At 38.1% G+C, this 502,844-nt stretch overlaps 16 protein-coding genes and 2 long non-coding RNA genes across 33 annotated transcripts; 8 read left to right on the top strand and 10 right to left on the bottom strand.

Annotated features, from left to right (window-relative positions):
* Nucleotides 1-4,519: 4,519 nt before the first annotated feature.
* On the bottom strand, nucleotides 4,520-13,388 carry RhoBTB (Rho-related BTB domain containing). 2 transcript variants are annotated; one of them, XM_089839258.1, is made up of 11 exons: nucleotides 13,054-13,385; nucleotides 10,435-10,995; nucleotides 10,209-10,343; nucleotides 8,565-8,866; nucleotides 7,437-7,899; nucleotides 6,780-7,270; nucleotides 6,610-6,706; nucleotides 6,414-6,534; nucleotides 5,966-6,342; nucleotides 5,577-5,725; nucleotides 4,520-5,478 (listed from the first exon to the last, which is right to left on the bottom strand). In XM_089839258.1, the coding sequence occupies exons 2-11, from the start codon at nucleotides 10,477-10,479 to the stop codon at nucleotides 5,310-5,312; spliced, it is 2,349 nt and encodes a 782-aa protein (XP_089695384.1). In that variant the 5' UTR covers nucleotides 10,480-10,995; nucleotides 13,054-13,385; the 3' UTR covers nucleotides 4,520-5,309. The 2 variants fall into 2 exon arrangements, with proteins under 2 accessions (XP_089695384.1, XP_089695385.1); XM_089839259.1 differs by lacking the exon at nucleotides 4,520-5,478 and having other exon boundaries at nucleotides 5,573-5,725; nucleotides 13,054-13,388.
* A 191-nt stretch (nucleotides 13,389-13,579) lies between these two features.
* On the top strand, nucleotides 13,580-20,238 carry Abp1 (Actin binding protein 1). Its single transcript, XM_089839261.1, has 10 exons — nucleotides 13,580-13,837; nucleotides 15,809-15,864; nucleotides 15,927-16,114; nucleotides 16,183-16,314; nucleotides 16,387-16,551; nucleotides 16,632-16,838; nucleotides 17,308-17,848; nucleotides 19,041-19,214; nucleotides 19,282-19,337; nucleotides 19,469-20,238. Exons 1-10 carry the CDS (start codon nucleotides 13,755-13,757, stop codon nucleotides 19,550-19,552), a joined length of 1,686 nt encoding a protein of 561 aa, XP_089695387.1. The 5' UTR covers nucleotides 13,580-13,754; the 3' UTR covers nucleotides 19,553-20,238.
* Nucleotides 20,239-20,997: 759 nt separating this feature from the next.
* Nucleotides 20,998-26,903, top strand: LOC149673635 (uncharacterized). The gene is made up of 5 exons (XM_089839264.1): nucleotides 20,998-21,863; nucleotides 25,373-25,452; nucleotides 25,524-25,579; nucleotides 25,654-25,691; nucleotides 25,756-26,903. The coding sequence occupies exons 1-5, from the start codon at nucleotides 21,275-21,277 to the stop codon at nucleotides 25,806-25,808; spliced, it is 816 nt and encodes a 271-aa protein (XP_089695390.1). The 5' UTR covers nucleotides 20,998-21,274; the 3' UTR covers nucleotides 25,809-26,903.
* Nucleotides 26,904-27,685: 782 nt separating this feature from the next.
* LOC149673634 (syntaxin-12-like) lies at nucleotides 27,686-29,416 on the bottom strand. The gene is made up of 8 exons (XM_089839263.1): nucleotides 29,276-29,416; nucleotides 29,050-29,131; nucleotides 28,904-28,969; nucleotides 28,778-28,847; nucleotides 28,626-28,716; nucleotides 28,319-28,570; nucleotides 28,132-28,246; nucleotides 27,686-28,069 (listed from the first exon to the last, which is right to left on the bottom strand). The coding sequence occupies exons 2-8, from the start codon at nucleotides 29,120-29,122 to the stop codon at nucleotides 27,891-27,893; spliced, it is 846 nt and encodes a 281-aa protein (XP_089695389.1). The 5' UTR covers nucleotides 29,123-29,131; nucleotides 29,276-29,416; the 3' UTR covers nucleotides 27,686-27,890.
* A 199-nt stretch (nucleotides 29,417-29,615) lies between these two features.
* On the bottom strand, nucleotides 29,616-35,601 carry LOC149673632 (uncharacterized). Its single transcript, XM_089839262.1, has 4 exons — nucleotides 35,498-35,601; nucleotides 32,450-32,539; nucleotides 29,880-30,609; nucleotides 29,616-29,754 (listed from the first exon to the last, which is right to left on the bottom strand). Exons 1-3 carry the CDS (start codon nucleotides 35,587-35,589, stop codon nucleotides 29,904-29,906), a joined length of 888 nt encoding a protein of 295 aa, XP_089695388.1. The 5' UTR covers nucleotides 35,590-35,601; the 3' UTR covers nucleotides 29,616-29,754; nucleotides 29,880-29,903.
* LOC149673633 (uncharacterized) lies at nucleotides 30,603-31,191 on the bottom strand. Its single transcript, XM_089839265.1, has one exon. The coding sequence runs from the start codon at nucleotides 31,158-31,160 to the stop codon at nucleotides 30,756-30,758; it is 405 nt and encodes a 134-aa protein (XP_089695391.1). The 5' UTR covers nucleotides 31,161-31,191; the 3' UTR covers nucleotides 30,603-30,755.
* Nucleotides 35,602-43,975: 8,374 nt separating the features above from the next.
* LOC149673631 (uncharacterized) lies at nucleotides 43,976-47,937 on the top strand. 2 transcript variants are annotated; one of them, XM_089839973.1, is made up of 4 exons: nucleotides 43,976-44,072; nucleotides 46,706-46,857; nucleotides 47,023-47,100; nucleotides 47,486-47,937. In XM_089839973.1, exons 2-4 carry the CDS (start codon nucleotides 46,742-46,744, stop codon nucleotides 47,595-47,597), a joined length of 306 nt encoding a protein of 101 aa, XP_089696099.1. In that variant the 5' UTR covers nucleotides 43,976-44,072; nucleotides 46,706-46,741; the 3' UTR covers nucleotides 47,598-47,937. The 2 variants fall into 2 exon arrangements, with proteins under 2 accessions (XP_089696099.1, XP_089696100.1); XM_089839974.1 differs by lacking the exon at nucleotides 43,976-44,072 and having other exon boundaries at nucleotides 46,434-46,857.
* Nucleotides 47,938-55,047: 7,110 nt separating this feature from the next.
* On the top strand, nucleotides 55,048-72,304 carry Dh31 (diuretic hormone class 2). Of its 2 annotated transcripts, none has more exons than XM_089839972.1 (4): nucleotides 55,048-55,354; nucleotides 64,280-64,396; nucleotides 70,923-71,021; nucleotides 71,809-72,304. In XM_089839972.1, the coding sequence occupies exons 2-4, from the start codon at nucleotides 64,305-64,307 to the stop codon at nucleotides 71,945-71,947; spliced, it is 330 nt and encodes a 109-aa protein (XP_089696098.1). In that variant the 5' UTR covers nucleotides 55,048-55,354; nucleotides 64,280-64,304; the 3' UTR covers nucleotides 71,948-72,304. The 2 variants fall into 2 exon arrangements, with proteins under 2 accessions (XP_089696098.1, XP_089696097.1); XM_089839971.1 differs by having other exon boundaries at nucleotides 70,920-71,021.
* A 9,393-nt stretch (nucleotides 72,305-81,697) lies between these two features.
* AstA (allatostatin A) lies at nucleotides 81,698-116,747 on the bottom strand. Its single transcript, XM_089839253.1, has 3 exons — nucleotides 116,632-116,747; nucleotides 95,211-95,709; nucleotides 81,698-83,338 (listed from the first exon to the last, which is right to left on the bottom strand). Exons 2-3 carry the CDS (start codon nucleotides 95,216-95,218, stop codon nucleotides 81,949-81,951), a joined length of 1,398 nt encoding a protein of 465 aa, XP_089695379.1. The 5' UTR covers nucleotides 95,219-95,709; nucleotides 116,632-116,747; the 3' UTR covers nucleotides 81,698-81,948.
* LOC149673629 (uncharacterized) lies at nucleotides 115,636-116,666 on the top strand. The gene is made up of 3 exons (XR_016366893.1): nucleotides 115,636-115,680; nucleotides 116,183-116,301; nucleotides 116,461-116,666. It is a non-coding gene; the product is annotated as an uncharacterized LOC149673629 (long non-coding RNA).
* Nucleotides 116,748-116,996: 249 nt separating the features above from the next.
* LOC149673627 (uncharacterized) lies at nucleotides 116,997-120,312 on the bottom strand. The gene is made up of 2 exons (XM_089840017.1): nucleotides 117,680-120,312; nucleotides 116,997-117,571 (listed from the first exon to the last, which is right to left on the bottom strand). Exons 1-2 carry the CDS (start codon nucleotides 119,977-119,979, stop codon nucleotides 117,124-117,126), a joined length of 2,748 nt encoding a protein of 915 aa, XP_089696143.1. The 5' UTR covers nucleotides 119,980-120,312; the 3' UTR covers nucleotides 116,997-117,123.
* A 2,325-nt stretch (nucleotides 120,313-122,637) lies between these two features.
* LOC149673626 (tetraspanin-4-like) lies at nucleotides 122,638-128,303 on the top strand. Of its 2 annotated transcripts, none has more exons than XM_089839255.1 (7): nucleotides 122,638-122,778; nucleotides 123,642-123,745; nucleotides 125,609-125,800; nucleotides 126,259-126,333; nucleotides 126,401-126,499; nucleotides 126,961-127,125; nucleotides 127,195-128,303. In XM_089839255.1, the coding sequence occupies exons 2-7, from the start codon at nucleotides 123,668-123,670 to the stop codon at nucleotides 127,342-127,344; spliced, it is 759 nt and encodes a 252-aa protein (XP_089695381.1). In that variant the 5' UTR covers nucleotides 122,638-122,778; nucleotides 123,642-123,667; the 3' UTR covers nucleotides 127,345-128,303. The 2 variants fall into 2 exon arrangements, with proteins under 2 accessions (XP_089695381.1, XP_089695380.1); XM_089839254.1 differs by lacking the exon at nucleotides 122,638-122,778 and adding an exon at nucleotides 122,796-122,938.
* Nucleotides 128,304-128,770: 467 nt separating this feature from the next.
* On the top strand, nucleotides 128,771-130,272 carry LOC149673625 (uncharacterized). Its single transcript, XM_089839257.1, has 3 exons — nucleotides 128,771-129,061; nucleotides 129,160-129,384; nucleotides 130,014-130,272. The coding sequence occupies exons 1-3, from the start codon at nucleotides 128,980-128,982 to the stop codon at nucleotides 130,229-130,231; spliced, it is 525 nt and encodes a 174-aa protein (XP_089695383.1). The 5' UTR covers nucleotides 128,771-128,979; the 3' UTR covers nucleotides 130,232-130,272.
* Nucleotides 130,273-132,519: 2,247 nt separating this feature from the next.
* On the bottom strand, nucleotides 132,520-142,395 carry LOC149673624 (transcription factor ets-4-like). The gene is made up of 5 exons (XM_089839252.1): nucleotides 142,287-142,395; nucleotides 137,723-138,368; nucleotides 137,434-137,634; nucleotides 137,027-137,326; nucleotides 132,520-134,043 (listed from the first exon to the last, which is right to left on the bottom strand). Exons 1-5 carry the CDS (start codon nucleotides 142,326-142,328, stop codon nucleotides 133,634-133,636), a joined length of 1,599 nt encoding a protein of 532 aa, XP_089695378.1. The 5' UTR covers nucleotides 142,329-142,395; the 3' UTR covers nucleotides 132,520-133,633.
* Nucleotides 142,396-157,906: 15,511 nt separating this feature from the next.
* On the bottom strand, nucleotides 157,907-495,080 carry Lrp4 (LDL receptor related protein 4). Of its 6 annotated transcripts, none has more exons than XR_016366889.1 (35): nucleotides 257,351-257,793; nucleotides 205,925-206,149; nucleotides 196,176-196,240; nucleotides 195,337-195,430; nucleotides 190,595-190,711; nucleotides 188,287-188,403; nucleotides 186,734-186,865; nucleotides 185,118-185,234; nucleotides 184,124-184,243; nucleotides 183,260-183,337; nucleotides 182,931-182,981; nucleotides 182,687-182,815; nucleotides 177,472-177,597; nucleotides 176,267-176,657; nucleotides 175,643-175,687; nucleotides 175,212-175,384; nucleotides 174,750-174,926; nucleotides 174,133-174,682; nucleotides 173,873-174,068; nucleotides 173,619-173,808; nucleotides 173,428-173,559; nucleotides 173,163-173,300; nucleotides 172,613-173,034; nucleotides 172,272-172,494; nucleotides 172,081-172,218; nucleotides 171,836-172,013; nucleotides 171,270-171,732; nucleotides 170,881-171,139; nucleotides 170,726-170,813; nucleotides 170,530-170,588; nucleotides 170,194-170,450; nucleotides 167,751-168,182; nucleotides 160,544-160,767; nucleotides 158,196-158,274; nucleotides 157,907-158,115 (listed from the first exon to the last, which is right to left on the bottom strand). XR_016366889.1 is itself a non-coding variant. In XM_089839240.1 (32 exons), exons 1-32 carry the CDS (start codon nucleotides 257,418-257,420, stop codon nucleotides 169,526-169,528), a joined length of 5,715 nt encoding a protein of 1,904 aa, XP_089695366.1. In that variant the 5' UTR covers nucleotides 257,421-257,793; the 3' UTR covers nucleotides 169,005-169,525. The 6 variants fall into 6 exon arrangements, 4 of the variants coding, with proteins under 4 accessions (XP_089695366.1, XP_089695368.1, XP_089695367.1 ...); XR_016366890.1 differs by having other exon boundaries at nucleotides 167,751-167,854; XM_089839240.1 differs by lacking the exons at nucleotides 157,907-158,115; nucleotides 158,196-158,274; nucleotides 160,544-160,767; nucleotides 167,751-168,182 and adding an exon at nucleotides 169,005-169,720.
* LOC149673623 (uncharacterized) lies at nucleotides 160,774-169,082 on the top strand. Of its 2 annotated transcripts, XR_016366892.1 has the most exons (3): nucleotides 160,774-165,148; nucleotides 165,230-165,281; nucleotides 165,360-169,082. It is a non-coding gene; the product is annotated as an uncharacterized LOC149673623 (long non-coding RNA). The 2 variants fall into 2 exon arrangements; XR_016366891.1 differs by having other exon boundaries at nucleotides 165,230-169,082.
* On the bottom strand, nucleotides 455,553-499,877 carry LOC149673620 (uncharacterized). Its single transcript, XM_089839256.1, has 5 exons — nucleotides 499,418-499,877; nucleotides 466,950-467,096; nucleotides 466,696-466,872; nucleotides 458,242-458,384; nucleotides 455,553-456,198 (listed from the first exon to the last, which is right to left on the bottom strand). The coding sequence occupies exons 1-5, from the start codon at nucleotides 499,572-499,574 to the stop codon at nucleotides 456,046-456,048; spliced, it is 777 nt and encodes a 258-aa protein (XP_089695382.1). The 5' UTR covers nucleotides 499,575-499,877; the 3' UTR covers nucleotides 455,553-456,045.
* Nucleotides 487,595-495,751, bottom strand: LOC149673621 (sterile alpha motif domain-containing protein 3-like). 6 transcript variants are annotated; one of them, XM_089839246.1, is made up of 11 exons: nucleotides 495,252-495,722; nucleotides 492,535-492,693; nucleotides 492,335-492,460; nucleotides 489,610-489,872; nucleotides 489,316-489,546; nucleotides 489,158-489,254; nucleotides 488,605-488,793; nucleotides 488,338-488,541; nucleotides 488,095-488,275; nucleotides 487,961-488,037; nucleotides 487,595-487,895 (listed from the first exon to the last, which is right to left on the bottom strand). In XM_089839246.1, the coding sequence occupies exons 3-11, from the start codon at nucleotides 492,335-492,337 to the stop codon at nucleotides 487,626-487,628; spliced, it is 1,515 nt and encodes a 504-aa protein (XP_089695372.1). In that variant the 5' UTR covers nucleotides 492,338-492,460; nucleotides 492,535-492,693; nucleotides 495,252-495,722; the 3' UTR covers nucleotides 487,595-487,625. The 6 variants fall into 6 exon arrangements, with proteins under 6 accessions (XP_089695372.1, XP_089695373.1, XP_089695374.1 ...); XM_089839247.1 differs by having other exon boundaries at nucleotides 492,403-492,460; XM_089839248.1 differs by lacking the exons at nucleotides 492,335-492,460; nucleotides 492,535-492,693 and having other exon boundaries at nucleotides 495,252-495,721.
* Nucleotides 499,878-502,844: the final 2,967 nt, after the last annotated feature.

Genomic DNA, 502,844 nt, shown 5'->3' with positions numbered 1-502,844 from the left:
ATTAATGCAATATTTTATTATATATATTTTCCATTTGATACATTCGGATTTAATAAAAATTTGTAATTAAAATACTTTTCAAAAGTGTGGTAATCATTCATTATAACTTTGGTTAAAGTATTTTATTCTGTTTATTATTTGACGCCATAACAATAATTAATAAGCTTATAAATAGAAATAATTTTATCAAATAATATTTTATAAATATTAATGCAAGTTTTTATTTTGACATACATTTCATTGATACATTAGATTTTATTAAAAAGATTAATAATGAAAATAATAAGAATATTTTTATAAACGTGTAACTTCCGAGTGTTGAGTCCAGGTACTGAAAATAATAAGAAAATTTTTATTATTAACAAATTCTAATCGGCTTAGAATTTCCACTGTTTTTCCACGCTAATATATACGGTGGAAAACGAGGTTGTTAGGATGGAAAACCAGGGTATTTGGTGGCAAACGTAGCATTATATAAATAATTTCTAAAGCGACCAACGCTTAAAAGTAACCAAAATACACCATCGTATTAGTAAAACAAGCTTTGTTAAACTGTAATCCTGGAGAGCTTCTCTATCGAGCTAGCGAAGGGGGAACGTTCCCAAAACAAGTCCATTTCTCCACAAAACGAGATGAGTACTAGCTTGTGGCCCTGGATATTACACTTATAATGCAAGTAAATTTATTGAAATAAGGATTAAGGGTTCTAATTTTTTGTTTCTGATTTTCTGTACTTCTTTTAATGGGTATTTACGGGTACAATGTTTTACCACTGTTAAAGAATGCGCATCGACGTACGGTACGATGTGGCTACTCTTACGAGCCCAGCCCTTGGGTCGTCTTGTTATAACTTCGTTTTAAATTATTTGTTTAGATACCCCAGAGTTGCTAAATAATTACCTCGGAACTAAGACCAATTAATAAACAAAAATAACTACCCAACCATTGTTTCAGTCCGGTGGATGGATTTAAAAATAAATTAGCTCTCCCAAGTAGCGCTTTTCTATACTGATGCCAGAATGCGCGAGTGTTTAGCCCCTCGGTGACAATATAATCTACTTCAATCTCACTATTAAATTATACTTTGTCGAGGGGTCCGACATTTAAACGAAATCCCGTAGGCTTCTCGCGAAATTTTTGAAGAAATCAATAAATTACGAAATCAAAGAGGAAATTCCGAAATCATAGGCGAAATCAAGAAGAAATCCCGAAATTCCGTACGCTTTTTTGGTATATTTGGACCCCTCGTATATTGTATTTGGTATGCCTCAAAACATTTATAGCTTAGAAAGAAATACCAATATGGCGGCAAGGAATAGAGTAACGCCGGAATTGCCAGGAACGTTTGAATCAATACCAAACATCTGTAATTATAATAAACTAGCTGTTACCCGCGGCGTCGCTCCTGTGTAATAAGAACTTCCATCAAAATGATATAAAGAATGGGTAGATTTTACTGATGACTAATATTTTTGTAGCACCCTAGGAGCGAAGGCACTCGGCGTTGCCTGTCAGCCCGTCGGGACATTTTTTTATTACTTTTCAAGCGGACATTATTCCATAAAGAAGGGTTTTTAAATTTCTGGCTGCCATTTAAAAAGATGGCAACAAATCGAACCCAAAAGACCATTCAGCCCGTCTATAGGTTAAAGGAAACCAGTGTACTAAATATTTGCGAAATCGGTTGAATCGCGCGGACTTTGTTGCGTAGAGAAGATTTTTTACATTTCGGGGCGCCATTTATTGAGATTGGAAAAAATCTTTCTTAGTACGCGCCTACTACTTATGTGTAACGTTCCTGCAAATTTTCAGCCTTCTAGGGCAAGCGGTTTGGGCTGGGCGTTGATTATCAGTCAGGACTTTCATTTATATATATATATATATATAGATAAACAAATAAATTAGTTCTTCCATGATATAACTAACCAGAAATATTCATTAATTTGCTTGAACCTGCATATAATAATGCTTGAACCCGAAAGATTTTATTCAACAAAATTTTCTAATAAATAAAAGTTAAACAAGATGGCCCAAGGGCTGGGCTCATAACAGTAGCCACATCGTACCGTACTTAACAGGCGTACATAAAATTTATATGAATATCCCCTCGATGTGCTACCCTTAACATTGCTAAAATGATTACCCGTAAGGCCATTCTAAAAACGAGGTTTTAGCTTTAACAATACTAAACTGATTACACACAAGTAACCCTTAATAGAATTACAGAAAGTTTTAGTGATTATCCCCTCGATGATCGAGTTACCTTTAACAGTGCTAAAATTATTACGTACTTAACGTTCAATTAATACACGTACAGAAGCTTTTAGTTTACAACTTATGCCTTCGCATACTTAACGCATCTTCTAAATTCATGAGCTTATGGCCAGAAGCGTTCGAAAGAGAAAGAATTCTGTAAAACGCCCAATATTTGTAATATCCCTGTGCCTTAAGACCATTCTAAAAATAACATCAGTATATATTTTCTTTTGCCTAGATTCTAAATTTCCCTCGATTTCTTTGAATGTTGAAATAGGGGAGCGGTATTGAAAGCGTGAAATCGCATTGTCGACGGCGAGGGTGAGAGGAATTTTAATGGGAAGCTTAACCTTACTATCATAATTCCCTTCCTTATAAGTAGACGAACGAAAAATATCACCTCACCACAATTCTCTCCCTTTCACTTTCCCTTCAATGAAGAACGAAGAATTTTATACAGCCAAAGGCGGGTCTTCTGGCACGACGGGGACAACAACAATAGGGCAGGTCAAACTAAGAGCCTCATCGTAGATACAATGTGGCTAAAAATACTTTAACGAACTTTTTCTTACTTGAGAAGTATTACTACTGAAAGCTTATGCAGAGTTGAGAATATGTAAATCGAGTCCATGGTCTTACCTTTCATGATGCAAGGAGGATGGGGGGATGAAGAGAAACGTCCAAACCGCGGTCCCCATCTCTTTAGATGGTTACTGAAAGAACATGTAAAGGATCAAAATTCAACACTTACGCCCGTCTTTTCACAAACTAAATAAAGAAATACATTTTTTAAATTAATTTTTCGGACTCTTTCACGAACTGAAAGAGCTTACCTTCCTCAAATAGGCGGGAATACAACTTTCAAATCTAGTAACTCTCTATTGTGAATGTAATATTTTCCTTTGTATTTAGCATATTTTTCAAGTTACTAATTTAATTACTAATATCAAGAAGCGATATCTAGTTTACTAGGGAGAAGGAATAAATTCGCCACATTTCTAGCTTTATCTCCAGTCCCCGCCTCTAAATTACAACCAGCGTCTTATTGCTTCTTGAAAACTCACGTTAGTGCGACGCGAATGACGAAAATTATTCATTTTCCGACTGAGGAGAGGCAGCGAGATAGCCCGGCCTCCTTTTATTTTGAAAGGGGGACTGGGACTATGGCGTGCGAATACTTAGGCATCTTACACTTTCTCCCTAGTAAACTAGATATCGCTTCTTGCTAATACTACTACTACTACTACTACTACTATTATACTCGTACCGCTTTTATATCCTATCCCTCTCTCTTTCTCTTGGATACTGATGAAAAATTAATGCATTAAAAAAACACAAGAAGCTTCAGAATGTCATCGAACAAGCAGAGTACCGCTGCGAGGAAGCTTTCTTCTTCTTGACCCTCCTTGACAACTAAGTATAATTTAAAACTATCTCTCCACTAATGTTTTTTTTTTTTTTTTTTGCCAACAGTAACTGGTATTATGATACTTCCCCAGCGTTTTTCAGTTAGTTTCTTAATCATGATGAAATACGTAATATTTTAAATAAATGGGCCGTCCATAAACTACGTCAGGCAAAAATAAAAGCATTTTCTGACCCCCCCCGGTCCCCCAGATCACGTGTTCTCAGACCCCTCCCCTTAAAACCATGTCACATTTCTTTAACCCCCCCCCCCCAACGCACTGTGATTTGTCTTAAACCGTTTTAAGCCTTTTACCTCTGATTGAGCTTTGGGATTTTATTGTCTGGATGTGTTTTTTTTATAAGCTTCAAAAAAAAAAAAAAAAAAATTGCATAAAGGTTAGTTAAAGCAGGGAGAGAGGGAGATGCCGCGTGAATAGCGCGAGGTGTCTCTCTTTTGGTTGGGGGAAGTAAATTTCCCAGCCTAAGGGGGTAGTATCGCCCGGGCCACCGCGAGCTCTACTGCGCAAAATACAAAGTTTTTATCTCATGTAGCGTCTATTCGTGATGTCACTTCGCGCATGCTCAATGATCCACCGAATGACCCAAGGTAGAGAGAGAGAGAACATAGTATTTCATACCCCCGTTTTCAACCCCTTCCCGCTAGATACCGAGAGTTCTGTTAGCATTAGGCGGCTTCTCCCTCTCTTCACACTTTATTCCGCTACTTACCAACGCAAAGTGGCGCGGCGATCGTCACGTAGGGTTTAAGCGGGAAATTCAACATCATTCCTGCCACGTAACTACGTCGCTAAGCCTAATTTAAGAAACTTTCCAAGAAAAGAGACTCAAAAACGAATCAAAAAGCATTTTCTCGGTATTTAATTAGCCAAATATTAACAAATGATTGGTTTATTTATTTATTTATTTATTAAGTTTATATTAATCGTCCCACTAACGTATATATTTACGAGACGAATTTAATTTTGGACGACGCGAATTCAAGCCACGGCCAACTTATAACTCCGATCATCATCTTAATTACGATTAAACCAAAACGATTAAGGAATAAAAATAAAGAGCTAAATAGGTGTAAAAAAATATATAAAGTGCATAGTCCAGCTTGCACCGTGGCACAAAAACATAATTAGGCTTAAGTATTTAAATCCTTCGGGGGGGGAAGGGGGATAGTAAATATGGGCGGTTACGCCACATCGACGAAATTTCTTGATTTTAAACGACAGGACAGCGGATAGGTAAAACTATCTGATACAAAAAGGATTGGTTTTTATTTTTTTCCTTTCTCTTCCCGTAAATTCCTAGGGAGTCGAGAAATTCCCGAAATGTTCGTGTCACGTGATAGAAAAACCTAGACGAACTACAATAATCGCGTCGGTCTATATTTATAGTAAAAAACGGTTTCAATTTGATTGTATATAAGAAAGAAAAGCGGGTATGACGTCATCGAGGGAGGAGGAGTGACGTCATTAGATAAGAGACTGAAGACAATTACTTTTAAAGATGGTGCGCGATTTAAGCCTTTGTTTTTAATTTCTTTTTTTTGCTTTGGAAAAATGGCTGATTTTTTTTTTTTTTTTTTGCACCACCAATGGGATCAAAAGGAGGTCATACGGGGTCAAATAAGAGGGTTAGACGGTTCTATAAGCCCGTTTTTCATTCCGATGACTACTTTTACCGGAAAAACATAAACATCCGCTGGAATTATTATTACGATATCTTTTCCAAGGCTTAGCGGGTTTTTCTTGCCATTGTCTTTCACGAAGACATCGCTCGTAGAAATCAAATTCCTTTAGGTACCTGATATAATCACGATTAAAAATTACATTCGAAGATGGTATCAATGATTATTAAATAAAGAAAGGATGGAATTAATTAATTAAATTAATTAAAATTACCATATAGGAGGCCATCTATTTCTATTGAGATAAGCTTGATTTTCAGGTTGAAGACTGCGTAACAATTTAGGGTTTTTGTGGCAAATCTCGTTGTAACGAATGCCAATGTGATACAAACACCAATCGGCCAACTGGTCAGCGTTATGCAACTGTCAAAGACAACAATATGACCATATAAAAACAGCTGAAGAAGGGCAATTCATATATATTGACCGAGGGGGTAGACACTTGAGAACTCAGGTGTACAATATGTCTTGAACTCAATGCATTGTCAAAGCTGAACTGTGAGTTCCGAAGGATTTGAACTCAATGCACTGTCAAAGCTGAACTCTTTTGAACTCAGGTGTACACAGAGATCCAAAGTGTCTACCCCCTCGATATTGACTTACCTGGCAGGGTTCAAGTAGAGTCAGCGCCCGTTCAGTGGCTAAATCGGCATCGGGTGGCGATCCGATGTCGCTCAATTTGACCAGTTCATTTATTACATTTTGTTCGACGAGGGCGACGAGGCGGGGAAGGCAAAGGCGATTGGCCAATTCCAAAAGTTCCAGGCAGTTGGAGGCGGAGACCGAAAAGTCCAGCTCGTCGGCGTACAAATAGACTAGAAGCTGCCGGAAACAGTCGCGCTTAACGCCCGGGAAACGGATTACTTTGGCCCAACTCTCCCGGAAGTCACCCCGAAACATCCCGGCCATCATGTCGCAACGATTGATTAAAACGGCCCTATGCGCGTAACAAGCACCGTCGTCCAACTGAAATAACACCTCTAAAATACGCACCAAAGCAAAACGTTAAATACACCGCCCTTTAATTACGCTTTTAACAATTAATAAATACCGGGGAAAAGTCCCTGATCCAAACAAATTTCGCTCAACCTCGTCTTCAATTTGAAGAGAAATTTCTGTCCAAGTTCTACGTTTAAAAATTCTTCTCTACGAGTTAAATTACTAACGTACGCCTATAAGAGACGAACGCGACCGAGTAAGTAAGTAATTAAAAGAGATTACCCCCTACTACCCACTGCAATAATTACTTGTAACTCAGGAAGGTCTAACATCTCGGCCACTCCTCTAACTTCGGCTAAACTAACGTTGTTGCTTTTGGCGTCTATAGTGGCCGTGTACGCGAACCTTTAAAATAAACGGAATTGTCCATACAGATATGGACTGCGGGTGGGTGGGGGACGAGTTTCGCGTGACTTACTTGAGGCAAACTTTGAGGGCGGCTGGTGGTACGTTCTTATTAAGGGTGAAAACGGTGCGTGGTTCATTTTGGAGGCGTTGACCACGATGGTCAATCGTTTCGGCCCGTCTCTCTTGACCGATGGAATGGAAGGCCGCGTGATTCAAAGTCCGGCAAAGGGCGGTGGGGGTCCGTCCCCCGAGAAACGAGCCGCTATCGGAGGTCAAGGGGGACGATTCTGGATGGATTTGACAAGTGGAACGGCGTCGGACCAGCAACGGAGGACCGGCGCTGTTATTAAAGTGCGCGTTGAAGAGAGACCCACCACCATTCCCGTTAGAAGCGTGATGAGCCGTATTGACAATGCCGCTACTTGTACCCGAATGACTGTGTCCTCGCGTCAAACGGAAGGACGACGCTCGCGTCGATGGACTACTTCCGCTACTCGTTTCCGTTAACAACTGTTCCGTATCCGAGTTGAAATTCCCGATTGACGCTTCCAAGGTACTCATCTGCGTCAGGGTATACCGCAAAATGTTCCAATTCAAATTCCCCGACTATTCCCAGAGTTTTAAACATATTTCTAAAATTTCCCGACCCTTTTTTGGTCTATTTTTAAATTCGCTAACTAATCACCGACGTTTTTCCCTGACCCGAATGAAAAGAGAAGTCGCTTACCATACTGGAATCGCTGGCTGATCTGGCTCCCGGTAAGGTATCCTGCGACAAATCCGTCGTCAAGAGTTTATTAAGTCCGTTGGACACGGCGGCTAAGACTATCCTGTGCGCTGAAACGGCAACCTTTCCTCCCGTCGAGACGAAAACAGTGTCGGCGTAGGCTTGGCTCTCCAACATAACTAACATATCCTCTTCGAAGCGCGATGGAGGCACGACCGTCTCGGGAGGAGGCGGTTTGGGCGGACAGAACGGAATTTGCAACAGGGGCCGTTGAACGTGCTTTAGATTCGTCATCCAAAATCTCTGTTGACGTCGAGATAACAGGGCCGCCCTGATGACGTTCTCGAAGACCTCGCTAACCCCGAAACGGGTCAAGACGCTAGTCTCGTAATACGGGGCCCCGATTTCTTTACCGACCAATCGCCCTTGTTCCGGGGTCAAGATATCCGTTTCCCGAAGAGGTCTAAGATACCAATGACAAAGGTCAAGGTCAAAAACCTAATAATCGGACACGAACTCGATAAACATAAAGGTATAAACGTGCCCACGAGGAAAATTATCAGAACTACCATTGGTTACAATAACGTAAGGTTAAAGATCGGGGTTCACGGCGATATAAGGGACCAGTTGACGTCTGAATCGGGGAAAGTCGTCAAAATAACAGAGTTGCCACAACTTGACTATTTTTTCTGATTCCCCCCCCCCCTTTTAGGCCAAAAAATTGTTGACAACTTCTTAGCGCTTCTGGAACACTGACTGTTCAACGTTGATTGTAACGCGAATAAATCCAAGAAATTTCCGCCCAATAAAATCAAATTCCCTTTCATAAAATTGGCTGACCTGTGGCAACCCTGAAGGAACAAAGAGAGAGAGAGAGAAGGGGGGAGGGGGGGAAGAATGAAAAAAATGACCGATACCTTCCGAACTCCGGAACCCGGCTAGAGACGCACGGGTGATTACCCCTGGTCAAGAAATCGTGAAAGAAAAAAGCACACAATCAGCTACCCAAAGAGTGACGTCACAAAGTGACAAAAACCAAGAATTAATAGGCACGCCACAGAAAAATAGATAAACCCCCTTCAACAACGATCGTAAGGTATTGACTGGCGAGAAAATAAGTTTAAATACCTGAAGAATGGACTCCTGTCCCGACAGAGAGCCAAGAACTCCTCATCCCTGTACATGTAACGCAGGTCATTCTTGCAGCCAACCAGAATAATGGGCGTATTGGGGCAGAATCGACGAATTTCGGGGTACCAGACCCCCTTGCAATTACGTAGACTGACCGGGTTGGCGATGGAAAAACAGAGTAAAACTACGTCCGATCTCCCATACGCGAAACGACGGTCCTTATCGTGGTCCCCGAAGGTATCCCATAAACGCAGGGACACATTGACACCATCTACAACCTCCCATGACCTCTCTAGCACCTGAAAACGCCAAAGAAAAAAAAATAAAACACCCGCGCTGAAATTAAATTTCCGAACGACCTTGATATCCTAAAAACTCAATCTTAATTCCCTCGCTCGTGCAGACCGTTATTATATATTTTCGTATGGATCAAGTTATCGCCCAGTTTTCCCATCCCCTATGAGGATTTATACGTCTAAGTCTAAATGAAAACCGAGTAAGCAACCAGACGAGACCTTGAGGGTTTTTTGGGAAAGAAAATAAGGAATTTTTAAAATGTTTTTCTCAAAAAAAGAAATCGCCTCAAGGTTGCATCATGCTCAACATCACGGAGATTTTATTTTATTAGGTAAAAGTTCACTGACGTTTCGAGGTTCTGTCAACCTTCAAAATTCCAGTTTCTAAATACTAACTACTCCGTTTCACGAGTTATAACAAATATTTGGTTATAACTACCACCATAAACGTTTACCACGAATTTAACATTCCGAAACTCAATATCGTTTAACAGGTTTTCTCTGAACGTCTAAAGTCACTTTCCCCCACCATTCCCCCCCCCACTTATTTGTAGAAAGTCAGAATGTTGTGGGTTTAGAAATCAACTTATAAATTTATTAATTTATTAATTTATGCTAAAATAAAAAGTACCGTAGTAGCATGGATGAAGAAATTATGAGCGTGAGGAAATTCGTTTTCACGCTATAGGATAGGCAACTCCCTATCTCGAACGACAGATTATTCTGTATATACTCTGTTACAACATCGGTTGTCAGCACGCGCAAAGCAAGGTCTCTATGTAACGTAGCCTTGTACGTGCTGTCAAGAGACCAAAAAAAAACTTCAGGATCTTCAGGATTTTAATATCCGCGAGTTTTTCGTCTCTTGACAGCACGTACAAAGCTAGGTTACATAGAGACCTAGCTTTGCGCGTGCTGACAACCGATGTTGTAACAGAGTATATACAGAATAAGCTGTCGCCCGAGATAGGGAGTTGCCGATCCTATAGCGTGAAAACAAATTTTCTCACGCGCATTCTTCATCCATGGTAGTACCGTACCAATATGAAATTCCCTGACGTTTTGAGGTATAGGCCCAGACCATTTCGATGTAACTAAGGGGGAAAGACAAGGGGGTAAAACTGCGCCTTCCATCTCGATTTTTGGCGCCTGCGCTGTAGTCTCTCTGTATCATGCGATGATGCGAGTGCGCAGAGACGGATGGCATTGTATCAACCACCTTGTATGTAGCGATACAGAGGGTTGCCTACCCCCCCCCTTTTTACTTCGAAAAGGTCTATTTCAGGTTTCCTAGATACTGCGACAACCCCTCCCGTAGTTGTCTAATAAAGACGTGTTGACTTACCTCTTTGTATATCCTATACTGATCAATGGCCCAGACAGTCGGTATGTGCGTATTCATCAGCTGATGGAGTGTCAATCTGGCATCGCAAGCCCGCGCGCAAATCAATCGCGTTTTTCCAACGGCCGTGTCCCCAACCTTACATTAACATAACCGTGTGTAAAACGTCAATTCTTCCACACGATTTAATCCTTAAGTAGTAGATAGAGGCCACGGGGAGAATACTTACCACGACACATTTGACAAGTTCCTGGTTGGGTCCCTCAAATTCCATATATTCGGCCGTCCTGAGGCCGTTCTCCGTCCCTCGACTACTTCCTTCCTCCGGCGTTCTTTGATTGTAATTGGCCACAATGACTGTTGTCCCGAATAAACCGACGCGCTCGTTACGTCTTCATGACGTTTCCTAAAGGACTGGACTCGCGACGCCCGGGGCAAACGTCCGCCTTACTTCGTTCACGCGCCAGATTTAACTTTATAACTCGGGCTTGAATCGAAAAAGGGAAATACCGTTGTTCCCCCCCTTCCCACGAAGGGGAAATTGAAATCGGAACCTTGACGCTTTCTCTCAGAGACTACCTAAGTCTTACCGTTCGCGAAACGTATTTGAAAACTATTTATTTCGTTGACGTACACGTGGTTAATGTTTTTAGATACTGGGGTTTTTTTTCTTTCTTTCTCAAACTCGAAGAATCAGCGCTAAACAAAGCTAACTATAAATTGATTTGGAAAACATAAGTTTTATCGCGTAAGACATTTTAGTTGACGCGATATTTATTGCTGCGTTACCCTAATGGAAGAGATTAAAATCAGGCAAGAAAATTGATTAATTTGGTGTCAACGTGGGTTTTAATCGCGTAAGCCAAACCTTCAAGAAAGTCTGATTCAACTAATTAGGAATATGGATAATCAAGGAATTATAGTAGTTTAGCGCCTTGCTCCGCGCCCAAAATTCTCATAGGAAACGCTATAAGGACGTACGCCAATATTATAAAAAAAAACCTTCTATATATTCCGATTGAAATTCGATTCAACTAATTAGGAATATGGATAATCAAGGAATTATAGTAGTTTTAGCGCCTTGCTCCGCGCCCAAAATTCTCATAGGAAACACTATAAGGACGTACGCCAATATTATAAAAAAACCTTCTATATAGTCCGATTGAAATTCGATTCAACTAATTATGAAGACAGATAAATCAAGGAATTATAGTAGTTTAGCGCCTTGCTCCGCGCCCAAAATTAACAAATAAGTAATGTACGAATTTGGGGAAAACCACGGCACTAAAGGAGTGGCTATAAGTATCTTATATTATACGGACACGATCAGAAATCATGGCTTTATAAAAATCAAATGAAGGAAGGCGGGTGGTCGTATAGCAACAGGCAAATATCATATGGCTCGATTCAACCAGAGAAAATAGTACTGGAATCGAAAGTAGGGTCAATAGACCAAAAGCGCGGTCTATTGCCCTTCATTTATAAATAAACTATACGCCGTCAATACTGAATGTCAACCGATCATTCAACAACAGCTGGAAATTATATAAAAGTCTAAAAATTGCCTTAACATTCATGTACAAAAACTACATTCCATTCCAGAACAATTTTCTCTGATTCCTAAGCCTAAACGTCACCGACAATATAGTCTGCTATGTCCAGGTTACTACGTGACGTCACACTGTCTCCCTTAGCAACCACCCAAGACCACTCTCTCTCTTTCTTTCTCTCTTCTCAAAGAGAAAGAAGTATTTGGTCCCATCAAATCCACAGCGCTTTCCGTGACCCACCTAAACAGCCCCCCGAGTTGTAGAGGCATTAGGAGAGCGACCAACACAAAGTTCGCAACGTTTAATATGTATTACTCTACTTGTTTTCAACAGGGGATTGATAAGTTAGCGAGAAGGCGAGAGAGAGTGGGATGTGAATGAACCGGAGGCCACAAAATATTTTTCCATCAAAATTTATAATTTTGTAGATAAAGATAATTTTGACAGCTAAGATAGTCTTAATATACTGTTCAAACTCCGCAAAATAATATATTAAAAACAATCCGATATAAATAATAACAGAGCGTAATAGTGACTCTTCAGAAATATTAGGGCATATTTTGGTATCAATTTTATTAAACACCTGGATTTCTTTATTGGAATTTTGGGTACAAAAAATAATAAAAAAATAATAAAAAAACTAGTTTCAAGGTTATTATCAATATTAATATATTGGAATCTAAGCTCAAGGTTGAATATTATAAACTCCAAGGATAACGACACCACACCACTGCGTTTTAACTATAGTTTAATTTATGGAAAAATGTATCATGGTTTTTATAGTTATATGCAAATTGTGGTGGAAGTTGCCAATCCTATGTTATAAACAATTGAATGGTTTTATTTTTTAAGGTGTGCATTTGAATAAGTTTCCACGAAATTTCGCTAAATATGTAGAAGTTCGAGACATTTCCATAGAAATAACTGAGAGTTGAGTAACCTATCCTAGGGATTTTCAATTTGAAAAGGGATAGGTAACAATCCCATTACTATTCAAGGATCATGTAATTATTGAAATTAAACATTTTAAAACTATAGGAATGTTCCTCCCCTCGGTAGATAAAGGGTTATTCTTTAAATTGTAAATTGCTTATTTTAACGAGGTTCCGAGAGGAATATAACTGACTTATGTGTCGTAACCGAACGTGTCTTTGTTTAAATTCAGTGTATTTCTATTGAAACGGCAGCGAGGAGTTTTGGGAATGACAGTTACTAAGCCTTGGTTAGTGACCTCAACCTTGAATGAAGACCCGTACACTCAGCACGTTTTTAAATATCATAAAAACAGGTTCACTTACATGGAAAGGAATTATTGGCCACCAATTCCTTAGTATTCCAATTAGACACAGAACATTTTTGAAAAACAATTTCAAAATTGTTTTTACGAGCGCGCAATTTTTCGCTTACGACATTCCGAGTGTTTTCATTCTTGTCAAAAATAAAAAGTACTTCTGACGTCACGGCCCAGAAAGCCACGCCATTGGATAGATAAAAATATCTACTCTCCCGCGAATCCCATCATGAACGTTTGATATCTATAAGGACCGGAAAACACAACCCTTCCACTGACTGTCCTAGCCGAAATCGATCTAGCATAGCATAAAGGGGCGGGGTGAGGGCTGTGATTTTGGGAACAGTGAAGACAATTTCGTCTTTCGTGATTCTACATAAACCTATTGAAAAAAAATTGGACGTTCTCGGTATTTTTTATTTTTCTTGATAAACGTGCTGTTTTCCGGTACCTTTAGAGACACAGGGTTCATGATCCCTGACTCCTCCGAGGCTCCAGTCTAGGCGATAGCGCCGCTACTGTTGCAAATAAATCCGTTCAGTTCAGTTCTAATAAGCAGTCCATAGTTTCTATGGTAGTTACGTCACAGTAAAACGATCGATAGGTGTATATATATTTCTGAAACGGAAGTTCTGGTCTGTAAGAGATTATTTAATTGGATTTCCACCGGGATTAAGTTAATTTAATTGGGATTAGAGATCGCGAAAGATGTCGGTGGACTTAAATAAACATAAGGATGAATTGTTGGGAGCCTGGAAAGAAGTCGTCGATGATAAAAATGCTACAAATTGGTGAGAAAACACCCATTTTTTATCGAAGCCGCCTTTGATCTCTCTAAGCTTGTTAGGCCTACTGTCAAAATTTCTACGCATGGGGCTGTCCCCTACCTGGGGTGAACGCCCCCATACCACGAATATATACTATTCATCTATGAATAATTATATCAGCGAATAAATCTTAAAGTTGTGTTTTCCTATCAATAGAGCTCATTTATCTATAGACTGAGCTATTTTGTTTATGAATGCCATTTTATCTATGAATAAAGCCACTTTAATTATGAATACCAGCTATTATTTTTATGAATACCAGCTATTTTGTTTATGAATGCCATTTTATCTATGAATAAAGCCACTTTAATTATGAATACCAGCTATTATTTTTATGAATACCAGCTATTTTGTTTATGAATGCCATTTTATCTATGAATAAAGCCACTTTAATTATGAATACCAGCTATTATTTTTATGAATACCAGCTATTATTTTTATGAATACCAGCTATTATTTTTATGAATACCAGCTATTATTTTTATGAATACCAGCTATTATTTTTATGAATACCAGCTATTATTTTTATGAATACCAGCTATTATTTTTATGAATACCAGCTATTATTTTTATGAATACCAGCTATTATTTTTATGAATACCAGCTATTATTTTTATGAATACCAGCTATTATTTTTATGAATACCAGCTATTATTTTTATGAATACCAGCTATTATTTTTATGAATGCCATTTTATCTATGAATAAAGATACTTTAATTATGAATACCAGCTATTATTTTCATGAATACCAGCTATTATTTTCATGAATACCAGCTATTATTTTCATGAATACCAGCTATTATTTTCATGAATACCCGCTATTTTTTTATGAATACCCTCTATTTTTTTTATGAATACCCTCTATTTTTTTTATGAATACCCTCTATTTTTTTTATGAATACCCTCTATTTTTTTATGAATACCCTCTTTTTTTTTATGAATACCCTCTATTTTTTTTATGAATACCCTCTATTTTGTTTATGAATACCATGCCAGATATTTTGTTTACGCATGCCAGATATTTTGTTTACGCATGCCAGATATTTTGTTTACGAATGCCAGATATTTTGTTTACGAATGCCAGATATTTTCTATATGAATACGATCGGCTATTTTCTATATGAATACGATCGGCTATTTTCTATATGAATACGATCGGCTATTTTCTATATGAATACGATCGGCTATTTTCTATATGAATACGATCGGCTATTTTCTATATGAATACGATCGGCTATTTTCTATATGAATACGATCGGCTATTTTCTATATGAATACGATCGGCTATTTTCTATATGAATACGATCGGCTATTTTCTATATGAATACGATCGGCTATTTTCTATATGAATGCGATCGGCTATTTTCTATATGAATACGATCGGCTATTTTCTATATGAATACGATCGGCTATTTTCTATATGAATGCGATCGGCTATTTTCTATATGAATGCGATCGGCTATTTTCTATATGAATACGATCGGCTATTTTCTATATGAATGCGATCGGCTATTTTCTATAGGAATACGATCGGCTATTTTCTATAGGAATGCGATCGGCTATTTTCTATAGGAATACGATCGGCTATTTTCTATAGGAATACGATCGGCTATTTTCTATAGGAATACGATCGGCTATTTTCTATAGGAATACGATCGGCTATTTTCTATAGGAATACGATCGGCTATTTTCTATAGGAATACGATCGGCTATTTTCTATAGGAATACGAGCTATTTTCTATAGGAATACGAGCTATTTTCTATAGGAATACGAGCTATTTTCTATAGGAATACGAGCTATTTTTATTTCGAATACGAGCTATTTTGATTACGAATACGAGCTATTTTGATAACGAATACGAGCTATTTTTATTTCGAATACGAGCTATTTTTATTATGAATACAAAAAAATTTGTATTATATAATATTTTCAGGGCTGTATTTGGTTATGAGAAACAATCAAACGTTCTAACTGTTGTAGGAACCGGCGGTAATTAAAAATCTTATTACAATAATATTAGATAATCCTAATGAATTGCTACACAAAAATAGACGGTGGTCTGGACGAAATAGCTGAAGAATTAAATGTTTCTAAAATCATGTACGCTTTTTGTCGCGTAAGCGACCCCAACACTGGCTTGACGAAATTTGTCTTTATAAATTGGCAAGGAGAAGGCGTTCAACTTTCGAGGAAAGGACGTTGCGCCAATCACGTTCGAGATATCGCCAATTTCTTCAAAGTAATCAATATTTAAAGAATAACTACCTAATTCAAATCGTAATTACGATCGTGACAATCGTCCTTTAGCCTCACATTACGGTTAATGCTCGAAACGAAGACGATATCGAACCAGCGATAATTACGGAGAAAGTCGCCAAATCAACTTCAACTTTCAATTTCAAGGAAAGATCTGAGACGAATGATAACGTCACACCAGTGGTAATGACAATGACAATACAAGTTTCAGTACGTCACAAGGACCGATAAAAAGACGTATTCTTAATTCTTCAGGGTAGTGTCTATGAAAGAATCCAACCGGCCAAAGAAATCAACGCCAGAGAACGTGAGAAATTCTGGATGAAAGAGAAAGAGGAAGAGAAACGACGTGTGGAAGAAGAACGCAGGAAATCACTCGCCGAGAAAGATAAACTTGAAAGGGAACGAAGAGACAGAGAGGTTGGTTGCCGCCTCAAGTCGGGTAATTGAAAAATAGGCCAAATACTCTTGTCTAATAGAGAAAGATGAACTTATAATAGGTCAGTGAAGCGGTCGAAAGGGAGAGCAAAGTCAAAGAAAGGAGTCAGTCCATCAGTGAAACGAGGGAAGCGGAAAGAAACGCGCAAAACTCGGCCAGGAATGTTGAGTTTGAGAAAATGCAATGGGAAAAGAGACTCCAGGAAGACGTTAAGGATGAAGAAGATCGCAGACGCAGATCCGAGTCACTCAGGAAAGAGAGAAGCCAGGTACAATAACATTTAAGACATGTACTTACTACAATCAGGGAAACATTTTCAAATCCCACCCAAGTATTTTATATCGTTCGATAGAGGATGATTAGACCTATAAAACCCAAAAAAAGTATTTCCGAACATCTTTAGTTACCATTAAGTTATGATCTTCCAAAGTTGGTCAACGCGGGGGTACTTTTGAATTACATTTCCTCCAGCCCCTATTTGAAATAACCCTATAGAGTGCTGTCAGTTGTGACGTCAGATCCAAGGTTAAACGTCACGAGTCTGCCTTTAGCAATGAGCGGCCATGACAGTTACCGTTTTTCTTTATGGGAAAACAGCATGGGTGACGTCACACTGGCGCTTCTGACAGCACTCTATAGTGTTTAGTATCGTTGTAAAGAGAACAATTTGGCCTATAAAACCCCAAAAGGAACCACCTTATGTTCAAGGTGAAATAGTTCCTTATTACATAATACAGGAAGCCCAACGCATGATTTCAACTCGTACCATCAACGCCCGAGCTATCTTTGAACGTAACACATGCGCTGGTCAAATGAATTCCGTGGTTCGAAGTAATTCCAACTCCTCCAACGAGTCGGTTCCCTCTAGCACTACCAATACCACGATGGTTAGTGGTCATCCTGGTCCCAATATCGGTGTCAGTACAGTAACCCCAACGCCGAGTAACTTGTTGCCATCGGCGCTGGTTAAAGTCAGTCCCGCTTACAACACCGAGGTCTCTCGCGAAGTACGTCCTCCCGCCCAGCAAGACAATCTCAGGATGGAGAAATCCGATATGTCCATTTCTCTGTCCTCTAAGGACGAGGAGGAAGACTTGGATCAGGGGTCTGACGTCCCTTCACCCGCCCCGCCTGAACGACCTCTACCAGGATCAGCCGAGACATCCATACGCAATAATTTCCAAGAGAGTGACTTCAGTTACGCCAGGAACTTGTTAAAAGAGGGACTTCCACCCAGACAAGACTCCGAAGCTGAAGATGAGGAACAAAATTGGGATGGTAAGTGATAATTATAATACGTTCTTCACAGGGTCAAGGGTATAAGGGGAATTGTAAATAGGTCAAAAATCAATGGGGAAAGTCGGGAATTTTAAAAATAGGTCAAAAAAGTTCGTTTAAATAAAAAATAGGTCAAAAATATCAGGAGAAAGTCGGGACGTTGTAAAAATAGGCCGAAATGTCAGAATACAGTCGGGACGTTGTAAAAATAGGCCGAAATGTCAGGAGGCGGTCGGGACGTTGTAAAAATTGGCCGAAATGTCAGGAGGCAGTCGGGACGTTGTAAAAATAGGCCGAAATGTCAGAAGACAGTCGGGACGTTGTAAAAATAGGCCTAAATGTCAGAAGACAGTCGGGACGTTGTAAAAATAGGCCAAAATGTCAGAAGACAGTCGGGACGTTGTAAAAATAGGCCTAAATGTCAGAAGACAGTCGGGACGTTGTAAAAATAGGCCGAAATGTCAGAAGACAGTCGGGACGTTGTAAAAATAGGCCAAAATGTCAGGAGGCAGTCGGGACGTTGTAAAAATAGGCCAAAATGTCAGAAGACAGTCGGGACGTTGTAAAAATAGGCCAAAATGTCAGAAGACAGTCGGGACGTTGTAAAAATAGGCCAAAATGTCAGAAGACAGTCGGGACGGCGTAAAAATAGGCCGAAATGTCAGGAGACAGTCGGGACGGCGTAAAAATAGGCCGAAATGTCAGGAGACAGTCGGGACGGTGTAAAAATAGGCCGAAATGTCAGAATACAGTCGGGACGTTGTAAAAGTAGGCTGAAATGTCAGGAGACAGTCGGGATGGTGTAAAAATAGGCCAAAATGTCAGGAGGCAGCCGGGACGGTGTAAAAATAGGCCAAAATGTCAGGAGGCAGCCGGGACGGTGTAAAAATAGGCCAAAATGTCAGGAGGCAGTCGGGACGTTGTAAAAATAGGCCAAAATGTCAGGAAGCAGTCGGGACGTTGTAAAAATAGGCCGAAATGTCAGGAGGCGGTCGGGACGTTGTAAAAATTGGCGGAAATGTCAGGAGGCAGTCGGGACGTTGTAAAAATAGGCCGAAATGTCAGAAGACAGTCGGGACGTTGTAAAAATAGGCCTAAATATCAGGAGACAGTCAGGACGTTTTAAAAATAGGCCTAAATATCAGGAGAAAGTCGCGACGCATTAAAATAGACCAACCTGACTGTTATCTAGAACCTACTTTGGAAGATGGTCCCGAAGTGAAGGATGCTTTGACGGAAATGTTGTCAGGGGGTTCGAGTAACATTCAGGCTTCTCAGGGGGGACCATCCCCAAGAATTACCAGTAATCAAGTATCCAGAGATAATGAGGGACTCAGAGCCAAAGCCCTTTACGATTATCAAGCTGGTAATTAAACTAGTAATTAACTTCCAATTTAATTTATAATCAATTGCTAATAAATATTTTCTTTTAGCGGATGAAACTGAGATTTCTTTTGACCCTGATGACCTCATAACGCACATTGAACAAGTAAGTTACAAGTTATTTTCTTCTAAGGTGTTAAACACAATTTAAGATCGTTAAAATGTTAATTAAGTTAATTAACAAGATTTCATTTGGGTTCTTTAAAAATTAAATTGGGTTTAAATTTGTAATTTAAGATTGATGAAGGTTGGTGGCAAGGAATGGGTCCCAATGGAGCTTACGGATTATTTCCCGCTAATTACGTCGAGTTAATTGATTAATCTAATTAAAAATTAACGATTCCAATTGTCTGATCGAATTCATTCCTAATTGAAAAAAAAAAAACAAAAAAGAATTTTGAAGTAAGTTTCTTTCATAGAAGAAAAGTAAATCCAATTTTTGACGGATTATCGATAAAACTAATTAATAATTAAACATCCCGCCCTAATTAAAAAAAAAAATAAAAACACATAAAAAAAAAACCAGTTGTCCATTTTAACAAATAAGATAAAATTTAACAAATAAAATAATGTTGAAAGATTTAAAATTACTAATTTAGATTAACAATTAATACTTAACTAATTCCCTGTATGCTAACAACTAAGTCATTTTTAAGTTTTTTTTTTATATATTTTTCCACCTTTTTTACGAAAATATTTCCTACTTACTTCGAAAACTCGAAAATAGAAAATCTATTGTAGTGTTACATCTTCCCTTTGAAGAAAAAAAATTATTAATAGATAATTAATTTAATGTCGATTAATTAAAAAAAATTATTAATAGATAATTAATTAAAATCTAATTCTCTTCATTAATAAAAAAAAATATTTTAACGTTACTGTTAATTATTTTTCTTTGTATTCTTAGTAGTATTTGAAAATGAGCTTATTTGAATTTTCAATTTTTACCTCATTTTGAAAAAAAAAAAATAAAATAAAATGAAATAAAATCTTTTTTGAAAACTGAACTATTTGATTTCCATTTTTTTCGTAATTTCGCTTATCATAAGTTATTTAAGAATCCAGGTTAAGTTACAACGTGTTACAGCAACATTTACATAGGTAAGTAATGACACTATCGGTGCCACTCAGTCCAATATAATCGAACGAAATCATGGACTCTCAATTCTAAAGAGGACCAGAAGTAAATAATATTTTTGTCGACCAAATTAGCATACGCAGTGCGCCTATCTTTAAACAGAGTACTTTGAAATTAATTAATTTCGAATGACCTTGAACGCTAATGATCCCCTATCTCGCGCATATCGTGGACTATATATATATATTGACTATATATATATCATTGTCAAAGCGCTCAGTTTTCCCATCCCCTATAGAGTGCTGTCAGAAGCGCCGGTGTGACGTCACCCATGCTGTTTTCCCATAAAGAAAAAACGGTAACTGTCATGGCCGCCCATTGCTAAAGGCAGACTCATGACGTTTAACCTTGGATCTGACGTCACACCTGACAGCACTCTATACTGGATTTAAGATCCATGTTTAAAGTGCCGGAGAGACTGGCTTTAACAATGAAAACTGAATCCCTCTTGGGGTTTTACGTTGACCAGTCCAGGCAACGGGAAAAACGCAATACTCACTCCTAAGAGAGAGAGAGAGAGAAAGAGAGAGAAAAATTATATCAAGGCCCATTAACAAGAACCCTTTCCCTCGTGTAAGAGCTTTGGAAAATGTTTTCTTGGTTGGGTAACTTGGCTAACTCAAACATGGTCCGAAAACACTGTAAAGAGGGATGTGATGAATTTCCTCTAATCCCCAATCTATTACAACGAGAGGGATTTTATCAAAGAGAATGGTGATAGATTTTCAAGGGAGTAAGGGATTGTGAAGGGACCTTTAGACTCTTAACGATTGGCTTATACATTTTTCGTTCTTGGCTCCCTCCGTGTCTCAGTCTAGCTCTGGATTTGGAGGCGCGAGGTACTTGAGAGAGTATATTTCATTGTGGCAAACGCGACTCGCGTTCGTTAACAAGTTCCCTAAAACATGTCCGAAGTTAACGGCGTCGCCGATAAAGGCAGCCGACCTAGTTCCCAGGAAATTGTCCAGAACGATAGAAACTCTAAAGTTCCTCTAGCCGTGCAAGAAGAGCTTGAGAAGATCTCAACGCAATTACTCGAAGAAAAAACCAGTCCCTTAATAGAAAACGCTCCGATAGAAAAACCCAGCGATGTTCCAACAGAAACGACACCAAAACCAACCACTCCAACCACGGAAGAAACCACTCAGAGTCTACCAGAGGCTAAAGTGTCCAGTCCCGTTACCGAAACACCACCGGTCACCTCCGAAAAGTCTAGTCCGTTGAAAGAAAACCCCGAAACAGTTGAGGAATCCTCGCCCCAAGAAGGCGAAACGGTTAAAGAACCGTCAAAGGAGGTTCCCACGACAACCACAAGCAATGGTCATACGGAAAATGGGACGGACCGCGTGGTTCTTGTGGCTGCACCACCTCCCAAAAAATACGAGATCATAGCGGTTCGTGAACGACACGGGCTCTTTAGGAAAGCGGTACCAGTCATGCCTCTCATACCGGCTGTCATCTTCTGTCTTATTAACGTTGTTACACCAGGAATCGGTAAGTATATCAAAGATAAATTGAAGCCCGAAGTAGTGTATTCCCAGAAAATTATGTTTAAGACTTACACCCTCAAATTCTTGATAAATTTTTCTCTGACTACTTTGATCACCCAATTAGGGCTCTACTTTTAATATCATTCATTATATTCTTCTTTTAATATCCCGACCACGATATATTAAGCGAATTCGATTCATTCGAGGCATTGATCTGGGAACGCGTTAGCAATTACATATTTTCGTTCTTGGGTATCATTATAGATTTCGTAGTTGGTATATGTATTCGGTTTACCGGCGTTCTCGCGTACGACTAGTTTCCCCCCATCCCAGTATACGGCGGGCGTTGGCTCAGAGGCCACGTGAACTAGCGAATCACATCACATGTCGGTAGCGCGCTATTTACTTCCTCACTTTTTGTTATTTCTATTTGTTTTTGGTAAGTATACTTAACGCGTGTAACTATAGAGTACAGTCTTGCCAATTGGCTAAAGTTCTTGAAGCCGCTCAGTCTACATCATTCTGACTGACCAATGGTCAATTCTCCCTTATCTAGAAACGTCTTAAGCGTCTAGCTAAAACATATCCTAAGCTGGTACTGAAGTACACGGAAAAACTTTTTGTGAAAGTAAGAATTCCGACTTAGCTAGCCAAAAAGCCCGTTTTTCGTCCCAGAATCAGAATCTAAAAATAACTGTATTTATAAATAAGCAACTAGCAGGAACAGTTTGCTAAGCTTCCCCCAAGTGCGGAAGAACCCAACTGGAACTCTAAGGGAATAGGCAAAGACAGGACGGTATTCTCGAGTTACGACACAGAGAGAAAGAGAGAGACAAAAAATATGGCCCTTGTTTTGTAGTTATGATTATTATAGCTGTTCCCATTACACTAAAATATTTTAGAAGCGCCTTGTTGTTTTCACGTCGAGTTAATCGATAGCGTCGGAGTGGTTTATAGTAAAGTACATTGAAACTTTGTACAGGTAGGAGAAGGTACGAATCGAGGGGTACTTCACTCACTCACTCTTTGGAAGGGCCATGTTTACGAGTGGGCCTTGTGGAAGTGTTCGTAAAGATCTGGGAACTGCAGATGTTTTATTTCAAAATTTTAAATTGACTTTTATATGTTTTCACTGACAGTTTAAAGTAGTTTTCCTTGACAGTTTAAAATAGTTTTCCCTGACAGTTTAGAGTAGTTTTCCCTGACAGTTTAAAGTAGTTTTCCCTGACAGTTTAAAGTAGTTTTCCCTGACAGTTTAAAGTAGTTTTCCCTGACAGTTTAAAGTAGTTTTCCCTGACAGTTTAAAGTAGTTTTCCCTGACAGTTTAAAGTAGTTTTCCCTGACAGTTTAAAGTAGTTTTCCCTGACAGTTTAAAGTAGTTTTCCCTGACAGTTTAAAGTAGTTTTCCCTGACAGTTTAAAGTAGTTTTCCCTGACAGTTTAAAGTAGTTTTCCCTGACAGTTTAAAGTAGTTTTCCCTGACAGTTTAAAGTAGTTTTCCCTGACGGTTTAAAGTAGTTTTCCCTGACAGTTTAAAGTAGTTTTCCTTGACAGTTTAAAATAGTTTTCCCTGACAGTTTAGAGTAGTTTTCCCTGACAGTTTAAAGTAGTTTTCCCTGACAGTTTAAAGTAGTTTTCCCTGACAGTTTAAAGTAGTTTTCCCTGACAGTTTAAAGTAGTTTTCCCTGACAGTTTAAAGTAGTTTTCCCTGACAGTTTAAAGTAGTTTTCCCTGACAGTTTAAAGTAGTTTTACCTGACAGTTTAAAGTAGTTTTCCCTGACCGTTTAAAGTGGTTTTCCCTGACAGTTTTAAGTAATTTTCCCTGACAATTTTAAGTAATTTTCCCTGATAGGTTTAAGAACTTTCCCTGATTTATTATGATTAGTACCATGAACTTATAAATATATTATTTCACGCCGCTATAAACCAATTACTGAACCAATTCCCTGACTTTCATGACAATTTTAAAATTCCCCGATTGTCATTTTCAAATTCCCTGACTTTATAAAGTGCAGTGGAAACGCCGAAGATTGTGACGAACAATAAAATAGAGGTAGAAATCATTGGGTTTTCTATAATCCAATCTAGAGTGAGTTGACCCTCTAAAGGTCTGAGTGCACGCTCTAAATATTAACATACATTTTTATAAAGCGCGCGATATTGTACGGGAAGTCTTTCTCAAATGCAATCTTAAAAGAGATAAAGAAACCTTTCAATTCTTTGATAAAATCAACCCCTTCTAACATTGTATATCGCGTATCCCGTTGCTACGATACCTTTTTAGTCAAAATTGAAAACAAGCTATTTGGATCGATTAAAAGAACGTTCCTTTTTTTTCTTTGGTATTAAAGGCGTGTGGAGGTTTCCCGTGGCGGGAAATTTTAGCGCGCTGTTGTGCAACACTGTACCTTTCAATCAATTGTTTTAGCACGACCCATAAGTAACGTAATAAATATAAGTATGATACGCGTTTCTCCAATAGAATTAAGGTTTGTTCCCATGATAGCTCGCGTTTTGGTTTTAAGGTGAAATTCATAAACGTCGGACGCAACGCAATTTAGTACACCATAAGTTTATTAGATATGTTCCATAAGTATGACACTTCCTATACTTCGTAATGCTAGAATCATACTGAGAGCTAGTTCGAGCGAGAAAGATAAGCGAGAAGAGAGAATTTATTACACTCGGTAAAAATTGCTCTAAGTAACCAGTGACAAACTTATGGAACGTATCTTATAAACTTATGCTACAGGCAAAGACAAATCAAGGATTATTTAAAATGTCTAAGGATAAAACGCACACACAGATCTCTATAGTATGGGAATGTTCTCTAGTTGTTCCGAAATTTTAACCCATCCCCCTCTTCTCCACCTACTGTTTTGGTGCGTCAAACGGAAAAGAAATATCGAGATGGCGCCACCTTTCTTATTATCGCCAAAGCATAGAGGAAAGAGAGATAGTTTTCGAAAACATGCTGTGTTTGAATTGTCAACGGTCGTTATGAACATTTAGTTCAAATTGTTCAAGATTCAAGAATGAGGTGAGTTCCTAAAAGTCCTTGATCAAAGTAAACATTCAGTTCAAGAATATATGAGGTGAGTTTAGACTAATTTAGTTTAATAGGCAAGGCCAAGGCCTTGTTTGAGTAGATCTGCTAGAGCGGACGAGAGAGACTAAATTTTCAAAAACCCGGTCACGTGTTGACGCTTCAAAAAACGGCTTTCCGGTTTGCCGATTGTGCCCGCTAGGTACCGTTCGGAACATCTAGCTTCGATATTTTCCCCTCTGCGTTTTATCCTTAGACATTTTAAATAATCCTTGGACAAATTGTCCGGGGTTGATTGGCAATATAATTTTCAACAATTTGGGTTGTTGGCAAAATTGTTTTAGTCAAAAATAAACACAATTTACTTTCCAACGTACTTATTCACTGCACTTCATACTTATTATTGTTATGTTATTTATGGTGTCGCTAAAAGGATAAAGATTAAGTTGTTATTTGTTTTCTTACAGGGACGTTATTCGCGGCTTTCACAGTTCTTTGCGGATGCCCCACAGAACACGAGAATCGGCCCAAAGCATTCTGTTACAATGTAATTAATATTACACTTCATTTTTAATTGGTGTTTAAATTAATTTCATTTTTCTTTTAAACCAATAACAGGTTGTTGCGGCAATCTTGCAGTTAATTACGGCGCCCATCGTAGTGGGATGGGTTTGGTAATTAGATAAATTAATAAATTTATAATTAGTTAATCATATTAACTTAACTCATAATTAAAAATAATAAATAGGTCCATTTTTTGGGGAGTTACTTTCGTCAACGTTAGTGGTAAGTTAATTCGATTAAAACTTAAGTTTTAATAAGTATTTAATTACTAAATTAAATATGGCAGTATCAAAAGGCGCCGATGATACGATAACGGTTCCAGTTGCGTCAAGTGTCTAAAGACGCCTAAAGATAAAACTAATCTAAATCGAACTTTTTTCGACATCGTGCAAGGAATTATGGTCGGCCAATTGAGCCAATTATGAAAAGCATTCGAGAAAAGAAAAAAAAACAAAAAAGAAAAAAATCAAAAATAGCCATGTTTCGCAGCTTTATAACAAAACATGAATTCATTGACCAATCAACGCGCGGTCGGCTTAACTTAATTCACGCTCAAAATGTCATTTGAATAAAACAGAAAGATTGTGACATTGACGGTCAGAGAACGGAGTAATTTATGAATGGATGATGTTCGTTGGACATTTGTAAATTGGGAATTTAGGATTGTTTAATAATTAATCAGTATATATAAATCATAAGTTTATAAGATATGTTCACCATAAGTTTGTCACTGGTTACAAACTGGAGCTTGTAATTTTGAAGTGAGGGAGGTAGGTCATAGATTCGAGGTAAAGCGACGCCTGGTGAGGCGCTGTCAAATTGGGGCTTAGTACAGACTAAATAGGACCTAGATGGAAGTCCAGCAAAATTAACCTAGTGTAGGACTTCAATTCTGGCTTGCCGTTCTCGAACTAGCTCGAGCTGTTACTCTCTAGCATTACGAAGTATAGGTAGTGTCATACTTATGGAACATATCTTATAAAATTATGATATATACCTACCGCTTCGCCTTAAAAACAATTGCAAAACTTACCAAGGTTCTAAGATAATATAGTAATAATAATAATAATAATTAAAAATTTATCAAAGAGCTTTGGTAACTATTTAATTTAAATCCTATTCAAGCGGAAGTTTTCGTATTTTTTTCTCTCTCTATTTTCTCTTTTATTAAAAAAAAACTGAGAGAAAAAAATGTTCCCGCGTTAGCCTAAAAATTCTCGAGGGGCTATTCGCTCCAATTTCTATTTTTCCACGGCTTTTTATACCCGATTACCATTTTTCTATCTCTTTATTTTATCCATCTCAAAAATTAGTATATCATAATAAAGTAAGGCGTAGTTCTCTATGAGGGAAATTAATCAATAAGCGGTATTTGAAATTGTACGGATAGTTTTATACGCCAATCAATAAAAATAAATTAAAAATTTCAAAGTATTTTTGACTCCCTGACTTTGTAAAACTGCTATGATTTTTTTGGCTTGTAAGCACGAGTGAATTGCGGGTAAACAGTTTACAGGGGCTATGGGATTTATAATGGGAAGGATAACGCCTACATGTGGGCTTCCTCAAAAACTTGGCCGTCGAAGTAGAGTAGTATACAGAATAGTTATTTATTTAAATTTAAATTTAAATTAATTTTAAAGTAAAGGGATCGATGAATAATCAAACGAAAAATTAATAAAACCAAGTACTCACATGTGATAAAATAATCATAATTTGTTGCATAATTCAATCGAAGTTTTAAACTTTGATATCTTGCATATTTCTAGACAAGGCTTAACAGTAAGTTAACCGAACTTGTATTTCCTTATTCTAGTTTTAATTTCGCTGTTCAGCGCGTAAACAAGACGTTAAATTATTCTTTTAACACTAACCTATAACCTAAATTAATTAAACATACTAATTTACCCCTTAAATTTAAATAATTAAAATCACGGAGCTCAGATTTCGGCGTTTCTGTGACGGCGGCCATATTGGAAATGAGGAATGTCGCCTGTATAAGCAGACTACGTCGGAATTAAGTTTGAAATTTAGGCTTAGCATTACAAAGAGACTATATAATTTTAATTAGGGGATAGTAAAGTAGAATTAAAGTTCATTTTCGTAATATTTTAGTAATCCTACATAATTAAGAAAGAAAAATGTACACTTACCTTGCATCTGGTAACCATGCTAATTAAACATTAATTTAACACAATTATTTTATGCAAATTAGCTCAATCATAATTACTTTTAATTAAAAACAAATATATAATATATAAACTTCACAAACTGGGTATAATAATTAATAAAAGAGAGTCATTAATATAATAAAAGGATACAACAAAACAATTTCTGAAATCCATCATTTAGTTTTGAAAATTAATTACGTCCATTAATAATTCATCTAGAATACTTAATTAAGATTAAATTTGATTTACATCATTTCTTAAGCGTGAAAAACAATACGAGGCCAATAACGGTTGCAACAATCAACAAAAGGACAATTAAGAAACACATTTTTTTTCGAGCACTCTTTTGGTATTCACTGGCTTTGATCAACTGTGTTCTTCCCTCATCTACATTAGTCGAAGCGCGTTCAACATTTGCTTCAATGGAATCTTTAAATTTAAATTAATTAAGGATCAATTAAGATAAATAGATTTTTAATGGTAAATCTTACGAATTGGTTCCGCTTGTTGATGAACTAATGTAGCTAATTCACGCATAATCTGATTGACATCATTCATATCTGTTTCAATTTGAACAATTCGTTGTTCTCGTTCCAAGTAGTAAGTCTGCAATGAAATAAAAATTAATAAAACATAAAATTCTTTTAAATCTTTCATTAAAATTAATTAAATTAATACTTGTTCAAATTCCAAATCAGCTTCAAGTTGTTTCTGTTGTTGCATTCTTTTCTCTTCCTCGACTAAGGATAGTTTCTGTTCTTCCTGTTCATCCTCGTCAGCCCAGAATCCGGCAGTTCCCGCTGCCGAGTGTTGAGGTTTGACTGGTTGAGAATATTTCATTTTATTTGCCACTTGCTTCTGCAATGAACTGAAGCGACCCACAGTTTCTTGGAATTCATTTTTTAATCTTTGTAGTTGTAAACGTTGAGTCTAAAATCGATTAAATTTTAATACAGTTAATTAATAATCCCTTTTCATTGCTTACTTTATCTCCTTGTTGAACTAATTCACTTAATTCTCGTAAAAAAACAGCAGTTTCACCAATTTTGGTACTTGTTTCATGGATGGTTTTGTGACTAGTTTAATTAAGGATAATTAGGGTATGCTTAATTGATTTTTTTTATTAAAATGACGTACATTTTATCTCTTAGTACAATGGTATCACTAGGAGTTGCCAGTTGCTTGTAAGCACGATCAATAGCTGCAACTATTGTTCCAACAAGTATCAGATTCCATTATTTATAAGTAATTTAAGTAACTAACCATTGTTATTGATGGCGAAGATATTAGAACTGATTGAGTCTGAGAGTTGATTGCATCTTACTATTCCTAAAAGCGTCAAAAGAAAAAAAAAACTCATATTGTTACTGACAAAAATAGCCAAGCGGGTAGGAGTAGTTTAAAATTACCAGGAGTGTGAACAGGGCTATCGCTGGTCATGGCACCGTAGTTAGGGAAACTACCCGAGTCTTCGTAAGACATTTTTACCTTCTAAGCAATTAAATATTGTTTAATTAACTTTAATTTACTAGCAACATAAAATTTGCCTGATCACGTTAAGCCTCAGCCAATTTACCATATTCCATCATAAATATTTTGATTTTAAGAAAGTTTTACACTCAAAATTTACGGTACCTTTAAGATTTACTCAAAAACCAATATCTTTCAACGGAATTAATCATTAATACTCAATTTTAAGCAGTTAAAAACCTGTAATTAGTAAACATTTGACATTTCGGGGAGTATAACGTAAAGTTCTACAGGAGATTGTCACTGTCACATGACGGATGATAAAGCAGACGAAATTTCATGGAAACTCTTCATTGGTTACTTTGTAAATTGACGTAAGTCAAACCGCGAAATTACAAATTTGTAATCGTGAGTTGGCGAATCGAGTTGCAACGTATATAAGCTCTAAAATTAAATATATTTAAAATATATAATTTAAAAGTTTACATATTTATTTTTATTTATTTTTCTTTACAGCACAGTAACAACTGAATTTTATTTCCTAAATACATTTTATATTTAGATCTTCCGGGAAAAGTCTCTAATTTGAGAGGTTTCACCATGATGAATCGTCAACAAAACAGTTCCGAGGGAATGACCATAACCTAAAATGAAACCAAATTACGGCGTCAACTTCCAGGAAACTGTACATATCTTAGTTAGAAGAGGAATAATTTAACCAACACCAAAGACAGTCCCCGAATAAACTTGCAAAACAAAGACCCCCAACCTATGCCAAATGATGTCCGAGTTCTTAAAAGGAACTTCGTTTTCCGGGAGAGTCTTCGCTTCCCCAATGATCCTTATCCTGGCCCGATCCCACAGCACCACTGTCGTCGTTGCAACCTGGCAGGTTTAACGAACCCGGAATACACCTTTTTCCGGGAGACTCGTCGCTACCCCAATGATCCTTATCCTGGCCCGATCCCACAGCACCACCGTCGTCGTTACACCCTGGCAGGTTTAACGAACCCGGAATACACCTTTTCCCGGGAGTATTACCCTCCTTAAAGTTGTTACGGTCTAGATTGCCACCGGTGACATCAATATAGTCGTTACACCCTGGCATGTTTAGTTTTCCAGGGATACACCTTTTCCCAGGAGTGATACCATCCCGAAGGTTTGCTTTGTCTTTATTCATACCGGGGATATCATAATTGTCGTTACACCCTGGCAGGTTTAACAGACCCGGAATACACCTTTTCCCGGGAGTGATACCTTCAAGAATTTCTTCTTTCTTGATAGCGTCGTTATCAAGATTGTCGTTACACCCTGGCAGATTTAATACACCTGGAATACACCTTTTCCCGGGAGTATGATGCCAGTTGTAATCTTCAGCCGCTTCAAAAGTGACATCTTCGCAACCTGGTAGGTTAATGCCAGGAATGCAACGTTTCTTGGCCGCTACCACGGCGAATCCGCATTCGATTCCGTTTACGTTCGCCAAACAAGCACTTTTACTAAAGATACCCCAAGACACCATCACCGGGACAAACACAACGAAGAAAAACAAAGAAACCTCGTTAAATAAAATTATACTGGAACGTGATCTCACCTACGACAATTGGACAGTAAGGGGAACAGAGCCTGAGGAATAAATACAAAATCATTTTCGTCGTTGTCCTCTGGGATCGTAGAACAGTGACCTAAAGACGCGAGCGAAGCTGGGAGGCGAATCAGAATTATCTTCTCGTTGTAATTGCGGCCAGGGATTGGAAGGCGATGGCATCTCGGACCGTTTCCTTCCGGGGGAATGATCGGAGATCCAATAATTTTGATCCTCTTTGGCACCGATCATGTCTTTGTAGTCGCAGGCGTGACTCAATCCCGCGTTGATAATGCATTTACCCTTGCGCTTCCTGGGTCGAATTGTTCCAAAGGGACAATGGCAATAAAAACAGCCAAATAATCTTAAACTTCCAAATAAATATAGGTCAAAAAATTGACCATTCATTCTTATAGGAGAATTTCCAGCCAGCCAATTTCTCAAGAACCATTTGGGGAAGTTCATATTATTAACATACTTATTGTTATCAATTTACTTAAGCTATATCCTTAAAGACCTTAATATCAAATCAATTCCAATGGGGAGTTTATTAATTTAAAATTCAAATTTAAATTGATTGGTTTTTTTATTTTCTTATTTCTTGTAATAAACGAGGTTTTCAATTCACCCGGCTCATTTGAATAAAAAGAATAATAATAAAAAAAATAACTTGGGTCTCATCTAGGTAAGCACGGTAAGCTTCTAAGCAATATATCGACTCGAAAGTTCCTTAAAAACATAAGGGGCATAAAGAAATAACCCTTTTTTCTTTCCTTCATAAAAAGCCCAATTTTAATATTTAAGGGTAAAATACTTTAACGAGGAATACGTGCTCAATTTTGAGAGTTAAAAATTGGCTTGGGTGTTAACCCTAAAAAATTTACATCCTTCATCGATTTGTGTAGAAATTCGATATAAAATTCATTGGTATGATTTTTTTTTTACTTTATAAAGTCTTAAAAATAGAACTTATATTGGAAGAAATATTATTTTGGTGGTCCCCTAAAGGCGTGCTTACGTGACTATGGTCCATTTTAAAATTTGAAATGAAACAATTTTTAGAAATTATTTTATAGCGTGAGATGGCATTCACTAGGCCTAGCTTTGGGCTTATATTTAATATTTTTAGCACTACGGACAATGCAAAGGGCTTTCAAACATTAGACTTGATTACTTTGCTCAGGATATTATAGAAGTTACACTTGGAATTACCGCGCTTCGTCTCTATTGTGAAAGAAGGAAACTTAGCGTCGTGGGCGGGTTCTTTAGTAAGCTCGCGACACTAAGGTGACTCTGAACGCGAACCTATGCTCCCATTTCTAATTAAATTAGCATTGATACTTAAATTTAAGGGGTCATCCGTAAAACTCTTCAATCGTAGCTTGAAAACGGTGGCAATTAGGACTAATTTTCATAGAAATTACATTTTCGACTCAAAAATCGCCCATACAACTCGGTTTACTTCGGTCCTACCATCCTTATAGAACACCCTGTATATAACCTCGGTGCAATGAACATTCTCATTGTTACTTCTATAATTTCCTGATTTAGTTAACACATTAAGGAGCGGCATGTACATCGATTAGAGTTGGGTTTTGCATTTTTGATTTTTAAAGGATATACATAGTATTTACACCAGGAGGTAGGCTACTTGGTACGGCACTTTCCTGACCTCCTGGTGTAAATAGTATCAATCCTCCTAGTCTGAAAACTATGTATTTATAAATATATTTTAAAGTGTAAGTATCACTCACTGTAATTTTTCCAACTGCGAATCGAGATCTTGAATCAAATTCTTGACGTAGTTCAAATTTCTTCTTCTGGCAATAACATCTTTCAGCGAACTAAATAGACAAATGTAATAATATTTAACTTAATTGCCTATTAAGTACACTAATTAAATCGCTATACATCTTCAAAAGGGTATCAAATAATGGAGTCCGTTAAGTCAAGCTAATTATTTCGGGAGAAGGGATGGAAGAGTGAGATTTGACTGTTTATCCAAACAAACAGACGCCAATTCGATTTACTGAATTTTTCGATGAACAAAAAAAAAGACTTAATTGGATATTGGATAGTTTAGAGAGGGAATTACTGCACTTTTTATAAATGGTTCTATTATAAATTACCAATTCAGATTTTGAAACAACTAAATTAAATTAGGGGTAAGTATTTTAAGGTTTTAAGTGTAGGTTCCCAGCGAAAAAAACATTGTAATGATAAAATAACCGTCCAAGGTAAATTACCACGGTAAAATAACGGTCCAAGATAAATTACCATGATAAAATAACGGTCCAAGATAAATTACCATGATAAAATAACGGTCCAAGATAAATTATCATGATAAAATAACGGTCCAAGATAAATTATCATGATAAAATAACGGTCCAAGATAAATTATCATGATAAAATAACTTTACGTGGTAAAATACCATAGTAAAATAGCTATATTTGACAAAAAAACCATAATAAAATAACGTTATTTGGTAAATTACATTTGTGGGAAAACAAGATTTGGCGTTCCAACTACAGAAACACTTTGTTAAGTAACTGACCAATTGAATAGCGGGTTCGGAAACAACATTACCAACAAACTAAGATTAACTCGCGCTAAAAAAACAAGGCCTAGGGGGCACGAGTAAATTCTTCTTACGGGGTCATGACCCCTAAAGAGATAGAGAGAAGAAGAAAAACCGTAGTAACGAGACAATACTGATGTCCCAAACCCCTTTAATTAGATTTATCCTGGTTACAAATCGGGAATTACAAGGTATTTCTAACAGAATTAACCCTTAACAAAGTAAGACAAAGAACTTCGGAACCCTTCCGGACACAAAATGGCGACGAAAGAATAATCTATCCTGAACTAACAAGGTAAGGAGAAAAACTCACTTGAAAATTCAACAAACTCAACTTCCCAGAAACTCCTTTAACTTCTTAGAGTTCGTCTCGGGTAAATATGCAATGGGGTGGAAGCTAATTTTAATTAAGGGCCCATTGTATTCTGGGAAATTTTAACCAAGAAACTACCGCTTTCTGGGTATGAACTTCATTTTATGGGAAAACGAATATTTCGAATTGTCGAAGATATTTTAGAAAATAGGACGCCAGAGAATAATTTCGAGGTTTCAAAAGTTTGGAAACTATTTTCTTTAGAGACTTGGCTATCTGTAACTATAGGGAGTAGATATACCTTCTCTCTGCTGTAACAGCAGAGCATTCTGGGACCGATATTGAACCCAGAAAAGTAGTTTAGATTCGATTTAAAATAGAAAATTGAAGGATCGTTATTCTTAAATCGTAAAAACCTTTTCCTAATTAAGTGAAGAGGTTTTTAGGATAGTTTTTGAGAAAACGGTGGTGACGATTTTAAAGACGGTAGCGTGGGATTTAATCGTAAAAGAAATCTGAAATGAACCTTCTGTTGCCATAGCAGTTAAATATACAGGGTGTTACAAAAAAATGGGTGGTAGGACCAAAGTATAGTCGACTCTATTGATTTTGAGTCTAAATGTAACCGTTTACAAGTTATGATTTTAAAAGTGTTTTAAAAAGTGTTTTAAATTAGAAATCATTGTCTTTCAGTTTCTTAATTACATTTAAAGGGGTTTTCCGTAAAACAGTCCAATCATAACTTGTTGCCCAAATGTCTTAGAAATTACATAACATTCTCGACTCAAAATTGATTTCCCATAAAACCTATTGTATTTCGGCTCTACCACCCACTCATTTTAGAACACCCTGTATATACTGTCTGCAATTAAAACGGTTCGCGCAACCCTCGACTTCGTACGCTATTTTTTATGATTCTTTAAATGACTGACCGTTGTCCAGTTACAGATAAAGTTTGACCATTACCCAAAGGGATTACGAGGGTTTTCCCGGCGTTAAATATCGCTCTAAGGTCTTATCACTTGACCCGTGGGGTTGGGAGGGTGTTAATCTTTTATAGTGGTAGCTGAGAATTTTATTGAAGGAGTCATAAGTAACGTAAGAAAAATAAGTATGAGATGCAATTCATAAATAAACCTCTATTTCTTAAGAAGTTTAGAAATATTTAGAACAAATCAGGCAACATTTGTTAAGCGCACGTCATACTTATGTTGTTATTATGTTACTTATGATGGAGGTGGTGGCGGTGTGATGACCACTATACTTGATTAGGATGGACCTCTCGCGAAAAGTTAAATAAAAAAAGAAGTTTGCTTAGGGATTAATTTTCTTTGATGGAAAAGTGTTTGCAGGGAAAGTTAAAACGCGTGGGAAAAATTTTCTCAACTAAACAAGGCGTCTAAGAATGACAACTAGGTAGAATTTTCGTAGTTTTTAAGACTGAAGTTCCATAGAATATTAATAACTTAGGACTAACAAACTTTAAAATTATCAGGGATTAAATTATAAAAAAGAACCATCAATATAATTATTATTATTTTCAATTTTGCGACCTAATTAACCTTTAAACAATATACTTTGAAAATAACTAATTAATTAATTAAATTCGGGTGACCTTGATATACCAGAAAACAATGCAGATTCCAATTTTAACGTCCCCCCGCCCCCTATTTCGTTATTTTATAGATATAAATTTTTGGGAGTTCATATCTCCATAAATAAATGTTGTAGACCCCATATCATGCTCTTAGACACTTTCCATTCAGTTTGACCCAAAGAAAACACCCATTAATTTATGGCAGACTTATCAGAAACACCCTGTATATTTTTTCTATCGCACCCAGTCTCTCTATACCCCATATAGTGTTCATTACATCTTTGCACGTAAAATTAATTAAAATTATTCTTACCTTTCAATGTCGAGATCGGCTTTAACGACGGAGACAACAAGACCGATAGTTACAATCAAACTCACGATAACCAATTCAACTTTACGAGCCATTTTTCTATATAGAAATCCTGCGAAATAAACAATAAACAAATAAACAAAATATATAAATAATAAAATACATTTAAAAATAAATAAATAAATAAATACCGATTAAAAATATTTAGAAAATTTCCAAAATAATTGTTAATCGAATTTTATACGTAGTAGATACTTTAGAAAATGATTTCGATACGCGAGAAGGGGGTCAGAAATATCTAAGCATAATCGTAACGTAGATAGTTGTCGTTACCGGACACTGGTCAGTTAGTTCTTAGAGGATGTCTTACGACTGAATGAAATTGACCATAGATTTAGGAAAGATACGTTCTCGCACGAGATTCCAATCTGAAAGATTCCAACCACAAAAATCTTCTCCTATCGAGATTGTCTATCCTCTTTCAATCCCTCTCTCTCTCTCTCTCTCTCTCTCTCTCTCTCTCTCTCTCTCTCTCTCTCTCTCTATCTCTTTCTCTCTCCCTCCCCCATCCCATTCCATCTCACCTAGGTTCGTGACGTCACTTTACGGATAAGCCAATCGTTGCTAAACCCCCCCTTCAACTTTGTTCAGAGTCTTTCGACCAATAGTAGACTATCAGATGCATGGTCAATCTACTATTCAAATATTTCACGATCTTAGAAAACAACCAATGAAAAATAAGATACGGGAGCTCAGAAGTATATTACAAGAAGTAACATAGATGAAAATATATTCGTAATTAAATTTGAGTTCTTCATTTGGAAGATAATTTGGATTAGGTTTAAAATTCTTGTACCGTACTAAGCCCTTCGGGGGGGGGGGGTCAGCCCAAAGGTTATGGTAGAAGTAAAAAGAAGTATCTTTAAAATTCGGGACCACGCGCTTGACGAGCCTTTGAAACTGAATTTTAAAGAGCTAGAAAAAACACAGAACACGAATCGACTCGAAAACAGCTTATTTTCTTTAGATCCTTATTCGACATTTTTTACGTTAGAATACCTTGGGGACATCTACACTTTGTTCAAACTAAAATGACACTTCGCTGTGCACGAGATAGTTGCAAATACAGTAAACCTAATTCGAGTTTTAATTCCATTTTGAAACTTGCTTCCATACAGACAGACATAGTTGGGACCCTCATTGTCTATCCATATTTCCTAAGCCTAAATACCTGCGAAGTAGCTAAGCTATATTTACTTTAGAAGGCCGGTGCGGTGTTTTTTTAGGGGACAGGCATTAGGATTTTTGTAAGCTTCAAACTTGTGTCCAGTGAAATAATATTTAGAGTATGAAAAAAGGGATACGACCCTATGGGAGAGATTTAAAGATACCCATAAAGCCTAGCGCCAGATGAAAAAAAAACCTTTCCTCAACGCCTAGAACATTGAGCCTTAGCCTATCTTAATCTATTTTCAGATATGGCCAAGCTACGGGCCCCCGCTCTAGAACAAACAGGATTTTGTTTTGGAAAGTCCAAAAGTTTGCGATCCCGCTACGCCACCAAAAAAAAAAAATAAAGCTACGTTAAGGTAAGGGAGAGAAAAAATATTCAATTTATTAAGGACAACACGACCCATAACATAAGGAGTCTTTCTTACCAAATAAAAACAGACCAAGCGAGACACTCTAAAACACTACATTTTGACCGGAAGGTATTTTTAGCGAGGATTATGATCTGATCTGAACTTAGCCCAGCCCTATCTTTTGTTTAACAGTTCTTCCAAAAGAATTACTTGAAACTGCGATAGTTTTAATTGACCTCTAACGAATGGCACTAAATACTTTGAAGACATATATAACCCGGACTATAGTAATTTAGGTTTCTAAAATATTCAAATTTAATTGTGGGACGTCAGAAGTCGGTCAACTTTAGAGATATAAAGTGAAAATAAAGGGGGTGGACCTTGAGAATATGATACCCTATTTTGTCCCCTATCCAACGGTCCTAAGCACTTGGGCCTACATCAACCACATGCCGAGTAATTAATGTTTATAAATGTCCTTCCAAAAGAATTACGCGAAATTAAGACACTCCTAATTGATCCCTAGCTAATGGAACTAAATACTTGGGTCCCAAACCAACCAGACGAGCTCCAGAAATTTCGGTTTTTAAAATATTCAATTTTAACTTTGGGACGTCAGAACTCTGTCAATTCTAAAGATACAATTAAACACCTTGAGTCTACCATAGCCCTGACTGTCCTCTATCCAACGGTTCTAAGTACTTAGGCCTACAGCAACCCCACGCCAAGTAATCAATGTTTAAAACAACTACGTTTTAGACCCTAATTGTAAATACTGAAAAAAAAAAATACTTGGACGTATCGAAAATAGTTATTATATAGATATACCTATAACAAGACAGTGGGTGTGCTCTCTATAAGAAAACAGAAGGTCCCTTAATTAACCAGTCCGAGATACATATCAATTGGGCGAGTAAAGAGAAAATGGAATTACCTGAACGTATGCAGTTGGCACGAGCTCCGATATAGTATCGTCCACGAGGGAGTTAAATGTGACAGGTCCTTAGACGAAGAGCTCTTTTATATACAAGGGGATAGTTATTGAGGGATGGTCCGAGCCAATTGGCACACACACACACATACACTCTTATCGAATCACTATCTCTTGGATAGGCTTTCTTTATTGTACCTTATTACATATCCTACGCCATAGATAGTTGATCATAGATTTAATTAAGAACGCCATGCACTTGAACTTTGACCACGGACGTATTTCGGTACCACGCTAGTGTCAAGACAGTGACGTCACACGCTGACAGAAGGTTCTTGTTTAATGTTAGAGACCCAGGCTTAACGCGTTACAATATAATCCCGCGATTAGTGCTTAAAGATAACTTTTAATTATATATATTTAAATAGTTAATCTCTTTATTCCCGGAACGAATTGAACTTGGCGCCACGTTAACTAAGTTTATGTAGTCTTTGAGAGGCTTGGAGTGATTGTAAAATGCTTAAAGATTTGAAGTGTTTTCATTCATAAAGACTGCAGACTGTTTAGTATATGAAAGGATTATACAGTTATCGCCCAAGCCACTAAAACAGTAACTACAGATTCTAAATAAACAGTATACTGTTTGTATAGTCTTTGAGAGGCTTGCACTAATTGTAAAACCCTCAAAAGTTACCATAACTTCCAATCAAGAAGATTGTGTTGAAATTGACTTTTTAAGATTAGCATTTGAGAGGATTATTCAGTTTAATTTTGACGGCGTCCAAGCCGCTAAAGTAGTAAGTTCAGGTTCTGAATAAACAGGACGTCGCGTCGTTAAAGTGTTTCTCTTGGGGGATGCATATCCAACGGACAATCTAATTGGTTATCGGCATCACTTCAAAAGACTCCAAAGATTTTGGAACTTGTTAATCCAAAAATTAAATTAAAACTAGATAGTAAACTAACCTTTTAGGGAGACATTTTAACCCCTTGGGATGGGGATTTGGGGGGGGGGGGGGTTGAAGGGGGACGCAATTCGATTAATAATTAATTAATCTAACAAACTTCATTGAGGTATGACGTCATATCTGGTCAAGTCATTGTATATTTTTAATTTCCGTTCACTTTCAATTAGGGAGGGTCTGGGAAGAAAATGAACAGCGTGGGGTTCAAAAGGCGACGGGGGCTACAACCCCCCCCCCTCGCCTTCAACAATATAAACCAATCGAAGATGCAGGTATAGGTAATATCCGATAGTGTAAATGATTTCAAATTTCAAAAACAAAATATAATTATATGATGTCACTTATTGAAAGTACAAGGATATGGGACAATTAGGGACAAGCTTTTTACACCTAAGTCTACGAAGACCATTACCCCAAATATGAGATGACCACAACTAGCTCTATTGCTCAATCTAACAAAAAGCCATGTGCCCTTATAGAGCCGCTAGACCTTATTGGCCAACAAATAAACCACTTTCCTCTTTGTAACTAGAGAGTTTAAGAAACTACGTTCCATCAAAGAGAATATACCAAGAGGAGCAGAAACTTTGTAAATAGGGACCGGCTCTGAATTTGGAGAAACTAGTTCCGGTTGTTCACGTGACCATGTCGTCTACTTAAAAATTACCTTTTGTACGTCAACGTTCAACCCAGAGATCAACCTTTTGCCACCACCAAAAATAGGCAGTCGACCTAATCTAACCAATAAAAGGCGTCGCTGCTTGGCCAATTAACAATAACCGGATCTAGTTGCTCCAAAACCGGGGCCGGGATTTTCAAAAGCCTTGTGAAAGGCTAGACTTTCTGCTCCTCTTGGTATATTCTCTTTGGTTCCATAGACGTTCTGGACGTTCTGTACATAAATTTGTTAAGCCTAATTTTGAAATAATAGTTTTTGCCGCCAAATTAATGTACTGTACTTAAATTCGTTAAGCCTAATTTTGAAATAATAGTTTTTGCCGCCAAATTAATGTACTGTACTTAAATTCGTTAAGCCTAATTTGAAATTATAATTTTTGGCACCAAATTAATGTACCTTAGGCCTATTTTGAAATCAAAAACTTCTTTGGCACCAAAATAACGCACTGATTTTTTGGCGTTAAGGTACAGGTTTTTTTAAAACTCACTTTCTTAACCTTTCTAATAAATTCCGCTATAAATAAGCTTATGAAAGGCTGGGATTACGATAGCAGCAACTTACGATTGAAATGGTCTAAGAAGGGAATACTCCGAAGCGATCGCTTAATGAAACTTTGTTTATTGCTCTCGTAGTGGTCGAGATTCCTCCAATAAAATAGAAGCTATATTTTGGAGACGAGATAAGAATATATTTATAGATAGTGACAATGACGTCACTCGAATTAGCTAAGCCTAACTTAAAATAATAAATCAATTAATTATATTTGAAAGGCTTTGACGTATAGTATCTCTCTTCAAACAATGTTAAATTAGTTCACCCCTCCCGGATTAAGTTTCTCACGTCAAAAGTTAAACTACGTTCAGAAATTTGAAGCGTGCACGCGCATTAATTAAAAACGCCCTCAACACAATTAATAGAATTTTATGAAAATTAATACTTTTATCAAAAAAAAAAAATTCCCAGCCGGGCTAGCCAGAAGATTATATCTTTTTCAGTCTAATAACAGAAAATATGGGACGATTGCATCACAAGGGATGCTTAGTTCTTGCAGGGAGAAGTGGTGGAAAAGGAGTGAAATTGCACGCCATTTTCATACGGGAGGGGGGAGAAATTGGTTATCGCTTACCACGTGACACGCGGCATCAGAGTTCCCGCAAACTCACAATACGAACTGCCCTCTACTGAGAATCTTAATAAGAGGATAAAAAGCATCAGTAATAGACTTTTTTCGAAAATAGTACATTTTGCGTTGGAGAGAGGGCGCAAAATAGTAGCTCAACATACAAACAGTACCCCACGTGACAAGATGGAACCCCTTTAGACCCCCTTTCTCTAACCGTGATTGTCTAGGCTCGAAGTGTAGGATACTAGTTCACCTCCCAATACGTCTCTCCTTTTCTATTCCTCCCTGCAGGTTCTTGAAGGCAATCTTTTCCGCTATCTTAAAATATATATATAGAAAAAAATTATTGTAGGCATCAGACCGGAAGTGCTTTTGCGGATATCGACTTGGGATATGTAATCGTAACCGAGGATGGATTCTACCTACACGGGGACCATACTATTCAACCTGAAACACAATGAATAGATGAATAACCTTTATGGACGATCCCCAAAACGATTTTCCCATAGATAAAAGATACGTTTGTTTTTGCAGAGTGTTTTTTAGTCTTTTAATGAAATTGGATAGTCAACGTTTAAGAATAATGTAATCTTTGTATTTCACCGAAAAATCACCAAATACATGGAAGAGTCAGGATTTTAAAATGAGTGTTAGGGAATATTTTGTCAAATGGTTATCAGGGAATTTAAAAATTGTTATTTTTAAAAGTCAGGAAATTTTGTATTGGTTTTTGTGATATTTTACTCACTATAGTAGCACTATAATGAATTACTCACTATAGTAGCACTATAATGAATTAATATGCATGATATTTCTGATAATCGAGTTATCATTTTAGTCTTTTAGGGATGGCCCCTTGAATTAAATTAGTGATCATTGTCTTTCAGTTTCTTAATTAAACTTAAAGGTTCATCTGTAAAATACTGCAATCTTAACTCGAAAACAGTAACCTGGACGACAAAATGTCATAGAACATTTTCGACTCAAAATCGCCCCTTAATTTTGAAATGTAAAATTCGTGACAATTTAAACTAAATATCTATCAATTGACTTTTAAAGTGGTCGATTTTAAATTGAAATAAATGTAGATACGATGTCACTACATAGATACGTCATTCTGAGCTATCCAATAATATCACTAGAAGAGGGGACAGGCTTTTTCAAGAGCTAGACAAACAGTTACGTGAGTGTGTGTGCGTGAGAGAGAGAGATGAAATTTTACCGACTGATAAATACGCAAAGATCAACACAAGATGGGCCCCAACTTTAAAGGTAATATGAAACACATCACCGCGCATTGTTTAAAACTCACAAAGTAAATACCTACACATTGGAAACCTAACCATTTCATGACCTTTTAGTTGGGTACAAGGTCAAACTTCAAACCCCCCCCCCCCCACAAAAAACTAAAAACATTAAGTAGTAGTTACGAAGTCTAAGAAAACATAAAAAACACCATAATTTCAATTAAAATTAATTCAAATTCTAGCTTCATATATATTAATTACCAACAAAAATAATTAAGAAATAAAAAATTTACTAAAACACATGGGAGGTCGGGTACATCTGGTTAGCGTTGAGCTCTTTGATAGGGTAATTAATGGTTTAAGCAAAGATGAATATCTTAATTACATAAGAGTTAATTAAAACGAGCTAATAACTAGAATTAAATCCACAAGTTTCAAAAGAAAATTATTAATTCGGCGAAAGACTTAAAACTTTCATCCGGATATTTGAATAAAGCCCATGATTATCTTTCAATTAACTAATACGCTAAAAATGTTCCATTCATATATTTTTAAAATTAACGTATACATCCTTTACGCAGAATTGTCATATAGAAGGATCTCTAGTAAGTTTTAACCAAGGTCTGATATGTCATGATATATTCGCGGAAAATGTCCTTTTAGTAATAAAAAACAATAGTCTCTCTTCATTCCTCAAAAAAGCGAGAGCCAATTACTTACTTGAACGATCAAAAGAACTCTAATGCTTCTCGGGGAATTTTATCACTTAATTTCCCTATTCCTCACAAAAATTTCCAACTTAATTCGAACCGTTTTTATCCTTCCGAATATTTTAGGTTTTACGGGTTTATTTAGGTGAATCTAAATAGCGGGCGTATGGCCGTTCGCAAAATTTAGGATTTAAAAATAAAACTACAAGTTTATAGTTACTGTAGTTGATAGACTGTTTTCAAAAAGGTATGGGGGAGCAGTATCGTCTGCTTGACATCGGGTTAAAACGGAACATTGATGGGTATGTGATACCACCATTGGGCTTCAACGTGACCAGTCCTACACCAAAGTCCTTTTACACGTAGGCAATTCTCAGTATCGGGACATACAAAGGGTTTGAGACATTGCCATCCGTCTCTGCGTACTCTCATGAAACAAAGAGACTACAGCGCAGGTGCCATAAAGCGAGATGAAGGGCTGAGTTTTACCGCCGTGTCTTTCCGTCTTAGTTACATCGAAACGGTCTATTGAAATAATTTTGTCTGAAACCAAATCGAACGTCCATGTTGTCCACATAACGCGTGTTCCAACTTAAGAAGCAAGATGGTCAAACACTCAAACACCAGACTATTTTACTTTGACAAAGGTCTATTAACTTTGCACAAAACACAAAATAATATTATGATATTGCATAAGTAACATAAATAACAATAAGTATGACATTTCCTATTTCCGTAATCGTGTTTTCCTCGAAAACAGGATGGGAGAGGTAGTTCCAAGAACGTTAGAGCACTTCATACTTATTGTTTTACGTTATGCCTAAATGTTTTAAATTATCAATTAGAGGGCTATTACGATGACTTGTTAATCTTGTTGCGACGTAGTTTTATTGGGGATATTCCTCAGTGGTCATTTGGCGGATGGCGTAACATTTCGTCAACGCCCTGGAAGCGCTTTGTATACACTCTACGAGTTTAGAGAGAAGGGGGCGTGTTTTACTACACTAATACTATAGACGACGACTACGTCACTCTACGTAATGTTAGTCGAGGCTTTCGGCCAATTTCTCGGGACAATTAGTTTCCTTCATAAAAGAGGAAGGAATGTTAATGATACCCCGCAACTATACAACATTTGCTAATTGAGATCCTACAAAGGATAAAAAGGACTGCCATATCCGTACTCAAACACACACAAACTTGGAAACTCAACAACGACGTTGTACAACAACTTCGCTACTTATCTCTCTTTACCGAATACAATAAGTTACCGTCCGATTTTCGTATCTGGGAGGACATCGTTTAAAGGACAAAGACGCAAGAACATTCGTGACTAGCTGGTAAGTACGATACTTAAGTCAGTGGTGTCCCGGTTAAGGGGTAGTTCTCGTACAGATAGGTCCATTGCCGAGTAAACTTAAGTCCCTGTACAGATAGGTTCATTGCCGAGTAAACTTAAGTCCCGGTACAGATAGGTTCATTGCCGAGTAAACTTAAGTCCCGGTACAGATAGGTTCATTGCCGAGTAAACTTAAGTCCCGGTACAGAGAGGTCAAATGCCAAGTATATACTTAAGTCCCGGTACAGATAGGTTAATTCCCAAGTATACTTAAGTCCCGGTACAGATAGGTCCATTGCCAAGTAAACTTAAGTCCCGGTACCGATTGGTCAAATGCCAAGTATATACTTAAGTCAGGGTACAGATATGCCAATTGTCAAGTAAATATACGCAAGTCCTGGCACGTAACGTACTAAAGTAGGCGTCATTATTGTATTGTACCACCCGGACATCACACCAATCCATCGGAAAAACCAGCGAATGTTACTCAACAGGTTACGGGTTCTAAAAACCCGGGGAAATTCGCTTTCAATTTGCTTAGCGGTGAGGTTTTCACGGTAATGGGGGTTTGAGATGTTAGTTTTGACAGGTTCCTGATGGTTCACGAAACCAAAATGATATTAATTAAGTTCGTTCGTGATGAAAAATTGAAAGCTACGAGGTGTTTTTTTCTTTTTTATTCGCACAAGGTCAAACGTACCACAGTCTGGATACGCTGTTGAGTTTCTTTAAGAAAGAGGATTTTTTAAGAATTTAAACCCGCCGGGCAAACTCCTTGAAACGTATTTAAATTTCAAATATCGGCTATCATATGTTCGCGTGCCGCAATAAAATTACACCCAAAACTGTTTAAAATATTCTTAGAAATAAAACTTAACTTCAATGCCTATAAACTTTATAATTATTTAAATAGAAACAAGTTATGAATGGCGATAGATTACGCGGGAAAATGAAACCACGCCTAAGTTTATTGTTAATTTAAATTTAAAGATCTTACTAAGAAGTTACGAGAAATGGCGAAACACTTTTAGAGAGTTTATATTGAGCCTTGAGAAACGTTTACACGTGGTGGTGGTATCTCTCAAGTTTTGGGTAAAGAGAAAAAAAATTTATTTTAAAATTGATTTTTTTTACGTTTATAAATTTAAAAATAATGAGGATTAACGTTTTAAGGTGCAAGCTACACGTCGACGTATACGTTTTTTTCACTTACTTATAGATTTATATAAGATATTTCAAATTTATCTTAAGAGAAAATATTTATTTCGAAATTGGTTATATAACGTATATAAATTAACCGCGATTAAAGGGTATATAATTAAAGTTTAGGGTGCAAGCTACACGTTGACGTATACGTTTCATTCAGTGATAGCTTGGCTTTAAATTTATCTAGAGTAAATATTCAAACAAGCGTGGATAATTTTCAATTGGTTGAAATCCGTTTTTGCGAGTTGAGGAAGTATCGAAAAAGAAAATGAATTAAACAATGATGTCATACCAACGAAATCAAGCAAGATTTAGCGTGACTCGGGATTATTTGGGAGCACGATAGGCGACCGGGACCCATGCCAGAAACGTACACCATACGTGCACGGCTATAGGGGATCCCCGCAACTTACGAGTTAAGTTTCGAAATAAAGGAAATCATGAAAAAGCAAAGAACTCCGTTGATTTTTGTTTTGTGACTAAGTGGTTAAATTTATAACGGTTTAAGATAAACATGAGCGCGGTGTTTTAAGATCAAAACCTAGACTGGAGAAAATTGTGCTGGAATAGAAAGTGTAAGTCAATATGAAACAATAAGTAAGGTTACGACATATACAGGGTGATCTTTAACCGTGGTAAGAGCCAAGATGCTAATTTGATTAAGGCATCTTCAAATAAACGCCCAAATTACCTCGGTCCTGCCACCCTTTTTGAAAGACCCTGTATTATCTCTTAGCAATATATGGCAACGTCATAACCCTCTATCTCTTACCTTAGTGACACGTCCCCTTCCTGGGGGCAAATAGTATTCTATCTTACAAAAGTGCCCCCAACGCTGGGGAGACTAAGTTCACTCCCTCCTTCTCTACCGAAATTACTCTATACTTCATCCCAATCAACCAAAAATAGCCCGAAAATTTTCAAAATTAGAACCTAAGAACCTCGTAACATCGGAACCAACTCGTGACTTAATATTCCAGCTCAATTATCTTTGTGCACGTGCTACAAGACAGTCTCGCCTGATTTTAAACTCATATCCCTTCCTTCAACCTTACTCGGGATTAACTTCAAGGTTTTAGATTAGTGGTATACGCCTTTAGTAGCGATGTCAAGTAATGTAGCGGATAAAAGCAAAAGTACTACGTCACAAACAACGAGTGGTCTAGCTTATTTTCGAATTCCAGGTAACACTAGGTATATACGCGATGGCGGCGGGGTTGTTTGAAGAGGGGTTATTATTGCCTACTCCGGAAATTACGTCATAACTCGTATGGATATAAGAGCAAATAATAAACGAATAAGGAATCAGTCTAGGATCGAAAGCGACCATATCGGGTGTTACATAAATCGAATGAAAGAGATATATTGTATTTATAAACTTTAATTAAAAGTTGTTTAAAATAGTTTCCTTCGTTTTGTTATCAACAGATCTGTGTATTTAAATTGAAGATAACAACCATCATCATGAGTAACTACGTTCTCGTCAAGACGATCTTCTGTTTGGTTCTAATTACGATGTCAATGGCTCGACCATCACAGTTGGCCGAATTTTACGAGAATGATATTGGAGAACCGCATGGGTAATTATTTATTTTTCTTTTAAATGTCTAATTGGAGTTCCAAGGAATGTACTTGTTGGTTCAAAATCGATTGGGTTTCACGTTGCGTCGATTCTTTTCAACGTACGCCATCCGTTGGTTGATTAATCTAAGTTGGTTTTAAATTTAATTTAATGTTAATTTTAGGCCTGAAACCAGGAAACTTCGAGGTAATGAAATTTACGAAGCCTTAAAAGATTTGAGCGATGCTGAAAAACGTGCCAGGTAATAATTTTTTTTGTAATTTATGTTGTGTCTAGGATGCCCTTTCAAAATTATCTATTATGAAATCGATTTGTTCATTTGAAAAAATATTTTAAAATCGATTCGTTGTCTCAAAAATCGATTTTTAAAACGATTTCTTCCAACCTAACTTCAGATGTCCTTACATAATTATTTTCAAGATCGATTCCTTCCACTAAAATCGATTTCGAAATAGATTCATTGTTTTGAAAATCTTTTTCTTCCGACAACCTAACTTCAGATGTCCTTACAAAATTATTTTGAAAATCGATTCGTTGTCTTGAAAATCGATTTCTTTTTATATAACTTAATGCTGAAAATTTTAATGTGAATTTCAATAGTTAATAATAATTATTAATTATTTTAGGGAAGTGGCTTGTAAATTATTCATGCCCGGATCAAACTGTGATTATATCAACATTCCCGGAATGGCGGCTGATGCTAAACACTACGCTTCCGGTGGACCAGGAAGAAGATAAAAAAGACAGTCTAATTATTCAAATATTGACATAAATTAGGACCAACTTAAACTTTGAGTTTCCAACCGAAAAAAACCTCAGAATGTATATTTTTCGTCTATGTAAATAATGTTAAATTAATCAACTTGTTTGTTTTTTAACTAAATGGTTTTTAATTTATGATTTAATTAAGTTATTTATTTGTTAATTTTATGTGATATTTTTTAAGTCATTTTATTTTTTTAAAGAAATAAAAAAAACGGTAGAAGTATTTTGTATTTTTTTTTTGTTATAATATCACGTGACCTTACATAAACACGCGCGCTCGAGACATTGTTAAAGCGGGCAAAATTAAAAAGGAATCAAAGGCTTAACGAATTTTTAGCGTTTTTAAAAATCACGTGATATTGCAATTCTTATAGAAAGGGCGGGAAAATCTTTTTTAAAAATTGAAGCCAAGGCTTAACAAAAACTTTTACTAGAGCCTAGGCTTAAATGATTATTAGTTTTTGGCATGACGGAAATGCATTTTAATTCAAAACGAATGCGCCAATGAAATTGGATTAGGCTTAGTAAGACTTCGATTTAGAAGGAAAGGCATCAGGTGCGAAATTTTGAAATAACTTGGAAATGGGGGCCCTACCTCTTTCTTAAGTAGCGATTTGAGTTTTTCTCGACACCATAATCGACCTTTATGCAAATGGTAAGCCGTATACGTCGTTTCAAGCTTAGAATGAACCGCCTTTGAAGCAAACTTAAATCTAAATTCCATAGTTACTAAGCTCGATTTAAAGTATTAGCTCTAGATGGGTTTAGTTCCATCATTGAATTTTTCCGTTTCGATGTTATTTCTTTCAAGCACCAAAATTGGCGTCCAGGGCCAAATGGCACTCACTCGTTTGTGTAGAAGTTGTTTCGACCCTAATGACACTCGCCACCAAAATAATACGTCACCATTCATAATTACCTATTAAAATATTTTTAAAACTTGCCCTAAATAATTAAACATCTGTTAAATTTCATTCATGAAACTTTAGAACAAAACTATTCACGTTTTTAAATTTAGATAATTGCTATTCTTATAACGAATATTCGAGTATTGGTGAACAAACGAAAAAAAAAATAGATCAATGCTTTGTGTACCTTTATATGTCAACCACAGTTTCAATATAATTGATTAACTCATCTTAAGTATACTGGGAACTCGTAAAAATAACCACTTGATATACTCGCCGAATAACAAATGGCCTTAATAAGGTCTTTTTATCAAAAATCTCGTAATCTAATCTATTCAATTAAAAAAGCAACAAACATCTAGTAAATTAACTTATAATTGATTTCTAAGAAAAATTCAAATGTCGTTTGAGTTTAATGAAATCACGAACGTTCTTGACAAACGGGCGTCATTGAAGAACTCTGATTTCATTTTTAAAAACAGAACCCTATAACAATGTTCTCATTTATGATATCACAGCTTAAAAAAATACCTCGTCAGGGTTAAGCCTTTTCTCCCTTCAGATTCTTACTTAAACGGATGCTCAGGGATAGAATATTTTATATTTTAATCGAAAAGCGTATAAAAGAATGAATATATCAATTGGAACCATGTTTCTAACTATAATATTGAAGAAGATACGAACAATTAAGTTTCCATAATGGCCCTAAATGGACACTACCAGGAAGTACCCCTATTGGAGGTGGTACTAGACGCGTATCATGGTTTTTGTACCCTAAAATATTTCTTAAACTCACCGCAAAACTTGAAATCAAATTGAAACATTCTTTAGTTATTATAAGGAATTATATATATATAACTTTAAAATGAAATTCTTTTACATTTCGAATTAAAAACATTCATTCAACAAAAGTATTTAATTAAAACGCGGAGAAATATTTAATTTTTGAGTTTAAGAATCTTTTTAAAAAAAAAAACGTTCTTGTCGCGCTGGAGGGTGGGTTGGGGAAAGGGAGTTAATATCAAATAAAGGGGTACTTAAATGCAATTCAATTAATAATAATGAGGTTAAGATGTTGTCCATTAGTTATACGTCTCCAATTTATACGAATAAAAGTCAGGGACTTTATTCATCTGGTATTTATCAATAAATGAACAGAACCATATTGAAATAAATATAACCACCCATTACGATATTAAAGGAACAGTCTAATAGAATAATTGTTAATAGTCTAAAGGAGTAGTTGTAAAAATATATTTTTTCCAAAAGATAAATTTGAAATATCCAACAACAGAATAAAACTATGATAAGGCTCGGTCAATAATTTTCGGGTGACCGGTTATTCTTTTCTCTGATTGGACGACAAATGTACAGTAGATAAAAAGATTGCAGCGAATCATGGACCTAGCAATTTGAAAGAGTACAGGACAACAAAGAATTTTTTTTTATTTTTTGGCGAAAAAATTTGCATACGTAGTGATCTTAGGGGAATAAATTATTCACTTCCCCCTCTCGCCTATATACTGTCAAACAGTGTACTACTTTGAAAATTATAGATAAATTTTGAGGTACGTGACCTTGATATACCCAGAAAAAATACACATCCTTCGGCGTGAACTTATCTTTAAACAGCGAGTTATGTGAAATTAAATGGTGCAAACCGTTAATATGTATTTTTATAAATTGACAAAACATTCATTCAGTTTCCTATTCCCGTTGTGCAAGGGTTTATAAGATCCATGGAGGATGGAACTGAGTTATACAGAACGAAGTGGGGAATTCAATTTGTAACTGATTACTTTAACGACTAGACTGGGCTGAACAGGCTCGAAGCCAAGGCTTAGGACTCGAATAAGCCTATTGGTAAGGCAAAGCACGCTGTATATTATCGCCTAGTGCCTTCTCTACCATTTTATCAGACCCCATTAAGATAGACAAACATAAAGTGTATCCAATAAAAATCCATAAGCAACAAAAAATAAAACGCATTCCCGGATAAAAATATAGTTGCAATTGCGGCATGAAACTGGATTGCAATAAGAACGGAACCGTAGAGTTATTTACAAAAAAAAATATATGACATTTTACAAGTGTCTATATTAAAGATACCAGCAATTAAGTACGATTAGTACTACCAAGAAGTGATATCTACTTTATTAGGGAGAAGGTTGAAATTCGCTAGATTTCCAGTTTTATCTCCAGTCCAGAGTTAATCCCCGCCTCTAAATTACAACCAGTATCTCATTGGTTCTTGAAAACTCACGTCAGCGCGACGTGAATGACGAAAATTACGTATTTTCCGACTGAGGAGAGGCGAAATAGCCCGGCCTCCTTTTACGTCCCCCCTTGTATTTTGAAAAGGGGGACTGGGACTATGGCGCGCGAGTACTTAGGCATCTTATACCTTCTCCCTAATAAACTAGATATCACTTCTTGGTATTACCCATAGAAAAGATAGGGGGAAACCACGTGGTACAAGTTGTCCAGTAGGATTTTGTACCTACTTTTACATAAGACAGAGAGAATCGCGCATAATTGTCAAGGAGAGATAAAATTATCTCAATTCATTCGTGAACTGACAAATTCGAGTAATTTTTTCTTCTACTTCTTTTGTAATTAAGATCTCTTGTTTGTAATTGATTTTAAAACTCTGGATTCCGAATTTTTCGAGTTGTTTTTTCTTGCTCTTTAAAATATTCTCAAACTGGGGAAAATTTCAATGCAAACTTCTACGTACATTTCTAAGTCTATACTTATGATTCAGCAGAAGAGTCCACCAGTACAGAGGGAATTTGAAATGAGAAGAATGGTACGACTTTATATATAGGCTAGCCATTTCGCCAAACGTTTAATAATTCAAGTAGAAATATTCAAATCCGCAGGTGTCTCCATCTAAAACTAAAATGTACTCTGAAACAAGAATTTCGGCAAGGAGAAGATAAAAAAAAAAAAAAAAAAAAAAACGCTGACGTAACATCATCCCGGGGAATAAATAAAATGAAAGCGAGAATATTACGTCGCAAACAATACAGACCAAATTTGGTGAAGGACTGGTAACTTTGAAGGCCCAAATCTATCGTTTGTGTCCACATACCCAATCAATGTTCGGTTAGTCTTAAGCCTTAATCTAGCAGACGATCCTATCCAATTTGAAAAAAACCGTCTATTCTTGCATCCTACAATCAAGGAGATATGTTACAATAACTATGAGTATAGTTTGTGATTTAATTATTCAAGGGGAATTTAAATAAATTCATACATAGAAGTGTTAGTGAGTTTGGAATAGAACTATGGGTTACATTTTTTTTTTAGAATCTCGATCTTTTGCGAGTCGAGTTGGATAGAGCTTAAAGTGGCCTAGAAAACGAAGTTTGGGTAAAAGAGAAAACGAAAGCTTTTTTTGCGCCTTTTCGTTCACCCTTCTCTTTAGGGAGGAGGGTTGATATGTCAGGGACTTTGTAATTTCAAAAAGGACAAGCAAATAGGCCCATGAAATTAAATTCTAGAACGCTAACGATCACTGATATTATATATTTTTGTATTGCAAGCAACCTCCCACTTTTCTCATCCCTTAGGGTTTATAAGATCCATGCTAAAAATGCCTAGTCGTCGAGGAAATCACGCTTAGGCCTTGGCCAGTTTAAAAAATGAAGAAAAAAATACGTAAAAATTGCTATAAGGATTTTTTTCTAAGAGCAAATACACAAACTCACACGCGAATAAACAGTTGGACCAGGAATACATAAAGTTTATTGGAATAATTATGTACCCATTTTTGTACGGATTTAGCAAGAAGGACTATCTATGACGAATCTTACCTATAGCGAATAATCTATATCTCTGAGCGTTGTACCTTGCACGTACCTAAGAACTGGCGTTGCTATCAACCAATGAAATCACGGTTATAAAGACGCCAGGAATATGTCACGTGACGGATAGTACTCAAGTCCCCGCATAGAAGATATGGAGGCACAATGTTCCCTATTAACTGTATGCATTCTTGGTTGGACCTAAAAAAACTACAAAGAAATTGAGAGAGAGAGTGCGTCCATAAACATGTATAACAACAACGTATTACGAATGGGATGGTCCGAGGAATATTCCTTAGTGACGTCATTACAGAATGTTTAAGCATCTTCAGATCTAGACGGGGAGTGTATCTAAGTTTTGCGTGGATTAATTTATTACCGGTTTCTGTTTTCAGGGTTGACTGGAGAAGGATAACGAGGTATTTTAACGAGATCTTAAGTAACCGTTTCCAAGGAATTTCAGAGAAAGGGGATTTAAAGGATTCCCCGGGCGTAATGAGTTTACCCGGAGCTTATAAACGAATTAACCGCCGATCAATTAGTTTCCTCAGGATACCTGCTTTCCTTTTAGAAAGTGTAGAACGGACTTTTCAAAAATAATATTGACACCAGCGGTTAACTTCAATCACCACAAGATTTTTATAAATGTTTAATTAATTTGATTATTTATGGCAGCAGGTAACCTTTTTAAATTTAATTACGTCACGGCTGAAGGGTTGTTGCTTTGTTCTAAAGGGTATTTCGGTTTAGAATCAAGGTTGCAATGAAGTAAAAATATTGGAACTTGGTAGAAGTGCAATGTTTTTGAAGTTTTTAACAAAAATATTATTTATGCAATGATTGCGAGATCTAGTGTGGATTTGAAACTTGGAGCTATAACTCTACGGAACGCCCTCTTTCTTATGGTATCCTCAATTTTAGGGTATCTACTTTAAAATCAAAGTTACATGTAATTAAAAATGGGTTTCATGGTCAAAATATGAGTGTGAAATTTTGAACCAATTTTATTTCTACTATGTAAACCAAAATAAATAAGACACGGTCATGATATTTGGAGTTATTACTCTATAAAACTTCCTCTTTCTTATGGTATCTTCAATTTTAATCTATCTATTTTAGAAACAAAGTTACAACAATTTTAGAGTAGAACCAAAATATACCACTAGAAAAAAAACAAAATAATTGAGGGTTTCATGACTTTCATCACGCACTTCCCAGAAATTCCAGCACGAGAATTTAAAAAAAAAGAAAGCTTCTAGGCTTTATAATGACCACAATCTAGGCCTAGAGAGGATTTTTTGTCGGGAAACGAGCATTCGGTCGTAAAAATGGTAGGAAAATTCACAATCACACGCGGTGCAAATGACGCGGCTCTACGCGCAAGCAGAGATTCACCACGGGGGGTTTCCTCCTCAAATTTATGAATATTCACGCGATGTCCCGCTATTCCGTCTTTGGAGAAAAACAAACTTACATCCCCAACCTGTGGTCCTTTACCAGCAGAGAATATAGGAAAAGGACCCCAACTTGGAGAAGTACCAATGGTAGTTAGCCATCTCTTCCGGATTGGCTTCTCTTAGAGAGAGAATTCATTTTCTTAAGAATGTGGTTGCTTAAGAAAGACCAACACTAAGTCACTCGAGAATGGACCGAACAAAGGCTCGGTGAACCAAACATTTTTGAATAGACACGAGAAATTGCTTTGATAACAAGTGTTTTCTTTGACACTTGCCCTTTACGCGTTGACATTTTTCAAGCTCAATTACCCCAAACATTGGAGCCTTTGTTTTGACCATAGAACCTTTTTTGACATTCTTATATAGTTTTAAGAATTATTATACTACACTTTTAAGGACATCAAGTTATGCAAATATTTTTAAAAATTATGATACAGCTGGATGAAAACCTACACACTCTCTTCTTACAGCCTGTCTATTTTTTCTCTCTAGTTGCCTTTGATACAATGATAGAAATAGACACTCTTAATTGGATAAAGGTGTTAATTATTGATGGAGTACTTACTGTATATGTTAATTGCAGAATCTTGTTTGGTAAAACACCAATAGACAAATAAACAAACAAATAAAAAAACAACAACTCGGAGTAGATTTCCTTTTTCAATAAATCCTCGGACTAAATTACCATAATCTAGATTTAAATTTGGAAGCGATATTTCGTCAAAGAATTTTATGGTTCTGACATTGTTTACAAAATTACTGTGGGGGAGCAAATTTTAATTTTTATATAGCGCAACAAGTTAATCTTCACTCTTAGTTGGTTTAATTTTAAGCTGGTAAAATATACAACGTATAAATACCTTCCAAGCTTACGAATTTTTGAAACTCAATTAAAACCATCAGTGAATTTATAATTCGATTCATAATTAAATTAGTAGTTTTCAAATATCAGTCTTAAAAAGGGTAAATATTCCCTAGTTTTCCCTTGTTAGAATAACCCCTTCCAAGGTTGATTTCTTCAGTTTTAAGAAGTATATAAACAAAGTAAAAACGTTGATTTTTAATAAATATATATTCAAATTTGAAGCTTTTTGAAAATAATAAAATTTAACTACCATTTATGAACTTTCATAAAAGACGTATTCGGCAGTTCCCCAGCTATCCTATCAATTTTCTAGAAAGTAGAGAAAGCCCCTTTATGTCAAAACTAGTTGTAGGTGGAGGGGAGATATAATTTCCATGTCCAGATAAATAATGGTCAAATGTTTTATATCAAAAGGGGTGAAGGGTGTTTCAACATCCAATGGGAGTCGAGAAGAGGTTAGAGTTTGAACCAATCAGAAGGGAGAAAGGGATCTACGTCAAGACGGCGGTGAGGTTTAAAAAGAGGCATTTGTAGGCGAGGAAGGTCTCGAATTCCATTTGGATCTAGGCAAGCCAAGAGGCAAACACATCTTCTCTCTTTCAAAGAGGAACTCGCCCGCCAGGAGGACAAGCACGGGACAGACAACTCCGGGACATATCCTTCAACAATTATCCCAAGAAAAGCTACTCAAGTAAGTTATTCTAAAACTTATTCCGCGTCTCCACTTCATTATAATAAAGCTTTCCCAAAGAATTAGATCTAGTAACTATTGGAAATAATCTATTTTCACTTTGAATAGAACATTTTTAGATCAGTTTTAAGTCTCTTTAATTTGAATCTAGGATAACTAGCGTCCATCCTTGGAAAACGCCTATTTTATCATTAGAGAAAGAACATTTTTAGATCAGTTTTGGTCCTTTTCGAGTTTGTTAATTAATGTAACAAAACAGAATAGCTCATTAACGAAACAGGTCTGAGCGTTAAGAGAAAGCTTGTAGACCAAATTTAGACCCTTGTGGCCCGGGTTCGTAGGAAACTTCACGAATTATACTCATCCCTCCCTCTCTATGGCCCTGAAAGAAATATTTATAATTAAACATACGTGACTTAATCTTAATTACTTTCTTAAATCAACAACTAATAGCGTTTATTATTAAAAAATTGTTATTGGAAAACCGGGCAATAATTTAAATTTTGGTTAATAAGTATCAACTGTATATTTGGCGGGAGATTCGAGGAATTCCCATAAGGGGCCCATGGGCACGATCACGAAATTTTCGAAATTTGACTGTGAGAGAGTAAGCGAGGGAGAGAAAGAGTAAGAGAAAATTAAGATTAAAAAGAGAGAGAGAAAAAAATAACATGGCACGTAATTATATTAGAATAATTAAAGGAAATTAAAAATTAAGGCAATTTACTATGGAGGTATTTTTCCATTTTAATTAAAGAGGTAAACGACATTCCATTGGAGATTTTTCGGGTTAGTTATAAACAACAGCGCCCCTGCCGGATATAAATATTAATAATTGTTATATTATACTAAAGAACTAAAATAATCATTAATCTAGCTTAATAAAGTTTTATATTCAAAAGAAATAAAATAACCATGTTAGAACATTCGCAACCCTATTCCTTAATTTCTTTATTCAAATTTAACGGAAATTAACATTTAACCGTATAAAGCATTACTAATTAATCAAAAAGTTAAACGATATAGCCCCTTTTCCTTCTTCCTAATTGACCCCATTTAACCTTTTAATGAAGCGTCAACTCACTTACTCCAAAGGTTGTTCTCTAGTTCACCACTATTTAAACCACTAAGCTTCCGTTAGGTACGTTACCCAACGTTTAACCAAACTGATGCAATGAAAGAATGTTAAGTGAAAGAGAAAATGTGTAGAAAGAAAACGAACACGTTTCCAGCTTTACAAGTATTACCTTCAATTAACTGAACACTATTTCTGCAAACGGGGAAACTAATTTAGTTTCTTTTTTTTTATTTTGGGAAAAAAAGTTGTCCGAAGTACTTGATAATTTCAATTTGCTCGCAAATGACGTCACGGACAACGCCCCCTGCATTAAAATAATGAAATAAAAGGCCAAGAAATATATATATATTTTTTAACGATCCTAACGTGAGATATCTGTAGCAAAAATTAATTTTGAAAGAAACATAAAATAATAGCACCTTTCTAAAGTTTATAATTTTCTTTTCTTGAAGTATATAAAGAAAAGGCACGTGCGACCCAATGTTTATCTATTAAGGAACAATACGTATGAAGTTAGCAAGGGTTTTTTTTTTCTAATCACGAGGCTCCGGGTGATTCCCTGTCCCCCTAAGATCACTTCATACAATCTATCAACTCGAATAAAGTTATTTTAGCCGAACACTTAAAGTTCTTCGTGCTGATATCGTCAAATTTCCCAAGGCACTTTTTGTTCTTTATTACATAATAAGCATTGAAGAACCGAAATTGATTAAATAGAGAAAAAGGACACACCTACAGTTGAGACAAAAAAGGGTTTAATTTAAAACTATATTTTTTATTGTTAACTTTCATGATTAATTTTCTTTTTTCAGAAAATGCTAGAGTAGAATAAATACTATTTTTTAATATAAAAGAAATGGGACCGATTTAATTAACAAGTCAATTAAAATAACAGAATAAAAGGCTTTGCGTTCTGGAAAAGCGTAAGAGCGGTTTAAAAGTGTGTTTTAAAGCCGGATGTATTTTACAAACTATATTGACTTTAAATCATTTATATTTATATTCTTAAAAAGGGAACACCATTTTATAGAGTATGTATTTGAGAATAAACATCTTCTAGACAATTATACAGGCGGGAAATTATCATTGCTTATAAGTCCCGTAGGAAATCTTAACGAAACTAGATAATTCCAAAACACATACCTGATAGGAATAAGTTATAAATCTAATACCCAGTTCCTACCAGTTATTTTAAAATACTACAGAAATTATCAACGAAATCATGGACCTTATAAACCCTATAGGGGACACGAAAACTGCGTAGATGCTACCTAGCTTAGTCAAACTGAGTGAAAAGTGTCACCAGAACATGATGAGGTCTAAAACCTTTAGTTATACCATAAGTTCATAAGATATGTTCCATAAGTTTATCACTGGTTACTGAGAGCTTGTCATGAAGTGACGTAGGTCATAGATTCGAGGTAAAGCGACGCCTGGCGAGGTGCTGTCAAAGGCTTAGTACAGATTAAATAGTAGAACCAGCTCTCAGTAAGCCTGTAGCATTACGAATTGTATAATAAGTATCATACTTATGGAACATATCCTATAAACGTATGGTTCTACGGAGGATATGGGCTACCAAAGATTGATTTTTGGCCCCCTAAAACAATGAAATAGTCAAGCATGTTTAGTAAGACGTATCAGCCTTCAATAAACTTGACCAAGATCACCGAAACTAATTAAGTTCAAAGTTAGAAGTACGCTCGTCGGGCGTAGTAAATAGTGTGGTCCTCCCTAAGCATATGCTAATTCGATAGCAAAAAATACTTATGTACCAGTCCTCTTTAGAATTAAATTCCATGACGAAACTAAACGCGTCATCCATAAATTTCAAATACGTACTACTGAACTTTGTTAGTGACATAGTCCGTTAATCGTTCAGGATGACTCCAGAACTCAGACGACTAAAGCTTCGAGTAAACTACGTGAAAGACAATTAGACACAACGGGCGGGGGGAGGACGAACTCCTCAGAACCAATTACAATTTGAAGGGGGTTTCCAAACTAGATTGTCCTCGGGTCAGCCTTACTTGACACTAAAGTAAAAGGTAGAGAGTTCCAAATCTACATGGGTTAGCGTTTAAACTTTAAACTCTAAGATCGTCTTCAATGAGTCGTGGAAAATGTGATGGCTCGGAAACTGTAGTGTGAAGTTAGAGATTATAAGCGTGAACTGTCATTATATAAGACACTTACGACATTCGCAGCCCAAATATACGAAATTAATTTCAAACAAATTTGATTTTTGGGGGATAAAAATCTTATATAAGTTTCTAAATTAATTAAATTTTAAATGGGGAAGCGGAAAGATAGTTAATTAGAAATTAAGAGCATATTTTGATAATAAAAATATCAAATAAAATGGCAGGCAGCACAGGCACCAGGGATAGATTTAAATTTAGAAGTAGGAATGGAGAAGGGTTAGTATTTTCTTCAGTCCGACCCAGTATAGAGCCCCTCCCTCCAACACGTAACGATAATTTTAAATTATCTTATTGGCTCCCTTAAACTACGTTTTGATGACGTTGCTGACGGGGACGGCGAAAAATACGTATACTTCTTTTTTACCTCTGCCGCTATGACCCGCCGCTTCTTTCATACCGGGGGTCCGAGACTTTGACGCGCGCCCAGATAACTCTGTTCTCCATTCCTACTTCTAAAATTAAATCTATCCCTGCAGGCACTAAGTATTTTCTTTGAAACACATAACTACCAAATCATTCATTACGTATTCCGCTAAAGAACCTCGTTTATAACCTATTAACTCGATTAAAATAAGATCGCGTGCGGATGATGACGTATTAAATACGTCACGGTATTATTTGTACTACATTAACTTGATTTATGACTTGGAGAAAGAGAAATAAACCATTAAAAGAATTATTCTTGAACGAACTTGAACGCGGTGGAATACTTCTTAAATTAAGTCTTGCCTAGGAGTATTACTTCAATTAGGGAACCAAGATAGGAAGTTGGTAAGTAACTTCGAAGGATTTTTCAATATCTTAAAAATCTTTCTTTACTCGAAAAACTCACTATAGAGATTTAAAGGTATCTATAGTCCTTTGAAATTGAATTTTAAATCCCGAACCCCAAGTTTCCAACGTGTACTACAAGCTTTTTTTTCAAGGGGATAGAAGCTGTTTAAAACTAGGTCCATTTCAAGTGGAATTTACACTTCAGATAATACTTAATATTGATATAACAAAGGCTTAGGATGGGAAGGAAAACCGCGATAGCAGAAAAGACAAAAGAAAGGATTCCTTTTTTATATATAAGAGATAGAGAGAAAAATATGCCAAAGGCTTAAAGATCAAGTCTTAGCAAGTGGTTTTGAACTACGAGCGAGGGGATAACTACTACGAATGTGATCCTATCCTCGCTCCACTGCAAGGGATGTTTTTGCACAGGGGTATATATCCCCTCGCTTTCATTGTTACAAAAAATCGCAATGCCACTTGGATAGAAAAGACCTTCTAAACCCCCCCAGAAAGAGATCGGGCTGGATTTATTGCCAAAAGAGTTTTGACCAATGTCGACATAGATATAAGGGTAGAGCCCCCACTAAAGGGAGGGGTGTACCTTGGAGGAGGTAGGTGATATGGGGAAGTAATAATGGTAGGTCATGTGTAGCAATGAAAGTCTCCCAGAGTACCTTGCACACTCCCCTAGGGGATTGTAAAGTGCTGCCTCTGAATCAGCTTGTATTTTTAAGACACACATGGGGACATGCATTGTTGGCGTTTATGTACCGTGAGACCCTACCAAAACACGACAGACCGTGCTGGAATGACTTCGATACCGTTCCATAGATGGGGGTCCAGAGGCTACGTTATAGGCATGGATGGAGATTACCACTCAATTTCATCTCTTTCCTCCAAGGTCGTACCTTGTCAAAAAATCATAATCTAAACCTCCAAAGGATGAAAAACTGCCCCAAGGATAAACTCAAACCCTCCAACCTACCCCCAGGGGTAAAGATACAAACGAAATGTTTATTTTTGCAGGTATTTGAGAAAAGAATTTGTTCGGGTTTAAAATGTAGGGTTTAGACGAGATCTAGTCTGAAATAGTGTCTGTCGAACGACAAGAGGGTTGTGATAATACTGATGGTTACTTTCAGAGGGGGGCTTTTTAAAAAGATGGCGAAGGGTTTAGGCTTGGAGCCTCAGTGATTGCATAGATTACAATGGTTAATGGTTAATTATATTAACTCATTAATGAATTATAATTAAGGAAAAGGAATAAATAAATAAATTGATAAACTAAAAAAAATTCTATTAGATTCATATTTAGGTATATTCCATCCTTTGTTTCATTTACGAAAAGGACTGTTTGCAATTACAACTATTGGGTTTTATCCTAGTGTATTAAGGCGCCGTAACTCTGGCAGTTTTGTAGACTGAAGTGATTAGGTTGTATCGGATAGGAAATACAAAAAAAGAGAGAGAATTCTGGGTAAACACGGAGCTAGAGATGCTCCTAGTATTTAATTAGAAACGAGAAACAATCTAGAAGCTACTAAGCTAACCAATCACGAATGGATACGATCTGTCCTAAGGACAAGGGACACTTTCAAGGAACGCAAAGTAAATTATCACCGACTAAGGGTTCCAGGTGTTACCATCAGAGTTTTTATTAAAAAAAACAAAAAACCCAAGCCAAGTCCTAGCTGACAATATTACTATGTTAAAGTGAAGGTGAAATAAATATTATAGAACATTCCATTAATTCTGTACAAGAAGTAAACACCACAGAAGGGGCGGGGCCACCTTCTTGGGATATGTCCCTCGCACCAAGAATATTATGCACCCTTTCTCAATTAAGGTTTACGAGTTTTCTTTTTAGATTTTGAAGGATTTCACATTCCCTTTAAAGGTCGTTCCTATGTAGAATACCTGAAGACAGAAAGTCGATGTGGGTTTATGGGAGAGGTAGATTATTAGGCGCGAATGAGTCAGCCATCTGGAAATTGGAAGCTGCACGGGAAAACGGGTGCGATATACAATATAGACAGAGTCGAACACTCTCTCCAGACAAGAGACACCCATACTATTGGACACCCATACCAAATTTTTCACGGATTTCTCTCAAGAAGGAGCTGGAGAAAAACATACGGATAATCAAGGTCTCTCTCTTAACATCCCACTTGACTTGGTGTTACCAATCTAAAAGACGAAAGTTAATCAGAAATAAAGTAACGAGAAGTAAATAAATATAACAAAATTAAAGGTTTATGAAAGCCTGAAGTAGTTGGTGTCGAGTATGATGCTTTTGTACTTGTGTACAAGCATAAGTTTATGAGATATGTTCCATAAGTATGCTACACTTACTAATAACTAGTTCTGTAACGACGCGAGAATTTACTACACTCGGTTAGTTTTACAGTCCATATTCTTATTTAGTCTGTACTAAGACTTTGGCACCGCCTTACCAGACGTCGCTTTACCTTGAATCTATGACCTACTTCAATCACTTCATGACAAGCTCCAGTTTGTAACCAGTGACAAACTTATGAAACATATCTTACTAACTTATGGTACAAATATATAATAGTGGTTAAACCATACACAACGTGTTGCTAATAAGTCTGCCATAAATTAAAACGATGTACCAAGGGTTAAACTGAGTGAAAATAAGCGTTGAAGAACACTTTGTTACTAAGATAAGGGCTCCCAAAACATTGATTGGCCCCTAAAACCACGGAATACTCACACATTAGCTCTACTTTCTAGTATTTCTACTTACCTAAACCCCATTAACGACATAAAAAAAAACTAAAATTTAATATAATGACCATCCCGAAGCTATATGAAACGTTAAGCCTAACGAAATATACACGTGCTGTAAGATTACCTGTAAAATGACTTTAGAATCTGATGATATCTCAACGCCAAAGAAAATATATATCTAAGAAAAACAAGCCCTATATGAAAGGATTCTGGTTTTCCCAAACTATAAGAAGTCGCCTTGGGACACGATTTTAGAGATTGGTTTACACTAGACTTCTTAGAACCTTATTAAAATACGAAATGAGATCCTTCAATGATACGCCGACGAAGTTGCAAAATTGAAATCTTAACCCACGTAGAATTTTTATGTCCAGAAACTTAACTTTTTCAAAAAGGAAATTAGGAAAAAAAATATGTATGTATGTATATATGGCCGACGGCAAAAGGGACCCACTAAAAATAAGTCAACAAATTTCAGGTGCCAAAAATAATTTTATCTTTCTTTCTTCAAAGAAATTTCAATTTTATGATTTTATCGGCATAACGATAAACATCTAAATACGTTCAGCTGTTTGAAGTAAATTTAATTGAAATTTGGCGTTGAATTTGACATGGATAATTTATAATTGACTATTGACCTTGTTAAACTAACCTTCACTTAATTAATTAAATTGAAATTTGTGTTACATTAATTTAATTTGGCCATGTTAAACTATTACTTAATTCTGCGAAACATCTTTCTCAAAGATATTTTTTTACAAACAATAAACATATAAATAGATCCAGTTGTTAGTAGTAAATTAAATTGAAATTAGTGTTAAATTTAACTTGGTTAATTTAAGAATGACCCCTAACCTTTACGCAACTCTCAATGACAATTCTTTAGTTTTAAGGATTTATAATAATAGAGAGTTTAAGCTAATCTTTCCCCTGATGTAATTAGGCAGACATTATATACGGAATTAAACTAAATCTCTCTAATTGTTTAAATTAAAAGATCCATAATAATTTTAAGCGACTAGACTTAGACCAAAGGGTTATAATGCATGCGTATGTATTCACAGCTTTAGAAGTTAATTTAAACGTACATTAAATATTCATGGGAACATTTTGACTAAAGCAAATATTTGCCAAGAGCCCCTATTTCGTTTAAAAGCTTTGAAAAGTCTTAATTTAAATGGGACCCTTTTCCAAATTGTAATTAAAAGCTTTGGAATTCAAATACCTTCCCCTCCCAGCGACTCGTTCCGAGACATAAATCTAGAGGTCAAACCATGGTCAACTCTCTCTACCTTTATCTGACCCCTAACTATACAAATTTGACCCCTTTTTAATGCATGGAAAGACGAGGTGAAATTAACGAAGTTACTAAGTTTAATCGAAAAAGATAATTAAATATAGAGCTTTGTCTTCCCTTTAAAGAGAGTCGCTGCTGGGTTTTAACCAGTGAAGGCTGTCGTTTTACGAGTTGCATGATGGAAAATAAAGAACGAGTCGTAATGTTTGCTTTCCAATATTGGTGAGAACCCCTCAATGGGTCAACAACTTACTACCCCTAAAGAACACTAGTAAAATTGTAGCCTTCATTCAGACCGGGGCTTTCCCGCTTCAAAACAAACTGAGTCCCTTCACTAAGACCTTTATAAATAAACGAAGGTCAACTGGGATCATATTTAGAAAAGAGAAGAAAATCCCATTCAAATTATTTTTAAGCCTTGGTTTCTTAATTTTGAATTTTCGCGCGCTTTAAATATTTCTTTGTCACGTGTTTTTTCCACATATATTTAGATCGTAGTTTCACGTTTAATTTGATCCCAAAAAGTACTAAATTGAATCAGAAAAAAAGAAAAATATGAATTTTTTAAAAAATTAAAATATCGTACACCGGTGTATTGCGGGTTAGAGTTTTACAGGCGCTCGTAGGAAATACATTATTAGTTTTACCCCTGGTAGTTGGCACTCGTTCGTAATTTTTGCATGATCTTTGAGGAAGAACTTAGCGACCTCTTTTTGACGCTTGCATTTAATAAATGGTTAGTTTTGTGTGGGAGCGTATCTCGCAACGTTACTAATTAAGCAACGTTCTGGTCTGCGTGTTTCTTTTTTATCTGTCAGGAAATCAAAAGGAAATCAGCGAATCATGGTCTCTAGGGCGATTCTATTCTGGTTGGCTTCCCTCCTGGTCATCGTTGCTCTCGCCAGCGCAGCCTCTTTACAAAATCAACCCAAGAGGTAAGTAACACCCTCGACATACAACTGTCCTAAACCTTTAATTAACTAGACACTGTCTAAAATATGCTCTACAACAGTTTAAACAATCTCTAGTTTACTAAGAACTTTTCTAAACTAAAAATGAAGTCGATATTAGTGTTCAGCACCAAAACTAATAACAATTTATAACCTAACCTAACCAAAATCATCTCGACCAAATTCACACGTTAAACTAGAAATTTATCCAACTGTTTCATCTTCTCTTTAATCTCTACATCCATGGAGTAATAAAACATATGAAAACGAATGAAGAATTAGGGTTAGATGCTCACGAAAATCGGACAGATTTAGGGTTAGGGCTTCAGCGAAACAGTTTTCCAGTAGTAAGTCCAAGAAATCCCATAGAGCTCAATATGTTTGGACAAAAAACAAATATAAATTTATCCATTAGGCTTAAGTACTTATGATCTATTAGTGAAAATTCTTACGGGAATTAAGATTCATTGGACCGAGGCTTACATGGTACGTAAATGTGTGACCAAGGCTTAAGAAATTCCGATAGATTCCCTTCCCATAGCGATTTAGCAACAGGTGCGTTCAAAAAATATAGGATCACCTAGACCCAAAGCAAACGTACCTTCACCCCCGTCCCCCCAAGCGCCATTAGAGGGGCACCAATGGTATAGCTCCACTAAAAGCCTTAAGAGCTTGGACATAAAAAAATCTAGGTGTTTGAGTAAGAAAGTATCACTAGGGTTTTCAGGGTTCAAGTAGTTAGGGTTAACGCTTTGCAAAGCTGACAGTAATGATTGTTCCCCCCAATATGGCCACCGTTTCACCTTCATTCACAAAGTTAACTTGAACTAAATTCTGCGGAAAGGTGGGCCAGATTTGTCGGGTTGTAAGAAAGGTATATGTATTACAGGGGTGTAATGTTTGTTTAGATCCAAGGAGCTATTACTAAAGACGTGGTTGGTTAGGGTATAACCGTTTTCTTTTTGTCTCCAAAAAAAGGTTTCATTGGCTCTTAAGCCTTGGCTTTTATGTATTATCAGTGTTAAAGAAATAGTCACGTTTGAAAAGAGAATTGTTAATGTACCTGAAATTGGATTAGAGTGAGAAAAAAAGGGAGTAGAAAGTTACTTAAAACTTATTTCAAACTTACAAATAACACCCTAACAATAAGTACGACATTGAATGTTAAAAATTAAAGTATAATAATTTAAAAGTGAAAGATTATTTCAGCCCCACCAACTTGTTAAACAAATCAATTTTGTTGCCAATCAAAACTAGATCATTTATAGACCAAATAGTGTCAATAGGTCAAAATTTACCTCAAAGTCCTATTATTGTTTTGGGAAATGAAATGACAACCAGTCATGCTTCCGCTCATTGACCATAGGTTAGTGCCTACAACTCCGTTCCGAACCCGGATCTTCTTATAAAATGAACTAGCTTTCACATATAGTGATAATTTGAGGGTAAGCTGCAGAGCCAATAGGTATAAACACCAACGTGCGGAAGTATTTTGGTTATGACCAAGGAGGCTGTAGACGTATGGGAGAAGCAAGTTTAATTTTTCAGCGATAGTTTGAAAGTAGGATAATACGTGATCAGAGTTCCAAAAAAGGCCCTTTACATATGAATCTACTCATTGAAATAAATTTATTCAAGGCTTTGATTAAAAATAAGGAAATCTCTTAGAGAAACTTGATAGCGCGGATAAAGTTGACGCGTATGGTTAGGCCTTGTTAAATCTCAAAGAAAAGAAAGTAGTACTGATCAAGTTATGTTTGGAATTCAATTATACTGCCTAGGTTTAGCCTGCACGTATTTTCTCTATCTTTTTTCCAAAATAAGAAAAGAAAAGAGTGAATAAATCAGCTGATTAGGGAAATTTAACCCACTCAAGATTATATAATTATTTTTTGAGAATGTATTTAAATACTTAATTTCTAGTGACCTTGATATACTTGAACGTCAATCTTCCTCTTGCTCTTGAACACCCTGTATATTTTTGTACGGAAAAGGAGGTTACCAGCTTGACCATCTCCCATCCCCATAGAGTTTATAAAATCCAACTTAAATTTATGTCATAACGACACGAGACAACTTTTCAAAGGCTGTGAATCTGTAGGATAAGGAAACTGATCGAGGTCAGACACGGTTTATAAGTATACGTTGCTCCGTATGCAAACTGAAAACTGTATGTTATTCTTCCATCTTCATCATCTCCATCACTCTTGTAGAGAGAGAGAGGTCCAAGAGCAAAGGGATGAAAGAGAAAAGGTCTAATTTACTAGTCAATGATGAATAGATGTTCCATCCTTATAATATCCTCCCTTTTTCGATAAGAGCTTACCCAAATGACAACAGGTGTCGCTTCACCGACATTTTTCTCACGAGTTTCCATAGAAATAAATTGTGGAAAAAAAATATATATATTTATATATGAGATTAAGGAATGAATACAAAAATTTTGTTCTTTCAAAAAATATTTCGTTTACTGTCAATAACTTTTTGGGATTATAGCTCATAGGACATACTTGGAGGGAGAGAGAGAGTGAGAGTGAGAGTGAGAGTGAGAGTGAGAGAGTGAGAGTGAGAGAGAGAGAGAGAGAGAGAGGGAGAGAGAGAGAAAACCTTTTGGGGAAATAAATCCCCCTTTTTTGGACAGCTTAATCGACGTTAATATATTGATTTTATCTCTGGCCAAGCTTGAAATTAAGGAAACTGATGTGTTATATTATATGGGAGAAAGGGTTAGAAGGTAAGTAGAAGTTCTAACTGACTTGACTGACTGATAACCAATGCTCAAAACCCAAATTTACCTACATATGAAGGTGAATGATAGTTTTCCAGGGACTTTAGTTAATTTTTTAGTAGTAGCATAAATTCATAAGATATGTTTTATAAGTTTGTCACTGGTTACAAACTGGAGCTTGTCATGAAGTGACGTAGGTCATAGATTCGAGGTAAAGCGACACCTATTGAGGCGCTGTCAAAGGCTTAGTACAGACTAAATAGCACCTTGATGGACTGCGAAATTAACTGAGTGTAGTCAATTCTCGTTCTCGAACTAGCTCGAGCTGTAAGTCTCTAGCATTACGAAGTATAAGTGTTATACTTATGGAATATATCTTATAAACTTATGGTAGTAGGTAAATTAACATGCCAGGCTTTGCTTCCATCGGAGAGCCCGAAAAGTCACAAAAAATGTCCTAAAAGTCAGCAACTTTAAACGCCTTTAGTAACAAAATTTTTAATCTAGGACCAAACAAAACAGAAAATGAAGATGGTTGGCGTCTGACGTACACGTTTTTAGGTCAATTTAAGTCTTCACACGTTTGAAAATAAATTCCCATGGGACGTGTGTACATTTGTAAATGCAATATCATTCGAAACATTTTCCCCCATCTTAATAATTAATGTTTAAACGCGATTAATTATTTATGGTGGTAGGAACGAAATAAACACGTGTCTGATGACGTTTTAATCCCTGTCAAGAAAAAATAAACCAACCCGACACGAGTTTGAAGAAAAAAATGGATCCAATAATAAATTGAGAATTTTGGCAGCTCGCTTAATTAACTCGGCTATAGCTTGGTCTAAGCCAAGAGGGATGCGACAAAAAATGCATTGCTATATAAGCATACTAAATCCAATCCAGACTTGAAGGGGGAGGGGGGAGAAACTCGATGAGGGAGAGACAGAAAGGATATGTTTTCATTAGGCGAGAATATTGGACAGACTACCTACGACACTCTCTCCTAATCTAATTGACCATAAGTAACATATTAATGATAAATAAACGTCATATGCACTAAGCAAATGTTGTATGGTTTTCGTGATAGACCTGTGTTTAGCTTTAAAAACTAGATGATGATCCAGACATTACTAGCTCAAAGGTGTTTATACCTATTGGCTCCGTAGCTTACCGTCCAGTTGTTGTTCTTGCTAGTCTTAATTGTCAACGAAATTATTTATTTAACAAGTTCAACTGGTATAAATCAAGTTTTACAATAAGTTCATAAGGTATGTTCCATAAGTTTGTCACTGGTTACAAACTGGAGCTTGTCATTAAGTGAGGGAGGTAGGTCATAGATTCGAGGTAAAGCGACGCCCTAGGTGAGACGCTGTCAAATTGGGGCTTAGTACAGACTAAATAGTCTGAAGATGGACTGCAAAATTAACCACCGAGTGTAGTCAATTCTCGCTTGTCGTTCTCCCTCGAACTAGCTCGAGCTGCAAGTCTCTAGCATTACGAATCATAGGTAGTGTCATACCACTATAGAATATATCTTATAAACTTATGGTTTTACTCTTAAATTTACACACCTTATCTTTAAACTTCATACCAATTGTTATTACGTTACTTGTAATTTTATATTAAATACAAGTATCACTAAATGGAACCACGAATGATATTTTTGCTATTTAATTAATATATTTTTCCGATATTGTTATGTAACCCCAATTATAAAATACCACAAAACCATAACGTAGAAATTTAGAATTCCCAAAATTTTCTTAAATTATAAAGCACTATTATTATTATCGAAACAACCTTGGAAAGGACTTAAAATCTTATTGAAAAAGGTACTAAAATACATCCCTTATTATATTACAACTATGATTGTAAAAGAAAAATGAATAGGGGATATTTCCCTGGGGAGTGATACACACTAACAAGTAACAAGTAACAAAAGACTGTTTAAAACCGAAGCTTATTTTAGGCCAAAACAACCAGGGGCCCTTGTTGGACTGGACAAAACATGGGGCCTAAACAAAACAAAGGAGGGGGGGGGTTGGAGAAACTCGCGCTCTTTTGGAACCCCTCACGAGCTAGAGCGCGCGCTCTTTTCAAATCTGGTTAATTATTGGCGCGAAAGAGAGATAGAAAGCGGGAAATGAGTTTATGGCGTCATCTGAAAAGAATTCCTAGCACGAGAATACAGTCTCGCGAGCCTTACACAAAGGGGAAGGACAACTAAAATAGAAACGCCTTTATACAAAATACATCAAAAGTTATTAAAAGTGACAGTTATCCGACCCCCCTTGGGTATCTCTTAGAAAACTATCTCGTGTAGTTAGTTAGTTTGTTAGTTGTTGAGGGGGTACGTACTTCCAGAACAATTCGCGTCTTATATTTTATCCCCAGGAGATGAAAACTTAAAACGGACAGACGTCTTATAGGCTGAAAACTAACAAGGGTGACACCTTCCAAAGTAAATATGAATTAAAAGTCAAATAAGTATAATCAAAATCCACGTTAGAGCGAGCACGTTAGTCCGTCGACTTCTTAAAAGGCTTGAAATTTATTTGACAAGCTTGGCATGGACTTTGGGTAAAATTTTAAAAAGAGGACCGGAAGTAAATAATTAATTCTTTGCGATTAGAGTTATATATATGCTAAATTTAAATATAGAGGTCACCTTTAGTTCAACATAATTGTTTATTAGGTTTTTGGGGGTATTGTAGTATCATTGAATCATACCGGGGTTGGGGTTCGCTATACCCATACCCCTTTGGGGGGTTTTAAATTTAACGACCTCACAAACAACCAACTGAAGAGTTGAGGGTTCATTTTGCCCCAAGGAGATATGGCCCCAAAGTGGTACTACTCATCGTCCGTACAATTCCAACAACAAGTTCCATACAGTTTAAATAATAGCGTAGGGTTACCTTAGTTTACTTCTGGTAATGGTAAAGTAGTTCATAGAGAACTTGGAGGGACTTGAATCAAACACAATACTTTCCGTTCTTTTGTCCCCATGGTTAAAGAGAGTTGGTTTTTACGGTTCTTTGATAGAGTTTTTATTTAGTTTCGTGACCCCAACTCGCGTCAGGGGTCCCTAGAGGAACTTAAAAGGGATCCCCTCAGCTAAAAACCTACGAAAAGTAAAGGTCCGATAACCTTTTGACCCCGCGGGCTAAGTACGGATCTCTAACGAGCCCTGGACGAGTTATTTTACAAAGTGGACATACCTATAGTAGTATTATATCCGTTGGGATAAAACCACTAAAGATGAAGGTACGATTTAAAGAAACTACGCCTATTCCATGTATCTTTAACAGCGCTATTTCTAAATCAGTGGATACAGTTTTAATTAAAAATCTGGCCACTCTCGTATTCAAAGACTTTTAGAAAACGAAATGGAATTTCAATTTTCGAAAAATTTAAATACCAACCAACGACGTAAAACATTCTTGGGTTGAAAAATATTTGAAAATCCATCAAAATTATTCAAATGTTCCGAGAAGTTTGGGGTTCTCCCTTTTCTTTCTTTTTTGTTCTAGACTTCAGACAGTAATAACAGTAACCTTAAAAGGGAATTAACGTTTACGGTTTTATTTATGGAAATTGGTCCACCAAAAAGAATTGGGTTCTTGTAAGAAAAAGAAAACAAAAAAAAAAACTGGTTTTTATCCTTAAAAATAATAACCTTATCTAAAAGAAAGTTATTTTAAATCCTCGAAGAAAACTTTCTTCACTGATATTTATTTATTTTTTGTTATTTCTTTCTGTCTTTGTATTTTAAAGCAGGTCAAAAAGGTCATTGGTGGAAATAGACGATCCTCAAGAGGTTGTCAGAGTTTTGGGGAATTTGGCGCAAAGCATTGTGGATTCCGAAACGTACACTCAGTAAGACATACTTAAATTTCTTCCGAGATATTATCAACTAACTTTCGATGGACACTTTTCAAAGAGGGAGGGGAGGGGCGAAGCAAAGATTATTTGATCCAGGTTACCTTTAATATTGCTCCATGGTATCAGATTGCTATCAGTCATAGACCCTTCCATTAATTTCACACTGATAAACCAAACTAGCCTCTTCAAATGTACTCAGTTGACCTTATACAACATTCAGTGTGTGTGTGGGGGGGGGGGGGTAAGAAAACCTTGAGAGAGAGAAACTATGGATGGGCTAGTTACCCTCTGTTAAATTACCCTCCCACTTATGGGTATTTACAACAACAACAAGCTTGAAAATTGTCCAAATCGATTTATCAGTTCATGAGGTTGGGTCCGAGATACGATCGAGGGTTTAAAGACTATTATTCCTTTTACTGATACAAAGAAAGTGTTCATAAGATATGTTCCATAAGTTTGTCACTGGTAACTTAGAAACTGCAGTTTGTCATGAAGTGAATGACGTAGGTGATAGATTCGAGTTAAAGCGACGCATGGTGAGGCGCTGTCAAATTGGGGCTTAGTACAGACTAAATAGGACCTAGATGGACTGCAAAATTAACCACCGAGTGTAGTTAATCAATTCTCGCTTCCGTCGTTCTCGAACTAGCTCGAGCTGTAAGTCTCTAGCATTACGAATTATAGGTAGTATCATTCATAATTATGGTAGGAACATATCTTATAAACTGATACCCTTTTGCTAATGGACATAAGCTTAATTATATTCTATCTTTTTCAGTGAAAAACGAGGTCTCGATTTAGGATTGAGTCGCGGATTTTCCGGGAGTCAAGCGGCGAAACATTTGATGGGTCTAGCAGCGGCTAACTTCGCTGGTGGACCAGGAAGGAAACGAAGGGAAGCTCCCCAGGATGTTTGAAAAACCACCCCCAAACTCTACTACTTCTACTTCTTCCCCACAACAGATCAAAAACATATTTGACAATAGAACGCTGCTGGAATTCCACCTGGGATCAAATATTATCGGGGATGAAAAAAAAATTATTCCAACAAGAATGTAGATTCCTCTTTCAATTTTGCATTATAACTAGTTTCCAAAAAATAGTAATCTATATAAATAAAATATAATACCTTTTTTGTAAATAGATAAAAAAAAAGAAATATATTATTTACGTTGCTATCATAAAAGAAAAATGTGTTGTTATTCTCATAGAATTTAGATTCGATTAAAAAAAAAACATAGAAAAACCCAAAACAAAATTAAAAATATATTAAAGTAACCATAACTAAGTTTCTAAGCTCTTTGTTATTTTGTTTATTTGAATAAAGTGCTTTTGTTTATTCAATGTAGACTTTAAAAATGCTTAAATTAATTCTGTTTGTTGATTGATTGATTGATTGATAAATAAAATTACGTAACGTTTTAAGAAGTAAATTTCCATAATTTTCTTTTTTTTTTCATTAAATATATTACTAGTTAGTTAATAATTTAGCACCTAAGCCAATACGTCATATCAATAATTAAGGCATTTTTAAAAATTCGTTATTTCATAGAAACTCAGGTAGGTATTTAGAAGGATATCAAATCTAAAACCAAAGGCAAATGCAATTAACAGAAGGTGAGGCTGTGTTTGACCTTTGGAAATCTATGAGAATCTAAGAGTTGCTTCGAGAAGGTCATCATACTGGGCACTAATGCTTTGAGTACGCCAACATGATGGGAAGTACTGCTTAAACCTGCCATTCAACCCTGTTATTATATGTGTTTTTGCTAAAACTAAATAAGGCATATTGGAGCAGCAACGATGGGAACTCGGTTAACTTTCAATTGAGATTTGTACAAAGAGATAACAACGTGTGGATCTTTCTAGAAATTAATCCACGTCGCTAAACCTCGACTTAATCTCAAACTTCCTAAAGAAATATCTATAGAGTAAAAGACATCCTCAATAGAAAATAACTTGGGGATTATAAATATGGCTAGAGAGATTAAGCTTAGCTTAGCGTGAAATAGGGAGTTAACGCTTTAAAAACATGTAATGAACTCAAGAACTATACAGGCTCACGCCATCTACTGAAAACAAATAAAGTTTTCAATTTAAATTAAAGGCTAACTAAACCTTAATGCATACATACATATACATCGGCAAATAACCAAGATGGGATGATATAAATATTAATTAAAATCAAAATAAATCTGAAAGTTTAACATTTCCTACTAGATGCATTCCCAAACCGACTAAATCGATACAAAATCAATCCAAATAATTCCATCACCAGATGCCGCAGTGGTATTTCCCGACCAGCCTACAGAAATCATTGATTTTCGAAAATTCATACCATTCTTAGGTTGTAACTAAATATAGAGAGAAATACGACAAAATTCACCCCCCCCCCTCCCCATCAAAAAAAAATGCGTCGCTTCCGACTTGAAATTAACTAATTTTACACGTGTCCGCTTTCAGGCACGAATCTAATTACAACTTACAAAATGGGATCTAATTAAAAAAATAATTAACATAACCGATGGGGAAAAATAAATTAAAAATATTACATTATTTCAATGGAATTAGTGGTAAATTATTAATGAAAAAATATTTACTTGAATAACAAATTTAGGTTTATCTCGTATTTCTTAGGCAGTTTAATCTTTAATTAACATCGCCGTTTTAACTAATTAGAACACGCTTTTAAAAATAATAGAAATAAAGCTTACCCTTGCTAGAATCGAAGTTGACCTTGAGAGATGACGTCGAAAAACTATTAACGCAACAATTCTCGAAGCCATCTGAAAAGTTATCATATTATATCGAATCACATCACGAATGAATTTAAAAATATTTTTGATTGAAACGCCGTAAAAAAATCAAACAATTAGAAATAATTATTTATTTCAATTTATTTTAGCGTATAAAACTATGTTTTAGTTACCTTATTAATGCCACGTCAGCTTAACGAGTGGACTTTGTAAAATATTCAAAAGCGTACCAGCAAATTAAGAAGAAATAATGTTTTTGTCGACCAAATCAGTATAAATTGATTGAGGATTGATACCATTTACACCAGGAGGCCACGCTAATTGGCAGAAAAAGTGCAATACCAAGTAGCCTCGCCTCCTGGTGTAAATGTAGTATCAATCCTCCTAGTCTGAAAACTACGCATACAGTCAGCTTAGGGGGAAAACAGTATTTACTTCCCCCTCCAACAGCACACCTACTTTTAAACAGCGCTTTGAAATTTCGAGTGACCTTGAATACGACCTCATCTTTTTTAGCTCCCCCCCTTGCGCGTGCTTATTAGAATTAATAATGGAGTATTAAACTATAGGCCCAAGGAGTGGCATTTCAAAATAAAAAAAGGATATTTTTGTATTCCAATAAAAGGTCAATGCTACTTGCGATTACGAGAAGGTGAAGATTCGGTTAGGGTTACCACAAGTTTGGTTCAGGTAAGGCTCGGGGCCATGTGCAAAAACCCGTAATATAAGGCGATGGAAAACTTGTTGAATGGTTCAAAGGACCCCCAAAGATCTTTGGGAGTTTCCGTTTTTTTCTTCAATGGATCCCTAAGAAAATGATTTCTTCGCTCCACAGAGCAATTTCTAGAGAATTATCCCGCGCTCAGCCTTTGTTACTTCCGAAAACCCAATTTCAACACTTCCCTTTTTTCAGAGTTGTAAAAAAAGAGAGGGAGAGAGTGAGAGAGTGGGAGAGAGAGTGAGAGAGAGAGAGAGAGGATATAGTTCTTTGTTTTCCTAAGGAATTTCAAAGCCTTAACTTGAATCTTTGACAATGGTCCAATAGCGTTTAAATTTAATTAATAATATCTAGTTAAGAGATGGTATTAATTATAATCAATGGCAGTTAAAAATTACAATAAAGTGTCTTGAATAATTGGGCTCTTGAGACATTGACCCGTGAATAGAACCCGAACGCCCTAGTTAGGCCTACCACCACATTTTCCGTTATTTCCATCTACTATTGATACAATCAGCGCGTCAACGACTATGTTAAGAGTTTGTGACCCCTTTCATGTTGGTAGTAAACATTCGAAGGGAATAGTTAGGCCTACTATTAAATTTTCCAGTTATTTCCATCTACTATTGATACAATAGCGGGTCAACGACTATGTTAAGAGTTCGTGACCTCTTTCGTGTTGGTAGTAAACATAGGTTTAATATAATTAGTGAATTATTTACTTAAAAGACTAATTATTTTCGATTTCAATTATAAAACTCAAACTTGGTCCTATAGCTAAATGCTAATTAGTTTTAAACTGTTTCTTTTCTTTTGGTATATTTCCTCAAACATCGTTAAAATTCCTCATTTGATTAAATTTACACAAAACTATATACTAGGCTATATCAGAACGATCAGAAGCCCATAACCATCCCTGTGTGTGATGGACTCCTGACTATATTCAAATATAAACTTTCTAAAACTAGCCCTACATCGCAATCCTAATTGTCTTCGTTGTGGGTTGTGGCCCGCGCGCGCCTAAGCAATGTTTCCAATTGTCTTTCTCCAGGCCACGAACGCTTCTTGAGACGAAGATAAAGCCAGTCGTACACGGGCGAAGGTTAAACTCGCGTATGTATGACAGACTTTAAGAAGTACAGCGCGTCAATTTTACTATTGTTCTTAATTGAAAAACAACCTTCTTTTCTTTAGGAAGATTACCGTGTTCCATCCAGTAATATATTAATTCGTTTGTGCCAGTTGTTCAAGGTCGTAATGGTGTCTTTTGATCTCCCCGGGTTAAGCACCAAGGCTGCAGGAGTGACCTCGAAATTCCGACTCCTGCGGCGCTAGTACTTAGCGCGGGTAACCAATCAAATACTTTACCCCGTTCGTGCTCTCTTACGCAACATCCTTTTTAATTCACACCCGGTATTGGTCAGTTATAATCTGCAAAAAATGTATTACCAAACTAAACTAAACTAAACTATATTCTACAAAACCCAAGATTGAAATTCAAACTTTTCTTTTGCGTAACACCGTCATCCATAAGTAACTTGATAGCGACGTAACTTGTTAAATGACTTGGTTTGCCAACCAAAATTTGAGGATGGGGTAAAGAGCAATACATAGTTTTAAGGCTAAGAGGATTCATACCATTTACACAAGGAGATCAGGCTACTTGGAGCACAAAAGTGCCGACTATTCTGTTCTCCAAGTAGTCTGGTCTCCTTGATGTGTAAATGGTATTCCTCATATCCTGAAAACTATGTATTAGTTCTAAACAGTAAGGAGCTAGTAATACATTGACTACACTGTTTTAGAATTGCATTACGTCAACATGAAGTATCATACTTATTGCTAATACGTTACTTATGGTACCAAATGTTAACTTTAGCCCATCTCGTCCTTTTCCCCCTTTTCTAGCGTGAATTTCTTAAACCTTAATTCTAAACTAAATCTGAATAATTAATCCAAAAATTTGAACTTCTGTTTTGTTTTAAATAAACATTTAGATTAAAGTGGCTCACCAGAATTGAATCTTTCGAGCTGCCGATGGAATTCCTTAAGTTAATCCCAGAACGGGTGCGTTTATACGTTGGGCGACAATTACAGGGTTGAGGAAAAAAGAAAGAAGAAGGATATGTACTTGTGTCGGCGGCACTCGGGACTGTTGGTGTATGATATGCACCCGCGTCGAATCCAATGATAAAAATGTCGTGCTACGTTAGTTTAACTCGGCATTTAAGAGCCCCGCTATACTTAAATTGGGTTTAATCTAATAAAGTCTATGATTGGTTGAAATTCTTGGTGAGAATTATTTCATTCAAAGTCGTCCTGCTCTAGTCTGACGGGGAAAAATATAAGTAAGTACTTGGGGTCGAGCAGGGTAGAAGTACGCGCGCCTAACACCCCCCTCCGGGTCCTACTGTTACGGCTTAAATAGAAAATTGGCTCAGTTAATAAGGATACGACCCCCTCGTTATGTACAGACTATGGCCCACCACCCACCCACCAACCCTCCCAACCCCCAAAAAAAGAATAGGGGTGACGTCAGAACTGAGAACTCAGACAAATCGGCCCTTCATCGTAACGTGACAAAAGTTATACAAAAAAAGTAAATACATTTATTTTTAACTGGTGTCCAAGTGCGTGATTCGTGAAATGACCGTAGAAAGAAACCATTCACTAATCACGTGGCATATCATTTCAAAAAACACGTGAAATTACCCTAAAAATTCAAAAACAAAGGCTTAAACAGCTTTTCAAATTTAGGCTTATATAAAAGCGCCACTTGTATTAGCTGCAAAGGCCTATCTACAATATCTTAAAAACACTACCAGTGGTAAATGATTACGCTTAATCGATATCTGAGAGTGATTAGTTCCTTTTTTTGGTTCTTGTTTATGTCTTAATATTCAGTAAGATTCCTATTCCCTATTTTATCGAAATCTACTTTAATTGATGAACTTTGCGGGAGTAGAAGTATAGGCCTAGGAGATGATTATATAGTTCTTTACAGGGTAGAGAATAGAACCGTGCTAAGCCTAATACATCCTTTAATAGACGTTACAAGCGAGGCGAGAGAAGAGAGAGACTGTTCCGAGGCTTGAACTCATTGTCGAGGAAGTGTATATAGTTTGTGAGATCATAACATAATAACTGACGATGGGCATTCCATCTCTCTCTCTATCTCTCCCCCATCACCATCTCCTCCTATTGCTATCCTAGGATAATGAGGCGAACTTATTCATTCCCCTATATAGTTTGAAAGAAAAACCGCGTGTCTCAATAGGGCTGTTGCCTAAATCGTTTTTCAAAAAGGCTAAATTCACCAGCACACACAATTACCCGCCATTCAAAATTGTATTTCAACATCGTCTCCTTGTCAAGTTTGGGCGGCCCGAGGATTCAATTATACATTATTTATTTAGAATATTCAAAGACGTCATTTAAAGGATTTTAAATCACGTGACTCATTATAAATTTATCAATTATAATCGTGATTGAATGATTGATTATGTATTAGATGCTAATTAGACACGTTCATTTAATAGCCGTATTTCTGAACTTTTTTAACGATAATAAATACTTGGGGTTCTAATAATCAGGGCAAACAAAAGTTGTATTATTGCATGCACCGCTTTTTGGAGTGTTATAACTCTTGTTCTATAAGAGATACAGTCAAATCCGTTGAGTATGTTATAGCCCTAATTATTCCCTTTAAAATGATGGTAAATACTTAAGGTTGCAACAATCGAGGCTCGAGTAATTTAGTCTATATTCCCACTTTGCGACTTCAGAACTTCGGTAGGCCTAAATACTTTGAGTATGTATGTTATAGCCCTGTCGTCCCTTTCGAAGAGTGCAAAATTCTTGGGGTTACAACAATCAGGGCGTTCAAGAAGATACGTTAACTAGTTAAGAGAAACTATTAAGAAAAATCGTACAAAATTTGTTTTGGAAGTTGGAAGAGAGGCGGTGTCGAATTAATTATAGGTCTAACTAAAGATAGGAAGGAGCATTAGATGTTTTGGTTGCAAGGTTTTAGGATGAAGGAAAAAGTTTCTCAAAAATCCTTTTTCCAGCTCGTCTCTTTAAATTAGTGGGAGTTTCTTGGGGGTATAAGCCCCCGTGACCAACTCCCTCGTTATCTCTCTTACGGGGTTGGGGTTAGGGGCAAGGGGTCGCATTTTAACACATCAACAAGCAACTTTGTAATTACCTTTTTAAGCTCCAGGAAATAACACCGCAAAGGTGTGCGTGTCAATCCAACCTTGGAAAACTAAAACTTCCAAAAACGCTTTTTAAGTTAAAATTTTCTATTTTTAATCTTTTCCTAAACTTTAGTTTAAAATCCCAAAATTTTAGCTTAATCCCAAGGAACATAAAAGTAAAATATCATCTCTAAAAGTATTTTCAAAAAGTTTTCACACCGAATATTTTAAAACATATCAGGTCCTGTACCGGCAAATAACAAAATCATTTCCCACGTCTATATGAAAATGCAATTTCCAGAATAAAATTGCGTTATGTTGCGGGTTCTATTTTATTTAATACAGGGTATAAAGCTTCGCCAGTAACCCGAAGTCGTCCTACAACGTCCTACAACGCGGTATTTATTTATTTTTTTAAAAATAAAAGGTTTTTTTTGGTTTCTGAGAAACAAAATTTTTGAACATCAAAAACAAGCTCAAAACGTATTTGGTAAACCCGATACAAAGATTTCGTTTTGTACTGCATAGACAGAGGTAAATCCACACTTTTCTTTACCAGATACAGAATTATTCGGTCTTACTTGACTCTAAATAAACAGGGATCGTGATAGGCTACTCAAGCTTAATAGCGCTGCCAACTTAAGACGGATATTGTTAAATATCTAACGAGATCAAGATAGCTGCGGATATAAATCCGTTAGACGGAGCCATACACACTCTCTCTCTCTCTCTCTCTCTCTCACACACACTCTCTCTCTCTCACTCTCTCTCTCTCGCACTCTATACGTATAGTGAAATCCTGTTAAATATTGTTTCCAACCAAATCCGTTAAGTAGCTAGCTTTCAGACAATGTCAATTTGACTTGGTAGCGTTATAAAAGGCTAAGCGATATAAGGAAGATGACCTTTATATGGTCAACTCGTATCTCGTGCCATTCAAACTTGGACATCAAAATACTAGAGTAAATTTTGAGATTCTTTACCAATGCATGGACCTTGTATGTCTTCATAGGGATAAGAAAACTACAGTCCGGGTCACTGTTTTCAAGTTAAGATTGGATAGAGTATTTTACGGATGACCCCTTAATTTAATGAAGAAACTGAAAGACCATGCTTTATGATTTATTTAAGGGGTCATTCCTAAAACACTCGAAAACAGTGTCTCTTGTGGCAAAATGGAGATAGAAGTTACATTTTCGACTCAAAATCCATTTTCCAAAGAACATCCATTTTAATTTATGAATACCAGACTTATCAGAAACACCCTGTATAATAACGAAATCTCTATTTAAAGTTAGACGTAAAAACTAATGTGGAATATCAAGGTCACTCAAAAAGTAATTAATTATTTTCAAAATACACTGTTAAAAGGTATAGGAGCGTGGGAAAATTAAGGAACGTATTCCTCCCCTAAGGTCATTCATTGCATATGCTAATTTGGCCACAAAAAATAAAATAAAAAATAATTTACTTCTGGTCCTCTTTAAAATTATAAATTCCTTGACTATAGTTGCTAACGATGTTTGACTATTGTTGACTTACCTGTTTCGTTGTCATTTGCCGCGTTGTTTTGTTAACGAGATTTGATGGTTCTATTGATTGATTTAAATATCGCTTCGTTCCACTCTTGCACGCAATTGCCATGCCATCAAAACATAAGACACGAAGCAAATTTGTAATTTCTAAAATAGTTTGAATTAAGAACTCGATTATAGGCATCTGGTGGTTATTTTTGTTAAAGTTTAGGCGGTGTTAGCCGATTAAGGTTTTTATTAATAAGTAAAGAATCATTTTAAATTAATTATTATTATTATTATTTAGAAAGGAAATTAAGATTGTTGTCTAATTAACGCCGCTGCTTAATTTGTAAATGGTTTTCGTCATAATATTCGCATTATGACGAGCAGACGGAAGCTATATGCCGAGCATTCATTCATAGTGAGAGGGACGAATAATCGTTGAAGACTTTTCCCTAAAATAAACCTATGCTATTTCAATTATAATTTAAGTTTGTTTGAGCGAGTTTGTTAATTGTCTCAATTATCAAATCCGAAATTATCTTTTTTAAGTTCAAAGTAAAACTAATTTAAATGTAAATATTACTCGTAAAGTACAATTAATTATCTTTCTTTCCTTCATATCGAGCTAATTATCTGATAGACTAAAACTCGCTAATTATCCTATAACGTTATTTTAATTATTTTAAAGGTCTACTCTAATATAAACTCACTGGAATAAAGGCGAAGTATGTGTTGAGAGCAAAATCATTCAATTGAAATTTAATCTTCGATTCTTCGCCGTAATTTGTCACTTCCCGACGACAACCACCTATAAGGGATATATACTTTGATCAGTGCACTTAAAATTGAAACGGATGTATCCAAATCAATTAGGCCTAATTGAAAAATGACATTTTAGGTCTCGTACAAGTACAATAGAATCATACGTAGATTTATTGGTAACCCTTGGTCAGTAACTTCTTACTTTTTCTTTTCAGTTCCGAAACATTTTCATATATTTTAAATTGGTTTCAATAATAATTATTTAAATTCAAGACAGATACGTCGAGTTTAATAATTTTATGTACACGAGTGTTTTAATTTTAACGTTTTTACGATAAATATAAATTTTTCCATTTATGGACGACCTTTAACCTTAATTTTTATTTTTTATATATTTTGTAAAACCGTTCTTTTTGTTATATTTTATTTTGGCAATTAATACGTTTAATAATAATAATTTCCCTTAATCGAAACTTAGTTTTAACTGAACGAAAAATTATTTAATTTGTACTTTTTTTGTATCGTCGCGTTGATTGTAATTAAATATAATTAAAATTATTATTGATGATTGTCTCCAACAAAATAATGCCGGGGGGAGGGTAGGAATTGACTGAAAACTAATTAATTTTAAACCTAATTAATTAAACACTAAATTTTATATTTTTTGAGACATTTTTATTGTCTAGTTGCATTTATATATATATATATATATATATATATATATATAGACAGGGGGAGGAGCTCCGGTAATTTTAACCAATTAAAACACCCGTAAAAAAAGTCCAAGCTTATACCCCTACCTTGATTAAAAATTGAGTTATTTAAACTTAATAAATTAATTTATTTTAAAATTGTTTTTATTTTCATTTCTAAATTTATACGTTAAAACAATATCCCTGTAAATTTTTGACTTATATTTATTTTATTTTTGTTTTGTGGGTCGCGTGGTTCTCGTTTTGCGGTTTACAACTTTTCCTCGGAATTGACCATCGTCTGATCGGCTTCTCTTTTTCGTCTGCCCAGTCCAAAGGCGAATCTTTGATCTTGACCATTAGTGCCCCGTTTTCCCAGTCCGAAAGAAAATCGCCGTTTCATGTAATCTTCAATTTCCTCGTGGGGATTACGCTTGCCTAGACCGAATGCGAATCTACTAGCGTTCCCACCTTCGCCGCCGCTCTTTTTACCCAATCCGAACGCGAATCTACTCTGGTCTTCGACTCCCCTTTTACCCAACCCGAATGCGAATCGACTCTGTTGGTCCTCGGGACCTCGTTTCCCTAATCCAAAGGCGAATCTACTCTGTTGGTCCTCGGAACCTCTTTTACCCAAACCAAAAGCGAACCGGGACCTATCATCGGACGGTCTCTTACCTAACCCGAACGCGAATCGACTTTGTTGGTCTTCAGGACCTCTTTTACCCAAGCCAAATGCGAATCTACTCTGTTGGTCTTCGGGACCTCGTTTACCCAAGCCAAATGCGAATCGACTTTGTTGGTCTTCAAGACCTCTTTTACCCAAGCCAAATGCGAATCTATTCATTTCCTCCTGACCTCTTTTGCCTAAACCAAATGCGAATCGACTTTGTTGGTCTTCAGGACCTCTTTTACCTAAACCGAAGGCAAATCGACTTTGTTGATCCTCAGGACCTCTTTTACCTAAACCGAAGGCAAATCGACTTTGTTGATCCTCAGGACCTCTTTTACCCAAACCAAAGGCAAATCGACTCTGTTGGTCTTCAGAACCTCTTTTACCTAAACCGAAGGCGAATCTACTCTGTTGATCATCGTGACCTCTTTTACCCAAACCAAAAGCAAATCGTGACCTATCATCTGACGGTCTTTTCCCTAATCCGAAAGCGAACCTACTCTGTTGGTCTTCGGGACCTCTTTTACCTAACCCAAAGGCGAATCTACTATCAGGGCCAGCGCGTTTTCCCAAACCGAAGGCGAATCGACTTCCGGTTCCTTCATCTTGTCCTCTCTTTCCCAATCCGAAAGCGAATCGACTGGAATCTTGACCACCTCGTCTGAATCTCTCATCAGGATCCGTGTCCTCGGTGTCGTCATCGTCATCCTGTTCATTGGGATCTTCTTCATCGGTTGATGACCGTTTTCCAAGTCCAAAGGCGTACGAATGTTGTCCACCTCTCTTTTCGGAACCAGAGTTGAGGATTTCACCAACCCCTTGATTTTCGGTTGTCGAAGCTGGATTTGTGGCATCCAGAAGCTCTTGGTCCAGTTGTCCAGGTTCGTGGTCGGTACATTCGACGGAGGTTGGTAACAGCGTATGGATCACCAAGTGTATTGTTAGGGTGTAGATTATTAGAGATCTTTTACATAAAGACCCAACGCTCCTGCCATCATGGGTAACGAAATTAAGGAACGGGAAAGATACAATATTCAGTTTTAATTGGTATAGTTTTATTATAACAATTAGTGCAAAACAAAACACTTGTATGTGCTAATAAAAACAATCGGTGCTAAGGTGAAACAAAAGCATGCAAATATTAATCACACATACTTGACATAAACGCAAGAGGTTGAATTTTGATTCCAAAATTAATAAAAAAATAATTCCTTCCCAAAATTCTTTATACTTTAATTATTATGGTTTCCTCTATTTTTAAAAATATCTCTGTTTGGGTTTAATTTGGAACAGTCGAAAAACTTATAGCGGGTTTCCCATTGAAGCCAAGTAAGAAAGAAATTTCGAAATGATTTTCTTGTCAGTAGAAACGTTCATCTTAGAAAAAAAGCATTACTAGCGAGAAGCCCCTAAACTTATAATATAAGAAATAAATAGTTCTTTTCTTCATTTATTTATTTGCCAGTTCAATATAAGAACTAGTCATTCATTGTTTGTAAGAAAGTCCAATAATAAAAAAATCAGTAGAAGCCCCAAAGGAGTCTTCCAATAAGACCTATTCGTTTTCGTTAACTCTTAATCAAATTTAATTTTAAATATATTATAATAATGGCGCCAATCAAATTTGAGCCTCGCGTTCTTAAATCAGTTTATACTGGATAATAAACCGAGGGGGTAAACACTCCGTACGACTAAGTTCATTGGCAAACGCTTAACGTGGGAAATAGGCTCAAGGCACGAGATAAACCAGTTAGTTCCAAGGCTTACTCAATATTCACTCTTAGCTACGAAACGAACGTATAGTCTAAGGTATTCCCGGGTGAACATTAATTCGCTTTCAACTAAATCTAAAACGTTGTATGCAAATCGCGTTACTCTTCGAGGTGGAATCGTGTATATTCTTATCCATCTTCTATTATACTGGATACTTAATACAATAATATAAAGCTGAAAGGCGAACACGAAATGACACTCGTCTCGAATTGAAATGGTCCATATATAGAAGCTTAAATTCTTACGTCTTTAAATCTCGCGCTAGAGAATGGTATGTGCGAGATATCAGCTTTTATTAAAAAAAAACAAAAAAATAAAATAACTTGCTGACAACAATTCAAGTATTTTTCTGCTTTTTTTTTCAAAGTAAAGTTGAGGGTTTTTAATGTTGGAATTTTCTCGCACAATGAATAAATTAACGGAAAATATTTCTAGCCAAGGCTTAGGCTGTGTTATTTTACGTGTTCCAGACACCCTAGACATAAATATTTATTTTTTTCTTTCTCTCTTTATAAGGAAATATTTGAAGATTCAAAGATTTAGATTATGGAATATTCAAACAGTTTTGCTCCATTAAATTTTACGAATCAATGCTTTTGAGACTATATTGCCCCGTGCAGTGTTCTTGAAGAAATGATTAGGGAGAACTCGATATTAAAATGTAAACATAAATTCATAAGATACGTTCCATAATAAGTCTTTCACTGGTAACTTAGAAACTGGAGCTTGTCATGAAGGGAGGGAGGTAGGTCATAGATTCGAGGTAAAGCGACGCCTGGTGAGGCGCTGCTGTCAATGGCTTAGTAATGCAGACTAAATAGGACCTAGATGGAAGTCCTGCAAAATTAACCACCGAGTGGAGGACTTCAATTCTCGCTTGTCGTTCTCGAACTAGCTCGAGATATAAGTCTCTAGCATTACGAAGTATAGTTTGTATCATACTTATGGGAACATATCTTATAAACGTATGATGTAACTAAATGTTGTTGACCCCCATGATCTTCAAAACATCGCACTCAGTTTAACCCAAAAAACGCGCCGTTTAATTCATAACAGACTTATCAGATTCTGAGGCATTCCTTAACCATAATTTCAATGAACCCTGAGGTCCTAAAACCAAAAACTATAACTAGAGGGAAGAGGTTCTTGGTACAAGAGGAGTATAAAATATTTCAGAGAAACTGGCTCGCAGGCTCTAAAAGAGTGTATTACATTCAAGATGTGTCCTATTCTCGAATGTTTATGGTCTTTGCTGAAACCGCTAGAGGGCGTTTCGTTTTCCGCGCGTCCCCTAACGCGTTAACACCGAGCTTATCTTAGACAGGAAGCCGTGGCTCAGTTAGCTAAGAACGCTAAGAATATAACCACGGGACACGCACCGAGAATCTACCTTCTTTTAAAAACTTTAAGTACAGAACGTAACTCTGATCCTAGAAACAGTTACTTGAAAAACTATACAATCATGGTCCCTAAGAGACTGTGTCCTCCCTAACTTAAAGGACAACCAACAAAATCGTAATCTCTTTTAAATGACACTAAAAGTTTGTTTTTCCCTCTGTTTTAATGCCCTTAGCATGAGGTAACGTTTTTACTTCTCTATGGCGTAATGGGAACAAGACTCCTTTGATTCTATGGGACCCTTATACTTGTAGATAAGTTCCTTAACCCTTTCGGCATATTCATTATTAAAACCAGCATGCATCGCGGTATTCCATAACGATGACAAGGAAAACCGTGTCAATTACATTTAACGAGAGAAAGATGCGTAATTTAATTTTAAAACTTGTCAAAGGGGTCATCATTAAAGTTACAACGATTATTATATAACGTTGTCAATCTTATATGTACGTACGTACGGATGAGCCATCATTTAACAATTTCAAGCGAGTTTGGATGTTGTTCTAGAGAGGACCAGAATTGAGTACTTTCTGAGATTGTTTCTGATAAGTCTGCCATAAATTTAAGGGTGTTTGGTAGCCCATATCTCTGTAACCATTAGGGAGAAGGTGTAAATTCGCCACATTTCCAGGTTTATCTCCAGTCCAAACGTAGGTCCGGAGTTAATCCCCGCCTCTAAATTACAACCAGCATCTCATTGGTTCTTTAAAACTCACGTCAGCGCGACGCGAATGACGAAAATTATAGTCATATTTTCCGACTGAGGAGAGGCGAAATAGCCCGGCCTCCTTTTACGTCCCCCCTTGTATTTTGAAAGGGGGACTGGGATTATGGTGCCCGAAAACTTAGGCATCTTATACCTTCTCCCTTATAAACTAGATATCACTTCTTGCTGTAACTAAATGTAGTAGACCCCATGATGTTCTTGGACACTTTCCACTCGGTTTGGCACTAAGAACGAATCCTTCAATTTATTACAGACTTATTACAAACACCCTGTACAAGATTTGTGATAACATATATATTTAAAAAGAATGTACCCTAGACTATAGTAAATTGCGAAAATGTTTTTCTATAACTTTAGTTTTGCAACTAAAGGAACTTCGTAGGGAGAAAAGCTTGGCCTTGTCAGAGAATGCACCTTCTTTGACAAGACAAGGCTTAAGACAGCTAGCTAGCTAGAGAGAAACCACATACAGGCTGATGCCACGGGATTTAACTTGCCTGACAAGACCTCAGAATGGAAGACAAAATACCGAGCATTATTTTGCGATGAGAAATTACTATGGAACAATTTTATTTATTTTTGAAGATTTCGTGGAATTACAATAAAGTTGGTATTCTCGGAAATTCGGAAGAAAAAAAAGATTAATTCTAATTTCTGTTATTGACAACAGAGTTGCGACGAAAAAAAATTAATTTTAAAATGAACTGATTTTTCCAGGCTTTCCATGAGCGTCTTTAGTCATTTCAGAGATAGATTTAATTTTAGAAGTAGGAATGGAGAACAGAGTAATCTGGGCGCGCGTCAAAGGGGTATGAAAGAAGAGGCGGGTCATAGCGACAGAGGTAAAAAGAATTACGTATTTTTCGCTGTCCCCGTCAGCAACGTCATCAAAACGAAGTTTAAGTGAGCCAATAAGATAATTTAAACTTTTCGTTACGTGTTGGAGGGAGGGGCTCTATACTGGGTGGGCTATGAGTCGGACTGAAGTAAATACTAACCGTTCTCCATTCCTACTTTTAAAATTAAATCTATCCCTGGTCATTTTAACTCTTATTTGTTTGTAAAAAAAGAAGTCAGAAATAATATTGTGATTTTAGTTTAGCACCGTCAACTTACAAATACTTCAAGGCGAAATCATTTAGGAAATTTCCTGTTTTATAACTATTTTAAAATTCGGTTTTCCATTTTCGAAAATCACCGAGTTTCCCAGATAATGTGGTGTTCCTAAATATATACTGTACTATTATATTACTTACGCTGTTTGCCAACTCCCTTATTCTACAGAAACGCGGGGCGTTTGGAACATCTGAAAGACTAGAGTTTAACATTAGGTTCCTCCGACGTTATACATGGTATCAAAGGTCAAAGGGTATTCACTAATGCTTTGAACTAACTTCGGTGCTTATATTAAGTCCAAACCCTATCCTATATTCTAAATATAACTGGATTATGACAGGCTCCTCGTTTAAATGTATTTAAATATTATAATTATTTTTAATTCTTCCGGGCATTCGATTCGAAGATATTCTCCTCTCCCCCGCCCCTATCCAATCCAATTCTTAAATAAATAAATAAATAGAAAGGGGATCCATTGTTTGAACTAGAATTAAAGACTGGCCGAGAACCAGGCGGTGCGTTCTTAACTTCTCAATTCAATTGTATATATTTGTATTTAATCCCGTTAGGGACCAAATGATTTTAAAATACGTCTCCTGCAATCTCAGATAAGCTCAAAAGTATAAAGCCCGCTTTCAATATACCTACTTGGCACCGAGTTTATGAAAATTTACGATGTGAGAAATATATAGATTTAATTACAGTTTCCACGTGGTGAAAAAAAGGCGCGAAATACCACGTGAAACAAAAACAGCTAAAATTTGGCGCGAAATACCACGTGAAACAAAAACAGCTAACATTTGGCGCGAAATACCACGTGAAACAAAAACAGCTAACATTTGGCGCGAAATACCACGTGAAACAAAAACAGCTAACATTTGGCGCGAAATACCACGTGAAACAAAAACAGCTAACATTTGGCGCGAAATACCACGTGAAACAAAAACAGCTAACATTTGGCGCAAAATACCACGTGAAACAAAAACAGCTAACATTTGGCGCGAAATACCACGTGAAACAAAAACAGCTAACATTAGGCTCGAAAAAAAGGCGCGAAATACCACGTGAAACAAAAAGAGCTAACATTTGGCGCGAAATACCACGTGAAACAAAAACAGTTACCATTTGGCGCGAAAAAAAAAACCGCGAGCGACCCACGTGCATAAAAAATTATTATTTTCTATCTTTGCACGCGCAATTCTCAAAAATTCACAAATTCTATAACGCACGTGGATGTTTTCCCGAGCTTCTAATATTGTTTTCCCGCCAAAGCGGCCAAATGGAAACTAACCTTTAAATTCAAAGTTGTAATGTTTTTTTCTTTACAGAACGTCTATTTATTATCTCGATAATAGTCCTTAATATGAGAGCGGCTCAATCAAAAATCCTCAACGAAAAAAAAATGAAAAATTAAACTTTGACAGATTTTTAATGGGGTCGTTAAAATCGACACCTTGCAAATCTGAAGAGAGAGAAAAAAAAAGTGTTTTAATTCCGGAAGGAATTATAAAAGGTGGGTGGATTTTCTGCCAAAATTTGAGATTTAAGATTGAAAATCAAATTTAGGTTTCGTAAGAATCTTCGAGGCCTTAAGCTATGAACTCGGTATAATCAACCTAACTCTTCACTAAGTTATAACAGAGATTCAAAGGCTTGGACACCTCATACGAAATATACAGATAGTATTCCTTCAAAATTCTCGGATAAGTTTTAATCTGATAAAGAAAACCGTGCTGCGTCTATGTGAGTGTGTGGGTTAACCCGAGGCCTAAGGTACCGTAGTCTTTCAAAACTTACGCGTTGTCGTGTTTCTGGGAACCTTTACGTTTTCTCCGTCCCACTGGTAACGTCATCGTCTCAAAATTATCTTTATGAAAAATTCTCAAATGACATACGTATCTCCCGAGGTTCTCCCCACTTCTACAATAAAACCATAAGTTTATAAGATATGTTCCATAAGTATGACACTACCTATACTCCGTAATGCTAGAGACTTACAGCTCGAGCCAGTTCGAGAACGACAAGCGAGAATTGAAGTACTACACTCGGTGGTTAATTTTGCAGTCCATCTAGGTCCTATTTGGTCTGTACTAAGCCCCAATTTGACAGCGCCTCACCAGGCGTCGCTTTACCCCGAATCCATCACCTACGTCACTCACTTCATGACAAGCTCCAGTTTCTAAGTTACCAGTGACAAACTTATGGAACATATCTTATGAACGACTAGATACGCTATCGTTGTATCAGTAAAAGGAATAATAGTGGTTAAACCCTCGATCGTATCTCGGACCCAACCGCATGAACCGATAAATCGATTTGGACAATTTTCAAGCTTGTTGATGTAAATACCTATAAGTAGGAGGGTAATTTAACAGAGGGTAACTTACCCATCCATAGTTTCTCTCTCTCAAGGCTTTCTTACCCTCCCCCCACACCGAATATTGAATAAGGTCAACTGAGTGCATTTGAAGCGGCTAGTTCTGATCTTTCAGAATGCATATCGCGCCTGCGTGTGACGTTTAAAGTTGAAGAGTTCATATATTCGCAAGAAGTGATATCTAGTTTATTAGGGAGAAGGTATAAATTCGCCACATCTGCAGCTTTATTTCCAGTCCAAACGTAGATCCGGAGTTAATCCCCGCCTCTAAATTACAACCAGCCAGAATCTCATTGGTTCTTGAAAACTCACGTCAGCGCGACGCGAATGACAAAGATTACCTATTTTCCCGATTGAGGAGAGGCGAAATAGCCCGGCTAACTCGTTTTACGTCCCCCCTTGTATTTTGAAAGGGGGGACTGGGACTATATGGCACCTAAAAGCTAATCGTTCAAAAATCCCAATGGTTTTTCCAGTAGCCGCAGAGCTTGCTGGGAAAAGACAACCCGTATGACGAACCTGATTGGTTCCTTAAACTGCGTTCAGTCAACTGTAATCGATAAAACCGAAGTCTTATAGTATACGGCGTTGACATTTATGGTTAATATTCCTGAACGCAGGTTACAATATTCAGTGCTGAACATAACACAGCACTGTTTTTTGTCTTTGGTTGATGCTTGATGGTGGGTTTGTGGGAATGCGTACGAGAGAAACTATTGCAGTTGTAAGTAAAGATCGCTAAATCAACAAGCTAAATCAATGTTTGGATTTTGGTCGAGCAGATGATATTATGATTTGGGAAATTGGGAGTGGAACTCGGGAGGTGAAAAATAACGTATTTCATTGGTCAAAGAACTGAACTGAGCCGAATTGCCCTCCCTTTTCATCCCCCCTTTCGTGGCGGTTGCTCCTCTCAGCTTTTGACTGCCCAGCTTGTTTTTTTGATTTTAGGGTCTATACTTAGGCATCTTATACCTTCTCCCTAATAAACTAGATATCACTTCTTGATATTCGAAGCGTATTTTTAACGAGTCTATGCGGGTAACTAGACTTCGAAGCTCAAGGAAGCAGAAATAATCTGTATAATTAATTACCACAAACAAACTGCCATTAAATCAAATCTAAAATAACCTGGCTTCATTTGAGCTGACCTGACCTGACCTTTAACGACGAGGGATCAGATTAAGGTCATATACCAACCACCAAGACGAAGATGGCAGAGCAGTAGCTAAGGCGCGAAGATTGTCCCTTCAGCTTTGGATTTTAAATCAACTAATGAATATTTCACACATAAGTATTTACCAAAGGACGAAAACCTATAAACTAGATAGTCGAATCAAAATATTCCATTTTAATCCTTAATTTAATTAATATTCGGTGGCAAGTTGTCCGTGCTAATTCATTAGTACGCGGGTTTAAGGTAATAACGGCCCACTGTCTTATTAGTTCGCGTAATGGAGTTTCCCTAAAATTGAGAAGTTTCGGTGTGGTTAGTTAAAAATTAATTCGGGAGAATGTGTCTTAACACTTTTAATTAAAAGATAATCCTAATAAGTATAGAGGAAACTTTAAATCCTTTAATGGCATTACTACACTAAGCCCAAAATCTTAATAAAAAAACTTTAAAAAATTTAAAGTAAAAGGTCGAAATACTTAATGCTCTGAAGGGCCTTTTCATTTAAACCCTGGTGTAATAAAATCCCCGCCTTTCTTAAGCTTACAATATAAGAATTATACGCTACAGTTATAAAGTTAGCGCGTGAATTAAGATAAATATCTTACATTTTCCGCGCGTGCGATTTCATTTGTTAGTGCTTTTCATTTAAACCCTCGTGAAATAAAATCCCCGCCTTTCTTAAGCTTATACTGTAGATGAATTATACGATATAGTAAAAGTTGGCGCGTGAATTACGTCACAAAACTTTATCTGGCACGCGCTCTTAAATTTAGGCGCGAAACTCCACGCGATTATAGTTTAAACATTCCTACTTCAAATTTAATCGTACAATGGATGAATGATCACGGGAGAAGAAAGAGGATTTGATATATTAAAATTTAAAGACGTTACAAACAAAGGGTTTTTAAGGGTTCTTGCCGCGGATAAAGGAAGGCGGGGCAGGGTGTATAAACGTATCTAAAAGACAGCTCTGATTAAGGTTAACAGGGGTTTTATCCTCTGGTAGGAACTAATCCTGAAAAATGTTAGGAAAGTATCGTAAATATAGCATCCAAGATATAAGACGCCAATACTGGCAGTGAACTTTCGGGGGTCAGGAAGGGGCAGGGGTCGAAGAAGAAACGGGCCGAGATCTTTTATTGGGGGATAAAATTCAGTTAGTGCTCGCGAGGAGCGAAGTTTATAGACTGGACCGAGCTGGACTGGACTTTCAAAGTATATTAATAGTAAAAAACTGTGCACACTGACTTATCTCAATTAATTATTCAACGCCAGATATTATCTTTAATATGATTAATTTCTATATGGATGGATCCCATAGGAATACCATTGCCTCTGGTGGGTTACTTTGCCCTGAACACGAGTGTATTGCAAGGTAAAACACTTCTACAGGGGCCATAGGATTAACATGGGGTTGTTTCAGCCTAAATGTCGGCATCACCCGCTAACAACTTATATGATATAATACATATTTTGTTTTTAAATTACTTTAAAACCGTTCTTGCGAACCATTCTTCCTGTCTGCTTGCTCTAAAAGTGGTCCATTTATGGGCCTAGTAATGGAGACAAAATAAATATTCATTCATTCATTCATTCATGCTACAACAGAAACAGCTACACAGAAGTCGAAATAAAAACCATATAATTCTCATTTCAACGTGGCCTGAAATATATTCTCTTATTTCAAACGTGGCCTGAAATATATTTCTCTTATTTCAAACGTGGCCTGAAGTATTTCTCTTATTTCAAACGTAGCCTGAAGTATTTCTCTCATTTCAAATGAGGCCTGAAGTATTTCTCTCATTTCAAACGTGGCCTGAAGTATTTCTCTCATTTCAAACGTGGCCTGAAGTATTTCTCTCATTTCAAAAGTGACCCGCAGCCAGTAAAACTTTTAGAAATTAAACTTATGCAAAAACTATTGTTCAAAAATTAACCAATGGCTATTGCTATTACTATAAAAGAATATAGTATACTTTGAGATACGTTCAACAGCTCCTCCAAGGGAATTTCCTTGGAATCAGGGCGTACTGAAATACTATATAATAGTAATTTGCATATCAGCAACTTCCGAATGAATAGTATGTTATACTTAACCCGAGGGTTGGTTTTGACGAATTCCGAAACGTATTCAAATAATCCTAGACATAAATTTTCTAAAGTTGTTTCAAATGTATTCAAGAATTGAGCGTGAGAGAAGAGATTTTCAAAAGGATTTCAAAGGATTTCCACCCACTACGTGTTGAAATATCTTCGCGAAGGACCTTCAATTGAGTAAATAGTGACACTTCCCCATCCTTAACCGTATTAATCTCAATGAGAAGATAGCATTAAGTGCCCTTACGCTCTTTGAAATACACTTTTCAATTAAAATGACAAGAATTCCCGGCTTTAAGGCGTAACTATTTATTTAATTTAATAAAAGGGGGATTCGAAGCCGCGCCAGTTCTCGATTGAAAAGGTCTATATTCTCGATACACGATTCAATTTATCACAGCTTCTCTTAATGAATATTTGTTTCAATAATTAAAAGGGGGAATTAGATTAAGGTTATTTGAGTTGCGTTTGAATTCTGAGCAAATATTGAAGAAAATACGAAAATACCGGCGTTTGTGTCAACGACATGTTAAAAATAACCTTTCAAAAAAAGAACCAGTTTTTCCTCGATGGAGAAAAAGCTACGGTAACTCAATCTGTATTTTTCCACTTTATTTACTAGCTGGTCTCCAAGTTTGCTTGAAAACACACTAGAGAGAAAGCCAAGGTGAAAGGATACCCAATGTTAAATCGCGTAAGAGAGAAAATAGTTCGTTTGAAACATATTTTTAAAATTTTTCAGTTTGTCAACCAAATAGAAAAAAAAACATATTTTTCGCTTTACATTACATCAGAATCCTTTTCAATTTTCCCCGGATTTAACTAAAGCCAAATTCTACCTTCCAATGTACACTTTGAGCTCCCATGGAGAACTACGTTTAAAGGAAGATTCTAAGTCACTCAAATAGTATGAACGAAAAGAGAAATTTGAAACCAGGAAATAAGGTTTTGGTCCGTCTCAATTTCTGTTTTCACTCAATTTTTTTCATATTACCGTGAATATTTATTGCAACGTATTGCGAGTACAACTATACTGGAAAACTGTTCAGCTAGCCCAAGAACTATTTCTTACCAAAATAAAATAGCTCACTTCATTAAATTTATTCCATAAAATTCCCCGACATAGTTAAATTACTCCTTAAAATTCCCCGACTTGATTAAAATTATTCCTTAAAATTCCCAGACTTCAATATAAATTATTCCTCAAAATTCCCCGACTTTATTATAATTATACCTCAAAATTCACCATCTTTATTAAAATTATTCCTTAAAATTCCCCGACGTGACAAAAATTATTCCTCAAAATCCCCCCGACTTTATTAAAATTATTCCTTGAAATCCCCCTACTTAATTAATATTATTCCTTAAAATCCCCTCACTTGATTAAAATTATTCCTTAAAAATCCCCCGACCTAATTAAAATAACTCCTTAAAATCCCCTGGTAGTATACAAAACGTTTAAATCTTTTCCCTGACCTGTGGCATGCAAACCCTGATAGAATTAAAATTAGCTTTTAAGCTTCGATCATTTTCCAAAAGCCATTTCCTATTTTTTTCTTTCTTCAAAAAATAAAGGGGGTGGTTTTGAATATTGCGTATTCCGTTCACGCGGTTTGGTTTTAACGTAACAAGCTAAAGAAGACTGTTCTGATTGGTTGAAAAAACGTTCGTTTCATAGCGAGTCTTTTATAACCTAAAACCCCGAGGAAGATCAGATTTTATCAGGGCACCCTTACCCTACACCCCAAACAACACACCCAAATAATAGGGGATAAGGATGAACGCTAGTTATCTTACAGAACACAAAATAATTGTCAATTAAAATTAATTGTTAAATCATTCAAAGAGGGTAATGCACTTAAATCAAGGATGCAAATGTATTTAAAACATAATTTATAACAACCAGGGTCCAGGCCTGGATTAAAGGTACTGATTGATACCTTCAGAGTCAATAGATATATTAGGGACCCCAGAATGGATTATTTTAGGGGGCCCTCATTAGGGTCCATAAATAGACTAATCCTGTCCTTAATAGACCTGGATTAAAAGGTATGGAGCCCAGATAGTTTAAGAATCCCATGATGGTTTATTTTGGGGACCCTAATTATACGTTCAGGGTCACCAAATAGCCTAGGTTACTTAATCCAGCCCCGCAGTGAACATTATATATTAACAAAATAAGTTAATTAACTTACCTGGCCATTTTACGATATATTAATCAGTTTTAAACAAAACTGAATCACGTGACCAGCGAAGTTGGCGAAAGAGATTGTAGTTGTTCGTCTTCTAATTTTAGCAAAGATTGATAATTGTTTCAATGATTTTCCAGTGAAATAACTCCTGGACTCTTTCGGATGACGATTTTGGTTCAATTGATGAAAGTTTGCGTGGTCGCGGCGTTGACGGCGATTTTTAATTGGTGTATTTTAGTGGTCCCCTTATCAGGTCCGGTTTCGGGACAAGGATGTCCTCCGCGGGAAGCTATTGGTCGGGCCGAAATGAAGGCATCCACAGTCCGAGCGCCGTTTATAAAGTTTTGCCGAAACTAGAATGCTAGCTTTCAACCAAGCCTCCCAGAGTGACGTAGTCAGTTTCGATCCACTCCCCCTTTTTCTACCCCCCCTCTCCCCATTCCTTCCTTATTTCCTTCAACGTCTAGGTAACTCATACCGGTCGGTTGTCATCTCATCTCATCTAAAATAACGCAGGAAAAAAATAATAATAAAGAATTCATATTAAAATATATGGACTTTATATTAATTTGCATAATAAATGGTGTTAATTGTTTTCGCATTTACGTTAAGTGGAATCGTATTTCCGAATTAAGCTGAAAAATTCGCGACAATTTTTTAATGGAAGTGTGAAAGGGTAAGTTAACAAAAAATGATTAATATAATGGTAATTTTTCTTTTATATAGGGTGTTTCTGATAAGTTTGGCATAAATTGTTCTTTGGGTGCACAATTTTGAGTCAAAAATGTAACTTCTATCTCCATTTTCTTTGCCCTAAGGGACACAGTTTTCGAGTTAAGATTGGATGGAGTATATTACGGATGACCCCTTTAAATTTGATTAAGAAACTGATTTAGACAATGATTTCTAATTTAATTAAGGGGTCATCCCTAAAATACTACAAATAATTCCCAATCTTTGAAATACAATTAAGTAAAACGTAGTTACTAATTATTTGTCAAAGACGATATAATTAAATAATCTAACTTGAACACATCATTAAATTAAAGAAAATTAAATAAATAAATAAATTAAAGAAAATGTGTCTACGGTACATCATTATTGAGTGTTGCTTAATTATTTACGAGATAATAATTAAAAAAAAATATTAAAAATTTGAAAGACATGCACGGTCTCGACTTATCTCTTTCGAAATGCTTTTAAAAATTAAAAATAAAAAAAGCGTATTAATAGGGACCGGGACACGTCATTTATTTGGCGAGCTCATTAAACAAAGTTTGCACTTGTCCCGTCGTCTGTCTGTTCCCTAGGTTTGTGTAGGTGGTATTCCAAAGGTGAGGATTTTAGGGGATGGGAGGGGAGGGGGGACCATTAGCAACATCTAATTAAAAAGCAAATCAACTAGAGAACTACGTTATACTTCATGCGAGAGAAGCAAGGTTTAGAAATTGAAGATTGTACCGACAGTACCGTCCCCTAAACCCTAATTGGTAACTTTCTACAAGGGGACAAACACTAATTTAGACAATAATAAAAATAAACAAACTCGAATAAAATTTAACAACTAGGTTTTAAACTGTGTATTTACTTCATTTAATTTTTAATAAATAATTTTTGCACCAAATAAAAGCTAGTTGTCAATATTAACTGCGGGGATATTTGTTAAAGGTAAAGTTCAGGTAACATAACATTATACAAGTTAAAAGAACATCCTTTTTCTAAACATAAAAGGAAAAATATTTAATAAAAAAATAAATGATCTATTATTCCAAATCAATTAGTACACTTAATTAGTCTTAAAAATTAGGCCTACTGCGCCGCCATGCTTTGTGGCGTCTGCTAAAACGAGGAATACTGTGCCACCATTGGTTTTGTGACGTCTGCTAAACCAAACCAAATCAGAATTCTGAAAAAGAAACCTTTTCAACCAAAATCAAATTCCCTAATTAATTTCATCCCAATTCTTAATTAAAATTTCCCTGGACTTTTAAATGAGTAAGGAACCCCTTGGTTCAATCCGAACGATAAGAATAGTAGTCAGTCCATCGAGTTAATTTTCCAATTGAATATAATAAAAATCAATTTTCACGCGAATTGCTTCACTTTGAAATTAAAATTAAAATTAAAGTCACGCGCCTAATTTAATCTTTTTCATTTATTAAATATTTTCTTTTTGGTATTAAAGAATACAATAGAAAAACGTTCGTAATAATAATAATCCCGTGTAAAAGTTAAGGGTCGAGCGGTATTTAGTAATTTAAGGAATTTTAATAACGCTTGAATTCAATTTTTAAAACTTTTGGTCGGGGTTTTGGAGCAAGCAGTCTCGTACTTCGTTTCAATATCAGTCGAGTCGGCTTTCCAACGACTTCTAAAACTATGAAATTAAATTAAACCTCTAACCCTTTCACCCCTCCCCCGCTCCCCTAGTCTCATCTAAAATTTATGCTTACCAAATTTAGAAGCTACAGACGAAACCTTACCCTTTAAAAGTTCTCAGTATTTTTTTTTCTAATTATATGTATTATATAAGATTACAGATCCTATTTTTCATACATGCTCTTATAGCGAGTCTTGAAATTAAATTTAAAAAAAAAATAACCTTGATGTACTATCCGCAACGTTAACGATCCATTTGCTGACCAGTGCATACTCTCATCTATATCTATATAAATCAAAGTCCTGACTGACTGATAATCAACGCCCAGCCCAAACCGCTTGCCCTAGAAGGCTGAAAATTTGCAGGAACGTTACTCATAAGTAGTAAGAAAGATTTTTCCAATCCGCCGCCATCTTAAAAAATGGCGCCCAGAAATGTAAAAAATATTCTCTATGCAATTAAGTACGCGCGTTTCAATCGATTTCACAAATATTTAGTACACTGGTTTCCTTTAACCTATAGACGGGCTGAATGGTCATTTGGGTTCGATTTGTTGCCATCTTTTTAAATGGCGCCCAAAAACTTAAAAACCCTTCTTTATGAAATAATGTCCGCGTAAAAAGTAATAAAAATTATCCCGACGGGCTGACGGACTGTGCCGAGTGCCTTCGCTCCTAGGGTGCTACAAAAATATTAGTCATCAGTAAAATCCACACATTCTTTATATCATTTTAGATGGAAGTTCTTATTACACGCGAGCGACGCCGCGGGTAACGGCTAGTATTATATATTTTTGTATGGACAAAGCTACCAAATTTCCTATCCCCTGCTTAAGGTTTTAAAAGAGCTATTCCCCCAACCGTTGAAGGAAAAGTATAACAATTAATGTCAATTTCAATAAGTATTGGAACGAGATGGTAATCGACTTTGGGAAAGTGTCCATCGGAATAAGAACGATTTTATATACATATACATATATATACACACCATAAGTTTATAAGATACGTTCTATAAGTATAACACTACTTCCTCGTGATGCTAGGCACTTGCAGCTCGAGACAACTAGTTCGAGAAAAACAAGCGAGAATTGAAGTCCTACACTCGGTGGTTAATTTTGCAGGACTTCCATCTAGTCCTATTTATTCTGTACTAAGCCTTTGAGAGCAGCGCCTCACCAGGCGTCTTCGCTTTACCTCGAATCTATGACCTACCTCACTCACTTCATGACAAGCTCCAGTTTATAACCATTGACAAACTTATGATGGACCATATCTTATAAACTTATGATATACTTAAAATTCCTTACAAGATACTTTATATTGGAAGAAGGGGATAAATAGTTCAAGCTGACTTTATGGTAATAAAATTGAAGGCGCGTATGAATACTTAATTTTAAATTCCATATAGGAAAGAAAAGTAGACTTCTCAACATCAACACAGCCTTCAATAGTCGCTTTTGGAATAAGGTAGTTTTGGGGGGCTTTTAAAACTACAAATACGCTTAGTTTGCGTCAAGCTGAGCTTTACGTCATCGTTATAGTCTTATAAAGTTCTAGTTGAAACTTCTCCACCCTCCATTAAGAAGCCACCCCTGCAACGCCTATAAATCTGCACTAGCTAATCTACCGGATAAATATAGCATATACGAATTTAATCAATTCTCACAATAATAATGAAAGATAAAAAGCGCTATTTTACAGCTTGTTAAAAAATATCACTGACAGAGCCAATACAAAATTCTTTCTGGGATAGATTTAATTTTAGAAGTAGAAATGGAGAACAGAGTAATCTGGGCGCGCGTCAAAGTCCCAGACCCCCTTCCACGCGACGGAGGGGGGGGGGGTTATGAAAGAAGAGGCGGGTCATAGCGACAGAGGTAAAAAGGAATTACGTATTTTTTTGGCCGTCATCGTCAGCAACGTCATAAAAAACATAGTTTAAGTGAGCCAATAAGATAATTTAAACTTTTCGTTACGTGTTGGAGGGAGGGGCTCTATACTGGGTGGTCTATGAGTCGGACTGAAGTAAATACTAACCGTTCTCCATTCCTGCTTCTAAAATTAAATCTATCCCTGCCGGTATTAATCCTACATCTTTTTAGTTAATATATTGAGTAATTTCTTTTCTATATATGGGTTGAATAGTATTCTCCATTACAAAGTTGCCCTTTCTACCGAATACCGAAAATACTCCATTTTCTAAGCAATTTCAATCTTCAAGTGTTATTTTAAAGCATTCATAATTAACTGTGTTTTGACCAGAGAGAGAGAGAGAGACTGTATGTCGAAGAGATAAGAGAGTTTTGTCATTTAGTAAGGCGTCATTCTTCGTGATTTTAAACAATTTTGATAAGAATTAAGTATAGATTTACATATATTTGGTTTCCAGTTTGAAAATCACGTCTTTGGCGTAAAATTTCAGATAACAACGTTACTACTTAAAAATTCACCTTGAAATCTTAGCATTCTGAGCAAACACCTTGAAGGCCTACATTGCAATAAATTGGGAACCATATTCAACACGGTTCTTAGACCTGCGCAACTTAAAGAGAAAAACTGATTTCTCTCGTATTTACATGTCTTTCTTTACAGGCTAAGCATGCAGTTTTGATTGTCAACAAAATGTTTTAACAAGTACGTTGACTTGCATCATAAATCAAGTTGTACAGTGAAATTAAGACACCTTCATTAAGTGTCATACTAATTTTCGTTAGGTTACTTATAGAGGTATTACTTGGGGAAAACAATGACCGCCGCGGTAACCACAAATGAAGATATTATTTGGAAACACGCGGATTTAATCTAACCAACGAAGGAACTAGTCGTTTCTCCCTTTTTCCCTTTTTTTCCTTTTTAAATCAACCACATTTTAAGTTCAATTTCATTGAAGTAACGCGGAGAATTCTAAAAACCGTTACACTTAACTAAACCGCACTTATAGCTTTATTCTAATTAAAGGAAATAAAATGAACCAAGCACCTTGGAGAATTGTCCACAATTTTATATGTCACGGAAACCTTCCTTTGGTGTCCTTGTCTCTCATCTAGGAAATTCCGTTACAAGCTCTTGTCTTCGCAGATTCAACTTTGTTCGCGGATTAAGCGTTAATACGGCGTAATTAGGGATACAATAGGGTTTATAAAAGGATGGAAACTAGGCTTTTAACGTATTAATAATTCAGGGTCGAATAATGTTAATAAAGGAATTCTAATACGGTTAGTGTAAAGCGCGTAAGCTTGTACGCTTTGTACCACAGACGGAATTCTACATTTCAACATATATTTATTCATTTCCCTCCTTGCTACGTTACGTAAATTCCCCAAAACAAACCCATAATTTATGGTTCCACTATTTGGGTATCGCGATAAAGACATAATAAAAACAAACCAGTCTCTACAATCGTATTAAGTTTAAATTGGCAAATTATGAACAGTTACATCGATAAATTTCACAATTACCAACCAAAGTCGCGGACCGAAAAATACGCGTGAAATTTGTAATTTTTAAAGAAAGCAAAGTGCAAGGAAGAAATACATATATTTCTTTTGCGACACGAGCGTAAATTACGCATGAAGTATAAGCTTAAAAGAATTACTTCACTTAGCTCATTTCTTGAAATAGACCTTGCGATATACCAGTTAATAATATCAGAAGTATATAATACTTCTCTCCGAGAGAAGTGTACCACAAAGCGGGGTAAGTGTAACGTCATTCTTCCCAAAATCAGAGCATTTGGAGCAAGGTTACTAAACCAAATCACATACGCGATAAATAGTTCCCTCATCATTACTCGATTACGCTTAATTATTTGCCAAGGCACGCTTGTGAATTTTCGTCCCATGTCAAGATAAGGTTTGAGGGTTGATTGCTGAGGATTTAGTACCAAACAGTTATAGATTTGACCCCACGGTGCGATGCCCATCTGAAGTTTGTTGAGCAGGAAAGCAAACAAAAAGGGTGAGCCTGGGAAGAATGACGTTACATAACTAAAGTATTAAAAGGATAAAGAGTGTCATCCTTCTTCTATTATCCCCTTCTGATAACATGGATCATAATACATAGTTTACAGGCTAGGAGGATTCTTACCATTTACACAAGGAGGCCAAGCTTCACAATAAGGCCTGAGTCTAAAACCAGGCCTCCTTGTGTAAATGGTATGAATCCTCCTAGCCTGTAAACTAAGTATATTTCAAGTCCCATAACGGGCGCAGTGAGTTCTGAAATTATATTTAGAATGGCCAGTTGATATTCTATATACACTCGCTCGATCGTGTAAGCAAACCCCAATTATTTATTTTTATACAGACACTTGAAGTCAAGGCTCAATTTTCCTATTCCCCATAGGGTCAATAAGAACAGAAATAATGATGTATCCATGTTTTCGTTTAAATGTAGGCCTAGTTGAAAAAAGAAAATAATAATAACATGTCTAGTTCCAACAAAGGCTATACAAAACAATATTTTTATTTAGACAAAGTTACGACTCGGTTTACCTATCCCAATAGAATTAATAAGAAATAATAATGCTTCAATGCTATCAAGAAGCGATATCTAGTTTACTAGGGAGAAGGTAAAAGATGCCTTAGTATTCGAGCGCAATAGTCCCAGTCCCCCTTTCAAAATACAAGTGGGAGGACGTAAAAGGAGGGGCCAGGCTATTTCGCCTCTCCCCAGTCGGAGAGAAAATAAATAATTTTCGTCATTCGCGTCGCGCTGACGTGAGTTTTCAAGAACCAATGAGATAGATGCTGGTTGTAATTTAGAGGCGGCGGGGATTAACTCCGGACCTACTTTACGTTTGGACTGGAGATAAAGCTAGACACCTTCTCCCTAATAAACTAGATATCACTTCTTGATGCTATCCTTTAAAAACAATTGAATAAAAAAAAACAACCCTCTAGTTCCAAGTAAGGCTATACAAAACGCTACTTTTCAAGTGGGGGATTTAGGGGTTACTAAACACGACGACTATACGAGTACGACTAAAGCTAAAATTTACGACCTCTCGATCTCTCGATGTATAACCATATTTATTTCCAAAAATCCCTCCCACCCCAAACCCTTCCATAGGTACATGGTCGAATTTAATTACATTTTTGGGCCGAGCACAATCCCCAAAGTGCACGCACGACAATTGAGTCGCTTATTAAACCCGTACAAGAGTGTGTGTGTAATGTTTCATATTTCTCTTATATATACGTTAAAAGGAACTAAGAAGGAAGAAGCCGGTGTGATAAATTTCCCGTGAATGTATGTCGATATATTTTATTAAATGTCGTCAAGCTAGACTCGCTCCTCCAGAGATGAAGGACTCTCTCTCCCTCTCCTTCTCCCTCTCTCTCTCTCTCCCCCAAATGCATGCTGGGATACCCTACCGTTGCTAAGAACAAGAATCTATACAGGCTCCCCATTCCAAGCAATTGATAAGAAAAAGAGTGTGTGGAAGAAATAAATTGTTCGAGATGAGAAACGTATAAGTTTCATACTGGAAGGCTTCAATTCGCCCACTATTAGCAGCAAAGGCACCCGGTGTTGCCCGTCAGCCCATAGCTGTAAGTCTCTAGCATTACGAAGTATAGGTAGTGTCATCATGATTCTAGCTCGACTTACAGTTCGAGCCGGTTCGAGAACGACAAGCGAGAATTGAAGTACCACACTCGGTTAGTTTAGCAGTCCATCTTCCTATTTAGTCTGTACTAAGCCTTTGACAGTGTCATGACACTACCTATACTTCGTAATGTTACAGCTCGAGCTAGTTCGAGAACGACAAGCGAGAATTGGAAGTCCTACACTCGGTGGTTAATTTTGCAGTGTGTCCATCTAATCCTATTTAGTCTGCATTACTAAGCCATTGACAGCAGCGCCTCACCAGGCGTCGCTTTACCTCGAATCTATGACCTACGTTGTCACTTCATGACAAGTTCCAGTTTGTAACCAGTGACAAAGTTATGATATTAGTGAAGTCTGTTAAAACGCCGCAATGTTTGAAAACGTGCTAATGTGTACCTTTGTGTAGTAAGATTGATAGGGCCTAGTATTGGGTTTTCATTGAAAACTCATTTTAGCGCGTGTATTTCTTGAACACCGGTTGGAGAAAAAAAAAACCGATGTATAGTTTGGTAGCTAATATCGGTGGGCTAGCTATAGCGGCTTAAGACGCGGGATTACATCTCTCTGAAAAGAGGGATTTAGAATGTATCCATCCGCCTTAGGAACAACCCGCCCGGAAAGAACACGTGTTGTTATATACATCCCCGATCTTATCTTATACCAACCCAACTCTACAATTAAGTACCAAACTGTTCTCCCTATAAAACCTCGTAAAAAATATAGCAAGGTCATACTTCCACTCTATTGCATTTACCTTCTTGCATAGATTAAGAGGGCAATTTTTTATTTATTGTCGAGTGCAAAATAAGTTCCGGCGGTCGGTCGACTTTCGGAAGAATTCAAAGAATTTCACGGAGTCATCAAAAAATTCGGGGAAACTAAATTTTTTTCTTTAGTTTTTAGAAAATTGTCTAGAGAATAAAGAATTGTTGGTAAATTTACGAGACCTTGTAATTCTAAAAAGAGGACCAGAAAAGAAGTAAATTATACAGCCTAGTGTTTCTGATATGTCTTTTTTGTCACCTAATTAGTGACCTTAGGACGTTTTGAAATTAATTATTTTCGATGGATTTTCAGGGTTCATACCACTTTTGGAAACAAATTTCCCTGAGATTTCCAGGTTTTTCCCCACATACTTCCCTGAATTTTCCAGAGTTACGAGCCTCCAAAGTTTAGTATAATGCTATTCCTATGGAGGGGGTTGTTTGTTTACGTTTTGCTTAATTATTCGGGCCCTGTTTGTCGTAGCCCTAAGTTTTCAGTATGGTTGGATGGGGGACAAATTGGACTATAACATACTCAAAGGGCATCCCCGTATTTCTAATATAACCAGAGTTATGAGCCTCCAAAGTATAGTGTAATGTTAATCCTATGGAGGGTATGTTCACGAACATTTTGCTTAATTACTCGGCAACTGTTTGACGCAAACTTCCCTGATTTCCCTGAATTTTCCATGAGGTTTTTGTCAACTAATTATTTCCCTGATTTTTCCAGGTTTTCCCGGTTTTCCAGGCTTGTATGAACCCTGATTTTGATACACGCATCTTACCTCTCGCACCTACTTTTATACAATGGTTTAAAATTTATTGGCGAAATACCGTATAATAATTTTGTGTGTAAATAATCAGAACAATCGCGTTTGTTACCGTTAATTATGTTAAACTCGATTAATTAGTTTTTCATTAAAAGGAAATAAAACAAGGACTGATACCAACCACAATATTCTAAATTTAACTTAACGAAGAACGAATGCGAGTCTGAGTTTATGGTTTATTGGAACACAAAAGAGCGTGGCTATATAGGATAGGAGAGGTCTACAGATAAAAATTGCTGAAATTCTTTTTCAAGTACCATCAGATCAGATTCGATATCCCACTTCGACCATTTAAGGCGCGTAGCTCCGGCGACTTATCATTTTCAACCATACGCTAGGATAGGTTTTAAATGGCATTAGGTTTGAATTGAAAAGGCCCATGGGTGTACGCCAGGGAAGCCCCCGATTTTTGCGTCAAGTGGAGAGAGAGAAAGAGAGCGTACCATCCTAATGATTAGCCTGTTATATTCAAAGAAAGCAAAGCGCGCGGTACTGGTATATACCGTGGTGGTGATGTGCCTAATCTCGAACAGCTATCCGACAATGATCCTTCTTCGCTTCTGCACAACCTTACAGCCGTTAGCCAAAAAAGAGGGAACGGACTCTTTCATTTCAAAGATATCTTTAAAGGCCCAGATCCAAGAGTCCAAGCTGAACGCCATCAACCACAACACGTCCGTACTCTCTCCTTTGTTACTTGGCCATCAATAGACCCAACCAACAAATAAACAAGTTGGCTTGGTCTCGTCTCCATCTAAGGGATAGGATCACGTGACCAACGAAGTTGACTGTAGTACCATCTGTCGTTGAGCGACGAAAATAAATCTTTTATTTTTCTGATTGGATTAGAGTCTGACTCTTGGGGTAAAAAAGATTCTGCGCATGGCTAAATCAAGGCAATCATGTTTTCCCTTTCTCGCCTCAAAACCCGAGAACAAGATCTGAGCCGTTCTAAAAATTCAAAAGATTTGTTGGTTGGGTCTATATGCCATCAAGTATAAAAGTACGAAACCAGTAAAAATTGACCTTGACCATTTCCATATAAATAAGAGGGAAAGATAAGGGAGTAAAACACCGCCTTCCCCTTCACTTTTTGGCGCCTGCGCTGTAGTCTTTTTGTATCATGAGACTGCGCAGTGTATCAACCCCATTGTACGTCCCAATACTGAGTGTTGCCTACCCCATTTTAAGTCGCGACTCACTTCTCACTTCGCCTAGAATCAACCTCTTTCTTGTTGGATCTGGGCCTTTAGTACAGTAACTATGAATATTATTTAAAGGTAAATGTTCGACCCCTCGAATGAAAACACGAGAAAGGAAAGGAAATTCCTCACGGGACTCATCTCGCGCAAGCAAAATTCCTTCCAGCTTCCTCGATCTCAGCGCGCTCGAGGATCTCTTTTAAGTGTTTTTTATTATTTCCAAAGGATGCACTGCTCCCTGTTGTTCCCTTTGGTATATAACTGAGCGCCAAAAACAAATATAATTAATGGCGTATCTCCCCTCCAACCCTTCTCTCAAAAATTTTCACTATTCAAACACGCCTGGTCACTAACTGGACAGTTACCACTTGAGACAATAAAGTAGGCTTAAATTAAATGTCCTAGTGTCTTGACAACTGGACAAACGATTCTTGGAATATAACTCGAGGTTATAGTGAAACTCTTGACCCTCCAGAATGGAATAAATATTACTAGTTTCCTTCATACGCTTGGTAACTGTTGATAAAGAACTAACAAAGAAGAACAGAACGGAAGGAAGTTTCCTATATGGGTTGAACCATAAGTTCATAAGATATGTTTCATAATAAGTTTGTCACTGGTTATTAACTGGAGATTGTCATGAAGCGACACCTGGTGAGGCGCTGTCATATTGGGGCTTAGTACAGACTAAATAAGACCTAGATGGACTGCAAAATTAACCACCGAGTGTAGGACTTCAATTCTCGCTTGTCGTAATCCTCGAACTAGCTCGAGCTGTAAGTCTCTAGCATTACGAAGCATAGGTATTGTCATACTTATGGTAGGAACATATCTTATAGACTTATGGTTGAACACATATCTAGTGGTCATGTCACGTCCCAAATAAAAGCATTACCATAGAATGTCTTATACCCTTGGTCATCTAAAGACCTCTTTAATATATTCTAATGGTGACAATGCACCCACAAAAAACAAAGCCAAACATTAAGTATTTTTTTTTCTTTCCTAACCTAGGTCTCATCTGGGATTATCTCGTCTTGGTTTATACCAAATATACTGTTAGTTAAGTTAGGTTAACATACTCAAATTTACAACTATACAGTATTATAAATATGCAAGGTGTTCCAAAAAGTGTGGTGGGAGAAGTTATGACGACCCCTTAAATTACTGAAAGACAATGATTTCTAATTTAATTAATCATAACTCCAAAACAGTGGCCTTTGGGGGCAAAAGGTCACAGAAGTCACATTTTCGACTCAAAATGGTCCATTGTACCCTGGGTCCTACCTACCAACCTTTATGGTAAGCCATATATTAAATATCTTCTTAGATAATCCCAATTACTTTGACGACAATGCGTACAGTACGTCAAACGTGAATTCAAAACGTACATATTTTGACAGCGGCATATACCTTCAAAAGTGAGTAGTGACCCTTAACCAAATTTCCCTTTGACCTTTAGGGCACGCGAGTTTTTCGGGGGAACAAAACGAAAGATCCCTCTAATTAAAATGGATTTAAAAATTGCGGGTAATAACCCACCCCCCGGGGCATGGGGGTGGGGAGGTTGGGGTGCGTGGAGTTTGGAGTAGATTATTCGTAAGTCAAACTGTCCTTTTCAAAAGTATAATAAAAAAGGATACAATCTAATTAGGCCTTTGAGCGCACCTGATGCTCAAACGATTTGAAAAAAATTTATATATCTATACATCACTGAGCACTTCAAAGATATTGGCATTTGTTACTCTAGAGACATGGAAACATTGTTAAATTTTCATGCATAGAGAATCGTTAATTTAATTAGGAACTTTAAAGTTCAAGGTAGTCTGTAAGCTATTAATTTAAGACTCCTTAAAATTCGATGCTGTGGAGACGGCGGTATCCTTTCAATTGGTCTCAGACTTTGTCAAATAAGTGATTCGTCCAAGACATCAGTCGGACCCGTGGAAAACTTAACTTCAAACTAGCTTATTTAGGTAAATTCAGCTGCCAAAACTCAACTTTTCAAACCACCCGCAATGTCTGGGAGAACTATACGAATTTGCAATCGGAATTTCCATCAAACACGTTGCAGACCATGATATAAGTAACGTAAAAACAATAAGTATGAAGCACACTATTATATCCGACACACCAACTTGTTAAATAATTTTATTGCCAATCAAAACTGGCACTATATATACAGGGTGTTTCTGATAAGTCTGCATCCATAAGTTAAGGGGGATGTTCTTTTGGGTGCACGATTTTGAGTTGAAAATGTAACTTCTATCTCCATTTTGCCACAAAACTTAACTTAATTAGCATCACGGTAGCCCTGAAACATTTTTGGGAAGTGCCAATCTATCATACTTAATGCAATTATGCTACTTATAACCATGATAATATCCCCGGCGTTTGACTATAGTACATTCTTACATTGAAAAACAGTTACACATGGTTCAATGAAGGATTAGACTTTAAAGCTTCGCCTTACGACGAAAAGCACTCTACCCTGCTTTGGGAAATCTAGAAAAATAGGGAAAAGGCACCCAGGGTTATCTACACATACCCTGGAATACCGTGCTAAGGATAAGCCCTGCGGTTTCGGAATTGTTAAGTCAAAACCATAACACACTAGATCTTTGGAGAAATGGAAGACAGTAGAAAATCCCAAAACAAATAAATATTCTTCAAGGAAAAACAATTCAAATTGACTATTTAGTAATTGTTAGGCCTTGGTTAATTACCCAATGGATTAGTAATTAAATCTCTCTTAGTTTCTTAAGACTTGGTCAATTATCATATCCTATATTTACCTATGAACGTATTTATTTAAGACCAATACGTGATATCTAGTTTATTAGGGAGAAGGTGTAAGATGCCTAAGTATTCGCGCCCCATAGTCCCAGTCCCCCTTTCAAAATACAAGGAGGGGGGGGGGACGTAAAAGGAGGCCGGCTATTTCGCCTCTCCTCAGTCGGAAAATATGACTGTAATTTTCGTCATTCGCGTCGCGCTGACGTGAGTTTTCAAGAACCAATGAGATGCTGGCTGGTTGTAATTTAGAGGCGGCGGGGATTAACTCCGGACACGTCTACGTTTGGACTGTAGATAAAGCTGGAAATATGGCGAATTTATACATTCTCCCTAATAAACTAGATATAACTTCTTGCATCGGTCCTATAATTACTCCTTTTTTGGGGGGGGGGGAACACCTTGTGTAAGAAATAAGGGTTTGGCACCTGACTTAAGAGATATGAAAATGTTTTGGAATATTTTAGTTTAACATCAGCAAAAATTGCAGATAAGCAGGGGGGATAAACCCAGGCTGTAAATGAAAAACCCCTCCCCCTTTCTGGATCGTGTAGTCTACAAAGACTTTTAAATAATTGTAATTTATTAAAAGATTCTGGGTCGGCAGAAATACTTTAAAAACACCCCAAATTTCTTAAAGAATGCTATACTAAACTTCAAGTGCACTTGAGGGAACTCGCAATAATGAACGGTACATCAACTGCCCCTTAAATTTTAAACTTTTAGCATAAAAACCCCGTTATAACTTTAGAACCCCCATGGTATTATACGCCTCGTTTAGGATTTTGTCGACCAGACTCTAATGTTTAACCTATAATCAACTAGAAAAAGAAAACCTACAAGAAACTTAGGGGTTTTTTACTCTTCATTTTCTTTCAAAATTATTACTGTCTAAAGTAAATATTTAAATTCGTTGCTGATTTCAAAGGTCAATAAGTTAAAATATATAAAATACTTATCGATAATCAATGAATGTTGATGGATTTTTGATTAAATAACACATATTGTAATAAATTTTTGTTCCGAAAATATTTTCAGTGCGATTGTATAATTTTATATAATAATAAAAGGAAAATAATACTATCAGGAATAATAAAAACTAGCCCATGAATATTGAAATATATGATTTCAGAAATTGTAGGCATAGTTGTACCTAATTTCAATATTATACAGGGTGTTTCTGATAAATCTCCCATAAGTTCTTTGGGAAATCGATTTTGAGTCGTAAATGTAACTTCTATCTCCATTTTGTTTGCCCTACGGGACACTGTTTTCGAGTTAAGATTGGATGGAGTATTTTACGGATGACCCCCTTAAATTTAATTATGAAACTGAAATACAATGATTTCTAATTTAATTAAGGGGCCATCCCTAAAACACACTTAAATTCATAACTCGAAATTACAGTGTAGGGCAAAATGGAGATATAAATAACATTTTCACTCAGAATCGAATATAAGAACATCCCCCATAATTTATGGATGCACACTTATCAGAAACACCCTGTATTTATAGTAAAACTGAATAAATTCATACAAAAAAATATATATATAACAGCGTCTGTATCAACAGTAACTTTATACTTTAAGGAATAATATAAATTAGTCCATGAATATCGATAGAAATACACGATTTCAAAAATGGTAGGCATAATTGTACCTAAAATATACCTCATTTATATACATAATATTCACGATAAAAATGACTAAATTCATATAAAAAGGGAGTGAGTGCGTATCTACAGTAAATTGGTCGGGAAGGCCCGCACCTGGTCCTAAAGAAAGAGTTGGCCATTTCGCCACACAAAATATACGTAACATATTTCTCTTACCACACAATACACAAAACCGAAGTAATAACCCTAAAGTAAAGAGACCTAAATGAAAGCCCTTCGTAATTGAAAGTAAAGATTTTACTTCGAAAGATGAACTTCTATGAATATCTATTTTGTCATTGATATAAACACGAGAAGCCCATTCTATTGATTGCAATCAAAGCTGGATAACTCGGACGCTATTTTCCCTTTTTATAATAGACTACTTCGATATTAAGTTGGCCCTATTTCGCCCTCAACCGTAACTAAGCATAGACGAAGGTATATACGAAATGGCACCCAGTTACAATAGAAAAGTCTATATTTGTGTTTGCCACCATACCTATTTCGTGCCAATTATCCGCTAGGGGAATAACCAATTGATTATTTGTAACGAATAGAGAGACGATTTTCTAAGAAGTGCAGAAACCCGTACCCCCCCAAATAATAAGGCTTAGACCCAATTTGCCCGCGACACACTTAATAAAAAAATATACAGTATACAGTCCGGGGAAAAAAGGGTTGCCTAATATCACAAGTTCGTAGATAAAAATAAAAAGTGTACTACGTTCAAGCAGTTCCCACCCTGCCTTTGGTTGTAAACGTCGTGTAAAATGAGAAGCAAAGTTCTACCCTACTTTCAACTTTTACACGAACCAAACAGTCAGAGAAGAGGTTTTTGGAGGGCAAAAGTTTATAGAAAGGTGGTGGCGACAGGGCCGGAAATAAGAAAATTTATAATAGGACATGTGTCCTGTGACCCCCTGTCTGACTTGTCCAATGGAGTGTGCAAAAATAGTAACGCATTTCCATAGTCAAGCTATCAAAATTTCGGAAAATTTATTGGTCTAACTGTCCAGTGACCTCCTTAATTTTTAACAAAATTACGGGACATTTTAAAATTTTATTGGACAAAAATTTCCGGCCCTAGGTGGCGATCCAATCGTTAATTTTTGGTACTACTTTAGGAGCCTATTCACGCGTTTTACCTGTCATAGGCAGAGGGGGTCGACACTATTCCGAGAGGTAAAGGGGGAAGGTTTCACGTATTACACTGCACGAGCGAGCTTGAACAAAATATAATACTTTTGGTTTTTATCTATAAACCTTTGCTACTATAGTTGGCAGGGAAGAAATCAGAAAATTTTCAAGACATACTAACATGATGACGTGTTGCCTAAAAATAAAATTTTGCTCGAGACTGTTCCTTTGATGAATGAAATATTGCCTTAATTTAGTTTGTAATTTAATTTTGAGTCGTAAATGTTCTCTGACATTTTTACCGTCGTCCGGGCCACTGTTTTCGAGTTATGATTTTAAGAGTGTTTCCCTGACTTTTCCAGATATTCCCTGTAAAGTCTTCAATTCAATTTAATTTAATTTTCGGGGAATCTTAGGTGGATTTAAATGAACGCGATATAAATGGAGAAAATAAAGAAAGCGAGATCAATTTCAAGTCCTTTAGTAATATAGGAATCCATTTAGAATTAAAAGAAGAGGAACAGAAGAGAGAGTGGGAGAGGACAGTGTTTTTTCTCTGGGAGTCTAGTAGGAGAATGACTTTTGAACCCCCATATACCCCATTCTATTTCTACTGCATCATCTCATCAACATGCTAAACGACATTCGACAGAGCAAAAAAACTTGCAGATAGGCTTTCCCCCCTCCCCCCCTCTCTCTCTCTCTCTCTGCTTTCAAATGAATTTCGTCTCTCAGAAGAAATATCATCAACACTTTCTTTTTGTCTTGCCCAAAAGAATCCCTGGGACATTGTCAAGATATCGAATCCAGAATTATATTATTCAGAAGTTATCACTAAGTCATTTTTTCAGTTAAATTAAAGTATTTAAATGAAGTATATCTATTGGAAAACCAATTTTCCTCATATCTCCGTTTCTTTCACAAATATTTTTCTTAAGGCACTCCCCCTGTCTTATATGGAGTAATAACTACTGGATTGGTGTTTTTAATTAAAGCAACTTTGAAATATCCCCCTAAATAATAATTTTGAATATCTTTGAAATGTCCCTAATAATTTCGAAATATCTTTGAAATGTCCCTAATAATTTCGAAACATCTTTGAAATGTCCCTAATAATTTCGAAATATCTTTGAAATGTCCCTACTAATTTCGAAATATCTTTGAAATGTCCCTAATAATTTTGAAATATCTTTGAAATGTCCCTAATAATTTTGAAATATCTTTGAAATGTCCCTAATAATTTTGAAATATCTTTGAAATGTCCCTAATAATTTGGAAATATCTTTGAAATGTCCCTAATAATTTTGAAATATCTTTGAAATGTCCCTAATAATTTTGAAATATCTTTGAAATGTCCCTAATAATTTCGAAATATCTTTGAAATGTCCCTAATAATTTTGAAATATCTTTGAAATGTCCCTAATAATTTTGAAATATCTTTGAAATGTCCCTAATAATTTTGAAATATCTTTGAAATGTCCCTAATAATTTGGAAATATCTTTGAAATGTCCCTAATAATTTTGAAATATCTTTGAAATGTCCCTAATAATTTTGAAATATCTTTGAAATGTCCCTAATAATTTTGAAATATCTTTGAAATGTCCCTAATAATTTTGAAATATCTTTGAAATGTCCCTAATAATTTTGAATATCTTTGAAATGTTCCTAATAATTTTGAATATCTTTGAAATGTCCCTAATAATTTTGAAATATCTTTGAAATGTCCCTAATAATTTTGAATATCTTTGAAATGTTCCTAATAATTTTGAATATCTTTGAAATGTCCCTAATAATTTTGAATATCTTTGAAATGTCCCTAATAATTTTGAATATCTTTGAAATGACCCTAATAATTTTGAATATCTTTGAAATGTCCCTAATAATTTTGAATATCTTTGAAATGTCCCTAATAATTTTGAATATCTTTGAAATGTCCCTAATAATTTTGAATATCTTTGAAATGTCCCTATTAATTATAAATACCTTTTGAAATGCCCCTAATAAATAAAAATACCTTTTGAAATGTCCCTACTATTTATAAATACCTTTTGAAATGCCCCTAATAAATAAAAATACCTTTTGAAATGTCCCTAATAATTATAAATACCTTTTGAAATGTCCCTAATAATTTTAAATATCTTTGAAACGTCCCTAAAACTGTTTAAATAAATTAATTTCCATTCCAACAAAGGTAAGGAAGGGTCTACTTCGGTTTTATTTACTTTCGTTGACACTATAGACTGAAATAGTTAAATATCACATCGCATTTGCAATGTAGCTGATGTTGGGGCGGATTAATAAACAATGTTACAGCGCATAGGGACAGAAATAGTAGGTTCTGAGACAGTGACTCTATGGGGTTAAGGGGTAGGGGTTAAAGTACATTAAAGAAGCTCCATTCCCATTCTATGTTTTTTTTCTTTTCTGGGGGGGGGAGGAGAGGGGGGCAGTTTCACGCTGAGACAGTGAAAACCATAGTAATATCAACCTCTTCCGTTTTTCGTGATACGAATTCACAATTTGGGTGATTTTTCCCTAAACCAGGAGCCCTGGGGGTCGTGAACTTTGTCGTTTCAAATAAATCTATAGCACTTATACAATATACCACTAAAAATTCGCCAAACTATAAGCACTAAATACTGTCACAAATCACACTCACTACTTTTTAAGTGTTACCAGACCATTAGTAAGCTAATAGAACGATTCTATTGATTTCAGAGCGATCTTAGTTCAGAACCTTTGAACTTAAGTACTTGAGAAACTTGGTTGTTAGTTCACAGAGAGCCTGACAACAGTAAAAACCATCTATAGCTAAGCCTAACCACCTAAGAAATGAAGGGAGGAGGGGCCTAAATAAACATAAGAGTATTTTGTAAGAAAATTAAGTCAAGCGTTTAAATTGACGCCAGAAGTGTGTTTGTATTTTGCGTTTAGAAATTCCCACACACTATTGAATATTTTACTATTTTTTCCTACCCTTGACAAAAACTACAGGAATATTGCCAAAAAGCTGTATGGTTTTTGTTTGCCAAGTTAAGAGAAGATGCAATAATGAAAAGATAGTGACAGGGGGAGGAGGGAATATGCAAATTTCAAAATGAATTGTTCAAATAAAAACTAGAGTACGTCAATAAATATAGCTATACTATAAGAAATATTCAAATTCCCTGACGGATAATTTTAAACTTAAAATATTTTTTTTTTATTTATTTAAAAATACCTTCAATTTCATTCCAGTAAAGTGGATGGAGTCACTAGACCATAATTTCAGGTCATCCTGACCTTCAGTCAAGGTCATGGTTTATTTTGGTAACCCACTAGTGTCCAGTTTTATGTTATTTAATTATTTTTTATATAAAATAATTTGAAATTAATGAATCTTCAAGTAAAGTAATATTTTTCCAGTTTCTAAGCCTAACTCTAACAAATAGTTTTGGTCAGATGTATTTCTGGAATTTCATAATAACAAGTGGTATATTTTCAGGTCACAACAACAAACATCTGTTAATATCATTTTGAAATATTTCCGAAATCTTAACAAAAGCATCTTATATCGCCTAGAGATAGATAGACCTGTCCAGTTAAGATACGGAGCTATTTAGTGTCAGCCTTTAAGCCCATTAAATATCTAACACCCAAAGTCCATATAGAGATAAAGTTAAAAAGATTTTTAAACCAAGGCTTACCAATATAATAACGTATATTTACTTCAAATCACGTGTGTAAGCTACGAAGAACCTCATATACAGGGTGTTTGTGAAAGGTCCATCAATAATGAAAGGGCGTATTTATTGGGCCATTTTGAGTCGAAAATGTTCTATGACATTTTTCCGTTCGGGCCACTGTTTTCAAGTTATGATTGGAGTAATTTACGGATGACCCCTTAAATTTAATTAAGAAATTGAAAGACAGCGCTAATTTAATGAAGGGGTCATCCCTAAAATATTCAAATCATAACTCGAAAACGGTGGCTCGGACGGCAAAATGTCATAGAACATTTTCGACTCAAAATGGCCCAATAAATACGCCCTTTCATTATTGATGGACTTTTCACAAACACCCTGTATATATTTCTTTATTATTATCCCAAGGCTCTCAGGGTAAGGCTTCTATATCTATAGAATTTGTCCCATAGAGTTTCAATTTTGGGCAAAGGGTGTATAAGGCACCCTTTTTTTCCTCGAGTGATAAGGCAAGATTACTAAGGCTTCAGGCCTTTTTGATTTTTACTCCCAACTACAGAGTCCCCCAAGGCTCACTCTATGAGTAAATTTGATGGTGGGGGTTCTAATAATTCGGGGCGATATTGGAAAAGATATTGTATGTCATAGGGGGGATATGCCCCTCGCCTCTACAATAGGATGCCCCCAAAGAAACGAAACGATACTTCCTAAGGAAGGCAACTTGGGGAGGGGGGAAGGGGCGGACGGAAGTAAAGTGGGAATCTACATATTCAAATTGAATACGTAATCGAGTTTCTTCACATTTTTATACAGTAAAGAAAATATAAGAAGAAATTATATTCATAGGCTTTTTTTAAAAAAAATCACAGGCAACGCCAGATTTGGTTGCTTGTTTAAAATATCTTAATTTATTATTTAGGACGATGAAACATCTTTATAGGTACCGCCTCCGGTGAATTGGAGAGGTGGTTTTAACTATATCTCAAAGGATTAACGCGAATTTCATACCTTAGGGAGGGATGGTACCTAACTTATAAGGTACAAGAAATTTGCCTCAATTTGACTAAAAGGGTCACAGTTTGCGAAAGGAAATGATTTAAAGCATCGAATGGATGTTTAAATTACTCTAAAATATCAAATATTTGCCACCGTAGTTTGAAAATGAGTTAATAATATGGAAATTTAATTCTCGCTTAGGTATCTGATTCAGCGATTTAAATGGCCAAGGCTTAAAGATGCAAAATGGATATGGTTTCCGACTTTCCGTGTATTCGCGCAAACAGCAGTGAACTAATAAATGCTCGTAGACCCACTATTAAATACTTTAATACGCTACTAAATAATGCAATTAAAACGAAATTAACTTACCTTTAATTATTTCCAACTTGAATTAGAGTTTCATACAAAATTTGGAAGGAACACAATTGACTACGCGCCTTTTTCCAAATGAAAAAAAAAGAGCAGACGACCAGACGTCACTACAAAAATCTTCGGGGCTGGATATCAAAGTATAGAGCTATTTCAGAGGGGTAATGGCTGCGTCACCAATGCTATTTGCCCATAGAGAAAATCTGCACAAAATGGCCGCCCTGGTCCGCCAAAGGCAGGCCCAATTTTCGTAGCAGACGAAATTTTTCCCCCACTGAAATAGCTCTATAGAAATTATGACACTATGAGCTACTAATAAGTTGCTAATTAGTTATTAGAATAAAGACATTGAGAAATGGCCAAGATAATCTTCTAGAACTTTTTGTTAAAACGTTTGTAATAATAAATACAATTACAAATACAAGAGTTAGAAATGCGATCAATTCTAGTTTCTTAGTAACGAATATTAACATTGTTTCATGCACCAATTATCTATCCTTGGAGTCTGACACCACCTCCACTTGGTACCCCTCCTCCGACATTCTGGACTCTGTATCCACCTCCTTGAACCATTCGAACGCCGCTTCCTCCTCCACCTCCTTGGACCATTCGAACGCCACTTCCGCCTCCACCTCCTTGGACCATTCGAACGCCACTTCCGCCTCCACCTCCTTGGACCATTCGAACGCCACTTCCGCCTCCACCTCCTTGGACCATTCGAACGCCAGTACTTCCTCCTTGAACCATTCGAACGCCACTTCCACCTCCTTGGACCATTCGAACGCCACTTCCACCTCCTTGGACCATTCGTACGCCACTTCCACCTCCTTGGACCATTCGGACGCCACTTCCACCTCCTTGGACCATTCGAACCCCACCACCACTCATTCCTCCTCCTTGAACCATTGTGACTCTTTGAGCAGATTGCGCTGGAACGTATCTATTATAAAATAATGCTAATTAATATTTTAGGTTTAGCAATAAAATGTCTAAGGATACTTGATGTAATTCTAATAACTCCACTTAGCAATGACTTTGAACATTTTACCTGACAGATTGCACTTGTCTGACGACACCTCCCCCACCGCCCATGTTACCGGAAGCCTTGGCGGTTTTAAGAGTGTTCTGGATGTTCTTTAACTTATTTCTCCTTTTATTAACATTACCGCCTTGACGAATTTGGCCTCCTCCCCCACCGTTTCTACCGCCACCTCCCCCTTGCACATTCATATTGCCACCTCCACCCTCTGAATTTAGATCAGCTTCCCCATCAACACCACCGCTTGAGCCACCTCCTCCCGAAGAGCCCTCTTCACCCACATTCATGTTCGTTGAACCTCCACCGGAAGCTCCACCCACTTTAAGACCACCTGAGCTGCCTCCTCCATTCAACCCTCCTGAACCTCCGTTAAGACTACCTCCACCATCATTCAACCCTCCTGAACCTCCTTTAAGACTACCTCCACCACCATTCAACCCTCCTGAACCTTCGTTAAGACTACCTCCACCACCATTCAACCCTCCTGAACCTCCGCTAAGACCGCCACCACTCATCCCTCCTGAACCTCCGTTCAAACCACCGCCCATTCCCACTGAACCACCGTTCAAACCACCTCCCATTTTCACTGAGCCTCCGTTCAAACCACCGCTCATTCCCCCTGAACCTCCGTTCAAACCACCGCTCATTCCCCCTGAACCTCCGTTCAAACCACCGCTCATTCCCCCTGAACCTCCGTTCAAACCACCGCTCATTCCCCCTGAACCTCCGTTCAAACCACCGCCCATTCCCCCTGAGCCTCCGTTCAAACCACCGCCCATTCCCCCTGAGCCTCCGTTCAAACCACCGCCCATTCCCCCTGAGCCTCCGTTCAAACCACCTCCCATTTTCACTGAGCCTCCGTTCAAACCACCTCCCATTCCCCCTGAACCTCCGTTCAAACCACCGCCCATTCCCCCTGAGCCTCCGTTCAAACCACCGCCCATTCCCCCTGAACCTCCGTTCAAACCACCGCTCATTCCCCCTGAACCTCCGTTCAAACCACCGCTCATTCCCCCTGAACCTCCGTTCAAACCACCGCCCATTCCCCCTGAGCCTCCGTTCAAACCACCGCCCATTCCCCCTGAACCTCCGTTCAAACCACCGCTCATTCCCCCTGAACCTCCGTTCAAACCACCGCTCATTCCCCCTGAACCTCCGTTCAAACCACCGCCCATTCCCCCTGAGCCTCCGTTCAAACCACCGCCCATTCCCCCTGAGCCTCCGTTCAAACCACCGCCCATTCCCCCTGAGCCTCCGTTCAAACCACCTCCCATTTTCACTGAGCCTCCGTTCAAACCACCTCCCATTCCCCCTGAACCTCCGTTCAAACCACCGCCCATTCCCCCTGAGCCTCCGTTCAAACCACCGCTCATTCCCGCTGAACCTCCGTTCAAACCACCGCCCATTCCCCCTGAACCTCCGTTCAAACCACCTCCCATTTTCACTGAGCCTCCGTTCAAACCACCTCCCATTCCCCCTGAACCTCCGTTCAAACCACCTCCCATTTTCACTGAGCCTCCGTTCAAACCACCTCCCATTCCCCCTGAACCTCCGTTCAAACCACCTCCCATTCCCCCTGAACCTCCGTTCAAACCACCTCCCATTTTCACTGAGCCTCCGTTCAAACCACCTCCCATTCCCCCTGAACCTCCGTTCAAACCACCGCCCAATCCTCCTGAACCTCCTTTAAGACCACCTCCCATTCCCCCTGAACCTCCGTTCAAACCACCGCCCAATCCTCCTGAACCTCCTTTAAGACCACCTCCCAATCCTCCTGAACCTCCGTTCATACCACCGCCCAATCCTCCTGAACCTCCTTTAAGACCACCACCACCACCCAATCCTCCTGAACCTCCGTTCATACCACCGCTCAATCCTCCTGAACCTCCGTTTAAACCACCGCCCATTCCAAGTTTCGCATTCCCATTACCACCCAGTCCACCCTTCATATTACCACCACCGCCTAGACCTCCTGAACCTCCTCCTTTAAGACCACCGCCTGCACCTCCGTTTAAACCACCGCCTGCACCACCATTTAAACCACCGCCTGCACCACCGTTTAAACCACCGCCTGCACCACCGTTTAAACCACCACCCATTCCACCTTTCATATTACCATTACCACCTAGTCCACCTTTCATATTACCACCACCGCCTAGACCTCCTGATCCACCTCCGCTTCCTAAACCTCCAGAACCACCTACACCGCCAGACAGCTTAGTGTTTTGAGCATGGCTTGGGGAAGGCACTAATTGTAGAATCAAAATGACTCCGACTAACTTGAAAAGTGTCGCGCGATGGTTAACCATTTTTACTGCGCGCAGTTCTGATTTCAAATAGACCGTTATCAAGCGTTCAGATTCAGTTTATACGAAATTAATGGGACAGTCAAAAATAAATGGACCACCCAATGAATGATACCACGCAAACAACGTCAATGTAATCGTCAAATATACACAACCTTAATGACATCCCCGATATCTTCAGTTGGCTCCATTAAGATCGCTACGACTTAAATTTAAACAAAAAAAAACTGCTGGGGAAATTTTTAAAACCGTATTTGCTTTTAAACTTAAGGCTCTGACTAAACAATGAAAAAAAAAAGGTGAATAATCCATCTTGGGGTAGAAACGAAAATATAAAATTATACCTGACTTGTTGTACACCTCCAGAAGGTCGGGCTGTCCTCAGGCTATTTTCAATTTGACGAAGACGCTTTCTTTTGGCATTGCCGCCTTTCTTTTTCCTACCACCACCACCTCCTCCTCCACCTCCACCGCCTCCTGCTGCACCACCTTAAAAAGAACCACAAATATTATCAGTTTCAAGCATAATTACGTATATCTAAGTTAATTACCAGCGTCAGCTCCCGCGTCATCCTCGGCTACATCCGCGTCAGCACCAGCGTCACCTCCTCCACCCGCGTCCGCTCCTGCACCGGCTCCACCGGCCCCGGCGTCTGCCCCACCAGCCCCAGCGTCCGCCCCACCAGCCCCAGCATCCATCCCAGTCCCAGCTCCACCAGCGTTCGCATCGAATCCCGCTAAAAATTACAATAACGTTACGAAAATTTACTTAAACCGATCGGAAATATGCTGCCAAAACGTTACCTGCAGGAGCGGGTTCCTGTCCAATAACCGCTACGTTACAAAGGACAAATACCAGTGACAATAAGAACGCCAACTCTAACGTAAACTTCATAATGTCGTGTGGGAAATCCAAGGACGTCTCACTTGGCATTTATATAGGACTATATGACAGCAACAAAAAATTTAGATCCTACCAAAAATACAATTAATTTTAAGTCCAAATATTTAGTTAGAGGTATCACGCGAAACTAGAATTTGTAGTTAATTGATTTAACTTAGATACATTCAGAGAATTCGCAACGTCCAACAGCAAAATATTCCATTTAAGTGCAATTACACGCACTGCATTTTACGACTGGTTTCGATTATTTAATCAAACGAAAATGAAAATAACAGATTGTAACGTAGGTGAGGTCATAAGTTTATGAGATATGTTCCATAAGTATGACACAACCTATATTTCGCAAAGCTGAAGGTTCGATTGACTACACTCGGTTTTGCAGTACTTTCATCTTCCTATTTAGTCTGTACTAAGCCTTTGGCAGCGCCTGACCAGGCGTCGCTTTAAGAGAATCTGTGACCTACGTCACTTCATGACAAGCTCCAGTTTGTAACCAGTGACAAACTTATGGAACATATCTTATGGTGAGGTTGATGAAAGCCTTCCATGGTGTCCAGTATGAAAATCGCAAATTCAGCTTTTGATTCATTTATTATTATTATTATTTTATATGGCGATTATCAAAGATTTCAAAGCTAGAAATGTAATTTGGTTCACTTTCTTATTTCTATTTGTCTGTTTTGTCTTTATATCCGTGATTGTTTAACAAGTCACGAGCCTTTGGGTTATTTTGAATTTCAATGAACATAGACGTTAAAATATGATCAAACACAACACGCACGTCATCTGGTTTTCACAGTGTATAAACATGAAAAGAACATTAGAACGAGTGCGTATTAACATTCGAGCAGCTGAGGAAATATTGTTCATTTCGTTCAAAAGAATGATCGTTAGGAATTTCTTGGAATATTCCAGAAATAAAGGATGTGAAATTTAAATTAATACAGATTGCGGTATTAAATTACTTTATTTTGAAATAAAAATAATGAGCTTAATCTATAATTCTAGCCATGGGCCCAAACTTTGGGGTAACTAATAACATGTATTTAATTTATAATTCACGTTATATAACAGTAAGTATGACACTCATACTTCTATACAATATATTCATGTTTTGTTCTTCGTTTCCAAATACTAGGCATATTTCCACCAAGCCAACTTGTTAAATAATTTTTCCCGCGATTAGCTTACCGGTGTTGAAGCAAAACCAATATCAAGTGAAGAAACCCTCTAGAAATTTAGCGTTACTACAATATGAAGTGACGTACTTATTCGTATTATGTTTCTTAAGGTACCACCCTCCTGAATGTACAAAGATAAGGCCTGATGACGGATATAATGTACAAGGAAGGTTTTCTGATTGGATGTAACTTTTTTCGTATTATGTTTACTGTTTTGAAAAATTTCCATTGAACTAAAATCCGAGCCCTTAATATGTGGTTAAAATTTCAAGAAGATCTTCCAATAGTTTATTTTTAAAAAATAATTGAACTGATGAACTGATTCTCTAGGCATGGGATGATGATGATGGGAAGCCGAGCTCATTTAAAACTACCTAGCGCCATCTATCAAAACAATAAAATTAAACTATATTTAACCGCAATTAAACATTACTAAGTTCCTCAAATAAATAAAATTCCTCAATACCTTTTTAATTTGAGGCAAAATTTTCAAAGTATCAAGTACTTATACACCTTAGATCCAGGGGTCGTTTTAAACCTTAAGAGCAAAAAAGAGGCGGGAAAAAAGTTTTCATAGTAAATTGTAGTTTGGCTGCCGGTTTCTTCTTATTCTTATATCGTACGGCCAGGCATCCACCGCATTCACAGCAAGAAGTTCAGGAGTTAGTCGTTACTTAAGATTTGTTTAGGAGGAAAATTCGTTCTCCACCAAAACAGGTGGGTTTCTTTAAGAATATAAACTTGGTTGCTTTGCTCGTTGCCTTAACATAAATATAATGCGCTTATACGGGCCTCAAACGCCACAACTTAAAACGATTGCCTTGAAAAAGAAAAAAAAAATCTCGACTTATTTTACTTCGACTTTGACCGATGATGGGTAAATTATATTTTCGAATTATTAGAATTCTTTTCTAAAAGAAGTTTTAGTTCCCAACGTGTACGCGAACGGGAAGGTAACCCCTTTATAAAACTATATTAAAATAACTACAATTGTTTTTACTGTATTGTTAACTTTTAGATAATTTACTTTTATTTAAAATATTTATTGTAAATTTCGAGGGGCCTGCCACTCCGCGCTGTATCTTTAACTGTACTAAAGGCGTACGTAATATTTTAGTGTACAGGCAACCGTGGAGTGATTATACCCTCGTTTAATTTCGTAAAAATCATAAACTAAAATATTTAATCCCATCATTTTAAAAGTAACTAGATTTAAAAATATACTGTATAAAAATCGCATCTGTGGCTTCAAAATCTAACAAGGCAGGAAGTTTAGATCGACGTATTCTTCGGCCTTAACCCAATAAATGTTTATCAAAATAAATTTGATACCCTAGACTGTTATTATCAACAAAGTTAGCTGGTCCTAACTTAATTAGAAAAAAAATATATATACTAAATAAAAATAAAACCACCAGAGTCTCAATATCAGGGATTGTATCGACTTGAGGAACAAACTCAAGTTTCGGTTAAAAAATAAAAAAAGCTTTTGGAAACTGGTCCAAGTTTACGCGAGGTTAAAGACATTTCTGCGTGATAAAGTTGTACGTTTCTTTTCTTTCTTCTTTTTCTTTTCCTAGGAGGAGGTGGTACTGGTATTCGCCCGATGGGTAGCCGGACCAATAAGAGGACAGGATATACCTGCGTTAGACATACGCTTTGTGGAATCAATTTATTCTTTTGGGTAAGAATGGGCTGACTATTCAAGGGAATTACGAGTAAAATACCCCGGGCCCCATACATTTCCCAACACCGGGAGAGTTCTATTATCGAACGCGAAAGGACCTCGTTCCCTACAAGGGGATCAACACTATTACAGAGTCTGGTGGTTATGTTGAGAGACCAGTGAGTCGCGTTTACTAGACGGCAACCCTGACCCTATAACACCAATGGTCAATTCCCCATCACTAACCCCCTTAAAATGTTGCGTGTTCTCTGTTAAACAGAAAGGGTTGTAGGACCGAAGTACCCTGGGTTCTGTTTTAAATCGTTTTTGAGTCGAAAATGTAACTTGTATGACATTTTACTCTGTGCGTAGTTTTCAGACGAGGATTGTTGATACCATGTACACTGCAGGAGACCAGGCTACTTGGTACTGCACTTTGTTAGCCAAATAACGTGACCTCCTGCTATAAATGGTATCAATCCTCCTAGTCTGAAACTATGCAAAAGGACCACTAAATAAGTTACGATTGGAGTGTTTTAGGCATGATCCCTTAAATTTAAGTAAGAAACTGAAGAAGTCAATGCTAATTTAATCAATTAGGGGTCATCCCTAAATCAATCTAATCGTAACTTTGAAACGGTAACCCGGACAGCAAAATCGTCCTAACACCCTGTCCTGTGTCTGTCCTAGTAATACACAATCAATGGAACAGCGTCGCAAATTTATTTGTCCTCTTATGTTAAATTGTGATGTTTTTCAAGGTACAAAATTTAGTTTGACTTTTTTAAAAGTTTTTAAAAATGGTTGGTTTGTACCCGTATCTCGCCTACGTTAATTTTAAAAGGGAGGATTCTCTCTACGATTCCATCCTAAACTGGTTTTCCATTTCGAGTAAAAAATATCCCTAAAAGAAATTTAGAGCTAGCTAGGTTGCCTCGCGATAATAATTTTGAACACGTTCCGTAAGAGGAAAAAAATATTTGAAAAAGAAAACTGCCGCTCATCATCCACCATCACGTGTTCTAAGTACATCAACCACCACCATACCACCGTCTCGAAGCAAAGAGAACCTTGAATAAAGGTATTTTCATCGAAAGTTTTTTTGAGTAAATCGAAGGCCAAGGTTTATCATACAAAAAACTGTTCACACTTCTTAGCGACGGATGGTGTTTAAAATGACAGGTTACGATGTTAAACGAGTACATCGCGTGACTGTAAAACACGTTAAATATATTATAATTAACCGTTTCAAACTACCACGCCCCGTGCAAAAACATTTTAAGAAGAAAAGTCATTAGCTTAATCAATATTCCAATTTTTTTTTACTTTCTATTTTGCCTTGGCGGTCTTTAGACCTGGCAAAGAATTGCTGGCTGGGTGCCCTTTTCGTTCCACATTCACCCCATTTTCTAAGTCATTTTTCCCCGTTACCATCTTGAAAAGAGTTAAATATTAGTACGAACTACTTATAGGTGGTACTTGTGCAAAGTAAATAAATTTTGTTTAGTGAAGAAATATTTTTGTATCCACCGAAATTCAAACCGATCGAGGACCTACAGATCGAGAATCTAACGCTTGTTTAAACCTTATGCCTATAGACAGTGTGCACTAAGGGGGCTAGAGCAATTTCCTACCGAAGTTTCTTACCTTTAACCATGTTTCAGGGTAGCCAGTAAGTTGTTATCACTGAATCGAACAGAAAACTACAAACTTTTCAGTTTGTTGTTGATATAGGTTGAATCGCACTCCCAAATGACTTGAAAATACTTGTCCGCTCACTATCTATAGTACTTAGTAGAAATTTTAAGGGAAGGATGGGTCATGCTATAAAACAAATTAATTCTAATTCCAGCCGACGAAACCATTTTGTCTTTCTTACAGTTTGTAGGATGTGGTACCCTAGGGGTTGGCCTCTGGTTGCATTTCTCGTACGGGGGTTACGCGTCACTCTTCCCTTCGTACAGATTACTTAGCGCCGATGGTCTGTGTATCGCCGCTGGGGTCATCTCCTTCTTGGTGGCCTTCCTCGGATGTTGCGGTTCATGGTTTCAAAGCAAATGTCTTTTGGGATCGGTCAGTATTTGAAATAGACACTTCTGAAAAATCCTGCTGTTCGACTACCCGGTTTTGTTAAAACGAAACATTGATGGGAATATGGATTATCCAAAGACGTTAGACATGGCTTCAAACAATATGGACCTATTTGGTGGACTGATAACCATGTAGCCTAATCTAACGTCTTTGATTCCACATACCTTCCAGATGTTCCTCAAGCAGACAATAGACCATTTCGATGTAACACAGGGTAAAACTCCACCTTCCATCTCGCTTTTTGGCGCCTGCGCTGTAGACGTTTTGTGTCATGGCAGTGTATCAACCCCCTTGTATGTCCCGATACTGAGGGTTACCTACCCCCCTTTGGTTTAAGTCGAAATGGTCTATACTACGCCCCAAGCCCTTTTCAAAAGGACTATACTTGTTGATTATGAGACTTCAAAGTATTGAATCAGTTTCTACTTTAAATCTTACAGTACTTTGCCTTGGTGGTATTTATATTCGTTTTGCAATTCATAGCGGGGACATTAGGTTTCGTATATCGAAAAGAGGTAAGATATGGTAATTAACATTCCAAAATGTTTTTGGGGTTTTAATAAAATAAATGATTCTGTACAGGTGGCAGAGTTACTTCAAACGGAGTTAAAAGCGGGGGTTCAACTTAACTACCGACCCGAAGGCCCCCTCGCCGAGACGTGGGATCACATACACAGAAAGGTAATTATACGCAAAATGTCTCCAACTGTATAATTAACGCTCCCCCTTTTCAAGGTTACGTTTTTTTCTTCTTCCCAGCGACGTGGGGCTAACCAATGTTCTTAAATTTAAATATTACCAATTAGCATTGTTAATAGGGTTAACACGAGCCGGGGAATTAGAAATTACAGGCCTAAATGGTCAGTTACTTTAAAAAGTTAAAGTGGGATTATTTGGGTTTGCAATGAACGAATTTCAAAGTTTAGAGTTGACTTGTTATTTATAAATAAATATAATATTCTTAACAAATAATAGACCTAGCTTGACAACTAGCTTTTGTTTGGTCTAAAAATAATTAGGAGAAAAATCAAATTAAAAAATTATAAAGCCTAAGTTATAGAAATTTGAGATAGGAGCTCCTCGGCGACGAGTTAAAATATATTCATCTTATCCATGGGGTAATTAGCATTTTGTCATTTTAGCTCTCTTGTTGCGGGGTACACGGTCATAAAGACTGGTTTGACGCCGAGGCCTGGCCGGGGGAAGACAGGGTTCCCGAGTCCTGTTGCGTCGGTTACGTCGTCGTTGACGCTAATACACCCAACCCTTGCAATACCACCGGAGACCCCACGCAGTGGCATACCTCCGTAAGATACCTTCTCATAAACAAACAAAAACCAGAGAGATAACTTATACCTAATGTTATTAATCTACAGGGTTGTTACCGTAAACTTCATTTATGGTTAATGGAAAGACTGTACATCGTGGGGGTCATTGGAATGTCCTTTGCCTTTGTCCAACTCTTTGGTTTGATTGCGGCTCTCTTAATAGTCTGTACAGGACGTGATAAAAGGAGAATTAGATGATTGCGAGCGTCTTAATTACCGTGTACTTAATATTGATTCGAAATTACTTGAAACCTATTTTTAACAACGCGGACTTGTATACCGTTTTCCATTGGTTGCCAGGAATCTGCCACCATGGAGTAATGAATCCAATAAAATTACTTCTTGGACCTTGGACAATACCATAAGTTCATGAGATATGTTCCATAAGTTACTGAGAGCTTGCCATGAAGTGACGTAGGTGAAACGTCATAGAGTCTCGTAAAGCGACGCCTGGTGAGGCGCCGTCAAAGTACAGACTAAATAGGAAGACGGACTGCAAAACCGCATGTAGTCAATTTTAGTGTCGTTCTCGAATTAGCTCTCAGTAAGTCTCTACCATTACGAAGTATAGGAAGTGTCATACTTATGGAACATATCTTATAAACTTATGATAACACCAATGAAAAACGGAATTTGTCCAAACTTTTGCTATAGTACAAAAATCAACTGAATTGATATTATAGATCAACTTTAAGTATTTTTTACAACATTTCCTGATGCCTGAACTATTTTTTTTTCATCTTTCATAATTATTATAATTAGTGTTAATTTCTCGCTTACTAATAAATATTAAAAAAAAACCCGGTGAATATTTTTATATATATTTTGTAAATAATTCCTTATACTTATCCTTTAAAATTAATTTGCCATTTTAAAAAGAAAATAAATTTTAAAATATATATATTTAAGTTGTTAATTAGATGGTTTATATATTTTAATTATAATTAAATATAATAATTAGTGTTAGATTCGATGTTTTTTTTATATATATATTATTGACCCCCAATAAGAAGTGAATTAACAATTTCCTTTTTGAAGTTATCAAAAGTCCGTCGTTTAAAAATTTGCTTGAAAACTTAATTTTATTTTATATATAATTAATTTTTTAAATATTACGTCATGTCATGAATAAACAAATAAATATTTATATACTTGTATATTATGTGTCCAATAATTGCAAAGTAAGAAAGGGTTGTTTTCCCACGCTTTTTCAAATTACTTTTGGCAAAATTTGAAAAAATACAATAGGGTTATTACAAAACAATAGAATTTGTAATTATATTGTAAAATAATGACTCTACAACATTAAAATTTAGGGTTTGATGTTATATAATATTGAACCAATCCAAGCCCGTAAAACTATATACTTTCAGTAACTTAGGATTCCTTTGATCAAAAATGCAATGAAAAATCCGGTTTTTCTTATAGAAATATTAACCCCATCTAAGATTACTATCGAAATGAAAAAAACCTCTTTTCCGGATAAACTAGTCTTTTTAATTTCCTCTGGCAACTTTTTACTTTTCCGGTTTATTTAGATGGGGGTTCTCCTATAGACCATTTCAACAGGTTCCCAGTGCTAAACTGTAAGTAATATAATAACATAAGTATGATAGGCGCTTCCCAAGGTAAATGAAAGGGGTAGCTTCCTTATTGTATCGAAAAGGTCCATACGATAAGGTCATCGTCTCTTCTTCCCAAATAAAAATTGTTTAAAATTTTAAAGAGAGAAATTTTTATTCTATTGTGGGATAGTTCTAGAGTAGTTCAGGTGTTGTTGGGTTCGGTTGCTATTAGATGGACGGTTAATTCGCCGGCCATGTTTTACGTAACATGGCGGAAATATTATCAGTATTAGGCTTAGCATTTGCCAAGTTCATCATTATAATAGAGTTATTCGTCGTTAACAATCACCGTAAGTTAAATTTCTTTTTAAGGAAACACTATTATTACAATTACAATTATTTCTTCCTTGTTCTAAAAATAGTAATTCTGATTTTACAATTTCTTTAGTGGGTGATTGCCATTCGGTTCTTGTATCATCAGCATCCAATGACTCAATAATTACGACAAAAATCAGGCCGACCCTAAAATGTTATAATTGCACGTGGATTAACCCTGGGGTTAAAGGTCAACTCGATGATGAAAGTTACGCAAGGGAAGAAGGGCTTTGCAATAGTATCTGCGTTATTGATGCCACTATGGGAGTTTGCGTCAAAGAAGTGGTCAAAGTTGCCGGTAAGGTCATTTTTTCGAATTTATATGGGTCATTCTAGGAAGGGGTTAATTGTGACAAAATTTACAGATCTCATTTTAGGCTTATTTTTAATTCTCTGAACAACATAAGTTCATGTTCCATCATAAGTTTGTCACTGGTTACAAACTGAAGCTTGTCATTAAGAGAGGGAGGTGGGTCATAGATTCAGGGTAAAGCGATGCCTGGTGAGGGCTTAGTACAGACTAAATAGGACCTAGAGGCTAGATGGACTGCAAAATTAACCACCGAGTGTAGGACTTCAATTCTCGCTTCCGTCGTTCTCGAACTAGTTATCTCGAGTTGTAAGTCTCTCGGTAGCATTACGAAGTATATGTAGTGTCATACTTATGGAAGGAACATATCACTTATAAACTTATGGTACAGAGATAACTCTGTTGGTTTTCTATCATAAAAGGGTAGCTAGAGTCACTGATCATTGAGTATGGATGGGAATGTAAAATTAATAGGTTCGTCGAACCGTCTTGTCTGAAACGTTTAAGACATCAGTTGAGATCTCGTTAGCCCCCCCCCCCAGGGGGTTTGAAGGGGGGGGTAGAGTCATTAATTCCGGAATTGAGAATAAATTTAATATTTTTCGTTTCTCCTTCAGGGGTTATTCGAAGCGTCAAGCGTTTCTGCGCAGCGTCCACCGAAAGTGGAGCTTGTTTCGAACATTCAAACCGTGAGAAAAGTTCCACCATTATCTGCCTCTGTAACGATTGGCAGTCCTGTAACATCGCGGCGCCCTCTATACCACTAAATTTATCACCAATTTCATTCGTTATTTTCATACTACTAAGTTATATTTTCACTTATCAGTATTTTTAATTATATATATAAACTTCTGTGATATTTATTTTTCTGGCAATAATTAAATTGTTAAAAATGGAGATTTGTGTTGAATCATTTGTTAATCGATATAATGATTGATTTTATTATTATTTTTTAAATTCCCCGAATTTTCTAGGATTTTCAAAGAATTGTAGTTGAACTCTGTTAAATTAATTACATACCTATACTCGGGGGTTTCTATACTTCAGTGGTCAGTTGAGGTCAGAAATTAGGCCAATTTTATAACCTCGAAAATCTGTTTAATTTTAAAAGATACAGGGATATCCTTTGAGGATATCATAGCCCTAATTGTGTTCTATAAACGATACCAAATTTTTTTAAGGCATATAGTTTTGGAAAGAAAAAAAGAACAGCAAAAAACATGGCATTTAAACCAAAATTGAATTAAAATCGTCCTTGACTCTTATTTGATTTGAATGAGAAATATAACGGGAAGTTTGTAACAAAAAATAAACGTAAATAGGTTGACATCGGATGTAGTTCACGCTCTTTCTAAAATTTTCTATTGAATTTTATTTAATGTCGCTTTTAATTCAAATTAATGCGTGGCCAAACTACAGACAAAGATGGGCGGAGACAGAAACTCAAAATAAAATCATTCAATAGTCATCCGCCGGATATATAAACCCATCACACGCACGTGTTTTCCTCTCTTAAATGTATGTCACTTTCCCTTTGAATTTTTTAGTACCGAACGCGTCCGTTAGGGGGAGCTAGTTGTGGTGTTCATATCCTCCGTTGTCTCCTCACGAAATAGAAAGTCCACCACCACGACGATGGTTTTGATTTTGGTTTATGGTTGTTAAATGGGAAAAGGAAGCTGGTTGTTATAACAGGTGACCTTTAAAAACAAGGTCAGGGGGACGGGATATAGAGTTTCGGACAATGTCATTTTGGGAGGGACCACAGGAAGGTAGGCATGTACCCCTTTATTAAGGAATTAGACTAATTTTACCGCAATGTTTGACACAAAATATTGTATGGAGTTGGTACTATTTGTCATAGGAAGGGTATCCCATTTAAATATATTACAATTACATCCTATTCCCCTTTCATTTTAATATGGTTTTCCCACGATGTTAAAATATTTAAAATGATAGCTAGTTTTAATATCAAAAGTAACATGCCAACAATAAGTATTAAGATACTTTAGTGGCGTGTTAAAATCATTTCCGATAAACAATGAAACTTGTTAAATTACTTTCTTGCCAATCAAAGCTATAGATTTCGTATATAGTAGCAAATTTTTGAGTCAAAAATGTTCTATCATATTTTGTAGCCAGGGAAATCAGTGTTTTACGGATGACCCCTTAATATTAAAGAAGAAACCGAAAGTCAGTGTTAATTTTATTAAGGGGGTCATCCATAAAGCACTCTTATTGTAACTTACGACAAAATGTGATAGAAGTTAGAATTTCGCCTGAAAAAAAAAAATCACCCACATAACCCGCTGTAGTTTGGTCAAACCACCCTTATAGTACACACCCTGTATATTATGGTTTAAGAAGTGCCCGGGTCCCCTTGGCTAAGGCGAAACCCCCATCAAGGGAACAAAAACCTTAATAAAAAGTGTCATACTTAAAAGCTAGCTAGCTCATTGGACCAAGTCATCTTGCGACTTATTGCCACTTATCTAACGCCTTTAAATGCATAGAGGGGTACTTACCGTTTCTACGTTACTTACGTATTTAATAATATCAAAATTGCACATAACTGAGAAATATATTTCTTGAGGCGTCCAGGAATTCAAAATAATTCTAGGATAATTTCTAGGCCTATATAAAAGAAACAGTAAGTGTTAAAATAATAATATTTATTATAGTAAAGGACATACTAAATTATTTCACAACATTATGCATTGCATATAAACGATATAACAGCTACCGTTGTATGAAAAGAAAGAAAAAATATTTAAATAAATAAATAAATTCTCTTTGTGTCTGCCCTGTGTTTCTTTAAGAAAACCCACGCAAAAATGGCAACGTGGGCTCGCAAAACCATAGCTGGGTTATTCCCAAAAAATATGCCTTTGGTAAATTCCCCTAAAAAAATTTTAATGTAAATAATAAAATAATGTGAGAATGTCAAAAGATCAAAATATTTCTCAATATTTCTTCAATCTCTCTCTTTCTCTCATTCTAAGAATAATTTATTATTTAAAAGTCCCATCTTCCTTGTTGTTGTTTTTATTGACGTCAATGTTTAAAGAACAAATACCTAATTTACGTCATCAACCCCAAAACAAACCACACACAAAAATAAAATTTATGATTATTTTAAATGTATTTATTTTAATTAAATACAAAACTTCGCGTGTTGTATAAAAAAAGGTATTAAGACACAGAGGTTAAAGGTCACTTTACGAGGTATAGGAGTACTACTTTAAAATTAATCCATCACCACTAGCTAGCCTCGAAATTATAAATATAAAATGATAGGGTGTTATTCAATCATTAATTAATAAAATAAAAAAATAATATACATTAAAATTTAACGACGCCGTAAACTCATATACTCGAGTACGCATTCGTTAATTAGTCATTAGTAATACAGTATTAATTGATTATATAAAAATAATATGGTTGTTCTTAGAACATACCCGGACAATATATCATAGATATATAGGAAAACACTTCGCAGAATTTCCAAAATATTGACTTTTTTTTTATTTTTTTGGGACAAAATAAAAATTTATTTCTATTTGATAAAATAGAAATTTAATTTTACGAAATTGTTTTTAATAGCGAACTCTGAATTTAGTTAAACTCGAGAAATAATTAAATGTTTCAAATTAATTTTATTAATAATCCCCACCCGGGGGATTTTAAATAATTAAAATAATTATTTCTCTTTTTATTTAATTAATAAATTCGGCTCAACTAAATAAAAACAATTTAAAATATACCCAAAAATAAAGCCTCATTGGTGCGAAAAAAATGATTTGAAATAAATTCATAATGAAATAATAATAATATTAAAAAATAATAATAAAGTTGTGGGTTGCGATTCGTGAAAAATAATAATTATTTCAATTAATTTTCTTTCATTTTCTTTTTTTGTATTTAATGATTTAAGATAAAACCGAATTATATATCTAAGTAATTAGGTAACCAGCCCTAATTACTAACTAATTAAATTTTGTATTTAGAGAAAACCTTGGAAGATTATGAATGAAATTTTAATTAAGGAAGTTCGTTTTATATAATTTTTCTTTGATTTTAAAACTAACCGTTTTAAAAAATAAAGTTTTTTTTGTTGCGAACTTTGAAGTGATACCCTTGGAAAGATAGAATTAAGAACAAATTAGTCCAGCTAATTTGGGGAAAAGTTTTAACATGACCGGTTTAACTGAACCAGTGGGATACGTGATACAAACCCTTAAAGACAATAAGGGTGGCAAAATTGATAAACCAAACGTTGGGAACGTTCGGTTTTCTTCATGATGCCTTTTTTGTAATATTGTCGAATTGATCGACTTAATTTATCGTAGTTCATGGCGGGACGGTTCTTGCGTTTGCCCCAAAGACGAGCGACTCGAACAGAGTCCTCAATTTTGAAGACACCCTTCGAACGGTCCAACCAACGAATACTGCTCCCGTACAAGTGACTCTGGTTCAAGAGTTCCTTCAAGAATTGCCATAAGTGGATGTGAGAGTGAGAACCGGGACGACCCGTCGCCCCTAACACTCCCGCTGCACCACCACTGGCCAAAGGAAGGACCCCATTGGCTGGAGTACCACTCGTACTAACACGAGCGTCCATCTCGGCGCTATCGTCACTAGCCTCGTCTTTTAATAAAGAATTAAATGATGGGACGGTTAATTACGTATGGTTTTTGAGGGTAAGGAATTGTGCTTTGCGGGTAAGCGAGTGGTCAAAAGCAAATGAAATGGTAAGCGAGTGGTGCAAAGAAGACCACCATAACCAGCAGTCGTGGATTTTCATTTAAAAATTCCCTGAGGGTCGTCTAAAGTTTTCCCCTGGATAATTTTAATTTCTACAAGGTTTCATTTGTAACTTATACGTTATTTTATCTCGTCGATATAACCGATAATTTCAACCAATGAAACCGATTTTTGCTGATATACAGGGTTTTCTGATAAGTCTGCCATAAATTACGGGGGATGTTCTTTTGGCTAATGATTTTGAGTCGAAAATGTAACCTCTATCTCCATTTTGTTTGATACAAGGCACAATGTTTTCGAGTTATGATTTAAGAGTGTTTTAGGGATGAATCCTTTAAATTAATTAAGAAACTGAAAGACAATGATTTCTAATTTTATTAAGGGGTCATCCTTAAAACACTCTTAAAATCATAACTCGAAAACAGTGTCCCTTAGGGCAATCAAAATGGAGAGAGAAGTTATACATTTTCGACTCAAAATCGTGCACCCAAAGAACATCCCCCTTAATTTATGCATGCACACTTATCAGAAACAAACTGTAAATAGGTAAAATAACCTCTAACCGATTAATCGATAAAAATTTATATTTTAAATTGAACCGATATGTGTTAAAGCATAATATAGGTCACCGATGCTTAGAAACGTTGGTTCTACTGTAGGAAAATTCCCAAACTAATATGGAATTACATGACACCCATTTTAAAAATGCCCGACTTGACTTTTCCAGGATTTCCAGGTATTTATAAAACCATTTAACTATCATCGTTTTAAGGCTGGGCTCTATCTGAATTAAGTTCATAATAAGAATAAGAATAAGAAACAAAAAAAAAATTCCCTGAAAATAATTATTACTAGGCCTACAATATCATTGTAATAAAAAAATAAATAAATATATTCAACCATCGTTTCAATTCGTTATTGAATCGAGACGGGAAATATTTTAAATAATATAAAATAATTTTTGCAAAATATTCAGCAAACCATGCCCCGTAAAAACCCATAAGAGTTAAAAACGAGTTTTTTTTAGTCTCCAAGAAGTACTTAGTAGTCAAATGACGTCAACTTATTCTCGGTACTAGGCTCGAAATGGCGCCAAATATGACGTCAGTCATATTATACGCCCCGCGGAAAGAACCAGTTTTTCGAGTGAAGGAAAAAATTTTCAAAAATTATCTTCTCGAAATAAATTCTAGTTCTTAAATAAAAATAAGCCCAAGAAGTTACCAAAGTTAAATAGAACTTTGAAAATAAGTTAAAGATGGAGGGGATAAAATGGGTCAATGGATGAATGGACACGCCGTGAAGAACACGGTGTTACGTCATCCGGAAAAATATTCCTTAGAACAAACCACCCAACCTCAATTCCCCAAAATTGGGTACAAAAAATATTTTTCAAGTTCAAACCCAATTTGAAATTATTTAACGAAAAATATAATTTTGTTATTATTTCCGATTTATTTCCAAACATTATTAAAAATATTTTATTTTTCTCATCCCTTGTCTCACTAAGGCACTCAAGAACTATAAAAACGTTACATTCGTCCCTAATTTTTATATTGTTTCAGTAAATACATCGTCGGTCCTAACAATACCTACAAAAATTATTTATACAAAAAAATACCTATTGAAAACATTTTTTCCGTCTGTCTAAGTCACTCAAATACTATAGAAACGTCCCTGATTTATATTATATGCATATAAAATTATTTAAGAACTACCTCAAAACTCTAAAAAAAAAATCCAAGAAACAAAGCTCCACTTCAATACTAAAACAACTTGATATTAATCCCTTAAATTCAATTATAATTACAAGATAAGTTTATAGCGAAATAAGGCCTTTGTTCGTGCTATCATTTCAAACCATCACAAAAAAAAGAAAGAGATGGAGAAAATTGTATAATTTTCATCTCAGAAAAAAAAAGAAGAAAAACCTTAGCTATATTTCTTGTCTAGTGACCCCCTGGGGAACGAAACTGGTTTCCTAAAATCAAGTTTCATAATCTACCCTTAGAAATATTTTCAAAGTCAAGAGCGACGCTACGCTACACGCTAAAAAACCTAACCTTGTCTTTATCGCATCTTCAACCTGGATATAATTACAATCTAGAATGTACCTCTTTTTAAAAGTAAAAAAACCTGATTTCTACCTAAATATAATACCAATCTAAGATTGCTTACGAAAAAGGGACTCTAATATAAATTTGATTTCGGAGAGAGAAAATTTATTAAGGATTCTGAAAAGAAACCGGGATGGGGGGGGGGGGAAGGTACCTTTCAGGTAAGAGCCGAGGGGATGGGGGTTCGAGAAAATTACGCTTTAGGTTGGTTTTGTCTAGAGGGAAGGTGGCCCCTCTCAAGGCGGAGTCACATTCCAATGTTTCAGACGGTGCCTCAAGCCCTAAACGACGCCATTGCAATTTTTACAGCCAAGTTTATTTTTTTCTTACCCAAAATGAAAGCGGCAGGTTCCTGCCTTTAACTGTATTTAACCTTATAGTAACGTAACGTCAAGTGACAACTCCCCTTACTTAAACTCCAACCGGAATTTGCTCAAAGTTGGAAAGCACTTTGTATGATTTTAATTATAATTTTAAAAGGGAATTCTCCGATAGACCTATTTTTTATTGAAGATGCGGGTTTGATACGAGACAACATACATAATAGGCCAATTTTTTTCTTTTTTTTTTTAAGAAAGTTAGTAATTAAATAGGCGTTATTTTAAATACCACCACGTACCAATGTGAATCAACCCAAAAAGCAACCCGGATCGAGACAATTTGGAGCCAAGGCATAATGATGAAACTAGCTTGTTTCTACCATGCGTGCGATGAATATTTAGGCTTAAGTAAATCTAATAGGTAATTACCTTCGCTCGGGATTCCTTCGCTATTGAAATCGCTGCCAGCAGCGTTCACTTGAATCTCGGGTACGACACTAACTCCTGGACTGGGCACATTGACATTAAGGGCCGTGTAGAATTGAGAAGGATGTTGAGGAGACAATGGTTGGTGACCATTAGGGGACATCTGTTGATGTTGGATGACACCGGATAGAGACGGTTCGGAGGAATGCCAGTGGTTTAAGATGGCACTCAAGTCCAGAAAGGTGTCATCTCCCTTGAAGGAAACTGTATGTGGAGGTGAATGGTGATTCCGGAGATCTCCAGCTGTAATTAGATTAGGTTAAAGGTCAGAGGGTTCCGCAGTTTAAAGATCAGGGGGTGCTATAGCTACTACGAGTAGGTTTAATCTAAGTAATTGAGAAGTTAATTACAGTTTTTCCATATCTCTAATTGTGCGTAGAGAATATCGCCACAATGGGGTGCGAATCTGCGCATCTGCTCTTCAGTAAGCGCGCAGAAAGCGGGTCCATCCAAACGGACCCTGTCCATTTGGGCGACTGGTGGGAGATCATATTGACGCAGGATCCATCCAATCCACGAGCGGACTTCTTCCGCGCTCCAACTTCGTGGATCTGTTATTAAAATAGAGTGTTCACAATGATAAGTCACGGGTTATCATTTCAAGACTTTGGGTAGAAGAACCCTGACGCGAGAACTTACCGGAGCCTATGCCTAAAACGCCACAAGCGGCGCTGATATCTTTGGAAGCTTGTTCAACCGCCAAGCTTTGAAGTTGTTCCATCTTTTCCATGGACAACTGGCAGTTATTATTGTTGTTATGATGATGGTTGTGATGGTTTTGTACTTGTAGATTATTGGTACTTGGTTCTTGTTTGACGTCGACTGGTCTGAAGACGCAGTTATTGTCTCCTCCTCCTCCTCCGTTCTGGGTGTACGTGTCCATCGTCTCCCGTTTGATTTCGGTGACGAGGTATCCTTGATTCTTCGAGTGACAATTACTCGGTGGTGGGTTGATATAAGGCGGTGAGGGCATGACGCAATTTTGTCCTTGTTGTTGCGTTTGCGGTAATTGTTGTCTTCTAAGTTGGTTGTTGTGATTGTGATTAAGTGGTTGCGAAGGTACTTGCAAATGATGGTTCATGTGTTGGTCCGTTTTGGGTAAAAAGTCTTCAATGTAGAATCTTTGCGAGCAAAAAGAGCTCTCCATATTTTGGCTGTCTGGGAATGATAGGGTATTGGGCGTGTCCGGTTCTTTTAGCCAATCAAAATCGGGGATGTACCAGTTCTCTAGTTCTAAAGGGCTTGGGGGCGATCCTTGACTTGGACTGGGCACCAGTTGCGGTCGCTAAAAAGTAAATGGTACCCAAAATTAGTCCACGAAGCCACAAAACTTTCAAATTCAAATTGCCCAACTATTTCCAGCGATTTTCCTTGACCATTTTAGTAGGTCAGAGCTAGTTGTCAGTACTAAGAGTATATTTCTCAAAAATCTACTAGCCTAGCTCTGATTTCAATCAAAAAATATCCCGTGTAAAACATATATGACAGAATGTCATATGGGGGGATTTTTTAATAAACGAATATGAAAATATATCGCTTGAGAGATTGATTGTTAAGTTGTTGGGGTGGAAATCTCGTTCAATCAATATCGTAAGAGGCGTTGTTAGGAGGAGGGGTTAAAGGTCGCGAAACTATCTTCGTCAATAACTACCAGCAGCAAGACGTGAACGTACGTCATCAGTCATCTCCAGCTCGTGTCATTCGTAGTGGCGAGCACTGATACTTAAAATCGATTCCGAAAACCAGCTCGCTCAACCAAGCCCCCCCCCCCCATTTCCCCCTTCCGTACTGACTGGCACTTGAAAACCATTAACCTCCTAGATAGGAAACACGTGTTTTCGATTTGGCCACAGACTCTAAGTATATCACCGTTTTTTTTTTACAAGTACTTTCTGATGACGCAACCGTATGGATGGATGGATAAAGAAAACCCCTTACTGGTCTTCGTAACACGTGTCATCTACCAGACAAGGCTTAAGGCCTAACCCTAACCGCCCGACCGACCGCCTGTCAAGATAAACTTGATGCTAGCTAGCTAGCTAGCTCTACTATATATTTTTTATTCACCCCCGAACTTCTGTCGCACCAAAAAAAGAACCCAGATCGATTGAAAAGCCAATCTTTAAAAGAGTTCCATACATAAATAAGGCACAACGATAAGTATGATAGTTACGTATCACCTACGTCACTTCATGACAAGCTCCAGTTTGTAACAAGTGACAAACGTATGGAACATATCTTATGAACTTACGTTATTATCTCTTTACCTCAAGCTAGTTTTGATTGATTGTCAGCAAAATTATTTAATTACACAGCTTCATTAACGTATCTCATTAAGTACATATCATACTTATGGTTACTATCTTACCTACGGTTACATCTATAAATTTTTTTCTTAAAATATGGACAACTGTAGAAATATGTTATGGACTAGCAAACAATACTACAGACTAGTCTGTGGGTGTATTACCCCCGGGGGTTTTTTGGATGGAACCCCTGCTAAGGAATTTCAAATTCTGATTCAAGAATCGACTATAATAGTAATAATAATAATACCAAGGGTGGAATTGTATAATAATTGTAAAGATTTTGGGAGCAGTTAGAATCGAGAGGAAATGGTCGCTACGCTTTGGGGAAGGGAGGTCGTGTTGGTGACCGTTAAGAGGGGTTTTTAAGGGGTGGTGACAATGACAATAGTGCCGCCGCTGCCGCTTTCATGTATTTATTATATTAGGGAGAAAGCTAAATAAACTTTTTATCATTTATTTTTATTTCAAAGGATGTAGGGAAGTTAAAAATGAATTTCCGTTCTAAGTACGGAAGGCTTTAGTAGTAGTTTTATGGGGAATTTTTTATTTTTTTTGCATCATTGTCATTTTTAATACAAAAATGATTTCGACATCATATGATGATGATGAAATAAGCGTTAATTTACTACTGATTAAATGGGTTAGGCTTAGTAAAAATAAAACTAAGTTTGAAAAGAATGTATTTTTTTGTTAAGATATTATGGGTTTTTAATGGAATATCAAGTCATTTAATTAAATATTATGGGTTTATTTAAAGCTTAATAATTTAATTATGTTTGTTTATTATTGGTTTTTTTAAAGAATAAACAGGATTGGTTCACAGATTTTTTTTTCAATTTGAAAATATCAGTTATTCCCTGATACCCTAAAATCATTTTCCCTGATTTATTTTAACGTCTAAAATTCCCTGACACTCGATTTAATCTCAGGGATTTTTAAATCAAGTGTCAGGGAATTTTTTAAAATAACGTTTAAAATAAAAAGGATTGGTTCCAGATTTTATCCAATTTGAAAACTTCACTTATTCCCTGATAGCCTAAAATCATTTTCCCTGATTTATTTAAACGTCCATTTCAAAAAAATTCCCTGACACTCGATTTAAAAATCCCGGAGATTCCCTAGGTATTCAGAATACCTAGGGAATCTCAGGGATTTTTAAATCAAGTGTCAGGGAATTTTAGACGTTGAAATAAATCAGGGAAAATGATTTTATTTATATAATGCTAAATTTGGGTGTCTAAAACTACCTCTACATGATTTAAGGTTAAACAACCTCTCATTTCGTTACGGGTAAAATTTAGCAAACGCCCTTAAAATTTTGGGACGCCATTTTAAACTGATCTCAGCGCACCAAGGTAGTACAACCAAGTAGAAGATACCTTTAGTATATAATCCTCCAAGATGGAGATAGGTGGGCTAAAACACAACCGAGGGGGGCAGGGGAAGAGGGGATGGAAAGGTAAGAGAGCTCGCTTTTAAAACTAAAAAAACTAAAAAAAAAAAAAATGTTACATAAAAAAAGTTGTAAGGTAACATTCCTGAAGGGCACGGCCATGATAGTTAGAAAATGTCCCTCCCCCTTTTTCTCCTAGAAATTTAGATAATCCTAAAACACAAGACTGGTTTCTTCGTTTCTAAAATATCATCAGTTAGTTTCTAAGTTGCAACAACCTCCCCCTTCCACTCCGAGTCTCTCTTCTAAGTACTTATAAATATTAGGGACTGCCTTCGACACGCTGCAAATTTAAGTTGACTCGTTATATGTGGGTTTAACCTGAATTACAACATTTCTTGAGAGTGAAGATAAAACAGGACGCCATTTTTTAATTAATGACAGATAATATGGTGACGTCAATGGATTTTTTTTATCTTCATTTATCTTCTATTTTATTTTTTCTTAACTAGATTATAAAGTACTTTAAATACGTATATGGATGGCTTAGTTATTTAATTTTAATTTTTAAATTAAATTAATGTTAGTTTGAATTAAGTTCCGTTTTATTTCAAGTATATAAGGTGAAAGAAAATATGATCCACCGCCCTTGCCCGGGGCTATAATTTTTGTTTTTGTTTTCTACGATGAAATTATACAGGGACTACTTTCTTTCTAGGGTGGTGCTGTATTAATGCGCTGTAGATTTGGTATAGCCATTTGAGGGTATTTTTTTTTTTTCTTTTTTGAAAGCAATTTTCTAGAGCGATTCAGTTCAGACCCTCAGGATTGTAAACAAAATCATTTATATATATTCCAGACAGAAAATGATTAGTTAGGTACCCTGGTTCTTTTTTTTTTCTTATATTTTTTTGAGACAAAAATAAGAGCATTCTTCGAAGGGGTGTTAAATTATATAGTTGTTTTATAACTCTCCAAGAGATTGCTTAAGCTTTCCATGGTTGCATTTCACAGACTAATACGTAGAAAAATAAAAGAGAATTCAGAAACGAATCACATGTGAAGAAATTTTAAAGATTTCTCAAATAAAATTAAGTGTTAAGAAGATGCATAGCAATTGACTTAGTATCAAGTCCCCTATAGACTATAGTAGTTGCCTCAACACGTACCATGATCACATGATAATTGCATTGAAAACCATATAATCAAGTGATAATTATAAATATTAAAAACCATTTAACTAAACAATTTAAATTCAAATTACCCCTTAATTAAATAAATTAATTCCGAAACTTAATAACAACCAAGTGTCTCAAATACTATAAACGCCCCATCACAAACAATACCAAAACTAACATGAAAAATGTATAAAAAATAAAATTAAAAAAAAAATAAAACAACCACATTTAACTAAACAAATTTGAATTCAAAATACATAATTAATAACTAATTACGAGTAATTTCGCGATTAAATTAATTAATTAATCAATATTAAATCTACCTGATTATCGTTGGTTTTAGCTTGCGATGAGGACCGAAACATCTTGTATTCCCGACTTCAGCGTTTAAACTAAATTTTTACTAAACGAAAATTGGCAACAGGTTTTTTGTATTATGCCCCCCTCGCCCCCCCTCCCTGAAATACCAAAAAACCCACCCTATGGGATTTCATTCCACTTGAGAGAGCATTTTAAATCCCCCCCCCCCAACCAAACTGCGTTCTGAATATTATTACATACATCGCGTAACACGCTGCTGTTGCTCCTGATGCCTTGTATAAAGCAAGCTCTCTTTTTTTTTTTTTGCAGAAGGCTAAATTCTATGTAATCATCTTACGAGAACTAATCAACCAATCGTACTCCATTGACGTCATCAGAAAGATTCGGGGGATGGGGGATGGAGAGGGGGAGGGGGAGAAGGGGGTGTTGATGAGATTAAAAAACAAAAATCTAAATTAAACAGCAATGGATGGTTACATCAAAGTGTGCGATTGCTTGCTTGCTTGTTTGCTTGCTGGTTTAGAGGTTTTTATTTTCGGATTTCAAGGGATGGTGATACGTCAACGTTTATTGGGAAATTGATTTTCATTGTTTGGCATAATTTGAATTTCAAATTACTAGTTTGATTATTTTATTTTTTTTAAGATGGGTTTTATACTATGTATTTCCTTAATTTTGGTTTTTTCTAATAATTTTAGCTAAGACGTATTCTTTGAGACAAAGTTGTTTGTTTACTTGTTTATTTGGTATACTTGAGAGTGTGGTTTGTTTATGTTTGGTATATTTGAGAGTAATTTGTTTATTTGTTTGGTATATTTGAGAGTAATTTGTTTATTTGTTTGGTACATTTGAGAGTAATTTGTTTATTTGTTTGGTACATTTGAGAGTAATTTGTTTATTTGTTTGTTATATTTGAGAGTAATTTGTTTACATGTTTGGTATATTTGAGAAAATGGTCACAATTCGTTGATTTTCGAATTTGATTTGTCAAACTGTAAGGGTTGATTTAAATAATTAACGCTAGGGTAATTAAGGTTCATTATAAATGTCTTGTTGTTGTAATGTAACGTTGCTTCAACACTCAACTGTTCAACAATGATTTAAATTTCGGTAAAACCACCCAAAAATATTTAACCACTAAAATTCAATTAACCCGAGTATTTTTTTGGTCGAATAAAAACAATCTGGAATTCTAGATATTAGGAATATGTGGTGTGTGGTCAGTTTTAATTTTTTTCCAATGGGAATATGGGCTTGCAAGCCACTCGAAGGCTATCTTATCACCTTGAAAGAGAGAGAAGGTAGGTATCTCTCCCAAGGATGAATTGCGAAACTGAGATAAAATACGATCATCCTATCTCGCAATATTTATTTAATAAGTTGTCTTTACCTACCGCGACCTTTGAAAATTTATGTCTTCAAGGGTCAAAGGTTAACTTGTAAATTAATGACTGCCACGTGACGTGAAAAGGTTAAGTATATAAATATATATATTTAAAAATATTGGTGACGTCACTAGGGTCCCTTATTTGATAAGGAAAGTAGATAATCTAATCTATAACTGTTAAGTGTGCATATAATTTTTTCCTTTTTGAGGGGAAATAAATTCTATGTATTATTTAAGCTTTATTCTTGGAATTTTCTCGAGTGTTTGGGGTCTTATCATTTTTCAAAATATTTTCCTCTTTCGGTTGGTTAATAAAGGATTGCGTATTATTGCTTTACTTATAGCAGCAAAGGCCCGTCGCGATATTTGAATTACATTTCGGGTCGACATTTTTCAAGATGGCGGTAAATTAAATTTACCCCCAATATCCACTAAGCCCGTCTATGGGATACAGGGAACCATTTTACTAAATATTAGTGAAATGGTTGAAACGCGCCATCTACGTTATTCTATAAAAGTTTTTTACATTTCTGGCCGCCATTTTTCAAGATGGCGGTGGATTGAACCCCAAAGGCCACTAAGGTGACTAAGCCCGTCTATTTGATACAGGGAATCAGTTTACTAAATATTAGTTGATGTATTCACGTAGAGGTTAAAGGATTAAAGTTTGTATACTCTAACAATTAACTTTATTATAACTTTAGAAGTAGTACTTCGCGTTTACATTATATGTGATATTTATACAGTTTAAAAGCAATAATGATCATTACATGTCTGCAGGACTACCGGGACGAGTGTGTCTCTAATTTACTATTAACATCTATTTATATTCAGTTATTCTATGCTAAAGAACATTGTTTTTTATCTACGCGTTAGTTTACAGGTATAGAATAGGTCAATAATTTTATCGCCATAAAGTTAGTTTTTTTTATGTCATAGCAAAATATATCATCTCCCCTTTTCTAATTAAGAAGAAATGAACTTGTTATCTCAAGGTTGGTAACGTATCGGTACTCGTTTGGTGCGAGTGGATTTTGTTCGTGTTGCTGCTGTTTCGGTTGTGGCTTCTACTTCGAGTGGATCTGTTGCGTCGGAATTTGGCATCTGGTCTGGAGCTGCTGAATTTGGTGGTTCTTCATTTTGTGTGATCGGGTTGTTGTTGTCTGATGGTACGTTTTCAGATTCCCGAAGTTGCAAATTCATGGTCTCCAAGATATTCGTCGAGCTGATGGTTCGCTGGACATGATCGTCAAGGTTAGGGGTTGTATCTTCTGTACTACGTTTTCTGGTTTGTGATACGTGTCGCCTGATAGTCCCAGAGGTCGTTTGGATTTCCATCATAGTATTTCCAAGAAGTTTTGCGACAGTGCCTTCTATCCATTTCTCTCCTCTTGCGTAGTTTCTTGTCCATACGGTGTTTCCAATGGTGTATTTGTGGTTGAGTGGAGAGTTTGGAAAGACTTGTTGACTGTCCCTTTTTGTCGAAGGTTTAAGTAAGTCGAGTCGGCTTCGCAATTCCGGGTTTATAAAAAGTGACGCTGGTGAATGTCCTAGTTCATTGGGTGTGAGTCGATGAGTGAAAAGAGCTCTTGCAAGTCGGGATTGGATGGTTCCGTCTGATATTTTTGCGATGGCTGTTTTCACTGTCTGGACGGCTCTCTCTGCTGGACCATTTGATGATGGATGGTATGGCGCAATGGTTATATGCTTGAAGCCATTGCGCTTGACGAAGCGTGAAAATTCTTCGCTCGTGAATGCTGTAGCATTATCGGAAACAAGGCATTCTGGCAGACCATATCTTGAAAATATGTCTCTGAGCAAGGTGATGGTCGTCTCTGAGTTCGCCGATCTGACGGGAATGGCTTCAATCCAATTTGAGTATGTGTCCGTGAATACGAAGATCATGTGGCTGTTGATGGGACCGGCATAATCGATATGAACTCTTTGCATTGGTCTTTCGGTTGTGGGCCATTTTGAGGTGACCTGCTTCGGCAAGGTTGAATGTTGTTGGCAGGATCTGCAAGTTGAGACTGTGTTTTCGATGTCACGGTCGATTTTAGGCCACCAAACCTTTGATCTTGCCCTAGTCTTCATTTTCGTCATCCCAAAATGTCCTTCATGGAGTTCCGTGAGTATGTCTTTCCGGTACTTTCTTGGTATGACGATTCGGGCATTCCATGTGATGATGCCTTGGATTGTGGAAAGTTCATTCCGGCGTGTGTAGTAGTCCTGAACTTCGAATGTTGGAGATTCAGGCCATCCTGTTTTGATGCATTTGAGTACAGCAGATGTTTCGACATCTATGGCAGTTGCGGCACGAATCATGTCCGAGGTGACTGGTTCTGACGCAAAGGATTCTAATAGAAGGACGTATTCTGTCGGCTGGAGGGTATTCATTACTGTTACTGGTAACGGGAGGCGGCTCATCGCATCGGCGTTTCCATTTTTGCCTCCGGGCCGAAACTTTATGTCGTATGAATATGCAGCGAGGGTGATTGCCCATCTTTGGATACGTGCAGCAGTTGTTAACGGTATCTGCTTTTCCGGAGATAACAAAACGGTCAAAGGACTATGGTCGGTGATTAAGAGAAAATGTCTTCCTAGCAGGTATTGACGAAAGTGGGTAACTCCAAAGACTATAGCGAGTGCTTCGCGCTCGATCTGACTATAATTTCGTTCTGCCGAGCTTAAGGTTCTTGAAGCGAATGCCACCGGCCTGTCTGTGCCATCAGGTTCTGTGTGTGAAAGTACCGCTCCGACTCCGCTAGGTGAGGCGTCGCATGCCAATATCAGCTTTCTTCCAGGGTCGTAGTGGACTAGAACGGCTGGTGATGCGAGGATGTTCTTGGAGGCTTTGAAGGCTTGAGCAGCTTCTGGACTCCAAATCCATTTCTGTTCTTTGCGGGTCAATGCGTAGAGTGGAGCTAGTAATGTTGACATGTTTGGTATGAATCGTGCATAATAGGTGACTAAGCCAAGATAGGATCGCAATTCGCCAAGGTCCTTCGGTTCAGGTGCTTCTAGGATAGGTTCGACCAGCTTCTTGGATGGATGAAGTCCATCTGAGTCGATGACGTGTCCACAATATTCGACTGAGTTTGCCATGAAGATGCATTTTTCTTTCCTCAATTTAGCTCCAGCGTCTTCTAGGCGGGTGAGAACTTTGTCTAACGTGGCCAGGTGTTGCTCGTCGCTTGAACCCGTAATTAGCACGTCGTCTTGAAAAACTGCTATGCCTCTGATTCCGGAGAGGAGAAGTTCCATGACCCTTTGAAATGCTGCCGATGCTGATGAAACTCCAAAGGGCAAACGCTTGTAACGGAAAAGACCCTTTTCTGTATTGATTACTACTAAGCGCTGGGAGTCCTCATCTAGCTCGAGCTGATTATATGCATCCTTCATATCGAGCTTTGTGAATTTCTTGCCATTATTAAGGTTAGCAAACAATTCACTGATCTTTGGTAGTGGGTATTGCTCGGTGTCCGTGGCTTTATTGACGGTGAGCTTGAAGTCGCCACAAATTCTTGTAGTGTTGTTCGGTTTTAGGACAGGAACTATGGGGGCTGCCCATTCTAACGTTGCTACTGGCTCTATGATGCCTTCTGTTTGAAGTCGGTCAAGTTCTGTGTTCACCTTGTCTCGTAGTGCAAATGGTACGGGTCGAGCTTTCAGAAATTTTGGTATAACGCCATCTTTTTGGAACAGGTGTACCTTCGTGTTTTTGATGTGACCAAGGCCCTGCGTGAAGAGACTTTCGTGGGAGTGCAGAATGGATGCTAGGGTATGATCGGCGTCAGTTTCGTTGGTAGTGCTGTGAATGTTGGTCGCTGAAATGTGGATCATGTTGAATGGGCGGATCCAATTGCGTCCGCATAAAGTTGCTCTGTCTTGCGTGGTGATTACAAGTGGCAAATTTCTGGTGGTTCCTTCGTACGAGACATGGACGTTAATGAAGCCAGTGAGTTCTACGAGACCTCCATTGTAGTCACGCAAGGTTAGTTCAGTGGGACTAATGGTAGAGAGCCTGCAAGGTTCCATTTGCTGTTGATAAGTCTTGAAAGACATTAAGGAGTAGGCAGCGCCGCAGTCAACTTCCATGCGAATAGGTTGGTCGTTGATGATGAATTCATGATAGAATGGCTCTGGTGGCGCTGGTAAGGCAGTGACTTGAAAGAGGTGGTACTCTTGATGACAATCGGTCGTTGGCTCGGCAGATTTGTTGGAGTCTTCGACTGTGTGAATCTTTCGGTAGGCTGGCGGTTGTTTGTGATTGTCTGAGGAAGTGGACTTCCGGTCTCTGGCAGCTGTCAGGCAGATTGCAGCTAAATGGCCAATTTTGTTACAATAGCTGCATTTCGCTGAACGGAATTTGCAGGAATCCGCACGATGGGAAGTTTTACCGCATCTGTAGCAGGAAGGTTTAGTGATAGACGTTCCTTCATAATTACGTGAAACGTTGTGATTAGATCGTGATGGCGGATCATTGTAAGGCTTCTTGTGATGCTTGTACACTTTGTGGACATCAGTGGGGGTTGTTTGTGTTGATCCCGCCAATTCCCGTAGGTTATTTGTAGCTGATTCGACCGCCAAGGCAACGTCTTGGGCCTTCTGTAAGGTTAGCGGCTGGGGTTCGGCTAAGAGACGGACCTGGATGGCATTATTTTGAATTCCAGCGATGAAACGGTCTCGTAAGGCAAGGTCCAAGTTGTCATCAAAATTACAAAACTCGGCTAATTTTCGTAGTTGAGCTATATAGGTTGCCACTGACTCATTTGGTAACCGATTACGTTGTTGAAAGCGTAGTCTCTCCATAATTTCTGAAGGAGGTGGATTGTAGTGGTCATTGAGGGTCTTCACCAGTTCTTTGTAAGTCTTGTCAGTGAGAGCAGCCGGTTTAATTAATCCTCGGAGAGTGACGTAGGTTTTGGAGCCAATTAAGGTTAGGAAAGCTGCCCTTTTTCCGTTATCGTCTTGGATTTGGTTGGCAATGAAGTAGAGGTCTACCCTCTCAGCGTAAATCGAGAAAGGTTGGTCGCAGTCGTCAAAGGTAGGCAAGATTCCCATGGCAGACATGATGGTATGTAGTCAGATGTCGTCTTGTGGCAGTCTCGGTAAGAGATGAGCGGTAGTCTCGTTGTTAAGCGTAACCGAGATGATGGTAGGTAGTGGCACTGGGCTTGTAGTAGATCAGGTAAGCAGTAAGTTGAGAATCATCTCGCCTCCGTCGCCATTGATGTATTCACGTAGAGGTTAAAGGATTAAAGTTTGTATACTCTAACAATTAACTTTATTATAACTTTAGAAGTAGTACTTCGCGTTTACATTATATGTGATATTTATACAGTTTAAAAGCAATAATGATCATTACATGTCTGCAGGACTACCGGGACGAGTGTGTCTCTAATTTACTATTAACATCTATTTATATTCAGTTATTCTATGCTAAAGAACATTGTTTTTTATCTACGCGTTAGTTTACAGGTATAGAATAGGTCAATAATTTTATCGCCATAAAGTTAGTTTTTTTTATGTCATAGCAAAATATATCATTAGTGAAATCGGTTAAAACGCGCCATCTACGTTAATCCATAAAAGTTTGTTGAAATTTCTGGCCGCCATTTTTCAAGATGGCGGTGGATTATAAAAATATTTCTTGGTGCGTATCTACTACTTAAGAGTAACGAAACTGCAAAATTTCAGCCTTCTAAGTTAATCGGTTTGGGCTGGGCCCTGATTATCATCAAGTCAGTCGGAGATAAACAATTTTCATCTTACGTAAATTAATTTTAATTATTCAAATTAGGTTATCGCAATGATTGAAGTTCGTGGTTTTGGACCAAATTAAAATCTACGGAAGTATCTCGAAACTCCCGTGATAAAGTCTTAGAGATTATTTTGATTCCTTGTTACTATACTAATTAATAATTTAATTTTAATCATGATTAGAGATCGGGTTTTGCCCGAGATACTATGGCATTATCTTAAACACCCACGTTTGTTTTAAGAAGAACCGGGTCAAACTATACCTGACGTCAAACATAAATTTGAGTTTTTACCTTCCTTAGACGGTACTAGGTATTAATTAGAAATTAACAGGAACCCTTTTGTTATTGGGAATATTTTAAAATCGTTACACGAAACCCAAGAAGAAAATATAGGGTTAAATAAAAATAATAAAAATAATAATAACAATAATTGAATTTCAATATAGGCCTATACAGGGTGTTTCTAATAAGTCTGCATCCATAAATTAAGGTGGATATTCTTTGTGAAATCGATTTTGAGTAGAAAATGTAACTTCTATCTCCATTTTGCCAAAAGGGGCACTGTTTTCAAATTAAGATTGGATGGAGTATTTTAGGGATGACCCCTTAAATTTAATTAAGAACTGATTAAGACAATGAATGATTTCTAATTTAATTAAGGGGTCATCCCTAAAACACTCTTAAAAATCATAACTCGAAAACAGTGTCCCTTGTGGCAAACAAAATTGAGATAGAAATTAAGACATTGTCGACTCGAAATCTTACCCCCAAAAAACATCGCCCTTAATTTATGGATGCAGACTTATCAGAAACACCCTGTATACAAACGAAATTGAATTTTTAGAAATAACTAACTGATAATTTTCTCGTATGATAATAAGAGGGAGAGGGAGAGGGGTTTTTTGGTTGTTTTTTTTTCGTTTCCAGTGAAGGAAGATCAAACTGAATAGATAGATATTTTTTAAATGGAATTAAATTTCAGGGCGTGGAGTTATTATTCGTTATTCGTTTCTAGTCGAGAGTGAATCATACCAGAAACATCTCTTCGCTCTATGAATTCTACTATGTCTTTTGGAACAGAATATATTTAAAAAAAAAAATGTGGGAGGAGAAAACTGGGAGAAAAGGGGATTATTAGGTTCGACGACCATTCGACCTCGATTTCATAGTTACTACCTAACATTGAGATATGGAACAAGACGACGCGAAGGAGTATTTTTAATTTTACACGTAATTTTAATTACGGTAAAATTTAAGAAACGGCACCAAAACCCCTGTCCCTGTCCCTGTCCCTGTCCCTGTCCCTGTCCCGGACGCGTCCGCGAAACGAACGCTTACGATGAGAGAGAGAGGGAAACCGGTCGCGTCCGCGAAACGTACGCTTACGATGAGAGAGAGAGATCGCTAGCGTACGCGGTGGCGATACGAAGCTCCGCGTAGAGAGAGAACTGCCTGCCTGGTATATTAGTGAGAGGGGGAAGAGGGAGAGGGGGCATCCCGCTCGGAGAGAGAGGAAAGAAAGGTAGTTTAAATCTCGCGGGCTTTTTTGAGTGAAGGGAAACAAGATGATAATTTTCGTGCACTACTGCACTTTTTTAATTTTACACGGAATTTTATTCCGTTAAAATTTAAGAAACGGCACCATGCGCGTGATACATCAGAGATTATGCTGAATGGTTAGGTTAGGTTAGGTTAGGTTTCGTAAAATAGAGGGGACGGTTTACGGTCATAGTGATTTCTGGTTTAGGGGATCCAGGATTTGGTTTTAGATACATTATTTGATTCGTATGGTTTTGAAAAATTATACTTTAGTGGGGTGCACAATTTAGTTTCATTAATATTATTTGAAATGTGACGTTATTAGAAATTAAGGGGATACACGATTGCGTTTCAGAAATGTTTTTAGTTGTACGATTTATTGGAGATCAACTATACGGGGGGTCACGTGAGCCGTGTAAAATTACTATTAAGGCCCAGCCCTTGGGCCATCTTGTTTATCTATACATAGTTTTCAGACTATGGAGAATTGATACCATTTACACCAGGAGACCAGGGTACTTGGCGGACAAATTGCAGTGTACCTCGTAGCCTCGCCTCCTGGCTGGTGTAAATGGGATCAATCATCCTTGTTCGAAAACCACGTATATTTGTTAAATGATGGTAGGGAGGTTTAAGCTAATTAAATTATTTTTAAATGCCAATTATAAATAATTACAGCCGTTATTTTTTGTATCCCCACAACGTTTAGTATCTTTGGAAAGCGGAGAAAAAGGGGTATCACCATAAGTTTATAAGATATATTCCATAAGTATGAATGACACTAGCTATGGTTCGTAATGCTAGAGACTTACAGCTCGAGCTAGTTCGAGAACGACGGAAGCGAGAATTGAAGTACTGTACTCGGTGGTTAATTTTGCAGTCCATCTTCCTATTTAGTCTGTACTAAGCCCCAATTTGACTGCGCCTCACGTACAGGCGTCGCTTTACCTCGAATCTATGACCTACGTTACTTCATGACAATCTGCAGTTTGTAACCAGTGACAAACTTATGGTGAACATATCTTATGAACTTATGCCATCACGTATTCAAAGGATTTCACCGTATGTCTTTCTGACCCTCCAAAATTTTCTGTAAATAATGACCGAGGAAGGGAAATCGCCTATATTTTGTTAATTAGCTTAATTAATTACTGCAGCCCTGATTATTGTAACCCTAAGTTTTAAGCATCGCTAAAAGCCGGAAAGAAATGGTTATAACATGCTCAAAGGATTTAACCGTACCTCTTATAGAACCAGAGTTCTGATCCACCAAATTTGTCTGTAAATAAGAAAAACAAGCTACCTTGGCCTAATTCCTAGTTAGCTTAATTATTCCCAAATATTTAAGTATCATCGGAAAGGGGATAAACAGGGCTATAACATATTTCAAGGACTTTTCCGTATCTCTTATAGAACCAGAGCTATGACAGTTCAAAGTTGAGTTATACGAACAAGAAAAGGAGGGGGTTAACTTTTCCTTCAAAGTAATGAGAGCGTATTTAACGGGAGAAAGCATTAAATGACACAAAACTAAAGCATTAAAATCATTTAGACACAATTAAAAGAGAGTGGATGATTCTAAACATTGAAAAATATTATATTATTGTATTCGGCGACATTTGTAGAATTCGCGGCGTGGTCTAATTTCGCTAAACAATAGGTGTGGGTAGCTCGCTCTAGATCTTAACTGGGCTAGAATATGAACGCGCGGGGGTGTTGGCCAGTCTTTTGTAGAAGACTAACGTTGCAAAACATTTAGTATAACATCATAACATCTAAGAAAGTTAACGTCCAACATAATAAGATCTAATGAAAGGAATAAATAAATATTTTCGTTTTCTATTTGGCAAAAGGGACAATAAGCTTTGAACATCTCTCATTAATAAAAACAGTTTTTGTGGATGCAAATATTAGAAAAAGTAACGAGGGGCCGCTCACTCAGTGTAATCGGTGTTACCTTTAATTACACTAAATAGATTACGCGTAATCTTTAAAAGCCCTGCCCTTGACAGTGCTAAAATGATTACACATAATCCGTAATCGATGTAGGCCTACAGGGACTTTAATAGTGATTAGCCCCTCGGTAAATTAACAAAATCCAATGACTGACTTAAGTCATTCCATAGAAATGTTTCAGTTTAAACATAAGCTACTTGAAAAAAATTCTTATTTTTGTTTTTTTAACCAAATTTCTATTTGCCCAAAATATTAAAATCAGACCTAATTACCCTCAATTGACTTTCTTCTTATATTTATGAGGCTTGAGGCGGACTAATTACCCTAACAATTTTCATGCCGAATTCGCTCTTTCAAGGGTAAAACGACGTAAGTTAAACAGTGGTATTCTCCATGGCTCAACCCATAGTAAAACGTCGTAAGTGCAACAGTATAATATTCAAGGTAAAAAATCGTAAGTCAGAAAACAGGCAAATACTCCTTTGATAGGTTTACTTCTTATAATAAACTTCTGACAGTGTTAAGCAAATTTTAACGAGAAACGGGCGGTAAAAGCTTTTCCCTTTGATTTCACAATTGTTGATAATAAATCATGACATGGGGGGGGGGGGTTGTACTTTACACATGGGGTGCTTCACGACTCTAACCCTAAAGCATTTCCAAATAAAATAAAACAAACAACTGTTGGTAATAGACTATTTCATTAAATCCAGAAGAGGAGCAAAGACCAGAGGGGCGGGTCCGCCGCCTTGGGTTATTTCCCTCGTACCAAGAACCACCGCTAGAGGCAGCGCGACTGGGCTAGCCTACAGCGTATAGTAGTGAACTCGGGATCTCCACCTGGCGTTACCTCTTGGAAATAACCTAAGATGGCCGCCTTCCCCGCTTTGTGTTGGTTTCTCTGGAAGTAATTAACGGAATGAAATGGTCTATAGCGTTACTTTTGCCTTTGATTTCTGCGCCTTTTAAAATATCGAGTTCCCACGGTAAAAAGAGTGTTTTTAGACTTTGATCTGTTAGCCCCTAGCTGCAAACTTTAACAACCCTCTGGTGACCCTGGGAAACTATAGAGTAATGGCAGCCCTCTGCCTTCGACTGTATTAAGCTCTATGCGGAAATAACATGGGGTGCCATTAGTCTATAGCCGATGTAGGGATTTTATGGTTCGAATTCGGCTGCCTATTTTATTGTTTCGCTTATCTTCGTTCGTTATTCTCTTGAGATCCTACCAACAAAACTTTCACAAGATGGTTTAAAATGGCGTCCAGATTCTTTTTTTTTAATCTTTCTATTCAAAGCTCGCTCCCATATTGGCGCCAGGGGGGGCGTGTTCAAATAGCTTTTTGGAAAAATAAGGACATGTCAAAGTACTTGTGCCATTATTTGCCAACCTTGAAAGGGACTCCAAAGAAGGCAGGGGTGGGTGGGTAAACATTATTTGAAATACCTCGCAAGTACCAGGCTACCAGCTGACGCCAAGATCCAAAGACTCTGTATGGAGTAGGTGGCACTGGTTACCTATAGTCTGCTACTAAGAACTTTCTCGTGACGTCACACCCTCCTATCTCTTACCTCGGTTTTTGGCGGCCATGTTGGAAGTTCTCAGCTCAGGCCATATAATTTAGACTATACCAATATTGACGTCACGTCCCCTTAGTCCCTCCCCTCTCAGTACCTCTCTATAATAGCTAGAATGCAGCGCCAATTACGTGAATTGTTAGTTTGCGAAAAAAAAAACTAATTAAGTTTCTTCCACGGTCACGTGTCTCACTGATGCGTTTGGAATAATTTTTACACATCATCAACCCCCGACTTCTTAGGAGTACCATTTAAAAATGGAAGGGGGTTAGCCCGTCCAAACTAGTCCTTCCAATGAACCACTTAATTATTTAATTTGAATCATAAACTTCAAATTTATATATTCTCACTTTTACCATACCTTTAAAAAATGTAGTTCAACCTCCCTTGAAAGAGAACGTTTTCAAGAAATTCAAAAGAAAATTGTCAAAGAGGTATTTGGCAAATATTTTAACCCTAATTTATGGCCCTAATCTTTACCTAAAAATAGAGTGACAGATCGTAACCTTTGAACCTAACCAAAGGATGAAATTAGGGGTGAACATGAAAAAACCCAACATATACAGTGTAGAAAAGAAACGACCTTGTTGTGTGGACAAGAAAGATGTTAGATATGGCTTAAAACTATAATAGAACATTTCAGAAGTTGCATTCAGAGCAACCAACACACAGGGGTGATGCTGATATTGGTCCAAGAAGAACCGCTATAGGGAGTCCGTAATGGTTATATCTTTCCTCCACGTGTAGTGAACTCGAGCTCCGTCTGGCGTTGATTCTTGGCGTAAGGGAGAATACCCCAATGAGGCGGACTCGTCCCGGTGTGCTGACTTCTCTATATGTAATTTCTGAAATGGTGGAGTCAGGTAGACTGCTAGAGTACCACCATGAAGACTGGATCTCTAAAGAACCCAGCCTTCATGGTACCACCGTGAAGAGAGAGAGGTCTATTATAACCTTTCTGGTCGCTGCCTTATCTCAAGGCTTATCTCTTCTTTCTTTGATGAGCTACACTCTCTCTTAAGCAGGAAACCACTCTTTTGTCAAATGAAGGAAGATTTTAGACTGAACCCAATGCAGGTGTTTGCTTCCTGGCTTCTACCTGAGTTGGAGCCATTTTACCTACCCCTTTGCTTTTCTTGGCAATTTCTTTTTTTTGCTTCTGTGGGCCAGTGTGTCACCATGTCGCTGTGAGGGGTACGTGAATTTTGGAAATTTAAACAAGAATGTTGAACATGAATTAAGAATTAAGTAAAGAAGAATATTGAACATTATATTAATTCACTGTCTAACCTACCCTGAGGTGTTTAAGGAACTGAAAACAGGGAAGTGTTGCCTGTCTATGCAGGCATTAAACACTAATTAGTATTTACCTCTAACCAAAGTGTTGCCTGTCTATGCAGGCATTAACACTAATTAGTCTTTACTTCTAACCAAATGAACCATTTACCCAAGGAGGAGAGGCTACTTGGAGAGCAATAGTGCGGACTAATTTGTATTCCAAGTAGCCTGGAATCAATTCGTAAATGGTATGAATCCTCCTAGCCAAAAAAAAACTTTGCATACTTGGACGTTCTTAACAATCGTCCCAACCTTGAGAAAATATCATAAGTTCATAAGATATGTTCACCATAAGTTTGTCACTGGTTACTGAGAGCTTCTCATTAAGTGACGTAGGTCATAGATTCAGGGTAAAGCGACGTCTGTTTAGGCGCTGTCAAAGGATTAGTACAGACAGTCTAAATAGGAAGATGGAAGTCCTGCAAAATTAACCGAGTGTAGTCAATAGAGCTATCTCAGTTGTGACGTCAGTGCCTAGGTAAAACGTCACGGGCTTAGCTTTGGCAGTGGGCGGCCATGTTTGGTACCGCTTTTGTTCTAAGGACAAATAGCATGGTGAGGTTATCCTAAGGCTTCTGAGATAGCTCTATAGACAAATTCGTATAGTTCAAACGGAGAAGCCAACAAACAGGGGGGAGGCCGCCATTAGGGTATCCTCTCTCTCTCTCTCTCGCCAAGAAGCTACGCCAGGGGCAGTGCGAGTTGGTTAGCCTCTCTCCGCGTGTAGCGAACTCGGACTCCGTCTGGCGTTGCTTCTTGGCGAGAGGAAGGATACCCCAATGGCGGTCTCCCCCCCCCCGTGTGTTGACTTCTCCGTTTGAACAAAACGAATCTGTCAATTATCGCCATATTACGAAGTATAGGTAGTGTCATACTTATCATGTAAAATATCTTATAAACTTATGCTGATATCAAAAACGCAGTTTGCAATGGCAATCAAATTCAGTGACTGTACATAAGGAACAAGCGTACAAACAAAACATTATCTGAAACGAAAGACGTCACAACGAAAACTTACAAGAAATTAAAAATTTCTAATCGAGTTTTTTGAAAATTAACAATTTGTTTAATTATCCTGATCTAGTCTAATTATAAAACTAGTCTTAATTTGGGAAAGTTGTAAAGAATCCGCAAGGACTACGATGAAGAGAATGTAGCGTCTTTATCAAGGCATAAATATAGATATGGACCAAACCACCTTTCACCTTCAATTAATTAAAATAAGTCAAAAATTAAGAAAAGCTTTACAACTTCCCTTTAAATCGTGTTACTGTTCCTTTAAACTATATTCTTGAAAAACAGCGTTTATGTGGTGCTAAAAGGAATAGTTTTGCTAAAATTTCCCCTCAGCAACAATACCCCAAAGAATATCCATCTGACAAATTGACACACGTGCGCTAAAATTTGGAAGTTTCTAGAAAATAGCCTTCTACAGTACAAAAGACAAGCGATTGCAACATACAACCGAAGGACGAAATAATAGTTCACAAGACAGTGCCAGGCGACAATAAGGCGCTTCAGACCCCCCAAAGCCAACGTGGACCCGAAATGGCTATACTTAGAGGCATCCCGGGGGTTTCGTACCCCTCAAACCCCTTTCAAATTGTCCAATCAGATTTAAAAAGAAAAAAAAAAGTTCAGGGGCTATTTGCAGATTTTTTCAACTCCCACTAAGAAGGACCACGATTGGCCCGGGTTAAATGAGTCCCAAAAATCCCTGGCGAAAAACTAAGGTCCGGAGTGACTCTGGTCCCGTAGAGTAGAGGAACACTCTTGTACCCACTTGGAAAGAGGTAAGAAGGAATTTTTTTTTGCTCCAACTTTCTCTAAGTTTGCGCGGGTAGATAATCGTAATGAGATAGATTTTCGTATGGACTTAGAATTTAAATAATACTGTTTTAGATTAACTTAATTCTTCGGATATAAACTAAGTTAATTCCTAAGGTTTTATTTAGATTGGGAAATGGTTCTATCATAACTTTAGAATTAAAAGTTTAATTTACGGGTTAGGTTTAACGGGGGTTGGTTTTTTTTTTGTTTTTCAACAAATTTTTAGGTTATTTGTTTTAAAAGTTACTTTAATATTAATTTAAATAGGATTTATATTAGGTTAATTAAAAGTTATTTTAGATTAAAGGTATTGACTTTGGTTAAATTTTTGTAGTGGCCATCCGAAATTCATTCCGCGGGATTTCAACTCCGAGACGCCGTTGCTGACCAGTTCCTGACTCCAGTCCATGTTGATGACCGCTGGATTACATGGACATTCTAAACGGTAATACGTTTTTGCTCCTGAGTTATGATTATGAAACGGACCATCTTTAGGCAGGCTCTCCAGTGTTACTTACTAAAATTCCCATAAATTCAATGGATATTTTGATCCAAGTGTAGATTATTGAGGGCGAAGTTAACTTGTAACTTTTTGACCTAATAGACCAAGGGTAATTTTAGTATCAAAGTTTTTAATTGAAACATTTATACACTGGGGAATCTGCCGTAACGTTAACTAATAGATAGTTTACCCACATGGAGGATTCTCATACCTTTTACACGTGAAGGCCAGGCTTACCTTGAGGACAAAAGCAGATGGGTTTTTGTCCTCCAGGTAGCCTGGACTCCAGGTATGAATCCTCCATGTGTGTAAACTATCTATTGTAGTAATTGGGGTAGTTAATTTAGTTATTAAAAATCCTAAATCTTCTTCCGAGATGGACAAAGAAATTTTGGTTAAAGGGGTCATTCCTAAAGGGTCTAAAGTGGATTTTAGGTTCTGAGTGTAAAGTTTAAGGGATATTTTGAGATTATTTGTTAGGGAATATTATTTAGTAGAAATGCGGTTTCAAAAATACCTATGAAATGGCTGAAATTACTTTAAAATAAGGCTTAATATCATAATTAGGTTAATTTTCAATTATAAATAGGTTAATTTTAAGTGAAAATTAAAAATAAAATACTAGTATATTTCCTTATATGGACAAAAACATTTTTTTCCAAATCTGAGTTTAGAATTTAAAAAGGGGTCATTCCTGAAGGGCCTGAAGTAAAATTTAGTTTCTGAGTGTAAAGTTTTTAAGGAATATTTTGAGATTATTTGTTAGGGAATATTATTTAGTAGAAATGCGGTTTCAAAAATACCTATGAAATGGCTGAAATTACTTTAAAATAAGGCTTAATATTATAATTAGGTTAATTTTAAATGATAATTAAAAATAAGATACTAGTATATTTCCTTATATCGACAAATATTTTTATCCAAATCTGAATTTAGAATTTATAGTATTTTAGAAGTTGCGCTCAAAAGTTTTTATAATTTCAAATACTTTAACTTATAATTTCAATCGCATATTTATTAATTAGAGCTGGTCGCTTGATTTCACCTCTAATCCCTTGGCTGTAACTAACCCGTCTTAACCCGGCACGTTTCTCCTTCGCTGTAACCGTAACCCGCGTAAACTCGGCACGTTAACCCCGGGACCCTTCGCCGCAAAATTCGCGTTAAATCCCAGGGACCCTTCGATGCAAAACTGGCGTTAAATCCCGGGACCCTTCGATGCAAAACTCGCGTTAAATCCCGGGACCCTTCGCTGTAAAATTTGCGTTAACCCCGGGACCCTTCGCTGTAACATTCGCATAATTAACCCGTGCATGAAATAACAAAATAAGTGATCAGCCCTAAAAATTGCGTAAGATTAAACTTTAATTATAATGCATACTTATTGCATTTTAGTTTTCACGAAAAATAACTCGATTTGGATAAAATGTTACGATAATATTTTAAATTTCTTAAATTAATGAGGTTAATATTAGATCATTTAAATATAATTTTATGTTAGCGACTGCTTAGTTTCTTTTAGTTTTCACTTAAAATAATAGATTTGGATAAAATGTTTCGATAATATTTTAAATTTCTTAAATTAGTGAACTTAATTTTAGATGATTTAAATATAATTTTATGTTAGCGACTGCTTAGTTTCTTGGGGAAGCCCGTATTGGTATAGCCAGGCGCACACTATAATATATTTGATCTCTGATCATAAGTTCTTTTTTTTTTGGTCTTTTAAATTGAATTTTGAAGGGTTTGTCCATGAATAATATTTCAATCGAATCAATTTTTTTCCCATTTTTTTCAAAGGGTTGATACCATTTACACCAGGAGGCTAGGCTAGGCTTGGCCTCCCGGTGTAAATGGTATCAACCCTCCTACACTGAAAACAACGTATATTGAACATAATTTCCACAATATAAATATTGAAGCACAAACTTGCTATGCACTATTTTAAAGGGAGGTGAATAATAAAATGTAGTATATTTTTTCTACCGCTAGCCAAAACTGGCCTATGTGCGTAGTAAAAAAAATATACTAATATTTTTCATTTCACTCTCCCTTTGAGAGAAGTTTCAATTTGTCAATATTGCGTTTTACAAACTAGTTAATTGATTTGTAAAAAAAATTTAAGAGCTCGTTAAGACGGTGGAATCATTTAACGTCAGACTCAAAGCGATTTAGTGCAAGCAAAGGCATAGTCGTTGTGCACAGACGGCCATGCCTTTGCTGGCACTAAATCGCGTTAAACCTTTTTTGATCGCATTTTTGAACTCTAAACTGAAGGTCATAAAATTTTGATAGCAGCGCTCAAAGCCTAGGGCGTAATATTGACAAATTATAAAAATGAGATATATATTAGGCATATTATACCTTCTGGGCTTTTTGGACTTGACTTAATGTTTGACACTTGTTCCAGTTGAAGACCGAGACGAATGCAAGATGGCCGATAATTTACTGATGACGTCATTAGATCTACGGCGGAGGCGTCGGTCTTCGTAGAGCTTCAATAATTCACGGATGACGTCAATAGATCAACGGCGGCGGTCTTACTAGAGCTTCCAACAATTTGGGTATCGTCACACGGTCGCAGTGAGCTGTAGAATTTTCTTATTTTTTAATTTAAAGCGCATGCTCTAGTTTTTGAATGTTATATTTATACTTAATTTTTCTCGTGTTAATTAGATAAAGATATTTAAAAGTATATATAGTTTTCAGACTATGGTTGATACCATTTACACCAGGGGCCAGACCTCCTGGTGTAAATGGTATCAATCCTTGAAGTCTGAAAACTATGTAGTATGTACACCTTTTATTTTTTGCACGTTTTAACGCATGCTTTGTTTTTCTATAATACATAAATGATAAATGTGATAAGCTGAAATTTTTTATATTAATAAGTCTTAGTGCAATTTCATAATTTTAGTGTAGTTTAAGGTAACTCTAATATATAAATTCTAAATGAGGTTTTAGCTACGCGAGTCGAGGATTATTCACTGAAATTTGTGTCTATTAAGGGTTACAAGTAATTTAATTATTTTAGCATTGTTTATTAAGTCTTAGTGCAATTTCATATTTTTTAGCGTAGTTTAAGGTAACTCTAATATATAAATGTGAAGTTTAAGCTACGCGAGTCGAGGGGTTATTCACTGAAATTTTGTGTCTATTAAGGGTTACATGTAATTTAATTATTTTAGCATTGTCTATTAAGTCTTAGTGCAATTTCGTCTATTAAGTCTTAGTGCAATTTCATATTTTTTAGCGTAGTTTAAGGTAACTCTAATATATAAATGTGAAGTTTAAGCTACGCGAATCGAGGGGTTATTCACTGAAATTTTGTGTCTATTAAGGGTTACAAGTAATTTAATTATTTTAGCATAGTTTTAAGGTAACGAGGCGAGGGGTTCTTCACTAGAGAAACGTATGCTTGTTTTTATATTTATACATGTAAGTGTTACTGTTATGGGGACGCGAATCCGAGGGGTTATTCACTCAAATCTTCTGTATGTCTATGAAGGGTTACGTATAATCACTTTAGTACCATTAAGTGTAAGGCGTCGAGGGGCTCGTCACTAAGGCAATTAAGGGTTAGTGGTAATCGTTATAGCGGCAGATCGTGTACCCCCTTCCTAAAGAATTTAGATTATCTAGAGTTATTCATGCTATATCAAATATTCTTCTGAGAAGGGTAATTAAATGGTTCTGAGTTAAGGGGTCATTCCTATAGGACCCAAAGTAGGTTACCCAGTCTCTAAAGGAGTTGTTTTCAAAACCCTTTGCCAGTGGCGCTGAATAGGAATAAAGCCAATTACTGGTTTCAGAGGAAACGCTGAAATTATTTCAATTTAAGAGTAGATTTTTTTAAAAAGTTAAACATTTTAAAAATGTAGATTTCCTAGCATCGACAAATACTTTTTCCAAATCTGAATTTAGAATTTAAATAATTTAGACTTCTAACATCCGGCAAATATTTTTTTCAAATCTTCATTAAGAATTTAAATACTTTAATGTAGATTTCCTAGCATCGACAGATTTTTTTTTCCAAATCTGAATTTAGAATTTAAATACTTTAAATGTAGATTTCCTAACATCAACAAATACTTTCCAAATCTGAATTTAGAATTTAAATAGACTTCTAACATCCGGCAAATTTTTTCCAAATCTGAATTTAGAATTTAAATAGACTTCTAACATCCGGCAAATTTTTTCCAAATCTGAATTTAGAATTTAAATAATTTAGATTTCCTAACATCGACAAATTTTTTTTCCAAATCTGAATTTAGAATTTAAATACTTTAAATGTAGATTTCCCAACGTCGACAATACTTTCCAAATCTGAATTTAGAATTTAAATAATTTAGACTTCCTAACATCGACAAATATTTTTTCCAAATCTGAACTTAGAATTTAAATACTTTAAATGTAGATTTCCTAACATCAACAAATACTTTCCAAATCTGATTTTAGAATTTAAATAATTTAGATTTCCTAACATAAACAAATATTTTTTCCAAATCTGAATTTAGAATTTAAATACTTTAAATGTAGATTTCCTAACATCGACAAATACTTTGCAAATCTGATTTTAGAATTTTGTAGATTTCCAAATCTGAATTTAGAATTTAATTTGAATATAGATTTCCAAATATTTTTTTCAAATCTGAATTTAGAATTTAAATAGTTAAGTTTAATTTTTTAAGAATTAAACATTTTAAAAATGTAGATTTCCTAACATCGACAAATATTTTTTCCAAATCTGAACTTAAGAGTTTAATTGGAAGTTGTGCACATTGTTTTTATTTCGAATTTCAATCGCATATTTGGGGCTGGTCACTTGATATTAACCCAAATCCGTCGGCATGTATCCCTCGCGTAAACCCGGGATCGTGTTCCCCTTCGCGTTCACCGTAACCCGGGTAAACCCGTCGTGTTCCCCTTCGCGTTCGCCGTAACCCGCGTAAACCCGTCGTGTTTCCCTTGGCCTTCGCTGTAACATACTAACATTCCCGTAATCGTGCATGAAATAATAAATAAAGTGATCAGTCCCAAAAATTTGCGTCAGATTGAACTTAAATGCCTACTTGTACATGCTAGCCTGGCCTCCTATTGTAAATTATACAGATCCTCTTAGTCTGAAAACTCGATCTGTGTTGAATTTTTTATGGAAAATAGCCTATTAGATTTGGACAAAGAATTTTTATGGAAAAAAGCCTATTAGATTTGGACAAAGAATTTTTATGGAAAATAGCCTATTAGATTTGGACAAAGAATTTTTATGGAAAATAGCCTATTAGATTTGGACAAAGAATTTTCATGGAAAATAGCCTATTAGATTTGGACAAAGAACTTTCATGGAAAATAGCCTATTAGATTTGGACAAAGAATTTTCACGGAAAATAGCCTATTAGATTTGGACAAAGAATTTTTATGGAATATAATTATTAGATTTGGACAAAGAATTTTTATGCAATATAATTATTAGATTTGGACAAAGAATTTCTATGGAATGTAACTATTAGATTTGGACAAAGATTTTTTATGGAAAATAGCCTATTAGATTTGGACAAAGATTTTTTATGGAAAATAGCCTATTAGATTTGGACAAAGAATTTTTATGGAAAATAGCCTATTAGATTTGGCAAAAGAATTTTTATGGAAAATAGCCTATTAGATTTGGCAAAAGAATTTTCATGGAAAATAGCCTATTAGATTTGGACAAAGAATTTTCATGGAAAATAGCCTATTAGATTTGGACAGAGTTTTTATGGAATATAACTATTAGAATTGGACAGAATTTTTATGGAATATAACTATTAGATTTGGACAAAGAATTTTTATGGAAAATAGCCTATTAGATTTGGACAAAGAATATTTTATGGAAACTATTAGATTTTCAACAAAGGATGCTTTAAATATAATGGAATGTTAGAGCTAATTTTAAATCCAGTCGCACTACATTCGACTCTGTTAACAGAGCTAATTTTAAATCCAGTCGCACTACATTCGACTCTGTTAGAGCTAATTTTAAATCCAGTCGCACTACATTCGACTCTGTTAGAGCTATAATTTTAAATCCAGTCGCACTACATTCGACTCTGTTAGAGCTATAATTTTAAATCCAGTCGCACTACATTCGACTCTGTTAGAGCTAATTTTAAATCCAGTCGCACTACATTCGACTCTGTTAGAGCTAATTTTAAATCCAGTCGCACTACATTCGACTCTGTTAGAGCTAATTTTAAATCCAGTCGCACTACATTCGACTCTGTTAGAGCTAATTTTAAATCCAGTCGCACTACATTCGACTCTGTTAGAGCTATAATTTTAAATCCAGTCGCACTACATTCGACTCTGTTAGAGCTATAATTTTAAATCCAGTCGCACTACATTCGACTCTGTTAGAGCTAATTTTAAATCCAGTCGCACTACATTCGAATCTGTTAGAGCTAATTTTAAATCCAGTCGCACTACATTCGACTCTGTTAGAGCTAATTTTAAATCCAGTTTCACTACATTTTATCTCTGAAACAACTCTTTAATTTGGTAATTTATTTTACGTCAGGGGGTTCGAATTTAAGGATTAAATTTTGCGTCAAGGGGGGGGGGGTTCAATTTGAAAGGATTTTATTTTACCCCAAGACGGGGTTTTTTGAATTTGAAAGGAACATTTTGCCTCAAGGCGGGGTTTTTTTGAAGGGCTCGTAGCTAAACAATTAAGTCTAGGGTACGTAAGACTCACAGCACCATTAAATGTAATGCGCCTAGGGACTATTCACTTAAGTTAAAAGGTTACGAGTGATTATTTTAGTATCGTTATAGATAACCCGTCGAGGGACTATTCACAAAAATGTCGAGGGCCTAGTAGTATTCACAATTTGTCGAGGGACTAGTCACTAAATTGTAAGTTAAATAATACATAATTATTTTAGTATTGTTATAGATAGATAACTAACTGGTCAAGGGACCATTCTCTAAAAGGTTGCGTATCATTTTGGCACTTATGGGTTGAGGGGGGCTATTCACTAAAAGTTTCTAAGGTAAAATTTACGTGTATTTTAGAACCGTTTTATGGGTTACGCGTCGAGGGACTGACTGTTCAATAAAAATTCGTGTAAGTCTTGGAGGTTACGTGCCGTTTAGCACTAGTAAGTAAATATAGCGCATAGATATTTAGTGTAATTTAACACAGGTAAACAAACGTGACACTTATGTGCCGCTTACAAATCGTAAGTAGTAAATGTGGCGCTAATGTGCCGCTTACAAATCGTAAGTAGTAAATGTGGCGCTAATGTGCCGCTTACAAATCGTAAGTAGTAAATGTGGCGCTAATGTGCCGCTTACAAATCGTAAGTAGTAAATGTGGCGCTAATGTGCCGCTTACAAATCGTAAGTAGTAAATGTGGCGCTAATGTGCCGCTTACAAATCGTAAGTAGTAAATGTGGCGCTTATGTGCCGCTTACAAATCGTAAGTACAATTTAACACTGGTAAGCAAATGTGTCGCTTACAAATCGTAAGTACAATTTAACACTGGTAAGCAAATGTGTCGCTTACAAATCGTAAGTACAATTTAACACTGGTAAGCAAATGTGTCGCTTACAAATCGTAAGTACAATTTAACACTGGTAAGCAAATGTGTCGCTTACAAATCGTAAGTACAATTTAACACTGGTAAGCAAATGTGTCGCTTACAAATCGTAAGTACAATTTAACACTGGTAAGCAAATGTGTCGCTTACAAATCGTAAGTAATAAATGTGGCGCTTATGTGCCGCTTACAAATCGAAGTGCAATTTAACACTGGTAAGCAAATGTGTCGCTTACAAATCGTAAGTAATAAATGTGGCGCTTATGTGCCGCTTACAAATCGAAGTGCAATTTGACACTGGTAAGCAAACGTGGCGCGTATGTGCCGCTTACAAATCGTAAGTGCAATTTAACACTGGTAAGCAAACGTGGCGCTTATGTGCCGCTTACAAATCGTAAGTACAATTTAAACTGCTAAGCAAATGTGGTGCTTATGTGTCGCTTACAAATCGTAAGTACAATTTAAACTGCTAAGCAAATGTGGTGCTTATGTGCCGCTTACAAATCGTAAGTACAATTTAAACTGCTAAGCAAATGTGGTGCTTATGTGCCGCTTACAAATCGTTAGTAAATGTGGCGCTTACAAATTGTTAGTAAATGTGGCGCTTACAAATTGTTAGTAAATGTGGCGCTTACAAATCGTTAGTAAATGTGGCGCTTACAAATTGTTAGTAAATGTGGCGCTTACAAATCGTAAGTACAATTTAACACTGGTAAGCAAATGTGGCGCTTATGTGCCGCTTACAAATCGTAAGTGCAATTTAACACTGGTAAGGAAATGTGGCGCTTATTTTGCCGCTTACAAATCGTAAGTAGTAAATGTGGCGCTTATGTGCCGCTTACAAAGTTTAAGAGTTGCGCATCGAGGGATTTATGATGAAGGAATTTTTGGTAATGATTTTAATGCCGTGAAGGTACACACATACAAATATCGTGAAGGTACACACATACAAATGCCAAGAAGGCACACACACACAAATGCCGAGAAGGCACACACATACAAATGCCGAGAAGGCACACACATCATATATATATAAGGCCTAAACAATTTTTAAATAAACAAATGTTTTGAGTGTATTAAAAAGAAATATGTAAGTCTGTAACGGAACAATATTGGTAAAGTAAATTTTTAATACGCGCCGCGAAGAACAACAAGAACAAGAAGAACAAGAACAAGAAGAACAAGAAGAAGAAAACAAATAAAAAAACGTGCAAAAACCTTGTCATTACTGCTAACCCGTTTCTTTCAGGTGACTCTCGAAGTCGGAGGGTCATACCTTCTCGTGGTGAGAGTCGTGAGCGGAGTAGATCATGCTCTTCAATTACAGCGAAAGATTTTATCACTGTAGTTGAAAAGTATGATCTACAACGTGACCAAATGACCCACGCAAAATTGAATCGTCTCGTCAGAGATCATCGTCCTGCGAGTTAATATTTTTGAACTACAGTCGAAGAAACATTGTTTCATTGTTTCTCACTGTAGTTCAATAGTATTTTCTACAACGAGACCAAATGACCCACGCAAAAATTGTATCGTCTCGCCAGAGATCTGATACTCTACCGAGTCTACTCTCATCGCCCTGCGAGTTCATATTTTGGAACTACAGTGGAAGAAAGATAGTTTTCTCTCACTGTAGTTGAATAGTATGATCTACAACGAGACCAAATGACCCACGCAATTTGTATCGCCTCGTCAGAGATCTGATACTGTACTCTCATCGTCTTGCAAGTTCATATTTTTGAGCTACAGTTGAAGAGACCTTGAAAGTATGAGCTACAACGTGACCAAATGACCCAAGAAATTGTACCGTCTCGTCAGAGATCTGATACTCGGTCATCGCGTGTTGAGTTGGTCAGAAAAACTCAATTTTGAAGAAGTCTAGAACGCGACGTTATCGAGGAACTTAGCCACTGATTCAATCGATCTCTTAGAATTTATCGTTACTACTAAATAATTTTAAAATTTAACAAGAAAAACAATTAAAATTCTCTTACCCAAAATATGAAAATTCGTCCATAGAGATAGCAAATCCTTTTATCTTCCCATGCAAATCCTTTTATCTTCCCATAAGTAGCATAACAATATCTATGCTAAATTTCTAACAAAAAATTAAAATTAAAAATTACTTGTTTGAACTTTAAATTCGAATTTCAGTTCTGATAAAGAAATAATTAAAATTATATTTACTAGTAATTTAAGTAAATTAAATATTAAATTGTATTTTAGATTTCGCCCATTGAGATAGGGAAATCCTTTGTCTTATCAGAAGTAGCATAATAATATGTATGCTAAATATACTAACTTTAATTTAAAATGATATTAAATTGTACTTATCTTAACCGAAGGAAAGTTAATTAATTTGAAGGGAAAATGAAAGGAATTAGTAAGGAATGAGACAGTTCGATATTGTCAAATTTAGACGAGATCTGATGAAAAAAAAATTAAAATTAAATTTACACCCAATAAAGTAAATTAAATATTAAATTGTATTTATCTTAACCAAAGGAAAATTAATTAATTTGAAAGGAAAATGAAAGGAATTAGTAAGGAAAGAGACTGAGACTTTTGGTATTGTTTTTTTTTTTTAGAAAACCAACTTACTTCAGTTTATTATAATAACATGTTAGTCCGCTGTAATGGCGGACCCCCTAATTTTTGTTTGTATTTTTTTATTTTTTCTTGTATGTTTGAGATGACGTTATTATTCACATATGATACAAATTACCCGCGGGTCGAATATATTTAAATTAAAATTCGTTAACTTCATTTTAATTACCCAAAACGTGTTCGAATAATCGAGGTATTAATTTTTATTAATTTTAATCGGGACGGTTTCAAAATAAAATTAATTTTTTAATTATATTCAGGGTTGCAAGCTTAAAATGGACAGATTTTCTTTTACAAATATACGGAAAATCTGATCCAATATAAGAATGCCAAGACTGTAACTTAATTATAATTAAAAGTTAACATTATGGACGGGTTATTTAGAAAATTAGTCAGCGGCATATTTTGAAAAATGGAAGGAAGCGTACCGGTTTAAAATAGACTATTTCGATTGAAATTAGGCGCCAGTTCATTCGTTCCAGGGCAATTATCTTTTTTTCAATTACATAACCAAAAGTTTGGCATTCCATTTTTACAATCGAAAAGGTCCATCAGAATGATATAGCGGAACAAGCGGAACGGGTATTATCGGAAATAGAAAATTAATTTGCATAATTTATGTAGAAAACTTTGGATTCTTGTATTGTATACCGTTTTTCTTTTTAAATTATTTGGAAATATTTTGTACTATTAAAGAATTTGTGTTAACTTTTGATTCATTTGGCGAATTTTTCTGCTGATTTAATTAATATTTTAAATTTTATTTAGAAGGAAATTAATAATTTTTAGTTATATTAGCACCTTGTTAATTCGAAGCCCGCTAATTAACAAAACTAATTAGAGCAAAAACCCAGTAAATAAGAAGGTATCCCTTTAATTGAAGGTCTATTATATGGCTTCGAAAATAATTTATTTTCCAAGAACGAGTAGATTTTATTGGAGGGGGGGGGGAGGAAATATATCTAATTTCTGTTTGTTTTTTTAAAATTGAGTGATAATTTTAATCGTTCGGTTTTAATTATATTTTTAGTCGTAGTTTTAATGAAAGCACTTTTTCCGTTTATATAAACACCGATGTGAGCATTCGCGCTGGCGCGATATGATTTCCAAAAGTTTTGGTTTTTTTAAAGTCTACGCTTGAGATGGCGGCCATTTTGTTATATCACATAATATCAGTTTCAACCCGATAGGAACGGCGTTCGAGGTCCGAAGACGGGGGCGGAGAGGGGCTTCCCCCGCTGGAACCCCCGCACTCGGATTTGACCACGTTGAGCGAATACTCCGGATGGGAGTCGACTCTGACGGGGGGAGGAGGCGGACACGGCACGGCCAACTGAGATAAACCAAATACCCTGTCCTACAACACAGACACACACGTACGTACGTACATACACATACACCGTAAAGATGGCGGGCCTACTTTTACATCCTATTCAAAAGTCGGCCCGGGTTAAATAACGAAAGGCTGGTGCTTTACCACCTTGTCATAAGACGGAGTAACGAGTATATGGACAACAAAGACCGTTAGCATTATCTAACGTCTTTATGTCCACGTCTTCCGTCTTAACACTACATTGAGCGCACGATACCACAGCCTGACTTTTGAAAACTATTTATTTTGAGTTAAGTAGGTGATATAGGTAGAGGTCAAGAGTAAAGTAGGCGATAGGTAGAGGTCAAAGAGTAAAGTAGGCGATAGGTAGAGGTCAAAGAGTAAAGTAGGCGATAGGTAGAGGTCAAAGAGTAAAGTAGGCGATAGGTAGAGGTCAAAGAGTAAAGTAGGCGATAGGTAGAGGTCAAAGAGTAAAGTAGGTCAAATTAATTTCTTACCTCAGACTTGTCGTAACGCAACTGTGGCGGCAACATACAAGATCTGTTCCAGGCTGGATTCTGTCCCGGAAGTGAGGATGGTGGTGGTTTCTTGTCGGGCGCCGCGTTGGCGTTCGAGGCACTGTACGTAGGATTCGAAAAGGTCAAGGCCGGGTCAACACCATCTCGCCGCCTCCGCCTCTTCCACAGGAACACCGATAACCCCAACAACAAGGCCAAAGCCCCCAAAGCAATGAAGGCACTCTGCAACATTGGATCTTAAAAAGAAATAACACCCAACCTTTGCTCAATCCATTCAAATCAATCGAATTTCCTAAACCTTGGCATGTTACTTACCGGCTATCGAGAAGCCGATGTACTGACAACTTCCCTCTTCGCCGTCACCGGCTGAGCATCTAATTATCAAACAAGTACATACAATTAACTTGTAATTACCTCGTGATAAAATAAAATAATATTTATACTGACTAACTAATGAGATAATTCAACTAATTTAGTTAATTTTGAAAGGCGAGATTTTAGAAGCACATACTTTAAAGTGGCGTTTGAGCCTTGTAGGAGTCCCCCAGTATCGTTTTCCAATCCGTCGAATTTGGAGCGAACGACAATGGGTGCGGGAACTGACATGAGATGATATTATAACTTTGTAAATTTTAGATCAACTAAAGTACTTAAAACGGTACTTACTGGTTGAACAAGGTCTCCTGTCGGGGATAGTGGGACAAGCGCAAGCGTATCCTTCGCCCTTGAAGAGGCAAAGATGACTGCAGCCTCCGTTCTGTTCTCCGCAGGCGTTGGTACCAGTCTGTTTGGAAGGGTCAACTGCTTTGATTTCCATCATGTACTCCAAATTGGTTTGAATAATAATGCGACCGTGACCCGTATCTTTGTCCGCCCTTTCAACGGACTTGCTTTGCCAATCGGTCCAGTACAAGTGTGGACCCAACTATCAAGAGTAAAGCACCTTATTGTCAAACTGAAGACATCTTTAGAACTAGGGCATTCCGCAGAGAAAGAGCTCCGAGTATCATAACCTTATCATATCGTTCCCTCAACAACAACAATGGAAGACTAACCTGGGTCAATCCAAAAGGATGTGGTACTTCTTGAACCAAATGAAGTCTGTTTTTGCCGTTGAAGTCCGATGTTTCAATTCGATCGTTTTGAGCGTCGGCCCAGTACAGTTTCTTCTCTTCGTAATCAATGGCCAAACCATTGGGCCAGCCCAGATCCGTCGCCACAATAATCCTCCTTGAGGTCCCATCCATGAAGGCCCTCTCGATTTTGGGTAAACTGCCCCAATCGGACCAAAAGAGAAGGCCTTGTTCAGGAAAGAGGGCGATGGCTCGAGGTTCGTCTAAATCCAAGTCAATCAGACATTTACGCGAGGAACCGTCTTCCCTGGATACCTCGATGGTATTTCGACCAGTGTCCGTCCAGAACAGGTTCCTAGCAACCCAATCGAAGGCCAAACCACCCGCTGATTGGATGTCCGAGGTTACTAACGTCTCCATATCACTTCCATCTAAATTAGTTCGCCTGGAAAGACAGAATACCAAAATTATGATATTCAAACTGCTTCACATTTTTTGGCCTATTTTAAATTCATTCCAGATAAATTATTTTCAACAAGATTACTAACCTAATGACGTCGAGTCTGAGGTCGGTGTAATAAAGTTTCTTATTGGCCAGATCGTAGTCGAGAGCAACAACGTTATAGACGTCATCGACGGGAATGATGACGTCACTCTTATCGGGCGTGTCTAACGAAATTCTTCGGATGCTTGCGCGGCGGGCAAAGAGAAGATACGAAGACGGAGCTAAAACGAGAAATAATTCAACCATAGTTGAAATACTGACTGGAAAGACAACAAAGTCATTGCTTACCAGAGCTGCAGGATTTGCCATCTTCGTTCAACCTGATGCCCGTGGGACAAGCGCAAGTGAAACCATTTGGACTCCTGAGGCAGAGATGGCTGCATTGACCATTGTCCGTCCCGCACCGATTGGAACCTGTACCATTTACTAAGAGTCTTAGATTGTACGCGTCCACGAAGACGAGTTGTTCAATTACTTACCGACTTTGCCCAAAACGATGGCTTTCAAGTCCATGAGACCGGCTAGATTTCCTCGGACGGTTTCATGCGGGGCGGCCTTCCCCCGAGGCGAACGCTGAATGGCTCGCGTTTCCCAGTCGGTCCAATAAACGTGCGTCGAAGTCACGGTAAGTCCGTAAGGGTGCGCGACTTCCGAGACTAGGGTGTGACGGTTGGCCCCGGTCAAGTCAGCTATCTCGATCAACTATAGGATAGGCCAGACACTAAACTTAATTGCAATTAACCTAAATCCAAGAAATTTTCCTGCTATTTGGCCTATTTCTAAATTCCAAGACCATGAATTTGAAGTAAAAGGAACTTACATTGCTCTTAGCGTCGGCCCAAACAATCCTTGGTTCTTTAGGGTCAATCGCGAGTCCATTTGGCCATCCCAATTTTTCCCCGACGACAGTGACTCTATTCTCTCCATCCATGTCCGCTCGTTCGATCCTGGGTTGATTTCCCCAATCAGTCCAGAACATGGCACCAACTTCGTAATGTAGAACGATAGCCCTTGGCGAATCCAGATGTTCCCAAACCAGTACTTTCCGATACTGACCGTTCAACTCAGCAACTTCAATTCGATTTCGTCCTGTGTCGGTGTAGTACAACTTCCTTCCGGTGGAATCAACAGCTAGACCATCGACAGTGGTCAAACCGGAAGTGATCACGTTTTTTATTTTATCTCCCATTAAATCGGAGCTTTGAATCTTATCCAGGGCACTGTCCGACCAGAAGACGCGGCCTGATGAAGAAAATTAGGGGGCTTTGTTAATGAAGGACCGCTTTGACAAGTACCTCCTAAAAGGAGGGGGTCCTTTAAGTAAATGGAAAATGATCAAAAGTTGATTCGTCTCACGTTGAACGTCTCACCGAGAGCTGTGTCTACATCGACCGCTATGGAGTTCTTCAAGTCGGGGATGGGTAGAACCACGTCAATCATGTAAGGCATGTCCAGAGCCAACTTCCGAATATCAGAGCGACCCGTCACGATTAAAAAAGAACCCATTCCTGGACACAAAACGGGGTCCCACATCAGTAAAAAAACTCCACACTCTAGTAAGATATCTAATAGGGTCGCCACAAAGTTTCCAGAATCAAATTCACCGACTTGTGACAACCCTGCTTAAAAACATACCTTCAGCGCAAGTAGTCTGATCTTTACTGAGCACGATTCCAGTTGGACACGCGCAAGAATATCTCTTGTACGACGGGGACAACAGACATAGATGACTGCAACCACCATTATGCTCCAAACATTCCGTGGACACTGTATCAACCTAAGGGTTAACTAAATGGCCAAGTAATTAAAATTTGCAATTGACTTACCTTTGGGACGATTACGATGGAATACTCTAACATCCATCATGTTTTCGAGTCCACGGATCAGGGTGTTTCTAAGTCCACCGGTGTTCTTGTCGGCACTTTGAATGGAATGGCTTTCCCAATCGGTCCAGTAAATTCGACCGTCAAAAACGCTCAAACCAAAAGGATGCAGCAAATCAGTCGCGATTAAAGTCTGGTAATTAAAAACATCACCCAAAAGTCAATTAAAAATTTATTATTACATTTACTACACTCACATTTCTGCCGGTTCCATCTAATTTGCAAAACTCTATTCTTTTAGTGCCGGCATCGGTCCAATAAAGGATTTTCTCATCGATGGCTAATCCATTAGGGAAGGTCAAATTCTGTCTGACCAGAGTGGACCTTTGAGAACCATCCATACCAGCTCTTTCAATTCTGGCTGGTGCTCCCCAATCAGTCCAGAAAAGCCATCTAAATTGAACAACCTCTTTCAGTGCCAAGCCACAGTGGAGTCAGTTACTTTTTAAGTACTGACCCTTCCTCGGGATCCACAACGATATCCCTGGGTCTTTCCAACCCATTCCAAATCAGGACTGATCTATAGGCACCGTCCGTCAACGCTACTTGAAGAGTTTTAGTACCGGCATCCACCCAGTATAACTTCTTAGTGACCCAATCCAGGGCGATCCCCGTCGGAGACTCGAGATTGGTGCCAACCACGACGGTCTGTTCGCTACCATCCCATCGCGACTTGCTTATGATATCCCGGGTGATGTCACTCCAATAAATCACGTCATCATCCGCGTCAAAATCCAAACCAACGGCGCTGGACAAATTCAGGACAGGTATAACTTCGTCAACTGGTTCTTGTTGAACTAGGAGTCCATTCTGTTGATGGCAATGAAGACAAAGTCTCCGGATATCCCCTCGACGCGCGAAAATTAAGAAGGTATCCGTGTCTTTAGAACAAGACTTTTTATTGTCGGTCATCCGGTAACCATTGGGACACATGCAAGTAACTGAGCGATTGTTTGGAAGGCATAAATGAGAGCAACCGCCGTTGTTATCCCGACAAGGGTGACGAGCTGTTTTGGTTGATTAATTGGGTTAAGTATGTTATGAAATTACCTACCAGATGATAATATTACTTACAGTCGGGTTGCCTCAGGGGATGGTGGACGCTAATGTCCATGGGGAAATGCAACCGAGAATGGACAACGGTCGCATTACCTCCCGTGAATTTACTGGCGCTGTGAATGCTTTTCGTGTTCCAATCGGTGAAGTATAATGTGTCCTCAAAGACAGTGATAGCGAAAGGGTGAGGTAAACCTTAACAATAAATAATTTTATTCAAATGCTACTTAGACTCGGTCGCACTTAGCATTAAACATGGAAATTCCATTGGGGTTTATGCCTTTAAAACAAAAAGTATTTTCTTTGGGTAAAAATACCCATGTCTAACGTTTTGGGTCAAAATAAAGATTTTCTTTTTTTTTTAAGTGAAAGAATTCGGGGCCGTTATCTCTTGGTAGTAGTCTCTTATTTCTGGTCGTCTAAGCGTCTAGCGAAATGACACGAGAGAGAAAAGAGAATAGAGATAGAATGACAAAGTACCTTGGTCGATGACTCGTCTTCTTCCAGTTCCGTCGAGGTAGGCGGCCTCAATGACGTGGAGTTTGGCGTCAACCCAGAAAAGTTGTCGGCTCGCGTAATCGACCGTTAGACCGTTGGGCCAAAAAAGACCCGTGTCCGCCACCGCGTACCGATAACTGCCGTCGTGAAAACCACTAAGAGAAATAGGGACCCAACTATAAATATCAATCTCTCAAAGAACAGAGGGGCTAATCACTAAACTTAAAACACTGTCCGCGTGTTAAATTGTTTACGCGTAATGTTTAAAAACCCTAGACTCGCAGGAGGGAATCTAAGTGATTAGCACCTCGATATGAATACGCAAAACTCTCCCAATAAGCAGAAATGCTAAGTAGTTTATTTATTCTGGGGAGAAATCGAATTTATTCTTTTGGGTGGTATGGTTTTCTTACCATTCGACTCTTGGGCGGGCGCCCCAGTCTGTCCAACAGAGTAGACTGTAAAGAGAACATGAAGTAATCAATAGAGACCGAGGGGAGAGAGGGAGAAATCGGCGAAATCATTTATCATTCATTTCCTTTTCATTTCATTTATATCCCATTCCGACAATTCTCCAATTCGCATTCTTCATAATAAAGAAGAAATTCTTCCAAATGTCATGGTTCCCAACCGAAAATAAAAAAAATGCCATCCAGACCATGGTACCAATAAAATTACACCCCATAAGAATAGGTAAAATGCACCGAATTCTTTCGACAAAACTTCATTAAGAAGAAAATAGCGGATAATATTTCTTCTCTTTCATTTATGGATGTCCTTAGGTCTATAAGAGAAGACTTTAAAAGAGAAGGCCGTATAGAAAAATCGTTAAAAAGCTAACATCGAAAAGCGTTTAGTCATTTTGGTCCTCCCAACCCTTTCCTTTTTTTTAACTTTTTGATTCATTAAGAATTTCAAGGGAGGTAAGTTACGATGGATGAAGAATGTATTCATTAATCTCTATAATATTGACTGATCATTATACTACAAAGTTTGTTGAACTATTTACAAAAATATAAAAAGGCGATTGAACTTACGCTTCTTCCGGTATGACAACGAGAGCTCTGGGTTTCTCTAAATTCTTCCAGTAAAGTACTTTCCTCATGTCACCATCTAGGCCAGCAACTTCGACACGGGCCATACCAGAATCGGTCCAGAATATTTTATCAGCCAACCAATCAACGGCCAGACCTCCCGGACTGGATAATCCAACGGAAATGACCGCTTTCGGTTCGGAACCATTAAGACGCGAACGATATATGGCGTCCGTCGAGATGTCCGACCAGAACAGATAGTCTTTCTTGTGATGAAAGTCTAAGGCCACCGCGTTCTTCAAGCTCCCCACAACTAGAGTGTATTCGGGCAAGTGACCCAAAGCGACTTTACGAATATCGGCTCGATTGGCGAATAATAAGTACGGTTCCGGTCCTGGAATGTGAAATTATTTGAAATTAACTTCCTCCAAGTGGTTAATGTCATCTTTATGACATCATAAATTTGAACTCCACTTTCAGAAAATTCCCTGAAGGACATGATAACCCTAATTACTCTCTATCTAACAATAATTAATACTTAGGGTCAAACTGAGCGGAAAGTGTCACCAGAACATGATGAAGTCGACAAAGTATAGTTAGGGAGACATGGGCTCCCAAAGATTGGACCTTAAAAACATATGGAGTAATTAGCTTTATTTTACCAGCGTACTTAATATTACACTTCTGCTAGATAAAGGTTCAATAACGTTCTTATATTGAAGGCTGATTATACTCCACATTTGTTCGATATTTCCTGGTTTTAGGGGCCAATCAGTGTTTGGGAGCCTACATCTCCGTAAAACTGAACGTTGTAGACGGTAGACCTCCATGTTTTTTGACACTTTTCACTCAGTCTTACCCAAAGAACATGATGTACACCCTTTCAATTTACAGCAAACTGATCACAAACACCCTGTATATTTTTGTATCGACATTGCAAGCATCCCATCTCGCAAGTTTTCCCATCCCACCGAGGGTTTGACGCTTCTATTTTCGTTTTTTTAGAGTAAAATCTCCTTGAAGTAATCTATTTATATCTAGAGCGTAGGTTCTTTTTTCCGATTCATTAGTTTCTATTGGATTTGAAAGTTACTTTTCAATCCATCTAGAAAATCTAGTATTTTCTACTTCTTCTTCTTCTCTAGTTGCTTGGTTGGTTGGCAAGCGAGGAAAATTGAAGTAGATAGAGAAATAGGAGAGGTTCTTACCGAGAGCTTTACACTTCTTTTTGTCAGCTTTGAGACGATATCCTTTGGCGCAGCTGCATAAAAATCCTGGAACCGTGTTAGTGCATCGATGACTGCACGTTCCAACCAAAGTACATTCATCCACGTCTAAAGAATCGAGGGAGAGAGAGACAGAGAGAGAGAGAGAGAAAGAGTGAGAGTGAGAAAAGGTTTAAGGATGGCTTCACCACGCGCAAAATCGATCTAAAACCAAACAGAGATATGAAAGATTGATAGATAGATGAATGAGATTGCTAGCGTGGCCTGGTATGTGTGATGTTCCTTCCAAGTACTTGTAACAAACACCCCAAAATACTTCGCCATAGATATAGAGAATATAATGTAGATATACTTTTAATTGTTCCCTGTTGACAAGTTGAAGTTCTGTATCCTGAGCTACTAAACTAAGTACAGGGAACCCAGCCAAAAACTTAAATTACTTATAGCAGAGGAAAAATAGGATTTTATAGGAGAAAAAATGTGTTTTATGGGAATATATAGGAATAAAAATGCTCGTATTTAATGCTATTTTGGCATAAACTATATAGAAAAATTTGAAAAAAAATTTCGGTGTCTAGTCAAATGTGATCTCGATAAAAGGGTTAAATTTTGATAAATTTGATGCTAAACTATACGAAAACTTTCAACTAAGTCAAAAACATAGGTCATTATAGGACCTCTCACGATATTATAAGATAATGTAGGACAGGTTTGGTTCAAAAACATCGGATTTTATAGGATCATATGCTTTTAAATATCACAAGCCCCATTCATGCCAAGACTACCACAGAAGCAATTGAAATTACCCACCCAATATGAAATTACCCCGACTCGCCCAGACGTTCCCGGTACTATGTCAACCCTGTCAGTACAAACGCCAACGTCTAGCTATAGTGATCTATGAAAGGCAGTCAATATGACGTTGGCGGATTTCAAATTATGATTCCCGTTCCCCGTTGCGCGTCCGACACATAGTTATTTGCAAGTTCTTAAAGGATGGATTGTTAACGTTTATATTGTTGTATCAATCCGCGAACGCGCCCCCAGGAATCGATAAGCCATCCAGAAAAGAGACAGAATCTGATAAAATCTTTTTAGAGGGAAAAAACGTCCAAGATACATCACTTCGATAAAAACCAGATCCCTATAACCCACGGAGGGGATAGGCTGGAATAAACGCCGGGTCCAGGCTGTATTTGGTTTCGAAAAACTATATTTTGGGAAGATATTCTTCTACTTCCGTTTCGTATTGTAAGAGAGGAACCAGAGTAGTGGAAGTAGCGTTTCGGAAAATCCAGAATCAGAGGCTTTCGTAAATAAAAGTTTGAAACTAGAGGAGCAGCTATAGCTAGTGACAGGCGTCTTAAGCCTCGGTTCGGAGGAAAGGTCTTGTAAAAACTTGGGCTACTACTAGATAAAGTCTGACGATAGGGAACCAACCGCTCGATCCCTACTATATACCGTGGTGGTGGTGGTTCTTCCGTTGACAGCCACCCCAGGAAAAAGGGTGAGAACCCCACGTCTTTAGACACGTTTCATTTCGTATATCGATGGTGTATTTTTCCCTTCAACCAACTGTTTCCTGAAAAATATCTTACCATTCCTAAGCCTTGCTCTATCTACCGTAGAGAAAACGTCAATTAACTCGAAGTAAAGCGAAGCGAAGTAACATTCTGCGTTCATGCACATTTTTAAACTGACTCTTTTAGGGTTTTCCTGACTTAGGGGGGGATATGACCATAACATAACGCACCTACAATATTTCTGGTGCGATGGTTCAGGTAAGATTAGGTTTAGGTTACGTTTCGATTAAGGCTAGGCAGAGGGTTAGGTTAGGTTTCGATTTAGGCTAGGATTATTGTTAGGGTTGGGTTAGGTTTAGATTTAGGATAGGCTTAGGTTCAATCACTTCAGTCCCACCTAAAAATAATACCATGCACGGCCCTTGTTAGGAAAAGGAGGCAATGGTTCAATGGAGGGTCAGGTTGCTATCTTCTATCCCTGAAATACAATAGGAAGCTAAACTCCAATAACTTCGGTGTTAACCAATTTCCAGAAGGAAGGATTTAGTAAAGAAAAAAAGAGTATCTCTTCCAATCTGAGAATGTATCCGGATGAGAAGATGGGAAAATTCTAGCAGTGCTTATCAGTTGCCAACCAACCAAAGTTGTTGCCTCCTTGATCGAGATTTCCCAAAGAGAATTAACTCTCTCTACCTCTTTCCCTTCTTTCTCTCTTTCTCAATGCTCAGGATACAAATTTGAAAGTTTTATTTACAAGAATTTATTCGCGCTTCAGAGACACGACAAGAATTGAGAAGGAAAATAAACAGAAAGAAAAAAAATCGAACTAAAGGCTTTTTTAAACTTCTCCTAAATTCGATTCAATCATAAATAAATCGACCACACTAAAGTAAATTGATTCCTTTGGGAACTGCTGCACGAAAATGGGAAGTTATTTACTTTTTACTTCCGATTTTATTAAATGTTTTTAAAGTGCTTCTGTATGATGTAATCTATGTCAATAAATTGAGGGTAAACCGATCTAATACGATCAGTGTTAAACTAAATTTCCTAAAAAAGAAAATTTCAACGATTTTCCAGGAACTACGTGGAAATTTTCTTAAATTATTTAAATCTGACAAAATTCCTTGAACTAAGTGTTTCAATTTTTTTTGAGCTTAGCTAGGCTCATCTCTAAGGGACTAGATTTTGTCACCAATATAAGCATAAGTTTATAATATATGTTCCATAAGTATGACACAACCTATACTAGTTCGTAATGCTAGAGACTTACAGCTCGAGTTAGTTCGAGAACGACAAGCGAGAATTGCATACTACAGTCGGTAGTTAATCTTGAAGTCCATCTAGTCCTATTTAGTCTGTACTAAGCCCCAATTTGACAGCGCCTCACCAGGCGTCGCTTTACCTCGAATCTATGACCTACCAAGCTCCAATTTGTAACCGGTGACAAACTTATGGCCAACACACCTTATAACCTTATGATATTAATAAATTCCCATGAGTATTATATTACTTTTTAATAATAAAATGCCTCACTTAAATAACGTCACCATAATATTCCTGAAAGTATTAAATAAATTTTTTATTCCTCCATCTTTATTACGGCGTTTGGGGCGTTCTAGACGCGAGGGGGGGGGGTTAGAGGGAAGGGGGGGTGTACGCGCTTAAGATTTAAAGGGGGAAACGTAATTTAATTAAATTTGTGAGAGGCGTGAGACGAGTGGATCCCCCGAAAGAATCATCAATTTCAATTTACGAGGGGTAACCCCCCCCCCCAACCCCAACGCAACGCAACGAAACGCTTTCAAAAGTTTTAAGTTTACTGTTTAAAAAATAATTATACTAGAATTCACTAAGATGAAATGAAAGTTGGGGAAACAAAGGCCCTGGAACCTTTTATAACAAACATACATCTTTGGGGATTTGGGGGGGGGGGGGTGTTACCCCCAAGGAATAAACCAAATAGTCAACTTTTGAAAAGAGAAATTTTGATAACTGTCAAATTAAAAGTTTCATTTCGTTTGTGACACAGGATTATTTCTCAAATTCTGGTTGGCAGGGGGAAGGGGGCGTTAGAAGTGACGTCATTTTCCCGCCTTTAATCTAATGAACATACTACATTTGTTATTAGAGGACATATAACGAAGAGTGACGGATGAGAAAATTAAATTATATTAAAAATCTCGTCAAACTGATGGTTTCTAAACAGATTAATTTCCCCAGATTAAATTTAAATTGTTTTATTACAATATTAAAGGGAGGGATCTACGCTAGAATTCATTATTCAGGGCTGCCAGAAAGTTTTCAAATTCAATTTCCGTGAATCCGTGATTGGATTGTGTTTAACAGGGGAGCCAATATCAAGGTTCAAATAGTTACATGTTAAACCTACGGCCCCTGTAGAAATGTTGAACTTACAATACACCAATGTTCAAAGGCAAAGCATCTCACCAGGATAATGTTATTTCAATTGCCCCTGTAAGACGATTACTCTGCCGTATTCTAAAATCAGTCAGTTCAGAGAGAGAACAACTTTAAATTATGAAGAGGTTTCAAACTAATTTTAATTAATCTTAACTTAATTTTAATCAATACAGGGAGATTAAAACCCCCCAATTAAATACGCAACCGTGGTTGTATTTTGTCCATAAAACTGAGATTCAATGGTCTATAGGTTAAATTTACTGAACATAAGCGTAAATTCGCTTAATTACTTCTCGTTAATTACAATCCGAGTCGATTAAAATTCCATTCTATTAAAATATCGGATTAGAAAATAGAAAACCTAGCTGAAGTTATCTCGTACGCTTGTCAAATCAAAGGATCACCGTGGATGTAATCTAACCAGTATTTATAATGAGGTCAAAGGTCAAAACCCTTCTTAAGCCTTGTCGAGCATTCTTTATGGGTCATTGGATCTTGCGCCAACGTCTCCCCCCCCCAACACACGCATTCCGAGGGGTGTTAGATAAAGGCGGTGTATATGTACAGGGATCTATCACTTCATTGCTTATCGATTTGGGGGAAGATGAGGGGATGGACCCCCAAGACCCCTAACACCACGCCAATGTCCCTCGTTAAGAATTCAAGACCGTTTGGCTTTGGCTTGTTTGAGTAGGAAGCTATAGCCGGCAAAGGCTTAACGGAAAATTCTCCCATTCTGTTGAATATGAATGTAAAAAATTCTGCCAAGAAGTTTCCAGTTATATCTTTAAACCATAGGTTCATAAGATATGTTCCATAAGTTTGTCACTGGTTACAAACTGGAGCTTGTCATGAAGTGAGGGAGGTAGGTCATAGATTCGAGGTAAAGTGACGCCTGGTGAGACGCTGTCAAGTTGGGGCTTAGTACAGACTAAATAGAAAGATGGACTTCAAAATTAACCACCGAGTGTAGGACTTCAATTCTCGCTTGTCGTTCTGCTAGAACTAGCTTTTAGTAAGTCGTCTCTAGCATTACGAAGTATAGGAACTGTTATACTTATGGAACATATCTTATAAGCTTATGCTAAAAGTATCTCTTAACCGTAAAACGTCAAAAAAGACGAGTTTCAGAGTAAGTTTTAAAATTGAAATCATCGCTTATTCTTAGGAGAATGTAATGAATTCGTGAGAGGTCAATAATGAGAATCAGGAAAGTGAAAGAAATAAAATGAAAAGGGGACATGTCGTACCTAAACAGGACTTCCTGTCCGGGGCGAGTTCGTAGCCTTCTTTGCAAGCGCACCGGTGCGTTCCGGATGGAGTAGCCAGACAAAGGTGTTGACAAGGGAAGCCGTCGTCTCGACAAGGAGAACCGTCATCTACCATTCAACAAGACAGCGAATAAAGCGGAAGAAAAAAAGGAGATTCAAAGACAGAAGTAAATATTTGCGAAGTTTTGCAGAAATAAAAATGGGGTTTTAAATAGGGACTTACTGCAAGTGTCGTTAACTGATTCGTCCGTACCATCAGGGCAATCCATGTTTCCTGAAATGAAACCAAAAATTTGACTTAAACTTATTAGATAATAATTAATTCTAATTATTCTAATTTTAAAATTAAAATTCATTAATTTTTAAAATTAATTGGAAATTCTTTATAATTTAAAATTAATTAATATATTAATATAAATTACTAGTTTAATATTGTAAAATTAAATTCCTTCAATTAGTTAAAGCGTTAAGTTATTAATTAAATTGAACTCAAATTAAATTACGAAGCTATAGTTTAATAATTAATTTTATAATTTCAAATTTAATAATTACCGTCGCAAACTGCAGTTGGTTGAACGCAAGTACCATCTTCGCAACGAAAATGTTGGTCCATACATAACGAAGTTATTTCTATTAAATAATAAATCAATATTACACTAAATTAAGTTAAATTAAAATACAGGATGCTATAAAAGCGGAAATTATAGAACCAAACTACAGTGGTTCTATGGGATATCAATTTTGAGTCAAAAATGTAGTAATACAGTAATTTTCCCTAATTGTTGCACCGTTTACAAGTAGTAAGAAAACTGAAAAGACCATACTAATTTAATTAAGATGTCATCCGTAAAACACTTCAATTATTGGGCAAAATGTCATAGAAAATAGAACCCACTGCACTTCGGTCCTCACCCCACTTTTTTAATTAACAAAAATAACATAATCAATAAAATTAATTGGTACTAATTAACCCTACTTTAGTATAGTTAAGAAGCCATTCATATAAGTATTTTTAATTAATTCAAAGAAACTCTTAGGCTCTTGGAAATAAAATACTTTCAAGAATATTCCAGCCTCTTGATTTAAGAAGTGGGCGAATTATATCTTTGGAACCTTCTATTTCTTTGATCGGCACACGGCGAATTCATTAGGTAACATTTTCTGATCCCCCCCCCGAATATTGGTCGGTAAGAGGGGGTTTGCCCCCCACGTCTTTTGCCCCAATTAAGCCTAATTGCCGAATCGTTTGTTGGCAAATTCCTTAAGAAGCTTTGAAGCGGAATTGCATTTGTAGCAGCAACTCGATCGAATCTTTCTTCCTTTTTTTTTTCTTTCTTTCTGGAAGTATTTTTGCCCCCCCCCCCGGGATGGGGATCGAATTGCGGAGGGGGGAGGGGGGAACTGGGGTAATCTTACCGCAATTCTGTTCGTCGGAGGCGTCCGAGCAATCGACGTCCGAATCACATCGCCACAAAAGTCGAATACATCGACCACTGGCCACGCACCGAAATTGCTCCTCAGTGCATTCCATCGGAGCTACGTCCAAATAAAAACGAAAAAAAGACAGACAAAATAAACGAAATCATTAAATGGAATGTCTTTTACTTGGATTAATAAATTTGGTTAATTTTTCTGAGAAAAATTTGCGGAAAAATTATAATTCCGTATTTGAGAGTTTAAAGAACAGTTCAGTATAGAAAGGTTGCAAGATAAAATAAATTCTTTTCTGATATGCAAGATTGATATAAAGGCACTGTTCTGTTTACAGAAACGTGTACGTATACGTGTAGCATACAATGTCAGGTTGAAACAGGTCACATTGGAATAGTTAGGCAATTTAAATCTGATTTTTTTCTTTGTCGTATCATGGATAGATTTAATTTTAGAAGTAGGAATGGAGAACAGAGTAATCTGGGCGCGCGTCAAAGTCTCGGACCCCCTTCCACGGGAAGGGGGGAGGTATGAAAGAAGAGGCGGGTCATAGCGACAGAGGTAAAATGGAGTGAGTTACGTTTTTTTCGCCGTCCCCGTCAGCAACGTCATCAAAACGTAGTTTAAATGAGCCAGCCAATAAGATAATTTAAACTTTTCGTTACGTCTTGGAGGAAGGGGCTCTATGCTGGGCTATGAGTCGGACGACTGAAGTAAAAACTAACCGTTCTCCATTCCTACTTCCAAAATTAAATCTATCCCTGATAAAATTCATAAGTTCCGGATATTTTTTCGTAGTTTATATATATTTTAAACTAGATAAGCTAACCACTTTATCAAATATATATCTACAATTTCCTGAATTTTTTAAAGGTTCTCAATGACCTGTGGCAATATAGCCCTCGAGGGACATGAAGGTAAGTTTTTAGTATTCCAAGCTGCGCAAATACTATAGACGTATGATAAAAAGGAAACTTACGACAATCGAGTTCATCCGATTGGTCATCGCAATCGAAATCACCATCACAATGCCAAGATAAACTGACGCAAGTGCCCTCTTTACATCTGAACTCGCCGGCACGACATTCGACCTTACCTGGTATTAAAGATAATATAATAAAAGAAATACCTCGTGAGAAATAAGAACAAGAGGAAAGAAATTCTTTATTCAATTTGGAAATTCGCGATATAAAAATACGGTTGTTGTTGTTCCGACCGTTTCGGGGTCAAATACGAATAAATATATGCAGAAAACAGAACACCAAACGATAAACAGATCGTATGGGTTCGAATAAATTGGGAATTTTTGTGTTGGAGGGTCAAACGAGATAATAGAAAGAAAAGTTCAATGCGTAGAAATCGAATTTCCTTATAAAAAATAAAGTAAACCTTGTTCAACTTGTACAACTCCAAAATATAAAGGAAGTCCTCTGAATATGTAATAGCCCGTATTCTTTTCTTTTCAATGATACTAAATACTTGGGGTTTACAAAAAATAGGGTCCCAGTAATTTAGCAAAATAAGGAGAGTTAGCTTTCTTTCCATTTCTATCCCCATAAGTTCGTAAGATATGTTCTTGTAAGTTTGTCCCTGGTTAAAAACTGGAGCTGTCATGAAGCTCTCTGTCAAAGGCTTAGTGCAGACTAAATATTAATATGGAAGTACTGCAAAATTAACCGAGTGTAGTCAATTCTCGCTTGTCGTTCTCAAACTAGTTCGTAGTGTCATACTTATGGAACATATCTAATAAACTTATGCTATTCCTAATTGACTCCTTCAATTTTTGGAAGGTCAAATCACTGGTTCTATGAGAGACACGCGGTTAAATACTTTGGTTGGTTCTTGTCTTTACAACGATACTTGGGATTAAAACAAATAAAACTCGACTGAACAAGCGAAATGATCAGAAACTTTTATCTCTGAAAAACAAAAACCCCAAATCCCTCAAAATGCTAGACTTCTAAAGTCGAAACTAATTAGGTCTATTTTTAGAATGTCAAATTACGTAAAAGTATAAAATTCCTTGATGTTTGAACTTTATATTTTTGCTATTACCAGCGTAAAGAGCTAATTCCTCATTAGCGTAATCTCTTGATAAAATTTTCTCCAATGTTTTTAGCTAAGCCTAACCCTAGCTCCTACAACGTGATTTCGGTATGAATAGAATATGCGAGACTTTGAAAAAGAAAAAGAAAGAAGAAGTGGAGCAGCTAGTCTAATTAATATTAATTACAAAGGAAACACTCTAGAATAAAGATAAAAATAGGCAAGCGACCAAGGAACCAAGGCTTAGAGGTGAAATATTTCTCAGTATCTATCCAATTTTCGTGAAGGTACTTTTATCTTAGGCCTTGGCGGAAAAATTAATGATATTTTGTATTTTTCGCGAGTGCCTGACAAGGCTTAACTTCGAAAGCCCTCCAAGCGTGTACAAGCCTTTTTGGAATCTTACTTCTGTTGCATCTTACGATAAGATTTTTCAACTCCAGGGTACAAGTAGGATTTCAATGGAGTACATAGGAATTTTTGACGAAAGGCCACTTTTTAAGTATGGGGGAGATATGACTGAAGTTTATAATTATAAGTTAATCTTACCGCATTCATTTTCATCTGACCAATCACCGCAATCGTTGTCCCCATCGCACCTATAAGATGACGAGACGCATCTCGTGTTTGTACAACGGTATTGTTCCGCGGTACACGTCACATCCGTTAAGGCTGGAACTTCTGTTTTAATTAAAGAAATAAACAAAATATTTAGATTTTAATTAAAGGAATGTACACGAGGCGTTATGTAGGGGGCGTGTTAAGAACTACATTTTGACGTCGTAGCGTTACTAATTTGTGCAGTAGTGATTTGGCAAAGTCACGTGAGTATTAGAGTCTGATAATGAAACGAAATTCAGTTTCACGCATGTCCAATAGAGCTCTATTTGACGGAAGGTAACACTTTCCTTTAAACACACTCAATATAAATGACCTTGAAATACCCCCAATCACCCCTTACTATTGCAAACCATGATTTTTGTAAATTGACAAAGTTATCAATCAGTTTTTCCATCCCATATAAACTTTATAGGATCCGTGTCTTTGATTTAAATCACTTCTCTCTATCTTTTTTGATGTTGTTAGAGACATTTAGAATCAAAAATATTTGACCGAAATATAACTCAATTGGTTTAACATAAGGTTAGATGTGTATTGCAGTCGGGGAGACGCCCCCATGATATTTCTCAATATAATATCCCCTTAGGAGGAGGTGGGGGGATTTGCCCCACCCCGGATTGCTTGGGCGCCATCTCAAATGTTTATCTATACAGAGTCATAACTCCTTGGAAGAGCGCATAAACCCGTTGAAAAAAGGTCCTTTTCTATGAAAAATCGAGAAGGTTCCGAGCTTGAAAAAGAACATATATATATGGATACATTGCCGAGGGGTTTTAGCGCCAGGGCCCAAGGATGGGGTCATAAATAACGGACACTATATTGATCCAAATATATATGATCATAAGTGACTTAATAAAAAGAAGTATGAAGTGCACCCAAAGTTATAGAAGGTGCGTTTCCAAGTATGATTTCCGCCAAGCAAAATTGTTAAATAAGTTGCCAATTAAATCTAGCTTTTGTACATCCCGGCAGTGCCAGATTATCCACAAGGCACTGTAGGCAAGTGCCTAGGAGCCCCGGAGCTTAGGGGGCCCCCGAACGCCTAGTGCCTAGGGGCCCCCGATGGTGTTGATCCGGCACTGAACCCCGGGATGGTGAGATGCAGAGCCGATAGGTCTAAACACCCAAGTAGTTAGTAATATCATAAGGCGTTAGAGTTGCTCATTACACGTTTTTAATTCATAAACCCTAATCATGGAAAGGAACAAACCATTCCTGATAATTTCTTAAGAAATTTAATTTAAAACTACTTCAACGGAAATTACATCATACTTATTGATATTACGTTATTTCCACGTGTATGTAATAGCTTTAGCTTAAAATCGACCCAAGACCCTTCGCGCGCGCTAAGTCGTCAGAAAAAACGAAAAGTGAGAAGTGAGAACTAGAAGACAAAGTTTCCTTTTTGAAAACAGGAGTTGCAAAATATTTTTGAAACACTTTAATATAAGTATAAATGTTTGTTTAAGAAGTTTACTTACCACATCCCAATTCGTCGCTACCATCTAGGCAATCGACATCCTGATCGCACCTCCACGTCAGTGTGACGCAACTTCCGTCTTGGCAACGGAACTCGCCTTGAGCGCAAGGCCTACCAGCTAAGAGGAGAAAGAGAAGGGGGGAAGGAAAGATACGGGGGAAAAGAACCGTTAAATCAAATATCACTAAGCCGGAGAGACTCCATTTCCCAGAGGATTTTCAAAAGGGATCTGCGGAGTCCCTATGAGCAAGAAATAAGATATAGCCTTAAGCTTATATTGACTCCGACAGGGTTATTTCTTATGTAATAATACTGTACCAAACATTGTTATTTTCACTAGGGGGTCATTCGAAGCCATCTTCCATATCTTTGTGACGTAATAACTCAAGCTTAACTATACTTTCTTCAAAAAATACTGAAGAATACAATAGGCCTCAATTATACTCTATCCAACGACACTAAATACTTGGGGTTCACTTAAACCACCACGACTTGAAGAGATACCCATTTGAATGAGGGCAATTAAACTATATAAATTTTGACCCCCGTTCGATCTCAACTTAATTCAACTTTGATACGTTACGTCATAGCTAAAGTCTAAGAATACTTTCAGGGAAATTCCATAAAGGGAGAAATTGCCAATCATTTTTTATCGATTTAGACTAATTTGAAAGAACATCACGAAGAAAACTTAATCAAAAGTAGAGAAGTTAATATTATATCAAGAAGTGATGTTTAGTTTATTAGGGAGAAGGTATAAATTCGCCACATTTCCAACTTTATCTCCAGTCCAAACGTAGGTCCGGAGTTAATCCCCACCGCCTCTAAATTACAACCAGCAGCATCTCATTGGTTCTTGAAAACTCACGTCAGCACGACGCGAATGACGAAAATTACAGTCATATTTTCCGACTGAGGAGAGGCAGCGAAATAGCCCGGCCTCCTTTTTACGTCCCCCCCCTTGTATTTTGAAAGGGGGACTGGGACCATGGCGCGCATACATAGGCATCTTATATCTTCTCCCTAATAAACTAGATATCACTTCTTGATTATATTTAATATTCCATTTTACAGATTGGTAGCATCCAATGGGAAATTGAATAAGAATATTTACGTATAACTCTCTCTACGTAAACGCTTGGGGTCTACACAAATCGGGGCTTGAAATAATTGCTAATTTAAAATTAAGGTAAGAGAAAATCACTTTGCGAAATTAGAAAATCAAGAGTAAGAATAGAGTATATAACACTAATAATGAATCTCCGTAGTCTTAGAAACAAGGAATATTTAAAAAAACCGAATAAAACCGAGAGAAATGCTAAAAAAGATAAATAATATAGCAACTCCCATGAATAATTTAAAAAACTTACTGGAAAACTTTCCAATGCAAATAATGAAATATTTAAACATCAGAAACAAACTTTTTTTTTTCTTAAGGTTTACTTTCGAGTTAATTTTTAAGGTACTTGGCTTCGATATTTATTCTTTTGGCCTACCAACTCGTTAAAACGTAGACTGTTTCTGTGCCTAATGGTTTGAAACCCGCAACGGCATTAAATAACTCTAGTATATTATCATAAGTAACGTAAAAACAATAAGTATGAAATGTACTTAAAGTTAATGAAGCTGAAAGTGTATGTAAAACATTATTTCTTTCAAGGCAACTTGTTAAATAATTTTTTAGCCCATCAAAACTAGTTTTCTTAGAAGTAGCAAAACAACCCATGGAGCTAGTGATACGTTATTGTACTCAACGCGTCGAGAGTGTGGTGGGTGCACTCCTGTAAGTCAAGCTTCTGGGCGACAAAGTTTGAGGAAGTACGACACACGTCTGTACTTCTACCAACCGCAGGCACTGACTGTCCCGTGTCCGCCGGAAGTGACTTAACCCCAACTCTCCTCGCGTCATCTCCCAAGTATAAACCTAATTTCCTTCCCATGTATATTCAACATATTGAAACCAGATTAATCACAACGTCATGTCAACGTTTCGCCTAACAAAAGGGTAGTACCCTTGACCCTTTTTTTAGTCAAAACCAAGCTATAATGGGAACAAACACTAATATCTAAAGAAAATTAGCATTAAAACAATGGATCCAAAGTCCATATCATACATACTTATCATTATTACGCTACTTATGTTATAATCCTGAAAAGGAATGACTCTAGAGACAAACTGCTACTGTTTGCAAACAAAAATACTTTGCCTTAAGGCGGTTTAAGTACAGTTGACACACGACTTTGGATGGTTAAAGGACGTATCTTTTAATGATAGCCAAGCTGAAAGTTTTAAATGGGTTGCGACTTACGGCAATCTAGTTCGTCCGAGGCGTCTGAACAATCCTTTTCACCGTCACATTGCCATTGCAGTCGAATACAACGTCCGTTGGCGCAAGAGAATTCCGACACGGTGCAATTACGGGCTCCTACGAGCGGAAAGAACAGAACAGCCGGACAAAAAAAGAAAAAAGAAAGACTCAGTACATCTGACTGAATACGTAAATTCGCTCTCGAGTCAAAAGTACCATCTACGCCCATGGCACAAAACACTCGTATCTACTGTACCACCACATTCTAAAGAGACACACACACAGTTTAAAAGTTAAAGAGTATCTCCTACTTTCAGTTATTTTAAGAAAATAAATAAGGGACAAGGGGATTTCTAGTTAACTTTAAAATAAATTGCACGTGGAGGGGTTTCCACGAGAAAAATAAACTGTGTTGTTCAAAAAGGGAGGTTGGTACTGTACGATCGAAGAACAGTGCATGGGTTCTATGGGAAATCAATTGAATATTGAGTCAAAAATGTAATGTCTATAACCTATTACCACTATGGAGCACCGTTTTACAAGTTAGGATTGGAGTGTTTTACGGATGACCCCCTTAATTAAATTGGAACATTGTCTTTGAGTCGATAATTTAATATCTATAACCTATTGCCATTATTGACCACCACAGGTTATAATTGGAGTGTTTTACGGATGACCCCCTTAATTAAATTAGAACATTGTCTTTCAGTTTCTTGATTAAATTTAAGGGTTCATCCGTAAAATAATCGGTCACTCCATTCATAACTTGTAAAACGGACTAAAAAATGTCATCGAAGTTACATTTTCAACTCTTAATTGATTTACCATAGACCCAGGGCCATCACACTGTAGTTTGGTCGTACCATCATGTTTGTAATACCCTGTATTTATTAAAGCCTTTAAGCACATATTTAACGTTACTTATTCTAATTAAATTCCATAATTAAACCAATATCATATATATACAGGGTGTTTGTGAAAGGTCTATCAATAATGAAAGGGCGTATTTATTGGGCCATTTTGAGTCGAAAATGTTCTATGACATTTTGCCGTCCGAGCCACTGTTTTCAAGTTATGATTGGAGTAATTTACGGATGACCCCTTAAATTTAATTAAGAAATTGAAAGACAGCGCTAATTTAATGAAGGGGTCATCCCTAAAATATTCAAATCATAACTCGAAAACCGTGGCTCGGACGGCAAAATGTCATAGAACATTTTCGACTCAAAATGGCCCAATAAATACGCTCTTTCATTATTGATGGACTTTTCACAAACACCCTGTATATTCTAATAAAATAAATGTCCAAAAGAAATAAAATATAATAGACACAGTCGCAGGATATCCTAAATTCTTTTAACGATTTTGCTTTATTATAAAGATGATGGAAGCCATCCGGGTGGTACTTAGTGATGACTTAAAGCTAGCTAAACTCATCTAAGGAAAGGATAGCGTTTTCCCCATTTTATTTTTAGGTTCTTCCGGACGCGGAAATAGAGTTCTAAATGGCTTGGAAATGATCTTCCATCTCTTATCTGTTCCCCTAGTCTGCCCCGCCTGTCCCTGTCTCTGTCCCTGGGAGGTTTAGTCCCCTTAGTCCCCCCCCCACTTTCCAAAAAGAATTATGGTATCGTTCAATTTTTGTAGGCGGAATTTCCCCTATTTCTGAATCTCGCCGCTGTCCAAAACTGGCAAAGTCCCGGGACTGGGACCAGGGACCGGGGAATGTTAAGTGACCTAGGGTTTTTTGGTAATATTATTTGAGCCAATGGACTTGAAGGTAGGGAGGCGTAGGAATCAGCGGTCGTTAGAATAACTACTTGTCTAACTTTCATCCTCGTTGTTTTCGCGTTTTCGGGCGAAGTTTCGAACGTTATCGATCTATACGAGTAAATTTGCTTAATGCGCCCTAATTTGCGCGGACCGTTAATAGAAGCTGCGGGGAAAGTAGTTCGTTCCACGAGGGGATGGATACTATCGTTAATTTTTCAATTGGTTTTTTTCTTTATCCAAAATTTAAAGTATTTAGGGTATTTATTGTCAGGGTTGGTATACAGATTGTTTAATTTTCAAAATTATAAAAATCCCTGACGTTTTTCTGGCACTCATTCAGGGTTCGAACGAAACATTTTTAAATCCCTGACTTATCTCTGACTTTTTAGGACAAAACTTTAAATCCCTGACTTTTTAGGACAAAACTTTAAATCCCTGACTTATCCCTGACTTTTTAGGACAAAACTTTAAATCCCTGACTTATCCCTGACTTTTTAGGACAAAACTTTAAATCCCTGACTTATCCCTGACTTTTTAGGACAAAACTTTAAATCCCTGACTTTTTAGGACAAAACTTTAAATCCCTGACTTTTTAGGACAAAACTTTAAATCCCTGACTTATCCCTGACTTTTTAGGACAAAACTTTAAATCCCTGACTTTTTAGGACAAAACTTTAAATCTCTGACTTATCCCTGACTTTTTAGGACAAAACTTTAAATCCCTGACTTATCCCTGACTTTTTAGGACAAAACTTTAAATCCCTGACTTATCCCTGACTTTTTAGGACAAAACTTTAAATCCCTGACTTATCCCTGACTTTTTAGGACAAAACTTTAAATCCCTGACTTTTTAGGACAAAACTTTAAATCCCTGACTTTTTAGGAAAAAACTTTAAATCCCTGACTTTTTAGGAAAAAACTTTAAATCCCTGACTTTTTAGGACAAAACTTTAAATCCCTAACTAATCCAGGTCTCGTACAAACCCAGCCACGTTTTCCTGGCACCCATTTTAAAAATCCCTGACTATTCCAGGTACTGTGTCAACCCTGATAATTAGGGTTATGTAAGTTTCATCCCCTTGAAAAACGTTAGGATGAATTTTTTTTCGTCAATTAAGAGGCACCCTAAATTACTAAAGAGGGAGTAAGAGAGGTAGAGAGTAAGTAGGTATTCTTCATTGGCAAGGCTTAGCTCTTTTAATAAAATGAGTTTTGGCCTTTCGCGTCCCGATGAGAGATGGTACCCTGACTAAAATTGACAGTCGAGTTTTTTTTCTTCTTTCTTTTCTTTAAATTGAGATCACATTTTTTATTCTCATCGTCTTCTTTCTTATAATATTAGACTTAGCTTTGGGCAATGCCTTAAGATAAAACGAATATTATTATAACCTTTTCTTTTTTTGTCAGATCGACCCAAGGGTGAAAGTAAAATGGATGGTTCCACTTTTTGTGCCGCCTTAATATAATTGACAACTATTTTATGTATATATATATATATATATATATATATATATATATATATATATATATATATATATATATATATATATATATATATATATATATATATATATATATATATATATATATATATATATATATATATTTGGGAGTCCTCCAATAAGATCAAAGCCTAAGGGGTCCTCCCCTCCCCCCCAATCATTGAAGCCCATTTTTAATAGGGAACGACACTAAAGAAAGTCATCTTTCAATTTTCCGTCCCAAATATTAATTAATTTGCTAAGCCTCGGTCTAATATTTAATCGATAAAGAAGTTTGAAAAAATTGGGTGGGTTAGTTAATTAAATTAGTCTATTTTTTACAAGGGGTGTGTCAATTTGAATTTTCAGACATTTTTAGGTTTTCCCTGAAATGTTTTTGGTTTTTAACTTTTTTTGGGCCAAACCAAAATTCGTTGTCAATATTAAGAGGGATCTTTGTTAAGAATAAGATTTATTATAAACAAGTCAACTCTTAATTAGGAAATTAAGTTTTAAAACCTATTTATCGTAAAAAGCAACCTGGAAAACCCTCTTAATTCAACAACGTTCATTGCAATTTGAGTAAACCCAAGAAATGGTCCCGACTAAATTGAAATTTCCTGATATTTTTGGTGCATTTATAAATTTCCTAACTTTATTGGTTTTTCCTGACTTTACCAGTATTTCTCTTGACTTTACCAGTATTTCCCTTGACTTTACCAGTATTTCCCTTGACTTTACCAGTATTTCCCTTGACTTTACCAGTATTTCCCTTGACTTTACCAGTATTTCCCTGACCTATTATTACACCCTTGTTTAAAATATTACCAGAAATGCATAATTTGAAGTAAAAGTACGACACTCGAGGTTATTCAGACTGCATCAAAATACAGGCTTTTTTTAAACGACTCTACATTCTCTAAAAAAAACTTAAAGCTTCTTATAACAAAAGAGTAATAATTTGTTAACAGTCCGGCGCAATTCTAAAACGATATTGCAAGCAATAAGAAGTTAAAAAGAACGCATTTGAAGTCACGGGGGGGGGTGAAAGAAGGGGGGGTTCCGGTAATTGTACTTTCGCGCGCTAGACTCCGAGACTCGATCGTCAGCACTCTGGGGGTGAAGCCCCAATAAAACTAGTCGAAAGAATTCCGAAGGGGGTTAAAAGAGGGGATGGAGGGAGAGAGAAACGAAATGAGAATTGGAGTTGAAATAGTAGAAAAGACAATGGGGGGAATTGCCCCCATCTCTCTCTCGCTCTCTCTCTCTCTCTCTCAGGCTGGCTTTTATTAGAAACGATTAGCAGACGCCTTCAAGAGTTTAATTTCGGGTCGCCAGTTTTATCGCGGGGGTTCAAGCCCCCGGGGAAAGGGTACAGCTAGGGGTTTGGGAGTTGGGGGTATTCTAAACGAGGGTGTAATAGATAAAGGTTTTAAACAATGATGGTGGCGGATTCAAATTAAAGGCGATAGAGTTGGGACGACTTACCGCAATCTATTTCGTCAGAACTGAGACCCGAATTGCTTCCGCCCCCGCTGCTGTTCTTGTCGGAATCAGAGCAATCATTATCGCCGTCACACACCTGAAACGTACAATTAAATTGTATTGTCTTTTTTGTTATTTTATTTTTTTTCTGTACAATTGAATAGGCCTATTTGAACTTCAAACTTTGAAATGGAATTTAATTATGTTTTAACATTGTTTCCAACGCTATTCTTTCAATGTTTGTTAGCCCTAATTTTCCTCTATCTAACGGCAATAAATATTTGCTCCTAGATCAATCATGACTCGGCATAATCAGGTTTCAAAAACATTTCAATATTAACAAATTTTTGCAGAGTCATGACTATGGAAATTTAAAAGATGCCTGTAAATCTTTGGAAGGTTTGATAGCCCTAATTGTCCTCTATTTAATGACATTAAATATTTGGTTTTAGACCAATCAGAACTGGAAATTATAATGAGGTTTGAAAATGTTTTCTGATTAACCAATATTGAAGAGCCATAAGTATGGAAATTTAAAAGATGTCTGAAAAACCTTCAAGGATGTGATAGCCCTAATTGTTCCCTATCTAACAACCATAAATATTTAGTTTTAGACTAATCAGGACTATATAATCAGGTTTAAAATAAAATGTTCAATTTTCCAAGCCTGGTCAAACTTTCAATCAACTTTGAGAGGTCCTAAACGCTACCAATTCAAAAGATAAGTTGAACTCTTTTTAGTATATTATAGCCTAAATTGTACTCTATCTAACGATACTAACTACGTGTTTCTAGCCCAATCAGGGCTCGAGATATAATGAACTTTGAACCGATGAACTCACCCAACTTTTAGGGATGCATTTATCATTGGCGCAAGTGAAATGCTGCGTGGGACACGTTTTGGTATCTGAAAAGACAACGAAATAAAAGCATGTTAAATAAATTCAACTGCAAAATATTAAATACGGCATAGAATTGAAATAAATTGGAAAATAAATATTAATGAAGGTTTATGGGATAGAATAATTTTGACGTTAATTATAGCGCAACCGTATGAAGTTCTCGAACAATTAAAATATCCATTAATTTCGAATATTTCTCCGCCATTAAATTTTCGCGGTTTGACCCACTTTTAAGGCAAAGCCTAGAAAAGTTACATTTGTTCAAATTAACCATTGGAATCTATTGGTATAATAAAATTAAAAATTCATCTACGAACTATACTACTGGACCATAATTTTGAGTCTGAAATGTTCTATGTAAGTGTTTCGTGTATGTGTTTGTGTAAAAGCCAAGATTACGAAATAACCCTTTAATTAAATTAATATTGTTTCTTATTCAAATTTAAGTGGGGGCATCCCTAAAACACTCCAAACGTAATTTGTTTATGTTGTCCCTTAAGTCAAAATCATGTCATAGATGACACATTTTCGACTCAAAAATTGATTTCCCATAGAACCAATTCAACTGTACCGCGGTCCTACCACCCTTCCTTTTTGGAACACCTTGTGGAATAATTCAGATTGTAAAGAGATGACGCAAAACTAACTGAGCAAATAACCCCCACTTTCAAATTAAAGAGTTTATTTGATGTTGTTGACAGTTGTAATCAAAACCAGATCGAGTTGTTTTTTTGATGTTGTTGTAATCAAACCAGATCTAGCGAGCTATACATCTCGGTTGACTTTAATTCTTTTCAAACTAGGAGGATTCATACCATTTACACAAGGAGGCGAGGTTTACTTGTAATACAAAGTAGTCGTGCAAACCTTTCTTGTCCACAAGCTTAGTCTCCTTGTGTAAATGGTATGAATCTTTCTAGCTTTAAAACTATGTATATAACATTGCGAAACGCAAAACTAAATTCGTAAACCTTTCTTCTTTCTTTTTTGGTTCGAAAACAGAAACCAAGCATCGCTGGAATAAAGAAAATCCCTAAATTTCTCCATCCTCCGTAAAATAAATGCAAGCAAGCTAAAGCATGTACGTAGCGAAGCATCTTGAATCCTCGCAAACCCTAGCGACCATGCAACCAAGGCTTACTGTACGAACGTACTCTCTTTTCTTTTAGAAGGATTTCTTTTTTTTTATTTTGCAGGGTATGGTGTGTTTAAAAATCTATTTCGTTCATGAAGCGTATAGTATGGAATCGGAAAGGGTGGCAGGCGAGGGGGAAGAAAGGGTTAAAGGTTATACGGCGACCTAAATCGAGCTTGGAAACGTGCTCGGATAGCTTAACGACAAATAAAGTAACTCTTTCTCCAAGAGAAGAAAGTTTAAAATACAAAATAAAAAGAGAGAGAAAACCCTTTCCTCCTCCGAACCTCTCAAACCCCGCGTCGAGCTCAAAAAAGCCGAACCCCTTATATTCACGCTTTAAAGAATAATTTCTTTTTTGGTCCGCGTACCACACCATGGCTAAGATAAAACCATAGAAAGAAAAAGTCATACCCGTTCGTTTACACTCAAAAAACAATTTTTTATTTTTGACTTGTATTTCATTTTTTTTTCTTTTTTAGTTTCAATTTTGTTGGAAGGAAGTTCAAGTTGAACATACACTAGTGTTTTAAGACGTGGAAGGGGGTACGGGAAATGATTGGTTGTAAACGTTCAACGAAATGACGTATCGCGGCCTATTAAAGTCGACTTAAGCCTGGCTTTCTTAAAACAAAAATTCCCGGTTCTCGATTATATTGTATTTTTATTTTTGTTGATCTTTCAAAAAAAAAAATGGAAACCCCCTAGAACGCCGTGGCACGAATGACGTAAAATTGACCTTTCGGAAATTACGGGCAATCAGGTACAGGGACGAGAAACCGAGCTAGATTTTGTTATTGCGACGTTGAGCAATGGAACACTGGTCAACGTTGATGGCGGTTATCATATAAACCCCAGAAATTTTCACCATTAAATTAAAATCCCTAATCTATTTTTTTCTCCCTTTTTAAAATTTCCTGAAATTTTTTCGCTCATTTTTAAATTTCCTGAAATTTTTTCGCTCATTTTTAAATTTCCTGAAATTTTTTTCGCTCATTTTTAAATTTCCTGATATTTTTTTCGCTCATTTTTAAATTTCCTGATATTTTTTCGCTCATTTTTAAATTTCCAGATATTTTTTTCGCTCATTTTTAAATTTCCTGATATTTTTTTCGCTCATTTTTGAATTTCCTGAAATTTTTTTTGCTCATTTTTAAGTTTCCTGATATTTTTTTCGCTCACTTTTGAATTTCCTGAAATTTTTTTTGCTCATTTTTAAATTTCCTGATATTTTTTTCACTCATTTTTGAATTTCCTGATCTTTGTTTTGTCCCTTTTTAAATTCCCTGATAATTTTTTCACTGATTTTAAAATTCCCTGATCTTTTTTCGTCAATTTTTAAATTTTCAGATATTTTGATAAATTCCCTGATCTTTTTTCTTCCAATTTTAAATTTTCAGATATTTTGATAAATTCCCTGATCTTTTTTCACCATCTTTAAATTCCCTTATCTCTGGTTCGCTCATTTTAAAATTCCCTGATAATTTTTTCGCCAATATTTAAATTCCCTGATCTTTTTTTCGCTCATTTTAAAATTTCCTGATATTTTTTCGTTCATTTTAAAATTCACTGATCTTTATTCATCCATTTTTTAAAAAATCCTTAGTTGACTTTTTAACTTTTCCCCGCAACTAAGCCTTGTAGCGAAAGGGTTTAAATTTTACAGAGTATATACTAAAAGGATAGACATAATTAATCCATCGAGAGATAGGCCCTAATTCAAGTGGAAATAATTTGCAGCGAGACCAGACCTTTAACCTTAAAATCCCTGGCTTCAATCTCTCAAAAGATCAGATGCTATAATATTATTCAAATATTCAAAACCCTTCACTTACTCTCGTCTCACTCTCTCTCTCTCTTTCAACATGTAGTACTGTCACTATAGCACTCTCTCTTAAAAGCGAACGCACGATTGCGGAACCAACATCACTCCCAAGAAAAACCAACAACAAAAAAAAATCTAATTTAAATCCCTTAAAACCTAAAAGCGAAAGTTTTCGTGCTGAAGAAGAAATATTTTTCCAAAATAGACAAGAAAGATAAAAAAATAAAAAATTGTGAAATAGGGTATATTTTTTTTTTTTTACCTCGTGATTTTAATGTCCATTCAAGAAACGTCGAATAAGATTTAAGGTGACGCTCTCTAAATAGGTAAGGCCGTACCTTGCCTTGAACTCTATTCATTCTTCCAAGATGAATAAAAGAAGAAAAATTTTAAATTTGGAATAAAAACAAGGGAGTGTTTTATCCATTTCATCCTTCATCGTATACAGTTTTTGCTTTTGCTTTTTTTCTTTTATTATTTGGAAGCGTTTCTTTAAAATGCAGGCTGGGTATCTCCGCGAAAAACACCCCAAAAAGGCAAACTTCGAAGAGAAAATGGAGTGAGGTATCGCTATGATACAGTACATACATGAATTTATTATATTTTCATCTGTAATATTGCAGAATATTTTAGAAGGTTTGATTAAAAATTCATCTTTAAAAATAAAACTATGATATTAGTATTTTGGTATATCGTTTTACCCAGAGTTAGAAATATTCCCTGGCTTTTCCCTAATCGTTTAAGATATATAATTCCCTGACTTCTAAAATACAATTTTTAAAAATTCCCTCACTTTTAAAATACAATTTTTAAAAATTTCCCGACTTTTAAAAAACAATTTTAAAAAATCCCTGACTATTAAAATACAATTTTAAAAATTCACGGACTTCTAAAATACAAAATTTGAAATTGCCTGACTTTTAAAGTACAATTTTAAAAATTCACGGACTTCTAAAATACAAAATTTAAAATTGCCTGACTTTTAAAATACAATTTTAAAAATTCACAGACTTCTAAAATACAAAATTTAAAATTCCCTGACCTCTAAAATACAGAATAAAAAATTCCCTGACCTCTAAAATACAAAATAAAAAATTCCCTGACCTCTAAAATACAAAATAAAAAATTCCCTGACCTCTAAAATACAAAATTAAAAATTCCCTGAACTTTGACCTCGAACAGCGTATGGAATTCTTATAAATAAAGTCATAATGGATGCGTTTAGTCAGCAATACTCATGGTATAATGTATAATAAATTCATGTAGGTGGATGGATCTTTTTCTCCACTGAGTCGCGATAAAACTAAAGAATACTGGGCTACCTAATTTAAATTTATGATTCGAGGATTTTTCTACTTCTTCCCCCCCCCATTTCCCCGCCTTTTTACCGGAATTTTTTTTATTCCGTTATAAGGGTATTCCAAGGATCAGAAGTTGGAGATGGGGCCGTGTTGCCAAGATGGGGCTAACGATAGATGGAGTACTTCCTCCTCATTCTCCCTAAACCCCTGAACACCCCCGGAGAAGCGGGGGCTCCCCCCCTACCGCCAAAAACTAAACCCCCGATGGAAAAGATGAAGATGCGAAGGGAAGAAGATTTCCCGAGGTAAATATAGGCTACTTCGATGTCAACTCGAGCGAAGTTCATTCCCGCCTTTGGTAACATTACAATTATCAGCTAAATAAAGGTTGAAAAAGATAACGCACGTGATTTCAATAGAAACAGTTTATATAGACAATTTCGACAACTTTATCGCGCGAGCTCGTGCTTTAACGACGTGTTTTTGAAGGCAATAAAATGAAAGGAAGAGATAGAGACGGCTCTTGTTTCAGGTCGAATTAGTCTACTGGGAATTTTTTTTCCACTATCGAATGATTGAATTTTTATAGAAAACTATAAGAGCAATATCAACAAAAAATAATGACTGTACTGCATGCACACTATAGACTCTAGAGTTGGCCCAAAAGGGAAATTGAATAATAAAGGGCGACCTGACGCCATACCACGTGACTCTGACACTTCCAGGTTGAAACTAATATTGAGAAGAAGGAGTACAAGTAGATAAGGGACCCAAGTGGTCGCTCCTAAAACCAGGCACAATTTTTTGTCTTTCCATTTTGTATCAATTTTGCAATTACTTTACAAGACAGGTCTCGTTTCCTTCAGGACACTATTATAATAACTACTCAATGTCTACCAATATTCTAGTCTGTACAGAAATTCTGCATATATCGCAAATCATTTCCAATATCTACTGAATGTCTATGTCTATCAACTCTCTAGTGTAGACATTTCGTTAGGGAAATTCTACATCTGTCTAAAATTGTAGACAATACTTATTATAGTCCTTTAACATCTTGATAGGGTCCCAGCATAAACAAAAATAAATGAAAATGTTCAATCAATTTTCAAGAAAATACATATTCTGATTCAAATTTCAGAATGGATTCCAAGAAATATTGAAAAAAAAAAAAAAAAAAAAAAATTGAGAAGTTAAAATAAAAGAAATGAGAAAAAATGGGGTAGATCCCCCTTTGAATGATATCCCCCTCATCCATCTGGACCAAGGCTTAGTATTCCAAAAGAGAGATCAATTCCAAGTGAAATATTCATGATGACCCTTCTTCAATTCCAAAGCCTACCCCTAGATCTTATGGAATCCTTCCTTTCAACGGAAATGGGGTGGGGGGTTGGGGTTCGACGGAGGAGGAAGAGGGAGGAATCGAGTTAAGAGGATCAAGTCTACTGTAGCTCCACGACAAAGGCTTAGGATAAAAGAAGGCCCCTAAAAGAACCTAGAACCTTTTTAAAAAAAAGAAAGAAAAAAGTCAGGGGTCGAACGAGTGAACCCCAAAGAAAAAACTACTCTTCAGTTAATGATATTCAAAAGGGGGGGACAACCCCCTTACTTTAAAAAGGGAATATAACTTCTCATTAATTACAAGTAATAAACTAAATATTTAAATTAAGATTATAATAATGACTATTTTACCCTATTTCACGGACAATTTATTCCATAATTAATTTAATTTAATCAAGATTAAATTTGATTTTAATGTTTAAATTGATATTTTTAGTCAAGTTTCGGGTGAAGTCACCCAACAGGGGTTATCTTAATTCAATGGGAAGTATTTGGGTAAAGCCACCATTCAGGGTGAAATAAGCCCATGTTAATCCTATGGCCCCTGTAGAAGTGTTTCACCTTGCAATACACTGGTGTACGAAACGAAGTAACCCACCAGGGTAATGCTAATCCTAGGCAAGGAGCAATTTTCCTCTTTTTTTTTAAACAATGTTTACCACCTTGTCAAACTTTAACCTCTCTTTTGGGAAGGAACATTGGCACGCGCAAACCTTGTCAAAATGGAGCCAGAAAAAAATTGTCAAACTAAAAAACGATTGACTTTCTTGGCCGGGGGTTGCAAGAAGAATCGATTAATGGAAAAATCCCCTAGCAAGCCCCCCCCATCTTCCTCCATATCTTACTCCTTACTCTTTACAAGAGAAAGAAGGAATAAAAAATGTCACCAAAGATTTACTCTCAATGATTTTAAAGGAATATTGATTTAAAGGCGGGAATATAGTAAAAAGGCGGGAAAATAACACGTGGATGTGAAAAAAATCTAACAACTGCATAAATTATCTTTAAATTTACAAAGTACATAAGTTGAGGTGGTATTTTATATTCAAATTACTTCTTAAAGTTCTTTGAAAACAAATTACTTAAATAATTTATAGTCATTAATTAAACTAATTAATTAATATCTTTACAATAATATAGTATAATATTTTCCTAGACGTTGCATAAATTTGAATATAAATTCCTAATCGAATTTAAACAATAATTAAACTAATTAATATATTCAAATTACTTAAAGTTCTTTGAAAATAAATTACTTATATATATATTTTAATTTATAGTCATTAATTAAACTAATTAATATCTTTATATAATAATTATATAGTATAATATTTTTCTAGACGTTGCGTAAATTTCCATATAAATTCCTAATCGAATTTAAACACTGAACTTTACCGAATATTTTGTAAATTTTTCAGAAAGAAAAGATATTTGGAGGTTTTTTTAAAACAAAACACAGGGGAGTGAAACTTTGTTTGGCTTTGAGACTTCGTCTTGAAAGTCTCAAAATTAAGTTAGTGTTTCTATCGGAGAAAGTTAGCGCAATTATTCCCCTGGAACCCCTCTCGGAACCCCTTTCCCCCCCCCCACTTTTACCTTAATACCAAGAGAAACGAGCTAGGATTGAAACATCAAAGAAAATTTCGCCGACTAGTATTGGACTAAATTCCAGCTAATAAAGTTGATGATAAAAGCAAGGTAATTCCGGCTCCCTTTGGATAGCTTTTGTACGTGTTAGCTCAAGTAGAATGGACACTAGCTAGTTTAGTATACGCTAGGAGTTTTCCAGAGTAAATACAATTACCTGGCCACTAAAAAGACGGTAACTAACTACAAGATGTATACCAAATTTTGGGAACGAACCTAGAAGCGTATTAAGAGGACTTTAGGTGAATAAATGTAGTCTGTAAATTCAGCCAACGATGTAAATTAAGCTTAAAATAAGATAAAACGAATTTAAAAAGACATTGGATGATGCCGTATATCTTTTTGAGTTTTTTTTTCGCTTTGATTTGATAATAATATTCAGGATGAAATAATGCTTTTTAGCCATATCGTAGTATACGATAGGCTCTTAGTTTGACCCGAGCCGTCGTAGTAGTAGTAGTAGTAGTAGTGGCCGGGGTTGTCGCTTCGTTATCGTCAGATTTTAGCTTAAAAGGAACTTTATATTACCACAACCCACCCATAGGGGTTACTGGGCTCGGTTAGAGATTTAATTTTAATTAAAATTTTTTCAGGTCAGACCCGGGATTCGAACCCGGGCCGCTGGCGTAGCAGACAAACTTTCTACCCACTCAACCATAGAGACTTGATAGAAACCTCGAGTTTTTTATTATTTATTCTTATCTCTAAAATGTCGGGGTGATGTGGGGTGGGGTACCTCTTAATCTGTGGGGTGGGAAACTTTTGAATTTTTATCTGTGGGGTCGGATACTTATGAATTTGTATGTTTGGGGTTTTCATATTTATTTTTTTTTATGTATGTGCTAATTAAATAGATAACGATTTTCCCCGTTTCCTCATGTGGTTCGTTCTCGTTCGGTAGCTATCTTCATCTATGTTATGTTTGACTGGAACGTTTTGGCGGTTAATTCAAATGTGGGTTTAGACAGAGCTAACATAGTGTTCAATGGGCGTTATGCTTCTGATCATTTTAGCATTGCTAAAGGTAATTCGAGGGGATAATTACTAAAATGCGTAATCACTATAACTAAACTTTCTCTTTCAAAAGTTTCTGGGCATAAGTCCTTGTTAGAAATTTATAAGATGCGATAAGTGTGCATCGGCATAAGTCTATGTTGTAAACTCATCGAGGGGATTATCACTAAAAACTATCTGTTCTTCGATTCGCCGGAATATTAGAATTACAGCATAAGTAAATTTATACGGTTATAATTTAATCACTGTTTAGAGTAGGGAATCGAGGGGCTATTCACTCTGATTTTATGCACGGTAAATCATTTAAGCATTGAAAAAGATAGCGCTATTCACTCATTAGGGTAAGGTATAGAGGGGTTATCCACTCGTTAGGGTAGGGTATAGAGGGGCTATTCACTCGTACGATATGGCTACTATTACGAGCCCTTGGGCCGTCTTGTTATATCCTAAATACGAGAGAGAGGTATTTTTCAAATGGGGTGAGATGAACTAAAGAAAGAAGAAATGAGAGGAAAGAAGTTCTAAGAAAAATTAAGGGTTGTTACAAATTTCAAACATTTCTCCCTATTTTTTTCCAGGCTTTACAGGATTTTTTAGAGCCGTTTTTCATGACTTGAATTAATGCCAACTTCTATCTATGGACTCAAAAGGGCCTATTTAATCCACTCAAGGCCCCCAGTCAAATTCTGAATTTTTTATAGGAATTACAGGATATTATAGGACCGTTTTTCAGAATTTTAGGATTTTTGACGACTTTAGCCAAAAATAAAGTATTTCATAAGACATTTTAAAAATATAGGATTTTATAGGAATTATAAGACTTGACCACTTTAGCCAAAAATAAAGGATTTTATAAGACATTTTTTAAAAAAATATGGGATTTTATAGGAATTTTAGGACTTCTGGGGGCTACCATTATTGAATCACCCTGTTAATGATACCATGGCTTTAAAAACTCTTTTTAGATTCCCTGTCTGATGCACTTTTTTTTTAAAATCCCTGACTTTAACGGGTACTTCAGGGTTTTTTCCAGGTGCTATGGCAACCCTGAATCAAGAAGGAAACTGAAGAGAAATTGAAAATCTTTAAGAAACAATAGTCGAACAATAAATTCCGAAATTAATTCAAATCCCCTAAAGTTGATAAATTTGAAGAAGATTCCTCTAACGTACTATATTTCTAAGAATGCACATAAAGGAACTTTGAAAAGAGATTAAAGACGTTGGGAGGAGGGGGGAGCGCCCCCGAAGCGAAACCTAAGATTGATTAATTTCCTGTTCAAACCCAAAAGAGGAGGTATCTAAACCCATGGAAATTTTCAACATAAAAAAGGGGACTATTTTCGATTGGAAATTAAGCAGACCATTTTGGTAGTATACGATTAGCGCATGCGTGGATTTAAAATTGATTGAAGTTTAATTCTTACCACATCCTTCTTCTTCGGTTCCATTTCTGCAATCGGAATCACCATCGCATCTCCATTTTTCTGGTATGCAAGTGCAGTTGACAAATTCCGGCGGGGTCGTCTCCCCTTCTTGGGGGGATCCACTTCCTCCTGGGGGATCGCATTCGAAATAACCGGGTTCGCATGGACAAGGAAACAGATGCAGGTGGTAAGTCGACGACGGTGCTACGCCATTACCCAGAGTTCCTTGAGAGAAAGTAGAAAGAAAACATTTTTTTTTTGTCAGATGAAACTCGAAACCATGGGCATCGTAACACAAAAGAGGACCAGTAATGAAGTATTTTGTAACTCGAGAAATGTAGTCAGCTTTGGGAGAGTATACCTTAATATCAAGAGACCTTGATATACCCTGAATATATACATATACTAATTTTTACGCTCCATACGCAGCGCACTTAGCTTTAAACACTGAATCAGGGATAGATTTAATTTTAGAAGTAGGAATGGAGAGCAGAGCAGTCTGGGGGCGCGTTGAAGTCCCGGACCCCCTTCCACGGGATGGAGGGGAATGAAAGAAGAGGCGGGTCATAGCGACAGAGGTAAAAAGGAATTACGTATTTTTTTGCCATTCGCGTCAGCAACGTCATCAAAACAAAGTTTCAGTGAGCCAATAAGATAATTTAAACTTTATGTTACCTGTTGGAGGGAGGGGCTCTATAATGGGTTATGAATCGGACTGAAGTAAATACTAACCGTTCTCCATTCCTACTTCTAAAATTAAATCTATCCCTGGCTGAATTATAAAATTCGATTTAGAAAATTTGACTACATAATTTGTTTCAACAAACATAGCATATGCTATATTTTATATTATATATTGATAAAAAATAATTAAAAATATTTTAATTAGAAAAGGTCTATCAATATTTGTACATCATGTTGGTCGAATGGACATTAGATATAATGCACCCTTCCCATTCCCTATAATCACCTTTCGATCAAACCGCGTAAGCTGGAGATCGAAATTCATCAACTGACACATAACATCGAAAAATAAAATCTCATACCACGTTTACCAATCTCCTATTGGGTTTAATATCCATGCTTAAACTTTCGATCAGGGCACAAAATAAATGTTTTCATCAACAACTGCATGCACAGTGTGGGGATGTTAGGCCTATTTGTTAATTAAGTGCCCATCAACCCCTGACCTAGTTACATCAGGGGCTCTATCCCCTTAACCAACCGAGTGTGTGTGTGTGTGTGTGTGTGTATAGTCAGTGTTGGGAAGGACAGACAGGCGATAAGGAAAAGAGGGGTGGGGCACGAGCCCCCACAACCTATCCGGAAATTCGCTAGCACCAACCGTCCAACATATATATATATATATATATATATATAGAAAGGTAATTACTTTTTGCCACCGAGCTGCTATAGTTTCAGGGGATATTGCCCCATCCTTAAGCTCTTATAGAGATTATGGTAGATCGATTCCATGGCCCCTCCAACTCCCCCCCCCCCCAGATGAAACCATAAGATAAACCAAGGCTAAAATACGTCACGCTATATATATATCCGATGTCCATGGAACGAAACTGAATAAAAGATTACTGCAGAAAACGACTTCCGGTTAAGACCATACCATTCAGGTTACCAGAATGGATCAGTTTTCTCTTAGAAAGATTCGTTTTTCTATAGAAAACCAAGGATATTTTGCCCTATTCTTAGCCTGAAGCTTTCCAGTACAGAGTGTTAATAATTCACGTGGAAACTTAATGATAACTTCCAGTGTACATGGTATATAATTTCCTATCTTTTATATATACAGGGTGTTTCTGATAAGTCTGCATCCATAAATTAAGGGGAGTGTTCTTTGGGTGCACGATTTTGAGTCGAAAATGTAACTTTTATCTCCATTTTGAAACATGGGATACTGTTTTCGAGTTATGATTTTATGTGTGTTTTAGGGATGACCCCTTAATCATATTAGAAATAATTGTCTTAATCAGGTTTTTAATTAAATTTAAGGGGTCATCCGTAAAATACTCCACCAATTTAAACTTGAAAAGTGTCCCTTGTGGTAAAATGGAGATAGAAATTACATTTTCAACTCAACCCAAAGAACATTCCCCTTAATTTATGGTAGACTTATCAGAAACACCCTGTATATAAATCAAACAGAAGAAATGGGGCTAAAATTTCCAAAGGGAATTTTGGTGGTTCCCAAAATCCCCCCCCCTCCCATACAAAGGCGACTTAACTATATAAGGTTCCTTTATTGGACTTCTATGGTCAGTCTTAATTCTAAGGATGGGTCAGTTGTTGTTATTGTTTAAGAAAAGGATTTAGTCTTTGTAGTCTTTTCTCTTTCAAGATCAAAAGATATCGAGATTTTCGACTCGTGTTTTCAAGAGAGTTAACTCTTTTATCTGATTTCTAATGTAGTATCTAGTAGGATCATAAGTTCATAAGATATGTTGACCATAAGTTTGTCACTGGTTACAAACTGGAGTTTGTCATGAAGTGAGTGATTTAGGTCATAGATTCGAGGTAAAGCGACGCCTGGTGAGGCGCTGTCAAATTGAGGCTTAGTACAGACTAAATAGGAGAAGATGGACTGCAAAATTAACCACAGAGTGTAGCCAATCAATTCTCGCTTGTCGTAATCCCTCGAACTAGCTCGAGCTGTAAGTCTAGAGCTAGCAATACGAAGTGTCATACTTAGGGAACATACCTTATAAACATATGGTAGGACGTATTAGCCACGCTTCATATACTTGAAGAGAGTCGCTCTTGATGACTTTGAAAAGTCATAACTATTGTTTAACAATACTTCCAGGAAAATCCCTTGAGTTTCTAATATCCCTAATTATCCTCTACACAACGATACCAAATAAAAGGACCTATGGCTCAAATAGGGTCTAAGATAACGAGCTTCAAACAGAAACAATAGGCATTATTTACAGTATACAATCGCGAACATGAACCCCAACTTTGAAACGACATATAACTCTTGTTAAACAATATTTCCTGGAAATTTCCTTGAATATACGATAGACCAAATTATCCTGTATGTAACGATATTGATTATACTATCCTATCTCAATCAAGGCTTGAAATAATCAAATATTAATACAAAAACCCAACGCAAATATAAAGGGTAAAATATTTCCTCAGACGTTATATTCAATCCAAATATATCGGTGAAATATTCGAGCGTAACAATAAATTTATTTTATTCGTGGTGTGTTTCTGGGAAAAAATATCGGAAGAGACGGAAGCAGACCGAAACCAATTCTCTTTCTCATCAATCAAGTCTTTTCTAGCGCCTATTTTTAGGCCTATTTCCTATAGACTTTTACGGAAACCACGGCAACTTAATACACGTACTAATGTTCCGATATTACCAAATAAAAAATAAAAGAAAGACCCATGAATAGATGTGAACAAGATATCCTTAACTAAAAAGGTCATCTATATACGTAATTTATTTAAGCGAAGGGATAGTTCAGGCTATAATATTATCTTTTTTAATGGAAAGAGCGTATAAAAGAATGAATATATCAATTGGAACCATGTTTCTATCTATAATATTAAAAAAGATACGAGCAATTAAGTTAACGTAATGGATGGCACTACGCGTTAGGCTTCTCCTCAAAGCAATCACTGGGAAGTACCCCTATTGGATACCTAGTACCACGTGATGGATTCGTCCAATGGGAGTACTCCCACCCTGTGCTTCGCGGAGAAGCCTAACGCGTAGTGTCCATTACGGAAACTTAATTGCTTGGGATTTTCTTTAACATTGTAGATAAAAACATGGTTCCAATTGATATATTAATTATTTTTTACGCTATTTCAATTAAAAAATAAATTATTCTACCCTAGAATTTCAATTTAAGTAATTAAAAAACTAAAAGGCAACGCTAATTAAATTTAAGGGGTAAAATACTTCAATCATAACTTGTTCAAAATGTCATAAAACATTTTCGACCCTGTATATGACTAGATCCAAAATATTGAGCGTAAATAAAAGTTGTAAGAACTTTTTTCCCCTTCTTTGAGTGAAAAGTTTCGCTGAAACTGCGGAACAATTGAATTCCCGAAACATCAGTAAACACAGTCTATACTCAAAATCAAATTACCTCTAATATTACGGCGGAGTAATATCCTTACGATATCCGCCATAGAAGGGATAAGAAGAAAAAAAATAGTATATTCGCGGATCGAAATACAAAATGCGTTCCAAATTCTACTCTATTTCTGTTCGGGGTATTTGAAACAATACAGTTAATACGGGGAACAACTCTTGATTATAAACATACCCTTACGCCTTTGTACTTTTTAAATCAATTTGATTAAACGCAGTACGAAGAGAAACTGAATGCTGCTGCTTGAGAATCAATTAGGGCGGGAGTGAGAAAACCAGAGTTTTCGTTTTCTAGCATCGGATTTTTACCCTTTCAGTCAATTTTACTTGGCAATAAAGAGAACCGAGAAACTATGTTCTTTCAACCTTTGACATCGCTGCAAATTGACTCTGGTCTCGTTCCCGAAAACAACCGCAAATTAAAGGTTTTTCCCCGTACCCGTTTTCTCTCTTAGCAATATATATTACCCGAAATGCATTGCAAAAGTCTGGAATTTATCCAAACTTTTTATTCCAAGTTTTCACAAAAGCGCCGTACTCTCGTTTTCGGATAGTTTGACTTTTAGGAGAGAAAGATGTGTATATACGGGCTATTTCAATGTAAATTTTGAGCTAGTTATTGTCAGACTTTGATAAGGGTTATTATATCGCGTTTGTTGCTATGAAGACAAGGTCTATTTGGGTTTACCTCTTTAGGGAATCGGGAGACACGGTATAAAAGTGGTTCTACATCAAAGTATTGACTGAAGAGAGTGAGAAAGAGAGAAGGGATTTGAATACAGAAGGAAAATTCTTGGAATACGTTTGAAAAATTTGCGTACAAGTTTAAAGGATGTAAAAGGGTTAAAACCTTTTGTGTTTCCGAATTATTTTATAATTTAGAAAACTTTCCTGCATTTTAAGGGAAGTTTCATTTTTATTTTCTTTATTTCAGATAGCCTATATTCTAATTTCACAACTTACCTATTTTTAATTAGTTTAATTTTTATTTTATTTTTTTCAAATACCCTATATCCTACTCTAATTTCAGAACTTACCTATCTTTAATTAATTAATTTAATTTTGGTTTAAAGGGGGGGAGGGGGTTAATCAATTAAGACTGTAATTACTCGAGACCAAATTCTAAACCTAATTCTTGCATTTACATTAATTTAACTTCAAAGGAGGATTAATTATCAATTAAGGTATTTATTTACTTGATAGAATTTCCTAACTGGGTTACTAATTAAAAGTCATTAGGAATAATATTTCAAGCTTAATAATGAACGTAAAGAATAAATTCTTCGCGATAACAATTTACTGCTCGGTTCGTTCGTGGAATTTTGGAAATTGGCATGCGAAAGAAGAAATTATATTTTGCGACCAAATTAACATAACTATGATTTGATGGAGTGTTTTAGGGATGACCCCTTAATTAAATTATAAATCATTGTATTTTGAACAGTTTCTTAATTAAATTTAAGGGGTCATCCGTAAAATACAGTATCCAATCTTAACTCGAAAACAGTGTCCCTTAGGGTAAACAAAATGGATATAGAAGTTACATTTCGAACTCAAAATGGATATAGAAGTTACATTTCGGACTCAAAATGGATATAGAAGTTACATTTCGGACTCAAAATGGATATAGAAGTTACATTTCGGACTCAAAATGGATATAGAAGTTACATTTCGGACTCAAAATGGATATAGAAGTTACATTTCGGACTCAAAATGGATATAGAAGTTACATTTCGGACTCAAAATGGATATAGAAGTTACATTTCGGACTCAAAATGGATATAGAAGTTACATTTCGGACTCAAAATGGATATAGAAGTTACATTTCGGACTCAAAATGGATATAGAAGTTACATTTCGGACTCAAAATGGATATAGAAGTTACATTTCGGACTCAAAATGGATAAAGAAGTTACATTTCGGACTCAAAATGGATAAAGAAGTTACATTTCGGACTCAAAATGGATATAGAAGTTACATTTCGGACTCAAAATGGATATAGAAGTTACATTTCGGACTCAAAATGGATATAGAAGTTACATTTTGCGACTCAAAATGGAGATAGAAGTTACATTTTCGACTCAAAATGGAGATAAGTTACATTTTCGACTCAAAATGGAGATATAAGTTACATTTTTGACTCAAAATAGAGATATAAGTTATATTTTTGACTCAAAATAGAGATAGAAGTTACATTTTCGACTCAAAATGGAGATAGAAGTTACATTTTCGACTCAAAATGGAGATAGAAGTTACATTTTCGACTCAAAATGGAGATAGAAGTTACATTTTCGACTCAAAATGGACATAGAAGTTACATTTTCGACTCAAAATGGACATAGAAGTTACATTTTCGACTCAAAATGGACATAGAAGTTACATTTTCGACTCAAAAACGAACAGAAGAACATCCCCCTTAATTTATGGATGCAAACTTATCAGAAACACCCTGTATATTTTGGTAAATTGACAAAGCTAGTTAGTACAGTACCTCTACATTGTTTCTAAGACCCATGTTTCGCGCAAGAAGGTTTCTTTAACTTACAGGTAATCCTATAGTAACTAATAAATGATGATATTTTATATCAAAAAAGTAAGAAATTGGTGGAAGAGGCTCGGTTTTCCCAAGTTCTCTATTTTATATAGCTGTTACCCGAGAAATTGATCACGTACAAAATAAGAAATAGAAGAAGGTGAAATTCTCGAGCAGAAATCTGAGATAAAAATCTTGCCGAAAACCAACCCTACAACTGAGGGAAAAAAATATCTCAAGTCTGCACGGATTTAACAGATTAAGCCTGCATGGGCTCTTATGGTCCCAACCTTAAAAAAATCTTACCAAATATCAAAAATAAACTTCTTCTAATGTGACACCACCACCAAGAAACTTCTCGCGTCGTTGATGTGTTTTTCTAGTAGACCAATTTTTCAAAATTTTGTTTTCCTATAAATACGTGGTAGGTCAAAAAACAACTTCGTTTTTCTAAGCTGATTTAGCGTCTGTATATGGTCTTTGAAGGACTTGTAATATATATATATATATATCTATATAAATAAAAGTGTATACACAGTATACACACACAGGCGACTATTGGAAATTTAGTTTCTCAAAAGAACTCGTTATTCACGTCAGAAACTCAAACAGTCAGTTTAAACTTTCCCGAAAGACAAGGGGGCATATTACTGACCAAAAACTAAAGCCCTAAAGGCGTTCTTCCATAGGAAGATTTCTCTATAGCGTTTGAGAAGTTGGCTGAACCAACTCACTAGCGTATTATCAGGGTTGCCATAATATTTGGCATTTTTCAAAATTTGTATTTGTAAGTCAGAATCAATGTTGTGGTTTAAAAAATATATTACTTATATAGTTTTCATAAAAGTAGGATTGATGCCAGGCCAGGCTACTTGGCGGACAAAGTCCAGTACCATAGAAGATAAACAGTAGAGGAGTAGCAATACATAAGGGAATATTTTGCCAAATTTTTACTATTCATTTCCTGTTTTTTCCCATTGGTTGATTGCCTTCTGTACAAGACGTATCATGATTGGTTGAAAATGGTTGTCTGCTTTACTGTAAGAGGCGGAGAGTGATAATAAAGTGCCTAAAAAGAAATCGAGTGCCAGAAGTACCTCCAAAAGATTTAACGATAACTTAAAACAACTGTCTGCTCCTCTGCTGTACATCCTCTATGGCAGTACCAAGACTCCTGATGTAAATCATATCAGTCTGAAAATTATGTATACTATACAAGAAAATTACCCAAACCAATATGAAATTCGCTAAATTTTCCGTCAAGTTCTAAATCCCGTTTGCCTGAATGGATTTCCAGGTAAGGTTACAACCCTGACTATGGTTCCTCTTTCAGAAGCAGGTGGAAATTGAAAGCTAAAAATATTTTCATGATGGTCAAAGCGAGAGAGAGAGAGAGTGCTGGAAATGATGTAGAGTTTAAGTAACGTAACAACAATAAGTTAAATTAGAAATCATTGTCTTTCATTTTCTTAATCAAAATTTACTGTGCAATCTTAACTTGAAACGTACGGTAAAATGGAGAAAGACCTTACATTTTCGACTCAAAATCGATTTCCTAAAGAGCATCCTCCTTAATTTATGGCAAACTTATCAGAAACACCCTGTATAGTAGCCATCAAACCCAGCTAGATGTTGAGCTGCAGCCGAATAGCACCTTAAGGATCTAGCAATATGATATAGTTATTTGCGATGCCCTTAGATGCAAAAAACCCTATTATGAGAAGAAACTTTTCTTAAGACATACTTAATGTTATTATATTACTTATGGTAGAGGAAACTATAGTCAAAGAAAACTAGTGTCTAGCGGCGGAGTACAAGATGAAGCTGCCAAAAAATAGCTCAAAAGAGTACGGAATAAAGAAAGGCCGTACAGCACACTGGCACGGCGGCCGGTAAAGAGAATTTGAGAAGAGCCCAGAAATACTAGCCGATCTAATGCCCCGAAGTAACTCTTAGGCCTTCTTTACTATATAGTGGGCGTTGGGGCCCCGGGATCTAGGATAGGCCTATATAGCTTTTCGACAGAGAATGAAAGAAACGGGAAGCTGAATTTCTCTCTCGTGTCCTATAGGGTAAAACGACACCAAAGGCAAATAAAAATAACTAAAAGTGAAGCTTGAACGCGGGGGTTTATGAAAGCCTTAAGCAAAGAGGGTATAATGAATGGGAGTTGAAACGAGGCACTTTCAGGGTTCTAGCAATCAGCTTTACTATTTTATGTATTGGTTATATTTTACTTCTAGTATCAGGTTCACCGCATTTCAACCAATGAAAGGGCAGAGAAAGATGCGCAAGCGCACAACGGAAGCTGAAAGGTAAACTTTCATTCATAGCGAGAACACGATCCAGCTAAGCCTTCCACTTGGAATCTTTAACAGGTAATTTTCTGGGCCATTCTGCTTGAATTAAAGGGGAGGAGGTATGGAAACCGTGGCCTGTGACGTCATGCGCAATGAACATAGAAACAAAGTGCTATTGACGACGTAGATAGCGACCCACACTGCGACTCCCGCGCACGACGAGCTCCAGTCTCTCTAGTTTCATTGGTAAACCAAAAAACACTCTACATGGTAAAAAGATATTTTTTCGTTGGTTCAGAGGCAACGTTGAACGGTCTCTGTCCTTACTAACGCACACTCTATTATTTTTATTTGCCTTTGAAATAACAAAAGCTATACGATGTTTCTTCCATTTTCATCTTTCTTCCTCATCGCTCCTTTAGGGCCACAGGAAGGAGAATCCAGGCCTGTCCTGAGCGGATTGAATATGAGCTAGTAGAGCTTCCTTTGCCTTAGAGGTGCTAGGCCATTGACTCGATAACCAACCGAGGCTTAAGAATAAAGATCAGGGCATCCTCGCATATACGTACAAGTATATCTAAAGGAGTTACAGAACCTTCAACGCTATAACCGAATATCTCGAACCGTGTTTACTATATATATCCCAAGGTTTCTTCCATTTCAGGGTTCCTAAGAAATGTAAGTGATTTCAAATCCCTGGTTTTTCCAGATTATTCCTAACAGATTTTTGCAAATACCGATATTTCCAGATTATACTTAACAGAATTTTTGCAAATTCCTGATGTTTCCAGATTATTCCTAACAGATTTTTGCAAATTCCTGATGTTTCCAGATTATTCCTAACAGATTTTTGCAAATTCCTGATGTTTCCAGATTATTCCTAACAGATTTTTGCAAATTCCTGATGTTTCCAGATTATTCCTAACAGATTTTTGCAAATTCCTGATGTTTCCAGATTATTCCTAACAGATTTTTGCAAGTTCCTGATATTTCCAGATTATTCCTAACAGATTTTTGCAAATTCCTGATATTTCCAGATTATTCCTAACAGATTTTTGCAAATTCCTGATATTTCCAGATTATTCCTAAAAGATTTTTGCAAATTCCTGATATTTCCAGATTATTCCTAACAGATTTTTGCAAATTCCTGATATTTCCTGATTATTCCTAACAGATTTTTGCAAATTCCTGATATTTCCAGATTATTCCTAACAGATTTTTGCAAATTCCTGATTTCCAGAGATTTTTGAAAATACCGATATCTTCAGACAATTTATTAATAGACTTTTGCAAATACCTGATTTTCCCAGACTACCCTTAACAGATTTTTGCAAGTTTTCCCAAATTATTCAAATCCCTGATGTCATTGCATCATTTTTAAAATCCCTGGTGGCTTGACCAGGTTCAGTACGAACCCTGGATTCTACCTAGTATTTATTTAAGAGTAAATAACTACAAGAGTTTCCCCATTTTTTTTTATTTGTTAGCTTTTCTAAGAAACCTTTTTAAAACATTCTAAGGCCAAAATTAACCTAAGGTTTTTAAGCAAATTAAATAATAAAGTAACCCCATACTAACTAAAAATAAATTTCCACTCTGTCTTTGTTTATAAATTTTTAAAACGATGAAAGTATATTAAAAACAATCATTATATGTTAAACAAACAAACCGTAAAGGTTAGTGTGAAGTGCCTAAATCTAATACAAGTTCCGATATTGTAAATATAAATAATAAACAACCTACAGCTTTAAATATTAAATAACACTAAAGTAAGATATAATAATATACGATATTGCCCTTTTCATTAAGCCTTTATGACCCTTGAACTGAAATAAAGCCTTGACAAGTGAACTTTCGAAAAATAAACATAAGTTATATATACGTTTCTCCTTAATGAATTTTAAGGTTCAATCGGTTAGGAAATGATTCCGAGGTAATTTCATTGCTCCTTTAAAAATAAAGTGTAGAACGCGGCGGCGATGTTGGAGCCATTTGAAACTTACGCGTCAGAGAGCTTTTAGGGTTTTGGGAAAACCATTTTCTAATAGAACTTTTGGCATTTGGGGCGCTTGGGGTTGCTTGGTTGGTTGATGCCGGGCAATTGGGCAGAGAGTTGCTTCTCTTCCCCCTCCCCCGCTTGCCCCTGCAGCATGCACCTCTCAAAATGTCAAAGTGGGCCGTGGCCAGCGAAACGAGTTAACGCTCCGGCGAATCTCGGACCCGCGCCCCAAATTGGACATTTCTCTCTAGTAAAAATATAAAAAAAAATAACCGCACTGGGCTATACATTTTTTCTCAATGTCCATTTAAAATGAACTAATAGAGTCTAAAGCTACTGTAACTCTTTCTTCAACATTCTATAGGCATATATTGCATCCCTCTAATATACGGCAGTATTAACTTCAATTCCTTGAACATTTACAGACTTGGAATATACCAAAAATGATATCAAACGTCTATCTAGATTTAACCCAATCTAAGAATGTTGGTCTATATACTACAGATTTTTATAGCAGACGGTAAAATCCTCGTACATGTATCAATGTATCTAGGAGACCACTTTGGGTTTTTGGGGGGATTCTTCTATATATTTTTCTTCCCTCTGTTGCCCCTGGAGATTTCGAACCGGGGGGCTTGTTCCCCTTCAGAGGATAACAGATAAAGTATAACGATGGAATTCGGCTTACAAAGGGATTTCTTTCCTAACCCCCCAGGGTTTTTTGGGGAGGGTTTATGGGTGCGGGGATATACCCCCGGGTTTCTAGCTTGATGAGTTCGCTTTTAAGAGTCCTTCGCATTTTTGAACCCAAGCTATCAATTTGACAAGATTCTAAGCAACTAGTTCTAACCGACATATGACAACTCTTAAGAGTCCACCCAGAACAAAGAAGAAAGAAAAAAAGACAGACATTAAGACCGTTAATATAAGCTAGCCATTGTTTTTGTGTCATGGAATTTCGGGGGAGGGGGGGGGTAAAGAAGGGGCTGGGAAAAAATGATTAATGTAGTACAAATAAAATTGGCCTGTCTAGTATTTTATTTTAGTTTGGGGGCAAATCCCCCTAGTCGTAGTTGGGGGTATAACAACGAGGTCCAAGAAACGTTAATACGAAACACAGACTAAAAATATATATTAATAAAAAATAAAAAAAGACGTCCCTAACAAATAGCTACAATTTCTCCAATAAATTAAAGCCATCATCTATTGAGAAAAATTTCTCTGACAATAGAACGATTGGTTAAAGAATTTCTTGACAAAAAATTACTTAAACTAAAATAAAAAAAAATGTAGATGTAAGTAACGTAACCTAAAACAAAAGGAACTGGAACCAAATCACCATCTTTTCATCCCCCTTCGAAGGATTTTCTCTGAAAGTCTTTCCTCTTGAGCTTCTTTTTTCTCCGATGGAGAAAGATGGTAAAGGGAAAGAGGGGGGGGGGTTTGGAATAATCTACATCCTACGCTAAAGCTAAGATATATCTTTCCTTTTTTAACACAAGATCTTTTGTATTCCCGACCCCTTTTAGGGGGGTTGGTGTTAAGAACGGGGAAAGGCAGAAGGGGACGCTTGATTTCTCTCAGGATTTTTAAAAGGACCCAAATAAATCAACGAAACACTTGGTTTTATCCACCTTCCTCGCCCCTCCCCTCTTTCCTATATCGACCAATAGAGAATTTACCTAATAGAGCGTTTTACTAGCTGCTGGCTGTACCCAATCATGAATTTATAATAATTTACCAAAGAATATTACATGAATTTATAATAAGGAGTGTTTCTGACTCTGATTGTTTTGAGTCACAAAGTTTCCAGTTAGTTTGACCAGTGATAGATTTAATTTTATAAGTAGGAATGGAGAACGGTTAGTATTTACTTCAGTTCAACTCATAGCCCAGTATAGAGCCCCTCCCTCCAACACGTAACGAAAAGTTTAAATTATCTTATTGGCTCACTTAAACTACGTTTTGATGACGTTGCTGACGGGTACGGCGAAAAATACGTAATTCCTTTTTACCTCTGTCGCTATGACGCGCCTCTTTTTTCATACCAATCCTTCCCGGGAGCCCTGATTACTCTGTTCTCCATTCCTACTTCCAAAATTAAATCTATCCCTGGTTTGACGCAAATAACACACCATTTCATTTAAGGCAGACTTATCAGAAGCATAAAGGTGGTATCATAAGGCAATTTGAATCTACTGAATTTAATATTCATGTTAACGTTGATATTAATTCCTAATTTTACGCTTTAAGCTCGAATCGCTTCAACGTTTATTACCTAACAAGGCGTGCAGTGTTTTACGCAATGTCAACTTAGTTTCCATAAGTAAACTAACCATAAAAAGTAAGGCCAAAATCCCTATCATTAAATCAAACTTTAATTTCTTACGTACCAATAAAAGAATGGGAAATGATCATACTTATTCCGGTTATATTACTTATATAAATATATACCTATATTGGAGGGCATCTTTATCTTGAAATAGGTGATCTAGGGTGCGATCAAATTTGCATTTTAAATGGAAATGATACGAGACAGGGCCGAGAGAGAGCGAGAGAGAGAAAACTTTTATCTTAAACTAAATTAAATTGCTCCCAGCGGGAAGAAGTTCTATACTCTCCTTTTAAAAGGTGTATATTTTAACTCTCTCTCTCTCACACACTTTATTTTTAAGGAATTTTTCAAGGAAATAAAACTTATCTTTAAGATGATTAAAGAAGGAAGACTGTTCTTACCGAATTAATTTGGTCCCCCCATCCCCTATCTCTCTTTTTATTTCAAATAATCTTTTGAATATTTTAAAAACAAACTTGGGAAGTTTGCACGCGAGGTTCAATTTTATTATTTTCCTTAATTATAGTTATCTTGGTTATAAAAATGATTTATTTCGAGGGTTACCTTAATAAATTTACTTACCAACCAACCTACGTAAAGAAATTTATTTATGAAATATTTTTACACCTGGTATAATAATTTTTTTTAAATTAAACCGTACATAGGTTCATTGCTTCTTTTATAAGTAAATAAGATATGTTTCATCATAAGTTTGTTACTGGTAACTTAGAAACTGTAGCTTGTCATCAAGTGAGGGAGGTAGATCATAGATTCGAGGTAAAGCGAAGACGCCTGATGAGGCGGCTGCTGTCAAATTGGGGCTTTATAGTACAGACTAAATAGGACCTAGATGGACTGTAAAATTAACCACCGAGTGTAGGACTTCAATTCTCGCATGTCGTTCTTGAACTAGCTCGAGCTGTAAGTCTCTAGCATTACGAAGTATAGAAAGTGTCATACTTATGGAAAATATCTTATCTTACGAAAGCTAGTTTTAATTCGCCACAAAATTATTTAAAGTTAAAGTGTACGTCATACTTATTGTTGTTATTTTATATATGATAGCTAAAGAAATTGTCTCCAAAAGGAAGCGCCTAGAAATGTTTGGAATATATAGAAATATTTAGTATTCCCTTTTTTCAAGAGGACCGAGTTGAAATTTTTGCAATAAGTCTTGACACGTCTCTATCTTATATTGGCGGTAACAATTTCCCGCCAAAAATTGCTCTTTTCCCGCCATCCCATTCCGCACGCTGTCTAGAATTGAAAATATGCTAGTAGCGAGGTCTTTCTTCAATCCTTTTCAGTATTTACCCACCCAGGCCATACAACTTTTCAGCCCTTTCCCATACTGCATAATTTTGACGATGGACAAATGCGATAGAGGAGTTCACCCCACTCCCAAACAGATTTTTTCGAATCCCCTCCAAGCAAAAAAAAAGGATTTCCTTTTTTAAATCCACGGAAAAAAAATAAGTTTTTGGGTCTCTTATGTTAACGTTTTCTTTCCAATTTCGGTGGTTAGTTCAAATTGGAAATAATTTTCAGAATTCAAATTTTCTACCTGACTTTTTAGAACAGTTAAAAATTGTTTGAAAATGTTAACTGGGAAATTTGTCAAGAATGTTACAAGTCAACTCATAATTTCCTTTACTATTTCAAAATTCCTTGACTACATTAAAATTCCCCGAGTATATTAAAGTTTCCTGACTACATTAAAAAATTCCCTGACTACATTAAAAAAATCCCTGACTATATTAAAAAAATTCCCTTACTATATTAAAAAAATTCCCTTACTATATTAAAAAAAATCCCTGACTATATTAAAAAAATTCCCTGACTATATTAAAAAAATTCCCTGACTATATTAAAAAAATTCCCTGACTATATTAAAAAAATTCCCTGACTATATTAAAAAAATTCCCTGACTATATTAAAAAAATTCCCTGACTATATTAAAAAAATTCCCTGACTATATTAAAAAAATTCCCTGACTATATTAAAAAAATTCCCTGACTATATTAAAAAAATTCCCTGACTATATTAAAAAAATTCCCTGACTATATTAAAAAAATTCCCTGACTATATTAAAAAATTCCCTGACTATATTAAAAAATTCCCTGACTATATTAAAAAATTCCCTGACTATATTAAAAAATTCCCAGACTACATTAAAAAATTCCTTGACTACATTAAAAAATTCCCTGACTATATTAAAAAATTCCCTGATCTTATAGGCAAACTCTCCGAGTAAACATAGTGAATTAGGGATACCATAACATCTCAGCTCAAAATTAAATCGCAAAAACAAAAATGAAATCCACTTAAACCAAAAAAAATCGCCTTGACAATCTTGTTACTCGACTGGTATTCTACACTACACACGCGGGGGCAATACCCCCCGTCAGTATGATATCTAAGGAGGTTGGGGGATCGTTTTAAGACGGAAGCAATCGTCTATGGCTACCAAGAATCTCTCAATACCACAGAGAGAACTTTTGGTATATACATATATAAAAAAAATTCACTATTTTTGGTTGGCGAATTCTAGGCACGCGTTTTTTCCAAGTTGGGAACTTTTCTCGGAGATGTTATTTCATCTTCAATTTGTACCGAGTATCAAAAGTAGAGCGCGTTGATACGCGATATAAATTCCCTATAGGAAAGAGAAAGTTCTGTATCTGATGGAAAAAATATATACTACGATTCTATATCTTATTTTTTTTTGTACGGGTGGTGCCCGGGGGATGGATATAGAAGTAAGAGAGGATGGAGCGTCCCTCTCTCTCTCTCTCTCTCTCTCTCTCTGGAAGATGCTGGGGGAATAGACGAAGCGGAATGACTATCGGACGAAACAAGCCGCTGAAGTGACAAAAAGTCTTTCCTACTTTTCCGCTTCGTTTGAAATCCAAAGATTTCCGAGAGAGATTCTGTATACTAGAAGAAGATGCGCCGCGCACCTCGTCTCGTGCTAACCCCCTTAGTAGTGTGATGAATTTATTATATTTATACATGAATATTTAAATTAATATTACATATTTTTTCGTTACCCGACCCTGAATGCATGGTTTTCCCCTATGAATTTTTTTTAAATTGTTACACCTAAACATCAGAATGTTGTAACCTACTATCGTGAAATTATACAGCCCTGGTGTTTTTGATAAGTCCACCATAAATTAAGGGGGATGTTCTTTGGGAAATAAATAAATTTTGAGTCAAAATATTCTAGGAAATTTTGTTGTCCGGGTCATCGTTGTCAAGTCAAGTTAATATTGGATGGAGTATTTTACAAATGCCCCATTAAATTTAATTGAGGAACTGAAAAACAGTAATTTTAAGGTGTGATCCGTTTAAATACTCCAATTTTAACTTGTTTAAGGTTTCAAGATCGTATATTAATTCAAAATTACTTAATTATATAATACGCTGATTTTAGTTTAATTAAAGTCTCTAAAAATATTGTCGATAGTAACTATCAATTTAAATATCTTGGAAAAACGGTCCCCGTCACCTCGTTTGGTACCCAATATCGATACATATTCATTTTATAAATGAATTCATTCTTGGGGGATGAAAACAGTGTACACTGAGGTTAGTTCAACGTTGCATCACACGCTACCACAATTTTCTATCGGTTGTTAAGTTCTATTGAAGAAGGTCCAACTCTTTTTTACTTTTCTTCTTTTCACGAGTGTGGTTCTTATTTTTTTTTTTTTTTTACTAAAATCTACTCTCAAAGAATATCAAGTGATCTCACGCGAGTCGAGTCAGTCGACTAAGGATTTTCCATTTTATTCTATTTTCAATTCTTTAAGAAACAGGCTATATACTCAAATTCGAACCATTTCGTGTCCTTGTAAAGTTAAGTTTGATTTTTGAAGGGTCCTCTTCGTGTATAACTTTCGAATAGGACCAAATTTGGCTGTGAAATCACGGATATTGTTAATTCTAAACAGTGAGTACCGTTATTATACAGGGGGTGTTTCTGATGAGTCTGCATCGATAAATTAAGGGGGATGTTCTTTGGGTGCACGATTTTGAGTCAAAAATGTAACTTCTATCTCCATTTTGTTTGCCCTAAGGGACACTGTTTTCGAGTTATGATTTTAAGAGTGTTTTAGAGATGACGCCTTAATTACATTGGAATCCGTAAAATACTAAATCCAATCTTAACTTGAAAACATTGCACTGGACGTTAAATACACCCTTTCGACGGGAAAAGGGGGGTAGGCAACCCTTAGTATCGGGAGATACAAGGGGGTTGCCCCAGTGCCGTCATGTTTGCGCGCGGCACTCTCAGATCCAAAACGCCTACAGCGCAGGCGCTATAAAGCGAGATGGAAGGCAGAGTTTTACCCCTGCGCCTTTCCCTCTTAGACTCGTCGAAAGGGTGTATTGTCATGAAACATTTTCCACTCAAAATCCATAGCTTTAATAACGGGGCATTTTCACCCCCACAAAAATGGGGCTATATCCCTTTTCTATTGGGGTCGTGGAGAGGGGGGGGAGTTCAATTAATCCAGGAATTATAATTTCCTGTTTAGGATGATATATATATTTCGGAATGAATGAATGACATATCCAATAAAAGTCCAAGCTGAAACTAAAAGTAGGGTTAAGGGGTACCCTATTTTTAGACATTTAAGGGTAAAAGGGGTGGAGGGAGGGTTTATAGTTATAAGTAGAACGAGTGGGTTCATGGAGGAGGGGGGAGGAAGAGGAGATCCGTACGTACCCCGGAGTCATTCTCAATCTTTCTCGACGCGACGCGACGCGATTGGATCTCACAAACCCTATTTGTTCAGCTCAGAAACTTTGGAGCCTATGTTAGATTAGAACTACTTCCTCTATACTAGATCACATTACGCTTCATCTTAAAAAGATGGTGTGGTTGAGGCATTCTTAACCCGTGACTTCCTCCCCCCCCCCCCAAATTATATTTATGGTTGTGATAGTTTAGCTTAGGTTAGGTTAAGTTTGCAGAAGTACTAGTCAGATTTCGATTTACCTTAGAGTAAAGAGAGTATAAAGAAGGTGGAGTTGAAGCTAGCAGCTTAAGCAAGGCATTTTGGGAGTTCTCGCTTTTCTTTTTTTATTTAGTTGACATATTTTCATTTTAATATCCGGTTCACCGTATTTCAGCCAATAAGAGTGCAGAGAAAGATGCGCGGGCAAAACCGGAAACTTTCAGAGCGAGAACACTCGAGCCAAGCCGTCTACTCCCCCTCTTTTTACCCTCTTTGGTTAGGGTTAGCCAGTTGAAGCTAATACACTAGGCGCTAGAACATAAATTTGGAAAATTAGTTAAGACTGAACGACGAGCCGCGGCTCGAAACGTCTCATTTTTAATTTGGATGTTTTAAATAAATTATTATTTAACTCTAATTACACGTGGTTTATCTCCGTAAATTTCTTTAATTTTCTAAATTAGTTAAGCCTTGTTTTAAAATTTTGAAAATTCGCGCGAGCTTTAAAAATGAAAGAGTTAAATGTCATGTGAGAAAGAACTCGCATTTATCCTAGGTCTACAGCAGATATGTTAAATTTAACTCAACCATCTTTGAAAACGCTGGGTGGGGGGGCGAATTTGATGAGAGAATCTGTTGAAGTCACGTGACTAATGTTCGGGGCTCCCGGTTTTTTTGAGGGGGAGTGGGGTCCCAAAGTCATCCATTGCCGGAAAAAGAGCCCCCTTCTCTTTTCTCCGCAGAAATGGACGCTTGACATCTATCTTTTTTATCTCTTTTGTCTTTGTCTTTGCCTCTTACGGTCAAAAATGAAGACAGTTTTTTTTCTCTCTCTCTCTCTTCCTTTTATCTCAACTTCTGTCTTTTTCTTTATTCTTCTTCTTCTTTCTTAAGTATACGTATATAGTCTGTAGCTTGACATTGTTCTAGATGGGCTACTGACTTTAAGAAACGCGATACGCTGTGTTTTGCAAACCATCAAGAAGTCGCAGCCTGCAGGGTGACTTCACCCCGAACGCCAAAGTTCAGCGGGATAGACATTTCTACAGGGGCTCGTACGATTAACGTGGGAAGTAAAACGCCTTAAAGCTATCTTCACCCATAAGCTCGGATTTTTTGTACTTTTCATTTTTCAAAATTTAAAATTGACTTTTTCCAGGTTTTCCCTGATCGTTTAAAAACTTCCCTGACAAATTTTAATTTCCTCTTTTATTTGTTTACTACAAAAGTCAGAAATAATGTTGTGGGTTTGAAAATGACTTAAAATCGCTCTGGGTAGGCACTAATCTAATGGAAATCAACTTTGAGTTGAAAATGTAATGACATTTTGCAGAAGGTATACCGTAAACAAATTATGAGTGTTTAACGGATGACCCCTTAAATAAATCGGCATTGTCTTTCAATATTATTTTTTTAATTAAGGGGTTATCCATAAAACAATCCAATCATAACTTGTTTACGATGCCCATTAAGGAAAAATGTCACAGAAGTTAAATTTTCTACTCAAAATCGCTCGAAGAACACACTGCACTTCGGTTTTACCACCTTTTTTAGTCGCTAGTAACACTACAGCAAAATTACCAAACCAATTTTAAATTCCCTAACTTTCAAAATAACAATTTTAAAAACTTCCCTGAGACCCATTTTCAAATATTTTCCCACAGTTTTCCAGGAACAACTTGGATCCCTTATATTCCAAACCAACCAACCTTTGGGTCATCTTGTTTTTTTCTTTCTCGTCTCTGTTGAAGAGGTTCCTACCCCCATCGACCCCGAGAATAACGGGGTATAAATATTCTATTTTTGGGGGGATATAGCCCCTCTCTTTCTAGAAAATGACTTATCTAGCGAAGTACTGGTAGAATATATATATTTTTGAATTTCAGAGTACTTGGGCCATCCCATGGCTATCTTTCCCCCCAGAAAAAAAAACGAAAAAAAAACTTGCAAAACTCAGACTCGGAGGTGCTAAAAACCATTTTCGTCTCTCGCGTTTGTCGGTTTTTTTTTAAACAGCTTATCGCGTGTTTCAAGTGTTAATACATTCAATGCTAAAAAAGAACAGTATTTCCATCTCATACCCCCTCATTTTATTTATTGACATTTTCAATTCGAACAACAACAACTATAGAGCATCCGGGTACTGATACAACCTTGAAAGGGTTATAAAATAAACATATTTCAACGTTAAAACGCCTTCTTTTTAAGACTGTAAAGGGCCTACTGCAGTAGTATAACCCATTCTGCAAGTTTCATTTTATGTTTTCTTTTTTTTTTTTCTAGGAATGGCGAAGTGATAAATTATTTTTAAAATGCATTAACTTAAATGCTATTTTCACTATTTTTATTTTCAAGCTTTCTAGAGAGTTGTTTTCTTTTTATATGAGCCGAGGCTTAGGCAGGTACTTTAAGGGAATAAATTACTCGTTTATGTATAAAATAAGAGCAACATAAATTGTAAATTTCCAACTGCGAACCTTTATACTCTGTGGAATTTAACTAAACTTACTTAGGATGATTAATTTTTTATTAAAAGAAAACATTTCACGGCAATGTTATTTCCAAGCTCCTCCTACTACAGTCAACCAGATGAAGCCAATTTTAGGAATTCCACGCGTTTCGAAGCTCCTCCTACTAATGGCAACCAGATGATACCACGTTAACGAAAATATTTATGGCTTTACTCTAAGATCATGTCATTGTTTCGTCAAAAATAGGTAGGCTATTATGGTATGAAAAATACAGGTGCTCTTAAACTGATGGTAGGACCCAAGTTCGGTGAGATGGTTCCATGGGAAATCAATTTTGAATCTAAAAATGTAACTTCTATGGCCGATATTGCCTAAGGGACACCGTTTACCAGTAATGATTACAGTGTTTTACGGATGACCCCTTAATTAAATTAGCACTGTCTTTCAGTTTCATACATAAATTCAGGGGGTCGTCGCTAAAACACTCTATTCATAACTTGTAAAGGGTTGCCCTTCTGGCTCAATGTCATTGAAGTACATTTTCGACTTAAAATCTCTCCTAAACTCAGTGAACTTCGCTCGAGGCAACGACTCTGTATATTATTTTTAAGACAAACCAACCTTCGTGGGAAAAAGCCCCCGCTGAAGGGTTGTGGCGCTGGGGGGAAGTGGGAAGAAGGGCGAAATCTCAATCGGTTTTAGTTGTATCTAAGAGGTTAGGAACAAATCCTGTTCACAGATCGCATTTTAGTTGGAAACCCCCCTGACCCTGAAGAGAATTCGTAAGGAAAGGGGAAGAGCCCCTGGCGGGAAGTAAAAGGGGTGGGGTATTGTGGCCTAATTTGTGTTTCCTCGCCGCCACCACCATCGACTGCCATTTGCTGGCTTCCCCCCAAGGGATCAACCACATATCCAATCGGACCATAAACCAAGCCTCAATAAAGACAGTACAGCGGAACTCTACTTATCGCGTATTCCCTTTTAATGCCCTGAACATTGCTCAATTGGGAGAAAAGGGGCCGGGAGCGGGTAGGGGGCATCGACGGTTGGTCTGTCGTTCCTTGGACATAAATCGGCCGCCATCACTAACTGGACATTGCCTTTCCTCCTGACCCTTGGGCTAGAGCTATCGCTATCGTAGCGTTCCCTTCGTTAACTACCTAGTGTTTTTTTTTCGTTTCCCTTTCACGGAAGAAAGCTGGGGGGGGACGAAGCGGAACAAAGAAATTGGGGGGATAAATCAAGCTACGGGGGGAAATTACCCCACGTTTCGGATGGTGCTATAGGGCCTCCTAGATTGGAGGACATTGTAGGGCGTTTACCGCAATCTACTTCGTACTAAGGCGAAAGAGATTTTATACGGGGGTATATTACCCCCAAAAGGGATTTGGGGTCAGACCTTATTAAAAACGAAGATTTATTTAAGCAACTACCGATAATAAAAGTAAATCTGGCAAAAGAATATCCCGAATTAGGACAGGCTAATTAACTAATTTTAGAACTTTCAAATACTCTGTAAGTTCTTGGAGCCTTTACCAATAATTATTATTTTGGTTGAAAAGCATGCAATGAGTTAAATATTTATTGGGAAATACATAATTTTCAGACTATGAGGATTTATATAATTCACACCAGGAGGCCAGGCTATTTGGCGAATCAAGTGAGGTAAAACGTAGCCTCGCCTCCAGGGTGTCTGAAAACTATGAATAGGATAGGATATTTTGGGCTTTGTATAATTTTACAGGATATTTCGTGAAATTTATAGATGAATACATAGTTTTCAGAGTAGGAGAATTGATACCATTTACACCAGCCAAGAGGTCAGGTTACGTAGTACACTGCACTTGGTCCGCCAAACTGCCAGGCCTCCTGGTATGAATGGTATTACTCTGAAAACTATGTATAGCTTTAAAAAAAAAAAACGTCCAGTGGACTCCCTTAAAGTCATCATATTCCCTGGGATAGTTGGGGTCTTGGGTTCCATACAGTTCTTAATAAGAAATGGGAGCGTGGCGCGTCATGGTAAGTTGATTCCTTAGAGGTCAGTCAGCCTCGTTGTGGGTCCATACTATACGTGACTCCTCATATCAAGCCCAATCTTCTTAAAGACCCCGAGTAAACCAAAGAGAATAGAATACTTTACTCGTATTGCAAACCGAGGTTGTTTTCACCAACGAAAATAACCCAAGGAACAAAACTTTCCCCCTTCGTTCTTTAGGGTCGCTCGTAAAGAAGAAACTCCTGGAACAAAAGCTTCCCGGCATGCATCGCGTTGTTCTCTACGCTCCCTAAGATATTAAAGGGGTTGGATATTACCACCTTAACCGTGTCAGGTTACCCTTACCAATATAAGAACCGCGGGGTATTTAAGTGTAGGTCCCCTCACTGCGGGTCCAGAACGAAAAAGAATGAATTTCTCCTTTTCTTTTTGCCACGTCACGTCTTTCGATTTGACCATCTTGTATGGTCCCCGGAAAGAGTGGGGGGGAGAAGGTCACCCGGGGTGGGGGGTTTGGGGGGGGGTTACAAGATCTTTGTTTATTCTTTCATCCCCCCATACTGTTTATTAGAGAATAAGAGAGCTAATACCGTATATTTAGAGGCTGTAGTGTTGTTTTGGTAGCTATGCCCTTTTTATGGGTCCCATCTTGGTCCCTTTTTTTTCTTATTTCTTTGGAGAGGGGGGGGTGTAGATAATTTCCGTTAAGCGTTGGTGCGAGCCCCTTTTATGTCATAATTTGGCTGGCAATTTCCTCGGAACACACGTACAAGGGTTTTTTTGCTCTGGTTTATTATCTCTCTTTAGCTTTTGGTCTTAAGGAAAAGGTTAATATGGGGTTGGAGAAAAGGGGGTTGGAGGGGTCAAATCTTTGTATGCTAAAGGTCTCCATTAAATTTAGCTTGATTTATTCCACGTCTGTTCAATCTTACCCTTTCCTTCTCTCTCTCTCTCTTTCACTCGCTCTCTCATGGGGTGTAATGTTATATCCCATCAAAGTTTATTATATTTTTAATCCATTATTTTCTAACTAAATTCAAGTAGTAAATAAACTTTAGAATTTTAGGATGGGAAATACAACTTGCCCTGGTATAAGTTTGAAAAATTCGTTCAGTTTGAATTGTTTTGAAATATTCCTATCTGAAACATCACATGCTTTCTGTTAAATAGGAAGAAAATTTCCAATGTATTTTAATGCCCCTTGCTAGTTTGCTTTTCCGCTGCACAAACTTAAAATTAAAAATAGCTATATCTTTTAAAATATAACAGAAAGAGGAAAAACGTAAAGACCGTTATACACTAGACATTATATAAATAAATTAATCAATTGAATTATCTATAAACTTTAATTATAATTAAGTTAATTGCGAATAAATTCATATTTAATGTATTTTCTATATCCCCTTGATAGTGGGCTTTCCCTCTGTACTAACTTCAAATTAAAATAGCTATATCTTTTCAAATATAACAGATAATAGGAAAATTTGAACACCGTTACAAACTACATTTATTGCGTATATAAATTAATTAAATTTTAAATAAATTCGAACAATAATTAGGTTAATTACAAATAAAGTAATTTTTAATGTATTTTCCATGGCCCCTAGCTAGTTGGCTTTCTCTCGAATCTCGATACAATGTTTTAAATTGCGCGTTAATTGATAATATCACGTGATTAGTGAATACGGTTAGTCTTAGGATATTGAAAATTATTATTACTAAACCCTTGGTAGTGGTAATTGCAGACTAGCTTAATGACCAGTTTAAGTATAGAGTCGACTCAGTACAGTAACTATTTTAATCCCTTGCCCTTCAGCGCGTTACCAAATTGTAACTCTTAACGGCCAACTTAATCCAAGCGTAATATTCAACACGGATGGATATACTGTAGATAATCCCAGTCTCATAATCCCCAAGATGGAATAGTGTACATCCCGTACAGGTTTAACTCCTTGTAGCAAATTGGAGAGTGTATACACACCATATGAAAGATTACTTCGTCGTATTTATCCTTGGTTCCTTCGTTTTGGAACCCGGGAAAATACTATATCTCTCTCCCGTTCGTATCTCAGGGGATATCCACACCAAGCTTTGCTCATCCTTGCCAACAACATGGATGGTCGGCGTTGGGGGACGCGTTTTACCAGAGGGAACTAGGACACATTCCAACAACCATATAGAAACCATGGTTAGGTCTTTACTGAGTGGAGGACTCTTTTCTTTTCTTTCCTGACATTCTGGATAACTCGTTTTTATTCCGAGGGGTTGGATACTAAGATAGTAAGATGGGGTCGAGGGTTTAAAGGGACAATGAAATGGTCACACACAAATTTTCAATTCAAAGCTTCAAAAGTTGACGAGTTAAGACTAATGAGTCGCATTTTTGAAAAATGAAGACTGTTTATTTAATTTAATTATTTCGATGTTATTTTAATATCAATTTAAATCGTTTAAAACAATGGTTGTCTGACTACTTAATTTTCCCTTTAAATACCCCTATCAAGGGATATTTTCGAACCATGGTAGGCTTAATTCAATTTCAATTGGTATACGCTTAATAATTTAATATTTCCTTTAAAAAAGGTGACAATTACTTGAGTGGTTTGATTCCCCCCTTTTTCTTTAAGTATCCGACATTTCGGTTATTCTCAATCTCTAAAGGTGTTCTATGTGATACTCTCTGAAGACACGGGGCTAATGGTACAGTACCACTCTATTTCTTTGGGCTGTAACGTATCTACACATATATATAATTTTCTTCTAACTTTGCTGTCCGCAAAAGTTCGTTTAGGCTTAGAATGGTCTGGTCATTTTGAGAAAACTGAAACTAACCTTAGAGGTCAACGTCAACAAGACCCGGAGAGGGGAAAAGAAGGGAAGAGAAGGGAGAGGTCACCTGAATGAGGAAACTTTTCTCTCCATGGATCTTTTAATTAAAGTCTAGCTTTCTTTTCAACTAGAAGGAATAGAGACTGTGTATCTCAACTTGTAAAGAAGTAATGAAGTGGAAGTTGAAGGGGGTGGGTTTAAATATGTCCTGTTTACCTTGTTATTCACCTACCCCTAATATTCTTACATTGGCTCTAAAAGGTTGAACAAGATGAAGCAAGTTTGAACCGAGGAGGGGTCAGAAGTTAGTAGAGAGGTTAAGAAAAGTCCAGGGTTGCCATCATCTTTTTTCCTGACTTTTCCAGGATAAGGTTAAATTCACTGACAATTTTAAACTAAATTAAACTTAAAGCAAGAAGCAATATCTAGTTTACTAGGGAGAAGGTGTAAATTCGCCACATTTCCAGCTTTATCACCAGTCCAAACGTAGGTCCGGAGTTAATCCCCGTCACCTCTAAATTACAACCAGCCAGCATCTCATTGGTTCTTGAAAACTCACGTCAGCGCGACGCGAATGACGAAAATTACAGTCATATTTTCCAACTGAGGAGAGGCGAAATAGCCCGGCCTTCTTTTACGCCCCCCCCTTGTATTTTGAAAGGGGGACTGGGACTATGGCGCACGAATACTTCTAGGCATCTTATCCTTCTCCCTAGTAAACTAGATATCGCTTATTGCTTAAAGTAAAACAAGTTCAAGATACATTTAAACTAAATTTCAATGATTTTCAATTAATTTCTTAAACTCTCTAATGTAATAGAAGGTATTTTCTTGGGAAAGTTTGTAAGCGACATTATCTCTGTAAAGAAACAAAATTATCAGTGGAATATTTGACGTGAGAGAGAGAGAGAGAGAGGGGGGGGGGAACTTCCAGGTTAGTTAATTCGAAACGAGAGGAAAATTGCCTTCTAATCCTAAGAAGCAGCATATCAGTGTACGAAATGTTCTCCTTATTAAAAACGAGACTTCAGGGGTAATAATCGCAGCTGTTACTCCTGTACCCCCGTCCACCCCCCATTCAAAACCCCCGCCTTTAAGTACCAACTCCTTCCTTAAAACTTACTAAGAAAGTAAGGAGTTATTTTATTTCCTCTATCTCTCTAATTAGGAGGGTCCAGATGTATAAGAGATACTTGTAGTAAAAGGAATAGTCAAGTTGAACCCGAAAAAATTATTAAATACAGGGTGTTTGTGAAAGGTCCATCAATAATGAAAGGGCGTATTTATTGGGCCATTTTGAGTCGAAAATGTTCTATGACATTTTTCCGTTCGGGCCACTGTTTTCAAGTTATGATTGGAGTAATTTACGGATGACCCCTTAAATTTAATTAAGAAATTGAAAGACAGCGCTAATTTAATGAAGGGGTCATCCCTAAAATATTCAAATCATAACTCGAAAACCGTGGCTCGGACGGCAAAATGTCATAGAACATTTTCGACTCAAAATGGCCCAATAAATACGCCCTTTCATTATTGATGGACTTTTCACAAACACCCTGTATATTCTTTTAGAAGTTCAAGGGGTCGGACAGTTATCTAATGTAACCTGTTGGATGGATAAAATGAAACTGTAAATCCGATTAAATTGTTGACTAAATAATTTCTTAGGAAAAGGGTTAAGCATCTATTATTTTTGGCAGAAGTAATATGAGACTAGAAGTGAAGGGCTCTAGCATTGGTAATAGATCCTGGCATTAGTGAACAAATTTGAGGATTTTATGCCGCTTCCATCGCGCCTACACTAGAGAGAAAAAAGTGGTCGAGTTCCAAAAAAATTTCCTACCCCCGTTCCCCTCAACCTAAAGCCGCGGAACACGGACGCGGGTGCTTGAATCTAGTTCGGCCGTGAGCGTCTCACGTTTTGGAGGGAAATTCTGAAACCGTCATCAGAGGGCCAACCGTTGGTGTTTTATCAAGAATATTCACTTTCGCCGAGTGAAGAATTTGGTTAGCTCAGTAATTCTAGTCTCATCTCACTTCTATTTCTGGTAATTGTTTTACGATTTAAACTTTGTCTGTCGTCTACTAACCTAATAAATAAATATATTCAGAACCAAGGAGTATATAGGCAAAGCGTGTTCCCTTGAGACGAAACACAGCAATATTTTTCAGTGTTTCTATTTAGTAATTGTGATTGTTTATACGATTTAAACTTGCAAGTAAAACACAATTTAAAATTCTATTCGACGTAGTATATAGGCATATAGTGTTGTTATCTTGAGATGAAACTACAAACATTTTTCCTTGTTTATATAATGTAGTTCGGCTGGTGATAACAAATTTTGGATGATTTATTCTGTTAAATATTATATAGCGTACGCACTCGGGTCATTTGGTACCTAATTTTGTCTACGGGCCTAAACCAGCTCAAGCGAAAATTACGTATATACATTCTCATGGGGGTTTTGTTTTAAAACCGCCACTTTGGGGGCGATTCTAACAACAACAACAAAACGGGGGCATATACCCCTTTCCCTACTGACGAACCTAAATTATAGCTTTCCTTTAATACTAATTCCAAAGATGATGAAACGAATTTAAAGGATTGCAAGCTTGAAATGGATAAAATTCTCAATTAAATATTGAAAATTCGTCCTCCTTTTCAAGCCTGAATTCAATAGAGGGTTAACTTAGAGATCAGGTACAGACTTAATTAGGAATGTTGTATTCCTTTTGTAAAATAGGTTAACCCCATCTACCCCCATCACTTGACACTAAGATTAAGGTAAGATCAAGTCGAGTAACCTTTGAACCTTACGTTCAACTAACACCGTCTTTATATCCTAGGGGGGTTTTAACTTTCGTAATGCATATTCATTCCGCTTCGTATGATAAATTATGAAAAGAGAGAGCTAGTCCCTTTCGAACCCCCACACCCCCCGCTCCGCGTACAAACCTCTCCAGCCCCCGTGGGGTTTAGTAGTTATACTTGCCCGCCCAAATATACAGGGTGGTAGGACCCAAGTATTGTGGGATGGCTCTATGTTATTTCTTTGACATTTTCGCCATAAGGCCCGCTGTTTACAAATTATGATCACAGTGTTTTACGGATGAGCCCTACAAATTTCAAGTAAGAAACTCAAAAGACAATGATTTCTAATTTAATTAAGGGGTTATCCCTAAAACACTTTAAACATAACTTCTAAACGGTGGCCTCTAAGGGAAAATATGTAATAGAAATTACCTTACATTTTCGACCCAAAAATTGATTTCCAATACTGTATGTACTTAGGTCTTTTAATTACCCTTTTCGGAACACCCTGTATATAGCGTTATCTAGAATCGGGGCGTAAAGGGTTTAATATCAAGTTTCCGACATCTCTAACGCGAAATATCGTTGAAAAGGGATCCGAGGGGACCCGTTCGGCCAAACGAATAATATTTAGATCTCTGAAACCCCGTGCCAAAAGGTTCCCTTTTAAGTCTCAGTTGCAACAAACGCAATTGCCCGGATGAAACCGTAAGGATATTTCTAGTTAGGGCCGGGCATTATACATCTGTACCTCGCTAATTTTCAAAAGTTTATTTAAAAGTTATACTACATTGAAATAAACCTCAAGACGCCCTCCTTTTCAGGGTTCATACAACTTTTGGAATAAAAGATTTTACACTCATTGGCCATTGTATAAGTGGCAAAATTATGTGCACCCTATTTTATCATATATTTTAAATACACTTGAAATTTTTAATAAATTTGTTTCAATGTTTTCCAGATTTTTACGAACCCTGAACTGTAAGCTGTACGGTTAAAAGGTGAACCTATAGTTGGAAACACGAATTATATTATAATCTCTACCGGAAGTAACAAACGATATATTCTTCTTTGGAGATACTTCGTGTACACATAGGGGATTTGAAACCCCTTTTCACTATTTGGGGGTCTATGATACCCCGTGTTACTCAATGGAAGTCTACGATACCCCGTGTTACTCAATGGAAGTCTACGATACCCCGTGTTACTCAATGGAAGTCTACGATACCCCGTGTTACTCAATGGAAGTCTACGATACCCCGTGTTACTCAATGGAAGTCTACGATACCCCGTGTTACTCAATGGAAGTCTACGATACCCCGTGTTACTCAATGGAAGTCTACGATACCCCGTGTTACTCAATGGAAGTCTACGATACCCCGTGTTACTCAATGGAAGTCTACGATACCCCGTGTTACTCAATGGAAGTCTACGATACCCCGTGTTACTCAATGGAAGTCAACGATACCCCGTGCTACTCATTGGGCGTCTACGATACCCCGTGTTACTCATTGGGGGTCTACGATACCCCGTGTTACTCATTGGGGGTCTACGATACCCCGTGTTACTCATTGGGGGTCTACGATACCCCGTGTTACTCATTGGGGGTCTACGATACCCCGTGTTACTCATTGGGGGTCTACGATACCCCGTGTTACTCATTGGGCGTCTACGATACCCCGTGTTACTCATTGGGCGTCTACGATACCCCGTGTTACTCATTGGGGGTCTACGATACCCCGTGCTACTCATTGGGCGTCTACGATTCCCCGTGCTACTCATTGGGCGTCTACGATACCCCGTGCTACTCATTGGGCGTCTACGATACCCCGTGCTACTCATTGGGCGTCTACGATACCCCGTGCTACTCATTGGGCGTCTACGATACCCCGTGCTACTCATTGGGCGTCTACGATACCCCGTGCTACTCATTGGGCGTCTATGATACCCCGAGTTACACATTTGGGGTCTATGATACCCCGAGTTACACATTTGGGGTCTATGATACCCCGAGTTACACATTTGGGGTCTATGATACCCCGAGTTACACATTTGGGGTCTATGATACCCCGTGTAACACATCAAGGCTATAATACCATGAATATTTAGCATATATAAGAAATAATAAAAGAATTATAAGGAATAAATTTGACCTCTTTGGGTATTGGAAATTTAATTCGCAACGCTCGGTTGATTATTGAAAAGGGGTTTTATACCCCAACCCCAATACCAAGCCGTCTTCAATTAAAAGCGCTCGATCGGAAACAAGAAACCCTACTCCCCACCCCACCGGAAATACCCTGCTACCAAAAAATAAAAAAAAAATCCTCCCAAAAACCCAAAAATAAAAAAAGGGTTCATTTTTAGTTTTAAGGGAAAAGTTTCACGTAAAATTCGCTCGTTAAACGGGAAAGGCTTAGGATAATGTCCAGCCTGATATGCGGGAATAAGTTTAACAGGGGTCAAAGTAGTGTTCGTACGGGGACCCCGACCCCGACCCCGAAAACCGGGGATCCCCGACTTTTTCCCCCGACCCCGACCCCGGTACTAGTGTTCGTACGGGGTAAAAATTTAATCGGGGTCGGGGTCGGGGTCGGGGGCAGGTTATCCCCGAAAAAAACAAGTCGGGGTCGGGGTCGGGGTAAGACATCGCATGCTGAAAAATTTTGGAAAAATGATAAAAAAAATCGTTAAATTTCTGGGTGTTTGGAAAGAAGCTTTATTTTCGTATCGCACTTAGCTAGTGACTCTTAGCTAGTAGGCAAGAAACTGTTAAAAAGCCCAATAAATTCCGACTTTCCGAGCTACGCAGCTACGATTCCCACGAAAGACCACTGCCATTACAAAAGACGGGAGAGGGCCGCCGATCCACGAGAGGGAGGATGGTGAACTTTGGAATTTTGGTGACTGTTTTTACTGTATTTTGTTTGTTGTTAGTTACCCCCTTGCCCTTTTTCTTCATAAAGGAGAAGCGGAACACTTATTTGAGACCAAAGAGATGATTGTTTTTGGCGCAGGACAAAAAATAATTTGCTAAAAATAACCTAATCAAAATCTAACCCCGAAAAAAACCCCGACTACATTTTACATGTTAGGTACCGGGGTCGGGGTCGGGGGAAAAAGTCGGGGATCCCCGGTTTTCGGGGTCGGGGTCGGGGTCCCCGTACGAACACTACCCGGTACCTAACATGTAAAATGTAGTCGGGGTTTTTTTCGGGGTTAGATTTTGATTAGGTTATTTTTAGCAAATTATTTTTTGTCCTGCGCCAAAAACAATCATCTCTTTGGTCTCAAATAAGTGTTCCGCTTCTCCTTTATGAAGAAAAAGGGCAAGGGGGTAACTAACAACAAACAAAATACAGTAAAAACAGTCACCAAAATTCCAAAGTTCACCATCCTCCCTCTCGTGGATCGGCGGCCCTCTCCCGTCTTTTGTAATGGCAGTGGTCTTTCGTGGGAATCGTAGCTGCGTAGCTCGGAAAGTCGGAATTTATTGGGCTTTTTAACAGTTTCTTGCCTACTAGCTAAGAGTCACTAGCTAAGTGCGATACGAAAATAAAGCTTCTTTCCAAACACCCAGAAATTTAACGATTTTTTTTATCATTTTTCCAAAATTTTTCAGCATGCGATGTCTTACCCCGACCCCGACCCCGACTTGTTTTTTTCGGGGATAACCTGCCCCCGACCCCGACCCCGACCCCGATTAAATTTTTACCCCGTACGAACACTAGGTCAAAGGGCAATTTTTAACCCCTACCCTTAACTACCTCTCTATTCAAGGGATGAAAAGATAAAAGTACAGCGGCGCCAACATCCTGAACGCGAAAGTCAATGAGGCATCGCGATGAAACTACGAACTGGAACGTTTAAGCATCGCTTCTCAAAATATATTAGACAGTTTAAGTAAACCCTAAAATCACCTGTTGTGTTAAGAAACTTTTCTCCAAAGTCTACCTCGCTTAACCAGTCAATTTAAGGGGGCTATCCCCCCAGAGAGAAAAAGATAAAAAAAAAATAATTCAAAGAAAACCTTGGTTAAAACTTAATGAAATTTTTCTGTCCAAATTTAGTTCAAAAATTGGAAGGCGATATTAGGAAAAATTTGACAGCTAAAGAGCGTAATTTAATTTTTTAATATAATTAAACGCGTAAGAATGGATTGATTTTCTTCTCCATAATTAAAGTATACTTTTCCCCCTTTTCTTTTAAAATATTTAAAATTTTTAATATTAAAATTCATTCGCGTATTCTTAAATTTAAATAACTAAGGCATGAATTTTTAAAATAATTCTTAGAATAAAAAAATTTCCCGGAAATTCAGATTTAAAAAGAAAGAAAAAAAAACCGTATTTCGTTTTTTATATATAGGCCTATATAAAGAAATTTTGATATTCTTTGTCGCCGACATAGACTTCAGTAAATCAAGGGGGTAATATTACAAATGTATTCGGTATGGAATGGGGAGGGAAGAGGGAAGGGGTCAAAGTTCAAAGGATTCCATATTTTACCCCCTTAATAACGAAAATGGAAGTTTTAAATTTCGTCTCTCGCATTTAAATTCAGAGCTGAGGACAAAATTTTGAATTTTTTTTTCTTTATACCAAAACAATGTCGATAAAAGGTTTTTTTCCCCTGCTTTTTTATACCGGGAAAAAAAGCACGCCTGTTTTTCTTTAGAAATAAATCTTAGGGTTTTTTATTCTTCTTCCTTGAAAATTTTCTGTCGTACCGTAGCCTAGACATCTAAATATTCTATTTGTTGGGGGCAAAACGGAGCCAGGGTCTTGGGGGAGGGGTGGGGGGACAAGCCCCTTTGTGTATTTTTACGTTACAATATTTTTTTTTGTGACAAAAGTCGTTTTCCTTATTTTTTTTTACTAAGAAATTTTATGGAGCATTTTGAAGTAAAATTCGAGCTAGTTTAATATTAGCCTTTTATAAGGTGTTTTAAAATTATATATTAGGTTTTTTAAGAATGCGCGTGTTTGTTGTTGGTAGAAAAGGTCTATGTGTAGAAAGTCAGAAGGAGAGAGAGAGAGAGAGAGAGTTTTCTTGGTTGGAAGAGAAGAAAGAAAAAAATCTGTGTATATAAAAACGGAAGTGAAAATCTTCTTAAAGGGGAAGCTACTTCCGCGACTTATCTTTTACAATGTGTTTTCGGTTGCGGCGCGAAGGAATTCTATACAATCACCTATAAACCCTTCATGGATTTGAAATATCGGAACGTACAAGATGGATTTGAATTCTTAAAAGCTTCCCTTACTTCTTTAATTTTATTTTTTCTATTAAAAATTCCTTCGTAAAAACGTTTATAAAAGTTGAATGAAACTGAACTTTTATTAAATAATTATTATTTCAAGTCGTAATTTTAACTCCGTTAAGTGGTTTTCTATGTACTCAGGTCAAACAAAAGCTAGTGTTCAATGTTAATTTTTACTCCGAGCTCGATTTTTTATACATATTTTAATCGAAAGAGCGTATAAAATCTATATCTATATAAATCAAAGTCCTGACTGACAGACTGACTGACTGATAATCAACGCCCAGACCAAACCGCTTGCCCTAGTGCTAGAAAATTTGCAGGAACGTTACTCGTAAGTTGTAGGCGCGTACTAAGAAAGATTTTTCCAATCCGCCACCATCTTAAAAAATGGCGCCCAAAAATGTAAAAAATTTTCTCTATGCAACAAAGTCCGCGCGTTTCGCAAAAATTTAGTACACTGGTTTCCTTTAACCTATAGAAGTATTTACTGGTCTTTCGGGTTCGATTTGTTGCCATCTTTTAAAATGGCGGCCAAAAACTTAAAAACCCTTCTTTATAGATGTCGCGTCCTAAGAATAAATGAACTAGGTGGCGCCACCAATTAATGTAAACGTAAACACACCCCCTTAGAAAGGTATATAAACATCACCCATTGATTAGATAAGACATTCGAATACCGGGCACGCGACTCTCAACTTCGGACTACGGACTACTGGACTCTTATACGTACGGGTATTATCTAGCAAACTCGCGCTAGCGTTATTTTAGTATATATTTTAATTGTTGTCTAATAAACTATAATTATCGCACATTCGCCTAATTATTAACGTTTATAAGTACACAACAAAATGGCGACGGAGGCGAGATCGTAAGTTAACAAAAAAAAATTTAGTTTGAATTCTAAATACCGGAAACCGATCCCGCGTAAAAAAAATACAGAAAACCCCTTAGATCAGTACGTCATAGGAAACCGAAAGTTTTTTTTAAGTACAGTAGCGATAAAGTCCGCAAACGTTTATTCACGTGAAAACCGGGGAAATCGACACAATGGCCGCGTTCGGACGATTAAATACATTCGATAGTAATAACGAGTCGTGGGAACAATACGCGGAACGCCTGACAGCCTACTTCGTCGCAAACGAAATAGTCAATGTGGATACCAGGAAAGCTATTCTCCAGACGGTCCTAAGCCCAGATACATACAAGCTTTTGCGAGACCGGATACGCCCAGCAACGATTCAAGACAAGACATTCACCGAGCTGGTTGCCGTTCTTCACAACCATTTCAACCCTAAACCATTGCGCTGTATAGCAAGGCTACGTTTCCATCGGCGACACCGTCAGACCGGCGAATCAGTGGAGACCTATATCGCGGAACTTCAAAACCTGACGCAACATTGCAACTTTGACAAAAGGGAGGAAATGATCGTGGACCAGATCATTTTCGGCATCAACAATGATGCAATGCAACAGCGCCTTATTGCGGAAGAAGAAGAGAAAAAGACGATTACCCTCTCACGCGCCACCACTCTTTTGGTAGCTATGGAAAACTCTAAGCGTAGCATCGGGGAAATGAGATCGGAAGATACCACTAAAATGTCTCAGGTGAATCTCGTCCAATCTAAAGGAAGGCATCGACCAAAGAATGGACATGATATCCAAAAATCACAAAAAGGGAATCAACCCGCGTCAGCTAAGTCAAACTACGCAAACAAGCACCAGAACTCAAGAACAGTACCAGACTTCAGTAAGTGCATCCGATGTTTGAATCCTGACCATTACTCCCGCGATTGTCCATATAAGACCGCCAAGTGCTCCAAGTGTGATCGGATAGGCCACTTGGCAAGAGCATGCTTGGATCCACCGGAAAAATCCAGGACGAGGGAAATCCATAGAAAACCACATCAAGCTAATTATGTACAGACAGCGAACGAGAGCGAGTTAATTCATGTCCACCATTTTCCGGAATACGATGTGGATGTCTGCCAAATCCAAGATATTACACCAAATCCAAGCCGTGTGGCGCACATTCGAGAGTCCAAATCGAAACGTCATAGCTCGGAACATCCAAGGGCTGTAAACGCAGTACAGGACCACAACGAAGAAGTCCCACCACCTGACGTTGTAACCCTTGATGTTAATGGAACAGCCGTGTTGTTCCAGCTGGATAATGGATCGGGACATACCATGATGACACGGCAGGAGTTCCAGAAGCTCGTCCCTGCCGTACACCTAAAACCATTTTCACGAAAACTAGAATCATACACCGGAAACGAGGTCGAAGTCATGGGGCAAGCCGAAGTCCACGTGACCTACGACGATAACGAAGATACACTACCACTGGTGGTTGTCAACTCCAATGGACCAAATCTCTGCGGCCGAAAGTGGCTTTTCTCAAAACTGAATATTTTGCCGTCGGTATCACACCGTAAGGAAAGGATTAATGCCGTGGAAAGCGAACCCGACTTAAAGAAGATTCTAGAGAAGCACGCCGAACTCTTCACACCCGGACTGGGAAAACTCAAGAACATCAAAGCTCACTTACATGTGAAACCGGAAGCAACTCCCAAGTTCTGCAAGGCCAGGACTATTCCTTACGCCCGTAAAGATGCAGTCGAGAGGGAGCTGAGACGCATGGAAGCTGAGGGAATTATAGAGAAAGTAGACTACTCTGCTTACGCATCACCGATCGTTGCCGTGCAGAAACCGGACGGCGGAATAAGAACCTGTGCAGATTTTAAGTCAACCCTCAACCCTGTGTTAAACATCGATACATATCCGCTTCCCAAGGCTGAGGATATCTTTGCCACGCTGGCGGGGTGCAAGTTCTTCTCCAAGCTGGACCTAAAAGAAGCTTATAACCAGATAGAATTGGACGAGGACTCCCGGAAATACACGGTCATCAACACCACACTTGGTTTATTTCGCTTCAACCGCCTTCCCTTTGGAGTAGCCTCAGCTTCTGCTATTTTCCAGCGAATTATGGAGACTGTCCTCAATGACATTCCTCAGGTCACGCCTTTCCAGGACGATACGTTAATCGGCGGCCGCACCCAACATGATCACCTAAAAATTCTTGACAGAGTTCTCCAGAAACTACGAGACTTTGGCCTAAAATTGAAGAGGGAAAAATGTAAATTCCTACAGACGGAAGTTGAGTTTCTTGGACACAAACTCGACAAAGAAGGGATACATCCACAGGAACAAAAGATGACGGCCATAATGAACGCTCCAGCACCACATAACGTCGAAACCTTACGATCGTTCCTCGGTTTACTGAACTATTATTCCCGCTTCTTGCCAAACAACGCTACACGTCTCGCTCCACTCTACGCCTTGCTGAAGAAAGAATCAAAATGGTCCTGGGGTAAAAAGGAAGAAGCAGCGTTCCTCGAAGCGAAACAGTCAATCACGTCATCCAACATCTTGGTTCACTACGACTTGTCGAAGGAGATCACTCTCGCATGCGACGCTTCACCGGTGGGGGTCGGTGCCGTTATCTCCCATATCTTGGACGGAATCGAAAAACCAATTGCATTTGCCTCGCGCAGCCTAACTCCTGCCGAAAAGAACTATTCTCAATTGGACAAAGAAGGCCTAGCGGTGATCTATGCAGTCAAGAAGTTCAAAGACTACCTATACGGAAAGAGATTCACCATCTATACGGATCACCAGCCATTAATCACGCTACTGGCCGCTCACAAACCAGTATCCATCATGGCAGCCGCCAGGATTCAACGTTGGTCCCTTATCATGGCAGCGTATTCCTACGAAATAAAATTTCGCAAGGGCTCAGCTAATGCAAACGCGGATGCCTTAAGCCGGTCTCCTTTGCCAATTGGGAACGTTACAAACACTCCAGCTCCAGCTGAATATGTGTTCGCACTAAAAGAAACGACCGATAAAGGACCTATCACATCGAAGTTACTGGCTGAAGCTACATTGGCAGATCCTACGCTCCAGACACTTCGGAAGTACCTGACAGACGGTTGGCCAAAATCAAACAGACCTCCAGATCTTGAAGTCTTCTACAAACGACGTAACGATCTTTCCAATATTGGAGAAATCATCCTTATGGGAAATAGGATTATTATTCCCGAAGCCCAGCGCCAAGACTTCCTACTAGATCTACACGGCTCCCATCAAGGCATCGTCGCCATGAAAGCAGTCGCACGTTCACGATTCTGGTGGCCACGGATCGATGCTGATATTGAGACCCTCTCAAAATCATGCAAAGCCTGTCAACAACACGCACCTATGCCAGCGACCCAGTATCAGCCATGGCCAACTCCTACTAAGCCATGGGAACGCGTACACGCTGACTTCGCAGGTCCCATAGACGGCCGATATTTACTAATTGTGGTGGATACATATAGTAAATGGTTCGAGATCGCAATAACTACGTCCCAAACTTCGCATGCAGTTATCACTTTTCTTCGGGAATTAATCGCGCGTTTCGGGGTAATGCTTACGCTCGTTACAGACAACGCTACGTGCTTTACCAGTTCGGAGTTCGCGTCGTTTATTAAGGAAAACGGTATTACGCACTTACGGTCAGCACCTCATCATCCAGCCTCCAACGGTACTGCGGAACGCGGCGTCAGAACGGTAAAAGACCATCTAAAGAAAATCTCGCATGCTTCGGAAGCCGCGCAAATTATAAATAACGGTCTTAACGTACACGCGTCCGGACCTCTTGAGAAAAGAATCGCGCTGATACTCTTAAACCACAGACGCACGCCAACATCAAATGGACACTCGCCAGCTGAACTTATGCTGGGCCGACCCATCGTGACGCACGTAGACTTGTGCCATCCGCGAAACGCCACGCGCAAACCGCCGCTAAATAGCACTAAATACTTCGTTAATGACGCGGTTTACGTTCGCTATTTCGGGTCTGGTGAAAACTGGATTCCTGGAACGATCACTAACATCCTTGGGAATATGATGTTCATCATTGATACAGCAAATGGCGAAGTCCGACGCCATAGGAATCAGCTTCGTCCACGAACGGAACCACGGATCCCAAGAAAATCAGTTTCCCGAGCCATCGACCATCCAACTAAGGAGTTGCCTGTCTGGCAACCAGGACTATTTGCCTTTGCCCAAGAGGATAATCGACTCCCAGCAATACCAAGCTCGTCTCCGGTCACCAGACAATCACAATCCTCAACACACCTTCAGAGGACCGGAACTCCACCAAGGACTTCATCCAAATCCGATGCCATCCACAAACCAATTGACGCCGATAACACTTCTATCGCCAGAACAAAAGCTCCGCGCACACGAAGAAGTCCAGCTCGGTACCAACCCGCATAAAATACAATTAACGAACCATCCCATTATCCGAATAGACTATCCTTCCCAAAAAAAAAAAAAAAAATAGGGTATTGTCGCGTCCGCGTGAAAAATAATAAAAAAATGTCCCGACGGGCAACTCTGAGCGCCTTCGCTCCTACGAAACTATTAGTCATCAGTAAAATCTACACATTCTTTATATCATTTTGAGGGTAGTTCTCTCATTACACGCGAGCGACGCTGCGGCCTGCGGGTAACAGCTAGTGTATAAATAAAACAGCTCCAGTAATTAATTTGTAAATTAGCCTTACTAATAGCTCCATAAGGTCTAACCCTACAACTGTCATCCAGACTTGCCTAAATTCCAGCTCCTTAGCAATATCATAAGAGGAGTCGTTATAACCCTTATGATGTACTTCCGTAAATTTCATTTTTGATTTCGTCCAACGCACATCTCAAATTCTTAACCTTGGTCAGGCCTCAGAAATTGCACCCATATTAGGGATGTCAAAAACCGCCCGGTTTAACCGAAAACCGGTTTTTTCAATCCCGGAGCACCGGTTTTTTCCGGTTTTTTTAATTCTTCGGTTTTAACCGGTTTTTTAAAATGAAAACCGAAAACCGAATCGGTTTTTTAGCCATATCGTAGTATACGATAGGCTCTTAGTTTGACCCGAGCCGTCCGTAGTAGTAGTAGTAGTAGTGGCCGGGGTTGTCGCTTCGTTATCGTCAGATTTTAGCTTAAAAGGAACTTTATATTACCACAACCCACCCATAGGGGTTACAGGGCTCGGTTAGAGATTTAATTTTAATTAAAAATTTTTCAGGTCAGACCCGGGAATCGAACCCGGGTCGTTGGCGTAGTAAACATCCACTCTACCAACGAACCATAGAGACTTGATAGAAACTCCGAGTTTTTATTATTTATTCTTATCTCTAAAATGTAGGGGTGATGTGGGGTGAGGTACCTCTTAATCTGTGGGGTCGGAAACTTTTGAATTTTTATCTGTGGAGTCGGATACTTATGAATTTGTATGTTTGGGGTTTTTATATTTATTTTCTTTTTATGTATGTGCTAATTAAATAGATAACGATTTTCCCCGTTTTTCGTTCTCGTTCGGTAGCTATCGTCATCTATGTTATGTTTGACTGGAACGTTTTGGCGGTTAATTCAAAAATGGGTTTAGATAGAGCTAACATAGTGTTAAATGAGCGTTATGCGTTTGATCATTTTAGCATTGCTAAAGGTAATTCGAGGGGATAATCACTAAAATGCGTAATCACTTTAACTAAACTTTCTCTTTCAAAAGTTTCTGGGCATAAGTCCTTGTTAGAAACTTATAAGATGCGATAAGTGTGCATCGGCATAAGTCTATGTCGTAAACTCATCGAGGGGATTATCACTAAAAACTATCTGTTCTTCGATTCGCCGGAATATTAGAATTACAGCATAAGTAAATTTATACGGTTATAATTTAATCACTGTTTAGAGTAGGGAATCGAGGGGCTATTCACTCTGATTTTATGCACGGTAAATCATTTAAGCATTGAAAAATATAGCGCTATTCACTCATTAGGGTAACGTATAGAGGGGTTATCTACTCATTAGGGTAGGGTATAGAGGGGCTATTCACTCGTACGATATGGCTACTATTACGAGCCCTTGGGCCGTCTTGTTTTAATTCACAGAATTAAAAGTTTTCCATTTTCGTCACTTATAGCGATTTCCACTGACTGCTCCAAAGAGTGCTCTCAGGGTTAGGATGACGTAACTGCCCTCAGCGAGTTTTGGAGAGAATAGTTTCGTCGGTGGAACACGATCGAGAGGTCCGAGCGCGCTCTGAATAATCAAAATTGGCGCCGGAGACGAAATTGTAATAAAGTGTGTATATCTTGACGCAAATGGGCTGAAACCAATTAATAGATTTAACATTCCAATTAATTTACAAAAAAAAATCTATTTTGAGTAATGATCGGCAACGTCTCTGATATAATTATTGGTTTTAGGATGAGGCGTAATATCTTTAAAGTAATGATAAAACCTCGGATTCTTCATCTTCAGAACTTTCAGAAGATGATTCCAGAAATAAATAAGCATAAGCGAGAGCCTGTCTTCTATGAGATACCGCGTGGTTCGCCATTTTAATTTTATTACGTCATACTCGAGCACCGTCGCTCCGTCGAATTTTTCAGAGCACCAAAGAGCAATTCTCGGGCAGTTTTTGGGGTCAGTGGAAAACGCGATTCTGGGCGAGTGTTGCACTCGTGTTCCCAGTGGCGGACGAAAACGCGCCGAGAGTGCACATAGAGTGCTCTAGTGCAGTCAGTGGAAATCGCTATTAATGTTACTTAGCTTCGGTTGGCTGCTAACAATCTAGCACCATGGAGCAATAACAAAGGAGACATAGATGCGTATAATGCAATTTTAATGGAACTTTCGTTCTCACTCCAAGAAAATTACTCCATCTATCGAGTAATTATTCATTGGCCTATTCTAGAATACCAATGCAAAACAGCATTACTTAACACCTATTGGTACTAACTACTCGGTACTAATATTTGGTCTTTGAGTTTACGTTGGAGTAGCGCATTTTTCAACATATATCATAAACGACCGGATAAAATCCGGTTATTTGAAAAACCGGTTTTTTTGTCCAGTTTTTTGAATCGGTTAAACCGGCCATAAAAATTAACCGGTTAACCGAAAACCGGTTTTTTTGTGGGAAGTTGACATCCCTAACCCATATCCTTTAAGGACGGGCATGTGCGCTTTTGCCATGGGTATTGGCACTAACTACCTTCACGTTCGATCCTTAGGTAGCTAGAAACCCACAAGACAAAAGACAACTACAAAAGAAAATTTCTGGACAATTAAAATTTCGACACCCACATAAAGAAGGTCTCACACTCCAAACATATCTAATTTTATAATCAAAATAATTGACATTTTACCTAAAACTCTGTTTAAATATATTCAATACACCTCTATACAGCAAACTGTTTATAAATCTTTATTAATTTTAGCCGATTACGTGGCATATAGTGTAAATACTAACATTTTCGTACATAGGAAGAGAGGCTAGGATAGGAAATAAGAAACGAAGAAACCTATTTATTGTTTTACGTTCAATTCACTCTTTTTGAAAGTTGATTGCAATTTTATTAAAATCGAGAAGACAGTTTCCCACTGAATTCAAGTTCCCTGACAGTCTTAAAATTTACTAGGCCTATATTTTAAATTCCCTGACCTGAATTCAACTTTTTCCCTAAGATAACAATTGTATTGCAAGGGTTAACAGCGTAAGTATAGCAACAATAACTTGCATTTAAGCCTAATTCACTCTCTTAGAATTTTGGTAATTTTAAATAAACCAAATACGGTATATATACTTAAGCAGTTTTTAAAACAAATAAAAGCAAAAATTTTAATTAAGCTTGGCTTCCTTCAAACTTTAATCTCGTCCATAAAGAGGGACGACACGATTAAAAATTCAAAACTTTCTTAATATAAAAGTGCTAAGCCTTGGCGTGCTGCCTCTTTTTAAACGAAGTGGGGGGGGGGTATACCCATCAAACCCCCCCCCCCCGTCTTCTCTTCTTCTTCAGGGAAAGCAAACTGTACAGGGACTACCCACACTGCATTTCGGCAAGCACTTTAAAAGAAGGGAGCCTCTGGTGTCGACGTTTGCACTAAAAACTCGTTAAACGACCCTTTTTTTTCTCCCCTATCAAATAAAATGGGGAAGTACCCCCGGGGGAGGGTTCCCCCATGGGAAGAAAAAATACTACCCCCCCCCCCACAACCAAAACCGCGCTTTGGTCTTCTGTAGTGGTATCACAACGAAAGAAGATGTTTTTTAAAAGACTTTAAAATAAATTTAGCTAAGTATTAATATTCTTTAGAAGGTATTTGTTAATTAAGTTCTTAAGGACTGCCTTAAACTGTAGTTGAGTGTATTATTAATTAATTGTTTTAATTATTGAAATTTTGTCATTGAAGACTGATAAGCAACACCCTCTAAACCGCTTTCCCTATTGAACTAGTTTTGGGGAGACGTTTAATTTAATCTTAAGTAGTTAGTTGCATACACTATAAGAAAGATTAATCAAATTCGCCTCCATATTTTAAAATGGCGGCTAGAAAAGTAACCAAAATATCCCCTCTCGAAAGTCAGCGAGCAACACCGGGTACCTTTGCTAAAAGTATTAAATACAGGGTGTTTCCGATAAGTCTGCATGCATAAACTGAGGGTTATATGTTCTTTTGTTCCATTTTGAGTCGAAAATGTAATCTCCATTTTGTTTGCCCTATAAGGGACACTGTTTTCGAGTTAATATTGGATGGAGTCCCTAAAATTTAATTAAGAAACAGAACTAGACAATTATTTCTAATTTAGTTAAGGGGTCTCCCCTAAAACTCTCCATCAAATCATAACTCGAAAACAGCAGCGTCCCTTGTGGCAAAATGGAGACTATAGAAGTTACATTTTCGACTCAAAATCGTGCATCCAAAGAACATCCCCCTTCATTTATGGATGCACACTTATTTCAGAAACACCCTGTATAATAAGACCCTCTTGCAAAGTTGGGGGTAAAATAGAGTCTGGTGTTTAACCACATTGTTTTTGTTATGTGATCTCCAAAGACGTTAGATATGACTTTAAGGGACTGGTAACTTTGAAGCCCCTATCTGATGTCTTTGTTGTTGCACCGGATGTTCCGTATTAACCCGCATATAAAGCAGAATATACTACGCCCCCATGGCTCCCTTTTAAAAAGGGTGTATTTAAAAATAAATAAAAAAATTACCGTAACTTGAAGTATATATTTAAAACCTTCCCATACTCAAGTATACTTAAGTGTTCTAGATCTGAGAATTTATGGCCTTCTACCGAGGGTACGTGTTCCACTAGGCCCATAGTAAGTTTATTTAAAATTTATAGTATGGGTAAAGAATAGCTTCATAAACGTGGAAAGAAATTTAAAAAAAAATATATTTTTTTTCCAGGAGGTAAAGGTACAATTTATTTTTTTTCTCCTTATTTTCGACTTCCCTGCAGCAGCATTTCTTTTTAAACGTACAACGTTTTTCACTTATCTTAAATTGAAGGAGTAGGGTTTAGCCCCTCCTCACCCCCCCTTCCCTAGGGGGGGGGGTGAAAAATTCAAATAAAAATGAATGAAAGAAAATTTAAAAATATTATAAAAATTTTTTTTTTTACTTAGAGTCATTCGAGTAAATGATCTCCAGGTTCAAACTCGAAAAGAAATTGTTTTCTCTTTATTAAAGTTTTTCTAATAAAATTTGTTGGTCTGTATATATTCAGTTACATACTTAAAGTAGTAAAAGTTCCCGTAACATAACATTTTACCTTAATTAAACGGCCTTTTTCTAAGTATAAAAGGAAAAATATTAATAATAAATAAATGATCTCTCATTAAAAATTAATTTGTTTTTAATTAGTCTTAAAAAGAATCAAGGACTACTGCACCTGCCGCCATTACTTAGTGGCGTCTGCTAAATCGAACTACTAACCCCTACGGGATTGGTAGAATTCTCACAGGCTGAGAGAGGTAAGGGGTAAGAGGTTCTATTTAGCAGACGCCACTAAAGCAATGGCGGATGGCGCAGTAGTCCTTGATTATTTTTAAGACTAATTAAATGTACTAATTATTTTGTAATAAGAGATAATTTTTTAAAAAAGGCCACAGGTATAATGTTATGTTACCTTAACTTTTTCTTTAGAAGGGACCGGTTAAAATAGATACGTAACAACCAACCCTTTAGGAAAGTTCCCCCTTGGCTACAAAAAAAAAATATAATAATAAAATAAAATAATTAATATAATTTGCCCAATATTTATTTAAACCCCAAAAACTTAATTGAAATAAAAAATATATATTATTTGTCTTAAGTAAATTAAAGAGAATCAGAAATGTTTAATGTAAAACTCTTTACTATCAATGATTGAAATAAAATTACCTTGCGATGATTTTGATTGGTCCACCGGGGGGAAAGGGGTAAAGGGGGATAATCCCCAGGGATGGGGATGAGGGAAGACTAAGAACTAATTAGTTTTTGCTTCCCATATCACTTTCATCTTGGCCGCCCAAAAAGTTCTAACCCAAGTTTTTTCTTTGCCAAAAAATATATATTTATCTTTTTTTGTGTGGAGGAAAATCCCTCTTACTAATTATATTCAGCAGCGTTATCTGAGGGGTCTAACATTCGCCTGGATAAAAATAAGACATTTTATCAAGAAGTGATATCTAGTTTATTAGGGAAAAGGTGTAAGATGCCTAAGTATTCGCGCGCCATAGTCCCAGTCCCCCTTTCAAAATACAAGGGGGGACGTAAAAGGAGGCCCTGGGCTATTTCGCTGCCTCTCCTCAGTCGGAAAATATGACTGTAATTTTCGTCATTCGCGTCGCCGCGCTGACGTGAGTTTTCAAGAACCAATGAGATGCTGGTTGTAATTTATAGGCGGGGATTAACTCCCGGACCTACGTTTGGACTGGAGATAAAGCTGGAAATGTGGCGAATTTATAACTTCTTCCTAATAAACTAGATATCACTTCTTGGTTTTATATAAATTGCAACTTTTTTCCAGATAGTAGGGGAGCTCTTAATGTTAATCCCCTCGTCTGTGTCCCCATCTTATAAAAGTGATGTTGTTGGGGATAGAGGGGGGGGGGCTTTGAAGCCCCTTTTTAGTTGAAGGGGGTGAGATGGGGTCTTCTTTCTTTTTTGGCATGTTTTGGCCTCCGGACTAATTAACTTAAAGCTTTGGACGATGTAAACTAATAGCCTGACCCCTTTCTATAAACGCTCCTCACTCTTCTGGGTAGCTCGGGTGGGGTTTGGGGGTGTTTCCGCGGATTTTTACCCCCAATCCCTTTAACACCCAGGGTGTTTGTTATATCAAGACTAAAGTGTCCGTATTGATCCAGTAAAAATAACTTATAGAATTTCCTAGGCGTATTAGGATTAAACTATACGTAACCTTTGACCTTTCGCTACGTTGTCTATTTGTATTCGGGGGGGTTCTTAATTAAATTAAATGTAAATTCTATTAATTAACTACCTACGTAGATGATATTCTAGGAAACCCCTTTGAATGGAAACTTCCCTCCTCAACTTTTAAATATCTCTCGAGAAGCGTTAATTAATTTAAAGTGAAGTTTAAATATTAGCAAAAGTTTAAATGTTAATATAGCCTGTCGAAATAATTTACTTTGAAATTCTAAAGAGGGCTTCAAATAAGGGGATATACGTTAATTGCATTTACTTCTCAACGTCTTTCAACATTATTATCACTTCGAAATTAATTAATAAAGGAATTAATTGCGAGTGACCTTGATATACCCAGTAAAAAATACACAGGGTTGCCACGGAATTTTCAGAACCAAATTCCCTGACTTTTTCAGGTTTTCCCTGACCTTTTTCTTAGATTTTCCCTGACCTTTTAAGGCCAAAAGCGCAAATGTTTACAGCACGTTTTAAGTGCTTATAATTAAATAAACTCTCTACATTAAGTTTTCCAACGTATTTGTTGCACCAAAATGATTAAGAAACATTTTAACTATAAATAACAGTCTGAGAGATTTTTTTAAAGGCATTTACTTTATAAAAACAATTCTAGACATTTTTAGGATTGCTCTAGAGTTTTCTGTGTTTAATTGCGAATGACCTTGATATACCCAGAAAAAAACAACGAGTTTTGAAATAAAATTTACAATAACCTTGATATACTATCCCCTTTGCTGCATCCCCTGCAGTTTTTCCTAGCCCTTATAGAGAGAGAGTTCAAAAGATCCATGACATAAGTTCATAAGCCTATACATGAAAAATAGTGTAGGTAGGTACATACGAAGCATATTTTACAGGCGGTATTTAGTGTTATTTCACCTCTTAAAACACTGATAAGAGAGTAGCTCCCAGCCTCCAACCTAAACGATGATAGCCTCAACGATGCTAATTACGAAACTTTTTGAACAACTAACTAACTAGCACTCTATTCGTTCTCAAAGGTTTAATGAAGATAAGGAACGTTCTTGTTTATAGTAAATCGCGTCTCTTCCCGCCTTTTAATGTATTAAATATTTCCTCTTGAATATAAGAAGGGCGAGATAGCTATAGTGGATGTTAAGTTATTCATAGATTTTAATGGCTGCCAGGGGTCTAATGTTGTTCAAACAAATTCGAGGCCTTCCTTACCTTCATAAACAGCTACGCCTTTGTTTTCAAAAGTTTCCGCTTCAAACACGCACCAGTTTAAGCGTAAATTGATAAGGAATTTCGAATAAACTAGGCACTTTTATATTCAAAAATGCTAGGTAGCGCGTGCAGTTGATCATGCTGTAAAATTTCTTAATTTACAATAGATTACGTATCTTAATCTTAACATGCCTCAAAAATTTGCGAAGGAAAAAATAGTTGTAAACTAAATAATCCTAAAACCAGGAAATCATACGGCATAAGTTAATAGCATCTGTTCCATAAGTTTGACTCTACCAATGCTAGAGACTTATAGCTCGAGCTAGTTCGAGAACGACAAGCGAGAATTGAAGTCCTAGTGCACTCGGTGGTTAATTTTGCAGTCCATCTAGGCCCTATTTAGTCTGTACTAAGCCCCAATTTGACTGCGCCTCACCAGGCGTCGCTTTACCTCGAATCTTTGACCTACGTCACTTCATGGCAAGCTCCAGTTTTTAAGCAGTGACAAACTTATCTTAAGAACTTATGATGAAGGTGCAAGGCACATCGAGATAGATTATTGGCCAGGTAAAATTCGTCATACATAATCGCGTTTAACTCCTCCCACAAAAACCACCACATAGATACGTTGAGTAAAAATGGCTACGCAATGGTTCCTAGTAGCTGTATGCATCCCTTGCAGAATTAGAATAAATTCTAATACATAATTTCGTTATTAACTCAGGTCTTATTAAGGGCCCTTCAGACGTACACGTGCAATCATGAAATTTTAAATTTATAATGGCATTTATAAACTAATCTTAAAGATACCCTCGCTCGTGTATACCGTTATTGTATATTTTTGTATCAACAAAGTGCGCTGGCTTGTTTTCCTTTGCCATATAGGCTTTATAAGACTATATAATTAAATTTTCATGAAAACCTTGTATCGTCTGAAGAGGCCTTTATTCACCTCTCTCTCCATTTTCGTTTCCTAATCTTGTAGAATGAAATTTCAGGCCGAGTTAATGGATAAAACATTTAAAAGCGTGGAGCGAAACCAGGAACAATTCAGACGAATTCGTAAGAGTACGTATATATTGAACAACAAAGCGTCTACGCGTGTAAATACTGCATCATCATTAACGCCATCCTTATTCTGCTTCTCTCCCTCCCTTTCTCTTCCTCAACCCCACCTCTCCCCCCCACTTAGACCCTCCCATCATTCCCCAAACTTTTGAAAAATTAAAGTTACAAAAGATGGGAAAAAGGATCGAACACTAGATGCGCCTACCTAACAGAGTTGGAATTCAGCTGAAATTTTAAATTCCTTAAAGGAAAATCAGAACTTTTTTTAAATTTATATAGGATTTTATAGAAAAATTAATTTGATTATATAGGACTAAAATTAGTCGACTATATAGTCGTTGACTTTACTATGGGAAATTATAATTTTAAGTGAATATATAGAATTAATCCGAAAATACAACCAGATTTTATTGGATATTTTATAAAATTATAGGTTAATAAAGGATTTAATTTTATTTAGGATATTTTATAAAATTATTGGTTAATAAAGGATTTAATTTTATATAGGATATTTTATAAATTATAGGTTAATAAAGGATTTAATTTTATATAGGAAATTTTATGAGATTATAGGTTAATAAACGATTAAATTTTATATAATATATTTTATGAGATTATAGGTTAATAAATGATTTAATTTCATGGGACATTTTATGAAATTATAGGTGAATAAATGATATATTTTATATAGGATATTTTATGAGATTACAGGTGAATAAATGATATATTTCCTCGAATGGTACAGATCTCAGGTAATGTTAATTGCAAAGACTAGGAAGAAAGTATCCGACCCCGGGAGATACTCCTACACAAGTCAGCATCTTCCGCGAGGTAAGTTACGTTGTTCACGTTAAGGGAATTAATAAAGGTTAAAGCGTGGCACGCGCCTTGGTTACTCGGCTTTTACGCCTTGTCTATTAACGATTTTCGATTGGACGATGTTTAACGTAGCGTCTTTATCCCTCCCCGCACGAGATGGGATGGGAGCTGCTGGGTCCTTCATTAGTCTCTAGTGAATTTGAGACAGTATTCTATAGCATTAACGCGAGAGAGAGAGAGAGAGAGAGAGAGAGAGAGAGAGAGAGAGAGAGAGAGAGAGAGAGAGAGAGAGAGAGAGAGACAGAAATGAGGAGAAACTTAGTAAGCTTTCAGAAACTTACTGAGGATATGTTCCTAGCAGCTCTAAGACGTTGTTACAAGGATACCGGCAAACCGTCAGCTATCTTTATGGATTTTCACCGTAATTTACTTTCTCTCAACATATTTAATGCTAAGGTGCAAATGTTAGCGACATATTACGACCCTAATATCCAACAATCTCACTTTGCATGCAGAGCCCAGCTCATTTTGAAATGGCAAGAAGTTCAGTAAAACCATTTGATACACAGACTCAAGTTCAAATCCTTTAAGTGTCTGATAAAATTACTTATAAATTTACCAATGATACCAAAATATTTGGGTTTAGGACAATTTGGGTTTGTTTAATTAAATAAATTAGCTAAAAATAGTGGTCTATATCCATCCATTCACTTCTATTAATGTAGAAGAGTCTTGAACTCATTGTTAAGGAAGTTTATATAGTTTGTATAAGATCAGTTATATAATAACTGACGATGGGCATTCCTTGGATAATTCGGCGAACTTATTCATCCCCCTATACAGGGTGTTTCTGATGAGTCTGCATCCATAAATTACAGGGGGATGTTCTTTGGGAAATCAAATATGAGTTGAAAATATCTTAACTTCTATCTCCATTTTGCCATAAGGGCCAAGGTTTTCGAGTTATGATTGGATGAAGTATTTTACTAAATACTTGGGATTGTAACAATCAAGGCCCTTAAAATCTGTGTTTGAAAAAAAAAGAAACCCAAAAAACCCCCCATTAGATCACCATAGGGAGTAACTTAATACACCGCAAGAAGTAAGACTAACTACAATCACTGCCATCTCCTCTGTCTGTAAGTCATTTTTAGTTCAGGAAGTTGCAACTCAAAACCATCTCATTAAATGTCAGTAATAGGATAGGCGTGGTTAACCAATTAGTAAAAGAGAAGTTCTCTCTCTCTCATTTGGTAATTAGAGTAACTATATCTTTCAAGTTCTAAATTACCTCCCACGGAATTAATTTTCCCGTTCGCAAAATAAAAGTCTATTTGGTTCCATAAGAGTTTTTCTTAACCCTAAATTTTAAATTACTTCTGCGCTACCGTTAAATGGAGCGCAAAATTAATTATTTTACGCTACCTTAAATCTAGATTAACTTCGAAAGAATGCTTTTAAAGCCTACAAATAATAATTAAGGTCTTATATACTTTTTTGTTAAATAGGTGGTATTAATTTTAAGAGGATGTCCTCTTCACTAAAGAGGATAATCATCATTTAAATTATCATGGGGATTTTTTAAATGACTCTAGCCTAGTAAGAGGGCTTATTTCTGCTGTACACTGTCTTTAAATAAGTACACAATCTGTCAAAGCAGGCCCAGGGTTGTCGCAAACATTTAGGTTCAAATTTTTATATTATTTGTCGTTATTAACTAAAAGATATTATTGTGCTAAAAACCAGTCAACTCTAAATTTGGAAATAATATGTTTTAAAACATATTCTTTTTCTCGTAACGCATAACGTTTTTTCATGAACCCAAGAATTTTTCATTTTGACCCTCTTAAAAATCAAATTACCATACTTCAGTTTTAATTCTTAAAAATCCCTTCACTTTTTCTTGATAATTTTTTTATCCAATTCCCCGAATTTTCCAGGATTTTCCCTAACCTATAGCAACTTTCAAAGTGGTTTAAATCTCACAGTAAACAATGTTAAAGCCAGTTCCTTTCAAGATTGTAACTGACTTTGTACTATTAACAGAAAAAGAAAGAAAGGATTAAAAATAAAAATTAGGTACTTTACTCAGACCCATAATAACGACAGCTTATTTTGGCAAAAAGGGTAATTACAAATAAAAAAGGGTATCGTAACATAGGTGGGTATATCTCTTAATGACCAACAAGTAGTTCATAAAGATGAAACGGACAATCATAAGTCTTTTTAAACGAAAAACATCGTAACTGTATTATGGTATAGTGAAAGACTCGAATATATGGCAAATCACGAATAAATATTAAATTGTTCAAAATACTTGTTAAGTAATTTATCAATGAAATAAATTATTCCATGAAAATACTGCAAGAAAATTAAGAATTCTCACCTCTCAGAAGGGTAGCAGCGCACGCGATTAGTACGACCACAAACGTTTCTTTTATACCAGTTCGTAACATAGTCCTCGAAAAATTAACGGATAATTAACTATTTCAAATATTTTAACCAACACCTTCCCTACCGTAATTTACACGTTATTAGGGTAATTAAAGCAAGGAGGATAAATTCTCGGAGAAGAAAATCGCGTCTTAAGTGTCTTCATGACGCGGTCAGTCCGCCAGGAGCCAGAAAGGGTTGGTTATTTAGTAGCAGTACGAAACGGGAAGGTTCTCTCGAAAACGGGGGGCTTGGTACCCCGACGAAAGACAACTCTAGAATGACTGCCTTTTAACCACCGAGCGCGCCACGAGTCTAGCCGCCCAAGAAATGATCCCCCTCCGCATCTCTGGCTCCTCATCTCTAAGGCATCTCTAGAAAAGAGAGAGAGAGAAGGGAAGATGGTTGCCATGGTAACCACGTAGCAACCGCATTCAACGTCATGGCTGGCTAGAGAGAATCATCACCCGGCTTCTCTCTTTCTCTCATCTTCCATGGACCAAATCCGGAGCTTCCTTGTACCACCACCATCATCGTCTCATTAAGAGTGTTCAATATATTTAAGACTATTTACTTATAACTCGGGATAGGGTTTATTCGTGGAAATTTGGGGTTGAAACGAATAGGCCGGGTAGGGTAGCTCCTCGCTTTATCTTATATGTATGTACAAAGAATGTCCGCTAGAGGGACCGCGCACCAAAAGATGCGGGGGAAATGGTGTTATACCTAATAACTTTGCAATAAGCGATAATGCCTGGCATCTCTATTGAATATTTCTTACACGTAACGTGTATGCATGGACTGTCCGTGGACCAATTTTTTTTTACCTTAGTAATACATGAATAGGGTATTTTAAATAATAAGCATTGGAAAAGGCTGTTATAATATAATCCGAGAAGTCAATTAAAAAGGTCTATACAACCTTTTGTATAAAGGATATATAGATATAATATGATGGTTTCCATGGAAACAGAACGTCTACTATAGAATAGAAGAGGTTTCGCGATACAATGTAACTTTATCAACGTAATATAATTATTCAAAAATATTTAACAATGTTTAAAGGATGCAATTAATTTAAATGGCCTTTCGTAAACAAACATGAAACTGGGAAAAAGTTTTCTAAACGGGTTTAAACTTCTCTATTTTCATAAAAAAAAACATTGTTAAAAGAGGCATCATCTCATCTCAAATTTAATGAGATTTTGACGTGTCTTTTAGATTAAATCATACGAGATAACGAAAGAATAACAAAGTTTGATGAGAGATTTCGTATAATTGCGTTTGAGGGGCTTTTCCCCCGCCCAAATAAAAAAGGAATCCAAGGCAAAAAGAAAGTATTTAACCCTACAGTTTGTTTGAACTGAACTGAACCCGGTGTTAAGGTAAACACATGATACACAAAGCTTTTAAGTAAAATGGCGTGATTTTGATAAGATAAGCGTTATAAAACAAAAGATATATATATAGATATCTTCAAGGTAAAACCAGAAGTAAGATGAGACTAGAAGTAAAGAGCTCGAGCATTGGTAGTAGATCCTGGCACTAGTGAACAAATTTGAGGATTTTATGCCGCTTGCATCGCGCCTGCACTAGAGAGAAAAATTTCCTACCCCTTCCCCTACCCCTACCCCTAAAGCCGCGGAACACGGACGCCGGTGCTTTTATCTAGGTCGGCCGTCTACCACCGCGAGCGTCTCACGTTTTGGAGGTAAAATTCAGAAACCGCTACCAGAGGGTGAGAGAGGGCCAACCGTTGGTGTGTTATCAAGAATATTCACTTTCGCCAAGTGAAGAATTTGGTTAGCTCAGTACTTCTAGTCTCACCTTACTTCTGGTAAAACTAATATTTTTGCTGTTTAAGGGGTTTTGGGCCCCCAGTAGCGCTTATACAGAGACGAAAGGGGGTCCTTAAAAAGATAATCCCGGCCACGATCCTAACCCAAGTATGGGATTTCCCGGGGCTCCAAATTTCCTATCCTTTCCTATCCGTGTAAGTTTGTTTTTCGCAAACATAATATAATAGTGCGTTAAATTTACCAAACCGGGGCTTTTTGAAGATTTAAGCCCAGCTATATAGGGGTTCAAGGCCCCTCCCCCAACTTACGACTAAAATATAAATCCTATTACATAACAACAAAATATAAAATATAAACCATGCTTATTTATGGTATAGTTAGTATCATAAGTTTATAAGATATTTTCCATAAGTATGACACTTCGTAATGGTAGATACAGCTCGAGTTCGAGAACGACAAGCGAGAATTGAAGTCCTACACTCGGTGGTTAATTTCGCAGGACTTCCATCTTCCTATTCAGTCTGCATTACTAAGCCTTTGACAGCGTCTGACCAGGCGTCACTTCATGACAAGCTCCAGTTTGTAACCAGTGACAAACTTATGATGGAACATATCTTATGAACTTATGTTAGTATGCAAAAAAGGGGTTAGAGAAATTTCCTCAAACGTTTCATAACTTTAACCGCCCTTCAGGGTTGCCAATAATTTATGACTTTGAGCATTTCAGGTTTGGAACTGAATGATCGAGAACTGAATCGAACAGAATTCTACAACCTTTTCAGCATTTTGTAGATAGCGGTTGAATTGAAATCACAACAAAAAAACTGGCAACATTTGTCTATAACCTTTTAGAAAAAAAAATACTCGAACTCACCAATTTGAAGTTCTCGTAGTAGAAAATTAATTTTGATTTTAGATGGGTCTCTTTTATGGTCAATCGTTAATTAAATTCTTCCTATTTCCTGTAAAGATAAAATAATAAAATAAAATATTAATATTTACGTCTGTTGTGAAATATTTTTATCGATTTACCAAAAAGATATCTCAAGAATGAAGACGAATAGATTTTCGGTAAAGTTATTTGTAAAGAAATATTCAGACAAAAGGTTTCGCGGGTAATTTTTATCTCGCGTAATAAAAGGCGTCGCGTTTTCAGACAGACAAACAAGCAGACGATAAACAGAACAATCCATACTTATAGCTAGGATTAACCGCTATACAATAGATCAATGTGTATAATATATACCCTATAGGGTAAAGGAAAAACTGTGCGCTCATTTTGTTAATTTACAAAAATATATAATAATGTTATGCGCCAACAAGGCGGGCGTTCGTTAGCGTTCTAGTATTAATTAATAAATTTCATAGTACACGTACTGTTTAAAAGGCAGGCATACGTAATTATGGGGGGAGGTAAATACGTAATCCCATTATGCTAATTTGATCGCAAAAACAAAAAAATCATTTACTTCATTTCTGTTCCTCAACGGTTCGATTTACAAAGTTCATGCTTTTGCGGTCTTACAGAGGCTTTGATTTTATTTATTTATTTTTTTTGGTTATTTCCATAATTGGACCACCAAGAGCACACTATAACCACCTACCGGAAGTAATTCTGAGTCTGATAAGAGGGTTCAATTCCTAAGGTTCATTCTAGAAGAAGGGGGTCACTTATTTTCTACGCTGTTTCGTTAATAATATGGACCAGAAATCCTGCAGAAGCCAGCGAGTTGGGGTCAGTTTTCCAGATCACCTCTTTGGAGCCCAGCACTCCTCCTTGTACGAGAGTGAGAGAGAAAGAGAGAGGGGGGGGGAGATTACTGAAGGACCATTTTCTTGGTGGTCCTTTTGCGGGGGAGGGAGGGGGCGGAAGGCGTCAAGTTCCCCCGAAGCAACGTCGCGTTAATAAAGAGCGCGGGAAAGATAGAAGGCGAGTGAATGAGTTCTCGTTAGTTCGAATTGAGAATTGGCATACCAAGAACTGTACCTTAAGTACTAATCAGGATTAAAATATCGTAAGTCAATAATTGCGATAAGTCGTCCTAATAATTATCATTGATCATGGACCTTAAACACCGTAGGGATCTGCATTTTTCTGGGTGTATTAGTGTTACTCGAAATTGAAGAATTAATTTTATTTTAAAGTGCAATGTTTACTGGGGGAAGTAAATAACGTATTGTCTTAAGCTCATTTCATATGCTAATTTGGTTGAAAAATAATAAGTGAATTAATTAATAATTAATAAAATAAATAAATAAATAAACGAATAAATACATCTTAGTTAAATAAATAAATATATAAGTAAATAATTTAAAAGAATAAATTAATAAATGAGTAAATAATTAAATGAATAAGTAAATAATTAATTAAAAGAATAAATTAATAAAATGAATAAGTAAATAATTAAAAGAATAAATTAATAAAATGAATAAGTAAATAATTAAAAGAATAAATTAATAAAATGAATAAGTAAATAATTAAAAGAATAAATTAATAATTAATAGAATGAATGAGTAAATAATTAAAAGAATAAATTAATAATTAATAGAATGAATGAGTAAATAATTCAAAGAATAAATTAATAATTAATAGAATGAATGAGTAAATAATTCAAAGAATAAATTAATAATTAATAGAATGAATGAGTAAATAATTAAAAGAATAAATTAATAATTAATAGAATGAATAAGTAAATAATTAAAAGAATAAATTAATAACTAATAGAATGAATAAGTAAATAATTAAAAGAATAAATTAATAATTAATAGAATGAATGAGTAAATAATTCAAAGAATAAATTAATAATTAATAGAATGAATGAGTAAATAATTCATAGAATAAATTAATAATTAATAGAATGAATGAGTAAATAATTCAAAGAATAAATTAATAATTAATAGAATGAATAAGTAAATAATTAAAAGAATAAATTAATAATTAATAGAATGAATAAGTAAATAATTAAAAGAATAAATTAATAAATAATTAAAAGAATAAATTAATAAATAATTAAAAGAATAAATGAATAAATAATTAATTAAATAAATAAATAAATAAATAAACGAATAAATAAGTAAATAAATAAATGAATAAATAAATAAATAATTAAATGAATAAATAAATAAATAATTAAATGAATAAATAAATAGATATATATATATATAATTAAACAATTAATTAAATATCTAAATAAATAAAGAAATATTTTTACTTCTTTTCTGATCCTCTTTATAACTACAAAGTGTATTATCAGATACTAAAGAAAAACTAATTGAAAATAATTACTATAATTCACGTGACACGACGTCACAGCAAATTTTCAATTTGCCATCAAAAGTTGTACACGATAAATTGATCCATTTCTGAAGTTCTGATATAGGATCTAACGAGTATGGTCATCAGTTAAGATATTTTGAGATTAACATTCGCTAAAGACGAAATGGGGAAGGACACGAGGTCGATACACGTAACACCTAGACATCCGAGAGGGAGGGGGGGGGAAATAAAGGCTTAAGGGGTTATATCCCCCCCCCCCCCCAATATATATATATATACTGTACCAATTAGCTTATTATACAAATTTGAATTACATCACTTTGCTAAAATCCTTGCCCGCTTTAGGAAAACGAACCGCCTTTGGCTATTAGTAAAGATTAATTGGCTCGTCAACTAGAGTTAGGGGGGGGGTAGAAGCCCCTCAATATCGAACACAGAACCCCCCTCCCTCTCCTCAACTGAAACTCTATCTAATTTGGTTGGGCAAAAATTACCATACAATGTTACAATTCAAGCCTTAAATAAAATACGTTGTAAGAATGCAACAAAGTATAGCATAAAATTTATCACTCTTAGAAATGAAGATTTCTTTCAAAAAAAATATTGCATATGATTTAAACCGTTTTTTAACACCCAATCTAAGAATGATAAGGTTCAGTATATTAAAGGTAATTAAGGATATTGTGAGACCGATACAGGGTGTTTCTGATAAGTTTGCATCCATAAATTAAGGGGACGTTCTTTGGGAAATCAATTTTAAGTCGAAAATGAAACTTCTATCTCCATTTTGTTTGCCCTAATGGACACTGTTTTCTAGTTAAGATTGGATGGAATATTTTACGGATGACCCCCTTAAATTTAATCAAGAAACTGAAAGGCAATGACGGATTTCTAATTTGATAAGGGGGTCACCCCTAAAGCAATATTAAAAATCATAACTAGAAAATAAGTGTCCCTTGTGGCAAAATGGAGATAGAAGTTAAGACATTTTGGACTCAAAATCGTGCACCCAAAAAACATCCCCCTTAATTTATGGATGTAGACTTATCAGAAACACCCTGTATATTAGACAGTAGCTCGCCGCCTCGTTTCTAGCTTCGAAAGTATTACGTATTTTAATTTGAACAATATATTTCAATATCGATTATTCGATTTCTGGTCTGGCATAATATGTATATAGACACGAAAATTTCTAGTCTTTGGCGAAATTCTTAAATATTGATTTTTTGATTCTTCGATTGGGAAGTGGGAGTGGGGGGGTGTCTAGGGTGATGAAACGACCGAATGATTGGTACGAATGTTTCGCTAGGACAAATAAATGAGCGCCGTTCATCTCCCATCTTTATCGAAGTCAAAAAGAAAAAGGAAAAAAAAAATGAAATAAGAATAAAATGAGAATGTAATAAATGGATCCCCAATTCAATAAAGATAACACGGGGATCAAACATCCCGAATGGACCCCCTACCCCACCCATAACCCATTTTTTATTCGGATTTACGCTGGGATATGAGTCTGAGATCTAGACTCGAAGGGTGTATACGTTGTAAACAAAAGGATTTCAATATTTAAATAAAAAGTTCAGGTAACATAACATTATACCTTTAAAAGAATGGCCTTTTTCTAAATATAAAAGGAATTAAATATTAAATGATCTCTTATAACAAAATAATTAGCATTTATTTAGACTTAAAAACGTGGAGTACTGCGCCATCCGCTAAACCGAACTACTTACGCGCGTGATCGAGTGGGCTATGCCCTCGCCCACCCTTACCTCTCTCATTCGGTTTGAATTCAACCAATCCCTTTAGGCGTAAGTTATGACGTCACTAAAGCAATGGCGGCGCAGTAGTCCTCGTTTTTAAGGCTAATTAATTAAATGTATTAAATATTTTGAAATAAGAGATAATTTATTTTTAATATTTTTCCTTTTATATTTTGAAAAAGGCCTTTCTTTTAAGGTATTATGTGTATAAAGCGGGATCTTTTCCTTAATTCATTATTTAACCCGTTCACTTCCAATTATTTCTATTTGTCTTTGGTACTATACGCCAGCGACACTGATGTCACTCTCTCTGTCTTCTCTATCTCAGAGCGTCATGTCTGAACTCCCGGAGGAACCAGGCTTAACCATCATAAACTTTCCAAATATCCTATTAGCTTGAATATTGAAAGTGCGTGGTAGAAGGGAAAGGGTTGTACGAGAGGAAGGAAGGAACATTTGGGAGTCGTAGGAAATTCGTCGAATTCAATTTAGAGTTGGACGTCCCTGATTCGACTTCAATCTAGATAATAATAATATAGTTCTATATTGAACAAAGGCCTATTCCCTTTATAACTACATTCTCATAACGACACCATACTCTCCGGATAGCCATTAATTGAAGTTGAGATGTAATTTTAAAGATCATCAAATTTCTTAGCTGACTTATCATGCTTGGTATTTTTATATTTAATTAATTAGTTTTTCCCTAATTATTTCAATGGAAAAACATAAGGTAGTCGTCAATGTTAAAAGGGATATTATCAAAACTCATCAACGTTTATTGCAATTTCAGTAAACACAAGAAATCATCCTAATTCTTAAAATTCCCTTAGTTGATCAAAATTATTAAAATTCCCTTACTTCATCCAACCCAATTATTAAAATACCCTTAGTTCATCCAACCCAATTATTAAAATACCCTTAGTTCATTCAACCCAATTATTAAAATACCCTTACTTCATCCAACCCAATTATTAAAATACCCTTACTTCATCCAACCCAATTATTAAAATACCCTTACTTCATCCAACCCAATTATTAAAATACCCTTAGTTCATCCAACACAATTATTAAAATACCCTTAGTTCATCCAACCCAATTATTAAAATACCCTTAGTTCATCCAACCCAATTATTAAAATACCCTTAGTTCATCCAACCCAATTATTAAAATACCCTTAGTTCATCCAACCCAATTATTAAAATACCCTTACTTCATCCATCCCAATTATTAAAATACCCTTAGTTCATCCCAATTATTAAAATACCCATAGTCCATCCCAACTATTAAAATTCCCATAGTCCAACCCAATTATTAAAATACCCATAGTCCATCCCAATTATTAAAATACCCATAGTCCATCCCAATTATTAAATTACCCATAGTCCATCCCAATTATTAAAATACCCTCAATCCCAACAAATTCTTAAAATTCCCTTACTTAAACCATCCCAATTCTTAAAAATCCTTCAATCCCAACCAATTATTAAATTTCTCCATTTTTCCCCAGATCAGCGGCACGCTACCCTTTTATACTTCAATAGACTAACTTTCAGGGAGACAGGCAGGGGCAGGGTCTTGGGCTTTGACGATTTCATTAGCGGGGGTTGTGGCGGTCCCCTTTGCCTCATTTGGGGCTCGGGGAGAGATGTCTCGCCCATATTAGAAGTCGCAATTATAAAGGGAATCGTGATGAAGAGAATACGTGCTCTGATTTTCGAGATCTTACTAATTGGCCTTAATAACGCCTTATAATAACTCTCCAAATTTGATAAATCCCCCAAACCCTCGAAATATTGAAACTAACACTCAAAACTGCAGAGATGATTTCTGCAAAGGCTTAGCAGATTTTAATTTTAGATCAATATATATTTTTTTTAAATTACGGAGAGGGTTTAATAAACCTTATAAGAGATAAAAAAACTGGCCCTTTCTTTGTCGATATAAAATTGCAAGTTGTGAGTTCGGTTCTAAGGACCATTTTGAATCAAAAGTGTTCTGTCACATTTTGTCCTAAGAACCACGGTTTATAAGTTACGGTTTACCTGTCGCAAAAAATTACCCATTTTCTGGTCCTCTTTATAATTAAAGTCCACGCTTGAAGCTACGGGCCTTGGTTTGATTTGGAATGGTTTTCTAAGTAACGGGGGGGGGGGACGAAACGTGTAATAAAAAGAAATGGCGAAAAAATGATTTTTAAAGAAACCGCAGAAAACGAGGATAGGAAGGGGAATAAAGAAGACGAAAAAGAAAAAAGAGAGATGTAGGTGGCGCTTCGGAAAAGCCTTTAAAACCATTTAGAAACTATGAAGGAAATCCGAGAAACTTTTAAAAGTCACTCGCCAGTGCGTAGCCGCTTTCCAAGGCCCGAATCAACCAAGGGGATAAACTAAGACCAACCGAATTACACCAATTTAACCATGAATATTGCGTAAACTTATTGATTGACCATTTAGAACACTTTAAGCCTTGGCTTTTTAAAATTTGATTAAAACTTGCCTTTAGTTTTCAATTCATGCCTTTAGAGGTTTGAATTCACGTATTCAATTATGTAACTGGTCCCTAAAACTTAATTAATACAGAAATTTAACTAATTAAATTGAGATTAATTTAATACAAAATTGTTAGTTACCTACAATGACTCCGTTTCGATACTGAGCTACTAGCTAGCAGACAGCGCTTACGTATAGGGTCAAATGTAACCTATGAAACTATTACTCTATTTAGTTATTGCATAGCCCACTCGATCCGCGCTCCCAGACGCTGCGCTGCTCGCGCTATAGACTATAGCGCGAGCAGCTTGCGTCGTGACGCGCGTGATCGAGTGGGCTATGGTTATTGTTAACTGGAGTGGAAACTTGCGAAGACTCCCATTTAGAACGTTCGGAGGAGTGAACATTATAATATTTTTTTCAAAGCTGATTATTTCGAGTTCTGATTAAGCTAAAACCGAATATTTAAAATAGTTGAATAAAGAGCCATTTTAAGCGTCATATCCTCAAAGTAACCAATTAAAACAAAACAAGAGTTATGACCTTTCAAAATTTCGGTTTGCAAATTTTAAAATTTCAAACTATTAATATTTTCATGTTGAATTTCAATAAACTCACAGAGGTTACCATATAATATCTCTCTTTCTGTCTCTTTAAGGAGGTTCAACGAAGCCAAAAAAAGAAGATATTTGATATAAAAACGTTAGTGCTTTAGAAATAGATTTCAAAAAAATCCAAAAAAGATCCCGCATGTCGTATATAGAGAAAGGTTGGTGGGGATTCATAAAACATAAAAACCCCGGGCAGGATAACTTAACGGGGGGTGCCTAGGGTCAAAGGGGAACTAGACCCCCTACGAGCGTCTAAAAATATGTACTATTCCAATTGAACTCTGGAGCTAAAGGTTCGCAAAGATAGTAGCGAATAAAAATGGTACTCTTGTAAGTACGGTGGAATTCTAGGATATAAATGGTAGGTATTGCACCCTTGGACGTCCAAGTCTTTCTCTGGTAGGGATCAGGATGGTGGCTATTATGATCTTTCCTCTCTCCATCTCTCCTCTTGGGCTTCTTCTCAGTTTTTCTTCCCATGGATGAAACGAAACGAGAACAGAGACTGATGGCCTCTTCTCTCTAGGAGGCCTTCTCTTTCTCCTACTCCATCCCCATCTTCTCTCAAAGATCTCCGCTAGGAGGACCAAGATGGGGGGGGGGATAACCCCGCGTGTAAACGACCCGAGTAGTTTATTTAAGGGTTTGTTTTTCTTGGAAGGGGGGATTTTTATAGTTATAGTCCGAAAAACCTTTAGCTATAACCCCCCCTTTCCTCCTATCCCCCGACTGGACGATTGGTTAGAGCTATGGATCGTAACGGTAACCCTTTAAAGGGATAGTAAAGATTTTTATTTTTCCCAGAGAGATTCAAGAGCCAAGGCTAAAAGGCCACAGATTATATTTCAAAAATTCCTATGGCTTTTTTTCTTTTTTTAGGGGTGAGAGGTCATTTTTCCTAGTCAATTTTTAATTATATAATAATCTGCAGCTTGACATTGTTCTAAATACGCTACCTATTTCTGAAACGTAATATGATGTTGTGTTTTGTAACCATTAAGATTTAATAACTTAAGAAGTCACAGCCTGCTGGGTGACTTCAACCTGAACTCCAGAGTGTAGCGGGGTAAACAATTTTACAGGGGCCAATACGATTAACGTGGGATGAAAAACGCCTTAAAGGTATCTTCACCCATAAGCTCGAATTTTGTGTTTTTCATTTTCAAAATTTTAAATAGATTATTCCAGATTTTCCCGGATTGTTTCAAAAACGTCCCTGACCAAGTTTAATATCCCCTTTTACTTATAAATAGAATTAAATGACAGAATCGAGTGTTGTGGGTTTAAAATGACTAAGTACCATTCAAGAACTTGTACATTATAACTTCACGCTGAGAAAAAGTATAGAAAAAATACCCAAATACCCGCGACATTTTTAAAACTCACGAACTTTCCCAGGTTTGCCAGTATTTCAAGGTACTGTGATAACCCCTGAATAGAGTCGCGTATTTTTCGGTCTGACTTGACTATCTCTTTAAGAGAATAATATAGGCTAATTTTCAAAAGCTAATAAAGCGGTAATTTATTGCAGCCTGCGGACGTTGTTGTCACTATCTCTTTGATAACCTAGATAAAATGTCGTCCATTCTGTTGGATCTTTCCATTTGATAAAAACCCGTTAGGTACATACACCTAGCTTCCTCTTAAAGCGACTAAGTGCAGGAGGTAGGTGGGTCATTGCGACCATTCGTCGAAAATCGTCCGCGAAACGTGCGTCCAAATAAAGCTCCTGGACAAAAAAGAGAGACGGGGTGGGGGGGACGGGAGACATAGAATCTTTAGTGTGTATATGTCCGTGTTCGTGTTTTACCGCCGGGGTGAAGCCCCATCTCTTTTAGTGTCCCGTGTACATCTCGACCAAAGTGGGTGTCCTCTATAACTGCCGCGTAAATTCGAGAGGCCGGACACAATCCCTCACTAAATAATAAATTATTTTTAAAATTCTATGGCCACTAGAAAGCTATGGTTTTACGATGGGTTTACTGTAACAAAAGTGCGTTTAAACTCACGTACCGACAAAAACGATGATGTAATTATACGGTATCGGTTTTTCTTACTGAACGCACCAAAATTTGGTAACATCTAGTCTTACGTTGTTATTTTAAATATTTGGTTCGCAGTTTTAGTAAAGACAGTGAGCAGGTAAAGGCGCTAGAGACCGCGCTTCAAGGTTATCAGTAATTTGTGAGAGAATCTCAGGTTCGAACAGAATTCTATACAAGCTTAATTTTCAGTCTGTTGAATTGCACTCACAAAAGACTGGCAACACTTGTCCGCACTTTCTCTATATAGTGTTATACAAATTGCGGTAATGGTAGGGAAGCTTTACTTAAACTGAAAAACATATCAAGGTATCCAAATATTAAAAAAGGAAAATAAACTTGTCGATTTAATTCCTTGTAAACGAACCTTAAGTTAATTCCTTGACAGAGTTATTACTTCCGGATGGATGGATAAAACATGGTTGCCAGTTCGACGTTAGACCTAAGTGGAGTAAAGGGGGTTTAGTATCCTACCCCTCGGGAGGTTTATCCCCAAATAGGAGAAAAGGAAGCTAATACGAGCCGGGATATTTATGAGGTTAATCAAAGTAAACCTAGGCTGCACCCTGTTCCTGTTCCGTTCGGTAATTCTGTTCTAGATTCAAGGAAGATGCGTTTCTTTTTCCTTTTTGCTTTTGAACTTCCTGACTCTGAACGGAGCAAAACAGAGAGAAAATGGTTATAAATAAGCGTGTATTTTATCCTTGGCGTTGACTTTAAGGATAGCGCTGATATAACTCGTGATTAATGAAGCCTTTTCAATCATGTTTGATGAAGTATTAACCCCCCCCCCCGGTTCTTTTCCTTTCCTTCGTCGCTTTCTTCAAAGAAAAAAGCAGGAACCAAAAAAAAGTATTTACTAGGTAATGACCCAACTAGCTATACCCTAATCGCATTTCTATTTATTTATTTTTAGGTTTAATGTTATTTGAAGACTACTATGGCCTATTTCAAGGTATTTTTCTTCTTTTAAGTACGTATAACGTCGGATTTTATACTTATTCAGTGGCTTGGTTTTCCATTGAAATATTACGTTTTAAAGACATTCAGAAAACCATTTTTAAAAAAAAATTAATTTCTTGGTGGGACGAAAACTAAGTTAAATCACAAGTTTACAAGTATGACAAAATTGTAACGCTAGCGACTTACTGGGAGCCAGTTCGAGAACGACGAGCGAGAATTGACTACAGTCATTTCTTTGCAGTCCATCTTACTATTTAGTTTGTATTAAGCTTTTGACAGCGCCTCACCAGGCGTCGCTTTACAAGAATCTATGACGTTTCACCTACGTCACTTAATGACAAGCTCTCAGTAAGTGGAACATATCTTACGAACTTGTATGTTTACGATTAATTTAATGTAACTTTATTGCTATTGAGTGGCTTGCCTTTTCATTGAAAAAAAAAAACTACACTTTTAATTAGAGAAAAGGAATTCGGTAAATAATATTGAAATTTTAAATCCGATTTGTTCATCTACAAGAACTTAAGTCGCTTAAAGATTACACGTACGTTCTCTTAACATCATTATATACTTATTAAGTGGCTTGGTTTTCATTTTAAAACGACGCTCAAAAACTGGAAATTTATATCGGCAGTGTTTATCTATAAACCAACCAAGTCGCTCGTAGACTATACACTTTCTGTTTATGTTTAGGAGTTAAGATTGGAATCGGGTTTCGAATGGATCTATTGGAAATTATCTATTTCATTGTTGTGTAAACAAACGGAGCGACGAAATTAATATTTGAAGATGAAACCGTTAATGACTTCCATTCGATTGAACGAGAGTTTCCCAAGTAAAGCTTAAATTCGAAATTCGGCAAAAGGATTTGAGAGATGGAGAGCGAGAGATTTGAGAGAACTTACTCGACTAATAAGTGCCAACTTAATTATCTATTTAATTGACTGGATTTATTTTCGTTGCTAAATAGAACTTACTTCGTATTAAAATTGGGGCTTGAAGTATAATTAAAGGGGCTTGAGAATAAAGATTAACTTTGGACTGTTAGGCCTAGAACTCTACAAACATCAGAGATGCCACAATTTGAACTAATTTTCACATAGCTGACTTTTAATGCAGTGTTTTCTATGTAGTGTACTTTTAGGCCAAAAATATTGACGATTTTTGAAAGAGATATTTATTAATAAGTAAGAATATTATCTATGTATATATACAGGGTGTTTCTGATAAGTCTGCATGCATAAATTAAGGGGGGATGTTCTTTGGGTGCACGATTTTGAGTCAAAAATGTGACTTTTATCTCCATTTTGCGAAATTTTTCATTAATTTAAAAAAATTTGGAACCTTATGTTCCATTTTTTAAAATACCCCGTTTTCCAGACCCATTATTACAACCAGGGATAGATTTAATTTTATAAGTAGGAATGGAGAACAGAGTAATGTGTACGCACGTCAAAGTCCCGTACCCCCTTCCACGGGACTGGGGGAGGGGTATGAAAGAATAGGCGGGTCATAGCGACAGAGGTAAATAGGAATTGTGTATTTTTCGCCTTCCCCGTCAGCAACGTGATAAAAACGTAGTTTAAGTGAGCCAATAAGATCATTTAAACTTTTCGTTACGACGTGTTGAAGGGAGGGGCTCTATAATGGGCTATGAGTCAGACTGAAGTAAATACTAACCATCCTCCATTCCCACTTCTAAAATTAAATCTATCCATGTTACAACCAAAGATAAACAAAATTTACGATAAAAGACAGAATTAAAATTTCAACGAGAGCAGAGTGAAAGCGTGATGAATCCGTTTTTAAATGAAAAAGCAATATACTGTAGTCAAATTTGAATCTTTCATATTTGCGAGATGGGAAAACAAGGACGATCGACTTTAAATACATTTTTCCTTCAATTTTTAAGAGAAATGGATATTATACTTCTAAACGATAAACACGCTATAGAGAAGAAGCCCAGCTGTTCTATATAAATGGGGGTTTAGGGGGCCGTCATCTACCCCTTTTCGATCGGGGTAGAAGATAACTCTCTAGAAGGGGGCGGCTTCGGGGCCTGTATATAGGAAAAAGGCTTAAAAAGATATTCGTTATTGAAAAGAGGCGATTTTTCTTAATAATGACAATGGCCAAGGCTTAAGAGGCGTTTTAAAATAAAGGCACAGATTTTTTGTCTTGAACTAAATTTACGGCAGCTGTCGCTTCTATCCAACCCAATAACGTTTCGCTGAATATTCCCGTGAAATTCTAGCCAATCTTTATCATATTTAGGTAGACGTGGTAATTCTACGCTAAATTCATTTTATTACGTGGAAATAAATTTACGCTTTAATGTTTATAATCTTAATCAAGAATTAAACTAAATGTTCTCATTAAAACTTCCTGACTTTTCCCATATATCCACGACTCATTCAGGCTCTGATTTTCCCAGATAAATCAATCAAGTTGCATGTTAATATTGACTAGGATCGATGTTAAGAATATCTCTACTGTCCTATTTCTATTTTCTATGGTTATATTTCTAATCTCTACGGTCCCATTTTTAATATCTACGGTCCTAAATCTAACTTCTATTGGCCCTTAATCTAATTTCTACCGTCCTAAATCTAACTTCTACTGGCCCTTAATCTACGGTCCTCAATGTAACTTCTACTGGTCCTAAACGTAACTTCTACTGGTCCTGAATTTAATCTCTACCGTCCTAAATGTAACTTCTACGGCCCTTAATCTACGGTCCTAAATGTAACTTCTACTGGTCCTAAATCTAATCTCTACCGTCCTAAATGTAACTTCTACGGCCCTTAATCGACGGTCCTAAATGTAACTTCTACTGGCCCTTAATCTAATCTCTACGGTCCTAAATCTAATTTCTACTGGCCCTATATCTAACTTCTACGGCCCTTAATCTAATCTCTAGATTCCTAAATCTAACCTCTACACTCCTAAATCTAACTTCTACTGGCCCTTAATCCAATCTCAACGGTCCTTAATCCAATCTCAACTCCAAGATAATTACAAACATATTCAAAACAGGGGAGGAGGGAGCTTTCTTCTACACAAAAAAATGAAATCTCTTTAATAATAAAATTATAAGTCTCTTTACTTCGAACACTTTCAGTTTAAATAAACGGAGTTAGAAGTATCAAAAGAAAATAGTGTTATTTTCTATTTTCTTTTGGAAGTATTAAATAAAAAAAAAATGCAATCATCGTCATGGGTAGAGAGAGCCGCTATAGAAGTCCATAAGAGAATAAACGGGGAATCATAATCTCTGGGAAAACGCCGAAATTTAAAGGCTTTAAAAAAGAGCGGGAGAAACGAGGCGAAGAGAGAGAGAGAAAAAGGTTTAACCCTGCAGATAATAAGCGAAAAGAGTATCTCTAGAACCCAAGCAGAGATCAATTTTAAAAGTTAAAAGCTTTTTTCTCTTTCCTAACTCTTCTCCCCCGCTCCTCCTTATAAAAGAGAAACTCACTCCTTCGCTTGGGCGATTGCCCCCTTCTCGCCCTCCCCCCAAATACCCCCTTGATCCCTACAGCGCCCACTTCAAGCGGAACCCAGAGAAAAGAAGCTAGAATATTCCGTTCGTCAAACCAATAACATATAGAAATAAAAGGAAGTGAGCTAACCGTCTAAACGCGAAGAAAAATGCATATTACTGCCCAAGAGGGAAAGACACGGGGGTGAAACTTCCAACTGGCTTTTCGGCGCCTGCGCTCCAGGTGTTTTGGGTCCAAAGACGGCTATGGGTCAACCCCCTTGTTCGTCCCGATACTGTGGGTTGTCTACCCCCTTTTTACAGCGAATAGGCTTACATCGAATTCCATTGGACTGCTCTGATATCGCTCGCGGTTTGCTCTTATTTCGTCATCAAATGCAACAAAAACGACTTCTAAGAAAATACACGTCATTTATGGAGAGGTTTTAATGGTTAGTTTGGTTTTCCATGGCCCAAAAATGGCTTTGCTAATTTACGGAGCGATCCGTGCTTGTATGTCTTTAAACACAGTGATTAGTTCCGAGCTGAACTCGGGCCAAGCGCGCGACCAATGGAAGACGTCACGTGAATCTTATGGAGAGGTGATCTTGATTCCTCTAGAGTTCCTCGAGCAGTACAATGGAATTCGTTATACGAGACTTGGAGTAAATAGTAAATGGTTTATTGGGAATACACGCAGTACTACTTGAGTTAAGGCTTCCACTAACCTAACGTCCCCAGTGCATATGGTTCACTTTCCGTTAACTTCTATTTACCTTTGTTATTACCCATGTTCACAGAGCCACGGTAGTCTCTCTTAACCCAAAAGTCAGAGGAGCTCGATGGACAAGGAAGGGGGGTTACGGATGAGTTGCCAACTCGTAGATAATAGAGGAGGCTCACCCCCAAACGGGTACCCCCATCGAAACGACCTTAGGGTGTAAAACTAACGAGACTTGGCAATTACGGTTGTAAGTTCAAACGGGGGTACTGTATCCTGGTAGATAGTGAAAAGTGACCACGGGTGGATGTATAGGAATCCATCCGTGTTCCGCGTTAAGTATCTAAACGACCCCTATCGGCCTACAAGCGAAATTTCATGTAAGGAAAGTGGAAGAAAAGGCTCAAATTTTCTCTCCTTTTAAATCTTTAAAAAGAAAAAAATGAAATGTGATCCCTTCGTCATTATAAGTAACATAACCCGAATAAATATGAAATGACCTTCTAAAAATTAAGACGAGTTAATTTCAGAGTATAACTAGCTTTCGTATACAGGGTGTTTCTGATAAGTCTGGCATAAATTAAGGGGGATGTTCTTTGGGTGTACGATTTTGAGTCGAAAATGTAACTTCTATCTCCATTCTGCCATCCGTTCTACTGTTTTCGAGTTATAATTGGAGTACTTTACGGATGACCCCTTAAATTTAATTAAGAAACTGAAGTACAGTGCTAATTTAGTTAAGAGGTCATCCCTAAAACACAGAAATCATAACTCGATAACAGTGTCCCTTTAGGGCAAAATGGAGATAGAAGTTTCATTTTCGACTCAAAATCGCCTAAAGATTACCAGAAACACAGTCTATCATGGAAAGGAACAAGAAATTAATCATTACATCAATTACTTTTCGTTATTACGTTACTTATATATATATAAAGAAGGAGTTATGCCAAGGGATTCGCTTGTAATCGTTAAAGCCACTGTTTTTCGCTTAAAAGAAAAAGCTTATATCACGCCTTGATCCATTTTTTATCCAATATATTCCTAAGTATACTTACACTGGCCCTTTATTATACTCTCTTAAAGATAAAGAAGCTATCCTATAGGAAGTTAAGAGAGCTCCGATACGTCTTTCCTTACTGTACGATCATTTTCTAAGAACGACTAAATTACATTTAACTACAGTTGCTGAAATATCGTCTGCTTGAGATAGAGTGGTACAACGACACAAAGATAGCGCTTGAAGGTTACCAGTCCCTTTGGTTTTCAAGCCATATCTGTAGTCTTTGTTGTCCACGTGGTTAAACACCAGAATCTGTTTTACCCCCCGACCTGCATTAAAAGGGTCACGTACGCGAGTGTCGAGTTCAAATTAATTCGATTTGCGGACAATATGCAAATTTATAAAATAGGTTAGAAGTATTGGCCTACTATCTACTGCTAGGAAATGTATAACTAGTCTATTTTTGGTCTATTTGCATTTTGTTTTAGAGGCCTTTAAGTTGACCTTTAGGGGTTACGGGGTGGGAAGGGACAGAATTTTATTTGGTATATCCCCAAGGCCCAAAAGTATTTAACTGATATTTATCAATTTCAAATTTTCTATCAAAAAAGAAAAATAAAAATAAAACATAATATAATAAAATTAAAAAAATATATATTAAATTCAAAGATTATATGAATGCATCATATTATGAAAATATACTTTATATTCCTCTTACTTTCTCGTGGCGTCACACCCTCCTATCTCTAACCTCGGTTTTGGCCTCCATATTGGAAATCGTCAGTTCAGGGCATACAATACAATTTAGAGTTACCAATATTGACGTCATGTTCCCGTAGCTCCTCCCCTCTCAGTACCACTCTATATCGCGAGGGTCAAATATAACAAACAGTCTCACGAGTGAAGACCCTTATTTCTTGGTTTGGTTCCTTTTATCCAAATTACATTCTCGTTTTCGAATTTATGATCCTTGGGGGGGGGCAGGGGTTACCTCCCAATCTTCCCTTTCCATTTCCCATTTTTCTATTCATCTCATGGGGAACATCAACATTTACAATCAGATATCTGATAGTAAGGCGGGAAGGGGGACAACCGAAAAGGATGAAAGATTAAGTAGGAAGTTTCTTATACCTGTGGGGACGAGCCCCCCCCCCACCAGTCACCCCCCCCCCGAAGCTATATTGTCACCCCCCTTTCTTATCAGATCATTTTGAATTATTTCTTCTTAGCTTTAATAAAGAAAAAAAAGTTCAATTTTAGAAAAGGGGATTAATTGAGAAATGGGAGGGAGGGAGGAGTTTGTACAGTACGTGTTAGTAGCTCTTCCCACCCCCTTTAAGGTAAGGGAGATGTTTGAAATTTTTTTCTAATTCCTTCGACTCTTCGAGCTGGATTAATTTTAGTTCAAATACTAACTATCTAGTTAGTTTTTAATTGCTTAGATAAGATTTGCCAAGAAGAAAAATTCTTCCGCGTTTAATTACTGGCAAACAAAAACCGAAATAGTTTTTCTTGATTATATTGAACTCAGACGTTTATCATTTGAAGTTAATAAAATATGGCGTCTCTGTTCAGACTAGCCATAAAAGTTTCACATTTAATTTTCCTGTTTTTTCTATAATTAATTCCCCTGTATTTTCTAAATTTAATTTCCCTGTATTTCCTAAATTTAATTTTCCAGTATTTCCTAAATTTAATTTCCCTGTATTTCCTAAATTTAATTTTCCAGTATTTCCTAAATTTAATTTTCTTTTATTTCATAAATTTTATTTCCCTGCATTTCCTAAATTTAAATTCCCTGTATTTCCTAAATTAAATTTCCCTGTATTTCCTAAATTTAATTTACTTATATTTCCTAAACTAAATTAAATTTCCTTGGATTTTCTAGATTTAAACAAAAGTTAGTTGTGAATGTATAAAAGACATTAATATTTAAATTTGCTAACTTTTCAAGGTTTTGCCTATAACAACTTCAGTTTAATGGACCTCTGACCTCTAAGATAAACCATACACTTTTTTACCCAGGATTCCCTTGGGCCTTGCTTCTCCTATAGTCTAATTAGGACTAAGAAACAATTAGAAATTTTTTCTTCGTTCGCTACGGCAATGTTAATTTAGGCTACACTAAAAGCTTATAAAATCCATACAACTAAGTCGTGCTTTAACTTCATTAACCGGGATATCACGAATAAAACATACTAATTCCAACGCAGAGATAAGTTGGGGGCTTCCCCCCCTCCTCTTAAGATTAGAAATCTTTTTTATCTTGTAACGAGATTTTAAACGAGGTAGAAAATGAGATTTTAAATAAAAAGCGCCATTAAAAATAAAGTTTCCATAAGGGGTTTGCAAAAATAAAGCTTAAATCTTTCTCCCCCCCCTGCCGACTGAGTTACTAATTAATGAAGGTTTGGGGGTTAAGGGGTTCCCGTGGGGGGGGGGAAGTTGCGGAGTTGTTCACGCACCCATGATTGCCAATTTAGTTGGCCATAAATTGAAAATTTAATCACGCCTTGGCAAACAAAAAGTCAATGTTTAAATGCTTGTCTAATAATATGAATTAAGGACTTTTTTTTCAATTTAATTTTAATATCTCAAATTTCTTAATTAATACTGAAATGTTTAATATATAAATCAACTAATTGGGTACTTTCATTTAATGTTATTAATTATGGCAACTAATTAATTGAAGTGTTTCCCACAACCTTTCAAAAGAAAAACATAATTCAGGGTTAAGCAAAACGTAAACAAACAACCCCTCCATAGGAATAGCATTACACTAAATTTTGGAGTCTCGTAACTCTGGTTCTACCAGAGATACGGGGATGTAAATAATGTCACCATGACACAAATGTTCGGATAATTATAAACGTCTTTAGATATCCCAAGCAAAAAAAAAAGGAAAAAAATAACTTCGCGGTTTCGAACCAGTGGCCTTCCGGGTGTGAGACGGATGTAATATTACAGCCACTACGCTACAGAAATGATATTATAAGTGATCGAGAAAACAGGCCCGAATAACGTAAACTAACAACCCCCTCCATAGGAATAGCATTACACTATACTTTGCAGGCTCGTAACTCTGGTTCTACCTATAGAAACAGAGTTACGAGCCTACAAAATTTTGTGTAATGGAGGGGGTTGTTTGTTTACGTTTTGCTTAATTACTCGTCCCCTGTTTGTCGTAGCCCTACGTTTTTAGTATGTTAGATGGGGGACAAATTGCACTATAACATATCCAAAGGACATTCCCGTATCTCTAGTACAAAAAGAGTTACGAGCCTGCAAAGTTTATTTTCAAAAATCAAAAGTAACCTCCTAACAATAAGTGAGACGAAAAATAAGTTGACGATATTGAGGTAGCCTCAAGTTTAAAGTATCCTTGTATGGGGAGCAAGGAGATCCCCGAATCTCTAATAGAACGAGAGTTATGAGCCTACGAAGTTCAGTGTTAAAATCATAAGTAACATAATAACAATAAGTGAGACGATACCATACGTTGACGAACATTTTGCTTAATATCTCGGCCCCCGTTTGTCGTAACCCTATGTTCTTAGTATGGTTGGATGGAGGAAAAATTGGACTATAAAATACTCAAAGGACATCCCCTATGTCTAGTAGAACCAGAGTTACGAGCCTCTAAAGTTGGGTGTGACGCTATTTCTATGGCACGTTTTTGAATATTTCGCTTAATTTCTCGGCGCCGGTTTGACGCAACCCCAAACCTTTGGTATAGTAGGATGGGGGACAAATTGGACGATAACATACTCAAAGGACATCCCCGTATCTCTACTAGAACCAGAGTTACGAACCTCCAAAGTCGGGTCAAATGCTTTTCCTATGGAGGGGTTGTTTGTTTACGTTTTGCTTAATTACTTGGCCCCTGTTTGTCGTAGCCCTAAGTTTTTAGTATCGTTAGATGGGGGACACATTGCACTATAACATACTCAAAGGACATCCCCGTATCTCTAGTAGAACCAGAGTTACGAGCCTCCAAAGTTGGGTCTAATGCTATTCCTATGGAAGGAGTTGTTTGTTTACTTTTTCCATAATTACTCGGCCCTGTATTCTCGGTTACTCATAATAGCATATCTGTAGTGTAGTGTTTAACACATCCGCCTCACTCCCGGATGGCCACAGGTTCGAAACCGCGAAGTTTTTTTTTTTTTCGCTTGGGATATGTAAAGACCTTTATAATTATCCGAACATTTGTGTCAAGGTCACATTATTTACAACGTCTAATGCATTTCCTATGGAGAGGTTTGTTTCTTTACGTTTTGCTTAGGTACTCGGCCCCTGTTTGTCGTAGCCCAAAGTTTTTAGCATGGTTAGATGGGGGACAAATTGGGCTATAACATACTCAAACGACATCCCCGTATCTCTACTAGAACCAGAGTTACGAGCCTCCAAAGTCGGGTCAAATGCTTTTCCTATGGAGGGGTTGTTTGTTTACGTTTTGCTTAATTACTTGGCCCCTGTTTGTCGTAGCCCTAAGTTTTTAGTATCGTTAGGTGGGGGACAAATTGCACTATAACATACTCAAAGGAAATCCCCGTATCTCTACTAGAACCAGAGTTACGAGCCTCCAAAGTCGGGTCAAATGCTTTTCCTATGGAGGGGTTGTTTCTTTACGTTTTGCTTAATTACTTGGCCCCTGTTTGTCGTAGCCCTAAGTTTTTAGTATGGTTAGATGGGGGACAAATTACACTATAACATACTCAAAGGACAATCCCTCATCTCTACTAGAACCAAAGTTACGAGCCTCCAAAGTTGGGTCTAATGCTATTCCTATGGAAGGAGTTGTTTGTTTTCTTTTTCCTTAATTACTCCCTGTATTCTCGGTCACCCATAATAACATATATGTAGTGTAGTGGTTAACACATCCGCCTCGCTCCCGGAAGGCCACAGGTTCAAAACCGCGAAGTTTTTTTTTTTTTTTTTTTCGCTTGGGATATGTAAAGACCTTTATAATTATCCGAACATTTGTGTCAAGGTCACATTATTTACATCCCGTATCTCTGGTAGAACCAGAGTTCCGAGCCTCTAAAATTTAGTCTAATGCATTTCCTATAGAGGGGTTTGTTTCTTTACGTTTTGCTGAAGTATTCGGCCCCTGTTTGTCGTAGCCCAAAGTTTTTAGCATGGTTAGATGGGGGACAAATTACACTATAACATACTCAAAGGACATCCCCGTATCTCTACTAGAACCAGAGTTACGAGCCTACAAAGTCGGGTCAAATGCTTTTCCTATGGAGGGGTTGTTTGTTTACGTTTTGCTTAATTACTTGGCCCCTGTTTGTCGTAGCCCTAAGTTTTTAGTATGGTTAGATGGGGGACAAATTACACTATAACATACTCAAAGGACATCCCCGTATCTCTACTAGAACCAGAATTCCGAGCCTCCAAAATTTAGTCTAATGCATTTCCTATGGAGAGGTTTGTTTCTTTACGTTTTGCTTAGGTACTCGGCCCCTGTTTGTCGTAGCCCATAGTTTTTAGCATGGTTAGATGGGGGACAAATTGGGCTATAACATACTCAAACGACATCCCCGTATCTCTACTAGAACCAGAGTTACGAGCCTCCAAAGTCGGGTCAAATGCTTTTCCTATGGAGGGGTTGTTTGTTTACGTTTTGCTTAATTACTTGGCCCCTGTTTGTCGTAGCCCTAAGTTTTAGTATGGTTAGATGGGGGACAAATTACACTATATCATACTCAAAGGACATCCCCGTATCTCTACTAGAACCAGAGTTACGAGCCTCCAAAGTTGGGTCTAATGCTATTCCTATGGAAGGAGTTGTTTGTTTACTTTTTCCTTAATTACTCGGCCCTGTATTCTCGGTCACCCATAATGACATATCTGTAGTGTAGTGGTTAACACATCCGCCTCACTCCCGGAACTGGTTCTACTAGACATAGGGGATGTCATTTGAGTATTTTATAGTCCAATTTGTCCCCCATCCAACCATACTAAGAACATAGGGCCACGACAAACAGGGGCCGAGATATTAAGCAAAATGTTCGTCAAAGTATGGTATCGTCTCACTTATTGTTATTATATTACTTATGATTTTAACACTGAACTTCGTAGGCTCATAACTCTCGTTCTATTAGAGATTCGGGGATCTCCTTTGGATATGTTATAGTACTCTTTGCTCCCCATACAAGGATACTTTAAACTTGAGGCTACCTCAATATCGTCAACTTATTTTTTGTCTCACTTATTGTTAGGATGTTACTTTTGATTTTTGAAAATAAACTTTGCAGGCTCGTAACTCTTTTTCTACTAGAGATACGGGGGTGTCCTTTGAGCAAAACGTAAAGAAACAAACCCCTCTATAGGAAATGCATTAGACTAAATTTTAGAGGCTCGGAACTCTGGTTCTACCAGAGATACGGGGATGTAAATAATGTGACCTTGACACAAATGTTCGGATAATTATAAAGGTCTTTACATATCCCAAGCGAAAGAAAAAAAAACTTCGCTGTTTCGAACCTGTGGCCTTCCGTGAGTGAGGCGGATGTGTTAACCACTACACTACAGATATGTTATTATGGGTGACCGAGAATACAGGGCCGAGTAATTAAGGAAAAAGTAAACAAACAACTCCTTCCATAGGAATAGCATTAGACCCAACTTTGGATGCTCGTAACTCCGGTTCTAGTAGAGATACGGGGATGTCCTTTAAGTATGTTATAGTGTAATTTGTACCTCATCTAACCATACTAAAAGCTTAGGGCTACGACAAACAGGGGCCAAGTAATTAAGCAAAACGTAAAGAAACAAACCCCTCTATAGGAAATGCATTTGACCCAACTTTGGAGGCTCGTAATTCTGGTTCTGCTAGAGATACGGGGATGTCCTTTGAGTATGTTATAGCCCAATTCGTCCCCCATCTAACCATGCTAAAAACTTTGGGCTTCGACAAACAGGGGCCGAGTACTTAAGCAAAACGTAAAGAAACAAACCCCTCTATAGGAAATGCATCTGACCCAACTTTGGAGGCTCGTAACTCTGGTTCTGGTAGAGATACGGGGATGTCCTTTGAGTATGTTATAGCCCAATTTGTCCCCCATCTAACCTTGCTAAAAACTTTGGGCTACGACAAACATAGGCCAAGTAATTAAGCAAAACGTAAACAAACAACCGATTCATAGGAAAAGCATTTGACCCGACTTTGGAGGCTCGTAATTCTGGTTCTAGTAGAGATACGGGGATGTCCTTTGAGTATGTTATAGCCCAATTCGTCCCCCATCTAACCATACTAAAACCTTTGGGCTACGACAAACAGGGGCCGAGTACTTAAGCAAAGCGTAAAGAAACAAACCCCTCTATAGGAAATGCATTTGACCCAAATTTGGAGGCTCGTAACTCTGGTTCTGGTAGAGATACGGGGATGTCCTTTGAGTATGTTATAGCCCAATTTGTCCCCCATCTAACCATGCTAAAAACTTTGGGCTACGAAAAACAGGGGCCGAGATATTAAGCAAAATGTTCGTCAAAGTATGGTATCGTCTCACTTATTGTTATTATATTACTTATGATTTTAACACTGAACTTCGTAGGCTCATAACTCTCGTTCTATTAGAGATTCGGGGATCTCCTTTGGATATGTTATAGTACTCTTTGCTCCCCATACAAGGATACTTTAAACTTGAGGCTACCTCAATATCGTCAACTTATTTTGTGTCTCACTTATTGTTAGGATGTTACTTTTGATTTTTGAAAATAAACTTTGCAGGCTCGTAACTCTTTTTCTACTAGAGATACGGGGATGTCCTTTGAGTATGTTATAGCCCAATTTGTCCCCCATCTAACCATGCTAAAAACTTTGGGCTACGACTAACAGGGACCAAGTAATTAAGCAAAACGTAAACAAACAACCCCTCCATAGGAGAAGCATTTGACCCGACTTTGGAGGCTCGTAATTCTGGTTCTAGTAGAGATACGGGGATGTCCTTTGAGTATGTTTTAGCCCAATTTGTCCCCCATCCTACTATACCAAAGGTTTGGGGTTGCGTCAAACAGGGGCCGAGAAATTAAGCGAAATATTCAAAAACAAGCCATAGAAATAGCGTCACACCCAACTTTAGAGGCTCGTAACTCTGGTTCTACTAGACATAGGGGGATGTCATTTGAGTATTTTATAGTCCAATTTGTCCCCCATCCAAACATACTAAGAAAATAGGGCTACGACAAACAGGGGCCGAGATATTAAGCAAAATGTTCGTCAAAGTATGGTATCGTCTCACTTATTGTTATTATGTTACTTATGATTTTAACACTGAACTTCGTAGGCTCATAACTCTCGTTCTATTAGAGATTCGGGGATCTCCTTTGGATATGTTATAGTACTCTTTGCTCCCCATACAAGGATACTTTAAACTTGAGGCTACCTCAATATCGTCAACTTATTTTTTGTCTCACTTATTGTTAGGATGTTACTTTTGATTTTTGAAAATAAACTTTGCAGGCTCGTAACTCTTTTTCTACTAGAGATACGGGGATGTCCTTTGAGTATGATATAGCCCAATTTGTCCCCCATCTAACCATACTAAAAACTTTGGGCTACGACAAACAGGGGCCGAGTACTTAAGCAAAACGTAAAGAAACAAACCCCTCTATAGGAAATGCATTAGACTAAATTTTAGAGGCTCGGAACTCTGGTTCTACCAGAGATACGGGGATGTAAATAATGTGACCTTGACACATGTGTTCGGATAATTATAAAGGTCTTTACATATCCCAAGCGAAAGAAAAAAAAAACTACGAGGTTTCGAACCTGTGGCCTTCCGGGAGTGAGGCGGATGTGTTAACCACTAAACTACCATAGTCTACTACCTATATGTTATTATAGGTGACCGAGAATAAAGGGCCGAGTAATTAAGGAAAAAGAAAACAAACAACTCCTTCCATAGGAATAGCATTAGACCCAACTTTGGAGGCTCGTAACTCTGGTTCTGGTAGAGATACGGGGATGTCCTTTGAGTATGTTATAGCCCAATTTGTCCCCCATCTAACCATGCTAAAAACTTTGGGCTACGACCAACAGGGACCAAGTAATTAAGCAAAACGTAAACAAACAACCCCTCCATAGGAAAAGCATTTGACCCGACTTTGGAGGCTCGTAATTCTGGTTCTAGTAGAGATACGGGGATGTCCTTTGAGTATGTTATAGCCCAATTTGTCCCCCATCGTACTATACCAAAGGTTTGGGGTTGCGTCAAACAGGGGCCGAGAAATTAAGCGAAATATTCAAAAACATGCCATAGAAATAGCGTCACACCCAACTTTAGAGGCTCGTAACTCTGGTTCTACTAGACATAGGGGGATGTCATTTGAGTATTTTATAGTCCAATTTGTCCCCCATCCAACCATACTAAGAACATAGGGCTACGACAAACAGGGGCCGAGATATTAAGCAAAATGTTCGTCAAAGTATGGTATCGTCTCACTTATTGTTATTATGTTACTTATGATTTTAACACTGAACTTCGTAGGCTCATAATTCTCGTTCTATTAGAGATTCGGGGATCTCCTTTGGATATGTTATAGTACTCTTTGCTCCCCATACAAGGATACTTTAAACTTGAGGCTACCTCAATATCGTCAACTTATTTTGTGTCTCACTTATTGTTAGGATGTTACTTTTGATTTTTGAAAATAAACTTTGCAGGCTCGTAACTCTTTTTCTACTAGAGATACGGGGATGCCCTTTGAGTATGTTATAGCCCAATTTGTCCCCCATCTAACCATGCTAAAAATTTGGGCTACGACAAACAGGAGCCGAGTACTTAAGCAAAACGTAAAGAAACAAACCCCTCTATAGGAAATGCATTTGACCCAACTTTGGAGGCTCGTAACTCTGGTTCTGGTAGAGATACGGGGATGTCCTTTGAGTATGTTATAGCCCAATTTGTCCCAAATCTAACCATGCTAAAAACTTTGGGCTACGACAAACAGGGGCCAAGTAATTAAGCAAAACGTAAACAAACAACCCCTCCATAGGAAAAGCATTTGACCCGACTTTGGAGGCTCGTAATTCTGGTTCTAATAGAGATACAGGGATGTCCTTTGAGTATGTTATAGCCCAATTTGTCCCCCATCCTACTATACCAAAGGTTTGGGGTTGCGTCAAACAGGGGCCGAGAAATTAAGCGAAATATTCAAAAACATGCCATAGAAATAGCGTCACACCCAACTTTAGAGGCTCGTAACTCTGGTTCTACTAGACATAGGGGGATGTCATTTGAGTATTTTATAGTCCAATTTGTCCCCCATCCAACCATACTAAGAACATAGGGCTACGACAAACAGGGGCCGAGATATTAAGCAAAATGTTCGTCAAAGTATGGTATCGTCTCACTTATTGTTATTATGTTACTTATGATTTTAACACTGAACTTCGTAGGCTCATAACTCTCGTTCTATTAGAGATTCGGGGATCTCCTTTGGATATGTTATAGTACTCTTTGCTCCCCATACAAGGATACTTTAAACTTGAGGCTACCTCAATATCGTCAACTTATTTTGTGTCTCACTTATTGTTAGGATGTTACTTTTGATTTTTGAAAATAAACTTTGCAGGCTCGTAACTCTTTTTCTACTAGAGATACGGGGATGCCCTTTGAGTATGTTATAGCCCAATTTGTCCCCCATCTAACCATGCTAAAAATTTGGGCTACGACAAACAGGGGCCGAGTACTTAAGCAAAACGTAAAGAAACAAACCCCTCTATAGGAAATGCATTTGACCCAACTTTGGAGGCTCGTAACTCTGGTTCTGGTAGAGATACGGGGATGTCCTTTGAGTATGTTATAGCCCAATTTGTCCCAAATCTAACCATGCTAAAAACTTTGGGCTACGACAAACAGGGGCCAAGTAATTAAGCAAAACGTAAACAAACAACCCCTCCATAGGAAAAGCATTTGACCCGATTTTGGAGGCTCGTAATTCTGGTTCTAGTAGAGATACGGGGATGTCCTTTGAGTATGTTATAGCCCAATTTGTCCCCCATCCTACTATACCAAAGGTTTGGGGTTGCGTCAAACAGGGGCCGAGAAATTAAGCGAAATATTCAAAAACAAGCCATAGAAATAGCGTCACACCCAACTTTAGAGGCTCGTATTTCTGGTTCTACTAGACATAGGGGGATGTCATTTGAGTATTTTATAGTCCAATTTGTCCCCCATCCAACCATACTAAGAACATAGGGCTACGACAAACAGGGGCCGAGATATTAAGCAAAATGTTCGTCAAAGTATGGTATCGTCTCACTTATTGTTATTATGTTACTTATGATTTTAACACTGAACTTCGTAGGCTCATAACTCTCGTTCTATTAGAGATTCGGGGATCTCCTTTGGATATGTTATAGTACTCTTTGCTCCCCATACAAGGATACTTTAAACTTGAGGCTACCTCAATATCGTCAACTTATTTTTTGTCTCACTTATTGTTAGGATGTTACTTTTGATTTTTGAAAATAAACTTTGCAGGCTCGTAACTCTTTTTCTACTAGAGATACGGGGATGTCCTTTTGAGTATGATATAGCCCAATTTGTCCCCCATCTAACCATACTAAAAACTTTGGGCTACGACAAACAGGGGCCGAGTACTTGAGCAAAACGTAAAGAAACAAACCCCTCTATAGGAAATGCATTAGACTAAATTTTAGAGGCTCGGAACTCTGGTTCTACCAGAGATACGGGGATGTAAATAATGTGACCTTGACACAAATGTTCGGATAATTATAAAGGTGGTTACATATCCCAAGCGAAAGAAAAAAAAACTTCGAGGTTTCGAACCTGTGGCCTTCCGGGAGTAAGGCGGATGTGTTAACCACTACACTATTGATATGTTATTATGGGTGACCGAGAATACAAGCCGAGTAATTAAGGAAAAAGTAAACAAACAACTCCTTCCATAGGAATAGCATTAGACCCAACTTTGGAGGCTCGTAACTCCGGTTCTAGTAGAGATACGGGGATGTCCTTTGAGTATGTTATAGTGTAATTTGTCCCCCATCTAACCATACTAAAAACGTAGGGCTACGACAAACAGGGGCCAAGTAATTAAGCAAAACGTAAACAAACAACCCCTCCATAGGAAAAGAATTTGACCCAACTTTGGAGGCTCGTAAATCTGGTTCTAGTAGAGATACGGGGATGTCCTTTGAGTATGTTATAGCCCAATTTGTCCCCCATCTAACCATGCTAAAACGTTTGGGCTACGACAAACAGGAGCCAAGTAATTAAGCAAAACGTAAACAAACAACCCCTCCTTAGGAAAAGCATTTGACCCGACTTTGGAGGCTCGTAATTCTGGTTCTAGTAGAGATACGGGGATGTCCTTTGAGTATGTTATAGCCCAATTTGTCCCCCATCCTACTATACCAAAGGTTTGGGGTTGCGTCAAACAGGGGCCGAGAAATTAAGCGAAATATTCAAAAACATGCCATAGAAATAGCGTCACACCCAACTTTAGAGGCTCGTAACTCTGGTTCTACTAGACATAGGGGGATGTCATTTGAGTATTTTATAGTCCAATTTTCCCCCCATCCAACCATACTAAGAACATAGGGCTACGACAAACAGGGGCCGAGATATTAAGCAAAATGTTCGTCAAAGTATGGTATCGTCTCACTTATTGTTATTATGTTACTTATGATTTTAACACTGAATTTCGTGACTAATAACTCTCGTTCTATTAGAGATTCGGGGATCTTCGTTGGATATGTTATAGTACTCTTTGCTCCCCATACAAGGATACTTTAAACTTGAGGCTACCTCAATATCGTCAACTTATTTTTTGTCTCACTTATTGTTAGGATGTTACTTTTGATTTTTGAAAATAAACTTTGCAGGCTCGTAACTCTTTTTCTACTAGAGATACGGGGATGTCCTTTTGAGTATGATATAGCCCAATTTGTCCCCCATCTAACCATACTAAAAACTTTGGGCTACGACAAACAGGGGCCGAGTACTTGAGCAAAACGTAAAGAAACAAACCCCTCTATAGGAAATGCATTAGACTAAATTTTAGAGGCTCGGAACTCTGGTTCTACCAGAGATACGGGGATGTAAATAATGTGACCTTGACACAAATGTTCGGATAATTATAAAGGTCTTTACATATCCCAAGCGAAAGAAAAAAAAACTTCGAGGTTTCGAACCTGTGGCCTTCCGGGAGTAAGGCGGATGTGTTAACCACTACACAGTCTACACTACATATATGTTATTATCGGTGACCGAGAATAAAGGGCCGAGTAATTAAGGAAAAAGTAAACAAACAACTCCTTCCATAGGAATAGCATTAGACCCAACTTTGGAGGCTCGTAACTCTGGTTCTAGTAGAGATACGGGGATGTCCTTTGAGTATGTTATAGCCCAATTTGTCCCCCATCTAACCGTGCTAAAAACTTTGGGCTACGACAAACAGGGGCCGAGTACTTAAGCAAAACGTAAAGAGAAAACCCCTCTATAGGAAATGCATTAGACTAAATTTTAGAGGCTCCGAACTCTGGTTCTACCAGAGATACGGGGATTTAAATAATGTGACCTTGACACAAATGTTCGGATAATTATAAAGGTCTTTACATATCCCAAGCGAAAAAAAAAAAAAACTTCGCGGTTTCGAACCTGTGGTCTTCCGGGAGTGAGGCCGATGTGTTAACCACTACACTACAGATATGTTATTATCGGTGACCGAGAATAAAGGGCCGAGTAATTAAGGAAAAAGTAAACAACTCCTTCCATAGGAATAGCATTAGACCCAACTTTGGAGGCTCGTAACTCTGGTTCTAGTAGAGATACGGGGATGTCCTTTGAGTATGTTATTGTGTAATTTGTCCCCCATCTAACCATACTAAAAACTTAGGGCTACGACAAACAGGGGCCAAGTAATTAAGCAAAACGTAAACAAACAACCCCTCCATAGGAAAAGCATTTGACCCAACTTTGGAGGCTCGTAACTCTGGTTCTAGTACAGATACGGGGATATCCTTTGAGTATGTTATAGCCCAATTTGTCCCCCATCTAACCATGCTAAAAACTTTGGGCTACGACAAACAGGGGCCGAGTAGTTAAGCAAAACGTAAAGAAACAAACCCCTCTATAGGAAATGCATTAGACTAAATTTTAGAGGCTCGGAACTCTGGTTCTACCAGAGATACGGGGATGTAAATAATGTGACCTTGACACAAATGTTCGGATAATTATAAAGGTCTTTACATATCCCAAGCGAAAAAAAAAAAAACTTCGCGGTTTCGAACCTGTGGCCTTCCGGGAGTGAGGCCGATGTGTTAACCACTACACTACAGATATGTTATTATGGGTGACCGAGAATACAAGGCCGAGTAATTAAGGAAAAAGTAAACAAACAACTCCTTCCATAGGAATAGCATTAGACCCAACTTTGGAGGCTCGTAACTCCGGTTCTAGTAGAGATACGGGGATGTCCTTTGAGTATGTTATTGTGTAATTCGTCCCCCATCTAACCATACTAAAAACTTAGGGCTACGACAAACAGGGGCCAAGTAATTAAGCAAAAAGTAAACAAACAACCCCTCCATAGGAAAAGCATTTGACCCTACTTTGGAGGCTCGTAACTCTGGTTCTAGTAGAGATACGGGGATGTCCTTTGAGTATGTTATAGCCCAATTTGTCCCCCATCCTACTATACCAAAGGTTTGGGGTTGCGTCAAACAGGGGCCGAGAAATTAAGCGAAATATTCAAAAACATGCCATAGAAATAGCGTCACACCCAACTTTAGAGGCTCGTAACTCTGGTTCTACTAGACATAGGGGGATGTCATTTGAGTATTTTATAGTCCAATTTGCCCCCCATCCAACCATACTAAGAACATAGGGCTACGACAAACAGGGGCCGAGATATTAAGCAAAATGTTCGTCAAAGTATGGTATCGTCTCACTTATTGTTATTATGTTACTTATGATTTTAACACTGAATTTCGTGACTAATAACTCTCGTTCTATTAGAGATTCGGGGATCTTCGTTGGATATGTTATAGTACTCTTTGCTCCCCATACAAGGATACTTTAAACTTGAGGCTACCTCAATATCGTCAACTTATTTTTTGTCTCACTTATTGTTAGGATGTTACTTTTGATTTTTGAAAATAAACTTTGCAGGCTCGTAACTCTGGTTCTAGTAGAGATACGGGGATGTCCTTTGAGTATGTTATAGCCCAATTTGTCCCCCATCTAACCATACTAAAAACTTTGGGCTACGACAAACAGGGGCCGAGTACTTGAGCAAAACGTAAAGAAACAAACCCCTCTATAGGAAATGCATTAGACTAAATTTTAGAGGCTCGGAACTCTGGTTCTACCAGAGATACGGGGATGTAAATAATGTGACCTTGACACAAATGTTCGGATAATTATAAAGGTCTTTACATATCCCAAGCGAAAGAAAAAAAACTTCGAGGTTTCGAACCTGTGGCCTTCCGGGAGTGAGGCGGATGTGTTAACCACTACACTACATATATGTTACTATCGGTGACCGAGAATAAAGGCCGAGTAATTAAGGAAAAAGTAAACAACTCCTTCCATAGGAATAGCATTAGACCCAACTTTGGAGGCTCGTAACTCTGGTTCTAGTAGAGATACGGGGATGTCCTTTGAGTATGTTATTGTGTAATTCGTCCCCCATCTAACCATACTAAAAACTTAGGGCTACGACAAACAGGGGCCAAGTAATTAAGCAAAAAGTAAACAAACAACCCCTCCATAGGAAAAGCATTTGACCCTACTTTGGAGGCTCGTAACTCTGGTTCTAGTAGAGATACGGGGATGTCCTTTGAGTATGTTATAGCCCAATTTGTCCCCCATCTAACCATACTAAAAACTTTGGGCTACGACAAACAGGGGCCGAGTACTTGAGCAAAACGTAAAGAAACAAACCCCTCTATAGGAAATGCATTAGACTAAATTTTAGAGGCTCGGAACTCTGGTTCTACCAGAGATACGGGGATGTAAATAATGTGACCTTGACACAAATGTTCGGATAATTATAAAGGTCTTTACATATCCCAAGCGAAAGAAAAAAAACTTCGAGGTTTCGAACCTGTGGCCTTCCGGGAGTGAGGCGGATGTGTTAACCACTACACTACATATATGTTACTATCGGTGACCGAGAATAAAGGCCGAGTAATTAAGGAAAAAGTAAACAACTCCTTCCATAGGAATAGCATTAGACCCAACTTTGGAGGCTCGTAACTCTGGTTCTAGTAGAGATACGGGGATGTCCTTTGAGTATGTTATTGTGTAATTTGTCCCCCATCTAACCATACTAAAAACTTAGGGCTACGACAAACAGGGGCCAAGTAATTAAGCAAAACGTAAACAAACAACCCCTCCATAGGAAAAGCATTTGACCCAACTTTGGAGGCTCGTAACTCTGGTTCTAGTACAGATACGGGGATATCCTTTGAGTATGTTATAGCCCAATTTGTCCCCCATCTAACCATGCTAAAAACTTTGGGCTACGACAAACAGGGGCCGAGTAGTTAAGCAAAACGTAAAGAAACAAACCCCTCTATAGGAAATGCATTAGACTAAATTTTAGAGGCTCGGAACTCTGGTTCTACCAGAGATACGGGGATGTAAATAATGTGACCTTGACACAAATGTTCGGATAATTATAAAGGTCTTTACATATCCCAAGCGAAAAAAAAAACTTCGCGGTTTCGAACCTGTGGCCTTCCGGGAGTGAGGCCGATGTGTTAACCACTACACTACAGATATGTTATTATGGGTGACCGAGAATACAAGCCGAGTAATTAAGGAAAAAGTAAACAAACAACTCCTTCCATAGGAATAGCATTAGACCCAACTTTGGAGGCTCGTAACTCCGGTTCTAGTAGAGATACGGGGATGTCCTTTGAGTATGTTATAGTGTAATTTGTCCCCCATCTAACCATACTAAAGACGTAGGGCTTCGACAAACAGGGGCCAAGTAATTAAGCAAAACGTAAACAAACAACCCCTCCTTAGGAAAAGCATTTGACCCGACTTTGGAGGCTCGTAATTCTGGTTCTAGTAGAGATACGGGGATGTCCTTTGAGTATGTTATAGCCCAATTTGTCCCCCATCCTACTATACCAAAGGTTTGGGGTTGCGTCAAACAGGGGCCGAGAAATTAAGCGAAATATTCAAAAACATGCCATAGAAATAGCGTCACACCCAACTTTAGAGGCTCGTAACTCTGGTTCTACTAGACATAGGGGGATGTCATTTGAGTATTTTATAGTCCAATTTGCCCCCCATCCAACCATACTAAGAACATAGGGCTACGACAAACAGGGGCCGAGATATTAAGCAAAATGTTCGTCAAAGTATGGTATCGTCTCACTTATTGTTATTATGTTACTTATGATTTTAACACTGAACTTCGTAGGCTCATAATTCTCGTTCTATTAGAGATTCGGGGATCTCCTTTGGATATGTTATAGTACTCTTTGCTCCCCATACAAGGATACTTTAAACTTGAGGCTACCTCAATATCGTCAACTTATTTTGTGTCTCACTTATTGTTAGGATGTTACTTTTGATTTTTGAAAATAAACTTTGCAGGCTCGTAACTCTTTTTCTACTAGAGATACGGGGATGCCCTTTGAGTATGTTATAGCCCAATTTGTCCCCCATCTAACCATGCTAAAAATTTGGGCTACGACAAACAGGAGCCGAGTACTTAAGCAAAACGTAAAGAAACAAACCCCTCTATAGGAAATGCATTTGACCCAACTTTGGAGGCTCGTAACTCTGGTTCTGGTAGAGATACGGGGATGTCCTTTGAGTATGTTATAGCCCAATTTGTCCCAAATCTAACCATGCTAAAAACTTTGGGCTACGACAAACAGGGGCCAAGTAATTAAGCAAAACGTAAACAAACAACCCCTCCATAGGAAAAGCATTTGACCCGACTTTGGAGGCTCGTAATTCTGGTTCTAATAGAGATACAGGGATGTCCTTTGAGTATGTTATAGCCCAATTTGTCCCCCATCCTACTATACCAAAGGTTTGGGGTTGCGTCAAACAGGGGCCGAGAAATTAAGCGAAATATTCAAAAACATGCCATAGAAATAGCGTCACACCCAACTTTAGAGGCTCGTAACTCTGGTTCTACTAGACATAGGGGGATGTCATTTGAGTATTTTATAGTCCAATTTGTCCCCCATCCAACCATACTAAGAACATAGGGCTACGACAAACAGGGGCCGAGATATTAAGCAAAATGTTCGTCAAAGTATGGTATCGTCTCACTTATTGTTATTATGTTACTTATGATTTTAACACTGAACTTCGTAGGCTCATAACTCTCGTTCTATTAGAGATTCGGGGATCTCCTTTGGATATGTTATAGTACTCTTTGCTCCCCATACAAGGATACTTTAAACTTGAGGCTACCTCAATATCGTCAACTTATTTTGTGTCTCACTTATTGTTAGGATGTTACTTTTGATTTTTGAAAATAAACTTTGCAGGCTCGTAACTCTTTTTCTACTAGAGATACGGGGATGCCCTTTGAGTATGTTATAGCCCAATTTGTCCCCCATCTAACCATGCTAAAAATTTGGGCTACGACAAACAGGGGCCGAGTACTTAAGCAAAACGTAAAGAAACAAACCCCTCTATAGGAAATGCATTTGACCCAACTTTGGAGGCTCGTAACTCTGGTTCTGGTAGAGATACGGGGATGTCCTTTGAGTATGTTATAGCCCAATTTGTCCCAAATCTAACCATGCTAAAAACTTTGGGCTACGACAAACAGGGGCCAAGTAATTAAGCAAAACGTAAACAAACAACCCCTCCATAGGAAAAGCATTTGACCCGATTTTGGAGGCTCGTAATTCTGGTTCTAGTAGAGATACGGGGATGTCCTTTGAGTATGTTATAGCCCAATTTGTCCCCCATCCTACTATACCAAAGGTTTGGGGTTGCGTCAAACAGGGGCCGAGAAATTAAGCGAAATATTCAAAAACATGCCATAGAAATAGCGTCACACCCAACTTTAGAGGCTCGTATTTCTGGTTCTACTAGACATAGGGGGATGTCATTTGAGTATTTTATAGTCCAATTTGTCCCCCATCCAACCATACTAAGAACATAGGGCTACGACAAACAGGGGCCGAGATATTAAGCAAAATGTTCGTCAAAGTATGGTATCGTCTCACTTATTGTTATTATGTTACTTATGATTTTAACACTGAACTTCGTAGGCTCATAACTCTCGTTCTATTAGAGATTCGGGGATCTCCTTTGGATATGTTATAGTACTCTTTGCTCCCCATACAAGGATACTTTAAACTTGAGGCTACCTCAATATCGTCAACTTATTTTTTGTCTCACTTATTGTTAGGATGTTACTTTTGATTTTTGAAAATAAACTTTGCAGGCTCGTAACTCTTTTTCTACTAGAGATACGGGGATGTCCTTTTGAGTATGATATAGCCCAATTTGTCCCCCATCTAACCATACTAAAAACTTTGGGCTACGACAAACAGGGGCCGAGTACTTGAGCAAAACGTAAAGAAACAAACCCCTCTATAGGAAATGCATTAGACTAAATTTTAGAGGCTCGGAACTCTGGTTCTACCAGAGATACGGGGATGTAAATAATGTGACCTTGACACAAATGTTCGGATAATTATAAAGGTGGTTACATATCCCAAGCGAAAGAAAAAAAAACTTCGAGGTTTCGAACCTGTGGCCTTCCGGGAGTAAGGCGGATGTGTTAACCACTACACTATTGATATGTTATTATGGGTGACCGAGAATACAAGCCGAGTAATTAAGGAAAAAGTAAACAAACAACTCCTTCCATAGGAATAGCATTAGACCCAACTTTGGAGGCTCGTAACTCCGGTTCTAGTAGAGATACGGGGATGTCCTTTGAGTATGTTATAGTGTAATTTGTCCCCCATCTAACCATACTAAAAACGTAGGGCTACGACAAACAGGGGCCAAGTAATTAAGCAAAACGTAAACAAACAACCCCTCCATAGGAAAAGAATTTGACCCAACTTTGGAGGCTCGTAAATCTGGTTCTAGTAGAGATACGGGGATGTCCTTTGAGTATGTTATAGCCCAATTTGTCCCCCATCTAACCATGCTAAAACGTTTGGGCTACGACAAACAGGAGCCAAGTAATTAAGCAAAACGTAAACAAACAACCCCTCCTTAGGAAAAGCATTTGACCCGACTTTGGAGGCTCGTAATTCTGGTTCTAGTAGAGATACGGGGATGTCCTTTGAGTATGTTATAGCCCAATTTGTCCCCCATCCTACTATACCAAAGGTTTGGGGTTGCGTCAAACAGGGGCCGAGAAATTAAGCGAAATATTCAAAAACATGCCATAGAAATAGCGTCACACCCAACTTTAGAGGCTCGTAACTCTGGTTCTACTAGACATAGGGGGATGTCATTTGAGTATTTTATAGTCCAATTTTCCCCCCATCCAACCATACTAAGAACATAGGGCTACGACAAACAGGGGCCGAGATATTAAGCAAAATGTTCGTCAAAGTATGGTATCGTCTCACTTATTGTTATTATGTTACTTATGATTTTAACACTGAATTTCGTGACTAATAACTCTCGTTCTATTAGAGATTCGGGGATCTTCGTTGGATATGTTATAGTACTCTTTGCTCCCCATACAAGGATACTTTAAACTTGAGGCTACCTCAATATCGTCAACTTATTTTTTGTCTCACTTATTGTTAGGATGTTACTTTTGATTTTTGAAAATAAACTTTGCAGGCTCGTAACTCTTTTTCTACTAGAGATACGGGGATGTCCTTTTGAGTATGATATAGCCCAATTTGTCCCCCATCTAACCATACTAAAAACTTTGGGCTACGACAAACAGGGGCCGAGTACTTGAGCAAAACGTAAAGAAACAAACCCCTCTATAGGAAATGCATTAGACTAAATTTTAGAGGCTCGGAACTCTGGTTCTACCAGAGATACGGGGATGTAAATAATGTGACCTTGACACAAATGTTCGGATAATTATAAAGGTCTTTACATATCCCAAGCGAAAGAAAAAAAAACTTCGAGGTTTCGAACCTGTGGCCTTCCGGGAGTAAGGCGGATGTGTTAACCACTACACAGTCTACACTACATATATGTTATTATCGGTGACCGAGAATAAAGGGCCGAGTAATTAAGGAAAAAGTAAACAAACAACTCCTTCCATAGGAATAGCATTAGACCCAACTTTGGAGGCTCGTAACTCTGGTTCTAGTAGAGATACGGGGATGTCCTTTGAGTATGTTATAGCCCAATTTGTCCCCCATCTAACCGTGCTAAAAACTTTGGGCTACGACAAACAGGGGCCGAGTACTTAAGCAAAACGTAAAGAGAAAACCCCTCTATAGGAAATGCATTAGACTAAATTTTAGAGGCTCCGAACTCTGGTTCTACCAGAGATACGGGGATTTAAATAATGTGACCTTGACACAAATGTTCGGATAATTATAAAGGTCTTTACATATCCCAAGCGAAAAAAAAAAAAAACTTCGCGGTTTCGAACCTGTGGTCTTCCGGGAGTGAGGCCGATGTGTTAACCACTACACTACAGATATGTTATTATCGGTGACCGAGAATAAAGGGCCGAGTAATTAAGGAAAAAGTAAACAACTCCTTCCATAGGAATAGCATTAGACCCAACTTTGGAGGCTCGTAACTCTGGTTCTAGTAGAGATACGGGGATGTCCTTTGAGTATGTTATTGTGTAATTTGTCCCCCATCTAACCATACTAAAAACTTAGGGCTACGACAAACAGGGGCCAAGTAATTAAGCAAAACGTAAACAAACAACCCCTCCATAGGAAAAGCATTTGACCCAACTTTGGAGGCTCGTAACTCTGGTTCTAGTACAGATACGGGGATATCCTTTGAGTATGTTATAGCCCAATTTGTCCCCCATCTAACCATGCTAAAAACTTTGGGCTACGACAAACAGGGGCCGAGTAGTTAAGCAAAACGTAAAGAAACAAACCCCTCTATAGGAAATGCATTAGACTAAATTTTAGAGGCTCGGAACTCTGGTTCTACCAGAGATACGGGGATGTAAATAATGTGACCTTGACACAAATGTTCGGATAATTATAAAGGTCTTTACATATCCCAAGCGAAAAAAAAAAAAACTTCGCGGTTTCGAACCTGTGGCCTTCCGGGAGTGAGGCCGATGTGTTAACCACTACACTACAGATATGTTATTATGGGTGACCGAGAATACAAGGCCGAGTAATTAAGGAAAAAGTAAACAAACAACTCCTTCCATAGGAATAGCATTAGACCCAACTTTGGAGGCTCGTAACTCCGGTTCTAGTAGAGATACGGGGATGTCCTTTGAGTATGTTATTGTGTAATTCGTCCCCCATCTAACCATACTAAAAACTTAGGGCTACGACAAACAGGGGCCAAGTAATTAAGCAAAAAGTAAACAAACAACCCCTCCATAGGAAAAGCATTTGACCCTACTTTGGAGGCTCGTAACTCTGGTTCTAGTAGAGATACGGGGATGTCCTTTGAGTATGTTATAGCCCAATTTGTCCCCCATCCTACTATACCAAAGGTTTGGGGTTGCGTCAAACAGGGGCCGAGAAATTAAGCGAAATATTCAAAAACATGCCATAGAAATAGCGTCACACCCAACTTTAGAGGCTCGTAACTCTGGTTCTACTAGACATAGGGGGATGTCATTTGAGTATTTTATAGTCCAATTTGCCCCCCATCCAACCATACTAAGAACATAGGGCTACGACAAACAGGGGCCGAGATATTAAGCAAAATGTTCGTCAAAGTATGGTATCGTCTCACTTATTGTTATTATGTTACTTATGATTTTAACACTGAATTTCGTGACTAATAACTCTCGTTCTATTAGAGATTCGGGGATCTTCGTTGGATATGTTATAGTACTCTTTGCTCCCCATACAAGGATACTTTAAACTTGAGGCTACCTCAATATCGTCAACTTATTTTTTGTCTCACTTATTGTTAGGATGTTACTTTTGATTTTTGAAAATAAACTTTGCAGGCTCGTAACTCTGGTTCTAGTAGAGATACGGGGATGTCCTTTGAGTATGTTATAGCCCAATTTGTCCCCCATCTAACCATACTAAAAACTTTGGGCTACGACAAACAGGGGCCGAGTACTTGAGCAAAACGTAAAGAAACAAACCCCTCTATAGGAAATGCATTAGACTAAATTTTAGAGGCTCGGAACTCTGGTTCTACCAGAGATACGGGGATGTAAATAATGTGACCTTGACACAAATGTTCGGATAATTATAAAGGTCTTTACATATCCCAAGCGAAAGAAAAAAAACTTCGAGGTTTCGAACCTGTGGCCTTCCGGGAGTGAGGCGGATGTGTTAACCACTACACTACATATATGTTACTATCGGTGACCGAGAATAAAGGCCGAGTAATTAAGGAAAAAGTAAACAACTCCTTCCATAGGAATAGCATTAGACCCAACTTTGGAGGCTCGTAACTCTGGTTCTAGTAGAGATACGGGGATGTCCTTTGAGTATGTTATTGTGTAATTCGTCCCCCATCTAACCATACTAAAAACTTAGGGCTACGACAAACAGGGGCCAAGTAATTAAGCAAAAAGTAAACAAACAACCCCTCCATAGGAAAAGCATTTGACCCTACTTTGGAGGCTCGTAACTCTGGTTCTAGTAGAGATACGGGGATGTCCTTTGAGTATGTTATAGCCCAATTTGTCCCCCATCTAACCATACTAAAAACTTTGGGCTACGACAAACAGGGGCCGAGTACTTGAGCAAAACGTAAAGAAACAAACCCCTCTATAGGAAATGCATTAGACTAAATTTTAGAGGCTCGGAACTCTGGTTCTACCAGAGATACGGGGATGTAAATAATGTGACCTTGACACAAATGTTCGGATAATTATAAAGGTCTTTACATATCCCAAGCGAAAGAAAAAAAACTTCGAGGTTTCGAACCTGTGGCCTTCCGGGAGTGAGGCGGATGTGTTAACCACTACACTACATATATGTTACTATCGGTGACCGAGAATAAAGGCCGAGTAATTAAGGAAAAAGTAAACAACTCCTTCCATAGGAATAGCATTAGACCCAACTTTGGAGGCTCGTAACTCTGGTTCTAGTAGAGATACGGGGATGTCCTTTGAGTATGTTATTGTGTAATTTGTCCCCCATCTAACCATACTAAAAACTTAGGGCTACGACAAACAGGGGCCAAGTAATTAAGCAAAACGTAAACAAACAACCCCTCCATAGGAAAAGCATTTGACCCAACTTTGGAGGCTCGTAACTCTGGTTCTAGTACAGATACGGGGATATCCTTTGAGTATGTTATAGCCCAATTTGTCCCCCATCTAACCATGCTAAAAACTTTGGGCTACGACAAACAGGGGCCGAGTAGTTAAGCAAAACGTAAAGAAACAAACCCCTCTATAGGAAATGCATTAGACTAAATTTTAGAGGCTCGGAACTCTGGTTCTACCAGAGATACGGGGATGTAAATAATGTGACCTTGACACAAATGTTCGGATAATTATAAAGGTCTTTACATATCCCAAGCGAAAAAAAAAACTTCGCGGTTTCGAACCTGTGGCCTTCCGGGAGTGAGGCCGATGTGTTAACCACTACACTACAGATATGTTATTATGGGTGACCGAGAATACAAGCCGAGTAATTAAGGAAAAAGTAAACAAACAACTCCTTCCATAGGAATAGCATTAGACCCAACTTTGGAGGCTCGTAACTCCGGTTCTAGTAGAGATACGGGGATGTCCTTTGAGTATGTTATAGTGTAATTTGTCCCCCATCTAACCATACTAAAGACGTAGGGCTTCGACAAACAGGGGCCAAGTAATTAAGCAAAACGTAAACAAACAACCCCTCCTTAGGAAAAGCATTTGACCCGACTTTGGAGGCTCGTAATTCTGGTTCTAGTAGAGATACGGGGATGTCCTTTGAGTATGTTATAGCCCAATTTGTCCCCCATCCTACTATACCAAAGGTTTGGGGTTGCGTCAAACAGGGGCCGAGAAATTAAGCGAAATATTCAAAAACATGCCATAGAAATAGCGTCACACCCAACTTTAGAGGCTCGTAACTCTGGTTCTACTAGACATAGGGGGATGTCATTTGAGTATTTTATAGTCCAATTTGCCCCCCATCCAACCATACTAAGAACATAGGGCTACGACAAACAGGGGCCGAGATATTAAGCAAAATGTTCGTCAAAGTATGGTATCGTCTCACTTATTGTTATTATGTTACTTATGATTTTAACACTGAATTTCGTGACTAATAACTCTCGTTCTATTAGAGATTCGGGGATCTTCGTTGGATATGTTATAGTACTCTTTGCTCCCCATACAAGGATACTTTAAACTTGAGGCTACCTCAATATCGTCAACTTATTTTTTGTCTCACTTATTGTTAGGATGTTACTTTTGATTTTTGAAAATAAACTTTGCAGGCTCGTAACTCTGGTTCTAGTAGAGATACGGGGATGTCCTATGAGTATGTTATAGCCCAATTTGTCCCCCATCTAACCATACTAAAAACTTTGGGCTACGACAAACAGGGGCCGAGTACTTGAGCAAAACGTAAAGAAACAAACCCCTCTATAGGAAATGCATTAGACTAAATTTTAGAGGCTCGGAACTCTGGTTCTACCAGAGATACGGGGATGTAAATAATGTGACCTTGACACAAATGTTCGGATAATTATAAAGGTCTTTACATATCCCAAGCGAAAGAAAAAAAACTTCGAGGTTTCGAACCTGTGGCCTTCCAGGAGTGAGGCGGATGTGTTAACCACTACACTAAATATATGTTACTATCGGTGACCGAGAATAAAGGGCCGAGTAATTAAGGAAAAAGTAAACAACTCCTTCCATAGGAATAGCATTAGACCCAACTTTGGAGGCTCGTAACTCTGGTTCTAGTAGAGATACGGGGATGTCCTTTGAGTATGTTATTGTGTAATTTGTCCCCCATCTAACCATACTAAAAACTTAGGGCTACGACAAACAGGGGCCAAGTAATTAAGCAAAACGTAAACAAAAAACCCCTCCATAGGAAAAGCATTTGACCCAACTTTGGAGGCTCGTAACTCTGGTTCTAGTACAGATACGGGGATATCCTTTGAGTATGTTATAGCCCAATTTGTCCCCCATCTAACCATGCTAAAAACTTTGGGCTACGACAAACAGGGGCCGAGTAGTTAAGCAAAACGTAAAGAAACAAACCCCTCTATAGGAAATGCATTAGACTAAATTTTAGAGGCTCGGAACTCTGGTTCTACCAGAGATACGGGGATGTAAATAATGTGACCTTGACACAAATGTTCGGATAATTATAAAGGTCTTTACATATCCCAAGCGAAAAAAAAAACTTCGCGGTTTCGAACCTGTGGCCTTCCGGGAGTGAGGCCGATGTGTTAACCACTACACTACAGATATGTTATTATGGGTGACCGAGAATACAAGCCGAGTAATTAAGGAAAAAGTAAACAAACAACTCCTTCCATAGGAATAGCATTAGACCCAACTTTGGAGGCTCGTAACTCCGGTTCTAGTAGAGATACGGGGATGTCCTTTGAGTATGTTATAGTGTAATTTGTCCCCCATCTAACCATACTAAAAACGTAGGGCTACGACAAACAGGGGCCAAGTAATTAAGCAAAACGTAAACAAACAACCCCTCCATAGGAAAAGAATTTGACCCAACTTTGGAGGCTCGTAAATCTGGTTCTAGTAGAGATACGGGGATGTCCTTTGAGTATGTTATAGCCCAATTTGTCCCCCATCCTACTATACCAAAGGTTTGGGGTTGCGTCAAACAGGGGCCGAGAAATTAAGCGAAATATTCAAAAACATGCCATAGAAATAGCGTCACACCCAACTTTAGAGGCTCGTAACTCTGGTTCTACTAGACATAGGGGGATGTCATTTGAGTATTTTATAGTCCAATTTGCCCCCCATCCAACCATACTAAGAACATAGGGCTACGACAAACAGGGGCCGAGATATTAAGCAAAATGTTCGTCAAAGTATGGTATCGTCTCACTTATTGTTATTATGTTACTTATGATTTTAACACTGAATTTCGTGACTAATAACTCTCGTTCTATTAGAGATTCGGGGATCTTCGTTGGATATGTTATAGTACTCTTTGCTCCCCATACAAGGATACTTTAAACTTGAGGCTACCTCAATATCGTCAACTTATTTTTTGTCTCACTTATTGTTAGGATGTTACTTTTGATTTTTGAAAATAAACTTTGCAGGCTCGTAACTCTGGTTCTAGTAGAGATACGGGGATGTCCTTTGAGTATGTTATAGCCCAATTTGTCCCCCATCTAACCATACTAAAAACTTTGGGCTACGACAAACAGGGGCCGAGTACTTGAGCAAAACGTAAAGAAACAAACCCCTCTATAGGAAATGCATTAGACTAAATTTTAGAGGCTCGGAACTCTGGTTCTACCAGAGATACGGGGATGTAAATAATGTGACCTTGACACAAATGTTCGGATAATTATAAAGGTCTTTACATATCCCAAGCGAAAGAAAAAAAAACTTCGAGGTTTCGAACCTGTGGCCTTCCGGGAGTAAGGCGGATGTGTTAACCACTACACAGTCTACACTACATATATGTTATTATCGGTGACCGAGAATAAAGGGCCGAGTAATTAAGGAAAAAGTAAACAAACAACTCCTTCCATAGGAATAGCATTAGACCCAACTTTGGAGGCTCGTAACTCTGGTTCTAGTAGAGATACGGGGATGTCCTTTGAGTATGTTATAGCCCAATTTGTCCCCCATCTAACCGTGCTAAAAACTTTGGGCTACGACAAACAGGGGCCGAGTACTTAAGCAAAACGTAAAGAGAAAACCCCTCTATAGGAAATGCATTAGACTAAATTTTAGAGGCTCCGAACTCTGGTTCTACCAGAGATACGGGGATTTAAATAATGTGACCTTGACACAAATGTTCGGATAATTATAAAGGTCTTTACATATCCCAAGCGAAAAAAAAAAAAAACTTCGCGGTTTCGAACCTGTGGTCTTCCGGGAGTGAGGCCGATGTGTTAACCACTACACTACAGATATGTTATTATCGGTGACCGAGAATAAAGGGCCGAGTAATTAAGGAAAAAGTAAACAACTCCTTCCATAGGAATAGCATTAGACCCAACTTTGGAGGCTCGTAACTCTGGTTCTAGTAGAGATACGGGGATGTCCTTTGAGTATGTTATTGTGTAATTTGTCCCCCATCTAACCATACTAAAAACTTAGGGCTACGACAAACAGGGGCCAAGTAATTAAGCAAAACGTAAACAAACAACCCCTCCATAGGAAAAGCATTTGACCCAACTTTGGAGGCTCGTAACTCTGGTTCTAGTACAGATACGGGGATATCCTTTGAGTATGTTATAGCCCAATTTGTCCCCCATCTAACCATGCTAAAAACTTTGGGCTACGACAAACAGGGGCCGAGTAGTTAAGCAAAACGTAAAGAAACAAACCCCTCTATAGGAAATGCATTAGACTAAATTTTAGAGGCTCGGAACTCTGGTTCTACCAGAGATACGGGGATGTAAATAATGTGACCTTGACACAAATGTTCGGATAATTATAAAGGTCTTTACATATCCCAAGCGAAAAAAAAAAAAACTTCGCGGTTTCGAACCTGTGGCCTTCCGGGAGTGAGGCCGATGTGTTAACCACTACACTACAGATATGTTATTATGGGTGACCGAGAATACAAGGCCGAGTAATTAAGGAAAAAGTAAACAAACAACTCCTTCCATAGGAATAGCATTAGACCCAACTTTGGAGGCTCGTAACTCCGGTTCTAGTAGAGATACGGGGATGTCCTTTGAGTATGTTATTGTGTAATTCGTCCCCCATCTAACCATACTAAAAACTTAGGGCTACGACAAACAGGGGCCAAGTAATTAAGCAAAAAGTAAACAAACAACCCCTCCATAGGAAAAGCATTTGACCCTACTTTGGAGGCTCGTAACTCTGGTTCTAGTAGAGATACGGGGATGTCCTTTGAGTATGTTATAGCCCAATTTGTCCCCCATCCTACTATACCAAAGGTTTGGGGTTGCGTCAAACAGGGGCCGAGAAATTAAGCGAAATATTCAAAAACATGCCATAGAAATAGCGTCACACCCAACTTTAGAGGCTCGTAACTCTGGTTCTACTAGACATAGGGGGATGTCATTTGAGTATTTTATAGTCCAATTTGCCCCCCATCCAACCATACTAAGAACATAGGGCTACGACAAACAGGGGCCGAGATATTAAGCAAAATGTTCGTCAAAGTATGGTATCGTCTCACTTATTGTTATTATGTTACTTATGATTTTAACACTGAATTTCGTGACTAATAACTCTCGTTCTATTAGAGATTCGGGGATCTTCGTTGGATATGTTATAGTACTCTTTGCTCCCCATACAAGGATACTTTAAACTTGAGGCTACCTCAATATCGTCAACTTATTTTTTGTCTCACTTATTGTTAGGATGTTACTTTTGATTTTTGAAAATAAACTTTGCAGGCTCGTAACTCTGGTTCTAGTAGAGATACGGGGATGTCCTTTGAGTATGTTATAGCCCAATTTGTCCCCCATCTAACCATACTAAAAACTTTGGGCTACGACAAACAGGGGCCGAGTACTTGAGCAAAACGTAAAGAAACAAACCCCTCTATAGGAAATGCATTAGACTAAATTTTAGAGGCTCGGAACTCTGGTTCTACCAGAGATACGGGGATGTAAATAATGTGACCTTGACACAAATGTTCGGATAATTATAAAGGTCTTTACATATCCCAAGCGAAAGAAAAAAAACTTCGAGGTTTCGAACCTGTGGCCTTCCGGGAGTGAGGCGGATGTGTTAACCACTACACTACATATATGTTACTATCGGTGACCGAGAATAAAGGCCGAGTAATTAAGGAAAAAGTAAACAACTCCTTCCATAGGAATAGCATTAGACCCAACTTTGGAGGCTCGTAACTCTGGTTCTAGTAGAGATACGGGGATGTCCTTTGAGTATGTTATTGTGTAATTCGTCCCCCATCTAACCATACTAAAAACTTAGGGCTACGACAAACAGGGGCCAAGTAATTAAGCAAAAAGTAAACAAACAACCCCTCCATAGGAAAAGCATTTGACCCTACTTTGGAGGCTCGTAACTCTGGTTCTAGTAGAGATACGGGGATGTCCTTTGAGTATGTTATAGCCCAATTTGTCCCCCATCTAACCATACTAAAAACTTTGGGCTACGACAAACAGGGGCCGAGTACTTGAGCAAAACGTAAAGAAACAAACCCCTCTATAGGAAATGCATTAGACTAAATTTTAGAGGCTCGGAACTCTGGTTCTACCAGAGATACGGGGATGTAAATAATGTGACCTTGACACAAATGTTCGGATAATTATAAAGGTCTTTACATATCCCAAGCGAAAGAAAAAAAACTTCGAGGTTTCGAACCTGTGGCCTTCCGGGAGTGAGGCGGATGTGTTAACCACTACACTACATATATGTTACTATCGGTGACCGAGAATAAAGGCCGAGTAATTAAGGAAAAAGTAAACAACTCCTTCCATAGGAATAGCATTAGACCCAACTTTGGAGGCTCGTAACTCTGGTTCTAGTAGAGATACGGGGATGTCCTTTGAGTATGTTATTGTGTAATTTGTCCCCCATCTAACCATACTAAAAACTTAGGGCTACGACAAACAGGGGCCAAGTAATTAAGCAAAACGTAAACAAACAACCCCTCCATAGGAAAAGCATTTGACCCAACTTTGGAGGCTCGTAACTCTGGTTCTAGTACAGATACGGGGATATCCTTTGAGTATGTTATAGCCCAATTTGTCCCCCATCTAACCATGCTAAAAACTTTGGGCTACGACAAACAGGGGCCGAGTAGTTAAGCAAAACGTAAAGAAACAAACCCCTCTATAGGAAATGCATTAGACTAAATTTTAGAGGCTCGGAACTCTGGTTCTACCAGAGATACGGGGATGTAAATAATGTGACCTTGACACAAATGTTCGGATAATTATAAAGGTCTTTACATATCCCAAGCGAAAAAAAAAACTTCGCGGTTTCGAACCTGTGGCCTTCCGGGAGTGAGGCCGATGTGTTAACCACTACACTACAGATATGTTATTATGGGTGACCGAGAATACAAGCCGAGTAATTAAGGAAAAAGTAAACAAACAACTCCTTCCATAGGAATAGCATTAGACCCAACTTTGGAGGCTCGTAACTCCGGTTCTAGTAGAGATACGGGGATGTCCTTTGAGTATGTTATAGTGTAATTTGTCCCCCATCTAACCATACTAAAGACGTAGGGCTTCGACAAACAGGGGCCAAGTAATTAAGCAAAACGTAAACAAACAACCCCTCCTTAGGAAAAGCATTTGACCCGACTTTGGAGGCTCGTAATTCTGGTTCTAGTAGAGATACGGGGATGTCCTTTGAGTATGTTATAGCCCAATTTGTCCCCCATCCTACTATACCAAAGGTTTGGGGTTGCGTCAAACAGGGGCCGAGAAATTAAGCGAAATATTCAAAAACATGCCATAGAAATAGCGTCACACCCAACTTTAGAGGCTCGTAACTCTGGTTCTACTAGACATAGGGGGATGTCATTTGAGTATTTTATAGTCCAATTTGCCCCCCATCCAACCATACTAAGAACATAGGGCTACGACAAACAGGGGCCGAGATATTAAGCAAAATGTTCGTCAAAGTATGGTATCGTCTCACTTATTGTTATTATGTTACTTATGATTTTAACACTGAACTTCGTAGGCTCATAATTCTCGTTCTATTAGAGATTCGGGGATCTCCTTTGGATATGTTATAGTACTCTTTGCTCCCCATACAAGGATACTTTAAACTTGAGGCTACCTCAATATCGTCAACTTATTTTGTGTCTCACTTATTGTTAGGATGTTACTTTTGATTTTTGAAAATAAACTTTGCAGGCTCGTAACTCTTTTTCTACTAGAGATACGGGGATGCCCTTTGAGTATGTTATAGCCCAATTTGTCCCCCATCTAACCATGCTAAAAATTTGGGCTACGACAAACAGGAGCCGAGTACTTAAGCAAAACGTAAAGAAACAAACCCCTCTATAGGAAATGCATTTGACCCAACTTTGGAGGCTCGTAACTCTGGTTCTGGTAGAGATACGGGGATGTCCTTTGAGTATGTTATAGCCCAATTTGTCCCAAATCTAACCATGCTAAAAACTTTGGGCTACGACAAACAGGGGCCAAGTAATTAAGCAAAACGTAAACAAACAACCCCTCCATAGGAAAAGCATTTGACCCGACTTTGGAGGCTCGTAATTCTGGTTCTAATAGAGATACAGGGATGTCCTTTGAGTATGTTATAGCCCAATTTGTCCCCCATCCTACTATACCAAAGGTTTGGGGTTGCGTCAAACAGGGGCCGAGAAATTAAGCGAAATATTCAAAAACATGCCATAGAAATAGCGTCACACCCAACTTTAGAGGCTCGTAACTCTGGTTCTACTAGACATAGGGGGATGTCATTTGAGTATTTTATAGTCCAATTTGTCCCCCATCCAACCATACTAAGAACATAGGGCTACGACAAACAGGGGCCGAGATATTAAGCAAAATGTTCGTCAAAGTATGGTATCGTCTCACTTATTGTTATTATGTTACTTATGATTTTAACACTGAACTTCGTAGGCTCATAACTCTCGTTCTATTAGAGATTCGGGGATCTCCTTTGGATATGTTATAGTACTCTTTGCTCCCCATACAAGGATACTTTAAACTTGAGGCTACCTCAATATCGTCAACTTATTTTGTGTCTCACTTATTGTTAGGATGTTACTTTTGATTTTTGAAAATAAACTTTGCAGGCTCGTAACTCTTTTTCTACTAGAGATACGGGGATGCCCTTTGAGTATGTTATAGCCCAATTTGTCCCCCATCTAACCATGCTAAAAATTTGGGCTACGACAAACAGGGGCCGAGTACTTAAGCAAAACGTAAAGAAACAAACCCCTCTATAGGAAATGCATTTGACCCAACTTTGGAGGCTCGTAACTCTGGTTCTGGTAGAGATACGGGGATGTCCTTTGAGTATGTTATAGCCCAATTTGTCCCAAATCTAACCATGCTAAAAACTTTGGGCTACGACAAACAGGGGCCAAGTAATTAAGCAAAACGTAAACAAACAACCCCTCCATAGGAAAAGCATTTGACCCGATTTTGGAGGCTCGTAATTCTGGTTCTAGTAGAGATACGGGGATGTCCTTTGAGTATGTTATAGCCCAATTTGTCCCCCATCCTACTATACCAAAGGTTTGGGGTTGCGTCAAACAGGGGCCGAGAAATTAAGCGAAATATTCAAAAACATGCCATAGAAATAGCGTCACACCCAACTTTAGAGGCTCGTATTTCTGGTTCTACTAGACATAGGGGGATGTCATTTGAGTATTTTATAGTCCAATTTGTCCCCCATCCAACCATACTAAGAACATAGGGCTACGACAAACAGGGGCCGAGATATTAAGCAAAATGTTCGTCAAAGTATGGTATCGTCTCACTTATTGTTATTATGTTACTTATGATTTTAACACTGAACTTCGTAGGCTCATAACTCTCGTTCTATTAGAGATTCGGGGATCTCCTTTGGATATGTTATAGTACTCTTTGCTCCCCATACAAGGATACTTTAAACTTGAGGCTACCTCAATATCGTCAACTTATTTTTTGTCTCACTTATTGTTAGGATGTTACTTTTGATTTTTGAAAATAAACTTTGCAGGCTCGTAACTCTTTTTCTACTAGAGATACGGGGATGTCCTTTTGAGTATGATATAGCCCAATTTGTCCCCCATCTAACCATACTAAAAACTTTGGGCTACGACAAACAGGGGCCGAGTACTTGAGCAAAACGTAAAGAAACAAACCCCTCTATAGGAAATGCATTAGACTAAATTTTAGAGGCTCGGAACTCTGGTTCTACCAGAGATACGGGGATGTAAATAATGTGACCTTGACACAAATGTTCGGATAATTATAAAGGTGGTTACATATCCCAAGCGAAAGAAAAAAAAACTTCGAGGTTTCGAACCTGTGGCCTTCCGGGAGTAAGGCGGATGTGTTAACCACTACACTATTGATATGTTATTATGGGTGACCGAGAATACAAGCCGAGTAATTAAGGAAAAAGTAAACAAACAACTCCTTCCATAGGAATAGCATTAGACCCAACTTTGGAGGCTCGTAACTCCGGTTCTAGTAGAGATACGGGGATGTCCTTTGAGTATGTTATAGTGTAATTTGTCCCCCATCTAACCATACTAAAAACGTAGGGCTACGACAAACAGGGGCCAAGTAATTAAGCAAAACGTAAACAAACAACCCCTCCATAGGAAAAGAATTTGACCCAACTTTGGAGGCTCGTAAATCTGGTTCTAGTAGAGATACGGGGATGTCCTTTGAGTATGTTATAGCCCAATTTGTCCCCCATCTAACCATGCTAAAACGTTTGGGCTACGACAAACAGGAGCCAAGTAATTAAGCAAAACGTAAACAAACAACCCCTCCTTAGGAAAAGCATTTGACCCGACTTTGGAGGCTCGTAATTCTGGTTCTAGTAGAGATACGGGGATGTCCTTTGAGTATGTTATAGCCCAATTTGTCCCCCATCCTACTATACCAAAGGTTTGGGGTTGCGTCAAACAGGGGCCGAGAAATTAAGCGAAATATTCAAAAACATGCCATAGAAATAGCGTCACACCCAACTTTAGAGGCTCGTAACTCTGGTTCTACTAGACATAGGGGGATGTCATTTGAGTATTTTATAGTCCAATTTTCCCCCCATCCAACCATACTAAGAACATAGGGCTACGACAAACAGGGGCCGAGATATTAAGCAAAATGTTCGTCAAAGTATGGTATCGTCTCACTTATTGTTATTATGTTACTTATGATTTTAACACTGAATTTCGTGACTAATAACTCTCGTTCTATTAGAGATTCGGGGATCTTCGTTGGATATGTTATAGTACTCTTTGCTCCCCATACAAGGATACTTTAAACTTGAGGCTACCTCAATATCGTCAACTTATTTTTTGTCTCACTTATTGTTAGGATGTTACTTTTGATTTTTGAAAATAAACTTTGCAGGCTCGTAACTCTTTTTCTACTAGAGATACGGGGATGTCCTTTTGAGTATGATATAGCCCAATTTGTCCCCCATCTAACCATACTAAAAACTTTGGGCTACGACAAACAGGGGCCGAGTACTTGAGCAAAACGTAAAGAAACAAACCCCTCTATAGGAAATGCATTAGACTAAATTTTAGAGGCTCGGAACTCTGGTTCTACCAGAGATACGGGGATGTAAATAATGTGACCTTGACACAAATGTTCGGATAATTATAAAGGTCTTTACATATCCCAAGCGAAAGAAAAAAAAACTTCGAGGTTTCGAACCTGTGGCCTTCCGGGAGTAAGGCGGATGTGTTAACCACTACACAGTCTACACTACATATATGTTATTATCGGTGACCGAGAATAAAGGGCCGAGTAATTAAGGAAAAAGTAAACAAACAACTCCTTCCATAGGAATAGCATTAGACCCAACTTTGGAGGCTCGTAACTCTGGTTCTAGTAGAGATACGGGGATGTCCTTTGAGTATGTTATAGCCCAATTTGTCCCCCATCTAACCGTGCTAAAAACTTTGGGCTACGACAAACAGGGGCCGAGTACTTAAGCAAAACGTAAAGAGAAAACCCCTCTATAGGAAATGCATTAGACTAAATTTTAGAGGCTCCGAACTCTGGTTCTACCAGAGATACGGGGATTTAAATAATGTGACCTTGACACAAATGTTCGGATAATTATAAAGGTCTTTACATATCCCAAGCGAAAAAAAAAAAAAACTTCGCGGTTTCGAACCTGTGGTCTTCCGGGAGTGAGGCCGATGTGTTAACCACTACACTACAGATATGTTATTATCGGTGACCGAGAATAAAGGGCCGAGTAATTAAGGAAAAAGTAAACAACTCCTTCCATAGGAATAGCATTAGACCCAACTTTGGAGGCTCGTAACTCTGGTTCTAGTAGAGATACGGGGATGTCCTTTGAGTATGTTATTGTGTAATTTGTCCCCCATCTAACCATACTAAAAACTTAGGGCTACGACAAACAGGGGCCAAGTAATTAAGCAAAACGTAAACAAACAACCCCTCCATAGGAAAAGCATTTGACCCAACTTTGGAGGCTCGTAACTCTGGTTCTAGTACAGATACGGGGATATCCTTTGAGTATGTTATAGCCCAATTTGTCCCCCATCTAACCATGCTAAAAACTTTGGGCTACGACAAACAGGGGCCGAGTAGTTAAGCAAAACGTAAAGAAACAAACCCCTCTATAGGAAATGCATTAGACTAAATTTTAGAGGCTCGGAACTCTGGTTCTACCAGAGATACGGGGATGTAAATAATGTGACCTTGACACAAATGTTCGGATAATTATAAAGGTCTTTACATATCCCAAGCGAAAAAAAAAAAAACTTCGCGGTTTCGAACCTGTGGCCTTCCGGGAGTGAGGCCGATGTGTTAACCACTACACTACAGATATGTTATTATGGGTGACCGAGAATACAAGGCCGAGTAATTAAGGAAAAAGTAAACAAACAACTCCTTCCATAGGAATAGCATTAGACCCAACTTTGGAGGCTCGTAACTCCGGTTCTAGTAGAGATACGGGGATGTCCTTTGAGTATGTTATTGTGTAATTCGTCCCCCATCTAACCATACTAAAAACTTAGGGCTACGACAAACAGGGGCCAAGTAATTAAGCAAAAAGTAAACAAACAACCCCTCCATAGGAAAAGCATTTGACCCTACTTTGGAGGCTCGTAACTCTGGTTCTAGTAGAGATACGGGGATGTCCTTTGAGTATGTTATAGCCCAATTTGTCCCCCATCCTACTATACCAAAGGTTTGGGGTTGCGTCAAACAGGGGCCGAGAAATTAAGCGAAATATTCAAAAACATGCCATAGAAATAGCGTCACACCCAACTTTAGAGGCTCGTAACTCTGGTTCTACTAGACATAGGGGGATGTCATTTGAGTATTTTATAGTCCAATTTGCCCCCCATCCAACCATACTAAGAACATAGGGCTACGACAAACAGGGGCCGAGATATTAAGCAAAATGTTCGTCAAAGTATGGTATCGTCTCACTTATTGTTATTATGTTACTTATGATTTTAACACTGAATTTCGTGACTAATAACTCTCGTTCTATTAGAGATTCGGGGATCTTCGTTGGATATGTTATAGTACTCTTTGCTCCCCATACAAGGATACTTTAAACTTGAGGCTACCTCAATATCGTCAACTTATTTTTTGTCTCACTTATTGTTAGGATGTTACTTTTGATTTTTGAAAATAAACTTTGCAGGCTCGTAACTCTGGTTCTAGTAGAGATACGGGGATGTCCTTTGAGTATGTTATAGCCCAATTTGTCCCCCATCTAACCATACTAAAAACTTTGGGCTACGACAAACAGGGGCCGAGTACTTGAGCAAAACGTAAAGAAACAAACCCCTCTATAGGAAATGCATTAGACTAAATTTTAGAGGCTCGGAACTCTGGTTCTACCAGAGATACGGGGATGTAAATAATGTGACCTTGACACAAATGTTCGGATAATTATAAAGGTCTTTACATATCCCAAGCGAAAGAAAAAAAACTTCGAGGTTTCGAACCTGTGGCCTTCCGGGAGTGAGGCGGATGTGTTAACCACTACACTACATATATGTTACTATCGGTGACCGAGAATAAAGGCCGAGTAATTAAGGAAAAAGTAAACAACTCCTTCCATAGGAATAGCATTAGACCCAACTTTGGAGGCTCGTAACTCTGGTTCTAGTAGAGATACGGGGATGTCCTTTGAGTATGTTATTGTGTAATTCGTCCCCCATCTAACCATACTAAAAACTTAGGGCTACGACAAACAGGGGCCAAGTAATTAAGCAAAAAGTAAACAAACAACCCCTCCATAGGAAAAGCATTTGACCCTACTTTGGAGGCTCGTAACTCTGGTTCTAGTAGAGATACGGGGATGTCCTTTGAGTATGTTATAGCCCAATTTGTCCCCCATCTAACCATACTAAAAACTTTGGGCTACGACAAACAGGGGCCGAGTACTTGAGCAAAACGTAAAGAAACAAACCCCTCTATAGGAAATGCATTAGACTAAATTTTAGAGGCTCGGAACTCTGGTTCTACCAGAGATACGGGGATGTAAATAATGTGACCTTGACACAAATGTTCGGATAATTATAAAGGTCTTTACATATCCCAAGCGAAAGAAAAAAAACTTCGAGGTTTCGAACCTGTGGCCTTCCGGGAGTGAGGCGGATGTGTTAACCACTACACTACATATATGTTACTATCGGTGACCGAGAATAAAGGCCGAGTAATTAAGGAAAAAGTAAACAACTCCTTCCATAGGAATAGCATTAGACCCAACTTTGGAGGCTCGTAACTCTGGTTCTAGTAGAGATACGGGGATGTCCTTTGAGTATGTTATTGTGTAATTTGTCCCCCATCTAACCATACTAAAAACTTAGGGCTACGACAAACAGGGGCCAAGTAATTAAGCAAAACGTAAACAAACAACCCCTCCATAGGAAAAGCATTTGACCCAACTTTGGAGGCTCGTAACTCTGGTTCTAGTACAGATACGGGGATATCCTTTGAGTATGTTATAGCCCAATTTGTCCCCCATCTAACCATGCTAAAAACTTTGGGCTACGACAAACAGGGGCCGAGTAGTTAAGCAAAACGTAAAGAAACAAACCCCTCTATAGGAAATGCATTAGACTAAATTTTAGAGGCTCGGAACTCTGGTTCTACCAGAGATACGGGGATGTAAATAATGTGACCTTGACACAAATGTTCGGATAATTATAAAGGTCTTTACATATCCCAAGCGAAAAAAAAAACTTCGCGGTTTCGAACCTGTGGCCTTCCGGGAGTGAGGCCGATGTGTTAACCACTACACTACAGATATGTTATTATGGGTGACCGAGAATACAAGCCGAGTAATTAAGGAAAAAGTAAACAAACAACTCCTTCCATAGGAATAGCATTAGACCCAACTTTGGAGGCTCGTAACTCCGGTTCTAGTAGAGATACGGGGATGTCCTTTGAGTATGTTATAGTGTAATTTGTCCCCCATCTAACCATACTAAAGACGTAGGGCTTCGACAAACAGGGGCCAAGTAATTAAGCAAAACGTAAACAAACAACCCCTCCTTAGGAAAAGCATTTGACCCGACTTTGGAGGCTCGTAATTCTGGTTCTAGTAGAGATACGGGGATGTCCTTTGAGTATGTTATAGCCCAATTTGTCCCCCATCCTACTATACCAAAGGTTTGGGGTTGCGTCAAACAGGGGCCGAGAAATTAAGCGAAATATTCAAAAACATGCCATAGAAATAGCGTCACACCCAACTTTAGAGGCTCGTAACTCTGGTTCTACTAGACATAGGGGGATGTCATTTGAGTATTTTATAGTCCAATTTGCCCCCCATCCAACCATACTAAGAACATAGGGCTACGACAAACAGGGGCCGAGATATTAAGCAAAATGTTCGTCAAAGTATGGTATCGTCTCACTTATTGTTATTATGTTACTTATGATTTTAACACTGAATTTCGTGACTAATAACTCTCGTTCTATTAGAGATTCGGGGATCTTCGTTGGATATGTTATAGTACTCTTTGCTCCCCATACAAGGATACTTTAAACTTGAGGCTACCTCAATATCGTCAACTTATTTTTTGTCTCACTTATTGTTAGGATGTTACTTTTGATTTTTGAAAATAAACTTTGCAGGCTCGTAACTCTGGTTCTAGTAGAGATACGGGGATGTCCTATGAGTATGTTATAGCCCAATTTGTCCCCCATCTAACCATACTAAAAACTTTGGGCTACGACAAACAGGGGCCGAGTACTTGAGCAAAACGTAAAGAAACAAACCCCTCTATAGGAAATGCATTAGACTAAATTTTAGAGGCTCGGAACTCTGGTTCTACCAGAGATACGGGGATGTAAATAATGTGACCTTGACACAAATGTTCGGATAATTATAAAGGTCTTTACATATCCCAAGCGAAAGAAAAAAAACTTCGAGGTTTCGAACCTGTGGCCTTCCAGGAGTGAGGCGGATGTGTTAACCACTACACTAAATATATGTTACTATCGGTGACCGAGAATAAAGGGCCGAGTAATTAAGGAAAAAGTAAACAACTCCTTCCATAGGAATAGCATTAGACCCAACTTTGGAGGCTCGTAACTCTGGTTCTAGTAGAGATACGGGGATGTCCTTTGAGTATGTTATTGTGTAATTTGTCCCCCATCTAACCATACTAAAAACTTAGGGCTACGACAAACAGGGGCCAAGTAATTAAGCAAAACGTAAACAAAAAACCCCTCCATAGGAAAAGCATTTGACCCAACTTTGGAGGCTCGTAACTCTGGTTCTAGTACAGATACGGGGATATCCTTTGAGTATGTTATAGCCCAATTTGTCCCCCATCTAACCATGCTAAAAACTTTGGGCTACGACAAACAGGGGCCGAGTAGTTAAGCAAAACGTAAAGAAACAAACCCCTCTATAGGAAATGCATTAGACTAAATTTTAGAGGCTCGGAACTCTGGTTCTACCAGAGATACGGGGATGTAAATAATGTGACCTTGACACAAATGTTCGGATAATTATAAAGGTCTTTACATATCCCAAGCGAAAAAAAAAACTTCGCGGTTTCGAACCTGTGGCCTTCCGGGAGTGAGGCCGATGTGTTAACCACTACACTACAGATATGTTATTATGGGTGACCGAGAATACAAGCCGAGTAATTAAGGAAAAAGTAAACAAACAACTCCTTCCATAGGAATAGCATTAGACCCAACTTTGGAGGCTCGTAACTCCGGTTCTAGTAGAGATACGGGGATGTCCTTTGAGTATGTTATAGTGTAATTTGTCCCCCATCTAACCATACTAAAAACGTAGGGCTACGACAAACAGGGGCCAAGTAATTAAGCAAAACGTAAACAAACAACCCCTCCATAGGAAAAGAATTTGACCCAACTTTGGAGGCTCGTAAATCTGGTTCTAGTAGAGATACGGGGATGTCCTTTGAGTATGTTATAGCCCAATTTGTCCCCCATCCTACTATACCAAAGGTTTGGGGTTGCGTCAAACAGGGGCCGAGAAATTAAGCGAAATATTCAAAAACATGCCATAGAAATAGCGTCACACCCAACTTTAGAGGCTCGTAACTCTGGTTCTACTAGACATAGGGGGATGTCATTTGAGTATTTTATAGTCCAATTTGCCCCCCATCCAACCATACTAAGAACATAGGGCTACGACAAACAGGGGCCGAGATATTAAGCAAAATGTTCGTCAAAGTATGGTATCGTCTCACTTATTGTTATTATGTTACTTATGATTTTAACACTGAATTTCGTGACTAATAACTCTCGTTCTATTAGAGATTCGGGGATCTTCGTTGGATATGTTATAGTACTCTTTGCTCCCCATACAAGGATACTTTAAACTTGAGGCTACCTCAATATCGTCAACTTATTTTTTGTCTCACTTATTGTTAGGATGTTACTTTTGATTTTTGAAAATAAACTTTGCAGGCTCGTAACTCTGGTTCTAGTAGAGATACGGGGATGTCCTTTGAGTATGTTATAGCCCAATTTGTCCCCCATCTAACCATACTAAAAACTTTGGGCTACGACAAACAGGGGCCGAGTACTTGAGCAAAACGTAAAGAAACAAACCCCTCTATAGGAAATGCATTAGACTAAATTTTAGAGGCTCGGAACTCTGGTTCTACCAGAGATACGGGGATGTAAATAATGTGACCTTGACACAAATGTTCGGATAATTATAAAGGTCTTTACATATCCCAAGCGAAAGAAAAAAAACTTCGAGGTTTCGAACCTGTGGCCTTCCAGGAGTGAGGCGGATGTGTTAACCACTACACTAAATATATGTTACTATCGGTGACCGAGAATAAAGGGCCGAGTAATTAAGGAAAAAGTAAACAACTCCTTCCATAGGAATAGCATTAGACCCAACTTTGGAGGCTCGTAACTCTGGTTCTAGTAGAGATACGGGGATGTCCTTTGAGTATGTTATTGTGTAATTTGTCCCCCATCTAACCATACTAAAAACTTAGGGCTACGACAAACAGGGGCCAAGTAATTAAGCAAAACGTAAACAAAAAACCCCTCCATAGGAAAAGCATTTGACCCAACTTTGGAGGCTCGTAACTCTGGTTCTAGTACAGATACGGGGATATCCTTTGAGTATGTTATAGCCCAATTTGTCCCCCATCTAACCATGCTAAAAACTTTGGGCTACGACAAACAGGGGCCGAGTAGTTAAGCAAAACGTAAAGAAACAAACCCCTCTATAGGAAATGCATTAGACTAAATTTTAGAGGCTCGGAACTCTGGTTCTACCAGAGATACGGGGATGTAAATAATGTGACCTTGACACAAATGTTCGGATAATTATAAAGGTCTTTACATATCCCAAGCGAAAAAAAAAACTTCGCGGTTTCGAACCTGTGGCCTTCCGGGAGTGAGGCCGATGTGTTAACCACTACACTACAGATATGTTATTATGGGTGACCGAGAATACAAGCCGAGTAATTAAGGAAAAAGTAAACAAACAACTCCTTCCATAGGAATAGCATTAGACCCAACTTTGGAGGCTCGTAACTCCGGTTCTAGTAGAGATACGGGGATGTCCTTTGAGTATGTTATAGTGTAATTTGTCCCCCATCTAACCATACTAAAAACGTAGGGCTACGACAAACAGGGGCCAAGTAATTAAGCAAAACGTAAACAAACAACCCCTCCATAGGAAAAGAATTTGACCCAACTTTGGAGGCTCGTAAATCTGGTTCTAGTAGAGATACGGGGATGTCCTTTGAGTATGTTATAGCCCAATTTGTCCCCCATCTAACCATGCTAAAACGTTTGGGCTACGACAAACAGGAGCCAAGTAATTAAGCAAAACGTAAACAAACAACCCCTCCTTAGGAAAAGCATTTGACCCGACTTTGGAGGCTCGTAATTCTGGTTCTAGTAGAGATACGGGGATGTCCTTTGAGTATGTTATAGCCCAATTTGTCCCCCATCTAACCATGCTAAAAACTTTGGGCTACGACCAACAGGGACCAAGTAATTAAGCAAAACGTAAACAAACAACCCCTCCATAGGAAAAGCATTTGACCCGACTTTGGAGGCTCGTAATTCTGGTTCTAGTAGAGATACGGGGATGTCCTTTGAGTATGTTATAGCCCAATTTGTCCCCCATCGTACTATACCAAAGGTTTGGGGTTGCGTCAAACAGGGGCCGAGAAATTAAGCGAAATATTCAAAAACATGCCATAGAAATAGCGTCACACCCAACTTTAGAGGCTCGTAACTCTGGTTCTACTAGACATAGGGGGATGTCATTTGAGTATTTTATAGTCCAATTTGTCCCCCATCCAACCATACTAAGAACATAGGGCTACGACAAACAGGGGCCGAGATATTAAGCAAAATGTTCGTCAAAGTATGGTATCGTCTCACTTATTGTTATTATGTTACTTATGATTTTAACACTGAACTTCGTAGGCTCATAATTCTCGTTCTATTAGAGATTCGGGGATCTCCTTTGGATATGTTATAGTACTCTTTGCTCCCCATACAAGGATACTTTAAACTTGAGGCTACCTCAATATCGTCAACATATTTTGTGTCTCACTTATTGTTAGGATGTTACTTTTGATTTTTGAAAATAAACTTTGCAGGCTCGTAACTCTTTTTCTACTAGAGATACGGGGATGCCCTTTGAGTATGTTATAGCCCAATTTGTCCCCCATCTAACCATGCTAAAAATTTGGGCTACGACAAACAGGAGCCGAGTACTTAAGCAAAACGTAAAGAAACAAACCCCTCTATAGGAAATGCATTTGACCCAATTTGGGGGCTCGTAACTCTGGTTCTGGTAGAGATACGGGGATGTCCTTTGAGTATGTTATAGCCCAATTTGTCCCAAATCTAACCATGCTAAAAACTTTGGGCTACGACAAACAGGGGCCAAGTAATTAAGCAAAACGTAAACAAACAACCCCTCCATAGGAAAAGCATTTGACCCGACTTTGGAGGCTCGTAATTCTGGTTCTAGTAGAGATACGGGGATGTCCTTTGAGTATGTTATAGCCCAATTTGTCCCCCATCCTACTATACCAAAGGTTTGGGGTTGCGTCAAACAGGGGCCGAGAAATTAAGCGAAATATTCAAAAACATGCCATAGAAATAGCGTCACACCCAACTTTAGAGGCTCGTAACTCTGGTTCTTCTAGACATAGGGGGATGTCATTTGAGTATTTTATAGTCCAATTTGTCCCCCATCCAACCATACTAAGAACATAGGGCTACGACAAACAGGGGCCGAGATATTAAGCAAAATGTTCGTCAAAGTATGGTATCGTCTCACTTATTGTTATTATGTTACTTATGATTTTAACACTGAACTTCGTAGGCTCATAACTCTCGTTCTATTAGAGATTCGGGGATCTCCTTTGGATATGTTATAGTACTCTTTGCTCCCCATACAAGGATACTTTAAACTTGAGGCTACCTCAATATCGTCAACTTATTTTGTGTCTCACTTATTGTTAGGATGTTACTTTTGATTTTTGAAAATAAACTTTGCAGGCTCGTAACTCTTTTTCTACTAGAGATACGGGGATGCCCTTTGAGTATGTTATAGCCCAATTTGTCCCCCATCTAACCATGCTAAAAACTTTGGGCTACGACTAACAGGGACCAAGTAATTAAGCAAAACGTAAACAAACAACCCCTCCATAGGAGAAGCATTTGACCCGACTTTGGAGGCTCGTAATTCTGGTTCTAGTAGAGATACGGGGATGTCCTTTGAGTATGTTATAGCCCAATTTGTCCCCCATCCTACTATACCAAAGGTTTGGGGTTGCGTCAAACAGGGGCCGAGAAATTAAGCGAAATATTCAAAAACAAGCCATAGAAATAGCGTCACACCCAACTTTAGAGGCTCGTAACTCTGGTTCTACTAGACATAGGGGGATGTCATTTGAGTATGATATAGCCCAATTTGTCCCCCATCTAACCATACTAAAAACTTTGGGCTACGACAAACAGGGGCCGAGTACTTAAGCAAAACGTAAAGAAACAAACCCCTCTATAGGAAATGCATTAGACTAAATTTTAGAGGCTCGGAACTCTGGTTCTACCAGAGACACGGGGATGTAAATAATGTGACCTTGACACATGTGTTCGGATAATTATAAAGGTCTTTACATATCCCAAGCGAAAGAAAAAAAAAAAAACTACGATGTTTCGAACCTGTGGCCTTCCGGGAGTGAGGCGGATGTGTTAACCACTAAACTACATATATGTTATTATAGGTGACCGAGAATAAAGGGCCGAGTAATTAAGGAAAAAGAAAACAAACAACTCCTTCCATAGGAATAGCATTAGACCCAACTTTGGAGGCTCGTAACTCTGGTTCTAGTAGAGATACGGGGATGTCCTTTGAGTATGTTATAGCCCAATTTGTCCCCCATCTAACCATGCTAAAAATTTGGGCTACGACAAACAGGGGCCGAGTACTTAAGCAAAACGTAAAGAAACAAACCCCTCTATAGGAAATGCATTTGACCCAACTTTGGAGGCTCGTAACTCTGGTTCTGGTAGAGATACGGGGATGTCCTTTGAGTATGTTATAGCCCAATTTGTCCCCCATCTAACCATGCTAAAAACTTTGGGCTACGACAAACAGGGGCCGAGTACTTAAGCAAAACGTAAAGAAACAAACCCCTCTATAGGAAATGCATTAGACTAAATTTTAGAGGCTCGGAACTCTGGTTCTACCAGAGATACGGGGATGTAAATAATGTGACCTTGACACATGTGTTCGGATAATTATAAAGGTCTTTACATATCCCAAGCGAAAGAAAAAAAAAACTACGAGGTTTCGAACCTGTGGCCTTCCGGGAGTGAGGCCGATGTGTTAACCACTAAACTACATATATGTTATTATAGGTGACCGAGAATAAAGGGCCGAGTAATTAAGGAAAAAGAAAACAAACAACTCCTTCCATAGGAATAGCATTAGACCCAACTTTGGAGGCTCGTAACTCTGGTTCTAGTAGAGATACGGGGATGTCCTTTGAGTATGTTATAGCCCAATTTGTCCCCCATCTAACCATGCTAAAAACTTTGGGCTACGACAAACAGGGGCCGAGTAATTAAGCAAAACGTAAACAAACAACCCCTCCATAGGAAAAGCATTTGACCCGACTTTGGAGGCTCGTAATTCTGGTTCTAGTAGAGATACGGGGATGTCCTTTGAGTATGTTATAGCCCAATTTGTCCCCCATCGTACTATACCAAAGGTTTGGGGTTGCGTCAAACAGGGGCCGAGAAATTAAGCGAAATATTCAAAAACATGCCATAGAAATAGCGTCACACCCAACTTTAGAGGCTCGTAACTCTGGTTCTACTAGACATAGGGGGATGTCATTTGAGTATTTTATAGTCCAATTTGTCCCCCATCCAACCATACTAAGAACATAGGGCTACGACAAACAGGGGCCGAGATATTAAGCAAAATGTTCGTCAAAGTATGGTATCGTCTCACTTATTGTTATTATGTTACTTATGATTTTAACACTGAACTTCGTAGGCTCATAATTCTCGTTCTATTAGAGATTCGGGGATCTCCTTTGGATATGTTATAGTACTCTTTGCTCCCCATACAAGGATACTTTAAACTTGAGGCTACCTCAATATCGTCAACATATTTTGTGTCTCACTTATTGTTAGGATGTTACTTTTGATTTTTGAAAATAAACTTTGCAGGCTCGTAACTCTTTTTCTACTAGAGATACGGGGATGCCCTTTGAGTATGTTATAGCCCAATTTGTCCCCCATCTAACCATGCTAAAAATTTGGGCTACGACAAACAGGAGCCGAGTACTTAAGCAAAACGTAAAGAAACAAACCCCTCTATAGGAAATGCATTTGACCCAATTTGGGGGCTCGTAACTCTGGTTCTGGTAGAGATACGGGGATGTCCTTTGAGTATGTTATAGCCCAATTTGTCCCAAATCTAACCATGCTAAAAACTTTGGGCTACGACAAACAGGGGCCAAGTAATTAAGCAAAACGTAAACAAACAACCCCTCCATAGGAAAAGCATTTGACCCGACTTTGGAGGCTCGTAATTCTGGTTCTAGTAGAGATACGGGGATGTCCTTTGAGTATGTTATAGCCCAATTTGTCCCCCATCCTACTATACCAAAGGTTTGGGGTTGCGTCAAACAGGGGCCGAGAAATTAAGCGAAATATTCAAAAACATGCCATAGAAATAGCGTCACACCCAACTTTAGAGGCTCGTAACTCTGGTTCTTCTAGACATAGGGGGATGTCATTTGAGTATTTTATAGTCCAATTTGTCCCCCATCCAACCATACTAAGAACATAGGGCTACGACAAACAGGGGCCGAGATATTAAGCAAAATGTTCGTCAAAGTATGGTATCGTCTCACTTATTGTTATTATGTTACTTATGATTTTAACACTGAACTTCGTAGGCTCATAACTCTCGTTCTATTAGAGATTCGGGGATCTCCTTTGGATATGTTATAGTACTCTTTGCTCCCCATACAAGGATACTTTAAACTTGAGGCTACCTCAATATCGTCAACTTATTTTGTGTCTCACTTATTGTTAGGATGTTACTTTTGATTTTTGAAAATAAACTTTGCAGGCTCGTAACTCTTTTTCTACTAGAGATACGGGGATGCCCTTTGAGTATGTTATAGCCCAATTTGTCCCCCATCTAACCATGCTAAAAACTTTGGGCTACGACTAACAGGGACCAAGTAATTAAGCAAAACGTAAACAAACAACCCCTCCATAGGAGAAGCATTTGACCCGACTTTGGAGGCTCGTAATTCTGGTTCTAGTAGAGATACGGGGATGTCCTTTGAGTATGTTATAGCCCAATTTGTCCCCCATCCTACTATACCAAAGGTTTGGGGTTGCGTCAAACAGGGGCCGAGAAATTAAGCGAAATATTCAAAAACAAGCCATAGAAATAGCGTCACACCCAACTTTAGAGGCTCGTAACTCTGGTTCTACTAGACATAGGGGGATGTCATTTGAGTATGATATAGCCCAATTTGTCCCCCATCTAACCATACTAAAAACTTTGGGCTACGACAAACAGGGGCCGAGTACTTAAGCAAAACGTAAAGAAACAAACCCCTCTATAGGAAATGCATTAGACTAAATTTTAGAGGCTCGGAACTCTGGTTCTACCAGAGACACGGGGATGTAAATAATGTGACCTTGACACATGTGTTCGGATAATTATAAAGGTCTTTACATATCCCAAGCGAAAGAAAAAAAAAAAAACTACGATGTTTCGAACCTGTGGCCTTCCGGGAGTGAGGCGGATGTGTTAACCACTAAACTACATATATGTTATTATAGGTGACCGAGAATAAAGGGCCGAGTAATTAAGGAAAAAGAAAACAAACAACTCCTTCCATAGGAATAGCATTAGACCCAACTTTGGAGGCTCGTAACTCTGGTTCTAGTAGAGATACGGGGATGTCCTTTGAGTATGTTATAGCCCAATTTGTCCCCCATCTAACCATGCTAAAAATTTGGGCTACGACAAACAGGGGCCGAGTACTTAAGCAAAACGTAAAGAAACAAACCCCTCTATAGGAAATGCATTTGACCCAACTTTGGAGGCTCGTAACTCTGGTTCTGGTAGAGATACGGGGATGTCCTTTGAGTATGTTATAGCCCAATTTGTCCCCCATCTAACCATGCTAAAAACTTTGGGCTACGACAAACAGGGGCCGAGTACTTAAGCAAAACGTAAAGAAACAAACCCCTCTATAGGAAATGCATTAGACTAAATTTTAGAGGCTCGGAACTCTGGTTCTACCAGAGATACGGGGATGTAAATAATGTGACCTTGACACATGTGTTCGGATAATTATAAAGGTCTTTACATATCCCAAGCGAAAGAAAAAAAAAACTACGAGGTTTCGAACCTGTGGCCTTCCGGGAGTGAGGCCGATGTGTTAACCACTAAACTACATATATGTTATTATAGGTGACCGAGAATAAAGGGCCGAGTAATTAAGGAAAAAGAAAACAAACAACTCCTTCCATAGGAATAGCATTAGACCCAACTTTGGAGGCTCGTAACTCTGGTTCTAGTAGAGATACGGGGATGTCCTTTGAGTATGTTATAGCCCAATTTGTCCCCCATCTAACCATGCTAAAAACTTTGGGCTACGACAAACAGGGGCCGAGTACTTAAGCAAAACGTAAACAAACAACCCCTCCATAGGAAAAATATTTGACCCGACTTTGGAGGCTCTTAATTCTGGTTCTAGTAGAGATACGGGGATGTCCTTTGAGTATGTTATAGCCCAATTTGTCCCCCATCCTACTATACCAAAGGTTTGGGGTTGCGTCAAACAGCGGCCGAGAAATTAAGCGAAATATTCAAAAACATGCCATAGAAATAGCGTCACACCCAACTTTAGAGGCTCGTAACTCTGGTTCTACTAGACATAGGGGGATGTCATTTGAGTATTTTATAGTCCAATTTGTCCCCCATCCAACCATACTAAGAACATAGGGCTACGACAAACAGGGGCCGAGATATTAAGCAAAATGTTCGTCAAAGTATGGTATCGTCTCACTTATTGTTATTATGTTACTTATGATTTTAACACTGAACTTCGTAGGCTCATAATTCTCGTTCTATTAGAGATTCGGGGATCTCCTTTGGATATGTTATAGTACTCTTTGCTCCCCATACAAGGATACTTTAAACTTGAGGCTACCTCAATATCGTCAACATATTTTGTGTCTCACTTATTGTTAGGATGTTACTTTTGATTTTTGAAAATAAACTTTGCAGGCTCGTAACTCTTTTTCTACTAGAGATACGGGGATGCCCTTTGAGTATGTTATAGCCCAATTTGTCCCCCATCTAACCATGCTAAAAATTTGGGCTACGACAAACAGGAGCCGAGTACTTAAGCAAAACGTAAAGAAACAAACCCCTCTATAGGAAATGCATTTGACCCAATTTGGGGGCTCGTAACTCTGGTTCTGGTAGAGATACGGGGATGTCCTTTGAGTATGTTATAGCCCAATTTGTCCCAAATCTAACCATGCTAAAAACTTTGGGCTACGACAAACAGGGGCCAAGTAATTAAGCAAAACGTAAACAAACAACCCCTCCATAGGAAAAGCATTTGACCCGACTTTGGAGGCTCGTAATTCTGGTTCTAGTAGAGATACGGGGATGTCCTTTGAGTATGTTATAGCCCAATTTGTCCCCCATCCTACTATACCAAAGGTTTGGGGTTGCGTCAAACAGGGGCCGAGAAATTAAGCGAAATATTCAAAAACATGCCATAGAAATAGCGTCACACCCAACTTTAGAGGCTCGTAACTCTGGTTCTACTAGACATAGGGGGATGTCATTTGAGTATTTTATAGTCCAATTTGTCCCCCATCCAACCATACTAAGAACATAGGGCTACGACAAACAGGGGCCGAGATATTAAGCAAAATGTTCGTCAAAGTATGGTATCGTCTCACTTATTGTTATTATGTTACTTATGATTTTAACACTGAACTTCGTAGGCTCATAACTCTCGTTCTATTAGAGATTCGGGGATCTCCTTTGGATATGTTATAGTACTCTTTGCTCCCCATACAAGGATACTTTAAACTTGAGGCTACCTCAATATCGTCAACTTATTTTGTGTCTCACTTATTGTTAGGATGTTACTTTTGATTTTTGAAAATAAACTTTGCAGGCTCGTAACTCTTTTTCTACTAGAGATACGGGGATGCCCTTTGAGTATGTTATAGCCCAATTTGTCCCCCATCTAACCATGCTAAAAACTTTGGGCTACGACTAACAGGGACCAAGTAATTAAGCAAAACGTAAACAAACAACCCCTCCATAGGAGAAGCATTTGACCCGACTTTGGAGGCTCGTAATTCTGGTTCTAGTAGAGATACGGGGATGTCCTTTGAGTATGTTATAGCCCAATTTGTCCCCCATCCTACTATACCAAAGGTTTGGGGTTGCGTCAAACAGGGGCCGAGAAATTAAGCGAAATATTCAAAAACAAGCCATAGAAATAGCGTCACACCCAACTTTAGAGGCTCGTAACTCTGGTTCTACTAGACATAGGGGGATGTCATTTGAGTATGATATAGCCCAATTTGTCCCCCATCTAACCATACTAAAAACTTTGGGCTACGACAAACAGGGGCCGAGTACTTAAGCAAAACGTAAAGAAACAAACCCCTCTATAGGAAATGCATTAGACTAAATTTTAGAGGCTCGGAACTCTGGTTCTACCAGAGACACGGGGATGTAAATAATGTGACCTTGACACATGTGTTCGGATAATTATAAAGGTCTTTACATATCCCAAGCGAAAGAAAAAAAAAAAAACTACGATGTTTCGAACCTGTGGCCTTCCGGGAGTGAGGCGGATGTGTTAACCACTAAACTACATATATGTTATTATAGGTGACCGAGAATAAAGGGCCGAGTAATTAAGGAAAAAGAAAACAAACAACTCCTTCCATAGGAATAGCATTAGACCCAACTTTGGAGGCTCGTAACTCTGGTTCTAGTAGAGATACGGGGATGTCCTTTGAGTATGTTATAGCCCAATTTGTCCCCCATCTAACCATGCTAAAAATTTGGGCTACGACAAACAGGGGCCGAGTACTTAAGCAAAACGTAAAGAAACAAACCCCTCTATAGGAAATGCATTTGACCCAACTTTGGAGGCTCGTAACTCTGGTTCTGGTAGAGATACGGGGATGTCCTTTGAGTATGTTATAGCCCAATTTGTCCCCCATCTAACCATGCTAAAAACTTTGGGCTACGACAAACAGGGGCCAAGTAATTAAGAAAAAAGTAAACAAACAACCCCTCCATAGGAAAAGCATTTGACCCAACTTTGGAGGCTCGTAACTCTGGTTCTAGTACAGATACGGGGATATCCTTTGAGTATGTTATAGCCCAATTTGTCCCCCATCTAACCATGCTAAAAACTTTGGGCTACGACAAACAGGGGCCGAGTAGTTAAGCAAAACGTAAAGAAACAAACCCCTCTATAGGAAATGCATTAGACTAAATTTTAGAGGCTCGGAACTCTGGTTCTACCAGAGATACGGGGATGTAAATAATGTGACCTTGACACAAATGTTCGGATAATTATAAAGGTCTTTACATATCCCAAGCGAAAGAAAAAAAAAAACTACGATGTTTCGAACCTGTGGCCTTCCGGGAGTGAGGCGGATGTGTTAACCACTAAACTACATATATGTTATTATAGGTGACCGAGAATAAAGGGCCGAGTAATTAAGGAAAAAGAAAACAAACAACTCCTTCCATAGGAATAGCATTAGACCCAACTTTGGAGGCTCGTAACTCTGGTTCTAGTAGAGATACGGGGATGTCCTTTGAGTATGTTATAGCCCAATTTGTCCCCCATCTAACCATGCTAAAAATTTGGGCTACGACAAACAGGGGCCGAGTACTTAAGCAAAACGTAAAGAAACAAACCCCTCTATAGGAAATGCATTTGACCCAACTTTGGAGGCTCGTAACTCTGGTTCTGGTAGAGATACGGGGATGTCCTTTGAGTATGTTATAGCCCAATTTGTCCCCCATCTAACCATGCTAAAAACTTTGGGCTACGACAAACAGGGGCCGAGTACTTAAGCAAAACGTAAAGAAACAAACCCCTCTATAGGAAATGCATTAGACTAAATTTTAGAGGCTCGGAACTCTGGTTCTACCAGAGATACGGGGATGTAAATAATGTGACCTTGACACATGTGTTCGGATAATTATAAAGGTCTTTACATATCCCAAGCGAAAGAAAAAAAAAACTACGAGGTTTCGAACCTGTGGCCTTCCGGGAGTGAGGCCGATGTGTTAACCACTAAACTACATATATGTTATTATAGGTGACCGAGAATAAAGGGCCGAGTAATTAAGGAAAAAGAAAACAAACAACTCCTTCCATAGGAATAGCATTAGACCCAACTTTGGAGGCTCGTAACTCTGGTTCTAGTAGAGATACGGGGATGTCCTTTGAGTATGTTATAGCCCAATTTGTCCCCCATCTAACCATGCTAAAAATTTGGGCTACGACAAACAGGGGCCGAGTACTTAAGCAAAACGTAAAGAAACAAACCCCTCTATAGGAAATGCATTTGACCCAACTTTGGAGGCTCGTAACTCTGGTTCTGGTAGAGATACGGGGATGTCCTTTGAGTATGTTATAGCCCAATTTGTCCCCCATCTAACCATGCTAAAAACTTTGGGCTACGACAAACAGGGGCCGAGTACTTAAGCAAAACGTAAACAAACAACCCCTCCATAGGAAAAATATTTGACCCGACTTTGGAGGCTCTTAATTCTGGTTCTAGTAGAGATACGGGGATGTCCTTTGAGTATGTTATAGCCCAATTTGTCCCCCATCCTACTATACCAAAGGTTTGGGGTTGCGTCAAACAGCGGCCGAGAAATTAAGCGAAATATTCAAAAACATGCCATAGAAATAGCGTCACACCCAACTTTAGAGGCTCGTAACTCTGGTTCTACTAGACATAGGGGGATGTCATTTGAGTATTTTATAGTCCAATTTGTCCCCCATCCAACCATACTAAGAACATAGGGCTACGACAAACAGGGGCCGAGATATTAAGCAAAATGTTCGTCAAAGTATGGTATCGTCTCACTTATTGTTATTATGTTACTTATGATTTTAACACTGAACTTCGTAGGCTCATAACTCTCGTTCTATTAGAGATTCGGGGATCTCCTTTGGATATGTTATAGTACTCTTTGCTCCCCATACAAGGATACTTTAAACTTGAGGCTACCTCAATATCGTCAACTTATTTTTTGTCTCACTTATTGTTAGGATGTTACTTTTGATTTTTGAAAATAAACTTTGCAGGCTCGTAACTCTTTTTCTACTAGAGATACGGGGATGTCCTTTTGAGTATGATATAGCCCAATTTGTCCCCCATCTAACCATACTAAAAACTTTGGGCTACGACAAACAGGGGCCGAGTACTTGAGCAAAACGTAAAGAAACAAACCCCTCTATAGGAAATGCATTAGACTAAATTTTAGAGGCTCGGAACTCTGGTTCTACCAGAGATACGGGGATGTAAATAATGTGACCTTGACACAAATGTTCGGATAATTATAAAGGTCTTTACATATCCCAAGCGAAAGAAAAAAAAACTTCGAGGTTTCGAACCTGTGGCCTTCCGGGAGTAAGGCGGATGTGTTAACCACTACACTACATATATGTTATTATCGGTGACCGAGAATAAAGGGCCGAGTAATTAAGGAAAAAGTAAACAAACAACTCCTTCCATAGGAATAGCATTAGACCCAACTTTGGAGGCTCGTAACTCTGGTTCTAGTAGAGATACGGGGATGTCCTTTGAGTATGTTATAGCCCAATTTGTCCCCCATCTAACCGTGCTAAAAACTTTGGGGCACGACAAACAGGGGCCGAGTACTTAAGCAAAACGTAAAGAGAAAACCCCTCTATAGGAAATGCATTAGACTAAATTTTAGAGGCTCCGAACTCTGGTTCTACCAGAGATACGGGGATTTAAATAATGTGACCTTGACACAAATGTTCGGATAATTATAAAGGTCTTTACATATCCCAAGCGAAAAAAAAAAAAAACTTCGCGGTTTCGAACCTGTGGTCTTCCGGGAGTGAGGCCGATGTGTTAACCACTACACTACAGATATGTTATTAAGGGTGACCGAGAATACAAGGCCGAGTAATTAAGGAAAAAGTAAACAAACAACTCCTTCCATAGGAATAGCATTAGACCCAACTTTGGAGGCTCGTAACTCCGGTTCTAGTAGAGATACGGGGATGTCCTTTGATTATGTTATTGTGTAATTTGTCCCCCATCTAACCATACTAAAAACTTAGGGCTACGACAAACAGGGGCCAAGTAATTAAGAAAAAAGTAAACAAACAACCCCTCCATAGGAAAAGCATTTGACCCAACTTTGGAGGCTCGTAACTCTGGTTCTAGTACAGATACGGGGATATCCTTTGAGTATGTTATAGCCCAATTTGTCCCCCATCTAACCATGCTAAAAACTTTGGGCTACGACAAACAGGGGCCGAGTAGTTAAGCAAAACGTAAAGAAACAAACCCCTCTATAGGAAAAGCATTAGACTAAATTTTAGAGGCTCGGAACTCTGGTTCTACCAGAGATACGGGGATGTAAATAATGTGACCTTGACACAAATGTTCGGATAATTATAAAGGTCTTTACATATCCCAAGCGAAAGAAAAAAAAACTTCGAGGTTTCGAACCTGTGGCCTTCCGGGAGTGAGGCGGATGTGTAAACCACTACACTACATATATGTTATTATCGGTGAGCGAGAATAAAGGGCCGAGTAATTAAGGAAAAAGTAAACAACTCCTTCCATAGGAATAGCATTAGACCCAACTTTGGAGGCTCGTAACTCTGGTTCTAGTAGAGATACGGGGATGTCCTTTGAGTATGTTATTGTGTAATTTGTCCCCCATCTAACCATACTAAAAACTTAGGGCTACGACAAACAGGGGCCAAGTAATTAAGCAAAACGTAAACAAACAACCCCTCCATAGGAAAAGCATTTGACCCAACTTTGGAGGCTCGTAACTCTGGTTCTAGTACAGATACGGGGATATCCTTTGAGTATGTTATAGCCCAATTTGTCCCCCATCTAACCATGCTAAAAACTTTGGGCTACGACAAACAGGGGCCGAGTAGTTAAGCAAAACGTAAAGAAACAAACCCCTCTATAGGAAATGCATTAGACTAAATTTTAGAGGCTCGGAACTCTGGTTCTACCAGAGATACGGGGATGTAAATAATGTGACCTTGACACAAATGTTCGGATAATTATAAAGGTCTTTACATATCCCAAGCGAAAAAAAAAAAAACTTCGCGGTTTCGAACCTGTGGCCTTCCGGGAGTGAGGCCGATGTGTTAACCACTACACTACAGATATGTTATTATGGGTGACCGAGAATACAAGGCCGAGTAATTAAGGAAAAAGTAAACAAACAACTCCTTCCATAGGAATAGCATTAGACCCAACTTTGGAGGCTCGTAACTCCGGTTCTAGTAGAGATACGGGGATGTCCTTTGAGTATGTTATTGTGTAATTCGTCCCCCATCTAACCATACTAAAAACTTAGGGCTACGACAAACAGGGGCCAAGTAATTAAGCAAAAAGTAAACAAACAACCCCTCCATAGGAAAAGCATTTGACCCTACTTTGGAGGCTCGTAACTCTGGTTCTAGTAGAGATACGGAGATGTCCTTTGAGTATGTTATAGCCCAATTTGTCCCCCATCTAACCATACTAAAAACTTTGGGCTACGACAAACAGGGGCCGAGTACTTGAGCAAAACGTAAAGAAACAAACCCCTCTATAGGAAATGCATTAGACTAAATTTTAGAGGCTCGGAACTCTGGTTCTACCAGAGATACGGGGATGTAAATAATGTGACCTTGACACAAATGTTCGGATAATTATAAAGGTCTTTACATATCCCAAGCGAAAGAAAAAAAACTTCGAGGTTTCGAACCTGTGGCCTTCCGGGAGTGAGGCGGATGTGTTAACCACTACACTACATATATGTTATTATCGGTGACCGAGAATAAAGGGCCGAGTAGTTAAGGAAAAAGTAAACAACTCCTTCCATAGGAATAGCATTAGACCCAACTTTGGAGGCTCGTAACTCTGGTTCTAGTAGAGATACGGGGATGTCCTTTGAGTATGTTATTGTGTAATTTGTCCCCCATCTAACCATACTAAAAACTTAGGGCTACGACAAACAGGGGCCAAGTAATTTAGCAAAACGTAAACAAACAACCCCTCCATAGGAAAAGCATTTGACCCAACTTTGGAGGCTCGTAACTCTGGTTCTAGTACAGATACGGGGATATCCTTTGAGTATGTTATAGCCCAATTTGTCCCCCATCTAACCATGCTAAAAACTTTGGGCTACGACAAACAGGGGCCGAGTAGTTAAGCAAAACGTAAAGAAACAAACCCCTCTATAGGAAATGCATTAGACTAAATTTTAGAGGCTCGGAACTCTGGTTCTACCAGAGATACGGGGATGTAAATAATGTGACCTTGACACAAATGTTCGGATAATTATAAAGGTCTTTACATATCCCAAGCGAAAAAAAAAAAAACTTCGCGGTTTCGAACCTGTGGCCTTCCGGGAGTGAGGCCGATGTGTTAACCACTACACTACAGATATGTTATTATGGGTGACCGAGAATACAAGGCCGAGTAATTAAGGAAAAAGTAAACAAACAACTCCTTCCATAGGAATAGCATTAGACCCAACTTTGGAGGCTCGTAACTCCGGTTCTAGTAGAGATACGGGGATGTCCTTTGAGTATGTTATTGTGTAATTCGTCCCCCATCTAACCATACTAAAAACTTAGGGCTACGACAAACAGGGGCCAAGTAATTAAGCAAAAAGTAAACAAACAACCCCTCCATAGGAAAAGCATTTGACCCTACTTTGGAGGCTCGTAACTCTGGTTCTAGTAGAGATACGGGGATGTCCTTTGAGTATGTTATAGCCCAATTTGTCCCCCATCTAACCATACTAAAAACTTTGGGCTACGACAAACAGGGGCCGAGTACTTGAGCAAAACGTAAAGAAACAAACCCCTCTATAGGAAATGCATTAGACTAAATTTTAGAGGCTCGGAACTCTGGTTCTACCAGAGATACGGGGATGTAAATAATGTGACCTTGACACAAATGTTCGGATAATTATAAAGGTCTTTACATATCCCAAGCGAAAGAAAAAAAACTTCGAGGTTTCGAACCTGTGGCCTTCCGGGAGTGAGGCGGATGTGTTAACCACTACACTACATATATGTTATTATCGGTGACCGAGAATAAAGGGCCGAGTAGTTAAGGAAAAAGTAAACAACTCCTTCCATAGGAATAGCATTAGACCCAACTTTGGAGGCTCGTAACTCTGGTTCTAGTAGAGATACGGGGATGTCCTTTGAGTATGTTATTGTGTAATTTGTCCCCCATCTAACCATACTAAAAACTTAGGGCTACGACAAACAGGGGCCAAGTAATTTAGCAAAACGTAAACAAACAACCCCTCCATAGGAAAAGCATTTGACCCAACTTTGGAGGCTCGTAACTCTGGTTCTAGTACAGATACGGGGATATCCTTTGAGTATGTTATAGCCCAATTTGTCCCCCATCTAACCATGCTAAAAACTTTGGGCTACGACAAACAGGGGCCGAGTAGTTAAGCAAAACGTAAAGAAACAAACCCCTCTATAGGAAATGCATTAGACTAAATTTTAGAGGCTCGGAACTCTGGTTCTACCAGAGATACGGGGATGTAAATAATGTGACCTTGACACAAATGTTCGGATAATTATAAAGGTCTTTACATATCCCAAGCGAAAAAAAAAAAAACTTCGCGGTTTCGAACCTGTGGCCTTCCGGGAGTGAGGCCGATGTGTTAACCACTACACTACAGATATGTTATTATGGGTGACCGAGAATACAAGGCCGAGTAATTAAGGAAAAAGTAAACAAACAACTCCTTCCATAGGAATAGCATTAGACCCAACTTTGGAGGCTCGTAACTCCGGTTCTAGTAGAGATACGGGGATGTCCTTTGAGTATGTTATTGTGTAATTCGTCCCCCATCTAACCATACTAAAAACTTAGGGCTACGACAAACAGGGGCCAAGTAATTAAGCAAAAAGTAAACAAACAACCCCTCCATAGGAAAAGCATTTGACCCTACTTTGGAGGCTCGTAACTCTGGTTCTAGTAGAGATACGGGGATGTCCTTTGAGTATGTTATAGCCCAATTTGTCCCCCATCTAACCATACTAAAAACTTTGGGCTACGACAAACAGGGGCCGAGTACTTGAGCAAAACGTAAAGAAACAAACCCCTCTATAGGAAATGCATTAGACTAAATTTTAGAGGCTCGGAACTCTGGTTCTACCAGAGATACGGGGATGTAAATAATGTGACCTTGACACAAATGTTCGGATAATTATAAAGGTCTTTACATATCCCAAGCGAAAGAAAAAAAACTTCGAGGTTTCGAACCTGTGGCCTTCCGGGAGTGAGGCGGATGTGTTAACCACTACACTACATATATGTTATTATCGGTGACCGAGAATAAAGGGCCGAGTAGTTAAGGAAAAAGTAAACAACTCCTTCCATAGGAATAGCATTAGACCCAACTTTGGAGGCTCGTAACTCTGGTTCTAGTAGAGATACGGGGATGTCCTTTGAGTATGTTATTGTGTAATTTGTCCCCCATCTAACCATACTAAAAACTTAGGGCTACGACAAACAGGGGCCAAGTAATTTAGCAAAACGTAAACAAACAACCCCTCCATAGGAAAAGCATTTGACCCAACTTTGGAGGCTCGTAACTCTGGTTCTAGTACAGATACGGGGATATCCTTTGAGTATGTTATAGCCCAATTTGTCCCCCATCTAACCATGCTAAAAACTTTGGGCTACGACAAACAGGGGCCGAGTAGTTAAGCAAAACGTAAAGAAACAAACCCCTCTATAGGAAATGCATTAGACTAAATTTTAGAGGCTCGGAACTCTGGTTCTACCAGAGATACGGGGATGTAAATAATGTGACCTTGACACAAATGTTCGGATAATTATAAAGGTCTTTACATATCCCAAGCGAAAAAAAAAACTTCGCGGTTTCGAACCTGTGGCCTTCCGGGAGTGAGGCCGATGTGTTAACCACTACACTACAGATATGTTATTATGGGTGACCGAGAATACAAGCCGAGTAATTAAGGAAAAAGTAAACAAACAACTCCTTCCATAGGAATAGCATTAGACCCAACTTTGGAGGCTCGTAACTCCGGTTCTAGTAGAGATACGGGGATGTCCTTTGAGTATGTTATAGTGTAATTTGTCCCCCATCTAACCATACTAAAAACGTAGGGCTACGACAAAAAGGGGCCAAGTAATTAAGCAAAACGTAAACAAACAACCCCTCCATAGGAAAAGAATTTGACCCAACTTTGGAGGCTCGTAAATCTGGTTCTAGTAGAGATACGGGGATGTCCTTTGAGTATGTTATAGCCCAATTTGTCCCCCATCTAACCATGCTAAAACGTTTGGGCTACGACAAACAGGAGCCAAGTAATTAAGCAAAACGTAAACAAACAACCCCTCCTTAGGAAAAGCATTTGACCCGACTTTGGAGGCTCGTAATTCTGGTTCTAGTAGAGATACGGGGATGTCCTTTGAGTATGTTATAGCCCAATTTGTCCCCCATCCTACTATACCAAAGGTTTGGGGTTGCGTCAAACAGGGGCCGAGAAATTAAGCGAAATATTCAAAAACATGCCATAGAAATAGCGTCACACCCAACTTTAGAGGCTCGTAACTCTGGTTCTACTAGACATAGGGGGATGTCATTTGAGTATTTTATAGTCCAATTTGCCCCCCATCCAACCATACTAAGAACATAGGGCTACGACAAACAGGGGCCGAGATATTAAGCAAAATGTTCGTCAAAGTATGGTATCGTCTCACTTATTGTTATTATGTTACTTATGATTTTAACACTGAATTTCGTGACTCATAACTCTCGTTCTATTAGAGATTCGGGGATCTTCGTTGGATATGTTATAGTACTCTTTGCTCCCCATACAAGGATACTTTAAACTTGAGGCTACCTCAATATCGTCAACTTATTTTTTGTCTCACTTATTGTTAGGATGTTACTTTTGATTTTTGAAAATAAACTTTGCAGGCTCGTAACTCTGGTTCTAGTAGAGATACGGGGATGTCCTTTGAGTATGTTATAGCCCAATTTGTCCCCCATCTAACCATACTAAAAACTTTGGGCTACGACAAACAGGGGCCGAGTACTTGAGCAAAACGTAAAGAAACAAACCCCTCTATAGGAAATGCATTAGACTAAATTTTAGAGGCTCGGAACTCTGGTTCTACCAGAGATACGGGGATGTAAATAATGTGACCTTGACACAAATGTTCGGATAATTATAAAGGTCTTTACATATCCCAAGCGAAAGAAAAAAAAACTTCGAGGTTTCGAACCTGTGGCCTTCCGGGAGTGAGGCGGATGTGTTAACCACTACACTACATATATGTTATTATCGGTGACCGAGAATAAAGGGCCGAGTAATTAAGGAAAAAGTAAACAACTCCTTCCATAGGAATAGCATTAGACCCAACTTTGGAGGCTCGTAACTCTGGTTCTAGTAGAGATACGGGGATGTCCTTTGAGTATGTTATTGTGTAATTTGTCCCCCATCTAACCATACTAAAAACTTAGGGCTACGACAAACAGGGGCCAAGTAATTAAGCAAAACGTAAACAAACAACCCCTCCATAGGAAAAGCATTTGACCCAACTTTGGAGGCTCGTAACTCTGGTTCTAGTACAGATACGGGGATATCCTTTGAGTATGTTATAGCCCAATTTGTCCCCCATCTAACCATGCTAAAAACTTTGGGCTACAACAAACAGGGGCCGAGTAGTTAAGCAAAACGTAAAGAAACAAACCCCTCTATAGGAAATGCATTAGACTAAATTTTAGAGGCTCGGAACTCTGGTTCTACCAGAGATACGGGGATGTAAATAATGTGACCTTGACACAAATGTTCGGATAATTATAAAGGTCTTTATATATCCCAAGCGAAAAAAAAAACTTCGCGGTTTCGAACCTGTGGCCTTCCGGGAGTGAGGCCGATGTGTTAACCACTACACTACAGATATGTTATTATGGGTGACCGAGAATACAAGCCGAGTAATTAAGGAAAAAGTAAACAAACAACTCCTTCCATAGGAATAGCATTAGACCCAACTTTGGAGGCTCGTAACTCCGGTTCTAGTAGAGATACGGGGATGTCCTTTGAGTATGTTATAGTGTAATTTGTCCCCCATCTAACCATACTAAAAACGTAGGGCTACGACAAACAGGGGCCAAGTAATTAAGCAAAACGTAAACAAACAACCCCTCCATAGGAAAAGAATTTGACCCAAATTTGGAGGCTCGTAAATCTGGTTCTAGTAGAGATACGGGGATGTCCTTTGAGTATGTTATAGCCCAATTTGTCCCCCATCTAACCATGCTAAAACGTTTGGGCTACGACAAACAGGAGCCAAGTAATTAAGCAAAACGTAAACAAACAACCCCTCCTTAGGAAAAGCATTTGACCCGACTTTGGAGGCTCGTAATTCTGGTTCTAGTAGAGATACGGGGATGTCCTTTGAGTATGTTATAGCCCAATTTGTCCCCCATCCTACTATACCAAAGGTTTGGGGTTGCGTCAAACAGGGGCCGAGAAATTAAGCGAAATATTCAAAAACATGCCATATAAATAGCGTCACACCCAACTTTAGAGGCTCGTAACTCTGGTTCTACTAGACATAGGGGGATGTCATTTGAGTATTTTATAGTCCAATTTGTCCCCCATCCAACCATACTAAGAACATAGGGCTACGACAAACAGGGGCCGAGATATTAAGCAAAATGTTCGTCAAAGTATGGTATCGTCTCACTTATTGTTATTATGTTACTTATGATTTTAACACTGAACTTCGTAGGCTCATAACTCTCGTTCTATTAGAGATTCGGGGATCTTCGTTGGATATGTTATAGTACTCTTTGCTCCCCATACAAGGATACTTTAAACTTGAGGCTACCTCAATATCGTCAACTTATTTTTTGTCTCACTTATTGTTAGGATGTTACTTTTGATTTTTGAAAATAAACTTTGCAGGCTCGTAACTCTGGTTCTAGTAGAGATACGGGGATGTCCTTTGAGTATGTTATAGCCCAATTTGTCCCCCATCTAACCATACTAAAAACTTTGGGCTACGACAAACAGGGGCCGAGTACTTGAGCAAAACGTAAAGAAAAAAACCCCTCTATAGGAAATGCGTTAGACTAAATTTTAGAGGCTCGGAACTCTGGTTCTACCAGAGATACGGGGATGTAAATAATGTGACCTTGACACAAATGTTCGGATAATTATAAAGGTCTTTACATATCCCAAGCGAAAGAAAAAAAAACTTCGAGGTTTCGAACCTGTGGCCTTCCGGGAGTGAGGCGGATGTGTTAACCACTACACTACATATATGTTATTATCGGTGACCGAGAATAAAGGGCCGAGTAATTAAGGAAAAAGTAAACAAACAACTCCTTCCATAGGAATAGCATTAGACCCAACTTTGGAGGCTCGTAACTCTGGTTCTAGTAGAGATACGGGGATGTCCTTTGAGTATGTTATAGCCCAATTTGTCCCCCATCTAACCATGCTAAAAACTTTGGGCTACAACAAACAGGGGCCGAGTAGTTAAGCAAAACGTAAAGAAACAAACCCCTCTATAGGAAATGCATTAGACTAAATTTTAGAGGCTCGGAACTCTGGTTCTACCAGAGATACGGGGATGTAAATAATGTGACCTTGACACAAATGTTCGGATAATTATAAAGGTCTTTACATATCCCAAGCGAAAGAAAAAAAAACTTCGAGGTTTCGAACCTGTGGCCTTCCGGGAGTGAGGCGGATGTGTTAACCACTACACTACATATATGTTATTATCGGTGACCGAGAATAAAGGGCGAGTAATTAAGGAAAAAGTAAACAACTCCTTCCATAGGAATAGCATTAGACCCAACTTTGGAGGCTCGTAACTCTGGTTCTAGTAGAGATACGGGGATGTCCTTTGAGTATGTTATAGTGTAATTTGTCCCCCATCTAACCATACTAAAAACGTAGGGCTACGACAAACAGGGGCCAAGTAATTAAGCAAAACGTAAACAAACAACCCCTCCATAGGAAAAGAATTTGACCCAAATTTGGAGGCTCGTAAATCTGGTTCTAGTAGAGATACGGGGATGTCCTTTGAGTATGTTATAGCCCAATTTGTCCCCCATCTAACCATGCTAAAACGTTTGGGCTACGACAAACAGGAGCCAAGTAATTAAGCAAAACGTAAACAAACAACCCCTCCTTAGGAAAAGCATTTGACCCGACTTTGGAGGCTCGTAATTCTGGTTCTAGTAGAGATACGGGGATGTCCTTTGAGTATGTTATAGCCCAATTTGTCCCACATCCTACTATACCAAAGGTTTGGGGTTGCGTCAAACAGGGGCCGAGAAATTAAGCGAAATATTCAAAAACATGCCATAGAAATAGCGTCACACCCAACTTTAGAGGCTCGTAACTCTGGTTCTACTAGACATAGGGGGATGTCATTTGAGTATTTTATAGTCCAATTTGTCCCCCATCCAACCATACTAAGAACATAGGGCTACGACAAACAGGGGCCGAGATATTAAGCAATATGTTCGTCAAAGTATGGTATCGTCTCATTTATTGTTATTAAGTTACTTATGATTTTAACACTGAACTTCGTAGGCTCATAACTCTCGTTCTATTAGAGATTCGGGGATCTTCGTTGGATATGTTATAGTACTCTTTGCTCCCCATACAAGGATACTTTAAACTTGAGGCTACCTCAATATCGTCAACTTATTTTTTGTCTCACTTATTGTTAGGATGTTACTTTTGATTTTTGAAAATAAACTTTGCAGGCTCGTAACTCTGGTTCTAGTAGAGATACGGGGATGTCCTTTGAGTATGTTATAGCCCAATTTGTCCCCCATCTAACCATACTAAAAACTTTGGGCTACGACAAACAGGGGCCGAGTACTTGAGCAAAACGTAAAGAAACAAACCCCTCTATAGGAAATGCGTTAGACTAAATTTTAGAGGCTCGGAACTCTGGTTCTACCAGAGATACGGGGATGTAAATAATGTGACCTTGACACAAATGTTCGGATAATTATAAAGGTCTTTACATATCCCAAGCGAAAGAAAAAAAAACTTCGAGGTTTCGAACCTGTGGCCTTCCGGGAGTGAGGCGGATGTGTTAACCACTACACTACATATATGTTATTATCGGTGACCGAGAATAAAGGGCCGAGTAATTAAGGAAAAAGTAAACAAACAACTCCTTCCATAGGAATAGCATTAGACCCAACTTTGGAGGCTCGTAACTCTGGTTCTAGTAGAGATACGGGGATGTCCTTTGAGTATGTTATAGCCCAATTTGTCCCCCATCTAACCATGCTAAAAACTTTGGGCTACAACAAACAGGGGCCGAGTAGTTAAGCAAAACGTAAAGAAACAAACCCCTCTATAGGAAATGCATTAGACTAAATTTTAGAGGCTCGGAACTCTGGTTCTACCAGAGATACGGGGATGTAAATAATGTGACCTTGACACAAATGTTCGGATAATTATAAAGGTCTTTACATATCCCAAGCGAAAGAAAAAAAAACTTCGAGGTTTCGAACCTGTGGCCTTCCGGGAGTGAGGCGGATGTGTTAACCACTACACTACATATATGTTATTATCGGTGACCGAGAATAAAGGGCCGAGTAATTAAGGAAAAAGTAAACAACTCCTTCCATAGGAATAGCATTAGACCCAACTTTGGAGGCTCGTAACTCTGGTTCTAGTAGAGATACGGGGATGTCCTTTGAGTATGTTATTGTGTAATTTGTCCCCCATCTAACCATACTAAAAACTTAGGGCTACGACAAACAGGGGCCAAGTAATTAAGCAAAACGTAAACAAACAACCCCTCCATAGGAAAAGAATTTGACCCAAATTTGGAGGCTCGTAAATCTGGTTCTAGTAGAGATACGGGGATGTCCTTTGAGTATGTTATAGCCCAATTTGTCCCCCATCTAACCATGCTAAAACGTTTGGGCTACGACAAACAGGAGCCAAGTAATTAAGCAAAACGTAAACAAACAACCCCTCCTTAGGAAAAGCATTTGACCCGACTTTGGAGGCTCGTAATTCTGGTTCTAGTAGAGATACGGGGATGTCCTTTGAGTATGTTATAGCCCAATTTGTCCCCCATCCTACTATACCAAAGGTTTGGGGTTGCGTCAAACAGGGGCCGAGAAATTAAGCGAAATATTCAAAAACATGCCATAGAAATAGCGTCACACCCAACTTTAGAGGCTCGTAACTCTGGTTCTACTAGACATAGGGGGATGTCATTTGAGTATTTTATAGTCCAATTTGTCCCCCATCCAACCATACTAAGAACATAGGGCTACGACAAACAGGGGCCGAGATATTAAGCAATATGTTCGTCAAAGTATGGTATCGTCTCATTTATTGTTATTAAGTTACTTATGATTTTAACACTGAACTTCGTAGGCTCATAACTCTCGTTCTATTAGAGATTCGGGGATCTTCGTTGGATATGTTATAGTACTCTTTGCTCCCCATACAAGGATACTTTAAACTTGAGGCTACCTCAATATCGTCAACTTATTTTTTGTCTCACTTATTGTTAGGATGTTACTTTTGATTTTTGAAAATAAACTTTGCAGGCTCGTAACTCTGGTTCTAGTAGAGATACGGGGATGTCCTTTGAGTATGTTATAGCCCAATTTGTCCCCCATCTAACCATACTAAAAACTTTGGGCTACGACAAACAGGGGCCGAGTACTTGAGCAAAACGTAAAGAAACAAACCCCTCTATAGGAAATGCGTTAGACTAAATTTTAGAGGCTCGGAACTCTGGTTCTACCAGAGATACGGGGATGTAAATAATGTGACCTTGACACAAATGTTCGGATAATTATAAAGGTCTTTACATATCCCAAGCGAAAGAAAAAAAAACTTCGAGGTTTCGAACCTGTGGCCTTCCGGGAGTGAGGCGGATGTGTTAACCACTACACTACATATATGTTATTATCGGTGACCGAGAATAAAGGGCCGAGTAATTAAGGAAAAAGTAAACAAACAACTCCTTCCATAGGAATAGCATTAGACCCAACTTTGGAGGCTCGTAACTCTGGTTCTAGTAGAGATACGGGGATGTCCTTTGAGTATGTTATAGCCCAATTTGTCCCCCATCTAACCATACTAAAAACTTTGGGCTACGACAAACAGGGGCCGAGTACTTGAGCAAAACGTAAAGAAACAAACCCCTCTATAGGAAATGCGTTAGACTAAATTTTAGAGGCTCGGAACTCTGGTTCTACCAGAGATACGGGGATGTAAATAATGTGACCTTGACACAAATGTTCGGATAATTATAAAGGTCTTTACATATCCCAAGCGAAAGAAAAAAAAACTTCGAGGTTTCGAACCTGTGGCCTTCCGGGAGTGAGGCGGATGTGTTAACCACTACACTACATATATGTTATTATCGGTGACCGAGAATAAAGGGCCGAGTAATTAAGGAAAAAGTAAACAAACAACTCCTTCCATAGGAATAGCATTAGACCCAACTTTGGAGGCTCGTAACTCTGGTTCTAGTAGAGATACGGGGATGTCCTTTGAGTATGTTATAGCCCAATTTGTCCCCCATCTAACCATGCTAAAAACTTTGGGCTACAACAAACAGGGGCCGAGTAGTTAAGCAAAACGTAAAGAAACAAACCCCTCTATAGGAAATGCATTAGACTAAATTTTAGAGGCTCGGAACTCTGGTTCTACCAGAGATACGGGGATGTAAATAATGTGACCTTGACACAAATGTTCGGATAATTATAAAGGTCTTTACATATCCCAAGCGAAAGAAAAAAAAACTTCGAGGTTTCGAACCTGTGGCCTTCCGGGAGTGAGGCGGATGTGTTAACCACTACACTACATATATGTTATTATCGGTGACCGAGAATAAAGGCCGAGTAATTAAGGAAAAAGTAAACAACTCCTTCCATAGGAATAGCATTAGACCCAACTTTGGAGGCTCGTAACTCTGGTTCTAGTAGAGATACGGGGATGTCCTTTGAGTATGTTATTGTGTAATTTGTCCCCCATCTAACCATACTAAAAACTTAGGGCTACGACAAACAGGGGCCAAGTAATTAAGCAAAACGTAAACAAACAACCCCTCCATAGGAAAAGCATTTGACCCAACTTTGGAGGCTCGTAACTCTGGTTCTAGTACAGATACGGGGATATCCTTTGAGTATGTTATAGCCCAATTTGTCCCCCATCTAACCATGCTAAAAACTTTGGGCTACAACAAACAGGGGCCGAGTAGTTAAGCAAAACGTAAAGAAACAAACCCCTCTATAGGAAATGCATTAGACTAAATTTTAGAGGCTCGGAACTCTGGTTCTACCAGAGATACGGGGATGTAAATAATGTGACCTTGACACAAATGTTCGGATAATTATAAAGGTCTTTACATATCCCAAGCGAAAAAAAAAACTTCGCGGTTTCGAACCTGTGGCCTTCCGGGAGTGAGGCCGATGTGTTAACCACTACACTACAGATATGTTATTATGAGTGACCGAGAATACAAGCCGAGTAATTAAGGAAAAAGTAAACAAACAACTCCTTCCATAGGAATAGCATTAGACCCAACTTTGGAGGCTCGTAACTCCGGTTCTAGTAGAGATACGGGGATGTCCTTTGAGTATGTTATAGTGTAATTTGTCCCCCATCTAACCATACTAAAAACGTAGGGCTACGACAAACAGGGGCCAAGTAATTAAGCAAAACGTAAACAAACAACCCCTCCATAGGAAAAGAATTTGACCCAAATTTGGAGGCTCGTAAATCTGGTTCTAGTAGAGATACGGGGATGTCCTTTGAGTATGTTATAGCCCAATTTGTCCCCCATCTAACCATGCTAAAACGTTTGGGCTACGACAAACAGGAGCCAAGTAATTAAGCAAAACGTAAACAAACAACCCCTCCTTAGGAAAAGCATTTGACCCGACTTTGGAGGCTCGTAATTCTGGTTCTAGTAGAGATACGGGGATGTCCTTTGAGTATGTTATAGCCCAATTTGTCCCCCATCCTACTATACCAAAGGTTTGGGGTTGCGTCAAACAGGGGCCGAGAAATTAAGCGAAATATTCAAAAACATGCCATAGAAATAGCGTCACACCCAACTTTAGAGGCTCGTAACTCTGGTTCTACTAGACATAGGGGGATGTCATTTGAGTATTTTATGGTCCAATTTGTCCCCCATCCAACCATACTAAGAACATAGGGCTACGACAAACAGGGGCCGAGATATTAAGCAAAATGTTCGTCAAAGTATGGTATCGTCTCACTTATTGTTATTATGTTACTTATGATTTTAACACTGAACTTCGTAGGCTCATAACTCTCGTTCTATTAGAGATTCGGGGATCTTCGTTGGATATGTTATAGTACTCTTTGCTCCCCATACAAGGATACTTTAAACTTGAGGCTACCTCAATATCGTCAACTTATTTTTTGTCTCACTTATTGTTAGGATGTTACTTTTGATTTTTGAAAATAAACTTTGCAGGCTCGTAACTCTGGTTCTAGTAGAGATACGGGGATGTCCTTTGAGTATGTTATAGCCCAATTTGTCCCCCATCTAACCATACTAAAAACTTTGGGCTACGACAAACAGGGGCCGAGTACTTGAGCAAAACGTAAAGAAACAAACCCCTCTATAGGAAATGCGTTAGACTAAATTTTAGAGGCTCGGAACTCTGGTTCTACCAGAGATACGGGGATGTAAATAATGTGACCTTGACACAAATGTTCGGATAATTATAAAGGTCTTTACATATCCCAAGCGAAAGAAAAAAAAACTTCGAAGTTTCGAACCTGTGGCCTTCCGGGAGTGAGGCGGATGTGTTAACCACTACACTACATATATGTTATTATCGGTGACCGAGAATAAAGGGCCGAGTAATTAAGGAAAAAGTAAACAAACAACTCCTTCCATAGGAATAGCATTAGACCCAACTTTGGAGGCTCGTAACTCTGGTTCTAGTAGAGATACGGGGATGTCCTTTGAGTATGTTATAGCCCAATTTGTCCCCCATCTAACCATGCTAAAAACTTTGGGCTACGACAAACAGGGGCCGAGTACTTAAGCAAAACGTAAAGAGACAAACCCCTCTATAGGAAATGCATTAGACTAAATTTTAGAGGCTCGGAACTCTGGTTCTACCAGAGATAAGGGGATGTAAATAATGTGACCTTGACACAAATGTTCGGATAATTATAAAGGTCTTTACATATCCCAAGCGAAAAAAAAAAACTTCGCGGTTTCGAACCTGTGGCCTTCCGGGAGTGAGGCCGATGTGTTAACCACTACACTACAGATATGTTATTATGGGTGACCGAGAATACAAGCCGAGTAATTAAGGAAAAAGTAAACAAACAACTCCTTCCATAGGAATAGCATTAGACCCAACTTTGGAGGCTCGTAACTCCGGTTCTAGTAGAGATACGGGGATGTCCTTTGAGTATGTTATAGTGTAATTTGTCCCCCATCTAACCATACTAAAAACGTAGGGCTACGACAAACAGGGGCCAAGTAATTAAGCAAAACGTAAACAAACAACCCCTCCATAGGAAAAGAATTTGACCCAACTTTGGAGGCTCGTAAATCTGGTTCTAGTAGAGATACGGGGATGTCCTTTGAGTATGTTATAGCCCAATTTGTCCCCCATCTAACCATGCTAAAACGTTTGGGCTACGACAAACAGGAGCCAAGTAATTAAGCAAAACGTAAACAAACAACCCCTCCTTAGGAAAAGCATTTGACCCGACTTTGGAGGCTCGTAATTCTGGTTCTAGTAGAGATACGGGGATGTCCTTTGAGTATGTTATAGCCCAATTTGTCCCCCATCTAACCATGCTAAAAACTTTGGGCTACAACAAACAGGGGCCGAGTAGTTAAGCAAAACGTAAAGAAACAAACCCCTCTATAGGAAATGCATTAGACTAAATTTTAGAGGCTCGGAACTCTGGTTCTACCAGAGATACGGGGATGTAAATAATGTGACCTTGACACAAATGTTCGGATAATTATAAAGGTCTTTACATATCCCAAGCGAAAAAAAAAACTTCGCGGTTTCGAACCTGTGGCCTTCCGGGAGTGAGGCCGATGTGTTAACCACTACACTACAGATATGTTATTATGGGTGACCGAGAATACAAGCCGAGTAATTAAGGAAAAAGTAAACAAACAACTCCTTCCATAGGAATAGCATTAGACCCAACTTTGGAGGCTCGTAACTCCGGTTCTAGTAGAGATACGGGGATGTCCTTTGAGTATGTTATAGTGTAATTTGTCCCCCATCTAACCATACTAAAAACGTAGGGCTACGACAAACAGGGGCCAAGTAATTAAGCAAAACGTAAACAAACAACCCCTCCATAGGAAAAGAATTTGACCCAAATTTGGAGGCTCGTAAATCTGGTTCTAGTAGAGATACGGGGATGTCCTTTGAGTATGTTATAGCCCAATTTGTCCCCCATCTAACCATGCTAAAACGTTTGGGCTACGACAAACAGGAGCCAAGTAATTAAGCAAAACGTAAACAAACAACCCCTCCTTAGGAAAAGCATTTGACCCGACTTTGGAGGCTCGTAATTCTGGTTCTAGTAGAGATACGGGGATGTCCTTTGAGTATGTTATAGCCCAATTTGTCCCCCATCCTACTATACCAAAGGTTTGGGGTTGCGTCAAACAGGGGCCGAGAAATTAAGCGAAATATTCAAAAACATGCCATAGAAATAGCGTCACACCCAACTTTAGAGGCTCGTAACTCTGGTTCTACTAGACATAGGGGGATGTCATTTGAGTATTTTATGGTCCAATTTGTCCCCCATCCAACCATACTAAGAACATAGGGCTACGACAAACAGGGGCCGAGATATTAAGCAAAATGTTCGTCAAAGTATGGTATCGTCTCACTTATTGTTATTATGTTACTTATGATTTTAACACTGAACTTCGTAGGCTCATAACTCTCGTTCTATTAGAGATTCGGGGATCTTCGTTGGATATGTTATAGTACTCTTTGCTCCCCATACAAGGATACTTTAAACTTGAGGCTACCTCAATATCGTCAACTTATTTTTTGTCTCACTTATTGTTAGGATGTTACTTTTGATTTTTGAAAATAAACTTTGCAGGCTCGTAACTCTGGTTCTAGTAGAGATACGGGGATGTCCTTTGAGTATGTTATAGCCCAATTTGTCCCCCATCTAACCATACTAAAAACTTTGGGCTACGACAAACAGGGGCCGAGTACTTGAGCAAAACGTAAAGAAACAAACCCCTCTATAGGAAATGCGTTAGACTAAATTTTAGAGGCTCGGAACTCTGGTTCTACCAGAGATACGGGGATGTAAATAATGTGACCTTGACACAAATGTTCGGATAATTATAAAGGTCTTTACATATCCCAAGCGAAAGAAAAAAAAACTTCGAGGTTTCGAACCTGTGGCCTTCCGGGAGTGAGGCGGATGTGTTAACCACTACACTACATATATGTTATTATCGGTGACCGAGAATAAAGGGCCGAGTAATTAAGGAAAAAGTAAACAAACAACTCCTTCCATAGGAATAGCATTAGACCCAACTTTGGAGGCTCGTAACTCTGGTTCTAGTAGAGATACGGGGATGTCCTTTGAGTATGTTATAGCCCAATTTGTCCCCCATCTAACCATGCTAAAAACTTTGGGCTACAACAAACAGGGGCCGAGTAGTTAAGCAAAACGTAAAGAAACAAACCCCTCTATAGGAAATGCATTAGACTAAATTTTAGAGGCTCGGAACTCTGGTTCTACCAGAGATACGGGGATGTAAATAATGTGACCTTGACACAAATGTTCGGATAATTATAAAGGTCTTTACATATCCCAAGCGAAAGAAAAAAAAACTTCGAGGTTTCGAACCTGTGGCCTTCCGGGAGTGAGGCGGATGTGTTAACCACTACACTACATATATGTTATTATCGGTGACCGAGAATAAAGGGCCGAGTAATTAAGGAAAAAGTAAACAACTCCTTCCATAGGAATAGCATTAGACCCAACTTTGGAGGCTCGTAACTCTGGTTCTAGTAGAGATACGGGGATGTCCTTTGAGTATGTTATTGTGTAATTTGTCCCCCATCTAACCATACTAAAAACTTAGGGCTACGACAAACAGGGGCCAAGTAATTAAGCAAAACGTAAACAAACAACCCCTCCATAGGAAAAGCATTTGACCCAACTTTGGAGGCTCGTAACTCTGGTTCTAGTACAGATACGGGGATATCCTTTGAGTATGTTATAGCCCAATTTGTCCCCCATCTAACCATGCTAAAAACTTTGGGCTACGACAAACAGGGGCCGAGTACTTAAGCAAAACGTAAAGAGACAAACCCCTCTATAGGAAATGCATTAGACTAAATTTTAGAGGCTCGGAACTCTGGTTCTACCAGAGATAAGGGGATGTAAATAATGTGACCTTGACACAAATGTTCGGATAATTATAAAGGTCTTTACATATCCCAAGCGAAAAAAAAAACTTCGCGGTTTCGAACCTGTGGCCTTCCGGGAGTGAGGCCGATGTGTTAACCACTACACTACAGATATGTTATTATGGGTGACCGAGAATACAAGCCGAGTAATTAAGGAAAAAGTAAACAAACAACTCCTTCCATAGGAATAGCATTAGACCCAACTTTGGAGGCTCGTAACTCCGGTTCTAGTAGAGATACGGGGATGTCCTTTGAGTATGTTATAGTGTAATTTGTCCCCCATCTAACCATACTAAAAACGTAGGGCTACGACAAACAGGGGCCAAGTAATTAAGCAAAACGTAAACAAACAACCCCTCCATAGGAAAAGAATTTGACCCAAATTTGGAGGCTCGTAAATCTGGTTCTAGTAGAGATACGGGGATGTCCTTTGAGTATGTTATAGCCCAATTTGTCCCCCATCTAACCATGCTAAAACGTTTGGGCTACGACAAACAGGAGCCAAGTAATTAAGCAAAACGTAAACAAACAACCCCTCCTTAGGAAAAGCATTTGACCCGACTTTGGAGGCTCGTAATTCTGGTTCTAGTAGAGATACGGGGATGTCCTTTGAGTATGTTATAGCCCAATTTGTCCCCCATCCTACTATACCAAAGGTTTGGGGTTGCGTCAAACAGGGGCCGAGAAATTAAGCGAAATATTCAAAAACATGCCATAGAAATAGCGTCACACCCAACTTTAGAGGCTCGTAACTCTGGTTCTACTAGACATAGGGGGATGTCATTTGAGTATTTTATGGTCCAATTTGTCCCCCATCCAACCATACTAAGAACATAGGGCTACGACAAACAGGGGCCGAGATATTAAGCAAAATGTTCGTCAAAGTATGGTATCGTCTCACTTATTGTTATTATGTTACTTATGATTTTAACACTGAACTTCGTAGGCTCATAACTCTCGTTCTATTAGAGATTCGGGGATCTTCGTTGGATATGTTATAGTACTCTTTGCTCCCCATACAAGGATACTTTAAACTTGAGGCTACCTCAATATCGTCAACTTATTTTTTGTCTCACTTATTGTTAGGATGTTACTTTTGATTTTTGAAAATAAACTTTGCAGGCTCGTAACTCTGGTTCTAGTAGAGATACGGGGATGTCCTTTGAGTATGTTATAGCCCAATTTGTCCCCCATCTAACCATACTAAAAACTTTGGGCTACGACAAACAGGGGCCGAGTACTTGAGCAAAACGTAAAGAAACAAACCCCTCTATAGGAAATGCGTTAGACTAAATTTTAGAGGCTCGGAACTCTGGTTCTACCAGAGATACGGGGATGTAAATAATGTGACCTTGACACAAATGTTCGGATAATTATAAAGGTCTTTACATATCCCAAGCGAAAGAAAAAAAAACTTCGAAGTTTCGAACCTGTGGCCTTCCGGGAGTGAGGCGGATGTGTTAACCACTACACTACATATATGTTATTATCGGTGACCGAGAATAAAGGGCCGAGTAATTAAGGAAAAAGTAAACAAACAACTCCTTCCATAGGAATAGCATTAGACCCAACTTTGGAGGCTCGTAACTCTGGTTCTAGTAGAGATACGGGGATGTCCTTTGAGTATGTTATAGCCCAATTTGTCCCCCATCTAACCATGCTAAAAACTTTGGGCTACGACAAACAGGGGCCGAGTACTTAAGCAAAACGTAAAGAGACAAACCCCTCTATAGGAAATGCATTAGACTAAATTTTAGAGGCTCGGAACTCTGGTTCTACCAGAGATAAGGGGATGTAAATAATGTGACCTTGACACAAATGTTCGGATAATTATAAAGGTCTTTACATATCCCAAGCGAAAAAAAAAAACTTCGCGGTTTCGAACCTGTGGCCTTCCGGGAGTGAGGCCGATGTGTTAACCACTACACTACAGATATGTTATTATGGGTGACCGAGAATACAAGCCGAGTAATTAAGGAAAAAGTAAACAAACAACTCCTTCCATAGGAATAGCATTAGACCCAACTTTGGAGGCTCGTAACTCCGGTTCTAGTAGAGATACGGGGATGTCCTTTGAGTATGTTATAGTGTAATTTGTCCCCCATCTAACCATACTAAAAACGTAGGGCTACGACAAACAGGGGCCAAGTAATTAAGCAAAACGTAAACAAACAACCCCTCCATAGGAAAAGAATTTGACCCAACTTTGGAGGCTCGTAAATCTGGTTCTAGTAGAGATACGGGGATGTCCTTTGAGTATGTTATAGCCCAATTTGTCCCCCATCTAACCATGCTAAAACGTTTGGGCTACGACAAACAGGAGCCAAGTAATTAAGCAAAACGTAAACAAACAACCCCTCCTTAGGAAAAGCATTTGACCCGACTTTGGAGGCTCGTAATTCTGGTTCTAGTAGAGATACGGGGATGTCCTTTGAGTATGTTATAGCCCAATTTGTCCCCCATCTAACCATGCTAAAAACTTTGGGCTACAACAAACAGGGGCCGAGTAGTTAAGCAAAACGTAAAGAAACAAACCCCTCTATAGGAAATGCATTAGACTAAATTTTAGAGGCTCGGAACTCTGGTTCTACCAGAGATACGGGGATGTAAATAATGTGACCTTGACACAAATGTTCGGATAATTATAAAGGTCTTTACATATCCCAAGCGAAAAAAAAAACTTCGCGGTTTCGAACCTGTGGCCTTCCGGGAGTGAGGCGGATGTGTTAACCACTACACTACATATATGTTATTATCGGTGACCGAGAATAAAGGGCCGAGTAATTAAGGAAAAAGTAAACAACTCCTTCCATAGGAATAGCATTAGACCCAACTTTGGAGGCTCGTAACTCTGGTTCTAGTAGAGATACGGGGATGTCCTTTGAGTATGTTATTGTGTAATTTGTCCCCCATCTAACCATACTAAAAACTTAGGGCTACGACAAACAGGGGCCAAGTAATTAAGCAAAACGTAAACAAACAACCCCTCCATAGGAAAAGCATTTGACCCAACTTTGGAGGCTCGTAACTCTGGTTCTAGTACAGATACGGGGATATCCTTTGAGTATGTTATAGCCCAATTTGTCCCCCATCTAACCATGCTAAAAACTTTGGGCTACGACAAACAGGGGCCGAGTACTTAAGCAAAACGTAAAGAGACAAACCCCTCTATAGGAAATGCATTAGACTAAATTTTAGAGGCTCGGAACTCTGGTTCTACCAGAGATAAGGGGATGTAAATAATGTGACCTTGACACAAATGTTCGGATAATTATAAAGGTCTTTACATATCCCAAGCGAAAAAAAAAAACTTCGCGGTTTCGAACCTGTGGCCTTCCGGGAGTGAGGCCGATGTGTTAACCACTACACTACAGATATGTTATTATGGGTGACCGAGAATACAAGCCGAGTAATTAAGGAAAAAGTAAACAAACAACTCCTTCCATAGGAATAGCATTAGACCCAACTTTGGAGGCTCGTAACTCCGGTTCTAGTAGAGATACGGGGATGTCCTTTGAGTATGTTATAGTGTAATTTGTCCCCCATCTAACCATACTAAAAACGTAGGGCTACGACAAACAGGGGCCAAGTAATTAAGCAAAACGTAAACAAACAACCCCTCCATAGGAAAAGAATTTGACCCAAATTTGGAGGCTCGTAAATCTGGTTCTAGTAGAGATACGGGGATGTCCTTTGAGTATGTTATAGCCCAATTTGTCCCCCATCTAACCATGCTAAAACGTTTGGGCTACGACAAACAGGAGCCAAGTAATTAAGCAAAACGTAAACAAACAACCCCTCCTTAGGAAAAGCATTTGACCCGACTTTGGAGGCTCGTAATTCTGGTTCTAGTAGAGATACGGGGATGTCCTTTGAGTATGTTATAGCCCAATTTGTCCCCCATCCTACTATACCAAAGGTTTGGGGTTGCGTCAAACAGGGGCCGAGAAATTAAGCGAAATATTCAAAAACATGCCATAGAAATAGCGTCACACCCAACTTTAGAGGCTCGTAACTCTGGTTCTACTAGACATAGGGGGATGTCATTTGAGTATTTTATGGTCCAATTTGTCCCCCATCCAACCATACTAAGAACATAGGGCTACGACAAACAGGGGCCGAGATATTAAGCAAAATGTTCGTCAAAGTATGGTATCGTCTCACTTATTGTTATTATGTTACTTATGATTTTAACACTGAACTTCGTAGGCTCATAACTCTCGTTCTATTAGAGATTCGGGGATCTTCGTTGGATATGTTATAGTACTCTTTGCTCCCCATACAAGGATACTTTAAACTTGAGGCTACCTCAATATCGTCAACTTATTTTTTGTCTCACTTATTGTTAGGATGTTACTTTTGATTTTTGAAAATAAACTTTGCAGGCTCGTAACTCTGGTTCTAGTAGAGATACGGGGATGTCCTTTGAGTATGTTATAGCCCAATTTGTCCCCCATCTAACCATACTAAAAACTTTGGGCTACGACAAACAGGGGCCGAGTACTTGAGCAAAACGTAAAGAAACAAACCCCTCTATAGGAAATGCGTTAGACTAAATTTTAGAGGCTCGGAACTCTGGTTCTACCAGAGATACGGGGATGTAAATAATGTGACCTTGACACAAATGTTCGGATAATTATAAAGGTCTTTACATATCCCAAGCGAAAGAAAAAAAAACTTCGAGGTTTCGAACCTGTGGCCTTCCGGGAGTGAGGCGGATGTGTTAACCACTACACTACATATATGTTATTATCGGTGACCGAGAATAAAGGGCCGAGTAATTAAGGAAAAAGTAAACAAACAACTCCTTCCATAGGAATAGCATTAGACCCAACTTTGGAGGCTCGTAACTCTGGTTCTAGTAGAGATACGGGGATGTCCTTTGAGTATGTTATAGCCCAATTTGTCCCCCATCTAACCATGCTAAAAACTTTGGGCTACAACAAACAGGGGCCGAGTAGTTAAGCAAAACGTAAAGAAACAAACCCCTCTATAGGAAATGCATTAGACTAAATTTTAGAGGCTCGGAACTCTGGTTCTACCAGAGATACGGGGATGTAAATAATGTGACCTTGACACAAATGTTCGGATAATTATAAAGGTCTTTACATATCCCAAGCGAAAGAAAAAAAAACTTCGAGGTTTCGAACCTGTGGCCTTCCGGGAGTGAGGCGGATGTGTTAACCACTACACTACATATATGTTATTATCGGTGACCGAGAATAAAGGGCCGAGTAATTAAGGAAAAAGTAAACAACTCCTTCCATAGGAATAGCATTAGACCCAACTTTGGAGGCTCGTAACTCTGGTTCTAGTAGAGATACGGGGATGTCCTTTGAGTATGTTATTGTGTAATTTGTCCCCCATCTAACCATACTAAAAACTTAGGGCTACGACAAACAGGGGCCAAGTAATTAAGCAAAACGTAAACAAACAACCCCTCCATAGGAAAAGCATTTGACCCAACTTTGGAGGCTCGTAACTCTGGTTCTAGTACAGATACGGGGATATCCTTTGAGTATGTTATAGCCCAATTTGTCCCCCATCTAACCATGCTAAAAACTTTGGGCTACGACAAACAGGGGCCGAGTACTTAAGCAAAACGTAAAGAGACAAACCCCTCTATAGGAAATGCATTAGACTAAATTTTAGAGGCTCGGAACTCTGGTTCTACCAGAGATAAGGGGATGTAAATAATGTGACCTTGACACAAATGTTCGGATAATTATAAAGGTCTTTACATATCCCAAGCGAAAAAAAAAACTTCGCGGTTTCGAACCTGTGGCCTTCCGGGAGTGAGGCCGATGTGTTAACCACTACACTACAGATATGTTATTATGGGTGACCGAGAATACAAGCCGAGTAATTAAGGAAAAAGTAAACAAACAACTCCTTCCATAGGAATAGCATTAGACCCAACTTTGGAGGCTCGTAACTCCGGTTCTAGTAGAGATACGGGGATGTCCTTTGAGTATGTTATAGTGTAATTTGTCCCCCATCTAACCATACTAAAAACGTAGGGCTACGACAAACAGGGGCCAAGTAATTAAGCAAAACGTAAACAAACAACCCCTCCATAGGAAAAGAATTTGACCCAAATTTGGAGGCTCGTAAATCTGGTTCTAGTAGAGATACGGGGATGTCCTTTGAGTATGTTATAGCCCAATTTGTCCCCCATCTAACCATGCTAAAACGTTTGGGCTACGACAAACAGGAGCCAAGTAATTAAGCAAAACGTAAACAAACAACCCCTCCTTAGGAAAAGCATTTGACCCGACTTTGGAGGCTCGTAATTCTGGTTCTAGTAGAGATACGGGGATGTCCTTTGAGTATGTTATAGCCCAATTTGTCCCCCATCCTACTATACCAAAGGTTTGGGGTTGCGTCAAACAGGGGCCGAGAAATTAAGCGAAATATTCAAAAACATGCCATAGAAATAGCGTCACACCCAACTTTAGAGGCTCGTAACTCTGGTTCTACTAGACATAGGGGGATGTCATTTGAGTATTTTATGGTCCAATTTGTCCCCCATCCAACCATACTAAGAACATAGGGCTACGACAAACAGGGGCCGAGATATTAAGCAAAATGTTCGTCAAAGTATGGTATCGTCTCACTTATTGTTATTATGTTACTTATGATTTTAACACTGAACTTCGTAGGCTCATAACTCTCGTTCTATTAGAGATTCGGGGATCTTCGTTGGATATGTTATAGTACTCTTTGCTCCCCATACAAGGATACTTTAAACTTGAGGCTACCTCAATATCGTCAACTTATTTTTTGTCTCACTTATTGTTAGGATGTTACTTTTGATTTTTGAAAATAAACTTTGCAGGCTCGTAACTCTGGTTCTAGTAGAGATACGGGGATGTCCTTTGAGTATGTTATAGCCCAATTTGTCCCCCATCTAACCATACTAAAAACTTTGGGCTACGACAAACAGGGGCCGAGTACTTGAGCAAAACGTAAAGAAACAAACCCCTCTATAGGAAATGCGTTAGACTAAATTTTAGAGGCTCGGAACTCTGGTTCTACCAGAGATACGGGGATGTAAATAATGTGACCTTGACACAAATGTTCGGATAATTATAAAGGTCTTTACATATCCCAAGCGAAAGAAAAAAAAACTTCGAAGTTTCGAACCTGTGGCCTTCCGGGAGTGAGGCGGATGTGTTAACCACTACACTACATATATGTTATTATCGGTGACCGAGAATAAAGGGCCGAGTAATTAAGGAAAAAGTAAACAAACAACTCCTTCCATAGGAATAGCATTAGACCCAACTTTGGAGGCTCGTAACTCTGGTTCTAGTAGAGATACGGGGATGTCCTTTGAGTATGTTATAGCCCAATTTGTCCCCCATCTAACCATGCTAAAAACTTTGGGCTACGACAAACAGGGGCCGAGTACTTAAGCAAAACGTAAAGAGACAAACCCCTCTATAGGAAATGCATTAGACTAAATTTTAGAGGCTCGGAACTCTGGTTCTACCAGAGATAAGGGGATGTAAATAATGTGACCTTGACACAAATGTTCGGATAATTATAAAGGTCTTTACATATCCCAAGCGAAAAAAAAAAACTTCGCGGTTTCGAACCTGTGGCCTTCCGGGAGTGAGGCCGATGTGTTAACCACTACACTACAGATATGTTATTATGGGTGACCGAGAATACAAGCCGAGTAATTAAGGAAAAAGTAAACAAACAACTCCTTCCATAGGAATAGCATTAGACCCAACTTTGGAGGCTCGTAACTCCGGTTCTAGTAGAGATACGGGGATGTCCTTTGAGTATGTTATAGTGTAATTTGTCCCCCATCTAACCATACTAAAAACGTAGGGCTACGACAAACAGGGGCCAAGTAATTAAGCAAAACGTAAACAAACAACCCCTCCATAGGAAAAGAATTTGACCCAACTTTGGAGGCTCGTAAATCTGGTTCTAGTAGAGATACGGGGATGTCCTTTGAGTATGTTATAGCCCAATTTGTCCCCCATCTAACCATGCTAAAACGTTTGGGCTACGACAAACAGGAGCCAAGTAATTAAGCAAAACGTAAACAAACAACCCCTCCTTAGGAAAAGCATTTGACCCGACTTTGGAGGCTCGTAATTCTGGTTCTAGTAGAGATACGGGGATGTCCTTTGAGTATGTTATAGCCCAATTTGTCCCCCATCTAACCATGCTAAAAACTTTGGGCTACAACAAACAGGGGCCGAGTAGTTAAGCAAAACGTAAAGAAACAAACCCCTCTATAGGAAATGCATTAGACTAAATTTTAGAGGCTCGGAACTCTGGTTCTACCAGAGATACGGGGATGTAAATAATGTGACCTTGACACAAATGTTCGGATAATTATAAAGGTCTTTACATATCCCAAGCGAAAAAAAAAACTTCGCGGTTTCGAACCTGTGGCCTTCCGGGAGTGAGGCGGATGTGTTAACCACTACACTACATATATGTTATTATCGGTGACCGAGAATAAAGGGCCGAGTAATTAAGGAAAAAGTAAACAACTCCTTCCATAGGAATAGCATTAGACCCAACTTTGGAGGCTCGTAACTCTGGTTCTAGTAGAGATACGGGGATGTCCTTTGAGTATGTTATTGTGTAATTTGTCCCCCATCTAACCATACTAAAAACTTAGGGCTACGACAAACAGGGGCCAAGTAATTAAGCAAAACGTAAACAAACAACCCCTCCATAGGAAAAGCATTTGACCCAACTTTGGAGGCTCGTAACTCTGGTTCTAGTACAGATACGGGGATATCCTTTGAGTATGTTATAGCCCAATTTGTCCCCCATCTAACCATGCTAAAAACTTTGGGCTACGACAAACAGGGGCCGAGTACTTAAGCAAAACGTAAAGAGACAAACCCCTCTATAGGAAATGCATTAGACTAAATTTTAGAGGCTCGGAACTCTGGTTCTACCAGAGATAAGGGGATGTAAATAATGTGACCTTGACACAAATGTTCGGATAATTATAAAGGTCTTTACATATCCCAAGCGAAAAAAAAAAACTTCGCGGTTTCGAACCTGTGGCCTTCCGGGAGTGAGGCCGATGTGTTAACCACTACACTACAGATATGTTATTATGGGTGACCGAGAATACAAGCCGAGTAATTAAGGAAAAAGTAAACAAACAACTCCTTCCATAGGAATAGCATTAGACCCAACTTTGGAGGCTCGTAACTCCGGTTCTAGTAGAGATACGGGGATGTCCTTTGAGTATGTTATAGTGTAATTTGTCCCCCATCTAACCATACTAAAAACGTAGGGCTACGACAAACAGGGGCCAAGTAATTAAGCAAAACGTAAACAAACAACCCCTCCATAGGAAAAGAATTTGACCCAACTTTGGAGGCTCGTAAATCTGGTTCTAGTAGAGATACGGGGATGTCCTTTGAGTATGTTATAGCCCAATTTGTCCCCCATCTAACCATGCTAAAACGTTTGGGCTACGACAAACAGGAGCCAAGTAATTAAGCAAAACGTAAACAAACAACCCCTCCTTAGGAAAAGCATTTGACCCGACTTTGGAGGCTCGTAATTCTGGTTCTAGTAGAGATACGGGGATGTCCTTTGAGTATGTTATAGCCCAATTTGTCCCCCATCTAACCATGCTAAAAACTTTGGGCTACAACAAACAGGGGCCGAGTAGTTAAGCAAAACGTAAAGAAACAAACCCCTCTATAGGAAATGCATTAGACTAAATTTTAGAGGCTCGGAACTCTGGTTCTACCAGAGATACGGGGATGTAAATAATGTGACCTTGACACAAATGTTCGGATAATTATAAAGGTCTTTACATATCCCAAGCGAAAAAAAAAACTTCGCGGTTTCGAACCTGTGGCCTTCCGGGAGTGAGGCGGATGTGTTAACCACTACACTACATATATGTTATTATCGGTGACCGAGAATAAAGGGCCGAGTAATTAAGGAAAAAGTAAACAACTCCTTCCATAGGAATAGCATTAGACCCAACTTTGGAGGCTCGTAACTCTGGTTCTAGTAGAGATACGGGGATGTCCTTTGAGTATGTTATAGTGTAATTTGTCCCCCATCTAACCATACTAAAAACGTAGGGCTACGACAAACAGGGGCCAAGTAATTAAGCAAAACGTAAACAAACAACCCCTCCATAGGAAAAGAATTTGACCCAACTTTGGAGGCTCGTAAATCTGGTTCTAGTAGAGATACGGGGATGTCCTTTGAGTATGTTATAGCCCAATTTGTCCCCCATCTAACCATGCTAAAACGTTTGGGCTACGACAAACAGGAGCCAAGTAATTAAGCAAAACGTAAACAAACAACCCCTCCTTAGGAAAAGCATTTGACCCGACTTTGGAGGCTCGTAATTCTGGTTCTAGTAGAGATACGGGGATGTCCTTTGAGTATGTTATAGCCCAATTTGTCCCCCATCTAACCATGCTAAAAACTTTGGGCTACAACAAACAGGGGCCGAGTAGTTAAGCAAAACGTAAAGAAACAAACCCCTCTATAGGAAATGCATTAGACTAAATTTTAGAGGCTCGGAACTCTGGTTCTACCAGAGATACGGGGATGTAAATAATGTGACCTTGACACAAATGTTCGGATAATTATAAAGGTCTTTACATATCCCAAGCGAAAAAAAAAACTTCGCGGTTTCGAACCTGTGGCCTTCCGGGAGTGAGGCGGATGTGTTAACCACTACACTACATATATGTTATTATCGGTGACCGAGAATAAAGGGCCGAGTAATTAAGGAAAAAGTAAACAACTCCTTCCATAGGAATAGCATTAGACCCAACTTTGGAGGCTCGTAACTCTGGTTCTAGTAGAGATACGGGGATGTCCTTTGAGTATGTTATTGTGTAATTTGTCCCCCATCTAACCATACTAAAAACTTAGGGCTACGACAAAAGGGGCCTAGTAATTAAGCAAAACGTAAACAAACAACCCCTCCATAGGAAAAGCATTTGACCCAACTTTGGAGGCTCGTAACTCTGGTTCTAGTACAGATACGGGGATATCCTTTGAGTATGTTATAGCCCAATTTGTCCCCCATCTAACCATGCTAAAAACTTTGGGCTACGACAAACAGGGGCCGAGTACTTAAGCAAAACGTAAAGAGACAAACCCCTCTATAGGAAATGCATTAGACTAAATTTTAGAGGCTCGGAACTCTGGTTCTACCAGAGATAAGGGGATGTAAATAATGTGACCTTGACACAAATGTTCGGATAATTATAAAGGTCTTTACATATCCCAAGCGAAAAAAAAAAACTTCGCGGTTTCGAACCTGTGGCCTTCCGGGAGTGAGGCCGATGTGTTAACCACTACACTACAGATATGTTATTATGGGTGACCGAGAATACAAGCCGAGTAATTAAGGAAAAAGTAAACAAACAACTCCTTCCATAGGAATAGCATTAGACCCAACTTTGGAGGCTCGTAACTCCGGTTCTAGTAGAGATACGGGGATGTCCTTTGAGTATGTTATAGTGTAATTTGTCCCCCATCTAACCATACTAAAAACGTAGGGCTACGACAAACAGGGGCCAAGTAATTAAGCAAAACGTAAACAAACAACCCCTCCATAGGAAAAGAATTTGACCCAACTTTGGAGGCTCGTAAATCTGGTTCTAGTAGAGATACGGGGATGTCCTTTGAGTATGTTATAGCCCAATTTGTCCCCCATCTAACCATGCTAAAACGTTTGGGCTACGACAAACAGGAGCCAAGTAATTAAGCAAAACGTAAACAAACAACCCCTCCTTAGGAAAAGCATTTGACCCGACTTTGGAGGCTCGTAATTCTGGTTCTAGTAGAGATACGGGGATGTCCTTTGAGTATGTTATAGCCCAATTTGTCCCCCATCTAACCATGCTAAAAACTTTGGGCTACAACAAACAGGGGCCGAGTAGTTAAGCAAAACGTAAAGAAACAAACCCCTCTATAGGAAATGCATTAGACTAAATTTTAGAGGCTCGGAACTCTGGTTCTACCAGAGATACGGGGATGTAAATAATGTGACCTTGACACAAATGTTCGGATAATTATAAAGGTCTTTACATATCCCAAGCGAAAAAAAAAACTTCGCGGTTTCGAACCTGTGGCCTTCCGGGAGTGAGGCGGATGTGTTAACCACTACACTACATATATGTTATTATCGGTGACCGAGAATAAAGGGCCGAGTAATTAAGGAAAAAGTAAACAACTCCTTCCATAGGAATAGCATTAGACCCAACTTTGGAGGCTCGTAACTCTGGTTCTAGTAGAGATACGGGGATGTCCTTTGAGTATGTTATTGTGTAATTTGTCCCCCATCTAACCATACTAAAAACTTAGGGCTACGACAAACAGGGGCCAAGTAATTAAGCAAAACGTAAACAAACAACCCCTCCAAAGGAAAAGCATTTGACCCAACTTTGGAGGCTCGTAACTCTGGTTCTAGTACAGATACGGGGATATCCTTTGAGTATGTTATAGCCCAATTTGTCCCCCATCTAACCATGCTAAAAACTTTGGGCTACAACAAACAGGGGCCGAGTAGTTAAGCAAAACGTAAAGAAACAAACCCCTCTATAGGAAATGCATTAGACTAAATTTTAGAGGCTCGGAACTCTGGTTCTACCAGAGATACGGGGATGTAAATAATGTGACCTTGACACAAATGTTCGGATAATTATAAAGGTCTTTACATATCCCAAGCGAAAAAAAAACTTCGCGGTTTCGAACCTGTGGCCTTCCGGGAGTGAGGCCGATGTGTTAACCACTACACTACAGATATGTTATTATGAGTGACCGAGAATACAAGCCGAGTAATTAAGGAAAAAGTAAACAAACAACTCCTTCCATAGGAATAGCATTAGACCCAACTTTGGAGGCTCGTAACTCCGGTTCTAGTAGAGATACGGGGATGTCCTTTGAGTATGTTATAGTGTAATTTGTCCCCCATCTAACCATACTAAAAACGTAGGGCTACGACAAACAGGGGCCAAGTAATTAAGCAAAACGTAAACAAACAACCCCTCCATAGGAAAAGAATTTGACCCAAATTTGGAGGCTCGTAAATCTGGTTCTAGTAGAGATACGGGGATGTCCTTTGAGTATGTTATAGCCCAATTTGTCCCCCATCTAACCATGCTAAAACGTTTGGGCTACGACAAACAGGAGCCAAGTAATTAAGCAAAACGTAAACAAACAACCCCTCCTTAGGAAAAGCATTTGACCCGACTTTGGAGGCTCGTAATTCTGGTTCTAGTAGAGATACGGGGATGTCCTTTGAGTATGTTATAGCCCAATTTGTCCCCCATCCTACTATACCAAAGGTTTGGGGTTGCGTCAAACAGGGGCCGAGAAATTAAGCGAAATATTCAAAAACATGCCATAGAAATAGCGTCACACCCAACTTTAGAGGCTCGTAACTCTGGTTCTACTAGACATAGGGGGATGTCATTTGAGTATTTTATAGTCCAATTTGTCCCCCATCCAACCATACTAAGAACATAGGGCTACGACAAACAGGGGCCGAGATATTAAGCAAAATGTTCGTCAAAGTATGGTATCGTCTCACTTATTGTTATTATGTTACTTATGATTTTAACACTGAACTTCGTAGGCTCATAACTCTCGTTCTATTAGAGATTCGGGGATCTTCGTTGGATATGTTATAGTACTCTTTGCTCCCCATACAAGGATACTTTAAACTTGAGGCTACCTCAATATCGTCAACTTATTTTTTGTCTCACTTATTGTTAGGATGTTACTTTTGATTTTTGAAAATAAACTTTGCAGGCTCGTAACTCTGGTTCTAGTAGAGATACGGGGATGTCCTTTGAGTATGTTATAGCCCAATTTGTCCCCCATCTAACCATACTAAAAACTTTGGGCTACGACAAACAGGGGCCGAGTACTTGAGCAAAACGTAAAGAAACAAACCCCTCTATAGGAAATGCGTTAGACTAAATTTTAGAGGCTCGGAACTCTGGTTCTACCAGAGATACGGGGATGTAAATAATGTGACCTTGACACAAATGTTCGGATAATTATAAAGGTCTTTACATATCCCAAGCGAAAGAAAAAAAAACTTCGAAGTTTCGAACCTGTGGCCTTCCGGGAGTGAGGCGGATGTGTTAACCACTACACTACATATATGTTATTATCGGTGACCGAGAATAAAGGGCCGAGTAATTAAGGAAAAAGTAAACAAACAACCCCTCCATAGGAAAAGCATTTGACCCAACTTTGGAGGCTCGTAACTCTGGTTCTAGTACAGATACGGGGATATCCTTTGAGTATGTTATAGCCCAATTTGTCCCCCATCTAACCATGCTAAAAACTTTGGGCTACAACAAACAGGGGCCGAGTAGTTAAGCAAAACGTAAAGAAACAAACCCCTCTATAGGAAATGCATTAGACTAAATTTTAGAGGCTCGGAACTCTGGTTCTACCAGAGATACGGGGATGTAAATAATGTGACCTTGACACAAATGTTCGGATAATTATAAAGGTCTTTACATATCCCAAGCGAAAAAAAAAACTTCGCGGTTTCGAACCTGTGGCCTTCCGGGAGTGAGGCCGATGTGTTAACCACTACACTACAGATATGTTATTATGAGTGACCGAGAATACAAGCCGAGTAATTAAGGAAAAAGTAAACAAACAACTCCTTCCATAGGAATAGCATTAGACCCAACTTTGGAGGCTCGTAACTCCGGTTCTAGTAGAGATACGGGGATGTCCTTTGAGTATGTTATAGTGTAATTTGTCCCCCATCTAACCATACTAAAAACGTAGGGCTACGACAAACAGGGGCCAAGTAATTAAGCAAAACGTAAACAAACAACCCCTCCATAGGAAAAGAATTTGACCCAAATTTGGAGGCTCGTAAATCTGGTTCTAGTAGAGATACGGGGATGTCCTTTGAGTATGTTATAGCCCAATTTGTCCCCCATCTAACCATGCTAAAACGTTTGGGCTACGACAAACAGGAGCCAAGTAATTAAGCAAAACGTAAACAAACAACCCCTCCTTAGGAAAAGCATTTGACCCGACTTTGGAGGCTCGTAATTCTGGTTCTAGTAGAGATACGGGGATGTCCTTTGAGTATGTTATAGCCCAATTTGTCCCCCATCCTACTATACCAAAGGTTTGGGGTTGCGTCAAACAGGGGCCGAGAAATTAAGCGAAATATTCAAAAACATGCCATAGAAATAGCGTCACACCCAACTTTAGAGGCTCGTAACTCTGGTTCTACTAGACATAGGGGGATGTCATTTGAGTATTTTATGGTCCAATTTGTCCCCCATCCAACCATACTAAGAACATAGGGCTACGACAAACAGGGGCCGAGATATTAAGCAAAATGTTCGTCAAAGTATGGTATCGTCTCACTTATTGTTATTATGTTACTTATGATTTTAACACTGAACTTCGTAGGCTCATAACTCTCGTTCTATTAGAGATTCGGGGATCTTCGTTGGATATGTTATAGTACTCTTTGCTCCCCATACAAGGATACTTTAAACTTGAGGCTACCTCAATATCGTCAACTTATTTTTTGTCTCACTTATTGTTAGGATGTTACTTTTGATTTTTGAAAATAAACTTTGCAGGCTCGTAACTCTGGTTCTAGTAGAGATACGGGGATGTCCTTTGAGTATGTTATAGCCCAATTTGTCCTCCATCTAACCATACTAAAAACTTTGGGCTACGACAAACAGGGGCCGAGTACTTGAGCAAAACGTAAAGAAACAAACCCCTCTATAGGAAATGCGTTAGACTAAATTTTAGAGGCTCGGAACTCTGGTTCTACCAGAGATACGGGGATGTAAATAATGTGACCTTGACACAAATGTTCGGATAATTATAAAGGTCTTTACATATCCCAAGCGAAAGAAAAAAAAACTTCGAAGTTTCGAACCTGTGGCCTTCCGGGAGTGAGGCGGATGTGTTAACCACTACACTACATATTTGTTATTATCGGTGACCGAGAATAAAGGGCCGAGTAATTAAGGAAAAAGTAAACAAACAACTCCTTCCATAGGAATAGCATTAGACCCAACTTTGGAGGCTCGTAACTCTGGTTCTAGTAGAGATACGGGGATGTCCTTTGAGTATGTTATAGCCCAATTTGTCCCCCATCTAACCATGCTAAAAACTTTGGGCTACGACAAACAGGGGCCGAGTACTTAAGCAAAACGTAAAGAGACAAACCCCTCTATAGGAAATGCATTAGACTAAATTTTAGAGGCTCGGAACTCTGGTTCTACCAGAGATACGGGGATGTAAATAATGTGACCTTGACACAAATGTTCGGATAATTATAAAGGTCTTTACATATCCCAAGCGAAAAAAAAAAACTTCGCGGTTTCGAACCTGTGGCCTTCCGGGAGTGAGGCCGATGTGTTAACCACTACACTACAGATATGTTATTATGGGTGACCGAGAATACAAGCCGAGTAATTAAGGAAAAAGTAAACAAACAACTCCTTCCATAGGAATAGCATTAGACCCAACTTTGGAGGCTCGTAACTCCGGTTCTAGTAGAGATACGGGGATGTCCTTTGAGTATGTTATAGTGTAATTTGTCCCCCATCTAACCATACTAAAAACGTAGGGCTACGACAAACAGGGGCCAAGTAATTAAGCAAAACGTAAACAAACAACCCCTCCATAGGAAAAGAATTTGACCCAACTTTGGAGGCTCGTAAATCTGGTTCTAGTAGAGATACGGGGATGTCCTTTGAGTATGTTATAGCCCAATTTGTCCCCCATCTAACCATGCTAAAACGTTTGGGCTACGACAAACAGGAGCCAAGTAATTAAGCAAAAACGTAAACAAACAACCCCTCCTTAGGAAAAGCATTTGACCCGACTTTGGAGGCTCGTAATTCTGGTTCTAGTAGAGATACGGGGATGTCCTTTGAGTATGTTATAGCCCAATTTGTCCCCCATCTAACCATGATAAAAACTTTGGGCTACAACAAACAGGGGCCGAGTAGTTAAGCAAAACGTAAAGAAACAAACCCCTCTATAGGAAATGCATTAGACTAAATTTTAGAGGCTCGGAACTCTGGTTCTACCAGAGATACGGGGATGTAAATAATGTGACCTTGACACAAATGTTCGGATAATTATAAAGGTCTTTACATATCCCAAGCGAAAAAAAAAAACTTCGCGGTTTCGAACCTGTGGCCTTCCGGGAGTGAGGCGGATGTGTTAACCACTACACTACATATATGTTATTATCGGTGACCGAGAATAAAGGGCCGAGTAATTAAGGAAAAAGTAAACAACTCCTTCCATAGGAATAGCATTAGACCCAACTTTGGAGGCTCGTAACTCTGGTTCTAGTAGAGATACGGGGATGTCCTTTGAGTATGTTATTGTGTAATTTGTCCCCCATCTAACCATACTAAAAACTTAGGGCTACGACAAACAGGGGCCAAGTAATTAAGCAAAACGTAAACAAACAACCCCTCCATAGGAAAAGCATTTGACCCAACTTTGGAGGATCGTAACTCTGGTTCTAGTACAGATACGGGGATATCCTTTGAGTATGTTATAGCCCAATTTGTCCCCCATCTAACCATGCTAAAAACTTTGGGCTACAACAAACAGGGGCCGAGTAGTTAAGCAAAACGTAAAGAAACAAACCCCTCTATAGGAAATGCATTAGACTAAATTTTAGAGGCTCGGAACTCTGGTTCTACCAGAGATACGGGGATGTAAATAATGTGACCTTGACACAAATGTTCGGATAATTATAAAGGTCTTTACATATCCCAAGCGAAAAAAAAACTTCGCGGTTTCGAACCTGTGGCCTTCCGGGAGTGAGGCCGATGTGTTAACCACTACACTACATATATGTTATTATCGGTGACCGAGAATAAAGGGCCGAGTAATTAAGGAAAAAGTAAACAAACAACCCCTCCATAGGAAAAGAATTTGACCCAACTTTGGAGGCTCGTAAATCTGGTTCTAGTAGAGATACGGGGATGTCCTTTGAGTATGTTATAGCCCAATTTGTCCCCCATCTAACCATGCTAAAACGTTTGGGCTACGACAAACAGGAGCCAAGTAATTAAGCAAAACGTAAACAAACAACCCCTCCATAGGAAAAGCATTTGACCCAACTTTGGAGGCTCGTAACTCTGGTTCTAGTACAGATACGGGGATATCCTTTGAGTATGTTATAGCCCAATTTGTCCCCCATCTAACCATGCTAAAAACTTTGGGCTACAACAAACAGGGGCCGAGTAGTTAAGCAAAACGTAAAGAAACAAACCCCTCTATAGGAAATGCATTAGACTAAATTTTAGAGGCTCGGAACTCTGGTTCTACCAGAGATACGGGGATGTAAATAATGTGACCTTGACACAAATGTTCGGATAATTATAAAGGTCTTTACATATCCCAAGCGAAAAAAAAACTTCGCGGTTTCGAACCTGTGGCCTTCCGGGAGTGAGGCGGATGTGTTAACCACTACACTACATATATGTTATTATCGGTGACCGAGAATAAAGGGCCGAGTAATTAAGGAAAAAGTAAACAACTCCTTCCATAGGAATAGCATTAGACCCAACTTTGGAGGCTCGTAACTCTGGTTCTAGTAGAGATACGGGGATGTCCTTTGAGTATGTTATTGTGTAATTTGTCCCCCATCTAACCATACTAAAAACTTAGGGCTACGACAAACAGGGGCCAAGTAATTAAGCAAAACGTAAACAAACAACCCCTCCATAGGAAAAGCATTTGACCCAACTTTGGAGGCTCGTAACTCTGGTTCTAGTACAGATACGGGGATATCCTTTGAGTATGTTATAGCCCAATTTGTCCCCCATCTAACCATGCTAAAAACTTTGGGCTACAACAAACAGGGGCCGAGTAGTTAAGCAAAACGTAAAGAAACAAACCCCTCTATAGGAAATGCATTAGACTAAATTTTAGAGGCTCGGAACTCTGGTTCTACCAGAGATACGGGGATGTAAATAATGTGACCTTGACACAAATGTTCGGATAATTATAAAGGTCTTTACATATCCCAAGCGAAAAAAAAACTTCGCGGTTTCGAACCTGTGGCCTTCCGGGAGTGAGGCCGATGTGTTAACCACTACACTACAGATATGTTATTATGAGTGACCGAGAATACAAGCCGAGTAATTAAGGAAAAAGTAAACAAACAACTCCTTCCATAGGAATAGCATTAGACCCAACTTTGGAGGCTCGTAACTCCGGTTCTAGTAGAGATACGGGGATGTCCTTTGAGTATGTTATAGTGTAATTTGTCCCCCATCTAACCATACTAAAAACGTAGGGCTACGACAAACAGGGGCCAAGTAATTAAGCAAAACGTAAACAAACAACCCCTCCATAGGAAAAGAATTTGACCCAAATTTGGAGGCTCGTAAATCTGGTTCTAGTAGAGATACGGGGATGTCCTTTGAGTATGTTATAGCCCAATTTGTCCCCCATCTAACCATGCTAAAACGTTTGGGCTACGACAAACAGGAGCCAAGTAATTAAGCAAAACGTAAACAAACAACCCCTCCTTAGGAAAAGCATTTGACCCGACTTTGGAGGCTCGTAATTCTGGTTCTAGTAGAGATACGGGGATGTCCTTTGAGTATGTTATAGCCCAATTTGTCCCCCATCCTACTATACCAAAGGTTTGGGGTTGCGTCAAACAGGGGCCGAGAAATTAAGCGAAATATTCAAAAACATGCCATAGAAATAGCGTCACACCCAACTTTAGAGGCTCGTAACTCTGGTTCTACTAGACATAGGGGGATGTCATTTGAGTATTTTATAGTCCAATTTGTCCCCCATCCAACCATACTAAGAACATAGGGCTACGACAAACAGGGGCCGAGATATTAAGCAAAATGTTCGTCAAAGTATGGTATCGTCTCACTTATTGTTATTATGTTACTTATGATTTTAACACTGAACTTCGTAGGCTCATAACTCTCGTTCTATTAGAGATTCGGGGATCTTCGTTGGATATGTTATAGTACTCTTTGCTCCCCATACAAGGATACTTTAAACTTGAGGCTACCTCAATATCGTCAACTTATTTTTTGTCTCACTTATTGTTAGGATGTTACTTTTGATTTTTGAAAATAAACTTTGCAGGCTCGTAACTCTGGTTCTAATAGAGATACGGGGATGTCCTTTGAGTATGTTATAGCCCAATTTGTCCCCCATCTAACCATACTAAAAACTTTGGGCTACGACAAACAGGGGCCGAGTACTTGAGCAAAACGTAAAGAAACAAACCCCTCTATAGGAAATGCGTTAGACTAAATTTTAGAGGCTCGGAACTCTGGTTCTACCAGAGATACGGGGATGTAAATAATGTGACCTTGACACAAATGTTCGGATAATTATAAAGGTCTTTACATATCCCAAGCGAAAGAAAAAAAAACTTCGAAGTTTCGAACCTGTGGCCTTCCGGGAGTCAGGCGGATGTGTTAACCACTACACTACATATATGTTATTATCGGTGACCGAGAATAAAGGGCCGAGTAATTAAGGAAAAAGTAAACAAACAACTCCTTCCATAGGAATAGCATTAGACCCAACTTTGGAGGCTCGTAACTCTGGTTCTAGTAGAGATACGGGGATGTCCTTTGAGTATGTTATAGCCCAATTTGTCCCCCATCTAACCATGCTAAAAACTTTGGGCTACGACAAACAGGGGCCGAGTACTTAAGCAAAACGTAAAGAGACAAACCCCTCTATAGGAAATGCATTAGACTAAATTTTAGAGGCTCGGAACTCTGGTTCTACCAGAGATACGGGGATGTAAATAATGTGACCTTGACACAAATGTTCGGATAATTATAAAGGTCTTTACATATCCCAAGCGAAAAAAAAAAACTTCGCGGTTTCGAACCTGTGGCCTTCCGGGAGTGAGGCCGATGTGTTAACCACTACACTACAGATATGTTATTATGGGTGACCGAGAATACAAGCCGAGTAATTAAGGAAAAAGTAAACAAACAACTCCTTCCATAGGAATAGCATTAGACCCAACTTTGGAGGCTCGTAACTCCGGTTCTAGTAGAGATACGGGGATGTCCTTTGAGTATGTTATAGTGTAATTTGTCCCCCATCTAACCATACTAAAAACGTAGGGCTACGACAAACAGGGGCCAAGTAATTAAGCAAAACGTAAACAAACAACCCCTCCATAGGAAAAGAATTTGACCCAACTTTGGAGGCTCGTAAATCTGGTTCTAGTAGAGATACGGGGATGTCCTTTGAGTATGTTATAGCCCAATTTGTCCCCCATCTAACCATGCTAAAACGTTTGGGCTACGACAAACAGGAGCCAAGTAATTAAGCAAAACGTAAACAAACAACCCCTCCTTAGGAAAAGCATTTGACCCGACTTTGGAGGCTCGTAATTCTGGTTCTAGTAGAGATACGGGGATGTCCTTTGAGTATGTTATAGCCCAATTTGTCCCCCATCTAACCATGCTAAAAACTTTGGGCTACAACAAACAGGGGCCGAGTAGTTAAGCAAAACGTAAAGAAACAAACCCCTCTATAGGAAATGCATTAGACTAAATTTTAGAGGCTCGGAACTCTGGTTCTACCAGAGATACGGGGATGTAAATAATGTGACCTTGACACAAATGTTCGGATAATTATAAAGGTCTTTACATATCCCAAGCGAAAAAAAAAACTTCGCGGTTTCGAACCTGTGGCCTTCCGGGAGTGAGGCGGATGTGTTAACCACTACACTACATATATGTTATTATCGGTGACCGAGAATAAAGGGCCGAGTAATTAAGGAAAAAGTAAACAACTCCTTCCATAGGAATAGCATTAGACCCAACTTTGGAGGCTCGTAACTCTGGTTCTAGTAGAGATACGGGGATGTCCTTTGAGTATGTTATTGTGTAATTTGTCCCCCATCTAACCATACTAAAAACTTAGGGCTACGACAAACAGGGGCCAAGTAATTAAGCAAAACGTAAACAAACAACCCCTCCAAAGGAAAAGCATTTGACCCAACTTTGGAGGCTCGTAACTCTGGTTCTAGTACAGATACGGGGATATCCTTTGAGTATGTTATAGCCCAATTTGTCCCCCATCTAACCATGCTAAAAACTTTGGGCTACAACAAACAGGGGCCGAGTAGTTAAGCAAAACGTAAAGAAACAAACCCCTCTATAGGAAATGCATTAGACTAAATTTTAGAGGCTCGGAACTCTGGTTCTACCAGAGATACGGGGATGTAAATAATGTGACCTTGACACAAATGTTCGGATAATTATAAAGGTCTTTACATATCCCAAGCGAAAAAAAAACTTCGCGGTTTCGAACCTGTGGCCTTCCGGGAGTGAGGCCGATGTGTTAACCACTACACTACAGATATGTTATTATGAGTGACCGAGAATACAAGCCGAGTAATTAAGGAAAAAGTAAACAAACAACTCCTTCCATAGGAATAGCATTAGACCCAACTTTGGAGGCTCGTAACTCCGGTTCTAGTAGAGATACGGGGATGTCCTTTGAGTATGTTATAGTGTAATTTGTCCCCCATCTAACCATACTAAAAACGTAGGGCTACGACAAACAGGGGCCAAGTAATTAAGCAAAACGTAAACAAACAACCCCTCCATAGGAAAAGAATTTGACCCAAATTTGGAGGCTCGTAAATCTGGTTCTAGTAGAGATACGGGGATGTCCTTTGAGTATGTTATAGCCCAATTTGTCCCCCATCTAACCATGCTAAAACGTTTGGGCTACGACAAACAGGAGCCAAGTAATTAAGCAAAACGTAAACAAACAACCCCTCCTTAGGAAAAGCATTTGACCCGACTTTGGAGGCTCGTAATTCTGGTTCTAGTAGAGATACGGGGATGTCCTTTGAGTATGTTATAGCCCAATTTGTCCCCCATCCTACTATACCAAAGGTTTGGGGTTGCGTCAAACAGGGGCCGAGAAATTAAGCGAAATATTCAAAAACATGCCATAGAAATAGCGTCACACCCAACTTTAGAGGCTCGTAACTCTGGTTCTACTAGACATAGGGGGATGTCATTTGAGTATTTTATAGTCCAATTTGTCCCCCATCCAACCATACTAAGAACATAGGGCTACGACAAACAGGGGCCGAGATATTAAGCAAAATGTTCGTCAAAGTATGGTATCGTCTCACTTATTGTTATTATGTTACTTATGATTTTAACACTGAACTTCGTAGGCTCATAACTCTCGTTCTATTAGAGATTCGGGGATCTTCGTTGGATATGTTATAGTACTCTTTGCTCCCCATACAAGGATACTTTAAACTTGAGGCTACCTCAATATCGTCAACTTATTTTTTGTCTCACTTATTGTTAGGATGTTACTTTTGATTTTTGAAAATAAACTTTGCAGGCTCGTAACTCTGGTTCTAGTAGAGATACGGGGATGTCCTTTGAGTATGTTATAGCCCAATTTGTCCCCCATCTAACCATACTAAAAACTTTGGGCTACGACAAACAGGGGCCGAGTACTTGAGCAAAACGTAAAGAAACAAACCCCTCTATAGGAAATGCGTTAGACTAAATTTTAGAGGCTCGGAACTCTGGTTCTACCAGAGATACGGGGATGTAAATAATGTGACCTTGACACAAATGTTCGGATAATTATAAAGGTCTTTACATATCCCAAGCGAAAAAAAAAACTTCGCGGTTTCGAACCTGTGGCCTTCCGGGAGTGAGGCCGATGTGTTAACCACTACACTACAGATATGTTATTATGAGTGACCGAGAATACAAGCCGAGTAATTAAGGAAAAAGTAAACAAACAACTCCTTCCATAGGAATAGCATTAGACCCAACTTTGGAGGCTCGTAACTCCGGTTCTAGTAGAGATACGGGGATGTCCTTTGAGTATGTTATAGTGTAATTTGTCCCCCATCTAACCATACTAAAAACGTAGGGCTACGACAAACAGGGGCCAAGTAATTAAGCAAAACGTAAACAAACAACCCCTCCATAGGAAAAGAATTTGACCCAAATTTGGAGGCTCGTAAATCTGGTTCTAGTAGAGATACGGGGATGTCCTTTGAGTATGTTATAGCCCAATTTGTCCCCCATCTAACCATGCTAAAACGTTTGGGCTACGACAAACAGGAGCCAAGTAATTAAGCAAAACGTAAACAAACAACCCCTCCTTAGGAAAAGCATTTGACCCGACTTTGGAGGCTCGTAATTCTGGTTCTAGTAGAGATACGGGGATGTCCTTTGAGTATGTTATAGCCCAATTTGTCCCCCATCCTACTATACCAAAGGTTTGGGGTTGCGTCAAACAGGGGCCGAGAAATTAAGCGAAATATTCAAAAACATGCCATAGAAATAGCGTCACACCCAACTTTAGAGGCTCGTAACTCTGGTTCTACTAGACATAGGGGGATGTCATTTGAGTATTTTATGGTCCAATTTGTCCCCCATCCAACCATACTAAGAACATAGGGCTACGACAAACAGGGGCCGAGATATTAAGCAAAATGTTCGTCAAAGTATGGTATCGTCTCACTTATTGTTATTATGTTACTTATGATTTTAACACTGAACTTCGTAGGCTCATAACTCTCGTTCTATTAGAGATTCGGGGATCTTCGTTGGATATGTTATAGTACTCTTTGCTCCCCATACAAGGATACTTTAAACTTGAGGCTACCTCAATATCGTCAACTTATTTTTTGTCTCACTTATTGTTAGGATGTTACTTTTGATTTTTGAAAATAAACTTTGCAGGCTCGTAACTCTGGTTCTAGTAGAGATACGGGGATGTCCTTTGAGTATGTTATAGCCCAATTTGTCCTCCATCTAACCATACTAAAAACTTTGGGCTACGACAAACAGGGGCCGAGTACTTGAGCAAAACGTAAAGAAACAAACCCCTCTATAGGAAATGCGTTAGACTAAATTTTAGAGGCTCGGAACTCTGGTTCTACCAGAGATACGGGGATGTAAATAATGTGACCTTGACACAAATGTTCGGATAATTATAAAGGTCTTTACATATCCCAAGCGAAAGAAAAAAAAACTTCGAAGTTTCGAACCTGTGGCCTTCCGGGAGTGAGGCGGATGTGTTAACCACTACACTACATATTTGTTATTATCGGTGACCGAGAATAAAGGGCCGAGTAATTAAGGAAAAAGTAAACAAACAACTCCTTCCATAGGAATAGCATTAGACCCAACTTTGGAGGCTCGTAACTCTGGTTCTAGTAGAGATACGGGGATGTCCTTTGAGTATGTTATAGCCCAATTTGTCCCCCATCTAACCATGCTAAAAACTTTGGGCTACGACAAACAGGGGCCGAGTACTTAAGCAAAACGTAAAGAGACAAACCCCTCTATAGGAAATGCATTAGACTAAATTTTAGAGGCTCGGAACTCTGGTTCTACCAGAGATACGGGGATGTAAATAATGTGACCTTGACACAAATGTTCGGATAATTATAAAGGTCTTTACATATCCCAAGCGAAAAAAAAAAACTTCGCGGTTTCGAACCTGTGGCCTTCCGGGAGTGAGGCCGATGTGTTAACCACTACACTACAGATATGTTATTATGGGTGACCGAGAATACAAGCCGAGTAATTAAGGAAAAAGTAAACAAACAACTCCTTCCATAGGAATAGCATTAGACCCAACTTTGGAGGCTCGTAACTCCGGTTCTAGTAGAGATACGGGGATGTCCTTTGAGTATGTTATAGTGTAATTTGTCCCCCATCTAACCATACTAAAAACGTAGGGCTACGACAAACAGGGGCCAAGTAATTAAGCAAAACGTAAACAAACAACCCCTCCATAGGAAAAGAATTTGACCCAACTTTGGAGGCTCGTAAATCTGGTTCTAGTAGAGATACGGGGATGTCCTTTGAGTATGTTATAGCCCAATTTGTCCCCCATCTAACCATGCTAAAACGTTTGGGCTACGACAAACAGGAGCCAAGTAATTAAGCAAAAACGTAAACAAACAACCCCTCCTTAGGAAAAGCATTTGACCCGACTTTGGAGGCTCGTAATTCTGGTTCTAGTAGAGATACGGGGATGTCCTTTGAGTATGTTATAGCCCAATTTGTCCCCCATCTAACCATGATAAAAACTTTGGGCTACAACAAACAGGGGCCGAGTAGTTAAGCAAAACGTAAAGAAACAAACCCCTCTATAGGAAATGCATTAGACTAAATTTTAGAGGCTCGGAACTCTGGTTCTACCAGAGATACGGGGATGTAAATAATGTGACCTTGACACAAATGTTCGGATAATTATAAAGGTCTTTACATATCCCAAGCGAAAAAAAAAAACTTCGCGGTTTCGAACCTGTGGCCTTCCGGGAGTGAGGCGGATGTGTTAACCACTACACTACATATATGTTATTATCGGTGACCGAGAATAAAGGGCCGAGTAATTAAGGAAAAAGTAAACAACTCCTTCCATAGGAATAGCATTAGACCCAACTTTGGAGGCTCGTAACTCTGGTTCTAGTAGAGATACGGGGATGTCCTTTGAGTATGTTATTGTGTAATTTGTCCCCCATCTAACCATACTAAAAACTTAGGGCTACGACAAACAGGGGCCAAGTAATTAAGCAAAACGTAAACAAACAACCCCTCCATAGGAAAAGCATTTGACCCAACTTTGGAGGATCGTAACTCTGGTTCTAGTACAGATACGGGGATATCCTTTGAGTATGTTATAGCCCAATTTGTCCCCCATCTAACCATGCTAAAAACTTTGGGCTACAACAAACAGGGGCCGAGTAGTTAAGCAAAACGTAAAGAAACAAACCCCTCTATAGGAAATGCATTAGACTAAATTTTAGAGGCTCGGAACTCTGGTTCTACCAGAGATACGGGGATGTAAATAATGTGACCTTGACACAAATGTTCGGATAATTATAAAGGTCTTTACATATCCCAAGCGAAAAAAAAACTTCGCGGTTTCGAACCTGTGGCCTTCCGGGAGTGAGGCCGATGTGTTAACCACTACACTACATATATGTTATTATCGGTGACCGAGAATAAAGGGCCGAGTAATTAAGGAAAAAGTAAACAAACAACCCCTCCATAGGAAAAGAATTTGACCCAACTTTGGAGGCTCGTAAATCTGGTTCTAGTAGAGATACGGGGATGTCCTTTGAGTATGTTATAGCCCAATTTGTCCCCCATCTAACCATGCTAAAACGTTTGGGCTACGACAAACAGGAGCCAAGTAATTAAGCAAAACGTAAACAAACAACCCCTCCATAGGAAAAGCATTTGACCCAACTTTGGAGGCTCGTAACTCTGGTTCTAGTACAGATACGGGGATATCCTTTGAGTATGTTATAGCCCAATTTGTCCCCCATCTAACCATGCTAAAAACTTTGGGCTACAACAAACAGGGGCCGAGTAGTTAAGCAAAACGTAAAGAAACAAACCCCTCTATAGGAAATGCATTAGACTAAATTTTAGAGGCTCGGAACTCTGGTTCTACCAGAGATACGGGGATGTAAATAATGTGACCTTGACACAAATGTTCGGATAATTATAAAGGTCTTTACATATCCCAAGCGAAAAAAAAACTTCGCGGTTTCGAACCTGTGGCCTTCCGGGAGTGAGGCGGATGTGTTAACCACTACACTACATATATGTTATTATCGGTGACCGAGAATAAAGGGCCGAGTAATTAAGGAAAAAGTAAACAACTCCTTCCATAGGAATAGCATTAGACCCAACTTTGGAGGCTCGTAACTCTGGTTCTAGTAGAGATACGGGGATGTCCTTTGAGTATGTTATTGTGTAATTTGTCCCCCATCTAACCATACTAAAAACTTAGGGCTACGACAAACAGGGGCCAAGTAATTAAGCAAAACGTAAACAAACAACCCCTCCATAGGAAAAGCATTTGACCCAACTTTGGAGGCTCGTAACTCTGGTTCTAGTACAGATACGGGGATATCCTTTGAGTATGTTATAGCCCAATTTGTCCCCCATCTAACCATGCTAAAAACTTTGGGCTACAACAAACAGGGGCCGAGTAGTTAAGCAAAACGTAAAGAAACAAACCCCTCTATAGGAAATGCATTAGACTAAATTTTAGAGGCTCGGAACTCTGGTTCTACCAGAGATACGGGGATGTAAATAATGTGACCTTGACACAAATGTTCGGATAATTATAAAGGTCTTTACATATCCCAAGCGAAAAAAAAACTTCGCGGTTTCGAACCTGTGGCCTTCCGGGAGTGAGGCCGATGTGTTAACCACTACACTACAGATATGTTATTATGAGTGACCGAGAATACAAGCCGAGTAATTAAGGAAAAAGTAAACAAACAACTCCTTCCATAGGAATAGCATTAGACCCAACTTTGGAGGCTCGTAACTCCGGTTCTAGTAGAGATACGGGGATGTCCTTTGAGTATGTTATAGTGTAATTTGTCCCCCATCTAACCATACTAAAAACGTAGGGCTACGACAAACAGGGGCCAAGTAATTAAGCAAAACGTAAACAAACAACCCCTCCATAGGAAAAGAATTTGACCCAAATTTGGAGGCTCGTAAATCTGGTTCTAGTAGAGATACGGGGATGTCCTTTGAGTATGTTATAGCCCAATTTGTCCCCCATCTAACCATGCTAAAACGTTTGGGCTACGACAAACAGGAGCCAAGTAATTAAGCAAAACGTAAACAAACAACCCCTCCTTAGGAAAAGCATTTGACCCGACTTTGGAGGCTCGTAATTCTGGTTCTAGTAGAGATACGGGGATGTCCTTTGAGTATGTTATAGCCCAATTTGTCCCCCATCCTACTATACCAAAGGTTTGGGGTTGCGTCAAACAGGGGCCGAGAAATTAAGCGAAATATTCAAAAACATGCCATAGAAATAGCGTCACACCCAACTTTAGAGGCTCGTAACTCTGGTTCTACTAGACATAGGGGGATGTCATTTGAGTATTTTATAGTCCAATTTGTCCCCCATCCAACCATACTAAGAACATAGGGCTACGACAAACAGGGGCCGAGATATTAAGCAAAATGTTCGTCAAAGTATGGTATCGTCTCACTTATTGTTATTATGTTACTTATGATTTTAACACTGAACTTCGTAGGCTCATAACTCTCGTTCTATTAGAGATTCGGGGATCTTCGTTGGATATGTTATAGTACTCTTTGCTCCCCATACAAGGATACTTTAAACTTGAGGCTACCTCAATATCGTCAACTTATTTTTTGTCTCACTTATTGTTAGGATGTTACTTTTGATTTTTGAAAATAAACTTTGCAGGCTCGTAACTCTGGTTCTAATAGAGATACGGGGATGTCCTTTGAGTATGTTATAGCCCAATTTGTCCCCCATCTAACCATACTAAAAACTTTGGGCTACGACAAACAGGGGCCGAGTACTTGAGCAAAACGTAAAGAAACAAACCCCTCTATAGGAAATGCGTTAGACTAAATTTTAGAGGCTCGGAACTCTGGTTCTACCAGAGATACGGGGATGTAAATAATGTGACCTTGACACAAATGTTCGGATAATTATAAAGGTCTTTACATATCCCAAGCGAAAGAAAAAAAAACTTCGAAGTTTCGAACCTGTGGCCTTCCGGGAGTCAGGCGGATGTGTTAACCACTACACTACATATATGTTATTATCGGTGACCGAGAATAAAGGGCCGAGTAATTAAGGAAAAAGTAAACAAACAACTCCTTCCATAGGAATAGCATTAGACCCAACTTTGGAGGCTCGTAACTCTGGTTCTAGTAGAGATACGGGGATGTCCTTTGAGTATGTTATAGCCCAATTTGTCCCCCATCTAACCATGCTAAAAACTTTGGGCTACGACAAACAGGGGCCGAGTACTTAAGCAAAACGTAAAGAGACAAACCCCTCTATAGGAAATGCATTAGACTAAATTTTAGAGGCTCGGAACTCTGGTTCTACCAGAGATACGGGGATGTAAATAATGTGACCTTGACACAAATGTTCGGATAATTATAAAGGTCTTTACATATCCCAAGCGAAAAAAAAAAACTTCGCGGTTTCGAACCTGTGGCCTTCCGGGAGTGAGGCCGATGTGTTAACCACTACACTACAGATATGTTATTATGGGTGACCGAGAATACAAGCCGAGTAATTAAGGAAAAAGTAAACAAACAACTCCTTCCATAGGAATAGCATTAGACCCAACTTTGGAGGCTCGTAACTCCGGTTCTAGTAGAGATACGGGGATGTCCTTTGAGTATGTTATAGTGTAATTTGTCCCCCATCTAACCATACTAAAAACGTAGGGCTACGACAAACAGGGGCCAAGTAATTAAGCAAAACGTAAACAAACTAACCCCTCCATAGGAAAAGAATTTGACCCAACTTTGGAGGCTCGTAAATCTGGTTCTAGTAGAGATACGGGGATGTCCTTTGAGTATGTTATAGCCCAATTTGTCCCCCATCTAACCATGCTAAAACGTTTGGGCTACGACAAACAGGAGCCAAGTAATTAAGCAAAACGTAAACAAACAACCCCTCCTTAGGAAAAGCATTTGACCCGACTTTGGAGGCTCGTAATTCTGGTTCTAGTAGAGATACGGCGATGTCCTTTGAGTATGTTATAGCCCAATTTGTCCCCCATCCTACTATACCAAAGGTTTGGGGTTGCGTCAAACAGGGGCCGAGAAATTAAGCGAAATATTCAAAAACATGCCATAGAAATAGCGTCACACCCAACTTTAGAGGCTCGTAACTCTGGTTCTACTAGACATAGGGGGATGTCATTTGAGTATTTTATAGTCCAATTTGTCCCCCATCCAACCATACTAAGAACATAGGGCTACGACAAACAGGGGCCGAGATATTAAGCAAAATGTTCGTCAAAGTATGGTATCGTCTCACTTATTGTTATTATGTTACTTATGATTTTAACACTGAACTTCGTAGGCTCATAACTCTCGTTCTATTAGAGATTCGGGGATCTTCGTTGGATATGTTATAGTACTCTTTGCTCCCCATACAAGGATACTTTAAACTTGAGGCTACCTCAATATCGTCAACTTATTTTTTGTCTCACTTATTGTTAGGATGTTACTTTTGATTTTTGAAAATAAACTTTGCAGGCTCGTAACTCTGGTTCTAGTAGAGATACGGGGATGTCCTTTGAGTATGTTATAGCCCAATTTGTCCCCCATCTAACCATACTAAAAACTTTGGGCTACGACAAACAGGGGCCGAGTACTTGAGCAAAACGTAAAGAAACAAACCCCTCTATAGGAAATGCGTTAGACTAAATTTTAGAGGCTCGGAACTCTGGTTCTACCAGAGATACGGGGATGTAAATAATGTGACCTTGACACAAATGTTCGGATAATTATAAAGGTCTTTACATATCCCAAGCGAAAGAAAAAAAAACTTCGAAGTTTCGAACCTGTGGCCTTCCGGGAGTGAGGCGGATGTGTTAACCACTACACTACATATATGTTATTATCGGTGACCGAGAATAAAGGGCCGAGTAATTAAGGAAAAAGTACACAAACAACTCCTTCCATAGGAATAGCATTAGACCCAACTTTGGAGGCTCGTAACTCTGGTTCTAGTAGAGATACGGGGATGTCCTTTGAGTATGTTATAGCCCAATTTGTCCCCCATCTAACCATGCTAAAAACTTTGGGCTACGACAAACAGGGGCCGAGTACTTAAGCAAAACGTAAAGAGACAAACCCCTCTATAGGAAATGCATTAGACTAAATTTTAGAGGCTCGGAACTCTGGTTCTACCAGAGATACGGGGATGTAAATAATGTGACCTTGACACAAATGTTCGGATAATTATAAAGGTCTTTACATATCCCAAGCGAAAAAAAAAACTTCGCGGTTTCGAACCTGTGGCCTTCCGGGAGTGAGGCCGATGTGTTAACCACTACACTACAGATATGTTATTATGGGTGACCGAGAATACAAGCCGAGTAATTAAGGAAAAAGTAAACAAACAACTCCTTCCATAGGAATAGCATTAGACCCAACTTTGGAGGCTCGTAACTCCGGTTCTAGTAGAGATACGGGGATGTCCTTTGAGTATGTTATAGTGTAATTTGTCCCCCATCTAACCATACTAAAAACGTAGGGCTACGACAAACAGGGGCCAAGTAATTAAGCAAAACGTAAACAAACAACCCCTCCATAGGAAAAGAGTTTGACCCAACTTTGGAGGCTCGTAAATCTGGTTCTAGTAGAGATACGGGGATGTCCTTTGAGTATGTTATAGCCCAATTTGTCCCCCATCTAACCATGCTAAAACGTTTGGGCTACGACAAACAGGAGCCAAGTAATTAAGCAAAACGTAAACAAACAACCCCTCCTTAGGAAAAGCATTTGACCCGACTTTGGAGGCTCGTAATTCTGGTTCTAGTAGAGATACGGGGATGTCCTTTGAGTATGTTATAGCCCAATTTGTCCCCCATCTAACCATGCTAAAAACTTTGGGCTACAACAAACAGGGGCCGAGTAGTTAAGCAAAACGTAAAGAAACAAACCCCTCTATAGGAAATGCATTAGACTAAATTTTAGAGGCTCGGAACTCTGGTTCTACCAGAGATACGGGGATGTAAATAATGTGACCTTGACACAAATGTTCGGATAATTATAAAGGTCTTTACATATCCCAAGCGAAAAAAAAAACTTCGCGGTTTCGAACCTGTGGCCTTCCGGGAGTGAGGCCGATGTGTTAACCACTACACTACAGATATGTTATTATGAGTGACCGAGAATACAAGCCGAGTAATTAAGGAAAAAGTAAACAAACAACTCCTTCCATAGGAATAGCATTAGACCCAACTTTGGAGGCTCGTAACTCCGGTTCTAGTAGAGATACGGGGATGTCCTTTGAGTATGTTATAGTGTAATTTGTCCCCCATCTAACCATACTAAAAACGTAGGGCTACGACAAACAGGGGCCAAGTAATTAAGCAAAACGTAAACAAACAACCCCTCCATAGGAAAAGAATTTGACCCAACTTTGGAGGCTCGTAAATCTGGTTCTAGTAGAGATACGGGGATGTCCTTTGAGTATGTTATAGCCCAATTTGTCCCCCATCTAACCATGCTAAAACGTTTGGGCTACGACAAACAGGAGCCAAGTAATTAAGCAAAACGTAAACAAACAACCCCTCCTTAGGAAAAGCATTTGACCCGACTTTGGAGGCTCGTAATTCTGGTTCTAGTAGAGATACGGGGATGTCCTTTGAGTATGTTATAGCCCAATTTGTCCCCCATCTAACCATGCTAAAAACTTTGGGCTACAACAAACAGGGGCCGAGTAGTTAAGCAAAACGTAAAGAAACAAACCCCTCTATAGGAAATGCATTAGACTAAATTTTAGAGGCTCGGAACTCTGGTTCTACCAGAGATACGGGGATGTAAATAATGTGACCTTGACACAAATGTTCGGATAATTATAAAGGTCTTTACATATCCCAAGCGAAAAAAAAAACTTCGCGGTTTCGAACCTGTGGCCTTCCGGGAGTGAGGCGGATGTGTTAACCACTACACTACATATGTTATTATCGGTGACCGAGAATAAAGGGCCGAGTAATTAAGGAAAAAGTAAACAACTCCTTCCATAGGAATAGCATTAGACCCAACTTTGGAGGCTCGTAACTCTGGTTCTAGTAGAGATACGGGGATGTCCTTTGAGTATGTTATTGTGTAATTTGTCCCCCATCTAACCATACTAAAAACTTAGGGCTACGACAAACAGGGGCCAAGTAATTAAGCAAAACGTAAACAAACAACCCCTCCATAGGAAAAGCATTTGACCCAACTTTGGAGGCTCGTAACTCTGGTTCTAGTACAGATACGGGGATATCCTTTGAGTATGTTATAGCCCAATTTGTCCCCCATCTAACCATGCTAAAAACTTTGGGCTACAACAAACAGGGGCCGAGTAGTTAAGCAAAACGTAAAGAAACAAACCCCTCTATAGGAAATGCATTAGACTAAATTTTAGAGGCTCGGAACTCTGGTTCTACCAGAGATACGGGGATGTAAATAATGTGACCTTGACACAAATGTTCGGATAATTATAAAGGTCTTTACATATCCCAAGCGAAAAAAAAACTTCGCGGTTTCGAACCTGTGGCCTTCCGGGAGTGAGGCCGATGTGTTAACCACTACACTACAGATATGTTATTATGAGTGACCGAGAATACAAGCCGAGTAATTAAGGAAAAAGTAAACAAACAACTCCTTCCATAGGAATAGCATTAGACCCAACTTTGGAGGCTCGTAACTCCGGTTCTAGTAGAGATACGGGGATGTCCTTTGAGTATGTTATAGTGTAATTTGTCCCCCATCTAACCATACTAAAAACGTAGGGCTACGACAAACAGGGGCCAAGTAATTAAGCAAAACGTAAACAAACAACCCCTCCATAGGAAAAGAATTTGACCCAAATTTGGAGGCTCGTAAATCTGGTTCTAATAGAGATACGGGGATGTCCTTTGAGTATGTTATAGCCCAATTTGTCCCCCATCTAACCATGCTAAAACGTTTGGGCTACGACAAACAGGAGCCAAGTAATTAAGCAAAACGTAAACAAACAACCCCTCCTTAGGAAAAGCATTTGACCCGACTTTGGACGCTCGTAATTCTGGTTCTAGTAGAGATACGGGGATGTCCTTTGAGTATGTTATAGCCCAATTTGTCCCCCATCCTACTATACCAAAGGTTTGGGGTTGCGTCAAACAGGGGCCGAGAAATTAAGCGAAATATTCAAAAACATGCCATAGAAATAGCGTCACACCCAACTTTAGAGGCTCGTAACTCTGGTTCTACTAGACATAGGGGGATGTCATTTGAGTATTTTATAGTCCAATTTGTCCCCCATCCAACCATACTAAGAACATAGGGCTACGACAAACAGGGGCCGAGATATTAAGCAAAATGTTCGTCAAAGTATGGTATCGTCTCACTTATTGTTATTATGTTACTTATGATTTTAACACTGAACTTCGTAGGCTCATAACTCTCGTTCTATTAGAGATTCGGGGATCTTCGTTGGATATGTTATAGTACTCTTTGCTCCCCATACAAGGATACTTTAAACTTGAGGCTACCTCAATATCGTCAACTTATTTTTTGTCTCACTTATTGTTAGGATGTTACTTTTGATTTTTGAAAATAAACTTTGCAGGCTCGTAACTCTGGTTCTAGTAGAGATACGGGGATGTCCTTTGAGTATGTTATAGCCCAATTTGTCCCCCATCTAACCATACTAAAAACTTTGGGCTACGACAAACAGGGGCCGAGTACTTGAGCAAAACGTAAAGAAACAAACCCCTCTATAGGAAATGCGTTAGACTAAATTTTAGAGGCTCGGAACTCTGGTTCTACCAGAGATACGGGGATGTAAATAATGTGACCTTGACACAAATGTTCGGATAATTATAAAGGTCTTTACATATCCCAAGCGAAAGAAAAAAAAACTTCGAAGTTTCGAACCTGTGGCCTTCCGGGAGTGAGGCGGATGTGTTAACCACTACACTACATATATGTTATTATCGGTGACCGAGAATAAAGGGCCGAGTAATTAAGGAAAAAGTAAACAAACAACTCCTTCCATAGGAATAGCATTAGACCCAACTTTGGAGGCTCGTAACTCTGGTTCTAGTAGAGATACGGGGATGTCCTTTGAGTATGTTATAGCCCAATTTGTCCCCCATCTAACCATGCTAAAAACTTTGGGCTACGACAAACAGGGGCCGAGTACTTAAGCAAAACGTAAAGAGACAAACCCCTCTATAGGAAATGCATTAGACTAAATTTTAGAGGCTCGGAACTCTGGTTCTACCAGAGATACGGGGATGTAAATAATGTGACCTTGACACAAATGTTCGGATAATTATAAAGGTCTTTACATATCCCAAGCGAAAAAAAAAAACTTCGCGGTTTCGAACCTGTGGCCTTCCGGGAGTGAGGCCGATGTGTTAACCACTACACTACAGATATGTTATTATGGGTGACCGAGAATACAAGCCGAGTAATTAAGGAAAAAGTAAACAAACAACTCCTTCCATAGGAATAGCATTAGACCCAACTTTGGAGGCTCGTAACTCCGGTTCTAGTAGAGATACGGGGATGTCCTTTGAGTATGTTATAGTGTAATTTGTCCCCCATCTAACCATACTAAAAACGTAGGGCTACGACAAACAGGGGCCAAGTAATTAAGCAAAACGTAAACAAACAACCCCTCCATAGGAAAAGAATTTGACCCAACTTTGGAGGCTCGTAAATCTGGTTCTAGTAGAGATACGGGGATGTCCTTTGAGTATGTTATAGCCCAATTTGTCCCCCATCTAACCATGCTAAAACGTTTGGGCTACGACAAACAGGAGCCAAGTAATTAAGCAAAACGTAAACAAACAACCCCTCCTTAGGAAAAGCATTTGACCCGACTTTGGAGGCTCGTAATTCTGGTTCTAGTAGAGATACGGGGATGTCCTTTGAGTATGTTATAGCCCAATTTGTCCCCCATCTAACCATGCTAAAAACTTTGGGCTACGACAAACAGGGGCCGAGTACTTAAGCAAAACGTAAAGAAACAAACCCCTCTATAGGAAATGCATTAGACTAAATTTTAGAGGCTCGGAACTCTGGTTCTACCAGAGATACGGGGATGTAAATAATGTGACCTTGACACAAATGTTCGGATAATTATAAAGGTCTTTACATATCCCAAGCGAAAAAAAAACTTCGCGGTTTCGAACCTGTGGCCTTCCGGGAGTGAGGCCGATGTGTTAACCACTACACTACAGATATGTTATTATGGGTGACCGAGAATACAAGCCGAGTAATTAAGGAAAAAGTAAACAAACAACTCCTTCCATAGGAATAGCATTAGACCCAACTTTGGAGGCTCGTAACTCCGGTTCTAGTAGAGATACGGGGATGTCCTTTGAGTATGTTATAGTGTAATTTGTCCCCCATCTAACCATACTAAAAACGTAGGGCTACGACAAACAGGGGCCAAGTAATTAAGCAAAACGTAAACAAACAACCCCTCCATAGGAAAAGAATTTGACCCAACTTTGGAGGCTCGTAAATCTGGTTCTAGTAGAGATACGGGGATGTCCTTTGAGTATGTTATAGCCCAATTTGTCCCCCATCTAACCATGCTAAAACGTTTGGGCTACGACAAACAGGAGCCAAGTAATTAAGCAAAACGTAAACAAACAACCCCTCCTTAGGAAAAGCATTTGACCCGACTTTGGAGGCTCGTAATTCTGGTTCTAGTAGAGATACGGGGATGTCCTTTGAGTATGTTATAGCCCAATTTGTCCCCCATCTAACCATGCTAAAAACTTTGGGCTACAACAAACAGGGGCCGAGTAGTTAAGCAAAACGTAAAGAAACAAACCCCTCTATAGGAAATGCATTAGACTAAATTTTAGAGGCTCGGAACTCTGGTTCTACCAGAGATACGGGGATGTAAATAATGTGACCTTGACACAAATGTTCGGATAATTATAAAGGTCTTTACATATCCCAAGCGAAAAAAAAACTTCGCGGTTTCGAACCTGTGGCCTTCCGGGAGTGAGGCCGATGTGTTAACCACTACACTACAGATATGTTATTATGAGTGACCGAGAATACAAGCCGAGTAATTAAGGAAAAAGTAAACAAACAACTCCTTCCATAGGAATAGCATTAGACCCAACTTTGGAGGCTCGTAACTCCGGTTCTAGTAGAGATACGGGGATGTCCTTTGAGTATGTTATAGTGTAATTTGTCCCCCATCTAACCATACTAAAAACGTAGGGCTACGACAAACAGGGGCCAAGTAATTAAGCAAAACGTAAACAAACAACCCCTCCATAGGAAAAGAATTTGACCCAAATTTGGAGGCTCGTAAATCTGGTTCTAGTAGAGATACGGGGATGTCCTTTGAGTATGTTATAGCCCAATTTGTCCCCCATCTAACCATGCTAAAACGTTTGGGCTACGACAAACAGGAGCCAAGTAATTAAGCAAAACGTAAACAAACAACCCCTCCTTAGGAAAAGCATTTGACCCGACTTTGGACGCTCGTAATTCTGGTTCTAGTAGAGATACGGGGATGTCCTTTGAGTATGTTATAGCCCAATTTGTCCCCCATCCTACTATACCAAAGGTTTGGGGTTGCGTCAAACAGGGGCCGAGAAATTAAGCGAAATATTCAAAAACATGCCATAGAAATAGCGTCACACCCAACTTTAGAGGCTCGTAACTCTGGTTCTACTAGACATAGGGGGATGTCATTTGAGTATTTTATAGTCCAATTTGTCCCCCATCCAACCATACTAAGAACATAGGGCTACGACAAACAGGGGCCGAGATATTAAGCAAAATGTTCGTCAAAGTATGGTATCGTCTCACTTATTGTTATTATGTTACTTATGATTTTAACACTGAACTTCGTAGGCTCATAACTCTCGTTCTATTAGAGATTCGGGGATCTTCGTTGGATATGTTATAGTACTCTTTGCTCCCCATACAAGGATACTTTAAACTTGAGGCTACCTCAATATCGTCAACTTATTTTTTGTCTCACTTATTGTTAGGATGTTACTTTTGATTTTTGAAAATAAACTTTGCAGGCTCGTAACTCTGGTTCTAGTAGAGATACGGGGATGTCCTTTGAGTATGTTATAGCCCAATTTGTCCCCCATCTAACCATACTAAAAACTTTGGGCTACGACAAACAGGGGCCGAGTACTTGAGCAAAACGTAAAGAAACAAACCCCTCTATAGGAAATGCGTTAGACTAAATTTTAGAGGCTCGGAACTCTGGTTCTACCAGAGATACGGGGATGTAAATAATGTGACCTTGACACAAATGTTCGGATAATTATAAAGGTCTTTACATATCCCAAGCGAAAGAAAAAAAAACTTCGAAGTTTCGAACCTGTGGCCTTCCGGGAGTGAGGCGGATGTGTTAACCACTACACTACATATATGTTATTATCGGTGACCGAGAATAAAGGGCCGAGTAATTAAGGAAAAAGTAAACAAACAACTCCTTCCATAGGAATAGCATTAGACCCAACTTTGGAGGCTCGTAACTCTGGTTCTAGTAGAGATACGGGGATGTCCTTTGAGTATGTTATAGCCCAATTTGTCCCCCATCTAACCATGCTAAAAACTTTGGGCTACGACAAACAGGGGCCGAGTACTTAAGCAAAACGTAAAGAGACAAACCCCTCTATAGGAAATGCATTAGACTAAATTTTAGAGGCTCGGAACTCTGGTTCTACCAGAGATACGGGGATGTAAATAATGTGACCTTGACACAAATGTTCGGATAATTATAAAGGTCTTTACATATCCCAAGCGAAAAAAAAAAACTTCGCGGTTTCGAACCTGTGGCCTTCCGGGAGTGAGGCCGATGTGTTAACCACTACACTACAGATATGTTATTATGGGTGACCGAGAATACAAGCCGAGTAATTAAGGAAAAAGTAAACAAACAACTCCTTCCATAGGAATAGCATTAGACCCAACTTTGGAGGCTCGTAACTCCGGTTCTAGTAGAGATACGGGGATGTCCTTTGAGTATGTTATAGTGTAATTTGTCCCCCATCTAACCATACTAAAAACGTAGGGCTACGACAAACAGGGGCCAAGTAATTAAGCAAAACGTAAACAAACAACCCCTCCATAGGAAAAGAATTTGACCCAACTTTGGAGGCTCGTAAATCTGGTTCTAGTAGAGATACGGGGATGTCCTTTGAGTATGTTATAGCCCAATTTGTCCCCCATCTAACCATGCTAAAACGTTTGGGCTACGACAAACAGGAGCCAAGTAATTAAGCAAAACGTAAACAAACAACCCCTCCTTAGGAAAAGCATTTGACCCGACTTTGGAGGCTCGTAATTCTGGTTCTAGTAGAGATACGGGGATGTCCTTTGAGTATGTTATAGCCCAATTTGTCCCCCATCTAACCATGCTAAAAACTTTGGGCTACAACAAACAGGGGCCGAGTAGTTAAGCAAAACGTAAAGAAACAAACCCCTCTATAGGAAATGCATTAGACTAAATTTTAGAGTCTCGGAACTCTGGTTCTACCAGAGATACGGGGATGTAAATAATGTGACCTTGACACAAATGTTCGGATAATTATAAAGGTCTTTACATATCCCCAGCGAAAAAAAAAACTTCGCGGTTTCGAACCTGTGGCCTTCCGGGAGTGAGGCCGATGTGTTAACCACTACACTACAGATATGTTATTATGAGTGACCGAGAATACAAGCCGAGTAATTAAGGAAAAAGTAAACAAACAACTCCTTCCATAGGAATAGCATTAGACCCAACTTTGGAGGCTCGTAACTCCGGTTCTAGTATAGATACGGGGATGTCCTTTGAGTATGTTATAGTGTAATTTGTCCCCCATCTAACCATACTAAAAACGTAGGGCTACGACAAACAGGGGCCAAGTAATTAAGCAAAACGTAAACAAACAACCCCTCCATAGGAAAAGAATTTGACCCAACTTTGGAGGCTCGTAAATCTGGTTCTAGTAGAGATACGGGGATGTCCTTTGAGTATGTTATAGCCCAATTTGTCCCCCATCTAACCATGCTAAAACGTTTGGGCTACGACAAACAGGAGCCAAGTAATTAAGCAAAACGTAAACAAACAACCCCTCCTTAGGAAAAGCATTTGACCCGACTTTGGAGGCTCGTAATTCTGGTTCTAGTAGAGATACGGGGATGTCCTTTGAGTATGTTATAGCCCAATTTGTCCCCCATCTAACCATGCTAAAAACTTTGGGCTACAACAAACAGGGGCCGAGTAGTTAAGCAAAACGTAAAGAAACAAACCCCTCTATAGGAAATGCATTAGACTAAATTTTAGAGGCTCGGAACTCTGGTTCTACCAGAGATACGGGGATGTAAATAATGTGACCTTGACACAAATGTTCGGATAATTATAAAGGTCTTTACATATCCCAAGCGAAAAAAAAAACTTCGCGGTTTCGAACCTGTGGCCTTCCGGGAGTGAGGCCGATGTGTTAACCACTACACTACAGATATGTTATTATGAGTGACCGAGAATACAAGCCGAGTAATTAAGGAAAAAGTAAACAAACAACTCCTTCCATAGGAATAGCATTAGACCCAACTTTGGAGGCTCGTAACTCCGGTTCTAGTAGAGATACGGGGATGTCCTTTGAGTATGTTATAGTGTAATTTGTCCCCCATCTAACCATACTAAAAACGTAGGGCTACGACAAACAGGGGCCAAGTAATTAAGCAAAACGTAAACAAACAACCCCTCCATAGGAAAAGAATTTGACCCAACTTTGGAGGCTCGTAAATCTGGTTCTAGTAGAGATACGGGGATGTCCTTTGAGTATGTTATAGCCCAATTTGTCCCCCATCTAACCATGCTAAAACGTTTGGGCTACGACAAACAGGAGCCAAGTAATTAAGCAAAACGTAAACAAACAACCCCTCCTTAGGAAAAGCATTTGACCCGACTTTGGAGGCTCGTAATTCTGGTTCTAGTAGAGATACGGGGATGTCCTTTGAGTATGTTATAGCCCAATTTGTCCCCCATCTAACCATGCTAAAAACTTTGGGCTACAACAAACAGGGGCCGAGTAGTTAAGCAAAACGTAAAGAAACAAACCCCTCTATAGGAAATGCATTAGACTAAATTTTAGAGGCTCGGAACTCTGGTTCTACCAGAGATACGGGGATGTAAATAATGTGACCTTGACACAAATGTTCGGATAATTATAAAGGTCTTTACATATCCCAAGCGAAAAAAAAAACTTCGCGGTTTCGAACCTGTGGCCTTCCGGGAGTGAGGCGGATGTGTTAACCACTACACTACATATATGTTATTATCGGTGACCGAGAATAAAGGGCCGAGTAATTAAGGAAAAAGTAAACAACTCCTTCCATAGGAATAGCATTAGACCCAACTTTGGAGGCTCGTAACTCTGGTTCTAGTAGAGATACGGGGATGTCCTTTGAGTATGTTATTGTGTAATTTGTCCCCCATCTAACCATACTAAAAACTTAGGGCTACGACAAACAGGGGCCAAGTAATTAAGCAAAACGTAAACAAACAACCCCTCCATAGGAAAAGCATTTGACCCAACTTTGGAGGCTCGTAACTCTGGTTCTAGTACAGATACGGGGATATCCTTTGAGTATGTTATAGCCCAATTTGTCCCCCATCTAACCATGCTAAAAACTTTGGGCTACAACAAACAGGGGCCGAGTAGTTAAGCAAAACGTAAAGAAACAAACCCCTCTATAGGAAATGCATTAGACTAAATTTTAGAGGCTCGGAACTCTGGTTCTACCAGAGATACGGGGATGTAAATAATGTGACCTTGACACAAATGTTCGGATAATTATAAAGGTCTTTACATATCCCAAGCGAAAAAAAAACTTCGCGGTTTCGAACCTGTGGCCTTCCGGGAGTGAGGCCGATGTGTTAACCACTACACTACAGATATGTTATTATGAGTGACCGAGAATACAAGCCGAGTAATTAAGGAAACAGTAAACAAACAACTCCTTCCATAGGAATAGCATTAGACCCAACTTTGGAGGCTCGTAACTCCGGTTCTAGTAGAGATACGGGGATGTCCTTTGAGTATGTTATAGTGTAATTTGTCCCCCATCTAACCATACTAAAAACGTAGGGCTACGACAAACAGGGGCCAAGTAATTAAGCAAAACGTAAACAAACAACCCCTCCATAGGAAAAGAATTTGACCCAAATTTGGAGGCTCGTAAATCTGGTTCTAGTAGAGATACGGGGATGTCCTTTGAGTATGTTATAGCCCAATTTGTCCCCCATCTAACCATGCTAAAACGTTTGGGCTACGACAAACAGGAGCCAAGTAATTAAGCAAAACGTAAACAAACAACCCCTCCTTAGGAAAAGCATTTGACCCGACTTTGGACGCTCGTAATTCTGGTTCTAGTAGAGATACGGGGATGTCCTTTGAGTATGTTATAGCCCAATTTGTCCCCCATCCTACTATACCAAAGGTTTGGGGTTGCGTCAAACAGGGGCCGAGAAATTAAGCGAAATATTCAAAAACATGCCATAGAAATAGCGTCACACCCAACTTTAGAGGCTCGTAACTCTGGTTCTACTAGACATAGGGGGATGTCATTTGAGTATTTTATAGTCCAATTTGTCCCCCATCCAACCATACTAAGAACATAGGGCTACGACAAACAGGGGCCGAGATATTAAGCAAAATGTTCGTCAAAGTATGGTATCGTCTCACTTATTGTTATTATGTTACTTATGATTTTAACACTGAACTTCGTAGGCTCATAACTCTCGTTCTATTAGAGATTCGGGGATCTTCGTTGGATATGTTATAGTACTCTTTGCTCCCCATACAAGGATACTTTAAACTTGAGGCTACCTCAATATCGTCAACTTATTTTTTGTCTCACTTATTGTTAGGATGTTACTTTTGATTTTTGAAAATAAACTTTGCAGGCTCGTAACTCTGGTTCTAGTAGAGATACGGGGATGTCCTTTGAGTATGTTATAGCCCAATTTGTCCCCCATCTAACCATACTAAAAACTTTGGGCTACGACAAACAGGGGCCGAGTACTTGAGCAAAACGTAAAGAAACAAACCCCTCTATAGGAAATGCGTTAGACTAAATTTTAGAGGCTCGGAACTCTGGTTCTACCAGAGATACGGGGATGTAAATAATGTGACCTTGACACAAATGTTCGGATAATTATAAAGGTCTTTACATATCCCAAGCGAAAGAAAAAAAAACTTCGAAGTTTCGAACCTGTGGCCTTCCGGGAGTGAGGCGGATGTGTTAACCACTACACTACATATATGTTATTATCGGTGACCGAGAATAAAGGGCCGAGTAATTAAGGAAAAAGTAAACAAACAACTCCTTCCATAGGAATAGCATTAGACCCAACTTTGGAGGCTCGTAACTCTGGTTCTAGTAGAGATACGGGGATGTCCTTTGAGTATGTTATAGCCCAATTTGTCCCCCATCTAACCATGCTAAAAACTTTGGGCTACGACAAACAGGGGCCGAGTACTTAAGCAAAACGTAAAGAGACAAACCCCTCTATAGGAAATGCATTAGACTAAATTTTAGAGGCTCGGAACTCTGGTTCTACCAGAGATACGGGGATGTAAATAATGTGACCTTGACACAAATGTTCGGATAATTATAAAGGTCTTTACATATCCCAAGCGAAAAAAAAAAACTTCGCGGTTTCGAACCTGTGGCCTTCCGGGAGTGAGGCCGATGTGTTAACCACTACACTACAGATATGTTATTATGGGTGACCGAGAATACAAGCCGAGTAATTAAGGAAAAAGTAAACAAACAACTCCTTCCATAGGAATAGCATTAGACCCAACTTTGGAGGCTCGTAACTCCGGTTCTAGTAGAGATACGGGGATGTCCTTTGAGTATGTTATAGTGTAATTTGTCCCCCATCTAACCATACTAAAAACGTAGGGCTACGACAAACAGGGGCCAAGTAATTAAGCAAAACGTAAACAAACAACCCCTCCATAGGAAAAGAATTTGACCCAACTTTGGAGGCTCGTAAATCTGGTTCTAGTAGAGATACGGGGATGTCCTTTGAGTATGTTATAGCCCAATTTGTCCCCCATCTAACCATGCTAAAACGTTTGGGCTACGACAAACAGGAGCCAAGTAATTAAGCAAAACGTAAACAAACAACCCCTCCTTAGGAAAAGCATTTGACCCGACTTTGGAGGCTCGTAATTCTGGTTCTAGTAGAGATACGGGGATGTCCTTTGAGTATGTTATAGCCCAATTTGTCCCCCATCTAACCATGCTAAAAACTTTGGGCTACAACAAACAGGGGCCGAGTAGTTAAGCAAAACGTAAAGAAACAAACCCCTCTATAGGAAATGCATTAGACTAAATTTTAGAGGCTCGGAACTCTGGTTCTACCAGAGATACGGGGATGTAAATAATGTGACCTTGACACAAATGTTCGGATAATTATAAAGGTCTTTACATATCCCAAGCGAAAAAAAAAAACTTCGCGGTTTCGAACCTGTGGCCTTCCGGGAGTGAGGCCGATGTGTTAACCACTACACTACAGATATGTTATTATGGGTGACCGAGAATACAAGCCGAGTAATTAAGGAAAAAGTAAACAAACAACTCCTTCCATAGGAATAGCATTAGACCCAACTTTGGAGGCTCGTAACTCCGGTTCTAGTAGAGATACGGGGATGTCCTTTGAGTATGTTATAGTGTAATTTGTCCCCCATCTAACCATACTAAAAACGTAGGGCTACGACAAACAGGGGCCAAGTAATTAAGCAAAACGTAAACAAACAACCCCTCCATAGGAAAAGAATTTGACCCAACTTTGGAGGCTCGTAAATCTGGTTCTAGTAGAGATACGGGGATGTCCTTTGAGTATGTTATAGCCCAATTTGTCCCCCATCTAACCATGCTAAAACGTTTGGGCTACGACAAACAGGAGCCAAGTAATTAAGCAAAACGTAAACAAACAACCCCTCCTTAGGAAAAGCATTTGACCCGACTTTGGAGGCTCGTAATTCTGGTTCTAGTAGAGATACGGGGATGTCCTTTGAGTATGTTATAGCCCAATTTGTCCCCCATCTAACCATGCTAAAAACTTTGGGCTACAACAAACAGGGGCCGAGTAGTTAAGCAAAACGTAAAGAAACAAACCCCTCTATAGGAAATGCATTAGACTAAATTTTAGAGGCTCGGAACTCTGGTTCTACCAGAGATACGGGGATGTAAATAATGTGACCTTGACACAAATGTTCGGATAATTATAAAGGTCTTTACATATCCCAAGCGAAAAAAAAAAACTTCGCGGTTTCGAACCTGTGGCCTTCCGGGAGTGAGGCCGATGTGTTAACCACTACACTACAGATATGTTATTATGGGTGACCGAGAATACAAGCCGAGTAATTAAGGAAAAAGTAAACAAACAACTCCTTCCATAGGAATAGCATTAGACCCAACTTTGGAGGCTCGTAACTCCGGTTCTAGTAGAGATACGGGGATGTCCTTTGAGTATGTTATAGTGTAATTTGTCCCCCATCTAACCATACTAAAAACGTAGGGCTACGACAAACAGGGGCCAAGTAATTAAGCAAAACGTAAACAAACAACCCCTCCATAGGAAAAGAATTTGACCCAACTTTGGAGGCTCGTAAATCTGGTTCTAGTAGAGATACGGGGATGTCCTTTGAGTATGTTATAGCCCAATTTGTCCCCCATCTAACCATGCTAAAACGTTTGGGCTACGACAAACAGGAGCCAAGTAATTAAGCAAAACGTAAACAAACAACCCCTCCTTAGGAAAAGCATTTGACCCGACTTTGGAGGCTCGTAATTCTGGTTCTAGTAGAGATACGGGGATGTCCTTTGAGTATGTTATAGCCCAATTTGTCCCCCATCTAACCATGCTAAAAACTTTGGGCTACAACAAACAGGGGCCGAGTAGTTAAGCAAAACGTAAAGAAACAAACCCCTCTATAGGAAATGCATTAGACTAAATTTTAGAGGCTCGGAACTCTGGTTCTACCAGAGATACGGGGATGTAAATAATGTGACCTTGACACAAATGTTCGGATAATTATAAAGGTCTTTACATATCCCAAGCGAAAAAAAAAAACTTCGCGGTTTCGAACCTGTGGCCTTCCGGGAGTGAGGCCGATGTGTTAACCACTACACTACAGATATGTTATTATGAGTGACCGAGAATACAAGCCGAGTAATTAAGGAAAAAGAAAACAAACAACTCCTTCCATAGGAATAGCATTAGACCCAACTTTGGAGGCTCGTAACTCCGGTTCTAGTATAGATACGGGGATGTCCTTTGAGTATGTTATAGTGTAATTTGTCCCCCATCTAACCATACTAAAAACGTAGGGCTACGACAAACAGGGGCCAAGTAATTAAGCAAAACGTAAACAAACAACCCCTCCATAGGAAAAGAATTTGACCCAAATTTGGAGGCTCGTAAATCTGGTTCTAGTAGAGATACGGGGATGTCCTTTGAGTATGTTATAGCCCAATTTGTCCCCCATCCTACTATACCAAAGGTTTGGGGTTGCGTCAAACAGGGGCCGAGAAATTAAGCGAAATATTCAAAAACATGCCATAGAAATAGCGTCACACCCAACTTTAGAGGCTCGTAACTCTGGTTCTACTAGACATAGGGGGATGTCATTTGAGTATTTTATAGTCCAATTTGTCCCCCATCCAACCATACTAAGAACATAGGGCTACGACAAACAGGGGCCGAGATATTAAGCAAAATGTTCGTCAAAGTATGGTATCGTCTCACTTATTGTTATTATGTTACTTATGATTTTAACACTGAACTTCGTAGGCTCATAACTCTCGTTCTATTAGAGATTCGGGGATCTTCGTTGGATATGTTATAGTACTCTTTGCTCCCCATACAAGGATACTTTAAACTTGAGGCTACCTCAATATCGTCAACTTATTTTTTGTCTCACTTATTGTTAGGATGTTACTTTTGATTTTTGAAAATAAACTTTGCAGGCTCGTAACTCTGGTTCTAGTAGAGATACGGGGATGTCCTTTGAGTATGTTATAGCCCAATTTGTCCCCCATCTAACCATACTAAAAACTTTGGGCTACGACAAACAGGGGCCGAGTACTTGAGCAAAACGTAAAGAAACAAACCCCTCTATAGGAAATGCGTTAGACTAAATTTTAGAGGCTCGGAACTCTGGTTCTACCAGAGATACGGGGATGTAAATAATGTGACCTTGACACAAATGTTCGGATAATTATAAAGGTCTTTACATATCCCAAGCGAAAGAAAAAAAAACTTCGAAGTTTCGAACCTGTGGCCTTCCGGGAGTGAGGCGGATGTGTTAACCACTACACTACATATATGTTATTATCGGTGACCGAGAATAAAGGGCCGAGTAATTAAGGAAAAAGTAAACAAACAACTCCTTCCATAGGAATAGCATTAGACCCAACTTTGGAGGCTCGTAACTCTGGTTCTAGTAGAGATACGGGGATGTCCTTTGAGTATGTTATAGCCCAATTTGTCCCCCATCTAACCATGCTAAACACTTTGGGCTACGACAAACAGGGGCCGAGTACTTAAGCAAAACGTAAAGAGACAAACCCCTCTATAGGAAATGCATTAGACTAAATTTTAGAGGCTCGGAACTCTGGTTCTACCAGAGATACGGGGATGTAAATAATGTGACCTTGACACAAATGTTCGGATAATTATAAAGGTCTTTACATATCCCAAGCGAAGAAAAAAAACTTCGCGGTTTCGAACCTGTGGCCTTCCGGGAGTGAGGCCGATGTGTTAACCACTACACTACAGATATGTTATTATGGGTGACCGAGAATACAAGCCGAGTAATTAAGGAAAAAGTAAACAAACAACTCCTTCCATAGGAATAGCATTAGACCCAACTTTGGAGGCTCGTAACTCCGGTTCTAGTAGAGATACGGGGATGTCCTTTGAGTATGTTATAGTGTAATTTGTCCCCCATCTAACCATACTAAAAACGTAGGGCTACGACAAACAGGGGCCAAGTAATTAAGCAAAACGTAAACAAACAACCCCTCCATAGGAAAAGAATTTGACCCAACTTTGGAGGCTCGTAAATCTGGTTCTAGTAGAGATACGGGGATGTCCTTTGAGTATGTTATAGCCCAATTTGTCCCCCATCTAACCATGCTAAAACGTTTGGGCTACGACAAACAGGAGCCAAGTAATTAAGCAAAACGTAAACAAACAACCCCTCCTTAGGAAAAGCATTTGACCCGACTTTGGAGGCTCGTAATTCTGGTTCTAGTAGAGATACGGGGATGTCCTTTGAGTATGTTATAGCCCAATTTGTCCCCCATCTAACCATGCTAAAAACTTTGGGCTACAACAAACAGGGGCCGAGTAGTTAAGCAAAACGTAAAGAAACAAACCCCTCTATAGGAAATGCATTAGACTAAATTTTAGAGGCTCGGAACTCTGGTTCTACCAGAGATACGGGGATGTAAATAATGTGACCTTGACACAAATGTTCGGATAATTATAAAGGTCTTTACATATCCCAAGCGAAAAAAAAACTTCGCGGTTTCGAACCTGTGGCCTTCCGGGAGTGAGGCCGATGTGTTAACCACTACACTACAGATATGTTATTATGAGTGACCGAGAATACAAGCCGAGTAATTAAGGAAAAAGAAAACAAACAACTCCTTCCATAGGAATAGCATTAGACCCAACTTTGGAGGCTCGTAACTCCGGTTCTAGTATAGATACGGGGATGTCCTTTGAGTATGTTATAGTGTAATTTGTCCCCCATCTAACCATACTAAAAACGTAGGGCTACGACAAACAGGGGCCAAGTAATTAAGCAAAACGTAAACAAACAACCCCTCCATAGGAAAAGAATTTGACCCAAATTTGGAGGCTCGTAAATCTGGTTCTAGTAGAGATACGGGGATGTCCTTTGAGTATGTTATAGCCCAATTTGTCCCCCATCCTACTATACCAAAGGTTTGGGGTTGCGTCAAACAGGGGCCGAGAAATTAAGCGAAATATTCAAAAACATGCCATAGAAATAGCGTCACACCCAACTTTAGAGGCTCGTAACTCTGGTTCTACTAGACATAGGGGGATGTCATTTGAGTATTTTATAGTCCAATTTGTCCCCCATCCAACCATACTAAGAACATTGGGCTACGACAAACAGGGGCCGAGATATTAAGCAAAATGTTCGTCAAAGTATGGTATCGTCTCACTTATTGTTATTATGTTACTTATGATTTTAACACTGAACTTCGTAGGCTCATAACTCTCGTTCTATTAGAGATTCGGGGATCTTCGTTGGATATGTTATAGTACTCTTTGCTCCCCATACAAGGATACTTTAAACTTGAGGCTACCTCAATATCGTCAACTTATTTTTTGTCTCACTTATTGTTAGGATGTTACTTTTGATTTTTGAAAATAAACTTTGCAGGCTCGTAACTCTGGTTCTAGTAGAGATACGGGGATGTCCTTTGAGTATGTTATAGCCCAATTTGTCCCCCATCTAACCATACTAAAAACTTTGGGCTACGACAAACAGGGGCCGAGTACTTGAGCAAAACGTAAAGAAACAAACCCCTCTATAGGAAATGCGTTAGACTAAATTTTAGAGGCTCGGAACTCTGGTTCTACCAGAGATACGGGGATGTAAATAATGTGACCTTGACACAAATGTTCGGATAATTATAAAGGTCTTTACATATCCCAAGCGAAAGAAAAAAAAACTTCGAAGTTTCGAACCTGTGGCCTTCCGGGAGTGAGGCGGATGTGTTAACCACTACACTACATATATGCAGAAGTATATAATACTTCTCTTCGAGAGAAGTGTACCACAAACCGGGGTAAGTGTAACGTCATTCTTTCCAACATCAGAGCATTTGGAGCAAGGTTACTAAACCAAATCACATACGCGATAAATAGTTCCCTCATCATTACTCTATTACGCTTAATTATTTGCCAAGGCACGCTTGTGAATTTTTGTCCCATGTCAAGATGAGGTTTGTGGGTTGATTGCTGAGGATTTATTACCAAACAGTTATAGAATTGACCCCACGGTGCGATGCCCATCTATAGTTTGATGAGCAGGAAAGCAAACAAAAAGGGTGAGCCTGGGAAGAATCATGTTACATAACTAAAGTATTAAGAGGATACAGAGTGTCATCCTTCTTCCATTATCCCCTTCTGATATATGTTATTATCGGTGACCGAGAATAAAGGGCCGAGTAATTAAGGAAAAAGTAAACAAACAACTCCTTCCATAGGAATAGCATTAGACCCAACTTTGGAGGCTCGTAACTCTGGTTCTAGTAGAGATACGGGGATGTCCTTTGAGTATGTTATAGCCCAATTTGTCCCCCATCTAACCATGCTAAAAACTTTGGGCTACGACAAACAGGGGCCGAGTACTTAAGCAAAACGTAAAGAGACAAACCCCTCTATAGGAAATGCATTAGACTAAATTTTAGAGGCTCGGAACTCTGGTTCTACCAGAGATACGGGGATGTAAATAATGTGACCTTGACACAAATGTTCGGATAATTATAAAGGTCTTTACATATCCCAAGCGAAAAAAAAAAACTTCGCGGTTTCGAACCTGTGGCCTTCCGGGAGTGAGGCCGATGTGTTAACCACTACACTACAGATATGTTATTATGGGTGACCGAGAATACAAGCCGAGTAATTAAGGAAAAAGTAAACAAACAACTCCTTCCATAGGAATAGCATTAGACCCAACTTTGGAGGCTCGTAACTCCGGTTCTAGTAGAGATACGGGGATGTCCTTTGAGTATGTTATAGTGTAATTTGTCCCCCATCTAACCATACTAAAAACGTAGGGCTACGACAAACAGGGGCCAAGTAATTAAGCAAAACGTAATCAAACAACCCCTCCATAGGAAAAGAATTTGACCCAAATTTGGAGGCTCGTAAATCTGGTTCTAGTAGAGATACGGGGATGTCCTTTGAGTATGTTATAGCCCAATTTGTCCCCCATCTAACCATGCTAAAACGTTTGGGCTACGACAAACAGGAGCCAAGTTATTAAGCAAAACGTAAACAAACAACCCCTCCTTAGGAAAAGCATTTGACCCGACTTTGGAGGCTCGTAATTCTGGTTCTAGTAGAGATACGGGGATGTCCTTTGAGTATGTTATAGCCCAATTTGTCCCCCATCCTACTATACCAAAGGTTTGGGGTTGCGTCAAACAGGGGCCGAGAATTTAAGCGAAATATTCAAAAACATGCCATAGAAATAGCGTCACACCCAACTTTAGAGGCTCGTAACTCTGGTTCTACTAGACATAGGGGGATGTCATTTGAGTATTTTATAGTCCAATTTGTCCCCCATCCAACCATACTAAGAACATAGGGCTACGACAAACAGGGGCCGAGATATTAAGCAAAATGTTCGTCAAAGTATGGTATCGTCTCACTTATTGTTATTATGTTACTTATGATTTTAACACTGAACTTCGTAGGCTCATAACTCTCGTTCTATTAGAGATTCGGGGATCTTCGTTGGATATGTTATAGTACTCTTTGCTCCCCATACAAGGATACTTTAAACTTGAGGCTACCTCAATATCGTCAACTTATTTTTTGTCTCACTTATTGTTAGGATGTTACTTTTGATTTTTGAAAATAAACTTTGCAGGCTCGTAACTCTGGTTCTAGTAGAGATACGGGGATGTCCTTTGAGTATGTTATAGCCCAATTTGTCCCCCATCTAACCATACTAAAAACTTTGGGCTACGACAAACAGGGGCCGAGTACTTGAGCAAAACGTAAAGAAACAAACCCCTCTATAGGAAATGCGTTAGACTAAATTTTAGAGGCTCGGAACTCTGGTTCTACCAGAGATACGGGGATGTAAATAATGTGACCTTGACACAAATGTTCGGATAATTATAAAGGTCTTTACATATCCCAAGCGAAAGAAAAAAAAACTTCGAAGTTTCGAACCTGTGGCCTTCCGGGAGTGAGGCGGATGTGTTAACCACTACACTACATATATGTTATTATCGGTGACCGAGAATAAAGGGCTGAGTAATTAAGGAAAAAGTAAACAAACAACTCCTTCCATAGGAATAGCATTAGACCCAACTTTGGAGGCTCGTAACTCTGGTTCTAGTAGAGATACGGGGATGTCCTTTGAGTATGTTATAGCCCAATTTGTCCCCCATCTAACCATGCTAAAAACATTGGGCTACGACAAACAGGGGCCGAGTACTTAAGCAAAACGTAAAGAGACAAACCCCTCTATAGGAAATGCATTAGACTAAATTTTAGAGGCTCGGAACTCTGGTTCTACCAGAGATACGGGGATGTAAATAATGTGACCTTGACACAAATGTTCGGATAATTATAAAGGTCTTTACATATCCCAAGCGAAAAAAAAAAACTTCGCGGTTTCGAACCTGTGGCCTTCCGGGAGTGAGGCCGATGTGTTAACCACTACACTACAGATATGTTATTATGGGTGACCGAGAATACAAGCCGAGTAATTAAGGAAAAAGTAAACAAACAACTCCTTCCATAGGAATAGCATTAGACCCAACTTTGGAGGCTCGTAACTCCGGTTCTAGTAGAGATACGGGGATGTCCTTTGAGTATGTTATAGTGTAATTTGTCCCCCATCTAACCATACTAAAAACGTAGGGCTACGACAAACAGGGGCCAAGTAATTAAGCAAAACGTAAACAAACAACCCCTCCATAGGAAAAGAATTTGACCCAACTTTGGAGGCTCGTAAATCTGGTTCTAGTAGAGATACGGGGATGTCCTTTGAGTATGTTATAGCCCAATTTGTCCCCCATCTAACCATGCTAAAACGTTTGGGCTACGACAAACAGGAGCCAAGTAATTAAGCAAAACGTAAACAAACAACCCCTCCTTAGGAAAAGCATTTGACCCGACTTTGGAGGCTCGTAATTCTGGTTCTAGTAGAGATACGGGGATGTCCTTTGAGTATGTTATAGCCCAATTTGTCCCCCATCCTACTATACCAAAGGTTTGGGGTTGCGTCAAACAGGGGCCGAGAAATTAAGCGAAATATTCAAAAACATGCCATAGAAATAGCGTCACACCCAACTTTAGAGGCTCGTAACTCTGGTTCTACTAGACATAGGGGGATGTCATTTGAGTATTTTATAGTCCAATTTGCCCCCCATCCAACCATACTAAGAACATAGGGCTACGAGAAACAGGGGCCGAGATATTAAGCAAAATGTTCGTCAAAGTATGGTATCGTCTCACTTATTGTTATTATGTTACTTATGATTTTAACACTGAATTTCGTAGGCTCATAACTCTCGTTCTATTAGAGATTCGGGGATCTTCGTTGGATATGTTATAGTACTCTTTGCTCCCCATACAAGGATACTTTAAACTTAAGGCTACCTCAATATCGTCAAATTATTTTTTGTCTCACTTATTGTTAGGATGTTACTTTTGATTTTTGAAAATAAACTTTGCAGGCTCGTAACTCTGGTTCTAGTAGAGATACGGGGATGTCCTTTGAGTATGTTATAGCCCAATTTGTCCCCCATCTAACCATACTAAAAACTTTGGGCTACGACAAACAGGGGCCGAGTACTTGAGCAAAACGTAAAGAAACAAACCCCTCTATAGGAAATGTATTAGACTAAATTTTAGAGGCTCGGAACTCTGGTTCTACCAGAGATACGGGGATGTAAATAATGTGACCTTGACACAAATGTTCGGATAATTATAAAGGTCTTTACATATCCCAAGCGAAAGAAAAAAAAACTTCGAGGTTTCGAACCTGTGGCCTTCCGGGAGTGAGGCGGATGTGTTAACCACTACACTACATATATGTTATTATCGGTGACCGAGAATAAAGGGCCGAGTAATTAAGGAAAAAGTAAACAAACAACTCCTTCCATAGGAATAGCATTAGACCCAACTTTGGAGGCTCGTAACTCTGGTTCTAGTAGAGATACGGGGATGTCCTTTGAGTATGTTATAGCCCAATTTGTCCCCCATCTAACCATGCTAAAAACATTGGGCTACGACAAACAGGGGCCGAGTACTTAAGCAAAACGTAAAGAGACAAACCCCTCTATAGGAAATGCATTAGACTAAATTTTAGAGGCTCGGAACTCTGGTTCTACCAGAGATACGGGGATGTAAATAATGTGACCTTGACACAAATGTTCGGAGAATTATAAAGGTCTTTACATATCCCAAGCGAAAAAAAAAAAACTTCGCGGTTTCGAACCTGTGGCCTTCCGGGAGTGAGGCGGATGTGTTAACCACTACACTACATTTATGATATTATCGGTGACCGAGAATAAAGGGCCGAGTAATTAAGGAAAAAGTAAACAAACAACTCCTTCCATAGGAATAGCATTAGACCCAACTTTGGAGGCTCGTAATTCTGGTTCTAGTAGAGATACGGGGATGTCCTTTGAGTATGTTATAGCCCAATTTGTCCCCCATCCTACTATACCAAAGGTTTGGGGTTGCGTCAAACAGGGGCCGAGAAATTAAGCGAAATATTCAAAAACATGCCATAGAAATAGCGTCACACCCAACTTTAGAGGCTCGTAACTCTGGTTCTACTAGACATAGGGGGATGTCATTTGAGTATTTTATAGTCCAATTTGCCCCCCATCCAACCATACTAAGAACATAGGGCTACGAGAAACAGGGGCCGAGATATTAAGCAAAATGTTCGTCAAAGTATGGTATCGTCTCACTTATTGTTATTATGTTACTTATGATTTTAACACTGAATTTCGTAGGCTCATAACTCTCGTTCTATTAGAGATTCGGGGATCTTCGTTGGATATGTTATAGTACTCTTTGCTCCCCATACAAGGATACTTTAAACTTAAGGCTACCTCAATATCGTCAAATTATTTTTTGTCTCACTTATTGTTAGGATGTTACTTTTGATTTTTGAAAATAAACTTTGCAGGCTCGTAACTCTGGTTCTAGTAGAGATACGGGGATGTCCTTTGAGTATGTTATAGCCCAATTTGTCCCCCATCTAACCATACTAAAAACTTTGGGCTACGACAAACAGGGGCCGAGTACTTGAGCAAAACGTAAAGAAACAAACCCCTCTATAGGAAATGTATTAGACTAAATTTTAGAGGCTCGGAACTCTGGTTCTACCAGAGATACGGGGATGTAAATAATGTGACCTTGACACAAATGTTCGGATAATTATAAAGGTCTTTACATATCCCAAGCGAAAGAAAAAAAAACTTCGAGGTTTCGAACCTGTGGCCTTCCGGGAGTGAGGCGGATGTGTTAACCACTACACTACATATATGTTATTATCGGTGACCGAGAATAAAGGGCCGAGTAATTAAGGAAAAAGTAAACAAACAACTCCTTCCATAGGAATAGCATTAGACCCAACTTTGGAGGCTCGTAACTCTGGTTCTAGTAGAGATACGGGGATGTCCTTTGAGTATGTTATAGCCCAATTTGTCCCCCATCTAACCATGCTAAAAACATTGGGCTACGACAAACAGGGGCCGAGTACTTAAGCAAAACGTAAAGAGACAAACCCCTCTATAGGAAATGCATTAGACTAAATTTTAGAGGCTCGGAACTCTGGTTCTACCAGAGATACGGGGATGTAAATAATGTGACCTTGACACAAATGTTCGGAGAATTATAAAGGTCTTTACATATCCCAAGCGAAAAAAAAAAAACTTCGCGGTTTCGAACCTGTGGCCTTCCGGGAGTGAGGCGGATGTGTTAACCACTACACTACATTTATGATATTATCGGTGACCGAGAATAAAGGGCCGAGTAATTAAGGAAAAAGTAAACAAACAACTCCTTCCATAGGAATAGCATTAGACCCAACTTTGGAGGCTCGTAATTCTGGTTCTAGTAGAGATACGGGGATGTCCTTTGAGTATGTTATAGCCCAATTTGTCCCCCATCCTACTATACCAAAGGTTTGGGGTTGCGTCAAACAGGGGCCGAGAAATTAAGCGAAATATTCAAAAACATGCCATAGAAATAGCGTCACACCCAACTTTAGAGGCTCGTAACTCTGGTTCTACTAGACATAGGGGGATGTCATTTGAGTATTTTATAGTCCAATTTGTCCCCCATCCAACCATACTAAGAACATAGGGCTACGACAAACAGGGGCCGAGATATTAAGCAAAATGTTCGTCAAAGTATGGTATCGTCTCACTTATTGTTATTATGTTACTTATGATTTTAACACTGAACTTCGTAGGCTCATAACTCTCGTTCTATTAGAGATTCGGGGATCTTCGTTGGATATGTTATAGTACTCTTTGCTCCCCATACAAGGATACTTTAAACTTGAGGCTACCTCAATATCGTCAACTTATTTTTTGTCTCACTTATTGTTAGGATGTTACTTTTGATTTTTGAAAATAAACTTTGCAGGCTCGTAACTCTGGTTCTAGTAGAGATACGGGGATGTCCTTTGAGTATGTTATAGCCCAATTTGTCCCCCATCTAACCATACTAAAAACTTTGGGCTACGACAAACAGGGGCCGAGTACTTGAGCAAAACGTAAAGAAACAAACCCCTCTAAAGGAAATGCGTTAGACTAAATTTTAGAGGCTCGGAACTCTGGTTCTACCAGAGATACGGGGATGTAAATAATGTGACCTTGACACAAATGTTCGGATAATTATAAAGGTCTTTAGATATCCCAAGCGAAAGAAAAAAAAACTTCGAAGTTTCGAACCTGTGGCCTTCCGGGAGTGAGGCGGATGTGTTAACCACTACACTACATATATGTTATTATCGGTGACCGAGAATAAAGGGCTGAGTAATTAAGGAAAAAGTAAACAAACAACTCCTTCCATAGGAATAGCATTAGACCCAACTTTGGAGGCTCGTAACTCTGGTTCTAGTAGAGATACGGGGATGTCCTTTGAGTATGTTATAGCCCAATTTATCCCCCATCTAACCATGCTAAAAACATTGGGCTACGACAAACAGGGGCCGAGTACTTAAGCAAAACGTAAAGAGACAAACCCCTCTATAGGAAATGCATTAGACTAAATTTTAGAGGCTCGGAACTCTGGTTCTACCAGAGATACGGGGATGTAAATAATGTGACCTTGACACAAATGTTCGGATAATTATAAAGGTCTTTACATATCCCAAGCGAAAAAAAAAAACTTCGCGGTTTCGAACCTGTGGCCTTCCGGGAGTGAGGCCGATGTGTTAACCACTACACTACAGATATGTTATTATGGGTGACCGAGAATACAAGCCGAGTAATTAAGGAAAAAGTAAACAAACAACTCCTTCCATAGGAATAGCATTAGACCCAACTTTGGAGGCTCGTAACTCCGGTTCTAGTAGAGATACGGGGATGTCCTTTGAGTATGTTATAGTGTAATTTGTCCCCCATCTAACCATACTAAAAACGTAGGGCTACGACAAACAGGGGCCAAGTAATTAAGCAAAACGTAAACAAACAACCCCTCCATAGGAAAAGAATTTGACCCAACTTTGGAGGCTCGTAAATCTGGTTCTAGTAGAGATACGGGGATGTCCTTTGAGTATGTTATAGCCCAATTTGTCCCCCATCTAACCATGCTAAAACGTTTGGGCTACGACAAACAGGAGCCAAGTAATTAAGCAAAACGTAAACAAACAACCCCTCCTTAGGAAAAGCATTTGACCCGACTTTGGAGGCTCGTAATTCTGGTTCTAGTAGAGATACGGGGATGTCCTTTGAGTATGTTATAGCCCAATTTGTCCCCCATCCTACTATACCAAAGGTTTGGGGTTGCGTCAAACAGGGGCCGAGAAATTAAGCGAAATATTCAAAAACATGCCATAGAAATAGCGTCACACCCAACTTTAGAGGCTCGTAACTCTGGTTCTACTAGACATAGGGGGATGTCATTTGAGTATTTTATAGTCCAATTTGCCCCCCATCCAACCATACTAAGAACATAGGGCTACGAGAAACAGGGGCCGAGATATTAAGCAAAATGTTCGTCAAAGTATGGTATCGTCTCACTTATTGTTATTATGTTACTTATGATTTTAACACTGAATTTCGTAGGCTCATAACTCTCGTTCTATTAGAGATTCGGGGATCTTCGTTGGATATGTTATAGTACTCTTTGCTCCCCATACAAGGATACTTTAAACTTGAGGCTACCTCAATATCGTCAAATTATTTTTTGTCTCACTTATTGTTAGGATGTTACTTTTGATTTTTGAAAATAAACTTTGCAGGCTCGTAACTCTGGTTCTAGTAGAGATACGGGGATGTCCTTTGAGTATGTTATAGCCCAATTTGTCCCCCATCTAACCATACTAAAAACTTTGGGCTACGACAAACAGGGGCCGAGTACTTGAGCAAAACGTAAAGAAACAAACCCCTCTATAGGAAATGTATTAGACTAAATTTTAGAGGCTCGGAACTCTGGTTCTACCAGAGATACGGGGATGTAAATAATGTGACCTTGACACAAATGTTCGGATAATTATAAAGGTCTTTACATATCCCAAGCGAAAGAAAAAAAAATTTCGAGGTTTCGAACCTGTGGCCTTCCGGGAGTGAGGCGGATGTGTTAACCACTACACTACATATATGTTATTATCGGTGACCGAGAATAAAGGGCCGAGTAATTAAGGAAAAAGTAAACAAACAACTCCTTCCATAGGAATAGCATTAGACCCAACTTTGGAGGCTCGTAACTCTGGTTCTAGTAGAGATACGGGGATGTCCTTTGAGTATGTTATAGCCCAATTTGTCCCCCATCTAACCATGCTAAAAACTTTGGGCTACGACAAACAGGGGCCGAGTACTTAAGCAAAACGTAAAGAGACAAACCCCTCTATAGGAAATGCATTAGACTAAATTTTAGAGGCTCGGAACTCTGGTTCTACCAGAGATACGGGGATTTAAATAATGTGACCTTGACACAAATGTTCGGATAATTATAAAGGTCTTTACATATCCCAAGCGAAAAAAAAAAAAAAACTTCGCGGTTTCGAACCTGTGGCCTTCCGGGAGTGAGGCGGATGTGTTAACCACTACACTACATATATCTTATTATGGGTGACCGAGAATACAAGGCCGAGTAATTAAGGAAAAAGTAAACAAACAACTCCTTCCATGGGAATAGCATTAGACCCAACTTTGGAGGCTCGTAACTCTGGTTCTAGTAGAGATACGGGGATGTCCTTTGAGTATGTTATTGTGTAATTTGTCCCCCATCTAACCATACTAAAAACTTAGGGCTACGACAAACAGGGGCCAAGTAATTAAGCAAAACGTAAACAAACAACCCCTCCATAGGAAAAGCATTTGACCCAACTTTGGAGGCTCGTAACTCTGGTTCTAGTACAGATACGGGGATATCCTTTGAGTATGTTATAGCCCAATTTGTCCCCCATCTAACCATGCTAAAAACTTTGGGCTACAACAAACAGGGGCCGAGTAGTTAAGCAAAACGTAAAGAAACAAACCCCTCTATAGGAAATGCATTAGACTAAATTTTAGAGGCTCGGAACTCTGGTTCTACCAGAGATACGGGGATGTAAATAATGTGACCTTGACACAAATGTTCGGATAATTATAAAGGTCTTTACATATCCCAAGCGAAAAAAAAAAACTTCGCGGTTTCGAACCTGTGGCCTTCCGGGAGTGAGGCCGATGTGTTAACCACTACACTACAGATATGTTATTATGGGTGACCGAGAATACAAGCCGAGTAATTAAGGAAAAAGTAAACAAACAACTCCTTCCATAGGAATAGCATTAGACCCAACTTTGGAGGCTCGTAACTCCGGTTCTAGTAGAGATACGGGGATGTCCTTTGAGTATGTTATAGTGTAATTTGTCCCCCATCTAACCATACTAAAAACGTAGGGCTACGACAAACAGGGGCCAAGTAATTAAGCAAAACGTAAACAAACAACCCCTCCATAGGAAAAGAATTTGACCCAACTTTGGAGGCTCGTAAATCTGGTTCTAGTAGAGATACGGGGATGTCCTTTGAGTATGTTATAGCCCAATTTGTCCCCCATCTAACCATGCTAAAACGTTTGGGCTACGACAAACAGGAGCCAAGTAATTAAGCAAAACGTAAACAAACAACCCCTCCTTAGGAAAAGCATTTGACCCGACTTTGGAGGCTCGTAATTCTGGTTCTAGTAGAGATACGGGGATGTCCTTTGAGTATGTTATAGCCCAATTTGTCCCCCATCCTACTATACCAAAGGTTTGGGGTTGCGTCAAACAGGGGCCGAGAAATTAAGCGAAATATTCAAAAACATGCCATAGAAATAGCGTCACACCCAACTTTAGAGGCTCGTAACTCTGGTTCTACTAGACATAGGGGGATGTCATTTGAGTATTTTATAGTCCAATTTGCCCCCCATCCAACCATACTAAGAACATAGGGCTACGAGAAACAGGGGCCGAGATATTAAGCAAAATGTTCGTCAAAGTATGGTATCGTCTCACTTATTGTTATTATGTTACTTATGATTTTAACACTGAATTTCGTAGGCTCATAACTCTCGTTCTATTAGAGATTCGGGGATCTTCGTTGGATATGTTATAGTACTCTTTGCTCCCCATACAAGGATACTTTAAACTTGAGGCTACCTCAATATCGTCAAATTATTTTTTGTCTCACTTATTGTTAGGATGTTACTTTTGATTTTTGAAAATAAACTTTGCAGGCTCGTAACTCTGGTTCTAGTAGAGATACGGGGATGTCCTTTGAGTATGTTATAGCCCAATTTGTCCCCCATCTAACCATACTAAAAACTTTGGGCTACGACAAACAGGGGCCGAGTACTTGAGCAAAACGTAAAGAAACAAACCCCTCTATAGGAAATGTATTAGACTAAATTTTAGAGGCTCGGAACTCTGGTTCTACCAGAGATACGGGGATGTAAATAATGTGACCTTGACACAAATGTTCGGATAATTATAAAGGTCTTTACATATCCCAAGCGAAAGAAAAAAAAATTTCGAGGTTTCGAACCTGTGGCCTTCCGGGAGTGAGGCGGATGTGTTAACCACTACACTACATATATGTTATTATCGGTGACCGAGAATAAAGGGCGAGTAATTAAGGAAAAAGTAAACAAACAACTCCTTCCATAGGAATAGCATTAGACCCAACTTTGGAGGCTCGTAACTCTGGTTCTAGTAGAGATACGGGGATGTCCTTTGAGTATGTTATAGCCCAATTTGTCCCCCATCTAACCATGCTAAAAACTTTGGGCTACGACAAACAGGGGCCGAGTACTTAAGCAAAACGTAAAGAGACAAACCCCTCTATAGGAAATGCATTAGACTAAATTTTAGAGGCTCGGAACTCTGGTTCTACCAGAGATACGGGGATTTAAATAATGTGACCTTGACACAAATGTTCGGATAATTATAAAGGTCTTTACATATCCCAAGCGAAAAAAAAAAAAAACTTCGCGGTTTCGAACCTGTGGCCTTCCGGGAGTGAGGCGGATGTGTTAACCACTACACTACATATATGTTATTATGGGTGACCGAGAATACAAGGCCGAGTAATTAAGGAAAAAGTAAACAAACAACTCCTTCCATGGGAATAGCATTAGACCCAACTTTGGAGGCTCGTAACTCTGGTTCTAGTAGAGATACGGGGATGTCCTTTGAGTATGTTATTGTGTAATTTGTCCCCCATCTAACCATACTAAAAACTTAGGGCTACGACAAACAGGGGCCAAGTAATTAAGCAAAACGTAAACAAACAACCCCTCCATAGGAAAAGCATTTGACCCAACTTTGGAGGCTCGTAACTCTGGTTCTAGTACAGATACGGGGATATCCTTTGAGTATGTTATAGCCCAATTTGTCCCCCATCTAACCATGCTAAAAACTTTGGGCTACAACAAACAGGGGCCGAGTAGTTAAGCAAAACGTAAAGAAACAAACCCCTCTATAGGAAATGCATTAGACTAAATTTTAGAGGCTCGGAACTCTGGTTCTACCAGAGATACGGGGATGTAAATAATGTGACCTTCACACAAATGTTCGGATAATTATAAAGGTCTTTACATATCCCAAGCGAAAAAAAAAACTTCGCGGTTTCGAACCTGTGGCCTTCCGGGAGTGAGGCGGATGTGTTAACCACTACACTACAGATATGTCATTATGGGTGACCGATAATACAGGCCCGAGTAATTAAGGATAAAGTAATCAAACAACTCCTTCCATAGGAATAGCATTAGACCCAACTTTGCAGGCTCGTAACTCTGGTTCTAGTAGAGATACGGGGATGTCCTTTGAGTATGTTATAGTGTAATTTGTCCCCCATCTAACCATACTAAAAACTTAGGGCTACGACAAACAGGGGCCAAGTAATTAAGCAAAACGTAAACAAACAACCCCTCCATAGGAAAAGCATTTGACCCGACTTTGGAGGCTCGTAATTCTGGTTCTAGTAGAGATACGGGGAAGTCCTTTGAGTATGTTATAGCCCAATTTGTCCCCCATCCTACTATACCAAAGGTTTGGGGTTGCGTCAAACAGGGGCCGAGAAATTAAGCGAAATATTCAAAAACATGCCATAGAAATAGCGTCACACCCAACTTTAGAGGCTCGTAACTCTGGTTCTACTAGACATAGGGGGATGTCATTTGAGTATTTTATAGTCAAATTTGTCCCCCATCCAACCATACTAAGAACATAGGGCTACGACAAACAGGGGCCGAGATATTAAGCAAAATGTTCGTCAAAGTATGGTATCGTCTCACTTATTGTTATTATGTTACTTATGATTTTAACGTTGAACTTCGTAGGCTCATAACTCTCGTTCTATTAGAGATTCGGGGATCTTCGTTGGATATGTTATAGTACTCTTTGCTCCCCATACAAGGATACTTTAAACTTGAGGCTACCTCAATATCGTCAACTTATTTTTTGTCTCACTTATTGTTAGGATGTTACTTTTGATTTTTGAAAATAAACTTTGCAGGCTCGTAACTCTGGTTCTAGTAGAGATACGGGGATGTCCTTTGAGTATGTTATAGCCCAATTTGCCCCCCATCTAACCATACTAAAAACTTTGGGCTACGAAAAACAGGGGCCGAGTACTTGAGCAAAACGTAAAGAAACAAACCCCTCTATAGGAAATGCATTAGACTAAATTTTAGAGGCTCGGAACTCTGGTTCTACCAGAGATACGGGGATGTAAATAATGTGACCTTGACACAAATGTTCGGATAATTATAAAGGTCTTTACATATCCCAAGCGAAAGAAAAAAAAACGTCGAGGTTTCGAACCTGTGGCCTTCCGGGAGTGAGGCGGATTTGTTAACCACTACACTACATATATGTTATTATCGGTGACCGAGAATAAAGGCCGAGTAATTAAGGAAAAAGTAAACAAACAACTCCTTCCATAGGAATAGCATTAGACCCAACTTTGGAGGCTCGTAACTCTGGTTCTAGTAGAGATACGGGGATGTCCTTTGAGTATGTTATAGCCCAATTTGTCCCCCATCTAACCATGCTAAAAACTTTGGGCTACGACAAACAGGGGCCGAGTACCTAAGCAAAACGTAAAGAGACAAACCCCTCTATAGGAAATGCATTAGACTAAATTTCAGAGGCTCGGAACTCTGGTTCTACCAGAGATACGGGGATTTAAATAATGTGACCTTGACACAAATGTTCGGATAATTATAAAGGTCTTTACATATCCCAAGCGAAAGCAAAAAAAAAAAAAAACTTCGCGGTTTCGAACCTGTGGCCTTTCGGGAGCGAGGCGGATGTGTTAACCACTACACTACAGATATGTTATTATGGGTGACCGAGAATACAGGGCGGAGTAATTAAGGAAAAAGTAAACAAACAACCCCTCCATAGGAAAAGCATTTGACCCGACTTTGTAGGCTCGTAACTCTGGTTCTAGTAGAGATACGGGGATGTCCTTTTAGTATGTTATAGTGTAAATTGTCCCCCATCTAACCATACTAAAAACTTAGGGCTACGACAAACAGGGGCCAAGTAATTAAGCAAAACGTAAACAAACAACCCCTCCATAGGAAAAGCATTTGACCCGACTTTGGAGGCTCGTAACTCTGGTTCTAGTAGAGATACGGGGATGTCCTTTGAGTATGTTATAGCCCAATTTGTCCCCATCTAACCATGCTAAAAACTTTGGGCCACGACAAACAGGGGCCGAGTACTTAAGCAAAACGTAAAGAAACAAACCCCTCTATAGGTAATGCATAAGACTAAATTTTAGAGGCTCGGAACTCTGGTTCTACCAGAGATACGGGGATGTAAATAATGTGACCTTGACACAAATGTTCGGATAATTATAAAGGGCTTTACATATCCCAAGCGAAAGAAAAAAAAAAATTCGCGGTTTCGAACCTGTGGCCTTCCGGGAGTGAGGCGGATGTGTTAACCACTACACTACATATATGTTATTATGGATGACCGAGAATACAGGCCGAGTAATTAAGGAAAAAGTAAACAAACAACTCCTTCCTTAGGAATAGCATTAGACCCAAATTTGGAGGCTCGTAACTCCGGTTCTAGTAGATATACGGGGATCTCCTTTGAGTATGTTATAGTGTAATTTGTCCCCCATCTAACCATGCTAAAAACTTTGGGCTACGACAAACAGGGGCCAAGTAATTAAGCAAAACGTAAACAAACAACCCCTCCATAGGAAAAGCATTTGACCCGATTTTGTAGGCTCGTAACTCTGGTTCTAGTAAAGATACGGGGATGTCCTTTGAGTATGTTATAGTGTAATTTGTCCCCCATCTAACCATACTAAAAACTTAGGGCTACGACAAACAGGGGCCAAGTAATTAAGCAAAACGTAAACAAACAACCCCTCCATAGGAAAAGCATTTGACCCAACTTTGGAGGCTCGTAACTCTGGTTCTAGTAGAGATACGAGGATGTCCTTTGAGTATGTTATAGCCCAATTTGTCCCCCATCTAACCACACTAAAAACTTAGGGCTACGACAAACAGGGGCCGAGTACTTAAGCAAAACGTAAAGAAACAAACCCCTCTATAGGAAATGCATTAGACTAAATTTTAGAGGCTCGGAACTCTGGTTCTACCAGAGATACGGGGATGTCCTTTGAGTATGTTATAGCCCAATTTGTCCCCCATCCTACTATACCAAAGGTTTGGGGTTGCGTCAAACAGGGGCCGAGAAATTAAGCGAAATATTCAAAAACATGCCATAGAAATAGCGTCACACCCAATTTTAGAGGCTCGTAACTCTGGTTCTACTAGACATAGGGGGATGTCATTTGAGTATTTTATAGTCCAATTTGTCCCCCATCCAACCATACTAAGAACATAGGGCTACGACAAACAGGGGCCGAGATATTAAGCAAAATGTTCGTCAAAGTATGGTATCGTCTCACTTATTGTCATTATGTTACTTATGATTTTAACACTGAACTTCGTAGGCTCATAACTCTCGTTCTATTAGAGATTCGGGGATCTCCTTTGGATATGTTATAGTACTCTTTGCTCCCCATACAAGGATACTTTAAACTTGAGGCTACCTCAATATCGTCAACTTATTTTTTGTCTCACTTATTGTTAGGATGTTACTTTTGATTTTTGAAAATAAACTTTGCAGGCTCGTAACTCTTTTTCTACTAGAGATACGGCGATGTCCTTTGAGTATGTTATAGCCCAATTTGTCCCCCATCTAACCATACTAAAAACTTTGGGCTACGACAAACAGGGGCCGAGTACTTAAGCAAAACGTAAAGAAACAAACCCCTCTATAGGAAATGCATTAGACTAAATTTTAGAGGCTCGGAACTCTGGTTCTACCAGAGATACGGGGATGTAAATAATGTGACCTTGACACAAATGTTCGGATAATTATAAAGATCTTTACATATCCCAAGCGAAAGAAAAAAAAACTTCGAGTCTTCGAACCTGTGGCCTTCCGGGAGTGAGGCGGATGTGTTAACCACTACACTACATATATGTTATTATAGGTGACCGAGAATAAAGGCCGAGTAATTAAGGAAAAAGTAAACAAACAACTCCTTCCATAGGAATAGCATTAGACCCAACTTTGGAGGCTCGTAACTCTGGTTCTAGTAGAGATACGGGGATGTCCTTTGAGTATGTTATAGCCCAATTTGTCCCCCATCTAACCATGCTAAAAACTTTGGGCTACGACAAACAGGGGCCGAGTACCTAAGCAAAACGTAAAGAGACAAACCCCTCTATAGGAAATGCATTAGACTAAATTTCAGAGGCTCGGAACTCTGGTTCTACCAGAGATACGGGGATTTAAATAATGTGACCTTGACACAAATGTTCGGATAATTATAAAGGTCTTTACATATCCCAAGCGAAAGCAAAAAAAAAAAAAAACTTCGCGGTTTCGAACCTGTGGCCTTCCGGGAGCGAGGCGGATGTGTTAACCACTACACTACAGATATGTTATTATGGGTGACCGAGAATACAGGGCGGAGTAATTAAGGAAAAAGTAAACAAACAACCCCTCCATAGGAAAAGCATTTGACCCGACTTTGTAGGCTCGTAACTCTGGTTCTAGTAGAGATACGGGGATGTCCTTTGAGTATGTTATAGTGTAATTTGTCCCCCATCTAACCATACTAAAAACTTAGGGCTACGACAAACAGGGGCCAGGTAATTAAGCAAAACGTAAACAAACAACCCCTCCATAGGAAAAGCATTTGACCCGACTTTCTCGGCTCGTAACTCTGGTTCTAGTAGAGATACGGGGATGTCCTTTTAGTATGTTATAGTGTAAATTGTCCCCCATCTAACCATACTAAAAACTTAGGGCTACGACAAACAGGGGCCAAGTAATTAAGCAAAACGTAAACAAACAACCCCTCCATAGGAAAAGCATTTGACCCGACTTTGGAGGCTCGTAACTCTGGTTCTAGTAGAGATACGGGGATGTCCTTTGAGTATGTTATAGCCCAATTTGTCCCCATCTAACCATGCTAAAAACTTTGGGCCACGACAAACAGGGGCCGAGTACTTAAGCAAAACGTAAAGAAACAAACCCCTCTATAGGTAATGCATAAGACTAAATTTTAGAGGCTCGGAACTCTGGTTCTACCAGAGATACGGGGATGTAAATAATGTGACCTTGACACAAATGTTCGGATAATTATAAAGGGCTTTACATATCCCAAGCGAAAGAAAAAAAAAATTCGCGGTTTCGAACCTGTGGCCTTCCGGGAGTGAGGCGGATGTGTTAACCACTACACTACATATATGTTATTATGGATGACCGAGAATACAGGCCGAGTAATTAAGGAAAAAGTAAACAAACAACTCCTTCCTTAGGAATAGCATTAGACCCAAATTTGGAGGCTCGTAACTCCGGTTCTAGTAGATATACGGGGATCTCCTTTGAGTATGTTATAGTGTAATTTGTCCCCCATCTAACCATGCTAAAAACTTTGGGCTACGACAAACAGGGGCCAAGTAATTAAGCAAAACGTAAACAAACAACCCCTCCATAGGAAAAGCATTTGACCCGATTTTGTAGGCTCGTAACTCTGGTTCTAGTAAAGATACGGGGATGTCCTTTGAGTATGTTATAGTGTAATTTGTCCCCCATCTAACCATACTAAAAACTTAGGGCTACGACAAACAGGGGCCAAGTAATTAAGCAAAACGTAAACAAACAACCCCTCCATAGGAAAAGCATTTGACCCAACTTTGGAGGCTCGTAACTCTGGTTCTAGTAGAGATACGAGGATGTCCTTTGAGTATGTTATAGCCCAATTTGTCCCCCATCTAACCACACTAAAAACTTAGGGCTACGACAAACAGGGGCCGAGTACTTAAGCAAAACGTAAAGAAACAAACCCCTCTATAGGAAATGCATTAGACTAAATTTTAGAGGCTCGGAACTCTGGTTCTACCAGAGATACGGGGATGTCCTTTGAGTATGTTATAGCCCAATTTGTCCCCCATCCTACTATACCAAAGGTTTGGGGTTGCGTCAAACATGGGCCGAGAAATTAAGCGAAATATTCAAAAACATGCCATAGAAATAGCGTCACACCCAATTTTAGAGGCTCGTAACTCTGGTTCTACTAGACATAGGCGGATGTCATTTGAGTATTTTATAGTCCAATTTGTCCCCCATCCAACCATACTAAGAACATAGGGCTACGACAAACAGGGGCCGAGATATTAAGCAAAATGTTCGTCAAAGTATGGTATCGTCTCACTTATTGTCATTATGTTACTTATGATTTTAACACTGAACTTCGTAGGCTCATAACTCTCGTTCTATTAGAGATTCGGGGATCTCCTTTGGATATGTTATAGTACTCTTTGCTCCCCATACAAGGATACTTTAAACTTGAGGCTACCTCAATATCGTCAACTTATTTTTTGTCTCACTTATTGTTAGGATGTTACTTTTGATTTTTGAAAATAAACTTTGCAGGCTCGTAACTCTTTTTCTACTAGAGATACGGCGATGTCCTTTGAGTATGTTATAGCCCAATTTGTCCCCCATCTAACCATACTAAAAACTTTGGGCTACGACAAACAGGGGCCGAGTACTTAAGCAAAACGTAAAGAAACAAACCCCTCTATAGGAAATGCATTAGACTAAATTTTAGAGGCTCGGAACTCTGGTTCTACCAGAGATACGGGGATGTAAATAATGTGACCTTGACACAAATGTTCGGATAATTATAAAGATCTTTACATATCCCAAGCGAAAGAAAAAAAAACTTCGAGTCTTCGAACCTGTGGCCTTCCGGGAGTGAGGCGGATGTGTTAACCACTACACTACATATATGTTATTATAGGTGACCGAGAATAAAGGCCGAGTAATTAAGGAAAAAGTAAACAAACAACTCCTTCCATAGGAATAGCATTAGACCCAACTTTGGAGGCTCGTAACTCTGGTTCTAGTAGAGATACGGGGATGTCCTTTGAGTATGTTATAGCCCAATTTGTCCCCCATCTAACCATTTTAAAAACTTTGGGCTACGACAAACAGGGGCCGAGTACTTAAGCAAAACGTAAAGAAACAAACCCCTCTTTAGGAAATGCATTAGACTAAATTTTAGAGGCTCGGAACTCTGGTTCTACCAGAGATACGGGGATGTAAATAATGTGACCTTGACACAAATGTTCGGATAATTATAAAGGTCTTTACATATTCCAAGCGAAAGAAAAAAAAAACTTCGAGGTTTCGAACCTGTGGCCTTCCGGGAGTGAGGCGGATGTGTTAACCACTACACTACAGATATGTCATTATGGGTGACCGATAATACAGGCCCGAGTAATTAAGGATAAAGTAAACAAACAACTCCTTCCATAGGAATAGCATTAGACCCAACTTTGGAGGCTCGTAACTCTGGTTCTAGTAGAGATACGGGGATGTCCTTTGAGTATGTTATAGTGTAATTTGTCCCCCATCTAACCATACTAAAAACTTAGGGCTACGACAAACAGGGGCCAAGTAATTAAGCAAAACGTAAACAAACAACCCCTCCATAGGAAAAGCATTTGACCCGACTTTTGAGGCTCGTAACTCTGGTTCTAGTAGAGATACGGGGATGTCCTTTGAGTATGTTATAGCCCAATTTGTCCCCCATCTAACCATGCTAAAAACTTTGGGCTACGACATACAGGGGCCGAGTACTTAAGCAAAACGTAAAGAAACAAACCCCTCTATAGGAAACGCATTAGACTAAATTTTAGAGGCTCGGAACTCTGGTTCTACCAGAGATACGGGGATGTAAATAATGTGACCTTGACACAAATGTTCGGATAATTATAAAGGTCTTTACATATCCCAAGCGAAAGAAAAAAAAAACTTCGAGGTTTCGAACCTGTGGCCCTCCGGGAGTGAGGCGGATGAGTTAACTACTACACTACAGATATGTTATTATGGGTGACCGAGAATACAGGCTGAGTAATTAAGGAAAACGTAAACAAACAACCCCTCCATAGGAAAAGCATTTGACCCGACTTTGTAGGCTCGTAACTCTGGTTCTAGTAGAGATACGGGGATGTCCTTTGAGTATGTTATAGTGTAATTTGTCCCCCATCTAACCATACTAAAAACTTAGGGCTACGACAAACAGGGGCCAGGTAATTAAGCAAAACGTAAACAAACAACCCCTCCATAGGAAAAGCATTTGACCCGACTTTGTCGGCTCGTAACTCTGGTTCTAGTAGAGATACGGGGATGTCCTTTTAGTATGTTATAGTGTAAATTGTCCCCCATCTAACCATACTAAAAACTTAGGGCTACGACAAACAGGGGCCAAGTAATTAAGCAAAACGTAAACAAACAACCCCTCCATAGGAAAAGCATTTGACCCGACTTTGGAGGCTCGTAACTCTGGTTCTAGTAGAGATACGGGGATGTCCTTTGAGTATGTTATAGCCCAATTTGTCCCCATCTAACCATGCTAAAAACTTTGGGCCACGACAAACAGGGGCCGAGTACTTAAGCAAAACGTAAAGAAACAAACCCCTCTATAGGTAATGCATAAGACTAAATTTTAGAGGCTCGGAACTCTGGTTCTACCAGAGATACGGGGATGTAAATAATGTGACCTTGACACAAATGTTCGGATAATTATAAAGGGCTTTACATATCCCAAGCGAAAGAAAAAAAAAAATTCGCGGTTTCGAACCTGTGGCCTTCCGGGAGTGAGGCGGATGTGTTAACCACTACACTACATATATGTTATTATGGATGACCGAGAATACAGGCCGAGTAATTAAGGAAAAAGTAAACAAACAACTCCTTCCTTAGGAATAGCATTAGACCCAAATTTGGAGGCTCGTAACTCCGGTTCTAGTAGATATACGGGGATCTCCTTTGAGTATGTTATAGTGTAATTTGTCCCCCATCTAACCATGCTAAAAACTTTGGGCTACGACAAACAGGGGCCAAGTAATTAAGCAAAACGTAAACAAACAACCCCTCCATAGGAAAAGCATTTGACCCGATTTTGTAGGCTCGTAACTCTGGTTCTAGTAAAGATACGGGGATGTCCTTTGAGTATGTTATAGTGTAATTTGTCCCCCATCTAACCATACTAAAAACTTAGGGCTACGACAAACAGGGGCCAAGTAATTAAGCAAAACGTAAACAAACAACCCCTCCATAGGAAAAGCATTTGACCCAACTTTGGAGGCTCGTAACTCTGGTTCTAGTAGAGATACGAGGATGTCCTTTGAGTATGTTATAGCCCAATTTGTCCCCCATCTAACCACACTAAAAACTTAGGGCTACGACAAACAGGGGCCGAGTACTTAAGCAAAACGTAAAGAAACAAACCCCTCTATAGGAAATGCATTAGACTAAATTTTAGAGGCTCGGAACTCTGGTTCTACCAGAGATACGGGGATGTCCTTTGAGTATGTTATAGCCCAATTTGTCCCCCATCCTACTATACCAAAGGTTTGGGGTTGCGTCAAACAGGGGCCGAGAAATTAAGCGAAATATTCAAAAACATGCCATAGAAATAGCGTCACACCCAATTTTAGAGGCTCGTAACTCTGGTTCTACTAGACATAGGGGGATGTCATTTGAGTATTTTATAGTCCAATTTGTCCCCCATCCAACCATACTAAGAACATAGGGCTACGACAAACAGGGGCCGAGATATTAAGCAAAATGTTCGTCAAAGTATGGTATCGTCTCACTTATTGTCATTATGTTACTTATGATTTTAACACTGAACTTCGTAGGCTCATAACTCTCGTTCTATTAGAGATTCGGGGATCTCCTTTGGATATGTTATAGTACTCTTTGCTCCCCATACAAGGATACTTTAAACTTGAGGCTACCTCAATATCGTCAACTTATTTTTTGTCTCACTTATTGTTAGGATGTTACTTTTGATTTTTGAAAATAAACTTTGCAGGCTCGTAACTCTTTTTCTACTAGAGATACGGCGATGTCCTTTGAGTATGTTATAGCCCAATTTGTCCCCCATCTAACCATACTAAAAACTTTGGGCTACGACAAACAGGGGCCGAGTACTTAAGCAAAACGTAAAGAAACAAACCCCTCTATAGGAAATGCATTAGACTAAATTTTAGAGGCTCGGAACTCTGGTTCTACCAGAGATACGGGGATGTAAATAATGTGACCTTGACACAAATGTTCGGATAATTATAAAGATCTTTACATATCCCAAGCGAAAGAAAAAAAAACTTCGAGTCTTCGAACCTGTGGCCTTCCGGGAGTGAGGCGGATGTGTTAACCACTACACTACATATATGTTATTATAGGTGACCGAGAATAAAGGCCGAGTAATTAAGGAAAAAGTAAACAAACAACTCCTTCCATAGGAATAGCATTAGACCCAACTTTGGAGGCTCGTAACTCTGGTTCTAGTAGAGATACGGGGATGTCCTTTGAGTATGTTATAGCCCAATTTGTCCCCCATCTAACCATTTTAAAAACTTTGGGCTACGACAAACAGGGGCCGAGTACTTAGGCAAAACGTAAAGAAACAAACCCCTCTTTAGGAAATGCATTAGACTAAATTTTAGAGGCTCGGAACTCTGGTTCTACCAGAGATACGGGGATGTAAATAATGTGACCTTGACACAAATGTTCGGATAATTATAAAGGTCTTTACATATCCCAAGCGAAAGAAAAAAAAAACTTCGAGGTTTCGAACCTGTGGCCTTCCGGGAGTGAGGCGGATGTGTTAACCACTACACTACAGATATGTCATTATGGGTGACCGATAATACAGGCCCGAGTAATTAAGGATAAAGTAAACAAACAACTCCTTCCATAGGAATAGCATTAGACCCAACTTTGGAGGCTCGTAACTCTGGTTCTAGTAGAGATACGGGGATGTCCTTTGAGTATGTTATAGTGTAATTTGTCCCCCATCTAACCATACTAAAAACTTAGGGCTACGACAAACAGGGGCCAAGTAATTAAGCAAAACGTAAACAAACAACCCCTCCATAGGAAAAGCATTTGACCCGACTTTTGAGGCTCGTAACTCTGGTTCTAGTAGAGATACGGGGATGTCCTTTGAGTATGTTATAGCCCAATTTGTCCCCCATCTAACCATGCTAAAAACTTTGGGCTACGACATACAGGGGCCGAGTACTTAAGCAAAACGTAAAGAAACAAACCCCTCTATAGGAAACGCATTAGACTAAATTTTAGAGGCTCGGAACTCTGGTTCTACCAGAGATACGGGGATGTAAATAATGTGACCTTGACACAAATGTTCGGATAATTATAAAGGTCTTTACATATCCCAAGCGAAAGAAAAAAAAAACTTCGAGGTTTCGAACCTGTGGCCCTCCGGGAGTGAGGCGGATGAGTTAACTACTACACTACAGATATGTTATTATGGGTGACCGAGAATACAGGCTGAGTAATTAAGGAAAACGTAAACAAACAACCCCTCCATAGGAAAAGCATTTGACCCGACTTTGTAGGCTCGTAACTCTGGTTCTAGTAGAGATACGGGGATGTCCTTTGAGTATGTTATAGTGTAATTTGTCCCCCATCTAACCATACTAAAAACTTAGGACTACGACAAACAGGGGCCAAGTAATTAAGCAAAACGAAAACAAACAACCCCTCCATAGGGAAAGCATTTGACCCGACTTTGGAGGCTCGTAACTCTAGTTCTAGTAGAGATACGGGGATGTCCTTTGAGTATGTTATAGCCCAATTTGTCACCCATCTAACCATGCTAAAAACTTTGGGCTACGACATACAGGGGCCGAGTACTTAAGCAAAACGTAAAGAAACAAACCCCTCTATAGGAAACGCATTAGACTAAATTTTAGAGGCTCGGAACTCTGGTTCTACCAGAGATACGGGGATTTAAATAATGTGACCTTGACACAAATGTTCGGATAATTATAAAGGTCTTTACATATCCCAAGCGAAAGCAAAAAAAAAAAAAACTTCGCGGTTTCGAACCTGTGGCCTTCCGGGGCGAGGCGGATGTGTTAACCACTACACTACATATATGTTATTATGGATGACCGAGAATACAGGCCGAGTAATTAAGGAAAAAGTAAACAAACAACTCCTTCCTTAGGAATAGCATTAGACCCAAATTTGGAGGCTCGTAACTCCGGTTCTAGTAGAGATACGGGGATCTCCTTTGAGTATGTTATAGTGTAATTTGTCCCCCATCTAACCATGCTAAAAACTTTGGGCTACGACAAACAGGGGCCAAGTAATTAAGCAAAACGTAAACAAACAACCCCTCCATAGGAAAAGCATTTGACCCGATTTTGTAGGCTCGTAACTCTGGTTCTAGTAGAGATACGGGGATGTCCTTTGAGTATGTTATAGTGTAATTTGTCCCCCATCTAACCATACTAAAAACTTAGGGCTACGACAAACAGGGGCCAAGTAATTAAGCAAAACGTAAACAAACAACCCCTCCATAGGAAAAGCATTTGACCCAACTTTGGAGGCTCGTAACTCTGGTTCTAGTAGAGATACGAGGATGTCCTTTGAGTATGTTATAGCCCAATTTGTCCCCCATCTAACCATACTAAAAACTTAGGGCTACGACAAACAGGGGCCGAGTACTTAAGCAAAACGTAAAGAAACAAACCCCTCTATAGGAAATGCATTAGACTAAATTTTAGAGGCTCGGAACTCTGGTTCTACCAGAGATACGGGGATGTCCTTTGAGTATGTTATAGCCCAATTTGTCCCCCATCCTACTATACCAAAGGTTTGGGGTTGCGTCAAACAGGGGCCGAGAAATTAAGCGAAATATTCAAAAACATGCCATAGAAATAGCGTCACACCCAATTTTAGAGGCTCGTAACTCTGGTTCTACTAGACATAGGGGGATGTCATTTGAGTATTTTATAGTCCAATTTGTCCCCCATCCAACCATACTAAGAACATAGGGCTACGACAAACAGGGGCCGAGATATTAAGCAAAATGTTCGTCAAAGTATGGTATCGTCTCACTTATTGTCATTATGTTACTTATGATTTTAACACTGAACTTCGTAGGCTCATAACTCTCGTTCTATTAGAGATTCGGGGATCTCCTTTGGATATGTTATAGTACTCTTTGCTCCCCATACAAGGATACTTTAAACTTGAGGCTACCTCAATATCGTCAACTTATTTTTTGTCTCACTTATTGTTAGGATGTTACTTTTGATTTTTGAAAATAAACTTTGCAGGCTCGTAACTCTTTTTCTACTAGAGATACGGCGATGTCCTTTGAGTATGTTATAGCCCAATTTGTCCCCCATCTAACCATACTAAAAACTTTGGGCTACGACAAACAGGGGCCGAGTACTTAAGCAAAACGTAAAGAAACAAACCCCTCTATAGGAAATGCATTAGACTAAATTTTAGAGGCTCGGAACTCTGGTTCTACCAGAGATACGGGGATGTAAATAATGTGACCTAGACACAAATGTTCGGATAATTATAAAGATCTTTACATATCCCAAGCGAAAGAAAAAAAAACTTCGAGTCTTCGAACCTGTGGCCTTCCGGGAGTGAGGCGGATGTGTTAACCACTACACTACATATATGTTATTATAGGTGACCGAGAATAAAGGCCGAGTAATTAAGGAAAAAGTAAACAAACAACTCCTTCCATAGGAATAGCATTAGACCCAACTTTGGAGGCTCGTAACTCTGGTTCTAGTAGAGATACGGGGATGTCCTTTGAGTATGTTATAGCCCAATTTGTCCCCCATCTAACCATTTTAAAAACTTTGGGCTACGACAAACAGGGGCCGAGTACTTAAGCAAAACGTAAAGAAACAAACCCCTCTTTAGGAAATGCATTAGACTAAATTTTAGAGGCTCGGAACTCTGGTTCTACCAGAGATACGGGGATGTAAATAATGTGACCTTGACACAAATGTTCGGATAATTATAAAGGTCTTTACATATCCCAAGCGAAAGAAAAAAAAAACTTCGAGGTTTCGAACCTGTGGCCTTCCGGGAGTGAGGCGGATGTGTTAACCACTACACTACAGATATGTCATTATGGGTGACCGATAATACAGGCCCGAGTAATTAAGGATAAAGTAATCAAACAACTCCTTCCATAGGAATAGCATTAGACCCAACTTTGCAGGCTCGTAACTCTGGTTCTAGTAGAGATACGGGGATGTCCTTTGAGTATGTTATAGTGTAATTTGTCCCCCATCTAGCCATACTAAAAACTTAGGGCTACGACAAACAGGGGCCAAGTAATTAAGCAAAACGTAAACAAACAACTCCTTCCATAGGAATAGCATTAGACCCAAATTTGGAGGCTCGTAACTCCGGTTCTAGTAGAGATACGGGGATGTCCTTTGAGTATGTTATAGTGTAATTTGTCCCCCATCTAACCATGCTAAAAACCTAGGGCTACGACAAACAGGGGCCAAGTAATTAAGCAAAACGTAAACAAACAACCCCTCCATAGGAAAAGCATTTGACCCGACTTTGTAGGCTCGTAACTCTGGTTCTAGTAGAGATACGGGGATGTCCTTTGAGTATGTTATAGTGTAATTTGTCCCCCATCTAACCATACTAAAAACTTAGGGCTACGACAAACAGGGGCCAAGTAATTAAGCAAAACGTAAACAAACAACCCCTCCATAGGAAAAGCATTTGACCCAACTTTGGAGGCTCGTAACTCTGGTTCTAGTAGAGATACGAGGATGTCCTTTGAGTATGTTATAGCCCAATTTGTCCCCCATCTAACCATGCTAAAAACTTTGGGCTACGACAAACAGGGGCCGAGTACTTAAGCAAAACGTAAAGAAACAAACCCCTCTATAGGAAATGCATTGGACTAAATTTTAGAGGCTCGGAACTCTGGTTCTACCAGAGATACGGGGATGTAAATAATGTGACCTTGACACAAATGTTCGGATAATTATAAAGGTCTTGACATATCCCAAGCGAAAAAAAAAAAAAAAAAATTCGCGGTTTCGAACCTGTGGCCTTCCGGGAGTGAGGCGGATGTGTTAACCACTACACTACAGATATGATATTATGGGTGACCGAGAATACAAGGCCGAGTAATTAAGGAAAAAGTAAACAAACAACTCCTTCCATAGGAATAGCATTAGACCCAACTTTGGAGGCTCGTAACTCCGGTTCTAGTAGAGATACGGGGATGTCCTTTGAGTATGTTATAGTGTAATTTGTCCCCCATCTAACCATAATAAAAACTTAGGGCTACGACAAACAGGGGCCGAGTACTTAAGCAAAACGTAAAGAAACAAACCCCTCTATAGGAAATGCATTAGACTAAATTTTAGAGGCTCGGAACTCTGGTTCTACCAGAGATACGGGGATTTAAATAATGTGACCTTGACACAAATGTTCGGATAATTATAAAGGTCTTGACATATCCCAAGCGAAAAAAAAAAAAAATTCGCGGTTTCGAACCTGTGGCCTTCCGGGAGTGAGGCGGATGTGTTAACCACTACACTACAGATATGATATTATGGGTGAACGAGAATACAAGGCCGAGTAATTAAGGAAAAAGTAAACAAACAACTCCTTCCATAGGAATAGCATTAGACCCAACTTTGGAGGCTCGTAACTCCGGTTCTAGTAGAGATACGGGGATGTCCTTTGAGTATGTTATAGTGTAATTTGTCCCCCATCTAACCATACTAAAAACTTAGGGCTACGACAAACAGGGGCCAAGTAATTAAGCAAAACGTAAACAAACAACTCCTTCCATAGGAATAGCATTAGACCCAAATTTGGAGGCTCGTAACTCCGGTTCTAGTAGAGATACGGGGATGTCCTTTGAGTATGTTATAGTGTAATTTGTCCCCCATCTAACCATGCTAAAAACTTAGGGCTACGACAAACATGGGCCAAGTAATTAAGCAAAACGTAAACAAACAACCCCTCCATAGAAAAAGCATTTGACCCGACTTTGTAGGCTCGTAACTCTGGTTCTAGTAGAGATACGGGGATGTCCTTTGAGTATGTTATAGCCCAATTTGTCCCCATCTAACCATGCTAAAAACTTTGGGCTACGACAAACAGGGGCCAAGTAATTAAGCAAAACGTAAACAAACAACCCCTCCATAGGAAAAGCATTTGACCCGACTTTGGAGGCTCGTAATTCTGGTTCTATAAGAGATACGGGGATGTCCTTTGAGTATGTTATAGCCCAATTTGTCCCCCATCCTACTATACCAAAGGTTTGGGGTTGCGTCAAACAGGGGCCGAGAAATTAAGCGAAATATTCAAAAACATGCCATAGAAATAGCGTCACACCCAATTTTAGAGGCTCGTAACTCTGGTTCTACTAGACATAGGGGGATGTCATTTGAGTATTTTATAGTCCAATTTGTCCCCCATCCAACCATACTAAGAACATAGGGCTACGACAAACAGGGGCCGAGATATTAAGCAAAATGTTCGTCAAAGTATGGTATCGTCTCACTTATTGTCATTATGTTACTTATGATTTTAACACTGAACTTCGTAGGCTCATAACTCTCGTTCTATTAGAGATTCGGGGATCTCCTTTGGATATGTTATAGTACTCTTTGCTCCCCATACAAGGATACTTTAAACTTGAGGCTACCTCAATATCGTCAACTTATTTTTTGTCTCACTTATTGTTAGGATGTTACTTTTGATTTTTGAAAATAAACTTTGCAGGCTCGTAACTCTTTTTCTACTAGAGATACGGCGATGTCCTTTGAGTATGTTATAGCCCAATTTGTCCCCCATCTAACCATACTAAAAACTTTGGGCTACGACAAACAGGGGCCGAGTACTTAAGCAAAACGTAAAGAAACAAACCCCTCTATAGGAAATGCATTAGACTAAATTTTAGAGGCTCGGAACTCTGGTTCTACCAGAGATACGGGGATGTAAATAATGTGACCTTGACACAAATGTTCGGATAATTATAAAGGTCTTTACATATCCCAAGCGAAAGAAAAAAAAAACTTCGAGGTTTCGAACCTGTGGCCTTCCGGGAGTGAGGCGGATGTGTTAACCACTACACTACAGATATGTCATTATGGGTGACCGATAATACAGGCCCGAGTAATTAAGGATAAAGTAAACAAACAACTCCTTCCATAGGAATAGCATTAGACCCAACTTTGGAGGCTCGTAACTCTGGTTCTAGTAGAGATACGGGGATGTCCTTTGAGTATGTTATAGTGTAATTTGTCCCCCATCTAACCATACTAAAAACTTAGGGCTACGACAAACAGGGGCCAAGTAATTAAGCAAAACGTAAACAAACAACCCCTCCATAGGAAAAGCATTTGACCCGACTTTTGAGGCTCGTAACTCTGGTTCTAGTAGAGATACGGGGATGTCCTTTGAGTATGTTATAGCCCAATTTGTGCCCCATCTAACCATGCTAAAAACTTTGGGCTACGACATACAGGGGCCGAGTACTTAAGCAAAACGTAAAGAAACAAACCCCTCTATAGGAAATGCATTAGACTAAATTTTAGAGGCTCGGAACTCTGGTTCTACCAGAGATACGGGGATTTAAATAATGTGACCTTGACACAAATGTTCGGATAATTATAAAGATCTTTACATATCCCAAGCGAAAGAAAAAAAAATAAAATTCGCGGTTTCGAACCTGTGGCCTTCCGGGAGTGAGGCGGATGTGTTAACCACTACACTACAGATATGATATTATGGGTGAACGAGAATACAAGGCCGAGTAATTAAGGAAAAAGTAAACAAACAACTCCTTCCATAGGAATAGCATTAGACCCAACTTTGGAGGCTCGTAACTCCGGTTCTAGTAGAGATACGGGGATGTCCTTTGAGTATGTTATAGTGTAATTTGTCCCCCATCTAACCATACTAAAAACTTAGGGCTACGACAAACAGGGGTCAAGTAATTAAGCAAAACGTAAACAAACAACTCCTTCCATAGGAATAGCATTAGACCCAAATTTGGAGGCTCGTAACTCCGGTTCTAGTAGAGATACGGGGATGTCCTTTGAGTATGTTATAGTGTAATTTGTCCCCCATCTAACCATGCTAAAAACTTAGGGCTACGACAAACAGGGGCCAAGTAATTAAGCAAAACGTAAACAAACAACCCCTCCATAGAAAAAGCATTTGACCCGACTTTGTAGGCTCGTAACTCTGGTTCTAGTAGAGATACGGGGATGTCCTTTGAGTATGTTATAGCCCAATTTGTCCCCATCTAACCATGCTAAAAACTTTGGGCTACGACAAACAGGGGCCAAGTAATTAAGCAAAACGTAAACAAACAACCCCTCCATAGGAAAAGCATTTGACCCGACTTTGGAGGCTCGTAATTCTGGTTCTATAAGAGATACGGGGATGTCCTTTGAGTATGTTATAGCCCAATTTGTCCCCCATCCTACTATACCAAAGGTTTGGGGTTGCGTCAAACAGGGGCCGAGAAATTAAGCGAAATATTCAAAAACATGCCATAGAAATAGCGTCACACCCAATTTTAGAGGCTCGTAACTCTGGTTCTACTAGACATAGGGGGATGTCATTTGAGTATTTTATAGTCCAATTTGTCCCCCATCCAACCATACTAAGAACATAGGGCTACGACAAACAGGGGCCGAGATATTAAGCAAAATGTTCGTCAAAGTATGGTATCGTCTCACTTATTGTCATTATGTTACTTATGATTTTAACACTGAACTTCGTAGGCTCATAACTCTCGTTCTATTAGAGATTCGGGGATCTCCTTTGGATATGTTATAGTACTCTTTGCTCCCCATACAAGGATACTTTAAACTTGAGGCTACCTCAATATCGTCAACTTATTTTTTGTCTCACTTATTGTTAGGATGTTACTTTTGATTTTTGAAAATAAACTTTGCAGGCTCGTAACTCTTTTTCTACTAGAGATACGGCGATGTCCTTTGAGTATGTTATAGCCCAATTTGTCCCCCATCTAACCATACTAAAAACTTTGGGCTACGACAAACAGGGGCCGAGTACTTAAGCAAAACGTAAAGAAACAAACCCCTCTATAGGAAATGCATTAGACTAAATTTTAGAGGCTCGGAACTCTGGTTCTACCAGAGATACGGGGATGTAAATAATGTGACCTTGACACAAATGTTCGGATAATTATAAAGGTCTTTACATATCCCAAGCGAAAGAAAAAAAAAACTTCGAGGTTTCGAACCTGTGGCCTTCCGGGAGTGAGGCGGATGTGTTAACCACTACACTACAGATATGTCATTATGGGTGACCGATAATACAGGCCCGAGTAATTAAGGATAAAGTAAACAAACAACTCCTTCCATAGGAATAGCATTAGACCCAACTTTGGAGGCTCGTAACTCTGGTTCTAGTAGAGATACGGGGATGTCCTTTGAGTATGTTATAGTGTAATTTGTCCCCCATCTAACCATACTAAAAACTTAGGGCTACGACAAACAGGGGCCAAGTAATTAAGCAAAACGTAAACAAACAACCCCTCCATAGGAAAAGCATTTGACCCGACTTTTGAGGCTCGTAACTCTGGTTCTAGTAGAGATACGGGGATGTCCTTTGAGTATGTTATAGCCCAATTTGTGCCCCATCTAACCATGCTAAAAACTTTGGGCTACGACATACAGGGGCCGAGTACTTAAGCAAAACGTAAAGAAACAAACCCCTCTATAGGAAATGCATTAGACTAAATTTTAGAGGCTCGGAACTCTGGTTCTACCAGAGATACGGGGATTTAAATAATGTGACCTTGACACAAATGTTCGGATAATTATGAAGGTCTTGACATATCCCAAGCGAAAAAAAAAAAAAAATTCGCGGTTTCGAACCTGTGGCCTTCCGGGAGTGAGGCGGATGTGTTAACCACTACACTACAGATATGATATTATGTGTGACCGAGAATACAAGGCCGAGTAATTAAGGAAAAAGTAAACAAACAACTCCTTCCATAGGAATAGCATTAGACCCAACTTTGGAGGCTCGTAACTCCGGTTCTATTAGAGATACGGGGATGTCCTTTGAGTATGTTATAGTGTAATTTGTCCCCCATCTAGCCATACTAAAAACTTAGGGCTACGACAAACAGGGGCCAAGTAATTAAGCAAAACGTAAACAAACAACTCCTTCCATAGGAATAGCATTAGACCCAAATTTGGAGGCTCGTAACTCCGGTTCTAGTAGAGATACGGGGATGTCCTTTGAGTATGTTATAGTGTAATTTGTCCCCCATCTAACCATGCTAAAAACCTAGGGCTACGACAAACAGGGGCCAAGTAATTAAGCAAAACGTAAACAAACAACCCCTCCATAGGAAAAGCATTTGACCCGACTTTGTAGGCTCGTAACTCTGGTTCTAGTAGAGATACGGGGATGTCCTTTGAGTATGTTATAGTGTAATTTGTCCCCCATCTAACCATACTAAAAACTTAGGGCTACGACAAACAGGGGCCAAGTAATTAAGCAAAACGTAAACAAACAACCCCTCCATAGGAAAAGCATTTGACCCAACTTTGGAGGCTCGTAACTCTGGTTCTAGTAGAGATACGAGGATGTCCTTTGAGTATGTTATAGCCCAATTTGTCCCCCATCTAACCATGCTAAAAACTTTGGGCTACGACATACAGGGGCCGAGTACTTAAGCAAAACGTAAAGAAACAAACCCCTCTATAGGAAACGCATTAGACTAAATTTTAGAGGCTCGGAACTCTGGTTCTATCAGAGATACGGGGATTTAAATAATGTGACCTTGACACAAATGTTCGGATAATTATGAAGGTCTTGACATATCCCAAGCGAAAAAAAAAAAAAAAAAACTTCGCGGTTTCGAACCTGTGGCCTTCCGGGAGTGAGGCGGATGTGTTAACTACTACACTACAGATATGTTATTATGGGTGACCGAGAATACAAGGCCGAGTAATTAAGGAAAAAGTAAACATACAACTCCTTCCATAGGAATAGCATTAGACCCAACTTTGGAGGCTCGTAACTCCGGTTCTAGTAGAGATACGGGGATGTCCTTTGAGTATGTTATAGTGTAATTTGTCCCCCATCTAACCATAATAAAAACTTAGGGCTACGACAAACAGGGGCCGAGTACTTAAGCAAAACGTAAAGAAACAAACCCCTCTATAGGAAATGCATTAGACTAAATTTTAGAGGCTCGGAACTCTGGTTCTACCAGAGATACGGGGATTTAAATAATGTGACCTTGACACAAATGTTCGGATAATTATAAAGGTCTTGACATATCCCAAGCGAAAAAAAAAAAAATAAAATTCGCGGTTTCGAACCTGTGGCCTTCCGGGAGTGAGGCGGATGTGTTAACCACTACACTACAGATATGATATTATGGGTGAACGAGAATACAAGGCCGAGTAATTAAGGAAAAAGTAAACAAACAACTCCTTCCATAGGAATAGCATTAGACCCAACTTTGGAGGCTCGTAACTCCGGTTCTAGTAGAGATACGGGGATGTCCTTTGAGTATGTTATAGTGTAATTTGTCCCCCATCTAACCATACTAAAAACTTAGGGCTACGACAAACAGGGGTCAAGTAATTAAGCAAAACGTAAACAAACAACTCCTTCCATAGGAATAGCATTAGACCCAAATTTGGAGGCTCGTAACTCCGGTTCTAGTAGAGATACGGGGATGTCCTTTGAGTATGTTATAGTGTAATTTGTCCCCCATCTAACCATGCTAAAAACTTAGGGCTACGACAAACAGGGGCCAAGTAATTAAGCAAAACGTAAACAAACAACCCCTCCATAGAAAAAGCATTTGACCCGACTTTGTAGGCTCGTAACTCTGGTTCTAGTAGAGATACGGGGATGTCCTTTGAGTATGTTATAGCCCAATTTGTCCCCATCTAACCATGCTAAAAACTTTGGGCTACGACAAACAGGGGCCAAGTAATTAAGCAAAACGTAAACAAACAACCCCTCCATAGGAAAAGCATTTGACCCGACTTTGGAGGCTCGTAATTCTGGTTCTATAAGAGATACGGGGATGTCCTTTGAGTATGTTATAGCCCAATTTGTCCCCCATCCTACTATACCAAAGGTTTGGGGTTGCGTCAAACAGGGGCCGAGAAATTAAGCGAAATATTCAAAAACATGCCATAGAAATAGCGTCACACCCAATTTTAGAGGCTCGTAACTCTGGTTCTACTAGACATAGGGGGATGTCATTTGAGTATTTTATAGTCCAATTTGTCCCCCATCCAACCATACTAAGAACATAGGGCTACGACAAACAGGGGCCGAGATATTAAGCAAAATGTTCGTCAAAGTATGGTATCGTCTCACTTATTGTCATTATGTTACTTATGATTTTAACACTGAACTTCGTAGGCTCATAACTCTCGTTCTATTAGAGATTCGGGGATCTCCTTTGGATATGTTATAGTACTCTTTGCTCCCCATACAAGGATACTTTAAACTTGAGGCTACCTCAATATCGTCAACTTATTTTTTGTCTCACTTATTGTTAGGATGTTACTTTTGATTTTTGAAAATAAACTTTGCAGGCTCGTAACTCTTTTTCTACTAGAGATACGGCGATGTCCTTTGAGTATGTTATAGCCCAATTTGTCCCCCATCTAACCATACTAAAAACTTTGGGCTACGACAAACAGGGGCCGAGTACTTAAGCAAAACGTAAAGAAACAAACCCCTCTATAGGAAATGCATTAGACTAAATTTTAGAGGCTCGGAACTCTGGTTCTACCAGAGATACGGGGATGTAAATAATGTGACCTTGACACAAATGTTCGGATAATTATAAAGGTCTTTACATATCCCAAGCGAAAGAAAAAAAAAACTTCGAGGTTTCGAACCTGTGGCCTTCCGGGAGTGAGGCGGATGTGTTAACCACTACACTACAGATATGTCATTATGGGTGACCGATAATACAGGCCCGAGTAATTAAGGATAAAGTAAACAAACAACTCCTTCCATAGGAATAGCATTAGACCCAACTTTGGAGGCTCGTAACTCTGGTTCTAGTAGAGATACGGGGATGTCCTTTGAGTATGTTATAGTGTAATTTGTCCCCCATCTAACCATACTAAAAACTTAGGGCTACGACAAACAGGGGCCAAGTAATTAAGCAAAACGTAAACAAACAACCCCTCCATAGGAAAAGCATTTGACCCGACTTTTGAGGCTCGTAACTCTGGTTCTAGTAGAGATACGGGGATGTCCTTTGAGTATGTTATAGCCCAATTTGTGCCCCATCTAACCATGCTAAAAACTTTGGGCTACGACATACAGGGGCCGAGTACTTAAGCAAAACGTAAAGAAACAAACCCCTCTATAGGAAATGCATTAGACTAAATTTTAGAGGCTCGGAACTCTGGTTCTACCAGAGATACGGGGATTTAAATAATGTGACCTTGACACAAATGTTCGGATAATTATGAAGGTCTTGACATATCCCAAGCGAAAAAAAAAAAAAAAATTCGCGGTTTCGAACCTGTGGCCTTCCGGGAGTGAGGCGGATGTGTTAACCACTACACTACAGATATGATATTATGTGTGACCGAGAATACAAGGCCGAGTAATTAAGGAAAAAGTAAACAAACAACTCCTTCCATAGGAATAGCATTAGACCCAACTTTGGAGGCTCGTAACTCCGGTTCTATTAGAGATACGGGGATGTCCTTTGAGTATGTTATAGTGTAATTTGTCCCCCATCTAGCCATACTAAAAACTTAGGGCTACGACAAACAGGGGCCAAGTAATTAAGCAAAACGTAAACAAACAACTCCTTCCATAGGAATAGCATTAGACCCAAATTTGGAGGCTCGTAACTCCGGTTCTAGTAGAGATACGGGGATGTCCTTTGAGTATGTTATAGTGTAATTTGTCCCCCATCTAACCATGCTAAAAACCTAGGGCTACGACAAACAGGGGCCAAGTAATTAAGCAAAACGTAAACAAACAACCCCTCCATAGGAAAAGCATTTGACCCGACTTTGTAGGCTCGTAACTCTGGTTCTAGTAGAGATACGGGGATGTCCTTTGAGTATGTTATAGTGTAATTTGTCCCCCATCTAACCATACTAAAAACTTAGGGCTACGACAAACAGGGGCCAAGTAATTAAGCAAAACGTAAACAAACAACCCCTCCATAGGAAAAGCATTTGACCCAACTTTGGAGGCTCGTAACTCTGGTTCTAGTAGAGATACGAGGATGTCCTTTGAGTATGTTATAGCCCAATTTGTCCCCCATCTAACCATGCTAAAAACTTTGGGCTACGACATACAGGGGCCGAGTACTTAAGCAAAACGTAAAGAAACAAACCCCTCTATAGGAAACGCATTAGACTAAATTTTAGAGGCTCGGAACTCTGGTTCTATCAGAGATACGGGGATTTAAATAATGTGACCTTGACACAAATGTTCGGATAATTATGAAGGTCTTGACATATCCCAAGCGAAAAAAAAAAAAAAAACTTCGCGGTTTCGAACCTGTGGCCTTCCGGGAGTGAGGCGGATGTGTTAACTACTACACTACAGATATGTTATTATGGGTGACCGAGAATACAAGGCCGAGTAATTAAGGAAAAAGTAAACAAACAACTCCTTCCATAGGAATAGCATTAGACCCAACTTTGGAGGCTCGTAACTCCGGTTCTAGTAGAGATACGGGGATGTCCTTTGAGTATGTTATAGTGTAATTTGTCCCCCATCTAACCATAATAAAAACTTAGGGCTACGACAAACAGGGGCCGAGTACTTAAGCAAAACGTAAAGAAACAAACCCCTCTATAGGAAATGCATTAGACTAAATTTTAGAGGCTCGGAACTCTGGTTCTACCAGAGATACGGGGATTTAAATAATGTGACCTTGACACAAATGTTCGGATAATTATAAAGGTCTTGACATATCCCAAGCGAAAAAAAAAAAAATAAAATTCGCGGTTTCGAACCTGTGGCCTTCCGGGAGTGAGGCGGATGTGTTAACCACTACACTACAGATATGATATTATGGGTGAACGAGAATACAAGGCCGAGTAATTAAGGAAAAAGTAAACAAACAACTCCTTCCATAGGAATAGCATTAGACCCAACTTTGGAGGCTCGTAACTCCGGTTCTAGTAGAGATACGGGGATGTCCTTTGAGTATGTTATAGTGTAATTTGTCCCCCATCTAACCATACTAAAAACTTAGGGCTACGACAAACAGGGGTCAAGTAATTAAGCAAAACGTAAACAAACAACTCCTTCCATAGGAATAGCATTAGACCCAAATTTGGAGGCTCGTAACTCCGGTTCTAGTAGAGATACGGGGATGTCCTTTGAGTATGTTATAGTGTAATTTGTCCCCCATCTAACCATGCTAAAAACTTAGGGCTACGACAAACAGGGGCCAAGTAATTAAGCAAAACGTAAACAAACAACCCCTCCATAGAAAAAGCATTTGACCCGACTTTGTAGGCTCGTAACTCTGGTTCTAGTAGAGATACGGGGATGTCCTTTGAGTATGTTATAGCCCAATTTGTCCCCATCTAACCATGCTAAAAACTTTGGGCTACGACAAACAGGGGCCAAGTAATTAAGCAAAACGTAAACAAACAACCCCTCCATAGGAAAAGCATTTGACCCGACTTTGGAGGCTCGTAATTCTGGTTCTATAAGAGATACGGGGATGTCCTTTGAGTATGTTATAGCCCAATTTGTCCCCCATCCTACTATACCAAAGGTTTGGGGTTGCGTCAAACAGGGGCCGAGAAATTAAGCGAAATATTCAAAAACATGCCATAGAAATAGCGTCACACCCAATTTTAGAGGCTCGTAACTCTGGTTCTACTAGACATAGGGGGATGTCATTTGAGTATTTTATAGTCCAATTTGTCCCCCATCCAACCATACTAAGAACATAGGGCTACGACAAACAGGGGCCGAGATATTAAGCAAAATGTTCGTCAAAGTATGGTATCGTCTCACTTATTGTCATTATGTTACTTATGATTTTAACACTGAACTTCGTAGGCTCATAACTCTCGTTCTATTAGAGATTCGGGGATCTCCTTTGGATATGTTATAGTACTCTTTGCTCCCCATACAAGGATACTTTAAACTTGAGGCTACCTCAATATCGTCAACTTATTTTTTGTCTCACTTATTGTTAGGATGTTACTTTTGATTTTTGAAAATAAACTTTGCAGGCTCGTAACTCTTTTTCTACTAGAGATACGGCGATGTCCTTTGAGTATGTTATAGCCCAATTTGTCCCCCATCTAACCATACTAAAAACTTTGGGCTACGACAAACAGGGGCCGAGTACTTAAGCAAAACGTAAAGAAACAAACCCCTCTATAGGAAATGCATTAGACTAAATTTTAGAGGCTCGGAACTCTGGTTCTACCAGAGATACGGGGATGTAAATAATGTGACCTTGACACAAATGTTCGGATAATTATAAAGGTCTTTACATATCCCAAGCGAAAGAAAAAAAAACTTCGAGGTTTCGAACCTGTGGCCTTCCGGGAGTGAGGCGGATGTGTTAACCACTACACTACAGATATGTCATTATGGGTGACCGATAATACAGGCCCGAGTAATTAAGGATAAAGTAAACAAACAACTCCTTCCATAGGAATAGCATTAGACCCAACTTTGGAGGCTCGTAACTCTGGTTCTAGTAGAGATACGGGGATGTCCTTTGAGTATGTTATAGTGTAATTTGTCCCCCATCTAACCATACTAAAAACTTAGGGCTACGACAAACAGGGGCCAAGTAATTAAGCAAAACGTAAACAAACAACCCCTCCATAGGAATAGCATTAGACCCAACTTTGGAGGCTCGTAACTCCGGTTCTAGTAGAGATACGGGGATGTCTTTTGAGTATGTTATAGTGTAATTTGTCCCCCATCTAACCATACTAAAAACTTAGGGCTACGACAAACAGGGGCCAAGTAATTAAGCCCAAAGTTTTTAGCATGGTTAGATGGGAGACAAATTGGGCTATAACATACTCAAAGGACATCCCCGTATCTCTAGTAGAAAAAGAGTTACGAGCCTGCAAAGTCGGGTCAAATGCTTTTCCTATGGAGGGGTTGTTTGTTTACGTTTTGCTTAATTACTTGGCCCCTGTTTGCCGTAGCCCAAAGTTTTTAGCATGGTTAGACGGGGGACAAATTGGGCTATAACATACTCAAAGGACATCCCCGTATCTCTACTAGAACCAGAGTTACGAGCCTCCAAAGTTGGGTCAAATGCTTTTCCTAAGGAGGGGTTGTTTGTTTACGTTTTGCTTAATTACTTGGCCCCTGTTTGTCGTAGCCCTAAGTTTTTAGCATGGTTAGATGGGGGACAAATTACACTATAACATACTCAAAGGACATCCCCGTATCTCTACTAGAACCGGAGTTACGAGCCTCCAAAGTTGGGGCTAATGCTATTCCTATGGAAGGAGTTGTTTGTTTACTTTTTCCTTAATTACTCGGCCTCTATTCTCGGTCACCAATAATTACATATCTGTAGTGTAGTGGTTAACACATCCGCCTCACTCCCGGAAGGCCACAGGTTCGAAACCGCGAAGTTTTTTTTTTTTCGCTTGGGATATGTAAAGACCTTTATAATTATCCGAACATTTGTGTCAAGGTCACATTATTTACATCCCCGTATCTCTGGTAGAACCAGAGTTCCGAGCCTCTAAAATTTAGCCTAATGCATTTCCTTTAGAGGGGTTTGTTTCTTTACGTTTTGCTTAAGTACTCGGCCCCTGTTTGTCGTAGCCCAAAGTTTTTAGCATGGTTAGATGGGGGACAAATTGGGCTATAACATACTCAAAGGACATCCCCGTATCTCTACTAGAACCAGAGTTACGAGCCTCCAAAGTTGGGTCTAATGCTATTCCTATGGAAGGAGTTGTTTGTTTACTTTTGCCTTAATTACTCGGCCTGTATTCTCGGTCACCTATAGCAACATATATGTAGTGTAGTGGTTAACACATCCGCCTCACTCCCGGAAGGCCACAGGTTCGAAACCGCGAAGTTTTTTTTTTTTCTTTTTTTTTTTTTTTTTTTGCTTGGGATATCTAAAGACCTTTATAATTATCCGAACATTTGTGTCAAGGTGAAATTATTTACATTCCCGTATCTCTGGTAGAACCAGAGTTACGAGCCTCCAAAATTTAGTGTAATGCTATTCCTATGGAGGAGGTTGTTTGTTTAAGTATTGCTTAATTAGCCTAAGTTGTTAGTATGGTAAGATGAGGGACAATTTGGACAATAACATACTCAAATGACATCCCCGTATCTTTAGTAGAAACAGAGTAACGAGCCTCCAAAGTTTATTTTCAGAAATCAAAAGTAACCTAATAACAATAAGTGAGACAAAAAATAAGTTGACGACGACATTGAGGTAGCCTCAAGTTTAGAGTTTCCTTGTATGGGGAGTAAAGAGGACTATAACATATCCAAAGGAGATCCCCGTTACTCTAGTAGAACAAGAGTTATGAGCCTCCAAAGTTTAGTGCAAAAATCATAAGTAACATAGTAACAATAAGTGAGACGATACCAAAGCTGACGAACATTTTGCTTAATATCTGGGCCCCTGTTTGTCGTAGCCCTAAGTTTTTAGTATGGTTAGATGGGGGACAAATTGGACAATAACATATTCAAAGGACATCCCCATATCTCTAGTAGAAACAGAGTTACGAGCCTGCAAAGTATAGTCTAATGCTATTCCTATGGATGGTATGATTATGAACATTTTGTTTATTTACTCGTGAAAACGGGTGTGATTTTGTTTTCTAAATTTCCCAGCGTTTTTTGTTAACCATTTATTTCCCTCAGTTTTCCAGGTTTGTATGAACCCTGATTACTTTTCTAATCATCCATAATTAACAGAAATTTGCTAGAGAGATTAAGCAATTAAAAAAAACAAGACGGCCCAAGGGCTCGTAATAGTAGCCATATCGTACGAGTGAATAGCCCCTCTATACTCTACCCTAATGAGTGGATAACCCCTCTATACCTTACCCTAATGAGTGAATAGCGCTATCTTTTACAATGCTTAAATGATTTACCGTGCATAAAATCAGAGTGAATAGCCCCTCGATTCCCCACTCTAAACAGTGATTAAATTATAACCGTATAAATATACTTATGCTGTAATTCTAACATTCCGGCGAATCGAAGAACAGATAATTTTTAGTGATAATCCCCTCGATGAGTTTACAACATAGACTTATGCCGATGCACACTTATCGCATCTTATAAATTTCTAACAAGGACTTATGCCCAGAACTTTTTGAAAGAGAAAGTTTAGTTATAGTGATTACGCATTTTAGTGATTATCCCCTCGAATTACCTTTAGCAATGCTAAAATGATCAAACGCATAACGCTCATTTAACACTATGTTAGCTCTATCTAAACCCACATTTGAATTAACCGCCAAAACGTTCCAGTCAAATATAACATAGATGACGATAGCTACCGAACGAGAACGAAACACATGAGGAGCGCGGTAGAAAAATCGTTATCTATTTAATTAGCACATACATAGAAAGAAAATAAATATAAAAACCCCAAACATACAATTCCATAAGTATCCGACCCCACAGATAAAAATTCAAAAGTTTCCGACCCCACAGATTAAGAGGTACCCCACCCCATATCACCCCGACATTTTAGAGATAAAAATAAATAATAAAAAACTCGGAGTTTCTACCAAGTCTCTATGATTTAGTGGTTAAAACGTTTGTCTACTACGCCAGCGACCCGGGTTCGAATCCCGGGTCTGACCTGAAAAAATTTTAATTATAATTAAATCTCTAACCGAGCCCAGTAACCCCTATGGGTGGGTTGTGGTAATATAAAGTTCCTTTTAAGCTAAAATCTGACGATAACGAAGCGACAACCCCGGCCACTACTACTACTACTACTACTACTACGACGGCTCGGGTCAAACTAAGAGCCTATCGTATACTACGATATGGCTAAAAACCAATCCAGAATTTTTTTCACTTAGCAGTTACTTCGTTAAGTTTTCCAGTTACCCAATCTAGCTAACCAACGAAGCGAAAATTATATATAAACAGCTGTTCTAGTCGGCGGCATTTGAGAATGGGGGTCTTGCCCCCGGGGCCTCCGGGCTAGTAAAGAAAAAAAAATAATAAGTTCCAGCTAAAATTACTTAGTAACGCGTTACTTTTAACGAAAGCTAACTGAACTACCTTCGGATAAGTATTGGGATTCGCTAAGGCTTAATGAAATAAATTGAATCTAAACCCCCTTGTTTTACATTAACAGTCAGTTCTGAAATCACCGCGTTGATATAGTAGGACGCTAACGATCCCTTTACTACTGCATACACTAATTATACAGGGGTTTCTGATAAGTCTGACATAAAGGGTTTCTGTGTTCTTTGCGTCAAAGGAAGTGTGACCGCAGAACATGGTGTGGTCTACAAAATTTAGTTATAGGGAGGTATTGGCTCCCAAACATTGATTGGTCCCTAAAACAATGAAAATGAAATACTAATAATAATAATAACACATGTGGAGTAATTAGATTTACTTTACCAGCGTACGCGCATTTCTACACCCATTTAATAGCGCATTTCTGCTCATTTAATAGTACACTTCTACTCATTTAATAGAACACTTCTACTCATTTAATGACACACTCCGACTCATTTAACAGTACACTTCTACTCATTTAACAGTACACTTCTACTCATTTAATAGTACATTTCTACTCATTTAATAGAACACTTCTATTCATTTAATAGTACATTTCTACCCATTTAATAGTACACTTCTACTCATTTAATAGTACACTTCTACTCATTTAATAGTACACTTCTACTCATTTAATAGAACATTTCTACTCATTTAGTAGAACACTTCTATTCATTTAATAGTACATTTCTACCCATTTAATAGTACACTTCTACTCATTTAATAGTACACTTCCACCCATTTAATAGTACACTTCTACTGTAGATAAAGGTTCAAAGACGTCCAGATACGTCTTACTCCACATGTTGTATGTCTATTTTCTTGTTTCAAGGGCCAATCAACGATTAGGAGCTCATATCTCCGTGTAACTAAATCATGTTGTACACCTCATCATATTCTAGTCTTAACTTTAGACATAGTTTGACGCAAAGAACACATTCATTAATTTACGCGCATACTTATCAGAAACACCATGCAGGCTGTATATTTTTTAGTATCTCGAAAGCGATTGGGTTAGGGCCAAGTTTTCCAATCCTCTATAGGGTTTATAAGATCCATGGTTTTAGGCGTATGGAATTTATTCGGGTGACACAGAATTGAATCCTCAGGATGTCAAAATAATGGAGAACAAAAGCGTATAACCCTCCTACCGTATAGAAGACAAAAAAAATTCCAAATCCTTTTTACCCTTTTTTGAAATCAATCTCCATTGCAACCACAACGCGCGGATAGAGACAGCGAGGAAGGGCTTATCAAAACCAAACCATTGACAAATAAAACCTACATTCAATGTCACGCCAGTATCTCGATTCATGCAGGACACTCCTCTCGCGTTTCATTTGAATATACAGGGTGGTTCTGATAATTCTGCATTCATAAATTAAGTAGGATGTACTTTGGGAAATGTATTTTGAGTCTAAAATGTGTAACTTCAATCTCCATTTTGTTTGCCACAAGGGACACTGTTTTCGAGTTATGATTTAAAAGAGTGTTCCCCGAACTTCTGATCCATTTTTAAAAAATTCCCTGACTGTTCCATGTTTTCACTGACCTTGTTAATAGTTTATTTGTCTCTGATCGAAGAAACCACCTTGGGAAAAAAAAGTAAGAGAGAGAGAGAGTGAGAGAGATTCTTTGAATTTCTTTCAAGAATACTGTCCTAAATGGTTTATTTCAAACCTTCTTACGTATTCCAAAAACGGTTTGCAAAACTATATTTCCTTCTTTCACTCGACATACCAAACCAGGGATTTTTTGTTGGGGGTATCTTACTCGGTTTAGAATAGTATGTCACGTGTATTCTTTATATATATATATATACAAGAAAGTTTATTATAATTTATAGGCGTGATTTATCCAAGGCCTAAAGCCTAAGATGAAATAGTACTATCTATTTTGATATTTGAATTCGGATTTGTTTTATTTTCTCGACCTCTGTGTTTTGACTTATCCTAATGTATTTAGTATCGTTGCAAAGGCAAGAAATAGACCTAAGTGATTTCTAGATGTCTTCTACAAAGGTGCCTAATATCAGAAGGGGATAACGGAAGAAGGATGACACTCTGTATCCTCTTAATACTTTGGTTATGTAACATGATTCTTCCCAGGCGTTTGTTATCCAGCTCTGTAGTAATTGGGAGATCTTTTAGCTGGTCATTGGTGGCGTATAACTACCGGACTGAAACAGTAGATATCGCGTATTGATGTCCCGACTAACTATTTAATTTTGATTTAATAATTGACTGGACTTTAAACTGGTTAATTTAAACATAAAAGTTTTATTTCATAGTAAAATAAAGGTAAATTTCTAAGTTTTTTGGATGGATTCGATCTTAGGTTTTCCATGACCTTTTTCTGAGATTTTCCCTGACCTTTTTAACCCGTAAGCGTAAAGGTTTACAGCACGTTTTAAGTGCTTATAATCAAATAAACCCGATCTACATCACGTTTTCCAATGTATTTGTTGCACCAAAATGATTAAGAAACATTTTAACTATAAATAACAGTCTAAGAGATTCTTTAAAGTCATTACCTTTATAAAAACAACTCTAGAAATTTTTAAGGATCGCTCTAAGGAGTTTTCTGTGTTAAGAGAGGATGAGGAGAAACTTTCATTACTCTTTCAATAAAGACTTATCCCCAGATATTTTACCCACTAAAATAAAATTCCCAGACTTTGCTGAAACTTTTCAAATTCCCTGACTTTTCGGCCCATTTTTAAATTCCCTGACTTTTCCAGGTTTTCCAGGATTTCCAGGTACTGTGGCAACCCTGTAAGACTATCATAAGAATAGAATACAATATTTTCTTGCTACAAAAAAGAGAAGAAGTTGTTGCATTTGCTGGGTTAAGGTTTTAGCCAATCTTTAAATTTTACGCTATACAAAGGAAATGGCTATGGTCCCAAGACAATTAGAAGCCGCAGCGAAGGCGACATGGGATAGCGATTTTATCTACGTTACTGGCTCCGGCCAGTCGTGGGTAAGACGGGTTAAAATGTCAAGTCAAATAAGGGTAAGAGAGAGAGAGAGAAAAGGCTAAAGTACCGCTCCCATTTTTCCATCGTCCCTTGAACCCTTCTTTACAATTTACCTGTCGGCTTAGGAAAGTAGGTAGGCCTACTTTTGGTTAGAAAATTTATACAGGAAATAGATTTATTGATAAGGTTTCAATTTTGAATAGTGCACAGTTCTCTTTTAGAGTTTTAAGGGTACTTCTTTTATCTTAAGGTTTTATCATGCTTTTGGTATATTTTTAGGGAAAAACAGCTAAACTCTATTCAATACACTTAGTACGCGTATTTTACAATAACTAATAATCAACAAGCTCATCACACCGTGGTATGAATTCTTTAACTGTTTGGTACTAAATCATCAGCAATCAACCAGGCACAAACCTTGATTGTCTTGACACGGGACAAAAATTAATCCACAAGCGCATGCGCCTTGGAAATCAAATAGTTAAGAGCTAATAGAGTAATGATGAGGGAAGTATTTAGATGGCGTATGTGATTTCTTATCATGGAATTTCCCTAGATTTAGCAAATTTTTGGTGGAATTTCCCTAGCTATGGGAAAATTCCCTCAATCTGGCAATCATCTCTTCTCTATAGAGCTATTTCAGTGGGGGAAAAATTTCGTCTGCTACGAAAATTGGGCCTGCCTTTGAGTGTAGGGCGGACATTTTATGAGGGTTTTCTCTATGGGCAAATAGCATTGGTGACGTAGCCATTACCCCCTCTGAAATAGCTCTATTCTAAAAAAATCTCTCTGGACTCCCCTTATGGACTGGCGGCAGTTAGGGCAAACAAAATGGAGATAGAAGTTACATTTACATTTTGGACTCGAAATCTGTAACGACCACGAAAAAAAAATATACTTCATACTTATAATTTCGTATTTTACTTATGATTCTCTTGCCAATATGAATTATTACCCCTACACCTGAATAGCAAAATGTTAAGAAGATATTCGTGATAAAGCACGGGTTTTCCCTCTAGAAATAACTCTTATATTGAAAACATGTATAAAATATTTTAAATAAGAATAAAATGACACTTTTTGGTTGGAATTCGAAAGGAGTAGTTGAATTTTGGGTTTTCTTCGAAAAGTCCCCTAACTCGGAACATACAGATATCCGCTCATACTACATAACATAGCGTTATAAATCACACAAAAAGAACATCGCCCTTAATTTATTTCAGACTTATCTGAAACACCCTGTATAGAACTAATTGTACAGGGTTCATAAAACCTTTGGAAAACAAATTTCCCTGAGATTTTCAGGCTTTTCCCATATACCCAACTGAGTTTTCCAGGTTTTTCCCGTATATGGAGTATCCTATGGAGCAAATGTTAACAAAGGAGGGGGGGCAAATAGGACTATTTCATAATCAAAGGACATTCCCGTATCTCTAATATAACCAGAGTTACGAGCCTCCAAAATTTAGTGTAATGTTAATCCTATAGAAGGTATGTTTACGGACATTTTGCTTAATTACTCGGCCCCTGTTTGACGCAAATTTCCCTGGTTTCCCTGAAATTTATTAAAAATTCTAAATTTCCCTGAGGTTTTCGTCAACTATTTATTTCCCTGATTTTTCCCTGTTTTCCAGGTTTGTATGAACCCTGTTATAATAAGAAAAATTATTTATTTCTGTTAGTAATTTAAATTTAATACTAAACTGATTAATTGCCATTGTAAAGATAAATTTTTATAATGCACTATCCCTTTAATAGACCAATTCGAATATTACATGCAGAGAAAAAAACTTCCAGGGGCAAGCCGCCATTCTGAATAATTTCCCTCACGCCAGGAGACATCGCTAGAGGCATGACCGGGTTTGCTAGCCTCTAACACGCAGTGAGCTTGGGCTGCCCTCTAGTGGTGTTTCGTGGCGGGAGAGAAATTATTCAGAATGGCGGCTTGCCCCTGGAAGTTTGTTTCTCTGCATGTAATATTCGAATTGGTCTATATATATATATTTTATTATCACTTTAAGAAATTCCATGGAAGGCGAGGTCGCACACCTGCATTCAAAGGGTATTTTTCCATTTCCCCAATGGAACGTCACTGCCCTGCCACGATGCCCAACCCGATTGTTTGCAATTCTGAAGCGTAGCTAATCTCTTGGGGTTGGTGAGACCCCCATCAGCGCGCGCGTTCCTATTTATTTATTTTTTTTTTTTTTTACTTTTATTATTCAAAAACCTAAAACTCTCGACTCTCGAGTTTGTCAACCCCTTTTGCCAATAGTATTTTATTAACCTGTCACGCTTTATCTTGAAAATACCTTATCTGTTAAGAGTGTATTTTAAGCACCATCCGTGACAAAGAAAGGGTACGTGTTCCCTGACCCAAAAAGGTCACTGGGTAAACACCGAGCGCGAAAACAAATTTTACCACCAGGGTGGTGAAGGAGAACGAAACGAACCCAGATGAGAATAGACTCTAGAAAGTCGAACGATGATTGGTTCCCCGAGACCTTAGAAAGTCGAAAGGTGATTGGGTTAAAAATCACTCTTTCAAGACACCCGAAATGGATAAAAGGGCGAACTCGGACAATAATAGAGAAACATTATACCTTAACGACTCGAGATAGAAGCGACATGCGAACGTTTAGAGAAGGGCTACGCGAAATTACGCGCGGTATAAGTAAGAGTTTCTGCACAGAGTGCAATAGAAGTTTCTGCACAGAGTGCGTAGAAGTTTCTTCGTGGAAGATTCTAGCTTCCAATGGGCTGGATTACAGGAGAACGCCGCAGTTTTTGCACCGAGTGCATCGAAATGCTGGTTTCGCCCGACGCAGTAATGAAAGTAAAAGTGATCCTTGGAAGTGTTACGTATGTGCACCATATAACAAAGACGAATTTGGCCTAATAAAAGAAGATTGGAGGACAAATATCACCAACTAGCCTAGGAGAGTGGAGATTCTTTCTCAAGATAAAGAGTAGATCCACGCGACGCGGCCGGACCCTGTGTTTATAAAAGGAGGTGCAAGGGGATCAAAAAGACTCGGCATCTTTTGGCTGCTCACGGAAGAGAGAAAGCTCTTGTACTTTCGTTAGCGTCATTTTACGTGAGTGAAACTATATTATTGGATTCGAAATCAGTGCTGTATTAGTAGTTTTACCTTGTTTCTGGTTGTATTTTAATTATTTTTATGGCACAAAATTGATTTTTCCCCATTCATAACTAAGCCGGATATTTTAGGCGGATTTTTTAAGTGGATTAATAAGGATTAAACCAGGTGGTTTAAACCGGACTGGATAGGTAGTTGCCAACCCTGGGTAAGCCTACCAGATCACAAAGTGAACTTACAGTGTTGTCTGTATTTGACGGTGTTGGAACAGGAATAGTGTTAGAGATAAACTCCAAATCAGTTTCAAAATATTACTTATTCCAAACAATTGACCATATTATTAGTATTCGTTAATTTACTCACTAACCCCAATAGTGAAAGTTAAGTGAGCTTCCCCGGGCTTATGACTGTTGCTGAGGAATTCTTACTCTCATTGTTTGATTTTTTTAGAATTAAAAATTGCCTTTAAAAAAGTCTATTTTGGGATTAATAAAAAAAAGTCTATTTTGGAATTAATAAAAAAAGTCTATTTTGGAATTAATAAAAAAGTATTTTGGAATTAATAAAAAAAGTCTATTTTGGAATTAATAAAAAAAAAGTCTATTTTGGAATTAATAAAAAAAGTCTATTTTGGAATTAATAAAAAAATCTTATTTTGGAATTAATAATATTGTGGATACTTTTCATATATTTTGGAATTAATAAAAAAATCTTATTTTGGAATTAATAATATTGTGGATACTTTTCATATATTTTGGAATTAATAAAAAAATCTTATTTTGGAATTAATAATATTGTGGATACTTTTCATATATTTTTGAATAAATTTCTTTACTTTGTAAATAGTGTATTGTAATAATACCTTGGCTGAGCCCCGTAAAAAACCACTTTCGATTAGATACGCCTTACTCTAGATTCAATAGGGTGGTTTTTCCGACGCTAAAAATAAGTGCACGTGTTTTCGAATGATGAGTTCACCGGACCTCACCTTTAGAATGGAAAATAACCGTAACCCCAGGAGAGATAAATTCATTGGAAAATAACCAGGAGGCTCCGTTGGGTCGAGAGAGAGAGACTATAATTTTAAACCCTTTTTCTTTTTTGTCACTTCTTAAACTTGTACTTGAAAGACCTTGCTACAATGGAAATAAATTTACCTGTTTTTGTTATCAAACCTCTGGATTGTTACTTTACTTGTTTATACAAAAATGCGCAACTGGACTTCTGGAGTCGAAATTTATTATTAAAATTAAAATAATTATAGTGGTCCTATAGGAATTAATAAAACTAGTCATTGGGACCAATGAGTCTCACGTTTTGAATAAAAAAACTGGTCGAAGATATTAATAAACTGGTTTTTGACTAGTAAATTAAACCGGTCTTTTTTCCTTAATTTTGAATGAATGGACAAACAATAATAAAATTAATAATATTTCGGAGTTTGTTTTTGACCTAAAATATTTATAATCGTGTCCCTTTTTGAATTATTTCTCTTGAACTCTGATCTGACCCCGCGACTATAGGTCCCAAGGTGTCATCATCACGGCTAGCGATGGTTTCCATGACAACGGGACGACATATTATAAGCTAAGGGTACGCTTGAATAACCGAACGGGCCAGAACCGCCAAGTACGTACCGCTTTCGTATTAGATTCGTCGATTAAACAATTTGTTGTGGCCGGGGGGCCCTTCACGCGGTCACCCTTTCCCGCCTAATTTTACGCAAATTTAAACAATAATTACAAGCTTTATTTGTTTAGTGGGTGGGGGAGGGAGGTAGAGATTGCGATGTGGATTCTCGTCCGATGTTGCTTTTCCGCTTTTCTTTTTAATTAGGATAATTATAGAAGCCTAGGAATTTCCCTATAGAACCTCGTGGAAATAGATTAATTTCGAAGTTATAACTGTGATTAATTTCGAAGTTATAATCGTGGTTAATTTTGAAGTTTGAATCGTGATTAATTTAGAAGTTATAATCGTGATCAATTTAGAAGTTATAATCGTGATCAATTTAGAAGTTATAATCGTGATCAATTTAGAAGTAATAATCGTGATTAACTTCAAAGATCTAATCCTGATTAACTTCAAAGATCTAATCCTGATTAACTTCAAAGATCTAATCCTGATTAACTTCAAAGATCTAATCCTGATTAATTTCAAAGTTGTAATCATGATTAACTTCAAAGTTATAATCGTGATTAATTTTATGTTTTTATAATTACAATTTTCACACAAAAATTACCAATTACCTTTTCAATTATTTAATTTATAACTTCGATTTAATCCATTCTTGGGAGATTTTTCTATTGTTAAAATTTAAAAGGGTTAAAGCCCGGGAAAATGGAAATTACAAAACGTTTTAGCGAAATTACAAAACTTTTACACATTTTCTCTTTCTCTCTCTCTCTCTTCTCTCGCTTTGTGCGTGCGTTACTTCACTCTAAGAAGGGACTAATTTAATCATTGATTAAACAGTGATTTAGACGCATTTTAAGCCTGTATATGGTTTACATTACGAAGGATCTCATTATTTAAAAGTTTTACTTTTCTATCTCCAGCACATTCTATTGTTTTTTAAAAACTTTACGGTTTCCTGGGATTATTTCGTTTATTTGTTTACTTGCAAGATGCAAGAATTTCCCCTCTTATTAAAATGTATCGTCATTATTATGGCTCGAGGCGTTTCGGCTATTTTTCCACCCCTTCAAGTCGGCTTGCCTAAAAGTCCAGGCGCTCTTAGGAGAAGCCAACAACCAGGCGTATATATTTTTACTTAGAATTCAGCTGAATACTAAATTTAATTACCACGAATATATACAACCTATCCATGCCGCTGAAATTAATGTTCAAAGGAAAAATATTTAAAAATAAGATCTCTTATTACAATATCATAATTAGTACATTTAATTAGTCTTAAAAATAATCAAAGCACTACTGCGCTATCCGTCATTGTTTTAGTGGCGTCTGCTCAACCGAACGTCTTACCTTACCCAGGGTTTATCCAACTTTTGAAAAAAAAAAAACAAATTTCCCTGAGATTTCCAGGTTTTTTCCCATATACTTCCCTGAGTTTTCCAAGTCCTATGGAGCAAATGTTAACGAAGGAGGGGGGCGGATAAATTTGACTATAACATACTAAAAGGACATCCCTGTATCTCTAGTAGAACCAGAGTTATGAGCTCCTAAAGTTTAGTGTAATGTTAATCCTACGGAGGGTATGTTCACGAACATTTTGCTTAATTACTCGGCACCTGATTGACGGAAATTTCCCTGATTTCCCTGAATTTTACTAAAAATTATAAGGTTTTTGTCAACTATTTATTTCGCTGAATTTTCAAGGTTTTCCCTGTTTTCCAGGTTTGTATGAACCCAGTTACCCTTACCTCTCTCAGCCTGTGAGAATTCAACCAATCCCTTTGGGGGTAAGTGGTTCGGTTTAGCAGACGCCACTAAATAAATGGCGGATGGCGCAGTAGTCCTTGATAGTTTTTAAGACTAATTAAATTTTAATTAATTTTTAAATAAGAGATAATTAACTTTTCATAATATTTAATTCCTTTTATATGTAGAAAAAGGGCCGTTATTTTAAGGTATAATGTTACCTTTCCTTTAACTACCTACCAAGTCTCTATTTTTATTAGTATTATGGTAGGCGTTGTTTTTCTAAGGAAGGAAGAAGCCTTATAAATTCTCGATGTTTGTACCATAAAATAAAACTGCTTCTGGGGTTCCTTATAACAAGGGTATCTGACATTTAAATAATTCATAGTACTTACATTGGTGTTGACACCAGCCTTTCAACTTAGCCCTAGATTAAGTATACCTACGCACGTGCTACGTAAAACTTTTACTCTTTGGGAAAAGAAACGAGCTAGCGCGCGCCCGAGTTTGGCGGGAATATAATTAGGGAAGATCTAGCTACGCATTTTCCAGTAATAACCAGTAATAATGGGAATAGAGTCAAAGGCGGGGAGCCTGAAACTAACGGTGAATCGTTTAATCATAATACCTTCCACTTTGTTCCCACTTCCTGTATGAACGTAGATGAGAGCAGTTTGCGCGCGCTTTCTGACCGAGGGGTCGGTCATTCATGAAATCCCAACTTAAGAAATGCGAAATAAATGCTGATTTCGAAATCAAATAAAAAATCCGAAATCAGCCACAAAATCAGTAAAGAAATCATAAAATCAGTAAAAAAAATCACAAAATCAACAAAGAAATCACGAAATCAACAAAGAAATCACGAAATCAGAAGCGAAATCACAAAATCATTAAAGAAATCGTGAAATCCATTACGAAATTCAAAATCCAAAGAAGTCACAAAATCAGTAAAGAAATCGTGAAATCCATTACAAAATTCACAACATCCAAAGAAATCACAAAATCCGACGAAATCACGGGGAAAATCTCAAAATCCGAGGAAATCATGCGAAAAATCTCAAAATCCAACGAAATTAAGGAAAATCTCACAAAATCACGGTAAAAATAGCAAAATCAGACGGAATCACGGGAAAAATCTCAAAATTGGATGAAATCCATTGGATTTTATCGTATTCTGAAATCAAACAAAATCCGACGAAATCAAACGAAATCCGAGAAATGAAATTGGATTTCGAAATCCCGTACACCTTTTCCAAAACGTCCGACCCCTCGTTTCTGACTCGCTTCAGAAATAAAGAAAAGAAAAGCGCGCGAGAGGTTTCGCGCCTTGAGTTGTTAGAAAAGGCGGGAAAAGCGTAAAGCGCGTGCTATGGAAATGGAAGAAGGTGCATGGCGAGTGCATGCTATAGTGGAGAGCCCTCAATCAAACTGAGACTATATAAACACAAGGCGATGATTTCCCGCCTTCAGCCAGGCTTCTAGGGACGATATTAAATTGCCCCAAGCTTACTGGTTCCTAAGCCAAGCCCTTCCCCCTTTCCACCCTCTCTTAAAAGGGTCCTTCATAGTTTTAAGTTTCTAACTTTTGCCTTCTGCTTTCAATTAAAAGGGTAGTCACTTAGATGGGGTAGGGGGGGGGTAGAAACCCGATCCCCCTAACCCCAGTTTACTCGGGGTTTTGTTTTGAATTCGTATAGGGAGGCGTTCCAAGAGCCTAAGGCCCAATTTTAAAATGTAATACCCGAGAAACATAACGTGATATGATACGGTTGGGGGGGGGATAAGGGGTTATATATATATTAATTGTTTGTTAGGGGTATTGCGGAACAACTTTTAAAACTTCATAACTTGTAAAAGACGAGACGACCCCAAAATTTAAAGTGTTTAAGTAAGAAATTTCATGGCTGATGCGAAATTAATATCAAATTAATATTTATATTTATATTTTAGTAACTATTAATCACATATTTTCCCATGGGAATTTAACATTCTGGTATATTCACTGAAGTCTGAGATTTTTAGAGCAAAAACGACGCAATGTCTCATTCATTAATTTACATCTATCAAGAAGTGATATCTATTTTACTAGGGAGAAGGTATAAGATGCCTAAGTATTCGCTCGCCATAGTCCCAGTCCCCCTTTCAAAATACAGGGAGGGGGGACGTAAAAGGAGGCCGGGCTATTTCGCCTCCCCTCAGTCGGAAAATATGACTTTAATTTTCGTCATTCGCGTCGCCGCGCTGACGTGAGTTTTCAAGAACCAATGAGATGCTGGTTGTAATTTAGAGGCGGGGATTAACTCCGGACACGCTACGTTTGGACCGGAGATAAAGCTGGAAAATGTGGCGAATTTATACCTTCCCCCTAATAAACTAGATATCACTTCTTGCATCTATCTAAATTTAAACTTTGGAGTTACAACATTTTTGCATTTTAAAATATATTTACTATAAAATTGAAAACCTCTATGTCGAACGAAGTCTTGTAGACAATAATGGAGGTTTACATTAAAACTTTCCTATTGGGGCTTATTCCCCCGACAAACAATGAAAGGGGAGTGAGAGAGATTTGGGGTGGGGGGGGGACAAATAAACCCCCGGCACTTATCAAACCTTGTTACCTGTAATGTAAAATCCCCTGTACCCCTGTTCCCCCCTTCTTTCAATTCCCAAAACTTATTTGGGCCTTAATAAATCGTAAAATTCATCAATGAAATTTGAAATTCTAAAGCTTTTGGGGGCCCTACAAAGAATGGGGGGGGGGTTCCCCATTTTCTATTCAAAATAGCAATCGCGTACATCAAAATCTAATTCCTCCTTTCACGAATAAACTTTTATAACTAAGATATATTTGATTTTAAAATTTATTTAAACTTGTTGGGGAATTTCACTAATTTTACTTTTACAAATACAAATACAGAGTGTTTCTGATAAGTCTGCCATAGATTAAAACTAAAGGGTTCGCATGTTATCAGGGTCAAACTGAGTGAAAAGTGTCACAAGAACTTGGGTAGGGGTTCTACAATAATAAGTGACTATTTCCTTAATTGTTTTAGGGGCCAATCAATCTTTGTCAGCCCGTATAAATTCGCCACATTTCCCAGCTTTATCTCCAGTCCAAACGTAGCCTGTCCGGAGTTAATCCCCGCCTCTAAATTACAACCAGCCAGCATCTCATTGATTCTTGAAAACTCACGTCAGCGCGACGCGAATGACGAAAATTACAGTCATATTTTCCGACTGAGGAGAGGCAGCGAAATAGCCCGGCCTCCTTTTACGTCCCCCCTTGTATTTTGAAAAGGGGACTGGGACTATGGCACGGCGCGAATACTTAGGCATCTTCCACTTATACTAGAAATCACTTCTTGGTATAACTAAATGTTGTAGACCCTTTTAATTATGGCAGACTTATCAGAAACACCAAGCTGTATAACCTTTAACCTTAATTAAAATTTATTCCTCTAAGCATGCAATAATCCTGTTAAAATTAGTGAAATTAAAGTAAACAAGTTTAAATTATTTAATGAAAATGCTTTTAAATGAAAGACTATAAAATCTGGGGCCTTCGACTCCCCCCCCCCTCTGCCCCTGCCCCCGTTTTAAGCTTTTGTATTACGAACAGGTCCCTTTGATTAATTCACCTATATACTAATTCGATTTGAAACTTGGGGGGTTTTAACAATTTTATCTCGACTCTATCGGAAATGGGGTCCCCAATTGTCTCCTTAACTATGACAGTTATGTTCAGATACCTGCACCTTCCACCATCATTTTCCCGCCAATATAAAACTAACTGGCGGAAAAGCCCCCCGAAACACTAATAGCACCTTACGTTACCTTTCCATACAATTTAAAACGGTTGAAGGTTGAGCGTTGTCATTATTCTATTTCTGTAACATTCACTATCCATTATATTGTAATTAATTAAGGGAAATTAGGTGAAAGGGATATAAGAGGTAAGGTGGGCTGTTAGAAACACCACCCCTTTAGCCTTTGTACGTATTACATCCACGTGTTCAAACAAATCTCGAGAACACGAGCCAATTTTATCGCTTTTAAGTTCGACGATTTAGAACAACGTATATGCTTAATTGATTGTAAAATGCATTGATTTCAAAATTAGGCCTATTTTACGAAGCGTGTTGTTTAGTTAAAAATTCTCGGTTAATTAGAGTTAAGTTTCAAATATTATTATTAATTAAGAGTGTATATAAATTAAGTACAAATTAAGCATTTTGATTAATGATAATAAAAATTATAATTTATAAAAAAAAATATTATTAAATGAAATTCGTTGTTTGATATATATTTATACATATTTTCAAATTAAAAAACACCGGGGGTTGATTCTTAATTAAAACGACTCATAATCAATTAATTAATTAATTAATTAATTAAACGTTAATTTGTCTCAGAGATCGTAATTAAATTCATCAAATTTTAGAATGGAAAACAAAAGTATACAAAATGCGTGAAAAATTAAATATCAGGAAACGAAAAAAAAAACAACTTTCATTCGAGTTTGAATTTGAGCAGACGACGCTAGATGAAGTGACGTCACAGCGCGCGCGGTTTTTTTAAACGAAAATTATTAATCAGTCACAAATTCGCACGCGCATGTAAATTAATGACGTCACAGCGACGCATACGCGCGCGTGATTTTAAGAGCGTAAAGTCTCGAGCTCGGGAGAATCGGCGCCATTTAACCCGTTCATCTTTGAACCCGGGCATTTGTCCATCAACGAATGTTTTTGAGCCCGGCGTTCGTAAGAGAAAAGGCCGGCGCTGAAAACCCACAACAAGGTCAAGCTGACCTGCGCGCGCACATAAAAATAATAATAAATTATTAATTTGAAATTTTGAAAAAATATAAATAAAAACAAATTGGAAAGGAGGAGTGTTTTGAATTTCGTAGAAACCATTTGACTAGCAGGGTAAGAAGTCAAGGGAGATGCAAAAACCAATGAAAATAAAGCCAAAATAAGCGTCTTTAGACAATCATGCAATTTAATAAGCCACAATAAGCTTAACCAGAAATCAATGCATTTTAGTCCATTACTAAAAATATATTAATACCATCCTCCACAATATTTTTTTATTTTTTTTAGGATATTCCAGAAAATTTATCTTAATTCACTTCCTCGGTTTGTTTCACTTCCATCTTTTGTCTTATTTCTAGTTCCGTTGGTGGCCCATCCTCCCCCAACCCCTCCGAACTCCGTATAATCTTTCAGGGGGCCCAAGAAATCCCGCCAAAAGATACTTTTTTTTTACTTCCCGGGGCCTTTCCCCGCTCCATTCCCCCTCTCTGTTTCTCTGATTTAATTCATTACTAAAAAGATTCGCGCCATGATGGGCCTCTTCATCCGTACCCTCTCTTATCATTAAAAACAGAGCACGCGCTACGCAAAGAATTAATTTATTAAAAGCACGTTTGAAGGCTACGGGCTGCGTAGCTTTAGATTAGAACGAGAAAAGTCCATCTTTTTGTAAAATTGCTTTAGATGTAAAAGTAACTTTTTATTTCTCTTTTTCTTTCCAACTTCCTCTTCCTCTCCGGATTCATTTCCGGATGAAGAGAAATTTCTAGAGAGAATTCTTTTAAGCGAACACCCTTGGGCTACTTTGCTTGCCTTTTAGTTAGTTTTCGGTCAAGTTTTGTAAAATTCTTTTAGTTTTACGGGAGGACCTCTAGACCTGGACCCCAGCTAGCTACTCTTTGATCTAGCTGACCCCGGAGGTGATTTACAACTAAAGGTCAACACATTTATTTTATTTATTTATTTGTTTAAAGAAGAGGAATGCGTACTTATTGGATATTTGGTAGAAGATAAAAGTGGCGTGGCAGCTCGATAAAATCGTCTGCTAATACAGGGTAGCCACGGATTAAATTGTTGTTTTTACATAAATCGCTATCAGACACGTGTGTACAGCGTGTTTCTAAAAACAATGTCATAAATTAAGGGGAATGTTTTTGGGGCACGATTTTGAGTCGAAAATATAACTTCTATCTCCATTTTGCCCTAGGGGTCACTGTTCTCAATTTAAGATTGCAGTATTTTAGGGATGCCCCTTTAATGAAATTAGTATTGTCTTTCAGTTTCTTAGTTAAATTTAAGGGGTCATCCGTAAAACACTAAAACAATCATAACTCGAAAACAGTGTCCCTTAGGGCAAACAAAATGGAGATAGAAGTTATGCATTTTCGACTCAAAATCGTGCACCCAATGTACACTGTCCTTAATTTATGTCAGAACTTTCAGAAACACCCTGTATAAAATATTTCCCTAATTATTTAAGTAATTTTAAAGTACTTAAATTAGATACATAGTTTCAAACTCCCCCATATACCGAGTTTAATTACTACGCAATATTTAACGACTAACTAAAATATTCTGGAGTCATTTTGAACCTAACTAATAGAGGGGTCTAACAGTTACTACCCAGTAATTATTTTAAAAGTACTAATTTGCCCCTAATAAAATTTTCTACAAGTATGTCCTACCCCCATATAGGGTAAATTTATGATTACGCAATAAGTAAGGAATTCTATAGATTATTGCAGTGGCAATTCCTGGTCTCACAGAACGAAGATGTATCACGATATGAGAAAGGGTTAAAGGTTACCATGGTTACTGGGAAGGGGTAAACATTCCAAGGAGTATCATATGCGAATGAACGTTAGTTAGTGCATTCCAGGGTCAACTAATTGCGAAGGCATTAATACGCTTTAAACGTCCATTGACCAAGGCCTAGGGAAGACTTCCCAAATAATTCAAACGCCATTGACCAAGGCTTAGGAACCACCACTAAAAAGCGTAGAATGGTTTTAAAAAGTTTGGGGAATTTCTTCTTACCTGTAACCAATAAGCCCAATCGTGAATGTACCAAGCCTGTAGATAAACGACCAATAATAGTCTGTATGCGGATGTCAGTTGTTCCACCATTTCAGCCATATTTCCAGCCAAATATAGGACCGGTATTAAGGCGCTCAGAACACCTAGAAAAATTCCAAAATAAAAATAAAAATTAATTATTTTTTAAAAAGTACTTAAAAACTTTGAAACTTTATTCTAGTGGAAGTTATTCGGTTTAACCTTTGAGGGGATTTTAAATAAATTTTCCGCTTCGGGAGAGAGAGTGAGAGAGAGAGAGAGAGAGAGAGAGAGAGAGAGAGAGAGAGAGAGAGAGAGAGAAACTTGTCGTTAATTAATCAAAAATTCCATCCAGAATTTCAAGCCCACTCTTATAGTGACGTGGTATTAACAGTATTTCAAATTAATTCACTGTTTCTTAGTGACGTAAAGAATTTAAAGTCTATTCTCAAATTAATATTGATAAGAGCATAAGTTTATGTAAGATATGTTCCTTAAGTATGACACTTCCTATAGGCTATACTTCGTAGAATAAACTTTCAGCTCGTGCTAGTTCGAGCGAGAATTGAAGTACTACACTAGGTGGTTAATTTTGCAGAACTTCCATCTAGTTCCTATTTATTCTGTATTAAGCCTTTGACAGCAGTGCCTCACCAGGTGTCGCTTTACCTCGAATCTATGACCTACGTCACTCATTTCATGACAAGCTCCAGTTTCTAAGTTACCAGTGACAAACTTATGATGAAACATATATTATGAACTAAAGATCAGAGTTATCAAAATTTGAAATAAAAATAATTAAATAAATTCTTAAAAATCATTTCCCATTTTATTTTTATTGAATATTTAAATTCCTAGACTAGGCGCGTGCGTTAAATTGGGCTGCGGATCATTTCAATGATGCAATAATTTGATAAATTGTTTGAAATCTTTGAGAGTTAGTAAGTTAATTGTAAATCAGGAATCTAGATTGGCTTTAATCTATCTCGAACTCGGCGAAATTCTATTGTGTGAAATAAACTGCCTAACAATCATTAGAATTTTGAACGGAAACTCAATACGAATTCATCTCTCTCTCTTGTCCAACAATAGAATCCCATCTCTTTAACAAAGGATTAAGATAAAATTCAAATTTCGTGTCTCTCTCTCTACAGTCTACACAGGTAAGAAAAAAAATAAATTATAGGTTATTTTTAAGCACGTATAGTTATCACTTAATATATTTATAATTATAATCATTAAGTCGCTTATTGGTCACGTGACATCCGTTTAAGTATACTCGTAGTCCAAACTATAGTATCTTTAAATAACTTTAGCTAGGAAGATAATGCGTTTTGGACCTGAATGTAGTTACATTTATTTCTCGAGTAATTTGTATATTTTTCTTTTAAAGAATTCCGTTTCGTTGTGTTTCTGGAATTTTTATCTGAATCAAATTTATTTCCATTGTCATTGCTAATTGCGAAAAGGCTCCGGTTCCCCCCCCCCCCCAAATGTGATTATTATTTTATTTCTAATGTATTTTCAGATGGTCATAATGTTTTTGTTCAAAATCCCAGACGACAAACAAAGCCAAACCCAAACAAAACAAAAGAGAAATATATAAAAAAAAACATTGGCGGAAGTTGTTTTCAAAAACTTTTGAAAACAAAATCTAGTTTCCTTTCGTTGTTATTTTATTGTATTCGGAATTTCATTTATTTCCTTACTCCATTCTTTGGTTTATATATAAAAAAAAAACACCTCCACTGCTTTGCTTAAATTTTCCTTTCATCCTAATCCTCCTAAACATAGTAGGAATACTACTTAAGAACAAAGATGGCAAGGATAAATTTGATTTAAAGTTAAACGAGCAGCAATTTGGGACTAAATAAAAAACAAAGGGTGAAAGTTTTAAACATATACAGGGTGTTTCTGATAAGCCTGCATCCATAAATTATGGGGGGGGATGTTCTTTTTGGGGAAATCGATTTTGGAGTCGAAAATGTAACTTCTATCTCCATTTTGTCGTCTGTAACTGTTGGGTGGAGTATTTTACGGATGACCCCTTAAATTTAATTAAGAAACTAAAAGACAATGATTTCTAATTTAATTAGGGGTCATCCATAAAACACTCTTAAAAATCATAACTCGAAAACAGCAGTGTCCCTTTAGGGCAATCAAAATGGAGATAGAAGTTACATTTTCGACACAAAATCGTGCACCCAAAAAACATCCCCTTTAATTTATACCAGACTTATCAGAAACACCCTGTATATAACCGAATGTTATTTATGTTTCTACGAAATTTTAGAATGTTGGTTCGAAGTTCAACATAAAAATTATCTAGAGTTCATCCCAGTATCGCAAGCGACAGTATGTATATCCATTGAATATTCATTTTGAAACGGATTATTTTAAGTTAACTCTTGTATTTTCAAAAATTTCAAGTTAGCCTAAACTTTTGTAAAGAAAAAAAAACCGTGCTATTTGAAACAATTTACACTTTAGTATAGTCTTCGATAGTAGATACTCGCATTCTTAAAAGAAGTTAAAAATAATATTAAAAACCCCCTTTTACCAATGAAAAACGAGGAACCAATTCAAGTCTGCGCCTATATGTGTTTGTATATATATATTGGGAAAACAGGGGGCTATTTGTACCCCAGGGAAGGAATTGGGTGTTTAAAGAAGAAAAAAAGGGGCGCGTATTAGACTAAAAGTACTCCAAGCAAAGATACTTTACAGGGGGGCGTAACCCCCCCCTCTTGCCACCTTTCGAGATAGTGTAGAATTCACTAGGGAGTTACAAAAATAGAACACCAAAGAACTGTTTCGCTCTTTTTTATTTAAGAATACTACGAGGGGGTCGAGGGTGCTAAAAAGGGGTTGGGGTATACCCGGGGGATCGTTTTATTTACGAGTTGTCGAAAGCAAACACCAGATGGAGACAGTGAGGGATGAGCCCCATAATGCTCGTGTCTTGTTTTGGACGTGATAAATACGGAGAAAAGATCTCTTGGAAGAGGAGAAAGAGAGAGAGTGAGAGAGTGAGAGAGAGAAGACTGCATCATCAGGGATATGTGTGTGAGAGAGAGACGCTCTGCTTCGATGAAGAACATCCACAGATTTCCCAGCGAGATTGGGGCATAACCCTCCCAACCCCAGATTTCGATTGGTCAGAACACGGGGGGGGGGTAAGGGGGGCATACGAAGAAGAAGGGTTTAGCTCGAGTTTGTAGTCAGGATAAAAAAAAGCCAGAAAAAGAAAGCTAGGCACCAAATAAAATATTTGGCAAACGAGAAAAAAGAAATCACCAAGATGTGCAAGTTTAGGGTGAATAGGTTCTAACTCCAATATTCAAATGATGTCTTAAGACATTTATTTTCATGCTAACAATTAAGATGGTTCCCTTAAATTGCCGTTAATACGCTTTTATACTAAAATTAACTATTAACTATTAACTAATTTAAAGTTGGGTTTTCTTGTTGATAAATTATTTAATTGTCGTTACGTTTTTAAATTTTACCTAATTAAATTTTCAAAGGTGATAGGTCAAACTGAAAACATCTTAGAGAGCTCCATTCAAGTCTTAATCTCTCCAAATTTCCATTGTAATATTAACTATTAACTAATTTAAAGTTTTGGAAGCTTTATTTTCTTTTCAAAATATTTTCTATTATTATTATTTGGTAAATCAAAGGGTTACTGTCACAATTTTATTTTTCTAATGATACGGAGTTACGGCACTTTTGCTCGGAAATGATTGGCCTATATAGTGATAGTCATTGGGGCCTTACGTGAAAAGCAAAGTCAGCATCGATCTGGGATGAAGATGAGGAGGATGGGACCAACAGCCTCCCAAAAAATATTCCGATTTGCTATTGTAAATACTGAAGAGGGTGAAGGGGTGAGGGAGGGAATACACCCCATCTCTTCCCTCGAGAGAATGGATAAAAATAAATGGCCCTTTCCAACCATAACCCTGGGCTAAATCACTCCCCACCTTTATACCAACATTTCGACTTAAAGTTATTAAAAGCGGGGGAAAAAAATTACCAGCCAATATCAAAATAGTCTAGGGCGCCGCGTGCTACATTCTTTTTCGCACGCGCGAGCTATATATATAATAAACCCGAATGAATTTGCAATGATTATAAAGGCAGGGATTATAAGTTTCCACCTTTTAATATAAAGGCAAATTCCGAGTGAATCACACCCTCCTGACCCGTTAGGTTGAAATGGCAGTCTAGGTTATCTTCAAATAGACAAATAGACGCAAAAAAGGCTGGTTATTGTCATTACTCTAGATGGGAAGAAATAACGGTAAAAAAATACTTGGACAGACTGTCAAGAAAAAAAAAGATCTTGGTGGGAACCATGGCAGACTTGTCTTGTTTTCTTTCTTAAATCTGATTTGACGAGGAAGTAAGTAAGTAAAAAAAAGGTTTGCGTTTTCCTAGCTAAAGAAATTGATTTTGGTATATCAGGGTTCCCGCAATTTGCATATTCCATTTAACCATTTAATTTTCCCTGACCATTTAATTTACAAGAAGAGATTAAAACTAACAATGCGAAGGAGATATTTCGTATTAAGCCAGGCGTATTTTGACTGGTAACATCTGCGGATTACACGTGACGGTGATTCTGAAGTATAGACAGGGTTCATACCACTTTTGGAAAACAAATTTGACTGAGTTTTCCGTGTTTTTTCCTTCATACTTCCCTGAATTTTCCAGAGTTACGAGCCTCCAAAGTTTAGTGTAATGCTATTCCTATGGAGGGGGCTGTTTGTTTACGTTTTGCTTAATTACTCGGCCCCGGTTTGTCGTAGCCCTAAGTTTTTAATATGGTTGGATAGGGGACAAATTGGACTAAAACATACTCAAAGGGCATCCCCGTATCTCTAGTAGAACCAGAGTTATGAGCCTCCAAAGTATAGTGTAATGTTAATCCTATGGAGGGTATGTTCACGAACATTTTGCTTAATTACTCGGCAACTGTTTGACGCAAATTTCCCTGATTTCCCTGAATTTTACTAAAAATTCTAAATTTCCCTGAATTGTCCATGAGGTTTTTGTCAACTATTTATTTCCCTGATTTTTCCAGGTTTGTATGAACCCTGATAGAGTCAGTTTTCCTTCAGATAAAGTTGCTATAAGTTTCGAGTCATCATTTCATCTTGGGATGGGGAAGGGGAACCGATATACAAGATTCAACGTCAACTTCACGCGAGTACTCGCTCCGTTCTCTTTGCTTGACTGTTTCTAACGATCTGCCACTAATAACCCGAGGATGACTCGACTAGGAACTTAGGAGGACATACCAACAAAACTAACTTAAGTGTCGTGACAGTTCTAGCTCTATATACTACACTCTCCATTATACGTTTTCACTAAAGAAACAAACTATAGCGGACTTATACGCTAATGTATTTCGATGCGAGAATAAGAAGTAGTTTAGTCGAATTAAAAATAAAAGTTGCGGGTAGGCGCGGCGTTTTCCAGTACGAGTCAGGGGTAAAAAAAACCCCATAAATTCTTGTAAGTCTGTTTTGACGTTGGGGTCGTTGACGAGCTATTTTTGGGAGTTTTTGTTAATGAGAGGGCTAAGAACATAAATATCCAGAAATATTCAGTTTCAACAGCTAAAACTCGCGTAGATGCACCATTTTTCAAACTCAAGAACCAATAACTAGGCCTAACTTGATTGCTAAAGTTTCAACCGCACAGTTACATCAACATTTTTGCGACAAATTAAATTGCAGATTCAAATTGCGCTAATGTTGATTTTCCCGAAATGTTTTAGGCCAAAAGGTACTTGGTAAGAAGAATATTGACAAAATCCAATTTGCAACAAAAATGACTTGAGCACGAACTTTATTAGACACGACTCCATCGGGTACTTATCCTACATGGGATACTGACCGTTTTGGGGACTGATCCTACAAGGAATAGTGACCTCTTTGGATACCGATCCTCCATGGGATACTGACCTCTTTGGATACCGATCCTACATGGGATACTGACCTCTTCGAGTACTGATCCACTGTGTGACACTGACCATCTTCGAAGATTGATCTTTTAAGAACTGGCATTCCGTGGCTCTACCAACTGAGCCACGATACACGGTATTGAACTCTCTTTGAGCTAATTTAGTTCTGAATTTAAACTAGCGAGCATAAAAGAATTTCTCCGCATCCACATCGTCTCGAACCCGGGGCCTTCCGGGTAAGAAGCGGATACGACAACCACTACACAACACCGACATATACAACTGCGCATCGTTTGACTAAATTTTAATTGAATTAAAAAATAACTAAAAAAATAACTTCGGTAACTGAGCAAGAACTTCATTAGACACGACTTCATCAAGGAGTGATAACAACGGGATCAGTTTTATTTTATAGTTCAAGCAATCCCTTCAGAGCAGACTTATTCAAACCTCACAAATTAAATTATCTTTTTTTTTTTGGTTAACTATTTATTTCCCTGAGTTTTTCAGGTTTGTATGAACTCTGCCTACTTATAAAATTCCCTGACATTTCTTTGCCCTATTTAAAAATTCCCTGACATTTCTTTGGCCTATTTAAAAATTCCCTGACTTATTATTGTCCTATTTATAATTTCCCTGACATTTCGTTGGCCTATTTAAAAATTCCCTGACTTATTATTGTCCTATTTATAATTTCCCTGACATTTCTTTGGCCTATTTAAAAATTCCCTGACATTTCTTTGGCCTATTTAAAAATTCCCTGACATTTCTTTGGCCTATTTAAAAATTTTCTGACATTTCTTTGGCCTATTTAAAAATTCCCTGACATTTCTTTAGCCTATGGCAACGATGTATATAAAATATTAAAATATTAATGCGAGTATAAAATACAGTATAAAAGAGAATATATACAAAAATATATTCCATGTTCTAATAACAAATTCGGAAATTTCAAATCTGTCCCTTGAGGGTTTCGGAGGGTTTGGGGTTGCACCGAGCTAGCTACGATCGGATTCCATTAAAAGCTTTTAACACCTCGGGACAGGCGAGTAACGTTTAAAAGGTCTTATACCGCGTCATTGACACGTTCAACCTCAACCTGTTAATAAAGCCAAAACGAGAGAAAATATTTGAACCCTAAGGTATCATTTTAAACCCCGGCATACCAATTTTCTGACCACGAGTTGCTACCAAATTTAAAGGCTAATATCATAAGTTCACAAGATATGTTGGCCATAAGTATGACACTTTCTATACAAGTTCGTAATGCTAGAGACTTACAGCTCGAGCTCGTACGAGAACGACGGAAGCGAGAATTGAATGGCTTAGTTCACTCGGTCAGGGTTCGTACGAGTTTTTTATATTCAAAATCACTGACTTTTCCAGGTTATCCCTGACCAAATTTTCGCAATATTCCTGACCGTTTTAAGGTATTTACCAGAGCAAACTTCATCACACCTGGCTCATATTTAGCATTGCTCGAAGCATGGTTTGATATACCAAAGAAAATCCCTGACTTTTTCCCCTATTTTCCATATCCCTGGCTTTTCCCCTATTTTCCATATCCCTGACTTTTTCCCCCTTTTTTTGCATATCCCTGACTTATCCAGGTTTTCCAGGTTCCATAGGAACCCTGTCGGTGGTTAATTTTGCAGTCCATCTAGGTCCTATTTAGTATGTACTAAGCCTTTGAGAGCGCCTGACCAGGCGTCGCTTTACCTCGAATCTATGACCTACCTCACTTACTTCATGACAAGCTCCAGTTTGTAACCAGTTACAAACTTATGGTGAACATACCCTATGAACTTATGCTGATATATAAAGCAAAATAACCAAGGCTAAGCATGGTTCAATAGTGCAATTTCAAAGTGAAATTTGGGCATGGGGTCAGCGGCTATTTCAACTTTTAACCCTTTTGGGATAAGAGACAGAGAGAGAGAGGAGAGAGTTGCCTTGGCTACTTAAAATTCAGATTATATTCAGTCGCAACCTTAGTATGGTACGTAAATACATCGGGTTTCAATGGGGACAGGCGTACCAGTCAAGAGTGTTATTGGATAGAGAGTGAGAGAGATATATCCTTTATTACAGAGGAGAAGGGGCCAACAAACCCCCAAAGTTTTCTCCCAGGTCACATTAGCCCAACCCTAATTAAGCTTGTCAAAAAGACGCGGGTCCTAAAACCCCAACGCCATCTTATGCTAATAAAGGGTAACGCCCCCCATATGTGTCCCAAAGAGTCAATGGCTTAGCGAAATATTGGTGAAATATAAATAAAGTTCATAACTTAAAATAAACAAAAGCCTGCTGTATAATAACGGTTCGCACGAGAAAGGGGGTATCGTTATAGGATTCTAGAATATCAAGGTCATCAGGAGGACATTAAAAATGTAAAAAAAAATCGAATAAGCTCAATGCATCTTTCTAGTCCTCTATTGAATTAAAGTCCATGAATTTATTACCTTGTAAAATGAGCAGGGTTGATTTGGTACGGGATAGACAGCGCCACCTGCACCGGGTCCGTTTGTCCCTGGTGCCCTTCATGACGATGCTGGAAAGAATCAGAGCGAAGAGAAGACAGGTCAGGAGCAAAGAGACGACGCATAGACCGGCTGTGGCTAATTTACAAGTACGACCATCTGTCAACGGAAAATAAATATTAAAACAATAAAAAAAGTGAAAAAAGAATCCGTTCGCTTTCTAAGAAGTAACTTACATTTAAAATTGTCCATTTGTTCCCAATCGTCGAAATTCGACATACATTTATCGGCGTTTAACTTTGTTTCGTTAAAATCTTTACCAGTACCGTGAACTCGAACGCAACGAGACCATAACCCCGCGTGACCTTGACTCACAACTTGACCTGAGTAAATAGAATTCGACATAACCTTAATAATTACGTAATTAATACTAAAATTTGACCTATTTTAATTTGCCTATATTTTTAGGCCTAAAAATCAATTAGACCATTTCGGTTATTACATACAGAAAAACAACACACAGGGGCAAGACCGCCATTTGGGTATTCTCCCTCTCGTTAAGAAGCAACACCAGATGGAGCCCGAGTTCATTACAAGCGGAAGGAGGCTAGACGACTCGAGTTGCCCTCTAGCGGGGCTTCTTGGAGAGAGAGAGAATACCCCAATGGCGGCCTCACCCCCCTGTATGTTGTTTCCTCCATATATAAACTACGAAATGGTCTATAGCTGATTTTGGATTGTCTACCCACGCGTTACATATTTGAACCCTTAATAATTTGACCCCTTAGTACCCAAGTTGACCCCTTATATTCAATTTAAAAAAAAAAACTAAAAAATCGCCGAAAAAGTTCCTGTTGTAAACCCCCTTAGCATAACCTTATTTTCTGTTAAGCCTAACATATCTGGTCCTGGGATGGGATGGGATGAGTGGGCGGTTTTAGGAATATAAGATTGATGGTAATCTTTCCCCAAAAACCGCCAAAAATTCCGCCGCCCCCCCCCCCACTACTATTCGCCAAAAGATCCAAGATAATGACGTGAGCATTTGGTGTTCACTGATTCAGAGCCAATAGAGTGAATTATTCACGAATTCTTATTATTTTTTAAACAAATTTGTCTAGGAAGGGGAATACCCCCTATTCTCTTAATTAATCTTGACTAGCTAATTTCCTATTAAATACTTCATTAGTGTCCCCCGTAATTAATACTAGAGTCGACCAAGGCCCGAAATAAAAAACTTTTTGACACTCTCTTTTCCTAAGCCTAATTATACATTTTCCAAAGCAAAGGCTTCGTTTTAGGCTTAAAATAGACGGTAAAGCGACAATCTAAATCCCAAACGAGGGATGAATCTAAGTAATACAGTTTATGGTAGTTTTCAAACTTGGATGTGATGTATTTTTAAGCCTTTCGCTATATGGGAAATTAGCCATTCTAAGACTGACATACATTCGAAAAGATTAATATCACCTCTATTTTTACTGAGAAATTTGACCTATATTAATTTTATGTCTAATTATTATCACAAAGAGCCTTAATTATTTAAATAATTGCCATTAATTTCTAAGTATTAATTATCCCTTGAATCTAAAAATAAATTAATTAATTTTGAAATTTATCAATTAAACTTGATTAATAAAAACTTAAATTCTTAATAAAGATCTGGTATTAATTTTTAAGCAAATTACAATATATTAATTTAATTCTTGTATAGGACCACCCAAAGATTAATTTGGTCTATTTTTCCATAGAAATTTGACCTAAAAAAAAGTTTGTCTAATTATTTAGATAATTTCCATAATTTCCAAGTAAATAATAATTAATTGCGTAATTTTAAGCTCAATCTATACCCATTACTAATTAAACTTAATTAAAAACAATTTAAATTAATTTTGCGCTTAAAATGAAATACCAGATGTTTATTGAGAATAGAGGACGTACCCATTTTTTGTTATAACAGAAAAAAATAATCATCTAAAAAAAAAAAGAAAAAATTAAATTTTGTTTATGGTAAGCTAGTCACGTCGCCGGACTCTGAAAAAAAACGTTCCAGCATGCATTGTAAGTTTTCTTTCTTAAAAAAGAAAAAAAAAGGTCCGGCGTTTTAATTTGATGCTATTTAACAAAGACGGCCCCTGGTTCCCCCATCACTTGTGCCCGGTTTTTTGTTTAGGGGGGGTTTTTTTCTTCAAAAAATTCGACAAAAATGGGAGGAGGGGTGATGGTTATTTAGAGGGAAAATCCGGTTCAAGAAAACATTGGGGAAGGTTACGAAGCGGCACACCGTCTTAAGTTTAAATTGATGATATTACAGTGGAAGGTGCGGGATTGCCATTTCTTAATATTCGGTTGGTTCGGAGTGGTGTCATAGCCCGAAGCCACGTCCGAAATGCTTACCACCACCTTGACATTTAACAAAATATCCATTAAATTTTCAGAAAGGTAGCAGCGACTAACGCCGCCTCGAGCTAAGGGATCAATGAAATGCCTGCGTGAGAGTGGATAGTTTATCTTTGAACTCGCGTGTCATTATCTCTTTGTCGCGTGTCAATATCCCTTTATTCTGACCAGGAATCTTAAGCCTCGTTGAAAAATTCCAGAAATTAAATAAATTTTCGTTTCATTAATCAGAGTTTAACAGATTTCTCTCTCTCTTTTTTTCAACAAAAAAAAATCCCTGACTTCTCCATGTTTTCCCTTAAGACAGGACATTGATTGGATATGTCGATCCAAAGACGATAGATGGGACCAAGGACTACAAAGTTCTATTCTAATTTACCCTCCCGAATTTCAAATTTTATTTGTGGAAGTATATAGAAAAGTCAGAAGTAACGTTCGGTTGTGGTTTCAAAAATGATTATAGTACCATAAGTTCATAAGATATGTTCCATCATAAGTTTGTCACTGGTTACAAACTGGAGCTTGTCATGAAGTGAGTGACGTAGGTCATAGATTCAGGGTAAAGAGATGTCTGGTGAGACCAATAAGATAGAATATATATATGAAACCTAGAGTCACAACGTGAGATCTCGACTCAAGCTGTCAAGATAGTTTTTTAAACGTGTTAAATAAAATACACGAGTTAAATAATAAAAACTCTAGTCCATTTTAATCTAATAAATAGATGAAATAAAAATCGTAACGATGTTTCTGATTGCAAATAAGCAAGTAAAAGTTGTAATTAGTTCCGCTAGAGGCTCTCAGGTGGCGCTGTCATGTTTTGATAAAAACAATGTGTTTCGCGGTAAGCCGATTTGAATTGTAACTCTATCTATTTCATTGGGTGAGACGCTGTCAAGGGCTTAGTAATGCAGACTAAATAGGAAAATAGACTGCAAAACTAACAGAGTGTAGTTAATTCTCCCTTATCGTTCTCACTCGAACTAGCTCAAGCTGTAAGTCTCTAGCATTACGAACTTGTATAAGTAGTGTCATACTTATGGAGCATATTTTATAAACTTATGCTAGTACTGTACCAATCTGTGACATTATCCCTTAAACACGTTTCAATATCCCTTTAAAATGCTATCGTTTCGTAAATTAAAGTGAAATGTCGGCTAAAATATTTCTGGAGATTAAAAGTCGATAAAATAAAATAAGGAATTTAATTTTTATCTTTCCTTGCCGCATTAAAAAAAAAGAAAACCTTTCGATTTTCATTAGAGTTGATCTTGGTTGGTTTCGGTAGTTGGCGCCAAGAAATCTTTCGTCTTTGACACTATGCTGAAATATTACACCCTTGATATCCGACCCGATATCAACCTTTTAAACCCACTATATCTTTAAAGATACCACCGGTTCTCTCTACCTGAAATAATAAATTAAGACTAGAATTTGACTATTTTTCACGTAGTTAATCTTTTTATCCATTTTGATATTTTTTATTTACAATAAATAAATAAACAAATATGGCTGGAAATTTGCTTTCTAGTTGATTTAAATATTTAAAATAAACGTTCCTAAATACTAAATGTTAAATATTAAAGGCACTATAGCAAGCTCATATTTAAGTGTTTATAAACTTAATTATTTAAAATAAATTTTTTATTTGCTTCAAGTTTTTAGATGATTTTTGGACAAACGTCAACTTATTAGATTTTATGGAGGGAAAGAAAATCTCGTTAAATTTGAGGCGATTTTCAAGGATTTAATTTGAGGCGAATCTCATGAAAATTTGGGAAAATCTTAGGAAATTTGAGGCGAATCTCGTGAAAATTTGGGGAAATCTAGTGAAATTTGAGGTGAATCTCGTGAAATTTGGGTTTAATCTAGTGAAATCTGAGGTGAATCTCGTGAAATGTGATGAAACTCATGAAATTTGAGGTGAATCTCGTGAAATTTGAGGCAAATCTGATGAAATTTGAGGTGAATCTAGTGAAATTTGAGACGAATCGTGAAATTTGAGGTAAATATCGTGGAATATCGAGATAGAAATATTGAAAAATAATCGCGAAAGAAAAATTAACCGAACAACTACAAAAATATATATATATATATCTATCTCTCTGTAAGTAACGCTTGATATACGTGATTTGTAAAATATAGTTGGGAGCTTGCTAGTACACCTTTAAAAAGAGAATATTCCGCTAACAGGGGGATTCTATCGGGTAGTTGAAATATTTGACACTTCTATGAATGTAGTTAGTTTAAATTTCTTTTTTTCCCCGTCTGGACGGTTAAGTGTTTTCTTTTTATTTAACAATGGGATTTCGGTAAGAGAGAGAGAGTGTGCACTGTGTGTCTTTAATACGTATGACGAGGGTGTAACTCCACTCTCAATACCGGTAAGGCAACCCAAATAACTTGAAGCTTAAGTTTCAAGGTTGATTCCCACATCCGTTGGGGGGAAAAGTTTTAGCTGGTCCTTTTTTTAAAAGAAAATAACGCCTCTTTCTTCCAAGATAATTTGGCTACTTTTTCTCCCTTGGACATTTATCATTAATTATGATGAAATAAAGCGCGCGCTGTCTGCAAAAAGCGTCACGTGGTCTTCGGATTTTTATTTAAAAATAAAACACGTTTTCTTCATCAAGAAAGGAGAGTCATAGGACAAAATAATATATAGGTTAAATAAATAAATAACCGAATATAAATGGTCAAATATTTAAATAAATAAATAACCAAATATAAATGGTCAAATATTTAAATAAATAAATAACCAAATATAAATCCATGGTCAAATATTTAAATAAATAAATAACCAAATATAAATGGTCAAATATTTAAATAAATAAATAACCAAATATAAATGGTCAAATATTTAAATAAATAGATAAATAAGCAGTTAAACAAATAGGCAAATAATTAAATAAATAAATAAGCAAATAAAAAAATAAAACATGACTTCTATGGCATATATATATTTCATATTATATCCTCGGATTTAATCAATGGTACCCCAACCTCCAAATTTAAAAAGGGACCAACCACTTTCCCGGAGTGAAGGGCCTCTCTAAAATTTTCTTATTACAATAAGAATTCGGCCAAAAATAATAATAATACAACTGGAATAGAAAAAATAAAAAAAAGAAGACAATATTGAAAAGGCGGAAATCTTGAAGAAAAGAAAAGAGAAAATTCTGTAGAAGAGATATTCAAAAGAATGATAGGGGAGTTGCCCCTCTCTCTTCAAAACTGTACCCCTGACACCCCCGCTTCCCAAACGTGCACGGTATATACACCACGCGTGTATAAAGAAAGATAGCCACCAAGAAAAATATTTTGCCAGGTTTTTTTTCATATCATCCCTTCACCATACAATGCGTTGATTTAATTTGCTCATGAACAGTGAATACCTTGAAATTTATGCTGGATTTTGTGAAATTAATGTTATTTTCATCATTTTGAGTAAGTTTCGTGGAGTATTTTTAAATAGTAAGAATCTTGTGAAATATTGGGATTCACGTGAAATTTGAGGCGAATCTCATGAAATATTGGGGATTCACGTGAAATTTGAGGCGAATCTCGTGAAATATTGGGGATTCGCGTGAAATTTGAGGCGAATCTCGTGAAATATTGGGGATTCACGTGAAATTTGAGGCGAATCTCGTGAAATATTGGGAATTCACGTGAAATTTGAGGCGAATCTCGTGAAATATTGGGATTCACGTGAAATTTGAGGAGAATCTCATGAAATATTGGGATTCACGTGAAATTTGAGACAAATCTCGTGAAATATTGGGATTCATGTGAAAATTGAGGCGAATCTCGTGAAATATAGCCAGGGTTTTAATTTCAGAGGGCTTCGCGTGAAATTTGAGGCGAATTTCACGGAACGTATATATTTGAATCTCGTGAAAGTTGAGGAAAATCTTTTGAAAAAGGGTTTAAAATACGGTGTAAAGTTTAATTTCACGATGTATTTTGGCTCGAGCTTGAGAAATGTTTCAAAGGCACTCACGTGAAATTTGAGACGAATTTCACGGAAATCTCACGAAATTTGAGACGAACTTCACGAAAATCTCACGAAATTTGAGGCGAATCTCGTGAAATAAAGGGTTAGAAAACCCGCGAAAAGCCTAATTTAACTTAGAACAAAAATTATGGGACACTTAAAATTAACACAAAATCAATTAAGAGAATGAGAATCGCAACCTTCTTACTACTTTAGATTTAAAAAAATAAAAAAAAAATATTCAAGAGTTAAATTAAATATATTCTCAGGCATAGTTCTTCATATTCTAAAAAGCGGTCCGCGCCTGTTTTCGCAAGCAAAAAAATAAAAAATAAAATAAAAAGTAAAATACTAAAAGAAGCCAGGAGGCTCAAACCCCCGAAAAAATATATTCTTAGAGCTTTCTTTTCCTTATATATATATATATATATATAACCTTGTTCGCGTTAAGATGATTAATAGATAAATATTAGGGGGCTAGAAGAAAATGCAATGGTTTAAAACAGCCTATTTAACAGAATTCAGTGTATTAACTCTATTACTACGAACAAATTTCAATAGCGCCTGATGTAAGAAAACAGAAAAAAAAATAATAATTTGGTATAGGCGCGGGCGGGCGTCCTTTGAGGAGGCGCCTATAAATTCATACACAGTCACCTGTCAGCGATATTTAACTTTAATCTCGCTTAGTTTTTTCGATTCAAGTCGAGTCAGGTAATGAAATCAAGATGACTCCGGCAATAGCGTGAGAAAATGGACTACGCCCAAATCTTTCCACCGAGACTTTTGAAATGGATGAAAGAGGTCGAGGATTGACCTCCAGGGGTTGACACGCCGTATTTATACTCCTAGCCACACTCTTATTATTATTAAAAGGCAAACATCCGAAGTATGTTCCATAGCTAAAACAATTAACTCTTCAGCCGGTTCGTATGAAATTTTCCGATTGGCAATCCTTGACCAATACTTGCCAATATCTCTCTAATCGTTTAAGGTGTTTGCCAGATACCACTTCACTTGAGCAAATTGGGAGACTGGTTTTATAAAAACTCACTAGCCTGTAATCCCCCATTTTTCAAAATCCCTGACCTGTATTCCCCCATTTTTCAAAATCAAAATCCCTGACCTGTAATCCCCCATTTTTCAAAATCCCTGCTATGTAATCCCCCATTTCTTTCAAAATCCCTGCCCTTTAATCCCCCATTTCTTTCAAAATCCCTGCTATGTAATCCCCCATTTCTTTCAAAATCCCTGACCTGTAATACCCCATTTTTCAAAATCCCTGACCTGTATTCCCCCATTTATCAAAAATCCCTGACTTGTAATCCCCATTTTTCAAAATCCCTGCCCTGTAATCCCCATTTTTCAAAATCCCTGCCCTGTAATCCCCCATTTTTTAAAATCCCTGCCCTGTACTTCCCCCATTTTTCAAAATCCCTGACCTATAATCCCTGATTTTTCAAAACCCTGACCTGTAGCCCCCATTATAGAGTCTGACGTTTGAACAACAAAGACGTTAGAAATGGCTTGAAAACCAAAGGACTGCCCCCCCCCCTTTTTTTCGAAACAAGCTTCATTTACTTCAATTTACGTCTTTCTAAAGATGCGCAACTAGTTATCTGTTCTTTTATATACATTTTCTTCGGAGTTAACTTAGAATCTGAGAATTAATAATCTCTCTAATTCGATTCCATTCTTTGCAGGGGGTTCTTAACCGAAAAGAAGCCCAAGAAATAATAAAAAATAAAAACCGAAATAAAAGCAGCGCGTGCGTTTGTAGCTGAGCGGTACCATTTTCTTTGTAGTCGAGGTAAATTCTGCCAAATTCAATTACATTTATTCGTTCCACAGATGGGATCCCAATCCTTAGTTAGAGAATCAGCCTGTAGTTAAATCTTTTTTATCTTCCCCCTCCCCCCTCTCTCTCTCTCCCTCTCTCTCTATCTTAAAAATCGCAAGAACGAAAAAATAAAAAGAAATGAAGAAAAATCCCCTCATGATTGGAAGATGTAAGTATAGGACCAGGTAAATACAGTATAAAAAAATTGAATATTAGCTAGTGATTACGTTTATTTTGGAGAAAAGTGGATAAAATAATTAGGGTTTTAATTAACGCAGAAATTATTTTAGAGATTGGTCGGTCACTACTCTGGCCAGGGTTAGGTTAGGTTAGTTTAAAGGTCATTTCGGACCACTTGAGACATAGGTAATATAACAACAATAAGTATGGTAGTATGCGCTTCCCATTGTTTAATTACCATAATGCTAAATTTCTAAAGAAGTTATGATGATATTTGGCAATCCGTTTGATATCACCATAAGTTTATAAGATATGTTCCTCCATAAGTATGACACTACCTATACTTAATAATGCTAGAGACTTACAGCTCGAGAGCTAGTTCGAGAACGACAAACTAGAATTGAAGTACCACACTCGGTGGTTCATTTTGCTGGACTTCCATCTAGGCCCTATTTAGTCTGTGTACTAATCCCCAATTTGACAGCACCCAAGTCACCAGGCGTCGCTTTACGAGAACCTATAACGCGGTTTCACCTACGTCACTTCATGACAAGCTCCAGTTTGTAACCAGTGACAAACGTATGGAACATATCTTATGAACTTATGATATTACTAGCTCCTAGGTGTTCATACCTATTTATTAGCTCTACAGCTAACCTTATAGGGGTTGATAAGTGGTTCTATTTAGCAGAGGCCACTAAACAGTAGTCCTTGATTATTTTTAAGACTAATTAAATGTACTAATTATTTTGTAATTAGGGATAATTTATTTATTTATTTATTTATTTTAATATTTAATTACTTTTATATTTAGAAAATAGGCCCTTCTTTTAAGGTATTATAACGTTATATTACCTGAACTTTAACTTTCAGAACACAATAACTTCCCTTAACTGTGACAATACCCCCGAATGGTAATATTCAAAAAGAGATTTGTATAAAGAAGAATAAAAGAAGAAAATAATTAGAAGCTGCAGATTTTTGGTTGGGTTTTTCTGAATATGACAATATCGTTTCCCCGGAGATGGCATTCTTGACATTCTTCCAATACGAATATGTATAAACCTCGTTTTCCTCCCCCCTCCCTCCCCCCTCCCTCCCCCAGGGGTAAAGATGGGGGGAGGGTTCTGAATTTAAGAGAAATTTCCGTTCGAGGAAACTGGAGAGAATTTTCCCCAAAAAGATGAGGAAGAAGAGAATCTATCTTCAGTTTTCTCATCCTTCTTCTAATATCGATTAAGTCGGTGCAAAGCGCGGAAAAAGACAGAGCAGAGGATATGCCCCTTTAACCCCCCCCCCCAATTTCCCCCCAAGAAATCTTAGACTCTTATCAGGTCAAGCGTAATATAAATAAATTCCAAAGATTAAAATTATGTTTTATCGTGCGTACCTTAAGCCTCCGGGTTTACTCGTATAATTTGCTATTCGGGGAGTACCGGGCGACTACTCACTCGCGAATTGGCGAGTTCCGAGTATATAATGAGGTTGTGTTATTTAGCTATGTTCGTGTGAATTCAGTGTAAGATAAAATTAAGTATCATTCGATGGTAGGGGAAGTACTCACGCTATTTGCGAATTGTCGAATGCCGAGCACACAATTTGGACCGGTTATTTATCTGTGTTCATATGAATTCAATTCAAGATTTATGTGGTTAATTGGGCGGCTTTAAACATCATTCGCTTTTCGGGGATTGCCGAGTGACTATTTGTGAATTGTCGAATCACGAGTACACAATTTGGACGTGCTATTAATCTGTGTTCATATGAATTCAATTCAAGATAAAATTGTGGTTATAGGTGAATTCGGCGTTCTCACACATCATTCGCTATTCGGCGATTGCCGAGTAAATATTTGAGAATTGCCGAACGCCGAGCACACAATTTGGACCGGTTATTTATCGATGTTCATATGAATTCAATTCAAGATAAAATTATGTTTATAAATAAGTGAATTCGGCGGCTATACACTACACATCATTCGCTATTCGGAGATTGCCGAGTGAGTATTTGCGAATTGCCGGACGCCGAGTACACAATTTGGACTGGTTATTTTATCTTTGTTCATATGAATTCAATTCAAGATAAAATTATGTTTATAAATAAGTGAATTCGGCGGCTATACACTACACACTCGCTATTCGGAGATATCCGAGTAACTATTTGCGACTTGCCGAATACCAAGCGCGTATAATAATTACTAGTTTCTTATCAGTGTACAGATTCTCTATACTTTACTCCGGCGGCTTAATACTTGAAATTTAAGATTAAGTAGAATAATAGGCCAAAATAGACCTTCGTATAATGAATTATACATTTAACAGAAAATAAAAAAATCCTTTTCAAAGAATGGGGGAGGGATTTTTACGCGTGAATTCATTTTCAGTGAAGAGTTTAAGAGATTAGCGCGTACACCAGTCAGGGGCTTAATTTTTTCGGGGGGCACGAGCCCCTTGGATATTCTAGGCGTTAAGCTACAACTGTCGGGAACCGGCTAAAGTCGCTTGTCCTCTCCTAAGAGCTAAGACTAATCTTAGATTTGAATCTTGTTAGGAGTATAGGACTAGCTTAAATTTTCATCCCAACCAAAAACCTTTAGTTTAAAATCTCCCGAAATCTTATCAAGGTATAATTAAGCAGAGTGCTCAAAACGCGTACGTCGACGTCAAGATCTAAATTCAAGTTTGGCACTGTCAGAGTAAATTCAACTTAAGCTAAATTATTTTCAAATTTAAAACTAAAAACGACCAGGGATAGATTTAATTACCTCTCCGAGTGACGATGACGTCACGGAGAGGTATTACACCGGTCGTGTCTGTCTGTCTGTGTGTCTGTCTGTCTGTCAGACCCCACGTGACCGCGTTCGCAGTTTACAAATCGGAGCAAACAAATACCCGATTTCCGGAACGCGTTCGCGGTTCACGGAAATTTGGCCATTCATCTACCAACACCAGTCTTTACTAACTGGCTTCTAAGCACCACAATCTGCTAGTCTTTGTCCATCCCACATGGACACTAGCCTGTACTTGCTGGCTCGGAAGCACCACCATCTTCTGTTCTTCGTCAATCCCACATTGACACCAGCCTGTACTTGCTGGCTCGTAAGCACCACCATCTTCTGTTCTTCGTCAATCCCACATTGACACCAGCTTCTATGCACCACCATCTTCTGGTCTTTGTCCATTCCGGCTTCTTCTCCATCGTTATCGTTCGGTTTTAAGATATACGCGGCGATCGGCTAGGGTTACGAGAAACGTCTAGCCTCCCAATGGTAGGGCTTCCACCAAAGGTTCACGCGAATGCGTTTTTATCTATTATTATAATGGAAACGAATTGTATATATACCCCAAAATTTGAAGAAAGCGGGCAAGAGGGGTACCCTTCACTTTATACGTCAATATTAGCAAAGTTTCGAAAGATAATAGGAACAACTTTATTTTAAACGATTTAACTATTTTTAAAGTTATTTACTGGCGATTAAAATAATTAATATCATTTATATTTAATTAATTATTTAAGATAAACTTATTTCTATGTAATGACACAAGTGAGAGTTTATATAGAACGAGTAATGAAAATTGCATCCGAATCGAAACACTACACGCATATCAAAGTTAATATAAAGCGAGTAGGATGATAAGATCTCTTACAAAACGATAACATTTCCTTTTTGCAGAATATTAAATGGAAATATTTTAAATATTTTTCGGCATTACTATTCTTTAAGTAGTTGTGTAGCTATAAAGCTCTGTTTCATCTTAATATTCCAAGAACATCTTTTGATATTAACATTTCAAATTTGGTGTTTACTTTTTAATTCAGCTTTACTACATTTATATATAGTGTAAACGCATTTTTTATATTCATTAGATAATATGGATGTTAATTCTTCATCTATCCACAAACGATTGGGTCTGTGAAATAAGATATCCTAGATTTAAACTAGAAATGACCTTGTTTCGCCTCCTCTTATAGGAGGTGTTAACGGTTCAGAGTGAGCCGAAAATTAAATACACCCTTCAGTGATACATTTTAGGTCCTCATTAGAATTATTGAGGATACAAAGGAAATTGTTAAACGCTTAAGCCTTTGCTAAAGAGCTTGGCAATATTTCGCCAATTTGAACTATGTATTTTCGGTTTTTCTCATTGGCTGGTGGACCTGTGTTTAGAAAGTAAATTCGTCTCGGCTCGGAGAGGTTCATTTTGGTTTCCCAACTTGTTTTAGAATCAGGAATGGAGAACGCTTAGTATTTACTTCAGTCCGACTCATAGCCCAGTGTAGAGCCCCTCCCTCCAACACCTGAAGAAAAGTTTAAATTATCTTATTGGCTCCCTTAAACTACGTGTTGATGACGTTGCTGACGGGGACGGCGAAAAATACGTACTTTTTATTTTACCTTTGTCGCTATGACCCGCCACTTCTTTCATACCCCCGTCCCGTCCCGTGGAAGGGGGTCCGGGACTTCGACGCGCGCCTAGATTACTCTGTTCTCCATTCCTACTTCTAAAATTAAACCTATCCCTGATACGATAAAGAAAAAATCATATTTTAAATTGCCTGCTTATTCCAATGTGACCTGTTTCAACCTGACGTTGTATGATACACGTAGACGTACACGTTTCTATAAACAGAACAGTGTCTTTATATCAATCTTATATAATGTATTTTGTACAAAAAAAAATACAAGGCAGAGAGATCTGGATGAAATAAACATTATTGTTCCAGATGAGCGACCAAGCGTTTCACTAAAAATGTTAGAATTCCAAGAAAGAAAGAAAAAATAAACTAAAGCAAGCTGCTAAACCAGGATAGAATCACTACTTCTTTTATTGCGCGTGCTGTTTTTTATTCATCATAATTTGTTCATGATTAAAGATTGAATACGTCTTAGTAAATGGATAATGTTAATTCGCATACCGTCATTTCATACATTCACCGCATTCCACAATACGAAACTGAACATACCAAACAAGTCATTTCATTATTTTCTTTATAATTTCTAATTTATTTTTGGATTAATTAACGTAACTCATTAGCATTATGAGTTGTACTCCCTTAAATGACTTATCCTATAAAAATAAATAAAATTAACTAAAATAAAATAAGCCTTGGTCAGAATGACTTAATCCTCCGGTTTAAACTAGAATAATTTCTTTAAAAAAAAATAACGTAATTTGTTTCTGTCCAGGCCTCGAGAGGTCATTGAGCGTTTTTTTTTTCATCTTAAAAAGCAAAGAGGCCTTCATTTTTTCCTTTTTTTGAAATTCCTCTTTTTCAATACATAACATCAAAGGCAAATGACCATTTTCTCCGCTTTAGTTAATTTTTGACAGTGCATGGGTGGTCAAGCCAATTGCGAGTTAAAGATAGATTTTTTTACTGGACGTCGTATTGTATTTCTTTCAAGGCAATCACGCGGCAGTTATGAAGTAAGAAGTTAACTAATTAGTTTACTAGTTAGACTGTCGCATTAATTCTGTTTTTTTCTAATTTAATACACTTGTCCTTTAAAAACGGGGTATACTTTAAAACGAGGGGTGAATCACTCCTGTTTAAAAAATATAATAGAGTGGTACTGAGAGGGGAGGAGCTACTACGTGGACGTGACGTCAATATTGTCTAAATAGTCTAAATTGTGTGGTCCGAGCTGACGACTTCCAATATGGAGGCCTAAAACCGAGGTAAGAGACAGGAGGATGTGACGTCACGAGAAAGTTCGTGGTAGCAGACTATAGACCCCTTTATTGGTTACGTTTACAACAAAGACGTTAGATATGGCTTCAAACCATAACAAAACTTTGTTGCAGGGACTGGTAACTTAGAAGCCCCAATCTAACGTCTTTGCTGTCAACATACCCAACCCCCACCCCAACTCAAGCAGAGGACACTTTGGCTCCCCCTATTTTTAAACGGTTCTATTATTGAGTTTCAAACGTTGCGTGATATTTGAAGAAAAACAAAAAAAAAAAACCTGATGAAATTTGAGTCGAATCTAGTGAACTATGAGGTTAAAAAATGGTCAAATCACTTGGAAAATCGGTTGAAATCAGTGTGAAAAATCTTTGTAAAAGTGAAATTTGACCTCCCTATAACAGAAGGGGCACTAAGTAATTTTCCCCTCGAATTGAAAAAGCCCGTTCTGTTCTCGTGTTTCAGTGACCCCTTGTGGAAGTACAGGGGGGATGATGTTTTGAAAGTGTCAGAAGAAGTATACGGGTCTGGGGCTGGCTGCTGGGTCGGTTTTGTTGTTTTATAATAAAGACACTACGTGACAATCTGACAGTCCCTTGCCCCCAACCCCAACCCCCGTGTCCCCTTTAGTTTTAAGGGGAATAACATTTTATCAGGAGTCCATGCAAGGGTATGGACTTCTGATTTTATCTAGTTAGACTGTCTCGAGTTAAAAAAAAAACAAAAAAAACAACACAACACCATGGGTAAAATGAACTTTGCCAAAATACAAAAAAGGAAAACAACAACTCAGAGAGTACACCATTCTTTTTCACGCCAAACAAAATCCCATTTTTCTTTTGTTGCTTAATATATTAGACAGGTTTATGAATTTTTAATATAAGTCTGTCAATTTGAGTTATGTCTTATTAGAAAATAAAAATATTTAATATACATTGTGTTTTTGATATAAGTCTGCCATAAATTAAAAGGTATGTTCTTAGGGGTCAAACCAACCGTAAGTTTATAAGATATGTTCCTTCCATAAGTATGACGTCACTACCTATACAAGTTCGTAATGCTAGAGACTTACAAATCGAGATAACTAGTTCGAGAACGACAAGCGAGAATTGAAGTCCTACACTCGGTGGTTAATTTTTCAGTCCATCTAGGTCCTATTTAGTCTGCATTACTAAGCCCCAATTTGACAGCGCCTCACCAGGTGTCGCATTACCCTGAATCTATGACCTACCTCACTAACTTCATGACAAGCTCCTGTTTGTAACCAGTGACAAACTTATGGTGGTAACATATCTTATAAACTTATGGTCCAAAATGAGTGGAAAGTGACTCGAGGAACATGGTGGGGTCTACAACATTTAGTTAAACGAGGATATGGGCTGCCAAACATTGATGAATCCCTAAACATGTGTAGTAATTAGCTTTATTTTAAATGGTACCCGCACTTCTACCCATTTAATAGTACACTTCTGCTGGATAAAGGTTCTTAGATTGTACTTGTAGGCTGATATGTCTACTCCACATGTTGTATGGCTATTTCCATAATTGTTTTAGGGGCCAATAAGTGTTTGGGAGCCCATATCTCCGTGTAACTAAACGTTGTAGACCCCATCATGTTCAGGTTACACTTGACAAGTTGACACTCACTCAGGTTGACCCAAAGAACACAGATACCCTTTCATTTATGGCGAGGGCCGGATTAAAGGGGGGTCGAGGGGGCACTGGCCCCCGGGCGCAAGGCTTGTTGGGAGCGCATTGAGATAAACTGTTCCCCCTCTGCAACATTTGCTGTTCGTCTTTTACAACTTAAGGGGGCGAACATTATCTCGGCCCCCGGGTGCAAAATTGCTTAATCCGGCCCTGTTTATGGCAGACTTAACAGAAACAACCTGCATATGAAAATTCAGGGATCCATTGTTCTGGAAAGGGGTAAATAGAAATAAAGAGTGCCTGTGCAAAAACTTTTTTATTTCTGACGGGCGTGTGACCTCGGGCAAAGTTTTCCAGAGCCCTGACAACTGATGCTAGGGTAACTAGCTCCTGGACTTGTCAAGCCAGAAAACAAATATACTAAAAACGTAACTGATCCTTTGGTGGTCGGTCAACAGTTTCTCTAGCTTTCGTAATAAAGTTGCCGATTCGTGGACTGTTTTAATAAAGTCGAAGGGTAAGTGTCACGTCTCTATCTTGCATTTACTATCAAGAAGTGATATCTAGTTTATTGGGAAGAAGGTATAAGATGCCTAAGTATTCGCGCGCCATAGTCCTGGTCCCCCTTTCAAAATACAAGGGGGGACGTAAAAGGACACCGGGCTATTTCGCTGCCTCTCCTCAGCCGGAAAATATGACTGTAATTTTCGTCATTCGCGTTGCCGCGCTGACGTGAGTTTTCAAGAGCCAATGAGATGCTGGTAGTAATTTAGAGGCGGGGATTAACTCCGGACCTACTATACGCTTGGACTGGAGATAAAGCTAGATTATAAATGTGGCGAATTTATACCTTCTCCCTAATAAACTAGATATCACTTCTTGTTACTATCTTACTATTACAAATAATTTTTTTTCCTACAAAATTGAATCAAAGTGACTCGCCCCTCGTGCGCAAATAAAGAATTTGACAAACCGATAGAAACGGTTTTTGGTTCTACCTATGGAGACAGGGAAATTTGGAGATTGACCTTTTATAACAGTAATGACACCTGATTTAATCTTTTTATTGGACTTAGCATTACCGATGTTGATATCTGCTATTAGTACCATCAGAGTTCATAATAATATTTAAGGCTTAATCTATGGGAAAGGAATTCTTTGTAAGAAAATTACAAAACTTTAAACTTTTAAAGTACAATCTTATCTTCGTCTAAATTGAGTCTGCCTTTTTGTTTTGACTAGCACGTGTTATAATCTAAACAAAACCTTGTTGTTGTTTTTGTTTCCGTGGGCAAAAAAAAAAAATACCCTAAAAATTCCTAAGATAAAATGAAATTGTAACTCAAAGAAAAACAAAGTTAAAAACTTCAAACTGGAAATAACTTTGAACTCCAGACAAAATAATCTAGAGTCATTTTAAACTGAGCAATTTTGTAAACAAAATTAGAAATAATCTTGTGGATTTTAAAATGGACTGGTACCATGAACTTAAAAATATACAGGGTGTTTCTGATAAGTCTGGCATAAATTAAGGGGGATGTTCTTTGGGAAATCAATTTTGAGTCGAAAATATATAACTTCTATCTCCATTTTGTTTGCCACAAGGGAAACTCTTACATAGAAGTTACATTTTTGACTCAAAATCGTGCACCCAAAGAACATCCCCCTTAATTTATGGATACCAGACTTATCAGTAACACCCTGTAAATTACCAAACCACTATAAAATAAAACTAGCTGACTTTGGTCCAAATATCTTCGGAGAACTTTGGAAATCTTGTGATTTATGAATTTATCTCTAGCACTAGGGGGAGGGGGTTGGTCCCCAATCTGAGATTTGCGGGGATATCATTTTTAAAAAGTGTTTTCTCGAAGAATAATAGTCTTATCAAAGACAATTCGGTTTTGAGGATGAGGGTCCTTACAAAAGTCCTTAGGGGACCGGGGTCCCTCTCTCTCTCTCTCGGAGTTAAGACGGATCATCTTTTGGTCACTTTTACGGAGTAGAGTGGATTTTGGTGGTGGTAGAAGAGTTGGTGGAGTTGACCCCATTCTTATTCGGTGTTGTAAAAGAGAGAGAGAGAGAGAGAGAGAGAGAGAGAGAGAGAGAGAGAGAGAGAGAGAGAGAGAGAGAGAGAGAGAGAGAGTTAGAGGAAGACAGACAACTTCCCCCCTCGAGCGGTCATTTCTTTCACGCCATTAATCAGGGACGTCATCCTTTACCCCATTTCCTACGTCCCTAGCCTCGTCTCACCCCCCCCCCCCGCAAATGCCCCAGTCACCCCTGATTTTAACCCGACCACCAAAACTCCTCGTTCATGTCTTCCATAAAGTGATTATGAAATTGAGAAGGTAAATCCCAATAGACCTTTTTGACGTAAAAAAGGGGGTAGAACAGGACTGGAAATAAGCACAGGACACTGGACATTGTCCAATAAAATTTAAAACGTACGTCCCATAAATATTTTAAAAACTAAGGAGGTTACTGCATGGACATTTTGACCAATAAATTTTGCGAAGTTTTCTTATAGCTGGACTATGAAGACGCGACACAATTATTACGTACTCCAGTGGACAATGTCCTATCAATTTTCCAGTCAAAGGGGGTATCACTGGACACAAGTAGTCCTGGGGTAGACAATCCTCAGTATTAGTCGACGGCATTAGTCTCATGATACGAAGAGACTACAACGCAGGCGCCAAAAAGCGAGATGGAAGGCGGAGTTTTACCCCCGTGTCTTTCCCTTTTAGTTTCATCGAAATGGTCTATCCTGAGTTAAGGGTTCTGATACGACTGAAGGGACAGATATTCAAGAATGTTGACTTATTTTGGGGGTCCCAGTGATACGTATCATTCCGAGGGTTTCCCAATTAGGCCAATACAGCCCTGGACGATTCTGGTATAGTCGAGACTCGAGATAATTAATTTAAATAATATATTCAAAACAACTAATCTCGATTTAAACTTACATACAATTTTATTCAAGTGTATGTACTACCAAGAAGTGATATCTAGTTTATTAGGGAGAAGGTATAAATTCGCGCCACATTTCCAGCTTTATCTCCAGTCCAAACGTAGGTCCGGAGTTAATCCCCGCCTATAAATTACAACCAGCCAGCATCTCATTGGTTCTTGAAAACTCACGTGAGCGCGACGTGAATGACGAAAATTACAGTCATATTTTCCGACTGAGGAGAGTGTAGCGAAATAGCCCGGCCTCCTTTTACGTCCCCCCTTGTATTTTGAAATCGGGGACTGGGACTATGGCGCACGAACACTTAGGCATCTTATACCTTCTCCCTAATAAACTAGATATCACTTCTTGGTACTAAACATTCCCTTGAATATAAATATAAAAGGGAATATTTTATAATATTTTATTATCCCTTTACTGTTTTACTATTGGGAGCAATGGATAAAACATATTTTTTCTGGTTGATTATGAAAACAAATAACTTAGTTATTCGGAATTAATGGGCATGGCGGGAAAAATCTTGGTGAGTACAGTACGTTGTTTAGGGGGCGCCCAAACTGTGTTAATGGACCCAAGAGAATCTTAAATTGATGACCCCTTACGCGCTACATTATGCTACGGCTTGTTTTTTCTTGGGGTATACCATTATTATTTTTTGCGCCCTTGTACAAACGGATTTCGAATGGTGCCCATTTATTATTGGGGCACTCCCATAAAATATGATGATTGGCCCCCAATGATAAAAAGGGGCCCTCTTATCATTAAAATGTGATTTTGGCAAAATAGATTTAATGTATAACGCCCTTTAGCTGGGACCATAGAACATAATGATCCAAACCATGGGGCCCTTAAAATATGATGACGGGGACCCCAATAATAATAAGGGACCTTTTATCATTAAAATATGATTTTGGCAAAATATATTTAATTATGGCACTTATCTGGGCCCATTGAACACCATGACCCTAACCATGGGGCTCCTTAAAATATTACGATTGGACCCCATTGATAAGAAATTCCCATTTATCATTAAAATATGATTTCATTGATAACATCCTCTACAAGGGCCCATAAAATAATAATGATCCCAATCAAGGGACCCCAATTACAATTAGAATATACACGATGCAAAGACCATGTTGTAATTTTGCCAAATTAGATTTGAAACATATTTTATAATGCACTCTACAAGACTTCCTACAAGTTATATCAAAACACAAATCAATACAATTGAAAGGCCTTATACACGTGGGGGTCCATTTCAATATCTCTTCCAGGGGTGTGACTGGAATTTTATCCGTAAAGGGAGGGAGGGAGGGGGGCCACCAAATTAATATTCTATGAACAGTAGCCGAAAATTCTCTCGGGCCTCGATACCCGAAATGCATGCCCGGTTTTGATTTGGCGTCAGCTGGCCACAAAATCTAGATAACGTCGTCTATCGCTGCTGCATGCTCCTCGGGCTAAGGTATAACGAGGGGTAACTCACCAACAACTACACTCTTAAAAAAATTCTTGCAATTTTGAATGAAAAAACATTCAATGCCCTGCCACTGTGCCAGCATGTTATTTCATTCAAGTTTGAAAATATTTTTGAACATTCAAATTTGCAAGTACATTCTGACACTCAAAATTGAAGGTTAAAACCAGCACGTTCGAATGTTCGCTCGTTAGAGTTTGAATGTTCGCTCGTTCGAGTTAGAATGTTCGCTCGTTCGAGTTAGAATGTTCGCTCGTTCGAGTTTGAATGTGCGCTCGTTCGAGTTTGAATGTTCGCTCGTTCGAGTTTGAATGTTCGCTCGTTCGAGTTTGAATGTTCGCTCGTTCGAGTTTGAATGTTCGCTCGTTCGAGTTTGAATGTTCGCTCGTTCGAGTTTGAAAGAGGGCTTATTCGAGTTTGAAAGAGGGCTTATTCGAGTTTGAAAGTGGGCTTATTCTAGTTTGAAAGTGGGCTTATTCTAGTTTGAAAGTGGGCTTATTCTAGTTTGAAAGTGGGCTTATTCTAGTTTGAAAGTGGGCTTATTCTAGTTTGAAAGTGGGCTTATTCTAGTTTGAAAGTGGGCTTATTCGGGTTTGAAATGTAGTTTATTCAAAAATGACTGTGAAATAGTTCTTGTTTGTCAGCGCGTCAAATAATAATAATAGATAAAAATTAAACTTAAAACCACTTTATTTCAACATCCTTACAATGATATGTTATTTACAACGTTCAGCACTGCTGTAGAAATTTTTTCTGGCATTATTTTGAAAACTATCTTCTGTAAAAACTCCATGGTTCTTGAAATTCCTTTTGTGTATTTTAATTGAAAAGTATAGAATCCGCAGAAAGTAGAGGCCACCGCTTCTTCAATTGTGTCCATTTCAAATGTATGGCCGTTAATAACCACTTGAACAATTGCGGTTAGGCAGTCGTCACTCAAAAAATACATTGTAGGTTCTCCAGCTGTGGGAGCCTGAATGTTGTAACAAATTGAAAAATCAATAAATAAAATTCTGTTCCTGGGTTATTAAAACTTACTGAGTATTTCATCCAAATATCAGGATTTTCTCCGAATAGGCACGGAATTAGCAAAAGGCAAGCTCGAACCTCTAATTCTAGAATTAATGACATTTTAATTTTTGCGTTAGCTTCGAATGGTTTAAATAACCCACCTTTCTTCGCGTCTTCAGCCATGACCTCAGATTTAGCTTTTAAAGCCTCCAAAATCTTTTTAGCATGTTTTTTTTTCTTGATCAAATTCATAACAACATGCGTAATTGGCTTAAAAAAATGCAGGAGTATTGTTTCGGCAGATGGCTGAACGTTATATAACCTGCTTAATTCTTTCATAAGCTGAAATAATCAGCAATTTAAACAAGTTTTTAATATAGCTGAATAAGTGATATATAACGTACCTGTTTCTTTTGGTTCAAAAAAGGAAATTTTTCAAGGATTTCTTGAGTGTTGTGATTAAATGAAAATTCCATTCGGTAATTCGCAGTCCTGAGTAGCTTATCCTCCATGAGGGCTTCATTAGGATTTAATTTATTAGCTTCTTTAGCTAATACAGCTAAATGAACATCAATGCTGTCCTGGTCTTCTCCAATATGAGAAAAAACCTAAAACAATGTTTATAAGTATTGAGAATGAACAGCATGAAATATTACATGAAATAAATTTACCACAGGACTTAAACGTTTCAATTTTGGGTTTTCATCATCTTTACTGCGGTGATTAGTCCTATCTAAATCGGATGCCTTATTTTTATAGTGCAGGCTGTGCCTCCGAGTCATTTCCATTACTTTTGGAATATGTTTAAGAGGCATTCTTGAATGAGCAAATTTGTTTTTAAGAGCAACACTCCAAGTCTTCTAAAATTTAAAGAAGCACGGAAATTAATATTTTGAAATTTAATGTTTCTTCGGACTTCCCCCCCCCCCCAGATTTCCCTAGTTTTAAACTTATGATTTCCAATTCTGGATTCATCTGCGACTTTTCTAATAATATATAATTCCGTGACTTTTCCATTACTAGCGTAAATTTTACTGACGTTTTCTCCTCATACATGTCTTTGACATTTTCTTCCCGTACATATTTCCCTTTACTTGGTCTAATATTGGAAAAGCTTTCAATGAATGTCAAATAAGTTGTTACATAATCCTTGGATTTAATTAGTCTAATATTTGGTTCATTGTCCTATCACAAACTGGCTATAATTTTATGTTTAAAACATACAAATCCTGATGATGCGCAAAGCAAGCGATCCTTGAGGAATGGGTACCTTTGCACCAGCTGCATACAAACATTGTCGTAATCCGCTGAGGTTGGATACCTGAATACGAAATTAAGAAAGTGCATTTTATGAACTTAAAAATTGTTTTTGTAAATCTTACCAAGCACAATATTTGCTCATATCTTCAAAAAGCAAATTAATGATTTGTGTGCGGTATTTCCTTGTGAAAACAATCCTATTCTTAGTACTAACTAATTCCATGAGAATTGGTGTTAAATTCGGTATTTTATACGTGAGGGGGAGACATTCACGAGTGCTGGCACTGGTACCCTCTGTGCTTACATCCACATCCATCTGGTCCACACCTTGATCCAATCCCATATTCTCCAAGCTGATTAAGAAAAAGAAAAATGACAGTGCAAAAGGATAGTTTTGAATTAATTTTAAATATTACCATGTTTGCTGTTTGGCTTGCGTTTCTTCAACTTCCTTGGCTTCAGGTATTATTTTTAATTTTGACAAAGTAGCCGGCATTTCTGAGCTTTTGTAGTTAGCCCAGTCTTCGAAATCCTTATTATAGACTTGTATTGTTTTAATTTTAGATATTTTAAATACTTTAGCTAATTCTAATTTTAAATTTTCTAAATCTGTGTTGTCTTGGCATGTATAAAGTTCCTTCTCTTCGCCACAAGTAACATGATAATTAAAGGTATCCATCTTTAAGAGAGTACAAAACTATTAATAAGCGAGACCTTATGCTTCATCACTATAACATCCTGGTAGTTAAGTTTGTAAGATTGAAGTGGAAAATTATCTATCTCTTGGCCTGGTAAAAATACCCGCCATTTACTTTGTTCCTTAATTAAGTAACAATTATGATGCTTAACATACTCAGAACAGTAAGTTTCTCTTCCGGCAATACGCCATTTCCCCTCAATTTCAAGAATAAAATATATTTTAACATAAATAGGAACACCATTTTCACCCATTTCGACAGGGAACAAATATCCTGCTTTGTACTCTACACAGTCAGTTCTAAGGGCCGATGCAGATTGCGTTACCACGGGAATAACTCGTGTACCAACGTAATCAATTAGAATTTGATCTTTTAATCCTTGGGGTAACTGATCAAAGCCAACTTTATTAGATTTCACATAGCTGTCGTTTTCCAACCCATTACTACCACATTGTTCCCAGCATTGCAAAAGTTGGTGTCGTTTTGTTAAAGTTGAACATATATTTCTGAAATTGCGAGAGACGCTGGCTATATTCTTGAAGTATTGGTGCTTCGCTTCGAAACGCATACACCATAACTTAACTAGAGGTCCATACTTTTCAATTAATCGGGGATAGTGAATCATATAATGAACTTTCGGTGTGAAGTTAGCATTAGGCAAAGCTCTTAAACTATCATAAAAATCTAAAATTATTTCATAAAGATGTGGTAACCAATCCGAATCGATAACTGGGGCTGTTATTATCTCTCCAATTTCAATTAAAGTTAGAAGAGCTTGCCAATAGTCATCCCCACAATCAATGTATGACCCAAACAACAAAGGAAAGAAGTACAAAAGACACTTTTTTTGGGAAGCGGTACCAACAATGCTATCACTTGCAGAATTTAAAACTTGTTTAGTTATTATTACGCATTTGTCTTTTATAACTAAATCTTTGTACTGAAAATCTTGAATGACAGAGTTTAATTTGTCTAAAGATAATTTTTTTTCATTTATCATGTGGTTTATAACTAATTTTAATACTAGTGGGGCAACCCCCTCTAAAAAATCGTGCATAATATCGGGAGGCAATGATTCTGTAACTTTGAAATTGGGAAGTACACTGAAGGGCGATGGTCCATTAACTCCGTATATAGAGCGATTTGACGCGTCCAATAAAACGGCATCCAAATGGTACTTGTGCATTTCTTCAGTCCGGATTATCAGGTCATTTTCATCGAAACAATTTCTTATTTTTTCCTTTTTAATCATACAGTGACGACAAATTCTACCCCCCGAAAAGCACTGTGAAAATCCACCTATACCATGACTGGATAAATTATCACCTGAAATAGTTGCAACGGTTCCCTTGATAGTTTTGCTGTTAACGGTAATTCCATCCATTTCTAAGCTCTCCAAATCGTCAAGTAGTGGCTTTAAAATTTTCGCGTATCCATATTTCTTGATAAAGGGATATCTAACCGCTAGAGCTAGTTTAATAAAACTTAATTTGCTCCTGTATTTTGGATTTATATTTCCAACATAATAATACACTAACGTAGTTTTATGCTTGCCCCTTTTCGAGCCTAACGGATTAACTAATTCCACTTCATCTAAGTAAAAATGAAGACGAATACTTTCTGAATCTTTGCCGAAAAGCGGGTGATTTTTAAATGCGCTTCCTTGACTAAAGTCACTCAAAAACCTGTCATTTTGATCAACGTTTCTTTTTAAAAACTCCCCCCAAACATCGGAATGAGAAAAAAACGTTTTTAACACTTCGTTGATGGGCACATAACTAACGGTGTCCTTTAAAATCTTTCCATTCACCCTCCTCGTGCCAAGAACATAATCAATTGGCTCAATCAGATTTAAATTTTCTTTGCAATATTTATGTAAAAAGTATTCGCTTTTTATAACATTAAATAGCGACTGTTTTATGCTAAATGACGGCACTGCCCCATCCTCTCTACCTAATCTTAAGCAAGCCTCTATGCACCCGGACACCAAGTTTAGAACGCTGTTGGAAATACTAGTTGTTATTGATATGGGGAGCTTATGTTTTTCTCTGATCTCTAGCATCATTAATGCTGCATTTCTTTCAATGCTTTCCAATTGGGAAATATCTGACTCACTATCGTAACTTCCTGATTCTGAGCTCTGTGACTCATTAAGGTCTACATTTGGTCCATCATCAGAAGTATTGTCATTTACTGCTTCAACAGCTTCATTAAAGTCATTTGTGGCTGATTCTATTTCTAGTTGAATTAACTGCCCTTTCTTAACGTGATTTCTATACAAATGGGATCGCAGAGACTCAAAATTATTGAAAACGTGGGTACACGAGACAATTACGCAACGGAAAACTCGATTTGGCTCATGACTGTGTAGTAATCTAGTGTGTTTCAACCATGCAAGGAAGGTGTACCTTTTCACCAAGCAGAAGGAACATGTATAACTAACCATATTTATTAAGCTATTATTTATTAAATAAATAATTGTTTATTTATTTATAAGTCCTTAATCCTAACCATTCAACTGTATTTAAAAACAAGGTGTAGCTATTTTTAGTACTATGTTGTTGATAATCTGAAATAATTTTTCTTTTTAAATTTAAATCTTTTAAAAATATTTCGAAATTTAATAATTTTCACTTAAGTTACCAGAGAAAGTTTCCTCCCCCCATCTTTCAGCACTAACTTCAATACAATGTTGTTACTGTTAGAGCAAACACATTCAAAAGAGAGAATATCAGCAGGCTGCAGGTGTACATCCGTGACGGCGCGATTTACTTGCACCTAACTCTTAACCTATTGAAGAGGCTGACAAAAGAAAAGGGGAAAGCAAATTTTTATGAAAAAAAAACCCCTTGGACAGCATTCGTGGAATTATACCGAATTTTTTTCCACGAGGCCTCCACCCTTTGTGACTAAAAAAACTAGAGTAGGCCTAGATGATATAAAGCTATAATGGATTCGATAAGTGTTTTAAACAGAACCGATTAAACTTAAATCAATTATTTAAAACTAGGTTCGTAGATGAGACCTCTTTTAAACCAAATAATTAAATATATAACTTAATTGGATGTGTTCACTGTGAACACAAGGCTATTAACTAATATGATTTTTTACAGAACCATTTTAACACAAACCATTAGGGTGGTGGCTTGTAATTCCGAACGCTTCTAATTCCGAACAGTTTTTTTAAATTGATTTTTCTTTTACTTGCGAGGCTTTAGACCGTGAAAAATAGGCTTAAATTATGCCTTGATTCATTGTCTATCCGAAAAACATCATTTCAAATCCATATCTAAAAGTCAGGGAACGATGTGACACGAAATAAAAATGTACCTAATTTGCGAATTTAATTTAACGTCAATTAAAGGGAATGCCGACCCTGATGCCTCCGAAAATAAGGTTTCATTTTCTTCAGATAAATCAGAGGCAAATAAACTCAATTTCAGCCAAAACGTCAAGTTTTCCCCCACAAAATAAGCATTCGTAACGAAATTTTGGCTCAAAATTAAATTAATAAAAGAATATTTATAAAAACCTTTGCGAGCAGCTAATTCCGACCACTCGAAACAACACTCCATTAATCATAAATTATCGACAGTAAAATTAAATTTAACGCTATTAAACGACATGGTTTAACAGATTAGTTATCCTCGATAATACGGCGATACGTTTTCCCGGGCTTTTCAAGCAGACAACTTTAGTTTAACCCGGCTAGCGTAAAGTCCCTGTTTCCTTCCCTCCCCGCCGCGGCGCCGTCACTCGTACTCGTACACTATTCCGCGATAAAAAAAAATAACGGTTCAATCTCGCGCCAAGTTTGAAAATTTGCGTTCGCGCGTTTCAAACTTTTGCATAAACGGGTCGCTAAAGGTTTATACCTACTTGAATATGGAATATGACGATCAAGGTAATGTAAATCGCTGTTGCATTTATTAATAATCTTTTTTATCCTATTAACCTACGAGAGATTTAAAACTTGAAAGCGAAATTTATTATAGAATTAACGTCCCAAAACTTAAGCCTTGGTTAGGGAATTTTATCCCGATTCACCTAATGAAAAAAATATTTCAGTTTTAGATAATCCCAATTTAGCATACAAATGAGATAGGCGCTGAAGTTTATTTCACCATAGTTATACCACATTACAGGTGGTGGTGTTAAAAAACCACGTAAAATATCCGGCTTAATTATGAATGGGGAAAAATCTATTTTGTGCCATAAAAATAATTAAAATACAACCAGAAACAAGGGAAAAATATATGACGCGACAACTAAAGATTATTTATTATAAATGATAAAACTAATAGTTATGTTACCGGTTACTGTCCAGTTACAGCTTACAATATTTTTCCAGTATTACTCGAACTTAAAGCATAGCGTTGGTTCCAGTGGACAACTTGACTTTCCTTACGAACTCCAGTTTTGGCTTGGGAAAGCTAGAGGCATTTGTGGGCGGAATTTGTACGTGCATGTATAAATCCCGCCCACTAGCCTTTGCCAAGCCAAACCCGGAGTTTAGAAGGAAAGTCCCCTTGTAAGGGATCCACTGGAGCCGCGCTAGTGTTAGGTTCGTGCACTCAGGAAATAAATTGATTTCATGAAACATTTTATCAGTTAAACTAGCAGACTATTTTACATTGGAATCGGGGCTAGGGGTCGGGAAGTGCCCCAAAACTAAAATAAGAGCTACACAGAAGTACTTTGCCTTCAAAAAACCCTAAAATAACTCGTGTTTTTAAAAAATCCGGTTTAATCCAATAAAAACCACTGGTCTGGATTTTATTCAAATTATCCGGATTTTTGCCAACCCTGTAAGCAGGTTCGGTAATTAGAAGCGGGGGTTCGGAAATTAGAAGCGGGGGGTCGGAAATTAGAAGCGGGGGTTCGGAAATTAGAAGCGGGGGGTCGGCAATTAGAAGCGGGGGGTCAGAAATTGGAAGCGGGGGGTCGGAATTGAAACCCCCTACGTCGGAATTACAAGACATCAGTTCGGAATTGGACGCCACTACTAGAAATGGGGAAATAGATATTTCTCCACAAGTTACCGGTAATTTTGGCTCAAAATAGGCTCAAAAGTAGCGCAAATGTTCAAGCTATTTGGTACAATATCAAATATTTCTCATAACATTATACGTGTGTCATGTTTCAATCGATTTTAAAAAAGTGTTCGGAATTACAAGCTACCACCCTACCGATTTACTTCATACGACCACAATTTAATGATGATTCTAAAAATCTTAATAATCGATTTTGGGAACAATCTAATCACACAGAGACTAATTCACTTAGGTTTATCAAGACAATTTTTGGTTTATGTAAAAAAACTCTTAATTACCAGGATTGTAATTAAAAATAGTTCTTACTTGAATTTTAGGCGATATCCTATTACGTAATACCGTTCAGGACTCGGTGACCGACAATCGTTAACTGATTATCTTTAAAATGATTCCCGCAAACGTAAACTATACGACTACAGACCGCATTGATAAATTTTGTTAAGGAATAGGCCTACCGAGCGCATTGACTTTTTTTATTGAATAGGCCTACCGACCGCATTGAGGAAATTTTTTTACGAAGTAGTGAACACCTTTTATCCACGCGTACCAGGGGCTTGAAATAGGGTTGGATATAGTAAGGGGCTTCTCCCTTTTTTTTTAAGGTAAGGAGAGAAAAACAGGGGAGTATTCATACTGGGGGGACGAAGTACAGATTCCATTAAAGTTGGAAAGATTCAAAAACGGGTTGAACGTCAGCTATTGGTTTGAATGAACCAAAATGTGGCTTAGTCAATTTTGAACGTTAGCATTCAAACTTGAAGGCGTATTGAACGCATATTTCTAAGAGTGTATTGACTTTAAATCCTCTAACCTTTCTCAAGAATATAGAGATAAAACGTATAAAATCGCAGTGAATCAAGGGAACCTCGTGAATTTTGAGGCGAGTTTCACGGAATCTCATGAATTTTGAGGCGAATTTCACTAAATCTCGTGAATTTTGAGGGGAATTTCACGGAATCTCATGAAATTTGAGGGGAATTTCACGGAATCTCGTGAATTTTGAGGCGAATTTTACTAAATCTTATGCATTTTGAGGCGAATTTCACGAAATCTCATGAAATTTGAGGCGAATTTCACTAAATCTCGTGAATTTTGAGGGGAATTTCACGGAATATCATGAAATTTGAGGGGGATTTCACGGAATCTCGTGAATTTTGAGGGGAATTTCACGGAATATCATGAAATTTGAGGGGGATTTCACGGAATCTCGTGAATTTTGAGGGGAATTTCACGGAATCTCGTGAATTTTGAGGAGAATTTTACTAAATATCATGCATTTTGAGGCAAATTTCACGGAATCTCGTGAATTTTGAGGCGAATTTCACGAAATCTCATGAAATTTGAGGGGAATTTCACGGAATCTCGTGAATTTCGAGGCGAATTTCACTAAATCTCGTGAATTTTGAGGCGAATTTCACTAAATCTCGTGAAATTTAAGGTGAATTTCACGGAATCTCATTAATTTGAGGCGAATTTCACGAAATTTGAGGCGAATCTCGTTAAAATAAGGCAACGTAAAATTAAAAATTAAAGTAAATCCTTAATTAATCAGCTCTATTTACGTAAATCCAGAAAATATATAAAAGAACACGATTTAAAATAAATTTTCGAGAGATAGTGAGTGAGTAACCCCTCGGGGAGTAGTCTCGGAAGAAGGGCTTCTCATCCCATATCGACGCCAGTTATTCTAGAGAGGGCACACCCTCCGGTGTCAAGGGGTCATCCCACTATTTCACCGTTCCCATTATTCCAAAAACGTAATTCGTTCAAAGGAATTTATTTCTTTTCCGCGCCCAAAAAATTCCGAATTTCTAATCGAATTGATTTTATTTATTTTTGTTGTAAGTATCTACAATGTACCTTGTTTATCTTTCTTGGACAAAAAAAAAATACCGTTAAATTGGCAAAATCATGAACGGATAATCAGATATTGTGTAGACATGGTTCATACAACTTTTGGAAAACAAATTTCCCTGAGATTTCCAGGTTTTCTCTCCATATATTTCCCTGAGTTTTCCAGGTTTTCTCCCCATATATTTCCCTGAGTTTTCCAGGTTTTTACCCGCGTATTAGGTATCCTATGGAGCAAAAGCAAACGAAGTAGGAGGGGGGGCAAATAGGACTATTACATAATCAAAGAACATCCCCGTATCTCTAATATAACCAGAATTATGAGCCTCCAAAGTTTAGTGTAATGTTAATCCTATGAAGGGGGGTATGTTTATGAACATTTTGCTTAATTACTCGTCCCCGGTTTGACGCAAATTTCCCTGAGGTTTTCGTCAAATATTTATTTCCCTGATTTTTCCAGATTTTCCCGGTTTTCCAGGTTTGTATTAACCCTGGTAGAGAAAAATTAAGTTTCTTAATCTTAAATCCTTCAATTTATTTGTTGGAAACTCAAAAAAAAAATTAAAACACAAATAAATCAACTCACTAAGGCTTAGCTCATAAATATTCCAAATTAACTTAATGATTAAACGATGCCTTGGGACTTAGTCACGCCGTAGGAATCCCGTTTTATCTTCCCTTCCCTCCTCCTTTGCTCGCGGTTGACCCTCACCAAAAAAACACACAACCCCTTCTTTTAATGGCAAATTCCAACATGATTCTCTCTAAGCAATGATTGGAATTAACGGACCAAATTGAAATGGGAAAGAAGCAGGCTAGCAGCCGATGGGGAGAAAGAGAAAAAGAGAGAAAGAGAGAAGTCGATTGACCACATTCCGCTAATGACAGACTTTTCTTAAAATAAAGTTGCCAATTCAACTAAAACAAAAAACGACAATGACCCCTGATAGCAGATATAGCTTCCTTTATTAAAACTTAATCCCCCCAATTATTTTTAATTTTTAATACGATGGCTAGCCTAAAAGCGCTATGATGAAGGGAATTTAGTACATTAAAATTATTGTAATCTGGATTTATTTCAACGGTTGGGGTCGAGGGGGTGAAATCACGTGAAATTTTGAGGCGAATTTCAAGGAATTTATTTTTTATTGTCAGTCCCAGGAAAATTGAGGAGAATTTTCAAGGAATACGTTGCCATAATAAAACCTCCGAATCGAAATTAACTTAATTAAATCTAATTCTATAAAATTATTGTAATCTGGATTTATTTCACGGTGGGGGTAGGAGGGGGTGAAATCACGTGAAATTTTGAGGCGAATTTCAAGGAATTTATTTTTTATTGTCAGTTCCACGAAAATTCACGAGAATTTTCAAGGAATCCGGGGCCATAATAAAACCTCTGAACCGAAATTAACTTAATTAAATCTAATTCTATAAAATTAGTGTAATCTGGATTTATTTCACGGTTGGGGGGGTGAAATCACGTGAAAATTTACGAGAATTTTCAAGGAATCCGGGGCCATAATAAAACCTCCGATTCGAAATTAACTTAATTAAATCTAATTCTATAAAAGTATTGTAATCTGGATTTATTTCACGAACCGAAATTAACTTAATTAAATTAAATATAATTCTTTAAAAGTGTTTTCCCAACCTTCACATTAATATTAATATTATTATAATTATTAAGCAAAGTAAGACCACAATTTAGGTAAAAATAACATCATCCCCGTTGGTTGAATAAACTAAAGCTAATTTTAAAGAAAACGATAACTTTGGGAATTTCTTTAAAATTATTCATTAGGGAGGCTAATTAATATTTCATTATCCTTCCAGGACAGTAGAGAGAGAAAGAATTATTCACACAGAATATTTGACCGGGGGCCATTTCCCCTAAATTTCAATCTACAGCCCGTCCCCTCTATAGTTTGGGGGTGCTTATCCATCCGTGATCTAGAAAATCTCCAAAGGGGGGGACCGGTTGTTATAAAGTAGCCCCCTGAACCGAGCCGAAGAATTTTGCTCTATTTTCGCCTAAAGTTTAGTTCCTTCAACTTTTAATCTATTCGCTTCATTAATTCACGTTATATAATTAATTAATTGATTCAATTTATAAATGAATATTCATTTCCACGTAGGAAATTTACAGTATTTTAAACGCTTAAAACCTCCACGTGATTTATTAATTCATATATTGACAATCACGTGACAAAAATTCAGTATATCAAACTAAATATATTCAACATCCCTAGTTAAAATTGTAATATTTACTAATACTATAAATTCATAAGATATGTTCCATCATAAGTTTGTCACTGGTTACAAACTGGAGCTTGTCATGAAGTGAGTGACGTAGGTCATAGATTCGGGGTAAAGCGAAGACGCCTGGTGAGGCGCTGTCAAATTGGGACTTAGTACAGACTAATTAACCACCGAGTGTAGGACTTCAATTCTCGCTTGTCGTTCTGCTAGAACTAGCTCGAGCTGTAAGTCTCTAGCATTACGAAGTTTAGGTAGTGTTATACTTATGGTAGGAACATATCTTATAAGCTTATGCTAATATTAATAACAAAACTACCCTATATAAACAAAATAATAATAATAATAATATTAAAACTGACCATCCGAAGGTGGTCTCCTGGTTGAATCCCCCAGTGTTTGGGTCCAATTAATTCTTAAATCCCATGAGGTCCAATAAGTACTGGAGAGAGTGGTCAACTGTCCAGCGAACAACGCGGCTTCTATAGAAGCCAATAACAAAGTGACCGGTCGTCTCATCGTCTCAAAATATTGTTCCAAAACAAAACCAAACAATCAAATGCTTTTGAAGACAAGCAACGAGAACCAAGATTCTGGTCGCCTTATACCACTTGGGTACCTTGACCCCTGAGGGCTAAACTAGGCGCTTTTGACAAAGAAATACGCGATAAAAATTCGGACAGGAAGGTAAGTTAAAATATATATTGGTAGAGAAGTAAAACGCGCGGGTCTTTGGCGCGAGCGTTTGGTTCGTGATGCGTGTACTGCTCGAATGAACAAGACTACAAGAATGAGTGTGGTGGAGATCAGGACCAGTGGGGTAAGAAGCAGACGAAGGCTTTTTAGGGGGATTTTACTTTTTAAAAATATTTTGGCACTCTCCTTGGCTCTGGCTGTGGTTATACACTACGCTCAACACTAAAAACCTTGCGTTGCCCCCCTTCCTTCCGAGCAACCAACTTCAATTCAACTTCCCTCTTCAACAAAAGTGATTTTGGGAGGCAAAGAAAGTTTAAACACACTCCCAAAAGATTTAAGATTTTCATTCTGTTTTTTTTTTCTATCTACACACATTCTCTTAATTTGAATCCCAGACATTTCTTCTAAATAAATTATTTTAGGAATTTTTACAAGGTCATAATAATTTGGTTTGTGTTAACATAAGTTCATAAGATACGTTCATTCCATAAGTCTGTCACTGGTAACTTAGAAACTGGAACTTGTCATGAAGTTAGTGAGGTAGGTTTTAGATTCGAGGTAAAGTGACGCCTAGTGAGGCGCTGCTGTCTAATTAGGGCTTAGTACAGACTAAATAGGACCTAGATGGACTGCAAAATTAAATACCGAGTGTGGTCAGTTCTCGCTTGTCGTTCTCGAACTAGTTTATTTGTTAAGACAATCTCACCCTTCAACAATGTTATGTTTTAAAATTATTTTAAATTAGGTTAAATCCGTAAACATATATTTTTAAAAAAAATTGTTTTTGGCCAAGTCACAATGAACCTCGTGAAATTTCACGGGGTATAAATCATGTGAAATATAAAATAAGGCTTAGTTAATTGAAAAATAATAAATCAGTACTTGAATCACTCTAGTCGTAATCACCTAATTAAAAATAAATAAAAATTAGATCATATTTAAATGGTTAAATCCGTAAACATTTATTTTTAAAATTGTTTTTGACCAAGTCAAAATGAACCTCGTGAAATTTGACTCTAATTTCACGGGGTATAAATCTCGTGAAATATAAAATGATCGGGCTTGAAAAATAATAAATCAGTACTTGAATCACTCTAGTCGTAATCACCTAATTAAAAATAAATAAAAATTAGATCATATTTAAATCCAAAATTGAAAACAACAATCTGACGTACACGATAATTGACACGTGACTTCCCTATACCGTAGTTAATTAGTATTTAAATATTTGGAAGGAAAGAAGAAAAAAAGTTGAATGAAAGGAAATGGGGGGAGGGGTTTAAGCGAGCAAGTAGTCCTTCAAAAAATAAACGAAACTAATTAGCGGTTAAACTCCACATCTTAACTGCATTCTGACCAAGATTTAACGTTGACGTAATAACCAATCTTAATTGACAGTACGAAAAAGGGGGATACCAGGGTTTCCTACGCTTTAATAACGGTAACAGGTTAAGTTGACTAAATTATAGGAAAAACTAGTCTTTACGAATTTTATTCGTAACCGCCAATTAAAAGGCGCTTGCGTCAATTATTAGTGTAAAAACCATAAAACCCCGCGCGTAATTAAAAACAGGTATCGGCATTTTCCCCGGTAAATTTCTCACAAATTTCTTTATCAAAACAATATTAATATTTCCGCGCGCCAAGTTGCGTTAGTTTTAATTAGTGATATGGCAAATTAAAGCAAAAGTTCAGGTAACATAACATTATACCTTAAAAGAAGGGCCTTATTCTAAATATAAAAGGAATTAAACATTAATTAATATTATTAAACTTTTCCTTTAAATTGAACGAGATAACCGCGTATTAATCAGATCATGAAACCGATATTGATCGATACAACGATCGATTATCAAGCGATTAATCGATAAAATCGCAATACTGATCACTGAAACAATCTTTAAGATCGCAATAAGTTTTAAATTAAGTTTAAGACTTATAAATCTTATATATATTAAAAATAAAAAAATAAAGAAATTCAGAAAACAATTTTAAACCGAATAATTATTTATCGTTTAACCTATGCCTGAAGTTTGAAAATTTCAACTATAATATTTCGAGCAATTATAATAAGTGTAATTAAAAATTGGTAATAATCACCCTCCCTGGGGGAGGGAGAGAGAGAAAGACGGTGGGGGAGGGGAGGGGCTTAGTTAAAGGTGTCGCATGTCAAGCTATACTCCATCCCATAAAATAAAAAATATAACGTCTCAATTCGACAATTAAAAAATCATTAAATATCTAATTTCGTATTACCGTAACTAATTACCTATATTTAAAATTAATCTAAATTCTAACGAAAAAAATTAAATTAAGATTAAGTTGTTTTGTTCGCAAGCTTCACAATAACGAATTTACATACGGACAGAGATTTAATTATACCCTTGTAGTTTTGTAAATATAAAACCACCGCCATAAACGAACACAATAAAAAACGTTTTAATTCATCCAAGAAGTGATATCTAGTTTATTAGGGAGACGGTATAAATTCGCCACGTTTCCAGCTCTATCTCCGGTTCAAACGTAGGTGCGGAGTTAATCCCCGCCTCTAAATTACAACCAGCATCTCATTGGTTCTTGAAAACTCACGTCAGCGCGGTGACGCGAATGACGAAAATTACAGTCATATTTTCCGACTGAGGAGAGTGTAGCGAAATAGCCCGGCCTCCTTTTACGTCCCCCCTTGTATTTTGAAAGGGGGACTGGGACTATGGCGCGCGCCAATACTTAGGCATCTTATATCTTCTCCCTAATAAACTAGATATCACTTCTTGATACAGCCTTGTAGTTTTGTAAATATAAAAAGAACACAATATAAAAAACCTTTTTCATTTTTTTTTTCTTTTTCTTTTATAAAAGAGCAATTTGAAACTCAGACATGCGCGTTACGAATACAAAGGGCTTTCTTAATGAAAGTTTTATCGCCTCAAGTTCTTCTAATAATAATAATAGTGATTAGAGGGTTCCAATCTTTAACATAATACGCTCGTTAAAATGGGCCAAAAGAGAAATTTTTTCTATTCAAGTTAAAATCGTTAATGTATTATAGTTAAAGCCGTGGTACAAGTTTGTCTCGTTAAATTTCAACAG

The sequence above is a fragment of the Phalangium opilio genome, unplaced genomic scaffold, assembly GCF_054372755.1.
Source record: "Phalangium opilio isolate 3A_F unplaced genomic scaffold, DU_Popi_V2 ptg000048l_1, whole genome shotgun sequence".
In the NCBI taxonomy this organism is placed as follows: Eukaryota; Metazoa; Arthropoda; class Arachnida; order Opiliones; family Phalangiidae; genus Phalangium; species Phalangium opilio.
This window is presented reverse-complemented; position numbering and strand designations above follow the sequence as displayed.

Coding starts and splice junctions, on each gene's coding strand:
- RhoBTB (XM_089839258.1), bottom strand. CDS start 10,479: ATGGAATTTGAGGGACCCAACCAGGAACTTGTCAAATGTGTCGTG. Junction 6,343..6,413: donor GGATCAGGGACTTTTCCCCG/GTATTTATTAAT, acceptor TGCGTATTTTAG/AGGTGTTATTTCAGTTGGAC. Junction 5,479..5,576: donor AATAGATGGCCTCCTATATG/GTAATTTTAATT, acceptor TGATTATATCAG/GTACCTAAAGGAATTTGATT.
- Abp1 (XM_089839261.1), top strand. CDS start 13,755: ATGTCGGTGGACTTAAATAAACATAAGGATGAATTGTTGGGAGCCTGG. Junction 15,865..15,926: donor AACTGTTGTAGGAACCGGCG/GTAATTAAAAAT, acceptor ACACAAAAATAG/ACGGTGGTCTGGACGAAATA. Junction 17,849..19,040: donor TGAGGAACAAAATTGGGATG/GTAAGTGATAAT, acceptor ACTGTTATCTAG/AACCTACTTTGGAAGATGGT.
- LOC149673635 (XM_089839264.1), top strand. CDS start 21,275: ATGTCCGAAGTTAACGGCGTCGCCGATAAAGGCAGCCGACCTAGTTCC. Junction 21,864..25,372: donor CGTTGTTACACCAGGAATCG/GTAAGTATATCA, acceptor GTTTTCTTACAG/GGACGTTATTCGCGGCTTTC. Junction 25,453..25,523: donor CCAAAGCATTCTGTTACAAT/GTAATTAATATT, acceptor AACCAATAACAG/GTTGTTGCGGCAATCTTGCA.
- LOC149673634 (XM_089839263.1), bottom strand. CDS start 29,122: ATGTCTTACGAAGACTCGGGTAGTTTCCCTAACTACGGTGCCATGACC. Junction 28,970..29,049: donor TAGCCCTGTTCACACTCCTG/GTAATTTTAAAC, acceptor TGACGCTTTTAG/GAATAGTAAGATGCAATCAA. Junction 28,571..28,625: donor TAGTTCAACAAGGAGATAAA/GTAAGCAATGAA, acceptor AATCGATTTTAG/ACTCAACGTTTACAACTACA.
- LOC149673633 (XM_089839265.1), bottom strand. CDS start 31,160: ATGAACTTCCCCAAATGGTTCTTGAGAAATTGGCTGGCTGGAAATTCT.
- LOC149673632 (XM_089839262.1), bottom strand. CDS start 35,589: ATGGCTCGTAAAGTTGAATTGGTTATCGTGAGTTTGATTGTAACTATC. Junction 32,540..35,497: donor GCCGATCTCGACATTGAAAG/GTAAGAATAATT, acceptor TTGTCTATTTAG/TTCGCTGAAAGATGTTATTG. Junction 30,610..32,449: donor TCGCAGTTGGAAAAATTACA/GTGAGTGATACT, acceptor GGGTATCTTTAG/TAAAAGTGCTTGTTTGGCGA.
- LOC149673631 (XM_089839973.1), top strand. CDS start 46,742: ATGAGTAACTACGTTCTCGTCAAGACGATCTTCTGTTTGGTTCTAATT. Junction 46,858..47,022: donor GATATTGGAGAACCGCATGG/GTAATTATTTAT, acceptor TGTTAATTTTAG/GCCTGAAACCAGGAAACTTC. Junction 47,101..47,485: donor GATGCTGAAAAACGTGCCAG/GTAATAATTTTT, acceptor TAATTATTTTAG/GGAAGTGGCTTGTAAATTAT.
- Dh31 (XM_089839971.1), top strand. CDS start 64,305: ATGGTCTCTAGGGCGATTCTATTCTGGTTGGCTTCCCTCCTGGTCATC. Junction 64,397..70,919: donor TTACAAAATCAACCCAAGAG/GTAAGTAACACC, acceptor TGTATTTTAAAG/CAGGTCAAAAAGGTCATTGG. Junction 71,022..71,808: donor GATTCCGAAACGTACACTCA/GTAAGACATACT, acceptor TATCTTTTTCAG/TGAAAAACGAGGTCTCGATT.
- LOC149673627 (XM_089840017.1), bottom strand. CDS start 119,979: ATGGTTAACCATCGCGCGACACTTTTCAAGTTAGTCGGAGTCATTTTG. Junction 117,572..117,679: donor AGACAAGTGCAATCTGTCAG/GTAAAATGTTCA, acceptor ATTTTATAATAG/ATACGTTCCAGCGCAATCTG.
- LOC149673626 (XM_089839254.1), top strand. Junction 123,746..125,608: donor GAATCAATTTATTCTTTTGG/GTAAGAATGGGC, acceptor TCTTTCTTACAG/TTTGTAGGATGTGGTACCCT. Junction 126,500..126,960: donor GGGATCACATACACAGAAAG/GTAATTATACGC, acceptor TTGTCATTTTAG/CTCTCTTGTTGCGGGGTACA.
- LOC149673625 (XM_089839257.1), top strand. CDS start 128,980: ATGGCGGAAATATTATCAGTATTAGGCTTAGCATTTGCCAAGTTCATC. Junction 129,062..129,159: donor ATTCGTCGTTAACAATCACC/GTAAGTTAAATT, acceptor CAATTTCTTTAG/TGGGTGATTGCCATTCGGTT. Junction 129,385..130,013: donor AGAAGTGGTCAAAGTTGCCG/GTAAGGTCATTT, acceptor TTTCTCCTTCAG/GGGTTATTCGAAGCGTCAAG.
- LOC149673624 (XM_089839252.1), bottom strand. CDS start 142,328: ATGTTTCGGTCCTCATCGCAAGCTAAAACCAACGATAATCAG. Junction 138,369..142,286: donor CTAAAACCAACGATAATCAG/GTAGATTTAATA, acceptor TTTACTTTTTAG/CGACCGCAACTGGTGCCCAG. Junction 137,635..137,722: donor CGTTTTAGGCATAGGCTCCG/GTAAGTTCTCGC, acceptor TTTTAATAACAG/ATCCACGAAGTTGGAGCGCG.
- Lrp4 (XM_089839240.1), bottom strand. CDS start 257,420: ATGTTACGAACTGGTATAAAAGAAACGTTTGTGGTCGTACTAATCGCG. Junction 177,598..182,686: donor GGACAGGAAGTCCTGTTTAG/GTACGACATGTC, acceptor TCGATTCTTTAG/ACGTGGATGAATGTACTTTG. Junction 171,733..171,835: donor CTCAGACTCGACGTCATTAG/GTTAGTAATCTT, acceptor CTGTCTTTCCAG/GCGAACTAATTTAGATGGAA.
- LOC149673621 (XM_089839245.1), bottom strand. CDS start 492,337: ATGGTTAGTTATACATGTTCCTTCTGCTTGGTGAAAAGGTACACCTTC.
- LOC149673620 (XM_089839256.1), bottom strand. CDS start 499,574: ATGAGACGACCGGTCACTTTGTTATTGGCTTCTATAGAAGCCGCGTTG. Junction 466,873..466,949: donor ACAAATGGACAATTTTAAAT/GTAAGTTACTTC, acceptor TTCCGTTGACAG/ATGGTCGTACTTGTAAATTA. Junction 456,199..458,241: donor ATTGGGCTTATTGGTTACAG/GTAAGAAGAAAT, acceptor GTGCGCGCGCAG/GTCAGCTTGACCTTGTTGTG.